Source organism: Gallinula chloropus (genome assembly GCF_964237585.1).
Source record: "Gallinula chloropus genome assembly, chromosome: 7".
Classification (NCBI taxonomy): Eukaryota; Metazoa; Chordata; class Aves; order Gruiformes; family Rallidae; genus Gallinula; species Gallinula chloropus.
Window position 1 is genome coordinate 10864936 of NC_140092.1, and position 576716 is coordinate 11441651.

The 576716-nt window shown below is 35.6% G+C and overlaps 1 protein-coding gene across 3 annotated transcripts; it reads left to right on the plus strand.

Moving 5' to 3' along the window:
* Positions 1 to 91406: 91406 nt before the first annotated feature.
* PCDH7 (protocadherin 7) lies at positions 91407 to 356724 on the plus strand (the record flags this gene model as incomplete). 3 transcript variants are annotated; one of them, XM_084267008.1, is made up of 4 exons in its annotated part: positions 91407 to 94595; positions 145314 to 145373; positions 222733 to 222949; positions 356345 to 356724. In XM_084267008.1, 4 exons carry the CDS (start codon positions 91407 to 91409, stop codon positions 356722 to 356724), a joined length of 3846 nt encoding a protein of 1281 aa, XP_084123134.1. The 3 variants fall into 3 exon arrangements, with proteins under 3 accessions (XP_084123134.1, XP_084123135.1, XP_084123136.1); XM_084267009.1 differs by having other exon boundaries at positions 145314 to 145355; XM_084267010.1 differs by lacking the exon at positions 145314 to 145373.
* Between the last annotated feature and the right edge of the window lie 219992 nt (positions 356725 to 576716).

Here is a 576716-nt window from a genome sequence, read left to right on the forward strand (position 1 = left end):
GATTTTGATTTTGGTATCTACTTAGTTTTTCCTAACATGACTGTTAACATGTTTTTTGGTCGTGTTAGGGAGCAGCAAGAGCGGGGCTGCTCCACAAAGAAGAGCAAGCTGTGAGTCAAAGGTGATGACAGCACAGGTGCTGCTCTCACTAGGAAGGGACATCTCTACAGAGTCTGACTACAGAGCATGGAGTAGGGTGCTGATAACATCTTCTGTCACCAGACCCAGTTTATCTGAGCCCTTGTTTAGTTTTTAGTAAATAGAAAATTGTTCACATGCTAGTAGTACTCTATTAAGAAATCCTTTATTACATGGTTCATCATTAAGTGTTAACTGACCCTTCTGCAGTTCATATGTATGACTAGAAACATAATAGTACATTTCAGCACCAAGAAACTCATCACCCGATACTCACAAACAAGTACAAATATGTTAGGGTAAGGCTTTTTTCCAGGATCCTTTGCACCTGGATTAGGCTGTAGTGCTCAGACTCTAAGTGCCACTTTATTCAATATATATTGAAATTACAATAGAGCATTGGACTGACCTGTTTCTACCCACAATACACACTTATTTATTTGTATATATGCTTCTCTGGTGCACTTGAGAAATATAGTTCCTACCAGTTGTCATGGTTGCTGCCTGCAATCTTAATAAACTTCTTAAAGTGTTTTGAAGAGTGCACAGAAATACCATCCTAGGCAGGCTGCCAGCTGGAAGGATATTATAAAATACTGCACTCGCTCACCAGGGGTTTCCCACAATATCCCTCCAGCTGGCAGCCTGCCCTGCTAGACAGGAGCCTCTAGGAGGGCAACACTGTACCTGTTGCTGGCAAATTTGATCTCACAGGAGGGGTGAGAGTCTCCCAGGAAGAGCTTTTAACAATTTCTTCAAGCCTAGACATTTATGTGGTTTTAATTCCCCTACAACATCCTTGTGCTTGATAGAAAACTGCCTGGTTTAAAAATAACAGTAACGTATCAACTGGAATTTTTCTCCATTTATAGAAGTCTTCACAGAATATTAAATATTCAAAAGATCATCACAGTAGATTTGGGACCTCTAAACCTTGTATTTTTAGCAATGTAACAGGGTAATATTGTGCCTTTGCACTGATCAGTAATGCAGATGTCAGTTACCTCAGATTTCATTGGTTGACTAAATTAATACTGCTTGCACTGTATTATAGCATAAGCAAGAATTTAAGCAAGAATTGAAGGATTCTAAGTTGTTTAGAACCATAACTTTGATAGGAAAAAAAAAAAGATTTGTGTTTCACCACTCACCCAAACCCATTTTCAAGATCTCACTGAAGATTCTGAAAACTTTTTTTTGGTCTCCTTTTTAAAATAGTCTGACTGCCTTTAGGAGGACAGAGGTTTCTTGTGATAGGTTTTCATGAAAGTAGATCCCTCCCTCTGAAGTTTAAGACATTTATTGAATAAAGATTCAGCAATAAAAAAATTACAAAGGAATAGTTGACCTGAGAAATAATATTTTACATATATTTTTATATATATTTTAAAATATGAATCAAAACTGATAGCTGTAGTTCAGACCATTTCAAATCTTTCCATGTCTCCTGGCAGAGCACGAATCTTGAAAGAGGTTAAACAGAAGAAGCACAAAGCATATCTTCCAAACTATGCATTTTAAAGCATAATAATATTTAGTCATTGAAGACTGGGACCACTTTTTAATTCTGCAGGATGCTGTTGAGAAAACAAGTTGAAGTTCATAAAATCACAGAATCATAGAATCATAGAGTCTTAGAATGGTCTGGGTTGGAAAGGACCTTATAGATACATAGTTTCAACACCCCTGCAATGGGCAAAGACACCCTCCACTAGAACAGAAAATAAAATTTCATGATGATAATAATAATAATAATAATTGTAACAACAACAACAATAACCCAAAATAATCCATAGTACTTTCTTATAAAATGCCATTATTTTGGTGTTTGAATTGGCAGTTGCAAAAGTCCTCAATCTTAGCAATAATGGTCTTTACTAGAGTTTCACTATCTGACTTCCACTATTTATCATGCTGTAAGCAGAAGTCAGACATATGTATCTCGGTGAAAGGGCTCTCATTTATTTCCAAAACAACTGTGTTGATAAAAACTTTATACCAAATGCTGTATTCACAAAGAAAAATATCCCATTAATGTTCATACACTGAAGAAAAAAATAAAGTGGGCTGACAGAATATTGGGGAAAGTTCCAGCCTTTCACTTCTTAGTGTGTAGGGTCTTTCCAAAAGGTCTATCTAACCAGATAAAAAAAAAAAAATCTACCAGCTCTTGGTATTAGACAGTTACAAGATTTTCACTTTAACATGAAGTCTGTCTCTTCAGTATTTTCTTCTGGAAAATATCCAGGAATAGCCTTCCACCTGACGTGAAAAGATCCATACTACCCAAATTTTGTAAATTTATGATGTGATTCAAATAACTAGAAATAAAGTATTAGATAAATGTGAGGAAGTCTGAAAACACACACACATATATACGAAGCTTTCCTTTGGGATAGTGGACAAGCCCTTTGCAATGCCAAATTGAAAAAAACCCTATTAATAATTATTACACTTAAGCAGTTACCTTGATCACATCCACCAAAAAAGAAAAGATAAAACACCCATACAGCCATTTTCTGGCATTAAACTGAGCTGCTTCAATTTGGAATTTTTCAACATCATTTAACTGCATAAATGTATTATATTAAAGGACGATTGATTAAATATAACTGAGTTTAAGTTTAATAAACTATTAATGATAATGCACTCCTTCAGTACCTCTGTACCACCAATTCTATCTATACAAGTACTGAAATGATGCACTTAATTTACTTTAGCCTACTTACTTATTAATTTATATGTTCTCACACTTTTTTTCATTAATATAAACTCTATTTTATTCATGCTAGAAGAATTTTCTGAGTTCAGACACTTTCAGAAGCTTGATAACTTCTCTAGAATAAAACCACTGGTGATATAAAGCTAAATAATTAAAACTTTCCTATAAGCAAACACAAGATCATTGAAAAGTGGCTTTAATACAATTTCCTTTTCTTCTTTGCTACAAGTTTCTGAGAAAGAGGAATTTGAATGTAACATTATCAAGTTTAAATTCAATCCTACAAAATTTTAGAAAATCCAAAATCATGGTCCCCTTCTACACTTGCTCCAGGAAGTCCATGTCCTTCTTATGTTGGGGCCCCAGAGCTGGACACAATGATCCAGGCGGGGTCTCACCAGAGCAGAGTAGAGGGACAGAATTATGCTTCTTTTGATTCTACCTGGGATATAATCGGCATTTTGGGCTGCAAACACACATTGCTGGCTCATGTTGAGCTTCTCGTTCATCAACACCCTCAAGTCCTTCTCCTCAGGGTTGTTCTCAATCCATTATCCACTCAACCTGTATTGATCCTTGGCATTCCCCTAACCCAGCTGCAGGACCTTACACGTAGTCTTTTTGAACTTTAAGTGTTTCACACAGGCCCGTCTGTCAAGCTTGCCAAGGTCTCTCTGGATGCCATCTCTTCCCTCCAGCATGTGACACCACATAGCCTGGTGGCGTTTGCAAACTTGCTGAGGGTACACTTGATCCCACTGTACATGTTGCTGACAAAGATATTAAACAAAGCCAGCCACAATACCAGCCCCTGAAGATCACCACTTGTCACTGATCTCCACTTTAACATTGAGCCATTGACCACAACTCTTTGAATGTGACCGTGCAGTCTATTCCTTATCTACCACATGGTCCATCTGTCACATCATGTCTCTCCAAGTTAGAGAGAAGGATGTCGTGCAGTATCAAGTATTTTGCACTTTATTGGTCAAGACTTTGAAAACACTACACACTAAATAAGTTACAGACTTACCAGAAAAAAACCCTAGGAAATTATATGTGATTATGTAACTGAAAACTATAGTTTAATGCTTACGCACAGGAGGATCACATTAAGGCTCCAGAGCCATTAGGCTTGTCCTTTCCAAGTACTAAGTAAAGCTTCCTAGCTGAACTATATTGCTTAGGTAGTCTCAAAATCAGCATTATCTTTCCTTTAATATCATAGCACTCAGAAATTGATTGGCTGTTCTGTGGCTGTTTTTTTTTTTTTGTTTGTTTTCTGCAAAAATGACACAATCATTAAAGGGATAGTAAAATGTGTGACTATTATTTCCTAGTGACCCCAGAATTTGGTGGGGACAATGCTGTTTATAAATAAATAATGATATATAACAAAAAACCCTTTGAAATATAGTCATAAATACTTTAATACAATAATCTTGTGATATGTAAAGTTTCACATAGGTGTTAGAGAACAATGTATACCTTTCAAGTGTTAAAATAAGCTTATAAAAACTCCATACAAATGGAGCAAAGTCCATTTCAGAGCATCATACCCATTCAGATGTGGTTGAGAGTCTATGGTAAAATATGGTTTGTTTGTCAGGCAAGTAAATCATAAACAGATGTATGAAATGAACACATACGATGCATTTCAAAAACGTACAGTCTGTTCAATTTAAACAGTTGCAGAGTGTTGAGAGAATATCATTATATTGACAAAATATCTATTAGTGGTTTATCAATAGCAAGCATTTACAGCAGCCCTACAAATGTTGCACAGAAAAATTATATTTTATTGTTTATATTCCTTTTTTTGAAATGCAGGGTTTGTTTTGTTTTGGGGTTTTTTGGGGGAGAGAGGTGTACTGTTAGTATTGCACTTCCTTCCTGTGTAAAATTACTACATCATATCAGTATAGGAGAGCACAGACAACACTGCCACTCCACAAGAAGAGCAACCAAGGCTGACCACAGTACAAGCACAGCAGTACTTGCAAGCTGGAGTGGACTGGTCAGTGTGCTGATAATGGAGTCCAGCAACAGACCCAAACAAGGCAAGGAGGTGAACCAGGCACCTGGTGTAGATTCAACGTACATCCATGAGATAATACCAAATTCAGGACAGGTACACTAAGCCACAGCTCAGACAAGAAGGCTGGGTGATCAGGCCTCAGCTTAGTTGAGATTCCTGGGACCCAGGGCAGATAGTGTGGGTGCCCAAGGTGAGGCTGATCAGGGTCATTATGACCTATTGGGTGTCTTAAATGCTCTGATAATCATAACCTTTAAGCTTCTTCATGCAACCACAACTTAGGAATTCAGCCAAACAGGATTTTAGTCAAGCTGGACTCAGAAACCAAATTACCCTTACTGTGGTATGAGGTTTCTTAGCTCAGGCATCAACATAGCATTGTATAGCTACAAATATGACTTTTATCAGAGCAGCTGTTAAGCTCCAAATGCATAGTTTGTTTTCTAGCCAAATTTCTGGTTTTGATAATACTGAGAACTCTTCAAGGAATGCTAAACAACAAGGGACTGAGCTTAGGCACAAGGTTTGTCAGCATCCACAAGACAGTCTATGTCCCACTTCTGCTAGAATTCTCATGGGTAAAATTATCAGATTGGCTTGCATTCAAAGTATAGCAAAATAACTGGGAGAGGAATTAGAAGTAATATATACATCTAGAGCTTTTAAAAAATGTTGCAGCTGTCTACTTGGACAGTAGACAAAAATAAATGCTATGGGGTAAATAGTAAAATCATTCTCCGTCTTTTCTTGAACTGCAAACTGTTAGGTGGCTATAGAGCTCACCTCTTAAGAGAGATGTGCAGAATGCAATGCAGTGCTACTTAGAAATATAAAGCAAATGCTCTTTTAAAAAGAGGTTACTTCTTTTCATGCCCAGCTGACTGACAGGTCTTTCTTTATACAAAAGGTGAAGGGTTCTTTCCCTTCTGAATTGTCGGTTTTAACCCATCATGAGACAGAGAAAGTCATAACAAAAAAACTTTGTATGCTGAAAAGAATGCAGAAAAAAAAGAATAAAAATCTGCCCTCAGTTTTCCAACATAGGGCCTGTCCATTTCTTTATCCCGTATTTCCAAGCCTAACAGTAACTTATACCACTCAATATTTAAGACACTGAACTAAATACTGGTTTCAGAAATACATCAGATGCCACCAGAGCTAAAAGCTTTATACCAAGTCAGGGAGATTTTATACACAGAAAAGACCAAGAGGGGTCATTTTTCTTTTTGTAAAATAGACCACACTCTCTTGTCATACAGACATAAATGTTATGTAACAGACATTGACTTGACTGTAAAGGGAAAGTATTAGAATCATTTGTTATGAAAAAAAACTTTAAAAAAGCAATATTTTCCTATCAAGTTTTTACTTCTTTTATACTAGAAAATGTAACATTCTTTTCTGAGAAAACAAAACAACTGTCAGATAAAATGCATTGTTCCAAATTATATGGAATTATGCATATTTTCTCTATATATTTCAAGAATTCCATTATATTAGCTAAACATCAGTTTATTTACATTTACAGTTCCAAAACTATAAGATTATGACACAAGTAACCTTATAAATATTTTCTCAAATCCTTAGTCTTACAGTAACTTCACTAATAATTTGTAAAAATGGATAAATCTCATAAATTATTTCCCAAAATATGACAAAATTAACAAATTACAAATCTTCAGTGGTTTATATTTTATTACTAAAAATGAACACTCTAAATTTCATCTTATTAATAAAACTAATGATTTCTTCATGCTAAAGGCAACTTATTTTCTATCATATCTATACACAGTATTTTTCAACAAGACAATTTTCTTATAAACCTGCCTCTCTTTAATCACAACGATTACCTAAAAATGTTACATGGTCAGAAATTTTCCCTTATGCTTCATAAACCACAAGCTGAAAATAATTTAAAATATATACTTAATTATGTCTGCATCCTAGCCTTCACAGAAAGATCTCAGTGATGTCATTTTCAGCAAGACCATAGATCAATCAGTTCAGCATTAGGCACTAGTGAGGTGAACAAGCATCTAAAGTGAGACCAAGGATTTCTAATTGTAGATCTTTCACTAAAGTCGTAAGTTTCAATGCCATTAGAAACAGAAACACTTTAAGAGTCTCTATAGTTTAGCTGTTGTCACTGATTCATCCATACCCCTACAAGTTGGGCTAAAGTATATCTCAACTGTGTATGAGACCATGCACTGCAAGGATAAGAGTTTCTCCCTTCACCTATCAAAAGAAATGTAAAGGAATAAAATGTAGAACAGGTTAAAACAATTACAAAAGGAAAACTTGAGATAGCTTTCCTACTGGAAAGGTGATTATTACTTAAAAGGCCAAGCTTTGTCTTTTTTTGTGAAAACCAGAAAAGGTAATTCCAGAAGACCAATGTGGTGTGCATCAAAAGGGTAAATTCCTCCATGAGTAACTCAAAAGCAGCAGTGTCCTTTTCAAAATAGAGGTAAGGAGAAGAGATTAATTTAGCAATGTATTTAGAAGATCAAAGGTCTCATTTCTATTCAGTTTGATTTTTATTTGTCTTGAATTATATACATCAAAAGTACATACCTTAGGCTTAAGACAAAAAGAGAATAAGAAAGCTGAAGCACTAAAATTAACATCAGGGGAACAGAACAGGAAACAACTTCAAGACCAATAAGTAGCTATGACTTTTTCTGTTATAAAGATAAACATTTTGACCTTTTTAAAATATGACTTCTGGAATTGCAAGGGCAAAATAATCAGGGCACTTTCAAAGGACACTGATTCAATGCAATAAATTGAAGAGTTCTCAAAGAGCTGGAAAAAAGTGGAACTAATAAAATGTTAAACTGCAATTTACTTGTTTTTAATAATCTTGGCCATTTTAAATTCAAGCATTAGAATACCGACAGGTTTCTGTATATTTGATACCAAGTTTCAAAACTTATTTGAATCATCACTGCAATGTAAACTTTTTCATGGGCTGTCTGTACAATGACAATACAACTGTAAATGTAATCCTGACGTGATCTTATTGCTAAGAATATATACATCTTATTGCTGTGTTCATATATCTTATGTATATGAATGAAACATCATTATTTTTAGCAAAGCAAAGTCCTTACAGGATTACAGAAAACATGCTAAGAGAAAATATCATGCTGCTCTGAAAAAAAGCAGAGAAAACTTTAGCTTGTGTGAGGAAAATAGCATGCAATGTGTCACCTATCTAAAAAAAACCCAGAAAGCTGTCTGTGGGGCTGAATAACAGCTGAGAGTATTTTCCTTTTCCCTGAGGCAAATGACTGATGATTTAGAAGAATCCTTTCTCACCCACTTATAGGTTGTTCTCCACATATACTCTTTATTATGGAGAAGTGTGAGCCAGCAACTCCCTGGGGACTGGGAACCAGGAGCCACAGGAATCCTCAGAGTGGGCAGGCAGTGCCTGGCAGCCAGGGCCTGTGCCACTGTCCCAGCTGAGAAGTAGGGCAGCTGGGGGCAGCCCCATCATTGGGCTCCTTCCTCCCTGTGGATGGAGATGGACTGAGGCTGGTCAAGGACCTGGGCCCACAGGTGGCCTGGCTCAACAGGGCCCATGACTGGGGAGGGTTGCCAGAAGCTGGAGACCAGGATTGCTCTGGCATCACTGGGTCAGGGACTGATGTCCTCAGGGGTCTGAAAGGGGGTCCTGGTACCTGGGCAGGAGTGCAAAGAGGCCCCAAGTAAGGTCAGGCAAGGTCAGTGTCCTCAAGGTCCTTACACAACCTGTACTTTTACATCCAAATAATCTTTTCACCTAGATTCTACTCTTTCTCTTGATCTTTTAAATCTTTTCTTGTTACCCTTCATGATTGTCTTCTGCATCTTCCCACATGACACCTCAGATCACACGGTTCCATTGTGGCCATTGCATAGTAAAATCAGGCATAAAAGTAGTTCTTGATTTTGCAGGTGGAACCAGCTGCTATTTGATGTTAGAACAAGTCCACACTTCTTATTCTGCAGTAGGAATGCTGAAGTTCCTCATTTACCTAGGAGTTCTAGCAGTTCAGTTTTCACCCCTGCTTGGTAATATCAGTGACAACTCCAAGAAAGGCATGGAAACTACAAAGCTAAAAAAAATCAGCAGAAGAATTTGGAGTCCCACCAGGAAAGAAAAAGTTCAAATTCATCTATTTTCACAGTTTCGTGGTAAAAGTATAGATTTCTAGGTATAGAAAAGAAAACGATGCAAGTATATTGTTCAGAATAGCTATTGCAGTCCTCACTGAAGCAAGAAAAACTGGTTCTAATTCATGCTCCAGTTATTTTAATGGGTTAAAAAAGAAGCTTTCACTTGCAAACATGCTAATCCTAAAGTTTATTTTCTCTTGTGGAACAGCTTTATTCATCCCTTGCTTTTTCTCTAGCCTTGAAAAACATTAATGAGAACACCTTAGATCCTCATCAACCTATCCAATCCAGAACAAACTGGCAATTTGAATACTCCTCTGAGAGGTCCTTATCTCAGACAGAAATACAATCAGTGCCAAGTCTTCACATTATTGATAATGCTGTAACTACTGCAGAAAAGAACTGTCCATTCTTTTGACTCTTTCTGGTGCAAAAATGTTAACACAATCATATTGAGTTTGTCTGGGGTAAAGTTAATTCTCTTCATAGTAGCTTTTATGGTGTCATTTTGGAAGTGTGACAAAGACAGTATTGATAACAGAATGGTGTTTTAGCGGTTGCTGAACAGTGCTTACATACCATTTAGAACTTTTCTGTGTCTCATATTGCTCTGCCAGTGAGTTGTCTGTGCGATCACAAGAAGTTGAGAGGGGACACAGCCAGGACAACTGACTAGAAGTGACCAAAGGGATATTCCATATGCTGTCACACTCAGCAATTAAAGCTGGTAAAAGGACATTCAAAGTTACAGTGTTTATCTTCCCAAGTAACTGCTACGCATGATGGAGCCCTGCTTTCCTGGAGAGGTCTGAATCACTTGTTTTGGTTTGCTTGCATGTACAGCTTTTGTTTTACTTATTAAACTGTCTTTATCTCAAGCCACAAGGTTTCTTACTTTTACCTTTCTGATTCCCCCACCGTACTGTGGGGGAGTGAGTGAGCAGGTAGCTGTGTGGGGCTGAGCTGCCTACATACAACCTAAGTTATTTGAGTAATTTCACTTGTGTAATACCATAAACAATTGTGTAAATTTGATGTAACTGAAAATAACTTCACTATATAGTAGATATTCTGACTAATTAATCAATAAAAATTAGGAAGCACTTTGGAAATTTATAGAAATTAATATTTAATGTTGACACATTAAATAATTTAATAGGTAAATCATTATGCAGAGGTTTACTTTTCTCCTAAGGATAATGAAGTAACTGATGAAAAAAGCATAGATGAGAAGGATTACTTCCCTCAACCTGCTGACAATACCACCAGCACAGCCCAAGACAATTTATTGGCTTATAAAGTGTAAGAACATTAGTTTCTGACTCAGTGTCATCCTGTAACTCTATGATAGTTTTAGTATGACTGCTCAAAGATCAACCTAATAGGTGTCACAACTGTTATTGCTTTGCAATTCCAATCCAATCAGAAGGTCAGCACATCTATTCTGCAGTGGTTGCTTTAGCATTCAGTTTACAGTTTCTTTTCCTTAATTTTATGCCAATATGCTAGCTGCATCATCTTGTTCCACACTAAATTATTTCTCTCTGACTTAATATTTAAATCCATTGGCTATTTGTAGCCTGTTAATTCTCCCTGCCCTTTATCATTGCTGAGTCAAACTATACATGCCTTCTTTTTATCTTTCCTCAGAAATCAATCCTTCCATCTCCATAATTTTTTTTTTTGCTGTCCTCTGAACTTGATTCAGTTTGTCGATACCTTTTTTGGAATGTAGTGTATAATATGAAATGCAATATTCAAAATATATTCACTCCAGAACACCACAGAGTTTTTCTCTTGGTGGATAAAAATGCACCAAACTCTTTGCTATCTCCTAACCATTTTGTGCTCCTTATGCCAGGTGATAAACCATGATACACCACCAAGGTCCTTCTTAACAGATATATTATCTCCAGCTATTGTCTATCCCCATTTGACCAGGCTCATACAATGATAAGATTTATTTGGAATGGCAATGAAGAAATCGCTCAGAACTGAACACCACCAGTAATCAAGGCAGAATGCAAAAGAAATAGCTTTCATAGTCATATTGCCTCTCTTAAGCTATCTTTACATTCAGTGTTTATATCAGACCCTTTAATTTTTGTAATTTTCTTCAAAAGTACACAGGTTATTTGAAGTTGTTTAGTAATGTAAGACCACTAAGAACCCAATAAGTTATCAGGTTGATTTCCCCAGCTATCATAAAGTGCACTGTATAGTAAAACATGAACTTATGAACTTACCAGGCTCCATCTTTGTAGTGGTTTAACGGTGGCTGGAGGCCAGATGCCCATCAAAGTCTCTTATCCTTTTCAGCTGGACACGGGAAAAATATATATTGAGAGTCGAAACAGACTCAACACAGAATTAAAAAAAAAATTTAAAAAAATTTATTACAATACACACACACACAATGAAACCAGAGTAGGATAATAAGACTTCCACCCACCCCTCCCTTCTTTGCAGACTCAACTTTATTCATTATTTCTCTCCCTTCCTTTCCCTCTCAGGTGGCACATGGGGAGATGAGGAATGGGGGTTTCAGTAAGTTCCACATGAGTTGTTTTCCTTCTGTGTGTGTGTGTATGTGTGTGTGTAAATTTCTCACACCCTTCGCCTGCTCCACAGTGGGGTCCCACCCATGGGAGACAGTCCTCCACGAACTTCTCCAATGTGAGTCCTTTGCTACAGGCCTTCGGTTCTTCACCAGCAGTGTGGGTCCCTTAGAGTGCAGACCTTCAGGACAGGACTGCTACAGCCTGCTGTGGAGTCACAATTCACCCCAGCAAGTCTGCTCCAATGCAGGCCTCTCTCTCCATGGGCTGCAGGTTTTGCTTCTAGGAGCTTGTTCCAATAAGGACTTCCCATGGGGGTCACAGTGTCCTTCAGGTATCAACATCCACTCCAGCTTGGTGTCTCTCCACGGGCTGCAGATGGGGTCTCTGCTCCCCATCATCATCCATGGACTGCAGGTGGATAACCTGCTTCACCATGGTCTTTTCTATAGGCTGCAGGGGAACCTCTCTGTCCTGCACCTGCAGCACCTCCTTCCCCTGCTTCTTCACTGACCTTGGTGTCTGCACAGTTTCTTACATCTTCTCACTCCCTTCTCTGGTGGCAAAAAGTAGATGATTGCTTTTTTTTTTTTTTTTTTTTTTTGCACTTTTTTTTTCTCTTAAGCATGATTCACAGAGGTGCTGACCATCACTGATGGGCTCAGCCTTGGTCAGCAATGGGTCTAATGTTGAGCCCAGCTGGTATTTACTCAGGCCTAGGGAAAGTTTGTAGCTGCTTCTTGCAGAAGCCACCCCTGCAGCACCACTCCTCACTGCTCACCCCCACCAGAAACTTACCATGCAAAACCACAACAATCTTAAAAGTGTGCAGTTCTCCTGTCCTATGTTGCAAATTACTCATAATCATAAAAAAAATAGACAAAACCTGCTACTGTTTTGAGAACACAGACATTAAATTTCCAGAGTCTCAGATTTTTTTATGTTCTCAAAGGTCTTTTTAAATGTAAATGATTTTATGATTCTATAATATTTTGCTGGACACAAACAAGAGAATAGAGGTTGACATCTCTGAGGTATTACCTGTGTTGTCTGTGCTATATTTGCTATGCAAAAATAAATTAATTAAAAGTATCAAAATAGTTAACGATGTTGCAGAATGACAGTGAGAATTATCCTTTCAGCTGTCTATTAACTCATATTAGAAGATTCTGTATACCTGTGCAGTCAGAATATATAATGTGAAGTGGCTACCTTAACCTCAATATCTTCTGTGTCTTGGAAATTAATGCAAAGAAGAAGACGGTCTACAGAGTGATTATAATTAAACTGTGTATCTGACAGTACCACATCCTTGCTGGTAGGACAAAGAATTTAAGGTTATGTCATATTTAATACATTTCCTGTACACTTGTACTTACATGTACACACACACATACACATACACAAAAGGCATATTTTTCCCAAACTCTGAACCCCTAAAAATATTTTTTCTGTTTTCTATCTGAATAGAAACTTCAAAATATAAACTTTTTTTTCTTTTTGAAAAGGTCTTTGATCTTTTTTCCATGTTTTTCTGTCAGCTAGCTGTAGCCCATCAAACAGCTAAGTTTTATTATGTCAAAAGTGAATTTGCCATTTCTTTCTCTTCAGAAGCTTCTGTTTTCTTCATATATTAGTTGTTATGATAATATCATAATCCCTGTTTTACCTCTAGAGTTGGGATTGCCATCTGTTTGCTTTCCTTTATTTGTCCTGCATGTGTAGGTTATTTTAAACTCTTGCACAGACTGTGACATGCTAAGCAAATTCTCGTTCACACAATCACTAAGAACATTTTGTTTATCATTTTGATATCACTTCCTCATCTTTTCTCTGCATTTTCCCAAACACACACAACTGCATCAAGCTGGGTTTCTTAGGATATACCTTTCTTTTCTCACACAGTTCTGTTTCTTCTAACTGCTGCTTTCTATATGGCATCTGTAGGAGAAGGAAGACTCGGACACCATGTAGTTCGTCAGACCGTCTCAAACTTTATTCACACAAGCATGGCTTAAGTATGCTAGTTAATTAGCTCATTGCATATTGCAAAGCCGAGCTCATCATTGGTCCAGCTGATAAGTTGCAGTCCTGCCTTTGCTTACATTCTGTTGCATATTAGCTTACGTTCTGTTGCACATTGTTATGGTAAACACATCTTTCTAAGACAACAGTAACTGCCTTCAGCTGGCCCCAAGGGCACACTGACTTTGAACCAACCTTTACCCTACTTATGCCATCTCGAGCAGGTCTGTGCAGCTGTGTCCCTTCTCTAATAACCAGCTCTGCACACCAGATCCACCACAGGCATCTTTCTCATCTACTAAGATTTTGGTTCTTTTAGTTGCTGTTCATTTCTGAAAAACTTGATTTCTGAGCTGGTCTGCAAAGATATTCTAAGAAAGAAGATTCAACAGGCTTTTTTTTTGGTTACCAGCTCTGGTGACATACTATCTTCTTAGCAAAAATATTTTTTCTGATATCCAGTCTGAATTCCAAGCAACCATTTAAAGTCATTGCCTTTTGTTATACCATCTTCCACTTTGCTTCCATCATATCTTTACCTCTGTCAAGAAGTTGCAGACTGCCATTCAGATTGTATCTCAGTCTTCCCTTCAATGCACTAAACAAGCTTGGTTTTCAGTCTGTCCCAGCAGCTTTCTTTAGCTCTGTCTTCAAGTTTGTCGAGATCTTTTCAGATTGAAGCATCAGAGTTTGGTGTGTTGGCTGTTCCCATTTTAAAATCATTCACAATTTTGCTGAAGATGTACTTTGCCCTGTCATCAGGGTTGTTGGTGAAGATTTAGAATGATATTAACACAGTATCAAACAGAGAGGTACTCTAGTTGTTACCAGCCTCAAATGGATATCAAGGCATTGATTAGTATTTTTCAACCCTTGTGGTCCACCCAAATCTCTACCCAACCAGTTCTTCCTCTATTTTCAAATTAGCATGCTGCAAGAGAAAATATCAAAAATCTTTACTGCAGTCAATGTGTATTTCATTCATTGTTCTGCCTTTCTACCCTTTGTCATTCAATGCACTGTTGAAAGCAATCCGGTTAGTTACCATGTTTTGCCTTGTTAAAACCATGTCACCTGTTCCTTGTTACTTTCTTTTATTATACATATTCTATAGTGGTTTTCAAGAGGAAATTCTCCATGATCTTTCAGGAACTGAGGTTAAACAAACCTGTTTACAGTTTCTAGGTTTTTGTTGTTGTATTAAAGACATTCATAAAACTTCTTCCAATTGCTAGGAACCCTCTCTTCCCCTATCACCATGATTTTTAATATATAGACAGCAGTCTCATGGTAACATCAGCCAACTTTTTTCACTGAGTCTTTAATGCATTTTGTCCCTATTGTTAATAGTACTTTTCCTGATATTTATATTATGATCATTAATCTAAAATCAGTAGCATGACAGTAATACAAAAGAAAAGAAGACCAGAAGATATTTTTTCCTGTATTTTATGATATATTTTATTTAAGATCTCTGTAACACTGTTTAATGTGAAGATTTGACTTATGTGACAGAAACTTAATTTACCAGATATTTTCTGGAAAATTGAATTCCAGTGCACACATGGTGGTCAGACTTCCTCAGGAGAGAGTTCTAGGGCTTATCCCAGAATTATGCATTCTTTTGGGTTTAAAGAGAACTTCATAGTTTTAGATTTCAGAATTCTAGACATCACAAGTTTCACAGCAGTTCATCTTTCACAAGATTGGAGCTATACAAAAATGAATTCCTGAAGCACTGAGTCCAAGTCATCACAAATTACTAACCATAACTGATTATAACCAAAAGAAACAGTGAAAAGGCAGAAAGGAATAAATACATTATATATGCTTCTTTTGGTGAGTTCAGTCCCCTGAAAAATTAGTTATTAATGAAAGCCATTTACTTTCCACAGTTCAATTTAACAGCTCTAAACAAAGAGCTAGACAAGCTTGTGAAGAACTTCTCAATACATGATTTCCTAACTTTCCCTTAAAAAATTTTTGACATTTCTAAGGGGAATGGAAAAAGAAAGTGGGATAAACTGTGATGAAATACAAAATGGTCTGTTGGTAGCATCAGTTCTGTTGCAGCCTTTCAGTGTTAAATTTATTCCATTAGTTGCTAAGTAACTAACCTTTTAGGACCATAGAACTTAATTGCTAAACAAAACCAAGTAAAATACGAAGGGAAATTTTCAAGAGAAGGAAAACAATGATGTTTTTCCTGCAAAGCTTTTACTTTATACTTCTCCTCAATTAATACTTATTTTTAAAATATTGTTAATAAAATTCACAGCTGATATGTTTGGACATGTAGAATTTTCACACTTATAAGAGCAGATATCTAAAGATAAAACTTCCCAATCTTAATTTTTCTGAAAAGGAGTTATTTTTCACCGTGACAGAAGGCTATCAACTTCCTTGATTTAAAGAATTTGGAAGCTGAATCTACTAACAAGCAAAACCACTACAGTCCAATAATTCTGCCTCATTGGAAAACATAAAAAAGACAAGCTGCACAAATCATTCTCTACGAGGGTTTTAAATGATAAAGAATTATTGGTAGCACTGCTGTGGCCAAACCCCTTCCAGATGTTTATCACAGTATGAAAAAGATAAGGATTTTCTTTATAGGGTGAGTAGGAGCTGTACTTTCTGTAATTAAGGATTTGTTGATAATATTAATGAAACTTGGAATTTCAGCTTGCAAATAGTTTGAATTGATTAATGAACACTGTATAAACAAATGTACAATTGGGTAGAGCAGGAGAGGGGTTCAGGAGGAAGTATTTTTAATAAGTGTGAGTAGTGTCTACTTGGCTTGTTTATAACACAGTTTTTGAATGAAAAAACCATGCTAGCTAGATGACATCATGCCAATGGGGTTGTCCAGTGATTTGACATCAGAGGATTCAAGTTTTGTGTCTAAAGAAAGAGATTAATTTCATTCTTTCCAGTAGGCAAGTGGTTGTAAATGCCACAGGTAGATTCACTACATCTGCTTTCCTCTGGTGTGCTACAGGATATCAATCCTGTAGTGCTTATGAGATTTGACAGCATCAGTACATTGTTATCTGCTACAAGCAGATGGTCTTCAGATGTGACTTCCCACATTGTGGAATTAAAGCCATACAAACAAAAAATTCCTGAAAATATCTTCGTAAATATTTAGCTGGCCAGAATTTCAGCCATCTACTATAGTTTAGTGGGGCATAAAGGAAAAAGTCTTTCCACAACAGGTTTCCAGAATTCATACTTAGTGCTCAATCAACTCTGGCTAAGCCTACAGAACCAATGCTTCAGTCCTATATAGTAAACAAAATAAGTTATTTCATAATATAGGAAGATCAAATATATAATATATGTGTTAAGTTTCTGAGCATCCTCTCTGAAATAAGAAGTCTCAAACAGTTCAAATCAGAGTATTTATGTAAAGAACTCTTTTTTGCTCCTAGTAAACCTAACTTCCACCTGTTTATTAAGAATTAAAAATCTATATCCTCTTTGCTTTTTAATGGAGTTCAAACTGATAACTTGGACAAATGAAATTCTCTGCAGTTTTTTTTAAGCTGTTGCTTAAAGGTCCTAGGTATCCTATGCTGCAAGAATTCAAGCAGTTTCTTGACATAAGTATGGATATTATGGTGAAAAGTATGAAGACAGTTTACAGAGATTAAGAGCATAGGAGAAATTAGGCTAGTGGCTATATATATGTGTGTATATATGTATATATAATCCTGATTCTCATTTACTGCACTGGAACTACATCCAGGGGATGTACATGTGAGAAAAATTTAAATTTCTTCATCATGTGGGTTAAAAATGGAACCACTTTTGGTCTAATCTATAAAAAATCCTAATCAGGTGGCCTGACAGAGCAGTTCCTGACAAGGCATACTGACAGATATAATGAGAGCAACTTTAAATTTAAGCATGCTGAGGTAAGGACCATAGGTTGGGGAAATAATAATGTAGAGAGAATGATAATCACCTGAAGATAAAGTTACTTTAATGGACTTTAAGACTCCTGAAAGTGTGCAATGAGACGGGGTCAGAATATATTGTTATTTGTTATCAACTGAGGAAAAAACCCTGCAATTTTACATCAGTCTAAGGTCACTAAGTAAAATGAGAGGTAAATATTGAAAATGGGGGGGGGGGAAGAAAAAGAATTCTGACCTCTCCTTTTTCTTTTCCCCCTTTCCCTTCCTTATGCAAATTTTCTCATTAAACTGAAAGCACTTCAGAGTAGCAACTGACTTTCTTGTATAACTGTAAAGCATCTAACACATTTTTGTGGACCCTGAACAATTCCCTACAAAATGGCTTTAGTGATGTTATTTAGACTGAATAAGGCAGCAATATATAAATGATGAAAATTAAGTCCTAGCACCTTTGAAGATAGCAGAATTTTGACCTCATTTGAGATAAACTTTCAGTCCAAATATGAAAATATATTTAAATCTAGGTATATATGCCCTATAATATGCATGTCACTACATATTTTAAGTTTTTTTCTGAATATAAATTTTTAAAGAAAAATAGGGTTTTTTCTTTTCCTGAAGAGTTATGCAGTCTTTGAAGAAGAAATTGAAATGGTAGGACTTAAGTCCTTAAGGCTCAAATTCCAAAGAATTCACCTTTAGGGAAAGACACTATGCTGTCAACCTAAAATAGTATCTCTGAGCAGCCCTAGTAAAGCTACTGAGACACTACAAGAAATGAAAATCAAGAAAGTCCTTGTTTTTAATATTGTTTGTATGGAATGTAACTCTAGGCAGCTTTTTTTTTTTTCTTTTTTCCTTGAGAGTGGGCTTTTTGGTTTCTGCAGAATCCACTGTGAAGTGTTTGTTTTTCCCTTTCAGTGTACATGGAGCCTAGGTGCTTGACCCAACGTTCAGAAATGGTCAGTCCCTTTTTGGATTCAATCTTGAGAACCTACTGATACATCAATCATGAAAACAAACAGACCTTTTCAGATACATGTCTAAGCTTTCCATTAATTGAACTAGAGAAAGTCAGTAAACATTTTTACCTCAGCATCTTCATCTTTAAAAGGCATTGATAATATTCACTTCATACAGAGAAATATTGTGAAAATTAGTGTTTGCCCTGCATTTTGAACACATCAAAGGTTATAAAATGCTATTACTATTTTCTGTTCCTGCTGCTTAAGAACCATTACTGCTCATTCTGTACTTGATGGCTATTGAAAATAATTGATCCCTTCACCTTTGTTATGTCCCTTTACATTTACGTGGATAGTTATTACATCTCTCTTTAACGTTGTTTTCTTCAGGCCAAACAAAACCAGCTCTGTTTTAACCATTCTTTCCAGGGTCACTTATCCAAACCTTTCATCATGCTTGTTTCTCTTCTCTGAACTATATTCAGTTTCTACTGTTAATTTTGAATGGCTGCATTCCTTGCTGATTGAAGGGCTGCAACTGAAGTCTACCCATTGCTGAACAGAAACATTTTTTTTAAAATGCACTTTATTAGATTTCCATGAGCTAGTGTTTACATTTTGATTGTTACACCAACGCAATGACAAAACATTATTTTTTAGCTATATAATTTCACTTATCCATCTTACTACAAAGCCACAAGAACATTAGTCATGACAGAAGAGAATAACAGGCAAAACATGGGGACTGGGGAAGGCATAACAGCTCTTTTCATAAGTACTGTTCCCTTGTGACAAGTTAAAATGACCAGCTTTATCCTAATGCCACTTTCTCCTGTCTTTCCAATCCTAAATCATTTACAATTCTATTTCATTGTCACCTTATTTTTAATAGCTAAAGCTTTTCATAATTCATTTGTCTTTGAGATTTCCATGTCTAATTTTTTTTCACAAATTCTTCCTAGGATTTTCTGCAATCATTGTGGTAATAGCTCAGAAATCCTAAAAAGGCTGTTCTATATGTGGAATGAAAGTATTATTAAATGAGGACAAAAAGAGAGGTAAATATGAAAGAAACCACAGCTCCCAGCTCTGTGTTCCTGCTGGGTTTGAAAGTCAGTGGAATGTGGGAGTCCTTCCTCTTCTCAGAGGCAAGATATTTGTAATCACCACTATCATGCTCTAAGGCAATAGCTTACAACACCTATTAGTTGCAACCTCAGCAGGAACTGCAACCCCCTACCTCTCAAAGAAACAATATTTTTCCTCTGTGTGATGCAGATTATCCAGAAAAAAGGGAGAGCAAGAGATACAAATTATATGTGAAAATGTTCCTAGGTCCCATTCAAGCTGCTGTTGACAATGTATTATACAAAAGTCATGATCCCACAAGCTATTGAGTACTTTTCACTTAAATGAATTTTGGTTAGGAACAGGATTTGCAGATTATTCCTCCTGTGTGCCATGAGCTCCAGGGATCAGGAAAGGATTGCCGACTGAATTTTCTACACTCCACTGGCTGTAGAAGAGAACATCCTATCCTACAAACAAACAAAGCAGTATTGAAAGGGGATAGGCACACAAAAATATTATAGTAAAATGATCACTTTTTTATGTCTCAGAGCCCAAATTATGTAAATATATTTCTGATCTCCTCAGTAGTCTTTGTTGGAGGCATAGAACGTAAGGGCTGGCAGAAGTTTGAAACTGTTCATTTAGACAGACTTGGAATAAGAGGAGGCTTTGTTCCCCAACCTATCTTCTTGCAATTAATTGTCTTCTTGATACAAGTATTATAACAAAATTATTACAGTTCTTGTATTTCACTCCCTACATAATTCTTACCGTTTATTATTTTTATCATTATTTTCCAAAGACATAGACAAACAATAGACATGTAACAGGCCAATTTCCTTTAATAAGATCAGAGCTTGTCAGGCAACAATATAGACAAGAAATGAGTTAGAGAAGCCTTTTCTATAAAAGAAAATAGTTTTCAATGAAGCCATTACAGGAACTTCAATATTTAGAAAAGAACCACCACTCTCACAAAATGCTCCACAAAAATAAAAGACTGAGGAAATTGAACATTTTTTTTCTACTTAGGCTTGAGATAACCCTCTTCGCCATTTGCCTGAAGAAACACTTATTTGATGGCACATCATTGCCTTCTGCTGAGACATCTTAGAAAATTTCAAAACCTCATATTTTACTCCCCATCTCTTCTCATCCAAATACACCCTTTTCCAGCTTCAGCACATCAAACTCACAGGGTTCATTAAGCTATAACAATCTTTATACAAAATTTTTCCTTCTCACAGCCCTCTGTCAATTATGTTGTAAGAAAGGAAGAGAGTCGACAGAATTAAACTGCATATATGCTCAGTATTCAAATATTTTCTCCCAGCTACGTGAGAATTAGTGAAAACATTTAGATCTTTGCCAAGCTAGATAAGATTTGTGGAATTGTGATAGCTTCATTTCTAGCTGGAAATTAAATTGATTACATAAGTTCTTGGTAATTCCTAATGCAATTTATTTTATAGGAAACATACTCCAACCTTATTTGGGCACTGGTGCCCAAACTACAAAGAGACAATCCTGCTAGATAGTACATATAAATGCCACACAGCCAAGCTCAGTTACTAATATATAAAATAATAGGAACAAACTATGTAGAGAGAGAGTGCAACACCACTGTTATCCTCCCTTTCTTTTAAGGAACACCTATGTTTTAAATGTTGGAATATCTCCATAATCAGTTTATTAAAATTGGACTGTTACTGAATGATACTTTTCTATGGCCGAGATAGCAAGAGACAAAACTGATCTAAACTGGGTGCTTAACTCAGGTGTAAAAGTTGCTTAATTCTTTCTGCTGATGTAAATTTGTGTAACTACCAGAGCTGCAAAGGAGCTATTTCCAGTAGAACCATCCAAAATGCACACATATTTAAATAGGGATGTGAATAAAGTCTGTGGTGGAATTTCCAACCAGAATCTGTTTATTGTGGGGCTGAATGATGGCAATACCTTGCAGGAGGTGCATGAAGCTTTCAGGCACGGAGAGATCTCATTGGGAGCAGGGGTGGAGTAACTAATCCTTCTGCCCCGTCTTAGATGCTGACTGTAGTTTCTTCTCATTACATACTGCAGTGATGCTGTTGCATAAGAATGGTTTGTCCTGTTCACTGAAAGCAGTTCAGCTATAAAAGATTGTCATAGGATTCCTACTATGCTGTCACAATCCACAACCTAGAGAAGACTTAATTTGGCAGAGGTGAAACCCCCTTGGGTTTCAACCAAACCTCAGATCGCTCTGGCTGGCTGGGGGCGACTGGGCTTAACCCCTGAGTACAATTGTTAGGTGTTTTATTGTGATCAGTTCTACGCAATTCTTGTAGAACAGAACTAAGACTCAAAACGGCGTCAAGGTTCAAGTTACTTTATTTGGCCCACAATAAACGTGCAGAGGAAGGGAGGAAGAAAGAGAAAAGAGTGGAAAGAGAGAGATAGAGAGAGGGAGTGGAAAAAATGGGGAGAGAGGGATATATCTACCACCACAGAGCTATGGCATCCCATCAGTCTGATGACCTCAGGTCAGATGGCAGAGAATTCTTTGGGTCCAGTGGGGCAGGGGGGGAATGTTCCTCAATGTCTCCATGTCTTCTTGGTTCCTTATTCCTCAATTGGTTGGTTCTCCATTGCTTGGTTCCCCAGTTGCGTGGTTCCTGTTGCTTTATTCCTCTTTCCATGGTGAAATGCTCCCCTTTTGCAGTCATCCTTGGCATAGCCACACCTTCCACCTGGCTGTGGGAATGCTTCAGGGTGGATGGTGGAAGGCCCAATGTGTGAATGGGTCCTTATATGTGAATGGCAACCTTGGGTCCATCTTTTGGGTGGGATGTGAAAGGAATGCTCTCCTGGTGTTAGCTCCTTGCATAATCATTAGGTCCTTGGCACAAGCCACTTTAAGCCTGAAGGATGGTGGTGAGGTGGTGTGGTAGGAATGAGGTTTGGTAGGTGAGAAGAAAAAGGTTTGGTAGGCTTCTGTTGGCGATTGTTCAGGCACACTTACAGTACATTACATATGCAGAGCAATTTTTTTTTTCTATATTAAGTACCTTTGTATGCAGTCTAACTAGGGAGTGTATTATATTGCTATGCCTCCCATTTAGAACATTTTCCTTCCTGATACTTAGTTTAAAATTTTATTACTTCTAATTCAAATTATGACCCCTTTAATTAGACTATGCAGATCTTTGCATGCCTCTTTTTATGGTAATATAAGTATTAATAATGGTAATGTAACAAGAATTCACCTCTAATTAGACCTTAGGCAACACCTCCTTCCCTTTTATAGACAAGAGCATTCATGTTGTGTCTCCTTTAAGAATCCTTACTAAGATTAATAAAAGGTAGTTGTGTCCTGAATCTTGTCATTGTATGTATTAGCTAAGAAAAGGCAAGGGTCACAGATACTTGTCCTTCACCTTGTTCCATTTTAAAGTATGTTAAATTACTTACTACCTTCAGTGCTTCAGCAATCATCATTCTGTATAAATATTTTCTCAAGTGCAGTAGTGTTTCTTAATGTTTCAATAATTTTAAAGGATTTTAGGAACATTACACAATTGTTACATGCAATACATCCTTACAATGAAAATGTTAGTGTGGAAAAATTAGTATGTGGATTTTATTTTTTTTTCATTTGAAATGTAAAGCTTCTAAGAAAAAAAATGGAGGACACATTAAAATGGCAAAGGGTGCCCAGCACAGCATGCAGCATGTTGAACAGAGGCAGCCAGACTTCATCATTACTTTCCTGTTCTGCATGATGCTCCTTTTGCCACTGCTCTCATTGAAAGGCAGAGCACAACTAATAGCCTTCAAGGTAGCAGAGGAAGAAAATTCAGGGTTTTATTTAGGTTTCTGCTGTTGACCATAAAGTTCTGGAAAACCCTTATAACACAATATCTTTGGAAAAAAATGTTTAAAATGAAAGTTTACAAGAAAGAGATGATGTGAAGGGCAATGAGGGGAAAAGTCATTCTTCAGTTCATATTTTCTCTTTTCTCCACTTGTGGCAGAGGGTACAGGATCAAAGGCTCTTTCCTTGTTGTTTCTTCATGTGACTAACCTTCCTTCTGTCCTCTGTATTCTTTTTAAGTAGCAAAATGCTACTTTGTGTTAAATTCCACTTAGCCTCTTTGTCCACACAAAACTCAAGTTTGAATTAAATGTTTCCCCTCAGCAGCTTGTAAGTGGTATCCTCAGCAATGTGTAAAAAGAGATATAAATGAACAAATACAATAAGCTGCATAAAAAGCTGAAGTGTTATTTGGAAAAAGTTCAAGATTTTAATGTTGTGGTGACTATTTTATAACTGGAAATATTATACAACCTATCTCAAAGTGTAAATTATTCTACAAGTACAGTATGTCTGTACTCATTTGAGCAACTAAAAAAAAGACTTGTTTAAATAGATTTATTGATTTTTTTGATCAGGAATATTCTGATCAACAACATTCCAACTTTCTTATTTTAGATAAACTTAACTTATGCTATTCCTGGTGGTTTGCATGCTCTCCTCCTCATTGTGGACATATTTGTTTTTCCTGTCTTTAGGATTTCAGTTTTCTATAATGCTTTCCATAGGCTAATTCAAACTCTGTTCATCTTATTATTGAGGATTAATTAACACATCATTCATAAAGTTCTCCACCGCTAGTTACCTTCACATGTCAGTGAGCTGCTAAGCTTCTTCCTCATTCTTTCCTGTCACCTTAGGGCATCTCAGTAAACTGTGATTTTATAGTCATAGTAGATACTCCAAAGCTGAATCACAATTTAGGCCTTGTGCTTCACTTAACCAAAAGTATACCCCTAAGCAAATATATGCAAATTTTAATGAGAAAAAAAGAAGGGGGAGGAGGGGAAGAAGTAGGCATATATAGTTCTATTTCACTCAAAGGTCACAGATATCTTCCAACTGCAGACATTTTATTGTAATAGACTGCATGCCCTGCTATCCCAAAAGACTTGATGAAATAATCCCATAGATGGTATTTTCAGTATTCATTTCTCTCATGCTTGGAAACATTCCTGTAGCTGATAACCTAAATTTAGTCACAGAGCATTTATACCTGTTTATTCTTGTGAAAACATTGTCTTTTAGCTTACGTCATCCTTTTCTCTGGAATTTATTTCTAGAAAGCAAACATATCCTTTTCTCAGGCGTCACTTTAACAGACAGACTATACTCTTTGAGTTTCCTTCAATAGTTTACAATATTGACAATTTATGTAATATTATCTCTTATTTTATGTATTATTTCTATCCACTGTCTCAAGAATTTAATTAAATGACGTCTGTTTATTTTAGGATCACACAAGGTAGTCCAGACTAATTTTCACTTTACTAGAACCTCTCTCTGCAATCACTTCATGTTGAGTAAGGGCCAGTTCAGTAAAAGAATTTGGCTATTAATAAAGACTCATTCTTCTAATGAAGAATTTTTTTCTACACATAGTATCTCAGTAATTGCTCTCCAGAAAGGGGACATTCTGCAGATTTTGCCAGGGGCCTAAGTTAACCACTTCATCCCAAGCTCAAAATGCAGGACTATCAATCACCTGGAATATTAGATACAGTTCAAATCATGAATCCAGTCCATAGAAACTCAGACACTACAATCAGTGATCTTCTTCAATCTGTCTTTTTAGAGGTAGGAACCTACTTCTGTATGGCATTCAAATTTTTCAGTCTCATCCCTGGACAAAGTGATAAAAAGCTGGTGACCTATAGAACCACTTCAAACAAGCAAATAACATTCAGGAAAACATGTTGATTCAAAACATGTTTATTTAGAAACAAGTATCCTAATTGCTCACAGGGAGAGGTATCTTGAATTAATATGAAATCAGCATGTGAAGCCACCCCTGTTATGTAGAAAAAAATAAACAGAACTCTAGTCAATTCCAAAATATAGGCATCTGACTCAGAATTTAGTGATTTTTTTTCTTTTTTAATAGAAGTCATAAAAAAAATTCAGAAAGAATCCTAGCAACAAAGAGAACAACCCAGGTCTCCATCTTAGCAAGAAGCTATAGCCGCTAGTTTACAGAAATCCTTAAGTCTATTTTCTCTTTTTCTTACTTTATGCCTCTCTCATTCTTTCCTGGGAATCTTATATTCTTAATATAATGATATATTAAACTGAAGGGATGAAAACTACCCTCCTTTTCATATTTCTCACTCTTATTTCTGTTACAGAATTGTCCCAGACTACAGGCTGTTGATTAAAGCATTAAGTTGGGGATGAAAGCGAGTCTGGATGTCTGAATTTCTTCACTGTGAAAAGGTCAGTGGTCTGGTACTAGTACATTCTAAGACAGTTTTCTATCCATCTGGCTACTATGTAATAAAGCAGTCTCAGCGAACTACGTTATAAAATAATCACATTAAATTAATATATATTTTTAAGAAAATAGTCAGAAGTATATCTTTCAAGTTAATTCCTTCTGCTATCAGACATATATGAGTACCTCCTGCACTGATCCACTCAGAGGATGTAAACAAAGGAATAGATGAATCATGGATTACCTTAATATGTATGCATGCATTCAGCTGGCAGAGGACATTCTAGTAATGTCCCAAAGTAGATGAATGGGTAAAGGAACTAAACATTGCAATATTCAACTCCTTTATGTACCACTGCTGGGTAAAATTCTTTGCTCTGAATTAGTTAACCCCAGATGGTAACTGAGCACTGCACAGCTGCTTACTCACATCTCCCCAGGAGGGAATGGGGAGAACAGGAAAAAAACCCTTGTGGGTTGAGAGAAAGACACTTTAATATGGTAACAAGGTGATGATGATAATAGTGATGCATAAATGCAATTACTCACCACCCATGGAAAAAAAAAAAAACAATGCCCAGTCTGTTTCTAGCAGCAATCCCTCCTCCCAGCTCACTTCTCCAGTTAAATCTGGAGCATGACATTCTGTGACCGTGAACATCCCTTTGGCCAGCCTGGGCCAGCTGTCCTGGCTGTGCTCTCCCAACTTCTTGTGCACCCGGCAGAGCGTGGGCAGCTGAAAAGTCAACTTAGTGTAACCACCACAACTACCTAGCAACAACTGAAAACATCAGTGCATTCTCATACTAAATCCAAACTACAGCACTATCCAAGCTACTTTCAAATAGAAAATTAACTTTATCTCAGCTGAAACCAGGACAGTTAGGCAGTCAGTTTTGCTGTACAGTTTATATGGAGAGCAGCATTCATAAATACTGTTTAGAAAACTGCCTAATTTATTACATACAAAACAAGAGAAAGTAAAAAAAAAATCCTTCTCCAAGGAGTAGGGTGGCACATTTTTCAATTCACTGGTCAAAGTAAAAAAAATATTTTTGAGATAAGACAGCCAAATCAGGCTCCTCATATTGTGTATCCTAAGAGTCATCTAAGATGGGAAAGACTTGGATTCAAATCATGTTTTGCTTGACCTAGACCTAATTGAACTCCTAGAAATATACTGAAATGTAAGGTATTCTAAAACAAATTCAACAGATTCTCTTTCAAAATTAACTCAGTATAAATATTTAACTATAAATATGTCTAAAATCACTGTACCACTGAACAGGGCATTCACTTCAGAAACAATATACAAAGGTTTATAGTTTTCCAAAAGCATACAGAGAAAGAATGGTATAAATATTGTTTTCTACTTGAAAAATTAAAATGCGCACAAGTACCCAAGCATATAATGTATATCTTCACTAGTCTGAAAAACCTCTGTCATCAGATCTCTTCTTCCCCATAGATTCTCCCAGACTCTATGTACAGTCTGACACCAATTTTTGTTAGTTTTGTGGTTTTCTTATCAGAGAGAGGAAGAAGTCTTTATCCAGGCTCTATTCATATTCTAGGTACCACATATTTACAAGAATAATTCAACTTTGTGATGTAACAGAGAATTACTATAGGATGAATGTTCAATGTATCTGTCATTACAGGTAGAGAATTTTGACAGTAAATTCAAATATCAGAAAATCTCTTATATATAACAATGTCATCAAACTGCTGAAAGAATTCTGAGTGAGAAAAAACCAGAAGTTATTTGAAACTCTTTGTGGATTTTATTTTATTTAACTACTGATGCAAGTATGAAATACCGATAATATTCTGCTTTTTGAATTCCTGTGTAATTAATGAACAGTAAAGATAACTCTTAATTTACAATCACTCATACGAAATGCCATGAAGTATTTAAATGACAGTACTTTGTATAGTTAAATCTTTGTATTTGTAGGTGAATATATAAGCCATCAATTTTTGATATTTTAAACTATCATAAAATACTAATTTTCTGTCAGTCATGTTTCCACAGGAAAGTATCTTACTTTAAAATAGCCAATTTAAAAAATATCTGTTAGGTGATGAAATCAAGTCCAAAACTAGTCTTCGTCTTCTAAAGGCAGACAGCAGTACCTGGTGACAGCTCAGGTTTAGAATCATTCCTCCATTAAAATTCCATTTAGCAGTTACTTAACTTCTGTAGATGACATCCCCTGGCAGAATTTGTCTGGCTGACCACAGCTGTGGTCACATTTTTAAAATAATAAAAAAAAAAAAAAAAAAAAAAAAGAAAAAAAAATAAAAGGAAAAAAATCTAGATTAAATGAATAAGGGCATTTGCCTAGACACCTGAGTTTGATGCTTACATTCTGGCAAAAGACCACATTTCAAAACCTATGATAAGAATTTGCCAAGAGCTAACCCTTCACAACTCACTGTTCAACAGAATGATTAGATTGGCTAATGCCAATAAGTATTATGTACTTAACCCTCTCCATACAGACTTCCTAGAGAGGTAGTAGTTTTAGCTACCAGGTTTTGCTGCACTTCTTTATTGGTGTGGTGGGTTAGCTGTAGCTAACAGTCAAATTCCCACCCAGCTGCTTACTTATTTTCACCCGTCAGTGGAATGAGAGGAAACAAATGAAAAGAACAGAATTGAATAAGCTCATTGATCAAGATAAAGACAAAGAGATTGTTTGCCAGTTAATGTCACTAGCAAAAAAGACACAACCTATGAAAACTAACTTACTATCATCAGGAAAAAAAAGTATTTTGGTAAAAAAACAAACATTAAAATACATAGGAAAACCACATTTCTTTCTCCCTTCTCCAGGCTCAACCTCACTCCTTCAATCCAGGCACCTTTCTCCCCTCTCCTTATTGCCAGAGGTTGCCTCAGCCACCCCAATCTGTAAACAGTACAAAAGCAGAGGGAAGGCTTATAGCCTCTAACTCTGGCTAGAGGCTCCATGGGCTGCAGGGTATGTACAGAGTACCAATGCTTGGAGCACTTCATCCTCTTGGTGTTGGGGAAGGTCCCAAGGAGGAGCTTGGATGCCATTTGTCATTAGTCATTGCAAAAATGGTGTTTGCAGGAGAGATGCTACTTTGGTTACCTTGGGAGCTCTATGAAGGTGAGCAGCTATTTCACAACATGGCATCCACCTGACTAAGCACCGAAAAATTTGCCAATGGGCTATCTGAGCTGGTAAGGAGATCTTTCAGCTGTGAGTGATGAGGGAGGGATTGATTTATCAACAAACAGGTAAGGAAGTTGTGAATGAGGTAGACAAGCCCAGTGACTGAGTCAGGTAAGTCTAGCTTTGATCTACAAATTCATTCAGAACAAACAGATCAACTATTGGCATTACTCACTGCTCAAGCAAAACATCTTCTTGATCAATGTAGAATGGTTAGATAACTAGATATCTTTCTAGCACTAATATTAAATCTGAAGTTTACTACATCTGCAATTTAGACGGACACATTACAAGAGTAACTCATTCTATTTCAGTTCTAGGTCAACCTTTTATATAATAAACTATCTTTATTAGGCAGTTTAGGATTTAAGCTGAAGTTAAAGACTGTACACGGGTTTGGTTCTTTTTTTTGTCATGTTCATGAAATGATACCTTGTATACTTTGTAGTCCTTTAGAACGACTAGTGAAACATTTTGCTCCCATTACCCCCTAAACTGAGCAGTAAAAAAGTTTAAACTGCTACAGATTGGTAGAATATTTTTAATCCTTTCCAAGGCACACCACAAGATATAATTAGTCTTTTAGTATTACAAGTGTCTGATTGCTAGCAGTCTCACATTTCTAGATGCCTGTAATTATCTATAGTAATTTGTAGGCTCATTTGATTAATTCAGAGGCTGTTTCTTCTCATACAGAAATATCTAATGATATGGACCCCTTACCTCACACAGTGTCCTAATTGCTAAATTTTATTTTGTAGAACAGTATAACAACATTTGAAGGTTCAGTGAAGAGATTAACTCTCCCACTCCGAAGACAGAATAATTAGTCTTACAAATTAACTAGAAATCTCTTTCTCATGAGTGAACAGTCTGTGTAATTGATGGTCAGTTCGTATAAAAAAAATTAGTATGGGATGTTCAACCATCATTTGAAGAAGTCTACATTAGCTGATACAATTAATCTGAATTTTAAACACAAAACAATGCCAGTGAGACTGTGACATGTATTGAGCACATATATATTAATATATATATTAATATATATATTAATTATATTAATATAATTTATGAAAAGTCCTGTCAAGAGTATAATACATTGTAAGGAATAGAAGCATACAATATATTGCACACTAAAATCATATGTATTGCATAATTGCATATTTACTGATATATTGGGGTTAAAATTTATAAAATATATAAATTAGATAATTTATGAATGTGTGTACCAAAATTTAGCAAAGACTTGCAGGGTATGTATGCTGTAATCAGTATTGCATTTTTTTAAAGATTTGGACCTAGACACGTGAAAGAAATTAGGGATTTGGTTTACACAGAGTGTTATTCAGGCAGAATTGAAATATCAAACTTCAGTTTGTGTTTTTCAAAGTATACATACTTACATATTCATCTGTTGAGTAAAGTTAGCTTCCTCGTACTTGAGGAACCCAGCCAGTGTTTTGGTGATGATATTGTCCCTACTTACTTGATAATCTAATTATTAGAAAGCTGCACAAAGAGGACTTCAGGTTTTCCTTGAATAAATTCAAACTCATATATGTCTCACCAGTACTCCATCTACTACTGTACTTGTGGTAAGAAACAGCATCATCAATTTCACAAACCTGTGTCAGGAATAAAGATCTATAGACAGATAGATGAGCAGCAATTAATATTTTCAAATCAAAAGGTGGACAACTGTGGCTTGTTGGAAATACAACCAAACAGCTACTTACTTGGGTCAAAGAATAGCAAAGAAGAAAGTAAGAGAAAAGTATTATTAACCCAAGTAACTTCCAGAATGAGAAATTAATTACAAAGACATCCAGATCTGAAAACTTTTACAAAGATTGAAAGACTGTGTGGCTGATTTCTCTAAGTTCAGTTAGTCACAGCAACCTTGAAGAGAAACAAATACTTTGCACTCATATTAATCCAGCTGTCTTACATGGTTAAATTTTAATTGGCTAAATCTTTAGCATTCTTCTCCTTTACCTTTACGAAACATTTTTGACAGGCGGAAGCATAGGGTGTGTTCTGGTATTTAAAAGACACAGAGTTGATACTTGTGCTAGCAAGGTAAACATGTCTGGGACCACTTTCTGACACTGAAGCCAGCCAGGGAAACAGCTCACATTGATATTTTCAAATTTGTTACTCTCCAAAACAGATGATTTTTCTTTGATCTACATTAATTCAGAACAGTGACCCAGAACTGTTTGGGAAAGTGTTACATGTCACAGAGCAAAAGGATTTCAGGGATCATTCCAACAATTATAAAGTAAGAATAGCAGTCCTAGACCCTGGAAATATCCCTTGCATCTGCCTAGTTTACTTGAATTTCTTTGAGTGACCTCACTTCATTAGCCATAAAAATCCTATGACATGCATCAGTCATGGAAAGATAGACTGCATCCTGACAGTGCTGAGAGATACACAAAATTCTTTCATTCTGCTTAATTTAAGAGAGCCTTGTTTCACTGGAAGCTGAATACCAAGCAAGTTTTGAGATGCTTCACTAGCTACTAGATTTCAAGGTGCAAACATAAGCCCTTTCTCAATGTAGATAAACCCTGAGAAAACTTTAAAATCATCCTTAATGAAGAAAAATTAATATTGTTGAATATCATTGGAGAAACTACATAAATGTCAGGACAAAATTAGAAATGGTCCATTAGCTTAAGATTGCTTTGAATCCCCGGTGCTTTTTCTTTCCTTGGAATTCCATCACAAGCAAACAAAAAGAGTAAAATATGATGTGCTATCATCAAAGAAGAGAAACTCCTAAGGAAAAAGAATAATATAGGAACAGCTAGGCTGTATCATCCTGGAAGCTTGTAAAGGCTATTTTTTCTGGCAGTGGCTAATATTGTAAAGTGAATCTCCAATAAAAAGAGAGATGGAGAAATATATTCCAAAATTTGTAAGTCATCCTAAATTCTACCTATAAAAATTGTCTTGTGATACAGATTTAGCATTCATTCAAATTTTGTGGGATTTATTCACAAGCGCAACTGAATATTTTATAACCATGATATGGCTCAGCTTGACTTTTTTTTCCCCATTGCAAGGGGGGAGAAAAAAACCTAACATCTGCAGGAAAAGTGCTTCCAGATCTAAGCATTCATTGCCTTCAGAACTGACCCCTAATAACGTCAGTCATCACTCGTGTTCTTTAAATGCAAGATTTTCCCAGAGCTCCAATTTTGCAGGAGTTCTGTGTGTGTGTGTGTGTGTGTGTGTGTGTGTGTGTGTGTGTTCTCGTGTTTAGGGGGCTTTTTACAGTTCTTTCTTTCAGAGGTACATACTATGAGACAGAGACAGATACACAAACTTTACCGAGATATTGCATGGCTAAAACAACAAATGTAGTTCTACAAAGAGAAAAAGATGGGTTTTTTTCCTCCTTCCCCAGAAGCTTTCTTGAACTCAGGACTGTCTTTCAGAGAATGCATCATTCACTACTTCCTCTTTTCATCTTAACCATAGAATCTTTGTGCCACCACCCTTACACAAAGTGATCATCCACTGTTAGGTAACACCCAGTCAACCTTTCCAGATAATTATATGCAAATGAATCAGTTTCCAGGGAGGTCTTTAAACAGAAATTACAAGTTATCTTCAAGGGTACTTCCCTATCAATGCAGAATAATAAAATCCATTTTTAGCTCTGTTAGCATTTGCTAACCTGCAAATGTGGGACAGAGATGGAGATGAAAGATTGCAAGGAATTAAAAAGGAATTTAAAGATATCAGTGGTTCTGCCACATATGCTATCAAACAAAATTTCTAGATTTTACACAAATGCATTCCTCAAACCATTTTTGCTTCCTTTTAAACTGAGTTAAAGTACTTCCCATAGACTAAGGAATCCTCTTACTTTTCTCCTTAAGAGCAAGCCTTTACGCTTTCTTTAGTCTTTTTTTCTTTTTTGTTAAATATATACGAGCATTTCAATAGAATAATCAAAGTTACTACTGATACATAGTTTAATTAAAATTGGGTTGCAATGACATAGGGTAGTAAGCCTTACTTTATTTCTATTTCAGAGTCTTTAGCTTACTCATACACTTTTAGGAGTTTTGCTGGCTGTGCTCATGATTAGCTGATAAGAACTGTTCTGAATCTCCAGTGAGGTGCCTTAGTAGCTGCTTTTGAACTGAGGCCCTTTCCCACCTTAAATGTTTTTCATCTGCATTGCAGCCATGCCTATGTGCCTGTCCACATCAGACCCTGTCCCTGACCCATGGACTCACTTCCTGGCTTCACCTCAGATCTGTCATCAACATAAATATTTTCGATGACCCAGTCTCTGAGCTGCCTTCAGATACCTCCCCCCTTAGCCTGCCTTGCTCCCTTTGCTGGGAATGGTAGGATGAGTGAGCCCTTGCTGGTGAGACCCCTGCCTTGCCATCCCCCATGGGTATTGCCTGCAGTTCCTGGCCAGAAGGGAGCTCCCAGCCCACACTGCACCTTGACATTCCACATAAATGGGTGGAAACTAAAGACTGAACTACAAAACACCTCAATAAACTCATTATGAGCAGAATAAATCAGTACGGCTTCTGCAAAGGTAATTCAAGCCCACCTCACTTACTAAACTAGTGGATAAAAGATAAGAGGTTCATATAATTTATTTTGTCCTTTAAGAAGTCTTTAACAAAGTTCTTCGCTAAAGCTTTTACTAAAACTTCTTAGTCACTTCACGAAATGTGAAATACAGTGATGCATTATTAACAGAATTAGGTGTAGAAAATAAAGTGTAAAAATAAATTATCTATTTTAAGCATGACAATAAAGTTAATAACTGAATTCCCAAAAGGTTTCTGTGAGGAATGTGGTTGTTAGATATACTCAGTACTGATAATGGAAAAGAAGATGAAGAGGAAGGTGGTGATATTTACTAGGAGCACATTATTCAGATTAGTCAAGATTGTAGAAATTGCATAAGATTTCCAGAGAAACTGAAATTTAATTCCAAAATGACAACTTAAATTTAATTCTGATAAATAGAAGTTACACAACACAGGAAGAAACAATTTTACATACACAAATAATTTGCAGTCTTGCATTAATTATACCTTACTACAGAGTTATGTTACTGTATCAATAATAAATTATAAACTATTAAATGGAAACTCCTGCTTAAAGATAACAAAATACAGAAATTTTTAATGAGCTAATTAAAAAATTTAATTTAAAATATTGTGACCAATAAATACTATTTTCTTACATAAAATATAAATTTTAATTTCCTAACAAGTATGCATATCAGAAAAAGAGCAAATAATTTTTAGTAAGGCTAAAGTCTTTGTGTCTTTTGAGATCAAGACAGAATCAGAAAATAAAGATAAATCTATTCACATTGATAAATTAATGTGGTTTTCATATTGTATAGCATAATATATATATAAATTTATATATAAGTGTGTACATTTATTTATTAAAGCCTGCATTGCTGAATTTGTGTGAGGACCATAGTTGAACTTTCAAGTTCTAGTGTTTCTGTGAGCTTCATATTTACTGTTTTAAACTCAGGAGGCAAAAAAAACAAAAATGAGACTTGCTGACCAAATTTAGTAAGTTATTCCTTTTACTTTTTTTTTTTTTTTTTAATTTCATCTTTCTCAAACCCACAAAAAATATTTTGGCAAGGAAAAAATATCATAGAGAAATCCCATCTTGATCCCATCAGTGATGATAAGAAGTTTATGAACCAAATTTACTAAGGGAACAGTGAAATGGAAGTTCTTAAACTTATTGAAAGAAAAAGATGGTCTTTGTATTATCCACTGACACCCCCTTCAAACATGGTGTATAAGTGTACAGTAAATACTACATGTGAAGTAACTTAAATGAAGAAACCTACATACACTTATGCTATAGGCATAAATGTGAGATCTATCTTTCCACTTAATGCAACTGAATGAAACGAACTGTTAGTTGTAGAATTATTTGATCTTACTGGGTTTTGTGGCAGAAACGAAAATGTGATTTAACTTTACATTGCACATTCTGTTACAGCTAGCCAATATTACAGTCTATTAGCCTAATTCATCCACTTAGACATCCATATTGGTACCTGAAAGATCATGCAAAATCTTATCTAAAAAAATACCATTAGTGATAAATGTAGCCAGATAATAGAAATTATCGCTAATGACTCCAGATAGACAACACCGCAATATTTCTCTGATGTGTAAAACCAATCTGCATGTGCTATGCCTGGAGCAACAGTTTGAAAAGTCAAAACATATTTTTCATATGAAAAAGGATTATGTATTTGAGGAGTTTTAGTTTTTATTTATCAAGGACAACAGCCCTAGAATTCTTGTAGAACTTTCTTTCTTGTAGAATGTTAATGACTCTCAATCCCATCCCATTCATATAACATGAAATATCCTCAGCTGATTTATTTTTATCTCTACCTTTGACTACTACTGCTATGAGAATTAACAATTTTTATTTCCAAGATCTGTAATGGTATGGAAAAATAAACTCTTTCATTCCTGTCATACACCACAAATGAATATAAGATAAAACTCAGTTTTATCTGAGTTTTGTGGTGGAGGAGACAATAGAACAGAATTTTTTTCAAGGACTGCACAAGGCTGTGGAAATGTGTCTTCACTAGTGCTTTGTTATTGTGTGTTCTAAATGCAACAAGCATTGCTTTGTTAGCAGCAAGACAAACAAACATCTAATCACTACTTTATTTCAGGGTCAAAAATTGTAGAGAAATCACCAGCAAGAATTCAATTCAGATGCTAATTCAGCATCAGTCCAAGCAGGCTCTGGGGTAAGCATCTATAGTACAATTTTTCATTAGAACAGCAACACATTTTCTTTTCTGTTCCTTTTTTAGTGTTAGAAGTATGATGTGGATGAAGACCTGTCAGCAAAAGTATTATGAAAAGAAGGTTACGTTGTTTGAAAAATAGCAATTCAGACATCTACTAAATATTTTTTTACAGCTGGGCCATATCTACATTTATGTGCAAATGCACATTTATGTATGTACATTTACGCATAAACTTCTATTTATTGTTATACACCACCAGCAGTATCAATATCACTTTTGCTTTTCAAATGAACTAATTTTTTCCCTAAAGAAGTATAAATAACCAATATGTGAGAACACCTGGCTTAAAGATGCACTCTTGATGATTTCCCTAGAGGCAATATTATCTGGTCAAAAAGGGATAAAACAAACTACCTATCAGATTCTAATGGACAGAGGTCAGTGTAACATTTGCCCTGTCTATTTTCTACTTCTTTCTGAATTCATGCACAGTATTCCTCTGTTGCAAAAGTTGTTCAAGCATATAACTGCAGTACCAATGAATTGAATCTTCTTTTTTTCTTTTTTTTTTTTTGTTTTCAGCTGATATTGTGGCAAATTGGTTTTCAGCTGCAAGAGCAGCTTATTTATGTTTTTTTTCTAGCTTTGTTAAGAGTAAATAAAGTGGCCAGAGACTGTGTACATTATAGACTCTCCTTGCTACAAGAAGTTGGTGATAATGAGCAATTTTTGAAGTGCAATACCTATGATCTGGTATGAAAAGTAATATTATCCAATGGAGTTTTCAATTTGTACAGCAACTTCTTTGCTCCTTTTTCAGTTTTACTTTGCTGGTGGCATTAGCTTTTGAAGCCACTCTCATTTTTAATCCTCTTTTTTAAAAGGAATCAACCAGCACTCAGCCTGCATGTCTACTGAAATCCATTCCTGTAAGAGAACCTTTGAGAGACATAAAGAACTCCAGACTCAGTGCAAGTTCCTGTCTGCAGACTTGCAGCCTGCAGCAAACCAAGTGCCTATCTTAGTTTCATTTTTTCAGACACTGGAAGAAATCTTGAGTAACTACAACCAGAACTGAGGCTTGTTACTAAAATGAATTTTATCTGATCACTTGTTACACTCATAGAGTCTTACTCAGTGTGCCTGGTTTTTATTTTCTATGTGTTTTACTAACCTCCAAACAAGGGAAGATAAATATAAGCAAAATAGTAAATCTGTTTAGAAAGAAAATGTAAAACCTGCTATTTAATGGACTTTTTTTTCTTTTTATTCAAACAAGACCTTGGATCACAAGGAAAATATAAAAAAGTGAAGTGAAATGGCAGTGAGTTAGCAGAGGACTCCACAGTTTTATGACCTTTTAGTTCATGATCAAAGCCAGTATAGTTCAATGATTTCTGTGAAAGCCCTGGGTTGCTCTGGTCTTAACATACACAGTTACCATACTGCAAGGATGGCACTGCAGTTGACATAAATGGATTTTGCTGTTGCATCTTGAACAAAGATTCCAAGGGCTCAGTGAGCCTGGAGACTCAACCAGCTGTGAATCACCCCATATCAGAGCTTGTAATTATGTATGGAGAAGGCAAAATGAAAAAAAAAACAAAGCAAAACAACTCTATAACCACTGGGCTGTGTGAGTTACAGTTGTGTATAAAAACTAACAATACTGTGCTGCTTTGTAAGGCACAATTCCTCTGCATGCAGCATTCACCTTCTGCCGTACACAGGTTATTTTGGGAAAGGCAGGAATGTACACAGGAGATCCACACTATTGCATTTTGTAAAACGTTGTTCCCATATTAGTCCTGTGTGAGTCCTGTGGTATGCCTAAAAAGGTTAACTGATGCTATCTTGTTCTGTGGCATCAGTACAAGGGTGAAAGGGACAAGAAGAAAGGATTAGGGGTTAAGAAAGAATTATTTTTGAGCTCCTTAACTCCTGTTGAGTTCAGATAATTGTTCTTTTCCTAAGGGATCTTTCATACGGTACTCTCCTTGCTCTTCTGTTTGCAGTTACTTTATACAGAATGACTTCTCTCATACCTCCTTCTTGCTTCTTGAGAATGGTGAGAGTTATTTCCACAAAGACTGAAGACAGTGATAACTATGATCAGAAGTTTGCTCGCTCACTGCCCTTCTACCATAACACTGATTTCTGAACATATGCATAATTCTGACTCTGTTTCTTCAAAACTTCTATATTTATTTAATGTCTCTATCCTTATGTCTACTCCTTGAGTTTCTGCATTTGTTTACTCACACACCTCACCATGCATAATCATTTGTATGCAGAACTGAGAGCAACTGATGTGTCAGTGAAGGTGCAGCATATGCACAATGGATAGGTTAGGGCATTTAGAAGAGACAAGCAGTCAAAGATCTAAGAGCAAACCCTAATTCATAAAAAGCAAATTATTTTGATCTTATAATATTTTGATCTTATAATATATGATACATATATCATATTTGACTATATTTGATTTTGTTATTCATTTTTGATACTGTGACTGAGCATTGACACAGGTTGCCCAAGGAGGTTGTGGAGTCTCCTTCCTTGGAGATATCCAAAAGCCTTCTGGACATGGTCCTGGGCAACCAGCTCTTGGTGACCCGGCTTGAGCAGGGGACGGGGAGCAGATGGCCTTCAGAGATCCCTTCCAACCTCAACCATTCTGTGATTTTATGGTGGGATTGTAAACTTTGAGAAGCATACTGCATACCTGCAGGAAATACTTTCTCCCTCTCACATCGTTTTGTTCTTGCCCAGCCTATGAGGTCTCAACCTTAGCAGGTTCTTTTTGTGTCTTCCAGATACTTATGTAGTGAAAATATCAGCTAAGGCGGACTATTATTTGACTAAGCTGTTGTGGGTTAACCCCAGGTGGCAGCTCAGCCCACATAGTTGTTCACTCACTCCCCCCACCAGTGGAATAGGGGACAGCATAGGAAGGGTAAAAGTGAGAAAACTCATGGGTTGAGAAAAGGCAGATTGTTAACTAATATTAAACAAAACATACCAAAAATGAAACACAAAACCTGAAAAAAACAAGTGTAAAAAAACCATTGTTCACCACCACCACCAAATCAATTCCCATCCAGTGCCCAAGGAACAGTAGCCCTGGCAAATTTGTTCCCTGGTTTTAATTTCTGAGCATGACAATATATGGTACGGAATATCCCTTTGGTCAGTTAGATCAGCTGTCCTTGCTGTCTTCCCTCCCAGATTATTTCCCAGACACAGCCTACTCACTGTCAGTACAGCCATTTTAGACACCCTTGACAAGTACCCTTGATAACTCTAAGACATTTGGGATTTAACTGTATGGACCTTTGAAGAAGTCCTTTATGACATCTTTACAACAGTCAGCTTTGAGTGTAGATTGGGGTTCTAAGGAGCTTCAAGATTTTTTAGAGAGGTTCAAACAGTCATCAAATCAGTGACTACATTCCAGTAAATAGGTAAACTGATCTTGTCTTTCTGTAAAAATAGTATGGAAATATCCACAAGTACTACAGACAGAAGTTCCTCTTCCATGCATTAGATTTTTTTTTTAATTAATCTTATTAAAGATAGAATGCTATGAAATCTAGTGGATATTCTAGTGGTCTGGAATAAGCTCTTAGCAGCTTGACAAAGAAAAGTGAACAAGCGTTCAGAAAACACTTCTTGAAGGTACTTCAATTTTCAATTAGAAAGTTTAAAATCTATAGCATTAAGTTTTGCTATAGAAAGACCAAGACACGTCTCATAGCCAGAGTAACTCTCAGTAATAGTAATTTAAATACCAGCAAATTAGGAGCAGACATTTAAAAAAGGCATCACTGAACATATGATGAGGGAGGGCTTTTTTTTTTCCTTTTTTTCTTCTGACAGAGGAGTAATACTAAAAGTTGCAACAAGTACCTTATGTGAAAACAAATCTGCTCTAACAATGTGTACCACTTCTGGAAACCAAATGAAAACTTTTGGAGCCAAGGGATTCAATGTGTATTGGTTTTATTAGTTTTATTTCTCCTTTGCTGGCAAGTAAAGTTAAATTCTACTGTCAGCAGCATGGTGTAAGGAATGTTAAATATTAGGGCTGAAAAGAAAACTGAATTGAATCAGTGCTGTATTCACTGTTTTTACAATTGCGTACAGTTATATGATAATGAATTTATATTTTAAAGGAGGTGGTTTTATAAATCAAACAAATTGCTGGGGTTTTTTTAAGCAATAATAATGAAATAGAAATCTTTAGTATTATTCTAGTTAGACAGTTTCACTTACCTTTTCCAAGTTTTTCTGTATTCTTTATTTACCTATCAGGCAAACTTTCCCTTCTTTCCCACAGTTCTAGTGCAATGACGATTTGGAGGAGTGTCAGGAATACCTAAGTCCTCAAAGGCAAACAGATGGCTTTTTCCTAAGTGCCAGAAGACACAATGTGTCTTTGCACAGATACACGAGTAAGGAAAATAAACTGATTGAGGACTGCACCAGTCCTTCTACAAAAACCAATGCTAATCAATATACTTAACCAGAAAAGTAGTGTATGATTAAATGGAATTATACTGGTAAAATTGTGTTTCACCTTAATTTTGTAAAACAACACTGTATTACCAAAATGTAACGTATGTATATGTATGTACTGCAGATTTCACAGTCACCCTATGTCGAGATTTCACAACTTCTCTGTACTTCACATCTTACTTCATAGCATGTCTTTCTCAAGAATGTACTTCCAGTTATAATATTTTACACTGGTAATGTGAGAATTAAAGCACTGGTGTTCTCACTCTGAGAAACTGAGTCATACACAAGTACATTTAAATGCAGTATATTATTCTTATTATCAAAGAATGAAGTCTTAGGGGAATTTGTGTTGGAACAGTTGCTTCCATGACAACAAGAACATCATAAAGATTTTAAGCAGTCTGTTGGCACCACCTATTATTAAGGTTGGCCAGTGGTTTGTATTTTCAGTTGATTATAACTCTGCTTAGGTTCAACAGTCTGAACTCAAATTTTCCATGCTGAGTGAACAACTCAGAATGGATTTATTTGCATTTTTTTTCCACCATAACTGTTCAATCAAACAGATCTGCTATTCCTAAGAAAGTGTCTAAAGATCACAAAGCAAAATAAAATACGTTTTCCTCATATCAAAAAATCTCCAATGCCACATATTTTGGAAAAGAGACTTTTGCAAAGTCTGTCAAGAATGTGTCTGTGGTTATCCCATTAAAATCTCCAAATTTGCTCAGGGTATAAGCCTCTGAAAAGCTTTCACATGCTCATCATTACAGAACTGCTAACAATGAAAGCTATGTGGAATTGACTGAATCTTTCCTCAGATAACTGCTATCGCCTGGAACTCCTGACAGCCATACTCTCACTAAATTCAGGAAGTTCACTTTCTTAAGCTGATCTAATAGAAAAGTAGCTTTTTTTTTTTTTTTTTTGAATGTAGGGACAGAAATAGACTTCCAATAAGTTAGAAAGAAGGACGTGGGAACTGGAGCTAGGAACATGATTAGGAACATGATGGATAAGGAACTTTGGCGCTCAGAGCTCACTTTTTCATGAGAAGGAGCATGGGACTACAAGACTGAAAGAGAAGAGGTCAGTGGATGGACAGACACATTGAATTTGTGATGGCAAATAGAAATTACAAGGAAAGATCTGAGAATAAGCAGTACAAAAGAAATGGAGATGACTGGTAAGGAGCCAATGTATTTGAGTGAAGTGTGATGGCACAGAAAGCCTAGATGAAAGAACAAAGGGGATAAGTGAAATAAGTTGAGCTAGAGGAGAGAACTGGGAGCAGACAGAAAGGCACTTTGGTTAATGACCAAATTCTAATGAGACAAACCAGGACTCTCTACTCTTCAAACTATCAGTGCGAGTCAAAGAGATTTTTGTTCACATTGTGTTGATGAAACATTCATTCTAAGACTACGAAAACTGTGATTTCTATTGTTGTATGGTGAACTGAACCACACACACCATCATTGCACATGTACCCCATTGCATGTTCTGTTTATAGGGAATGGTTGAACAACAGCAAAAAAAGCAACTTGTCCAGGCTACTGCCTTTCTGGTTAAAAGGAATGCTTATGGGGAAGGGAAGACTGCTCAAAGGGTAAGAATCTGGTCAGCTTGAAAAATATTGGGTGAGTCAGGCAGGCGCTGAGGGGAAGCGTACAAGTTGAGGGAGACTGAGACCTTGTGAGAAGCAAAGGTATGGTTAGATAGAAAAAAAAGTCAAGCCTGAGAGGGAAAAGATTTCTTAAAAGTCTGGAGGGAGCCCATGGAGCTTGTTCACCCAGAACATGAGGAGTTACTTGATTAAAAGGTAATCATGGGGGGGGAATAGGGGGGGATAGGGAAGAATAGTAGGAGTAAGGGAGAGTTGTTTCAAAACCTTTTAGGTAATTCTGATTTGTGAATTAGACTACGTCTGTGATTTATTGGGGAGGTTTCTTCATTTTTTTTATAAAAAGGATTATCTTGTTTCAGTTTATGTATTTTTATATTCTAAATTATCCATCTTTAAAGACTGAGGGCCTTTGATGTTTTTTGGCACGCTCATTTTATAGAAAAGAACACGGAGAGTTACTCCCCTCAAGGTTCTTCTTCAAAGGGGGTTGTCACTGTCCAGCCATGCAAAAGCTTTGCAATACAAGGTAGAACAGTTAAATCATACTATTTAAAACAAACTTTTCATGCAGCACGTTGTGAGTTCCTCCTTTTCTGGATGTACATTTAATATCATGAATAACTAAACTGCTGAACTGCAGGATGCCTGCAGCTGCAATTGAAGATGCTGGGAACAGTACTCCAAACTGAAGGGCTAACTAGTCTAAAAATAAATTTCTAGGCACTTAAACCAGTCTTCAATTTATCAGACAATGCACCTCAGTTTCCTAGCCATAAAACGAGGATAGCTTTATCTCTTCACCTCTTCAATCTATTTTGAAATTGAATTCAATAATATGTCACGAGACAGTGAAATGCCATAAAGTTATGGCTGCTGTAAAAGATGATGTTAAAATTAACAAGCTTGTTAGCAAACCATTCGGAGCAGGTTTTTACTAGTGTGAATTTAATAAAACATGGGTCATATATTGAAGAATGGTCTGCAATGAGCAAGACCAGGAGTCCTTTGGAAAATATAGCCTGTATTCATGTTGTTGAAAATAATATCTGGAGAGTGGATCTTAATAAGGGTGCAGTCAGGTAAAACAAACAAACAAATAAAATGACAACTTGCTTACAACTGAACTCTAGTAAAAAGTAGAATACATTTAGATTTAGAAATTTTGTAAAGAAGCTTTTTGTACTATGCATTTCAATATTTTCTTTTTTAAAAGATTGTCCTTCCAGGAAAAAAACATACCAGCATCAAAGCTATTAATGCAATTAGCACTCAGCTATTAAAGGTATGTTCAAGATATTCACAAATGTCAGGAACAATATCTCGTATAATATCTCACATTTAATCACATTTTTGAAGTATCACCTTTCTTTGATACTTTTAATTCCAGATCTGTTTTCCAGACATTGCTACAGTCATTTTTTCTGCAGTTAAAGCCAGTTTCTCAATAATATTGCCTTCCACTGAAATCTAGTCCTAAACAGCTATTTCTGAACACTTAGGCCTCAGTGTCCTAGAATTAAATAATTTCCTTAAGAAATTTAATGTAAATTGCAAAGTTTATTCACTTTATGGACTTAGGCCCTACCTTAAGGGCTGATTTGCTAGATCCAAGTAACCATTACACATGATGGACCCCTGAGATGGCTGGACACCTGCCTGTCAATGGGAGGTGGTGAATTAATTCCTTGCTTTGCTTTCCTTGCATGTGCAGGTTTTGCTTTATTATATAACTGTCTTAACCTCAACCCACAAATTTTCTCACTTTTACTCTTCTGGTTCGCTCTTACATTCCACCATGGGGATAATGAGCAAGCAGTTGTGTGGTGCTTAGTTGCCAGATGGGGTTAAACCACAACACCAAGAAAAACAGGTTTTCGAGTCTTAAATTTTTATTCTGAAAAAAATCTTTAAAACCTTTTTAGGTTATTTTCATGTTTTACAGTATGTGACAGTGTATAATGGTAACAGAATGAATATTCTAAATCCCTTGTCATTTAACAGAGTTGCATCCTCTCACCTCCTGTTATAGAGGACAGAACTGAAGGACTCAGAATATACCAGGTGAAAAAACAAAAATCCACATTTTTTTCCTTTAGCTTTGTCATTTTTATTTGATATATGCAGGTGTAAGGTAGTAGTCAACTGCACTTTAGGTGTTTAAAAATCAAGAAAACCTTTACTGACTTCACTTAGCTGAAAAAAAAATATTATTCTGAGGGGATAAATACTGAAGAACTTGTCTTCATTTAGCCTTGATAAATTAATGGTCCCCTTCAGTCTAAGGAAGGTAAAATTTTCCCAAATGCTAGTACTTTCTGTTTATGAAGGGGTAGATATTTTTAAATAAACAGAATTTAAATTTATTATTTTCATTTAAATTTATTGTTTTCACAACATTTACATTAAAAATATTTTGAAACAAACATCAAAAAGACAGACATTAAAACACCATCTTTCCTCACCCATCTTCCAAGCTCAACTTCTCTTCTTCACTCCCAGCTCTTGTCTCCACCCTGGGTGGCACAAAGCAATGGGAGGAGGTTATGGTCAACATCTGTGCCTGCTGCTCCTTCCTCATCATGCTACTTCTCTGTCCCCGTGTGGGTCCACCATGGGCTGCAGTCTTTTGGGAATACCCATCTCTGCCAATGCTGATCTTCCACAGGCTGCATGATAACATCAGATCCACCATGGAGATCAACCTTCTCTACTTTGTCTGACCTCAGTGTCTGCACATCTGTTTCTCACTATTTTTCTTCCCTTCTGTTCCTCCTGTTCAGTATTTTCTGTCTGTTCTTTACCATCAGAGGCACCACCAGACTCACTGAGGGGCTCAAGTGTGTCCTGTGGTGGGTCCTTGGAGCCAACTGGAACCATGTGGAACTGGCTGTGTCTTCACAAAAGCCACTCCTGCAGCCCCTCCCTGCTGCCAACATTTCACCAGTAATCCCAGTGGGCCCAGAGGAAGCTTAGCACAGAACATTGTATATGAACTGTTCAACGACAAAGGCAGAAACACAGCAGAGAACAAAGACTAGAACCCAGGTTCCTTTCTTTCTAATTGAAGATTTTCATTGCAATATGGCAAACACACACTCTTTTCCCATGCAAAATGTAGAGTTAGCATCAAGTTCCAGCTATCTAAAATTTACATCCATCAATGAGACAGCCTGCTTCCATTTTAGATCTACCCTCGGCATGCTTTTAGAAATGTATCTTCAGATTTTAATCAGTGTGCAAAATCACAGTCATAAGTTTCCACTGCTGTATTTTTCTCTTAGAAATTAAGCACAGTTGTGGACCATCCTGTCTTTCATTGAGGAGATATTACCTTCAATTATGTGAAGTCTAGGACATAATTCAGTTCGCAAGCCTATGCCTAAGAAGTAGATATGTACAAGCATTCCAAATTTCTAAAAGCTTAAGAGAATTTCCTTCTGTTTTCAAAACAGCCAAAATGAGCATTGCAGTATTTCTGTCATGCAGGGCACTGCTAATAATCTAAACTCCATGGTTACCAGAATTTGCTTTAGAGTTGCAGCTCTGATGTTATTTTGCTCAGTATTATTTTCATTACAAGTATATTATTACATTAATATATTCCAGAATTCTAATGAAAACAAAAATGTGAATTTTTTACTGCTCAGTTGACATTATATATACCTACTTGGTCAAACAGAGAAGCTTTCCAGAATAGATCCAAATAAGACTTAAATGTCACTGTTGAATGGGAAAGAAAGAGTGGAACAATGTTAGCAACAGCTATTCATTTCTACATATAGTAGACTGTGACAGCTAGCATATTTTGTGTCAAAGTGACACCCAAAAAAATATAATGACCATTATCATTTCCTTTCCTATCAACTTCTTCTAGCAGTGTAAGTTACAAAATCTTTCTAAATTTGTTAAAAAAGAAGGTTGCAGGTGATATTTGTACGTTGATTTCATATTTGCTTTCTATTTTCAAGGGAGCTTCAGAGGGTTTATTTATGGCATTATATAATTTTGATGAATGATATTCTTTTTGCAGTGGTCCCTTACTTTAATTTTTGTTTGAATTCCCCTAGGCAGATCTTTGTTTGTAAATATTTATCTGAACGTTAAGCAATATTCTAATACAGCTTTAAAAAAGTTCTTTGTCGCTCTTTTCATACTTTGCTCATAGTTATAATATTCTTTCTCAAACAGTTGTGGTGTATGTAATCCTGAAAGCTGCTTTGATCCCTGAAAGAAGCTTGTTGGAGCTTATCAGTGTGGATTTGGAAGATATGTATAACCAACTCTACACATGATTAGAATCTGGATCTGTATACTTACTAAACCACCTGACTCCCCTGTCCTCAGAAAAAGGTATAATTTTTAGCACTGTGGCAAAGCATGCAGCATTAGGGCTTTCCTTAGAAAAACTTTGCTTTAAAACTTTAAAAAAACTTGCTTTAAAATGCAAGTGTAGGCAATACTATTACATTAGAGCTAACTTTGCAGGCAAAGTAAAAAACATTACAGACACGTCTTGGTAACTAGTTTTAGCTACTTCATATCAGAAAGACTTTCTGCACAAAGAATATGTACATACAAATTATGAATAATTATTGTGTAGTAGGTACACTATGTCTATATGAAGTCCAGGTTCAGTTTAGAAATTCCTGGATGTACAGAAAATATTTTTAATGAACTCTTTGCAATCCCTAGTAATGCAATTAACTAATTACTGGGAGCAATTACTTAGAGATGTAAATATGTACTACTTTGTGAGTTTATAACTTTGCCCTTATAAATATTAAATCACATAAACAAATTTCTATCTTCAGGCTAATTTAAATATATTAAAAGAAAATTCTGAACCAATCTGGAGACTACTTGTGCTGTTTTATTACTTTTAGAGATTTTAGAATTTAGTATAAATATTATTTATTTTATTTTATTTTATTTTTTCCACAGAGCAAGCAGAAGAAGAGCTAAGGATAATATTCATGGCTTATACAATGTACCTTGTCATTTTCTTTCAATATTTTGCTCCAATAACCTCCACTGAAACATTTTGGGCAACAACTACAACTGACTTTAAAACCACAATGTATTCAACAAAACCACTAAAAGCCAAGGATTTTCTTTTTACATATTTTCACAGTGTGGTTTTACTATTAGAGTGAGTTGAATAGATTAGAATAGATAATGGAATAATATAAATTCTTGGGATTAAAACTATGGAACAGAAAAAGGATTGATTGACAACTTAAAGAGTTGGATAGCAAATGACTTCTGCTTTGCAAGACTAGCATGGAGACACAGATGGAGAAATTTCAGAGGAGGAGGAAGCGTGTCTCCTGACAAAGACAAAACAAACAAAAAGAATAAATTATTCAAAAATGAAATAGCAATTTCTTAAAGTAAATAAGGAATTAATAAATGGATAAGGACATTCTAATGCTTGTGCTCAACATTTCACTGAGAAACAGCTCAATTCTTTTCTTTAATATGGAGTCAGACACTTCTGGAGGGCATGGTTAAATGTTGTGAGAATCTGGAACAAAAAATGTGCATGTGATCATCTTTGACTATTTACTGTAACACATGAATTCAGCTGGTAAAATACAACAGTAATAACTGACAAATGCAATAAAGTGTACATGCCATTCAAACACATATTAATAACATGATGATTTACCAAAGTATGTTTGGAACAGTCTGTTCCTTGGCCTGTCAGGATTTTGCCTGTGATCCTGTCCAAGACATCTAGTTTCTTTAAATCTCCACTTTACAGATCTAAAACATCAAGTCAAAATATATCTATGCATTTAATAATTCATATATTCATCAGTACATAAGAGACACATAGACGCAAAGCTGACAGGAAGAGTTTATTTGAGTAATATGGATAAAATGTATATTTTTAAAAAATTTTTATTAGAAAATTTTAGAACTATATAAACAAATATTTTTAGTAGTGAGGTTATACTTGGCAATGACTTTAATAATTACAATAATTATAACATTATTTTGTAATGGTAGTTACCATATAGGGAAGAAAAAAATATCACCAAAACCCAACCAAACAAACCATTAAAACTCTCTCTGTATTTTTTTTGAGGAGCTGGTAGCCACCATAGCATAGTAAAAACAAATATTAAAACAGGTATTTATATGCATTCTAACTTTAATATAATGTCTAATAAACTGATGAATTTTACCTTTTTACTTCTTTCTTTTTTCTGAAGTTCATGCATTCGAATCTTCTGCCGAAATCTAATAAAAACACAAGTTTGCAGTTCCCTGAGTCTCTGAAAGAAGGACTTGTACAGCTACAAAGACGATATTTGCAAGCTCCACTGTCAAGTAGTAACTATTTTTATTTATACCTCATTCACTGTTTATTTAAATATATATATATGAAGCTCCACTTTTGAAGACCCTGCTGTTTGCAGCTGGTGTTGGTTTGTCATTTGTATTGTCAAATTCACATGTTATATGTACTGCAAACAAAAACCTGCTGCCAAGTCTAAGTAACCACATTCCACAAAATACCACTTAACTATAGTTCCAAGCAAAAAGATACTGTAAGGCAGAATTTGAGAAGTTTGCTTCTTACTGAGTAATAAGATGTACTAACAGACCAGAGGGTTTCCAGGATTCTAAATTAGCTGTTCCCTTCAGTTCCTTGAAACTGGATTGGCAGAGGCTGGAAGTTTCTTGGTTTATGACATAAGATCTAGGCATTAAGATTGCATGTCCCTTGAAAGTGATGTTCTGAACTTAGATTTTTCTCTTTTTTTTTTAGAGATTCAAGGAATAGCTGAGTTCACACAGCTTTATTATGGACAATCTGTTCTACATTGCTTTAAGGGACTGAGGAAATGAATGAACAGAATGAAAATAGGAACATTCTTAAGGCATAGCAAAGACTTCCCAGGAAATGGAAATATCAGTATACTGATTTATTAGCTTGATTCAAATTTTGAAATATTATAGTAACTGAAGAAGTTTCACCCATGTGAAATTCACTTCACTCCTGCAGTGATAATTAGTGATGTGTGTCTTAGCATTTTAGGTATATACCAACTTCACATAGGAACAAATGTGTTATGAAATTAACCCCTGGGAAGATACAATAAGTTACAAAGTATCACCACAATACACTCACCAGTGATTGTTTCACCTTCTATGCCTTTTCTAGCAAGTGGCTGGGTTTACCAAGAAGCAAAATCTTAGAAAAAGAGACCATATGACACATATGTACTAGTCCAGACATGGATATTCAGCCTCGTCTCTGCATTGCAATATGTCTGTACTTACTTTCCAATACTGCTTCCCTCTGTACATATTCTATTTGGATAATTACACCATGCATATATTTTTCATTATTACTACTGCTATCATTAGGGTTTTCTACATCTAACATATATCATTTTACTTACAAAGGGAGTTGAAAAAAAATTAAGCATCTCTTCCTCTGAATCTGATTCAAATAATTCATTTGATTCTGTATGAATTTATTTTACACTTTATTAATATGTATTGGTTTACTCTTCATTTGAAATTTATACCCTACTTTCTGTTATCATATTCCTTTGGGAGGTTGTTGTTTTTCTTCTCCCACCATTTATTTTACACATTCTCTAGGTCTAAGTTTTACTTGCTTTTTTAGGGGGAGGGTTATATGTTGCATCACTGCCACTCACTGTGAAAATTCGTTTTCTGCTTTATTGGACACTCAATTTCTCAAAAAGGACATAGGACATGGAAAAGTTGAAAGCTTTACTACGCCTTGCATACCACTTTGTGACCTCTTTCTCTACCTTTCGTCATGATCACCTAAATAAATACTTAGGAGCACTCTCAAATCAAGGGATCTCAAAAAGAGTCCCCATCTATATATTCTCTATAAGGCATGAACTTCATTTTTCCTGCTGAAACAGTCATAATAAACCATTGTCTTCCCTAGAAGGACAAAAACAGTTAAAAAAGACATGCTATCGAATCACAATTACCTGCACTGAAAAATCTGATTGTGAAAATCAGTGTTCTTACTTCCTTTTAGGTTTGTATTCAGTGGAAACATGACATCTGAAAGTGCATGTTTTATTTTTAAAATCTGTTATTCTTAACAAAGAAATGATAGTTAAAACATTGAGGACAGAACAGAAGCTGAAGTATGTTCATAAGAGGAAATAAACATGCATTTATTTGTAATGGGAAGAAATTAGGTCTTCTAGTGCTAAAATTGTAAGTAATTATATAAGACTAAACTACAAAACAAAAAGAAAAGAATACCCAGTCAAAATACAGGATCCATGGATCTCATCATGGTGGTAAAAATCATGAGAATTCTTGCAGCTCAAAACTATATTGACCTGAATTTATCTGCTGACATAATTTATTCTTTATTTATTTTTTTTTCCTGCTAGAGCCAAATGCTTGTCATGTGTAGACCTAGAGCAAAAAAGAATGCACAGCTCGTGTGATACAGTAAGTGCTATCTCCAGTCAGGAAGTCCCTCCTGTGATATTTAAGTGCCAAAAAAAGACGATCTGCAAAGTGAAGACAAGTACATAGAATTCCTGAGTATCTGAAACTGCCAACAAGACAAATTGTTTTTATAGTAAGTGCCTAAGAAACCCATTAGTACCACTTCCACTTGGAAGCCAGAATGAATGCAACATAAGAGCATAGTCTGTTTGCAAAGCAAGACTATGTCAGACAATGACATTGTTGGCACCTGCAGCATAAAGGAGGAAATTGAGAAAAGTTGTCCTGAGTGTGGAGATAAGTAATTCAGTACCATTAAAATGAGCTGCATCTGTGGCTGGATTGAGTCTTACAAATACACACAGAGAGAGGCACCAAACCCTGCAAGCTGCACAGCAGGAGCCCAGTACTCAAAACTGTATATGCTGAGCTTCTACCTTTTTCCTTATGCAACATATTTTCAAAGGAATGAATGTCAGGATGCAACAAATACATTCAGCTTCACTGGGTAAATACCTTTGTCTGATTGATGTCTCTGGTAATGAGGTCAGTCCAGAAATGGATAACACTAAACAATGAGAAAAACTCCTGTTCCTCTTTGGTTTATGCTTCACCTACCCTTCACAGTGATTTTATCTGTAGACTGCCATTCAAAATAGTCCTGATATTTAGCAGTTACTTAGAAGTGAAAATTGAAGACATTGTTCTTTAGATAACTTCCAACTGTCTTTGGTTTTAACTGCCTGGAATAAAACCCCACACACTCAAATTGTACTCTATCTCTTTATGTATCTCTTTGCAAAGGTCCTAGATCACTTGGATAGATAACTTTTATATAAATTCAATTATCATTGCTGCTGTTTCAGCTGGTTTTGCTGACAGCTACGAAGGATGTGATATTGTGTGTATTTACGTTGAAAAGTTATTTTCACAGCTAAGAGGGTATGAAAACTCAAGTTTCACCCTACAGGTTTTTTCTCTTAAAAAAAAATAAATCTGTTGTAGGATCAGGCCTTTCAGAGAGTTTAATTTGTTTGTTTGTTTTCTCATTACAAGTTTATCACCCAACAGATTTTCTGAAAAACTGGAGATCTCATTGTAGACTTAATCCTCTAAATCTGTGACTACCAAGTTTTTATTCCCAGTCTGAAAAAAATCCAAAATTATCAGCAAGGATCAAGTCAATGGCTATTCTATATTTTTCTTTTATAAATTGATAAATATTGAAAATATGCCATCTAAAATAATATCTGTGCTAGATTTTTACTCATATTATGAAAATTTTGCTTATAGCAAAGTTCTTGTTCAGTTCAGTAGGACCCAATTGCATCGTTTCTGTATATTCTAATGGAATAACATCTTTCGCAATGTTCAACAAATGATTCAGAATTTGACACAGAATAAAAATTGGATCACTAGGCAGACATTTTCTCTGCCATAGGCAAAAAATGTTACATACTCATTCAATAAAAACACAGGATAAAGCCCAGTTAAAACTTCTTGATATATAGATAGATATGGGGGGTGTGTGTGTATATATATATATATATATTTATATATCCGTTTTTGAGCATAAAGATTTCCTAAGTTTCAATGAGTTTACCTGTCTACAGATCTGGAAGACAGGAAGAAAGTAATCTTCTATTTCAGAGATTGTTAGGCTGAAGCAGACAACATTACTGATCTTTTACAAGTCAAAGAGCAAATCTGCACTAAACCCAGGAATAAAATTTACTTCTTGACTTAAATATATCTTGACTTATAAGATATATAATGGTATATAGATATCTATCTATGTAGAGATATGCTACATGTATCTAGATATATTTAAATATCAAGTTATTTTAGATGGGCTTTTTTTCTCATATATTATGAGTTATATATATTTTTACACCTATAGAAATATATATTAAGAATCACACTGCTAAAATAATACCATTTTTAGTCAATGTATATTTTTTTCATGGCTTTACAGACAACACCTTCTCAAAGTGTTATGCATTCTACAAAAAACACTCCTGAACACTGAAAGATATAGCCAGTCAGTAGCGTGTGGAGGAAGCTTGCAATGGAGTAGCATATTTGCAGTACTAACTCCTTGATTTTGTCACCTGTCAAGGGATATTAGACTAGAAGGATCCACACAACCACACCAGAATACACAGGTTGGTATACTTCGCTACAAAGATCTTCCTGGTTGCCTTGTCTGCCACCTAGTGTCAAGCAAGCTGATCATTCTGAGACCGCAGGGTTGTTTTGGTTTTTTTTTTCAATATTTATTTGCTAGCTATGCATCAGTTGGAGGCTGATACTGAAGGAAACTTCTCATATTGAAGATAACATTGAATACAAAACAAAAAATACATCGGGATTTGATCCAACATCTTCTGAAGCTCATATTTAATACTGCAAAGGTAAATTTTGAAAGGAAAAAAAAAGGTTAAAAAATATAAGTAAACATGATATTAGGCCGATTCTGAAATATACAGGTGAATAGAAAGGGGTTTATAGGCATACTAAAATCTAACTAGCCTAATTTTAAGGTTGTAGAATACTCATAAATCTCATTGGCTTCACAGGATTTATGGAGACCATGTCTCCTTCAAAATAGGAGAAAATATCTGTGAGGAAGATCTACAGTGGGAGTTCTTAGTAACTTATTAACATATTTCAAAATTACTCAGATTAGATTACTTTTAAGATGCATTTTCAGTATTTCACAATGATTAAAGTATCTATTCTGTGGCTGCCTGCACAAGCGGTAAAGTGGCCTGATGACTCTGGTCCCTATTCCTGTAACAAAACATACAGTATGTTTTATACATATGATCTGGTCTCACTTGCTGACTAGTGATGAACAGTTTTAGACACTGATGAGCACTGAGCTCTGCGATGTCTAAACCGCTCCCAAGTTTAAAGGATCTTTGTCCCTTTTCTCTTAAAAGTTGTGTTTTCTGCCTTTCTTTTGTCCCACTCCAGTCTAGAGAAAACTTTTGTAAAAACTGAAAAGTTGAGGTAAACAGCAGCATCTTTAGTCAGAAAATAGCTCAAGTGTTCAGCTGCAACGTCTGAAGAGCTTTCTCTTATTCTGCAGCAGGCAGCTGCAGAAATTTATCTCGATATGATAGAAGCTGCCCAGTACAGAAAGCTAGATATGTCTTCTTTGACCAAAGAAGGATGTGGTTTGGTTTGTACATGACAAAATAGCAACCATCTTCTGTTTTTCATCACGTCATTCTAATAAGTTCATGAAGAGATAAATTTAATCTTTTGTCATGATCTGTGTCTAAGCTATCTGAAACATTTAATTCAGATTTTTGTAAAAGCATCCTTTACAAAGGACTGGACTTCTCATTATTTTTGGGTCAGAAGTCCATAGTGCACTTCCAACTTCAATTGGTATCCAAACACAGAATCAACCAGGCACCAGACATGCACCTGTAAAAATTTCACCTCAAAGATTAGAACGCATCTTTCTGAAAACAAAATGCAATTTATTTGCACACAGAAAGGGTATTCACTGATGAAAGAAATGCATATGAATACTGCATATGGCATTTCCCTCACTCTAAATGAAGACATGATTAGCCCTGTCTCCATTTTTGCAAACTCACAACAGTCTGCTATTAAACCCTTTTTCTTGCTATGTTTCTCAGATGTCCCATCCTACCAGATAGATCTGTTATATGAGTGAGCCTTTTGTTTTGGGCTGTATTTTTAACTGCTCTCAATCGGTAAAGTCATAGAGTCAGTGTTCCACAGCTATCATAGTGGCTTTTGTGTTCAGACGATTGCTGATCTTCTCCTCAGTCGATCCTTGTAATGCTTTATATGTTCCCAGATTTTCTACATTATGTGTGAAATGCCATAGGACAAGCAAGTGATGGTATATAAAATGTTATTTAACATCAACAAGTGGTTGCTAATTGCTGCTACAATTAACAACTGATAGTAACCTTCCTCAGCTAAAATATTACAGAATTTATTCTATTTTGTTTAAAAGGTTTTCTCAAGAAAGAGTAATATAACATTAATTATAATAATTAATTCATCTCAACTTTAAATAAACAGTGATAATTAAATATAACCAGAAGATGATTACATATATATAAAAAAATATAATACAGTTAAAATAGTTAAACAGGTATGGTGGGAATAAATGCTACTTAGATGGTTTTTAAGCATGGAACATTGACTTGCCAACAGATAACATACAGATCTAAACAATGTGTAGTCCTCTCAAAGGAAAGTACTCTTTTAGGAGATCTTATTGCTATCTGACTTGAAAGATGAATTTCAAATATTCAGTCATCAACAGAAGATGCCTATATTTCATGTTTAAAAGTAAACTAACCATAATATTGAAGTAATTCAAACCAATCCTATTTTACCACAGCCTTAGCTTTTTCTCTTAGCTGACAATAATTGCTATTGCACTTGACCAGTAATGATTGGCACCCACAGCAAAGTCAAAAACAAGGGTGAGATAAAGACTGTAACTATTTCTGTTGAGTTCAAATGTAGGCAAAAGAATTGTCTGTGTACTGTTAAAATCAATGTGACTAATTCCCAGACTGAATCATGCAATCTTCATAGAAAATTATGTTTGCAAGTATTACTTCAATGATCTCTGTCTGGCTACACAGCATTGTGCTAGTTCACATAGGTAAGAGTAGCTAAGAACACCTGTAAAGACTCACTCACAATATATCTTCATTAGACCAGTAAGACCACAGCCATGACTCTGCAGCTTTTAATTTAGATTTAGTTTGCATCCAAACAAATTTAAAATATGTGCGTGGAGACATTTGAAAACTTCTGCAAAAGGTTTCACAGACATACCTCGAGAGTGCTCTTATTTACCTGTGCAATGAGTGTCTTTTCCTATCCAAATTCCATTAGCACTGTATTTTTGCAAATTCTAAAATAAAATTCTTCTGAATGAAAACATAAGGATATGCCCCCAATGAAGACACATAGGATACATTTCTTTAAAATTCCCACTGAGTTTTTTTCCTTATATTTTCTTTTCCATTTTAACAACCATTAATAAAGTGAAATTAGTACAGGAAATGAAAATGCATTACTGTTATTTTAATAATTTGCCTTTAACCCTGAAAAGTAAGAAAATTCAAAGATAGCTTTCAATTAATCTTTAACTTGTGACATAAAAGCACTAATTTCACGTCTTAACAATGCTGCAATTATGAAGGTCCAGGGGAAATATACTATGGACAAAGTCAAAGTTTTATTCCTAAATATGCCTGGTTCTTGTGAATTTATTAGAGCTTTAAAATTTAACATCATTTCTGCATGTGATATAAACATATGTGTTCTTGACCCACTTCAACAAGACAACCACAAGTGAAATACCATTTGCATTAATAATTCAAGAGCTTGCAAAAAGATTACATCTCAAGAGATGTATTTTCCACTGAAGTTTACACTATTCGGCTTGGTTTCATTACTTTTTACAAATACTGTATTGCAGCTGCCTGTTGTTGAGAGCATTGGTTTTAGAACTTATTCGCATTGTTACATTCCAAAGGTATACATTGTCACTTTATGTCCTGAAAGGAAAAAATAATTTCTGTGTAATTATAGTTTTACCATGACAACTACAAAAATTTTATTGTAAACTAATACCTTGCAAATTAAATTCTATTTTCCCCCTTTAATCACTATGTAATAAGTCTATGACGGAGACTCTTGTACTGCTTTGAAATAATAAACAGATGGAGCAACAATTTTTCATGCTCTTCACTAGATATTTATTGATTGTTTTATGGAAATAGGGATCCACACTAGGGGCTCTCCTTGCAAGACTAAAACCTAAGATTATTATGTATTTGTAGAAATTACTTTTTCCATCCATTATATAATGTTACATTATATTAGAAATACTCTGTGACTGGTTTTGGCACTAATAAGGCAGTAGCATTTAAGCAAAGACAGTAAATGAATCCTTGAAGCCATTTATCTGGATATTAGACTTAGCAAAATTTAGTATTGCTACTCCACAGTTTCTTCATGGATCTAGCTCTGAAACCCATTACTCATGAGGAGCAGATGTAAATCAATGATGTTTTACATTTTAAAATCCATATTTTATATTTACCTTTCTGTGCAATAAAAAGTATGAGGAGACTGAAAACTATTTGTAGTTAGTTGGTTATGCTCAACCTTAGGAAGATACCCCAACAAGTATGTCAGATAAGGAAGATATCCTTGACTCTTGAACTCAATACGAATTTGGGGGGTTTTACTTAATAGAAAATTAGATACAAATATAAGCTTGTAAGAGCAGGTGATGCAGAAAAAAATAAATTAAATATGAAAGATTCAGATTGTCAGGCATAAGTCTTCAGTATTATGCTTGAATTAGTGAAGTTCAGTGCCATCAGAAGGGTCTCTGGGATGCTAGTTATTGCAGTATTACTTGACTATGTTTCATATAAGTCCTTTTTCAAAATTGACAGGATTGATAACATCATCTAGCATGAATTTTCTTGGATACTTTCTGGTTTAAGATATTTTCTACTGACACCTATTAACTGGATAAATGATGACATTTTGACCTACAAATTTGTTTGGAAATAAAGTGGGACAAGTCCTTTTTTTTTCTTGTGGAAAACAGTAACTACATATATTGTTTTGTTAGGATTAAAATACTCTTGACACCTTTTCCTTGAAATGTGCTAGCACCTGCCTATTTTGAAACGGGGTCTTGGCAGGAGAAATGGAGCTCTGTGGCAAAGATACAGATCTGAAAAATAATTCTGCCATTCTGCCAACTCCAGAAAAGTCATAAGAGTGCAAGAATCACTGTTCATACTGCTGAGTACTTGATAATGTTTACCTAATAAGTTTCTGATTTTTTTCCCTCAATAAATACACTCTTCTCAGAGCTCCAAATGTGCTCAGACAAAATATGCAGGAAATGAACATCCAACAGAGACATAGAAGACAGCAGGGGAAATATTTTCAACTCCTAGCTACTCTGGATTAAGCCCCAGTGCTTGAATTAAAAGATGAGAATCTACTTCTCCTGTACCTGCATTACCATCTACATCACTGATAAAAAGAAATTATGAAAGATTAACCCCTTTGATTTAAATGTGTAGGGGATTTGACCTGGAGCAGACATTGGACTCTTACAGTCTTCCAGGATTCTTAGTAGAAGTGGAGACAGGAACAACTGAGAATTTGTGGTAGGTTGTCCATGACCAACAGTAAAGGTCCATCCAGTTGTCCGGTCACTCTACTATCCTAGGAGAGTGGGGGAGAGAATCAGAAGAAGAAAACAATGACTAAAAGACCTCATGAGTCACCATAAAGAGAATTTAATACATGAAGAAAAGAAAGAAAAAGAAAAACAAACAGATAGTGCAAAGGCAATCACCACCTCCCATCCACAGACCAATGCCCAGCCAGTCCCCTGTCCACTAGCTTTATTGTTGAGCAAGATGTCATATGCCATGGAGAATTCCTTTGGTCAGTTGAGGTCAGTTGCCTCAGTTTGGACCTTTTTCAGCCTCTTGTCTACCTCCAGACAGCTCCCTGGGGGAGCCAAGTGAGAAACAGAGAAGCCCTTCAGATTGTGTAAGCACTGCTTAGCAACTGCGAAAACACTGGTGTATTATCAGCACAGTTTTGGTCACAAATCTAACACACAGCACCGTATGAGACGATATGCAGAAAATTGACTTAATCCCCACCAGTTTGACAGGAAACCGCAGCAAAGGAAAACCAGAAACAGCAGGGAACAGAGACTGGAACAGGTTGAACAAGGAGGCTTTTCAATATACAAAATTAATAGAGCTTACTTCTGTATCTCAATTGAATGACCTAAAGATTTATTTACTGCAGACCAATCATTTTTTCTTATATATATTTTTTTTTTCCTGAAGGAAAAATTATTCACTTAGACATTGGCTTTTCTGAATTAATGGACTATTTCAAAAATATATTTTACTATAATTTTACAACACTTTTGAGAGGCAATGGAAAGTCAGGGACAGTTGTCAAGTAGGGAACACAAAATTTTAAAAGCATCTATAAATTTAGGGTGATGAAATCTGATGTTCATTACATTAATTTCAGAGTACTTTGTATTATCTGAAACTTTATATGTTCAAAACTGATCTCATTTCAGTTGCAAGTGAGAGTGCTCAGCAGCTCAGATTTCAAGATCTTTAGATATGCTGTTACTAAAAAATGTAGTTTAAATTATTTTCCTAGAGAAACAACAACAAAAAGTCACAGAGGAAAAAGGTATCCAGTAATCTAAGGAAACATCTGGGGTTTTCCTTCATTTTTTGTATGTTCAATTTTAAATGAAATCATGCATCTTTATTTTAATATATGAAGCATGAGACATCCAAAGGTAAACACTTATGAACTAAAATAATCTATATTTCTTTAGTGGAGAATAAATGGACTGGTGTCTGACATCTCCTGTTTAAATGAAATTGTGGAAGTCACTAAAAGCCCCACAGATGATCACTCAACATGCAGGATACTGCAATAGCTTATCTTTTCTAAGTAGAAAGACTCAAGAGAGTACCACATGGTACAAGATCTTTTGGAGCTGAAAAGATGAAAGCTGTTCTCCTGAATGGTGGTAGCATGAATATAGGACAGTCAACCTGGTCAAGACATTCCCATGAAGGCTATGAAGTGCTGCCAAACATACTAGCCACACATAGAGCTGCTTTGTAGTGAAGTCACAAAAGTGCTTTTTATTTTTCCTTTCCCCACATTCAAAGAAAACATGGGTCCCTGAATTAACATCTTTTCTCTTCTCTACATAGCATACATACATCTTTTTGTATATTACTAATGATACCATCAATGAAACCGTGCAATAGCATTAACAAAAAAACAACAGTTTTATCCTAGATTTACATTACTATTAAACCAAGAGGTTGTTACATTTCAAGCTCTCATTTTGATTTGCATCTCTTAAAAAATGGTTGTTAGAATAACAAGAATCAGTTGTACTAAACTCCAAATTCACTTTACCTGATACTATCAGCTAAGCCTGTGAAAGAACATTAGAAGCACCTGTATTTTAAATTGCAGCTGATAAAACAGCAAAGCTCTTGCTGAAGATAATGACCTAAAAAGGGATAACATCACAGTAGAATCAGACAGTGCCTTTCAATTGTCTGTTCTGCCATTTGTAAAGAAATGTGCTATTATTTCTTGATTTAAGATTATGAAGAATGCTGCTCACTTCTTTTTGAAAGCTTTTCATGCACAGAATCAGATAAACAAGATGCTATCTTCTGAGACTGCTGAAAACCTACTGAAAGCAACAAATTCCTTTTGTCTTTTTAAAAAGTCAAACAGTAAGCTTTCTCACACCATAAGCATGTTAGCATGTGATTCAAGATCCAAAACTCAAGCCATAAATACAGGTCTCATTGAGGTTTAAGGTGACTTAAAGAAGAAAGAAACTGCCTGGGGTTGTTAATGCTGAAACAGCAGAAAATAGGACACATGTACAATTTATTGAAAGGAATTTGCTCATAACAAAGAAAAAAGGTAGCCAGCTACTTTGAAGAAAACAGCCGTCTATAACTGGTTCAAGGGACGTACTGATTTTGAAAGTCTATACCTTTAGACAGTAAATGTAATCCTTTTCAATACTTACACAGCAGTTACATTATCTATAAAAGATGAAGTTATTAATATTTAAGGAAGAAAAACAAAGGAAAAAAACTAAAGCAAATTCCCTATGAAATTGTTCAGTGTGTGTATATTATCCATGTAGGTGGGTGTACCTGAATATAAGATGTTTCTTTACACTTATACATGAAGTATAATAGCAAAAAGTCACTAGAGAATATAAAACAGAGAAAGAAAGCCCAGACTTCAGCTTTAACTAAGACCATGATTTTTTCTCATGTTAAGAAGAAAATAGTGGCAAAAATTACATCCTTTTTCTTTCCTGTTCTTCAGAGAACTGATAATCAGAAATGTTGGAGCAATTTTCTTTTGCACACTACAGATTAATGCTGAGTGAAATACTCACTGCCGAGGAGAAAATGATTCAAATTTCATGGAGCTTTTACCAACATTTGACCTAGTCAATGGTACTTTTGTCTATTAAAATGCACTTAAATAGCACGTGTTATTTCTTCTAAAAGCTAAGTGTTGTCTTCTAATCTTTGAGGTATTTTAAGCATGGATACAGATAAGTCTTAGAAAATTTTACTTTTTCCTTCTCCTAGATAAAAACTGGTTTTGATTTTCAAAAGAAAGACAGATAGCTGCATCTACTACTCTTTGTTTTAAGAAAAATGGAGGTGTCATATTAACATCAGAAAACATCTGGTATAACCCTGTTGAATACTAAAATATTTCCTCTCTTTTTAAAGAAAATTAAGAAAATAACTGTTATGCTATCATTAAAGGTTCTTTGCTATGGCTGTGAATGTTGAAAGAATCATTGTTCTCAAAGCTCAAGCTGAAATTACTTTCAAAAGGATATAACAAGAGGGTGAAGGTGGTGAGGCACTGGCACAGGCTTCCCAGACAAGCTGTGGTGGCCCCCTCCCTAGCAGTGTTCAAGGCCAGGTTGCATGGGGCTTTGAGCAATCTGGGCCAGTGGAGGGTGGCTCCACCCAAGGCAGGTGTGATGGGACTAGATGATCTTTAAGGTCTCTTCCAGCCCAAACTGTTCTACGATTCTGTGATTCTATGAACAAAGGAAATATAAAAAGAGGCTGGAGGCCAGGAAGACTGCTTCAGGCTGATAGATCTAAATTCTTGTTGGCCACCTCTGTTGGAAAGATGAGGAAAAATCCAGTTCTCGGAAAAAACACAAGGCTCAAATTTGTTACTTTATCAGTGAAGAAGGGATAGTGTTTCTGAAAATACCCATCATACCTATATTAAGTTTTAAAAAATCCCAATGGTGTGTCCGAATTTAGGTCACTACCTTTTTCCAGTTGGGAATTTTTTTCTGCTCAGTCTGTCTCAGCTTCTTCTGAGATGGATACCAAAGGGTGGTCCTTTTAAAGGATACAGAACAGTGGGTTTTACCTTTTGCTTAATGCCTAATATTAAAGCACTTACTAGGAATTTGGAGAGGTGGATTATGGGACTCCTTCAGTTGCAAGGGAATTAAACTTATATTTTAAGAAAATATTGAAAGGGCCGAAAAGGAAAGAAACCTGCCACTTAAAGCTATCTCTTTTTTTCTTTCATTTCCTATGTTTTTAGTGGAGTTTTTTTTTTTTTTGGGGGGGGGGGATTGGAGGGTCTTTTGTTTGTTTGTTGGTTTGTTTTGTGTTGGGGTTTTTTAGGGGGTGGGGGGTGTGAATATCCAGATATGCAAAATCTGTCAGAAAAGAGTAGAATACAAGGGAGCTAGACTCTTGTCTGGGAGGAATTACTAAAAAGATTAAGCCTGTTTACTATTCATTGTAACAGATATTTGTCTTGAATTAGGACACCACTGAAAAAAAAAAAAAGTAATGGGACTATTTGCTGAGAGTGGACCCTCCTATATGAGAGTATTTAACCATTTGGAGTCAAATAGTCTCTGCTGCTTTCAGTAACAGTATCTTTACAGTTCAGTAGAAATACAAAGGTGGCTTTCTAGAAGTTAGAGGACAATATTTTTTTCTGTCTCAAGATGATTAAAAACTTAAAAAGAAGCTTTCAGCTACAAGCGACAAGTGATTGTGAATCAGCTGAAAAGCATTAAAACCAAACGATCACAATTATGGCTGTTTTTTTCAGAATCCACTTGTAGATCTCAGCACCCATTTAGCTATGCTTTACTCAAGTAGACACATGAGTATGAAATAGATAATTATGTCCCCAAAATAAATGCCTCTAAAAACATGTGAAAGCATTCAAGATGTCAGCTGATCCTTTAGATGCCTATAAGCTTAGGCAGTGCTGTAACTGTACACATGCATATGGAACAGCTGTTCAGGTATTAGGCTGGACTTCAGGTGCCCTTGATAAAGTTTCAGTCGGGCCACCACCATTCAGAAACCCACTAATTTGTTTCAAAGGTATTTTTAGAATCAAGCCAGTAACTGGAGATGAGGTTATCTTTCAGATCAAGTATATCTAAGTCATAGAATGTAGTGAAAAGGTAGGCACACAAGGAAAGAAGGAATAATGTAGCCCTAGGAAAAAGGAGAATGATTTTATGCATATTTTAATGGATTTTGGATAGCTAGTTTTTCATCAGCCTTTGACTCTACTATGGCTGAATTTTTATAGTTCTTTCATTAGCACTAATACATAAGACAAGAGAAAATGGGACAAAGTCTTCAATCTCGTATTTCACTGAGTTAGCTAACAGAGTGAATGACAAAAATGTAAAGGTATAAAACATACATCATTAAATCTACCGAATCACAGTCTTATTCAATATTTACCTTTCTAATATTTTTTTTTAATTAGTGCAATTTTACACCATTTCTGAGTGAGTCTTGGAGGTGACTGCACTAATAAATAGACACATTCTCCAAAGTCACCAAGCAGACGCATATCCTAATATTCCTTAAGCATAAACTTTCTTATAATCAATACAGGGTTGAAAATGTGATTTGATGGACCTCATCCGACTCTGATTATCAACAGTATTCTCTGTTTGCAAAATTTACTCACCTATTTAAAAAATCCCAAATGCTAGAATGTCAGAAGAAAAAAAAAAAAGAAAGAATCTGGCCCATTCCCAGCTAAGGAATATATCTTCATTAGTTGTTAGCACATACCTGACATCGTCCCCCACTCCTCCTATGAAAAGATGTCCAAAAGTCAATCTAACAGCTTTTTAGGAGATTGTTTTGGATGGACTTTATAAGAATTTGTAATAAAACTGGGATTAAAGAACAAGTTTAAAATCCAACCTCTGTTTACACAGCACCATTCCAAAGGAAAAATGGGATCAGGCTGACTCCATCATAATCAGCTGCTTCCCCACTTCTGCTTTACAGTAAGTTTTGCTTTGTGCTAATAAGGATATCTTTCTGTGTCTGCCTGCACCTAGGCAAGTGAGCAAGATAAGCGGTCTGCTCAGAGGAAAATAGTTTAATGTGTCCCCTTGTTTCCTGCATTGGCACACAATGAGGTGGACTGGTATTAATTTAAAGGTTTAACTTTTCTTTGAGCAGTGGGTAACATTATATGTCTTCATTAACATCTGTTAGCATGAAAGGGTATGTCTTTCGTACTTCAGAAAAAGGATTTATGGAAATAGCAGAGAAAACTTGTAATAAACTGATGTTATATGCTGATTACCTGTATGAATAAGGAAAAGAAAGTAAGGAGATAACCTTTGTCCCCTGTCTTTCTCTGGTTTCTGTGGTATCTGGAAGTAGAGGAACGAGAGGGCAAAAGTTATGGAGAAAAGTAATTTTGTTTATTAGACTAACTGATAAAGTTAGCAAAGAATTTTTTTTTTTTTTTTTTTTTTTGTGCAAAAGCCTTTCTTCAGAGATAAATAAGCACCAAAGCACCTTTCCTTGAATTGCCACTTAGGGCATAAAAGATAGGAAGGGTTTCTTCTTTGCACCCTGTTTCTGCTGCTGCAGCACTCAACACTGCAATGTGTGAAAGTTTCAAAGTCACTTATCCCCATTAAAGCTATACTGTGGTGTTGCAAATATTAATTGCTACATGGTGCCTTACAGGTAGAATTGTCCTTTCTCCTGTGAATCCACTAAACATTACAATGACTCCTCTTGAGAACGGTGACAAAAGAACAGTCAGTCACAGCTCATGTCCTTCTTTTCTCTGTTGTCTGCTTGCCCCAGTGGCTGAACGTCTTGTCAAATTTAATCCAAGTCAAACAAAACAGAAACAGGGTTTACAGACATGTTTCCTTACCCAGCATGTTTACTTCAATAATCAAAGATCACAAGCTTGTTTTAGAAATGTTTTATACCTAAATTCAGGGATATGTTGGTTCTGTACAATAAAGAGAAATAGGAAAAAAAAAAGTGAGATAATAATCAGATGAGTTTCCTTTAGAGCTGAGAACCAGCAAAACACATAGGATAAAATGACATTGCTTTAACACTCTTAAAGGCCCTAAGTCATTTGGACACTGTAATTACTACCAGAGTTCGGAGAAAGACACATGATGTCTTACAGCTTATAGAAGATATCTTCAGCTTTTATCCTCTGATGTAAAAGCAGGAAAGTTCAAACAGGTCCAAATTTCTATAAATAAACATTACTGTATTACAGTGTTCTGTGAATGTGTCAAGTCTTGAAAAGCCAGATTGTGATCCTGGCTTTGTGCCCACACCAGGAATTACAAGGCTGTTCAGCATTCATGCTGCCTACATTTGCTGCCTATACAACTGCTATCAAGATTAGAAGCAAGGAGCTTCTATAGGACCATTGATTCACCCTCTTTTCAGGTTGATGAAGAACAGTCAACTAGAAAGTTGACCATAAATGGCATGGAGGTTTCCAGTACATGGGCTGAGTAGTCAAATAAAGTTACCTGCTCTAAATAAAAGACTGATACATACTGGCATACTCCACTACCTGAAAAAGAGAGCGAGAAAGAGACGTGAGAACACAGAGCTCTTTGTGGCTTTGAGTCATGATGTGACTTTTTTTTAGGCTTCCACATTACCGTTGTTGTTACCCTACAAGCTAATCCTAATTTAAACTTTCAAGGATGCGGAAAGAACCCCTTCCTGAGTTCTGGTATCTGCAGTTCCACCTGTCCTAATAAATAAAAGAAGGAGGTTGCTCAAGCACCAGACCCCTGTTCATCTACACCTTCTAAATTGGTAATTCTTTCCCTAGTTATGCTTCAGGCTGCTCCAAATATCTCTCTTCAAGACACAGCCTGAGCAGGCTTTTGGAGACAGTTTCCTTCATTAAGTGGTCCCAGAAGTATACACAGATGAAACTGTCGGTTTTCTGCCAGTTTTTCCTCCACAGATTCTGCACAGTCCTCCAATACCATCCTCACAGACTAACCACCCAGTCTCACATCACAGATCCTCATGTCACACCTCAAAACTTCCAATTCATGATTCTCTGACTTTCCTAATATAAAATGTTATTTTGGGAAGCCACAACACAGTTTTCACATTAGTTCAGGCACTTTAATCCTAATGGGGTGGGGGATGTGTGGAAACCACCTGCCCCAAATCCCCAGACATGTGAAGTAGGGGTGATCTCCCAGGTTCTTATGCATTTAGCTGAAACACAAAAAACAAGTACTATGCAGTGTGGATCCAATAAACCTATACAAGACTGGCTATCTCTAACGACTGTGGAAATCAGCTAGTCCTTTCCACTTGATCTCAGAAATTGAGATTCTCATTTCACAGAAACTCTCACTCCTTGACTATTTTTTACTTAGTAATGTGAGCATAGCCTCAGATTGCTGTCCATTCACTGTCCATTGCTATCTACCTTTCCCCAGATTTCTGTCTATTCATCTCTTATGAAAAAAATCAATAGTACAGCACTGCCCTAAAAAGGAAAAAAACCCACATATATGTGAATGCAGGGATCCATAAATACAAATCATAATTTAAAAAAAAAGACATTTACATCATGCAGGGGTCTTTTACACAGACACTCTTTATCATATTCTTCAAATCCACTAACAGATGACTGTAACAACTTCTAGTGCTATTGTGAAGGCAGACCTCTCTTTTATAAGCTGAACACTCCAGTCGTCTTCCCACTCATTACATCCTACATGTTGTCAATCTTAGTTTCAAAAACTGTCAATCAGAAATGCAGTGGGTGATATGTGTAGCATTTTTTTTAACCACACTAAGGTGGGCATTTCTTTGATTTTCCTTTATTCTCTTGATTGCAAAGTACAGTATGTGTCTTACATGCATACAAGCAAATCTAAAAGTACATGAAAAACAGTATTTTGAAAACCGAAAACAGAACTTTGGTACAGTAACCCTTACAGCTAATCAAAGTCTTATTGTTAGTCAGACATCATCCTGATTATTTAATATAGTGGTTCCAGATATTATAATTTCCTCTCTAGACTTAAGGTTATTGATTTAGTAGGAGCAATTATGAAATACTAACAAAAGAGAGAAAATAAAAGTCACAACAATTTGCTGAAGTGCATTGTGACTTCTACAGTTATATCAGTATCTGTGATCAAGCTGACAGGAGAAAAAGAAGGAAAAAGAAGGAAAGGGTGGCACATGAGTGGAAATAAATACTATATTAGATGTGTGATTAATGTGACTCAGTATGGAAGTTTTTATGTTTTAACACTAATGCAGTAATTTCTACCATTGTTGTAGACATACAGATTTCTTGTGTAACACTGGAAATTACAAGAAAAATGCTGATGTTATTTAATTCACAGGTGGAATTTCTGGAAAAGGTTTTCTTTGTGGTTTGTTTTTTGAGTTTTTTTACTCTTTGGGGAACCAAATTGTTGACAAATCTTTCAAACAATCTCAAGAAGCTTACTTGCTGCCACAGGTATCAGAAAATGGCAGTTTCTCTTTTCCTTATAAAGCCTCTGATGACATGCAATTTAAATAACTTGCCAGACTTGCTGAGCCGGTATGCCTCAAAGGCATTAAAGCTGATGAGTTGGTGATCTACTATGGTGTTATAGAGCTGGTACTGAAATCACTTTAGCAGTAGGTATATACAGAATAAAAAAAATCTTCAACAGAGAAGAGAATAAATGAAAACAAAACTGCACTTTCTATTCTGGCGCTAAAAAGTATTTCCTTTCTGTCTCTAATAGCTGAACTTTTTTTCAGTGATGATTCATAGAACTGCTTGCTGAGGTACTTCAGCAACAGGGTACATTTCCAGTTCAGACCTGAATGACTTTACAGATTTTGTGGGATGATCAAGAACTTAAGCATTAATGGCAGTTATTACATCCTTTAAAAATATTCTACTTGCACAGTTTGAAATAGCAGAAGCCTTCATGTCTGACAAATGTTGCTTGTAATGAAAATATTTCCATATAGTTAAATACAGAGACTGTCAGATATTGTTAAAATTAAGTGTGGCATAATACTGAAGGCAACATGAGTGATTATCAGCCACTAAAAGAAACAAGTTCTGTGTTCCAAAAGGCCTTATCAACTCTAGCTTCTCATCTTCACAAAACTTCTTTTCGTGACTCAAAAAAGCACTGACTTTCTTCAGTGGGGCAAAGTTACCACTATCTGTTCTCTGTCTAGGGAATGGTAGACACAAAAATCTTATGATTACAGCTCTGTGTGACCATTCTCTGCATGTCACTTGCAGAAATGAGGGTCATTTCTAACAAGGATGTTTCAGAATAGAAGTAAACTATTTGCTGATGTGACCAGAGTCACAAAGTAGGAAGTACTTTAAATATAATAACAACTGTGGAGAAGATGAACTAGAGCTAATTTCTGAGCAATAGGTCAGAAGTTCATACTTTTTTCCTACATGTTCTGAAGCATATCTCACCTCAACTTGCCTTGCTTTTTCTTACTTGCACAAAGCCCTTACAGGTTTTTGGAAAAGACACTATATAATGACTAGACTTTTTGTTCAGTGAGATTCCTATGCTTTGGAGTAAGGGAGATTTAAGAAAAAGGAATATAAGAATATGCAAAATTTAGTCGATATTGTATATTCTCTAACTTCCTTCCCTTTCCAGAAAAAAAAAAAGCAACAAGATTGATAAGATCATCTTCATCTTCTTAGAGTTGGTGAACCAAACTAAGAGTGGGAAATGTCTTTGATTTGTTGTTAGTACTTGCCAGTAGCAATCATCACAATTTTATTGCCAACGTGGCACAGAGACGGTTAACACTTCATAGAACCACACATCTCCCCTTGGGATGCTCAAATAGGAATAATTTCCACTTAGTGAGTTGTGTCCTGAAGATAAACCTAGTCCCAAATTAACAGTTTAAAATGGCAATTTCTCTATTAAATGTTTGCAAAATTGTCAGAAATATTTGCAAGTACTACAGAGTGTTGCTGATCCACAGAAGTGAATCTTAAACTGCATGTCAATTTTTCACTCCATAAAAAAAAAGTGGAACAAGAAAACATAGGTAGTAGCACTCTCAGAGAAGAAGAAAGGATAGCTCTTGACTGTCTGTCCACATGCAGTTTCTGCACAGTATGATTCTTTGTAGCTCAACTGAATTGCTTCCTGTTTGTGTTTCCTTTAAAACCCTCCTTTTCAAAAGACATTAAGTAAATGAACTGGGAGACAGCAAGAAGATTTTTGCATTGCAGAAATCCACTGAAAAAAATGTACTGGGAAATTTATTAAATCATGCAGGTGACAAGAGGAATTCTTTAAAATTTTGTATTTATAGAATAATCCGTGAGTATAAGCAATTTCAGATCCTTACCAAATCATTCAGCAGGAAGTAGATTGTGAAAAGGAAATCTCATTAATACAGCCTGTATGCTTTTCAGCATTAATTTTTCGTTCTGACAGAAGTACCAAGTAAAGAAGGTTCTCCCAAGCACAAAAATAGGCTGTGGCAAAGAAATCGGCAAAATGATGAGACACATACATGCCAGATGGCTGTGTTTTCACGTTCCAATCAAAGAGTGCTGTAATTCCATTCTTGACTGCAGTTCTTTACATAAAAGACACAAAAAATAGAATGTATCAGAAAACCATCTTCTACAATTTTAGGAGTCCCAGTGCATAAAAGGAAATGATGGGCTACATCGCAATTATTTTAAATGTTTAACATCTCTGTACAATAAAAAATAAAACACAGGCTGCAGAAAAAGCTAAAACTGTCTACCAAGGAAACAATTTTACATTTGAGCTCCTATTACTTTTTCTAGAAGTTAGGTGTCTGGTTCAGTCAGAGCAGACTTATCTTTTGAGACTATCTAGAGAACTGAACAAAATTTGCCTTTTTCAAACAGTGGTTAATTGTCCAGTTTTGCACAGCAATTTACAAACAATTCACAAAAGGGATCAACTCAGAGAGATTCAAACGTACCTCTATCCTTCCTGTTGAACATGTGTTACAATTCAGGCATTCACGGAGGAGTTCCTTGGCCTGCAAAAGACCATTCCGTTTCTGTAGCATAGTACACAAAGCACTTTGAGCATGGTCTGAATTTGTTCATTTCATACCAGAGATACACTCAACTCAAATCCAAATACGAAGAGAGGCCAGTTTGAAAATTTAGGGATTGTGTTCTTTCCTGGCTGTTGTTCTTGCCAAAATCCTCCCTCTCCCTCCTAGGCAGTGAAATAGAGATTGAAGATCACCTAAATTTAGTAGTTTCTCCATTATGAACTAAGGCTAGTAAAGCCATTTTGCAGAGATGCAATGAAAATTGAAAAGTCAACTATTTTGAACACAAAATTTGAGTGAACATATGCGAAGTCAAAGATATTGACAGAAAAACTTCTTCAAAAATTAAGATAGAAAGAACTAGTTATGGTGTGCATGTCTTTGCAGGAATCTTTGCAGAGCTAACTCAACATATGAGAATGGTTTTCAGGATATGTCTCCTCAGGACCTCGGTACCATACAGAACTAGTTGACAAGATATACATGAGCTAAGCCACCTATGCATGCTGTCAAATGACTTAACACTCCATTCTGCAGTTCACTGATTGTTCACACTGCTTGTATGTCAGTTTGCTCCTGGGCTCCCTTTCAAACTGTCACAGCTAGTTTTCTATCAGGGAAACTTCAGGTGGGGATAATTTACTCCAGAGTAAACCTATAGGTAGTACTCATCTGCACCACCACAGTCAAACACAGACCGAAACATGGATGTACACAATGAGTCTTCCACAGCACAGCCAGACCTTGACTGCCCACAGTTTCTCATGTCATACTTCCAGCCACGCAGCACACACCTTTGGTATAATTTTATAAAAGCACTACTTGCAGGCTACACAGGACTTTAGCCTTCACCAGGTAAGCCTTTTGTGGATGAATGACCACATCAATGTAGGTCACCTGCAATGCCAGAGACAGTACGACTGAATTAGTAACCCTCTTTGTAGGTGTACTGTTCCACTGAATAGATAAATGTTTTGAATAATCTCTTCTATGCCTGAATTTATACAGCGAGGTTTATATAAGAAGACAGAGCTTGCTGGGTTCTGCCCTGCTGTATGCTGTGTACACACACTGGTAGTTTCTCAAAACAAATAAGTAAAATAAAAGGTGTAGGAGTCTAATATTCAACAAGAACATTCTCCCAGGGTTGCAGATGCACTTGTTGGTGGATTGCTGAAAAATGATTCAGTTCAGATCACAAAAGTTTCACACTGTCAGTGTCATACATTTAATATTGCATAACACTTTACTAAAACTATCTCAAAGTTATTTACAAAGAAAGCTACTATCTTCCAAATACTAACACTGCCATGAGAAAACCCCAATGAATGCATGATGAGTTTTTCATTCTTTAATTTCTTTTCCTATTCACAGCATAAGAAGCCAGAGGACACAGGCTGAACAGTTTGGACACACAGTTCATTCACAGAATACATTTCTTAAAAAATTCAGGGAGTATGTTAAATAACCTGGGTCCTTTGGAAATAAATGTATGTGATAACATATTAAAGGCAGCATGATTGAGCTAAATGACAATTCTGCAACCATTTCTATGTATATGAGCACTTATCTTTTGAATTACGTGTTTTATTACTGGCTTATATTTGCACTTAGCTAACACACAGCAATCTTGTCATCAATCTTCTCAATCAAGCAGATATACCTGAACTAAAACCTCATTTTTCTAGTTGCATTTTTTATAAGAATAATATAGTTTCAGGGGCAGCATCACTATTTATGCCTATAGTTAAATCATTATTTTAATTTTTTTCCAAAATTGTTTATATTAAAATGACACAACTTGAAACTAGAGAACTGAAAAGTTGTCAAAATTTATCTGAAAGTATTTGAGTATTTACTACATTAATTTGGTTATGTCTTTTCACAAGGTTATAGGGAAAGTTCTCAATACTTAGCAAAACCAGAACAGAAAAGTACTAATCAAGATGTATTCTAGTACGGTAGGTTTGTCTGTTTCCTTAGAGAGGGTACAAAACCCAACAAACCCAAAACAGAAATAAGGGTGAGAAAGCAGAAACTCTTAAAAAATGAGGCTTCAGTCTTTATGGCTTTGACACTATTCTGGCTTTCCCCCAGGATTTTTGTAGAACAGTGTGTGGAGGCAAAATGTTCTGCTCTGCTTCTAGGACATACACTTTCCTTTGCCAAGTACGCCAGGGCTCAGTAACATACTCACACAGCCAACACATCGTCGGTGCTTAAAGTCTATATCTAAAAAAATCCACACACCAAACTGAAGGGAAATCAGTGTTCACATCTTGCAGAAGATTTCAGTCAAACCTACCTCAATTCAAATCATTGGCTCAGAGAATTAAAACATTTCCATTATGTTTAGAACAGCAAGCCACTCCCTCCAGCACTGCCTGAAAGAGCCGTTTCTTCTCCAGTTCTTCCTTTCCTTTGAAATTACTTTCTTTCACCATAGGAAACATGCCAGCATATTGTGAAGTGCAAAGAATTATTAAGATAAGTTAGTGAAAGATGTGGGAATAGAAATCAGGAACTCCAGGCCTAATTCACGTGCCTTGAGGCTAAAACAGAATTATATAATACAAGGCTTCCTATATCAGACACCCACTATTATAAATTACACAATAAAAGGCCTCTGAGAAATTTTTATGGTAATGCTTTTTCCTTGGTTGGCAATGCCAAGATATCAACATCTTTTAAAAAATGGAATAAGGAACTACTGCATATTCCATGCATCTTAATGTTTCAATCTATATAAAGAATTCACAAAGTTTATTATACCATTTACTTGATTTTAAAGGGGAGGAATTAATGAAACACAAAAATTTAGTGAAGCACATCTCAAAAACCCGCTTACTAAATTGCTTGTTCTGTCACTGCAATGATGACATCTGAAAAAGTCTTTACCAAGATCAGAGAAGTGACTCTTCATCACAGTAATCTATCTGTGGAAAAAGCAAATGATTTGTTATAATCTATATTCAATATACTCTTTCACAGCCAGAAAAATAAAGCACATCAATAAAGGAATCATTTAAAAACAGAAGAAGGTGACAGAAAAAAGTCAGTCTAAAAGCGGCAGCTGCTTCACTCATTCAGACTCAGCATAAAATTAATCTTTAGGAGAATTTTGCACCACACAGAAAAGTTTAAAGCACATTATATATAGAAGACTTATGCAGCAATGGCTTGGATATTTTTTTTCCTTCCTTTGTTATTACTAGGGTCATTTGTAAGGCCTTGATCTGAAGATAGGTAGGGGGTTTTCTACTGCCATCTGTTGATGAATAAGGAATAGAATTGAAGTTCACAGGAGGAAACAGTTTTCTCCCACCATCCTTCATTGATCAAAAGGGAACTGACGCTTGGAAAAACATCAGTCTGCATCAACTTTCCCCAGGAAGCTCCTTGGGACTCATCACAAATGCCTAAAAACTCCCAACAGCATGGAAAGAAAGAAAAGGTTCAGTTATGTGTTTAGGGCTCTGCTCCAAGGTCATGCAATTGACCCCATCCTGCCACCAAAGTTTTTGCAAGGTGATGTGACTGCAACAAGGCATCTCTGCAGCTAAAGAGCACTTTGCTGCACTGGCAGAGGGCAGCAGCTGAAAACCTAATCCTGGTTGTTAACTTCTGCTCTGACAAGTCCTGAAGACTTCAAAAGCTAACCCAAAAAGTACAACCTATCAAAACACAGTTTTAAATATGCAGTGTCTCACAGTTGCTGTATTGGAAAAAGGCAAAGAGAAAGGTATATGCTCAGACTCAATACCTGAAGGACCATGATTCTAGTTGAATAAGAGCCCTGTTGTTTGGTTCATAGTTTTTGCAAACTCATAGACTGAATATGCTTAAATCTGTATTCATTACCAATTTTGAACAGAAATGTAGTAAGATTAGTACAGCAATTACTTTTTTTTATTTTATTTTTATAGACATACATTCTTAATGCATTATCTTTGCAGAGAATTACAAAAAAAACACTTTCTGTATTAAAATCTGATTTATAAGAAAGCACAATTTCGAGAAGAAGCCTAATAGATCTACTTTTTATGCTTGCTTTTAGCAGCAAATCAGCTTCTACAGCACTCTTCTGTATTCACTGCAACTTGACATATTCATCAGTACTTCTACATTGCTGGGAAGAATGTAGTTAATTGTCCATTTCTTTATCTTTTCTAGAAAAAAAAAAGTGAAAGTTTAACACAGAACTTTTTTAACTGCTAAAATTAACACAGACTAGTAGAAATTTGTCCGAAGTACCAGTTTATTAGCTACAGGGTAGTAAAAGTTTGCTATCTAACTTCCACTGCTTATGAATAGAATGAAGTGCATGGAATTATCCTTGAGGGAAGTTTTATTAGAGTCTGTTCTGTGCTCTGCTTCACTACTGATGTGATGCATATCTCCAGCCTTACTAGCTGGGAAAAGGGTGGTTTTCAAAACTCATGGAGTGGTATGTGTTCTTATAAACAACTTCTTAATTTCTTTCTGGGACACTTTTTTGTCCCCAGCTGTCAAAGCTTGGGAGGTTTATGGAAAACAAGTTTCACTCTGCGAAAAAAAAAAAAAAGAAATAATCTCAAATTTAAATACAAGTTTTCCTGGTGAAACCCAAATACTTCACATCAAACACAAAGGAATGGCAAGCTTGAATCTGAATGACCACTCGTTCCCTACTGCAAACAGAAAACTGATCCTGCTGTAAACCGCTTATATCATGTGAAGACTTAAATTGATAAGGCAGCATGGAGAGACCTAGTCATCTGAGAGTATCTCAGACGTCCAGTATAACACAACACATTGACACCAAACTACAAATAGCACCAGGCAACTAAAAAACCAATATGGCAAAGGGATATTTGCTTATTAAATATTTTCTTATGATCAGAGAGACAAAACATTAGTACTGAGCTTTCCCGGGTTACCATATTGTCCTTTTCCCACCCATTACATTTTTTTCCATGCTGCTGTACCTGACCATCTCTTTTCCTTCAGTTTGCTGCTGCTGGCAGCACCAATCTGGGCACAGAGCCTAAATTAATACATTCATTGGATTATACTCTGTTCTGTGCTTCACCTTTAATGCTGGCAGATTTCTCTAGTTAGAGCAACCTCACTCATTGGGAAACACTGAACTAAAGTGCAATTGGTCTTTTACTAATTGTTCATATAAACCAGTGGCTGCTATATTCTTCTGGAGCTTTCCCCATATAGATTATTGGCTTCTTTTATGCAACATTGGAATATTTTTCTTTGCTTTACTTCTCAGTTCAGTGCTTGCATTTGAGTGAATATTGCATATTAAGAGACCCAGAAAAGCATTTTGTTTTTCTAGGCCTTTTAAATGGAAGTAGAGCTCCAAGAAATTTGCTTCAAATAACTTGACAGGAAGATTACAAGTAAAAGCTTTTGATTTTGAAATTCAAATACAAAATTCTATAGTAAAATGTGATTATTCAACTTCCTTCAGCCTTTTTCTCTGTTAAAGTGTTTTCTTTCCAAGATTGGCTCATGTTGGGTCTTTCTAAAATAGGAGCTGAATTTTCCCAGAATGCCTAATTCTTTATGTGTCTAAGAACTACAGCAGTGAACAGCCCAAATTTGGTCACATATTCAACACTTCCCTTTATTGTATGTGAGAGGCAGAGTCTTGTAACATTTTCCTTATTTCCTCTCCCACTACCTCCACAACACAGTAACCTTCACACTGAATGAGAATAGCTGGATACAGCTTCCTGCATGGCTTCTCAATTGCTGGCAATTTAGTTGGCCAGATGGGGTTTCTGTGGAGAAATGTGAAGGCTAAGTGTGCCCCTGCAGAGCTCTTGGCTCCTGCTGACTCAGCAAGTGAAGGACAATCAAATCCTATAGCTTCCACCTCTTTTCTCACCTTTTTTATATCCCTTTCTATTTCCTTCCTTCCACTCATGCAGGACTGTGTCTGTACTACTATTTCTGGTGAGGGTTTTTTCTCCTTTCCAATTAGGATCTGTAGTAGCTTGAAATTAAGGGAATCTTTACCAGTCTTACTCTAAGTTCCTACAGGGAAAATGTGAAGTCACAGAGACTGAAGTGAGGCATGAAGCTTTAGCAGACGCACAAAGCAGAAACAGTGTGTGTAGATAATATGAAATGGTGGCACAAAGTTCTTCAGGCAGGAATGGAGGACAGTGCAGTGTCTGCATATTGTCTCTGTATGAGTAACAGAGTGAAGCATCAGTTGGTTTCTGCTCTTACTGATACTAGGAAAGCATTAAGAGCAGAAGCAGCAGCGGAGACATAATTTTTTCCGGAGAAGCCTTAAAAAAGACTAAGTGAGGGCAGATATTGAGGGAAATGAGATTTAAGCCCCATTATAAATGGAAATGTCTTCAAATAGAGTAATTTTGAAAATGTGCTGAGGCACCGGTCCATTTAAAAGTCATGGGAACATATTAATTAACCACATTAAAGTGAAGGAAAGTCCCATAATACATGCTTACATTTACAACTGATTGACTTCAGAATACCTTAAATTGGCACGTAGATATTTTTATAAAGAATAGGCATCACTGGGAAACAAACACTGAAGAAAGCCAGCCAGTCAAACAAAACACATTATCAAAAGCAGGCTACAAGCAAGTGGGATTCTGGCCACAATGTACTTGTACATTAAATATGAGTGCTTGGCTCTCTGATACCCTTTAAAATGGAAATGTGTCCTTTTTTAAAAAAAGGTATTTTTTTCTTATAAATATTTCATAAGTCCCATAAAAAAGAAGTCACCAAAAACACAAGATAGGAATATTTTTGTCTCTCTCCAGTTTGCACTCATGTTTAATGAAGAATCACTAACAGAAAACTTACTGTTGTAAAGATAAGGCAAGAACTAAATATTTAAAAGCTTTCTTTTCTCTTTATAGAGAACAAAATATTATTTTTAAAGTAGTGTTTCATGACTGATTAGTCCTCAGTCTGGCCCAGAGGTCAGCTTTTTTGAACCAGCAAGTCAGATGTGACAGCAGTCTCGAATGGTGGTTTTGACGAAAGTGCTTGTGTTGTGAGAAAGCACTATTACATGGGCTGTTCTCCGTCTCAGACCTTAAATTTCCAGCATGACTGGGGATCACTAATGATGTTTTCATTCTTCTACAGGCAGTTAGTTATGTCTAATCCTTCTTGCTAGTTAAAAACAAAAACGTTTTCTAAAAAGCTACTATTACTGCTTTTAAAGTACATGTAACCGAAACAAAAGCAGACTCAATTATTAGTTCAAAGTCTTCCTACCATTTAATTTAACCTGAGAAAACCACCCACATTCTATGCATTGCTGATATATAATTCTGGTATCTTACTGAAAACTCTAGCAGTTTATACAATTTTATGTCAGCAGCTGCTCACAATTTTTTTTTTTTATCAAGTGACCAAATATACATATATTTAGAAATGTATACATAGAAATACATATATACAGATTGGTTAGGATTCTCTGAAATTGTGCCTACATAAATCAGTTTATCTGGTGTGACTTTCTTCCATTTCCTCCAACAGGAAAATATTCTCAGGTTTACTGGCCTATGTGCTTAAGGTGTTTTCTTAAGTGGACGTGAGGCTTGTCGTCAGTTGGAGGGAGGGTGGAACTGCTTACGTGTTTTATGTTATGTATTACTTTGAGATGAACAGAGATATCTTTGGATTAAGGGACTGACTCAGGTCTTCTCCTTCACGGATAGATATTCCAACCTAATCTAACCCCACTAAAGTTACTGAAAGCAAATTAACTGCTCAACCACAATTTTGTTTATAAAACAATATTTAGTTGTCATTACATTGTCTGGACATGACCCTTTCTAATTCCTTTCATGGAATCCATTTCACGTCTGACTCTCCTCTTCCAAATCTTTCCACTAAATTACATTCCATCTGTAAGGCCTACAAAGCCTTAATCATACCTTCTAACAAATGTTATCACACTTACATAGCAAAAGATGCCCAGAGAGAAGACTAGAACATTTGGGAACTTCTACCATCTGTGCATCTCCCACTTATGCTTATTCAAGACTTCTTCCCCCCACCCCAGTTTCTTCTTCTCTGAAGTGTTGTATACTTAAAAATGTTTCTTTTTGTGGAGACAGGGATCTTTGCTGTCCTCTTGTCTGCAATAGAAATTACAATTTGTCATACAATAATATTAAAAGGGACATTAATAAATTAAAAAGTGAACTGCTCATTTCACAGTTAGAAAATTATTGAAAAAAAAAAGTTATAGGTGGAATGATAGCTCCACTGTCTTGTACAGTCTGACATAGCCTTTCTTTAGAATCATATTTTTTTATCTCAAGGTCCTTACTTTCTTCATTGTACAGAACTGACCCTCTCTGAAGTGAAATCAAGGAGGAAAAACAGTGTTTCACAATGTTAAAACTGTGTACCTTGAAGCTGGAGACCGACCCTCCTAGAATTCCCTTGTCATAAGTTACAAACCAAAACCTTTTGATTGTGATTTCATGTATTTATGAGTTCTTACCTGAAACCCGGGGACTGATTTTCAGCACAGTGAGCATGCCCAGACATACCTTGTGTCAGTGAAAGTTTTGGGTTGCATATGTAAAAACTATTTCATTCTAAGCCCTCCAAAAAATATGGACCTACAAGATTCGAAGTTGATAACCTAACTCTGTGGATACTTTTGACCCACCTCTCCATATTACCTTCCCTTTGGTAATACATGATTCATAATAACCCCCAGTATAATACAGTTCTTTGTAAATTAAAAAAATAAATACATTTAAACAATATAGTGATGTATTTAATAAAAAATTCCTTTTAATAATTCTGTGATGTTATTTGAACAATGTGGAGTAAATAAAGCCAAAACAAACACTGAATATGGAAAAAAAAAGTTAAATAGTTTCTTATGAAGTCAAACAATACACATTTGTTCTGTGTAATTACATAAAAATAGGTTTTATTTCATCAAATTGTGCATGCATGTGTTTGTTTACTTAATTAATTCCAAATTGAAATGCAGGGGAGAAAGAGTATGTGAACATATAGTAAGATTGCAGTCTTGCAATGGATGGTGCAGCGGTGCAGTGGCATCTGATTTAAGGGATATTTTCTAACTTCTGTGAGTTTGGCCTGGGAATATGAATAAAGTTCTTGACAATGGTATTAGGGAGTTGTCTTCTCTTTTTTTTTTTTTTTTTTTTTTTTTTTGGCTATGCAAGTTCCCAGACAAAATCCAACTAAACAAATTGAAAATCAAACAAAAGTTTAATCCTATGCTATATTAGTGATTCTTACATGGTTGCTCATCAGGATGGTATCATTTTTATCTGCTGAATTAGCTATCTGAACAACAACTAAACATATACAGTATTACCACTTTTACAGAGAACATGAATGGGATAATCTTACAGTAGATTTCGGTTATATTTTGATGTTATTGGCACTTAGGACAGTCAATAACCTTTCTTTTTTTTCTCTCTATTCAGATCTAATTTTCATCCCTCTGAGTTCAAACATGGCAGCTTCCTGCTCAGTATGCAAAAAAAAAAAGTCACATAATACTGGAGGAAAACACTTTCTGAGCAAATAGCTGAAATTCTCAATGAAGTATTAGTCAACACAGGTTGGGCTTACACCCAGTGTGAAGGAAATGTAAAGTCCTTTGCAATCCTATGTAAAATTCATTTTTTTAGTAGATTGCAACATGAAAAAGCTTGGGTGGATAGATTTTAATATTCAGACAAAACAGAAAAGCTATCCTTCTGAAAGCTCAAGTTCATAGTGATAGATATGAAAGTGTTGAAATTATTTCAATAAGATTGTCTATAAATTTCATAATGGCTAAAATAATCTAGCATTGCTATCAGATATCATTGAATCAGTCTGACTTTTTCCAAAAATTTAACTCTAACTTCAGACCTGGAAATAAGTGATGTGCTCAGTAATGTAAGAAGAGGGGGAAAAAAAAAAAAAAAAAAAAGGATATATTATTTGGAGTGTCATGAAGTCATAATAGCTGATGTTATCATTCTTACTTATAACTTTCAGAGTAGTAATAATACCAAGTTAAGTCAATAACTTCTTCCAAGAATGACACATTAGATGAAAACTAGAAAACTTTTCTTCTCATTACTTGGCATTCATAAACTTTTTGGAAGAGTAGTAAATTACATATATCCTCTTTAAATTACATTACAAGTCATCTAGGATCCCTTGAGAAAAAAGAAAATAGAAGTTTAGAACAAAAATGCCAAAACCTTTTTTAAAGAAAAAAAATAGTAACAGATAAAGTTCTTCATTAAAAAGTAGATTAACCCAGCTGTGTTGATGCATAGTTTTAAAATTAATATTGGAAAGCTTTCTGAAATCTGGTTGTTTTTTCTCATTTCTCTCTTATAAAATTGTAAATTTATTTATTCATAAAATAAATAAAAAGCTGCACTTCCTTATTTTCACACCCTCCATTATTCTATTTTTAATCTTTTCTTTCCAATCCATCTCTCTAAACTTTTCTTAGGTACTTCATAGAAGGATCTGCATGGAATTATTTGGTATATAGATTTTGCATGTTCATCAAGGACTTTATATGTTGGGTATTTTAAATTTTTTTTTTCCTTTTTTCTTTGTATACTCAGCCTGGTAACATCTGGTAACTGGTAGTACCTCTCCACATTTGGATTGACCTTTGACATTCTGGACAGGTCTGTTCCTATAAAATGCCAAACCCACATATATTTTCAGTTTCTTTTCACCTGGTTTTCCATCTACCTATGCACTATTCAACTCTTTGAAAGTGCTTAGCTCCTTTTGGTCAGATATAACCTCTTTTGTCCAAGAATGATCTGGCTACCCTTTTACTCTCATTCTCATTCTGCTTCTTTTAATACGAAGCATTTGGACATGAAAAATAATGAACCTGCAAAGGAATAATGTAGATAATATGTAGGGAATACATAGACAAGACAGACACACAGACATGCAGTGACAAGATAGCAGAATGTGTAAATGGTGTATCATCTTATAGACCTGAATGAAGTGTCATATATAAACCATCAGATCTCATTCAGAAAATGGCTATGAAAGAAATAGTTCCACTTTTGCAGGACATGCTATGAATAAAAAAATAAAAAGTAAATATGTGGAAGAAGAATTATCACATCTGAAATTAAATTAATTCAAAGACAACAAAGTACTCAAAGCAAAGAGTCTTAATAACATTCACTGTGGAATTATGAAAGAATTAGTACATACATCTGAACTGTATAGAACAAGAATTTTTTGCTAGTATAACAGGATAAGCATTTATGGAAAATAGCAAATGACCTGCCTGCATTTGAGAAGGGAAGCGGAAGGGTGGAAATAAATAGATATCTCTGTGATTTTTACATGTTTTTAGAATGCAAAACTTCAGGGTAAATTTTTAAGCAAAGAATGAGTAATGGCACAGAAGTATGAAGCAAACTTAATAAAATCTATCTAAAGGTTTCAAAAAGTAGATGATACCATTTACCTGATATCTTTCTTTAATAATTTGTCCTCTAAGCAAGACAAGTGGAAAAGATCTCATCTGGATTTCAAAACAATTTTTGACACTGTCTGACAAGAAAAGTATTAGTTAAGATTGAGAAGAATTGACTAATCAGGAGAGGTCAACAGATTGTTTTAGGTGTTTACATTGTTACATGGAAGCAGTTAAGGGGTTCTTCAAGGGCTTTCTTGCAATACACTTAATGCCATTTAAATTAAAAACTACATCACAAGAACTTGGAGCATGCTGCTGAAATTTACTGGCAAAACAAGTCTGGGAAGCATTAAAATTATAAAAACATACATGACAAATCAGATGACCTTGATGACTTTTGTAACAGAACTTGGATTAAACTTCATAGTACAAAGAGTAACAGAAGAAGGTTTTCAGCTGTGACTTCATCAGCTTGAAATGGAAGAGATAAAGAAAGTTCCAGCCAATCTTCTAGAGAAGAACTATCAGGCACCAAAACGTGATGCAGTTATGAAAAATGCTAATATGGAGTATTAGACGAGGTATTTCTAGGAAGAAAAGAGATGTTTAATGCTATTACATCAAGTAGAATACATCTTCATGATGGAAATCATAACCAATTCCTATTCTCCATATTAAATAAAAATTCACTGGAAGACTCACTGAAAATGGACTGAAGGCAAAAGGGGATGTCTGTCAGCATGATGTCAGAAATGTAGAGCTTAATTCATGTACGGAAATTGAAAAATCTTATATTTTGCAAACAAAACTAAAATGAGAGACATACTGTAAACATGTGAATGGGTAAAAAAAAGAAGAGCATGCAGATGTTTATAGTTATGTATTAAAATTTTGATCAACATGAGAATTATATATATATCTCATATATATATTTATAAAACCATGTTTTTAAAATATGGGGTTTATACAACTTGGGTGCTTGCGCTAGAGGAGAATAGGACTCAGCAAAGAAGGACCCACTGCCAGTTTATTCTGAATCAAAAACATGATTTCTATGATCAAGCAAAATAACATTTACACCATCAGGTGGTTTAATGACATTTATTTTTAATATAATGCACATAATTTTCTTCTTCACTCATCTGTTTAAGATCTATATGAGTGCTTTAAACACCATTCACTCACTAGGTGCCTAATGCAAAGCTTATTTAGTTGAAGTACTTCCATTGACTTCTGTATGCTTTGGATTAGGTTCTATATCCTTACCCATCAACCAGCTGCTGCAGGCTTCCAGTTTTATCACAATATTAGACTGCTTTTCTCTTTTTCCCATGATCTTAAAAGCCAAAGAAAGAGGTATACTTTGGTTTGCCCTGCCTGTTCTTTAATGTGCTTAGATTGCAGTTATTTCCTGCTGAGCCCTGGATGAGGTTTAGTTTGTTGAAGAGCAACTTTTTAATCATCTCACAGAATGAATGAACTGGAAGATATGTCAGGCTTCTATCAGAAGATGAAAAATGTGAAAACTTATCAGTACCTCTCTTCCTCTAGATATATTGTAGGTCATAAAAACCTACTCTGTACAGTACTTATTACTCTTACAAAGGAAGCTAAAAATGTAATTATGCGAAGGATGATCACCAAGAAACTTTGCAAAACAGTTAAAGCAGGCACAAAATTATGGCTGCTTGTGCACGGCAAATAGTACAAGAGGCAGCAGGAGAACAAATTATTTCAAAGACAGGCTATGTAATTTTCTCCATAGAAGGGGTGACTACAACCCCTTCACTCTTATTTTGGAGAATTAAGGTAGCAGTGCAAAACATTTCAGAAGCAAAGCTGACCAGGGTTGCAACAGCATGTCCATCAGTATTTAACAGCCTAAAATATATTTTGCTACTGGATAGATGGTGCTTTTTCTTCCTTCCTATTGATGCTTACAGGTTCCTGTTTTATGATGATATAAGCAGGGCCTTCTCCAGCCTCTAATTCTCATTTTGGCTAAATGCCAAAGGTCTTCACTAGGCTTGCACAGTACAGCCATGGAGATACAGATATTATCTAGTTCAAGGAAAAGAGCAAGAGACCTCACCTCTTCACACTTGCTTTCTCTTGCCTACCATTAACAGGAGATGGTAGCAGGTGAATAATCCTTACTTTTTTTTTTTTTTTAATTAACTGTCATGCCCCTGTTACAGCCAAACAAAGGATTAAGGGAAAAACAGTATGCTTCCACACAGTACAGCCAAATAATGGTTACAATAATATGACCTCTAAGGGTTCTAATGTTGCACTTTTCATATGAAAAGAAATGTCAAGTCTAACATTATAAAATACCCAGTAAAGCATTTTTAATCATTGCAGAACAAGGCCAAATAGAGTGTCCAATCATCAGCTTGGTCCTATTCTAATTACTTTCCTTGACACCATATTTATTTCCCTAATTTATAACAACTGTGTATTTAAATGCCCCTTATTTCAGCTGGAGAGCAATGATTATTTTTGATGAAGCAGACAGAAACATTAAAGTTCCTGAGTGAGTATATATATAGACTTAAAAATTACATTTTAGGTATAGCCAGTAACATATATTGCCATTAATTTATAGAAGGGAATATGGTGCCACAGAATTCATTTATACATAACATCATTTAAATTTTATTATCAAAGGTTCTTCCTCAGAACTTTGCAGAATTGCCATCTTGCTTGGCTATTTTCTCTTCTGCTCAACAGGGAGCTGACACAGAAGATTCATGAAGACATGCCAGATCTTTTATGCTATCTTGAATTAGATTAATAATAAATTGAAGTTGCACAGGATGAACTAAGAATATCAGAGAAAAGAATTTATAATCTGGTGATTCTTATTTAAAAATAAAAGAAAATTAACTCACATCAAAGATATTTGCAGCATCCTAAAAAAATCCAAAACCAAAGCAAAACAAAAAACCAGAAACCAAAACGAATCTGAAATGTAGAGCATAGAACTGAAAAATAATATTGAGGTGCCTTGAAGTATGTGTAGAGACAGAATGGTTTTACAAAATCTGTGTACTCAGTTTTGTATATAAGCTGATAGAAGTAAGAGGGAGCAGGAGCTCAGAAAAACTATATTTTAATATATTTATAACAGTTTAGTATATTTTACTGGCATATGTCAATGTCATAATACAAGACTTTCCTTTGTATTTGTAGTTCCCTGGAACACAAACTTGTTTTAAACTCTCTTCAGAATGAGTTTCTTTGACTTTCCAGCTGTCCATCAAATAAAGCAGAAATCATTGCCATATATTCAAAGACAGGTATTGAGGTGTGTTCAGAATACATTAAAAAAAAACCCAACAAAACACAAAACCAAAAAAACCCAAACAAAAAGTGTGAAATTGTGGTCTGATGAGCTTATTCTGGGAAGACCCATATGTTAATGGTTTGATGGGAGACTGAGCAGGTCACTGCACTTCCTTTTCTCATAAGGATAATTTACAAAGTTTGAGACCTTCAGTGGACTCAATATCAACTCTGGAAATATTATACCAAAAATCCTACAGTAATTCTGGTGTTCTCTGCTAATGAATCCATACGCGTATCAACTGTACCCATTTAATATTTTCAGTGACAATGAACACACTTTTCTTTTTCAGTGCTACCTGGTTCTCATATGTTTCATTTAAGTTAAATCCAGGTTTAATTATCTCCTCTGAATGTCGCATTGTATCTCTTTATGTAGAATAATCATAGTAAATGTAGAATAAATCATAATTTCCCTCTATTTTTGATAGGAATTCATCCAAGCCCACTTTATTTTTTTGTATAGCTTACTTTGCATTTAGAGAAATTGAACAATAGTTTAATTAAAAAATAAATCTATAAAATAATGTGGCTGGGTGCAGCACTCATTTATATCCCTGCAAATCCAGGAAAGCCAGTAGTTGCATATGAAGCATAAATCTAACCAAAATATGCCTTCCCTCATGAAAATTCATATGCTTTTTAAAGACCTTTCATTAATTTTTCCTTCTGATTTTAAGCATAGTCTGTCATTTCTGCATGATTTTGAATGCTTATTTTTTTGTCAACATATGGAAAAAACCCACTTGTTCTGTAAAAAAACCTTTCATAGCAGATTCTATAGAATAATGTTGTTTAAAGAAAAAGAAAAAAGATAAAACCTCAAACTTAGAAATTGTGATTTGTAAGGAATGTATATACACTGCAAAAATCCTAGCAAAGAGAATCATAATCACATTGCTAAATGTTACTTTTCATCATTCTTTATAAATGTGAGAATTCATAAATGCAGATGGAATCATGCCTATGCAAGAACCTTTTATTTTGAACAGACCTCAAATATTACTTTAAGAATGAGCAATTAACATCATGTGAGATTTAACCACTGTTATCCAACACAGATTAATTTTGCTCAGTCAGTAACTTCCATGGTGTATTATCTAGTTCAAAATTCTCAGAGTAAAAGAAAGAGGATTTAAACAAAGTAACTGGTTCCATGCTTAGCTAGCATTCGGCTAAATAAGCACAGATGCAGTTGTTATCTGCTTAAAAGTACATCTGTGGTTTCCTTATTTAAACTCTTAAGTTTTAACGTCCATCAGAAAGGCTGTTGCTGCAATGAATAATTTAATCACTTCTGCCTATTACATGCTATACTACACAGCAAGCATATTTGTGAAGCTGTGAAAGACACCGGGCAAGTGTCAGCACACCCTATAATTCATCCGACCTCCCAGTATCTTCGCTGCAAGGGACTAAGGGAGCTCTGAAGCGGCCAGGGGCAGGTTGTGGTAGGGAAGGGAGGTGAAGAGATCACAACAGAATTGCACCAGATCAGCAAGACACTTTAGAAAGATGAAAGGTCAACGCGGGCTTAACACTGTTGTGGTGTCATTTCATCTGTTTGTCCCTTGGTGGAGTTCTTGAGTTAGTTTCTCCCTTCAGCCGAATGGCTTTAACTGCTTTATGTGGGGTTTTTGTCCTTCTTTTTCCCGTGCTTTCGAATTTGCTGTCATGTTTATTGCATTTAACCGTTTCCTTGCATGATTATAAATATGTTACGTTCAAGCACACCTGATTTCTTTTTTTCTTTTTCCTTTCGGGAGTTTATTCATTTCGGTGGGCGCGTGGGTAATACGCAAGTAGTAATACGTGTTTGTTAATGTATAGAGCCGTATAGACAAGTAAACAATCTGCCTCTCTTTAACCCGAGATGGATTCCCACTGCAGATCCCAGAAGTCATTTTCCAGCAAGAGCCACCGACATTCCTAAACTGCACAAAACAAATTGTCGCGGGCTGAAACCACCAACAGCGGACGCGAGTTCGGACGCCGGCGGCTGAAACCGGGCTCCGCCAAGAAATGCAGATAAACTAACCATTAATTGCATCTGCATATTTTAGCCATGACCTCTGTCTTTCCAATCAGCAACTACAACAATGACAACAAAGCCCCGCTGCAGAGCATAGGAAAGGGAGCCGGGGGGGGGGGGGGGGGGTAGCGGAGGGGGGGATGGTGCGTGTGCATGCAGAGAAGCTGGGGAAGCTCCCAGGCTGCTTTAGGATTTCCCCACGTACAGCAGGCTGCGAATGTCAGCAAGACGGATTCCTTCCCACACGCAAGATGCCACCTCGGTGGCCTTATCAGATGTTCCCTTTAAGGACACAAGCTCCTATTTCCCCTCTGTGTATCTCCAACATCTCGGGCTATTTTATTTATTACAGCCGATTACATTTGTGATCCCGCTTCCCACTTGATCTCACCAGATCAGGAGGACAAATGCCGTGTCGTGTCTGAGCGCGTGTGGGCGTCTGTGTGCATCTGGGAGAGGGGGGAACCGGGGGATGGGGGGGGGGGGGGAGAGGGAAGGAGGAGGGGGGAGAGTTACACTGCGCAACAGATTTGACCGAGAGGGCCAAACCTCCCCCGCCTGAAACAGCTGGGCTTGCTCCTGCCGCCACCCGAACAGCTGTGCGCGCACTGGCCGCGGGACCGGGACCGTGGTGGCGGCGAGAGCGGGTGGGGGTGATGCCCCTCTCCCCCCGCACGAACGAGCAGGATGCGGGCAGAGAGAAGGAGGGGACACACGACGGAGAGGAACGGGACACACCACACGGCCAGCACAGCCCCGTCCTCCTCCCAGCAGCCAGGGCACGTGGACCAGGAGCAGCGCTGCCATCCACCATGCAGCGCACGTCGGGCCCATTTCCCACGCCGGCCGCCTGCCCTGGGGGAGGAAAGGAGGAGGAGGGGGAGGAAGGGGGAATGATAGGAAAGGGGAGGGGACGGGGGGGCCGTTACCTCTGCTCCGAAAGAGGAACCAATCCACTGTGAAGGACACAGCACTGCCGAGCAGGAAAGACATTGCACATTCAGAGAGAGATTGCATGTGAAGACACTGCAAAAAAAGAAAGAAAAGGAGGGGGGCCGGGGGGGGGGGGGGGGGGTGCGCAGCCTGCATGTGAAAGGCATAGTGTGTGTAAGAGAGGCCAGGGAGGGTAGGAAGGGAAGGGGGGAGCGATTGCACATGACAAGAGAAAGAAATCACTCATTCGCTTGATAGAGGCTCTCGCAAAACAGACCGTAGTAGAAGTAGACATGGGAGACAACGGGGAAGGAGACGCAGGCGAGAGGCGAGATGTCCATGCCGTGCAACAGCCCAGAATCCGATTAAAGTTTATGGCGGGGAGGTTAAAAGCGCTTTCATCCCGCCCCTCCCCTGGCGAATACATTAAGTTTCCTGGCTGCGTTTAAAAGCACAAAGGGAAGGGAACAGCGGGAGCTTCGGGTTGCAATTGTATTGCTAGTGCAGGGAGCCAGTGTAATGCAGTATGCTGGTATTCCTACGTACTGGTATGTCTGGATCTTACACTGTGGGCAAAATTTCCTCCTCTCGGAGCTCCAGAACAGCGAGGGGGGAATTTTGATAAATTCAAGTTGCTCGGCAAATATAATAGGGATTTGGTATTAATCCTACTTAACCCGCTGCGAAGATGCTGAGCTCCCGAGCCCCCCTCCTCCGTCCGGGACTGCGGCGGTGAACACTGAGCCTGCGCCGAGCCGAGCTTTCTCGCTGATGCTGCAGATATAAAGCCGAGTGTCTCCAGCATCGGCGGGGGAGGGTTTTCGTGTTCTGGGGAGGCAGGGAGAGCGACCGGGGCTAGGGCTAGGGCCAGCGCCAGCGCCAGCGCCAGCGCCGGCCCCGGCGCCGGGGCCGGGGCCGGGGCCGGGGCCGGGGCCGGGGCCAGCGTCAGAGCCGGAGGAGTAGCCGCCCCGCAGCCCTCCGGAGAGAGCAGCAGTCACTCACTCCCCAGCACCGATTCCACGCGGCGTAACTCTGCCCCTCTGTGCCTCTGGAGTCCCCAAGGAAAGAGGTGGCAACCTTCCCTCCCTCCCACATTCACTCACCGCCCCGAATGACAAAGACACGCTGTGACCGCTGCTTTGAACCACCTCAACGTATCCGGCCGCTTTTCGCTCAAATATGTCATCGCGATAAAAGCGAGGCATTTCATTACATTCATCTGCATGCGTCTTTATTCAAAATAGCCATTAAAAACAAGGAATGCACGCAACGCACATACAGAACCGGCAACAACTTGTTTTCCCTCATGTGTTCACAGAGGCAGAGAGAGCAGCTGGATCCCTGCCTCCCCCTCGCTGCGCGCACACACACACACAAGCACACACACACACACACGCCGGTTCTCTTCCCGCTGGATACCCTATCATTCCCCAGGTCCTCCCTCTCCCCCAGAGTCTCTCTCTCTTCCCCCCCGGGATCCGAGGAGAGGTACGGGAGCTAGGCATCACCCGGGGCTCAGGGGCACGCGAACGCCATAGGCGAACAAATGGCACAAAGTCAAAAGGAGAAGCGAACTAGGGACGCTAGAATAAACAAAGTTGAGCGGAGAGCTTTAACGCTAAAGTTTATTTCCCACTTACCCAGGTAGGTGACGCTACATTTTAGCAATCATCGAAGAAGCAAGTCTCTGCTCAGAAATAAATCTTACTTCTTACATGTGTTTATTCTACTAACCCTCTCGCCCCCTTCCTGATCGTCTTCTCAGAGGGATTTTTTTTTTTTTCTCCTAGGAAACCCACAAACACGCTGAAAAGACACATTCAGATCGTGGTAATAGGAAGAACATGAACACAAAGACCAAAAGGCTCAAACAGCACTGGGAAACAGGACGAAAGTCTGAGATCTAAGGCAGCCCCCCTTCCTCCCCGGAGTTTTATGCAGTTGCAGTGACTGCAGCTATTTCACAAAAGCACCCGACACGACAGGGAAAGGTGGGAATCTGTGCGAAACGAGTTTTCTTACCAGCGTGATTCCGCAAAACGCAGAGCCCCGAACGTGCGCCGGCTCTGCCTAACAGAAAGGCGAATAAACATTTGCTTTAAAAATCGTTGCTCGACAGTCTACAGCGGAGGTGGGGAGGGAGAGGATAGGAGAGAATCACTACAGATCACGGGTGTGAGAAGGCAACAGCAGCAACGTTCGGGCGGGCAATGAGGATCGGTTTTGAGGACTGACTGAACTGGTGTTTTGTGATGAGCAGCTATCCCGCTTGCAGCACTAGCAGCAGCAGAGACAGAGGGTAAGGCTGGGCTTTCTGGAGTGCAGCGCTTGACTCGTCCTCTCTCCTCCTCCTCCTCCTCCTCCTCCCTCCCTCTCTCACTCTCGCTCGCTCTCTCTTTGCTCTCCCTCTTTCTCTCTCTCCCTCTCTCTTTCTGTGTGTGTAGCGCAGGCGGCTCTGCTGCTGCAGCGTCAAGGAAGAGCTACCGAGAGAGGCTTCAGCAGCTCCCACCACTTTGGGCAAACTTGCCGGTTTACTGCTTCTTTCTTTTTTTTTTTTTTCTTTTTTTTTTTTCCGAGTGGGAAGCTTCTCAGTTGCCATTCAACATTTTAAAGCACAAGCCGCTCTGCCGTGGAAAGCGCCTGAGCTACACTTCTCTGAAAGGCACAGGAGGGAATACACAATTGCAGATTTCACCCACCGTGGCGGTGCAGATCACAGGAAGCAACTGACTGATAGAATTTTATTTGCAAACAGAACTCCGTTTTGTTTTGTGGTTCTTTTATTCTTTTTTTTTTTTTTTTTAATCGCGTCGCGGATCGTTTCCCCTCCCCTTTGCCATTCCGCTTATATGGATGTAATTCAGAATCTGTGTTAATTCACGTGGGGGATCCAGTTACATCTTGTTCCGCTCCGGGTGTATTTACGAGAGACCAATAATCGCCTTTGGACACATAGTTTTGTTGCTAACCTTTGAACTGAAAGGATCAAGTTCAGATCTGGTTACCTGCATTGGGACGGGAAGGAAGAGGAGAGAGAGAGAGAGAGGGAGAGGGAGACTGCAATCTCATTTGTGAATCGCTCTCAGTGCTGCAGATCGAGATTGCTTTAACACATGCAGTGCAAATGCAGGTAAGGCACACACACAAACTGCGGATGCAAAAACAAACTTGGGACTGTTGTGTGTGTATGTTCTTATCTACAGCCTTGCAAATTCTGGGCAAACGGCTTCTGCAGTTTCTGTATCGTTGCTTTGTGACTAATGACCTTGCGCAGAGTTGTTAAAAAAAAAAAAAAATCCTCTCCGGAGAAAGAGCTGAACATTTTAGGCTGAATCTCTGAAGATGGATTTGGGTGCTTCTCTGCCAACCAAAGGGGATATTCTGTGGACTGTTCTGTAATACATGGGTTTCTTCTCCCATCAGCTGTGCAGCTACCGACATTATTGGGATTTTCTTTTTTTTTTTTTTCTTTACCTTTTTCAATTATTTTTTAAAGAACTGCCCATTGCTAAGAGGATTTAGAGTTTTCCCGGACACAAGCCCTTTGAATAAAGCAAATCACTTTTTTTTTTTTTCTGTGTGTGCAGAGAAGGGGAAGAATAAAGCTAATGCCTTGGTCGTAAACGGCTGAGAGAGAGAGAGAGAGAAAGAAAGGAGAGAGTGTGTGAATTGTAGTTAACTCCAGTGTCGAAGAAGACGACCTGGGGGGGCTTCGAATCGCACAGTACTGCTCCTGCTTTTATTGCAAACCTTGCAAAGTGATTACAGTAAAATCAGAGAGGAGGAGGAGAAGGGGGAGGAGGAGGAAAAACCCATCCTATCTACCGAGATGAATCTTTAAAAAGCAAAATACACTGTCCCGTGAACTGTAAGTATATAGCAACTGGAAGACAGGGAGAGCAGCAGAGGAGCCAGCAGCCGGGTTTTGACCACCAATTGCACCAGCCATGAGGCAATAAGTTTCCAGGGACAGAAGGATTTTATAATTGATCACCCGGACGCTCAGCCGCTCTGTTGGCTTATCAGGGGAGTTTATTGGGGGGCAGGTGGGAGTCAGACGGGGGGGGGCGGGGGGGGGGCTCGGAGCGAGGAAGATGAGAAAGATGCGGACTCTCTTTGGCTTTGTGCACTGCTGCTGCTGCTGCTGCTTCTTGCTTCTCCTGCCTCCGCCACTCTGGGTCAGCCTGGCAGCGGCCAAGCAGCTCCTGAGGTACCGGCTGGCCGAGGAGGGACCCGCCGACATCCGCATCGGCAACGTGGCTTCCGACCTGGGAATCGTGACGGGCTCCGGAGAGGTGACATTCAGCCTGGAATCGGGCTCCGACTATCTCAAGATCGATAATATGACCGGGGAACTGAGCACCACGGAGCGGCGCATCGACCGCGAGAAGCTGCCGCAGTGCCAGATGATCTTCGACGAGAACGAGTGCTTCCTGGACTTCGAGGTGTCTGTCATCGGCCCCTCACAGAGCTGGGTGGACCTCTTCGAGGGCAGGGTCATCATCCTAGACATCAACGACAACACCCCCACCTTTCCGTCCCCTGTCCTCACGCTTACCGTGGAGGAGAACCGGCCCGTGGGGACCCTCTACCTGCTCCCGACCGCGACCGACAGGGACTTCGGCCGCAATGGCATCGAGCGCTACGAACTGCTGCAGGAGCCCGGAGGGGACGGCGGTCGCCGCGGGGGCAGTGGCGGCGGCGGGGGCACTGGTTCGACATCGGCGGCCTCCGAGAGCGCCCTCTACCCCGGCGGCAGCAAGCGGCGGCAGGAGGCGGACGCGGTGGCCCGCAGCAGCGTTTTTGAGCTGCAGGTGGCCGACACCCTCGACGGGGAGAAGCAGCCGCAGCTGATTGTCAAGGGGGCGCTGGATCGTGAGCAGCGGGACTCCTATGAGCTCAGCCTCCGCGTGCGGGATGGCGGCGACCCGGCGCGGTCCTCGCAGGCTATCCTGAGGGTACTGATCACCGACGTGAACGACAACAGCCCCCGCTTCGAGAAGAGCGTCTATGAGGCAGACCTGGCAGAGAACAGCAGCCCCGGAACCCCTATCCTGCAGCTGCGAGCCGCCGACCTGGACGTGGGGGTGAATGGGCAGATCGAGTATGTTTTTGGGGCGGCCACGGAGTCCGTCAGGCGCCTGCTGCGGCTGGATGAGACCTCTGGCTGGCTCAGCGTCTTGCACCGCATTGACCGGGAGGAGGTGAACCAGCTTCGCTTCACTGTCATGGCCCGAGATCGGGGCCAGCCCCCCAAGACAGACAAGGCCACGGTTGTGCTGAATATCCGTGATGAGAATGACAATGTGCCCACCATTGACATCCGGAAAATTGGGCGCATCCCACTGCGGGACGGGGTGGCTAGCGTGGCTGAGGACGTCTTGGTGGACACCCCTATTGCCCTGGTGCAGGTGTCAGACCGGGACCAAGGTGAAAATGGCGTAGTGACCTGCACTGTGGTGGGTGACGTGCCCTTCCAGCTCAAGCCAGCCAATGAAGGAGAAGGGGAGCCGCAGAACAAACGCAAGTATTTCCTCCACACCTCGGCCCCCCTGGACTATGAGGCCGTCCGTGACTACAACGTGGTGATTGTGGCTGTGGACTCAGGCAGCCCAAGCCTGTCCAGCAACAACTCCTTGCTGGTGCGGGTTGGGGACACTAATGACAACCCTCCAGTGTTCAGCCAGGCCGTGCTAGAGGTCTCCTTCCCGGAGAACAACTTGCCGGGTGAGAGGGTGGCCACAGTAGTTGCCACGGACGCTGACAGTGGCAAGAATGCTGAGATCACTTACTCCCTGGAGGCTTCACCCCTCTCCTCTGAGGCAGTGGGTGGCATATTCAGCATTGACCCCGACTCTGGGGATGTGTCAGTGCAGGCGGTGCTGGACCGCGAGCAACGTGACACGTATGAGTTCCAGGTGACGGCCCGGGACAAGGGGGTGCCATCGTTACAGGGCTCCACCACAGTGGTGGTGAGGGTGGCGGATCGCAATGACAATGAGCCACGCTTCATGCAGGATGTATTCACTTTCTATGTGAAGGAAAACCTGCAGCCCAACAGCCCTGTGGGCATGGTGACCGTGATGGACTTTGACAAGGGCCGCAATGCTGAGCTCAGCCTCTCTATCCAGCCTGGTGACCATGACCAGGCATCTGGCATCTTCTCCATTGAGAATGACACCGGAACCATTTTCTCTACCGTCTCATTCGATCGGGAGCAGCAGACCAGCTACACTTTTAAAGTGAAGGCGGTGGACGGAGGTGAGCCACCACGCTCTGCCACTGCCACCGTGTCCCTCTTCGTGATGGATGAGAACGACAACGCACCCACAGTCACCTTCCCCAGCAACAGCTCCTACACCGTGCTGCCACCCTCCAGCAATATGCGCACCGTGGTGGCCACAGTGGTTGCCACTGATGCTGACACAGGTCTTAACGCTGACCTCAACTACAGCATTGTTGGGGGAAACCCCTTCAAACTCTTTGAGATTGACCCGGCCAGCGGCGTGGTGTCACTGGTGGGCAAGCTGGCCCCCAAGCACTATGGCCTCCACCGCCTTGTGGTGCAGGTGAACGACAGTGGCCAGCCACCGCAGTCCACCACAGCCCTGCTCCACGTCTTCGTCAATGAGAGCCTGTCCAACTCCACTGTGGTGGAGAGTCAGGTGGCCCGCAGCCTCCACACACCCCTGGCCCAGGACATCGCTGGTGACCCCAGCTACGAGCTGAGTAAGCAGCGACTTAGCATAGTCATCGGTGTGGTGGCTGGCATCATGACTGTCATCCTCCTCATCCTGGTGGTGGTCATGGCCCGCTACTGCCGCTCCAAGGGCAAACATGGCTATGAGGCCGGCAAGAAGGACCATGAAGATTTCTTCACCCCGCAGCAGCACGACAAGGCCAAGAAGCCCAAGAAGGACAAGAAAGGCAAGAAGGGCAAGCAGCCCCTCTACAGCAGCATCGTCACCGTCGAGGCTTCCAAGCCCAACGGGCAGCGTTATGACAGCGTCAACGAGAAGCTCTCAGACAGCCCCGGTATGGGGCGGTACCGCTCGGTTAACGGCGGCCCCGGCAGCCCCGACCTGGCCAGGCACTACAAGTCGAGCTCACCGCTTCCCACCGTCCAGCTGCACCCGCAGTCCCCCACATCCGGTAAAAAGCACCAGGCCGTGCAGGACCTGCCCCCGGCCAACACATTCGTGGGCGCCGGCGACAACATCTCCATCGGGTCGGACCACTGCTCCGAGTACAGCTGCCAGGCCAGCAGCAAGTACAGCAAGCAGGTAAGAGCGCTACGCCTCCGCGGTCCGCGCACCCCTCCGCGCAGCTCCGGACACTCACACACACTCACACCCTCCATACACCCCCCCCCCCACACCGCCCCGGGTGAGGGAGCGGCGATGCCTGCTCCCCACCACCCCCCCCCCCCGCCTCCCACACTGGCACAGGCAGACACGACCGTCAGGTTCAATGACCCGTTCAGCCTGGTCTCCCCGCCCCCTCCCCCTCCCGCAGGCAGTGGGTGCCCGGACCTACACACAGCACGCAGGAAGGAGAGTCACATATCTTTACTGTTACTATCATGTTTATTATTCCCTCCGATTTTCAGACCCGGCAGCTAACCAGCCCGTCCGTGCAGCAGCACCGACGGGGGCGCCGGCAGGACCGCGCCGCTAAAGCGGCGGGTTCGTCCGCTTCCCCCATCCTCCCCCCGCCCGCCCCCGCCTAGGCAGCCGGCCGCGGGGGGCGGACCGGCGACTCGGACACCGGCTCAGCGAGCTGTAAGACAACCCGAAGTGCCTTTATCAGCCGCCAGCCCCGGCTATTGGGGGGGCGGGGAAAGTAGAAACTGCCACCCGGCGGAGCCGCGGTCCCCCGGCCGCCCCCACGGTCCTGTTGCCCTCTGTTTAGCGCCGATCACGCTTGCAACGGGAGCTTTTCCCGGCGTGACGCTTTCCCGGCCTTAGAGACCATAAGCTGCGGCTAAGGAGGGAAGTTTCGCCTCGGTAGCCAGGTGTTTTGGGGAAAGGGGGTTGCTGCCCGCCTGACGCTTCCCAAGGCTGTGGGTGAGAATGGATTTGCAGCCGCCGTGCGGAAGCGTTAATGGCTGTAATTACCAGATCGTTCATTAGGACCGAAATACTTAAGCCATCTACAAAGCCAATCTGCAGTGTAATTTACATCACAGAGATTGCACTCATTGCAGCAGTTGCTCTGAATATGCACATAAGTGGTAGTGAGTTTAGGATCGCACCGCACTGTGTTTTCATTGCTTTTTTTTTTTTTTTTTTAATTTCCCCCTTACATATCACGTGAAATTGGCTCCTTCAAGCCGAAAGGCCCTAATTTGCCAGCTCAGCTGCTGCATTGCTCTGTCTGTAGGGAGCGTGACTGAGGTGGGCCTTCAGGAGGGCCACGAGTGACCGGCTCTGGTCTCGTCTGTGTTGGTGAGAGAGGGTTCAGTGAAGCTCCAATAGCCTAAAATCGGTGACGGTAGGGACTACTTTATAGTCCTTCAAATAAAGTAGGGATAGCGCAGAGGGGAATCAAGCTCCTAAGTGTAAGTGTCAGTCCTGTGTATTTTATAAGACACATATTTAGCCTGAACAGAGGTCAATTTCCTTGGGGGGTGGAGTGTTTACTTTTTGGGTGATAGTAAAATGAGATAATTTAACTCCTGGTAATTTCAATTAGACCTTTCTCCATGTAAGATAGTATTCTGAATCTTTCCTCAGATACATGCGTGTCACACAAGAATCTTGAGATAAATGAATGCTGATTCATGTAAATACAGAGCTAAGCCTGGAACAGGGAAATTCTGACTAGTTTGACAAATATGCTTTCTTTTCAACTTATTAACATGCAAATATGGTACACTATGACATTTTTTTCACTTTGAAACGTCTGCCAGTCTATTACAATTGAAGTTTTACAATGTGTTGCCAGTATTTGCATTCTGCTCAGAACTATTTAAAATACTTTAAAAGAAAATGAATTGTATAAACCACCTAGTCTTCCACATCAAAAAAAAAAAAAAAAAAGCATGATGGATGTACTATCTGCCAGTATTTTGGTATATGTTGTTTTACAAGTGATACAGATTTATAGAACGTTTGACACAGTAGTTTCTGGGTGATACATTTCATTAACTCTCTCCTGGAGAGTACATTACAATTTCAGTTTGAAAATAGTCTGTATGAAATAACTAAGAAAGTTCCTAAGCTTCCATTTACTAAGGCTTATTAAGCACATAGTAGATTATGCCATTTTGGTGAATACTGGAATAACAAAGTAGCAGTGGAACATATGCTAATCAGATACTACTTTCTTGCTGCTGTAGTTCATCTAAACATATGAATTATAAACTGTCACAGTGTAATTTATTTTCAGTGCAAAAGAATGACTTGCATGCTAAGCGTAGGAATGGTAAAGCATTTCACCATACAAATGACCATTTTGCTTGACTAAAAAAACCTTAAGATTATGGTAGAGAAAGATTTTTGTATTAATTAGCATTTTGAAGGATATATTTTGAAATACAATACATTAGAAGACTTCTTAGTAAAAGAAAATGGCTTTATTACGCTTTTACTTCAACAATCAAATTGAAAATAAGTACACGCAGAATTGCTCCATTATTTACCTAGTTTGTTACAAAACCAATTTATCTGTGTTGATAGTTTCCCTGGGCTAATATTCAGTTTATTGTGAAGGTTAGTTTACCTGAGTAGTTTATTATATTCTAGTGCTTTGCCTTTTTTTTTTCTCTTTCTCTTTTATATATGCATAGAAAGCATTTGCACACTTATAAAACATGCATATAAGTTAAGGAAAACGTCCAAGAAAACAATACAGGTTGCATCGTATTACAGAAAACAATACGGACTTTATAGAAGAGAATATCAGGAACAAAAATTGTTATCTCTTTCCTATGGGTACTTGCCAACTTGTTGCTGAGTGACATTTATATCCTTTATTGATACTTTTGCATAATAGTGGGGACATTAAGATTTATGTGCATAAACAGTATGTTGACTTTTCACAGCCCGGACATTTACAGTGGGGCATTTCTGTTTAAGAGGCAAAACCCATGAGGATTTTTAACACCCAGACCACGTGGAGCTCTTGCTCGAGCATGTTGTTCAGAAAAATGTGACCAGTTGCAGATAAAGGGTTCTGATGTGGTGTGAGATAGTTCAGCTGTAGATGTGAAGTAGAACCAATGTCATGTTGATGCGACTGTGACCAGGAGAAATCTCTAAGGCTGCCTTTACTTACTCATTGGCAGCTTCCTTTGTTCTAAGGAGATATTAGAAGGTGTATAAAGTTTTAGAGCAAATAAGCGGGCACAGCAGGATGTACCTGCTCTGAGTTACTGGAGATGAAAGCAATACTAATTTCCCATTAGTGTAATTAGAATTGGTAATTGATACTCTCGTATATCTACAATAGAACAGTCAGGAAATAAAGTCTCTACTTACGTGACCGACTGGTGTACCCCAGTGAATGCAAGTTGTTTTCAGTCTGATTATTTGATACTTCCTTTTTAAGGTAATGCATTCATTTTCTTATGTGAGTTCTCAAATACATCTTGTTTGATACAGTACTGCATAGGAGAATTTCAGTGGAGAAAATGACAATCTGTAATTCTTCCTTGACAGCAGGTGTTTATATAAAGTTTAAAACTAAACTCTGTATTGAGCTGAGTTCTGATGTTCCACTGTCACTTTATTTAGATCTTCCACCAGTTTGACTCTTATTCTTGTTTTATTTAGTATGGTATTACTCTGAAATATTCCTTTAGCCTCCCATTTATCAATTCTCTCCTATTCAGTAAAGCACTAACAGATCTACTTACTGGCAAACAAATGTTTAAAACACTTAGTATGCCATCAGTCTTAATCACTTGCCTAAAGTTAAAGCTGTACGGAAGCTTTTTGTGGAAAGGGGATGAGTTCAAGAAAGTGTTTTTCTGAATCAAAACTTGATTTAAGACTGGAGCCCTCCAGGTGCTGCGCATTGCCTGTGAGGAGCCTGCATAGTACTAACTTCCAGCAGAGTCAGCCAAAGATAAGAAAAACTCAGAGCTTAAGAGGAATCACTTAGCAGTTTAGTGGTTGCACCCATAATTATAATTCTAATCATAGATTTTAACTGTAATTTTTTTTTTTAATTTTCTCATGTTAGGTACAGATATATCTTTATAATATATACTCTGGTCTTCTACTTTGTTTCACAGTGCAAAATAGTGGCATACAAGCATGTTTCTTTCACGGAAACTTTCATGAGTATGAGGTCAGCGTGTTAACAATCACTCATTGAAGAACAGGCCTCTTAAACCTTGTTTATATATATATTTACAGTTTTTTGCTTTCTTTTGGTTTCTTTTTTACTGTCTGTTAAACAGACAACAGTTATTGACTATCTAAAACACTTCAGTTGTGATGTTGTTGGGATTTTTTTCCTTTGGGTTCTTTTCGTTTGTTTATTTTATTTTGGGTTTTTGTTGTTGTTGTTGTTTTACTTTGTTTTGTTGTTTGTTTTGTTTTGTTTTTTAAGAGAGATTGCTCACCGTTTGTAGAATTAACAGAGCCAGTACAGGAATTTCTGAGCAGCGTTATTTCTTTGGTTGAGGTATTCGTATTGGAAATCTATTGTTTAGTGAAGAAAAATGTTTATCCTACCAGAGTGTGCTGGCATATTAGTCAAAACTGGATGCATTTCTTGTAAAGGCTTCTTTCCATGAAAGTAAAATATGTAGATATAAATTTCAGGAAAACAAATTTCAACATACAATGGCCAGTTATTTTCTGTGACAGCATTTCAAACAATCGGTCTGTTGCAACATAGAGGCATTTTGACCAGTTAGATAGGCATCATGTATGTGAAATTTATCTATAAAGTAATTGGGTCAATTTCCTCATAAATATGCACATAGAACCAGCAGTCTTAATAAGACCCAAAATTCATCCATTAAAGGGTCAATGAGTTTAACCATGAAGGAAAACATAATCTTTTTGCTTCGTTATGTACAGACACACATACATACACACGGAGGCTTATCTGAAAGATTGCTTATTATAATCACAAAGCTTCTCTCAAGAATAAAGTTTTCCACAACTTTCAGCTAAGTAAATATCCTACTGTATAAACACAATTGTAAAAATAGCATTGTTATAATAGCACTAAGTGCCAGGTGGAGGAAAAAAAAGGGAACATTGTCATTAAGTATAAACATATATATTGATAACTTCTTTCATACATTTAACTTTAATACTGCTTGGTGCAAAGTGTACAGAAGTATTTTTCGTGTATTTCAAAATTCTGTTCTCAATTTGTGTTATATCAAATACTTTACAATTAGTTTTTAAAAGTGACCCACATTTGACCTTCAGTGACAAATTATTATGAAAGAAGGGCTAATTAAACATGAAATAGTTGGATTGTTGATGCTTTAATTGTCTTTATTTAACACAAAGTGTTCCACTGATAAGTGCAGCTTTTATTTTTTCCTCTTCAGTAAAATCATCTTGTACTGTGCGCAAATGACTAAGTTACCACTGAATCATTCTGCACTCCCAGGAGATGTACAGAGCCAAGAGGGACAGAAGCTGAGTAAAGGAGGATTCATGTTCTGAATAAGTAAAGAACTGTACTATTATAGGCAAGGGGTAGCAAGAAACATCTTTAAAAGGATAGAATCTGATTTATCAACTCAGACAGCTCTCTGGCATTCTACATACCGATATGAACCTAGGTTATAAACATGGTTAGCAGTTTGACTGTTACTATGTCAGTCTTTGTACCATAGCAGTGTATTATTGAGTGTTTCTTCTTCTTTCTCTTTTGTTTCATTTTGTTTAGACACCTTGTTTTCTAGTATCTGAGATATTTGCTAGTTTGACCAAAAGCAGCATTTCGGAGAAATACCTGTCCCGCAGCTTCAGACACATTTTCTTTTAAGGATTTTCTTGCAAAAGTTTTAAAAGGTTTATGTATTTAGTGATCTGATGGACTGCTTTAAGAAATAAAACTTACCAAATTGGTTTTCCAGTAAAATGTAAATCAAAAGTATCATTGTGCTTATCAGTCAATTAGCTACATCCTTCTCGTGCACTGTGAAATCTTCACACCATTTGCTGAGCATTTTCATATTTTATCACTTAACTGGACATATATTTTTCATTTTCTTTGACTATGTATACAGGAAATATTGATACAGACACGTGAGCAATTCTGAACAGTCTTTAGCAGGTTTCTTTGCTAAGTTTTCTAAGCAAGTCAGTTTCCAACAGATACTCAGAAACTGTTAAAGCTGCAAAACAATTTCCTTTTTTCAGTCTTAGGCTGCATATAATACATTCCATTTAATTTATGTTCTATATTTATCCATTTTCTATTTATTACTTTTTTAAGGTGTTTTTATTTCGCTGTTTCCTCAAGCAATGCTATTTCTGTATTTTGCTTTCCAACAAGTGCAGATTTATTGTCCGTCTGTCATCTGAGCTTGGACTTTGCTAGCATATGCTGCTATGTATTAATAATGAATCAAAACATAAAAATAGACAATAAACCCGAAGTTTTAATTATATTTTATATAAAATTTATAAAAATTTGCATTATTTCAATTTTTGAATTAAGATTGTAAAAGAAAACTCTGACATTCATATGGGTGCATGTCAAGTTCATTGGCTATACAGGTCCATGAAAAGTGATTTTGTAAAGTTGTTCTAATAGTGTATGCTGCATGTCCCAGTAGCAATATAAGAAGAACATTTAAGATAATTTAAAATAGTTTTAATAACAATATTTTATTTCAGTTGATCTCACAATACTTAGTCCTATCAAGCCTTGATGGCCTCCTATCCTCCTATCTTACCTCTGTCCTGTCATGTTTTTTCTTATTTGTACTAAGTTGAACATTTTAAACTTTTTAAACTTTAATTAAAGGCAAGTAAAAATAACTTGTGAATTTAAGGGCTGTTTAAAGCAACAGCCGAGATAAAATTACAGGGTCCTTTTGAGTTTTGACTTTCGTGAAAAATTTGTCTAAGGAGAGGGAAGAGAACTTAACGCACATTGTGAAAAAGCTAGGACTGACCCTCTTCCTTATACTTTAGGCAACAGAGACTTCTCAAGGTCACTTTTATTTTGCTGTTGTGGATGACAAAATATCATATCAACACTGAAGTAACTAAGGTCAGTTGGGGCATCTCAAATGTGACTTGCAACAACAAAAGAGAACAAAGGAGAATTTAATATTTTTTCATTTCTTAGTTTAGTGCAATTTCCTAGATAAATATTTAACTGAGAGTAGGTCACGAAGAGATGTCAAAATCTCAAAATGTGATTATAGTACCAATTAGTCAAGTTCCTGAATGATGTCAGTGACACACGTTGGACTTGTCCAACTGTGTGGAACTGTGCTTAATATGAGTCCTTTGCTCACTCTTATATCCCCATTTTCACTGACAAGCACTGTAAAATTACAATTAAGAGCAAGTTTTGACTATAATAAAATAATAGGGAGTAAGTTTGATGTATAGCATGTATGAGCAGTGTGGAGGAACTGCTTTTTTATGGAAAGACAAAATGGGAAAACTATTGTTTTGGGAAAACTATTGTTTTTTTAAAGTTTGAACAGATAGGATATTCTGTCCACCTTTAAAACTCAAAAGTATGTAAAAGTGATGTGCTTTTTTAAAATTAATATCAATCAGTCCTCATTTAGGTAACACAGTTTTTTTGCAATCATTGCTTGTAAAATGCTGCAGCATAAACCATGAAGTATAGTTTAATTTTACTCAGAGTGGATCACCAACGACACAGTTATTAGAAGCTGAGAAAAGCATTATATTTGTCTTTGAAAACTTAATTTACCTTATTAAGTACTGACAAGAGTAAGTATATTTTTTTAAGGCAAACATTGTTCTGTCACATGAGATTTTGTTACAGATTTTATGTTCTGGATCAAACAACCTAATGGTTGAGTTTTTAATCATGGAGTGAAAGAAGTGTCTTATTGCAAGAAGCATCCTTGGATTATTAGGAAGCAATAAAATTAATATTTATCAAATTACAGATAATGTAATTTTTTAAAGACTAGGTACAGAAGGTAGATACTAGATGATGTGCTGAAAATCACAGCATATGTGGTAGAACTAGAATACAGAAATACTGATTCCAACTGCCAAAATTGCAGAGCAAATTTTATCTTGCAGCCTAGTCTGAACCAGTTCCTTTTTAGTACCACATTATAAGTCACATAATATTTGTCACCTGACAGGATAAAAATTCTTGCATTACATGGTCACATGATGATTACGGAGAATCCTTCATAAACTCTCTGAAAAGTATTTTCCTGAATGGGGCTGTGGCCAGAAAATGTTTGCCTTTTGTGGTATGTGCCAAATGTTTTTTCAGTGGTAGCACTTCTCAAGGAGAAGTGGGAGGGGCTGCCATAATTTATTCTGTCTATCCATGTGTAGATGTCAAGGATTTTTCAGCCCTGGAGCAGTGTAAAATACGAGAAGTAGCCCTGACTTTGAATACTAAATTCACATGAGGCAGAACTGCTTTAGCACATTCTTGGAGACTTATCCTTGGGGAAGATATCCTTTATCATGACAATACTTTTTCAGGGGTATGGCTTAATGTACAGTTGTGTGTTTGAGTTCACTGTTATGCTGAAACAGTAACTAAAGAAAATTATGGAGACTGCCTTGGTGTTCTGGATGTAATTCAGCTTTCTAAACATAAGCATCCTAGTGTCACTTCAGATACCCTAAAGTTTCTGAGATATCAGCACAGACCTGCACAGACCCGGTGTATGATGTAAGACCTGAGTGCCTTCTGGGACACTTTTGTAGCTGCAGCTCAAGGACAAACTGAAAAGTAATCACTAAATCCTTTGGTTTACTTAAAGAAACAGTAATTAAAATAAAATTAAACACCCTAAATGTAGCATATTTTGGCACAAACTTAAGCACAATTTTCAAATGTGTATGCCTGACACATGCCTAATACTAAAACACACATGTGCAGATGTATGTTCACATATATACTGATGTTAGGTTAACAAGCTATATTTTTGGATTGACACAAAATGCTCCTGTTTTCACAGAAACAGTACTGACAGTGGATACCTAGTGACTTTCCTCTTCAGGCCTCTCAGGCTGAGGTATATCTCATTAGGTGAAACTACAGGTGGATCAAATTTAACTATCAGTTGCTGTAAGTTAAATCAGGTGGTATAATTTTCAGAGACTTGTCTTAAAATATAGATATAGAAGACCAGTTTATGAGTTTGACTGTTATGCATTATGTCTCCCAAATTTAACTTATCAGCATGTATATGGGTATAATTTGCAAAAGAACAGAGTAGGTTTTCATCATGTATTACATCCAAATGTAAAATTATCTTTGTAATAGGCTCTGGGAATGATGTGGCTTTAATGACATTTTGACAAGTATCGTTTTAGTATTAAACCCTTTCTTACCCAAACTAATGGCACTGCAAGAGTATTTATATATTGCGATACCTTTCTTCAGTTACCTGACAGGTCATGGTGTTTATTCATGGAGTTGTATGTTACCCCTTGTAGACATGCTTTTAAGAAAGATTTGGACTGAAAATTCCTATCCACTTTATAATGCAGAACTTTGTCTCACAGATGAAATCTGCCCATTTGATTAGTCACATATGTTTAATTTATTGGTGGCTTTATTTGATTGTTTTGCGTTGGGTTCTTTTTTGTTCTTTTTTTGAGGTTTGGTTTGGAGTTTTTTTAACCCTATATTTAACAGCAGAAAATACTTTGGTAGCTTGAAAGGTTTTCTGCAGGTGAAAGACAAGAATGGAAATATAGATAGTAAAGCAACAGCAAACTAAAACTAAACTAAAGTATTAGTTACTTTACCTGTCCTCAGCATTGTCTCAGTGATATCTTAAGTCCCTGTTTCACCACCTTTACTGCTTACAACTTTTATGTCTGCATGTTTCAACACATATTTGGTCTCATTTTCCATCATGTCACTCCTGTTCTAAGTGAAGTTACATTGTCATAAAATTTGAGTAATGAAATGGTGAATCAGTTTCCTTATCTCCATCCATGTGCTCTAAATTGATTATAATGACATAACGCGTGCTTTGTGTGATAGTGAGAGAGGATATCCATCATTCTGTTGAATCAGAAAAATGCTATTTTCAGTGAGCATGTAATTATGTTCCAGTTGAAGCACAAGTTTACAGAAGGACAGTAATTGATTTATTTGAGAGAGAAGTATTTGTTTCATTTTCAGGTAATGTTGTGAGTTCTTTTACAGAAGGGATAATTGCAATGGAAAATAGAAATCTCTATTTAGATCACTACATGCTCAGCCACTGAACCTCAGCCCAGATCTTGGGTATGATCTGTCATGTAGATTTAGAAAATTTACTCAGAAGGCTCCTCTCACTATACACTGATGGTTTTATTCTGCTTCCTGCAACTTAAGGGCCTGAATCTATCACTTTATTTTAATGGATTTTTTTGAATACGAATAAAATTCAGCTATATCTAGAACAGGTGTTAAGTCATACGAGTAAAAGTGACAGCAATGGGTGTGAAACAGAGCAGTACTTGTTTTTGTGGTGGCTTTCAACTATGAGTGTTTTTCCTAGAAATTTCAACATGTAGTCTGGGTCATGTATTTTACCCTATTTATTAACATATAAGATAGAATAACATACCTGAAATATATAACAACGGTGTAGATGGAAGTAATACTTTATAGGAATGACAAAGAACTACTACAGAAATGCAGTAGGTGTTTTACCAGGACGTGGTTCAGACTTGATGCTGGCAGTTCCCTTGAGCAGATACGAAACCAGTGAAAGTTGGTGCAGCTCAGTAACTTAACCTGTTTAAATTCTCCAAGATCGTATGTGGAACTGTATGTTACTGGAATAATTACAGCTTTTGGTATTTTGATGTCCTTTTTAATATGAATTAAAAAAATACATGAGGGATTTATTTTTAAAGTGAAGCAAACTTGTGTGACTGTACACAAAACATCACTGCCTTTGCCGTTCTGCATTTTGCAGAGATCAACGGACACTTATATAATTTGCCCTATATTTTTTGTGCCACAACAGTTCTTTAAATATTTATTTATCAAATGTTGCAAGTATTCTGGATCTTTTTGCTCGTTCCTCAGTGAAGAGGAAGAGATAGGCAATGGTGCGAAATTCCTCCGTGAAGAATAAATTTAGTAAATTTTGTTTTCGTTGTATTGCAAAATATTTTATCACTTCTGTGACATTCAAGGAGACTGGAGGATGTTATATTCAATTGTCCCTTCAGATACTGCTGAATGAATTGAAAATTCATCTTGGACTTTCTAATACCGAATATTAGTGCACATTTCTAGTAACCTTGAATGCTAAATTTATGCAATTTTTTTTTATGAGCTCCTAATTAAATATATAGAGAGACTGAACTATTGAAATTATACAGTAACCCTCCTGGAGAATTAATGTTACAGAAATATGAAAGAACTGGCTAAAATATCACTCTATCAAATGTTTCTGAAAGGCTTTATGTATTTATAAGACTTCATGATCTACTATTGATGCAAATTACTAAGGATAAAAGAAAATCCATCTGTTATCAAAGAAAAAAATAAATGAAATAAGTCCAAGGATTTGAAAGACTTAGCATTAAGGACTAAGAATTCATACTTTGTGATGGGTTTATAGTAATTGACAGTAGAAAAGACTTCTTTTTAGCATTCACAATGCGGGTTGGGTTTTTTTTTAATCGAAAGAAAATGACTTCTATAAAAGCGTCTCATGTAACATATCCCGTTTCATTTCATAATTTCATATTCTTAACTGAAATGTCTCAATTAAAATATGACATACAGCATTTCATGTCGCATTGGGCATTACTAGTTTTGTTATTATTACCTTTACATTTAATCAAATTGTAGCTAAATAAATAGCATTTCATCAAGAGCCGTGGGCTTTCAATCAGCTAGGAAAAAGATTACCGGCATGAGAACAGATCTAAGGCTAGTGTCTCCAATCTGAAACTAATTGTGTGCTGATAATAGGGCTGTCCACAGGCAAATCTTACTCGCTGTCCTGATCTATGATAGATTTTCCTGTACGTTAATATTAAATCAGATGGAGACATTTTGTAATACTATTTTTAACCTTTCCTTTTTAATTTGAAATATATACTGTTTGCAGATACCATCTCTGTGTTTCATTTCTGAAAAGAAATGAAAAATCTCAAGGGAAAACATAATAGCTATACTTTAGCTTCTCTTAAAACGGTTGCTTCTTTAGGAGATGAAGTACTGTTGATACTTAAATAAGTATGTACCTGTAAACCCACATATTTTACTGCTTGGCTCAGAGAGAAGAGGAATGCGTCTAAGAAATTGCAGCAGGAAGCAGTGCTTAACTCTGCCTTGGTGGTGTGGGGGCCTGCTGTTGTGAGTGCGGGTCCCAGGGTACTCTCCGGATCAGTTGCAGACCATGTACTAACCATACACCATATATGCAGATTCCTTCATTAAGATATCATACAGATCCACATGTTCCCAGTGTGAGGATGATGAGGGTGACCACGGGAGCACATAAAGGCCCCCCGTACTGTACCAAGACTCCATCATTTCAGGCTCTTCACAAATGCGGAGCATGCTGTAAGAGCTGCTTTTAAACAAGGGATACACGGAGGGTAGAATAACACCTACTGTAGTCAGCACATTTCAGTGCTCTGAAGGAAAGCTGTTTTCTGGTCTGTGTACATTGTTCTTGTGAAATGATTGCAGCAGTTTGAAATCCGTTTTTTTCACCTTGCTAGTTATGCAAACAGCTCTTCACTTTTTTCACGAAGGCAAGTGGGAATTGTTCACTGTCACAAATAATAAATAACAAGAGTACCCGATCTGCACAGCATGGAAGTGATAAAAACACATGCTTACGAGTGCTTGAGATTTCACAGCTATTAATTTTGAACTTTTTGATTGCAGTTCTGTTTTACAAGAGTGGATGCTGTTAGGGCAGCAGTACACTGTGACAGTGAAAAATTATGACAACATGCATTTATCATTATGAGCTTGATAAATTCAGTGTAAGAAATGATCAGAAAAATGCCCCTAAACCTGAAGTCATGACACGCATCTTGCCTTTACTGAAAATTAAACATTTTTTTAATTACTGCTAATAATATTTAGTACTACTTTAATACTGACATTAATATGTTTGAGAAGGTGTCTTTGTGCATAATGAAATGTTTAGCTGTTATCAATGTTAGTGAATTCCCTCACATGTACATTGAGGGACACTAGGACTGTATGTGCAGAATCCTATTGCATGTAAAACATATTTACATACAGAAAGGTGCTTTACGAAAGGTCACCAAATCCTATAGCATGTTATAGATTAAAAAAAGTCAGAAGGACTCCTCAAGCTTTGTTTTTAACATTTTTAAAGGCACCTTAGCATTTAAAGTCTTAAATACAAGCTTTGCTTAAAAGTATACTCCCCAACTACTTCTATGTAAATCAGAATATGGCAGATCACGTCTTCCATTTTGACAGTGCAGTTTTCCTAGTGTGGTAGGAGTGTTTCAAAGCAGAACATACATTTTTAGTTTATGGGTAGAAACAGGGATTTCAGCAATAATTAGGCATCATTCTGAAGCTGTATGCTCTAAGGCAGTAGAACACCAAGAATCTGAATGCAGAATCTATAATATTTCACATCCATAACAGAGGAAAGAAGCACTATGGTATACAGTAGAAAAAGTCTAGGGTAAGGGGAAACAATTGAATAAGAACATGGTTAGAAATGTTACTACCTCATTTTTTTCATCTTTATTGTTCTAGGGAATTCATCTTCAGCCTTTCTAAAATCCTCACTGAGCTGGTAATTTTTGTTCACATTTCCAGAGTATCATCAAAGCCACAGTAAAGCCAAGAGCATGCCTCAGAGTCCTGGAATCTCTGAAGAAAACATTTTGATGTCTTTCCTGTTTTTGACATAATAGAAATTCGCCACACATAGAAAGGACTGTTTATTTACAAGGCAGGTGTTATAGGTTGTGATCAACAGCTTATAGGGTGCATTGCAAAATTAATAAGAAAGCATTCCACATCCAAGAGGCATATGCTGTCAGTGAATGTCTAGCTCAATAATTAGGCAATCTGACTATTGACTGCAGTAAGTTTCACATAGGTTGTAACGTATATCCCATGTTTGAGGCACTGGAAGCTTGTAATCTGGAGGAGAAAAAGGAACAATCTCAGGAGAAAAGGAAATCTAGCTTGTAGTAAGTACATCTTTCTGCCTACCACTTTTTTTCTGTAGTGGAAAAGTGCAGGTATTTGTTTTATCTCCCAAGGGAAAGGCCTGGCATTTAAGCAGGACTTTTCTCATAGAAAAGAACAGGCTTTTTTCTTTCTTTGTTTCTGTCTGTACCCCCTAGAATTTTCTTTGGAACTCAAAAAGAAAAGCTATATTTAATCGTTCTAGCACTTTAGTTTCTGGCAAAGTCTTTTATTGAATAATTGAAAAAATATTTTGAGATAACTTTGTCAAGTAAAACTGATGCTGTCTACCTTCCTCCTCATCAAAAGAAGTGCATTTTCAAGACACTGGGGCATATAGATAGGAAGTTCGTGTCTTTCTATGCTTTTAGAACTACCTACTTTTTTCTCTGTGTATAAATTTGGAATGATCTTGAAAGCACTCTTACATGAAACATGGTCTAGCTAACTAATACAAAGAAATACAGGAATAAAATAAAGAGATTATGCCACGGAAACACGTTTCCAAAATATTTTCTTCCTGGTTTTTATTTTGTTTAAAGATAAATATTCTGATGAAATACATTAATCTAGTGAACCGTAACACAGTCACTTATATATTGGCTTTATGAAAAGCTGCTTTGAGGGACAAATAAAGTCAACCTGTTAAAATCTTCTTGGTGTTTTTTTTTTGTTGTTGTTGTTTTGGTGTGGGTTTTTTTTATTTGTTTGTTTGGTTGGTTTGGTTTATTTTTTTTGAGGGAGAACATTTCTTGAGGAGGCTATAGAATATACTGCCAAGTATGGGAATTTTACTTACATATAAGGTACCTTGGAGTTTTCTAGTACCTGTATTCTAATCCCAGTTGTTCTGAGTTCTCAGTGTTGCCCAAGGGCAGTGTGAAGGTTCCTAGATTTTCATGTCAATCTCCATTCTTCCCATCAATCCAGTTTTTTTTTCTAATATAGTAGAGGTAGGAGCTGCTGTTCACTAAGGGATCAAATGTTAGGAGAATGCGGAGACTGAAGATTTAGATCTTGTTCTTTCTGCTGAATCACAGAAAGTGTTGGAGATCTACAAGTATGTTACTGTTAGTTTCTTATTAGGCTTTGTATATATGTTTTTTAAACAATAATCATCTGCATTAAAACCTTAAATATTTGGCGGTCTGTGCATATATGGTGAAAGGTAAGACAGTGAAGATAGGAATGATAATTTACAGACTTTCCATAAAATAGCAGTGCATGTCTATATGGCATTTTGTACACTGTTTTCCCCAAGAGGGGTCTTTTCTGTGTTATAATAATGACAGAACCAAGCCAACCAACCAACCAGAAAAAAAGGCTAAACAGTGTTCCTCAATCAGGCTGATTTCTGTTTCCATGAATCTACATCCGAAGGTAATTTTAGCATCAGTTTGACAAACACCTATATCTGACCTATGTTGTAAAGAGTAAACAGAGGATATGTCAGTTTTATGACTAATCCTCTGTTTTTCGGGAAACCTTTTCTTTTCCAAAGAGGTTTAAGTATTTCAAGCGCAAATGAAATAGTGCCCATCTTCTCTACTTTTCCATAATTCAAGAGCTAGGAAGCCTGATTTGTGAGAAGCTTATTCTGTGACTTTGTGTGTAATTGACAGTGAAGGGGGAAAATGAGGCGATGTTACGCCTTTGCTAGCTCTTTTTAAAGGAAGGAATATACTTACTCATTAATGATCCAAGCTATGAATAGATTCATGTTTTATAGCACAGCTCTGGAGGGGGTTAAAAGATAAGAGTTTATCACACAGCCTTAGAGGGGGCTAAGAGAATGTAAAAGAAAGATACTCAGACTGGAAAATTCTAGGTAAACATTTACCTATCTTCTTGTCAGTTCATTATTAAATTATGTGTTGGCATTTTGCAGGCACAGAAAAAAGAAGGTGCAGACAAAGGAATAGAAACATACTGATGACCTATTGTTAGAGTTTAAGCAGAATAAATGATTAGCATCTAAACTATGGAGCAGAGGTAATAAAAGTCATTGCAAACTACCATCCACAGTGCATGGTGTCTAGTAATAGAATTTAGTTCATTACATTACTGTGTGATGTAGTACTGTATGATGCAGTACTATTATACTCTCTCTGTGTCCTGGGCTTAAATTTGTCCAAAGTCTTGGGCTAGTTCTAAACAGTAGATATTTCATGATGATCTACCTGCAAATGAATTAATTGATATAATTATAGAGTAATGAAATCACTTAAAAGTGGGGGTTTTTTTGGACTGGGTTTTTGATGGGGTTGGTTTGTTTGTTTTATTTACTTTTAAAGCAAATATTTTTATTTAAGGGTAGGAGGGAAGAATCCATGTGAGAAATACAGGACCTTGCTAACAGGGTACTCCCTTGAGTGTCCTTATAATACAGGTCCAGATCAGTTGTATTCTAGCTGTGCCCTGAATATTATGCTTTAGGTTTCATGTCCATAAGAAGTGGAAGACAGCATTTTTTTGCTTCATGAGGATATTAAGAATTTGGACAGAGGTCAGTAATGGAACTGGTATTCTGGCTAACTTCAGAATTTTGCCCACAGTCTGGATTGTACACAACAAGTCAGAATCCAAGTGCTGTGAGAGTCACGTTCCCTGATGTGGTGGTGCTGCCACACATCCCAAGGGAAGTGCAAGCAAGCACAAATTGTGAGGTTACTGTATTCAGCTTTTAGGTATGTTAGGGTACTTTTTGTTGGACAGTTTGAAATGACTCTGAGAAGATGATTTATTTTATATATGTTTATAGAGATGCCTTATAATACAATAGTGTATGAAGTGTAATGGATTTCAGCATTTTGTTCTCTTGTGAACATTGTGTCTGTTATTAAATTTCTTCCATGTTTTCCTCCTGCTTACTACATCAGAATTGAATTCCTGTATACAGATTTATGATGATAGTAGGACAATAGATTTCTATATTCCCTACATTCTCAGTCTATACTGCATTATTAAAATATAGTAGATATTTCAGCCTAATATTAGACTGTAGTGGTCTTATTTAGCACAATTAAAATATGCTTAACTTCATACACACTGACTGTACAGGGGATAAGGTTTTCAAAAGTTCCCTGTACTAGTCTAATTCTATTTGCTGCAAAGATTTAATTAACTGGGATAGAATTATGCTTAACTCATTTACATGAATGTATTTTAATCAACTGAACTGTTATTAGATCCCTATATGTACATCAGGTTGAGTTCTCAAGAATGAAGTAGAAGTGCCAATTTTAGCAAAGAATTGTATTTTTTAGGGTTTTTTTTAACTTAAGGTTGTAGTTTGGCCCTTAGGACAGTTCATCTCTCCTCAGCCTGCTTGTCACCTAGCAAAAGTTATTTATTTTGAGCCACCTCAACTGAAGAGGAATAGAAGCCTTCAGAAGTCAAACTATTTAATCTAATTTAGATTAAATTGTCTCCTGAACCTTTCTTTCCATTGATCATAGAACAGCTTAGATGGCTTCGAAGTCACTGAACCAGGATGAGATTCCAATTGTACTGCAATTTTTTCAGTAGCAGGCATCAGCTGTGATTTTACTCACTGTATATTATATTTTATCTGCACAAATGACCATGTAGACCTATAATAAAAAATATTGTAAGGTATCTCTGCATGTTTTGACTTTTGGACCGTGGACAAGTGAACAAGTGTATTTCGTAGTGGCAACAGGTGGTGGGAACACAGGGCCTGAAAAATGCAGATTCTATAGAGATATTCTCTCTAGATACCAGATTATATCATTATATTTAAAAATGGTAATTAAGTCTTTACCACAGTTAAGTAAACAGTGACAATGATGGAAGTGATAGCAGTGACGTGATGTTGTCTTGATATAAGAGGCTGTGAGATCATCATCAAAATTTATGTATGTTCTGCTTTCACCTGAGGTTTGAAGAGAATTCTGAGGCTTTGCTTTGTCCTCTTGCCCTAGGCAATCTTAATAGTAAGTAAGCATCAGAGTTAATTTAAAAAAAAAGACTGTAGTATTTATTACATGTCATAAATAACATTAATGGCTTTCGCTGTTTCTGTATTTGAGCCTAGAAAATGACGAATATGTAAACTGAGATACTAGAAAGTATTTATAGCTTTCCTAATAACTAAGATAGCATGCAGAAGCCAGAACTTCTTAAATCGTTTTATGTTTTGTCCTCTAGCATTTATCTAACAAATATGGCCTGAACTGTTATAGTAAAGTGAAAATACAAAGTAGATTAATTTTATGTCATGATTTACACATAGAAGTTGAATATAAATGTGCCAAAGACCGGAGGTTTTGTTGTGATTGTAGGAACATCTCATTTTAATAATGCAGTGTTTCTTTAATCATAATGTCAGTGCTGAAGATTATGAAAGAGGTTTGGTAAATTTACCTCTAAATTTAACCTCTTCAGGAACAAAGAGGGAAACAAGATTGAGATGGAAATATTGACAATGCTTACACTCAAGAAGTTAATAATAACCAGGGAAAAAAAAAAGAAAAAAGGTGAAATTTAAAAGGTAATTTGAAGAAGTTCAAAGAAATCAAATTCCTCTTTGTAAGATTAACCCTGTTTGTTTGCACAGCAATTTGTGAGAACTGTCTGATAAAAGCCTGCTTTCCTGGCTTTGTGATTACGCAGTATAGCATTTTGTTATAATATCTACATTGTTCCTTTTATTGCGACTTTATAAAAATTGTTTCTGTCATTGAGATTTCTTTACTCTTAAAATACATAAATTATGTGTAGAAATGCGAAAAAAAGTGAAAGCAGGAATACAATTGCTCTAATGCCCAAAGTTTTCAGTTTGAAACCAGAAACACAATAGTCTTCTGACTGTCAGATGAATGTATTTTCAAAATCCATGTCTGTGCATTCAAAGTCATGTTCTGATTCCTCTTTGCTGAGCAACAACTGACAGTTTTGAGGTAGAAAAAATCATGGGGTAGATCAAGGGGATTCAACTGAGAAAATGAGAAAAAGTGCATTTCTCTTTCCCTGGAGAAAAAAAAACAACACCCTAACAAACAAAAACAAAACCCACACCTTGTAAATATTTGCACACGAGAATATAGTGACTGAATAGGGAGATAGAAGTGCATCAGGAATCTTAACAGAAATGGTTCAGAAGGGTCCATCCGACTAACATGGATTCTTGTGTCCTTGATAAATGTCTGCCTAGCTGCAGATGAGAGCTATATGGGATGTCATGAACATGTCTTCATGAAGAGTAAGATGCTGTGACAGAGAGGCTCTTACAGACTCGGAGTGGCTATGATAAGGAGCAGGAACTCAGTACCATGAGTTTTTATGGCAGATTTTGTAACTGTCTTATTTCACACATGAGTTGTGTAGGAGACCAGGATGTGGTTATTATAATACAATTGCTTATACATGAGCTATAGAGTGCAGGTTTACTCTTCATGCCCAAACAACATAATATATAGGTTGCTTGGACTTTGAATGTTCAATTTGAACTTCATTAACCTTTATTCATTCAAATATAGGTGCCTCTAGATATTTCTTACATATAAATCATTATATTACCTAAACAAAACCTCCACTTCCACAAACTTTTTTAAACATAGTCTATGAATTTTTGGGGGTCTATAAATCTCAGACTGATAAAAAGAATTTAATAAACTCTGCAACTAGTTCCTCTGGCTCATTTCTCTAATATTACAGGATGTTAATGTCAATCACTGAAAAACATTTGTAGGGCCACATCTTTGTTCCTATTCTCACGCATTTGTCATCTATAGAACCATAAAACAGGCAAAGAGCCAGACTGAACACATAGTTAGAAATGTCATCATTCTTATGTTATTAGTCCCTGGTTTAGTGGATTTGGAGAAGATATGGAAGATTTAGTTGTGCCTGTCTCCAAGCTATTGCTTTAATGCAGACTTCTGTTCTAGCAAAAGGCCATTTGGGGATCAGTGTGTTGAGAAGTACAACGGTTTCTGTCATTCTGACCGGGACGGGGGGTGGGGGGGTGGTGACCTGGAAAGAGAAGAGGAAGACTGTCAAAATGGTTTAAAAAGAGGTATCTTCTATCCCCTTCTCTGATTTTGAGCTGAGCATATTTTGAACCAACATCCCCCTCCGCCTGCTGGGTATCAGTGGTTTAGTATTTCTATCTCCCATTTTTAAAAACAAAGAAACAGAGTTCACATGTGAAACATATAGAAACAAATAAAAGGCACAGTCCTGCATACTCAGGTGAATGTTGTGCTTACAGGATTTAAGGTTGATAGATGGTTTATCCTCAGACTTACTATTAAATCAATGGTGGTTTTATTTTCAGTACCTGAACCCCCCATTTTTTCAGTAATTAATGTTTTGTCTGATACTAATCAAAAAGTGCTTTTTCTTTGCCACCACAGATATAGTTTGATTAATTTTACATTAGAGAAATAATTATTATTCTGTAACTTTGAATGATAGTAATAATTTTTACTAGAATTGTAAGTATATATACTTATTTAACAATATTAATAATTAATTACTTTAAAGGAAGAGGAATTATATATATATTTAAAATTTACTACTAATTTTTCATTAATATATTGAGGTGCTTTTGAAACTTATCACCTGCACATATATATAAGCTAGTTTGAATTAATTTTATTATTGTAAAATGCATATTATTTATTATAACCTTTCAAATCAAAGAGTAGATAATTTTGTAGGAAAAAATTCATATCCACATACACTAAAAGCATATTATTTTCTCTTCATACAGAGTTAATATATGAAATATACTGGTTTTAGCCTTCAAAACTATTTTTTTAATCAGTGATGGCATTAATGTAAAATCTGTTATTTTAAAGATGAGCACTGAAATAATATGCATGGTTGTGGGTTAAAAAGAGGCATGAGAAATATTTCAGAGCAGAGAAAATGGGAACAGGAAAGGGTTTGTAGTATTTTTTTTACGATTGTAGTTATTGGTATTTTATAGGACTGAATATTGACAGTCATGCCATGAATAGTGTTATCTATTGCATTTCCATTTGATTTTTTAGAGAAGCTTTTAACGATGTGTGTAAAGTTGTGTGGTAAGGCAGACCATGTTCAAAATGAAAGGCTTATTGTTACTTGATCATCAGACATGCTATGTTAATACCACTCCTTGTTTTGATTTATTTTGTGGTTTTTATTTTGTTCTAAGAAGCATAGCCTGTCAGAGCACTGAGCTACAAATTCTGTTGTGAATTTTATGCACTGGTTGATCACTACTATGCTTCATTGTTTGCTGGTGGCACAGTCTCAGTGCAGTGTATTAAAATAATTCATTACATTTCTAGCAGCTAGTGAAAAGCAACATTCTTTGATGTTTCTGTGATGATTTAAAATTTTGGGGCATAAAAATTCTTACTGCTCTATATAAGTAAAGATTCTGGCAAGTCATATAACTGTATTACCATTTCATTTGCCGGCTGTGAAAGTGATCAGGGACTAAGTACCTTATGTAAGTGCCTGTCTGCTGACTTTTGGAAGTGATCGAAATTCACTGTGATATACTTGGGAGTATCCCATTCTTCTCCAGTAATCCCAGCAGGCAAAGTCCAGTAGAAGAGAACAGCTAATACAGTATCTGTGATAAGGAGTTACAAATGTCAGCGTAGACTCCTTGTAAGTTATCACATTCCCAGAGGATGCCAGAGAAGTTAGTATATTACTCATTGCAGTTTCAGCATTTATCCTCTGATGAGACCTACTTGAGGATAATCTACATTATGCGTTCTGTGTCGTATCCTGCAGTGTAATATCAGTGTAGAATTTTGTTTTGATACTATCCTGGTAGAAGAAAATTAGAAGCCTTTGCTTTCCTTTGAAATAGACTCTAAGCTAGTGATATTTGTTTCCATTTCTTTTTAAAAGTTGAACTTGTATTCTGGGGCCGTGACCTTCTCCAATTTATGCATGTGAACTGCAACATTATCATAGTATTTTAAAGAAAAAGACAGGTTACATTTTCACATAAATATGTATGTATGTTTATAAAATACAAACATTTCTCTTTCCTAATCTTATCCCAAGGTACTAAGCAATTACCTTGCCTAATGCAGCTACACCTGCTGCAGAGTTTTGGCAATTGTGTTCCAGAGTGACTTTTTTCATTTTGTGCTTTTTACATTGTAATGCATAATTTTATCTGATTAGCATAATTAATTCATAGAATCAGACCTGTACTTTGTAAAACCAGCTACCATGCTTCTCTTACCCTTCAGAACCGGATAGCTGGGTTCAAACTACATATTGGGTATGGTTCCTGACCTGTGGTGCCTGCTGAACTGTCGTGGCTAAGCCTCCAGGGACCAAGTGGTGTCTGGCATCAACAAAAACCCTGCTGAATGTCAGGCCAATAATTAAGTGCTATGGATATTCATTTGTCAGAAACTGGATGTGTGCCATGACCCTGTATAGTTTGCTACTATAGATAGTGCTTTACTGTCCACTTGGAAAGCCATAAGTATATTCCAGTAATGGAGTATAAAAAAAAAAAAAGAAGAAAAAGAAAGGTTTGGTATTGTTTTGTTTTTGTTTTTGTGTTTTTGGTTTTTTTTTGTGTGTCAAAGCACTTGCCAAGATGTTAATATATGTCCATATTTCTATATGGAAAGTAAATTTTTATGTGATGACTCTCTCTATATACTTAAAAGACCAGGTTGATTTTTGAGTGACTTTTCATTCAAAACTATTTTTTTTTTTTTGCATATACTTAGGAAAAAATACTCATCAACAACAGCCTTATGATTCTGTTTGGACTGTTGCTTGCAGGCTCATTGTTTTTAATTTCAGATCTCATCTTTAATAAAAAAGTGAAAGCAAGAACAAAAAAGAAAAGCAATTGAATGCCCATAATATTATTTGGAATGTATGTGTATTTTTAAGTAGATTTAATATCTCTATTGCTACTCTTACTAGAGTGCTCAACAGAATCAGAAATCTTTTCCTCTTTCCAATAGTTGGCTGTTAAGGAAAATCTTGTTGGAAGAATAATGCCGGCAGGATGTCCCACTAACCACTTGAAACTGCTTTTTGTAGGAATATTGCTAGTGGAACTGTGAACTCAAATTGTCATTTCAGCTTAGGTATAAAAGCACACTAGAAAACATATCCTAAATTTACATTTATATAACTTAAAGTAGAATATATCCCATGATACTTTTACCACATATCCCTGCAAAGGGGCAATTGAAATATTCCCTTACTTAACACTAGAACTGAAATCCCTACTGTTGGGTAGGAACTTAAATTCCTGTTACTGGAAAATATCACAGAATCACAGAATCATAGAACATTAGGAGTTGGAAGGGACCTTGAAAGATCATCTAGTCCAACCCCCTTGCCAGGGTAGGGTCATCACACAGGAACTCATCCAGGCAGGTTTTGAATGTCTCCAGGGAAGGATACTCCACAACCTCTCTGGGCAGTCTGTCCCAGTGCTCTGTCACCCTCACAGTGAATAAGTTTCTTCTTATGTTCACATGGAACTTCCTGTGCTCCAGCTTGCACCCGTTGCCCCTTGTCCTATTGCTGTTACCTCTGTATGGCCATGGGTACCAGAAATTGCCAAGAGCTATCCCTGAATAGACTGTAACTAACTAGTTATTAGCAGGTGTCAGTGGTATCAAGTGAACTTAGGAAATTCTGACAATGTAAAATTTTGACAGGCTCTTGTTCACTTTTTGAGGCAAGATTGGATTTCCCCAATGCAGTAAGCTAATAAAAATGCATTAGGGTTAACAGTAGGAGCTCTGGAAAGGTTTTGTTAACCTCTTCATTCTGGGGATCCTCATTAAAATGTGTTAATGCATATATGAATGCTCTGAAATGGCTAATACCAGTGAAAAATATATAGTACAACTGCTAATATCACAGTTTGATGCATGCTTAAATTGCAAAAGAAAGAAGTACTGAATTGCTTTTTAAGTGCAAAAAATGTATAAAAAAAAGCGCACCAAAATATCATTCTTTCACACTCAGATAATTCCTAGATGGCTGGAGGGATAGTATTCAAATTAGGGGAAAAAAATCCAGCCAAGTATGGGTTTTCAGCACCCAAAATAAATTGGGTATCATATGAGAAATAGCTGCTGAGAATAAAAGTGCTATTTAAAACTCACAAAAGCAGTACACTAAATGTGGATTATTCTTGCTACATAAAGGAGTTCAGTGAGACTACTGTGAGATGCCATTCCAAAGCCCATGTTGCTCAAATTCAAATACTTCTGGTTTCAATCAATCTTTATTTTCCACTTAAGTGCTTGGGATTGATCAAAACAGCTGGCAATGCTTGGAAAAAAAATAAATGTATGAGGTGTGTGTGAGCTACTAGCCCTTAACATGGTTCATTAGAATGTGTCCTGAAATCCCTTTTGCTTCATGCAGGCCAGGCTGTTGTACACTCACAAGTCATCCATCAAATAGCTGGGAAGATGGCTGTCACATGGAAGCTACAGTAGTGATAAAAGCACAAATGTATCACTTCAATAGTTTCTTTTTATAATCTTTTTTATTTTTTGTTTTTATGAGAAAATATATATCAATTTCTTTCAATTTTTTTTTTAATCCTAGAGTTTTTCTATTTGTGAGTGTTATGAGAGAATGCATTAAAACATAAACTTTTTACATAAATCTTGGCAAACTCAGGTTATTTTTTGGCTCTAAAAATGAAGACCACATGGTAATACTGTCCTAGGAATTGTATATGATTTAAAAAGATTGATTGTAGCAAGTGTTACACTCTGGTATCTTTTCAGTAATTCCAGTGTTCTTACGAGGGTTTTAACTTTAATACTACTCTTTTTTAATTATAGTAAATTACTTTGGTCATTGCTGTGGATTGGCCACAACCTAAGCACCCACATAGCTGCTCACTCGCTCTCTTCTCCCATGGGAGGAAGAAAAAATAGAAGGAAGGTGGGAAGAGTTGTAGATAGAGATAAAGACAGTTTTATAGGTGAAGCAAAAATGCACACAAGCAAAATAAAAGAATAAACTAAGTCCTTACTCCCAGTCACAGCAGACGTTTAGCAACTTCCTCAAAAGCAGGGCTTCATCATGTGGAGAGGTTACTTAGGAAGACAAAAGCCATAACCCCAAACATCCATTCTTTTCCTAAACTCTTATTGCTGAGCATGGCATCATGATATGGGATATCTCAATGGTTGGATTGGTCAATTTTCCTGGCTGTGTCTTGTTCACCTCCAAGCTCCTCACTGGTAGAGTGGGGAAAAAGAGAAAGCCTTGATGCTGTTCAAATGCTTCTGAGCCATAGCCAGAACAGGGTTGTGTTATCAGCTTTATTTTAGTCACAAATCTGAAACAGGGTGCCATACAGGTTGCATGAAGAAAATTAACTCCATCCCAGTCAGATGCCATACAGCCATCTAATTATTTAATTACCTCCCATTTGTAAGGCCGTTTCCTATGAGTTAGGTGAGCTACTATTTCCCGTCTTATTTTCCTCAAATTATAGTCTCAATGTTAACTTCAGTATGATGTTAATAAAAGTTCACTGCTTCAAAGCAGTAAAACAAATGGATCAAATTCACTGTTGGGCCTTGTGTCATCAGTAGCCTAGAGCATTAGACTGAAACTGGTGAATCTGTCTCAGAATCTAATGTAGGTTGAATAGCAAAGCCTTTGAAAATCTTAACATTGATCAGATGGATCAGCACCTAGTTAAAAGTTCACATGCACTCGGAAGAAATTGTTCATAGCTGCATATACCTACCTCCATGTAGCAGAAGAGATCTTACTTCTTTTTTTTCCCTTTCTCATTTGGATTAACTCACAATGTATTTTTTTTTCTCACTTATTTGGTGCTAGTAGTTGCTGTGGTATGCTGAATAACATCTGTAAACAGTTATTTTTGAAGTTAAATCAAATGTCAAATTATATCAAACTTTATCATAGAATCTTTTATAACATAGTTCCTGAAGGCTTCCATATAACCTACAGTTGAACAGAGAAGTATGTTATAATCATACAGAATTATGATAAAGAAAAGCTAAAAATGTGGTGTATAGTGTTCTGGATAACACAGCATGATAATATCTTAATATGTCAGGAGGCTGTCTGCAACCTTAGATGAAGCTAACTGTATGAGACAGCATGATATTTTGTAATACATGTGAATATTTGATCTAGTAGTGATGGAACAATTTATTTACCTTCAGATGTTCCTTATTTTAGCCCTTGAACATTAAAGGAGCCTGGGGAACCATTTGGGAAGCGTAAGTTGATTACCATTGTTTGTCATTGTAAACAGAAGCTTCTAATTCTGAACTTTAAAGATAAATTGCATTTAGGACACACTCAGACAAGCAATTCCAGTTTAACTGAAACACTTCTTAAGCATTTTTTTTTTTTAAAGGAAACTATTTTGACAGAGCTGAGTTAAGGAGTAATTGCACAGATGGTTCTTCTGGCAGATGTGAGAGGCTTCTTACCTCCAACAGGAAGGAGAAGCAGCTGGTAAAAACGGGACAATACCTCTTAGCCTAGAACAGCATGCCTAATTGTCATCCTCTGGTAGGCATTTCAAAGTGCATATAAAAGCAGAAAGTGGTCTTCTGAAGAAAAAGGAAAGGAAATAAGGGTCTGGATTTTAACTGGGTACTGTGATGTTCACTTTTTTTTTTCTTTTTTTAATAGTCCTGAGAAATTTAAAAGCATTGAGTTTTGCTTAATGGCTTTGTGTATAGATGACTGCAGTGCCTGCTTTTAGAAGTCAATCTGTATTTCTTTTGAATCATCTAATTGTAAAAGTAATAATCCAGTTATGCTTCTTGGAGGAGAGATGTGAAAAGAACTGCTGTTTTGCATGTTCCTAAATGGCATGCTATGAGCAGCTGATAAATTTGTGGAATGGATTTCCAAACAAAATGCTGGTAGAAGATTGTATGGGTCATCGCAGCAAATCACAGAACTGATAGAGTAAATGGTGATCTATATCAAGATGTTAGTAAAAAAAAATGCATGGCTGGACTGTTTTCCTTCAGGCTATAATTATTACCTATGAGAGGTTTGCCTATTAAACCAGTAACTTAGAGGAAGTCACAAATGAAGAGCTATAAAAATCCATTCTGTTTATGTTGACACTACCTAAAAAGAACAAAGGGAAGAGGCTAATGGAATAGATAATATTAGGCAAATGCTGAATGTTGGATTTTTACATTTGATTTCCCTCATAAATGTCTCCTCTTCATTAAGTGCTTTAGCTCTACTTTTTCATTAATTTAATCTAAGGTAATGAATACTGCTTACAAAACTTTTATTTCATTGCCTTGACCACAGAATTAGAAAACTTAGAGTGAGTCTGACAGGCACAGGAAAGTTTGGTGCTGCTGAGTACATTGTTAGATAATTTTGTCTATAGTTTTGACTAGAAACCTTGTAGGAGGAATAAAAGTGTATTGTTAGAACACATTAGTGTTAGAAGTGTAGTATTTGATATCTAAATTCTTAAAAACCTTCAAAAAGGAAAATCCACTGCCTACCTTGATAGAATGTACTACCATTTTACAACTACTGTGGTGGTGTTTTAGTTGTGGCATGGGGTTTTTTGTGTTTGGTTTTCTTTGTTTTGGGGATTTTGTTTGTTTGTTTTGGGGTTTATTTGGTTTGGGTTTTGATTTGTTTTGTTTTGTTTGTTTGTTTGTTTTCCTGAAAATCTCTGCTGCTGCTGTGATTCTTTGAATCCTTCACGTCTGTCCCTAACTGCTCAGGACATCTCCACATCTGGAGGCCACTTCCACTCATTTTTATATGCTTTAAGTACTTAAAAATTATAATGAAAAAGTTTCATAGAAACATTTGACTAAGAGAAATGAACTAGAAAAACAGCAGACAGGAGACAAAAAGGGAAGTCAATGAGTATGGTTTGAAGAAGGCAATAAATGTGTAAATTGGAATGTTGAAATGGTAATGTGGAAAGAAAGGCTAAGATCATCTTTACCTCTCCATAGTGTACATGGAAAAAAGTCCTTCATTGTCCTTTTATATAATTTTTAGGAACATTATTAGTACTTTGATATTTTTGAATAAGCTAGTGTCAAGAAAGCTGGTTTATGTTTCATGGACTTCTCATTGCTGTTATTCTCTGGATTCTTTCTAATTTACCAGTATACCAGGCACCAGATGCTGATACATGCAGGCAAATTCTGATGCCTGAGTTGTGCTTATTATTACAACTGAATCCTTATCAATTCTGTGTAGAAAACAATTTTTCTCAGTTTCCTATATACTAACATTCCTTTTCCTTCATTCATGGGATTTGACTCTTTACTACACATTTTGGCTCATTTTAAAAGGTCATTCAGCTATTATTTTTTGTTCCATTGTAATGACTCCTGTCTATGAGGCAGTATATAAAGTTAAGTGTTTTGCATTCATGTGCTTGGTTTTATTTTCCTTCTTTTCCCCCACAGTGTGACATTTTGCAGTTTCTACTACTGAGTTTGTTTTGTGGATTTCTCCAGGTCATCTGAATTCAATTTTTTTTTTTTTAGGTGCTCACAGGCTTTCCCTGTTTTTTGCTTATCCACAATTTCCACAGGTGTATTCCATTGTTCTAGACTAATGAAATATTGAGCCAAGCCAAAGAAATATTCCTGTGGCATCTCATTTGCAGTTCCCCTTTTTCCTGCTAGAAAACTCTTGATGGGTACCAATATATTCAGCTAACTGAATATAAGTTGGCCTGGTCTGGGCAAATACACCTCTAGCCTATACCCTTTTTCAGTCACTTAAGATTCTTTCAATTCTTGTTTTAGTTCAGATAGTTTTTGAATGAACAAACCTAGTTAGCAATATTGATTATTAACTAAACCAAATAAACCTAGTGAAACTCCTAGGAAAACAAAACTAAAACACTTCCTAGAAAAAAAAGTTGTGGTTTTGTATTTTCACTTGTAGTGAAGTGAAAATTTGAATATATGTTGAAAAATGCGTGATTCAAAACCACACTAGGCAGAGAGACCATTATTGGATATTGAAGTGATTGACTATATTGGAGCTCTACCCAAAATAGGAATATATCAACATAGCAAGTTGGTTTAGATAGTAGTTGCAGCATGGACTTTGGAATGAACTAAAAGAAACCCAACACAACTCCCCAAAATCTCAAAACCCTTAAAATATTTAACTTCTGTGTTGCTGTTGCACACAACCATCCACTGCTAACCAGTTTGTAAACACGGCAACTAATCTGGTTCCACTCCTTACCTGGTGCAGTCACACCAGGCCCTGCAGCATAAGCCTACCTGTAAATCAAAGAACTTTTGCTCCAGATTTGGCAATCTTAGAGACACTGTTCTGATCCTACAGATCAAAATACTTGGTGCTACTATACAGCCTATTTTTTTCCTCCAGTATTAGTTCAGTCATACCCTTTCCTGCAGATGCAAACTTTTTTTCTTTGGTATGAGTCAATTTGAGTACTCCTGCCTGTTGAAATATTCTGTAGGTGACAGCTTGAGAGCTGATAGTGCATGTTATATTAGCAGTTAATCCAGTTGTCTGGATTTGCTAATTCAACCCATCTGTATTGTTGCTTTTCTTAAAGTTTGGAAAGCAGGAGTGGAGTAAGGCAGATGCAGCAATTTTAGTTTCTTCTTGCCATGGAGGTAAGCACATCATTGCTATTACCACGGTTAATGCAAGGCTTTCCTTTTAGTTTGACATGTTGTAACAGAATAGCTACAAAGAAAGGATTTTTTTTTTTATGGGCTATACCCATGAGCTTTCTCACTCTGTTGTAGTTTCTGGAGGAGAAAGAATATTTTATTTATTATTTTTCCTCTCCTGACCTCCAGAACTTTTTGGTTGGTTTCAGGGAGAGGTCTTAATGAATTTGCAATTTTTAAACTTTTTTTTTACTTATAAAGAAAAGGGGATCAAGAAAGAGTTTTGTTATTTTGTTTCCACAATACTTTTGCTTTGTCATTTATTCCATTGTTGGTCTTTGTTATTCTTTATAACTCCTTTGAGCAAGAAAGGGCAGCAGGAGAAAAATGTGACTGATGGAACTTTTTACATGGAAACAATGGGAAAGGAATATTTGTTTCAAAATACAAAAGAACAATACTGTGCTGAGATCTCAGTCTTATTGGTATTTGCGTGTGAACAGGATCTTAGTGTACAGCTCATATGCTTCAACTGAACCATTTGCAAAAACAAGGTCTTAATTCACATGTGTGTGTTTGAAAAGTAGTTCTCAAAATGAGAAGAAATTTAAAAAACCCCAAACTTCTGTGCAAAAGAACTAGGCTTTCATTTTTAAGTTCAACTGTAGAAAAATTTCTCATTAGAGATACCTGATTTCTAACTTGCATTTATAAAATGTGAAGTGCAAACCAACTTTACGTTGACATACAAACCCAAAAATACCGTATAACCATGTTTCTGTATCTTTTTGTTATGCCTTTGGATAAATGCTTCCACGTTTTATACTTCATTATTTACTGAAGTAGCACATCTAAGATTTGGTCAAAGAAACCTAAAAAATACCCACTTTGTTTCTGAAGGAGAAAATACCCAGAGATACCTGAATACTTTTCATAATTGTGTTTTTTAAAGTTATTTACTTCTTTCACTTTTTTTCTCATGTTTATGACTGTTTATATTGATTACTTTTATTCTTATTCCATTTGATTGCACAACATGTCTACTTTTATTAAAATGTAGCATTAGCAGATAAGTGGGAGTAGTTCAATTAAAATGACCAACAAAACATTCAAAGACCAGAAGAAAAGCTATTTCAAGTAAATAAATAAATAATTAGTTACTTCCCTTAATGGTATCATTTGTTGATTTCTGTTTTTTCATTTCAGCATAAAGTAAAATTCAGAGTAGGAGTCAGATAATTGAGGAAATAGAAACCAAATTAAAATTACAAAATTACCACAAAACTTGGTTTTCAGGAAGATGAATGAAGACAATTCTCACTACAATCAGTGAAGAGCAGTGGGTGATTAGTGCCTCTAAAGATAATTCCTGCAGGCTAGACCAGATCCAAGTTAATTGTTAGGATAGGAGAAATGAAAAGAAAGAATATTCAGAGTTGAAAGAAGAAATACTTACTCTGGAGGGCTGTACCACTCAACCTCTGTGTATCCCATCTAGAGATAATTTTGTTGAAGGAAACATCACAATGGATATTTTCTGTATAGCATACTGTATTTTACAACATTTTTACTTTACTTATTTATTTTGGAACACAGCCTGAAGCAGGTATTAGATTTTAAGGAATTTGCCTTATGGAACTGGGTTTAGTTTAAATTTTCAAGCTGAGGATGTAAAAATTGCTTCTTTTTGTTAGTTGTAGAAGCAGTTCAGTATGCTGGAGCTGTTTCTTTGGGAGGAAAAAGAGGCAAGTGCAGACTCCTGGCCGGAGCCCAGCTGCCTGTTAGAGTTCCAGAGCTTGTCCTGATTCACTCCTATTTGTTCTTCTCTAGCTTGTTCATTCATATCCTTTCCACTGAATCATGAAACAAATAACTGTGAAATCTTTGAATCAGTGGGTTTTGGTATACTTTTGGATCTCTAGGCATTCCGAGATTGAATGTAGTTGACAGTATTTTTAATATTATGTTTACTTAGAGTTTTTTGCTAATGTATGCAGTAGTAGGTGGCAGAGTTTTTGTGTCTTGAAACACTGATTTGAAACACTATCACTGAAATTATCAACAGTTTTTCTAAATGCTATCACTATAAAAGGATGAATAGATAAATATTTCTATATAGATTTCATAAAGTATTTATAAACAAGCTTCACTAAATACTTTAAAATGTATTTCATAAACTAAGCTCTTTTCCATTAATGAATAAACAGAGTAGATCAATTTCTGTGGTGCAGACATACTTGATTCTCATTTCTCCATGTCAGTAGTCCACAGGATTTGTTCTTTTGCTAGTTGTAATTATGGATGTACCTGTGGAGTTTTGGATCTGTCAGAATCTAAAGAGTAATTCCTTGGAATTATGACGAAAACCTTGAATTTTGCATCTGAAACTGAATACATGTTCTTAACAAGGAAGTGTATCAGTGTGATCTCATAAAAAGCAGAAGAAAAAAAGAAGGGATTAATAATTTTTTTTTGTTCCAAATCAAATAAATATACAGATTACTGATTTTGATTGTCCCCTGTTCTTGGCACTTGTGAGGCCACACCTCGAGTTTTGTGTTCAGTTTTGGGCCTCTCACTGTAAGAAAGACATTGAGGTGCTGAAGTGTGTCCAGAGAAGAGCAATGAAGCTGCTGAAAGGTTTAGAGCACAAGTCTAATGAGCAGTGGCTGAGGGAACTGGGGATGCTTAGCCTGGGGAAAAAAGAGTCCAGAGGGAGACCTTATCAGTGTCTACAGCTGCTGGAAAGGAGGTAGTAGCCAGGTGCTGGTTTCCTCTCCCAAGTAACAAGTGATAGCACAAGAGGAAATGGCTTCAAATTGTGCCAGGAGAGGATTAGATCGGATATTAGGAAAAAATATTCACCGAAAGGGTTGTTGAGCACTGGAACAGTCTGCCCAGGGAAGTGGTTGAGTCTCTGTCTCTGGAGGTATGTAAAAGACATATAGATGTGATGCTTAGGGATGTGGTTTAGTGGTGGACTTGGCAGTACTAGGTTAATGATTGGATACAATGATCTTAAAAGTCTTTTCCAACCTAAAAAATTCTGATTCAGTAAATCTATAGAAAAGATTAAAGACATATTACACTGAGAGAGAATGGAAGACAGGTGGAGGAAGTCTGGATGGCTGGTATTTTGGACCCTCTAACAGTATTCCAAAGTCTAGTCATGTTTTCTTCCGTTGTTGTTCTGTTGGAGTGTGTGTCATATTTAGAAATGGCTAAGTACATCAGAGTATAAGGGAGACTAAAATAGTGTAATACTGCTTCTGCTTCCTTCAAACACGATACATATACAATTGTTTATACCCATTCTGCCTTAGAGGTCTGATTCATGGGTGTGAATGTCTAACGTTCTGACTTTTGCTACCTATCTTGATCTACCCCCTTGTCAGTCCTGAGCAGTGTAATTGCTCATGCCATAGTTATTGTATCAGTACAAGTTGAAGCCTAAATTTTAAAGAATCGGTGCTTTTTCCCTTTACTATGCCAGGCTGCAAACAGCAGTTCTTGGCAGCTGCCTCATGCAAGGTCTTGCACTTCCAGGTGTGGGAGTAGATATCTGCGAGAGGGCAGTAAGGTGGACTGCTTAAGCAAAGATCACTGCTAGCTGTTTCCAGGAAAGCTACTCTTTGTCTTGCACCAGAAAACCTCCATTCAAATCAAATCCAGATGGAAACCCTTCATACTTTTTAGGTTCACCAGTTGATATATCACATACACATAGTAAAATGCACACAGAAAATCTGAAAGAAGTTTTCTGCAGCAGAACAAGCCTTTCTCTTTACCTCTCTGCTAGGTACTTGGTGCCCGGTGCTGGGACTCACCTCTCCTCTTCCCCTCTGTAACAGTTTAGCTCCCATGTAATGTCTAATATGTAGCTCACAGTGGCTTGAATATTTTGAACCTGACTGTCAACACTTACTTGACATCAGCTCATCCTGATCTGATAAATTCAAGTTTGAGTTGGAAACAGTTATTAAGGTTTGATTTTAGAAATTCCAAGTGCTCTAGCAAGGCTCTGGAAGTCCTCTGAGGAGTTCAAAGAATCCCTTGGTTGCTGAAAGAAACTATCCCTTTAGAAACTTCAGGATGTTTAATTAGTACTCTTTTCTTTGTTCATGGTTTGCAACAAAGACTCTTTGTCAGCTTAGGGTTAAACCATTAACGAAAAGGGTGTGTTAATTAAACAACTTGCTTATTTCTAATTGGCAAAAGTACCTTCGCTCTCATGAGACTTAGAACGAAGCACAGCAACCTCTGCTAAGAGACACTCGTGAGTTGGCAAGAGACGTCATAGAAATATTAAAGCATCCAGGGGAAGTGGCAATAATGAAAATCTTGTGTGCTGAATGCTTCACAAGAGGCAAAACATTTGGATAATCATATTCTTGGGGGTATTCCTGTTGTTTGGGGTTTTTTTTCCCTTTCCACCTCCTGCCCCCGCCACAGCATAAAATTTGCACAATTGGAGTTACAATTAAAACACATGATTTGGAAGGAAATTGTCAAGAAGGCTTGAAATTTTCAGCTTTTATTGCAGCATGTAGAAACAATATTCTTGACTTGTTCTGGATGTCACTGATTGAGAGAAAAGGAGAACAGCACATGTATGAAAACAACTTCTGAGATCAGAATGCATTGATTTCACCCAGCGAAGTGGCAGCATTGCTTCTTTTGAACCAGTTTTTTTTATTGACATTCGCTAATTTATTAATGGGAAGACCTACTGATAATCCCATCAATTTAAGTTGTATTATGTAGGAGTAAAAGCAGTTGTGTTGACAGACTTCCACAAAATCATTCAATCAGGGTATTTTATATCAGTATTAAGAAAAATATCATGAGATGATATATGTTTGAGTTTGCATTTTTTGAAATAAAATGGTGGAATTAGCTGATGTCTGATAGAAACACCACATATGCTACTACCTTAAAAACATAGTTCATATTAAATATTTTACGTGCAGGGTTTTTTTTTTTTTTTAATCTGAAAGTGCCTATTGCAACTTCAATATTGATAACTTTATTCTCTGATATACATAAATAAGTTGAGTCATATTTATGAAAAGTATTGAAGAATCACATTTCTATAGCAGTAGTGTGCTGAACGCTGAAACATATTGTAGTGAATTAATATAAAACTCGTTAAGGATCCAGTTTGAGTTTTGGCTTATAACTTATTTACAGATGCTAATACATGTTGTCCCTTTGCCGTTTTGCTGAGAGAATAAATAATTTTCATATGGATTTGTAATCATTTAGTTCATGAATTTAAATATTTTGTGTACTTTAGTCTAATAATGTTTTGAATATGGTAAACTGTTGCTTTATTTTTACTGTTAAAAGTATCTGTTTGTTATTGAGAAGAAACTAACCTCTCCTCTGTATAATTTCATATGTGCGTAATCCTGCATGTAGAGAACTCCTTAAGGACACAAAAGCTAAAATAGCAAACTAGACCTATCATTAATATGCTAGGTCATTAATTTTATAACTATGTAGCAACATAGTAATTACAAGCATGTAATTACTTACATGTTTTTCATATGATTTCAGCATATGATGTGTCAATATAATGGATTGATGCCAACCTGTATGTGATCTAGTTAACTATTCCTTTGGGAATGTTTAATGCAGGCTTGCAAAAGACTTTTGGAAGTTGAAGCTGTAAGATGCTAAACCACATTGTGGTTTAGCTTTTGTTAATATGGTAGGAAATACAGCATCAGCACTGCTGTTTAATTCAGTGGGACTATTTGCATGAGCAGAGTGAGAATAACTTAGGGAAAAATACTAATTCTTATGGTGAGACAAAATATGTGCTGTATATTGCTAGAAAGTTGAACTGCAGATGAGCACATACATTGTTTCTTTCTAAGTAATATTGAGCTTTGTGGGGGAGGCATGTAGTGATTCTTTAGAAATGGCAGGTTGTAGAGGATAGTGACTTTAAAAATAGCGTGTTTGGTGTCTCACACAAGAAATGACTGCATCAAATGGTTTAAATAGCACTAAAAAAAATATAAAAGATTCTTTGTCCAGAAGAATTATGTGTGGCTTGCAAATTGAAATCTGAACCTATGTAGAGAAAATAGTAAGGTCAATCTATGAAATTCATATTAACTTTGAGGGTTTTTGAGATTAAAAATACCATGAAGACATTAACAGGGAACTTTTCTATTAGTCTAGAAAGTAACAAAGCTTGTGTAAGTTAAAGAAATTCTACCTCTCTACAGAAATACTTATTTTTGTTCTGCTTCTCCCTGGGCTAGATCTGACAACGTCAGTTCAGTATGTACAGGAATTTTTTTGGACTACTTCTCTTTGAGGCCGCAATTTTGGATAACATCACCTTACTCATTTCTCTAAAAATTGGTAGAGTAGTAAAGCTCAAATGGTAAATTTTATGCATGGGTGTCTGTACTTTTTTAATTAAAAAAAAAATAAAATATTTTAACCAGGTCTTGGACATACCCAGAATTCTGGGAAATAAAGGGGAAAAAAGCCAAATGGACATAGTTTTGAAATCCAGAGATTAAAGAAAGAGAGCATTCTTTATTTTGTCAGCTGCACAACAGCTCAGAGTTCTTCAAAAAATGCTTTTTCTGTTAAACATCCAAGGAATCTCAGATTGGCCAGGATCTGTTGCTTATCCATCTCTACAAGGATGGAAGGCAAGCGATCAATGCTCCTTCTTGTCTTCGATTCTAAAAATGTTTTGAAGAATTAATTATGAAAAAATTACTGATGCTTTTGTCTCATCTGCAGATTCCCACTGTTGTCAGAAAGGTCACTAACTTTCAAGTTTTTTGGTGTGCTACAGAAGCATAAGAAGTTGTCTAGTCTTCTTTTTACTATTCGCAATACTTAAAAGATTTGTGAAAAATGAAGTAACCTTTAGAAGAGGTTTTTGTAATTAGGCTTTGGGACATTGTTGTTTGATTACACTAGAATATTTATATTAGGTTATATGTGTATTTATCTTACCCTTTTCTGAAAGGAGATCTCAGTAAGACTGACTAGGTGGTGATGTGGATAGAAAAAAGCTGTTCAAAAAAGAAGAAAAAAGCTTGAAATTGAGGGGTAGAATTTATAATGGTGTGCACATGCAAGTCTCCCTTGTTCAGAAGGGGATGTCTAAATGACTTTGACCTTCTTTGTTTAGTTCCTATATTTGACTGAGTGAAACTTGAAAAAAATCTTTTATTTACCCAGGCCTATTTCTTTCTTAGTAAGAAACTTGAAATTGATTTTAACTTGACACATTTCTTCTCTGAAGTAATATAAAATCTTTTTCTAATAAATATATACAGAGGCTTTGTAGCCCATCAGGGTACCATGACATTCCAGTGTATTGATTCTGTGGTGTTAAAGGGTGACACATTTGGTGTTAACGGGCCATCAGAGTATTGGGATTTGAATTGTACACAGTAAGAAGCACTGACTTTCCTGTAACATGACAGGGTTTCTAAAGCAGTGGAAGTAACTGTAGTCTTACATAATTCCCGATATGTAAACTTCAAAGGTTAATAAGATTTTTGTATTATCATACAGAAATTAAATTAAAAAAAATAAAAAAAACCCAGAAAAAATTCAGGAAACAAAAGAGAATAGTTATTGACGTGCAACAAGCAAAAGTATTCTGCATTTTTTTCATCTGTAAACATTCTTGACATCCAGAATTTAAAAATCACTCTTGAAAGGAACAGTGTATTTTATACTTTTTTTTTCCACAAAGTGTAATTTGTATCAAAGCTAAATATCTTAAAATTTTGTCAGTGTCTTTTGTTTCAACATACAGGTTTTTCTTTACATTTCATGTAATGCTTCTTCTCTTTGCTTTATATTGTAGGCTAACGCATGTAAGTTAAAAGCTGTATCAATCTTGCAGGGCATCAAATGGTGACCAAAAGAGCATGAGAGGACTAAAGAGGGTTAAAAATGTATCATTTTCTGTTTCACTGTCCTTCAGGTGAAGTGGTCTTTTTAGTTTTAATGTTATGAAGTGATTTCTTTGGAAACAGCATTTTGATTATTGTTTGATTGTATTGTGTTGATTGTAATTGTTGTGCAGAAAAAATCAGCTAAGCTGTGAAAAAAATGAGCTGATTCTAGCCATCTTTGGAAAGTAATCATGGGGCTACCAAATTTATGGATTTAAAAGAGTCTGTAGAACTCAGCTTCCAGATTTTTTGCATGTTCTTGCTGTACTGTGTGCTTGAACACAGTTGTCCTGCAAAGGAGCATAGAAAGCATTTTCTATTATATGTTTTCTCCTTTCTTTCTTTCTTTTTATTTTTTTTTTTTTTCTAACGATGTAAGTATTTTGCTTAAGCAGATTTGCTAGGAAGTGACAGCTCTGAAAAATTGGACACAGTGGCTGCTGGAAGTATTTCAGTTCCAGGCAATCTAAATAGTGGAGAAGGGGGAAAATGAAATATAACCATATTTTTAAGATGACAGTTTTGTCAAAGATTCCTTTTCACTCTTCAACTTAAAACAAATTGAGTAAATCAAGTCTATCTTCAATGTCTGCAGTCATTGAAGACGCACCACCTTTCTAGTTTCGGGTTTTTCTTTTTTTTTCTCCCTTCCTGTCCCCTTAAAAGCATAAGGGAGAACATTGATTTTATAATTGTACAACACACCATGAGGAGCATAGTTCTGGTTTAATTGTTATCTCTAAACGGTTTTTAATCATAACAGGCTTTCATGAAACATAGTTACCAGTTTTTACTTAGGTTCTTGCTATTTAAGATGAGACTGAAATGTATTATATTCTTCAGAATACTGTTGCTCAGCAGTTAGAAGATTTTGCGTTCAAATTAATTTTGGTAATATAAATTATATTTTAGGAACAAAACAATGAGAATATTTTGGTCAGATCAGGTTTTCTAAACATTTCATAATTCTCTGCTTATTTTAAAATAAGTAATGAGACAGCTGTGCCTAATTTTTAACATGATATCCGCCTCTTTAGTAGAGTGGTAATAGCTCCTTGTACTTATTTATATGATTGAAACCCTTTTAATGTAAGCCATAGATTATTATTTAAGAATATATTTTGTGTCCAGGTTCCATTTGTGTTTTCTCCAAGACCTGGCCACCATTACAAAAAATGCTGTTTTCTCCTACCTGGTATCAGCAGACATAAAAAGTAGCATGGAAAATATAAAAAAGCCTTTTATCAGTGACTTTGACTTTATTCGCTCTGTTTCATGGGTTCCTTCTGCAATTCTATGTGCCAGGAATCAGGAGGGTGACGTGGTCTGATTGTTTTGATCTTCTTGAATGTTAACAAGCAACCATGAAGACATGTTTTATAAAGACTGACCTGAAAAGGAGGAAAAGAGGAAGAATATAACATGGCTTTTCCTACTTGAGCAGATATAATTGCTTACAATGAAATTCCTGTTCATCCCAGTAACAGTGCAGTATATGTCCCGTATATACTTCTCTCCTGCTCCAATCTGATGAGGCACCAGACTTGGTGCCAGCATCTGTTCCCTTCACATCTAATGCAAAACAGAAGTAATATGTGAAAAGACTTTACTGGTGTTTATGAAGTTATGTAGAGAGTGGACCCCACTATCCACAAAGTAAAAACTACCTTGGTGTGGTAGTCTGTGCAGATACTGATAGAGACACACCAGGGTTCATCTTGCTGCTGTTTTCCACCCATTCCATGATGAATCAGTGTTATTTGGAAGACTACTCCAAAAAAAGAGCTTAGCTACTATATTATACTAAAACCTGTCATACAGTTCCTGCCTCATACATAGAGAGTGCTTAAATACTCTCCTTCCTGCAAAACAGTTTGGTCTTATAGTTTTCATGGACATAAACCTTGTATTTGTTTATTTTTAGAAAAAACAGAAGTTGGAGTCTAACTACTAATTTACACACACCTCTCCACCCACCCCACCACTCTCCTGCCCCCGATATATATGATATGAAGGTTTTAAGAAAAAGGAGGACTCCAAAGGTCTCTCATTTTCTTGAAGAAACCAAACCATCTCACAGCTTTGAAAATAGTGAAGAAACTAAAAACTGAAAAAAACTTTAAATTGTTAAAGTTGCTTCTTCTAACTCTGCTCAGTAGTTACACAATTTTTCAAATATTTTGTGAACAGGCGGTTTTAAGTCTGGTTCTGCTGCTGTACTTCTAACGGGGAAAGAAGAATAAATTGTTACCTCCTAAGTGGAAATACTGAGAACCCTGGAATAAATGCACAATGACTGAGTGGTTTCTCTGTATTTCTAGCAAGTTTCTCTCTAGTTTACAGAGCTGGTATTTCCATGTCATTTGCAGATAAAAGAATGGGAAAAAATGAGGGCTTTCCCTGTTTTCTTTTAACACATGCTGGCTGTTTTTCAGCATTTCAGTACGCCAGTGTGATAGCTAACTACAGAAAAGTGTCTTTGAAAATAATTTAGAAATCTCTCTGCAAACTTTTCTGTTTGTGGGCATCGTGATTACTAAGGAAGGACTCAAATTAAAAGAAATAATTACCGAAAAGGTATCAGGAAAAAGGTTATGCAAATTTTAAGATTAAATCAGCTCAGCACTCTTCCTAGTTGAACAAAGATAGAGAAGCCTTTCATTTGTAAAATGTTATACTGTGATGCAGAAAACCAATTATAATGTACATGAAGTATGCACCTGTTATTAATTTCTGAGGCATCCTTCAATTTGAAATAAAAACCCTCACAAATAAATATCTAGAACTGTCACCTATAAACCTTGGCTTGTGCACCCTGCTTGCCAGACAGGCCAGTTGTAGTTTCATGGTTGTACATGTGTCTCCAGAAACTTGTTCAGAAAAATATTTTTTCTTGGTTCACGGCCCACTGTCTCCCCCCCAAGACATGGGGTAACAGTTCTAACCTGTCTTACTGCTGAGTATTACAGCTGGTAATATGCTGAGTAGAGGCCGCTGAGTAAAAATAAATGACTATGCTTCTGTAACTTACCTTAATAGAGAAAGTATTTTCACAGCATGCAGACATTGCATATTAGATTAAATTACATATGAAAGTAGTGGAAACACACTTAATACTGATATGATGTCCTAGAATAGGCATTTTGTTATTTCACTGGTAAAAAAAAAAAAAAAATTATGAAAAAGGAGAAAAAGAAACCAACCCCAAACCAAAATAGCTTATAGTGTTAATTCCATGTTCCCATGCACCAATTGTCCACATTAATTAGTGGTGAGGAATTTTTAATCAAAAGGATTAGTGGTCACCTAATAGCTGTAAGCATCTAAAATATGCTATGTCTGGATCACCAGTACAATCTAATGAGGTAATTCAACTGATCTCACAAATATTTGAATACAACTTTGATTGCCTTTTACTGTTCAGCTACTTTTAGATATGTAATGTTAGTATGATTGTCTGATTTGGATACATGACATAATTTCACAAGCGTCCTGTCAAATCTAGCTTAATTTTGGTCATTTTACATGTAATGTGAAAGGTTGGCCAAGAAATTAAAGGTCACTATATTAACTCCTCATTTTTCTTTCTTTTTTCCCCCCTTTATTCTACATCACATATTAAAGATAAAAACAACTTTCTCTGTTTCCATTAACAAAAAGTGAATTGAGAAGAAAAAGCAATTATTTGCAGAATGTAAAATCCTTATGATAATTTGCAGACTTTAATTAAACCAATCTACCACGCTGTGCTCACAAGACAGACTATGAAATAAGCTCTTATTTGTTAGGAAACACCATACTGCTCATTGATAAAGGACTTCAAAAGTTGCAAGTTACTTAGAAGCATGGAATTTATGTTTCCTTTGAAAGGAAAGACTTACGTACAAAACTCCCTCTTGTTTTGAACTTAATTTTTAGAAGTGAATAGTTGACAATTCAAATAGGTTTACACTGTCAGTATGATTTCCATAGTATTTTGCATACAGCATGCTCTCTAAGGATCCCTGTATTCTATATAAATGTAGCTATTCATTATGATGTTTCCCTGAGATAGGTTAAATGAGTATTTAGATGAATGTATGGAATAGCCAAGAATTTACAGATCTTACAAAACTTTTGACTTCAATTTGCAAGTACACTAAAGAGGGATTCAGGAAATGTAATTTCAATTTCTGTCTACTGAATGGCACCCATCTTTAAATAATATGATTTTATGAATCTGTATCTTACATCTATGCTTTTTGTCATCTGTTCAAATAGCAAATTCAACCTATGCCCATCTAAAAAATACAGCCTTCCCTGTGTACATTTCTTTTCCAGTTGGTGATAGACAGGTAGCAGCGCTTACCTTTTTCTGACATTTTCTAGACATCTTGCTGCTTTTTCTTTTTGTTTGTTTTTTTTTTTTTTTTTAAACTACACCATCCCTACAAGGTGGGATGTTGCCATGATCAGGGTTTTCTAGGGTGAGAGTGATACTTAATTTTACTTTGGAATTTAATATGAAGCCTGGCCTGGTAGGTTTGTCTTACCCAGAAGTGTTGGAGAGGGTTCAGACGGGGGCCATGAAGAAGATTAAAGGGCTGGAGCACCTGCCCTACGAAGAGAGGCTGAGGGAGCTGGGCTTGTTCAGCCTGGAGAAGAGAAGGCTGCAGCAGGACCTCATTGCAGCCTTCCAGTACCTGAAGGGAGCATACAAACAGGTGGGGAATTAACTTTTTAAAAGGGCAGATAATGGCAGGACAAGGGGCAATGGACTAAAGCTAAAGGAGGGAAGGTTTAAATTAGATATTAGGGTTAATTTTTTTACAGAGATGAGGGTGCTGGAACAGGCTGTCCAGAGAAGTGGTGGATGTCCTGTCCCTGGAAGTGTTCAAGGCCAGGTTGGATGGGGCCCTGGTCAACCTTGTATAGATCCAGGTCTGGAGGCTTATGGCCCTGCCTGTGGCAGGGGGGTTGGAAGTCTATGATCCTTGGGGTCCCTTCCAACCCAGACCATTCTATGATTTCTGCATATATACACTGTATAAAGCAGTTAAACTCAGCTTCTCCCTGTCCCCACCCACCCCTGTTTTCCTTTTGTTTGCACAACTTCTTTTAGTTGTGGCCACTCTGTGAGACCCTACCTTTAAAGCCTTACTGTGCCTTTGGCATAATCCTCTGCTGCCCGATGCCTGGAATTTTATGCACCTGAGGACGGGTCTCCTGTTGCTCTAACAGAGTCAGTGCTCCACGCAGCATTATTGCATTTATTCTTCTCTCTAGTCAATCTCTTGCTTGCCTCCTTGGAGCAAAGGCAGGTGTGGGGTGGGGAGCAAGAGAAGTCCCTGATGTCTGTCATACACCAGGTGTAGTAGGAGGGTGTGTATTGAACAGGGATTATTCTCCTGGTGTTTCCAAAGGGCTGAGGTGTAAAGCATTGCTGTCAAACCTGCTGTGCCCGTGAGATGAAAGGTAATGCTTCACTTTGCAGAGTAAGCAATAAATGTATCAGCTCGCTCTTTCTGCCACATCATAGCAGTCTGTTTTAAATATGTCTATAAAGCATTTAATTTTGTGAATAATGCTTCTGTCTCTCAAAAACATTTCTCTAGAAGTCCTCTTTGGCCTTATATGTGCAAATGAAGGCCTTAGTAAGCAAAAAATTTAATTGGCACATACCATTCCATGCAGATTATATGCAATGACTTAAAAGGTCCCCTTTAAAATAAAGCACTTTTTAGTGCCTTTAAAAAATGAAATTGCATTTTAAAAATGTCTGTTTGTCATTCACCTCATTTTTTCTATATACTAGACACTGCAGTCCTGCCAATCTTTATTTTCTTTCTGTCTTGGGGAGTACTGTATGATGGCAGGAGAAATTTTGAACAAGTGTAATACTGTGTCTGAAGCGACAGAGGTTCACTAGCAGAGAACACAGACATTTTGCCTTTAGGCAGATTAATTCTGTGACTTGGAAAAGTACATTCCTTGTTCAATCTGTATGGTTTATTCTCTTCAGCATTGGCCTTTGGTGGTAGGAATAGACAATGATTATAGTGTTGCTGACAGGCAGGATGAAGTTGGGAAGGTGGCATGGAAATACTTTCATAGACATGTGTATGAGGTGCAATATCTCAAATACCTCCTCAGAAGCTCAAATGTAGAGCTATGAATTTTGTGTACAGGCATGAGAGGAATTTTGATTTTTAATAAATTACATGATCAGGAAAATTATGAATAATGAGCAAAGGGAGGAGAAGGGATTTCAGGCAATCAAAGAAAGGTACATTATAGGGATACAGTCAGTATATGGTTAAAAGGATGACAAATGTAAACCAAGATTATTAAAGGGATGATTAAAATAAAACTTTATTAAGCTATATTAACAAAGTGAGAGCAAAAGAGAAGCAGGATAATTGTTACATTTAGAGGTGAAAGGTAACATAGATCTGATGCAGAAATGAAATTAAAACTTTGCCTTAGTTTCAAACAAAGGTGATAATGTACATGGGAGGCAACAGCTGGCAGTATCTGAGATAAAAGAAAAACTAGAAGCCTGATGTATCTATGTCAAGGAGGAACAGATAAGTGTCATCACAGAATGCCGACTGATATAGAACAAAGCATCCCAAGTCATCTTGTAAATAAATATTAGGGCAAAAATGGTGGTTTGTTTTTTTTTTTAAGAATAGCAAATACTGTATTTATGTCTAAGTAGTGGTGGGGAAGATGGAAAAGAAGGGATAAAGGTCGAAAAATGTGACCTCATTTCTTTATCAAACAGTAGAGCAGAATTTATATCAAAAAAGCAAGTTGCTGACATAGAGGAAGAAAGGATAAAATAGAAATTGAAAATGGCTTTACTGAAAGGCATTTGTGAAAAACAATCTGATACATTCCTTTGAAAAGATAACCAATTTCCTAGATAAAGAAAATTTAGTAATCTCTCTCTTTGGACTTCAGCAAGTAGTTGATACTGTGCCACCTGGGAAATTGTTTGTACACCTGAGGAAGATGAGTACTACTAAAGGAATTACAAAATATGCAAGAAATTCACTATAATGAGATGAAAATAGGTGTGTTTGCAAAAAAGGCAAAGCATTACTCTCTCAAGTCAAGCATCAGTCTTATTGGTTTTGCTTTATATTTTAACCTTCATATACAGAGTGCAAATACAGTAGTCAAACTTGATTATGAAGCAAATATGATAAACATCATGACTTTGGTTGAGGATTAAACTGCACTAGATGAAGTTTATTCATAAACTGCACTAGATGAAGGAATTAAAAAATGTTTTGGACTATAGTAATGAAAATAAAACTGACCAAGTCAAAATACAATAGCAAGAACAAGACTGTCAGTTCATTTATAAATTCAGATTCAGGAAATCATCAGGTGGAAGCAGTAGGAAAAAAAGAGACGGCAGAGTTGTTATTAGCACCAGTGTGACACAGGCAAATTAATTTCTGCAACATAAGGCTGCATCAAGTTGTGTGCTGCTGTGAGAGTAACAGACATATTCATGTCATTCCAGTAGTCATTCATGAAACTTCATCTGAAAAATCATTGTGTTATTCTGGTCAACAATTTTCAGGAAGAATTAAGCTTACATTTAGAGATTCAGAAATAACTGTTTAATAACCATGGAATATAGAATTAACTGTGCGAGAAGTGACTTAAAGGGCTTTGCTTATTCAGACTTAAGGCTCAGAGAGACGTGCTGTGGCAGGCTGAAATTGGATGGCAGAAGCTGTTAGTATCCTCAAGGCATGAATACTTGAACCTCCTTTGAATTACTTTGTAAACCACTGCCTGGTGTATTAGGGTAAACCAAACCTGGAATTCTTTTACTTTAATACACCCAGCTGAAGACTGCAATAGTACATGAGCTCATTCATAAGCATATCGTATAACCCTGCCCTGAAGGCTTTAATGCCCATCAGAAGGGTGGAGCAGATGTACGAGGGTGGTAACTATTCCTGCCATCTGGTTTTAAGCCACTGCTACGTGTACTCCAGAGCTTTAAGTAAGTAAGTATGTGGTGAGAGGAGATTTGGTTGCTCTTCATAAATATTTGGAATAAATACCAGCGAAAATTAATAAAGAACAATGTTGATATAATAGCAATCAATATACCACTATATGTTTAGTCTGGAAATTGAAGAAAAGATTTCAACCCTCTGGAGATATAAGGTGATATAAAAACAACTTACTAGTTTTGAAATGGAATTTCATCAGTTTAGAAAAGGAATTATCAGATATTTTCCTTCCAGCATGTTCCTGTACAAGTAAGAAAAGGAAAAAAGAAATGCAGCAACAACAGAAAAAACATGTGCCAGGCTTTTCTTGCCTTGTTTTTTTAATGATACATTAAACTATTACTAGCATTATCTACACCAAGATCAAGCTATGTTCTGTAAGCTGTTTAAAGAGCAGCACAAACTGCTCAGTATGAAGTTCATAGTGTCAGAGGCTTTTTTTTTTTTTTTTTTTCCAGGACATGGCAGTATTACTCAATTTTCAAGAAAATCCAGAATGTTACTGGTTTAAGATTATTATAAACCAATAGGTAACATTCTTACACTTACAATATTTCTCACGAGAGTGTGTTGATGCAGTAGTGCAGTAGGACACAGTGACAGAATTTTAATAAATATATGATGGAAGTAATATGCAAGCCATATGGAAGTGTGCATTACTAAGACTTTTTAGGTAGATTAATCCTATGTTATTCCACTCTGCCTTCAAAATCCATTAGCAAATTATATTTCTGAACACTATCTACCTGAAATTAGTTTATTCATAAATATTGAATATAGAACAAAATATAATTAGACTGGATTTTAATGAAGACTCTTCTATGCTTGTAATAAATAGCATTAAATATGCAACTTTTTATTATGTGAGAGTGGACAAGAGAGTTAAACAGGATATTTTATATTTTGGTTTTCATTCCTACCTACTGCTAGTAGAAGGTCTATGGTTCTGTTGAATTTACAGCATTTTTTTTTTTCTAAAGATCTGATCTATGTGTATATGTGGGTTGGTGTTTTTTTATTGGTTGCATTCTAATGTATAAATTCTTTAGTTTATGGGGATGAATGAATTGATTTGCAGGGCAGTGGCATGGACATAGTCTTTCTATCTCTAACCACTGTCTTTGTGAGCCAGTTTTTATGTCCACTTTGTAGCATAATAGTTTATAGTTGGCATTTTGAATAACATGAAGACTAGTCAGTACATCACCATATTACTATGAAATGTGACTATGAACCAAGGAAAATTCTAATACCCAAGTGTAGCAGATGGTGGGGATTTTCCAGATACCTGAATGTTCACAATTCATTCATAGGCATAGTGTGAAGAGGCAATCAATAAATGAGTGATATACCTGCCTTTTATCAATTGTAATAATGGGTTAAAAAATAGAATTTATCTATTTTTCTGTGTTTGGTGTGAAGTAGAAAGCTTAGTTTTGATGGGCTTGGTTTACCTTTCACCTTACATACGGAAGTCAGCAGGAGCCTCAACGAAGCTCCAAAACTAGAGCCAGATGATGTAAAGTAGCAAAGAATATTGAAAAGTGAATTTAAGCAAGTTTAACTGAGAATACAGTCATGTTAAAAACTGTGTACTAAATCCAGGTGTGTTATCCTTTAAAGTTGACTTATTTAAGTTTTTCTTTTAAACTTTTAAACTAGTAAATTAGACTATATCTATTTACAGAAATTCTGTGACTAAAATCTATGTAACACTTTCTGGTTGTATGTAGCAGTTCTCATTCATTTCTTACTCAAACTGTTAAACAGTTTCAATTTGCCTGTGGCTTTTAATGATTTACAAATGTTGTACAAATGATACAACATGAAGATACTGAAGATTTTATTTACTTTTGCTAGTTTAAGAATATCAGAATTAGTATTCCTTATTCAACATATATATTCTGAGGAAATCTATTCAATACACTTCCTGTAGTTTCCCATATTCTCTTTTGATTTCTGTCAAAAACTGAAAATGAAATTATGTGTGTAAAAGAAGTTTAAAAATAGGCTAAAAGCGTCTTGTGAAATGTAACAGGAGATCTATGGAAATATATTTTTATGTGGCATTTGCTGTTGTGGGCAAAAATGAACATGTTGTGCCTTTCAGTTCCATTTAAGACATGTTGAATGGTGCAGAAACTTGTAATGTCTTCAATTTTTAGCAATACTCACACATCAATCAGATCAATATATAATATATACTGCAGTCATAATGTATTTATACACGCAGACGTAGTGCTAAGAATAAAGTGAGATGAGCAGCAGAAAAAAATCAACGATAAAATATGTTTTCAGAAGTTGATTATTCTGCATTTCTAGCAATATGTTGTGGCTGTGATCAACTCCTTTAAAGTGTAACAAAACCAGTTATGTAATAAAAATAATTGCACATAATAGCAATTTTATATCATTAATACAGCAAGTTTAAGTCTCAATGGCAATGAGTACATAAGCTAAGGAAAAAAGAAGAAACAGATATAAATACCCATGAAAGCATTTGGGGTGTTACTACAATAATTTTTATATACTGCAGCAGTGAAATTGTGGGACAGATTTCCTAATGAAATATTCATGCAAGAAAATTTTAACCTATCAAGAAAATATGAGAAGTTATACCTATAATGTGCAGAAACTGGTTCCATCATGTAATCAGAAACTTCAAGGCCTGTATTTCAGTATTATGGTCTGGATTAGCAGAAAACTGCAAGCATCTTTCTCATGAAAACTGAGGTAGTGCCTGGTTTCTTTATTTAACTCCATTGTGAATGTGCATTTCCATGTCAGGAAGTCGGCGGATGAACAAGACAGCACTATCAGTTTCCTGGAAATGAGCAAGATTCTTCAACTGCCATAGAAAAGTGATGAAAACAGCAGCACATTTAAGAAAGGAAAAAAGATAATTTTCTATTTTTTTTCCATCAATCGCTATCTATGGATGCATCTACATTGATGATACAGGAATAGGTTTTCTGGGTGTGAATTTGCCTTCAGTCTATATTTGGAGTCCTGCTGTACATATTTTAGTGCACCACTAATCCTTTTGAGACACTGTATTCCAGCATTGTCTTTAGGGTGTCCCGTGGTGTGTAGCACTTACAGTGCAGGCACAAGGTCCTCTTCCCGTTTGCTCACTGAGCCTGTGTAGTGTATGGCTAAGATTGGCAAGTGGTACAAACCTTGTTGCTTGTTAAGATGTAATGTAGAGAGGCACAACAAATTGCATTGTCATCCTTCCTTTTTCATACTGCATCAGAAGGTAATATAGACACACACTGAGATGGCCGTGATTATTTGAATTTGAGAGGACACAATGTATTGTGGTTTTGATATAGAGATTCAACACTTTGTCTAGTATTAGGTGATTATCTTCTTCCTTGCACTGCTTTTGATTTAATTTGTTCATTGAAAAATACCAAAAGTAGGTGTCATAAGAGATCTCTAATTATATTAAAAATTTGTTAAATTTATTAATCTTTTTGACCTCAGAAATACCTTATGATTGCACATGGTGCTCATGTTTGTATGTATCTTGGAGAAAAATATTTAATATAATGTTAGCTGATCCCTGTGGATTGTATAATGGACAAGTCTGCTATTTCAGTAATGCATTCTCCTTGAAGTTAGCAAAATTTATTTTTTATATAAATAATTATTAAAGCTAGTAACTTTGAGCTACTCAATGTACTTAAATGTTAGGTAGAGAGATTGATTGATCAATTAATTGAGATACATAGATATAGATAGATAGATATTTCTATAGAAGTATATTTCTATAAAACTTTTTGGCCAGTTTAGAATTTTTGCCATTTAGTCAAGGTAAGGTAGGGGAAACTGAACAAAGAGATTTGCATATAATTGGATTGATGATAATGAAGAATTTTTTACTGAGGCATAAATATATTTCTTCCTCGACCAAAGCAGAATGTTTTGCTTGCTTGTCCCAGATGGCTTCCTGTAAGAAGATCATATTTAGATTGAGGAACAGACGTTACTTATTTGAGGACATTTGGGAGTCTTTTATGGATTATGTTCATAGAGCAAAAGCTGCTTTGTAAAGATACGTGACATTGCTATCCTACACTTGTGTAATTTGGTTTTAACTTTGTGTATGTGTGATAGATTAGAAGTGATTCATTAAAATGTTGGAAAATAAGGACTTAGTTGTAAGTGATGTAAAGTAAATATAAATGATTAATAATACAAAAATACTGGGACAGCTGAAAAGACTGACTTTTGAATAACAACCAAGCATGTTATGTAACTAACAGAGAATGGGTTAAAATTTTTTGTGTACATGACGTGTTTCTTAGTGATATTTTAAGAAAGATTTTTGAAGAATATATTGGACAGAAACCTTTTCTGGTTATCAGTGGACACGCATATCTCTCTAGTGTCTCATTTCCTTCACAAATATGTTGATCAAAATGACTTAAAGAAAGGACGTTCTCCTCTATTACTCCATTTTCTTTATGTCCACTTTGTAGCATAATAGTTGATACTTGGCATTTTGAATAAATCTGGTGTTCACAGAATTAGTATTTTATATTGCCCTCCAAAGCTTGCTCACCTCACACATGAACACATTGTTTGTTTATTTATTTGTTTGTTTGTTTGAAGGGTGAGGGAGAAGAGTTTCCTGTTTGATTTTTTATAAAATTCCTGGGTTTTGCTTCTTTCAACTGTCTGATATCATTAGCAACTTTTGGCACAATTTATCACTTATTGGGAAAAAAATATGCTTGTCACTGATAACTGAAACATTTCTATTATTTTTTTTTTTTTACTCTGTTTGCAGTAACTCTAAGTAAGAAAAGGAAGAACATACAAACCACTACAATTTCTCTACCCTGGTCCTGAACATAATGCACTTAATTCCTTCTTTTTCTTAAACAGTATGTAATACTGTTCAAGCTGTTTTCACTGCCAAGTTGTTATTTTATGGAGTATGTTTGGACTTAAGGGAGAGAAGAGGAAATTTTTTTCTCACTTATAAGATCCATGATGCAGGATTAGTTTAGCCAAACCCTACTCACATCCCGGTAAGCAGACGTATATTTTTGTATTTTTTGTAGGTGGATACAGTGCAGACTACGCAGCACCGTGGTCACATTGAGGAATCATGTAAAATGAATGTATGTGCCCGTAAGTGAATTATTTATGAAACGAAATTCCAACTCTAAGGGACGTTGGATCACAAAATACATGAACTCTCTATACTCTCATCTTAAGAAATTGATTCCCAGGGGACAGGGTTACTGCAGAACTAAGTGGACCTTGAAAGGAAAGCTATGTAAAAAAATAAAATAAAAAATAAAAACATGATAAATCATTTTGAAAAGACCACGAAAACAAGAGATTCAGATTACAGTTTGGATGCATTTAGAGATATACTGAATAGAGTCAAGAATACAAACCAGAAAAAGAAATGGCATGTGAGGAAGGTTTGGTAAGCAGAAATGATCATAATTTAGGAATATGAATAGGATGAAAAAACTCACCATTTTCTGCTTTGTTCCATCTTTGAAAGGACAAGAATTTGATTAGATGATTGCTTCAATTAGTAACTGGGAGATGAGTGTGACCAAGATTGACTTATTAGTATTTGAATCAAGGAAGTATTTGTGAAAAAAATTAAAACTCTGCTAGATAAACAAAGAAAACATATTATACCTCAGGACTTAATTTCTGGAAATCCAGATATAGTCTTAGTATTTGATAATCTTTGTACAACCTGGGACATGAGAGAGTGGGAGAGACAAATTAAGGGAAGCAGTCTTGGGTCCTCCAGGTTTTGCTGAAAAAACAGGAAATTGAGGTAGATACAGAGAAGAAACCAAAACACACTAAATGACTCTGCCAGCAAATAGAGAAATCAACAGTCACTTGGCTAGAGCACCCTAGACTAGAATCCTCGTGCCAAGAATTGTACAATTATATCAGAAACACATGTAGGGAAAACCTCTGACTACAGTCACTATTAAGCTGTAAACATCATATAAAGAGAAAGATTGTAGTGCCAAATATGATTTTATATATACACATATAAATTTTATATTTATTTTATATATGTATATTTGGATATTACATTATGTTTGGATATTACATTTTCTATAAGTTTATGATTTAGAGAAAGGGAAGACTGAATATTTTGTCCTAAATTATTTATTCATATTCTTCATTTTCATCATAAGGAGCAATGTAAGATGATATTTTAAGTATTAAAATTTTTTCAGCAAGCTCTTATGAATAAAGTGTAACTTCAGCCCATTCAAGTTTCTGATGTAAAGATGGTATAACTGTGTGAGGAAACTATGTTATATTTGTAACTGAAGTGCTTGTTATCACTTGCCTTCCTTCATAATACGTTTTTTCAACTGTATGAACACCAATGCCGAACACTTTTCTCTCCTGATTGTTATGCATTTTTGTCTGAATTATCTCACCCGTTGTGTTTACTCCTCCAAAACTGGTTGTCTGCCACTTTTTTCCACTTGTGGTAATTAGTTCCAAGTAGAGGAATTTATGATACAGTAGGGGCTTTGACCTCTTTATTGTACTGAGATATATTATCAAACTCGAAAGTCTGTATACTGCCACTACATTGATTTTGTTTTCTGTGAACAAAATCAATGAGCAAAAATTAAAATAAAAAACATCAGTTCTTTCATTTTTAGTTGATTTAGATTTAACCTTGATGGTTGGGCTGGAACTCATCAAAAGGCGAACACATTGAGACCTTTAGTAATTCTGCATAAAAGAAACCTATGGAAATTAATAAAATACAGAGAGAAAGGAAATTGAAGTTAAGATATACAGGAATGAAAAGGAAAAAGATGCAAAAGAGATCAAGAAAAGCACTGTTCTTGGTTGGTGCACGTTGTTTAGGACTGACAAAGGACCTCTAAAAATTAGTACCAGCAGCTCTATTAGAAAAATTGTCATACAGATGGTTTCTTTTGCATTTTCTCACCCTTTCCTTTAATTCTGTAGATGTTAGAAATGGCATATGAAATAACTGCAATCCATTGACGACATTTTATGGGTCCAGAACAGTTGCAAAGCTTTCCTAAAGATGAGGAAAAAAAAAAGACAAAATATTTAACATGTAACATTTTTCAGAAATAGGCGCATTAAGTATGCAAATATATTCGGGAAATTTTCATCCTTTTTCTGAATTTAGACATTATCTTAGTAAGATTAAAAAAAAAAAAAAAAGAAAAAAATAATTTTAACCTGGAAAGTGTAAAGAGAAATGTTAAGCACCTCTGGTCAGATTCTTATCTCAGATACAGCAACTCTGTATTTCAATAAAAGTATTCAGCAACCGGGAATGAAATCAAAATTGTGTCTTCTGTGTTCATTGCAATTTCATTCTTCTATATTTAATTTGCTGGTCAGAAGCAATTACCAAGAGAAGATCCTTGAAAAATATTGTGCAACTACTGTAATTTTCAGATTTTACAGAGTTTAACAGCCAAGTGATTTGTATGGAATAAAAGCACTTTTATATTGCCTCCTGCTACAACACCAGTGGGAAAAGGTCAGCAAAACAGTGGGAGACCAAATGAAGGATTTTTTTCTTGTGTGACATCAACTTGCAAGACACTGGGAGTTTCAAAATTACAAGTGGTGATAAGGCTTTTTTCAACTATTTCTTTCCTTTTTGCCTCCTACGGCTGCTTCATTGTTGGGTGATGTCTTTTTTTCTGTCAGAATGAGGGACTGAAAACCTATTTGTGACAAGTGACGGTCTACTTTCTGTTTGCCATTGTCCCACATGGATGAGAAAAAAAAGTACATCCATATGCCTCTCATTTTCCTGCCTTTTATGAACTTAAGTTAGAGCTTTTAAAGCCAAATCTGACTAGCCTTATTCATATGAACAGGCTTAAAAAACCCAGTGAGACTGCTTGTGTGAGTAAAGACAGCTCTCTTTTAGTATGCCTTTATTTTCAGGTCTGTTTTATTCAAGACCACTAAAGAACAAGATATATCAGTTGTAAATTTTCAGGTCAGTTGTGATACACGTTTAGCTAGTTAAAACACAAGTTAGGTAAATTATTAGTAGGAATAGTATAGAAGAAAGTGGGAACCATTGGGAAATGGAGCTGTGTGGCACAAGATCTCTTTTCTTCGTGGTTGTACTTCTGGGGACTGTGTACTGTCACTTTGTAGAAGCACTCTCGCCAACTGCAAATTTAAACGTAGATGGAGAAGTAGATATGGTCTTCTCAGTAGTGCATAATTTAATTACCTATTTATCAAACCTAAACTAAAGGATTAAATTAAGCAAACGTCCACCACGTAGACTACAATTTAGTCTAAAGATGAACAATATAATTTATTGTATTAAATTATTTTTGCAGAGGTTCATTTAACAGTTTAAAATCTTCGCTTGAGATTTTTCATGCTTACTAGAAACTTCTGTCCCTGTTCTTCCTGCAAGCTTCATTTAGGCCTGTAAGGACAGGATTTACCCACTCACCATTTAAAAAGTCTGGTGTGATAATCCATACTTTAACCCACTATTCATTTTTACTGTTAACAGAGCCCTCAGTAGTCTTTAGCAGTGGAATTAAAGGAAGGCATTTCATGTTTTCAAATCTAGTCTGAAATTATTTTTCTTCCAAATCAGAGTCCTTTTCACAGTTAAAAAGCTTCTAGTTTAGCCCAATTTTGAATAGCAAGTGCCAGTCAAGACATTTAAAAAAATATTTATTATTTATGCATATTAATATTATATTTACATATTGTATTTGAGAAATACAACAAAGAAAAACATTCTGAAAGATTTCAGTAAACCTAATTATAATCTGTATCCTATATTATTAGGCATAATTATCTGTTTATGTTGCAGAGTTCTTAGGAAAATATCAAGACTTTAAATTGGCTTTTGACACAAAAGAACCTTTCTTTAAACTGGGAAACTGTACACAGACAATTGTTGTTTCTGGAAAAAAAGTATCACTTTTTGAATACTGTTCAGGGTAATTTTATTTTGTCAAATGTGAGCAAAAGAGTGGTATATAGACTAAGTAGACTCAGAAGACTGTGTGGGCACAGTTCTACATCATAAATATCCATCTGCTTTTCCTTTTTAGTTCTAGAAGAATGGTGATGAACTTCTGTTATCCACCCCTGTATTTTGAGAGTGGTAGAAGTATATAGGGAATAAAGATAACTCTGTCCTGACTCACCCCAGTCTCAGCTTCCACCTCTAAGAGGGAAGCTGGCATGTAACCAGTTACACATGCATTATTTGAACAGGTGGGTTATGATTATTGTAAAGCTTGGTGCTTTGTCTAAGCTAGCTGTGCAGTTTCACAGTTGAGAGGTGTTATGGTGAAGGGTAATCATCTCTGGATGCTTATTCTTGTCAGACTGAGATGCTTTTCTAATGTTTAGGATTAAACCCTTTTTGGTGTCTCTCTCCCTGAGACTACAGAGACTTTATCTCCGAGGAACTTTAAATGTATTCAAGCTCAAAACATTTCTGCATTTAAGTTCTAGCTAAGACAGAACACTTTTAAGTAGAAATGTCTTGTCTCGCTTGATTTACCTTAGCATACATGTAATGTTAGAAGACAGTTCATGTATTTGACTTTACTAACCTCACAATGCCATTTCTACAGTGGGGCAGAGAGCTAGGCTTGCATTAGCTGTTGCAGAGCTAAAAACCAGGAGGTTGAATCTTCATTCGTAGATCTACCTGCCAAAGAGGTACTCACCTCTTAGGGGTTACACCTGTGAAAACTTGCTCATTGCCTCAATCAGAGAAAATGGTTTGATCATTTTGTTTTGTTACTAAAGTATGGTGATGAAATCCACAGAAATGTCTGTAGAGAGTAGTAGGATATTGTAGAAGTACTTCAATGTCCTCTTTCACTGAAGATGGGACAACTGTTTTTAGGAGTAAGTCCTTTTTTGCTTAACATCTATAAACTGCCTCCTGGCCAAATTGTTTGAAACGGGTGTTCATTTTCATCATTATGTATATGGGACAGTTCTGTACATATATTTCAATGCACTTTAGTCAAAGAATGGTTTAGAATTAACCATGCTGCATTTAATGAAAAAAAATATTTTATTGGTTACATTTTTTCCTAAAATATCATATTAGGGAATTAAATTAAACTTATTATTTTATCACAGTTTCAAATGTAGACAGCATATTTGTTTTTTATTTGAGTATTTAAGGACTGTGAAGTGTGAATGTATTGACATTCTTAATAGGTAGATTTTCAACAAATTGAAAAAAAGAGAGTATGGAAGTAAGTAATTCAATAGTATTGTGGAACCCTTGATTATATACTCAGTGCAGGCATTGACACAGCTATACATAAACTTTGTCCTGAGGAGCCTACAATTAGAAAAAGGAAACTAACAAGCTGTGTGAGACTCTGTTTTTCTTCTTCTCCTTCATCCTGCTTCCATCCCTCATCTTGAAACACTCCCCATGGAGGGCATTAAAAAGTTGTGAATTAAAGCTCCAGGGAGTCTGAAAGAAGCAGCTACAGGCAGCATAGTGGAACAAAAGGGTAGATTTCCTGGTGCAATTAGTCAGGTGCTTCTTATGCATGATGAAGAGTCTGTAGTGTAGAGAGGATAGTGAAAAGAGAATGCAAATAGTACAGTTACATGTGTCTGTAAAATTCATGTCATATTGTGACATCCTGCCTTGTTCAGCTTGTTTTTCAGATGCTTAAAATGGGGGAAGTTGGTCTGAGCAACTTGCAGTGATCAGACATTAATAATTGTTGGTTACCTGCTCAGTTTATCGTCTTTCTGGGATGAATATGACCATAGCTCTTGAGCAAAGCTTGTGCCTGTATTACATACAGACATCAGAGCACTCCCCAAAAACTTGTAAGTGTATGCAGGAAGCTAAACCTAAGAAACTCTTGTGGACCAGTCTCTGGTTTTCCTTTACTTTTCTAACTTTGATGGTGTCAATTCCTGGCATTAATATTGAAATTAAAAAAAAAAAAAAAAAAAGAAAACATAGTTGCAATACTAATGAACTGTATTTTAAATTTTAATCTCCCATTAAGCAATTAATTTATTTCCTAAATCTAGCACTAGATTTTAAATATAACACAATTTAATTTTGTATTTTGGTGTGGAGCACTTCCATGCAGCCTTCTGCAATTTACTTTGGATCGTTCTCACTGAAATTAGAACTGTCAGTAAGTGGCACCAAACGGATTTTGATTTCACTCAAAATATTTCTAGTAGGATGACTTTCCACATATATATACTGGTTTTATACATGTTAGGGTGATTTTTATTTTAATTTATTTGCAGTTCCTTTGGTTAGGTTTGTGGCTTATTGCAATGCATTCCAAGGTAAAAAGAGCTTTCCAAAAATAGGTTTCATAACTATGGGAGGTCAGACAGTAATGTCATAGAATTCATTACTGTAAGTGATGCGAGAAGATGGTACATTACCTAGGATTAAAAGAAGATGGAAGATTTTTGAAATGCCAATTAGTCTATTAACTTTCTGGAATTCCCTTGATATTTTTATTTTAGATTTCTACATATACATAATGCATACATACAATAGGACATGTTTCTGTCCTATTGCCTGTCTCAGTAAAGGTTTCATTTATGGCATAAACTACATTAATTTCAAATTAATAATCTGCAACTGTATGGTTTACTCAATAGAACTGGGAAAAAGGAATAGGGGATCTTGCACTGCATTCCTGCTGATTATGCTGCCCTGCCTTTGGGGGATGAAAGAAGTCACCTTAGTTTCTGTGCCTTAACTGTCAGGTGTATTAAATGGATATAAAACAAGGAGTCACCTTAGCTTTTTGTGCCTTGGCTCTCTAGTATAATAAGTAGATGTAAATCATCTTATGTTACAGGATATGATGACGCTTGCTTAAGTAAATACTATTAATGATTTGTGAGTGTCAGTGGGAATTTGCTCATTGATGCCCCAATATTACAGTCTTGGGAAAGTTCAGTGCTTTTGTATGTCAAAGTTAAAAAAAAAATCAGAATCTTGAGCTCTAGCATAATAGTTTTGCCATTTTCAGAATACTGATTTTTTTCCATTACTATGATTGAAAAAAGAAAGGCAGAAAATTGTCCTTAAGATATAACCATTTTATTTGGCCATTTTATTTTATGGCTGCCTCCTCCCTGGAAGTGTTGAAGGCCAGGTTAAATGGGGATTTGGGCAACCTGGTCTAGTGGAGGGTGTTCCAGCCCATGGCAGGCAAGGTGGAACTAAATGATCTTTAAGGTTGCTTCCAACCCAAACCATTCCATGCTCATATGATTCTATGAAATACAGGAAAAAATGTCTCTTATAACACACTAGATGCTGACTCTGCTGATTCTCTGATAATCCAGCCATTTTGAACTGCACCAAGAGAAATTTATAATAGCTATTATAGTGCATGTAGGAGATGATAGGTTTGACTGTTCAAAAATGCTCACTGTAACTTACTCCAGTGATTAACTCTTTAAAAACTATGACCCTTAAGTGTCAGTACTAGACAGATGTACAGATGGTTATCCACATCTTGCAATACCAGTATGAATTTGCCAAGCAGCAGGTGGGAGGGTTCTGGACATCTGTATCATCTCTCTGTCTTGTGCATCTGTCTCTCAGGGCCTGTGCAGTTGCAGTGGCTGTTTCCCTACATGCCATAACCAGGAAAGAGAATGCAATTGGGATTCTAGTCTCCAAACATAGACATCAATGGCTGGTACCTGATACCAAATTCCTAGCTCACTGTGTATATTTCATGGTTTTTGCACATCAACAGACTTTTTTATGTTGCACATAACTAATACCTCAGGGTACACTTCCAAATTTTCATAGTACTTCTTTATAATACTGCATTTTATTTTAGGACAGAATATAAACATTGCAGGTTTTTTTCCCAACAGGAAAATATAGTGAATAATGATACCTGAAGTATTACTATATTAAAAAAATGAAAGATCAAAATATCACTAGATCTTTTGATACTCAGTTTTAAAATCCATTGAAATTCTGCTGCAGTGATTTGTACTTTGTGTAGCTGGAATGGCTGCCAATCATGCTTCCCTCATCTATTATCTTATTCAAATTAATACTGGTAAGCTTGAAATATCATAAGTAGCTTTAGCCCTTCTGTAATCTACTTTTAATAGGAGGAATGAAATACAGTCCATATGGTAACTTGGATGATCTGTCTTGAATTATTTCTGGGATAAGATCAAATACATACCTGAGTTTTGGTTATATACCCAATCTCGAATAATTTTCATTAAAAATTAAAATCTCCTTTAAAAAGACTTTTTCTGAGGCCATATGTTGATTTCATAAATCCTATAACCTTGGTTCTTGTACTGAATAAACCTCTCCTATGCTAACTTACCATGGAGGTTATAAAATGAGATGTGGCAGTTGTGAGATGGGCTGGGAGTGCTGCATGCTGCAGTGCAAGGGTGAACAGCACTGAACTTTTTAAATGCCTACTTCTGACCCAAGGAAGTAAAAGAAAAAAATGTCTCAGTGGCTTCAGTCAGTTTTGTGTCAGGTCCCATTGTGGTGAACTGGAAAACTGGTGCTAAGTGTGACTAGATGAGGATAAACCGTGCCACCCTTTAATAAAGATTTTCTAGGTAATGGTATCAACCTATAATAGAATAGTAACACATGCTTTGTATTTTTATTAAGTGATGTGATTCTACTAATTGAAAGAATAGGTAATTTCAGAGAGATAGAAAAAAGGGTGATTTTTAAACATAATACTCATTTAAGTCTCTAGGGGTCTCAGAATTGTTTTTGAAACAATAATCCTATGTTCCTGTTTCTGAACAAGTCATTAAGAATACATATTGGAGTAATCATATTTTTGACTCCTCTTTATAAATCCTTATCCATTTCTGCATTACACTGACAAAAGGCTACTGCTTAATAATAAGCCTGGCTTCAGCAATGAAAAGCCAGAACATCATTCATTAAAACTAACTACAAGTGTGCAAATCTTAAAATAATTTATCACCCGGGTGGTGGTGGTGTGTTTCTAAAACAGGGGGTTCCAATCACACTCTGTGCAGTCTGCAGTGATGCAAAGAAGGACTTTTTATGATTGTCAGAATGTGCTGTGTGTTAGTAGCTTGACTGTACTTTCAATTACAGTATGAAGTGTTGTGAAAATACTGTCTATAGACACAGACATATAAAACTTCCTTATATTAATTTTATTCTTTCTAGACTCTAAACAGTTGAACATACAAGGAGGAATTATATTTACTTAAACTGTTTCATTAAAGTTGGTGGATTTCCCAAGAATATCACTACCTGTCACTAATAGCTGTTGATGTGTCTATTTTTTTATTGTGATACAACAATAGCATCACTTTCCTTGGAGTAACGTGTGAGAATTGGATAGCATAATGGACTTCCAGGGCCCTTGAGAAACACTATTCTTTTTTTTGCTGATTTTGTATTAAATAAGTACCAGCCTGTATTTGTGGGTTAATATATGCCTACCATTTGGAATGTACTTAGTGACATTATGTAATTCACAGATGTTTTGTTATTCATAGTACTGTGCATTCATAGCTCTCTGTAGTCACTGTTGTGCAAAAGCTAATGAGGGATTTTCTGTGTGTCTCTTGCTGGCCTTTTAGACTTGTCAAACTCTCATTCAGTCAATTCAAATCCCAAACAGTGGGATGTGGTGCCCTTTTTTTGATTATTTTACTATTTGACTGATGGTGTGGAAAGGGGTAAAAATATTGATTTTTGTAATTTGTGTATGTACATTTCCTGTTGTAAAAATACAGAGGAGGGCATAAGAAAAGTAAAATCCTCTCTCTGTATATGAATTATGCTGCAATTTATCCCTTTGAGAGGGGATAAATTATGGTTAGTTTAAGTATTAGATAAGGATTTTATACACACTTTTCATAAGCATAAATGAAATTACATTGTTATAGATAGAAGCAAGCAAAAACAAAATGAGAAAGCTCCTCTGTTTCTGTTGTTGTTGCTGTTATTTTAAATCATATTAGAAATGCTTTCTCCAGCTGGTTTACCAGTTCACTCTCCTTGATTTCATCATCTGATCAGCACCAGACCACTAGCTGATGAAAGAGAAAGTCGGTATTACTGATTGCAGTGGCATTTATCATGTTCTATTAATATAAAAACCACAGTGTCTATTAATATAAAAAGCACAGTGTCTCAGCGCTGTAGTTCTACTGAGGAAATCATACATCACAGGAATTAAATAATGTCAAAAAATCCTCACTGGAATCAGAATTTTAATTTGGAAATTTGTTACCATTTTTTTCCTGGTTAAAACCTCTGTTCTTTTTTACTTTGTTTCCTATTATTCATCCCTTTTTTCTGTGACTGTTGCATTCTTCATCCCACATTTCTGAACTAGTTTCTTCATCCCTGCTTAGTTGGACTTTTTGGACTGTATAACTATAAACTTTGTAATCTGTTTTTTCTTCTACCACCATATTTATCATTAATGTTATGATTTTCATTATTGCAGAAAAAAAATGTAGTCATTCACTTAGCAAAAAGTTCATTCATATTCAAATAGTCAGTGCTTTAGGTTTAGCTTGTGGGTTTGTTACCTACAATGACAAGTTCCTGGGAAAACAGTTTACTTCTCTGTTTTCCCATTTCTTCATGGGGAAGTGTTCTTGAACGCTCATGGTGAAAATTTAATCTCCCTGTGTTTAAGCTCCCTGTTGTACATTTTTGTACAGGTCTGTCATCTCTGACCACCTGCCTTTGTTGAAAAGGAAGGCATAGCCCTGTGTAGCTTAACCTATCCCTGACTCTAATGTCTTGAAGGCAAAACAAAGCAGTTAGCAATGTTCTACCTTTCTGTGCTGCACTAGTGATGGTCTTGCCTTTGCAGAGTCTGCGATCGGTATTAGGAAAGTAAATGCATCGAATAATGAATTTGACACTTTTGTAAATGCGGCACTTTTCCACTTTAAGTGTTTGTGAAACTGTGCTTTCAATTCACTTAATATTCAGTCATTCAATTTGATGTTCTGTTCATTTATATACTACTTCAGTAAATAAACATGTAAAGCCCTTTAGAGAACTCATAAACCTCAGTCAAAATGCCCATATGAGAGTGATGACAAGCCCAGGGACCACAAAGACTAATGTAAAATCCGAGACATGTATGGAAAGGTTGAGCTTTCTGTCACATTTAAGAGGAGAAGCCAGTAGGAAAGTAATTTTTTTTTTTCTTGCCCCATATGCAGTGAACTTCATTAATGTAAGATATGCTCTTGAAAACATCTTTCCTTCTGTGCTACCATTCTGGCTTCCTGTGACTGTGTCTACAAGCTGTAGCCTTCATACCGGGTATAATATTCCAACTTGCTTTTCAGAGCTGTGCTATCTTTGTAATGTATTGAAATCAAACCCTGATAATGTGCGTGTTGGGTTGCCCAAAACCCACTTTGAAGTCTAGCAGTGCTCCATGCTTAAAATTTCAAGTAAGCTCCTGCTTTCTTGTTGAACAGAAGGGGCAGAAAACACAGCACTCATGGGTTGTTTTGCTTCAACTTGCAAAATGTATGGAAAGGCAAGCCAATGACATTTCAGCAAAATAGCTTGCATAAAATCCCCAAAATGGTAAAAAAGGGCTCTTTCAGAGCCCAAGTGGATATCTGTTAGAGCAGAACTTCTCCTGCAAGCAGGCTGTGCAATTCATTCTAATGATGAGCTCTGCATCCGTTGCTGGTTTACTCTGTGATGAGTAATGGAAAAAGCTTTTTAACACTTTTAAATCTGAATTTGAGGAGTGGCAGAAAATATTTGGCGAACTACTGTTAAAAACCTGAAACTATTTCAAATAATTTGTACTTGCAAACATCTGTTCTTTGAGGGCTGTGGTACTTTCTAGTCTTTTACTTCATTCTCTCTCATGTCCGGGCAGGAAACTGAATGGACATTGCTAATCTCGCTCAGACAGATTGATACCATCTTCACTCTATAAAACGACATCAAGTAAATTTCCAGTCATGGAGATCACATTATTATACACAGGAGCAACACAGGAGTTAGATCCTGTCTCTGGTTCTTTGTCGGCATGATAGCAGTTTCCAGATTTAGGGCTGATGAATATAAATGGACAAGAATATGTATTCTACGCAATGTCTAAAGAAAAATGCCCAAGGCAAACTTAGCTTCCGTTTGGTTTTATGTGAAAGAAAATGTAAAAAGCAGCAGTTAGTTTCTCCCTGTGTTTGTCCCCCTAGAGTTTTTTCTTCATTCACTTAAACTCCCCAGTTTCCCTACTGGAGACAGTTTCAGATTTTTCTGTTTCAGATTTTTGGTTTTGTAGATGTGGAGAACACTCCACTGGAGGAATACAAATAAGATGGATGAGACAGCTGATATTTTGAAAAGGGGCTACTTACTATAGTGCCAAAGGAAGGTAGGTGGAAAAAAATACAAATAATGAACAAAACCCAACACATGGTTCTCTAAAAGGGAACATTTTTGTCTCTGTGTAAATAGGTTCGAATTCTCAAACTTGAATACAGCACGAAAAAATACCTCGTAAGTGGAGGATGGTGAAAGAAACTTAGCTGATTTGAAATAAAAAATGAAATCTTTCACAGAAATATTCCATTTACATCTATGCCTGACAGAATTTGGAAAGACCCTTTCCTCTTGCAAAAAAACCCTGCAAAATGAAGATTTCAAAACTAAGCACAATAGTTGGAGTTTAAAAAATGAGCTTTACATTTCACCCTAGAAAATTGGCACTGTTTCATTTTTATATAGCATCATTTTTAATATGTGTTAAATTAAAAATATGAGATAATAAATGTCCTGAAGTGAGCACAAACCTAAAATTCATTGACTGCTGTTGATTTCTGTAGAGGCTGTATGCTGCAAGAGGGCAGTTTAGTTGTACTCCTAAGGTGCTGTGAAGACGTAGCAATGCTTGAGTAGAATGGTTAGGAGATTATTACATTTTGGTATAATTTATTAATTCTGACATAGAAATAGATGTCTTTAGCAAGTTGTTTGTTTGGAGAGATGCTTGGAGGGAAAAATTATCTGTAGAGTTTTATGACCTGTCTAATCATCTCTTTCCAAGTACTTGGGTTATCCTCATGTGGTTGAGGCTAGAAATACTATTCTCTTAAAATTGGCAAGGAAGGAAATCTATAGTCTGTTCATATTTTTAATCCTAAACTACCCCTGGTCCCTGATCCATATAGGGACTTCATCCTCTAAATATGAGAAGTTTTTCTCTTCTCTGTGGAGTTCCCCTATTTGCAGAACACTTGGGTCTTTTTGTATAAGTGACCTCAGAATCATTGCCTTTTTTTTGTTTCCCCAAAAGAGCTAGCACACTTCTAGGTGTTCAGAGAACTACTATGAATTTTGTATCGTATCCCAAAGTTACCAGGTCAGGGGATTTTTTACTGAAGATTGCCTGTTGAAACTCTTCACAAAAGAACTGCTAATCTTTGCTAAATACTTACATCATTGTGTAATGTATGTTATGGGGTAAGTATTTGGCTATATTGAGACACATGCAGTGATCAATGTATGTGTTTAAAAAATGCTATTATGGTTTCTGTGTTGTCAGTCAAGCAATCACAGTAGCAGAACAGGAGTTGAAGTTCTGTTTAGATCTTACCATCTTTCATGTCTTTTGGGGAATGAATTCCAGCCTGGCAAACCTAAAGAAATTCCTTACACACAATGTGATGTATGAAGCCTAAAGAGATGAAGGCCTTTCAGTATGAACCTAGATATGAGTATAGGAAAACAGGAGAAAGGAGCTAAGGAGGGCTTGGTTTACATAAATTAGGTGTAAGAAAATGAAAGTGATGGATGAAATTCTGCAAATGTTTCGAACTCAATTCTGTAAATGTTTTTTATGTATGTCTGTGATTTCAGTCAACAAGACAGAGACAAAACAGCTGTTCTAATTGTTATGAATAATTTAACTTTTTTGCTTAAAAAATACTGATATTTGTAAAAAAAAATGCTTTAAAAGAAATTGTAAGCAGAATAGTTTCATAGTTCTTACAATGAAACATTCCCCGTTCGTAGCCTATATGACAGCTCTGGCAACATTATAAATCTTTCCAACCTTCTTATTCCAATTTAGCTATCCTTGTGAGGATATATGTTGAGGGCATCTTAAGCATAAAGAAAACAAAGATGCTAAGCTATAAAACAAATATGACAACTAGCATTTTTAACCTGTGTGGATTTGGAAAGGATTTATACTGTATATTGAAGGGTAATTCCTCTGTGCCTCTCTGCTGTTCAAGAAATGCACCTATGATTTTTTTTTTTCCTCTGTTCTATTTATCAACTCATATATTTTAGAAAGTTGCGTGGTTGAATATTTGAATATTTAAGACATCTGGAATATTGTCCATATGGGCATATATGGACTCTCAAAGCATTTGGCAATTAGATTTACATGCTAGTGGAGCGATACAGAAGAATCTGAGTCTCATAATTTTCCTTCTGGAGCAGTAAGGAAATCTATGGAAATAGCCTATAAGCCCATGGCAACCAGGAGTAGGCAGTTCTTCCACCACCTTTGCTTTGCATGTACCTGCAGACATACTGAGCAGCCTGCAAGGATGCCAATGTCATACGGATGCTCACCTTCAATGACTTAATTCTGGAGTTGAAGAAATTAGGAGATTTTTGGGAGGCAGGAGGCCAAGAAGTCTTAAAATAGGTACAACAGGAACAAAGTGTAGCAAAACAGGAAGGGAAAAAATTATCCTCCACTCCCCATCAGAAGATAAAGAAAAAAAATAAATAAGGGTGTATAAAAAAAGCATGTGACAAAGCATGTGACAAAAAATGAGCAGGCATTTTCTAATCTCTTATGTAGTCTTTAAATGACTTTGCAAAATAAAAAAGTCTCATTAACATCTAAATTGGTAATGAAATGGGGCAAGTGCAGTCCTGCTGTCACAGCACAGTGTCTTCCACTCTCAGTTTTTAGTTTATCGCTTGCTATTCAGGATTGTTTACTTTTCATTTTAAAACAAAATTGAAGTGCGAGAGCAAGAAATTAGGTATTCTTTTTGGTCAGGATGACAGAAGTGAAGTTTGAAACATCCCATAGAGTGATACAAGCATAAGCAGAGGGACAGAAAAGTGCTTCAAAGGGTCTGCAACTCATGGAGCAAAGGAAGTAGTGTATTTGTTGATGCTTCTCCTTAGGCCACTGAAACTCTTCTTATACCTCATAATTAGGGCTTCATGTGCCTGTGGGGAGGTACACAGGCAGGGAGCAGCCTTTATGCACAGCGTGCTACTCCAGCAACCTGAGAGAGTTCCAGCAGATATGTGTGTGTGAGTTAATGCTGATCTGTGCAGAGTTAACCCATTTTTGGAGGGGGAAGTATGCACAGATGGGTGAACTAGGAGTATAGTATGGCTTCTGAAATCCATAGGAAAAGAACTTGGGCAGTGTATATTTGGTATATGTACCTGGATTTTTCTTCCCTTGTCCACCACATCCCTGCATGGAGATTAATATGACATCAGCCACAAGACATAATGCTCATTAATTGTACCTTTGACCTGTCCTAGGTTTGCCACTTATTTCTCACCCGAGTATGAAATGAGTTTTGAGTTTGTATTTTTCATGGTTACACCAGATTAGCCTTTTTAAGAGTGAATTTCCTGTTTGTCATTCTAGCATTTCAGAACTCTGAAGATCAGCTTAGAGGATAGTTGGATTTAAAACATCACATTAAAAACTTTGGCTACCCAGGGTCAAATTTACACAGCTGTCCAAGTTGCAGTGGTGGGGTGGCCAGCAGACAGAAAGAGCCATGTGAAACTGAGCTCTACCAGGCCCAGGCAGAGCCCTAGGACTGATTTGAGTATGAGAAAAGGTAAATAATCACAGAAGTGAGAGAGAAAAGGGTGAGAAAAGGAGAGGAAATACTGTATCTGAGAAATGACTACAACAGCAGTAGCTGGTTGGGACCGAAACGTTCATATCTCCTGTCTACACTTTCCTCCAGTCTAGAGCTAGAAAACATCAGTACCACAGAGTGAATAGCATGTATGTGTTAATCTCATTCATTATTATAAAGGCATAGAGTAGAATATCCCTCGTGGGTGTGCAGAGCTTGGGAAATTGTTTAATGGTCAAGTGTGAAGGAGTAGGACTGCAGAGGAGACAGTTTTCTGAATCTCTGACAGGCTGTAGCTTGCATAATTTAATTTTGAACCACCAGAGGAAGAATTTATGTGCACAATTTCTGCTGTTTTCCATCCCCAAAGGAAAGCATTGCTGTTTCACAGCTTGCCCAATCATCTGATATCCTCATTAATCAGCAGAAAAAGGATACGTGTGATAGGAAGCCTATGTTTGCATACAGTCTCAATGACATAAATCTGTACATTTTCTGATTTTAGCTGTCAGTTTTATTGGTAGAGAAATGAAAAGGCTTTCACCAAGATACCTGAGTAGAAAGCTTTGAGGGTCATACAGCAGGGAGTTAAGATTCTAGCTTTACTGAAATTCAGTGGGTTTATCAACAATAAAAGTTGAGCGCCTCTTACTGAAAGTTTCATCTTTCCTTGTATTAGCATCTAAAACCTTACGATTTTTTTAGTGTATTCTAGTTACAACCCCTGAATTCTTGGATTTAATAAACTAAGGGAATATTATTGGTAGAATTAATAAAAAATCCCAACCCTATCAATTGTACTGCATGAGGAGTGTTGGGTTTTCTTAGTGATGGAAAATTATGTAACTATAGTATTAGTTTTTATTTCCCACCTTAAATATTTGAAATTAATATTAAAAGTGACATTTATCTCTTAAAGTTGGAAACTTTCAATAATGCAGTCTAAATGAAATTTCTCCTAGTGAAGAGAGACCTTTCATGTGGTATTCATCAGTTGCTATTCTTGTTCAAAACATCTAACTAATAAGAACATAATCATTGCTATTTAGACTAGTTCTGTCCCCTTGAAAACAACACATTAAAATAAGAAACTATTCATCTCACACCTGGGTAAGTCCATCAAACAATGAAATATGGAAGATACAATCAATCTTTTTCCTCTTCAGCATGCCATATACAACTGTGGAGTTAATTTTCTTGTTTTCAAAATTAAGACACATATCTTAATAACAAAAAGTGTATTCTGTATGTTTCTGGAAACGTGTATATCTATTTGTATTAGGCCTAAAGCCTTCTACTACTGCAGTAATGAGTATATGTCGGGACTTATCCCTCTTTTTATCACTAAGTCTCTCAAAGGTCAATACTTGATGGATTTTAATATCTGCATCCTTTGCTAGTAACATTCTTTAGATTTTTGCATTGTCTTGGTCTCCTTCAAATAAACATAAAAAAGAAAGATTATTTGTTTGGCAAGAAGGTCTAACATTTTAAAATTCAATTTTTGTTCTGATATGATACCAGAATATCAGTGTTCACAGATACTGAACTTAATTATTCTTCATGTATTTCTTCTGTTATTGTAGTCAGGTTTTCACTAGACCTGTGGTTCCTTTTCTCATGTATACCCTTAGGACTGGGAATTCTTTGCTTCTTTCCTGGACTGTACCATCTTAAGAAATTAATTTCTTAGTCCAGCCTTTGTGAAATGTTGCTTCCTGCTTCTCATAAACACCAGTAATTACCACTAAAATTCATTAACTGCCACTATGGCAATGGCAGCCTGATGCTTGTACTTTTCTGCCGACTTCCATTCAAATTCCTAACAGTTTTAAGCCTTTTCAAACATACATCTATCTTAATTTGCTTTGCTTCTCATCCAGTTCCTCTAACACCTGCCCCATCCTTCCTACAGAGTCGTGCCTGCTGGTGTGAAATATGTTCTGCTGCATAGTTCTGTGAAGCAGCCTACTTGCATTTCTCCTTCTGATCAAACCTTAATTGCCTTTCCAAACTTAATTATAAAAAGCTGACTTTTTCTATTTTCTTTTAAAAATATTTCATTGGCTGTTTTTTACACACATTTCCTTTCTGTAATGCTGTTATGCAAGTATGTTTTGTAGTATGTACTTCTCTCTGCTTTGCTATTATAATGTGTAATATTTTTATTGGTGCAGAAAATACATGCGGTAAAGATTGGATTGCCTCGAGTTTGACTCCATCTCTGTATTTGAGGATGGCTGGTGTTATTAAAACATACAGCAAATACAATACTATCTATGGTTCTGGTCTGCATGGATATAGAGGGAGTTTGCATGATACAGCAAGTTTCATCTTTTGGCAGGAGTCTACTGTGGCAGCCCTGCTGCATGCACTTTTACCGCGGTGCATGTCTTTCCAAACTTACCTTTCAGAAGTCAATACTGCAACAGGAGAAGAGATAAAGGCATAGAGCTTGAGAGCACTTTAGGGCACTAAATAAATCACTGAAGCAATTCAGCCAAGGCTGCTGATGCAGCCTAACAAGAATACGGGATTACCAAATTACAGTGTATGCGCTCACAGCACTTTTATGAAAATGAGTCAGTGGGGAAGGGTTTGAGAGGGCTATTTCAAACAGAGTTAGAGTGACTGAGCTGAAACACAAACTGAGTCTGTATCCTCTAGGTATAGGGAAGATCTTCACTTATGTTTGACATTTCTAAAGGGCCAAAAGCAAAAATAAGATATCACACATGGAGTCAGAATAAAGTCATAACTTCACCTACAGCAAGATTGTGTGGCAAGAAGAACAGGAGTAAGAGCATTTAAGATAGATACAAATTGTAATTTCAGTTGTATTCAGCTAGTAGAATTTTAGCCATGCATATATGGCCATTGTGAAAGAATATCAAACACCTTTGGGGGAATTTCTTGGTAGGCATTTGCAGCAAATATCAGGTTCCATGTAGGATCTTCTTTCTGTAAAATTTGTCGAGTGTTGCTTTACTGTACTGCAGACTTTCTCAGAGTGCTAACATCCTTGCCCATACCTACTTCAGTTCAAATGATGTACTACACGTTTCTCATTTTACATAGAACTGAGATCAGGGTATCCCTGTTGTAAGACATTTGAAGTTTTTAATGCAATCTGTGCTGTGAAACAACATATTGTGAACTGCAGAAATCACCCTGTTGTGCATCTTTCAACTGGTGACATTATTCCCTGTTGTTAGGAAGGTTGACAGTTCTTGCCTCAAATCAAGATTTGTTCTGCTGCTGAATAATGACATTATGCAGTACTTTGGATGCGTGTCTCCCTTAGAACCGAGGTAATCCTTTTCATGACAGGTTACGTAAATGCTGTTGGCTTATGCTGCCTTTTCATAAGCTACAGAAACCATACTGTTATTTTGAAAGTTAGAAAACTTTGTAATTAATTCTGACATTCTGAATGTTTTTCCAAATTGCATTCCAAAGTCTGTTTCTGTGTGAGCATTTGTTGAGCATGTAGATCTTATAGTCAGGCATAGTTTGCATCCCTTACACTGTCAATATCAAAGTCATCATTTTTCAGTCTGTTGTGTGAGTTTCAGGATATAAAGAGACTGTGTGAAGTGATATTTGTTTCGTCTGACAAACTACTCTTATGATGCTCTTAATTAATATATAATGTTTTAATATTTAATAATATTTTATTCACTGTTGTTGAATGCAGCATTAATATGCTCTTTAAAATTATGAATCTTTTGTGGTGAAGTTTTATATAACGCTTTAAAGTATTATAAGGCTTTTGTTATATATGTGTTGCAAGGCTTTTATCTATCTTTTAAGTCTTTTAAGTATTATATGGCAGAAGATGCATGTGCATCATCTGATTGCTCATTAATACTGTTTCTGACATCAAGATGAAATGCAGAATCATTTCTTAAGAACCCGTAAAGAGAAAGCATACAGACAGCTGTCTAGATAATGGCATCTTCACTAAATTTAAGCAGCCATTTTGGCCCATATAGAGAGGAACAGGACTGTAAGATGAGTTGTATCCAGGAAAACACAATTGCTTATTTTAAATACTATTTAGTCTAAAAAAACAATTGATTTTCATTTGATCAAATAACAGATTGAGAATCTTGCCATATCCGTCTGAAGTGAAGAATGTAACATGCAGAGTGGCCTGGTACAGTAACTATGTACGTTTCAATACTAGTTTGAGATGTTTAGTCCTACATTAAGAGAAATGCAGATTTCCATAGCCATAAACTATGATGCTTAATGAGGTACCAAGACACATCCTGTTTTCAAGGAAATCATGAGTCATTGAAATGTTGCACAGGATTCAACAAAGATAAAATCAATTCTTTATTTTGCATATACTGAGAACATGCTTTGTTGAGTCTACATTAATCTTTTTGCAGCTTTCCTTTCTATAACCCTAGGAAAAAAAATACTTTTTACTGTACCAGTTCCTGCTTCCTGCCCATTAAATGTCTTTTAATTCATTTTATCCTTCACTGCACTGTTTGTTTGAAATGTAGTTGAAATTTCATCTAGTCTGTCCCTTCTTCTGTGATAATGACACTCCTTTTTTCCTTTTACTCTATCCTCTGCTCATCTAAGATTTTCTCTTTTCTGTTTGAAATCAGGCAGCTTGCATTTGGTTATGTTTATCATACTAGAAATGTATTTTTTTTCACCTGTGAAGTTAATGCATAGGTACTTTCAATTTTTAAAATTCAAGTGCATACTAATAATATAGCATTTTTCCTTATATCTACTGTTTATGAAGATCCTCCCTAAAATATATAATATAAAACCCTCAGTAAACTTATAAAACTTTATAAATTGTGGATTCCTATTTCCTTAGGAATTTTGTTCTTGATTTCTTTCCAAAGATGATTAAAAAATTATGAACAATGGAACTAAAAACTTTCATAAGTCTTGTCCAGGTTTTGGTAGGGATAGGACTAATTTTCTTTATAGCAGCTGATATAGTGCTGTATTTTGGATTTAGGATGAGTATAATATTGATACACACTAATATTTTAATTGTTACAAAGCAGTCAAGGACTTCTCAGCTTCTCATACTGCCCTGTAAAGGAGAACATAGGGAGCACCCAAGAAACTTGGAGGAGGAACAATCAGGACAGCTAACACAATTTGACCAAAGGCATGTTCCATACTGTATGATATCAAAGCATTGGCTTTGGGTAGTGAGAAATTGTGCTGTGTGTTTCTTATTTTATATATTCCTCTGTTGTTAGTAGTAGTATCATTGTTATCATCAACAACTTCATTATTTTATTTTTCTATCCTATTAAGATGTTTTAATCTCAGCCCATGAGGTTTTTTTGTGGGTTGGTTTTTTTGTTTGTTTGCTTGGGTTTGTTTTTGGTTTTTTTTTTTTTACTTTTTCATTCTCCCCCATCCCACAGGGGGGAGAGTGACTGAACAGCTTTGTCGTTGTTCTAGCCACCAGCCAGGTTAAACCATAGCAAGTCTGAAAGCCTGGAAATAATTTCAGATTAAATTTATAGAACTACATATCTATATAATAACCGCAGGTAAGAATTATTAAGAAGTTAAAAAAAAAAAGGCAAACCAGCTTTTTGAAAAAAATTACAGAATCTTTCCCATTATATTTTTATTTGTTTCTCCTTATCTTGTAGTCTACATTTTTTAGTTCTTTGCATGTAGTGATTGTTTGCCATTCAAGGAAAAGTTTCAAAAAGCTCTTTTGACTTTTTTAAATAGAATTTCAGCAAAACTGATTCACATATGAAGATAGAGGGTGTTTTGGGGGTGTGGAAGTGATTTGAACTAAATATCCACATAGGTTTAATTTTTCACCTCCTTAAGTGGGTGAGATGACATTCAGTAGTTAATACGCAGTTTTCTAGCTGACAGGATTCTTCTAAGAAAACAGGCAAGCAAACATGAATTCTGAGTCATGATACACCACTCAATTGTGCAAATAGCATTACAACAGAATTTAATACAAGATGTAAATAATGAAATTCTTAGCTCTTTTCATTGTTAGGAAAACACATTCTTTTTACTACTCTGCCTGTATGATAGCAGACATGGCCAAAAGAGTTGAAACAATAAAGCTCTTTTCTTTACAGCTGAATGGAGAGCACCTGGATGCAGATGGAGAGAGTTTAATAGAAATTACTATTCTAAGAGCACATTATTTTATTTTCTACAGACACATAGTGCACATGAATTATAACAGGAAAATTTGTCAGTTTACATACTCATATATATAGTTAGAACACATTTTAAAGTCCTGTGTTTAAATCCCCTTTACTTCCATATCCAGGTCAATTTTTGTGTTCAGTTTAAAATTCAATGAGCTCACTTGTTTTTCTTGATTCAGAAATATTCAGTCATAGACTATTATTCTAGCCACATTAAAAACAAGTGTCTTGTGGGTAATGAAGCCATATTTTGCTGAGAAATGAGGATCATAAGCTAATGATTTTACTAATAAAGTTGTCATTAAATCTTGACATGGATTAGAAAAGAAAAAGATCCAAAACACTGCAACAGTAAACAAGCATTTCAAGCCAAATTGTGCTAGTTTGCTAACTGTTGTGGGTTGTTTTTTATTTCCCCCCCCGGTCTGTCTTGGGGTAATCTTGTAACAGTCATTCTATATGGTCTATAAACATTTATAAAGCCCGTTCTTGGAGAAGGTATTAAATTAAAACAGATCTTACTATTCTTATGCTATACATGTGACTTCCATTCACTTTAAATAAATCAGATACTTTTGAATGGTTACAAAAAGTTATTAAAGGTTATGTTTTGGTTTACCATATATAAATCAAAGTTGTGTATGAATAAGTATGAGTAAATTCTAACTGCACTGAAAGTCCAGAACTGTATTAAGTTAATTCAAAATCTTAAGAAATCTATTGAAAATTATTCATTCTCTCTCCACACCCTGCCCCACCACAGCAAAGGGATAGCTTCTGGTAGGTTGAATAATGCAGATTTCTCTATTCATGGTAAATATATCAGCCTCTGTTCTAAGATGTGTTCAGCCTGTTTTCTACAATATATTACTAATATATGCTTTAAAAAGCACCATAGAAGTATACATATTTTGAGTGGCTGTTATAAGGAATGTTAGATAAAACAAAACTTCAATATTGATTGAAAATCAGTTTTATTTTGAATGTTAACTTAAGCAGAGTGAATGTGGGTTATTTTATTGGAGGTAGGAAGTCTGACTGAAATATCTTCATGTTAAGATAATCAGGAATGGAAAGAAATAATTAATAGTAGCACTTTCACTCCTTTTTGGTCTTTCTGTATTTATGATATTTTTTTTTTCGTCATACAGATGAATTTTACCATCACAATTCACTTTACTTAAAGAAAAATGTTTAATTTCATGTGTTTTTGGAATGCCAAAGTATTCCACATAAGGAAATCAAGTGTGGGATCAAGGAGTCTTGTATTGTAGAATTAAACATTTTTATAATTGGTGTTCTAAAATGGAATTTGTAAATGTAAACCATACATTGTCTATACACCAATTCATACACCAGTCTACAAACCCCATCTGTTTTTCAATATAAAAAACCCAAACCCATGCATTCAAATTCTGTATAGCCAATTTCTACAACTCAGTTTGGCAGAACAACCTTTGGCCTTAAAAGCTTGTTTGTAAAGAACCCTTCATGGGTAAGTGGCAATGTTTTGTTGGCAACATATACCCATTAGATTAACGTTTTGCTATAATTGTTACTGATTTCCATGGAGTGATACGTTAAACTCATTTGTCAGGATATTGTTTCAGTAATATATATCTGGAATGTCTTGGCCTGGTGATGATGTGGGATGGAGTGTATGAGGAATTAAATGCTTATGTTTGCTGGTTATATGAGAGTTTCACATTGTTAAGATGTAATTTAAATAGACAGAGTAAAAATAGAATTCTAAGCCTTTCTTAACAAGGACAAATTAAATGATTCATCTGCAAATTTCATGTCCCCAAAGTAAGTGAAGGAAGAACTTACGTTCTATGAATAAATAGGTTCAATGTGGGTTACGAAGTCTTTCTTTCTAAAGCAAAGTGTTAGAATTTGAGAAAATTTCTCCTGATCAGTTACATGATGACCAAATTCAGAATTGCAATTTGTGAAATACTTATAGGGGTTTTTTTTGTGAAATACTTTACATGAGCCATGGTAATTTTCATTTCAGCTTCACTCATCACTGTCCTTCAGTACATCAGATAGTTTTCCTGGCTAACTTTGGTCAGTGGATGATTCTTCATGTGCACATTTGCTGTGAGGTACAAGCACCTACAGTGGGTTGTACAGCTAGAAGGCTGCTGGATATACCCTCCTTAGAGCTGTGGAGCAATGTGCAAGAGTTCTCCACAGTGATGTGTTCCACTATCTGGTTTTAAAGATGACATGTTAGTCAGCAGTCCTGTGATATTAGTTACCACCTCCTTCTTGCATCCCATGGTCATTTGGGTGAAAATTGAGTTCTTATTTCTTCTTATGCTTTGAATTTCACATCTTCTTTAGCCTTTATAGATTGCAGATTGACTCTTTCATAACTCAACCCTATCTTTACACAGTCGTTGAGTTATCCATATCATTCCCTCTTTCCCATACCTCCCTACAAAGCAATACAATGACCAGTTTTGCATGAATGCACAGTCATATGATTTTGACTCTAAAGAGTATTATGTCTGTATTAATAAAGGCAATTGGGGGTTGTGAACCTTTTTGAGTAAACTAACTTCAAATGGGCCATCATGAAAACAGTGAAGACAGAACAGCAGGAATATAATAAAAATGTGTTTATTTAAACTACTCGGTATTTCTTCTGCTAGCAATTCCAAGAACTGGAAAGATAAATATTCTGATTAGAGTTCATTGTTATTTTTATTATATAATGAGACAGGGCTGACAACTATTTCCAGCTAATTCAGTTAAGACACATCTACTTTCAAAGCTACTTCATAATTGTTGGAAAGAGTATTTCCCTCATGACACAGGTTCTTGTGGTCCTTGGTCTGAAGTGCTTTTGTTCTTTCATGTGCGTATGGAGGTAAGCAGCTGTTTGCGACTCTTCAGCAACTGTGATTGAAACATTATTTTACAGGAAAGCACGAGAGATTCTCTTCCCATGAAATGAAAAGTGAAGTTTGTACATTTTAACTGTCTAGAGGGACTATTTCCAGTTCCCTCTCATCTGTCTTATTGTAGTAACCATTTAATGTTATAATAACACAACAAAATATGACAACCGTAAAGTCTTAACAACAGGCTTTATTGTGCTCAGCCTTCTCTATGTCTGCAAAGTTGGAAAATGAAGATAAGGCTGTGGAGGTCTTATCCATGCTTAACATTTTCATAGAGGCTGGGTATTGACTGATTTTTTTTGTATAGTTTTTATATCAGTTAAATTATTTCATATAGGAGCATGATATTTTCCCCAGTGGAATGGTATAACATTAATATGCGTGCAGCTCTGTCACCTTGCAATAGCTGAGGTGACTCACAGTGGAAGATACTGCCCCTTTCCTTACAGCTGTATTGTTCTGGTTTCTAATACTGGCATATCTACCTCTACCCTTTAGCTAAGTATGGCTTTAAGTATACAGGTATTATTTAAAGGGATCAAGCTTTGAGTGTAAAATGAAAAAAAAATGGTCTCTTATTTATTTATTTATTTATTAATTTTTTTTATGAAAGAGTATCTTCATCCATAAATGTGTTGCTGCACCACTCTGCCAAAAGAGCTCTCTCCATAAAGGTGCACCTCAGAAACAGCCAAGCAAATACAGCAGCCTCAGAAACAAAGCAGTTCTGCTTCCTTCAGCACACCAGACAGAATTCTGGGTTCTGATATGTTATATAGTTTTTCATTCCCCTCTAGCCAGATTTAAATACTGAACCAAAATAAAGCCCCAAACATAGTTTCCTAGAGACTAGCTTGAAATGATCAATCACTTCACCCCAGTTCAATTCATTCAGAGATGAAGAATATGATAGCTCTTTAATTAAAAGCACTCAATTTTTTTTCTTTCCAAATCTATTAAGAAAACAAGAAGACAGAATTTATGTTTGTAGTTGCATGCATTAATACATTTAATAAAAGCTCTTAATTTTCCTCCTTGCTCCTAAGCAATCTAGATAGCTTTGCAGCCTATTTCCTAAATGATCTTTTGGCCTGGGCTGAAGATCACAAGATCTTTTTACATTTGCCTATCTTTAGATAAAACATATATGTGTACAGCAAATATCATCCTCAAGTGCCAGTTAAATCTCACTGAAGGACTTTGACTTTTTACAGAGTGGTGAAGCTTGTTCCCTGCACACAGCTGCTGGTATTGCAAAAGAGGCAGTAAATTGCCAGAGCCATTTTTATAGTCTGACAATATTTTCCAGAGGAGGGAAGATCTCCATAGTCTTGCTATGTAATCTGCATGCAGAGAAGGACAAAAAGAAGCAGATGGCAACTTCTCCTACTTCCTTTCTGCAGCCACAAGCTGGAGTACCACAGGCATGCTGTCTTAATGCTACACATTTGGCAGATGGCAGCAACAATGTTTAGCCTGCATATATGACAGAGTTATAAGGGAAATATATCCAGTTAGGAGAATATTTGATGTGGTAATGATGGAGAGTGCAGTATCTTTCTAATGCTCTCCAGCAGCTGCATTTTCCCGTTAGCTGACACAGACTAGAAAAAAAAAAACCAAAACCAAAACAAACTATTCAATGCTCCTTCTTTTTCTCTGAGCACTGCTGGGTCAGAACCTCACTCAAAAAAACATAAGAAGATCAGTCCCTGTAGACATGTAAGAATTAATGAAACAACAATATTGATTAGCAAGAGTTTAATAAAGCTTTTTTTTTCAATGAAAAATCTTCAATAAGAGACTTCAAAGGAAGAAGGGATACATTTATAGTGTCTGTTAATTACCATGGTATTACAGTTGTGTCTGGAGTGAAAAGCATCTGCTGTTGTAATATTACTTAACAGATTTAAAGATAAAGAGTGATTGAGAGTATGGCATACCATAGAGGATTTTAATAGAAAATAATGTGAAGTATGGGTGGTATACAGAAATAAGAGCATAATATTCCACATAGTACTCCTCGTGTGCTCTCCCTTGCTTATCCATACAAATGAAAGAACATACAAAAGAGTGCGTTCTCAGCAACAGTGTTTTTTGACATCAGTCTCTGTTCACATGAGTAGCTCCATTGACTTAATGGGTCTATTCATGTCAAAAAAGATTTCTCATGTGATCATGGTTTGCAGGGTTTCTCCCAGGTTCTAAAAGAGACCTTTATAGCACTACAAATCAGTAAGTAAGGGAATAATGTGTTGTTTCTTATTGCACAAGCCTTTGATTTAAAAAATTTGGTAATCTGAGCTAGGTTGAAACTAATTACTTGAGGCTTACTCAGGACAAAAAATGTGTAAGTGGTAAAGAATGCCCATGGACACGAGTGACCGAGCGCTTTGAAAATGTGCTTGCCCTTCTCTTCCTTATAAATGAGATTCAGGTGTAATTATTATTTCCCAATATAATTAATCTTCATGATGAATGACACACATTAATGTACAGAGAATAATTTGTAATTGACTTCTTTCTTGTGGCAGTTCTTTGTTTCTGACAAGTTGAAGAGGGGTAGGAAATGTACAAAGTTACAGTATCCAGGGATAACCCATGGAAATTCTTTCTGAATAGTGTGAAAAGCAATGGAATCACAACATGTGTATTCCAGAGTACTATTTATGAGGTTTCTGAGGTTTCTGAGCTCCCCTCTGATATTCAGCTTGTCTTAAGTAGTAAATTATGAGATCAGTATAATGGCAAATATCACAAAAAAAAATCCTGAAATGTTTTTTCAGCTCATAGTAAAGCTATCAACTTTTAGGTAAGCTTTAAGAATATAAAATATAAAATTTAAAATTCAGAAACAGGCTGTACAACTACATTTCTAAGACTTGGTATTATGGGTCTAACTCATCAAATTAACATTGTTGATCTGAAAGTCAGCATAAATGGAAACCAATAGAAAGACTCCATAGATTTACTAGGCTTTTTGTTAGACGCTTGTTTTACTAACAATCCTGGCTAATTAAACCCTTTGGTAGTAAAACAAAGATCCCATTAGCAGCACTGCAATTTCAAAGAGTGTAAAGTTAGGTATTTACTCTTGTGTCTGGCATTTGTTAGCTTGCTTTTTTCTTGAGTAGTGACTCAATGCAGAGCCTAGCTCATTATATTTAAGAACATAAGTGAGGGAGAGGGACCACAAGCAATAAATACTGTTTTTCCCTTGAAAACAACAAATGTGCAAGTGTAATATTCTCTCTGATGCATTATGAAATCATGTACATTTTTGTGGAAAACTAAGCGTAGCACTTTGCTTTGAAAAACAACATTAAGAAAATTCCTGTTCTATGGAATTTAGTGATAAAATTTTGGTAAGCAGGATTTTAAAATGGAAATGCTGTGTGAGATCGAGACAGATTTTCATCTATGTATAATGTGACCAGCTAGAGTGCTTCTTGCCATAACACAGGAATTCTATGAAGATTTCATAGTCTCAGTGTTTCTGGAGATTTCACAGTTTCTGGACAGACTCCCAGTTTTCGAAGGAGAGAAGCTGACCAACACTTTGCCAGTGGTAACAGAAGCCTTTAATCAGAGTCTGGAAAATTAATTCTCTGTAAAAGCATCTGGATGCTTTTCCTGCCTTGTAGTCATCTTCATTTGCAGAGCTTTATGCTTTACTTGTGGACTCTATCATAAACTGAAGATAAAAAAAGAAAAGCAAAGGAAACCTGCTGCCATCAGCAGAAGACAACAGATGCCTTGGTGGGAAATGAGTTTCAAACTGAAAATTAATACAATGAATGGTAGGGCTACAACATGTAGAATATAGAGTGAATTAAAAAGGGGAAATTGCTCTTTCTCCTGAGCAAGCTTTTTGGCATATTTTTATTCATGCGTTTGATAACACTGTTATCCTAACATTGTTCTGCCTGTAAAGCTTTTCCAACCATAATATACAAGAGCTTTGTTTTTCCCTTCACTGTGATGACTCTGTCCTTTGGAATATTTCATAGCTTGACATGAGGCAGTAATGGTTCTATTAGCTGCACTCTATCTGCTGAGCTTGCTGTTTTCAGGGAGCATGTCATCACCAGTGCCTTTCTGCAGTTTCCTTATTAGCATGTGCCCTTTACTGACTCTGCAGGAGCTATCACCTAGAATTAAATATTTTCTGCTAGACCTGTCCTTACTCTGTGCAAAATGATTAGAATCCATTACGCCACCCTTTTGCTGACAGCCAGATACCACCAAGATTACAATAAAATTGCTCCACATTTAAATACAATACTAGCTTGCTGCACTGAGGATTGATAAAAGAAAACGTTGGAAGGAATCTTTTCAGTTCAGTAACTGGTGAAGAACTTTTGAGAAGAAAAATGTGGATACTTATTAAAATGATCATATCAGCTATGCTGTAGTAGTTGTGATAACCATAATAATGGAAAATGTAAAGCATTCTAATACCTTTTTGCTTCATTAAGATTATTAATAAGGTGTAGAGTAGCATAGACCTTTAGAAGATACAAAAGAGTTGTAATGAAAACCACAAGCTTTCCAATTATTCATATTTAATTTTGCCTTTAACCCAAATGAAGTGTTTTTCAGCATTTCCTAATGCAAGATGTTTACATGTTGTCAAAAACCCTGATGTGCATGGTATTGTTCAGGTTTTCTTTTTCAGTGAGGAAAAGGGAAGCACCATAGTTGTCATTGTTGGTTTGAATGTAAAGGCATTCTTTTTTTTTTTTGGATATATTTGTCTTCCTTTCAAAATGTATTCCAGTAGAACCTCAAAAGTCTCATTGTACAGTTGCCTTTGTTTTTACCAAGATACCATCTCCAGCATTGTAGAGGTTTTTGCTGTGAGCTGCTCCCAGTGGGGGCAACACTCATGCTTGCAGCTGCTTTGGAGCTGGTAGAAATTGTTGTAGGTAAGAGAAGGTGGCTAAGCTTCTCTTCAGTGAGTGCTTTCTGTTTGGGTTTTTTGCTTCTAAACATTTTGTTCCGTGAGTAAAATACTGCTTGTACATAACCACCCCTGCATGACTACCTTGCCTCACAGGCAGGGCTATGCTTACATGGCACAGTAAAGTCATCTTTGTCTGTGAAAGCATAAGGACCCATTTTGTAATTCTGACACTTTTTGCTTTTATGAGCATGTTGCTTTGCTTTATCTCCATCTCACACCAGCCTAAGCCATTGTAGCTGTACTCAGACTCCGTCCTAGTATTTCTGAAGAATGGCATTTTGTAGATATAATAAGAAAAACTCCCTGCCATGAAGAATTTACTGTATAAACATATCAGTGCGTTACTAACCTATATTTTGTAAAGTGTTTTACATTTTTAGCCACGAGGTCTTCCTTCCTTTAGCATCCAGCTGTTATTTTTTTCATGTTTTACACATGAACCTGCATGCATCACAAGGAAAGATAGATCTCTGTCACATTAAAATTTGTGTGCCTGCTTCATAAAAGTCATATGCTTCATTTACATGAGATGATCAGCTACAAAGAAATATATTGTGCAATACATAATTTCAAAATTAATATCCATTTTGGAGAACACCTGTCTTAGTATCACACTACAGTTTATGTATGAAGTGTCTTAAGCAGAGAAGGGGACTGCTTTGAACAGGTCTTCATTCAATATGAAAATGTTTAAAGACGTTTTCACCGCAGCATTTTTATATCTAAAAATAAAAGAAGTGCTATTTCAGACACTTGCTGAATTATGAAAGATAATTAAATTCATGTGTTTTCTGCCAACCCCCTTAGCATATGAAGATCGTCTCATGAATCACTGTACTTTTCTTTAGGCTGTGCTTCTGATTTCAGGGGGTTACCAAGACTTATTTCCCTAATTTTTCCTGTAAGTTAATTTGTTTCTTGTTGAAACCATAGAGCTATTAATCTCTTCATATTACACTTACAATTAAAAAAAAAGAAATTAAAACTTCACATTGTTGTGTCTATTCTTCTGGATGCAGAGTATTTTTCAAAGTCATACCCCACATCCTATATTCACATTTAAATAATTCTGAAATTAGGCTGAAATCAAGTTAGTCATGCCTAACATGACTGGGTTGTGAAATTAAGTTTGACAGCTAGGCTACTTGAACTGCAGCTGTGCCATCTACAGCTTATACTATCTCAAATGTTGCCTCTTCCTCCTAGGACTCATGTCAATGGTAGGAAACTTGTACTGGAGCAAGGCGGTCTGAATCACTCAGAGAAAGCCGATCAGCCACTGCTTGTTAAATCATTATCAACTGCTCTGGGACCACCCGGATGCTCAAAAGCTCTGTTCTGCACAGGATCCTCTGTGAGAAAGCCTCTGAGGAATCGTTGTTAATCTTACCTGTGAAATATATCCGAATCTCCTCCTTGACTGAATACATATGACGTGGCCCTTGCCGATATATTATTGGTACGCAGTCTGTGAGGTCCTGTGCCTACAGCATAGCATTAGAACCAGAATCTATTATTACTGAATTCCATGCAAAAATGCCAGTAAACCTACAGATTGTATATACAAACACTGTGCACAAAATACATAGAAAGCTTCTGTATATGAGCTAGGATTTCATACCCTTTCCACCAAATAACCCAGTAGAACTACAGTCTGTATGAGCCAGTCTCCGATATGTGAATTGATGTGAACATGCACAGCAGTGGAGCTAACTCTGCCTGCAGGCAGGCACCGACAGAAGTTGGGAGCTGCTTTCCCATTATGCTTTCTGGCAGCTACCAACACATGTCTTCCAAATGTGTGGAAATATATGTGTAAGCGTGTATTTATTTATTTATTTTTAGCTGCGCTTGTTTTGTAGCCCATTTGCTGATATCTGAAATACCAGTTGGCAATAGAGCAGAGCCAGGGTAAGAATGCCTTAGCGGAGTCTGATGTAAGTATCAAAAGTGGGCACTTATTATTTATTTTGTCTCAAATTGTTTTGCTGGGTAAAGTGGTGAAATACGTGCATCGTACTGAACCACTCGAGAGAAATACATTATTGAGATATCCATTATTGAGATATCCTGGGAACCTATACTGGTCTTCAGGGCCCGAATGAGTTGAGCTTTAAGTTCCTCCTTCGCTGAAGTGAAAGCAAGGACAAAATCTATACCAGTGAAAAGGGCCAGTGAGGCTGGAACAAGGCATAGTGTTTGTAGCCAACTTACACATAAAGAATATGTAAGCATATGGGTCCAGCACTTTATGGCTCAAACGTAGATGACTATCCAAGTCAGGGAACTCCATCCAACAGAGCTATGTAAGTGCCCTCAGCTGTTTATGTCAAGCTGCCAGAACACGATGTATTGCTTTTTTCCTGTGACAGAGTAGAATCACCTGAATCAGAAGTGGTTGACAAGTCTTGTCTGTAGTAGAAATTAAAATTTTGGCTCCAAGTTTATGTTACCTGTCATAGGTGCATCAGCCTTACATACAGTCTTTTCAGATTCCTAAAACACCAGCTTCCTGGTGAAGGAAGGACACATAGGATGTTCTCAAATGGAATTATTAAGTGACAGTAGCTTTTCTCCTTCATTTTTTTAGCTAGTCTGTCCAATCAGAAAGTTCTGAGAAGATGGGTGGAAGGTTCTGCCTTTTTTGTTTTAAATAGTACATATATACTACATGGAAAAATAAAAAAAAAAGTCCAGCATCAGGAAGGTAGAATTTAGAAATGACAAATTCAGGAAAATTTTAGAGATTTCTTAAAAACAAAAATGTAAAGAAACTGCTGTTCATTTAAATAAGAATTTTATCTCAAGTTGCATATGAATTAAGAATTGTATCAGACTACTCCTACTAAGGAGAAAATATTTTTCTTTCTATGCTACTCAGTTGTTTTGATTGTCTCTATTCAATTACAAAAAATGATAATGTATAAATGCATCCTTAACCAGAGGTGCACACAAAAGCCAGCAGTTGCAGGCAAAATTTTCAGATGACGGGCTTTGCCATGTTTTGGACTAGCAATACTAAGAAACATTTTCAATTTTCCATTTATATTTACCGAGTCCTATTGAATTTCAATTTACCAATCCATCAGTTTCTTTTCATATTTTGCTGTATTGACCATACAGCACATAAAATATACATTTCTGCCTCAGAAATGGAGAGCAAGAATTGTGATTATCGTCATATTTTTAGAAAACTTACAACAATAAGGCCTAATGAGAAGGTACTTCTGTACATTATTGTAAATATCGCATTATTTACATAATAGATGAACAGTGTTTCACACCTAGCATTTCTCTGCATAATTTCCATTTGAAGGTTTAGAATTTTAAGCAGCTCACAATTGCAAATTAGGTATTAATTCAATCTAGATGTGTATACAGTGTATACATTCTATATAGGTTCAAAAGACAAGGCTTGCTTGTGAAAGTGTTTCCTTTAGGCTCCTGTTTTGTGTGTGTGGATAGTTTCTTTCTATTCAGGTTTTCTCACCTTTTACAGGTTCCTTTCTGCTGAGCTATATCTTTCATTGACAGTAAATAGATTGAACTGCACTTAAATAGGAAGAGAAGTGAAGTATGTTCTAATGATTAAATCTAACCCAGAAAATAATGTTTTAGAAAAGAGGTATTGTTTGTAAGTAATTGGAATCCTAAATATTTGGATTGTTAATGCACATAGTGTAAGATCCAAACCTTATAACAAAGCAGATTATTACAATGCTGAAAATATTATTGTTCTGAAACAATGACTATTTCTAGCCCTAAAAGATGGATTTTATCTCTTTAGAGGATGTACTTGTAAAATGAGGGGGAAAAAAAGCAGCAATATGTATGTATGCATAATCTGCATACTTACATGAATTAGAATTTAAAGCATACAATTCGCTCTATGTTATTTAAACAAACAAACAAAAACCTTATGCATTCCCATTTGCAGTTTTAATTAATTTGTAAATTCCAAGGAACAAGCATGGGGTATTTAGAAATCCAGATTTTTTGTAATAATTTTTTTGTATACAAAACACATTCCACATCTTTTAGCACTTTTCAGCATCATGTTTTCTGAAAGAAAATGCAAAGGAAAGGCAGCACTTGTAATGCCGAGTTATTCACAGAGAAGAAAGCAGAGCATAATTAGCTTATATTTTTCAGAGTACTCAGCAACAAGGTAACTGCTTGGTGGCTACCATGTATCTCTGACTGCCAGCACTGGCCCTAGTTCAAAGAGCTCTTAACACTGGAGTAAGCAAGTCAAGACAGACAGTTTATTAATGCTTTTCACTGTGTTTTGAAGTCATTCTTAACATGTAAAGGAGTCCTTTTAATAGCTCTTATTTCCTTTTCTTAAAGCATATCAGGCAAAACATTAAAACCAAGCAATATAAAATACAGACTGTCATGCTAGGGATGATTTGTCATTTCTGCAATCAGCTTTGCATTTTCCATTTCGCTAATATGTCTCCTCAGTAAAACCTGCTTTTTAAATTCTGTTGAATTATAAAATTGACTATTATTTCAGCTATTTGCCTGTACTATTATCCTTGGGTTTGTTTAATTTGCTGTGAGGGATGCGGTTGTTTCAGTACATTTGTATATAGTTGTTCAGCTGATCCATGAGCCAAATGAAAAAAACTATCATTCCAAAAATAGTGATTTAAAAAGATTGACCTTGAGCTCAATGCCAAACAACATTTTTTTTATCTCAGTGTTGCCTCATTTGGAATGTACTATTGTGTGTGTGAAGCTCTTGTGAACGGATAGTGTGAATGATGGGCGTATGGAAATGAACGTACCACAGTGAAAGTGTGGACTTGTAAAGAAGCCTTGCTTAATTCATAGACATCACAGATAGTTGTCTTTCCACTACATGAATTAGAACTCAAGCATAAATTCAGTAGTTACGGTTGGAAAGGTTCAAATTCTCAATGTGCTGTGAAAATTGTACCTTGTTCCTGCAGGTGGCAAGAGTGTGGGGTAAATCGTGTTGTGGCATTCATGTGTTGTCATGGGATTGTATTATCTGTCTACTTACACCACTGGTAGTAATGCCAGCCTGATTAATGCATCCGTTTTTATGGCTCTGTTTTTGAATAAGCTTCAAAAGGTCTCAGTGTTTTACTTCAGTGCTTCTTGGAGCTGATGATATCTGACATACTTCAGGCACACTGGGTTCATCTGCCTCAGCACACTGGAATGTTCTTGGCGACTTGACATAAATGTAAAATCTTTAAGGTGTAGAAACTAGAGTTCAGTGCAATCTATATTGCAGCGACAGGCAATAAGAGAGTAAAGCCTTCTGTTGCTTTTAAATGTTTTGGAAATTTTCAGTGGGTGTCTATAGATTCTTCAAGTCGAATGGTCAATGTTGTGGATAAGCAGAAAAAAGAAGCACAAGACTGAAAGAAAAAAATAATCTCAGAGGAGTCTTTGCATTCGTCTTGATTAGGTGGATTTAGACATAATTGAAGTGCTGTAGGTACTGATGGCTGCCTGCAATGAAAAGTTATGCACTTACAGCTTCCTATAAGGGCATGAGAGTCATTGTGGGGCTGTCTGGTTTGACATTAGACAGTATCAGGAAGAAACAGGCATGTGGAGAAGGGGGGTGTAATTAAAGTGTGCTTGCTCATTACCAAGCAAATTTTTTGAAGACTATTTATAAATGTAACAGGATGAATAACTGAATAATTTTAAAAATCTATGCTACTGTGTTTTTGTTTGTTTCACCTATACATGCTTTGGGGTATTTTAAAGCTTTAAGAGAACACAGATTTAATATTTAAAAAAACAGAATAGTAAAATATTCTGAGAAAAAAACAGAAACAATTATGGATACAGGTGATTTTAAGGGAACTGGAAAAGGTTGGGTTTTTTTTTTTTTTTTGAAACATTTATTTTATTAATAAATCGAATGGTTTCCTTTAAGATAATTTTCAACTTAGAAACCTTTACCTTTTTTATTTTATTTAAAATCTATTTCCAAATATATTTTTGTTTATGTTTGCACGAAGATATTATTATTGTATGAGTATTATATAAAACTGAAAATTGATCTTGCTACTGAATAGCTGAATAAGACAAGTGAAAATAAAAGAGAAATTTAGTATCTATCTAAAAATTACTCTTTGGTTGATCCACCAACTTGGACCATTTTCTACTTATTTTTTCTTTAAACAAAGTTACAATGAATTATACCCAAAATTAGAAGAAATCATGGATATTTAATAGAAGTTAACAAAGTGAATTTTTATTCAATTCCCCATCAAAAAGAAATACAGAACAGAGAAATTAATCAAAAGATGGGAAGTAAAAAACCTCCCATACTTTCATTTCTTGACAACATCATTGGACTTCTGACGGAAAAAAAATATGAAACTTGACCTTGATACCTATACATCTAAGCAGCTTCATTAGCATACATCATCTGACAGTATCAATGTGGAACATTTACATATATTTACAACAAATCAAAGAATTTGTGACAAACAAATCTTTGTGAAATTTGTTTATTGAAACATTGACACAGTCCTTAAAACAGATCTACCATAAGAAGACATGGTTTTGTCTATAGTAAGCTGTTAATCTGATCTTTTCCTGTTCCTCTGAAAAAAAAAAAAACAAACAAACAAACAGGTGTGTGATTAAACTTGGTATTTTATTGTACTGAATTTTAATCAGGAAATATTACACTAATGGAACCGAAGAGGGCCCAGGACATCTAAAAGAATTACTGGAGATGGTCTTTCATGATTAGCTCAGCTGTTGGATTTTTTGGGTGCCTAAGTACGGAGAAAAATTGAAAGGCTTTGGGAATGTCACCTTCTCCAGCATATATTCTCTAGTGCCATCGGTGAAAACAATGCCTAATCATGTATTAAGTGTAGACAAGAGTACATAATCTGTGAGCAATCTTTTATTCCTAGTATGTATCAGGGTACCATGTCAGTTTCAAGAGAATTTTTTTGTGTGGAATCTCTCAAATATGTATGAATAGAGGATTTATTCTTATAAATGCAAGATTCATATGAAGCATAAGTTAGCAAGCAATATTTTTCAAGTCTTGGTTACCTGCAGCTCTTTTTTACTATTTAAACTGTGATGAATTTAGCAGAGCTGTAGGACTTTGGCTACTGTTGTAAACAAATATTAGAATATACATAATTGTGTTAAAATGAGAATCAGTGATTAAAATTAAATGTTCTTACTATTCAATTTAGAAAAATATTATTGAAATTAAAATTAAAAAATAGTCTAATTAATTTTGGTATTTTTATTACCATAGCAGGGATACCTTTATAAAAATGATCTTTAAAATACCATAATTGAATTAATCATCAGTGTTTTGCTTATTTATCTATTTGATTATTTATCCTTTTAACCAGTCATTACTTTTTTTTTTTCTCTGACAACCAACCAATGCTACCACTGTAATACATTTTACTTAACATGGGCGTTTTAACAAAAAAGTTGCTGTAAAACATCATACTCTAGCTGTCAAAATCATTTGGGTTGATTCTTGCATTCTTACTCACTCTGCATAGTATCTTATTCTTTAAAAAGTCATACCCATTTCATCATGGAAGGATTCCGAAAAATAAGTCTGCTGCTCAGATTTTAATTTATGAAAAATCTCTGAGAAATTTGGAAAACAAAATGAATCATTAACACTAGAAATAGAATTACCATTCATTTAGATTTTCATCCAAAATAAGCAGCACTCCAGAGGACACCTAAGACTTTGAGCAACCTTGGCATGTATTTTAAAACATAATGTAGAGACTGCAATAAATAAATCTTCCAAAAAAAGCAGCACTCGTCTGTCCTCCTACTCTCTAACACCCCATTTAATTTCTAGTCATAAGACCCGTGCACCTCCATCACACCTTCCCACGAGATATCCCACCCATTACTGCCTCAGTCAGCTCACACAGATGGACTTTGTAGCATACCCAGAATGTCAACAGTTTATGGCTATTTTAGACCTTGGCAACGAAAAGCATTCCAGAGGAAAAGGCCCTTGCAAAAGAATGCTTTGCCAGCAGCTCTGCTGTCTTTTATAAAGAGGAGAATTGAGTTTGAGGGCATCTGCAGGTGTCAACAAAGGCAATGTAAATTGTACAGACAAGTGCTGACCACAACTCAGATCAGCATTTTTTTTTTTTTTTCAAAAAAATCTGTCTACTATATCATTGACTCAAGACTGTTTTGTTACATATTGAGAAAAATAGTCCCATTTTTTATAATGACCTTCCTGTACCTAAGCTTTGATTACTACCAGCTGCTTTTGATTACATTTAATGGATCATTCAGTTTTGTCTCGTATTAGCTAATGTTATTTCCATGTGTGATAACGTTAAGCACAAATTAATAATTAATTGATTAAAATAATAAACTCTTCTAGTCATTTGCATTTTTCTCTTTAGATTGTAATTGTGTCCATTGATTAGTTTCCTATTGTTTTTCCCTATCATAATACAATTTGTGTGCATCATAAAATTCTCCTAAACCATACTCTGCAATTTAGTAAAATCTATTAATATGTAACTAAATACAAAATTATGTGATAGAATGAAGCTATAATCCTTCACAGATACATGCAAGTTTTGCTAGTAATCCCTTAGAAGTGAACGTACTGCTTAAGTGGGGAAACAGTTTCCAGTTCAAAAGTCTGTGTAGGATTTGATGTTAACCTCGTGCATGTTAAGAGCTATCATTCTGATAGTAAAGCTCTGTGGAAGACATCAAAGATATGTGTATTGTGTAGGTCTGCATGCATTTTATGTCTCATTTTTTACCTCGTCTTCCATAGTCATCAAACCAATTTACAAAACAGTACAGAGTAATAACAATAAAAAATTGAGCTTCATCACAAAAATTTATATCCTTAGTCCATGCATATGAGGCTCAGTTCATTTTTTAATTTTCAAATGTTTGACCAAGTAAAATTGGAGTTTGAAGGGATTAAATTCCATACTGCTGCATTCTTTAAAATGTTGGTTGTTTATAGATCAAAACATCTTTTTTCTGGTTTGCACCAAATAAAATAAAAAATCAATGTATTGCCATAATTGAGAAACAAGAATTACCAATAGTTTCTCATTTAAAGTTAAAATTCAAGTTGTATGTATGTATGTATGTATTGAAGAAAGTTGCAACTGTATTTTGAATCACAGAAATCTTTAAACCTCTGTCTATACCAATATGAATTATTTGAGATTCTATTAGTTGCAGGCAAAATCAAAGTAGCAAGTCCTACTGGTGGCGAAGCAAGTGACCAGCCTATCTGATACCTTGCGTCAAAGTCTGGGCTTTTGTCAGGCATCCTATTTAACATACTGGAGTGAATCTGGAAGAGGGCCACCAAAAGGATTAGAACATATGACACCAAATGAGAGGTTGAAAGAACTGAGTTTTCTGTCTAGATCAGATTCTTGGATGCTGTTTTCTGCTCTATAATGGCTGGTTGAGCTGGGCTTTTCTCCAGGGTAGACAGTAACAAGAAAAGGGACAAGGCTCACAAGCTGCAACAAGAGGAATTCTAACTAGCTATTGGGAAGAAAAATGTCACTGCAGAGGTGGCCAAACAGTACAGCAGCTTTCCCAGAGAGGTTGTAGAACCTTCATTCTTGGAAACTTGAGTGCACAAGGCCTTCTCTGGTTCATCCTCGGCCAGGAGGATGAACCAGGGAACCCTCCTACCTAAGGCATGCTATGATTTACTGTACAATGCATTTCATATTCCACTTGAGGCAGGGATTGGAAGTTAGTGTTCACTGCAACACAGACTCAAGCTTCCTGGAAAGATTAAGTTTAAGATTTTCATCTGATATAAAATGGCATAGCTTATTTGAAGTCATTGAAGCTTAACTAATTAAGTGTAGGTGAGGCTCTGCTCTCATATCCTTTAAAATTTAATTTTTGGGTCATACTTAGTTAGACCTCTCTTTTGCTTCTACGTGTTTCATCTAAGGGCTTTGGAAATACTCTGTTCTCATCATGCTATAATTTTATCATGATGTTCCACATCTACCTTTCAACTATAGAAGGTGGGATTTGCCCATGAACAGGTGTGCTAACTTCTTATACTTTGGTGTCTAAGAAGTTTGGAATTTTAAAAGAATTAGGTACTCAGATCTCATTGTTATTCTACTTTAACATTTCTGGGCCAAATCTGCTCCTGACTTATAACCTATTGATTTAATTGGAAGAGTTGGCACTGAGTTTCACTACATCAGGTAATTAAATTAATTATCCCCTTGCATTCCACTCCCCACACCCACCCTCCCCCTGGTTGCAGTAAAAACTTTATTTCCCTTACTCTAATACCACACTCAGATCAATGGTTAATCACATTTTGACTTTCATGTTGTTTAACAGAGGAATCTTCTGTTCCTCTGTTAGGGGAAATCTGTCAATCTTGGAAACAAGCACTATAAAGGAAAAATGTTTCTGCAATAGGTTTCGGGGGTTTTTTGCAGTTGTTAATAGTGTGTACTGAGATATGTATGCATTCTGTGTTGTCTGAGCAAAGGAATACTTAAACAGTTAAAGTGTTGTTGCTATTCTGTGTTAAAGCTCAGAATTTATCACAAACTGGAAAGAATTTAAGCACTGAAACAATTAACAGTGAATTATTTTAATTCACTCATTCAGGTTTTTAATACATAGTGCCAGAGTTCCATGCACATTTTGGGAGGCTACTTTTGTGCAGACCATTACCACACCGTTATCAGACATTTGTGTACGTCAGTAGATACATTGTACTAATTAGCTCAGACAGTTTTACAAATATATGGCTTGCCACTGAGCATGCAAAAATGCTCATGAAATTCAAGTCTTACAGTATGTAAAGTTGATCATTAAATTGTCAAACATTAGGATTCACCCAACATAAAAGCAGAAGTACATCATTTCTATAGTAATAGTTTCAGTCTGTCTACATAAAAAAGTCATATCATAAGAAATTCAGCATAAGAAATATTTCAGTTCTCAAAACCTAATTAAAAATTAATAACAAACTGTGCAGAAACTGATGATAGCAGAAAAAATGCTGGTACCATTTCACTCCAGTCCCTGATCTGGAATGACAAGAATCTCTGGAGTGATGGTATCTTTTAGCTTCCTTCCTGACACTGAAGAATGTCCTTGAGGATGTCTGTAGAGGGTGCAAAGTATAAAAGGAAACCAGATCTTTCAAACAGAGTTTTTCTGCTTACTTAAGAGTAGGGGGATTTGTTATGACAATTCCTAGTTGTAAAAGGCAATTCAGTTCACATACATAAGAAATGGGACTGGAAAAAATGTATTGTGTCATCAAATCCAGTTCCCTTTTTTGAAGTCCAATATACAATCCTACTTACCAAAGTTATCAGATACCATAGTAGAACTATTGTTTCCCTGATTGTTCTTAGGGGAAATTACTTAATATATTTGAAGATTCGTAAACCTTTCTGATTTTTAAGTTTTCTTCATAGTAAGGTTGCAACCCTTTGGGTCTTTCGGGCAAATAGCTAATTTTTGAAAATCTTTTCTCTTTTCCTATTTTCTCTGATATTCATAGTCAGTAACAGCTTATGTATTATTAGCTTCTATATGAAGCAAGTTTTCTGGATCTGGAGCACACATTTATAATGAAAATATTTTTTTCAATGATTTAGCAGTACTTTTATACATGATTTTAAAATAGTGTGAGTTTTTCTTGCTCTGGAAATGTAACATGATGATATGATTTCATAAAGTTTAAGGAAATGTGACTCAATGAATTCAGATTAATCTAAGTTTTCTGTTTTGCTATACTTGAGTCAAAATTTTATCTTGTTTCTCTTTAAGAAAAATGTCAGTCTGCTCACAGCCTGCAGAAATACTGAAAGAACACCTTTTATTCAATTAACATGAACTAAGAGTATTTCATTCAGACATGCATTTAAGGGAAAACAATAAAAAATCAATATGCCATAGCCTATGAACATTAAAGGTCTGAAGCTACTCTTTGTTGGTTTGCAAGTCATTATCCATTGCAGGGAGAGGTGATTGCAACTTTGCTCTTGTTGTTTATAGCAGAAACACCTGACAATAATTACACCATTGTCAGCCATTGCTCCTGAAATAATTTAGAGTGTAGAAGCTCAGATGAAACATACTTGGATTTGGCACAACTGATTCAACTCTATCTTGAGAATGATGAACTGAATTAAAAATACATTACCAGTTTTTCCATTCTGAGAACTATTTTTTTTTTCACTTCGAGGCTAGAGACAGTTTTGAAGTGGATAAGTAAGATAAAAATTGACTGTTTTACAAAAGTCAGCTCTTTAGAAGTCTTTGTCATTTTTTTTTGCACGTGTGTTAATCACTGTTTATTATGAGACGAGAATGCAATGCATGCTGATGGGAGAAGTCTGTTCAAACACTGTTCTAGAAAGCTTTAAGAGTTACTTGGAAAAGTATTACCATTGAGGTTACAGCTGGCCTTAGGGTTTTTGTATCATATGACTTCTTTTTCACAAATAAGAAGTCTTCTGTTTCCTCATATATAGAATTTCTTCCACTGCTTATTTTTCTCCACGTCTTCTTAGATGCATACCACAGTGAAGTATTCTTGTGTTCAGCTATGTATGTGTAAAAATCCATAAAACATGGTTTCTTGCATTCATGTCTGGTCAAAAATTGGCACCCCACTTATCATTTATCATATTTGACATGTGAGGTTGTTGATAGCTGGCTTCTGTTTCATTTATGAAGCCAAACTGTAGCCTGATTGAGTTGAAAAATACATTCCACGTGCTTCTGAGATTTGTGATCAACAGCCACTATTTACTCAGTGCAGTGTGCCAATGTGATCTTAATGATGAAAGAAAAGTAGTTTTGTTTGAGATAAAGTCCAATTATTGACACCAGCTCTTTCTGTATGCCTTCTCTCTGATTCTTTTGGGGTTCCTGTTACTGTATCTCTGCACTGTAAATGAAATAATAATAATGTTATTAATGTTCAGAGTAGTCTTATTTGTTTTCTTCTTTCCTACTGCTCAGTATTTTACTTCTTTTTCTCTCCTGTAGTTCATCTTTATTTTACTGTTTTGTCAAAACAAGTTGTAAATTGAAATGATAATTTAGAAAGGCTTAAAAAAGTGTACAGAGTATATCTTTTAATCTGAATAACAATTTTGGTCAAAATTTAGGATTATAAGAAAAGGAAAAAAATTGTTGTCCAGGCATTCAACTCGATATAGAATCCACTTCCTTATGTATTTAAAATATAGTGTTTCCAAAGACAGTCAGCTTATGTCAGTTATAGTCAAAGATTACTTAGAGTAATCTCTTCCGATGTGTTAATATATTTCATGACTCTGTGGAGTGGTACTTGCAAGCCACTTGCAAAACAGTGTGTAAATACAAGGAAAAAAGCACTGCTCAAATCAATTACTTTCTGGAAATGCAGATCTTGGAGTACATTATCACCGAAGGCTAAGACTGCACTGCTGCTGACTACCTGTGTCTCTACAGTAATGACAGGACAAAATTGTATTGTATGAGAGTCTCAAGTTCTACAGTAATCTGTTCCAGTTTAGCATTGAGAATAGGAAGTATCCTCACCTTCATAAATCATTATCATCTTTCTGGTTTAAAATCGTTAGATTGTCAAGATTCTTTCAATTAAGAGTGACTTACTGAAGCAGCTGGCTTCTTTGATGCAATTCCAGCTTTTTAGTTTTCAATATATAACCCCTTGAGATATGTGTGGACCTTTAAAAATTGTGAATATTGGGGAAAAAACAAAAATTCCAATATTGTCATGTTTTACAACTAGAAAAACCCAACAAAACCAGTGCTAGTATTTACATTACAATAAGTTAAGTATTTTTCCTTATCCTGCAGACTTTCATAGATTGACAAAACAATAAAATAATCCTTGAATTCCTAAAAGCCTCTATGATTCTCCTTTAGTTTATGAGACTAACCACAGGTATCACTTTAGGGAACACATCCCCTTTGTTTGAAGCAAGTTCTTTCTTCAGTAGTCCTCAGAGACAATACTGGATCTTTCCTACTCAGATACCTCACAGATTTATGAAATGGTTAATGTTGGTTAATAACTGTAGCCGTCAGCAAAACAAAATGTATCTCTGTGACACAAGAAAAAAAAAGCTCACCAAAACTGAAAACTAAGCCAGAATACTACCAAACTATCTGATCTCTTGTTAATACTCTATTTAGGCATTAGCCTGAGGAAATGATTTGCAATCTATGCCAGGCTTATCTTTTTAGTCAGTTATGTCAGTTTCATATGCTGCATCTTCACTGAAAATGAAAACAGTACAATTAGTTGACAAAAGTAATAGAAATAGTTGTGTAAATCTAACAATGAATAGATATGCTAATCAAGAAGTGTTGATAACTTTTACCAACCCATTACTATGTTCACTAATCATTATACCATCCTGAGGAATAATTACATTGTTATCAATAATGTTTATGAATCACTTGAAAAGGGTGGGTAATTTGGCTGTTGGACTTGCATAGTTGTTAGTAAAACTACTAGCATAATTGCTGATATTTATGACAATTGTAATTCAGTTGTGTATTTATGTAGTCCATTTATTCAGAAGCTGTATTTCCAGCTGTTAATTAATATGATCAAGAGTTCACCTAAACCTTGAGAGAAAATTTATTAGGAAAATCAATATTATATTTCCTGTATTCAGTGCAAACACATATTCAATGAGACAAATTTTTAATATTTTTTGCTAGTAGTTCAATTTTCAAATTCTATTATTTATGTATCCTATGACAAGGCTCATTTTGTCAGTATCGTTTATCACTATTATTTATTCATGTTCATAGGCTACCTACTGACATACTAGATTCTGTATCACTGTTTAACCATTTTGTTTAAATTTTGCTATTTAGTTTGTTTCTATGGAAAGTTTCTGAACATCAGAATCGGCATAATTCTTCTCTTAATTCATTTGTATAGGAAAAGATGTATTAAAAATATGCCTCCTAGCAAACTCAGTGGAGATTTTACAGATAATTTTGTAAACACTTTTCCTGTGAAAAATTCAGAAGTGTAGTCTTAAGAAAGTTCTGCCATTGGTTAACCCACCCTTGTTTCATGGTCATGCACACACAGGTTTGTGGGGTTTTTTCTTTGTGTTTTCAAATGAAAAACATACAAAAAATATTAAAAATAAAGAGTAATCTCTTTGAATGCATTGAGAATAAAAAAGGTTCTTTTTTGTTTGTTTGTTTCAGTTCTTCTTGGAAGAGTTGAAATAAGAATTTTAGGGTGTTTTAAGAGCTATGTTAAAACAGGACCAAGAAACATTCAAAACGCGAGATAAGGTCTGTCAACAGTTCCATTTATAACCCACCTCAGTCTCTCCACACTGTTTTAAAAGCTTTTTTGAATTGATTTTCGGATTCTTTGGCAGCAACAAGCTTATCACTGGTTACACACAACATATAAAAATAAAATTAAAACTTAATAAGGTAGGTGATAAGTGAACAAGTTCACTGAGCTTCACAGAACAGTGTTTGTTCTTACGGGGTATTAATAGCAGCTTCTCCTTAAGGAGCTGTACATTAAGAATACACTAAAGCCATCAACAACAAGTTTATCTGAGGTCAGAATAGATTCAGATGTTTTACCTTTTCTTTCAGAGACACATTTATGTGTATATATTTACCATGGATATCTCAGTCCCTCTAGGAGAAATTTTGTATAAGGATCTCTTTGCCCTCAAATAATTCAGGAAGTCCCTGGGAACACAGAGATGTTTATGGCTCGTACCATACTCAGAAGCACAAAAAGTATATCTGTTCTCTCTGCCTTCAGACTCCGGAGTTTGGGATCCGATCACAAAGCATCCAGGGTGGTGCTTCAAATTAAAGCACTCAATGCATTGCATTGACTTTAAGACACTGTCAGAAAGTTGCTAATGCTAGTGAGTAAGCAGACTGGATCAGTCTATGAGATATAGTGATTTGAAGCTTGTCCACAGTTCCAGATTTGCTGCAAAATAGCTACAATGTGACTAGGCTCCTCCTGGCATCCCTATGAAACACAAAGGTAGAATTAATTTGATGTATAAAGCCTGTGTGATGATGTTAGTTGGTTTTTATGTGGGTTGTAAATACACTAGTCATTTATGCTTTATTATAACAGGAGGCAGAGTTGTAGAAATTATAGGTGATGTAAATTACATGGCAAAAAGGATACAAATGAAGTATTTATCGTTGAAAAGTGTGTTGCATCCCTTAGTCAGAATTTTGATTTTAAAGGCACTGTGAATCACTTCATACAAAAGTGCTTTAATGCAGTAAGTCAGGACCAAACACAGTACAGTATATTTCCTGTTTAGAGAACTAATTAGGAAAAAACCCACCCCCAAATCAAGTGTTCATTTAACATTTATCCTGTCTTTATAATTAAAACAGCTTTTTTTTTTTCTTTTTTTGCTACAACAGTGATTAATGTATTGTCTCCACAGAGAATAAGCAGTTTGCCTTTTTACTTTGGCTTTTGTAGAATTTGTGGGGTTTTTTGGATGATGCTGCCAGTAAATCGTACCTTATCCAAAGTATTAGTTCATTGCTTTTTTCAGCAAAGCTACACACAAAGTTTTTCAACAGTGCTTGAGAAGGTAAATGTTTAGATGGAATTAATTTACATAAAACATGTGAGAAAGCAGTTATTCCAGATGTAGGGAGAGATTCCAAAAGATTAGTCAGCCTCAGAACTGTGCTAGAGAAGAATATGTTCTCCAGTGTCACGGTTCTGTCTAATCAGCTCCGATTCTGACACATTTCTGAGTGTACTTGAAATGAAGTAAACTTTCTTTGAGTACCGCAGATGCAGAATGTACGGAAATAGTATCCTACCAGAAGAACAGAAGGTGATCAGCCAGATAAATGCCATTGGATAGAATATAAAAAACTCAAACTAGCAAAGATTTTGCTTGTAGCCAAGAACATTTGGCAAGTTCATTTTAGTTACAGTTCATAAAAAAATCCACCCAAATAACCAAGGCTTGAAAAATACCATTATTAATACTATGACTAGGAGAATTTATAAAGCAGGATATACCACATTTTTGTTAAGCTCATCCTTGCTCCTTATGCTTTCATTATTGTAATTATTATTTAAATTATGATGATGATGTAATTGCTTTCTTAAGCATAAAAGACTCTAGAGATAGGATATTTTTCCAAGTTTAAAAGTTACGTATCTTTTAAATTTATTTGTGGAAAATTTTTTTCTGTCATTTGGAGCTAGGTCTTCTAAAGATGCAAAATACAAATAAGATAGAATGATAAAAAAATGTTATCTTTAGTGTCCTTGAATTCTGTGCGTTATTATTATTTTACAAAGAATCAAATGCTGGTGTGTGATTTTTAGGAAACAAACAGTGACCAGTCCTGGTACCCAGGATCTGATACAGTCACAAAAAATAGAACTACACCTTATATCCAGTAAAGTATCTAAAGATCTTTATAACTTGCAACTCTCAAGATGTTTGAAGATCTATGAGTCTGTGAAAAGACCCAGATATTTCAATATAAAGCATTGAATGCATTGGGATTGCTCTCTATGCTTATGCAGAAGTATTGTAGGATAACATAAGATTTTGACTGAGTCAAGCTATCTTAACATAAATACAAGACAAATCAAAATATATTGTAAGTGATAGTACGTTCTAATGGTATTGAAATGCCTTGGTCTTTTAAATCGATTTGTTTCCCTGTGTAAACCACTCTTTGTACTGATTCCTTTTACAATTTCTCTTATTCCCATTTCTTGTGTGAGTGCAAGGAGGAATTTGAGTAGAATTTCGTCACCAAAACCTGTAGGATGCTTCCAATTTTCACAGCTAGCACTTTCCCTCGGAAGAGGCAATAGCCCTAATTGCATGCAGAATAAACCCTTCCAGGAGACTGCTTCAATTGTGACTTGCGTTTAACATACCTTTATGAAGAAACCAGATGGGACTATAAGTAATACACCTCTAATTGCTTTTAATCCTCAAAAGAAGGTGAAGTTTAGCTTCACAGTATTTGGATAAATTGGTAAAATTTGTTATGTTTCAACGTGAGCTGCAAATAAAGGAAGCCCTGACCCTAATTCTACTCTTCTTCTACTTTACTTAATGGGAAAGTAATTAATTATTTGATCTTAATAGGTTAAAAGCAAGAAATGTCTCAGTCTTTAATTTAAAAGTATGAAGAGATTGTGAGATTAAATCTACTCTGAGTTGTGATCTGTTAGGCAGCCATTATCATCAGTGAAATATGTCAGCATTATTAAATGTTAGAGACATGAATCAGGTAATCAGCATGTGAAAGCAATGGCATGTAATTTCATCTCTGTGTAAACATGAAAATTAATGTGGGTGTTTATGGGTTTTTTTAAAATATATTTATTCTTCTTTAGTCCCTGTTATCCAAAACTGATTCTGTTATTTCTTCATACTATGATTATTAAAAAAAACAAGTAGAATTTTATATTTTTAATGATTATTCCCTATTGTGTCCTTCACATTGATACTACTATAACAGCAGTTACATGCAAACAGATACACTAAATAGTGTATATGTATCACTTGCTGTTGTAATTACTGGTATTTTATGAACCATCGAGGTACAGGTAGATTCCGAAGAGATATAATACTGATGATCTTGAAATCTCAGTAAACTTCCTCATCATAGCTCCTTTTTCATCCTTTTTTCTCATTACCCTTTTGGACTGCTTTTACTGAGTGTTTTATTGGGAGCTATTAGAAGTTAAGGCTGTCTTAAAGTGCAGAGGGACAATATCAAATAGTATGAGATCAGCAATAGCTAACAGTGGAGTGGGAGCAGAAGAGCAAAATGAGAACAATTGAACAACTTGATTTCAGAATGGTTGTCATCAAACATTCATTTTAGTATGAAATACTGCTTGATAAGAAGATTTCTCTTTAAAAGGAGAGTGTTTCTGTAGTTCCAGCAATTATCTACGTCTATAAATCAGACAAATTGTTGACCAGTACACCTGACTGGGCTTTCAGAATTTGTGTTTCTATTAAATTAAGTAGAACAACCATTCTAACTGACTGGGTAAATTTAGCATTGTAACCATAAAGTTAAATTACAAAAAAAAAAAAAAAAAAAAAAAATAGCAAGCCTTTAAAGAAAAGGAAATTTTAATGACTTCTTTTATCAGGGTTTGATCTTGTTTTAAAATTATTTACATTCAACAATTACAGTGGAAAGCGAGTGTATAATTTAGAAATTTATCTAGAATTAATACCTTTTTAAAGCATTAATCTTACCTTTTTTTTTCCTCTGGTATTTAGTGTAATCACAGAGATATTTCTAGAAGAAAATACTCAATTTGCTATTCGAGCTTAAAAATGTGAATACAAACATGCAGGCAACCTTGCCAAAGTACAAATTCTTTCAGACCTGTCCCTGAACACCTAGAACTGCAGGGAAAGGCCATACTGAATGAAGGAGTGAAATAGGCTGGTGCTCAGCTTAATTAAATCTCAGGTGTGTTGGTTAATTCTGACTTGGATGTGAGATACAAAACAAGAAACACTGAACACTAATGGTTCTGTTGCTTCCTTGAAAATGGTAACACGCAGCGGGTGTGATTGTTGATTAATAAACAGGCACCTAAAGTGCATGATGAGTCACAGGGTAAAGCCAAATGTTTTCAGACACCCTGCTAGGCAGCTGCACGTACAGGTGCCAAGATACCGAGGAGACTGTAGCTGAAATTGTTCTCTACGTAGTTAAGAAAAACAAAGCACCCACAAACCTTACTCTCCTTTTAGTATGTCTGTGCAGAACATCATAAGTGAACATTCAGCTCGTGCAATAGACTGGTTTTTGTTTAATAGTGCTGTTTACTGGGGATATACATTATGCTTTCAAGTCTTCAGGCTACTTTATGAGGATACTCATGACATCACCCTTTCTCTGTTAACCCTTGATACTAAAGGCTGTTCAGTCTGCTGCCTTTCATTGGACTTGAAGACAGAAGAAGACCTCTTGTGCTCTGCCTGTGCAGCCATTCTTTTATTGCTGGCCATTTCAGTTGAACTATTGTGGCAGACATAACAGTGGGGGAGTTTTTTCACTGAAAGAATGTGCCTTGTTAATTAAGTTATTTTCTGGGGACATGAAATTCAAAATTTGCACAGGGGATTGGTTTTTTTGCATCAGATCTGTGAAAAAGCAGATTTTATGCAATGAGAGGGGCAAAGTCATCAATGATGCTAAATCCTAGGCACTAGAACAACATGCTTTAATTGATATGAAACAAAACATGGGCCCAGGAGCCTCACTTCAGCTGAGACTTGGCTGTTCCTGAATTGTTGCTTGGATTTCAACAACTTGAACCTGGCTTATTACCTTGCTTTAGCCTGATGGTCACTAGACTGTTAGTGCCATGACTCTGCTCTGCAGTGGGGCTGCTCCCTGTCAGTGCAGTCAGTGCTTGCCCTGTCGTAGCCACCCTAGGTTCTTGGCTCACTTCCCTGTAGGGATCAACCCAGCTCTTGTTCCTTACAAATATTAAGCATCTTTGCTGGCATTGGACTGAGGCTTCCTTTCTAGTTGACCTCAGAGATATTCCAGGGTACCCTCTGGGTAGAGTAGGATAGCACGATGTTATTTAACTTTAATTACTATACATTTCCTAATGGGATTTGGCAAGCACTAGAGGGGTGGGAAGGATTGCAAAATTTCACGCTGAAGCACTGAGTCAGCATAATAATAAATCCCAGTAGCTGACTTGCCAGAATTACAGTGTTACGTGTTCAACATGTCACTTTATCCCTATTGATCTTACAGAGGATACTCATCTCTATTTATCCTCTTTGTATTTTTATTCTCCGTGTTAAGCAAGGGAAGGCCACACTTCCTCATTAGTATTTAGATCATGGGTCCATAATCAATGGTAACAATAGTAATGTCAACCAAAAAAAGATATTTTGTGCTGGTGCAGCACAGTGAAAAATTGTATTCCCTATTGAAATGCAACCTACGGTTTCTAGAATTGGTGTCACTGGAGTACTCTAGAAATTTCTGTAGCAAGCACTGTATCCAATCACAAATGATCATTTCAGTCATGAAAATCAAGGAGCGTGTTTGCTTGCTTTCTTGCTTTTCAGCAGTAATTTTGGATTTATTTATTTTATTCTAAGGTGGCATGAAAACCATCTGGATGTTTTATCCCCATAAAATAAAATCATGTGGTTTTTCTTGTTCTTTCTTCTAGTTTTGATGTAATCATAAAAAACCCAAAACACAAACCCAAACCATAGCATAGTGACCAATGAAATTTTTCCTTGAGACCTACTTCTGACATATGTCCATGAACTGATCCTGCTTGCAGCTACAAGCATATTATAGTATGTGATAGCATGAGTACTGAAACACACTGAACAGAGAATGTAATTCCTTGGATTCTCTTATGAACCAGGAAGAGGTATACCAGAAGAAATTTTTTTTTTCAAGTGGAAGAGGTTGAAATGTAGGCAATCTCCACTGACCTTGATATCTAAATATTTTATTTCATCCAGCATTTCAAATAGTTCAATATCTCATTAGTTCAATTTAAGTTTAACAAAGCGGTTCCAGCTTGTCACCTGCTGGTGCAATTTTATACTGTTTATTCTCATTGTGATGGTATTGATATTTCTTAAATAGCTATTTCAGTTTTACATGCTGGTCAGGCCACCTACTTCTGAGAAACAATTTCCCCAGGACTTATGAAACAATATTTTGATGTCTCTCAAAATATTCCATTCTTGTCCTCATTTTGAAATTGCTTCAATCACAAAAATATAAGGAAGCTCAAGCCATTCAAGAATAGATTTTACTGATATGTTTGGTTTTTTTGTTTTTGTTTTTTTTTTTTTTTCCAGGACAGCACAATGCTGAAACTAGATTTCATCCATAGCATAGTTTTATAATTCCTTTTGAAACAATCAGTTTACCTGTCTCTCTTTTTTTTTTTTACTTTCCTAAACCACAACATGACATCAGAAAAAAAAGAAAATTAATCACAAATATCCAGGTCTGTTCTTTATTTTGTACAGAGGTCTTAGCCATTATGGTTTCACACCATCTTTTTACTTCCTAAAGCTTAATATAAAAAATTTTCTACCTGCTTAATATTAAATTATTACAACATTGATCCTGTAGTGCATGTTTCTGGGTTATCAGCTAGCTGGTCCATGTCTCTTAAATACCTGGCTTGCTTCACCAACGTTCAGATGACCACACTGCCTATGTCAGAAATCTGCCCATCATTAGCTCTTTAACAAACACTGAGGTTTAGACTCAGTTCCTGGGTTTAGTACCATGTAGAGAAAACATATTGGAACTTTGGTTTGACTGAAGAATCCCAAGTTCCTCACCACCATCCGAAATAGGTATGCATTTCTTCTCACCTATAGTGTTCAACTCATACAGATACCATGCCTGACATACACTTAAAATACAGAATAATTAGCATTACAGTTAGAGATTAATTGTTTCTAAAATAGCACATGCTGACAATATGAATTATTAATCTTGTTTTGAATCATTAGCTGCTGGGGTCTTTGGATCACCAGGTAATGGTTGTCTTTAGATAGAGGTGGCCATGGATGGTGTTCTGTTCTCACCTACACACTATTTGTGTTCTGTAAGACTGTGTTGAAGTACAAGGTGTATGAGTGGCTCTAGTGGATTTTTTTTGTATAATAAATCAATAAAAATTGCTTTTAGTGGCCAGGTAGCATACCTATAGAATGAAAAAGAAATTACAAGTGGAATGTTTCCATGTGGAACACTTTCTGTTAGAATATAATTTCTCATGTTTAAGATCATTTTCAGAAGTGTACTAATATTTACATTTTTTCAGGGGAATAAAATATATATTATTATTGCTACTATTGAAGTAGATATTTTCATTTTAATATTATAAATACAATAAGAAGCATCCAAGTCAGTCAATTTATTCAAACAGCATGCTCTAATTGATCTACACCCAAACATGGCAAAGCTTTTCATGGAAAATTTATTCTGAAAGGAAAACATGGTATGCAAATCAATGCAAATATCTGCTATAGTTAGGATTGAGTCAATATACACATTACAGAGATCTTTCATTACTACAGTGAGACTAGAAGCAATGCTTCACAGTGTCAGAAAGTTGTAACAATTGGTAAATATTTATTGTAACTTCTGGATTTGTGATTTGTCCTTTTGATGTTTCTAATGAAGACCATATGAAAATTACTTACTTCCATAATACAGTTTTATAGATTTTCAGGTCTTTTGTATGGACTGGTTTGAGACCAATAGCTCTAAGGATGCCAGGACTGTCTCTTGCTTTTCTTTTTGTATCTTGTATGCAGCCTGGCTTGCTGCTCTTTCATTTTCAGATGTATTTTTGATGCTGCTTTATCCACAACTGTCCTATTGCAGCTCTGGGAAAGAATCTGCATGCTAATTTCTCTACAGAATTGTACAAGAAATCAATGTTACCATAAAATGTGCATGAAGAAGGAATTAGAACCGAGTATGAAATAACCCACAGGAAAAAACCTGTAAAAATTGTAACAGATTGAAACAAATAACTTGGTGTTCTTCCTCTTCTCAAAAACAACATCAGAAAGATAATTTCTGGAGAAACATGATTGACTACTCTTTCCATTAAATATTTTTAAATGCATCTCCTCCAGTACTACTTATCTTTGAAGGTAAAGTAGATTTTCTTAAGGACCAGTACTGAATGCCTCAGTAAATGCATGTATTACTCAGTACTGCTTGTCTTCCCTTCCCCTTGGGAGCCCACTCAGACACCCACCTACATACAGATGTTTTCTGACCTTGTGAATTTTAAAACATGAGTTCTAAATAGCAGAGAGTTGCAGTAGCTGAGGTTAATAATTAACCACGGCCCTAAAACCCCTAGGAGGCACTCACTTGCTCACTTACTGGAGACCCATCATCCCCAGGAGACACCTGTTACTGTGCTTGCTCACTTCAAATTTAAGTGTTCCTATTTCTGTCTCAAATGTTGGAGAATAGGTTTGTGCCGACTCAAGGCATATTGCTGCCAAGGGTTTACTTCCAATTTACAATGGTGTGAAGAGAGAGCAATCTGGAAAGAGCAAGTAATGTACCGGCTTGCTACTTACTGCAAATGTATTTCAGGAATTTAAAATTCATTTGTTCTTTTTGGGTTTTTTCTCCCTTTTAAAACATCATTTGTAGATATATTGAAAAGCAGAACTAATGGCATGTATGTCAAACCTCAGTAAATCCTTTTACTTGAAGAACAGCTAGAGAAGCTTGGACACATGTAGGTTGGCAGACAGAACAGGTTTCTTTTTGATCCTAACCTATTTCTTTATAAACAAGAAGGTAAAGGTTGTATTATTAATTATTAATTATTGTTTTATTTACTTATTATTTGTTATTAAGATGGGTATGACCTGTACATCTCAATTCTAATAGTCCTCTGTGGTTGTTCAAAGACTTTGTAGCTCCCAGAAATATGCTTGTATTTAATCTTGTGAAGTCTAATTCATTATTAGTTAAAATGTGCTTGCCATTTATAGCCTACAGAGGAAACCAGCTGCTTAAAAGTAAAAGAATTCTTGTAACTACCCTTTCAGTTTAGCACTGCAATACTTACATAGAGTAGAACGCTTTAGGAAGACTTTTCTTGATAGATATGGGAAGTCAAATAAAATAGAGATGCTTTGAAATTTAGAAGACTGATTTTGACCTCACTCATGCTCTTGTAACAGCATCATAACTTCTGTGAAGTCACCCTCTGATTTAAGTTACGTTGAGTACCAGAATCCCTTTATAAAGTTGTTTCTGTGTCCCATTTCTGTCAAAGATCTTAATCTAAGGTCACAAAAGGATAATTTTTGTTATTTATCTTAACTAGTGATGACACTAACTGAACTAGGAAAAGAGATCTTATTGACCATCTGTGAAGGACCACAGTCAGCACTAAAAGCTTGACTACTTAGCATGCACTGTGATACCCTTCTTATGCCATATGAAATACAGTGAATTAAAACACCCTCTGCTCTATCAAGACTCATAAGCTTTGTGCTGTTGCTTACTTGATATGGTTACCTACAAATAACAAGCAGCACTTACTACTATTCGTTCCTATTCTGAATTACTTCTAAATTATAATGTCATAGCCTAGTCTAAAATTTTAACTTTTTGCTCAGGAAAGTGATGTATTGACATATATCTTTTGATATCTTTGAAATGTAGGTAATTACTTGCTGCAAAGGAGCTACGTCCAAGTGTTGTCTTAATGCTGAAACACTGGTCAGTAAAGTTGGACATAAACTTTAAAAGGAACCAATCTATGTTTCTGCTATTGATGAGTAAACAGATAAAAACTTCAAACAGTTGACAAAATACCTGGAAATTTACAAATGACTTACGAGTCTATTCCAGGACTATGAAAAACATTAAAATGGTAACGTGTTTTCTGATCTTATTTCCTATACATCGTTGTGCTCTGATTGGATGGCATTGCAGCATTTTTCAGTATATTGACAGCAAGCATGGCCATCTGTGTTGTTAACGTATGTGCTCATAATGCCAATTTTCTGTAAATGCAATACATTCTTACCCTTTTTTCAAGTAATTGAATCTGCTAAATTCTTGTCAAGTGTAGTTCCTTGTAAGTAGAAAGAAGTCTAACATCTGGGTTTTATTGTGAAATACCAGCATCAAAATGTAGATATATATAAACCAATAAAATAGCAATAGAGTTCATCAGTCTTAGTTAACAATTCAAATTTAGATTAATGGTCTGAACTTCATGTTTTACCTGTTCTGATAAGGTAACTTGGAAATATCATGGAATCATAAAATGGTTTGGATTGGAAAGGACCTTACAGCTTATCTGTTTCCAAACCCCCTGCTATGGGCAGGGACACTCTCCACTAGACCAGGTTGTCCAAAGCCCCATCCAACCTGGCTTTGAACACTGCCATGGAGGGGACATCCACAGATTCCCTGAGCAACCTCTTCCAGTGCCTCATCATGATCACAGTAAAGGATTTCTTCTTAATATCTAATCTAAAACTACTCTCCTTCATCTTAAGTCCATTACCCCTCATCCTATCACTACATGGCCTTGTAAACAGTCCCTCTCCAATTTTCTTGTAGAGCCCCTTTAAGTACTGGAAACTGGCACAATTCTCCCTGGAGCCTTTTCTTCTCTAGGCTGAACAACCCCAACTTTCTCAGTCTGGCCTCACAGACTTCTCCTCAGGGCTGCTCTCAATCCATTCTCCTCCCAGGCTGTAGTTGTACTTGGGATTTCCCACTCCTATGTGCAGGACCTTGCACTTTGCCTTATTAAACTTAATGAGCTTTCCACATATATGTGTATACAAAATAAATCATAAGTATTGCAAAATGCATTGCGTAACTGCTGTATGCTGGATCAACTACTTGCTTACTGAAATACCTCCATTTATCATGACATTCACAGTGCTGTTTAAATATCTTGAGTTTGATATATGTGTTAAAGATTCATTAGCAAGCAAAATAACGCAGTAAGTATAAACAAAACCATTAACACATGGGTCTTTGCTTCAGTGATCTGCATGAACATTCGTAGAAGCTTCAGGCAGATTTTTAACTTTACAAGTTACATTCCATCCTAACTATCCCACCAGAGGAATCTTACATCCAGCCAGACTCAGAGAAATTTGTTTAACTAGTTGACTCTCTTAGGAACTCGCTGTATTTCTTTCTGCCTGCAATCCATGGGAAGCAATAGTGGCAGAAAACTCCTTAATTGTCATTAAACTTAATTTTTTTATTACTGCTTCTTCAGATTAGAGCTCTTCAGAGTTTGTTTCCATTTGTTCATGACATCTGATCTGTACTACTAAAATGAATAGAGTTGGGCCAGCCATGAGAGTCCTCCCATGGGCACCAGATGGTATGGAATATCATTTCCTATGTTTAGGTGAAAAATGTGGTTTCATGTTTTTGTACTTGGATTATATATGTTCTCTGTAGTTTGCAGTGGATACAGGTTAATTCTGAGGTTTTTCGTCATGAATTGTGAACCCTAACCATTTTCCTGAAGATTCGTCATAAACTCTGGAATCAGCAATGCCAGTTGAGTTATTATTTCTCAGAGATAAATTAATAGATTCCATGAGAGTCATGTTCTTACAAATCAGCTGGGGTATGTTCTTGACAGTTTGAACTGAACCCGAACTTTTGGTACCCATTTGGTATTGTAATTCTTTTATCAATGGGTGTCATGACTGATTATCCCTCTGAATCTGTTTTTTTAATTTAAATTTGCAGAGTAAAGAAGATAAAGTTGGAAGAATATAATTTTTAAAGTCTCATATAAGTTCCATTATGCAAATTATATGCAGATATGTGACCTTATAAACACTTGTCATAATAACAGTAATCACAGCAAAGACTTTAACATTCCTGAAAGTTCTCTAAACTTTTTATGGCTTCTTGTTTGATGTTAAGTGTGAAATGAGCATGAAAAAAAAGAATGATTTGTCCATTTGATCAGCCTGTCCTTTTCCTTAGTTACGTAGCATCTTAACTTACTCCATAGATTTACATTAAACATTGCATATCACACGTATAGTGAATTGAATATTTCTCTGCTGGTGTGACTTATTAAATGGTATGTCATTCTTCACCCACAGAGAAGTTCCATATTTGCAGTAAATATGAGGCTTGTCATACCTCAATGACCTGTGCACATCACTTGTAGGCAACAGGTCAGATACCCCTATATTTTCTAGAAACAAAAATATAAAATGAGGAAATCACTTCTCTCAGCCTTCATTTATTCTTTGATGAAGCAATCTGTAATAATTTATTTATTAATGTCATATAGTTAAAATTTTTATTCCTGAGGAAATCTGAGCTTCTCAAATAAAATCATACCATATCTGAGCTTGTTCATATTAAGCACTTTTTATGTCAGTATACTTGAGTATTTAATATTGCTTAATATTTTCTGATAAATCTCATTGAGATTTACTTCAGTCCAAAATACACATAGCCCATAAGTTGTTTTATCAACAAAACACTATTTGGCAAGAAACACATGTATACGTAGTCAGACATCTGATTTACTCTTTTCCTGCTGTCCTTTTATTTTTATGTTTTTGTCTTTTATATTACTTGTCCTTGAGACCCCAGAACTGAATGCAGTACTCCAGGTATGTCTTCACCTGTAGAGGTGGAGTAGAGGGGGAGGACCACCTTCCTTCACCTGAGGGCACTGTTCCTCCTATTGCATTCCAGGATAGTAGAATACCTGACAGGACAAGAGACAATGGGAAAACACTGATCCTCAAGGCATTCTCTCTGAACATTGGGACACACTCTTACTGTGAGGGTGATTGAGCACTTCCACAGATTAGCCAGAGAGGCTGTGGAATCTCCATCCTTGGAGGTGTTCAAATGCTGTCTGGACATGGTCCTGGAAAACTGGCTCTAGGTGACCTTGCTTGACCAAGAGGATTGGAAAAAATGACCTCTGTAGGTCCTTTCCAACCTCAACTATTCTCTCATTACTTATAAAAAATACCTGAGGTAACAAAAGCACATAAAAGGTAAAGGAACTCAGACTTTTCATATTTTTGTCCTTTATGTTAAACTACAAAATAATCTTAGATTCGGTCTGACAGATAGAATCATCTGTCCATTGAGAGAGGGGCACCAGCTGGATTGTGGCTTTTGTAACCTCTAGCACTGTCCTATCAGCTGACCCAAAAACCAGCATGTCAGATATACACAGAAGGTTTCATACAAAAGAAGATGGGAAGCACGAGAACCGTGAATGTGAGAAATGGGATTGCACAAATGATTCTTTATGTAAACACACTCATGCCCAGGGGTGTGTGTGCAGATTTATGAAATTTTGTAAAGGCTGTATGTGTATATCTTAAAGTTGTGTGAATGATTGTCTCTTTTGAATTGAGTAGAGAGGGCTTTTCTATCCAGAAAATCTCAATGCATTAGATCTGTTGCATGTGGGTTGTGTGCAGGGATCACTGAAATAGTTCTGATGACTTATAAGACCTATAGGGGTTTTTTACCGCTTATGATGAGGAAGGAGAAAAAAATACAGAAAAAACATTGGATTGATCTGAAAAGATATCTTTTTCTTATCAATATGAAAATTTGTAGGAGGAAAACCAGATATTTTTAATATCTTCACCAGTGACATCATTTAATGCACCCTCAGCAAGTTTGTGGATGACACCAAGCTGAGTGGGTGCAGTTGACATGCCAGGATGGGATGTCATCCTGGACAAGCTGGAAAAGTGGGCCCATGTGAACCTCATGAGGTTCAACAAGGACATGTGCAAGGTCCTGAACCTGGGTCTGGGCAATCCTCATCATCAATCCAAACTGAGAGATGAAGTGATAGAGAACAGCCTTGCAGAGAAGGACTTAGAGGTGATGGTGGATGAGAAGCTCAACATGAGCCAACAATGCATGCTCACAGCCCAGAAGGGTAATCACATCTTGGGCTGCATCAAAAGGAGTGTGGCCAGCAGGTTGAGGGAGGTGATTATGCCCCTCTACTTCATGAGTACCTGGAGTACTTTGTCCAGTTCTGGAGTCCCCAACATAAGAAGGACATGGAACTGCTGGAACGAGTCCACAGGAGGGCTGAAGCACCTCTCCTATGAAGACAGACTGAGAGAGTTGGGACTGTTCAGCCTGGAGAAGAGAAGGCTCAGGGGAGACCTTATAGCAGCCTTCCAGTACCTGAAGAGAGCCTACAAGGAAGCTGAGAAGGGACTTTTTAGAAGGGATGAGCGGGACGAGGAGGAATGTTTTTAAATTGGAAGGGGGTAGATTTAGATTTGGTATTAGGAAGAAATTCTTCACCATGAAGATGGTGAGACACTGGAACAAATTGCCTAGGCAGGTGGTGGCTGCCTCCTCCCTGGAAGTGTTAAAGGCCAGGTTGGATGGGGCCCTGAGCAGCCTGGTCTAGTGAGAGGTGTCCCTGACCACAGCAGGGTATTGGAACTTGAGGAGATTTAAGGTCCCTTCCAATTGTAAACAATCTAAGATTCTATGATTCAAAAATTATATGAATTAACAAAACAATTTTTGGAAGTATTTGTCTTCAAAAACATTTATTGAAAACATACATTACACAATTCAACTTAACATCCAGCTAAATTCTGGGAAAAAAAAACAAACAAGACCCTTTTAAATTAAATGGAATGTTCTAAGTTCTTTCAAAACCCTTTCCTTAGTTTTTTCACAAAAGCCTAAATTAAGCTTGCCCCAAATCTCTTTGCCCTAAAATGACACTTAGTGTCAAACCACTTGCAGAGCAAAACACTTGCAGTTCAGTTTTAATGTATTCAGATGTCTTTCTTATATTACAATGGTAAGTAAACATAAAGAAAATCTCTTACGCAGTTTTCTTGAGCGTTAATTTGTTTTTTTAAAGGATAATCTTTCAACATTTTAGCCTTATGTCCTTCCTCTGTGTCTTACCAGGTATTTTTGTATATATGTCATAAAATGCCTACTTGTGCCATGATATTAGATGCCTACTGGGCCAAATTCAGATGATAAAGTTAGGGACAGCCAAAGAATCTCTATGAACTCAAGCTTGATCTTAAAATTAGAATTTGAAATATTAGCATAACTGTGCAGCTACAGAACCTCTAGTTTTAGCTGTTTTCATAGTTTTGTGATGTTGCGCATTTTGAGAGCAGATATGCCCATTACAAATTCCACTGAGGTAGAGCAGCCTCAGAATATATTCTTGAAGGTAAGATACAGTCAATGTTTGTAATGTCCTAGTGATGTGCCCCTCACTCTCAGTTATTTTTGCCATATTTATTTGCAGATGCTTATACTTTGAAAAGAATGGAAAGATAGTTTACATAATGATATGCAATACTGGAGAGATTATGTCAGTGATATGTTTGCAGCAGTGTTGCTGGCCAGAAATTTACATATGTTTTTGTTCCAGTTTCCAAGAAGATACAAGGTAAATTATAAGTATGGAAATCAGCAGTATCCTCTGTGTTCTAGGTTCTTAGGGTTGTAGCTCTCAACAATAACTTCAGTTATTTGAAATACTATTACACTAGCTTGGGCCTTTTTTTCCTGTCTGTTCTCTCAACAGTTTCTACCATAACCTTACAAAGTTTACTTGCAAGTTCAGGGTAACAATTATAGAAAGGTAAAGGATAATCCTTGTTTTGAATCTGCAGACAAGTGAAAAACATTGCCAAAGCAAAAAACATGACATTTCTGCTGAGCCAGAAATTAACTACAGACTTTCCAACATCATTCTCCTTTCCTTTCAACTTCCTTTATTCTATCTGAAGAGTGCTGTGATAAATGTAATTACATGAACACCACTTAATTATTTTACAATTAGAATATTGTGCATTTTCTGTTACCTTTTACATAATGCTTAAAAGGTACAACTGCATCTTTGAAGGCATGAAATAAGAAAAATAATTACTCAATTGATCTAACCTCTAAAGGGTGTTTCATTAACAGTTGTCAAAAAGAGCTATATTTTGAATTATAGTCAGACTATAGTTTTACATCTATTTTGATCCCATAACCTATAGTCATATGGAAAAATCCAAGAAAGCAAGATAACTGAACATGAAGATATCAGCATATTTATATTTGAATAATATTGATATTCAATATGATTTCTACATTAAATAATTTATTGAAATCTGCCTTAAAGTTGTGTAAGTATTGAATTACTTTTTCACTTTAAAGTTCTTGAAGTATTAATTTTTTTGGAAGCAAGTTCTGCTCAAAGTTTCTGTCCCCTACATGTGCCCACATTTCTTGCTTTGTTTGTCCTGAACTGGAAAGAGAAACATCTTTTATCTACCACTTATCTAGGAGAATTTTTGGACAAACCTCAAATGTAAATATTTGTGCTTTGAAAGTCACAGACATAAAGCTGATAGAGTGCTAAATAATTTTGTTGTCCAGATGGCATAGTGGCAGCAATAAAAGCAGCCAAATGGGAGAGCTACATTCAGTTCTGGACTTTGCAATATGGGTCTGATCTTAGTGAGATACCTTTTTATTTTTAGAGGGCATTGACCAGAAAGCATTCCAGTTAATGCTAGCTGGCTTTATCAAGTGCATGCTGCCTCATCCAATCAAGATCCAAGACTGTCTGCAGCCATGACAATATTATTGCCCATTATGTTGCTTTGTTTGGAAAAAGCAAAACATCTTTGTATAACTAGGGAAGGAACAGATGTCTAAAGTCAGACAACAAAAGTACATTGATTTATATCAGCTGAGGATTTGACCTCTGTAATTTTATTCATTCACATGAAATAAAGGAAGAATAAATAGTGAAATGAATCCTGAAAGTTTCTAAGTTCAAAGTGGCAATTGCACATATTTATCTATATGATGTTGTATGAATATAGATGTAAAGCACTAAAGAAACTCACTAACAGCCTTCCAGTGTCATTAATTTAGAATCACAGAATTATTTAGGTTGGAAAAGATCCTTAAGATTAACAAGTGTAACCATTAACCTGGCACTTCCAAGTCCACCACTAAACCATATCTCGAAGTACAGCATCCACACATCTTTTAAATACATCCAGGGATGGTGATTCAGCCTGTTCCAGAACTTGACAACCCTTTCAGTGAATCTAATCCTCTGCTGGTACAACTTGAGGCCATTTCCCCTTGTCCTATCACTTGTTACTTGGGAGAGGAGAGGAACGCCTACCTGGCTATCACCTCTCTTCAGGCAGCTGTAGATACTGATAAGGACCCCCTTTGGCCTCCTTTTCTTCAGGCTAAGCAACCACAGTTCCCTCAGCCACTGTTCATCAGACTTGTGCTCTAGACTTCTCACCAGCTTCATTGCCCTTCTATGACCACATTCCAGCACCTCAATATCTTTCTTGTAGTGAGGGACCCAAAACTGAACCGAAAACTTGGTGTGAGTCCTCACCAGTGGCACCAGTGTGTACAGGAGCACAATCACCTCCCTAGACCTACGGGCCACACTATTTTTCATACAAGCCAGGATGCTTGTTGGCCTTCTTGGCCACCTGGGCACACTGCCCATGTGTTTTGATTTGGCTTGTGTGACTTCCCATGGCAACAGTTTTTGATGTAGATAGAAATCAAGGTTGGGACTTAAGCCCAGATCCCTGTGCTATAAATACTATTTCTGTTGTATCCAAAGAGGCAATAAAAGAGTTGTGCTTTCCCTGGCAAATCTTAAGAATGACCATCCCCTATGAGAGTCCCAGTACTGGTTAACAGTGCAGTTCTTGAGAACCCACGGGCTAAAGTGACGTTGTGGAAATGGCAATATTGTGGTTCTTTTCCAAATTACACGATATTTTCATTATGTGATCCTACTTTCTTTTTGAATAACAATATTGTAAAAATAGGTTTTAGAATGAAAAATTATGGTTTTTTTATGTTTGTTACGTTTTAACCAAATAGTATCAAGTTGTTCTTTTTCTGTGGCACATGATTATCCTAAAATCTACATTTTATGTTCTGTGTGATCACATGTAATGAAATAATAGACTTACAGTCAGTGTCCAAAGCACACGTTTCTTGTCTATGTGACACCTCTTAGCAGTAGAGCAGATGAAGATTTATTTCTCCTTGGCACACTCTTTTAATAACATCTTAATATTTAAAACTTCTTTGGAACTGATGACAAGCATCAGTGAGTGTCTTGAATTACAGTCACAGCATTTAACACATTCTTAGATGAATATTTGAGAGAGTGCATAATAAGAATGAATTTGGCTGTCTGAAAAGACAATGTGGACTACTTTTAATCATATTTCAATCACAGTATACTTCTGTGGACCTGTGGTTTCCTCCATGAAATTCATCAGGCAATTTTCTCCTCTTGACCTTGAAAACTACCCATCTGGTCTGTAGCTGTGGAATAAAAGAATATGAACTGACATTTTTGAACTCTTCTTAGAACTTTATTGAGTCTCAAACAGTGTATTCATGGACAAAGTTGGTAGTGTTTTTATGATAAAAAAATCTGTAAATATGTGATTGACAGGGATTACTACACAGTGACTACTAAAAATGTAGGGGTTAGTGATGTGTAATTTGAACTTATCCTTCATCAGCCACATAGAAAAATGTATCGGAAATCCTTTGTTGTCTGTTGTATTTATGTGAGACATGCAATCAAAACCAGCCATTTTTGAAACCTAGATTATTTTCTTTCTACTACCTTATTTTCAGAATGCCTTAAAGAGACTAAAGGAACATGAGCTCTATGAAATATATGTTTCTGATAACAAAAATTCATGCATCTTTCTCACAAGAAAAAAACCCAACAAACAATCTGAAGAAAGATTCATGAACATTTGCCACAGCTGAGCTGTGCTGAAAAAATTCACAGATCAGCAGGGTTTGGAAGTGACCTCTGCTAAAACAGGATCACCTAAAGCAGGTTGCATGGGATTGTGTCCAGGCAGGCTTTGAATATGTCCAGGGAAGGAGACTCCACAACCTCTCTGGGCAGCCTGGTGCAGTGCTCTTCCACCCTCACAGTGAAAATTTTTTTTTTCTCATGTTTAGACAGATCTTCCTGAGCTCCAGTTTGAGCCCAGTTCCCCTTGACTAGTCACTAGGCTCAACCAAGAAGAGTCTAGCCCTATGCTCTAGACATCCGCCCTTTAGATGTTTATAAGCATTAATCAGGTCTTGAAAGGGACTGGAACAAATTATCTGAATATTTTAAAAAGGAATCTTTGCACAAATTTGTAGTTCTCATGCATGTTGTATTCATCAACAGAAGAAAGTAATTTTCCTTATTTAACCTATTGTTGGATTGTGATTGTTATTGTACCTAAAGTTTTACACAACTCTTTTAAACTGGTGATGAAATGTAACATGTATAGCCATGTTTTTAGTTGAGGAAGTTTGGGGATGTGTTTTATTTGTGTTTCTTTTTTTTTTTTTTAAATGCTAACCAGTTTCAGGATACTATAACTAGCTTAACTATTAAAACCTACCTGTAGTAAGGTTCTACTTATAAAAATAGACGTATACTGTTCTAACTATAAACACATTAATTGAGTTTGAATACTTCTATTATAAGCCATTGTGGTAAGGAAACTCTCTAATTTATTACACTACATTGCACACCCAGTGAAACCAGAGTCAGATAATGAAAAGTGTGACCAGATCGTAAAGCACCTCCCCCCACCCCTCCCTTCTTAGCAGACTTCACTTTAGTCATGATTTTGTTCCCTTTTTCCCCCTGCACTGTGGCACAGGGAGGGGCAGGGAATGGGGGAATGGTGGTTTTGGTCTGTTCTTCACAATTTGTTTTCCTTATTAGTCAGGGGGGCATTCCTCACACTCTTGCCCTATTGCAGCATGGGGTCCCACCCATGGGGGACAGTCCTTCACAAACGTCTGCAGAGGATCTATGACCTTCGCTGATGGGCTTGGCCTTGGTCAACAACAACTCTGTCCTTGAGGCAGCTGGTGTTTGCTCTGTTGGGCCTGCAGAGAGCTTCTAGCTGACTATTCCAGAAGCAACACTTGCAGCCCTCCTCCTCAACCAGAACCCAACCATGCACAACTACAACAGTCATGCATTTCTGTCTATATTTTAAAGCATTTTTTGTATAATTATTTTATTTTTCTTCAGATACATAACTTCTTTAATTATATTGTTAAGTGTAGTGTATGATGCAAATCTTCTAAGTGATTAACATATGTCTTTAATTTTCGTGTCCAAATCTGAAGTGAAAGATAAAAGTGATTTTTATTTGAAATGCAGAAATTAAAATGAACATTTGGAAATCAAGTCCTAGGATAATATAAATATCCAAGAAGTTAGCAGAGACTTCACTGCTGTTTTCCAGGCAATCATCCCATTGCCTACTTCAAAAGTCATGCTTTTAATATTAACTGTCTGGAGCACATTTCGACAAACACATGCCAGGATTATTTTTATTAGATAGCATAAGTTAAAATTTGCTTTCATAAGATCTCAGCATTAGAGTTTAAAAAAACCCCAACCAAACAAACATGTTTTTCTCTAACATTACACTGTTTTCTCACTCAGTAATAATTGTATAACAAGTTGATGGTTGGAATCAATTCCACAGATAAATATTCCAGTATTTTTATGAGGCCGTAAATTTAAAGTACCTTTACTGTGTTAACTACATTCTGAAATAATTATTGACATTTTGACTCAAGTGTAAAGTAACAGTTTCTCATCTCAACAGCTCTTAAGTTTAGGCATTTTGCTTCAAATTATGTCAGTGACAATTACAAAGTAAATTTTAACTTGAAGGAACAGGCATGGTGTTGCAGAGGGCCATAAAGGAAATATACACTAACATCTATTAATAATTTAAATATTTATCGATCAGGGTTTTTTTCCCTGTTTATGAGTTCTACAGAGAACACTGTGGTCTACTAGCAATATATTCAAAATATTTCATCAAATCTTAGCAGCAGGAGTATTTTTCATTACTTAGAAGAAAGCATTACTACTTCTGCGTCAGTGCTTCGTTAATGCTAAAGCTGGATGTTTTGAAATATTCATATATGCTTTAACTATCTGGATCTGTGATTTCAATGGCATTCTGGCACAGATTTCTTTGCAGGCACAAGCCTCTCTGTGCAGGGAAACAAAGCATGGAGAAAACTTTTTTTATAAATTGCTATGTCTACATTAGCTAATAGAATGGCACAAGATAAATTGATCTGTATGGTGAAACAGTGGGTGCTGGGTTTTTGTACTGCATACATTTTGTGGAGATTTACTGTGGACTAGCTCTAGTCAGACCCTATGAACTGATCTCTTGTTAGTTCAAGCTTGCTAGGCATATCTTTTGGGTCATATCTTTCATTTGAATTGGATCCAAAAAGAGTCCAATATATTTGCTTCAAGGCAGTTCTTCCAAGGATATCAAAGTTCAGGGATTGAGGGTGATAAGGTGATTAAATTCTGTAGTTCATACTTTACAGGAACTAAGATATTAATGTGGATTCACCCAAAATGCTCTTTGTTCGTATATCTATTGTGAACTATTGTGCATTTAATTTTTTCATATATATTAAGACAAAAATATGATTTTTAATGTATACATGCATTGCTATATTCATATAAAATACAGTGCCAGAACCTCAAGTGATATATGTACATACATGAGTATTGCTTAATTGGATTAAGTGTTTCCATCACATCACATTTTAACCTTCTTGAACTACAGACGATTAAAGGATCATCATTCCATAGCCTATGAAAAATACGTCTGGACAGTCTTTCCGGTTTCATTCTTTCTCTGAGGGTAGTTCTGTGTAAATGATTTTGGAAAAAGCTTAGGAATGTATACCTTCCATTTTATGGCTTTTTAGTGCCTCGTAACTGGGATAGAGGACTCTATTCTTTTTCCTTTGGACACATGAAATAATTTTAATAATGTTTGAGGTTCAAGAGAAGCTGCTGAGGATCTAGACCCAAGTATCTGGGTTATTGATGAAACTGAGGGATTTGATTGTTAATTTTCAGAGAATAATATTTCAGCCAATGAGAAACTTTAATGGAACTGTGTAGCAAATAGACCAACATAAAAATTCCTCATACTTATGCTGAAAGGCAAGAGCTAACATACATAACAGCTGTTGTGAATTAATACCCCTGAGCTTGTTTTGGGCAGTAAATTCTTTGATGAAAAACAAACCCCTGCAGGAAAGAAAGACTCTCCAAATATTTCAGGAAAAGTGAAAGATCTGATCACAGAGAATTTTGAAAGTGATGAACATTAGCCATCATGAAGTTATAAGTAATGAACAGTATAAAATACTGGAATGACACTTGCCTAAATGAATACTCTTCCAGTGCCTTAACAATAGATTTTGGTCAAACAAAGAAGCATTTGGAGGATTTTAATGAAAACTATTAGAAAGAGTTGGAGTCGAATACTGGAATCTAATCAGTTAGTTCAGGAAAAAAATACTAGAAGCACTGAAGTTATGTTTAATGTACAAGAAGGATTTAGGGCAAGCTTTTTTATGAAAATAGAAATATGATAAAAATCTTACTTCATGTTATAATTGTTCTCGGGAAGACAAAGTGCTACTTCATCCATTTCTTTCTTGTAGTAGAAAAATAAGAGAGCACTGGAAGGTCATAGAAGCTTGGTTCTTATAATTCTCAAACAAAGGGACACTGAAGTGATAACAAAAGTATTTTTTTATGAGCAGGCAAAAGAGTATAATAGAATTATTTTGACCATCTCTGCTACAGATTGTCTTTTATTCTTGGTTTCTTTATCCTCATCTTTCAATAGCTACCAAGAAGAGCTCTTGTGAAATGCTAAGAATATTGGCTTCATTTAAAAGCCTTGTAGATCTTGTTTAATTTTTCTAAATGAACCTATATGTTATATTTTGATATGAGGATTCTATCACAAAAGAGTATTGTATCTTTGAGAAAGGGATGTTCTTCATATTATTGGTGTCTTCTCTGATGATATTCACAGAAATAATAGGCATTGCCTGTTGTTTGTTTACTTGTAAGAGAGACGAGAGTTGCTAGGGATCTTCTTAATGAACATAGCTAGGTGAATGAAAAGGATTTTGGGCTGCTCAGAAGTCATTGTTGTGATTCAGAAAGGCAAATTTAGATAACAGGCGAGAGAGAATATTTGAGAAAAACATTGAGCTTTAAAGGAAAAGTGTATGTTTGAAAGTTACAGTAAAAATGCCTATAATATAAAATGCATTATGAAACATTATCCCTGAGTATAAAATCTTAACATGTAGCCTTGGGCTTAAACAAATAGATATAAGTAGATTTGTATATCATATTCATCCAGAACTAACAAAATATGCTTCTGGTTTATGACCAGGAGCTCACTACTGCAACTAAAATTAATAAAAATGCTACCAAAATAAGTGGCAATAATGATAGAGAGTCTTTCTCTTTTGTGTAGAATTCTTACCTGATAGCTGAGTGAATCACAGTTCTTTACAGGTGATTCTTGCTACAGAACTGTAGTATGAGAATATTATGCAATTAGTCCAACTTATTTTTAAAACTGCAGTTGTTACTACCATTTGCTAAATTTGAAAGAAACAGTTGATTTTATTTATCAATGTGTTTCTCCTGGTTTCCCATCCTGTTGTAACACTTATCTCAGGTGTTTCAATCCTCTCATTAAAAAATAATGCCTGTTTAATTTAACTTCCTGCCAACTTTTTGTCAACCACAACGATAGAAATTTAGAACAGTAGAAATATGTGATTTGAATGGGGGAATTGTGTGTTGAATGGAAGTTGTGTGGGTTGAAACTATTCATGCAGAATAGCAATTGTTCATTAATATTTTGTTTGTCTTCCAACAAGCTTCCAGCAATTAAGAATGAATAGAAAGAAAAGGATAATAACATGTTTTATCAAAATTTCAGTGCTAAAGAAACACTTTGAATTTATGTGATGAGTTGATGTATCTCTTCTGCCTATTTTTCAGATCTACCCTATACATATCTCAGAGTCACTCTGTTATACTTACAAGCTGCTTGACATTGATTGACTTTCTGCAGCTAAAAAGAATTAGAATAATATTTAGGTTTAACACATCACCAGTGCTTTTTTATGCTTTAGCACTGAGATACAGAAATTCCATTCAAGCAGAAGAAAAACCTTCTTTACTATGAGAGTGGCAGAACAGTGGAACAGGTTACTTAGAGAATCTGTGGAGTCTCCATTCTTGCAGAACCCAGCTGATTACAATCCTGATCAAAAGGCTCTAAGTGAACCTACTTTGAGCAGGAGTGTTGGACTAGATGATCCCTAGAGTTGGCTCTCTGGCCATCTTAAATCCTACTGAACTGCCCAATATACCACATGTTGTTAAAGAGGGAAGTTATCTGATTTGCTACTTAGAGAAAAAGAATAACCTTAGTTCCTGGTCTTCCAGGAGTTTGGGTGATGTCCAAGCTAATGCTGAATGAATTAGTAGAAATATTTAAAACAATATAGCTTGCTTTAGCTTTGTACTCAGTTTGGACTATTTTTAAAATGCTTCTCTATATAGCAAGTTACTTCTTGGATTGCATTTTACAGTTGTTTAAAATGTTTTCAAAATCCTGGTTCTTTTGAGATGTAGGTGTTTTGACAGCTGGAAGGCCCGATAGAATCTTCCTATTTTTATCAAAGTGCTAAGTAATTAAGAGAAAAAATTGCCAACTCTTCCTTGTTACACTTTAGTGTATCTACTTTGTATCCAGTATCAATTCTTAGGTAACTGGCTGAGATGGTGGATGGTTGTAACCCTAGCTCCCAAGTGTAAAAAGGATTCACTCTTCCATCCCATCATTATAGTCCAAATACTCAAGGTTTTGAACGAGCAGCTTTTACAAACTTGACAGCAATTGCTACAAAACCATGAAAGAATATAATCCATAAACAGTGTGAAGTATCAGGAAATACAATGCAAAACTAGAAATTTTAGGAAATGAAGGGAAAACCCCTCTCCTAATGGCAAAAAAATGTCATGATTAAACCTCACGTAGCTATATAGATACATACTTTTTCACCAAGTCTGTCCACAGTCTGTCCCTAATGTCAAAATCTGAAACTAGGGTTCTTTATGAATTGAAAGTATAATATGATTTTACTTTTTACCTTGAATAGAAAGGAGTTAGTTAATACGGGGTAATGCACTGTACCATAGAATAAGTTATTAGAGCTCAATTAGTACAGACTGCAATACATGTATGTCCTTGGCATTGCAGTGATTTTTGTTCTGCTGGTGAGCAGAAAAGAAAATACCTTGATTCTGAAATACAGTTGAAACAAAGAAGAGACAATGATTTACTTTTGGGGTATCATGCAAAGGTGCATCTTTTCCCTGTGATCTGATCATCTCCATGATCAGATCTAATTAGGGATAATTCCATATGCTGTTATCAGAAAATACCAGTTTTCAGAGGGAGAATATTATCAGACCTATTGCATTCTTACTAAATGTAAATCTAGTAAGGACTATTCCTGCCAAGGGACTAGTGAAGGCTTAAGGTTGCTCTTTTGGTGGGAAGGACAAATTGAACAGCTAGTGGGCTTATTTGGGTAAAAGCAGCTCTACCATGTTGATTCACAGTGCTGGCAGATGGAGTTGTATTAATGTTGTGCACTGAAAATCAATAACGCTAAACATAACCCTCTCCTCTCATGGGTATGTGCCTTAATTTGTCAGCACTTGGAAATTTCTCATGTCCATTTTTCTGTGAAATGTTACTGATACAATTTAATCAACGGAAACACAAAATTAAGGATGTAGCCTGTTTCTCCTTGTTAAAGTGTGGTTTATATCCTTATTGTTGGCATTGCAAGAATTGCATGATATAACCAGCATTTTATCAGTAGCATTTTGGAAATATGAATCCTGGTATTCATCCTGCTTTCCTGCTGTTTGTCTTACTAATATATAGTTTTATTTCAAACCTCAAATATTTTACAGATTAGGATCTAAATGAAAATTAGAGTACATAAAGTTCTGTTTATGGAGGGATTTTTTTCATTCATAACAATCAATGCATTTATCATGTATCAACATTCTAGTGCTCGTAACTTTCTTGATAGGGATTAAATCTCATTTATCTTAAATGTTCTTGTTAGTAAGAATTAAAGGACTACTAGGAGTTACATAAACAGTAATATGCATACACATACCCTTTTTTTTTTTCAGAGGCATTGTATATAAATCCCACTCTTTTCATTAATTTTCTCTCTTAAGGTGTGGTAGATTTTTGGGTGTAAAAAATAGGTGCCATAATTAGTCTATCCTCAATTTTCAAAATGTATGAAAAGTCACTATCTTTTACAACAGACAGTTCTGTTATGGCTATTGCTATGTTTATCCAGATTATTCTGTCTAAAGTATATGCTGTTTTATGCATCAAAAAGGATGATGTGTCAGAAAGGAGAGAGTAAACATAGTGTAGATATTCATTTTTTTCTGTTCTTGAAATACATTAAATTAGCTAAATACAGTGTTCGTTAACTACACAAGTAACAAGCATATATTGTGATTGAGCTATATTTCTTCTTATCAGAAAAGCATAGGCCATGTTATTCCACAAGGCAGGACATATTAAAAATTTGCAGTCCATTTCCCTGAGAAGATCTGGTTGTCAGAAGTAATACAATATAGAAGTCAGAATTCTGATGTTTGTGCTGGAAGTAGAAGTGTAATAAATGCTGTAGTATCAGATGCACATCACTTTTTCAGAAAGGATTTTGTCAGCATTATATCATGCTCATTGATATTCTGTGGACTGGGATGAATTTGCTCTACTGAACTGTATACTATGTATTTTAATTTTCTGTCAAATAATTCCAACTCAGTACAACACTTAAGGGAAAAAAAAAACAAACCCACAAACCAAACAAATTGGTTCATATTGGTCTAAAAACCTCATTAACTGAATAAAGGCACATCACATTTCTTTTTATTTAGAGGATAAGTATTATTTTTAGGCATCTTCAGCCTTAGCCATACAACATCCGAACTTTGCATCTGTCACAGGTATTCTCTGTATGTTATATAGGTAAGACATATATTAGAAGAATATATGAAGATGAACAGGACATTCCTAAAAATTTTATAGTTCTTTCCAAAGCTTCTTTTAAATAACTTTGCTACCATTCTGGTGGTAACTGCAGAGATGATAACTAGGTGTTCTATGCTCATACTTGATAATTTCTTTTAATTAATTTTTTAAGTTGCATCATTCTGTTCTTGTAATACCTGTAAATGATAAAAAGTGTTTACAGTGCAGCATGTCTTTGCAACAAGATGACCCCATGGAGGCAATTATTTCTGGAGAAGTAGATGGAATTTATTCATCACAATCATGGAATAAAACCTTAAGAACCTCTAAGCAGAACCCCCAGAGTGGTAATATTTGTCTCTTCAGATTAAGTAATTAATAAGAGTTTCCAAAGAGAGTAACCTGAAGAGGTCTTATAATACTTTGCAAGTAGGACCAACGTGTAGGTATGTGGTAACCAAGAATTATAAGCTTTTATCCCACCCTTGAATTCTGCTTGGTCTCTGGGTGTTTAAGTGTCATACTCTCCAGTTATCCATGGTCAGAACTGCAGGTGTGTTTGTCCAATTAGAAACCTGAATAAAGAATGAGGTCTTCATATTTGAAGGGTAGCTTCCATTGAGCTGAGTTAGAGAGTGTTAGTACTTCACAGGCTATCTGTAGCCAAAGGTCCTCAGCATCTTTTGAAAAGTGTTTTCTTCTTGTGGTTTAACCCCAGGCAGTAACTGAGCACCATGCAGCTGATCAGTCACCCTGCCCCCCTACCAAGGGGATGAGAGGGAGAATGGAAAAAACCCCTTGTGGGTTGAGATTATGACAGTTTAATAAGATAAAAGGGGGTAATAATAATAACAATAATAATGTCATATTAAATAAATAAATAAATATTTATATAAAATGACATACATAAAAAAGTGATGCACAAATGGAGTTTCTCATAACATGTGGAAAACCCCCTAATTCCCAGACTGTTTTCAAGCAGCAATCCCTCCTCCCAGCTCACTTCCCCAGTTAATTCTGGAGCATGATGTTCTGTGTCAGGGAACATCCCTTTGGCCAGCCTGGGCCAGCTCTCCTGGCTGTGCTCTCCCAGTTTCTTGTGCACCTGGCAGAGCGTGGGAAGCTGAGAAGTCCTTGACTTGGTGTAAGCACTACAACTACCTAGCAACAACTGAAAACACCAGTGTGTAACCAACATTATTCTCATACTAAATTTAAAACACAGCACTATACCAGCTGCTAGAAAGAAAATTAACTGTCTCAGCTGAAATCAGGGCATTGCTAAACTGTGGCCTGTGGTTCCTTCAGAGTCTGAGAGTTATCAGGTTATCATATGGCTATCAGGTCGATAGGGCCTTTCAAATATGCATTTTTAATGTTTCCTCTGGGAGGTTTGATAACAGACAAACACAGCAGTCTGTGGCAAATTATGAGAATTGCTTTCTTAATCTGCATGCTTTTTTCAACTTGTCACAGTATCCCTAGCACCTAATTCCTTCCTGGAAAAATACTTTGATATTCAGGAAGAGGCTATGAGACAGGGTCTAAATAATTCAAACTTGTGGGAGAATCACAATGTTTGCATTATCGGTCCAGAATTTAGTAGTAATTGACAGATAGTTAAAGAATACAGTATCTCACTGCATGAAGTTTTGGTCCATCAAACAGCTCACAGTTTAAGTACCTATCTAAACAAATATTTATAAAGTTAGTTTTTGTGAGGTCAATATGATTAGTTATGATGTTGTAACCTTAAATTGTAGTCAAGTTAAATCCTTAAATGAACGTTTAGGAGATGTTTATATATCCATTAGATACTATCAGTATTCAGGAGTAGGCAAGTTCTTAAAATGATACTTCACTAAGCTCCATAGAAATTGATGGTCTTGTACCTATTTATACCATGTAAAACGTGTTCCATTTCTGTTCCTGAAAGGTATATGTTATGCATGTACTTGCTAGTGCTAGTAAGTATGCTTACTGCCATGCTTAAATATTTAGCATGAGCATACACAAATTACTCTTGCTTGTCTGTGTGATTCCACAATATATTTTTCTGAATCTTTTCAAAGATAAACTGTGTGATCTAGACTAGGTCTTACTTTAAAGCAAAATCCAGTTTTCCATTGAGAATTCGTATGTGGATATTCATTACATAACCAGTTATTTTAATTCAAAGCAGATTTCTTATATTCCAAGCCTATGTATTTATTTTCATTAAATACTATGTACCATACTAGTATAGTACATTTACCCATACATTTACCCTACATAAACCCATATTCTGCACATGCAGCACTGCCAAGTCCAACCACTAAACTATGTCCCTAAACACCACATCTAACTGTCTTAAATACCTCCAGGGATGGTGACCCATCCAGTTCCCTGGGCAGCCATTTCTAATGATTGTTAACCGTTTTGGTGAAGAAATGTTTCCTAATATCCAATCTAATTGAAGTACAATATTAGAAGTACAATTTAGATTGTACTAGTAGCTTTGGCATATGTAGTAAATAGCGAGTTCATATTTTCCAAAACCAAAACCACCTAATTTCTAATGTAAGCAGGAATGGCTGGGCACCCAACATGGTAATAATATAAGGAAATAAATATAAATTCAGTGTCAAGGCAGTGGAAAGCTCCTGTGTGTTTGTTTGGTGTAATAACAGACTTTTCTGGACTAGTGAAACCGTAACTTCTACTTGCAACTATGCTTAACTAGTCAGACTATAATCAGATTGGAAAGAAACAAGTGAGCCTGCTTCCAAGTCTTTGTCTTTGTTTGACATATTTTATATACTTAGAAGTCTATCTGTAGAAAGAACATGGACAGAAATCACGACTTCCGTAAATCTAAAAAAGGCAAAAGAAAATTGGTAGCTCACATCTAAAGCCATAGCTTAGGTAAATACACTTTACCTTTCTTTACATTTGTATAATTTCTCTGAGAGAATTAATGTGTGTGTTAATTTAGTAATAACACAATACACAAATTATTATTGAAATAGGAAAATACAATACAAATGACACAGATTACTGCAAAAGGGCTTTATCCTTCTTCCACGATTCAGAACCAGTAGATAGCTTTTAGAATTCTTGTGCAGTTCAACAAAAGGATTTCTTCTGAATATTCCTGGAAGTGATGGATCTTTCTGAGCATCTACAGGGAAGAGATACTCAAATTGTAGATTGTAGATAACCTGTCCTCACATAGCAGTTCTAATCTTCCTATATACTTTCTACTATTTCCACATTAGTGAAGGGTGCACCAACTCTAAAGTATTTTAATATGCTCCTTCAATGTATATTACTTGTGCTCTCCATTCTTTGTTTTGCTCCTCTATTCTTCTTGCATTTGATGTGATATGAAATGCTATATTAAATTGATATAAAAGCTCTTAGCAGCTGAAGAGCGAAGGAAACTTCAAATGGTCAAAAGCTCACCACTAGAATATCACGACTTCTTTTGGAATTTTCTCATATTTCTAACAATGCTCACATTTATAAACTTCTGTTTTACTTGTGCCAGGAAGACTTAGTGTTATATCTGTAGTTCAACTAGTTTATCATCATCAGTGAATATCTTTACATCTTCAAAACTTTGATCCTCCAAAAAAATTGTAAAAAATGTAACTGGAAGTTCACCCACCCCTCTGCTTCTAAACCTAACATGGACTTCTGTTCTTTAGGGCTTGTGTAAATGGTTGTAGTTGCTGTTTCCTCTCTCCAGGCCGGCATACACATTTCTACTCTAGAGTGACCAGAGTTGTATAACTTTGTCTCATTCTAATCTAGGGCTTGAAACACATCTGAATCCAAAGGCGGGCAGCACTCTCACACCTCACATTTAAACATAGGAAAGTCTGCATAGTGTCTTATAAATAGGATCTCTTGGTGTTGTTTTAGATGGTGCTTTCTAGAACATCACATATTTCTCTCTGGTTTTCTAGCCTTGAAAACAGTAAGTTATTTCAAAAGTATTAAATTATTTGAAATGTATTATTACTGCTTGAGTGTATTTCAAATTGTAGGAGAATCTGCTAGCTTCTTACTAAAAACCCCGCTTGTCCTCAGTGTCCTCTGAAATGTGAAAGATAGACTCTCCCACTTCCTGGGATGCTCACTGGTGCCAGGGTTCAGCATGTAGACTTCCAGAGCAACAGTAATATCTGTCATTTTGAATGAATACAAATCTCTAACAATCTATGTTTGTACAGTCCCAGTGGAAACATGTGGTGTCAGCTGTGCTTGCAGTACTTTAAAGTCTTTATTAAGTCAGCTGGCAACACACCCTGTCTCCAGGCACTGAATTTTATGGCAAAGGAGCTAAGAGATTGAACCCTTTTTTTTTCCTTCGCCCCCTTTTTTTCCCCTCCTTTCTTGTGTCAACTAGCTTTCAAAACCATAGGAAGTGATTTTAAAAAAGGCTTAGGGGTGTTCTGCTATGTTGTTAATACCCACAATACAGTTTACAGGTGAGCCTTTATACCCACCCACACAGTCTTACACATACACATGCACACACTGTCAAGAACCTTTATGCAGTCTGATATAAACTCCCTTCAAATTATTGCTATTGAGTAAAAGAGGAACTGTTCAGAATTTATAAATAATCATAAGAAAGTTTTCTTACCCCATGCAGCCATTTGGAAGGAGGTTATGCAAAACTGTGGGAAGATTCTGGACCTTATATCCCCATAAAAATCCACAGGGCCTCTGTCCAGTGGCCTTTTAAGGATTGTACTTGCTGTTTGCTTTAATTTAGACAAAATTGTTTAATTGGTAAATGTTAAAATATTAGTTTGCTTAAGTCATGTTTTGAGAATCAGTTGTTCAAAGACCGAACTTTTCAGTGACATTCAGAATCTTTTCTCTTGCAGCCATTTCGTAGAGTGACGTTTTCTGTTGTGAGTCAGCCTCAGGACCCGCATCAAGGGTCATTGCAGAGTTGCTATGACAGCGGTCTGGAGGAGTCAGAAACACCAAGCAGTAAGAGTTCATCAGGGCCAAGACTGGGTGCCCTTCCACTCCCAGAGGACAACTACGAAAGGACTACGCCGGATGGCAGTGTTGGTGAGGCAGAGCATATGGAAAATGGTAGGGGCAAACACGACATTCACACACATAATCTCACTAGCAAGTGATACTAAGTAGACTTTTGAAAGGTCAGTCCAAAACCATAAATAAATACATTAAATAGCTAAAATTGCAATTATTTTATTTTAAAGTTTGTTAAAATGCAGATACTCAAAATAATGGAACATAACAATATTAATAAACCCAACAGTTTCTTTTCTTTATCTGATGTAAAAGTTATACTGCAGAGCAGTTAAAACTTTGTAAAAAATGCCAGTAGAGGGCTGGGGAGATTGAATTAATTGAATTAAATGCCATACATTTCATTTTAGATAAAAGACCATAAAGGACATGTATTCTTTTATCTTTCTATTTTTGGCTTAACAACTGCTTAGCAGATTTCCCAGAATGTAACATATACATCATCAGGGGGGAAAAACAAATATTTTAAAAAAGGTAGGATTAGAAAATCCCACTCCAGAGAATTCCCTTTTCCCCAAAAAACATTCTGTAGACTGTTTTCAGAATAACACTGAGTGTCAAGTCCATTCGTCATTATTTAGAAAAGAACAACATTGCTTACATTTTCCCCAGACTTTATATTGTACAGTACTTTTAAAACATATCATTTAAAATCAGGTTCTATTTATGTAGAAGTAGAAAATGCTGAATCCTTATTTATTTTATAGTAATTCTCCAGCTATTAAAAAGTAAGGTAATTTAAATCTGAGGTTTTGTTTTCCTTTATATCTAAAACTAGAGTTTTTTTTAAAAAAAAGAATTTGGAATCTATTTCATAAACCCGAATGTTTTAATGTCTTCCATTTATTGGCCTACATCTAAAATTTTATGAAGTCAGTCACTGACTTCATTGCCTTTCCACCTGCCCAAAAAACAGTAAAATAAATTATTGTGTGTCAAAGTGTACAGATTTTTGATAGCCAATGAAATAATGGGTTTGCTAATCCAATTGGAATTGGTGCGTATATGCAATAAGGGGGGGTGTATTTTCTGTTATAGAATGAATGAATTAGTTTGGCTAAGTGCATGTTTTAGTTTTTCAGAGATTACAGCACTGGATAATTTCTGTCTTTTATGAGATAAACATGCCGACCCAATAAAAATATATTATACACTATGGTAAAATATTACCAAATCCAGAATGTCTGAAGAATGGTTACAGCAGTTTACACATGCTTATAATATATATCCCAGCTACATATAATCGACTGACCAAAAAGGAAGATGGTAGTGTCCATCTAAAAAGAAGATATGTTAGGTTATGTATATGTATAAGTGTATGTCTATATATTCTCCTTGGTTGTTTATTTGAATATATCTCTTTACCTTTAATTTTTCTGGCTGTGTGGTATGATAGAAAGTGATACTGATATTACTAGAAAAATGTCAGAAAATACTTTCCAAACTTTGTACCTAAATTGGGATCATTATTTTATTATTTGCTTTGTAGTGAGTTTTTTGCGGTTAATTTAATGAAACTAAACATTTTCTTAATTCCGTATAACATATAGCAGTGTAGATTGGTAGACATTACATTCTGAGTTCGGAAAGTATGCTAACATAGAGTATATCTGAACCATACTGGGAAAACTGTAGAGTCACAATTTAATCTGATTTTTAATATATTCAGTAGCCAGTGAAAATCACCACACTTACTGAAGTGTAATTGAAATTGAAGAGTGCTTGAACAGTGTCAAAATTTAAAGCAGACCAACTTATTTAAGTTTTTGTGTTGATGCGAAAGCTGGCATTGCATTCTAATAATTTAAGTATTTTAGACATTAGTTTGATTTTTGAAAATTGACAATTTATATTTGGAAGGCTGATTTTGTTTGTTTCAGTTTTTTAAATAGTATTGTATAGATAGATGAGATAGAAACATAGAGCTAAACAAATATATTATTCAAAGAATAAGTGAATGACAACAAAATTACCATGAGAAAAAAAATCATGTGGCAGGACTTGCATATAGTAATCAGGAATTCCTTCACCTTTATAAAATCTTGAACTAAGACCTTTGAAAGGTGGGTGACATTGTGATGAAAATTATATTCTACAGACTTTTGGATTTTGCTGTCACATTTAAAAAACAAGATTTCAATGGCGACATGTCATCTGCCTCCAGAAATTTTTGTTAACTTAAATCTATAAGTAATGACAGAACAGGATGGAATGTACTTTTGTTCCTTCATATAAGTAATATCTGACATTTGAATGAGAGTTTTCTGTGATCTGATTCTTAAGTCCACTTGTATTTTAAATATATTAGGCACAACTGTGTTGTTCAAATTCTGATAATGTAATCTTCAGTATTAATGGATCCTTCTGAGAGAAACAGGATTGGAATTGAAATCTGTCAAGTGTTCATTTGTCACATTTAATTGGAATCTAGGTAATCTGCAGTGTTTAGCTTGGTTAAGTTTTAATCAGAATTTAAACTGAGTTTTCATGCAGATTTTCCATGAAAACAGCACTTTGAAAGCTATCTTAGTTATTAATTGTTATTACTTCAAATATTTTCCATTTAATTGCAGTTGATGTGAAACAATGCGGTTATAACTAATTCCTTTGGATTTCCTTTCATTTTAAAATTTGAAATGATAATTTTCATCATAGTATGCTAAACCCTCTGACACATTTGTTACTCCATTTTGCAAGCTATGATGACTAAGGAAAACAAGTAATTCTTATAGTTAAGGCAAATGAAAGAAGGTTGAATTCACAGTCAAAGTAAATAGGAAATTCAGCTTTCTGTTTTCTGGTAGGAGGCATCTTTCTATCTTGTCATGCAAGGACAAAATATTGGAAAGAAAAAAATAGGGTAGGGGGGTTGGCTTTTTGGAATATGCCGTACATTACCTACCAGCCTACATGACTGTCAGATGTAGATTGAAGTTTTGTTCTGATGATTAGCTGTGGTGTCAGATGCAGGAGAATAAAAAAAAGGAGGAAAAAAGAAATGTTAGCAGATTGACTGTGAAAATTCAGTATGCAAAGATCTTGTTAATTAGTAAAATCTGCAGAACCAGAAGTAACTTCTGAGTTAATTTATCCCCTGCCCTTGGAGCTTTCCTTACAAGGAAATTCTGCTCATATGTGCAGCCTCCTCCAATTTGGTTGTTAGAATGGCACAATCTTAACATAAATTGCACAATAATTTTCTCAAGAACATTTTTATTGTATTTATATTTGTATATCAAGGATAAAGACATTACCATATTAAATGAGTTTCTTGGTCTTTTAGTCATAGTCTTCTGATTTTGTCAATGCATAGTACCACATATCTCAGAAGAGAGTAAAAAAACCAAATCTGGTGGCAGATACTTCCAGAATTACCTAACCTCCTTACTCTGACAATTAGTCAGTATGTGCTTTAAATTGTGATTTTCTAGATAGCAATAATAATAGTAATAACAATAATAATAACAACAACAACAACAGCTAAAACAACTAACCTAATTAGTTAGGGATAGCTAGAGATGTAGTCTCACCATTTAAGGAATGGAAAATACAGCCTTTTCATATTAATTTCTATGTTATTAATTACATATACGATCGCTAAGAAAGGCTTACCATTGCTATGTTTCATTTCCACCCAGCTAGTTCTCCCAGGTCTGTCTCATTAAATTATATTCCCTCTTTTTTTCCTATACCACCCCCCTCCCTGCTATCTGTATATTTATAATTACTTTATAGATGTAGTGGGCTAATCAGTGTTGTGTGGGTTTTTTTTAAAATTTAGGTAGATTACCTGTAGTAGTGAAACTGCAGCACTGTATCTTTTGGTTTGCAAGTTCTTCCCTGGAGTTTTGTTTCCATGCAGACATAGGCAGATTGTTTGATACACCCGAGATACCTGTGTTAAAGTTCTTTCAGGTATTTCTACATGAACATATCCTTAGTCTGCAGCACATTCTTTTAATTTAGCACATTTTTCAGTATCAGATATGTAAGACACCGAGAGCAGTCCTTTCTGTGTAAGACAGAAAATAGTTTAAAGCTTCCACTTTTGTGATGTGTATGAAGTCACAGAGGAAGTAAGGGGCAGAGCTCAAAAAGGAGCTTAGAATTTTTGTGATTTAGTTAATTGACTCCTACAAAGAAATCGGTAAATAAATTGCACTCTGACACATGAAGAACTAAAATGCAAGGAAGAGAAATCCATTATTTTGGTTCATATGGACTGATTATATGCTATGTTCTCAATGACTGTTTTTGATTTAGACTGTGTCAAAGTTCCAGTGTCAATATAAAGAAAGAGTTCATGGTATGTGAGATGATGACTTTGAAAATACAAAAGGAATTTTGACAATTAATAAATTAATTAATCTTATCTATAAGAGCATTCTCTCACTTTTACTGGTAATGTAGAATATTGAACTGTTCTCTAGACCAAAGACTTAATAAAAGAAAAAAAAAAGAATCTATTGTTTTCTAGAATCGATGTTTACAGAATACATTTCACTTTAGCTTTTAGCAGTGCAAATAACACAGGTTAATGCTCTTGATGACTTAAATGTCCTTGCTATAAACATTGTAAATCAGACATATATTGACTTATTCCATAGAATGACTGTACTTACAGTTCTCATTATGTTCTGTTCTCTTGAATTCAGGGTCTAAAATTGCATGTGAATATTTTTTTATTAAAACTGTCCTGAATATAATATAAATAGTCCATCTGAGAGGTTGAGTTGGTAATGTTTTTTAATGTAGTGATTGCATGATAACATAGCATGTTCCTTTTTTTGTTTGTTTGTTTCTTCTTTCAGGGCTGCTCATTCACTTTTTCTTAAATGTTACCCTGCATGCATGAACCCAAAATATCAGGAAGTGGTGCACGAGTTATTATATAAGACCTATACATAATATTTCTTATTGTTTCTGATAAATCTTAACATATAACTAGGCACACAATGAACTCTGGAGTCTGTGAACCTAGAACATATATGGGTAATGTTTTAGAAAACATTCATATTCTGTGATGTATTATGTCTTGAACCAGTCTGTTCTGAGAATAGAATATTCTGTTAAGAACTGTAAAAAGACATTTTATAAGAGGGAAAAAAACCCCCAAACCAACCTGGCCCTAAGACAGAAGACACACTGTGCAGAGATCCCTGTTGTACTAATGCAGTCTTATGTAGAGCAATGAACCTGGCTGGGAAGAACATTGGCTGTTTTCCTCATTGTTTTTTTTTTTCCTTTTTAATCTTTTACCATGTTCCTTTAGATGACCTTACACCATATGCCTGGGAGTTTTCTCAGCATAGGAATATGTGGGTTTTTTAAAGTATATGTTCAGTATTTTAAGTTTCAAAACTACATGGTATTTGTGGTTTTAGGGTTATTGCACTTAGAAGTGTTATATGCATACTTACAGTAGAAATGAGAGAAGTATATTTTCATTTTGTTAAAAATTCCTTTATTTGGTTAATATATACTACAGAAGGATAAGCAATTATTTCAGGTTGTGCATTATATGTCATTGCACAAAGGGTTATTGTATCTTATCTACAATTCTAGGTTTACATTGTACTTCAAATGCATAATGCAAAGGACCAAATACAGGCCACTGTGAGCAGAAATAACTCTTGCTGAAGCTGCCAGAATAGTATATTTTTATGTCCTTTCTCCTTACTTTTTTTATTTTCCATGACCATCCAGAGAAATACCAACAACTTCTGTATGGTATTTATTCATGAAGTATACCTGAGCTTCACTGTGAATTGTTTTCAGCTTGATAATGATTTGGCTGCTCAGAGAATGTATGATTTTATCTGCTGGACTCAAAGATGGAATGCATATTTCTGTATTGAAAAAACACCCCTACACATTGATAGCCAAGCTAACAAATTATTCAGCTGATTTTCTGAATAACACTTATTTTCCTTGCTCTTTGCTGCTTTTCCATTGTGTTTGCTATAGTTCCCTTTGTGCTTCATAGTGAGGTACAGCATATGGTTCTCTTCTTTTTTTAAGCTACATTACAATACTTCTACCTCCACTCCTGTTTTCAATATCTTGCTCTTAAAAAGAAAAAAAAATAGATAATAATTGTTCCCCACTCTTAAAGGCAGCATATTGATATCAGACAACTCAAACTACAATTTACTACATCAGGGTTTAATAGGTAAGGTGAAAATGGAGAAAGAGTTTGGATTCCTAAAGAACCATTCCTGTAGTTTTATCTGTTAGGATGGATCAGTGAGGGAAGACTTTATATGTGCATGTGGGTGTGCATGCATGTACACATCTCAGTGAGTCAGTTCTTACTGCAAATACTCATAAGATCTAGACAGTTGCACTTATATAACCTGCCTCATCTATGAATTTCAAATCAGTTCACTGAGGTTGATAAGAGAGAACATACCAAACTGAGAAGTGGAGATCTAAGTCATCAGAAAGTGGAGCGATATGTCCAATGTCATGCTATAAACTGATCATCCATCTGACAACTGATCCAAACAGTACCTACCCCTCAAGAAGTGATAATCTGGACACCAACTTCCGTTTTGCAGTCATGTTGATGAGAGTTTTGCTATTGACTCAGTAGAGTTAGGCTTTTGTCCAACTCCTCTGTGCCAGCTGCTAGCTCAGGCTGCCTCCCACTGATGCAGACTGCAGAACTCCCTTTGATACTGTTGGAGTCCTGAATGTAGACGGAGAACAAAATGCATTCCAAAATTTACAGACTCAAGGAGGAAGAGACATCTGGTTTATGAATGGAATATTTAGCAACCTTTGCATCTACAGCAGTCTCTTTCCTGGAGAAAATCTAATGCAGATAGTCAACAGAAATTTATTTTTCCTCAGTTCAGAAGAGCCCTTTCAGCATGCTGTATTTTCCCAGTTGTCTGTATTTAATGACAATTTCTTCAGTTTCCTGGACCTTTGATCTTTCTGTCCCTTCTAATCTTCACATATAATGAAGATCTATGATAAGCCCTTTATTTCTTCTCCATTTTTTTCTTCACTTCTGGTTCCCAACTACTGTTCTATTTATTTGTCTATTTAATATTCATCGCAGCAAATGTCGACAATTTATTATATACTACCTTCATAAAATACAGTCTTACTGCTTTTGTCTTTCTCACACAAGTTTGATGCTTTGAGTTTGATGTTTTAAAAGCTGGGGTAGTTTTCCCTATATAAAAAAAAATAAGAAAAGGAAAGAAGACAAAAGAAAAGAAAAAAAGAAGACGAAAGAAAAGAAGACAAAAGAAAAGAAGATGAAGAAAAAGAAAAGAAAAGAAAAGAAAAGAAAAGAAAAGAAAAGAAAAGAAAAGAAAAGAAAAGAAAAGAAAAGAAAAGAAAAGAAAAGAAAAGAAAAGAAAAGAAAAGAAAAGAAAAGAAAAGAAAAGAAAAGAAAAGAGAAAAGAAAAGAAAAGAAAAGAAAAGAAAAGAAAAGAAAAGAAAAGAGGAAAGAAAAAAGAAAAAAGAAAAGAAAATGAAAGAAAAGAAAAGAAAAGAAAAGAAAGAAAAGAAAAGAGGAAAGAGAAAAGAGAAAAAAAGAAAAGAGAAACTCAAGGAAAAGAGAAGCTTTATCTTTTCCTTGAGTTTATTTTTAAAACTACAAAGTATGAATTAGTGATTCAGAACAAAAATCTGGCTGCATTTTCAAAATTAGGTACTTGGACTGAAGGGTCAAGAGCATGTCTAATTTGCCACACAGTTGAACCTAAAGGAACAATAACATTCACAGAGTTCTGCTTTTAAAAATCTGCACACTAATCCAAACCTCAAGTGTACTAAATTGACAGGTGCCCATTTATGTAATAAAATAATTAAATGTTTTTGCTACTTTCATTATATTAAGACTTTGTGTAAAAGTATAGTGCAGGTATAGTGAACAGATACATAGGTATTACCCCAAGTTATTGATACATTAGTTATTAAACCAGTTATTGAAACACTGGTTTCATAAGTTGTTGCATTTTCACATACTAGTAAAATCACTTTCACTTACTGTTCTCTTTCATTTCTTTATAAAATAATGCAATTTGTAATAGAGATTTGTAAAATCCAAAGTTCACTGTGACAAAACATAGAACAACAAACTAAAAAGATAAGACTCAATCTTGTATGTCTTTTTACCTAGAAAACTGCAATTTTACATTTTTTCAGTCTGTAGTTTATAAAAAAGTTTTCTGAAGGCATTATGTGTGTGTTTTAATTTGCTGATCTGCCAATGAAGAGTTAGAACAGAAGCCAACCAAAGATCAGCTGGTGGCCAAAACAGAGTGGTCAGGGAAGAATATAGCAGGGCAAATAAATTGTTCTGTCTTTCAATTGTTCTACTATATATCAAGAGTTTGTGACTCAGATTCCCTGGGCTACATACAGTGAAATTCATACCCATAACAGATTTATGTACACAAATTTGTCCAGTTTACACCGGAGTGCATGCAACTATTAATATTTTTTTCCGTAATGAGGGGTTTTTAAGTGATTTGTGTGTCCCATTAGTCTTAGATTGGACAAAGGAAAAAACTTTCTAGCCTGGTAGGGACCAGTAGCTGAGAATTTTCCAATGAGAATGTTTTACTTTGTATCCATAATCTTTGTTGTTGTATCTAGAAGTACCTTTTTCTGTTGTTATTTAATTTCTTGAAGTTGTGTTTTAACCCCAGCCAACAACAAAACATCACACAGCCCCTTGCTCACTCTCCCCCCGTGGTGGGATGTGAGAGAGTATTGGAAAAGTAAAAGTCATGGGTGGCAATAAAAAAGAGTTTAATGGGTAAAACAAAAGCTGCATGCACAAGCAAAGCAAAACCAGGAATTCATTCCCCCTTTCCATAGGCAGACAGGTGTTCATCCATCTCCAGGAAAGCAAGGCTCCATCATGTGTAACAGTTACTTGAGAAGACAAGCACCATAAGTCTGAATGTGTCCTCCACCTTCCTTTTTCAGCTTTATATGCTGAGCATGACATCATATGGTATGGAATATCCCTTTATTCAATTAGGGTCAGCTGTTCTGGCTATGTGCCCTCCCAGCTTCTTGTGCATTCCCAGGCCACTTGCTGGTGGCTTGGGGTGACAAGAAGAAAACACTCTGACTGCTGAGCAGTAACTAAAGCATCCCTGTTTCTTGAAAACAACCTTGTTTTCAGCACAAATCCCAAACATAGCCCCATGCTAGCTACTGTGAATACATTGACTCTATCCGAGCCAGAACCAGCACACCTCAGAACAGCAAGTAATTTATGCAAGAAAAAGGTCTGAAAAACAAAGACTGAAAGAAGTGTGCATTTCTTACGTATTTTAGCAAACATTAATGTCAGGTTAGTATGCCAAAATCTACAGAATGGTATTTAAAGGAATTAGAAGTCCCAGTATACTGTGTGACATCTGGAGTTCTGAAGTTCTATTTTATAGGAGGTAATTACTTTTCAGAGGAAACTAACAGTTTCTTTAACCAGAGGATTTCAAGGCAAGCATAATATAAATTCAGACATTTAAGTATTTCTGAGTATTACTATAGTATCATCCATGTGTACTTTTTTCCTCAGCAGCAATGCAGCAGTAACTGTTAGTATCAAATGGCCTAGTATCTTAAAAAATAGTCATCGAACATGCCGGAACAAGACAAATATTAGGATTGTAAAGAAATTATACCAATTCATTAGTATAGTAGTTTCAATAAAATTACAGAGTTAGATTTCTTTTGAGCAAGAAGCAACAATGACAGCAAAACTCTTACCCACAACAAGAAAGGTATTTTAGGCTCTAATATAACTTTTGCACCCAGATAAAAGCAAAGCAAGGTCAACATTTATTACATGAGAAAATTTATTTTAATCTGCTTTTTATAAGGGTCGTTTTTTTTTCTTTTTTTTTTTTTTAAATAATCCTTCAGACTGCAGTATTAAATTAAAATTTTGTATCACAGTTAACTTGGAACATGCTATTAGAATAAATTTGCATCAGTGATTGATCCAAACATGTTTAAAAGAGCTATCCACCATCATAATGATTTTAAGTATTATGTAAAGGACAAACACATCTCTCAGTAAGCAATAATAAAAAGGTGTATTTTGATACATGATTCCAATCTGAGCTTCTTTCTACACAATAATGGAAATTAAGATATGTCTGTAAATTTCTAATTGGATGATAGAAGAATCAAAATTTAAAGGCAATAAAGGAAGAACAGTATTGATGGAGTTATTTTGTTGGTTGCATGCTCTTTTGCAACCAAACACGTGTCCATACCAGCTTTCCCAACTTGCTTGTCTTAAGCTGGTTTTTTGCTATATCCAAGGAACAAATCAACCCTAAAGATCCCTGCAGGGGCACTTGTTCCTTTACTACGCAATCTGCATTATTTCATCAGCAAGGGAAGTAAAATCAAAGTGTATCAAATCTAAAATTGCATGTAAACAAGCCATAGGACAAGCTGGTACCAAAGTGGATTTTTCCCCTATGGTCTTATGGCAGACTTGTTTTCTTGATCCAAGGATTTTTCTGTCTTTTTCTGAGATTGTAACAGTGCTGTAAAGACCAGCAACACCCATAAAAGAAATCTTGAAAAAAGGCTTTTTAAATTACATCTCAAGAAACCAAAAATGTGTGTTACTTTTGTCCTGCTGTCCTACTATCTTTAAACTGTTTCAGCTGCACTGTAAAATGTTTTCCTATATAGGGTGATTTTGCTCCCAATTAATTCATACTGTCTTTGAAGAGAAGAATTTGTGTCCTTCTTTGGGGCACTGCAATGACTTTTAGATTATCATGAAATGTTAAAGAAACATTCATCACTGGAATTTGACATGGCAAGCTTTTATTACAAATAGAAGGTAAAGAGATTTCATCTGATTTTGCCTTCCACTAGAGTTAACTAATAACAGAAACTTGTATTCTCTCTAGATGTAGAATAGAAACCCTTATGTTTTCCTTAACAGAATATTTGAGAAATAAGCTTAAGTATGTATTACATGTTATTTAATTAGTGCTACTGTGCTGCTGAATTGCTTAACTTGTGCTAGTATTCTTTTAATATTCTGCCATGCATTGCGATAATGGGATTATAGTGATATTCTGGTAGATTTGACAGCTCTGGAATTGTGTTTGTTTCTGCTGTCTCGTACACAGACAGTGCTCAAGTACATGAGAAAGTAAAAAAATAGTTAACTTCAGTTGTTTTCTAGGTTTATAGTGGTTCTGAGGGTAGGATGGTTAAGTGGATTAAAGAGGAGTAACTGTTATTACAAATGTTGATTTTTAAAATGCAAGAAATCTATTTTAATTGTGTTTGAGGACGTCTGATTCAGTGGCCCGCAGAATGATTAAGACACTGGATGTAATGCAGTGTCATTATTCAGTTAGAATGGGTTTTTTTGGGGTAAAATGTGGGCAAAGGTAGTTAAAATTAAATCTGCTTAAAAATAAGTATGAAAATTTCTCATGTTTACTGATGTTTGTAATAGCATGATGATAGAAATTTCATAAAGACATGTAAAGCATGTAAGAAAATATTTAAGCTATCCTGGAACAGTGAAAACATGGTAATTGGTCCACTTGACAATATGCAAGGAACCTGTGCAATATGACTCATGAGTCATATGGACCCTGCATGTAAGACTCACATCCTTCCTGAGATCCTGTTAGCAACATGTTGGTGTACAGAAGTACAATGAGCTGGCAAGGGAAAGAAATAGCATGGGCTTTGATTCTGCTCTAGCATGCTCTGTCCAACATACTCAGATTGTAGCAGTTAGCATAGCCCTCAGAAAACCTGAAAGAAAAAAAAACAGGATTCAATAATTTTGCCACCATATGCTTTTTCTTTTCTTCTTTTTTTTTTTTTTAAGTGTGTGTAAAATTATATATTCTGCTCAGAGTTTTCTAACTGGATGTCACCAAAAGTTGGGGAAAAGGGTGATAGGAAAAAACCCACAAAACTGTATTACAGATTTTATTCTATACCAAAATGTCTTTGTATCTTTTTTGATCCAAGGGACTCAACAACAGTGTGAAAAGGGCGTGGGTAGAATTGATCTTTCCCACCCCTTTTCCTTCCACCTATACTGGAAATGGCCATATCTGCAGAATTAAACTTCGAGAAATAACAATGGCATAAGGGTTGGCTCATGGACAGATCCTGATGAAGCAAAGTAGTCTGAGAGTCAAAGAGGAATACATGTGAGATTTTATAAATGGGAATACAGAGGACAGGCTCCAAGCTGCCACAGTGCATCCTGACAAAGGATGTTCCTTAGAGGCATAGCTCACTTGCCAGGAGCATAGATATGGAAACTTGAGACACAGTCAGATCTAATCTCACAAATAGTAATGGGAGAATACAGAAAAACTCAAGATGCCCCTAAAGGTTCAGATAAGTGAATATTTTTCTCTTGCTTTTCTCTTCAAAAGGAAACAATTGCCTTTAGCTTTTACCAGGTAGAGTCCTGCATGCTAGTGCTCATGATATGAATTTTAAGTGGAAAAACTTTTCCAAAACATGAAGACCTTATCCTGAAGTTTCTTGATAAATGCTGTATTAACTGAGGAACTTAAGGAAGTTATAAAACTAAAATATTTTCTCTGGCTAATACTGCTGTTTTTCCTGCCACATGTAATTGACTTTTAGAAGGTGCTTTTCCAAAAGGGCCTAAGTAAACAAACTGTACTGACAAGACAAATTTGTTTATTACTGTGAAGATAAATAGTAAAAAAATTGAATCAAGTCCAGGTCAGTAGTGATAGAAAGTCATTAGTCTAACATGGCAGTTAAATGGCTTGTATAAAATGAGTTAGCACTTGGAGAATATTACCTACTAGAGAGGTGCTTCTGCCCCCACAAGCATTAACTAGCATCCTGGTTGGGACTGTCAGCTAAGGAAGATAGCTAAGAACAGCTAAGGAAAAAGTATCTGATGGAAAGTCTATTAGTCTTTGAATGGCAGTGGCTGCCAAATGCTACTGTCTTGGCTGGCTTTATATCATCGACAGAGCATTCTGGTCTACTGTCAACCTGGCACTTCTCATCAGCAGTACATTTATGGGGGAATGGAAGAATTGGTCAAGGACTGAACTCCAACGATGGATTAAAATAATTTTACTAAATAGAATAGTTTTGAAGGAGACTAGTCAGGGCATAAGCTTCAAAGCAGAATTGGTTCCTATTTCCTAGCACTTCTATTGAACTAATTTTAAATGTTCTTTAGTGAAGAGACTCAAGTTCAGATTACCCCAATATAAAGAGTTTTTTTAATGCTACTACAATTAAAAAATGTTAACTGTTGTCTCCCGGAAAGTAATGGTAGTTTAGGGTAGTAGAATGCAAGAGTGGTTGCATTTTATTAGCTGAAAATAAATTCAGTTTTCTCTGTCAAGAAAGGATGAATAACAGATTCAAGTAAATATTTTTTGCTACTCCTAGTCTCAATATTTAAATTAAATCTGCTCTCCTGCAGAAAGGACCATTTTTTCCTAAATTTTACTGTATTGAATCACTATTTTCTCTCACAAACATCTCTTGAAACCATCTTGTGCTGTGATTTTCCTCATGCCTTGACTTCCTCTTTAATAAATAATCCCATTTTGTTAAATTATCTAAATGCATATATATTTATGAATATATCTATATAATGTCATTTCCAAATAGAATCAAACATGAAGAAACCCCATTAAAAGTGCCTTTTTAAATGCTTTTGCTGTGTTCACTGACATACCAATGGAAAGCAGTGAATCCTATTTTATGCCTCATACTGTAGTCTGAAAATCTCCAGTGTCTTGAGCACTGGGAAACTTTCTGGGACTTAAAGAATTACAGAATTACAAAATCACAAGGTTGGAAGAGACCTTTGAAGATCACCGAGTCCAACCATTCCCATCCTATGCTAAACCATATTCCTAAGTACCTCATCAACCCTTTGTTTTGACTTGCCTGCATCACCTCTTTCACTACTAATCCCAGAGGCATTATTCGTTTAAAACAATTATACTATAAACTAATTTAGAAAGTCTAAATCTGAGTTATTCTTTTCTTTCCCCATCTCATATGGGACTAAAATTTCCTTAACATAATACTACAGTAGTCACTATTTTTTTTTGCCCCATAGGAGCTATAGTCTGCACAAGGGGTAAAGTTTTAAATGTACAGTATTTCTGAGATTCGTCTACAAGGAGACAGATTAAAACTTCATCCATGCTACTATAGCAACTATGTAAAGAAGAGAATTACAACCATTAGAAAGAATTAAATAGTTCCATCCTTAGAGCCCTGTATTTTGTAGCTGCTCTCACTTAACTATCACTTCATAATGAGAAATATTGAAAATACTGAAAGTAGAATCTATTTGACCAGCCAGGACCTTATTTATGGGTTGCAGATGAAAAGATTGCAACTAATGCTATCAGTAGGGATGTAGAATTGTAGGAAATATGTAAACCTGTTATGCTTACTATCATTAGAGGTGCTATGGACTAAATAATAAATGTATGCTAGAACACCTTGTCTAAATCTTACAAGTCTTGAACGGCTCACATATATAGTAGAATATTAATGTCAGAATTCATGGAAAGCCCCAATAAGAAAAACAACCAGAAAGTACATTGATCTCAAAACAGCATATTATCATATACAAATTTATGATATTTTTTATTTGCCATAATATCTTTTTGGATTTATTTTCCATATCTTTGTGCTTCATTCCTAAAACCCTAAGGCTAAATTTCGTGTGTATGTGTGTGTGTGTGTGAGATAACTCTCAGCGATGTGAAAATAACGATATTCTAGAAGCTGACTCTTCTGTGTGTGCCAGAAGACACTCCTCTGGGAAGTACAGAAGAATCTGCAGTTTGTTGGGATGATTAGTAAAGATAATTATATTTAGACATTTTCTTGCTAAAAATAGTGTCACGTGTCTATTGCAAAAGATTGATTTTTTTTTTTTAATTCCATCAGTCTTAGGTGTGTGTAGAGTCAGTTCTGAAAAGGCCTTTTTCTCTTTTTGCATTGCATAAAATGTAGCTGACCTTAATGAGAGTTGTGCTGCTGTGTGTCATGGAAGATCTGGGAAAATATACAATATCTATGCTTGTCAAGCTGCTGATCATTGGTATACAACCAGGCAAGACTGACAGATACTTAATTTTTTTTTTTTTTTTTTAAGGAAAGCACATAAGAACTATTTACTTTGGTTTTGTTCAGCTTTCTAGCAGGTGAGAGTTTTATAAAAGTTTTAGTGTTTTTTCTGGTCTCCTTGAAATCTTGTCAGTTACTGCTATAGTTATATAGAGAAAACTATTTTTATCACCTTAGCAGAACTGTCTTGCAAAGATCCCTCTTTTGGTGAAACAAATGAAACCGGAAATGCTTATAAGGCTTCTTTTTGAAATAGTGGATTTTTTAAAATTAAAAAAACATATCTAGAAGTAAATAAAATGATGCTTTCATTCAAATGGTAAGCAAACTATTAATCAGGTAGCAAAATACTAATCTTTGCAGGAATGCAGTTGCATCATGCTGCATTAGTGAGAAATAAGCTGTTCCCACCTTTTGAGTCTGATTTAAGAGTTGATTTCACAGCATGATTTGGAATAGATACTGGGAGCTGGAGAGTCTAGGTTCTTTCACCTCTGCAACAGTCAGTGTCAGATAATGAAAAAAAAATGTTGTTATGAAACAGTTGCAAAATCCATTTAATAAAATTAATAGGAAGTTCTTAATAAAGATCAGTGAGCTGCTCAAAGGGAAAGCTGCTGATAATGGCAACTTTCAGGTATACTTCCAAATATTACTTTGATTAAGCTCAGCCTTAATCTTGATTATTCTTATCATCCAAAGAATCTCCATATTCATTGTGTTTTCCAATCACATAATTGTCAACAAAAGAAAAAATTATTAAAGGTGGAGAAAGATATGGCCCAATATGTTCATTTTCCTAAATAAGTATTTTACCTCAGAGACGAAAAAACTATTAAATAATCTAAGGTCTATATGCATGTAAAGTGAACTGGCAATGCTTAATTCAGACAGAGTTGCTCTGACCCTTCCCAAGCCTGGTTGGTGTGTTTGTTTATATTGTCCTAAAAATTATTTACTGTTAACAAGTATATCTAGTATATGAGGCAGGGAGAAGTTTACAAAGCTTCCACTACTCCAGCAGCATTCCTGAAAGACCTTTCCTTTCTTGAGTTTATACACAGAACTTTCATGCAATGGAGTATTTTTCAGAACTGGGAGAAGTGTTTGTATTTTAGCTGCCTAAAAAATAATCTGTTGAAGCATAGCTTAGTTTTAGTTTAATATATAGGAGTACTATTGCTAATACTAAAAGGCAGGTTATTTTACTGACTGTTTTAGTAGGTTTAAGAAATAATTACCCTTTTGTTACACATGAAGAAATAGCTAACTCTGTAATTAAGACAATGTTAAATCTTCCTTGTGGGTGTTTAAAAAATATTTTTCAAGCTTTCTGATAAAAATGTCAGTGTGTTCTCTGATAATGTTCAAAGCAAGAAGCAATGCCATTAGTAAAGATGTGTATTAGTGAAAATGCCTCTTAGTGCTTCAGAAAAACAGTTTTGTTTCAGTTTGGGTTTTTAATAAGTTTTAAATCCTGTGTCTTCTGCATACCTTTCAGAAACATATTAGCCAACATAGCTGTAGCTTTTTAATTTTTATAATTGTCATAAGAAATAAAGAAACTTGCAGCAGATAATTATATGACAACAGTATAACCGCTAATGTGAAAATGACTTCAACAAAAGTAACTTTCCAGCATTAATTATAATAAATGAGATTCTTTAGCTGGAGAGAATGAAAAGGGCATTTTATATTTATACTAGGATTATACTTAACATTTTTTCTACATTTTAAAGTGTCATAAATCTAGCATTTTAAATTATTTATGTTACATTCAATTAAAGGTTAAGTTCAGCTAGCTAAGAAAAAACATAATCTAAAGAAGAAAAAAAAATTGCATTAAATGCTTCATTATGCAGTTTAAAAAAGAAAATGGATTTTAATGATTTCAAGCACCTAGATACTTTGGTGTTCACTGCAGTGTTTTTTCTATTCTGGCTATTCTGTCGAATTAGAATAATCTGTTTTCCAGGAGTAGTAAATTGGGTTCTGATTCCAGAACATACACACTTCCCTTCCTAGTCCATTCTTACCATTATTATAATTATTTAGTTATTTATGGAAGTGTTTATAGGAGCACATCCCCGGTGAAAGAATGAAAATTGTTTTCATGTAGATGAAAGCTTACTTACTCTGCTACATTTTTATTTCTTTAAAATAATGGCTTACAAGGTTTTCCTATGTTCAAGGTGTTGGCTTTTAGTATTTCAGTACGGGTAGTTAAAAATGGCAATAAAATAAATTTTAAAAAGAAAAAAATACTTTCCTTACAAGACACCCCAATTCTTAGGGTATACGAGCATTCTTAAAGTTGGTTTGGGCATTTTTTTTCTTGATTTAAATAATTCCTTTCTCCAGATTTGAATCCTATATATGGTACAGATTCCTCCTTGATATTGTAGGCAATAATGCCTTATGGTGTATTTTTTCATAATCTTAGCATGCTTGAGTATCGATACTGTTGAGGTCTTAAGACTTTCCAGTACTTTCTTTTCTTTCCTGTCTTACATTACTTCACCAATGTGAATTATTTTTTGACAAATGGGAGTTTACTTTCAAGTATTTGTATTATTTTCCTTTAATGTTATGTGAAAAAAAAGTGAAATCCATTTAATTTATGATATATTTTTTTTCAGGTTCATATTAGATGTTAGGAAAAGAGAATCACTGAAAGAGTTGTCAGGATGTGGAACAGGCTGCTTAGGGAGATGGTTGAGTCACCATCCCTGGATGTGTTTAAAGAAAAGGTAAATCATGTACGTAGGGATATGGTTTAGCATAGGACAGGAAGGGTTGGGCTTGATGATATTAAAGGTCTTTTCCAACCTAGTGATTCTGTGATTCGGTGATTTTTTTTTCCTCTTTAAAACAAATGCTGATTTTTAATTTTATTTATTTAGTTATTTATCTTTTAATTTCCAGTTACATGTGTAGCTGTGTAGGTTTGGAAATCTTTTTATCTTTGTTCTATAAAGATTTTGTAGTCAATATTGATTATACTAATGATAAAGGAAATTATTTAACTTCAGGTATAGTAAATGGCAAAATACATATGTCTCTTGTGAGTATTACCATCACCTCGTGTTGATAATATATCATGTAGCTTATTAGCCTTGCAGGGATACTGAAATAAAACAGCAGGACATGCTGCAGGAGAAATATTTATATCACTGCATGGTAATTTTCTGGTTTATAGTAAAATACCATGCAAACTACTAAAATCAAATGGAGACATCTGTAAAACATGATTCCAAAGTTTTGGGGTTTTTTTTCTCCAATTTGTTTAGAGCACTGAAAATGTGTGCTTCATTAACTAACATGGAGATTTTTCTTTTTTTCTCATCAAATTTACTGTGAGAAAGTAGCATTACACATAAGATCTAGTAGATTAGCTGATTCTTTGATGGATCATTCCCTAGTGTCTGTTCTTAAGATAAGAGAGGGATGAGAGGTGACATCATTGCTCTGTACAGCTTCCTGATAGGGGGAAGTGTAGAGTGAGGTGCTGAGCTCTACTACTTGGTATCTAGTGACAGGACATGTGGCAATGGTTCAAAGCTGCACCAGAGCACATTCAGACTGCGTATTAGGAAACATTTATTTACTGAGAGAGTGGTCAAACACTGAGAGGCACTTGATGCTCCAAACTGTCAGTGTTTAAGAGGCATTTGGACATAATATGCTTAAACTTCCAGTTGGACTAGATGATTATTGTAGCTCTGTCCCTTCCTACTTGAACTGTTCTATTGTATCATAATTTCAAAATCCAGTTCTTTTCATGTAGCACAATGGGATGTTGTGTGTAGGGAAAAAGGAGAGGAAAGGAAACCAGATTTACATTCTAAACTATTTTTCTAGGCTTTTTTGTTTTGTTGTTTGGTTTGGTGGTTTGGTTTTGGGTTTTTTTTTTTTGCTTCATGTTATGTTGTCCAGATCTATCTGTTAAAGATATCCAGTTCAGAATATATTTGTAAGGCTAAGATTTTTGTAACTTTCTGTTCAAACAATGAAGCTTACTTTAACATAAGTGGTTTTTATTTTCAATAGAATCTGCAAGTCAAATCATGTTGGAATAAAAGCATTCTTAAAAGATAGAGGTAGCATTTCTTTCATGCTGCATAGCTTTACTGAAGGAGAATACAACAATAAAAAAATACTTTAGAGGTAAATGCCCTTTAAAAAAATAATCTTTGAGATTTTTTTTTCATAAAACAGAGACTCCACAGTTCCACTCTCTTACAAACATCTTTGGTGTATACTTCGTATTACAAATTTCTTGAGCTCCAACTGCAAGCCACTCCCATCAAAAGAAAAACAATTTCTTCTACACATCTGTTGTGAGATAGACAGGAACTATGAGTTTGATAATGAAAAATGGTTGTGCAGCCAGTTTATTCCTTTTTGTTCTTATCTCTTGAGGTTTTTCCATCTCATGGCTATGAGATACTCCAAATATCTAAGTACATAATTTTTGCTGTTCAAGCCTTTGAGCAGTTTGGATCAGCAATCTCCAAGCCAGTGCTCCAGTGCCTTTTTCTCTGTCTGTAAGATGCGAGACCAAGTGGTTTTGGTTTTGGGTTTGGTGGTGTTTTGTTTTTTTTTTTTGTTTTTTTTTTCTGGGGGTTTATTTGTTTGTTTGGTTTTGGTTTTGTTTTTTTAAATAGCTAAAATTAAAATCCAGACTTGGAAAATTGTCCAGAAGGTTGTTGATGAAGACTGGAACATGCATTCTTCTAGCTGAGTTGTTCATAACACAAATGTGTGTGTGTGTATATATATAGATATATATAGGGAGAAAGCATGTACACAGGAGTAAAAAAGTTTATATCAAATAGATTAAAAAAATTAGAAAGCTTCTATCTGGACTGTAAGACAACAGAAATCACCAACTAGTAGCTGAGACTACTATATGCCTAAATAAATGACCCTACTACAAATGATTTAAAGTAAGCTGTAGTGTGCTGGTTGACCATTTTTTAAATTCAAGTGATTTAACAGAGACTATTAGCAGAACTAAGCAGGTTTGTTAACTCAAAAAGCACATGACTTTACTGGAAGATACTAATCACAGCTGGCTTCTTCCAACAAATGAGTTTGAGATGTGTTGCTTTCCAGCCAGAACATTTATGTGACCACAGAACCAGCAGTAACAGGTTGGGCTGAGCCAAAATCTATCCTGTGATAAAGCCAGGTTCAACCATCCAACCTAGGCAGAGCCAGCATTCCTCTCTGTTGTTTGCTTATATTTACATACTTTTACATACTCCTAGCTGTTGCTCAAAGAAATGCATCACTCTTTCTCATCCCTGAATAAAAGCTCTCCTTGTTATCGCTTTTCTTGGCTCTGACAAGAAGCAAAACAAAGTAGAGCCAAATATTGCAAGCCAAGACTTTAACCCAAGTCTTTTCCCTTAGTTTCAGTATTAGCTTGTGCAATTCTTTCCCTCAGTACCTATCCCCAGAACACTGGGGCTTCTAGGAGAATATTATTGCTGCTATTCCTTTATATTCAATGTTGAGTGTAATGAGGCACAGCTGTCCCAGTGAGTCATCAGTAATTAACCTGAAACTCCCTGTAGGGTTCTAGCATCCAATACTAGTATAATAATTTTGTTGGCTTACACCTTTATGTTTCCTCCCTTATTCAAAAATGTGAGAAGCAATAGTGTTATTTTTTATTTCAGTCTAAAGAGTACAAGACTTCTAGAAGTCATGCAAGAAGTCTTTGTATCAAAAGAATGGTCATATTTAAGGCTTTGTTAAGGTATGTAAGGGTATGCAAGTATCAAATGGAACCAGGCTTAATGAATGTGCTATTATTAATAATAAGTTTATGAAAAGTAACATTATGGAGAAGTCTTCTCATTATGGAGAAGTAACGTTATGGAGAAGTCTTCAAATAAAAATACATTAAGATAAGGAGAACAAAGTAGGCCAGTAGCATGGTAAGTAGTAGAAGACTTAAGTATAAAGGAGATACTTGTATACTTTATTTCTCAGGCAACCTTCACAAGTAGAACTTTGTGCTTTGTGAAAGTGGCCCTAAACAAAAAAATTAATTATCTAGGGAAAAAAAAAACCCTAATATGTGCACTAAGTAATCTGTCCAGACATAGTAAGTATAAAACTCTGGAGACACAGTACCTCAATTTTTTAACATTTACAGTGATAAGCTGGAGTGGAGGGAGTTGTTTCTTTTCATGTGAGATAAACAACATGGTTTTATCTTCATTGTAAGTAAATTTTTGGTTGTTTTGTAAGGGATTTTTCTTGTTTCTTTGTTTCTTTTTCCATAAAAAGAAATTATTTGGAAATGATAGGAAGAGAATGGTCACAAAGGCCAAATTTTACATTTTGTATAAATATAATTATAGAATATTCATACTGAATGACTATTATAATATTTACATGGGAAATAGAGAAATTCTATTTGAAGCTTCTTCAAGCTCCTTTTCTTTGATGGGAGGCAGTAGCGTTTGGCGAACCATCTTTCTGTACATGAAGATGTGACATAATGCAGAAAGGAATACAAAATTCATTAACTTGCTAGAAAAAATATACAAAATAAATGTAATTCTTTTAGGTATGATTTTTCTATAGATTGTGTGATTTCTAATTTCTGAACTTTATATTCAAAATGTCATTAATATGCAGGATTTTACAACGATGTTGAAAAGTTTGAAGAATTCCAAGTGAAAATATTATTTTTTGACATTTCCTCAAGTAAGAAGGTTCCAGATCTCAGTATGTTTTGGTTAAAAAAGAAATAAAATGTCAGGATTACTTAGAATGTTTTCTGGTTTAAGAATATACCTGAGATATGCTTCTCAACCCTTAAAAATACATACCAAGACCTACCAAAGACCTGTTTTGGAAGACAAAGACTGACAAAATACGAGTGCTTTCAAGGAAATAGGAATTGCCTTGTAAAATAAACACACCAATTAATTGTGTTAATAATTTAATTCTGTTCTATATAGTAGGACTGCTCATAAAATAATTCCTGAGATTGTGTTCCAATGAAGTAGATACTGAACAGAGATATTTCTAAAGATACTTAATAATCTTTGTTTAAAACTGTCATTCAGTTACATCTGTAATGGAAAGTAATTTCATTTTAACTGCTTCATGAAGCATACAACTGTAAAGCAGAGTACCTCTTCAAAGTTGGAAGTGAAATACAGTTCTATGACATAGTCTACTTTTAATCTCCTTTTTAACTTCATCAGTTTTATCTCATCTTCAATGTGTCTCATGGGGAAGGAGAGCACTATAGGTGTTTTTATATGTTTAAAAGATTAATTTCTTTTTTTCAAACGGCATATTTGAGCATTTTTATTCAGTTATGCTCTTTGAGTTGAAAAAGAAGCTTTTAGACATGAAAATGGCTGCAAAGACTTAATCCACTTAGAGAATGATAGAGGAACTTTCCATTCATTCTTAATGTTTAAAACCTTTGTATTCCTATCAAACAGCAGATATGGTATCCTGCTTTCAGATGACAGCATTTCCCAAAACTCATCTCATTTTGGTATCAAAAGTGGTTTACGGCAATGAATCCTGGTATATACTGACTTTTAAAATTGTACCAAGAGTATATATGTATATATATACACATATGTGAAATAAGTCATGCTCCAAATGTATGCCAGTATGTTATTTAAAATCAGTATTCAACAATCAAAGTTTGAAAAGCAAGAATTTAAATTCATCCTAGTTGAAAAGCCAAATAAAGATGTATAATCTTCCCATGGCAAAAGCTTCATGAAGTAATTTAAAAGATACAAAAAATAATTATTATAAAGTAAAACAAAACATTGATTTGAAACTGCCCAGGAAAGGAAAACTATGCCGATACTTATGTATTTAAAGAACAGAGATATGAACTGGTAGAAGAGATGACAACAAAAGGTACTGTAGGTTCTTTTAGCATCACCCAGTAGTAAGTTATATGACCAGGATGATACACAGAGAGCTTCCAGTCTCTGTGACTGGAAGAGAAGCTGCTCCTCACCTGAGAATAAAAATCAGTTACCTCCATGCAATCTTTGAAGATTTAGCGAATAGTAAACTACATATCCTTTGTAGTCTTTTCCTATCTTCAACTTCACTGACCATAATTTACAAAGAAATAATGGTAACGCAATCAACTATGAATCAGACAGGAAGTTTCAAGATAAATCCATATTATTAGGGGTTTTTTCTTCTACTTATAGAAATTACTCACAAGCATGAGTTTGTCTTTATTGTGCTCTGAGATTGCCCAAATCAATTTAATATGTTATTGTGCAAGTTTCTGTAGTTGCATGCTCACTAGATTTTTGGCTTCTGATGAATTTCTGCTGTCAATGATACATTTAGCACATGCCGTAAGTTTGTTTGGAGACTTAAAACAGCCAGGAGTTCTGAAAATTGCAAAACAACTACTGATGGACTGTAACATAAATGTTGTTTATTCAGGTACAGAGTTCTTGCTTATATTGGAGAGTTGGACTATTTTACTTCTGTTCACCTGTGTATTGAACTGTTCAGGTCTCCTTATAACATAAACAAGGTTCCAATTATGTAATTTACTCATTTACTCTCCAATTCAGTGTGAAAACTTTATGAAAGAGAAATAAAGATTAGGATATGCAATTGCATAAGGATTTATCTTCTGTAATTGCTTTAGTGTTGACTGATAATTGTGTTACAGGAGGAAATAATATGAATTAAGACACAATATGCCCCAAATAAGTTTGAAAAAATTATATTCATACTAGTTATCTGACATCTTTTTCTTTTCCCTCTATTGTTCCACTAGCAATGTTCATCTCTCCTTTAAGGCAGTTGCTGTTTTAATTACATCAAGTAATTGTCCAACCATATGTACTTGTTTTCTCTGAATAACTTAATTTTTGTGAGTATTCACTGTTGATTGATTTATTGAAACTATTTGAGTGCATTCCGCAGCACTCCTGTTAGTGTAGTAGGATTTCCTGGGGAGGGGTGGGGATGGAAGATAAGTATCACAACATTTTCTGTGACTAGAAATTATTTGTTATTTCCAAGCGAGAGACTTCTTAACTGAAATACCATCTCATTTAAGATATACAGTTACATGCAACATCTACAATCATCTATTTAGTATATACAGTTACAGTCAATTAAAGGTTAATCAAGATATGACTGTTCTACAAATGGAGATTTCAATTTAGTTCAGGGTGAAATTGTGCCTTTTAGGTGCCTTAAAACAAGGAACTTCTCTCTTTCCCCAACTTCTGATGTAACAATATCAGATTGATGAGGTGTAAAGCGATTCACCACTACATCTGGCTTCATGCCTAAATCTAGTCAGTCAAGACTAAGACTTCCAAGTGTAGAATATCATGCCAGATGTTGAGTAAGCTTATGTAGTGAGGCTAGAAGTCATTAGAGATTTCGTATCATCAGTTAACATAGCCAAGATCTATTTTCTTTTGATGAGAAGCATGAAGTAAAAAAACTTTTTTTCCCTGTGTTTTTTCTCCATTTACTGAAATGATCTATTTACTGTTGAAAGTATCTATGTTATTAATGTGATTTTTCTGAACTAATAATTCATTAAAAATTAATTGATCATATGGTGTTTATAGTTTGCATACTGCTATTGGCGCACTTTTTCTCATTTTCCTTACAATTTTTGATAGAGCTAGACATTTTTCTTATCATGCAAACATGCTTGTACCAGTGTATCCTTGTTCAAACGACTTGCCAGATATGAAAACAGACATGACAGTGCATTTCCTTTTCGTTTGTTTTTGTTTGTTTGTTTGCTTGTTTGTTTGTGGGGTTTTGGGGGGAAGTGGGGGGCTTGTTGTTTTTTTAATTTTCTGATTTTTAACCTAGAAAAAAATTATGTCAGTTTCACTTCAGCCAGCTCTAACTTATGTGACCTACACTTACTCAGCAGATTAATCAAGGATTCACTGCTCCTAGCATTGACAAAGCAATCACTTTTACATGGATGAACTCTTTTGGGAAACTTATTTAGGACATGAGGTATCTAGCATGTGCTTTTCTTCAGAAAAAGACATACATGTCTTATCTGTGTATCTAATTGTTTCTTCAGCCAATATATTTATTTTGGTTACTGAATAAAACATGAGATTTTTCTCTAAATGCTTGAGCTCGCTTGCATATTAGCACATATCAAGGATTGAGCAGCTGATCATACACTGTGTTTCTCTTGACTTTCTCTCAACTGTTTCTTTTTAAACTTTGCTGTTCAAAATTTTAGAACTGATTGCTGGTGGTCTGTAATATTCCTCCAGTGAGTATATTGGTCTCAGGATCCTGACTTTTACTGTCTGCAACTTTGTAACTGCAGAAACAACTTACAAACAAACAGCATTTTTTGCATAGTTAATTTCAAAAAATGATGTAGATTACCACCACACACCTTCCCGAAAAAAACACAGCTTGCCCATTAACACATCTTTCAGAGCATAAGTGTGTCACCATTAGAAGTATCACTGTAGTAAACTTCTAGACTCTTCTAACAAGTCAGCTTGCTTAAGGAGTCAACAATTTTGATCTCAGAAACTCTAAGGGTGAGGACTGGTCTACATCTAATGTCAGCCTGGTCCAGTACCTTATTCTCTTTGTGAAGGAGGTTTTTCATTTGGAAAATATTTCAGTTTAAACCTGTTTCCTCTCATCATCCCACCAGGCAGCACCATGAAACCTGTCTTGAAAGTTATTCTTATAAAATATCAATTATGACCAACGGCTTTCTAAAAATGGTAATCAAATATGCTCTGAAAGTAATATTGAAATAATTATATTGGGAATAAGAGAAGGTAACAACTTACTCATGAGTTTTCTTACTATAGGGAGCTATCATGCAGCACATGCATGATGGCCATGGGATCAGGCCTAGCCAACATGGGTTTACAAAAGGTAGATCCTGTCAAACTAACCTGATCATCTTCTATGACAAGGTGACCTGCTTAATGGACAAGGGGAAGGCTGTGGATGTGGTCTACTTGCACTTCAGTAAAGCCTTTGACACGGTTTCTCACAGCATTCTGACTGAGAAACTGGCTGCCACTGGCCTTGACAGGTGGACCCTCAGCTGGGTTAAAAACTGGCTGGATGGATGGGCCCAAAGGGTGGTGGTGAATGGAACCAAATCCAGATGGAGGCTGGTCACTAGTGGCGTCCCCCAGGGCTCAGTCCTGGGTCCAGTCTTATTCAACATCGTTATCAATGACCTCGATGAAGGGATTGAATGCTCCCTCAGTAAGTTTGCAGATGACACTAAACTGGGAGGAAGTGTTGATCTGCCTGAGGGTAGGGAGGCTCTTCAGAGGGATCTGAACAGACTGGACAGATGAGCTGTGACCAATGGGATGAAATTTAACAAGACCAAGTGTAGAGTGCTGCACATGGGACATAACAACCCCATGCAGCGCTACAGGCTTGTGGGAGACTGTTTGGAGAGCTGTCAGGAAGAGAAGGACCTGGGGGTGTTGATTGAAAGCAGGCTGAATACGAGCCAGCAGTGTGCCCAGGCAGCCAGGAAGGCCAATCAAAAATACTGTGGCCGGTAGGTCTAGGGAAGTGATTGTGCCCCTGTACTCGGCATTGGTGAGGCCGCGTACTGTGTACACTTCTGGGCTCCCCACCATAAAAAGGACATTGAGGTCCTTGAGCGAGTCCAGAGAAGAGCAACCAGGCTGTTGAAGGGGCTGGAGGGAGCTGGGAGACTTCAGCCTGGAGAAGAGGAGGTTGAGGGGAGACCTTGTCACTGCCTACAACTACCTGACAAGAGGTTGTAGAGAGGTGGGCGATGGTCTCTTCAGCCAAGTGACAGGTGATAGAAAATGGCATGAAGCTGTGCCAGGGCAGGTTTAGATTAGATATTAGAAAAAATCTTTTTACTGAAAGAGTTGTCAGGGCCTGGAACAGGCTTCCCAGGGATGTGGTTGAGTCACCTTCCCTGAATGTGTTTAAAGAAAGTGTAGATCATGTACTTAGGGATATGATTTAGCTTCGGACGGGAATGGTTGGACTTGATGATCTTAAAGGTTTTTTCCAACCTTTTGATTCTGTGATAACTGCAGCAAAAAGAAAAAGAACTTTCTAATTTGAGAGGTGGTGTAATTTTAATGCATTTGTTAATCAAATAAATGAAAGAACTGAAGGTTTTAAAATCGGTGGCAAAAAAGATTGTATATAAAAGGCCATGTTTGCAAGACAACATCTAGAATGTCCATGAAATCCTTTTAACTTTTTGAGGCTATGTGATAAAACTAGATTATTTTAGTGTCTTACAAGTAATTCACATGTGGAAGGATTTTTGTTGTGGGGTTTTTTGTTGATCGTTGTTTGATTTTTTTTTTTCCCTAGAAAGCTGATAAATGTTTTCCATTTTACAGAGTACGTAGTTTCAAATATAACATACTAGTAAGTGATATATAAAAAAGCTTTCAGGGGTGGCAAATGTTTGAGAAAAACATTCCTGTATCCTACAGGAAACTCATAGCAGTTCGAAAGATGATAGTGAGAGTTTGATTTATAATCTTCTTCTTGCATTTAGACATTTTCCTTTAGCTTAGCAATATGTAAGTTTTTATTTATATGTATATATAATGGAATCTTAAATACCTGAGAACTCATGGTTCACTTTAAACTGTACATAACTTTTTTTAAAAATGCTTTTAGAACAACAACAACAAAAATTTTCAGGCAAACATTAACTTGCTGCCCAGCGATAAATACATCTACACTCCTAGAATTTGGGACCAGGACTAGAACAACAGTAAGATATTGAGTGGAAAAGCTTGTTAGGGCTACAAATTCAGTCCACTAAGATTAAAATTATACAGCTTTGTTAGAGTTTTGCTTTTTTTTTATTACAGCATTTCATGTATAAAAGTGGGTGCTTACTTTATTATTGCTCATCAGCAATGTAAAAATCAGTTTGCCCACTTCAGATTTGCTGTTTGTCTTCTGAACATTCTTGGTTTAAAACTGGAGTACAGATAAGTGGTTCTTGATATTGCATAATGTATAAAACTTCTCATTCTCTGAAGGAATCTGATTCTCTCTGTTGGCTATAAAGGACCAAAATGATTTAATTCATTCAGCAGGTGCTAAATAAACCCTACTGAGTTTATTCCTTGTTTCTTTTAAAAATCTAAATTACACATCTCTACATGTAGATTGTACACCTACAGAATGATATTTGAAAATTTCAGAAGTCTTTGGTTGTTCATAAAATCAATTCACGATGGAAGATTTTGTCTAGCTTCATACTGAAAGAAAGATCAACTTCAAATTCAGACTAAGCACTGATCAGGCCTGTGTTTAGCTGCATCTTGAAAATCTCCAAGAACACATTCTAGAACCTCTCTGAGAAGTTTGCTCCATTGTTGTTTTGTTTTGTTTGTGGGGTTGTTTGTTTTTCTTTGGTTAAGGTTTGTATATCTTTAGAGTTACATTCTTTTTTGTTATATCCAGTCAGAACTTCTGTTTCAAAATATAACCAATGCATCTTGGTCCCCCACTGTGCATTTCAGTAAATAGCCTCGCACTTCTCAGTCAGTTTGTCTTAAGGTCTCTTCCAGCAGATTAACTAGTAGAAACACTGTAATTCACTTAGTTTATTATTTGCAAGTAAAGGTTCAGGAGGGGGAAAAAAGAGTTTCATTATGGATTACAGCAGCCTTACTTTCTTCAGTCAAATAACTTGCTGATTTTTCAGTAATGTGGATTGAAGCTCAGATGAGAGGCTTTTCTTTCTTGTCTATTCCTAGCTTCTTGTGAATTGTTAAAGTATCATCTGTAGCATATTAAGCAGCAGGTGGTCAATAGGCTGTGCACTGAAACACGTCATCAGGTTGCTGCAGTGCAGATTAATCTTGGTCATCAGAGAGAACACAGATATCAGAATTGCTTACCAAAAACCCACACACAGTTAATGAACCATGTTTCAATTTTCACAGCCTTCACAGAATTGATACCAACCCATAATGGGTTGCAGAAAATTGCAGTCAGGTTATTTGTTTACTCAGACCTGTTCCTCTTTCCATGTACTTCATCTTGGTTTACCAATAAGGTCATTTGCTGTATCACTGTCTAAAATGTCCTCATTGTATCAGCATCCATTGTGGTGTTTGGTATTGCTTTGGGTTTTTTGGTGGGTTTTTTTCTTCTCTGGTTGGGTTTTTGAAAGTTTTTATTGTTGTTCTTAAATGATAATTATTATTAATAACCCATCATGTTCTCATATTAAGGAAATATATCAGTATGAGTGTAGTAGTGGCCATCTAGTATAACAAACAGTTAGGAAAAATCAGACTCTTAATATTTGTGTGCTATTCTAGTTTTCCTATTGAGGTCATTAAATTTTACTAGTAAATAGTTCTAGAAGAAACATTTTACGATAGTTTCTACAGATTGTTAAGTAGATACCATGAGATAAGTAGCCTTTATTCTAACAATGACTCTTTACAGAAGAAAACTCCAAACAACTTGAAGGCAAATAACTCCTTTTTTAAATTGTAGCACATCCTCTGTTTCCAAACAAAAAAAAATCAGAAATTACTTTGAAATATGTTCTGGATGAACATTGTCAGTTTATGTGTTGACCCAAGCCTGATTCTGTTAGTCACCATGTTTCAGTTTTTGTGTAACATAAATTATTGTGATTATAAAAATTCAGCCACTTCTTGTTTCATCTTTTTGATGAGTTGACAGTTAAGAAGTTTGAAATTAGGAGTGGCAGGTGCAAAATAAGTTCTTATTAAATTTAAAAAGGAAAATGTTTTGTGGTTTTTTTCCCAGATAAAAAGAAGTAGGATATTCTTGTGAAAGAAGAGATAGAGGCCACATATGAAAATTTATAATTATAGAGAAAGGAACATCTTTTGCTTGAAGGCTACTCTGTTACCCCAGTATGCATTTCTAGAATAATTTTATGATAAATAGTTATATCTACCAACTACTGCTAAGATTTTTCAAAGATATGTAGTTGTTTATCGCCTTTCTTTAAGTACTCATCTATCATTTAAGTGTCATTGATAGCCTCAAAACAACTCGTCTGAATCTAATCTTTAGAGCATTTACACTCTTATTGGTGGGTATATAAAAAGGCATTAAGTTGCTGCTACATTCCTACACCCTTAAGCTCCGGTGTTAGACAAAATCCCTAAACTGTGAACAAGGATTCTCAGAATCTGTATTTTCCTTCCTTTCCCCCCTAGATTCCTTTAGCTTGCTCTAAGATTTTCTAAGCCATCTAAGGGTTTCTGTTATGCTGGCATAGATCAGTGACGAAAGACTTCAGCTGTACAGGCAGACTGGGATTCGAGTATTTTTAGTCTTAGCAGAGCCTTGAAATTCATACTCCCACAACCCCCAGGAGTGCCTTAACCACCACGCATTACCCAGCGACTGTCTTGTGTAAAATGAATACCAAACTGCTGGGCTGGGATGCAAGATTCTCTATCTTTGACTGCTGTAATCACAGGTAGGAGTCTTGGATTCTCGTTTCTGTTGCCAGGACTCGATCAGTTACATGTGCTCAATAATGGATAGATGAAGTATACAGAATTTCCAGAGAACAAGGGTTCCGTCCACCCAGCTGAGAGTCTAGCACTAGGACAGATTTCTGCTTTCTCAGACTTGTGTTTTATCTTAACCCCGTGAGTTTGTATTCATACTGCAAAAGAAGTGCAACCTGTGTGTAATCCTTCACAGATTTTTCAGTTTAGTTTGTAAATTCATGGTTAGCACAACCTTCTGTGGATGGGAAGAAACTCTTCATGATGTTACACTTTTCTTGAAGAGGCAAAGTGTTAAATGTTAGTAGATCAGATTTTACTTTTATACAGATGGTCAATGGAAATTTTCCCTTTAATATATTCCTTTCTTCTATTAATATTATCATTCCTGTACATCGAAAAAAACACCTTACTTTATTTACACCACTTGTGAAAAGTTTTCCAGTTATTTTGCATCATAAACAGATGGAAATTCTACCCTATACCACAGTTTGGCTGTGAAATAGATACCTAATTTTCTTATGTGAGCTTCCTACAGTCTGCATAATAAGCCATGTCTGTATTTGCTGATGTTCTTAGGTGCAAAAGAAACATACTATATACAGATTTTTCTTAAAAAAAAAAAAAAAGAAAAAAGGAAAAAGGAAAATGTGTTAATGTCATCTTTGGGATAGGAATGAACAAACAAAAGTTACTCCTGACAAGAGGAAAAAATGGAAGGAATAAGGAAAGCAATCATCTTTGGTTGATGTCATTTCATATGTGGCATAAACTTGAAGCAATCATAATACTTTTTGTGCCATTCTTTAGTTTCTATTTTGTAACTATGCTTTTCATTTTAATTTCCTACGGTAATTTATGTGTTTTATGTAAGAATATATTCTAATGTTGTAAATCATTACTTTTTTCTATCAGTAACACATAAAATGCAATTTCTGAATTAATCATTGGATTTCTTATCTTATGGACATGACAGATGTTCTGCTTCTCATCGGGCTTAGCAATATGACTTTTTCTCAGTTACATGGATCTCTTTAAGATTTTTTTTTTAAACATGTTGTTAATGAAAGCAACAGCGACTTGAGTAAATTTTTGGTAATAGAAGTGTTCCTAATATAAAGAGAACACCGCATTAAATTGAAGGACTGTCTGAAGTTTATAGTTCCGTATTCTTTTCTGAATAAGATCAAATTATGGAATTGGAACTGATCTTAGCCTTTCATGTAGAAGAAATTGGCTAAACAAATAATCAGCATATTCTGTGAAATTAAGTTGAATACACTTTAAAATGAAAAATGGTCTAAAATGTTTAAGTATTAAAAAATGATTAAGTGGTAAAATCTGAAATATAAATTACTGACTTCAAACAAAGCAGTGAATGAGTACCTGGAGAAATATTAGCAGTTTAGAGGGTTTAGCTCTGAGATAGGTGCCTAATTTTGGGGATGCGGAGAGAAGACAGAAATCTGTAATTTTATCTTTCATATTAAAAAAAAAATAAATCTGCCAATCAGAAAGACCAGCATAAAAATAAATAAGTCTCAGGTTAGTATTTACCTGCTAACCTTTGCCATTCTAGCACCCAGAAAAATCTTGGTCCCTATGAGCTTCTCTTTATTAATCGCACTGTATTATCTGGCCATCTGCTGTATCTGCCAGAAGAGCAGCATTCCTTTGGTGGTCATTATTAACAGATTTCATGGTTTGTATTTTACTTGTGCTGCCTGCTGTTGTCTACTAGCCTTTCATCCTCAAAAGAAAAATGGAGGAAAGAAAAATAGCTGGAAATCCCAACAATCAGTTATTGAGGAAGATTAGCCCATATGACTGAAAGATGCTATGTGAATTATGTAAGAGCAGTTTGTTTTGTTGGTTTTGGTTGGGGTTTATTTCCCATGTAGTTTTATGGTAAATGTTTTCAAACTACTTATCTTAGCAGAAAGACTGCCTTCAATTCATGCCCAGTGACAGAAAAAAAGGAAAAATTTAAAGAAAATTATATATCTTGTTTACTCACTATGTATCTGTTACCAACTAATCTATGTAAGTAAATTTGCTAGGTGCCTTGGCATTTCTAGAAAGGCATATTCTACTCACTGCTTCAGGACTTCTGGTTGTTTTCTGGACATAAGTAAAATAGCAAGTGTACATGACTTACAATTTCTCTTTGACAATATTTTCTTTCATAAGGAGCTCAGCACACTGGAATATCAAAGAATGAAACAAGATAAGTAGATAAAAAACAGTCCATCTTAAGTGCAATCTCTTAGACTTCTGTAGGAGTAAAGTGTGAAGGAATTTGGCTTTTTACTTACAGACACTATTAAAAGTTCCTCTAAACCACAGCTAAAGTACAGCCATAACCATCAAAATAGCTTGTTGGCTATTTTATTTGTTGTTTTGTTTCACTGGCATTTTCTTTATTTTGGAAAAATAAATTTATATTAGTAAATGAACATGCATATGTGAAACACTGTTATGTATTTGATTGGTCTAATGCAGCTTCCTTCCTAGGTCAGCATAGGTTAAACAATTGGGGTGTGATATGTGCGGAAAAAGAATCCTTCATGGCATTGATACAGCTGTGCTGTAGTTTCAACAGACAGTAGTTTGTACACGCCAGCTGGATAGCCGGCAGACAGATTTTGGGGGCAGACCACCCAGTGTGGTTAAGTAGATAGAGAAAACAGAGTAATTTACTAATCCTCTTTTGGAATTCAGCTGTTTTGTTCTCATCCTTTGGGGGTGTAAGGTGGATAAAAAAAAAGGATGTTTTACAGTTTAATTATTTTTAAACTGTTTACTTAAGGTTGGATAAACTAGCCAAGATGCCTCAGTACCCCCTAATATCTCAGTACCTCCTATGAGTACCTGCAGCACCTTGAGAGAGACATTCAAAATTTATGCTGTGCATGACAAATACAAATGAAAAATCTGTTCGGTCTTTATCTGAGTTGGTGACATCATTTCTCCTCTGATTCATTAATATATTAAAAGACTCTTTGCAGATAAAAAGCATTGAAAGTGCTAGTCCACAAGATATTACTAGTATAAAGAAAAAAACTAGGTCATTGAATTTGATCTGATTATGTTAGTTATTAATCTTATTTCATTTACTGCCATAAATTGTTTTGGAGATGGGGATGGGCTCGCATTAGCCTTCAGATAAATGACATCCAAATGCAGCTCAATGAGTTTGCCAAGTTCTTTCTTCATGCTAAAGTTATTATGAAACAAATTAATAATATTTATGAACAGCTCTGTACTTGCATGTGGGAGGGGAATATCTCAGATTATGATCCCTGTTCCCATGGCTATTTTTGTTTCTGTGTTGTACAGTCATTGAATAAAATACAAAGATAACATGGAACAAGATCCTTTCACTTCCATTCTTGCCTCTATGGCCAAGGCAGATGTTCTAAACATTTACATGGAACCATGTTTTCTGTGTTTGCTGTTTTTCTTGCCCAAATATGATTGACCTTCTAAAAACAATGTGCAGATTTCAGCAAAAGGCAAAGGTCCTAGATGTAGACTCCACATGGTATTTGTATGTCATCATTAGGGATACAGTATTTAACAACCTCTGACCAAGACTTAAATAATTTTCACTGATATGGGGGTGAATGCTTTGAGAAGACCTCCTTTCTTGTAGGTAGAACAATAACTGATTTCCAGAAGCGATTAGACACAGCTTGACACCTAGCTCATACATGTCTAGCTCTGTCAAAACTAATGTAATTCTGAGCATGCCTGGAGGTGCATCTTAAAACTTTCAGTGTAAAAAGCAAAGTTCCTCAAAAGGCCAAATCAGTTTAGCCTTTTTCTCCCACAATTCTGAACCCTGGGTATATCTATGTAAGAATTTTACATTGTGCTAGAGCATGCCTTTAAATCGCTCACTGAGGTGACTTAAAGAGTTTAGCTTCCTATTGTGGAACAGTGTCACCTTTTGAGAGAAGCTGTGCACATTCCAGGAATAATGTGTCCTAACTACTATTAGTTTTTTAGTTCATAAGACCAGCATGCCTGGAAGTAAAGTACCCCAAATTGTATTGTGTGGAGACCTCACCAGTTATCATTTACTCTTTTACATGATAGCACTTATGAATGTTGCCTACACTTATTTTGATTCTGGTCTGGCCCACAATTTTGATAACTTTTTTTTTTTTTTTTTGATATTTAATCAATAAAAAGTTGCCATGATGCTAGTGTCAGGACTATCAGCCGAGCCTGGTGACCAACCAATTTGCTTACACAAATTCAGGATTTGTAAGCCTATAAAGCATAGAGCAATATATGAAGTGGCATTTTATTGTTCTTGTTCCAGTCATTTTAGAGCACACAAATAAGTGCAGGTTTTGTCCATACTAATTTATCAGTCATGTATAGAATTAAGTGTTCCTCGTTCTTTTATGATGTGATGAATTTATATTTTCAGCTACACATCACACTGGTGGTTTTGTTTGTTTGTTTCATGCATACATTACTGCAAATCTACACCTAATTTACTGTGCACTTCTTACCAAATTTCTTCAAGTATCAAGTATTTTCCAATATTTTTATTCCTATGTAATTTTACTTTCAGAGTTATTTTTCATACTCAATCTTATTTTGACATTTTCTGTCCATGTGACTAATTGCTTCTAAATCCCTATGATTTTTTCTCATGTTTCCCTATAAGGCAGGCAAGGGATTGTTACTATCTAGCTGATTTAAGATAAGCAAATTGATCAAATCCCATCAACTGACATTTCACTTAAAATATTTTAACTAAGAATAATTTGTACAATGAAAAATTATAATAGCTATTTATCTCAGAAAATGGTATATGGGTGGAAAGTCTGGTTTTGAGATTTTTTTTTTCAAATGTTAAGGGAAATAGATCCTTGTGAACATAGATTAGTACATTGAATCAAGAGCATTTTTAATTTGTATTTTGACTGCATCGTCAAATGTACTGTGTGCGTATCTGTCTGCTGTCTATTGATTTTATTTTGACAATAAATATATTCCTTAAAAGTGTAATTAAACTGATAGCAAACTTTTAAAAGAGAACATTTTATGCTACAGTGTTTCTTCCTTATTTAGAACTAACAATTTACTGTAGATTTTGACAATCAGTGGATAACTCTCTAAGACTGTGACAAACAGCAACTACCTGAGAATCAGTAGATTAACCTCATCAACCCATTTCTTGTCCAGTAATGGATTACTTGAGGTGAACACCAGAGGTGTCCCATTTACTTTACTTTCTTAGCTTTCAATACTGCATGTATTTGATGGTAGTTCTAATCACAGTTTAACACAGAGATGTTAAACCAGAGCATACTGAAATTTTAAGAAACACCTCTATGTTGCTTTTGAACAGCACGTGGTAACTCAATCTGTGTAGTCAACTTGAATTAAAAAGTGTCTAGGAGTTTAGTCACTCTTCTTTCTTAAAGGGAAGAGTTAGGCAATAATAGATTATTGCATACTAGCTTGTCATTTAGTCTTCCTTGATTGGTTTTGCTTTTCATTTAGATCAAAATATGTTGCATATTCTGTTATCTGTGATCTGTGGATCTTCATTATGAAAGAGAACAGCTGCCAGTCACATACCAGGCATTGTGACTCTGCATCTGCCCACCCTTCAAGTACACTGTGACAGTGGGTAAAAGTAGTAAAAAATATACTTATGAACAATAAGTGTATTTAAAATCCATCTATGCAACAAATCTCCCTTGGCTGTACAGAGACATGTGAATACGTTGTAAAACGAGCTAGTAACAGATGCTGGCTTAATGAATTATCAGTGGTAATTTAAATGAAAAGGAAAGATGAGGAGACTAAATAAAGGAAGAAAAGATAAACGATGAGATAACTGTTACAAGATTAAAAGAGGAGCATGTCACCATTTTATTTAACTATAGGATATACCTACTTCTGTCCAGTTTATAACAGCAACAAAATCGTAGTGGTGTGAAATTGGCAGGTGATAACCAATATATAGTAAAACAGTGTCCTGGTCTTGAGCTGTATGAAGACAGGCAGTAAATTACTTACAGTACCAGGTCCTTTCCTTTAAATAAAACTACATACACATGAGGATATATTTATTAGCAAGTGTCAATATGTTTGTTTGTAGTACTACAAAAAGCATTAGATTACCCATTTCAGTTTAAGCTCAGCTTCAGTGAGAAAGCCAGTACTGAATGGTGTGTAGCACTGTGCAGCACTGTGAACCAGCAGACTGTGGATATTACCATTCCGTGCATAGTCTGACAAGGCCAGATGGAAACAAAATATTCAACTGGTCGTTTTTAATCTCTGCCACATGAGAAATTAACATGGATGATTGTACTAAACTCAGTAGTGTTACAGGATTTGATGCTGGAAAATGTGGTGGTGAAATTGAAAACTGATTTTGCTGATCTGAATTCAGGCTAAAGATCTGATAGGAGCAGAGGCTCGCCTTCATAAGTCAATCCACAAGTCTTCTGTCACGCTTTGAAGCATTTACACAATTTGCATGTGAAGAGCAGTAAATAAAGATGCAGTATTATAGCAACTGAGTGATCAGACTGCACCATATGCCTTTGCAGTGAAGTCCCTTGATATGAATTACATTATAATATGGCGTATGGTATGTTGTTTCCACCCCATAAGTTTCTCATGAAACTGTCATGAATTCTCATGGAAATTTCACAAGACAAAAATATTTTTCCAGTCAGTGTTATCCAAACAATCTTGTTCCAGTTCATTCTGTTCAGAGATCTAGAGCAGGCACTCTTGGGTTTTTATGATAAGAAGTACTATGCTACACTCCTAAGTTGCTAGTGAATAATATGACAATGAATAAACTACTGTGATTGGAGTATTTGATCCTTTTCTGTACCATGAAATATCCAGGATTTTTAAGTATTTCAGAATGTGCCCAGATACAGGGAAACAAGGAAAACCATCTTTTCTCTGATGGATAAACATGGGTTGTAAAAATAAAATCAGAGACTTATATTGTTCATATAGCTTGGGCTTCAAAAGATTGGTTTGCATTATATAGCATTGTGGTGGGACAAAATAACTGTAATCCTGTAAATGGATTTTTCATAACAGTATGCACTATTTTTCTTCAGCTTCTTGTATACGAATTGTTTAATAGTCTGAATCTTCTGAACTGAAATTGGAGTGATTACCCTTTTATAATAAAAATTTAAGTTGATTCTTTTTCAGTAATGAAACAAAGCATTTTGATTAGCTTTGTTCAGGTACTATTTAAGGAGCACTTTGATCTTGGAGCCCTAAGTTCAAAGAATACATAATTTTTAGATAAATAATAAAAGAATCATAACTTTAGCAACCTTTGCATTTTCAAAATGCTGGACTGATATATTTATGAGCATAAGCTTATGGCATAATCTAATTAGAGAGCCATAGTACTTCTTGAAATAGCTTTGCAGTAGCTGGGAAGAGATGATAAAAGATGAGTAAACATTTGTGTGTGTGAGAACTCAATAGTGTTAACACATTTCAGTATTTTGCAACAGTCTCTCTTGATCAAACCAATGCTCTTCCCTTTTCCCAAGCATTATCAATTACCTTTCACTCCTTACAAATATTTGTGGAAAATGCTAACAATGCATAAAGTAAGAAATGAACCTTAGACCAAAGGTTACACCAGTCAAAGTCCTATTCCAAATACGGCTGGTTGATTCTCCCCACCTCCCCTTATTTTTTTCAGTGAACGTTTCCTTAGAATGGAGATAAAAATCATTAAGTAAAAAACAGAACTATTTGTACATTCTAGGCAGTATAAAATACAAGACGGATTTACTTTTGGAAAAAAATTATAGCAAAGAGACTTTTCTGGGAAGAGCTGTCATTTTTATACACAGTCGTCATATAAAAATTATACTAATTTTTTTTTACCTGTATAGTCCTTTGGTTTCATTTTTTATTTAGATTGCATAATTAGTAGCACTCTTGTCTGTTCTCTAAGACATGCAGCAATGGATACAGTGGAAGGCAGACTGAGATCTCAAATACTGATTTCAGAAAAGCCTACCTCCACAGATATCACTAAAAATATACCTAATTTTATTTCTAGACTTAAGAAAAAACATTTCAATAGGTTGCCCTGCTTATTGCAGGGGGGTTGGACTAGACAATCTTTAAAGATCCATTCCAACCTACCACACTCTATGATATATTCTTCATACAAAAACTAGCAAGGTAGCAATTTTCATGCTATATGTTTATATTTTTATTTATTTATTTTTATCAAATTTAAACAAAATTCACAATCTGTAGTTGTTTTATATGATTCTGTTTTTATCAGGCCACCTACATTTATATAGTAGCTTTAATCAGCATGCATTCCATGCGGAACTGTAGCAAAACTGACATTTTGAAATATGCAGTTTCATATTCAAACATGTTACTGGATATGCTATAACCAGAATAAGATCCTGAAACCAATTACTGTGACTTCATATATCAAACATAGCAGAATTGTTATAAATACTTTTAATAGAGTTAATAGTAGATTTGCATTTGCCTGTAGATATACAGCATTACAGAGTTACGCTATACCACTAATGTAATGAAACTGTTGCTTTTTGTCATGATCTGTACATAATCACAGCTGTTTCCACGTTAAGGAAACTTCTGAGAGCTGTAAGATCATCTGAGTATTGTTAAGACCATGAAAGTCAAGGAAACCTGCATGTAATGTAAATATACACCGTGTTATTTGTAGGTTTTTCTCCCTTAAGAACAAAATTGCATGCTATACAATCGTGTAAGTTTAAGGGGTCATGTGAAAGTTGTAAATATATAAAGATTAATACACTTAATAATAAAGACCATGCATAAACCAGAGAAGGAATAAGAGAGATGCACTAAGTTTTTACTTCCTAGGGAAATAGAACACTTCTTTTTCCTTTTTTTTTTTTTTTTTTTTCCAGATGGCTCTTCTAAGACATTTTTGACTCAAATAAGTGTGCTAAAGAGGTAATAGAATCATAGAATATCTTAAGTTTTAAGGAACTGTTAGGGATAATCAAGACCAACTCCCTGTTCCTCATAGGACTACCTGACACTAAACCATGTGCTCCTTCAACTCTGTCAGGCTTGCTGCTGTTACTACTTCCCTGGGGAGTCTATTCCAGTGACTGAATACCATCCCAGTAAAGAATCTTTTCCCAGTGTCCAATCTGAACTTCCCCTGACACAACTGCAACCTATTTCCTTGTGTTCTGTCCATGGTCACCAATGACAGGAGATCATTACCTCCCCCTCTGCTGTCCCCCCTTAAGGAAGTTTGAATTATAAAATAACAGAATGGTTTGGGTTGGAAAGTACTTTAGAGATCACGTAGTTCCAAACCCCTGCCATGGGCAAGGACACCTTCCACTAGACCAGGCTGCCCAAAGCTCCATCCAACCTGGCCTTGAACACCTCCAGGGAGGTGGCATTAACAGATTCTCTGGGCAACGTGTCTCACTACCATCAGAGTGAAGAATTTCTTCCTAATGTCTTATCTAAAACAACTGTTGTTTAGTTTAAACCCATTACCCTTTGTCCTATGCCCTTGTAAATGATCTATTTCCAGCTTTCCTGTAGGCCCCTTCAGGTACTGGAAGGTATCAGTAAGGTCTCCCTAGAGCCTTCTCTTCTCGAGGCTGAAAAACCTCAGCCTGTCATCATAGAAGAGGTGCCTCAGCCCTCTGAGTATCTTTGTCTCTCCTCCGGACTTGCTCCGACATCTCCGTCTCTGTATTGTACTGGGGACCACAGAGCTGAATGCAGTCCTCCATGTTGTAGACTGCCATGAGGTCACCTCTCAGCCTTCTCTTAGACAAACGAGCAGGAACAGTTTGCCAAACAGTGTTTTCACTGCCTGGAAAGATACTACAGTTTGGCTATTGCTTCTTTGACATACAGATGTTGTCCCCAAATCTAGTTTGTTTTAAAAATTCTGTAAACAGTTTAATGCAGGCTTTCTGTTTTGGTATTCAGAAATCTGAAGGGCAGAGACTTTTGTGTCACCCACAGCCCACATGCCTTCTTATTGAGTGGATTTTTGCACTGAAGACAACTTTTTGATTTCAAAGGAATGTTGTATATTATTCTTCAAAGAACAGGGTAGAATACAGTACATAAATAATTAATTTACCACTTAGCATCTAAAACACAATATATTGCAGCACAGAGATTTAAAAATATCCTCTATTTTTTATTTCTTCAATTACTGATAAGGCTTTGGGGTTTCTTTTTTGGTTTTGTTTTGTGGGATGTTTTCCTTCTAACTAGTTTAAAACTTTATTGGAATGATTTTCAGAAGTCCTAGGCATTCCCAAATACTCACTGAGTCAGTAAGGGTTCTGTGAATTAAGAAAGCATATGAAATCAAGCTGAACTCCAAGTTAGCAAAAATGGGCTGCCCCAAAATTAAAAGCCCTTAAATCAGAAACTCTTTAATAAAATTTCCTTTTGTATGAATAAAACTATAAACTTGCAGTTCCCAAAATGTTTTAAGTAATACCAAATCACTTTAAAGGTGTTAGATATGTTAAAAGAGCTTTCTATAGATGAAATTGAGAATGCTAGTAGAAGCATTTAATTAAAAAATCCCGACATAAATTCTCTGCACACTACTGAACAATTAAAATAAAAGCATTAAAAATCAATTCAATTGTTTGAAGTATTTAACAGATTACTTCTGACACTCAATATATAAAGACCATCACTTTTCTAACTGTTCAGCTCTAACTTTTTAAAACACTCTAGTCAGAATTAAGTTGAAACAAAGTTTTGATAGAAAAGGAAACCTAACATTTTCCATATGCACTGTCATATTCCATCCCTTTTCTAATATTCATATTCCATTAACATTCCGTATTGGATGAATCTAGGCTTAAGGATATTAAAAACAAGATAAAGTATTTCTCATTTGTTTTGATATTTGCTATTTATACAGTATTTTCTCAGCCTAAGCCATTTTGTTTTATTAAAAATTTACAAATTCTGAGGCAAATAATAAAAATATTTATTTATTATCCTAATGGATATAGAACTGCCACAGAAGCATACTACGTTGGCAAGACTGAGATTTGCAACACTAAACACTACTACAGCTTTGATCTTTACAATGCTAGAACTTATATGTTGGAAAGTCCTACCCTGGCGTTGAGAGTTAAAGATATCAAATGAGACTGGGAATGGAAGACCTCAGTTTTCCTGCAGGCTATCTACAGCAATGGTAGTGTTTTTGCATGTTTTTCTGTGCTACCCATAAACTAGCTAAGTCAAATCACTGTTCTTCCCAGAAATAGTTTTGTGGAAAGGTAAATGTATAAGGTGTCTTGAGAAATCAATCATTGCTCTTTATGTGTCTTTGTACATAAAAGGAAGTTATACTAGACCATTGTTACTATTTTTCTATTTTTAACTGAACCTATAATGCTTTGAGACAAGTGATAACTTCATTAATCTGAAAAACATTTTGTAATTTTTGGTAGATGGATTTTTGCAAATGGCTATATGTACATATATGGTTCATAAAATCTTTCATTAATTGTATGAAGATAACTCTAAAGAAAAACAAAACAGAATTAAGAATTTGATACATTAGAAATACTGAGCTATAAATTCATCATAACTTTCAACTGCAGAAAGCCATAGATAATTGGCAAGTATTTAGTAGCTGTCTAATGGGGTAGCTTTTTTTTTTATGGTTAGGAACCTTGGTTTATAAGATTGTTAAAGTAGCAAATATTGTTTACATTATAAGCATTAATCATAGCTGCAATACCTACCACCTGTAGCGTGCCTGCAGCATGCATGTTCTGTCTGTTTTATATGCAAATATTTTATGTATGTAGTGTCTACAACTTTCTGTAATACATCTGTAAGTGTATGTGCTAACTAATCTTTCACAGGTTCCTCTACCAGGCTTACCAACTCTCCAGTTTTTATCATGAATCTCACAATATTTGGGGTGTGTGCGTGTGTTTTGTTTATTTGATTTAAGTTGGCTTTTCAGTCCAGTCTCATGATATTGGTAGAGAACATATATACTTGTTTGAATTCCTTGTGAATATGTCTTCCATTAATTTCATTGGCCTAAAGACATTAAGATAACTGCTGTTTCACTGTGCTTTCTGCTTTGGAAGTGAGGTTGTCCTGACCCAACATGTTTACCAGATTCCATTGTTCTCAGACCCACTTTTACATAGATCATTAAATATTCAGGGAAACAGGGACTGGAAACTGAATCTTCCACAATGAAGGTGAGTTCCCTAGACATTTGAGTCAGAAAGTTAACACCCTTCTCGTCTACAAACCTAGTAAATAGCTTGTTATTATAAAAAATGTAAGGGCAGAGACATTAAAGTAAAGCTCTCTTTCCTGTGACTGCTAGGCTGCTAGGAGAATTTCTCCTTCTCTGGCATTACCTTCAAATAAGGCTTAACTTGCTGAGCACCTAAGGCAGTTGAGCAAGAACAGCTCCAATGAAAGTCTTCATATATGAACACCCCACATACAATTTGAATTTGATGTTCAACCCTGACCTGTCTTCCTTCCTTCTGGCTTGCTTTGACAAGTTCCTTCTCAACTTAGTGTTTATCGTTACCTGACTCTTTACTCACACTTTGCAGGGTAACGTAGTAGTACTCATTAAAGAATCTGATGAAGTTAACTCGTATTTTGCAGGTCTTCAGTGGCCTTTCAAAGGAAGAAAGAGTTTAAGAAAAAAAAATCCTTCTATAACTGATTGAATTTATGATGACTGAAGGTAGATACAGCTTCTTTAGTGTTAAATATAGCTGATTCAGGAAGCAGCCTTGCTAATATGAGAAATCCTTTTGTCTTTTTCCTCCTGTTGGTATGGAAATGGTGGCAACATATAATCTATGAGATAACTGCCGTGATGTCAGATTAGGTGTAGATTGACCCTAGAGTGAGCTCATAAAATCAATCTCTTCAGGAAATATTTCCAATTATTTTGAGAGTAGCACCAACTTTCAGCATATTGTTTAATGATTTTAGTCTTTTGGATTATTTATCCAGGAACAAAAAATCATCAGTAAGTTACACAAAGTAGACCTTATTTAGACATTTAAGTATTTATTTTATTTTATTTTACTGGCAAGTCAAGAGCAATAAAGTATTTTTTTTTTAAATTAGTAATACACTGAAATATAATCTAGAGGTTTTTTTAAAAAAAGCTTGTTAGAAATGGCTTGCAAGTACAGAAACTGGTTTATGTCATGTAGGACATTTATGTGAATCAGTTAAATATGAAAAATATTCGATCCTCTGGGAGGAGAAGGAGGAGCTTCACAGGTGTAGTAATGAGATGTGACAATAGAGGAATTCTTCTGCAGGTGCCTGGGTTTTATTGCTACAGTCATTTGCAGAGATCAAAGAAATGTTTCTAAAATTTATCTGGAAGAAGCTTTTCTCCAGGCAGTAATGTAAGTCTCAGAAACCTCCAATGAGATGAGTATTATAATTCCATGTGTCTCGTGTTATGATCACATGTTCAGTCACAACAGGTGTTTGTAGACATAGCTCTGTTAGTTGTATTAAGAGCAGAGTGTGATATTTGAACAAGGTGGCTGTATTAACAAAGTTTACTTTGTAGAGATTGTGATTTTCATAGTCTGATGCAACAAGGAGTTTTCATGACATAGTATCTTTTCCCTAGGCATGTTTTCTTGGTGTACTGAAATATGAGGTCACTGTGGATACAATGTAAAAAAAAAAAAAACCAACCAACAAAACCAAAATCAAACAAACAGACAAAAACAAATACAATTTGAACAAACAAACAAACAACAAAAGGCCTCCCTATGTACAGGAGAGAACTGAGCTGACGGCTAGCCCTGCATTCCTAGCTCAACTTTTCAAATAAATTGAAAGCTAAATCTTCTTGAAATGTATCAGTTCTTGAGTTGGTCTAAAGGAAGAAAAAAGTTACCTTTTTCTCAAGCTTTTGACAAGTGTAAGAGATCAGTTATGAGCCATTTTCTTTCTTAATTGCCAGTTGTGGAAGTGCATGCATCCACATTTTTTTTTACTGCATTCTCACTGGTAATAAAGTTTGTTCAGAGAGAATGGTCCTTGATGATGATGGTGACGATTAGGGATCATATTCCTATTTATTTTTACAGAAACAGTGTAGTCCTGCTATGTTTGTATGTAGCTGAAAGAAAAACATAAGTAAAAGCATATATAAAAGGATTTGAAAACCAGAATTTGGATTTGGATTCCAAATACTTCATGTATTAAGTAAACCTGATGCTTTGATTTAATATTACCAAAAGGTTGTAGGCCAGCATAATATTTAGGTTTCTATCCAGGACCTACAGATACAATTTTCTTATTAAATTTAAATGATTCAAGGACACAGAAAGATGAGATTTTTGTTCAAAGCCATCTTCAGTTACTTTTATATTCCAGTTCGATATTTTCTTAATGCAAGTATTTATCTTTTAATGGAGAAGGATTTGCTTTTTTGTTTCTCTGAAGTGATTAGCCTTTTTTTTTTTCTGTCTCTCTGTAAGAAACTTCCTATACTATTCAAAAAATTTCAAAATATTTGGAATGTGCTGATTGAGCATTCTTTTTAAACCCAGCTGCTTTAAGATGTTCCAGACTTTGAGGCGTAAAATGTGCAAGAGAGGATTTTTGGAAATGTTGATTCTGTATTGCCAAAGTACATGATAGAGCAGAAAAGAACATTTTTGATAGCTTGAGACCATAAGCAGTGTCGTGTTTAAAAAAGCAACAGGGAAAAGATAATAAAAAATTAAATGAAGGATGTTACGAGTACACTTTCCCTCCTGTTCATAAATTAAAAATGCTAACCTGCAGTTGCCAGATATTACATGTTCCAGTATTGTTAAGGACGTTATTATGTAGATGATAAAGAGTGATGACATGTGCCAAAGTGAAATACAGTATGATTTAAGTCTTTAGGCTCTTGAAAATAGATACTAAATAACTCTATGACTATCCCGAATATGCAGTGATACGTTAGTAAAAAACAAATTACATGCACTTTTTCACATTTGTGCATGTACATCTGTCCTAGAAAAGTTAAATGTGTAGAAGTCAGTCAGGTGTCCATACACATAATGAAAAATCTGCACTATTTATCTTGGAAAGGTTAACATCAGGGTATTTGCAAATACAGACTAAGTTAAAAGATAGAGAAAGAAAGGTGTTAAATGCAAAAGAAAACCCCAAAAATGCAAGGATGCTTTTGCTGTTCAGGACCTGCATAAAATTTCAGACATATAATCAATTAAAGAGAAGTAGATGTCAAGGGGGCATTAAGTAACTGAATTATTTCTTTTATGGATACATTTAAGAGTGATGTCATCTAAGTGTTCTGTACTAATGCAAAGCAAGATACTCCTTCATACAGCGTATAGGAAAGAACCCCGAGTGCTTTCATAGAGGTAAATGCATTATGTGTTCATTAGAACAGCTTCACTTGCTCTGTGAAAGCTGAAACAATTCTAGGACTAAATTCAGGACTTGATGGGCTCTCTTAGTGGATCTAAAACCACTAGTGTTATTCTTGTTCCTTATAACCAGAAAATTAAAATAAAAATGATGTATAGGACTTCTGTTTTCAATCAGATGGTATTTGATTTTAGCAAACTGGATGCCAGGCATTATAAAACTGGATTTATCTCAAGGTCTCAGTTATTTACTAAGATCCTTTCAATTTTCCTCTCAAAAGTAAAGTTAATTTTTTGACTTTTGTTTTTTTTTAGAGGATGATGTGACAATTAATTATAATCTTTAACCTTTCAATTTTTCAGTTAGTGGTGTAATCTACTCTACAATATGAGGCCACAAAATAATTACTTCTTAGTATATGGATGTGTGTAACAGGTTTGCTTCTTTCTGGTTAAGCAAGCAGTTTTAAATTACATTTATATAGTGTTCCATGTGTCGTCCCCACCCTGGTAAGTTAATAAATCTTACTTGAATATTGACTTTTAATGAAACTGGATTCTTTGATCTGTATTTTTCAGATTTCATATTGACTGCCTATGTATGAAAGTGACGCTTTTGTTATCAGGCAAGGCAGATTTTTTTGTGTCTGTAGTTCCTTAGATGTTAAAGGCATGAAGCACATACGGTAATGCTGGTCAGGAAGGATTTCTAAACCATATCTATAACATGGTTTTTCTCTTCTTGGTCTCTTCTCTAGACACTGTCTTTATTATTGCTGTAGGTTACATTGTTCCTAATCTTTTGTAGGACTTATTCATGGTCATAAGGGTGAGGGCCATGGTGAGGGTGCACTTATGTTTGACAACTGTCCCCAAAGATTCCTCTGATTAGTGAAATAATGTAAGGTTTGGGGACTCTTAGTTCTCTACGTGTGGTGTAATTTTAATTTCTACTATTTTTTTTAAGATGACTTTATAATATAAATATTTATCTAAATAAATTGGAGGCATCTTTGCAATGTATTTATGTGCAAGGTTAAGTCAGCATTGGTTGAATTATTGTCTTTCTTCTTGCAATGAAAATGATTTAAACCAGAGCTGGGAAAACAGTCCAATTATTTTGTACTCTGACCATAACTGTCTGAGTTCTTAATTGCCAAAGAGAACTAAAGTAATAAAATTAGTGATCCCTAAATGCACTGCTATAAATACTGGCACAGTATTTATTTGTTTCATCATGAACACTGATTCAATTAAAAGCAGTTTTGTTTTTTTCAAGTCATTCCGTATAATTTTCTTGCTGTTAGCTAATATTTCAAAGGAGTGCTATAGAGTTTAGATTACATTTGCTTAAGTAAAATATATCTGTAAATGTAAGCTTTAGAATAGAATGTATTTTTAGAATGTAACTGAAAGTATCAGCTTTTAGCTAAAATGTTTTTTCTAAACTTTGAAAAATTTCTCTGTTGAAACACTGAGGTTTAGGCCAAGTGGCATGAAGTATTATAATTTAAGATTAGGGAAACATAGCCCAGAAATTCCACTGACGCAGTCTTAATTCAACACTAAGTTTGGGAATGTTTTTTTCTACTGAATCGCAATCAACCACCCAGATTACTGTCACTCTTCAAAGTTTAAGACCATACCAGCTAAACCAAAAGAAATGATACTTTTATTTATTCCACAGTGCAGAAGACGTAAAGAGACATTTCAGTGTTTTCAGAGAAAAATACCTGCAAATGTGGAGATAAGGCTAGTTCCCAGAATTAATACTGCAGGCATCTTTTTGACCTTGTGCATTTAGAGGCAGCAAGGTGTCTTGGGCAGGATTTATCTTTCAAGATAGTCATATGTGGCAAACTGCACTTCCATTGAAGTTTTGAACAAAGGTTTTAGGTAAATGTGCACTGAACACTTTGCTATATGACATGTCCAGCAGAATTAGTAGAAAAACCTGATTTGTGTTTTAACTGGAATGCACTACACCCACAAATAAGTAAAATTACTTCCAACAAGTACTTTCATCACAAACAGAAATAACCTACACGTACAGCCAGCTATCATACCATAGATAGACTGCAGGGTAGAACTTTATCTGTACAAAGGAATATTAAATGATGTGCATCTTGCTGGGGGAAAAAAAAACGTTTCACCAATAGCATGATGCTATGCATGATAGAGTGTTCTGGGATTTTGTGTATTTAGTTTTTTTTAGGAGGATTCTCTTTTTTTTTTCCTTAAACAGTGGTTTCTCTATGGATGCTGCTTTTATGCAAAACACTTAAGGCAGAACCTGAAATGGATTTTACATCCTAATATATAGTAACATACTGAATAAATATTTTACTCCTAATGATGATTAGACAATGGTAATTGAAAGCAAATTTGGGCACTGATTACACTTTCTCAACACTGAAAGAATAGGCTCTTTTAAATATAATATGTTGTCAGGTAAGATGCTAATGATATATTGATGCATTCTGAACCACACAATTTAAATTCTAATTGTAACCACAACTCTCATAATACTGACTGAGATGCAGCAAAAGTTTCTATTGGAAAGGAATCATGAACAGAATGGTAGACAACAACCCTGTACTGTTATTAAAGACATAAATGGTTTAGTAATAACTTTCATGCTTAATGATTTTGCCCAAATTTCTATATGGAATGATCAAAATATAAGTATTAATTTTCATCTATCAGTGATACAGAGATCGACTTGCCAGAGCAGGATCACCTAGAGCAGGTTGCACAGGATTGTGTCCAGGTATGTTTTCAATATCTCCAGAGAAGGAGAATCCTCAAAATCTCTGGGCAGCCTTTTTCAGTGCTCCGTCACCATCAGAGTAAAGAAGTTTTTTCTCATGCTCAGATGGAACCTCCTGTGTTCTAGTTTGTGCCCATTATCCCATGTAATGTCTTTGGGCACCACTGAAGAGTCTGGCCCCATCCTCTTGACATCTACCCTCTAGATATTTAAAGAACTGATCAGATCCTCTCTCAGTCTTCTTCAGGCTAAAAGACTCAGCTGTCAGACTTCCCTCCTACAAAAGATGCTTCAGTCCCGTAGTCATCTTTGTAGAAGTCTATTGGACTCTCTTCAGTAGTTCCTTTTATTTCTTGAACTGGGCAGCCCAAACTAGACATAGTACTCCAGATGTGGCTTCACCAGGGAATAGTAGAGGGGGACGTGAACCTCCCTGGACTTGCTGGCCATTATCTTCTTAATGCACCCCAGGATACCAGGGTACTTTTAAATAACAGTAGCTAAAAGCTACTATTAAAGTGTTGTGGGGTTTTTTTGAGTTTTGGGTTTTTTTCTTATAGTAGCTGGTTAGATGACTGCAAGATCTTATGAGTATCCTCAATTTTTGTGAAAGCTATGAAATTTATTTGAACCTAAATCAAAACTTGCTACTACAGTAGTTTTATATTAAATGTGGAAGTCCAATGAGAAGTTGAAAGGAAGTCAACATGTAGTATGGAGCAAATTCACAAATATCTTTTGTAGTTCACCCTCTGAAATTGTGTCATCTAACCTTTTGTAATATGTCTGCTTTCACTGTGTAATATTCTAACTTAGTTTCTCTGATGCAGGACTTACAACTTCTGCCCAGTCAAAAATGATTGTTACTGGATAGGTATCATAGAAATCGTTATGTTCACTCAGAGTAACTGAGCTGGAATTCTGCAACAGAAATGCCACAGGAAAACTAGACATATAGAGAAAGAGGTCAGCAAATATTTATGAGTGTGTGATTTCTTTTTTTCTGTATGTCTTTTTAACACAATAAAACTACATTGAGATCAAGTGTTAGTACAGGAGAATATATTGTTTAGCTGGAGGAATAATTTTCTTTTGTATATAAGCAGTTCTTGCTTGCTTAACTAAGTTTGCCTAGAATAGGTTTGGGCTTCATTTAACATTTACAATATACCAGGTTTAATAAAGTGGCTACAACTTTATAATTATATTTTTAATAAAAAAATGCATAAACATATGTATATAAACATATACATAAAACTGCTGCCTAGGCTCAGGATTGAATCAGAGAAGAGCAGAGTTTTGGCTGTTTTGGTTTTGTATTTTTCTTTATACAAATAAAGGTACCATTCAGAATAGCAATATGATAATCCCATATACAATTTGCCTTAAAGAAAAAAAAAGTTTCTATTAAAAACAGGTTCAACAAGATGTGCAAAACTACACAGAGAGAGGAAAGGTGGTGTTTCTTTTGGGATACAGTGTGAATCATTCTGACTCACTTTTCAGAAAGCACTACAGGAATGGAGCAATGTACTAGAGGCATCATGTTTTGCTGAGGTGCCTTTTAAGGTATATGAAGTTTCAAGACTGATATATGTTATCTTTAAAGCAGGCAGGTAATTGGGGAGTGATGTAAACAACTACAAAGCTATAACATGCCTGAGCAAAGGCCCATTAACACTGAATGTTGTGGTGTTCCCAGGGTGTAGCAGATAAACTTAAAAGCTTAGCAGTAAAATAATTAAACTGATGGCTAAATACACCAGCTTCAAGGAGCTGAATTATGAAGAGATAGGACTTAATAGTCCTATGAGGAATGTAAGAAAGTTGCTAAATCATCCAAGATATTTGGGCAAGTTGGCAGATGTCTTGCCCAAAGGCAGAGTCCATTGCTGTGTGGTAGGCCTGGTGCAAGATGAAAGAACACAGAAACATGCAATCTGGAGTCAGAGTGAAAAGAAGGAGGTCAGCTGAAAAGTTAAAAGTAGGACTTGGTTCAGCTAGACATTTTATGATTAATATCTCTGTAAGCTTTCCCAGGAACATTTAAAGTATTTTCTGTCCTGAAGTGAGTTGTATAGAAACTTCATACTTTTTAGTGTCTTATGGTTTACCTTTGTTAACATTACATTTTTTCCTATGTTTCTGTTTCAGAGTATTTCTTTCACTTATGTTGTATATATGTTTTTATTTATACATTCCCAGTTTAATATTAGCACAATGCAAGATACCATTGTGTTGTCTCTGGCTTAGTGCTGATAACACTATCCTGGCTCTGCTAACATATTCTGGCCATGACACAGGAGTGTGAAGAGTTGTCCTCTGGTACTACATATTTGTCTGAAAAAAAAAAAAAATTGGGGAAAAAAAAAGACGCAGATAAAATTCAGCAGAATTTATGTGCTTTGACAATGATGTTTCCACACCACGCATAACCACTCTGGGTTATAGCGGTCTGTGAAGATATAGCAGTGAAGTTATAGCAGTCTGTGACTCATTTGGTATCAAGATGTGTCTAAACTTAAAGCACCTAAAAATAAAATTTTAAATTTTAGCAGAGAGGAATCTCCAGTTGGCATAGTTATACACAAAGTGTCTATAGGAAACATATTGTGATGTATATTGCGGAGTATACAAACTCCTAAGGGCGTGATGGTGTCCCTTTGGAATTTACTTTTCTTCTTAAATTAGAAAGACATGAGTACTACTTGATGTTTTTTTCTTAACCCCCTTTTTTCATCATAAAGTATCTGGCATTTATTTAAAATAAAATTTCCCACCATAATAACACTGAAATATATTGTAATAATAGGTCACATTGAAAGAAGCTGTGAATTTCTGTTTCTGAAAGATTATTTTTAGAAATTAATGCTAATTTAACCAGGAATTCTGTACATAAATTATTTCTTAGTTTCCTAGAGGCCTAGACTAATGTTTGTGTGGCAAACTTATCTTGAACATTAATCCAAAAATATTCTTTTATAGTTTTCCCTACTGTTTAAAAGCAGTTTTCTGTTTATAACTCCATTTCCGACAGCAATTATATTTTCTTGCTCTACTTTTTTCCCTATATACTTAAACTCCACATGATCTAAACAGTTCTTGTTGTGCTGATTATCACTTTTAAATCCAAATTTAAATTCCTTATGCTGAAATAATAATTTGACCTTACGTGAAAATGTTCACATTTTCATATTTCTTTCTTGAATCGTAAAATAAATGTAGAGCTATAGCCTGGTCTTTGATTTCACCAACATGCCAACAGTTTCACAACCCACCACAAACAGAACAAAATCTACTGGTGTGAAGTAAAGGTATGTGTGGGGGAAAGTGGTCTTGTTCATGATAATGAGCACCTTGACATTTTCTTTCAGTTCTTATGTACTACCATCTAGAAAATGTAGACTTTTTCTTTTGATGCATTATTCGTTGAACTAACTCTTTGACGGGTTTCTCCAGTAATGGAATTTGGCTGCTAATGCCAGAGTAGGAAATGTTGTGTCTCAACAGCCTAGTACTAACTAGAGTGTTGGTTATTTTTTGTCTTGTTCAGGCAACTGATCAAGTTTTGTGTAAGAGTTTAAGAGAAAAAAAAAAAAAAAGCATAAATTATGTTTAAAAATTAGAAAGTTTAAGCAGTTTCAATTCTGTATGAAAATCAGTCATAAAAATTGTTAGCCTTTTTTTCCCTTATTGTGTATGTCTAAAAAGCTGTTCTCTTAACCTTTCATATGATCTTTTGCCATGTTTTTATTTGTATAAAAAACTTTTCCAGCAACTGAGCCTTGCATGTGATCAGGCTGGGGACAAAGTCTAAACACTAAGTCTTTACAATGACCTTGGTTCATTGCTGTATAATTGATGGAGGTGTTCATAGAGATTCGTAGAACCTTATATTTTAAAAAAATAATGTTGATTTGTTTTGCCTGACTTTCTCCTCCAATTTCTCTTTGCTCTCTGTCATAGTGTGCCACTGCTCCACTATCTTTGACCTTATTCACTTGGGTTTTAAACTGTGCAGTAATTCTCAGTAAATAAACTGGCTTAGTTTTTCTAATCTTGCCTGAACAGTCTGGCAGAGCTTTTGCTTCCTGATCTGTCCAGTTACCTTCTGTTCTGCCTATTTATATATACCAGAAAAAATAATGCATTCATACTTTTAATCCCTGTCTTCTCACAAGTCTTTCGAAGTCTTCCTATCCCCTTACCCGCCCCCCCCACCCCTGCAATTACATGCAGCTATTCTATATCAGTTTTATTCAGTCTTGATTCCCCAGAGTCTTTTGCTGGAATATGTTTCTGACATGCAGATAATAAACTGATCTAATACATAATTCTCCTATCATCAGCAGATGTAATACTTTGACTAGTCCCTGGTATTAATTTAGGAAACTAATAAACTAATGAGGAAAATTAATAATGAAATTAGTAAATACTATTGCCAAAAGGATTTGAATTTCTAGTTTAACTGTTTCTAGTGCTTAAGACAATAAAAAATATTTTGATAGGCCCTTCCCATTTATTCAAGTAGTTCCTAGAAGACCAGCATAATTGCATGATTTTCATGAAGTTGAGGCCCAAGGTCAATCCACCATTTTTATATTAAATACAGTTGCTGCAGTAAGAACATATTAATTGAACAAAATTCCCACTGATAGATACCGAATATAGTTCTGCAGTTTTTGTTAATGATTTGTGCAAATACATGAAGACATTTGGCTGTTACATTGTGAAAATGAATCTCAAAATATCTGAATTGTGATATTAACTGAAAGAGTTTTGTAATCCAAATGACATTCTGTCTGGTCTAGCACAGTTCCTACCCAGTGATGAAACCTGCAGCAATTCAGAAAATAACCTCCTGTCTCATAGCACAGGTAATGCTTCTGCCTCATGTGATACTACCATTTCTCAAAAAAATATCTTCAATCTAGGGATTGAAGCATACAAATGCATATCAGTGTAACACATGGAAGCAGAAAGATGCGATAAATGCATCCACCTGTATTGTAGTCAATAATTCATTTATGATGAGCTTCACTCCAAACTACATCTAATATAGGTCACTTAAAAAAGCCTCTCTTGAGAACTGCTCCTGAATATTTCAGTGATGGTGACTAAGCTCTATTTATGCCAAGGGAGAGTTTAAACCTGAAATTTTAAACAGGTGCATATAGGCTGCATATGCATTTGGGAATTACACATTTGAAAGGTACCCATGAGTTACTGGTAGGTGACATTTCTGTCTTCTCCTCAATACTTTGTGCACTTGTAGAGGTCTGTTTAGGACAATATGTGTGGTTCTACTTTGATGATACACATAAGTGAATTTTTCAGAAATCATTGTGGTCACAGCAATGAGAAAACAATATAGCCATATCTATTTGTATTATACTATATATACGGAAATGTGCAAGTAAAGAAGGGAACCCTTGGGAGTAGAGAGGAAACATCTGAAAAATACTTTGCGGTTCAAGAAAATCTTAAAGTAACTTTTCAGCAATGAAGTAAGTCATGTTAATGGACCAGTAAGTCAAATGAAATGACAGTTTTCCATTATTGAGCTCAATTACTACATTATGTATCAGTGTATGTGTAAAGATACATTGACAAATATTCTGCATGAGAAATTAATCAGCAGTACAGTCGAAGAAATATTTTGTTGAAAAATAGTTTTATTTTAACCTATGATTCAACATGCCATTTAAAACTTCCTCTTGGAATTTGTACCCCCCTCACACACTTTGGAAAGAATTCCAAAGAATTCAATACAGGGCAGAGAGGATACAAAGATAAGAGGTATGTTCTTCCTTGTGTGTTTTAACTGGAGGCAGTCAGGTTTCCTCATCTCTTAATTGAAGTTAGCATGCTAATTAGGAAACACCTGCACTGGAAACAGATAAAAAGAATTAAGAATTTAATGTGGGATTGCATTTCTTCATGGAGTTTATACAGAGCATCGTCTTTAATCCTCTCTCACCATCTTTTGCTAGGTAGACTCTAGCCCTAATTAGGAACTTCTGTATCTATGAGAGGAGTAAAATGAGACAAACAATGAGTCACCTTGTAGAATAAGTCATTCCTAAACCAAAAAGGCTTAGATAAAATTTATGTGCTATGCAGAAGTTACACTTGATACTGTTGGAAGCTTTGTCACAGTGAGTATGTAACACATCATCTGCGATTCATCTATTTATCATTAGATAGATCTGATGGAGCGGAAGTGGCCAGGTGGACTACGATTAACATTTTAGCTTCTTATGGCCAGTTCAGTTTCCTCTGTTTACCAGTGAATACTGGCAGTCCTTCCAAAGACTGAGCAAAGTGGTTTTCTCTCTCTCTCCCCTTTCTTGAGTGAGCTAAGTGTGTGTGTGTGTGGTATTGATGATAGCTACATTAGACTACGGTGCATTTACTTGTACTTCATAACTATGGCCCTGTGGCAGCTGAAGGGAGCTGTCCATCAGATTATATGGAAAGGAGCTGGATATTTTAGGGACTGTCGTAGTATTTATAAACACTGCCCATGTGATTATATTTTTGTATTTTCACTTTGCTGCTTAGAAGGAAACAGCAGTTGCAATAAAAAGAAAAGAGGTTGACAAAACAGATACTGTTAGCAAGGGAAGCTTCAGTATGTGTTCGAGTCACTTTCTTCTGTCACTGCTTTGAAATAAAGAGGGAAATAATTCTTTGAGGATCTTCTGCACCAATATCTACAGTTTTTTACAGCAGCCAAATTACAAACTACAGTTCACCCTGTGAACAGAATAATTTCCATACCCCCATACTTGAACTGGAGATGGAAGGGAAGCTTTCTATTACTTTTTTGTACCTTTGTTTTAGGTTAATTCAATTCATTGTGTAACCTAATTTGCATGAAGAACAGAATTTATCAGTTGCACAGGAAAATACGTATTATTCATATGAGTGGAGTTTAAACCTCCTGAGACTGAAAAATGTTTCTGTGCAACAAATAATAGTTAACATGAGCACTTGAAATCAGTGGGAATTGGGAGTACTGTGCTCCATTTAGAATGGGAACAGTGTTTCACAGGACTAGGACCTCATTCTTTTGTATCCACCATAAGAAAGAGAAATAGTTTGTATATCTTCATTTGTCATAGCCTGACAAAGCTCCATTGAGCTTTTGAAATTTATCACTGTTTCACTATGATAGAGAGTAGAGCTATTAAAAATGGAACTCTTTTCTAATTTAAAAATGTCTTCTCTCCTCTAGATCCATGGTCTGTATTTTACTTATTTGTTTAGAATGGGAAGTGAGATTGGATGCTGAGAAATTATGGTGTTCGGAAGTGTTTCAGATTTGGAAAAATGCTAAGCCATGAATTTTTTTTTTTTCTTCCTTGATTCACTCTCATAAGTAGTGCAATGAAAAAAGATTAAAAAGAAACATTAAAAAAATCTGAGGTTTTTTTGTAGCTTCCCTCTACCTCCTTTAGATTTCTTTAGATAAATAAATAAATTTGTATCAGGCTTTAGAATGTATTCTTTACCAAAGAGAGTACGCTTTGTCTAAAATAAATAATTAAATAAATGAATAAATACATAACTCTCTGTTTAAAAACAGAAATAACTGTTGCTGCTTAGTTAACTGGAGTGAGAAGTTTGACTTTTTACATGTCCTGAAGAATTAAATTTATGAATATTATCAGAAATATTTTTACAATAGAACTTAAAGATGAATTTTGATTAAATCTGTATTTTATTATAGACATCAATGAAAATACTAATCAGCATTATTTCTTGTAACATGACAAGTAGTCCTTGCTCATGATGAATCATTATGTATCTTGGTAGCATATCATTCAGTGAAGCTGTTTGTGGCTTTGAGTATCTGAGTTCAAGTGAAACTGTGGTGAGAGGAGAGGATGTAAGCACCTGAGCTTTAGTCACCTGATGAATTGCACAGTTGGCTGGCTCGTAGGTATTCACTCTGAGTGAGACAGTTCTTAGCTATGAAATGCACTTCATTTTTCTGTTGTCTTTGGAGTATTTAGAGGAAAAAGTCGAAGTACAAAGCAGCAGCTGGAGACATGAATTTTCAGCACTGTTATAAAGGGGAAGAAGAAAGAAAAGTTATAGCCTTCTTTGTCTCTATTCTTGTTCTGTATTGTCCTGTCTGATCCCTTATGTACCCACTAAATCCATCTCATGTAAATTTGACTTGTTATATCTTAATCTGTTTCTTAAATCTGTACAGAAAATTGTAAAACAAGAACATTAATTAGTTATGTACTTGCAGGTATTTCTGTACATTAATGACACTATTTTCTATTAATAATATGGTATTTGAAGTAAGTATGAGAGACTGAACTCTCTTTTTCAAAGGGTGAGCCAAGAATTCTGTGATTGGGTATTTTGTACTCTGTGTGTAGCTGTTGAGGTATGTTTGCGTCAGATTACACCACCTTCACATAAAGAGTAAGAATAGTTTGTATTCACAGGTGTTTGCATACTGGTCAGAGGGGATAATTTTTATGCTGCTTTCTGATTGTGTGTCATGCTTTTAGCAAATTGAAATATAGTATCTCTCCAGAACTAAACATTTTCTTTTTTTTTTTTTTTTAATAAATGAAAACCAATAAAAGCTAGGGTTTTTTCATGTATATGTTATGATGATACAGTTCTAGAAATAACTGTTTTGTTAATATTTCTCAGCCAAAATGGCAAAAAATAGGTCTTAAACCTATTTAGGGAGCTATAATATTTGTATATCATTACAAAAACAAACAAACAAACAAACCCCAAACCAAAAAACTAGCCTCCTTCCCTTTGTAATGTTAAATGTCTGTATGTCTCTTGATCTGAAAGTGATAGTATAATGAACATTTTTATCAGAAAAATACATGGCTATGTAAAGATTGAAGATTTTTCACGGCTGCTAATTTTAAAACTTACTAGAAAACACGTGAAGACCTCTGCTGAGAGTATATTACTCTGCTAGGGCAATTGCTATGACAAAGTGTCCCAGATTACTACTTTTTTTTTTTTTTTTAAGAATTTCATTATATATAGTAGAAGAGACATCTTGATAAAGTCTCTGCAAGAGTAATCCTGAGACAAAGAGGTTAAATCTAATTAAATGAAGTGAGATACTTGCTTGTTTGCAATAATATAAAATTACACCACAGTGCTCACAAAATGTTTTGGTTTCCAAATCTCATCTAGACACTAACAATAAACAAATGCATTTCATGAAGACTTTTACAAGTTTTCCAAATCAAGCTTTGTTTTGAGATTTGGAATGAAAACAAACTGAAAAGCGCTATGAAGGAAAAGAATTACAGGTTTCTTCCATGTATCAAAGCTTTTTGTTTAACTGCTTTCCCCTTTTGTAAAAAGGTAAATTTTGTGATATATGAAAAGGGTTGTAGAGCAATGAAAAGCTTTAATGATAAACATTGAAACAAGAAACAGATGGCTTTGGTCTTTCCCCTCAGAAAGAAATAAAGCATATTCAAAGCTCTGAAATTTCTCTTTTATACTTTTCAATATGAAATCCAAGTGAACTGGCCTAACAATAATAACATATTCTTATAATATCCTCTTATGCAATATTTGCTTAATCATTAACTTCTGTGTCTCATAGTGCAGACGAGGAATGTAACAAACAGTATCATACAGCAATATGATATGCTTTACTTTGCAAAGCATCCCAGAAAGGGACCTGGATTTAGTGAAGGGACCTGGTCTGACCTGCGTGTGAAGCGTGGTGGCAGAGACAAGTTGGAATCAGTTGAGTGATGGTGTGCAGTGTTAAAGGCTGTGGAATATCCAACATGCAACATAGTATTTCAGACATAGTTCAAGTCAGAGTAATCTAAAAATGTACTTGCTTGAAGGTGTTGAATCACTGAGGGAACTAATTATTTAAAAACTTGCTTTATGTTTCTGAAGCTTGCTGAGCTAGGTTCATTGTCATTAGTATTAATAGAATGCATATTGAGACTGTTATTAATGACACTCAGTAGAACAGAATGGAGAGATTTCTGTGAACTTCAGTAGACTTTGAATTGAACACTTTTAGCACCAAATAATTTGTTAAATGAGAATATATATTTCTGTGGATCAGAGTGTGTTGTTATGGTCATTAACAAAGAAAAGATCTGAGGACAGCAACTTGGATGCAATATTTGCTATGGTCAGTACAGAAAACCCCCACAGTTCCTAGTGAAGTCATTAAAGATAATGTCATATAAATTAGGCTAAGGATTTGCAAGTCTTAGTTCACATAGATATAACTGGTGAATTGCTGCCATTTCTGTAAAACAAACAAACAAACAAGCTCAGTTATTAGTGTCACGTAACAAGGATTGCAACTATGCTGCAGCAGTTAAACCATCTTTGAGAAATGGTGTGAAATACTGTTTCTTGAAACTTCTCATACAAATGCATTTATCTGGATTGCCTGGGTGAACTGCGGTTTGCTAGGACTAACACCATCTTCATAGTTAATCTGAGTAGTCTTTATTTCACTGGTTTATTTTTTAACATTATTGTTCCAGAGAGAAAGTTTAGTGTTTTTGCTTAGGAGACCTGGAGCCCAGTCCTTGTTTCAATGAATATTTGATTTAAATTTTATAAAAATACAAGTATATCTTTGATCTTTGTGTTCCCAAGAAAGTATCCAAGTAGGTCTTAAAGCTAGGGCACAGGTTAATTCCTCTGTTTTCCCTAATGATTTTATGATCCCTGGAAAGCAGAGAGGTGTGAACAGAGAGATTATGTCTTAGATTTTGTAATTCAGTGAAAGCACTCCTGAAGTTTAGAAGTGTGCATCTGTGTCTCTTTCAACAGGGAAGGATTGCGATGATCCACAGCCTGAATTCTGTCTAGCAGTTTAACAGAGAGATGAAAAGGACAGTGTTTGTGTGACACTTTATCCTCAATCAGTCTTAAGAAAGAGCGCAGGAAGAGTTTAGGTACTTTTATGCTCTAAATTATCTGTGTTCAGACTGTGATTAGATATAGTAATTGAAGATCCTACAAAACACTAGTAGTAGCGATTTAGGTCAGAAATTAGTCTTAATATCAAATTGTGTGTTTAAACATTGTTTGCTTTACGGGTGATCAGAAAAGCCTACTTAGTCCTTTTATGTCTTTTGGTTTTGCCTTCCCTTGAAAGAGCTTAAATTATCTTAGGTACAAAATATTGAATTATACAAACTAAGTGGACATGAGGTAATGGGAATATTAAGGAATATGACTAAGCATTATGAGAGTAAATAAAGACTGAAAAAAACCTACCTGAGTATATATATGAATGTGTTATTTGTATTTTTAATTTCAGTTGCTTATAACAGTGACAGGCACTCTTTCCATACTTGTTTTAGAAGTTTCTTTTCATGGATCCTCTTGTTGATGAGATTTTTGTTGTTGTTATTGCATATTTCCATTTTGGTTTATGGATTAATAGAAGATAAGCAGAATGTGTATGTGATTACAGAATGGCTTTAATTACTGTCATTAAATAGTGTGAGTAGTGTTTACTAGATTTCTATCCTCAGACATACATCTTACTGAAGCTTTGCTTTTTCCTGTAAGAGTAACGTGTATCCACAAATCTCAGTCAGTGAGCTTTATTTGACTGGTGTTCTGTAATCAGATCTGCACAGCTCGGCTGTATGCTTAACAGTTTGACTTGCATGGATTGCATCAGAAGAGTCTTCTCATAAATTAGCATCTCTACAGATATGTGTAGAATATCTTGACTAACGGAAATCTTGTCTCAAGAGTACAGAGTAGAAATAATCCATGAGCTGCAAAAATAAATTATCTTGTGTTCAGAGAACCTCTGTGTTTTGAATTGCTTTTCAATTGCTCTTTTTGAGGCTTTGATGGAGGAGGAATACTTTATTAATAGCTAAAATTCATATAACGATGCTGAGAGAGAATGATTAAGAAATTTTAAGTCATAACCTTGAATTATTTCTGTAGGTGAAAAATGTACACAACTTTTTAGGTATTCTGTCAGCTAATCTACTTCTAAACTTAAATTTTGTTAAATTATTTAAAGTTTTGACATGCTTTATGTCAATAAATCTTGCTTTATATTGTTAGCAGAGTATGTAGTGGTGTGAAGTATTTTAAGTGACATTTCTATAATCCTTTATGGAATGAGGAAAAACTGTGGAAAGAGGATCATAACATTAGCTTTGACACTTCTTGGTTTTGGACTCACTTTGATAGTGACAAGTTAATGGAGAAACTGGTTTTTGAATTATCTTCTTTTGCGGGGATGGAGGGTGAGCTTTTTCTCATTCTAAAGCAGCAACATCAGATCTTTTTCTTGTCAAGCAGTAGTGCACAACAATTTCTAAACAACATAAAATACAGTCCTATGTGATACATGAAACAAATGAGAGGTGTTGCACAGGAAGTCACCTGTTACTTTTTAAGATAGTGTTCTGATGGAATATCAGATATATTTGAAGTTAGAGACTGCTTCCCAGGAAAACACATGCTTTTTGTACATTCAAGGAATTCTTTTTTACCATGATAACAGCTACTCCTCTGTTTCCATCAAGTTCTACTGAAGGACTAGCTGTAGTCAGCTTGTGATCCACTGGGGCATAAACAATCTTCATAGCAGATTAGCTATTGTAGTTCACTGACCACAACTGTCACCCAGAGGAAATTGTTTAACACAGTGTAAATATTTAGTGTGTTCTCCATATAGCTGAGTGATTATTTCCGTAAATAAGCTTAGTTTGTATGAACAGTAAAGTCCTTCCAAAAAAAAAAAAAAAGAAAAGAAAAGTTCTTACACAGTGGTGATTGTGTTTAATGTCTTCTCAGGCATGTTTGGGACTGTGCTTTGACTGAAAGGGATCTTGGCAATTGTGTATTCTGAGCAACACTGCAGATGCGGTACATGTATGTGTTTGAAGAACTTCAATACTAAGTCCTTGGGGCTTCTTTTAATTCTTTTGCCTGAGATTTAAGAAGTTGTATCCAGATACTGACACTGAATCAGCTACATCTGCTAAGCATATTTAGTTGGTTTTGCCCCCAGTAGACTAAGGAAAACCTCACTGACTTCATTTCATACGTTTATTGTTACTCTAATGCTTCCTGGGTAACCACAGGAATTGAGTAAAGAGAATCAGAAAAACTCAAGAATAGCTGCAGCAATTCTGATCTCATTTTAAAATGATTTTGCAATTACTGTTGGAGAATAAGTCATTCAGCACTATTGGTTTTCTACTGCTGTGAGGCACTCTGATGCTGTTGTTTTGAAGTGAGTTTGGATTGTTCATGCAGTGCTGGAGTGCTCAGAGGAGTGACTGAAGCTGTGATAGGGACAGCCCTGAAGTATTGGCATGGTGAGCATCATAGCACCCTTTCTAGATCATGCTTGTCATGATAATTGCAAACCATAGTAACTTTGGACTTGATAGTGCTAGTTGGAAGCTATTCACCTCTCATTCTTGCTTCTCCGAGGAGAGTTGAGATATGTCACACAGTGGTTCTTTAAAACAGCAGGCTCCAAGTGGGGGTTACAGTCCAAGTGAAAGGTTTGACATGGGCTAGTAGCCTCATGTTCCTCTGCTACCCATGGCAGAGAGAACACTTTGGTTTCTTTTAAAGCAAACAAAGCCCCCAAGCCACTTCTTTAGTGTTTTGATTGTATGCTTGTCTAACTTTAAAAACAACAGCCCTGTGTTCAAATTCTGACCTGAACCTCTTTAGTTTGTAGCCTCCCCACCTCTGCCCATTGTGTTATAACCAGGAAAACGAGGACTCTGATTTCCATTGGTCAGTCATACATAGAGATTTCTATTTTTTCTCTTCCCCCTTTCATTAACAGGTTACAGCTGGAAGAGGACATAAATGAAAATATTTCAAATATGGGCTCTCTGTATCGATGACTCAGTGAGTTAAGCAATGGGCCTTATGAAAGGGTAAAGAATCTATCCCTGACAACTGCATCTCCATATTTTTGTAGAAGCAAACTATTAAGTTGCTTCTAACCACAATGTGTGATACTGTTTCCAGCACATCTCACTTTGTCAAGTGTTTCATTACAAGTATGTGAATGTAGGCACTAAAAGAAATTAGTTTTGCCACTAATTTAGTTGTTACTTAAAAATAGAAGTGAAAATTATGGTAAATTCCTAGTGCTATCTCCTTTTTCATGAACTCCTGAGTTTATAAATGTCTTTTTTATTAAAAAATAAATGAATAAAATAGCAGTAACAATAACTATTGACATGTACTTTAAAAGTTACAGTTTTCCTGATCCTTGGACCACAGCAGTAATGTAGTCCTGCCAATATATAACATCTACTCTTTTCTAGAGTATATAATAGACTGATTAGTAAGAGTATATGAATGTATATAAAGTATTTATTTTTAAAAGTTTTAATAAAAATAGGAAATACTAACATTATGGTATATTTTGACATATTTACACACATAAAGATGGCTTAGAAATTAGTACACAGGAAAACATAAGGCCTGAAATGATTAAACAGTAGGAGAGCAGGGAAGAAGTTAAATTTTTAGTTTTTCAAAGCTGTTAAAAATCATGCTTATTTAGCACAGAGTATATGACTAATTTGTGCATCTAGTAACTTTAAGGGGTTTTTTTTGGGGTGGGGTTGGTTAGTTGGTTTGTTTTGTTTTTAAATCTTTTCCTGATTATCTTTTAAATTACAGGTAGAGGTCAAATGACCTAATTTCACATATGTTGCATTACTGTTATGTTGCTTTTCAGAGTTCAGGGAATTAAATTCCACCTGGAGGTAAACAATGCCAGTGGCAGACATTGTGGACCACATTCATCCTGTATGTTATGCTTTTGAAGTGTATGAATTATACCACAAGGAACTCAATGCCTTGAAGCTATTTCTTAGTAAAATATATTGTAAGACCAGCTTTGCTGGCATAACAAAACCACTATAAAGTAGAGCATGTTATGCTTACACATATTAATCCTTATGGAGATATTATAGGAATATTCTGTTTTCTTTGAAAAGAAAGTACTACAGTCCCGCTCCCTTCCCCTTTCCCCCCTCCCCCCAGAATGTAGCTCTTATCATTTTAAGTCATTCCTGACCTACTAAAAAGATAACATTCAAACCTTAGAAAGTGAAACCGAAGTAATTTTTATGTAGAAAATCTTATAACAGCATTGATGACTGAAATAGGGTGCATGTACTCATGGTTTTGCCAGCTGCTCTAAGAACAGCAGTTTACCTAGACATTTTGCCCATGAGAGTCTTCATTTGGGTGCCCTTGTATGTATAAACAGGTATGTATAAAAAACTTTTTATTGCACATAATCATTTGGGCTATCAGGATCACTTGATATATACCTATCATGCAGTATAGACTGTGCCTGCTTAGTGGTTAGTTAAGGCTACAGCAGGTACTGACTTTAAAAGTGTAAACTATTTTCTCATTCCATTTTTGTGGAATGTGAATGTGATACCAGACTTTAATATCTTTGTAGATAGACAAGTGTAATGTGTCAGTTTCAAACATCTTGGAAAAACAGAAGCTAGCCTAACCTTCAATATGCCTCAAGCATGCAATCCTCCAGTCTGGTTAGGAAAAGTTTGATGGAAGACACTGTTTATGTTGTTGCGAAGGGATGGTGTTAAAAATACTGAGTTTTCCTTAAGGATGATATTGCATGTGCTTTTATATAAAGATCTTGTTTACTGCTAGAGGAAACCATTTTCTTTCAGAAACCAAAGTTGATCAATAAAGATGGATTAGCATGATTGAAAATCCCATTCTGAGTTAATAGGAGTGCAGCTGCGTTATAACACTTCATAAATCAATGTTAAAATTGACCAGAGCCACCAGTCATGTCAGGCTACAGTGTGAGTGTTCAAACACATGGCTGCAGAGATTGAGTCTGCCTTTAAGCTCCTTGTGAAACCAAAGCCTATCAAACTTTCACATTCTAAACTTAATAGCTTGTTTAACTAGTTGTAAGTGCAAATGTCATGGGTAGATTACCTTGCCTAAAACATGTTTTTGCTGTCTGGAAAGGAACTTGGAAGCCAAAACTTGTTGAGCTTACCATCCTAACCAGCTTGTTCCCCTTGAAAAATTACATTGGAAGAAAATGAGCAGCAATTAATGCAAAGAAAGTAATTACCTGGTTAGGAAAAAGTATTGACACTAGCAGATGGTTTTGTTTACAGCTTTTCACTGATCAGTTACTAGAGAAGTAGACACCCTTAACAGACACTGTGAATACAATCTGCTTCTGTAAAGATAGGCTTGCCCATTAGTGATGCCTGGCTATGAGACTTAAAAACTACTATTCTGACTCATCTAGCTCAATGTGGCAGGTGCACAACTGTGTGAATGTTGAGGATGTCATTCAGATACTCGCTGGTACAATAATTTTCTTTGTCTGTTTGTATTTTTTTCTAATTCTATTTGCTTTTTAGCTACTAGTAAGCAATGAGGTAGTTTAGTCAAAAACAGACAAGACACATGGTGACTTCAACATCTCATTCCTGAATGCTCAGTTTAAAGCCCTAACCATCACTTTCATATAGAACTTAATATTATTTTAGTCTGTGCTTTTCATTCCATCTCACTTGGTTTTCCCAGGAATCTGCTGGAGGGAAAGGGTAAAGGAAATGTGTCTGCCTGCTCATCTTTTACATGCAGCCACCTGTATCCATAATAATTACTTCTAATATGTGTGTGTATGTATTTATGTGTATGCATATGAGAACATGGATTATATAAATATTTATGTGTTTAGTGAAGAATTTTGAAGTAATTCCAAAGCACAGGAAAACCATGGCAAGATACTCATCTTCAGAGAATTAATTTTGAATGAACATATGAATAGATTTGGTGTTAGGATAGCCTAATGTGACTCTTTACTGTAAAATTCTGCTAATCATTGTTTTAAAAAAAGAAAAAAAATCATGAAAAGAGTGTAAGAACATAACTATACTATTTTTGTCTTCATGAATATGGGAGCCTTGGAAACTAATTTATCCTTTTGTATTTGTCTGCTCCCTAGAGAATGCTTTTTTCCATCACCAAATAAAACAAATACTACTAAGAGTTTTATAGTGTAGTTCACAGAATCACAGAATCACATGTTTGGAAAAGACCTGTGAGATCATCAAGTCCAACCATTCCTGTCCTAAGTTAAACCATATCCCTAAGGACCTCATCTACCCTTTTTTAAACCAGGGAAGGTGACTCAATCACCTCCCTGGGAAGCCTCTTCCAGGCCCTGACAACTCTTTCAGTAAAAGATTTTTTCTAATATCTAATCTAATATCTAATCTAAACCTGCCCTGGCACAGCTTCTTGCCATTTCCCCTTGTTCTATCACCTGTCACCTGGTTGAAGAGACCCATGTCTCTGCAACCTCCCTTCAGGTAGTTGTAAGGAGTGATAAGGTCTCCCCTCAGCCTCCTCTTCTCCAGACTAAACATCCCCAGCTCCCTCAACCACTCCTCTTATGATTTGCCTCCAGCCCCTTCACCAGCCTGGTTGCCCTTCTCTGGACGCTCTAGAGGACCTCAATGTCCTTCTTATGGTGAAGAGCCCAGAACTGCACACAGTAGTCAAGGTGCAGCCTCAACAATGTAAAGTACAGGGGCACAATCACTTCCCTAGACCTACTGGCCACACTGTTTTTGATACAAGCCAGGATGCCATTGGCCTTCCTGGCTGCCTGGGCACACTGCTGGCTCATATGCAGTCTGCAGTCAGCTAACATCCCCAGGTCCTTCTCTGCCTGACAGCTCTCCAGACAGTCTCCCACAAGCCTGTAGCGCTGCATGGGGTTGTTATGTCCTATGTGCAGCACTCTACACTTGGCCTCGTTAAATTTCATCCCATTAGTCACAGCTCATCTGTCCAGTCTGTTCAGATCCCTCTGAAGAGCCTCCCTACCCTCAGGCAGATCGACACTTCCTCCCAGTTTAGTGTCATCTGCAAACTTACTGAGTGAGTATTCAATCTTTTCATCGAGGTCACTGATAAAGACGTTGAACAAAACTGGCCCCAGGACTGAGCCCTGAGGGATGCCACTCTTGACCTGTCTCCAGCTGGATTTGGTTCCATTCACCACCACCCTTTTGGTCTGGCCATCCAGCCAGTTTTTAACCCAGCTGAGGGTCCACCTGTCTAGGCCAGTGGCAGCCAGTTTCTCAATCAGAATGCTGTGAGAAACTGTGTCAAAGGCTTTACTGAAGTCCAGGTAGACCACATCCACAGCCTTCCCCTTGTCCGTTAAGCAGGTCACCTTGTCATAGAAGGTGATCAGGTTAGTTTGACAGGATCTACCTTTTGTAAACCCATGTTGGCTAGGCCTGATCCCCTGGCCATCACACATGTGCTGCATGATAGCTCCCAAGATGACCCTCTCCATGATCTTCCCTGGGACTGAGGTCAGACTGACAGGCCTGTAGTTCCCCAGATCGTCCTTCTGGACGTTCTTATATATGGAGGTAACATCTGCCAGCCTCCAGTTGAGTGGAACATCTCCAGTCTGCCAGGACTTAATGTTTCTTAATGTTTCTTAATGTAGCAGGTGGTGTTGTTTGAAACAGGTTTGGGAAAAAAACCTCAAAATACTTTAGAAGAAAAGAGGCATTTTATTTTATTTTTAAAGTTTTTTTTTCCAAGTGCTTGGCATCTTTTCAGAAAATAATCCTGTTTTTCATTGTTTCTTGGTTGTCAGAAACTTTCAAAATGGCCCAAGTCAATAAACTTCCATGTATTACATTCTGAAAGGAAATAGAAGAATTCAAAAGAATTTGATCACTGTAGTGGAAACATCATCTTCTTTTCTTTGATTTTTCTACTTGCAAAATATGCAACAGATGGCAGAATTTGACAAATAAAACTATGATGTATATGTTGCCTGTTTATGAATTAATTATGCCCTGTTATTGCTCGATTTCCATGTAATTGTGCCGTAGTTAAGGTCCTTCTAATGTCTACACAAGCATAATTTATCAACAGAGGTGGCTTAATGTGGACAGGACACTTACCTAGTGTGCATTTCCTGGACTGTTCTGGATGGAGCAATGATACTTGCACTACAGGCAACTTATGCTTTCACTGACCTTGGCAGTATTGCAGGAATAATTCTGCTTCCACAAGAGTGAAGTTGGTATTAAAGAATGTCTTGAATTTATTAGGAATGAGTGTGCTGGCCTTAGCCATCTGGAATGTGTGTTTGTTTGTACATATTTTACTGCCCTATTGCAAGAAAACAAAAAATTAAAGCACAACCCACTTCATTGTAGGCTACTTTTTGTGTCTTCCCACATGCACTATTTTCATACAATAATGAGTCATATTATTTGTCTGTGATATTTGTTCTAAAATTCCAGTTCTGCTTTGATTTTTTTGTTTGTTTGTTTTTTCAGTGGGTTTTGAATTCTTCAGCCAGCTTAGTTTAAGATCATCTCTTGAAATGCCTTCTATTTCTTGGCCTCCATCTGTGCAAATCACCTCTAAACCTCTGGTTCAGGAAGACAATTTAAAAAATCTAGATGTAGTCTGGAGTAACATTTTGTTAGTAGGATATCTGTACATGCTATGAAGGGTGGCATTTGCTCTGTCAGTATGATTCACATCTGCCTGCATCTTACCTGGGGAATGCAGAAGCCTCCTTCTCTAAAAATGACTTGACCACGGGTTATCAACTCTGGGGAATAAAGGGAATCCTTATTTCTTCATAATGGCTACTTTGAAATGATGAAATTTGAAATTCCTTAAAGTAAGAATCATGCATGCATTTTAATTTGGGAAGTAGTCTTTTGTTTTAATCTGTCATTCTGTTATTTTGGTTTTGTATGGGAATTTTCTGTGTGTGTTTGGAAGTCCCTCAAAACCTAATTATATGAAAGTAGCATTTCTGCATCAGCTTGTCTGATATGAGTATAATTTTCTATATGATGGGGGAAACGCAAACCTTTGCCACTACTTTTGAGCAGCATGATGTAAGAGAGTGGCAGTTAGGAAGGAAAACTTTAAGGTGTTCATTAAAATGTTGAATTTTCAGAAGTGTAAGGTAAATATTTAATGCCAATGGAGCTGCAAACCATACTGAATATACTCAAGTAGCTACTAAGTTTGATATCCTAAGAAAAATACTCAGTACACAGCACCTTCAGTAAATTTCAGTATAAGAATAAACATAGAGGTCTATCTTGAGAGTTATATATGCTAATACTCTTAATGCAAAGGAAGGGTTCATGTCTTACTGCCTAAGTGGCTTGATCCAAATTTGAAGAGCTCCTTGTGGATTGAATGTGTTTTGGGTCACATTTAACAGAACAAAGAATGGAAGGAATCTTCATTTTCACCTGAATTCTACAACATAGTTATAGCCCATTTGAGTATCTTTCTTCATTACTGCTGTGACTGAAGTGAGGTATAACAATTCTAGAGCATATGGTATTTCAAACTTAACTAGAAGATATTAGCAAGCATTTGTAATGAAATAATTCTTTCTCAGGAATGAGAACATATTTTGCATTTTCCACAAATTGATTTCCACTCGTGGATAGTCTCCCATATTCCTTGCATTCCTGCACTTTATAGGCAGAATGAGGTGAGATATGTAACCTGTATGGTACATAAAATCTGTATTCTGTTTCTAGAATGGAGAGAGAATTGTATGACTGAACATGTTCAGAAAAGATGTGTACGCAGCAAGAGAAATACTAGCCTTTACTGCTTCCTTTCAACCTCATGCACAGTTCAAAACAGTGGGAGGTTCTGAAAAATAGCATTCATTGCAGTGCAAAATTCCAGAAGCAGATGGTAAATATTTAATAGTGATGCAGTAAGAAAAGTAGGATCAATGCCTTCACATAGTTACTAAGTTTTAATTTAGTTCATTGTGAAAATTCAATTTCTTAGCTATTTTGCAATGAAAGTATAATAGAGGTTAAAAAGTGTTTAGTAGACAGTAAGAAGTTATGAAAAAAGTAGAAATGGCTCAGAATGGTTCAGTTTTAGCAGCTTTCATAGGTTTTATCATGAATGTATTTGATTATGACAATGGAGATAGTCACACAAGTTTTTCTACTTACAGTGATTTATAAAAAAGAAAGTTGAAATTTTTCCTTCTTGCCTGCCAAGCTTATTCTACCCACCATGGCTTATTGGCTCCATTCCTACATCTTCACTCTAACTCCAGCTAAACTGAGAGATGTGGGAGCAGCAGCTCCACTGGGGTATAACAGCATTCGTTATCTGGGGCATCATTCCAGATGAATTTGCATTGACCTTGTATATAAAGCTTCTGGATCTGCAGAGAATCTATGAATTTATGAGGAGACAGGAGTTCTTAGTCAAAAGAAACATAGCAGTTGCCCCAGTGTAGAACTGTTTTACACAGTTGTAAGAGGAGGTAAGGTCACCTATAAAGGCAAGATATTATTCCTGTGTTTATGGTTCTAGACAAGGTTCAACATTCTGGACAAGTTGTTTGCTTAAGGCTGTTTTTTTACTGAAGGAAAACTCCCACCTTATTCTGGTGTGTTACCATTTCTAATTTAACTGCCTGATAACATACTGCAGCATGTACTGAACCTGCCTACAGCAGCTTTATGCTGTTCATTCAAAGTAGGGGTGTTTGCAGAACTACCAGCTTCACAAAACATGAGTTGCCATTAGAAATTTTTGAAATGCTAAGAAAAATTATGTCTCCGTCAGTTTCATTTATAAGATCAACCTGATATTATATAGCTTGCAGTAAATGCAATAGAAACACATATATATGGAGGAAAAATGGTTTGTGAAGTATGTAATTTTTACCTATTCCAAGCAGTTACCTATGTAAAAGCACAGCAGAAAAATGCATGGGAACAGTTTTGCTGATTCCAATTATTTATGGCTCGGCATCACTAACTTAGAAACTAATTTGTTCAATAATGAACTCTCTCTGTTGCCGAGATAGATAATAAATGGTATTATAATATTCAACAGCAGCTCCTTGTTTCAGTGTTTGAGGAAGTTGCTCTGAATAGTGTTTGTCTCTGACATTATTTAAACTGATGAATATTACATATGGCTTGATCTTGGAGCAGTGGAACACAAGATCTGACAGGTTAAAATGCATTCCATACAGCTGAAGACTAATAGAGGTTAAGGGGGTTTGTGTGTTGCAATTTTCTTCACACAAATGTAATGTGGTAGTCAAGTTACAAATAGTATGTCTCTTAGAACAAATTGCTTGTGTGAATAGTATTAGAATAGCACACAAATAAGAAGCCTAGGAAACACCCTTTTTTTCTTTCCTCCCTGTAACAATGCAGAAGCACAAAAGATTGCAAACAGACCCATTCAGGTTCTTAATGAAATATTGTCTAAAAAGATAAAATCTCTTTTTTTTATTGTTAAATAGTTTGGGTTTTTTTTTCCCTCAGAGAAGAAACTCGGCAGTGCTCTTGTCTTTGTGAAGATCTCTGCACTAAACTTAGAGCTGCAGTAATTTCACACTTACTTTCTACTGTATATGTTTCAATAAATATTACTGATGTGTGTATGTAGTTTACAAAAAGAATCTTAACATTTCAGTTCCAGTTACAAAGAGTCAACCTACAGCTTATTTCTCTATACCTTATACAGTTAATACTTTGCTATTTGTTGGTGAATTAACTGGTTTATAGAGCAACCATGCTGCAGATACAGAGCTGGGATGTTCTTGACAGGCTGATTAAGTCAGATCAAGCATTCTGCAAATGCTGCCATGATGCTTCCATGATCAGATTGAGTCTAGAATAGCCTCACTACTTTAGCATAGCATGAGAGCTGATCTAATTAAACCTGCAAACCTACACATTTTCTTGGATACACCTAGTCATTTCTATTGAGTAGCATATTTAGATCTATTTTGATGGAGTATGCAGACACTTGAACACTTCTGATAGTGTCTAAGCAGTTTTAACTGCTTTAAATCTCTGGTTTTGAGCTGAAATCACTGAAGGCAAGAGGGACTCACACAAAATCTTTTGGTTTTCTTTCTTTTTTACTAACCTTTCCCTACTGTTAAGGGTTTTCCAGTTAGTACTCAAATAACGGGATACTGATTTGACAGGTGGTTTTAAATTTCTTTTGGTTTTGTTGTTGTGTTATTTTAATGTTCTTTCATATGTCAAATTTAAAAAGTCACTGTATAACCATGTAAATTGATTTTATAATTCAATGCCAATGCTTCCATACTAGAGTATTGACAATATTGGAACTGCAATAGTTTGACTTTTGTTTTTTATGTGAGGCTTATAATTTTTGTTTAGCAAAAAAATATATATGCAAAATCATGTTTTGCATATATTTAAGTATCCTTTGTAGCTACCACTCTTGGGATCACCATGTGGCTTAAACTCATCTATATTTATGTTTGTAAAAGTGCAGTTAACAGAAAGAAGCACAATGTAGATTTAAATTAGCACAACTTCACTCTGTCCTGACAGCAAACATTATCATTTAAGAATAAAGTCAAAGACGAAAGAGGAGGTATTATTAGTTAGGAAGATTTTGAGTAACTTGGGCTGGATCTAGAAAACAATCGTGATATGTGAACTTCAGAGAGCTTGTCACAGAATTCACAGTCCTGTATTAAGTATCTCAGCCCCCTGTGCAATGCATAACACAGGTGAATAAGAACGGGTTCTGCAACAATCAGCATGCAACAACAGTCAGCTATTGAATTAGCAGATAAGAAATTCAAAGGATATTACTGAGACTTTAATCTGACTTCTTTAGGAGCCTGAATACCTGAGCTACAAGAAGAAAACACTTCTGTTTAGAGCTGCAGGTTTGGAACCTTTTCAAAGTTAGGCTCTAAGTACTAGAGTTCCCTGCCACCATAGCTGAAAATATATATTTTCAGTAGGAAATAGGAAAATGGTGGGCATGGAAATACCAAGGGCTATCTGTTTCTCTTCCTCCTCTCATATTCCCTTTAAATTAGAATCCTATGCTTATAAAAATCAGGAAATCTTCAATGCTTGATACCTTAGAGCCTAAACAAATGTTGGGTACTTGCTGTGTAAAAAAAAAAATCTAAAAAATCAGTTAACTCTTTCTGAATGCTTTCTGCTTTACTTCTCAACTAGATAGTACCTTGTTTTATCGTGCTAACTTTTTGGGTGTGCCACAAAGTGTGATTTGAATTTATACTTTTACCATATATGATATAAGTGAAGGGAGTGACAATCCTGTGCAACCTGCTCTAGGTGATCCTGCTTTAGCAAGGGTGGTGACTAGATGATCTCCAGAGGCTCCTCCCAATCCCTACTCTTCTGTGATTCTGTGTAATGTTTTGCATGAAGAAATTGTATTTGCATTCCCCTTTCCATATTTTTTTTAGAATGGAACTTAAATGCTAACTAACAATATGTAGTGCTGAGCAAGCACCATTTTTTTCCAGAAGTTGCTCTGTTCCAGAGAAAAATTCACGGAAATAGAGTTTTCAATTCAAAACTACACATAGTCACAGAAAATCTTCAGGCAGAAGCAGATTTAGATCTTTGTTGAACTGTTTCTAGAAATGCAACCTGTTTTGTCAAAATTTAACTTCAAGGTCTTTGTCTACCAACCAAAGGTCACTGACAATTTTTTTAGGAGTGGCAAATGTTTTGAAAGGTTCTGCTTTTGTGATACCCAATTTGCGAGATTGTCAGTAAACCTTATTTCTTTAGAGAGCACTAAATATTTGCTCTCTGAATATTGCTGTCCCATGTGCAAGGTAATAAAGATATCTTTTTTGGATAAATCTTTGAGACTGCTTTGTTCTGTGTAGTTAATGGTGCAAGGGTAACATTCCCTCCTATACAGCAAAAAGAACAAAAGCAAAAAAAACACCCTCTGAAAACTCTCACTGAGTTTAACATTTCCTTCCAGAGAGCTCTTATATATTGCTGCTGTATTTAGAATATATTCTGGGGTACCTGTAGGCCAATGTGTTCAAAGATAGTGAAACAAATGTATTAGGAAGGAAAGAAGGATCACAAAAAAACATTGAACAACAGTGCCTCTAAGAGGATTCATATGCAATAGATTTTCCCAAAATATATAGGCTCTGTGAGCAAATGCCCTATTTCTTCTTGTGCAGGGCTCCTTTGTCCTACTCCATCATGATAAAAATGAATGAAAATTTTTGACTAATGAATCTGCCAAGTCATCTCCTTGAGGAGTGGTCATAGTACGTGCTATACACAAAACTGTGTTTCTGTTTTATTTGCTTGGGGGGTGTTCTTTGAGAATGATCATCATGGCTATCACAAAGTAGACCTTTCAATCCTGGTAGAAATTGTAGCGACCAGGTTACAGTACTGTGAATAACTTTTTCACAGGATAGGCAAATGATACCTGGATACTTCTAAAAATTTCTTCCCCTCCCATCAGGTTTCTATTTCAGCAATTTTAAGGAGCACGATCATGCTTAGCATGTCAAAATCCAGTTACTACTAATTACTGTGGTTGCAATTTCTAGTTTGTTAGGTGGATATCAAACCACATTCTTCTGTGTACTGTGGTGCAGTTTCTAGTTTGTTAGGTGGATATCAAACCACATTCTTCTGTGTGCTGTAGGCTGCCCAACAATTCCTTCTTGTAGAGAATCCATCAGATGATAATGAGAGAATTGTGCTGACTAAAGCCACTATTAACCTGGAACCAACTGTGTTTTATAATGCAAGTAACAGCCTGAAAGCATAATTTAGGGTGTGCTAATGTACTAGTTTGCTTATGTATGTAAGTGTTGCAAATGAAAACCAGAAAGCCTACTGAAAGAATTTTTTTTTGCATGCTGCATGGTCCACAAGCTTATGTACCAAGAGTTGTATAATTTTAGACTTAATAACTTTAAAGTATGTGCAATTTCAACTTACACATAGTTTTCCAAAACAGTAACTGTACAAAGCTGCAACATTAAAGAACGTGCTTTATACTCAAAGCCACCAAGAAAATACTTTTGCAAATTTACATCTCCCTACTAAATTAATGTTTAGCTAGCATTTAATATGCAGAGTAACTGCACTGTTGTTTGTGGAACAAGGTTTGGTTATCTGTGGTAGTGTGTGTGTCTCATCAGGATAAAAAAAGTAAGAAGAGGAATGAGAAAGCTAATTTAAAATTAGATCATGTGTTACCTTTGCAGAGCCACTCGTTTTTCTGCTTATCAGAAAATCTTCCACTTTGGGTAATGATGGGCCTGTCAGCTTTATAAATATCAATACTTTGAGTTACTGGGCTAAATTTTCACACCTCAGTTTGTAGAGGTGTTCTATTAACATAGTTCTACGGTATGGTTTCCACCTAGTTTATGAAATGCAAGGCTAGAAAGCTTGATAAATACAATGGCATGTCTCCTTAATTGCAACATGATTGATTATTTGTCTGCTTTTGGCATGACAAATAAGGATTGTACCTCTTCCATTCTGCTGTAAACATGAGAACACCATTGTAGTTCCAGCACTTAAAAGTGTCTGGCAAAAAAAAAAGTCCTTCTTTAGCAAAGAATGTTTGGTAAATAAATAGTAAGAGCAATTTTTGTGTTGTGAGTTTTGTAAGACAGATGGTTTTTTTCTCATCTCCTTTGAAAGTAGAAGTTATGAAAAACATGAGGTTTGGTGTTGCCTCCCCTCTCCCAGTGGTTGTGACAAGGGATAATTGATGTGGTACAAGTATAACTGTACAGCTTTTAGAAGACAGATTTTCATTTCAAGTATGTGCTACTTATATATCTTGAGGGTCTGTGTGTTGACTGCAGTTGTGTTGGAATGGGATAATGAAATGGGGCTATTTTGTTTGTATTTTCATGAATTACCTCCAGATGCAGAGTACTAGTTACTAACCTTGATATTAAAGTCCTTCTTTAAAGCATAAGAATTTTGTCATCTCATGCACAATAGTAACATGAATCAAAAAATCCCGGTAAAGCTAATTCCCACTATGCTTTATGGAACGTAATTACTGGGTAGGAGATGCATTACGGATGGGGTATAAATATACTAATACCTGTAATAATGCAGTTTGCTGTTCTACAGACTACATTAGATGTTCTCATTCTCCAAAGAATGGCAATCCTCACCTCTTAATTCTAAAACTGTCCACATTAACTATCTTTTCTGCACACTCTCCTCTGTCTTGTTCTTATGTCCTTAATGAAGCAAAAATCCATCTATGTTTTACCTTTTCCCTCCAATTTAACTGCTGTATTTCATGCATGTCCTTACACTGTTGATGAAACTTTTCTTGCTACTTTCACCACTGTTATAAATCTCTGAACTGGGGCTTGCATGCTAAGGTTTTGTTAGTGGGAGACCTACAGGGACTACTTCTGTGAGAAGCTGCCAGAAGCTTCCTTTGTTTCTGCTAGAGTCAGTGCTAACCAGCTCCAAGATGGACCCACAGCTGGCTGAGGCTGAGCCCATCAGTGACAGTGGTAATCCCTCTGGAATAATTTAGTTAAGAAAGGGAAAAAATAGCCTGCTGCACAGCAGCAGCAACCAGAGACAGGAGTGAGAATATGAGAGAGGAATAGCCCTGAAGACACCCAAGTCAGTGAAGAAGGAGGGGGAGGAGGTTATCCAGGTGCCAGAGGAAAGGTTTCTCTGCAGCCTGTGGAGAAGACCATGGTGATGCAGGCTGTCCCCCTGCAGCCTATGCAGGTGAAGCAGGTGTCTCCACCTGCAGAGGACCTCAGTTGGGACAAGTGGATGCACCTGAAGGAGGCTATGATCCCATCGGAAGCCCATGCTAGAGCAGGCTCCTGGCAGGACCTGTATCCCATGGAAAGGACCTATGCTAGAGGAGTTTGTGAAGTACTGCAGCTTGTGGGAAGAACTCATGATGGAGAAGTTTGTGGAGGACTGTCTCCTGTGAGAGGGATCCCAGGCTGAAGCACGGGAAGGTTGTGAGGAGTTCTCACTCTGGAGGAAGGAGTGAGTGGCAGAGACATGATGAACTGAGCATGACCCCCATCCTCCATCTTCCTATACCACCTGGGGGAGTAGGTAGAGAAAATTGGGAGTAAAGTCAATCTGTGGAGGAAAGTAGGGGTAGGTATTTTAAAATTTAGGTTTTATTTCTCATCATCCTATTCTGATTTTATTGGTAATAATTAAAATAGTTTTCCCCAAGTCAAATTATGGCAGTGTTTTGTGAGTGGTTTCCCTGTCCTTATCTTGACCCATGAGTGTTTTGTTATATTTTCTCTCTCCTGTCCAGCTGAAGAGGGAAATGATAGAGCAGCTTTGCTGGGTACCAGGAATCCTGACATGGTTAACACACTACTATCTTATATTTCTGCAAGTAGTCTTTTGACACTCTATTGACATGCTGGTCTCTAATCTTCAGTCAAAATAGTTTCAGTGGTGAAATCCAGCTGATGAAAAATTCTAAGTGTTCAGTGCTTTTATCATCTGCTCTTATCAGTTTAGCTCTGAAGACACCTTACCAATGACCCTGTCTTGGTCTGGCTGCCTTGAGCTTAAATTTTCAGAGATATTTGGTGTCAATATAAGTGGGCATCTGGGAATACATCTACAAAAGTGTATCCTACAACCCAAAAGCTGGTTTGAAAGCCTGATATGTGTGCAGCTTACCTTTGATTATGTGCCTGAGCTCTTCATGCCTGTTTCCATGCAGTTACCTGCTGAAGAGAGAGACTTCCAGAAGGCAGCATTCGGAGTGAAATGGCCCTGAGTTAATTAGTAGGAAATAACTAAGGTGGCAGGGAAATTTCCATCTACTAGAGGACTCAGCATGATGAGTTAAGAACCTTAGCCCCATCTTTCAGTACGTGAATAGAGAAGATTTATTTATATATTTATTTATTTTTCCCCAGTAGTCAAATTGTTAAGAGCATATAAATTTCCTTTTGGGAAGCTCCAAGTTCCCCTCTTTGTCAAGCTCTGTTGTCCGTATGGTAGGTTGGTGATTGAAGTACTTATTTGGAGAAGAAAGGTCAAGATTTGAGAGTCTCCTTTAAATCACAAAACTGTAGATTAAGTAAATTGAACTAGGTCTTGGGCAATTGCAAAAACTATGCTGAGTATATGACTAGATAGCTAAGTGATTATTTTTCAGAGCTTGGAGCTGCATGATAAGGCGTGTCAGGATATCTTATCTGGTTGTCTTTTGAAGTTCCTGATTTTCTACATTTTTATGATGATGATATATGAAAATTGTTTTGGAAGTTTGTAGTTCAGCAAGTTGTTTGGTTTTTACTTCAGAATATGTGTTGGTCATGGAGATGCGAATTTCTTCTACAAATGCATTGCTATTTTTCTAGAAATTAGAGTAGCTATAGACAGGAAACCTTTCATTCTGCACTAGATGACCTACAGATGTGTCTACCTACTTCAGAAATTCTGTGATTCTGTGAAAATGTGTTCTGTAATTGCTGCCTGGACTAAGACTTTTCTTTAAACTTTGCATATTTAAAAATTTGCATATTGACTGAGAGACATCTTCACTGACAATGGTATGAATGGAGCTCAAGACAGTTTTACATGTCCCTCTGACTCAGTTATCAACTGAGAGCTAAAGAGTAAGCAGTTAACTTAGTATCATGAGCACATTAAGGTATAACCTGTATGGGTGTGGGTATTTTTATGGTGTCTAAACTGACATACAAGTATGAAACACAAGTGCATACCTTGACCACTGTCTGGATGGCATTCACATCCACTCTGTGTTTGTCCACTTTTTGTTGTCTGTTCTATCTTAACAGTAAGTTTTGTAGGGCACAAAATGTTTTGTTTGTATGATGCCTCCTATTTTAGACCTCAGTCTTTTGGTCCTGTCTATGTTCCCTTAATGCAGATGACTATCAATATGTTAAGACTTCTTCTACTTTTATATATAGTTATGAGACCACTTATGTAGAAGATATGTCAACTTTTATACATATGTATATACTTCACTTTGGATGTGCTTTGGGTCTTATCCCCAAGAGATTCTGTGCTTCTGTGTTAATCCACACTGATGCTATAGATTTTGGTGACTAGAAGGTTTTCTTTTTTTATGAGATCAAGTACCCTGTTGCTACAAGACAGACGTAGTGTTTCTTAGTATATAGACCTTAATCCATACAATTTTGAGAGGAAAAAAAGAAATATCTACGATGGTTAGGAAACTTCTGAGGTTGTGAGCAGTTTGTTTACCATATTTGTACAAGAGCTTAAACTACTAGCTTTGCTTTACAAATAACTCCTGCCAATGTGGTAGTTAAGAGGTAGCTGTAAGGATATCGCTAGCAATATTTTTCTTTGAATAATAAAAAACCCACTAAACCCCCCCAACCAAACAAAAACCTTCCATCATCCCAAGCCAAAACAGCCAATAGAACAACAACAAAAAAACCCCCACCCAAAAACCAAGGCCCAATGAAGTTTGTTTCATTACAGCTAATGGTTCCAATATTGAGTTCTCAAAATCCTGCATTTGCAGAATGTAGAAAAGAATGTCATACTTCTATAATACAACACATTGTTTTTAATATATAATGTGTAACTCAGTGATTTTTTTCATTGCTCTGCTATGTCTAAGATCTCCCACATTCACAGAGAAATATACAGAGACTCAAGCCAGGCATACTAGCACAATTACAAAACATTATGGAACACGTACAATATTACAAGACTAACTTGGCGTGCCATTCTCATAATTATCTGATTGTTGCTTCTTCAGCTTTTAAGTCAATTCATCAGCATCACTCCCTGGTGTGAGATTGACAGCTTCAAAACCCATGTGTAAAACTCTGAAATATTTGCTTCTGCTAATAGGGACTGGTGGTTTTGGCTTCTTTTCCCCACATCAGTCCTTTAGACTCCTCTCAGAGGAAGTTACCATATTTAGAGAACAAAATTTTGAGTTGCATGTAATTGTGAGAAGATGTATCTTTGAAAAGAAAATATTTCCAAATTATTTTTGTTATTGTGTGAATTTATTTTTTTCCACACACAGCTCCAAAGCAAGATGTGGGTGGAGTTTCCAGTGGTGCATATGTATTCAATATTCGGCTAGTGTGCATATATGCTGTTTACATATATACATATTTTTTGGCAAACTGTGTTTCTAAATCAGAAAAAAAACAGAAAGAAAAAAAAAAAGTGATCTCCTTATTTAAGATTTCCTAATTCAATATTGCTATTTTACAATACGGGATTTATGACTACTCCTCAGACTTTATGCCAGTAAGGATCTTTCCGTGTCAGTGGATTTCAAGACTAATTTGCTGTGATTATCAGGGAATTACTTTGTCAGACTTCCTGTTCACTTTTACAAGGACAGACCTGTTAATTCCAACTCATTTACTTTATGTGGAATGAAAGGTAAATTCAACAAAAGTGGTCATAAGCCTCAAGCTTTTACTAGTAACAGTTGATGTTGGTTCTACATACTGTACTCATAGGATAAAACATCACAACTGTGCTTTAAAAATGTCAGAATGCTTAATTCATCAAACAAGGGCATCATTGCACTGCACCAAAGGAAATGCTTATAGCCAAGTGCACACTGAGTTTTTCAGCCAAGAGATGCAGCAGAAACATTAAATCAGAAGGTTGTCTTAACAAAGCATCTTCTACAGACATCAACACAAAAGGACAGAGTGCTCCCTTAGAATTGGTACACAGGAAGGACGACCAAGTACATGATGTACATTTTAGATTAAAATCAGAGCTTATGAAACAAACATTTAAGAGTACAGATTTAAGTTCCTGCCGTGTTTAGAACTGCACAACAGAAGAGAAATTCAAGTTGAAATGGAGATGAATTATTATTTAAGTACAGTCAGCCCTTTTAAAGTGAAGTATTGATCTATGTAGCCCTTTAAAATGATGATACTGTGGAATCAGTACCATCTGATTTGCGCTTTCCAATATTTTATAATTAATCTTAAAATAAAAGTACCAAATGTTTTAAAACCTGCATTTTATGTGTTATAATATTATGCAGATTTTGATGAAAGGTATTTTATATAGAATCACAGAATTATTGGTGCGATCTGGAATATTTATTTTGAGCTTAGATCTTCAGTGCTAAATTGCTTGCTTCAAATACTGAGATGGAGAGTTGGAGAAACGTAAGTATTCAGTTTAGTACTTAGCTTTTGAAAGTGTTTACTCTCAATGGTATATTTACCCCATGCTAAAATGGATAAAGAGAGGTCCATGTTTTGTAATTTCAGTAGCAATTGCTTGAGTTGACAATTACAGTATTTGAGCTTTAACACTTAAATCAAGGAAGGTTTTAATGTGAAGCTGTAACTTTAATACAGATTAATAACTGCAAATAAAAATTGGCATTTAAAATGAAACTAAAACATTATGTGCCATATTTTAATTTATTGCAGTTTTCAAAAATGTGTGTACAATCATGAAAACAATATTTTTTTTTATTGAAATCTAATATGCAGCAGAATTAATTCAACTGTGTTCTGTTTAGCTGAGGTTAAATGCATCTGCAGTTTGTGTTTTCAAGGAATACATGTTTCAGTAAACAAATTGTTTTATCCTTCTGTATGATTTTAGGATTTTGTTGTTTCCTTGTTTAGGCAAAACAAAAATTGCTCTATTGCTGCAGAGATTTTTATTTTTTTTTTCTTGTAAGTTGTCATCATATGAAGTGCTGCACATGGGTGAAAAATAAGCAAATAGGAATCTTCATTCTGAAGCAAATGTTGCTGAGTGATAGAGGCAGAAAATCTGGGTGAAGATTTTGTGTATATTTCCATTGTAATGTCAGGGTTAAGTTGAGGGGACGTAGGGAGAAATTCAGAGAGGTGATAATGTAGAATCCTTGATGGATTGTTTAAAACAGCAAATTAAAGTGGCAAAGAACACAATCAATGTTGTAAGAAAAAGCCCTCCTGAACAGCATTTGGTTCATGGTGTTGTCATGCATATTCAACGACTGATATTTCACAACTGTAACATCTTCTAATATTTGGCCACCCTCATTCACGTGTTTTTTCCAACATCCACTTGACATTTCCCTTGTTCCAACTGGTGTCCTTTCCTTGCCTCTTTTCTGTACATCTTCAAGAGGAGTCCATATCATCCTGCTGGGTAGTTGGAGGTTGCAATAAGATCTGCCCTTGATCTCTTTTTTTAAAGTTAGACAAAGCAAAGCCTTCCCCTTATATGTAATATGGAGGTTTGTTTACTCATCCAATATCGGGAAAAATAAGTAGTAAAAAGTGTGGGAAAAGATACAAGTATAAACAAGGTTTCCAAAGCATGTCCTACAGCAGGAGAAGGAAGAGACCTGGAAAAGACAGAGAAAAGGATGTTGCTGTCTTTGAATTCAGGGATTGTCAGGCATTTTATGTTGCTGTGTGCTATATTAATTATCTTTTACCATTAGGTGGTAGTATAATAACAGATATACTGAAAATTAATTAAAATAAATACATTTACTTTATAAATATAAGTGATATAAAATAGACAGCATTTTTCCTTTCAGTTGTTGATATTTAACCTATAATGCTATTAGTAATACCACCTATGTCAGTGTTTCACTATATTTTAAAAATCCTTTATAATAGAAGAATATTTTAGCAATTGATAGACTACAGAGAAGGTTACAGAGTTTTAATAATTCCAAAGTGGAACAGGTATCTTCTAATACCATGGGCATAAGCATGTGTATACTGGCTGTACTGTGAGCAGTGTTAGCATATGCAAATCATGAAGAAGTTCTTGAGTGAAAAACCTCCACAGAAGGTGGATGAGTAAACTTCCAATAAATGATTCTCTGTACCATAGAAAAGTCTCTAGAAAAGTAGTTATAAAACACTAGTTTACATCTTACCCTCACTACCTGTTTATATCAGTCTTGTGGAAGACATAGCCTACTAATGTTCTCTTTATAGTGTGATTTAAATCTTGCCTGATTTTATGAATCAGAATACACTATCTTATTTGGTTTGCTCTGAATTTCTACTTCCCTCCCCTTCCTCCCCCCTTAAGTAGTTTATGCTTTTTGCTCATTTGTTTGTTTTACCAATTCAATTGCTTGTGAAGTGCAGGAGCGTATGTTATACATGTTCTCATTCTTGTGAAGGTTTTGGGAGTCCTAACTTAACTCAGAAAACTGCTTTCTGATCTACAGTTTGAATCCGAGATGTGAAGATGAAATGTTTATTTCTATGCTGTAACAAAGACAAATCAATGTCTTAAGATGTTTCTATCACAGGAAACTCAGCTGCATCATGTTCACTGTGTATCTTGAAACACATTGAAAAGAGCAAAGCAGGCTTTCTACCTCTGTAAGAGAAGATATGGGAAACAGCATGCTTCTTGGGCTATATACCAGCTTTTTCTATTACATGTGTAATGTCCAGCTCCAAAGAAAATGTTCAATAAAAGTAGAACCACCAGACTGGGTTCAAAACTAGCTGAAAATTATGACCTTTGTCATGCTGCCTGTTTGAAAAAAAGAAACAAAGCAAGAAAAAACACACTGGTTGTGTACTACTAAATATGTGTCTCACGGAATGGGTAGTCTGGAAAAGAAATGGTCAAATAATTTGTTTAAAACTATTAAAAATATAGTTCTTGTTGAACAGACAGAGAACTTTTGCTGAATGGCATAAAGCAATAGTCTGTCAAAGATGAGAATACGTGAAAAATAATGGCACTGTCAACAGAGCAAGACCATGTTATGTAGCATCTTTTTTATACATGAGTTTACATAAACATAATTTTTACAACTACCCATGCTAATATTATTAGTTATTTAAATTCCCTGATTTTTCCCCTTCTTCTAATAGATTTGTCCATTATTGATTTTTACTGCTGATTTTTACCTTAAGTTTTAAACTGGAATGAGGTAGTTGTTGTTACACCAGCTGGTTCTGAAATTAAGGAGTTTTGTTCTCCCAGAATATATGCACACACTTTCTGTTCTATATGAACTGCTTTATTTCCAGAATGTGACATGGTTGATCTAGTATTTCTTCTCAGCTTCAGTCTTGCCTTATCTACTCTGTTTCTTGCTTTGAGTGTCTTCAGTATTTGATCTGCCCCACATAATAAAGTTAAGTTGTGTTCATGCAACAATAATAGACTTATAAACTGCATTTTCTCCCACAAATTCTAGTGTAAACTATGTCCTTTGAGAGATGGTTATGGTTATATGATTTGGAAATTAGTATCTAGCTTGCTTCAGGCTGATTTTATGTTTAGCATTGTTTTGGTAGAATGTGTGCAACGAACTTTTTACTCTCCGTTTTCTTCCTGTTTTGTTGCTCTTCAGTTTGTCTTTTCTTTAAGGGTAAAGCAATCACAATTTACAAATCATGGGCTTTTTTTCTCTATTAGCATATTTAAACTAGTCAAAATTTGGGTTTTTTTTTCCCCTCTTCAAATGAAAATGAGCTTTTTGTAAAAGCAGAATCATAGGAATGATAAACTATGCAGGGAAAATTGAGTTAAAGTTGTCAAAATGCTTTCGGAGTGAAACAAATGAGGCATTTTTCTCAGAGAAGTTGTGGTGTATCCCTCCTTGGAGATACTAAATAGCCATCTGGACATGTTCCTGGGCAACCAGCTCTAGATGGCCTTGCTTGAACAGAGGGAGAGGGCAAGGTGATCTCTAGAGGTCCCTGCCAACCTCAGCCATCCTCTGTTTCTGTGATTTTTGCTTGCAGTTCTTTGATCACTAGTAAATGGTAGAATATCAGAATATTTCTTCATACCACCCATGTGTCTTACTGAGCGGTGAAAGTATCTGGTTTATATATGTGTGTTGTGATACTTTGTATAATTTCATTTAAAGACTTCATATGAGAAGAGGAGGAAAACAGATGCTAAAAATCTAGATATGTTAAAAGCAGCTAGTCAGTTTTTGGCAACACTCTCAGTAAAAGTTTTGGTTGTGACCTGATGATATCTTTGGAAACAATCACACTTGCAGTATAACACAGCACATTGTCAACCTGGCTGTAACAGCTAGATCAGTCCCCAGCAGTAGTCTCTTTTGCTTTAAACTATGTCACTGTGAAAGCAAAGGGATCACTCCCATAGAGGAATGGACTTTCAAACTTCTTTTCATTGTTTTACATATATGAATTTGGTTTGCTAGTGGTCTTGAATTTCACGTCCAGGCACCTATTCCTTTAAATCTTTCAGTCATTTTGGGTGCTGTGAGGGTTTTGTTTGTTCTTTTTTGTTCTTTTTCCCAAGCACTGTGTGTGGGAGTGCAGTATGTCATCTCTTCCTTTTGGGAAGTAGACCACTAATAGTTGGATGATCTGATGCTGGGCATTATTGAAAGCAAATGGTATTTGTGGATATGATTGGCAAAGGGAATCTCATCTCCTTGGAGGGCAGAAGCATGTTCTAACAATCCATTCCTTTTCTATTTTTTTTTTTTTTTTGGTGTCCCTGCCTTTGTCCTAGATGAGATAAATGTTTAACACACCATGTAATCTAGAAATATTTTCAGACTTTTTAATCCCTACTTATAAGGCACAGATTGCAATACTTGACTTCATTCACTCTTGTTTCACCATGGTGGTTGCTGATGTTCAAGGGATATCCATCAAAGAACTAGGAGACAACATAGCTTTTGTGTGGCAACTAAGAATATTCACTTCTGACAATGTTGACTTAGTATTAGGGAAAACTGTGTTAAAACTAAAATTGCTTTGGTTTCAGGTAAAACTTTACCTGAAGTCATCTTTTATTCCATTTGCTTAAGATTAGGAACTGTTATAGATAATATACTGGGGGTTTGTATGGCACTTGTGGGTTGGGGTTTTTTTTTTGTTTTGTTTATTTCCCCTGTCCACTCCCCAATCCTACAGATTTGTATCCTGTTATTAGGGAAAAGAGTAAAACTACAACCGTTCAATAATAAAGTAGAAGCAGAATAGAAATAAAGAAAGTAATGGAGTCAGAAGACAAGGAACAGCCCTGAAAAAAGCACTGCTTTATAACAAAATGAATTATACATAGTGCATTATTATTATGCATTATGAATTGTTCCAATTCCACACACTTTCTTTTGGGTGAGGCAATTCATTACACAAAACCCATGAATTCATGTCTCACTTCACAAGCCACTTCACACCAATTTTACCTCAGCAGGTTTCCACTGGCCTTTGTGGAATTATTCTCAATGTACATAAATGTAAATGAGGATACAATCAGGCCTTGTGACTGAGTCTTGGTCTTGCAGACTGAAGCTATCTGCAAACTCAAGAACACAGGGAGAATAATAATTATCTATTATGGCTGCATTTTTGTAATGTCTCAGGTTTAAATAGGAAAGGATCAAATAGTCATTGCACTATACTCTGATAAACCTGAAGGCACAGCAGTTACTGCAATCTATCAGCATGATCCCAGCTCAAACTGTTCTAGCAAGCTAGAGAATAAAATTGTTACATAAAATAAACAATGAAAGATTTTGCTGGCCTGTCCTGTGAAGACTTTTATTTAAAAAAGCAATGGTTATAAGAATAACTATTACATAGTTTACTTGCTGAAAAAGACTGCACATGAAGGCTTTTTACTGTATGCTTTGTGTAACACTTAACACAGTGGGATTCTAATTCTACCTGAAAGCACAATAATACACTAGTCTTAGCCCTGTATATTACGTAGGGATAGCACTGGTTCTGTATACTATTAACACTATATGCAAGTTTATATCCCTAGTCTTAAGAGTTTTCCTCTCATTTCCTTTAATGTGCATGTTTGATGTGATTTTTATTTATTTTTTTAAAATTTCTTCTCCATTTTCTTTTGCTGTAAGGTTAGACACCATGAAAATGCTAGTAATTAAAAGATGAGAAACAAACTTTGTCTAGGTTGTGTGTCGAGCTTCTTGATGAATCAAAGTCTGCTTCTTATAAATGTAATCAATGTGTTATGAGCTCCACTGCTAGTGAAAATCAATAGAGAGAATTTCCATCTCCATTCATGACTCCTTCTTCACTGGTTTTTCCTTCTTATTTTCTGGATCTACTTTATAAAAATGCCACAGGCCCCAGACAAAGTGAAACTTTATTCATTTTTCCCCTCTGGCAGAATTCATGGCACCCAATTTCTGTCTTTAATTTTAAATGTCTTTGTGTCACTTTGAGCATGCAATATAAAGAAAAAAATGTATATAATCCTTCATGGGCTAAGAGACTCAGAATGGCAACAGCTGGTGCTCATCTTTTTTGGTATAGATTTCAAGCTTTTGAGCTCTGGGTCATAGGAGTCAACAAAATGAGGTTAAGTCAGGGCCTGCATACTTATGAGGTTTAGAGAGTACATTTGTGTGACTCTGAAGAGAGATAAATGTGCTATTATGGCAAATAGATGCAAGAATCTGCATTAGCTGCAGATGTTTATGAGCTAACAGAACAGAAAAAGCTCAAAAATACATTGACAAGACCTGGTTGCAGGAAAATTCCTAAAATCCTATTAAGTACTTTGCATGGTTTAAAATCTTTCTGCATTTATTATTTATTATAAACTTTTGGAAGCCTGATCTAAAAAAAAATTTTTTTCCTGACTTTTTTATCTTTGCATCAATTGCCAGTCGGTGATTGTATATATACTTTTCCTTGGAGGTTCTAGACTTTTTGAAATCAACATATTTAATTAAAAAAAAAAAGCAAACCCAGCAAAAATGTCTTGAAGGAACATGATGTGTTGTATCTATGTTTATATATAGTTATAAATTGTATATATACGTAGGTATCTGGCAGTAGAAAAAGACTGCTCACATGCTGAATCAACTGTAGCTTTCTACCAAGCAATCAGGATGTGAGGAGGGCTAGAAATGTATTATTGGTTTACTATTTTCAGTTGTCTTGTGTTTAAACACTAAAATCATTGTTTTCACCTCATTGACACTTTTTTTTTTTAATTTGTTTATACAACTTTCAGCTCACTTTTTTTTGGTCAGTCATCATGCTATCCAGCAAATATATGGTTTGGAGAAGAATTAAGCTTAGTAATATGACTATCGTGAAAATCTGGAAGAATACAGTCTTTTACTCTAATGGGAAAGAACCTACCCTGTGTCCAGGTAGGTTCTTTCCTGATGTCCATTGGAGGAGGTGTGTTTTCTGTAACATGGGATTGATAAATAGGGAAGAAGAATTCAAAATAACTAACTGGTATTAAAGGTTGAAGTTACAGAGCACGTACTTGGGGGAGTAAACTCAGGTGGTACTATTTGCTATAAACTTAAATGATAGTAAGACGCCTAAATTTGGGTAAAGAAAACATGTTTTGTTAGGAGATTTTCTGCCCATTATAAAATTATACTGATGTGGTGAAAATTGTATTATCAAAAACCCTAAAATAACATTTAAAAATTATTCTAATATAAAAAAAACAGCAGTTGAAACTGGTTTCAACAAGCAAAAAGCTTGTGAACACCAAGAAGAAATGACTTTATAGTTCATGCTTCTGCTTTGGGTGTATTTTCTGTGCTTATTTCAGCATCTTTCAAAATGGAAAGTTCTCTCTGTAATCAATCAGGTAAATATACAGAGAAAATAATTGCCTCAGATTACGAGCACCACAGTTTCTAGCTATAGAAAGAGCGCTAAATAACAGAGTTCACATCCTCTGGCAGTGTACTGTGGGGACACTAAGTCACAAGCAGATTTTGTTGACACCTCAGTGAGAAACATAGCACAGAGTATGAAGTTTCCCAGATTTCTGTGGGGATTCTTTACAGTAAGTGTCAACTTTTTATTGACACTCACGTCAAGTGTATAATAGAAGTGTAAACCTACAGAGGAAAAAATAAGACTATTCTTGAAACTGTGTTACCTAGTCTGGATAAGAAATGAGTATTGGAATTCAGCTTGAAGAGAGGGAAGAATATTTTCTTCCCTTATGTGGTCCTTTTGCATATTTACCACAGACAAATGTCTGTCTGCAGCTGCCCATTACAATAAGGTGGGGTTTCTACCCGTCCCTTTTTCTGACAATTTACCTTTGTATTTTTTTCTTGGTCACATTTGAAAAAAACCCCAAACAAACCACAACAAAAAAAGAAAGACGTCTCATAAGTTCACATGCTTACAATTTGGGAATAGTGGTGTGTGAGTTTGGCATACAAAGGTCTGCCTCTCAGATGGAAGGGTTCTGTTGTGCAGGAAAGGTAACATCTGTTACCAAGTGGAGGTAACACTGTCTGCTACGTCATGATATGTTAGATGAAAAAACTTCCTATTTCTTTTGCCTCCTTCCTTCGCTGCCCCCTATCTCTCTGGAGACCCTGGGTGAACAAACATGGCACAACATGCTGCTGTTCCTGCGGTGTACATGGCTCACCTCCTGCCCTAGAGTCTATTAACACCTGATAATGACAAGCACAAGTGGAAACTGGTGACTGACGATACTCAGCACCTGCCCCATCTGCTAGGCAGATGGTTGCACATATGAATTTATTACTGTATTGATAAAGGACTTGCTCTGTAGGCAGGAAGATACAGATGACAAGGTGGGGAAAAGATGAAGGGACAACATCTGGACCAAGACAGACCACTGTGTGCTTTCTCCTTTTTTTCCTGCCTTCCATAATCCCGCAGGTGTTCCATTTTTGTTGTATACTGCTGGGGTTTTTTTCTCTCTCTCCCACCCCCCACGCGCTATAATGTACTTCATCTCCTTTACAGGATGTTTAAAGCAGAAAAAGCTTTATATCCTGCCTTTGCATTTGAGGAGAGAAGTCTGAATGCTGGAAGTTGCTGGCACCTTTTTGCATTTTGTGTTACTTTTGAGATATGCAGATACTGTTTATGGAGAAAGGAAGGAAGAAGACTTGGCAGAGGGATTCGGGTCATGCCATAGGGAGTTAATGAAACATTGTTTTTACTCCATGGGACAATCCTTGAGCTGCTGGATCTGCATCTTAGTGGAACATTGCAAAACAGACACAGTAGGGGGTAAGAAACTAAGCTTTATGCAATTCTAAATGATTTAAAGACATGCAAAGCTGTAGATGCTATGCTCATTAATGAGATGTTTGCTATTTAAAATTCCTTCCTTTCATGAAGTTACGCCTTTGTGCACAGACATCCATGTTTTGTTCTCTTATTTATAATTTGTCTGCTGAAATAAATCAAGAAACACAGATTTATAGTTCCCATGACGATTCTGAAGCATAATTACTCTATTACAAACAATTAGATTCTTTGGTGGGAGTGGCAAAACATTAAAGATGCAGTTTTCACATAGGTTGGTTTTATGGTTTAGAATTTCCATAGAATTTACTCTACCGCTTACTCATTTCTAAAGGTGCCTAAACACTGGGGTTTATGTTTTATTTTTGTGCTGCCTGATGGAAAGAGTTTTGGCTTTTCTGATAACAAAATGTTGTCATAATACAAAAATCAGATAATAAGAGAAAAAACTCTCTAAACAGATAGTGGTAGTGATGCTTATTCAGGTAACTGCTTCCCTTTGCCTGTGACATGCTATCCAATGGCAACATAGCAGTATTTTGGTTTTCTCCTGCCATATCAATGTTGGCTACTGGACAGAATAAAAAGCAAAAATTATGAAAAAAGGAGTTAGATGTGTCAAAAAAAAATAACATTTCATGTCTGAAGAATGGAGGGCTGTAAATAGTGTACAGTGTTGTACATTCCTTTAAAAGGGAAAATTCTCCTTCCTGCTACTGATGCTGTTAATACATGCTGCTGATGGCAGCATTCAAATTTGCTATATTGTGGGTCAACTGTAACATGCCTCCAAGTAACCATAACTCAAGCAACTTCTGTGCAGGTCAGATTGCATAAGGCAGAAGTAGCCTCCAGCTCAAGGCTCAAGTTCTGCTTCTCACTTAGTTTATGAGCAATATTGTTGTTCATTTTCCAGCTCTATACTCTGCAAACCCACCACCAGCCTGGCATTTCTGTCTTTAAAAAAAAATAAATTAGGAATGGGTTTAAAAATGATAAATTATTGTTAAAATTTATATTTTATAAATCAAAATATAAATTTAATATAAATATAAAGTACTACTGGAAAAGTACAGAATTTGGTGTCATGCTTAATGACTTATTTTTAAAATCTGAAATAATCTAGGGGTTCAGTATGGTTTATGAAGGTAACAAAGACACTATGGCCTATGAAGGACAAAGGCTGATTTATTTACATGTGTTTTGCAGTTTCCTGGTAAATTAACCAAGACACAGTTGAAAGCTTTTCTTTTAAGTACTGAACAAATTAACTACAGCTCTAAGGTCCACTATGCTTTTCTAGTTCCAGATATGCTTCAGCATGTATTTGTTTGGCAGGGTCAGTTATTGATCTATCATGCTAACAAAATCCATCAGCAACAAAATATTTGACCTTTTTCATCAAAGTGAAATAACATTAAGTATATAGACACACATTTGATGATTAAAGTTTTTCAAAAAAATGGGGAATATTCATTATGTTTATAGATATTATACGATGCAATGCACAGAGTGGCTTCCTATTTAAATTAAGAGTCACTGCAGAATTTGCCACTCCATTAATGGAAGGGGATTTTAGCAGTTTAGACTGATGCTTTAAAGAACATTGTGAACCTAGAAATACTTACAGAAATGCACATAATGCAACTGTGATAGCTATTACATAGATAGTTTCTGCAATAAACTAAGATATAAATGGTTGTATTAGATACAGATGCTACTATAGAAACTATTTGTTGTTTGTTCTTAGCCACAACAATATTAACATTTTAATACAGTTTAAGGAATGAAAATTACGGAAAAAATATGCAAATACATTTCATGTCTGTATGTGTTGAAATTGGAATTGCTCTAGGTGTTAGTCAGTAGACACCCCCTCCGCCCCCAAGTCAGTGATCCCAAACTGAGATCCTATTATTGCAGGTTCAAAATGAAAGAAAAAAGAAGCTTGAACAAAGCGAATTATGCAGTGTTTAGCTGAGCTTGTATTAAGTGCTATAGATGTGTTCAATCTCACCTTTTGTCTCAGAGCAAAACCTAGTTCTATTGAAGTGAGTTCAGAAGGCTTTCTTCTCTGTATTTGCTTTTAGAGACTTGTTCTGTTGGGATGGTAAATGGATTTGACAGAAGAAAAGTAATTCAAAGCCCTTTCACAGGTAGTGTTGTTTTAGATTCTTACAGGGAGAAAACATCCCTCCATTTTCTTTATAGAAAAGCATTAAGAAAGGTTAGCATTAATCTACTTGGAGCAAGTTATCCATCCAGCTTTAAGAGGACTGTCAGTTCTCACTGAAAATATGTTTAGTGGCATTAAGTATGTGGTAGTGGGTTTTGTTTCTTTACAAGCAGGATGACATATTGATTATCTGAAGCAAAATTTGCATAGAGGTGAAGGAAAATCATTATTATTTGGTGTGGTAAGGGACAGGCTTTATGGAAAAAGCTATTGCACAGTATATGCTGGCAATCATTGATTAGTTATGAAACTGGTCACATCCACATTCATGTCAATATCACTCTAAAATTACTTTTGCAGACATGGAAAATAGCCCAGACATTCCAGGAATCTGCAGGTAAATCTTAGTTCTTCATACTTTGCAGTGTAAGCTCACAAATAGTCTGTAACCATAGCTCCAGAGCCCTTATTGGTAAATGAGAAAGAATGGTGCAGAGTTGAAAGTACAACTCTTTAACAGTAAAGTCTTAATGGAAAAATACAGTTGTTTTAGGATGAGCATATCAGGTTTTAACATTATGTTGAATAAGGTAATGCTAATACATAATAATTAATAGATATAGTTATGAATAGTATATCATCATGACTTGAAAATAGTTTGAAAATACTCAGTTATGGAAAGATAGCTGAATGAAGGCAACTATTTAATCTGGTAGAAAGAAAATGTATTCACGGAATCACAGAATTACAAGGTTAGAAAAGACCTTTAAGATCATCAAGTCCAACCATTCCTGTCCTATGCTAAACCATATCCCTAAGTACATGATCTACCTTTTTTTAAACACATCCAGGGAAGGTGACTCAACCAGATTTCTGGGCTGCCTGTTCCAGACCCTGACAACTCTTTCAGTAATTTATTTTTCCAATATCTAATCTAAAACTGCCCTGGCACAGCTTTTTGCCATTTCCCCTTGTCCTATCACCTGTCATCGGGCTGAAGAGACCATCGCTCACCTCTCTACAACCTACTTTCAGGTAGTTGTAGGCAGTGATAAGATTTCCCCTCAGCCTCCTCTTCTTCAGCTGAACACTCCCAGCTCCATCAGACACTCCTCATGATTTTCCCTCCAGCCCCTTCACCAGCTTGGTTGCCCTTCTCTGGACTTGCTCAAGGACCTCAATGTCCTCCTTAGGGTGGTGAACCTAGAACTGGACACACTACTCAAGCTGTGGCCTCACCAATGCTGAGTACAGGGGCACAATAACCTCTCTAGTCCTACAGGCTACACTATTTTTGATACAAGCCAGGATGCCATTGGCCTTCCTGGCTACCTGGGCACACTGCTGGCTCGTATTCAGCACTGTATTGGTATACAGTGATTGGAAACTTAAGGCAAATATAGTCAAACAAGAAATAAAATGCTTTTCTCATCCAGAATTACTTTACAAAAGTAGAAATGCTTTCTTCAGCATTGTTTCTCAAATGAAAAATCTTTAAGGATCTGAATTACAAATTTTGGTGGGTTGTGGTGTGGGTGTTTTTGTGGGTTTTTTTGGTGGGTTTTTTTGGTGTGGGTTTTTTGTTGTTGTTGTTGTTGGTTTATTTTATTTTTTTTTATTTTCAAACCCAACTGAAGTAATTACTTGCAAGAAAACACCCCAACACTAGGGTTTTTTGGGATAAAAGAATTAAGGAAGATTTAAAAGCCCATTCTTCTTTATTTTCTAGAACTAAGAACATTGGATAACAGCTTTTTGTCCTCCTCTTTCTAATTCCATCTCCTATAACTCTATTCCAATATGTATATTTTTTGATGTGTCTTACATAATTTTATCCCTCCTTTTAACTCATGCTTTCCTATTTTTCTTCTTGATGCTTTCCTGTTTGAAATAATTCCTAGTAGGGTGAAGAAGATGACAGTATGTAAGCAATAAAAACAAGCAGAAATTGTTTGCATGTATGGGATCAGAACAAGCACCATTTCAGTCCCCAATGAAAGGCTGAGTATAAAACACCTGCCGAGAATAAGTGTCATTCTTTGCTGGTTTTATTTTACTAAAGAAATGCCATACTGAGTTCATTCTCCGTTTGATTGTCATGGTCTCTGAGATAGAGGCTTTGACACTGGCCTTTCTTTGATCACAGGTGTCTGAAGAAGGTATTTCAGACACAAAGATCTCTTTAAAATTCCTAACTTAGAATACTAGACCCTCATATGTACAATATCAAACATGATGAGAGATGCAGATAAGAATAATGGAGTCTCAACTATATTCCATAGTCTGCAAACCTGCTCCTGGGGAAAAAGCAAAACAGCATCTGTCTTCTAAATTAGTAAGCGACATGCAAGCTTTTTGTTTGAATTTAAATCTGTGCCTCAAATACTGAGAGAAGTAAACCTTTGTTATTAAAGAGATTACAAACTTGCTGGTACTTAGAAATATTTCTATAGTCTCTCTTTCATGAGAATATACCAGTTTAGATACAGTAAATGGGGTGGAAAAATTATTTTGGGGAACATAATAATGAACAACTTGTCACTGAGGAAAAGCACACATTTTTTTGGTGAGTTTTAATTAAAAACTTCAGTACAATTTATTTTATATTCTTTTGTAAAAGAATAATTTGTACTATTGTTTTTGTTGCTGATCATGCAACCTGCAGTTTCTTCTTCTGTCTTTCAGTTAAAAATGTTTCTGAGTGGTGAAACAATTCTTTTTTGACTATTTTTAAAAATAGATATAAACTTCAATAATTTATATAAACTTTAATTTGTGTAGAGTTTAAATATTTTTACATTTTCAATATGTAAGATGATGCATAATAGTTAATCATGATAAATTTAATCATTAATACTTATTCTGAAATCAGGCTGTTCATGGATGTGATAAAAATAGAAACAATTTTCTTAAATAACTTCATAAACACCTGCTTTTTATGTTTTTTTTTAAATCTAAAAATTCAGTCTGCCACTGAAAACTTTAATCAGAGACTAAAATATCACTGAAATCTACTAAGATGATTCTGTGCATTTTAGCTAATTTTACTTAGTATATACTGTTTTCTTACTTTAACAAAGCAGCTATAAACAAAACGAACAATTGTATCCAGTAAATGAACAACTGTCTAGATACTGTAGAAAAGGACCTCTATTTCATGATGGATTGTAATGCAGAATCTTTGAAGGTGCCAAAATGTTCACCAGATGACCCTCCCAAACAATTGAGCAGCATGCAAGTTAAATCAGTCAAACAATTTCCTCGAAGGTCTTATTATAAATAGTGAACCCATATTGATTGAGTGTAATTTGTTTGTGTAACATAAAATTGTAGAAAGTCTTTTGGCAAAGCATAGATACATCAAACTTTGGTCCAGAATGCACAAATATCACTTTAAATGATTAAATGTACAGCCATAAACTGCATTTATTAGAAGGATTTGGCAACTTAAGTTGCACGATTTAAACAAGTTGCATTCAAGTTATTTTGATAGCAGTATCTGACAAAACTGACCCTGTCAAGGAAGCTTGTGGCTAAACCTAATGCCTTAGGCATGTGTAGCTGTACTGCAGAAAAATATGTATTGTTACACTGGCATGCTAAATGATAAGATCTGCGAAATATGTCTCCAGACTGTGTGACCACAAACTCAAGTCATTTTGTCTTACACTTTTCTATAAAGAACTGAGGGGGGGGGGGGGGGGGGGGGGGGGAAGTGAGCCCATTTGATGGAAAACCATGTCTTTCAATTCATAACACTAGTATAATTTTTTTAGAAATACAATAATTTGCCAAGTGAGATGCCCATCATGAGTGTTACTGTAACTGTCTGCCACATTCAATGAGGATGAAAGATGCCTGTGAAAACTTTTGGCTCACATACTGCTAGGATACAAATTCAGTGACATTCTGATATTTAGACAATGTTTCTGTGCCCATGCTTTTGGTTGTATTTTAGGATTTTTTTACTGATGTCTTTTATTAAAGTTATCTGTACCTCCAATGAAGTGGAAAGAGAAGCATTATTATGTAGTAGTATTGTGCACAAATGAGCTATAGAGTCTCACTTTATTTTGCCCTCCATCTTAAACTTTTTGCAGAATTAATATAATTTATTTTATATGGGGTGTTAGTTACAGTATTTATGTCAATAAAAAAATTCTTATACCTGTAACATAATGTAACCAACCACTTTAGGGCCAGTTCTCTTTAATGTTTTCATAAATGGCCTGGACACAGAACAGGAGGTTTCTTAAGTACGCTTGCAGATGACACCAAATTGGGAGGAGCTGTTGACTCTGTTGAGGGTGGAGAAGCCTTGTAGAGGGACCTGGACAGATTAGAGAACTGGACAATCACTAAAAGCATGAAGTTTAACAAGGGCAAGTGCCATATTGTGCACCTGGGAAGGGGCAACCCTGGCTACACATACAGACTGGGGGATTGTATGCTGGAGGCTAGCCATTCTGAGAGAAATTTGGGAGTCATAGTCAATAGTGAGTTAAACATGAGCCAACAGTGTGCCCAGGCAGCCAGGAGGGCCAGCTGTATCCTCGGGTGCATCAAGTACAGCATCTCCAGCCAGTCCAGGAAGTTGATTGTTCCACTCTGCACTGCACTGGTGCGGCCTCACCTTGAGTACTGTGTGCAGTTTTGGGTGTCACGGTACAAGAGGGACATAAAAATATTGGAGAGTGTCTAGATGAGGGCAATGAGGATGATGAATGGTCTGGGATGGAAGACTTATGGGGAGATGCTGAAGTCCCTTGATTTGTACAGCCTGGAGAAGAGGAGGCTGAGGGGAGACCTCATGGTGGTCTATAGCTTCTTGATGAGACCAGAGTGAAGAGGCCAATCTCTTCTCTTTGGTGACCAGTGATAGAACCTGAGGAAATGGTATGAAGCTGTGACAGGGGAGGTTTATGTTGGATATTAGGAAGAGGTCCTTACTGAGAGGGTGGTTGGGTACTGGAACAGGCTCTCCAGGGAAGTGGTCTCAGCAGCAACCTGGACAGAGTTCAAGAAGCATCTGGACAATGCGCTCATTCTCTGACTTGGCTGGTCCTATGCACAGCCAGGAGTTAGACTTGATGATCTTTATGGGCCCCTTCCAACTCAGTATATTCTGTGATTCTATGATTTACTTCTCTTCCTGACTTGGATTGCAACAAGAAATTGAAAGAGGTAGCATATAAAAAACTATGCTAATGTTTTACCAACAAAACCTTTTCAGACTGAAAATCAATGTCATAGAAGGGTTCTAATGCAGATGAAATTGAGGGGAGGATTATTCCAGCTTCTCAACTGTTTTTTTGAAGACACTTGATCTTGTGGCCAGGTCACGGGAAAAATTCCTCATTCAAATTGCTTCAAATCGTTCAAATAATTGTCATACATTTAATTGGGAATGACTTTGCCCTACTCCAGCTCCTCAGTTAGTAGAAGGGTGTAAAAGAACTCTCTGTTCCAGTTACTGAACTCACTATTCATTATGACTCCCAAATTATTAATGATTTATTGTCAGTCTTAGTAGTCTGTTTTTAATTTCATTCTTATTTTCTAGCTAGTACAAGTCGTATGAACTTAGCTGTTTTATGTATCTATTGATGTTGAATTTTCTTATTTTCTGCAATCCCAAAAGAACAGAAAGAATACTCTTCAGATCTGTGTGCACTAACTATATAAGGTCTTACCTTTGCATGAAATGTTCCAGTGTCCCATTAAATTTATAGGAATACACAAATTGAAATTTAGGCAATAGTATAGTTCTTTAGCTTTTATGTAGTTTGTTGCAGAGGAAGCTCACTGTACATTAAGTAAGGACCATGAAGTTTCCTAAAAGGGGGTCACTATAATCCAACACTCTACTTGAATTACTAAGGGAGACATGGGACTGAGATGCATTCCACCAGTAAGTGTTCACAGGCTTGAGTGCCTTCTTTAAGTTCATTTTTCATGAAGCAACTTCCATGTGCATTTTTTGTTATTTTTAAAATATAGTCAAAAGAAGCAGCAGCTTCTATCTCCTATTATCACATCCGGAATATTGATGATGTAAGGTTTTCGTTTTTTCTGTCTTTGTAACTTTTAAATAGTTCTTCATCCTTGGGGGCATCACTAGCAGGCTGCTTACAGAGTAAACTTATATGGAATAGTTTCCTTTCTTCTGCTGCAACTTTTCTGTATGGCTGAGAATAATTCATGTAGTTGAGAACTAAAGCTGTATCACGTGTTGCTGTAGAGCTATATCACTCTAGCCCAGGATGCTTGCTGTGAGGGAGAAAAAAAGGCTTGGGCTTCAAACCCAGTTTCAATATATACTTCATTATTTTTCATAAGGCTAAGAATGTCTTCGCTAGTAAGCTATATAAGACATACATTCCTTCTTACAAGAGCCAGGGAGAAGAAAACAGTGTGTTATTTTATGTAATAGAGAATGCTTATCAGATAGGAACACAAGTATGTATACATACACTAGGTTCAGAACAGCTGAAGGCTGAAAAGTAGAGTTTTGTTTGGAGCAGAGGATGTAACAGAGTGTAGTTTTCTCATGTTATTAATAAGCATTAAAAAGAATGAACTGTGAAGTGAAATGTGCATGGCTCCATCTTTAGCTGCAGATGTGCACTGAAAACATGTCAATTATGTATTGTCATTGCTATAGGTAAGAGATGAAATGTATGGATGAATACTCAGCTAGACTTCAGCCATTTATCCAGAGGCCTGTGTATTTATGAACAGAAGAAGATCATAAGACAATTATGGAAATTATATTCTTAACTAGAGTACTTACTGACTTCTTAGGCCAAGGAAGAGGTTTTTTAGAGTTTTTGTGTTAAAGCTGAGTTTTTAAAAATGTGGGTGTGTATATACAACAACCAGAGGGGGTTTTTTGTATGCTTTATTTACTTCAGTAGTCTTATATTGTGAAACTTGTCCTGTCCCCTGTATTTATTACCCTGCTTTTCTCTCCAGAATGTGCATTTATTTGTATGAGTTACCTTTCTAGAAAGCTCTCAGATGGTTCATTAAAACCTTTAAAGAAGAAAGGATGTAAAAGGCCCCAGTAGTGATGTGATTATTTCACGTATGTGTGTGTGTACAAATGCTACTACAGCAGATGGGAGAATTTAAAGTGAAAACCTAAATTTTCAGCACAGATACATAAGAAGTTGTTGAGTACCAATTTCAACTTTGAGCCAGTATTTTAAACCTTGTGATACTTATTTGATGAACCCAACTTGTCGAACAATTCAGTCAAAGAACCAAAGTGAACAGAGATTAACACGTTTACTTGCTTTTAATAATACCTAGCTGGAAAATATTCATGAAACATACTAGTTTTCTGACAACCTAAGAGGTCTTTTAAATATCTCTCTATTGTAAGTTCTTTCAATGTGTTAAATTACAATAATTAACCTTGTGTCCAGAATACTGGATATTAACCTCTTGTGGAAAAATTATTCCCCTAGAGGGTTTATTTTAATACTCATTTTAGCAAGCTTTTTTTACTTGTCAGTGTAAGGAAAGGAAACAGGTGAATGGAGAATATGTTGTGCGTTGAAAATAGGAAAATTTCTTTTGTGACAATAAAAAAAAAAGAGAAAGAAAAGATAAATCTGTAAACACCGATAATATACTTGTTCTTCATGGTGAAATCATTATCTAATATTCTGTATTCCAAGTCTTTATGATAGTGATAGATCAATCTTAGTTTTGTTAGAATGGAATAGAATTTTAAAAATTATTCTTAGAATAATAACTACTTCCTACTACAATAGCTGTTCTACATGATGAATTAAAAAAATTGTTTCATAGATTAAAGAATCCAGTTACTGGGCTGTAAAGGCATGCCAAATCAAAGCTTATTCCATAGGAGAACCAAAACCCAATTTGTGATCTCTGGAGTTAACGTTTGCTGCCATAACAAAAAGGGGAAATGAATATTTTAAATTTTTTTTAATATGTTTAACATAAATTAGATCTATGGTTTCTGCTCTTATTCACTGTGCCCTGAGTCCTAATACTGCAGAATGTCGTAGTACAACTAATCATTTTGGTTAATATTTTCTAGGAAACCAAATACAATGAATCAGTGCATTATCTCAGAAAGTTTCATTGACACTTGTTTCTAGAATGAGTCTAATCTTCCCTTTGTTAAAGCAACCCAAATTACCTCAGTAATTCTAAGGATAGAGAGAAATGAGCAAAAAGTAATGGAAAGGGAAATTAGCTTCTTCATTGTACAGGGGCTTTATATATACACTAATGAGATTATTTTTTTTTGTATACACATTAATATTCTCAAATGCAATGATACTGCAAACCACCTAATAAAAAGATACAAAAGATCTCTATTCAGTCAATTATTTCTGTCTCCTTGATCAAGTGAGATGGTTGTTAAGCAGCTGAAGGTCATGTGTTCTTCATCCTTTATCATAAGATCATACAATAATTCAGATTGTAAGGAACCTCAGGAGGTGTGAAGTCCAACCTCCTGCTCAGAGTCAGCTATGAGGTCAGATCATGTAACTTAGAGCTCTATGCAGTCTGATCTTGAAAATTCACAGGGATGGAGGCAGGACAACCTCTCTGTACAGTCTGCCCAACTGCTTGACTCTCTTTGGGTGAAAAAAGTTTCTGCTCACATCCAGGTGGATTCTGTCTTGTTTTAAATTCTGGCCATTATCTCATCCTCATTCCATGCCTCTGAGCAGCCTGACTTTGCTGTTTTCAGGACCTTCTCATATGTACATGTGGGGTGCTGTTAGGCCTCCCTGAAGATGTTTCTTGTGTCTCATTTGGATTCTTTCAGCCTCTTCTCACAGGGAATGTGCCCTGAGCTTCAACAAAGTCCAGGTTGTCAGTGTCTCTTGCATTGAGCAGGAGGTCCAAAACTAGATGCTTAACTCCAATGTCAAAAGTGTTGGGAGGTTGTAATCACTCCTGTGGACCTCTAAGCTGTGCTTCTGCTAGTACAGCCCAGGATGCTCTTGCCCTTCTTTGCTGTCAGGTTACACTGCTGGTCAGTGCCTAGCTTACCATCTATGAGCACCTGCAGGACCATATTAGCAAACCTGCTCTAAAGCAGGTCAGGTCCCAGCCTGTATCCCCTCAGGAATTCTTCCTTCCCAGCTGTAGTAATTAGCATTTGCTTGTCTTGAATTTTGTAAGTTTTCTGTTGGCCAGTTCTGCCAGCCTGTCTGGATCCCTCTGAATGGTCATGCTGCCGTAGGCCTATGAATTGGTCCCCAGTTTGATTTTATCTTCAAACTTTGTTAGAGTGCATTCCATTCACCTCCTCCAGGTTACTGATAAAAGTGCTAAACAGGGCAGGTCTCAGGAGAGACAATTGTGATACTCCACTCATTGTTGGAGTGCAGATTGAGTACAACTTACTAACCACTACGCTCTTTGCACAGTCCTCCAAACAGTTTTTTTACCAATCTGGCTGATAATGCTTCATATTTCATATTAGAGTCTGTAGTACTTACTGATACAGCCTATCAAAATATCACTAGCTTCAAAAACTCTAAATTTGCCCTGTTTAGATCTTTAAACAGATTGTATAAACCATTTGGAGCAGACTTATTTAGCACAGTTCTCAGAATGCAAATTCATTGCTAGGATTAGATGAGGATGGTGAGGAATTGCAACAGGTTGCCTAGAGAGGTGGTAAATGCCCCATACCTGGAAACTTTAAAGGTCAGGTGGTCCTGGGCTTTAAGCAACCTGATCTAGTTGAATATGTCCCTGCTGAATGCAGGGGAGTTGGACTAGAAGAACTTAAATGTCCCTTCCAACTTAAACTGTTCTATGAATCTGTGATTTCATGAAGCTATAAAAATTGGTTATGATGGCAGGAAGCCATGCCTTGAATAAGTGTCTTCTCAAATTGTATGTCTTGTGTATACATATATTAGGACAATTCAGAAACCATTTCTTCAAGTGAACAAGTTTCCTTGTGGGTATTTTGGGGTGCCCTTGCCTTACCAGAAAACTAAAAATTGTGCATGCGTTGCCATTACTTATAAATACGGAAATGTTAACTGAACAACTTTGTTTCTAGCGTATCGTTTAGACATAGGGTTTATTTTAGCTATCTTCAGCTTTCTAGATTGATTCTAGTTCTTGCATGAATTTAAAGAAACCCGAACAACTACAAACAAAAACTCAGAAACGAGAAAGCAACTCACAAAATAACAAAACCAAGAAAAAACCCAGAGCAAGAAAAAGAAAAGCCATCTTGATGTCATCATCAACATGAGCAGATAATGCTTTGCCTCACTACTTCCAGTAAACATATAAAAAGAAGGGAACTGTGACTGTTGGTGTCATTCCCACTTTATTTAAAAATGACTTCGCTCGAGGATCTAAAAGAAAAAGGAAGCCATCAAAACAAACAGTAAATGACAAACTTTGTCACATAGAAATGCATCTTGCATTTTCAGAAATTTCTGGATAATCCAGATCACTACTGTGTGTGCAGGGGGGAAAGAAAAAAAAACAGAAAAAAACCCCAACACAAACCCCCACAAAAAAAACCCCTATAAGCATTATGTCTTTTCTTTCTCCATCCATGTAGAAGTCTTGAATGAGAAGTGAAAAACTTAAAAAAATAATATTGTAAATACTGTACAGGAAGCCCAAAGCTTCTTTCCTCTGTGCTCCTCAGGTTTGGAAAATGAAGGAAAAAACATCACCTGTACAGATATTATTTGGTCTTTAGGTTTAAAATGTCAGCTGGTTGAAGGGTCAGCTTTTGATCCTATAGAAGTACAGGTATGTTGAACATTTTCTGATGAGGAAATAAATATTAATTCTGTAGAAACATAGACCTCTATTCTTCCCTACCCATATGTCGGATTAAAGAACAGAGTTACAGACTTCCTCCTTCACCTGGCAGATCAAAAGTAATGTCTCAGAGTAATGTCTGAAGGTGTCAGTATTCACTAAAGGTGAGAATGCAAAGGAGAGTACATGTCTGATCAGGATTCGTTTGCAAGTAGGAAGTGATTGGCAGAGAAAGAGGTATTAAGCACTCAGGCTCAGAGAAACCAGAATGAATGTACAGCCAAGATTACCATCTGTTGAATATGAAATGCTTGGAACGAGACATTATAGATACATTTCCCCAAACAGCAGGGATAGCAGTCTTTTTTGGAAACTGTATCACAACAGAGTAGGGAAGCATTAAGATAGAAGCAAAAAGCTGTTCACTGAATTTTAGAGAGCAAATTACTTTATTGGTGCAATTGAACTGTATTTAAATTGTGTTGGATCTCTGAAGGACTTTACAACCAATCTCCAAATTAACATGTTGGATTTTTGACAGTTATTATACAAGCATATTATTAATATTGCTAGGTTTTGGGGGATCCAATCCCGAGTTGCCTCTGAGCTGTGGTACGTGACCTTTCAGCCTGAATAAAACCAGAGATTTTTATCACTCTCAAACCTCCATTTCCTGAACTAGCTGACCTTTGACAAACAGTAAAGCTGTGAAAATGATTCTGCTTCCATATTCAAGGAATTATTGCAGAAGGCAGACAGTAGCTCTAACTCATGAGGGTAAAAGAGATGTTTGTCTACACAATTGCTCTTTTCTACCTTCTTTCTTTATTTGAAAACTGGAATGTGGAAACTAACTCTTTATCAATGAAGATTAATCACATCTGTGCAATCAGTAGCTCAGCTGGTATCAGGACTGTATAGACCTCCAGAAGCATTAAAGGATCTATTTTGTCCCTTTCAGTTCTTCCTGACTTCCAGTTTGATTTTTAGTTAGATAACTAAATTATTCAGAGTTCCACTACCTTTAGCATTGCTTGAAGATCCACCAAGTGACTTGAGAAATGTAAAAGTCTGTTGATGAGCATGTTAGATTTTTCTTTCTTGAAGGCTTTTGACTGTTCTGTGATACTCTCCTAAGAAAGCTAGGGAATTATGAACGATGAAGCTGGTATGAATCAGATTATAGCTGGTTGGAAAACTATTTTCTGAACAGTTGATGAAGTTTTAGTGTTATATTCTAGAGAGATTTGTCTCAAGTCTGGACTTGCTAAGCATTTTCATCAAAAAGTACAATGACAGAAGTGTGTACTTTTGTTAAATGTTAGATGACTTAGGAAAGTCAAGTAAGGTTCACATTGAAGGTTCTAGACATTAAAACTGATAATTTCTGATAAATGTCCAGATCATTTCTCTCTTAGGGCAAGAAGAACAACAGATGTTTTTTTTCACAATTTCAAGGTTACAGAATATGTATTGATTGATTAAAGAATTCATTTCTTCAAAATCCAAGATAAAAGAAGGTTTTCTTTGTATAAAAAGTGTAAAACTGTCCAGGGACAAAGTGAAAATGACTGTGTTGGGGAGGAAGGATAAAACCTTTCTGGCTAGTTTCAGGAATATTAATAATCCAGGACACTAAGCTCAACTCTTCCTTCTTTCTTACTTTTCTGTGTACTCTTCCTCCCCCCCGCACCCACCACCTCTCCATTTTATACTTTTTAATACCTTTTATACTTGGGGAAAAAAAAAGAAAACCCTGTAAAAAATACCTTAGTGATCCTATATGACTTCTTTTTACTGGAATCTATCCATGTTTTGCCAAATCATTCTGCTTTATATCAGTTCATTGGATGCTTCCAATGGTGAAAATTTTGCCAAGCAGCACAATAATGAAGAGCATCAGAGCATGAACTGTAGAGGAGAAAATTTTTTAGGCAAAATCGCTACAGCAAAGAACTCAAGGAAAAGATATTTATCTTTATGTCTCTATGGTTAAAGTTAGTTGGGGAAATGTTCTTCATTATACAAAGATCTGTTGCTTGATACTGCAGTTAAACAGGACTGAAATGATGGCCAAACAGCAATGTGTTTCATGTGTTGGAACTCAAGTTCTGCAAAAGAAAGTTTTTTTTATGTTGCTTTCTCCAAAGCTCAGAATCACATTGTCACTACAAGGCTATTTCTTTTCTTTTAAAATACTGAAATGTTTGAGACTGATATTAGTTGTAATTCCTTCTTTTTGTAGGATAGATGTCAAATGCATATAGACAGGATATTTCAAGGGTTGGTGGTGAGAAAGTCTTTTAATTTGGGTTCTATAGGAATTCTTCTACCTGGTGAAACAAAGAAGTCAATAAATGTCAATTTAAGATGATACTTAAAGTAGTTGGCAGAGGTTTGGCTGAGTGGCAGGCAGTGGGAAAGCTTGAGTTTGTTCAGTGTGCAGGGTGGGGTTCTGCAGTCTCTCAGGATCTGCATCAGTGTGGAGCAAAGTCCAAGTTTACGTACTTCGCTCCTAAGAATGGCTTCTTAGGTCAAGCACAAGGTGATATTAGTACTGCTGTTCAGCTTCCCGTGAAGTCAGAAGTGTTGACAGAGAAAGGCCAACTTTTCCTGTAACACAGAATGTAGACACATTTGAAGACAGAAGGTTTGTTTCACTTAGATCATCAAATTGCCATGAAATTCTTCAGATTTTCAAAAAGCAAAATTTTGCTGCCATAATTACTAGCAAATCCACCACTTAGTTGATAATGTTGTGAAATATGTCATGACTTATGTCTATGTGTACATAAGCTATAATGTTATGAAAGCAACATTTTGGTTTTAGATTGTTGACATAATTATCCCTATTCAGTTTATATACTATTTTGTATTATGAGTTTGTAGTATAATTTCAGCCCTGTATTGTATGAACTCAGAAACATCCATAAGAATCTTTTTTTCTGCCTTTAACAAAATTTTTATTATCTATTACCCTTTATTGTTTCAAATTGTTTCAATTTACAATCAAAAGAGCAGACAGTTGACTGGACAGAATATTGTCTTTAGCCAAAAGAGATGTGTGTTTACTTGGTAGCTTTCCATATGATGAAGATCTACTGTTCCCATTACTCTTTACCCCTAAACTCGCATTGTTAAAGAACATGAAGAATGAAGTTAAAAGGCTGGAGCAAAAACTAAGTGCTGGCATTTTTAAACAGTAGCATTACAACCTAGCAAGTCATGGTGAAGAACAGTTAGAGTCACCAGCTTTACAACACTAAACATTTTGCTTGCTACTGGTATAGCCTGTGAGCATTACAGTTGGGATTTCTGTTTACAGTTTGCTCTTGATCCAGATTTTTATCTGGTATGAAATAAAAAAATGCCAGTTAAGCAAATATGTCTTCACTGGAAATACATCAGTTTGCACTAATGGAACAGAAGCCTCATTATGCCAGAAATGGTTCATGATAACTCTTTGTTGCATCTATACTTAAGTGTATCCCAATTTTATTTCTGTCTGTGCAAAGTTAGAAATAAGTCGTTTAAATCAATAGAGTTGGAATTCATTCCAATAGAAATGGAAGGGAATGATACCATGAATGCCAACCCTCCAACAGCAAATTATTTCTTAGAGTTTTTTTCTAAATATTTTTGTTAACCATATAAACTACATTTCACATTTCACATTATAGTTTGGTCAGCTTCTGCATGCAATGTTGGACAAATTGAACACATATTTTCTAAGCAAGAAAGAGATTACACTCTTGAGAGAAGCTTATCAAATATGATTTGATCTACTGGTTATCACAGAGATCCTGTGAGTGTCAAAAAAAAAAAAGCTTACTCATTTATTTTATTTGTTTTACACACAGTAGTCATACAGCTTCCCATGCTTTCTTCCCCTTATTAAAATCAATAGGAAGAAATAAAACCCTTTACATGGCATATGCATATCTATCTATTATTCATCTCAGAGTTTAACACATCTCCAGTTCTCAAGTCTGTGGCAGTTTGGTACTGTCAAAGTCATATACATGAAATATACAGCTGTTGAACTTGCATACAGTAAATACTTCAGGTGAAATCCCAGAAGAAAATAAATAATGCTGTTTATTAGATGCAATATGTTGTATGGGTGTATTGTACAGTAACGGTGTATTTCATTAACCTGGTTTGGAAGTAGTATAACCTGATTTTTGTTTCTCTTTTTTATTTCAATATGCCATGCTCAATTACAGAAAAACAACAGTAATTGCGACACTTAAAGTGAATGGGCCAAAGTTAACCATCTGTGAATATCTGGAGTAGGATGAAAGGCGTCCTCCAGAAAGAGTTTAATATGAGTCATTCCAGCCCTGTCTTGTGCTAGAAAGGAGGTAGAAATACCTAAGTTATGTAATAAGGTGTTATATGATCTTTTCTACAATGTTTCTTTTTGGTTCTATTTACAGACCCAGGATAGTGGAGGATTAGAATAATGAAATATTAAAGATGCATGATGGTAGTCTGTGGGCTGCTCTCCCACTTCTAACAAGGGTCTGTCTTTGAAATCAGAATCTGCTTTGGCAGGGGGATTGGATCTGATGATCTCTTGAGCTCCCTTCCAAATTCTGTGATTCTGTGATCACAAGACCTGGGCAGAGCCTACAAACTTGAGCTGAAAATAAGACAGATACAATAAAGGACTGGGAATCCTTTCTGAGCCAGAAAGGTGAAAAAGTAACCATTTTGCAGATCTTCAACATTTATTGGAGATGCGTGGTCAATTCAGAAATTGGAAACAAAGAACAGAGGAATTGTATTTCATGCAGGATTTTACTTACCCTTTTTGCTCTGCTTTTAACAATACAGCAGTATCACTGACTTCAGGAGTCAACTGTGTGCTGGCAAGAGTCAGTTCAATCAGGCACTTTTGGGTCACAAACACTGGAAATCAAAAAGCTTCATTGGTTTTAAAAAATACAAAAGCAGATGCAGATCTGAAAACATTAAACATATTTAGGTAGCCAGTGAGTCAAGGGTGTGGCTTGGGCAGTGTTACATTACTTATTTGTCTATACATTCATTCAAAGTCCTCTTCATTATTTCAGGGTGCTTTTCTCCCTAGAAGTTGTCTGTGTATGTCCTCATTACATCACACTGCTGAGGTCTGCAGGCATTCCTCCAGCCTGCAGATGGGTTATGATCCACTATCTGCTGGCACTGTGGATGATTGTATATCTGGTACATGTATAAAAAAAATCAGTTAAGGATGTATAATGTTAGTATATTATATATATAAAAGTATAAAATATTTTCTTTATTAAGATTTCAAATAGATTAAGATATCCCCTCAAATATATATTTTAAAAGATGATGAAATAATGTATTCCAAATTTTTTTACAAATGTTGGCTCAGAGCCCTGATATTACTAACAGATGTTACTTCACTATTAGCTAGGAAGACTAGAAAAAGGAGACTAAAAGTCATGTGAATAAAAGCTAAAATAGGATTTAAAATAAGAGTGTGATGGAAGAATAATCTGGTATTTAGTCTTATGATGAACACAGACAGCATTTTTTTTAAAGGACAGAAAAAAATATATTTAAACTGTGATGCATTTATAGCGTGTGAATATTTGTTCAACCTGATATTTTTCCATTATGCACATTTTTATTTTGGGTTCTCCGTCCTGCTCCACTTTACTGAAATCTTATTGTCGTGTTATGCTTGAGCATTTCCAAATGCTCTACTTTGGAAGACACAATAAGAATACATTTTAAAATGCTATACATTACAGATTCTAATTCATCAGTTTGTTTTAAAGAAGGCATAATACATAACATCCTATCACATAGACTGCCAAGTCTTTGCAGAAAACTGCAGTTGATAACGTTCAGTGCATATTCTCAAGACTTGTCGACTTAAGGTAGAGATATCAAATTCACAGTAAAGCTTTTGCAAATACATATTACAAAGTGATTTTCAGTGTAAGGGGGGGAATGAAGAATTCGTGGGATTCTCCACAGTTATAAAAATTTAGAAGAATATCTTTCGCTTGTGTGTGATGGTGATCTTTCCATTTTAACAGTTTTCTGGCAATTGAGTATTCTCTTATTATGTTCACCTTTGATCACTTCACCACTTTTTACCTTTGGTTCTTTCTATTGCTATTATTAGTAATAATAATAATAATAATAAAGCTTGATTAGTAAGGTAGCATACAGAGCTCTGGCACAGAGTGTAAGTGAACTCAATCTATTTTTATGATAATTGTAATGTTTAGAGGATTAGGGCCCTAATTTTCTCTGAACTCTACATACTCCCATCATCTGTTTAAAGTACTTGGGAATTTGGGGCTTCACTTTTAGTTTGCCTATTGTTTCAGGTGATAGTTTTCAAAATAGCTCATTCCTCCAAAGATAAAGCAAAAATAACCAAGTACCAGGACAACAGAACTATAGATAGTGTGATCTGAAATGGACTTTTGGCCTCCTGCTCGTTGATAACTAACATGATACAAAAGTAACATACAATGGGGCACTGGAGTTGATTTTCCAAGGTAAATCTAAAACTCATTTGAATTCATGTCTTAATTCTTTTCTAGATTTAAGGAAGAAGTAAAAACTAAGTCTGATCTGTCCAAATAGCACAGTGTCATGATGGTATCTCCACTACAGCCTCATTGCCAATTCCTTAAAAAGGAAAAGTGTGTACACTCTTATTTGAACTCTGGACATACAACTGTGCATTACATTTCAGTTTAGAGATGCACCATTTAAGTCTCACAACTACTTGATCATATCTATTCCTTTTCTTTGAATATATTTGAATTTCTATTGCCTTACTGGTGATAGCATTTTAAAGATAGGAAATTAAATTCTTCTTCTGCATGATGTTTCTTCACTCCCTGGTTCGGTGTTTTGTTTTTTGTGGGTTGTTTGTTTGTTTGTTTCCTGGCTATTCCAGACTGCTATGCCATAAAAATCAAAGAAAATCAGAGAGACTTCAGGAATAAGGATGGCATGAGATGCTGATGATGTATGCATCTTTCCCTCTTCCTTTGTTTAACCAGTAGATATTGATATCCAGAAAAGTTCCACATTCGGTGGGTTGGACTCGATGATCTCTTGAGTTCCCTTCCAACCCATACAATTCTGTGATCCTGTGATTTGCATAGGACAGTTAGATTGGGAATGAGTCATGAAGAGATCTTTTTAATGAAGCACACAGAGTGGCATACACATTTTCTTTGTGATATAACAATATTCACAGTATTGCTCAAGCCTGACATGTTTTTATGCACACTTCCTATCCACTTCAGAGTGTAGAGCACAATGCTTGCTTCCTTGTGTTGTCATCTAAGGTTTTGAAAGTACAGGTATGAGACATAGTTATCCCTGGGCTTGTTTTTTGTGTTCTGTTTTGGTTTTGCTTGTTTTTCCCCAGCTCATACTTTCCACTACCAGAGAAAAAGCTCTTCCATGAGACATGTCTAGAGTTCACATGCTTGTTTTCCCCCTCTGCCTCCTAAGTATGAAGTTTTTGTTTTGTTTTGGTTTGGTTTTTTTTAAGCTTTTATAGTGCTTAAAGATACTACTGAAACACAGGAAGGCAAATCGGCTTTCTCATGTAACAAAACCATGTTACAGGAGTTAAACACAAGCAAAACAAAACAAATTGACAAAAAATAAACCTACTTCCCTATTTCTTGTTTAAAGAGATATTTAAAAAATATTTTTAAAAAACCAAACAACAAATATTCAAGAAACCAAAGTTAAACAGGGTCAGCTACAGAAGAAAGGCAAAAATTCTGAGTTCTGGTAGTTCTTGGTTTCTAGAAAAAAAAGAGTTTAATTTGCTCAATTAGTATCTATTTAGTATGGGCATCCTGCATCTCTTCAAAATTTCCAGTTCAGAGAATATTCTCTGAAATTTCCTCTTCATTTCATCTTCTTTCTGTTTTATTTTATATTTTATTTTACTTTCTAGATAGGAAGGAATGCAAAAAAGAAATGTAAACTTTAGGACGGTTTTGTTCTTACTAACCTAGCCTTTGCCAGCGAGAAACAAGATGTTACCAGCACAGAATTGGCAACTGCCTGAGACACTGGGGCTTATGATTACCTGATTTAATACAAAATCATGGAGTAGTTTGAGTTGGAAGGAACATTCAAAGGTCATCTAGTCCAACCCTTCCCCTGCAATGAGCAGGGATGTATTCAACTAGATCAGAGCCCCATCCAACCTGGCTTTGAATGTTTCCAGGGATGTGGAACCTACTACCTCTCTGGAGAACCTGTTTCAGTCTTTTAGTCTTCTATTACAGTATGAAAAACACACACTCTGCAAAAATAGTTTTATTTTTGTGTTTCTAAGCACAGTAAAGTGAAGGATCAGACTGATGCCGGTTCAAGATAGACTTTATTTACATAAGCTATTTATAAGATGGAAAATGGATTTGTAATATCATTAATTCAACATTAAAAAAGACTTCAAAAGTCTCAGAGAAAGGTGAGTTTATCCAATTGAAAACAACAGCAGAGCACGCAAATGATTAATGGCAAAGTAGGTTTGTAGCTAGTGAGTGAAATGTTGAGTGTTCCTCCAGTTGTATCCCGTTGTACAGTGTAGCAGGAGGCAGTGATGGTGAGACAGGGTGATACAAGTTCTGCCTGATCAGCTAAATTTTCTATCATTAGAATGAAAAAGGAACTTCAGTCTTCAGAAGGGGGTGATTGAAAGCTAAAAGTTTTATTATCAAAGGAGAAAAGTAAAACAAGATAAAATTACCTGTAAATAATTTAGGAGACAATTTAAATTAAAAATCATCAGGTCTTAAAAGCATGCATGTCCAGCTGATAATACAGGAAAGACTGACTTTGTTCTAACAAGATTTTGGGAATAATTCCATTCATTTTAGAGTGTAAACATAATGTAAAATGAACTTGAGGAAAATAATTTGGAGCAGGGAGATTCTTTAATTTTAGAAAATAGAAGATAACACCTTGAAAGCAATCAAATATAAAGTTTAGGAAGGAATTATGTCTGTATCTATGATAATCCTATCATTCTGTGGGAAAAATATTTTGGGGGTTTTTGTTGTTTTTTTGGGGAGGGCTTGTCATTGTTGGATTTGTTGTTAAATAGTTATAGTTTTTGATAAACAGGAGGACAATTAATTAATATTATTTCTTCTGAGATTTCCCATTAAGTTCAACATGAAGAGAGTGGTTTTCAGTTTTATTTAGATGTATGATTCAGAACAGTATAGATGTGGTGTTAAAGGCATAAAGGAACTGGAGAACAGTTCTTGCATATTCCCACAGGGTACGCATGCACCGATCAATTGAGAGGGAATGATGTTCTCTCTAAAAAACTTGTAAAATGATCAGTCACCTGTATTTTTATGTTTCCTAGCCCTGTTGCTGTTTGTTTTGGGGGCACTCAGCAGCACTTCCCTGAGAAGGACTAGGTTTGGTTTTATACTTATAGAGAGGAATCTGATCAACAACTCCACTGTAGGTGGTGCAGTCAGTATGCTGACCTCAAATATTTTTCCCTCTTTAAAAAGGGGGCAAAACCCCCTCAAACAAATAAAACCAACCAACCAAAACCAAAACACAACAAAAAAATCAAAACCAGTTCCATAGAAGTTTATTCAAAGGCTGCCAAAAAATGCTTTCCTATTCTAACTAAAACACTGAAAGCCAAAAAGAAGCGACTGCATAGAAAGACGAAATGTTGAAGATACCTAGGGAAAAAAAGACAAAAGCAAGACATTTCAGAGTTGTGTATGTGACTTTTATTTTCAGGATCTGGACATAAAATTTGTCCTTTCTCTGTTTTCTATGGATTCCACTGAAAATTTTTGGTGTTTGGGCCTTTATGTTGTTGTTTATGAGTGTGGTTTTATAACTTTATAAAAGAAGTGCCTGGTAGTTATTTTTTTTTGCCCCTCATATTTACATAGCTTTATGTACTGTAACACCAGTCATTTGAATATGCACAAATATGGAGTAATTAAATCATAGGCAGTTAAAGTGCTAGAAAACTTCTCAAATTAAAAAAATAAATCAATTTTGAAATATTTTGAATAGAGGACTGTATTTGAAGTTGATATGAGCAGCCTAAGGAGGTATGAAAATCTGGAGTCATTCAATTTCAATGGAACTAGCTGTGGATTCAAGTTGGCAAAATAGAGAATGTGGTTGTATTTGGAGGCGATGATTTTCTTCTTCCTTGTTTGTTCAACTATCAGTAGAATGCATTTTTCTATTAATTACATGACATGTAGAAAATTAATGTAAACAGACCTAAAAAAAGAGTTCATAACACAGTATTTTATTTGCATATGATCCTAGTAGTATAGTGTCAGAATTGATCAGATTAATTTTACTAGCAATTATTGTCCTAGCATTACCAGACAATTATTTCAGGTCATCTATTGCTTATGCATACAACTACAGCTGAAAGAATAAAAAAAAATCCCACAAACCAAAGAACAAAAGCCCAGTCTTCCTCAGATGCTTCAATGTTGGCTATCAGGTATCACTAATTCCTTTCGGCAGGCCTAACTAATTTGTATGAAAATCCAGATAGAAATGAAAGTAATGTATTAGCTGTAGTGGAGAAAACGTTAAGTCAATTATACTCCTGCAAGATTTATAAGAACTAAAGTGAGTTTGAATTTGAATTGTCAAAGGAAATTTTACATGCATTAACGACTTGGTAACATCCATCCCATGTATTTAATTATGTACTGGGTTTTGAACCACCATCTCCAGAGCAGCATAAAAATGTTTTCCTAAACTACTGTTCATAGACATTGGTGTGAATCGTGCATGTAAAAACCTTGGAGGTTTGAAGCTGAAGTCTCACAAAAAAAAAGAACCTAATGTTGATATATTTTTATGCCTTTCCTGGTGATGTGTATTACAGTAAGACAGAGTTCACCGCATTCCCTTGAATGTCCAACTAGTCAAGTGCTTCAAGTTTCCATATGGACGTCCCAGCATATTTGATAGGATTTAATTTACTTGGTTAAGCAGAAAAACATAATTTGATAAAAATTTAGGAAACCTGTGTCTGGCATGATGAAACTTACTTTAATGTGTAATTAATAACTCAAGTATTAGGGCAATATTTTTGCAACATAAGTCTTATCTGCTATGAATCATTAATGTTACAAAAATATTCATTACTACTGCAAACAGCTTAAATCAAAGTTGAACTAAAATTATAAATGGAGAAATATTTCAGAAATGTTAAACCTTGCTGCCTTTACCTTTATGGATCAAACTTTTAGCTTCTTTACTCAAGTCTTTCATATGCCATTTTTGGGATATATGTTCCAAGACCATTTAAATTCTCAGTGAATTAATTTGCAGCGTAAGCCAAATTTCTCAAACTCAACCTGTAAGATCTTCTTTTTTGCTTGCCTGTGTGAACTGTATGCACTCAAATCACAGTGAAATGGTAACTCTGTAGCATTCTGTTCTGAATAAAATTGCATTAATACAAAAGTTTTAGTGGACTCAGGGAGTTGTTGCAAGGTCACAGATTTGCACGATGCGTATTTATGTTTATTTTAAATGAATATTCTCTGCAATACTGGATCAGAAAGGCAGCATAGAGAGACAGCGGCAATGTAAATATAAAATGAAGTGTTTATGTTTCCCAAGAGCTTACAGTATTGGTAAGAAACTTGAAGATGAGTAGACTGAAGAGAAAATAGAAAAAATGTTAAAATATTAGTTCAGCACACTCAAACTGTGAGTAAGCACAGTGCAAATTCAATTCACCTTAATCAGAACATGTCATAGGAACATACAAGGTTTGATGGAAATATTATTGATAGGCTTTATAGCTTAATTCCCAGACAGAATTCCAGGTTATTGTAAGAGGAAGTCACCCAACCTAGAATAATTCCCATGACAGATGGGAAAAGTGCAGATTTGAAATTTTACATTCCTACATCCTATATTAAAAAGAAAAAAAAAAACCAACCAACCAACCAACCAACCAAAAAAACCCAAACAAAAACAAAGAAAAAAACCAGAGCGGAACAGAAATAAAATTACCTGACTTTTAGGACAGTCTAAGTTGGTTTGTTTGGAATACTTGAGACAGAAATAAAAAATTAACAGTAGAAATATATATTTTACTCTTTCTATATATGTTTCTTGGTGATTTAGCTAAGGAAATTATATTAATGTTTTTATTTCCTATGTGTGCTCATGATTTTCAATACACAATGAAATTAGGACAAGAGGCTTATTTTTCCTACTGCAGGCAAATGGTGTAGCAGTAAAACTCCTGTGTCCGGTACCTCTCACTGATTGCATTTGTTATTCCATTTTTCTCTTTTTCTTTAGACAAACACTATCTGTGTATAAAATATATAGTACTGTGTATTCTGTCTTCCAAAGCATTTTAACTAGCTACTTATTATGATTTAATTTGAGAGACTCCTGTGCCTAATAAGCTTTCCATTTAAAATCCAAGCTCTGTGCTTTATAAAAGCTACGTGGTCTACATGTAAACACTGTGTAAATAGCATCTGAATAAAAGGCAGGGACACACATTAGGAGCTGCCAGAACTGTGTTTGTTGTGGCTGCCCTGCTAGCTGCCGCTTGAACAGCTGAAGTAGAAATGTACTGATAGACTAGTGCCAGCCCAAGCGAAAAATATGCCAGTGTGCAGAAAAGTTAGAAACAAACACAGAAATGGGTTCTAGGAAGTGTGTCTGCCTGGTGGTAGAGGAGCAAGGCAGAGCCATTTAATATGTGGTTGTGTAACAAATGTTTCCTTGTGGTTTAATTTAGTAGAGAAATAGAGAATCGGGTTCTTAACTTTAGGATCTGTGAGATGATACTGCTCCGCATGGTTTTACAGAATCTGATACACCATTTGACTACAATACTGTTTGAAAGGTTGGGTTTTTTTAATGTTTATACAATCTAATATGTCACTAAAACTTTATGACTGAAATGCAGATGGTTTCATATGTTATAATACAGCATGACTGTGTGTGGCAGACGGGCTGTTTTGTCTAAAAGCTATCCATGATAAAGATGAATGTGGGACTAAAATGTCTAGCATACTATCTGGAGGACATCTATTTAAATGAGAAAAAGTGTTCTTAATTGCTAGTTATGGATTGAAAGCTTCTAATGGCTTTTGCCTCACTGTCCAGTTTTGTTATTTGTTGGGAAACTGCATGTTTGTATTTATCTGATCTAAGCAGCAGATTATGTATTACTCAGAGAAATTGAAAGTAATCAAACATATGCTAATATCCACTGGCAAAGATTAGTGTGCTATTTAAAACAGAAAATTTTTAAATTAGAAAGAATGAATGTTAGATTATTGTTTTTTAATGAAGTAGCTGTGAATTGATTTGTAGGTATACTAAAGTGTTCAGATATCTTACCTTTCATAAATCAATATCTATAGTATGTCCACTATAGTACAAGAATAGCAGAAGTGCAATCAGGCTTTCAGGCAAATCAGTGATCAAGCTACCTTTACTTTTTCCTTTCCATTTTTTTTTTTCTAAACTCAGTAGTAGAGAGTAATGTACAATTAAATTCTATTGTCTTTCACATAAACTGTTGTGGTAGCAAGGTTAAGCTCAGAGACAACAAAGGTGTAAGAAAAATAGGAAGAACAATTTTTGCAATTAAAATTTGGAAAAAAAAAAGTCGTTACCTTTGTATATAATAAAATGGATTGCAGATATGCTTATTTTTTCTTAAATAGAAAGAAATCATTGATTTCAATGAAAAAATATGTACTAAAGATCTTGAGTTCTTTTGGAAACACCACTGCATATAGAAATTTAATCTTTGTCTGCTTACAAATAGATTTTAAACCCTGGGGAAATGCCCCAGGTTCCAAAAAGGATTTATCAGGTTAGATTTTTCTGTTAATCTAGGGGACTGGTTACAGTTGATCCTTTTTGAGCTATGTTTTCTTTAGAAGACAGAAACTTCTCCAGTATGAGAGAAAGAAATCATATAGAAAAGGAGAATAGTGAAATATTCATACTTATATGGTAAAATAGATTATTCACTTTTGTAAGTCTGTGGTACACACAGACAAGATGAAACAAAGTCCTCCAAAGAAGCAGAGCAAAGCTAATTAAAATAGCAGTTTACTAAGGGGGATACAATAAACTCAACATTTCTTGGAGTCTAAAACGTACTATTTTATATAAACACAGTAATATCTTGCTTCTAGAAGGGAAAAAATCTTCAGCTTATGCACTCAAGGAACTGTCTGAAAGATCCCAATGGTATCTTCTGGCCAGAGAAGTTAAGAGTCTGAGAATTTTTGCTGAACTTGTTTCCATTTATCGTGGTCAATCATGCTAGTTAGCGAGACTGATTAATGTTGGGAGACTAGTAATCTGCCAAAGGCGTGTTACTGGAACAGAGGTACAACTGTTTTTCATGATACAGATCCCTTAGAGGCCTGCCAAACATCTAGCAAGTAGCATGGTATTGGTTCCCGAAAGAAAAAGTTGACCAATCAAATAGCTTACATTCACTGTGTTACTTTTAGATCATGTTAATAAAGTGAATGACAGCCCTTATTTGCTCATAGCAATCACATCTTAGAAAAATATGCAAGGGTTTCATTTGTGCAATTACAGAAACTAATGGACTTGAAATTCAGCTAGAAATAAAGTGTCAAGTCTTCCCGCTCAAGCTGACAGATCTCTAATCAGTTGTCATCTTATATTTACTTTAAAAGACTTTATTGCAGAATACTGAATATTTTGCAAGAAGAGCTGATAGCTATGGATTTCATGCCATTAATTTGTTGACAACAAGGTGGTAATAAGCTAAGTTCTAGTCTTTTGAGGGGCAAAGACTTTATTAATAAACTCAGTTGAATTTTAGCCATTTCATTTTTTTTTAATGTTATTGAAAGTGTCATGCCAGTTAATTAATTGAAATAAATACTTGATATCGAGCCCTAGAGAAAAATTTGGTAATTATTGCAGCTTAAAATTTAGTATTTGCTTTGGAGTTTAATTAACAGCATTATGATTTGCGTCACAGAGCATCTCTAGACCTTGCCATTTTTAAACTAAAAACCTTAGCACGGCTTTGACAGTTTTGATTGCAGACAAAGCTTTTATGACTGGTTTGTTCAGGGAACTAAGAGATGAAGAACACCTATTTTTGACTCTGGAGGTGCGGTTTAGGCATGTGTGCTATGAAACAGGTTCAGAAAGCTGATATTCTAGTAGCTACCTTGTTCTAACTGACTGTTTTTAATCACAGTTACCTATCAGTTAAGATTCACAGTTACAAAACCAATTCATCTGGAAATCCATGCTCTGGTGACATCCAGAAATAAGACAAAAAAGTCCAGTTAAGTTCTGGACACATTAATTCAGCACATAGCTTAAAATTAGAGTAGAAACCATGGACATTTGCATTTAAGTATGGCTATCATAAGTTGTAGGTACTATATTTAGCTTAAGGGAATTCAAGCCTAGAGCTTCCAACTTTTTCTGGTGAGAGCTCTGCATCCACTATCAGGAGTTACTGAAAAAGAGAGAAACAGAGTGACCTTGACTCTGTAGACTGCTATGCATTCAACTAGGGACAGAAGTCTGCTTTCTAAAATCTGACAACTGCCCTCCTCCCCTTCTAGCTGAATGATAAGCATTCAGCTATAGAGTTAGATCATGTTCCTGATCTTTCCTGTAATCAGTAGGAAAAGCTAACACTTGCATGACATTACTTGTGTGTTTGTATTTGAAACACTCAAGTTTGAACACAGATATGATGACCTGAGCTATCAGTTGTATTAAATAAAAAATAAAGTAAAAAATTGCTATTAAATTCTCTATTCTGGGAAACAAATTCTGTACCTAGATTAAGCTAAATTGCCACATTTTGTCTATGCACCTTTCCTCTTAGTAATTCTTACTGACTGCTTCAAAGCCAGAATATTTTCATGACACCATTTCAATTTGTTTTGAATCTGGAATGATAAAATCAAAGTTTTGCAGAGTATCAGCACTGAAGGTCATGGCAGACAGTATAATAAAGAAATGCAGTAATGTGAACTGTCATAAACTTTCGTGTTCCCTGAAATGTGCTGAAACAGCTTTATGGAAATAAAAGGTTCTTTTTAAAATTGGTGTGCATAGCAGAGCTCAGAAGACATGTACTTTCAGAACAAGTTAAATATTTCTAATAGTGAGTCACTGTGATTTTTCACAGAGAAACAAGCAAGTCTGAAAATGTTTGCTTTTGTTTGAAATGCTTTCTTCTGTATCTTAACATTTCCACACAAATTCTTTTCTGGATATGGCAAAAAATTGCATAGTTCTTTTTACTTCTACTTGCAACCTTATTTATTTCTTGGTATGGGAAATTCAAAATATATCTTTTATTTATGCATTAAAAAGTATACCTTTTCACAATCAAATTGCATTTGGTCGGTTTCCTTTTGAATTTAAGATTGTGCAGTTACTAATAGTGAGCAATTCTTTTGGGAAGTTGTTGCGAAAGGCCATGTCTTTACCTAGAAAACAGTTGTGTATGTGTCTGTTACAAACTGTGAAGTGTTAAGATATTCTGCATTTTAGAATGTATGAGGCAGAATACTTCTGATGTTTATTACCTTTAAAATAAATTGTTTCATTTCTCTTAGAATTGCTTCCTGCAGAGAAAAGCCTCATAATTAAAAACAGAGAGTAGGATAAAACTGCAGTGCAAGTGCTTTGATGTGTTGGATACCTGATAGATTTTCTTGAGATAAGATGACCTATAGTTATTGATAATACTTTTCTTTCCAAGCCACATTTGCAGAACTACCTGGAGTTAGTTTAGTTTGCATTTCATTTGATGAAGAACAGAATATTAAGCATGAAGGAGGTAATTATACTATTTGGAGTAAGTCAGGTTTACTGTCTGGGATGGATGTTCAAAACACTGCATAAATTTCATTATAATTGCTTATCTCCTGTTGGGTAAAAGTTGATTTGCTTTAAACTTTAATGACTTTTTTTTTAATAGGTATACAAACTTTGTAATAATGAATGCCTCTTTTATGTTTTTTTTAACCTTCGTTTGCTATCCTTTAAAAAATCCCTACCACTAAATAAAATCTCCCAAACTAAAAAGCTCCTGACAGTAGCATAGTAACACAGAAGAAAGTTCACAACAGAACAGATTGTGTAGTCCACAGCTGTAAATGTTGTTTGTATTTCAGTTTTATAGCAGACAGAGGAAATTTTTGAAAACTAGTCTTAATTGCTTAAGTTTTCCCATCCTGTAAACTTTAGTTTTATTCTTTTTCTCTCTGAATTCTCATACGTTACAATATCATTCTGCATTCTGACAGTTGTGTTCCCCAGGAAGTAGGCATATTTAACTTACAATTTGTATGTTTAATAGGGGAAAACATATTGGTAAATGAGGGATATTTTACATATAGTTTTACTCCCTGATAAAGGGTTAGGACAAATTTCTACCACAGTCATTCTTATGAACCTTGTATTAACATTAACAAATGAAAGACTGCAATTTCAAAGCAAAGGTTTTGTGAATAAGGCCAGAATTAATTTTAGTTGATTAAACTAAGTTTCTGGGTTAATGAAGTTTTAGGGGTGTAACCCCTAGGTAAAGTAAAGCTGATATGGCTCCATAGGGAACTTCACCTCAATTTTTTATGCTGTCACTTTATAAATGACTACTTGTTGGTTTCCTTATTCCTCTGCTTATATTTTTATTTGATGGACTGCTCAATTCAGTCTTACACTGTAATACACCAAGAGACGCCAAAAGGACCCTATTCTCCAAAGCCTTATTTTATTAGACTAAGTATCAAGATGAAGCGTTTTTTTTTTTTTTTTTTAAATAATGAAAACAAAGAACTTCTGAGTGAGAAAGAATTTAAAGGTCTGGGAATGCATCTTAGTACTCCTCTTTAACGTGCTTTTCTTCCAGACTATTCATTCAAGCAACCTTCAGGGGCTTGAATGAATAAATCTGTTTCCATCAGCTATAAAAATAGAGTTTTGGAGCAGGGACACAGGTATCCCTCTGAACTACAGAAACTTCTCTCAGCTAAGCTAGTTTAGTTAGTGTTAAAAAGGAGCAATCTTCCTTTTCCTCTAAAGAGTTCCACTTGACCTAAAGCTCATCAGAAAAACAGACACTGCTGCTGAGCAGCTTTGCTGAGCAGCTTTACACTTTTGAGCAGAAAAATATATTATATAGTATTTATATTGCAATCTAAAAACAAAGAGATCTTTAGACTGTACTTTGTCATTTCTTTTTTATCACCTCCATCCTTGTAACATTAAGAGTAGACATACAAATATAGTAAAAGTATTTGGTACTGTCTTTAATGTATCTGTTTGGGGAAGATGTGTTATCTTTTTGAACACAGAAATCTTTAACATGTAAAACACTCAGGACCTCATCTTTCCTTTTTGTTCAACTGAAATTGTCAGCTTCTATCATTGGAACAGTTCTGGATCACACTTTTGTTGATTACTTTGAATTTGCCCTTCCCATTTATGAGAGAAACATCAGAGTCAAAGTATGTCAAACCAGTAGGAGGTCAGTGTCAGAATATACACAATATTTGTGCTTTTTAGAAATTTAAATGAAGTTGGATTGACTGGAATTCTAAATGCTGTATGTTAACGATGTAGTTAATTTGTAAAAGGTATGCTGTAGGTGTATATTACATTTCCCTGAAAGACAGGTAAAATTGAACCAGTGAGAAATTCTCCCAGAAATATAATAATTACAGCCATTGCTCACTCCTCTGGCTGTTTGTGTAGCTGTGGTCTTAAAAATAATTTTACAGTTCTTCAGGGAGTTTTCAAAATACAGATTATTGTAGAAAATTGTATAAGCTTTATTTTGTAGCATAAGAGATGCCTGCAGCCAGACAAATTTTCATAGACTGAAATATAATAAATGAGAGAATACAAGAAGAGAGAAGTTAAACAGTACTTGCGTTTTGTGACATTAGCAGAGGAATTTTATTCCTGATCTGCTCTTTCTTCCTTTCCCCTCAGTTCTACCACTTGAAATTTGAAATGTAAGATTTTGTTTTTTCTGTAAATCTTAAATCAGATTAAAACCTCCCTACAAATAAAAATGCTATAAGTTAACAAGAAGAATTGTTCTCTTATAGCATGAAGAGGTTTCTAAGTATTGTAACAGATTGCTATTTTGTTATTCCAGCAGAAGATATAATTATTTTCAAATAGTTTCAACTAGAGGCAAGATATTTCTCTACTGAGTTTTGAACAGATGGTGGTGTAAAATACATTAAGTCTATAGAATCACTTAGTGACAGACAAAAATCTTATAATCTCTGGGAATTTAATTGATATGGCATCTCTCCAATGACTTTTAAACTTGTGGGTTTAGTACATGCTATCAGCCATAAAAGCAAAGAAACTTGCTGTTTTAATCTTTCTTAGGATGCACTGTCCAGCATTTTATGCATTTTATACAGAAAAAAATCAGACACACACAGCTAATATAGTAAATGACTTTGATGCAGAGTTATGCATTTACTTCTGGATTTAGTTTTGAAACATAAAGAAGAGTTGGGCAAATAACTATTAACCTTTGACAATTATTTGGGCAGTACTTGCACCCTGCTAATGTTATCTGTACAGAAATAGGGAGATGGGTATTAGAGACAATATATCCGAGGGGGAGAAAAGCATTCATATTAAGTATTGAACTATGTCAAAGATGAGATAACAGATTTTATCTGGGAATGATTGACATGAGAAATAAAGGTGTAGAAAATACAAGTAAAATTCAACCTATTAAGTCTGAGCCCTTAAAGGAAAATAAGGGAGACCTGTCTCTCACAGACATTTCTTGAAGCATGAAAATTGTTTAAAGGGCATCCTAATTTATCCAGTTCACAAAGCTATCTGTGATGGCAGGAAAAGATTTTTTCTTGAAATGGATGCCTTATTCTCTTCCTCCCAGTAGCTGTTCAGAGCCTTTTGTCTATTTATATTCATTATTGTTGCTGTAAGAACAGTGCTGTTTTTCATTATTTCATTGGCATGAGAAGCCCTGATTCAGTTTTGCTGTCAATTTTGACCTCTTTCTGTACCTCCTCTACTTTCAGTGTCTAAAAGCAACAATAAATAGAAACAGAAAAAAACCCCATAAAATCTTTCTGCAGCAGCACAGAGTAAGTTTAACAACACTTAAGACATGCAATTGCTGTCCATGTCTACAGCAGGGTAAAGCATGAACAGAGATTTTGTTTAGCTCTTTGTTACACTACCACATGTTTAGTGAGTTTTCACGTACCTGGTGGGAAAGATTTGAGACTATACATTAATATTCCAATAAAAGGTAAGACTCTCAAAACAAATACACACAAAGAGCAGGATAAAATAAATGTTAATTTAAATGCTGAATGTCACAATATTTTTTAGAACACATTAATACTTCCATTTAGTTTCTATATCACTCAAAACTAAGAGGTAATTTTCAATGTTGTCTACCCAGCCACTCATCTCTGATTTAAAATAAAATATATTTGTATATGGCCATGCTTTACCAGTCAAATTAATTAACTTGAAGCATAAATTTAATAAACTAATCACAGGTATCCACCACTGTGGACTGTGAGTTTATCTGCTAAATTTAATCTAGGCCTAAATTAATGGATCACTATACATCAGAGGTGCTTTGTTTACAAAGTGGCATGAAACATGCTCATCAGCTCTCTCTGCTGCTCACACCTGTAAAAGGACCATAAAACAAATGTGATGCCCAGTTTCTGGTAGAACTACATTCAGTTCTGGTAGGAGCGTGCCAATCTCTTTGAATAATTCCCCTGGAATAATTTCACCCTCTGACAGTTATGGTGGCTCAGATGATTGATACTTGGGCACACACTTTTTTGCCTCAAGTTGCAGCTTCAAAGCTGACTCAAGTAGGAACCAGTTGTACCAGCCAGTAATGAATCTATTATATGAATAAGTTAGTTATACTCCAGTGCACAATGCTTTACATTCACAGGAACCACAATCCCAACTGGCATCTCTATTATGATTCAGAAAGGAGCCAGGGAATAAAACTGTACAGAGAACAATTTTCTACTGAATATTTTTCATTCAAAAAACATATTCTGAGTGGCCTGGAAGCAAATTGCCTACACAAAGGATGATGATCTTGCCATGATACACTGTTGAGGCAATAGTAGGTGATGAAAATTTACCAAAAGGAAATTAACAGTTTATTAAAAACTTGTCTAAAATAATATCTGTATTTTCTTCAGTATATGTTCTAAAATTAAAAAAAAAATAAAGAGAGAGAGAGGTGTTTAACCTCCCTGCTTGACTGGGTTTCATGCTATCCTAGCATATGTAATTAGAGCTTTTTCCTGACTATTGTCAAGAATTTAGTCATGCATTACAAGTAGAGCAAGCTTAACACTTTCCAGTTTCAAATCTTTAGTCAATTTTACTGGAATCTGATTCGTTTTTGAAAAAGTATATTTTGGCTATGAAACAGTAGGCCAATGTGAATATATTGCACTTAAGAAATCTGGAAGTGTCACAAGCTGGGGAATAATGGAATATTTTCTCAGCTATAATATTTTATGGGTATGAGTGTACAGTTTGGCAACCGAGCATGCTGACTAATTTTAATATTTTATTGCAAAACACAAGAGCAGGGAAATTGCCATATTAAACATTCTTAAACCAAGGCAATGGCTACATTAAAAAAGTATTTCCACTGGAGTCACTTCTGACAAACAAATGATTCCATTTTTACTTCGGGGTTAGGAAATAATTCACATATTTTTGAGCAATATCTCAATAAATCTGTAGAGGGATATGTTCAACTGTCCACTCAAGTAAGTAGTTTAGGAAATCTGAAAAAAATAATGTTGCCTAGTGGCTAGTGAAGCAACCAAAGACCAAATATCTTCATCTCAGGGATTAGAGTTCCTGACTTACATGTTTGTTGCCCCTGTTCAAGTCCAATCTTGCCTTTAACTTTCATGGAGACAGAATTCTATTTGGAAGGTAAGAATTCTACTTCTTTACCTCCTGCAGTTGTTGAGCAAATGAAACACTGTGGGATATTTAGGGTGAAGGGCAGGGGTCAAAAAACTGTGATACACACTACAGGCTCCATTAGATTCCCACTCCCCCAAGGACTGAGACTGTTGTTTCTGACAGGTTCAGACTTTTCAAGTAAAACAACTTTATTTTTACTTCCCTATTTTGTTTCATTCAAACTTTTTGTATACTTTCCATTACTATAAAAAATTATCATTACAATTTTCTATTTTATAGTGGAATAAACAACGATGATCCAAAACTAATCACTTTTAGTATAACATCTCTATGATTCATGTGTATCATCACTGTATCTACTGTACATGCACAAGTGGAATTAGTGCTGTGCTTAATACTTAATTACTAATGGACTGCAACCCAGATGAATCTGCCATAAGTATGTAACCATTCTGAGCTGATGTTTGTAATTAATTCACTAGCAGTAATCTGCACACACAGCTGAAAAATCAATAAAAAATTAATGAAAAAAATCCCTTTGAGCAGGACATAAATCACACTGAGAGATTAATTTTCTTTCTGTATTTGTCTCTTCATTTTTTGAGATGTGAAGGCTTCCGCACATATTAACTATAAAAATAACAATAACCAAACTCCATCCCCCCTAAACAACTAGTACTCACGCACCTCCCCACCCCCATATCATCTCAGTGAGAAAGCATCAGTACATATAATGAAACTTCAAATTTAGGAGGATTAATTCCAGAGGAGATTTTACTTCTTTGCAGGAAACGTTGAAGACTCCAAAATAATTGATCTAAAAACCAGACTAAGACGATGTCTTATGATACTGAAATGGAATAAAAAGCAACAGTCTGTAATAAGTTAATCAAGAAATAATTTCCGTTCCCTGTAACAGGTGGAAGCAGTACCCAAGTTCTGATTTTATATTTCTGCTATGCTTCATAATTAATGAAGATGAGCACTATATTTTGTAAAATTTAACACATTTCTTTTAAAGCATACTTTTATAAACAGGAAAAATGTCAATTAATGAAATATTTTAAAATTATTATTTCTTTTTTAACATGCATTATATAGATCTTGTGCTAATAGAATGAAAATGCATTTTTTGTACTTTTTCGATTCACTGAAGTAAAATTGATATCCTTGATCTATCTCGTACAATTAAGTAAAATTACCAATTTATAGGTGTATTTGTGAGTGAAATGTATCAGATAAACAGATAAGAGAGTATTTTTTTTCCATTTTGTGGGATAAGGTTTCCTTAATGTGACATAAAAGGTTAAATGGATCCTTCACACAACAGCTATTTTTATTCTGACAACAAAACTTCTTGACAGCTACTAAAAAGACAAGTAGTCACAAGTTATTTATTTCTGCTTCATGCTGAGCTCTACATTATTTAGATGATCATTTGCATGCAAAGCATGAAGAAATTTCTTCTTCTCCCTTATGAAACTAACATAATATAAATTAATAGAGTTTCAGCACATTTTACAGTTAAGGTTCAAGTTTAACTTTGAAGGTCTACGACTTGTAACAAAATACACATTTCACAGGTCACACAGAAAATCTCTTGGGAACATGATTAATTCTTTTTTTATGAAAGCATTACTATTACTTAGTATATGTTATAAAGTATTTTATTCTGTATATACAGGAATGAAATAAGAAGCAGAAACCAGCAATGCATTGCTGCACAAAGTAGAACTGTATGAAGCATTTAATTTTCAGGGATGCGGTGCTTCTTTCAAGATAATCAATTCAAGTTAGTATCTCATGAGACAGAAGAATTCTGTAAGAAAAGAGTAACTCACTGAAAGATATGAGAAAAAGAAATCAGTATTCTTCCCTTAAAGCAAATTCTTAAACACAGAGGCATTCAACCAAACTTTATTTTAGTTTAAGCTCTTGTGCTTAGTCAGAAGTTGTTGCATTTTCCTGTTTGTTTATTGTTTTTTTCCCCTTATTATTTATGTTAAACAATTAAGCAGCCGTGTGTAGGGCAGGTTGTGTCTTTTTAACCAGTCATCCTTTGAACCTAAACATTAGACATACCTACTGCATTTATATATCACTTCAACAAATATCAAGCTTACAAAATAGCTTGTAACTCGGTCAAGTTGCTGATTTTTTTTTTTTTTTTTATATATATGTTCACCTTTTGTTATAGATTCTGGATATGCTCTGAGATACTTGTGAGATATCCATCAGACCTAATGACACTGAACATCTTTTGGGTTTGTGCTTTTATTTTCTAAATGGAAGCAATGCATTCATTAATACTCCCTAGAAAATATTACTTGGAGTATATCCAAAAAGAAGTTGCCTTTTGAATGAGATAGGCATAAATTGGAGGGGGTGTGGGGGACATTGTGTAACCTTGTTTTTCTCTTTTGTGGCTAGAGTTTCCCACTTGGTGTCTGTTCCTGATGAAGAAAACACATTATTAAACCCTTATCACTGAGAAATAAAATAAAAGGGAGGCACAGTATACATCTGAGATGTGCTAATAATGGCTGCTAGTTACTCTGTTCCCTTAGAGCTCCCGCAGTCCCATCAATTTGGCATGAGTACCAAGGAAATTATGTTGACTTTTGAGCCCTGATTCAGACTCTTCTTAAGTAATCTTTAGGAGAGCTGACATTGTAATTGCTCCATGAATTGTTTCAGCTCAGAGTTTGTTAAGCACTGACACATTTTACTGAAAAAAAATAAAGGTATGTAATTTGAGACAGTGACAGATTAATACTTTAGGATCAGATTGGCAGAACAATTAGACAGCTTAAATGTTTTCTACACCTTAATGTCTATGCTACTTCAGGAAGCCATAGTTAAGTCCTACTTTTCAGAAGGATATGTTGCCATTTCAATGATAGAAGTAAATCATGCTATCAAAGGATTTAACAGGATTACAAGGAGTCTGGTAGCAATTACATTTAAATCTAGAAAATTAAAATCTAGGGAATTTAAGTTCAGCATGGTGTATTTAGTACAGTAGTCTCCACTGGTATCACATAAGCTGATACTTCTTAGTCCTCATTGTATACGTGAAATTGGTCTTGTGAACAAAAGTGAAATAATAAGTTCTGAACTACAAGATAAGTAAAACTTAAAGAAGAGAAACTATTCATTTCTAATGTGCTTCCTTTGATATTATAATGTAATCAGGATACATTAGTATTCAACTAGAATTAAATCTATAGAATATTGTATGGAAACTATATTATGGCTCTCTACTGACAACTATAGACTATATAGCACGTCATGTTTGCTTTCAAAATTCCATTCTGGTCTCTTGTGAAACAAGCTAAATACTTGGACTTTTGTCATGTGCCAGCAGTGAGTTGTGCTGTTTTTAGAAATTATTTAAAGGATATTTTTTTTTTATAATTTTTCAAGTAAAGTATTGAAAATACTTTCATTCTATGTTTCTTTTTCCTTGCATAACAAAATAATAGAAAGGTTTAGAATTCATTATTTTATATCCTTTTTTCATACCTTCTTTCACAGTATTAATCATTCAATCAATGTACATGTAATCCTTTCTGTATTCTGAAGTATTTTCTTAAGCACTGAAAAGAATGTCAGAATTGGGCTTGATATGTATGAAATTATTCTAGTCCAAATGCAATTAATATATTCATTACTTCAGTGCAGTTGGCATGTCTCAAACAGTGGATTTTTGTTTGACATTATTCAGTAAGACTGTTTTAGAGATGGCATGCACTATCTCTGCAGTACTCGATAATGCCACATTCAGAATGACAGCAGTCCAAGCCTTAGGGCACTAAATGCTTCTTGAGATATGTTCAATTGCTGTTTAAATGTCTTTAGCCTAAGGTGTAGAGAAAGAAGTTGCTGATGCCTTCAAACATGTTTAAGTATTTTAATAGTGTCTTGGCATGTCAGAATATGCCGCAGCACTAACGGGTGCAGTTCCTGAGCTACCACAATTAGGAGACAGGAATTTCAAATATTGTGTAGCTTTGTATCACTACAGCTTAGCCCTTTTTTCCCCCTTAAAAAGTGATTTTCTACAATACGAATGCACTCTGCTGTTTTCTGCATTATTGTTCTCTGATCATGTAGTCAATACTTGTTATGGTTTAAGAACTCTGCTGTGTCTCTAATCACACAGCTCATAAAACACACAACCATTTAATATAAAAACTATGTAGATGGACTCTAGATTAACTACATACTCTTACTGTTGTTTCACTTGAATTTTGGATGGTTCTCTGAATGTAATATATAACATCACTCCTGTAGAGTGCAGTGATCCTGCCTCCTAGCCAGCTTCCCCAGTTATATCCAGAACATGACATTCTGTGGGAGGGAACATCCCTTTGGCCAGTCTGGGCCAGCTGTCCTGGGTGTGCTTTCCCAGGTTGTTGTGCATCTGACAGGGTATGGGAAGCTGAAAAGTCCTTGAATTAAAGCACTACATCTACTTAGTAACTACTAAAAATATCATTAAGAGTTGATAACACTTTACGTTCAAAACACAGTACTATACCAGCTATCAGAAAAAAAATGTATTCTATCTCAACCAAAACCAAGACAATGGGAAACAAACAAGACCACTGTCTCAGAAATTAGCAATAAGTGTTTAAAGATCTGTTGGATTAATGATCACTATAATTTAAAAATTAATAAATTGTATTAGCTAATTCTGGAAATTGGTGGTGGAAATTTATACTAGATGCATTAAAAAAATACATTGTGATAGATCCTGCATTCTACAACTTTATTAAGCTGAAGTCTGAGCAGTAGCAAGTGAAATCTGCTTTATACTCACCTTTGAAGTCGCTATTTACATGTATATCTGAAAACTTGTCTATATAACTGTATTTTAGGAACTGGGTTTACAATGACCTTGTAAATAAGGAAACTTATGTAGAAACATCTTAAGAGGATATGTTTGAAAATACCTTAGATTTCATCTTCCATTGTAACTCTAAAAATAGTTTTATACAAATAAATGCTTAAATTTGAGTAGTCTATATATAAACAGTTAAAACCTAAACCCAAATCTTCAAATTTCTGTATGACAAGAAATATTATCTCTTCAGGTCTACTTTCTCACTAATTAGGGTTGTGATAAAATTTATTTGTTGATAAATGACATTTTAACAAGTTGAGTCAGTTTCCAGATATGTAGCTGCGGTAGAAATCTGTTGTACTCTTCCTTGGTGATTTGTCAGCTCTGCCAACAAATTCTTTGCTGTGTCATATTCCATTAGGCTTGCCAGCTAGCAGTGTGGTCACTACTAAAGTGTTTATCTTTTAAACTGAGGAGTACTTAAAAAGTAAGCCACTTAGAGATAGATGTGTTTGAATGTAAATTGTGCTAGAGGACAACTTCCCCCCCACCCCCCACCCCTTTCCCCAAATTCAGAGGTTGTTCACAACTCCATGGGCTAGATAATGTAAAAAGAGGAGCATAAATTCACTACTCTGCAAAAGAAGGTCACTGTTCAGAGAATAAGCAAAAATACATTTAATTACTTTATAGCTAAAGTGGTGTGGCAGTTTATTTGAAATGAAGGTTAAATCTGTTATTTACTGCAGTGTAAGTTAAGTTGTCCTTAACTGTCTAGTTTAGATACTGGTAATAATTTAGTCCTGAAAGCTCTGTGCATTTTATCCATCTTACAATATAACACACAGACACAAAACATTCCCTCCTTCCCTGCATCACCTCTTACCTGCTCCATGCCATCCACTCCCCAACCTGCCACATGTTGAAGTTATGTCCATCTTCTAAATGGAAGTTAAATACAACAGATTTCAAAACATGTTAGATTAAATGTGTGCTTAAATGCTGTCCTGAAGCTCTTAGAGCAGATGCAAGAAAGCAATGGAGTATAAGGCTACATTAACTGTACATGCCAAATACTAATTGAAGAGTGTTTTAGAGGAAAATATATCACACCGCAACTGACAGCCTGAGGGAAGCAAGACTGCTGCTGCTGTTCCATATCCCTGGGTCCAACCAGTAGCAAAGATGAAGATGTATTCCCAGGAGACACACACACATGTATACCAAATATATACACTATTGGCCACTGAGATCACAGACACTCAGATCAAATGTAGACAGCACCAGTGGCCTCATTTTGCTCCAGTCCATTAGTGACACTGGACATGCACACACATACATTGCATAAGCACATACAGAGGGGCCATACCTAGGAAACAGTTAGAAAGGAATTTAGTAAAATAAGACAGCGCGGATCAGGTATAGCTTACTAGCCAGCAAATGATTTACATGTGAGTGACCCTTTTATCCACTTATCTCTCTATTTTTCCACTCTTGCTCCTTAAATCATCTAAACTACTTCCCTGTCTTCCCTTTGTTTCCTCTCTTAAACATTGCATAAGTCCTGTGCTGTCCCAAACAGCTTTGTCCTACATACCTAGGCAGTTTATTGAGATTAAGATGGGAAGGGGATTTACCCTGTTGTAAAAATACGGAGTTTTCTGTTTAAAAATCAAAGCATATCATGTGCAGCTCAGCAGTTATTTATGCTTCTTATCTTTAAGGAGTGCCAGAATAATGTGAGATTTAGCTGACAAATAGAGAGTTTTCCTGTTACAGTCCCTGTATTCTGTCTACATCTCCAGAATACTGTCATCCGAAAATTTATAGCCTGACAACTGTCCATAATCTTTGCATTCTTCATTGAAAAAATATGGGAATAGTGACTGAATCTGAGCAAAAGCCTTAAAAAGTACAACTGGGAAAAAATCCCACAACCCACCGCGAACAAAATTTCCCTCCTCTCAGCCTTATACATGTCAACTAGAGTTACTCAGTTATCTGAACATCAGTGCTGTTTTCCTTATTAAAATCACTGACATACTGAACTGTGAAATATTATACAGTATTCAGAATACATGCAGTAGATACTGTAAAGTTTTTGACAACTGTTAATAATAAATAATATGTATATTCTTTAAAATACGGCAACAAATTACTTATTAAATGAATGTCTAAATGCATTAAAAAATCAGGACAAGATGAACGTAAATCTGACTTTCAAGAGCTTTTGCAACTCCATCAGGATTAAATTTGTAGATGCTGAAGTGAAATATTCTTGTTCTGCAAGCACCTGTTGAAATGTTTTAAATTAAAATGGTTTATTCTGGAAGAGGCAAAGGATTTTTGGTTGCTTTTATTCTTTTAAACCTCAGAAGTTCTCTTTTTTATAAATTTATAATATTTTCACAATTGGAACTGTTACTGTTTGAGAAGGTAATCTGACATCCAAAATCAAAGAAGAAGAAATAGGAAAAATGGAAGCAACAGAATGAAGGCTGAATAAACCTTTGAAAGATGTTTTAAAAGGCATAGGTTATTACTGGTAATATTATTGTGTCCATGAATTTTGGAAGGTAGAAATTTACCACGCTCCAGAAAAAGTATCTGACTGTTTCCAAATTGAAGCTCCTTACTCTTTCTTTTTCATTTTTTAAAAAACAAACAAAAAAAATCAGTTATATCATATGAAAGTCATAGAAAAAAAATTACTTTCTGATTATTCTCTTTGACAACATTATTTGAATGTCCTGGTGTTATTTTGTAGGCAGCCCCAGTTATTTCTTGTAGACCTTAAAGTATAGTATATGAATATGATAAGCTTTCAGAATCCTACCCAATGCTTAAAACAGCTGAGGTAGCTTTTTAATTTAATTGTAATGCAAGTATCAAAATATGAATACTAAAAAACTGGAGTCAGTCCTGCAGTTCCATGAACTTTACTAGTACTCTTTGCTGGTACTCTTACAGTAGCTAGAAAGCTTAGACTTAGTTATCTGGAACAGGACACCTTTTAACACAAGTCATGTATAAAATGTTAGTGCATCTCTTCCAGCAGCACTCAAATTCTCCCTGTCCCTTCACACACACAACAGCTTTATTCATACATGTTAGATTATGTTTATAACCAAAGGCAGGTTGTTTTTGTATGCTTCTACTAATCATTGATTTAACATATTATGTACTACCAATGAATGCCCAATCCTGAGAAATACAGAGGTTTATGTTATGTCCAAACTGAGTCTCATTACCAGTAACAGAGCTGCGCACTTGCACAGTAGTAAGGATGTTTATAAGTAGTTGCAGAGTTCAGGGCCTCAAGTTCCTTTCACATAAATTCAAAGCATTCTTTTAAAAAATTCAAAGAAAGGTATTTTTAATACTTTCAAGAAAATTTGCAGTATGGAATTAAGGGCTTGGTTGACTCTTTTGACATCAAAATTAATTCAATACTTAATGCCAAATGCCTCTGAGATTGATTTACAAGCACAAGAAGTGGCTTTATTATTATTATTATTATTATTATTATTATTATTATTATTATTATTATTCAATTCTTGAAGTTGAAGATGACTATACAGATATGCTTGTTGCCTTTGGGCATGTGCAATGTAAAAAAAAAACCCAAAACTATTATTGAGGAACATAGAGGAACTTTATTGCCAAGACCTTTAAAAATACCTTTTGTGAATTTGAAGATTTTCAGTTTCACTTGAAGTCATCGCAATATTTTTCACTTGTAAAGACAACTCTATTTTGCTTTCAGATTCAAGGCCTCTACCAGATGTAGCCCTGACAGGGAAGTGTACCCGAGAGTGTGATGAATATGGCCACTCGGACTCCTGCTGGATGCCCGTTCGCACTTCTCCTGAAAGAAAGCAGAAGAGCCAGCCAAAACTCTCCACTTTCATGCCTGTCGATGAACGGGGCAGTCAGGAAAAGCTGGCCAATGGAGAAGCCTCCCTCATGGGTGATCGCAACAGAAACCTCCTTAACAAAAAGTTGACCTCATCCTATGAGACCTTCAGCACGGCTAGTTTCAGCAAAAATGAAGAAGGCAATCCAGAGGATATCCCCCTTACACAGACAGGGGAATACAAGCCATCTCCTGTCAATACTTTAACTAGAAGAGAAGTTTACCTGTAGGCTAAAAGAGCAGCAACAAAGTTCTTTCATATTATAAGAAGGAAAAGGGGCAAAAGTCTTAAAATCAAAACAATTTTAACTAAAAAACAAACAACAAAATAGAGGGGGCCACCAAAGAGACAAAAGATCTGCCTGCCACTTCTGCCTCCATAACAGGCATCTAATTATACTGTCTGCCTGACTATACTGTACAATGTAGAAAACGTTGTTACTTGCATGTCTAATTCCCCCTCACTGATTTTTATTTTCCTAAGTCTATGGTTGCAAATTCCTCCCATAGTAACAAGCTTGATTAAAAAGAACACAACACACTGTTGTTTCCCCTCTGCAGAAGCATGAGTTAAGCCACTCATTTTGTTTGATTGTCATCTGGCTTGTTGAGGATAACAAGTCAGGGAAAATGTATTCAAAACATATCATCTGAATATTGCTGATCCCCACCAGGGACAATCCTTCAGAAACCATACAGATATAGTGATAAATATAAAGGAATAATCATTGATAGGCACTTTGTGAAGACCACAGCTTTAATATTCTCACCTCTCATCTGAGGCTGGAAGCAGCAGAAATACGTTCAGCCTGAGACTGAAGTCAAAAACATGACATGTTTCCTATGATTCATGAACTCTGGTTCTGTTTTATCCATAGAACAAATGTGTTCTTGCTGTGTCTCTTTCTCTCCTTCTCTCTCATTCTCTGTAACAATTACTTCAACGTAAACACAATTAGTAACACATATATCGTAGGGTAGTAATGATAAACTGTTCAAATCATTATTATGGGCGACTAACATATAGCTGGGAAGATGGTAGTAACAAAAAGGCCAAAGATCACACAATGGATCAGGGGAACTGCTAAGTATTGGGGCTTGGCTTAGAAAACTAGTATATTTACAAATACACACATAATACACTTTCAGTTACATTTTGCACAGCAGCACAGTTCACAAGTCCAGATGACACAATATTATTTTTTTTTTTTCAAGTGTGGTTCAGTTGAATACCCAAAGGAACTGATGTGGGTGTTTTTGTAATGACATAATATGTTGCGGCAGATGCTGCATATCAGATACTGCATATGCCAGTTCCAGGGAATTTTTAAGATCAAAATTAGAAACTAGTAGTAGTAATAGAAGGCTGTGTTAATGAGAATGCTTGGTGGGATGGAAAGGGTGGAAAATGGGATGATGCAGTTACAAGAAAATATCATATAAAACCTTCTGTTCAGAGTAGAAGGAATGCTTGTTAAATCTTTTGTCATCAGTGTTGTAGAGTACCAATTGCTTCAATTATGTCAAAGGTATAATGCAGGTTTTCTTGAAACACAAGTGCATTAAAATCAAGAGAAGTGCAATACTAAACGATGTCAAGACTCAATATTTAGGCTAGGTAGAATGTGGTCTGATAAACAGTGGAGTGATACCTAGCAGATCAAGATGAGTTGAAAGGAGTCCAAGCTACCAGGACATGAAAGAGCTCTGGGCTGTAACGATTCTCACGGTGAGCGCTTCTTGAAGAGGAAATGAAACAGATTTTTGTGCAATAAAAGCAACAAAACGCGCAGAACTTCAACCAGTTGCTTTGTAGCTGATGCTGTAGTAATAATGACAGACTGAGCTCAGACATTCAGATGAAAGCGACAATCGAACAACACAGCAAGGACAGCTCAAGGAAGGGGAAAGCACTCAAATTCCTGGCTGTTTAACCTGGCATTAAGGCATGACTAGACGGCTCTAGTAGACTGTAGTCACAATGTAGCTTTGGGTAGATTTTTGCTTTGAAGAATTGCATAGAAATAACCTTAAACAGCCTAAAGTAGAGGTTGGTAAATCAATAAAACTCATCAAATTTATGGTTTTGAGTCCATTCCTCGATATAGTGGGATGCGCCATTATTGGCCATTTTGTTTTCCTCTCTCGGGTTTACTTTCTTGAAGTAACATTAGTTTGTGTACGGCAGTTATGATGAATGGGCACATTTTAGAAAGAAAATAATAAAATCAAAGATTAATAATGATTGAACATTTTTATGTTTAATTAAGTAATGTGGAGAGATGCAAACTACGGCTTTGTATAATCTGTAAGTACCTGTTTAAAAATGCTTCTAAAAATGCTTATGTAATGTATACACATTTTTCTTGCACGTTTCAACAGAATACACAATTGCATAACACAAATGTTCAATACAATTTTTTAAATAAGATTTTATTTAATATTACACACACACACACGCACGCACAAACCAACTTAGGTAGTTTGGTTCCATGTATTCTTAGACCCTTTTTCTACAAGGCTAATAGTACAGGTCATGGAAGACCTCCATATTAAATGGATCAGCAGTCACTCACCAATTTTTGCACCACATAAGACAGTCATTGAATACTTTACTTGTGTGCATCTCTTTAGATCTAAAATGGGTGTGAAAGAATTTTTTAAAATTCTATCTACTGTAAGTATTCACAGTAATTCTAGTGGAACTAGCCACTATTAATATGCTGATTACTCTTCTGACCTGGCATGACACATGAATATATTTTGTGTTTGTATTTTTCCTCTTTATTTGAAATAGGTTAAATCTGGTGCCACTCCATAAATAGAGTGCTTTTGTATAAAAAAAAACAAATAAAACTATAAAAAATAATTAGGGTGAATGCGAAATATGCAACTGTGCCTTTTATACCTATTATTATGGTAAAGTGGTAGTTGGGTTTGGACACTGAGGGATAAGGGGCTATTCCCAACTTTTTTGAACCTGTATATTTACCTGTGTTTATTTTCTGAAATATTATAAATAATATATTTAAAAACAAGCCTTTTGCCAAACTCAGTTAATGGACCAGTCTTAAGCATTATTAACATAAGGCTGTGGTTGAAGTAGGTCTTAGGGATTTTGTGGGGGTTTTTTTACTATTTGTGTGGGGTTTGGCGTTGGTTTTTGTTTTGGGTTTTTGGGGTTTTTTTGTTTGGGTTTTTTTTTGTTGTTTGGTTTGTGGGTTTTTAGTTTTTTGGGTTTTTTTTTGTTTTGAATTCTGCTGCCTGGAAAACTCCAGTCAGTATATATAACAGTTATTTAGCAAGGTGTCACCAGTTCATGTTGCCAGGAAAATTGACAATGTTTATTTTTTATTAATTGCTTTTAGCCATCATCACCTTTCAGTTGTACAGTATAGAAATCATCCTTTTATTTCCTTCCATGGGAAATTCAAATGAGCTTTGCATGTATTTTACATTAGGGCACCTTTATAGATTGATGCATTAATATATAACTTTATATGTATTAGAAAATTCAATAGCTTTGGTCTAAAATCTAATGCTCATTCTGGATCTTAGATCCACTATGTTTATTCAATATGGTTTCTGACTGGCCTGCTGCCTGAGTTTCAGGAAAAAAAGTTAAACATTATTTTTATGTGGGGGAAGAAATTAAATGGGATTGAAAATATTGGCTGAAAGGCTACCCTAGGAAGTTGTCAAGCAGGAAAACAAAGAACATGGATAAAGACCTTGCCATAAATCCAGCCGTCCCCAAGCATTTGTAAGGAATGTGAACAACTAAGTATCTTTCCTTCTGTTTCATTGCTGATAAATATATAGTGTTTCCTGAAGGGATGAAGCAGATGAAATAGCAATAGAAATGAAAGTCCATCAGTTAAGTTGTGTTACTGACTGAAGAACATAAACACATGGAAGAAGACAACATTCACCAGCTACCTGGGGTATGCTTTCAGACAACTTTTTCCTAAATTTTAAAGCACTTGCATTCAGTGTGGTACGATCTGTTTGTAATATTAATCATTGACTATTGTTCTGCAACTTGGATGTTGATAGTGAAGCAGAGAACAATTTATCATTGTTTATTATGAGTCACTATGCACGCAACTATGCTAAACATGGCAAAATGTATTAAACGCTATTCCACCTCTATTTATGAAATATTTACATAATTTAATTTGCTTTTGTACAGTTTTATGTAAATAAATTGCTTGTCATTTTTGTCTCTGCAAATTAAAATATAACATGTTCAACTGGTTGCTCATTTGCCAGTGTACTTTCTCTGACAGACTATTCTGCCTTTACTGGATAAAAATCACACAGTAATTTGTACATTTAACCTATAGTTTGCATGACAGAGATGAAACTGCCTTTGCAGCTGTCCACATCTTCAACTGCTGATGTAGCTGTAGTTTTACCTGTCTGCAGAGTGAAATTCTGTAGAGGTTACTGTCACTCAGGACAGCATACAGCTATTTTTGTGTTAGAAATAAAGTGCTTGTAATGGTAGCAGTTGTTTCCAACTAGTGTTCAAAAGGACTTTTTAAGGTGGATTTAAAACCTTCATATTAAGGAGAATAACAAATCTTAAGTAAAAGCTCAGGTATGTCCACTGTGGAATGGCAATTTCCTAGTTAGCAACAAGACTATTTTTTCCAAGGATAGAAATATGAACAGATCCTACAATCTCAGTGAAGCATGTACTGTGATAAGAACACCACAATGAATGCAGCATTTCAGAGCAAAACGTGAAATAAAAACCTCCATCTTTCTAGCTGTGAATCAAATTATCCATCTCAGCATAACTACAGACTGAGAACATACCCACCTTGAGAAGGAATATCCTAGAAATCAAAAGAGTTTATTCATTAACTGTCTGAATCACATACTGCTTTTTTTTGTTTGTTTTAAAAAAGCAGGTTCCAAAATACCTACTAAGTTGGGATTTACATCAGTTGCAATATGTAAAAAATATTTTTGTGCGGAAAGGGATCAAAGGTTAAAAATCTCCCTCCTCTCTATTGTTTTCTACAACTACAGAATTGCTACAGAGACCCTGCAAATCATCATGTACAATTTCCCACTGAACACCACAGAAAGTGCTGTTTCTGTCTTTTTACCTTAGTTACAGATTAGGCTTTGATTTTTGTGAATACAGGCTGGCCGGAATATTATTTTATTTTTAAATAAACTTTACATTGCAAATTTCTTTCTCTGATTGTGCTTTCAGTTAACATTGCCTGGTCTTCTCTAATGAACATGTCAAGGAAGATTGTTCCTTCCATAAGTAGAGGTCTGAATCTGCATGTCTATGGAGAGAATTCAATCCACCAACTGACCCCAGATCTCCCACATCACACTTGAACGAGCTACCCCTCAACCTCTTTCAGCAGGAGCAGTATTTTAATGAGTAACTTCAATCAAGCTTTCATGTTTATTTTATACTAGATGTAGTATGCAAAGCATGACCTTATGTTTGTTTATCTTGTCTTTTATCTGCATTCTTCTTGTTTACCAACTGCATCCAGGAGGTGATTACAGGAAGATAAAATAAATTTCCTGAACCACAGAGAGTGGTAAGAGAGGATAATATAAACTGGTGAAAGCTAACAATTTATGCTCCCCTTTAACCCTGGCTTCATTTCTCCCTCCTGCACTGCAGTAAAATGTAAATCTTATGCAGAGACTGAAATTAATAAATGTGACCTAGGCAGAAATAATTTCATGTCTTTATTGAGCCTCCTGAGGGGAGTGTATAGAAGATGCTTAATAGTTCATAAATGTGCAAATCATCTAGCCTAGGCAAAAGAAGAAAGCAACACCAGAATTATAGAAGAATATTTAGTATATTGCTTAGTAAAATGATAGGATTCCAGTCAGTTCATACAGCTATTTCTTCTAAAGCAAGCACGTCTGGTTTAAAGACTTTGATATCTTACCAAGAAACCAGGAAAAAAATGCAAAATACCTATTCTGTAGTGGCATGAAACAGCCTCTGGGAGAAGAGGAAACAAAGAATAGCAAATAAGTATAATGCAATTGGCACAGAAAAGTTAGAAATAAATTCCTTCAGGACTTTCAAACTGATTTAAGAATACTAAAATAGGGAGATATTAATGAATAATTGTTAGCTATCTATAGTATGGTGCTATAATTTCTAAGAAAGTGTTCTTGTTTAATTATAAAGCATGTGATTCTACTTAAGGTGGTGCTTTTAAACATTTAATTAATTGTAGATTTAATTAATGTTTTAAAACAGTTAATTTTAGTATTCCTCATTTGTAAGCTTTCTAAAGCAAAATTCAGCAAGCTTCTGCAGCATTCTCGGTAGGAGAAAGGGAGGTTTGAAAAAGCCAAGAAAACCAAAATATAGTTTTCGTATTTCTGTTCTAGTTCCTTCAGTGCAACCAACCACACTATAATAACAAATTTTACAAAACCAATAATAAAATCTAAACCTTTCACTGATTTACAGAGGCTGTAAAGCATCACTAAGTTTCTCCTAATTTTGTGGGAAATCAGAGAAAGAGGGAAAGACCAGAGTGTTTTTATTACCTCCCTCCTATGGTTTTCCAGCACCTACAGAAAATCCTATGAATTGAATCTCTAACTCTGTGTCTATCTTCTCCCCACACAAGTGTACACCTCCACTTCTTCCAAAAGAACTTGCAGGTTTTATAACATGCACTAAGTCTACTTGAGGTAAACCATCTTCTTGATACTTTTTCTTCTTACACAGTGACTGCGTTACATAATTCCAGAAAACAAAGCTGATTCTGAGACAAGATGTTAGCAGTAGTCTGTTCTAAGTGTTCGATAAGACGAAAGTGAGAAAATCAGAATAAGATGAAAGCAATCCTATTGGTCTGAGAAGATCCACAAACTGCTGCATATGCTATAATGATTTATTATTTAGGTCTGAAAGAGTCTGAAAATTTCATCAGGAAAACAAAAAGAAGACTGAAAAAATACTGATGGAAACTTCCGGCTTTTGAAGTGGATTTTAAGATACTCTTCAAGATTTCATGAAATTGTCTACTTCTATCATCAGTCAGTGTCAGAAAGACAGAATACTGAATGAGGACCTTCATCATGTGCTCCTATATCAATGCTAATATTTAGTAAGACAGAAAAAAATACATAAATTTGTTGTTATCATGTAACGTCACATGATATGGTTGATCACAGTGTTAGAAATTAGGGTAACTACTAAACTTGCTGAAGTGTCTGTCTTACATCCTGTTTCAAATAAGTTTCTAGACCAAAAGTCAAAGCATTTTTTTAATGTTAGTTTCCTTTTGCTGACAGTTCCTGGAATCGGCTTGGCACCTACTTAGCTTTTGCCCACCCTGGAACAATAGGTGACTTCACATTCTTTTTCAATCTGACCTCGGAGCATCTGGCAGGCATCATATTGCCACCCTTATCTTTAGGAGCATGAAATGACTGACTCACACACAACTCTAAATATGAGTTTGAATATTAAAAGAGTTCTTATAGGTGGTAGAATAAGAATTATGCCTTAAATTTAGAATAATCTGGTGTGATGCTGATTAAAAAAAAAAAAGTATTCTGAACTCCAAAGAGGACTGAAAAGCTGCTGTCTGTGATAAAGAACAAACCACATGCTGCGTAAAACCCTACAATAACAAACGGTGCATTTCTTCCTGCTCTAATATGTGCCTTATGTAGACATGAAAGGATAATGTACAAATGCCCTAGGTCCCTCTGAAGTACAGTTAACAGTGTTTCATATCTACAAGAAAGAAGAAATCATCTCTTGCGGAGTTGCACAGCCCTGGTAAGTTAAGCTTGTTTCCAATCAGTTTGGATGCCTCTGTTGAATATTATGAGTGTGTTTATGTATCAACAGTACAATGATAACAGCAAATTAATGATCCATCTAGTGTGATGTACTCATTTAGCAGGGCATAGAGTTGATCGAGAGAAATGATATAAAAGTGCCGAGGCCTTCAAACTATAACTCCCATGAGGTGCTGTAATGTATCAGCAAGTTACATTATTATGCATCAATATAAAAGTTAAATACCACTCTTCAGTTCCAAAGAAAAGTCAGCTAGTCAGAATAAGCGTATTTTTTCTGTACTGAGTGATTGCAGATTAAATAAATTTAGCAACATTCAGAAATAATACATCTTGTATTTTCTTACACAGTGATTGGATCTGAAGCTTCCAGAAATTTAGTATTTAGCGTCATTCAGTAAATATCAAAATTAAATGAAGGCTTGTAATTAAGGAAGGCCTTTCAAAAAGATTGTGCAAGTGTATTGTTAATATTTCCCATCCCTCTATATTAAAAAATATATAAATACTAGAAGAGATGTAGAGCAGGGTGATCAAAGTTACAGAATCAATAAAATGGGACTGTTCATACTAGTTTTGACACTATTTCATATAAAGTCATGAATGGCATGAAGAAATGTGGGGCAAACTATCAGTTTCACTTAATAAACAGGCTACAAGCATCATGTGAAATTATCGAGCAATAGCTTCAAGATATATGGAAGATGGTTTGTTTTCTTCCAGGGCATCAAACTTACTGTCAGAGGAAGTAAATTTTTGGGGTGCACCCAATGAATCTAGCTCATATAATGACTAAAATAAAATAAGAAAAGATTTCTAGATTGATAGTTGTTATGAACGATGTAAGTTAAGAACAGAAGTAAAACACGTATCTCTGTTTCTCCAGCTCTTACTTAGCAGACATGCTAACAACAACTGGAAGCAGAATACTGAGTTGAAAGTCTCTCTCTCCCTCTCTCTCTAAAATCCCCCAAACCAAGCTAAACATGCACACACAAGCAAACAGAAACCCCCACAAAAAAGCCAACCCTCAACACCACTATTTTCTTTACAATGTGTAATTCCTCCTTGGAAATCTTCAGTTGCAAGTCTTCTGCTGAGAGAACTTCTGAGAAGGTGGTGGTGGGGGGTGGGAATCAGAATTTATTTTCTCCAGATTGCAATAAATTTACTACTTTCACACTTTGTGCCTTGGGAAACATATAACTGGGCTCACAGAATTATGTAAGTTATAAGCACTAGAAGAAACTGTTACTGGGTTTATTTGGACACTTCAACAGTCCATTATATTTTTTTTAAGGTTAAATACTCATGTATTTAACTCCTGCTGAAAACAGTGACAGTCATTTATCTTGCTGTGCACTGCCAATTGTGGAGATTAATATAGACAAAACTGTGTGTTTAAACAAACCAAAAGCATCTGCAAATAATTTTCAAAGGGTTTATGTTGTTTCAAACTTTACACGTGTGGAATATGCATTCAAAACAAAAAATAGTGGAAAACACTTGAAGAATACTGTAATATGTGACTTCTCATCAGGTTTGTGATCTTTTGAGTACCTGGAAGCCTCTACCTTTCCTAATCTTCTAGCTAAAACTTGTAGAATCAGTGAAATAGTTAGAACTTCTGCTATGTACTCTCATAATAATTTAAATATTCTTTTTTTCCAAACAAATTTTTAAAAAGTTGTTTCTTCACCCTCACATTCCATTGACCAAAGCAATTGTCTATTGATAGGACTTCATTTTGGAGTCATTAGGATTATTGCAGGTTAATATGAAATATATTAATAATTTTGCTTCATACAATTTATCTTTAAAATTAAATAAAAATAAATTTATACTTATAAATCTAATGTGTACAACAAATACTTCACTGATTACAAGTTAGTATTATTTTAGTTTAAAGAACTTAGCAGTTTCTAAAAATTATGCTGTAACGTGACAGGAAAACACAAGATTAAAATGTGAAGATACATTAGCGTCCTAGAATACTGGAAGATTTCCTGATCTATGCAAAAATCATCCCTTGGCATCAGTGGTACTGCAACCTCTCCAAACTCGAGAAAAAAGTCACCTTGCAAGCTTACCAAAAAACCTGTTCCCTACATCCCATGCAGAAATATAAGTTAAAGATCTGGGAAGTGCATACTTGAATAAATAAAAAACACTTAGACAAACTCACATAAGCCTTAAGCAAAATGTCTTCTGGTCAAAGTTGAGAAACTGGACAATTTGATTAGGCTTAAACGACTATATAGCTAGAAGGGTGTAATGAAAGAAATGTGGTTATCTACGTGACCAAAGTGAATTAGTATTTAACTCTCGAAAGGAGAGAAATATGACCTTATTCCTGTTCCTTACTGTTTTTCCAAAACATGTGCTACCGTGTTACACAAAAACTACAACTGAAATTTTTCTTAGGGATTAAATGAAAAAAGCTTTTTTTTTTCCTGCAACTAGGTCCCCTAACTCTGTATTTGAAGTTTCTTGTACTATCATCAGAAATGTCATTTAGTGCATGGAAATGAGCAGAACCCCTTCTCCCTCAGTGGATATTGCTACCGTCCAATAAAGCAACATTGCACAGAGGTGTGAACCAAGTTATCTAATACATGATTGTTACTTTAAATAATTTAGAATTAGTTCTTGTGTCTTCATACAGCTTGTTATAAGGCACATTTGGAATGCATGGCACAGGACTCTGGCCTGTGGTACACTCTGCAGAAGATTAGACAGAGGAATCTTCTTTAACTCTTAAAACCTGAGAAACCTAAAGTGTATGGTATGACATGGAAGAGACACACTCCAATTCAAAAGATGTATTACCACTTTTGTGAGAGTACCAATTTACTGTGGAAAAAGCTAGGAATAGATATCATGCCTCAGCAGACCTCTCTGCCTTAGCAACAGAAACACTGCAGTCTTTGCAGACTCTTACAGCATCTATCCTTTGCTTTCACACAAGTTTGGAAAGGAGAAGGAATCAGGTACGCCTAAAAACCTTCATTTCTATTCCGCAAATCTACCTGCTACTCATTTGCGAACAGATCAATTTCTTACAGTAATCTTTTAGAAGGAAAAGGCTGTTAATATAAGAAGTGAGAAGTTAGGAGTTTTCATGCCCTGCTCCAGAGGAAGCTGCATCATCTTGCCTTTGGACCACTACAGCAGAATACACACACTGAAGAACAGCTACTCAAAATCCACTTCAAGTTTATGTATGTAACCAGAACTAATCAACAAAGGGAGAAATCTGAACAAAGTTTGTCCCAGTATACTTGAATTACAAGGAAGGGAGGAAAACCAGACTGTCTTCTTTGTATTTTTAATTTTTTTCTAATAAATTCTCTTACTTGCCAGACATACTAGATTCTAGTACACACTAATATAGTCTTGGTTGGAATACTAATCATGTAAAGTGTCTGAAATATTTCTTCTTGAAACAGAAGTCTCTTGAAACTACATTGTGATGATTTCAGAGCCTCAAAGTATCTGCTTGAACACATTCTTTTACTGCAATCATAAACTATATTTTGTTGTTTATTGATACATACAATTGGTACCCCATTCCATTGGTAACATATGCCTTTGTCCAGCAGGCAACAGAAAATGATCTTGCTTTGACAGATTTCTGGTTTTTTTCCCCTCAAACTTTTCCAGAAACTTCTGCTTTGCTTGCTGACCTTAAAGTCATTACAGAACATTTACCCTCTTGCTCTCAATAGCACTTAAAGACTCTAAAAAGTGCTTCCTGGGGAGAAAAAGCAGCAGTCAGTGTTGGATTAACACAGCAAGGGTTGGATATACATGACAGCAGTATCTTAAGGCTCCCCTTGCACAGCCTCCCCAAACCACAAAAAAGAAATCTGGTGATCCAACTGCAGGTCACAATTTAGTTGAAAGAGCAGTGAGATTTAAAACCTGTCCTGAGAAATTATAATAGCTTCCAATAACTATTGCATCTAAAAATGAATATAAGCATGCTATTTGAAGATTTTTAAAGCATATATATTTTTATCTAAAAGAATTATCATGGAGATTTGTTGGCCAAATCTTCAGCTGCAATAAATCAGTACATAACCTATTGAGATAGATGAGAAATTCATTATTTCTAGTGTTCTTTCTGGTCTGGAAGGTGATATTACCAGAGCTTTTATTCAGTAGCTGGTTCATCAGAAAAATTTGCACATGGTCCCAGTTATTTTAGGAAATTGATTAAGGGCTTATGTATCTGATATCTTCAATGGTGATTTTGCTTTTGGACCACAGGGCCCTCTTCTTGATAGCTGAAGACAAAGCTGGCAAGATCAGCTTTGCCAGCACGCTGGCCTAAGAATGGCTGTGCAGGGAAATTACAACCCACAGTCAAGTAAGGAAGAGTTGGGCAGCGTTGGGCAGTAAAGGGAGCCTTTTAGGGAACACAAGTCAAAGAAGAGGACAGTAGGGAGACACAATGGTGGGAGTTTGTTACAATTCACCTGATCAGGGAGAAGGAGTGGATGAAACAGTTGAAATATGTAACTCTGGATTACAGACCCCAATTCTCATGGGCAAATTCTTTGGCATCTTCAGAAAGGGCACCATGGAAGGAAAGATTTCTGGAGGGTTTCAGGGATAACTTCTTGATACAGGTATTGGTACCAACAAGTGGTAATGTGGAGCTGGATGAGCTCTTCAAAAAAAAGAGAGAATTGGTTAGTCATGGTAGATTTGTCTTGAGTGACCATGAACTAATGGAGTTCAAGATCCTGAGGAGAATGAGGGAGATAAAGAAATACAAGTCTATATCCTGTATTGTATGGGAGCAGCTTTTATCTTATTCGTGGAAATAGTAGGTAGGATCACATGGGAGGAAGCAGCTCTGAGAAGTTCAAGAAGGCTGGGATAGACATCATTGGGGAGTCATCTCCTCACCATGTGCCTCAGCGCAGCTCCCTTCCATGGGATGCTGACCTTTGGGCCCTGACTGCTCCAGCCTGGTCCCCCACAGAGTCACAAACCTTTTGCGGCATGGGTCAATTTCTACACAGGCTGTACATGGTACCTCTGCTCCCTGTCCTTATCCATGGGCTGCAGGGTCACAGCCTGCTTCACCATGGTCTTCTCCATGGGCTGCAGGGGAATATCTCTCTCTGGCACCTGGAGCACCTCATTCTTCCCCCCCCTCCCCTTCTTCCCTGGCCTTGGTGTCTGCACGGTTCTTATATCTTCACACTCCCTTCTCTGGTGGCAAAATGCACCTGCTTCTTGCAGAAGCCATCTCTGCAGCCCCCCCCTTCTCTACCAGCATATTGCTACACAAAATTGCGACAAACTCCAATGGGGAAAGAGAGCAGTATACAAGAAGTTGAAGCAGATAGAGGCTACTAAGGAGAAGTTTAGAAGCATTGCTCAGACATGCAGAGATGGTGTTAGGAAAGCTGAAGCTCAGTGGAAGTTGAAAACTGTTAAAATGTCAAGGGAAACAAGAGCTTCTAGCACTGCAATAGTAGTGAAAGGCTGATAAGAGACAATGTACATACAGTAGTGAAAGAGATCAGTGATTAACAGCACCAGATGTGTAAGGATGAGGTGCTCAATTCCACCTTTGCCTCAATGTTCACTGAGAATTTCTCCCTGGCAATTGTTCTCAGTAAAAGGATTCAGAGAGAAGAACAGACAGCATTGGATGAGGGTAAAGTCAGGGTTTACTTCAGACAACATGCAAATCCATGTGATCAGTCAAGTTGCATCCAAGGGTGCTGAAGGAGATGGTTGATGTCCTTGAAAGGCTGTTGTCTGTCATCTTTGACAGGTCATAGAAACCTGAGAACTGGACAAAGGCAAATACTGCAGTCATCACTAGATTTGTGGCTACCTAGTCTTGGAAATCCTACTGTTCTAAGACATATAAATTAGATTAAAATGTTTAATGATGTCATACTGTTCTGGGCATGATCTATTGCTACACCAGATACCTTGTAAATAGAAGAATCATATAGGATATATTAAAGCAAATGCATCAGCCTGAAAGTCTATGCAGACACTGACTGCATTGCATTCATAAATAACTTGGTACCTATCGAACCTGTAGGTAACACAGTACTGGAGTGTACTACTCCTTAAGCTTCCCAGTCAGGTTGGGCTGGACTTGCTGAATACATATAAATCAGATATGAAGCACATTTTCAGGTCTGATGTGTTCCCAGCTGAATGTATGTATGATATTGATATTCTATACTTTGTATGAAAGCAATTCTAGGATTTCAAGAAAGTCTCCAAATTACAGTCATTTTCTGTTTTCCAGCCACTATAATACCTTAGTCAACATTTTGTCTTTTGCATCAAACCAGCTTTCTGCCTCCCTCCTTTCTGCTTTGTTTCTTGCAAACTTGAAAGCAGGTCATATTATTTGGTCTTAAGATCTCCTTAGCTGAACTGAAGAGGAATCATTTGCATCCAAAGTGCACAAGCTGTTCTGAACTGAGATACAAACAAGCAACGTAGTGCTGCTGTGCAGACAGGACTAAAGGCGATGCTATGACTGATGAAAGAGCTACAGTGCTGTCAAGACTCTCACTAGCACCTCTGCACATCACCACACTGCTTCATGTAAGCAATCCAACTTGCTCAGGGCCAGCTCTCGGGTGTCTGTATTGTTTGAGATAAAAACACTGCTTTTCCATCAAATGTTGTGCCAGGGAGTTGGAAAGCATAGCAAAACCAAGCTTAAACTAAAGGGAGAATCAAGTGCTTAAGGGCAAGCTTAACTTTAGCTGGAATAAGCTATACCAAACAGCACAGTATAGCTGCAGCATAGTATAACTGCTGTCTATCTGATTGACCAGCATCCTCTAACATCAAACACTGAAATCCATGCTACATACACGCTTACCATTAGTCTGGCGTCCATGGATGCTGTGTCACCATGGGTTGATAGCTTTAAAAAAAGCTGACTCTACGTCCACTAACCAATACTATGACAGGAGATTTACATACATGCAGACACAGACTGCATATGTAATTGCCTCTATTCAGCATTAAGATGTGCAGCAAGCAGGTATACATAAAAATGCGCAGCCAAGGAATGATAGATCAAAATCAGGTTCCTAACAACTATAATGGTGAGCTACTCTAGGAACGTCGACTTTCAGTACCAATTATGTTGCACAGCCCTTGAAGTGTTGGAAAGTGGCAGCCACACACCCTTAATCATATTCTTTGCTTACACTCTGTATTTGAGCCTTCAAATCTTGTGCCAGAACTGCGTTTCAAGGAGTCTTACTGTTTGTTTGGTGAGGTTTTGTTTGTCATCATTATTGATGTTTTTTTGCTTGTTATCAGCATATTATGCAGTATATTCTGTATTCTGCAGTAGTGCATATTGTAGAATCTTTGTCCCTCAGACAAAGTGGTGCATTTACAGACAATTCAGCTCATCCATACCACAAATGTAACATCAAATTAATCAGTACACTAATTTAAAATTGCATTCAGATAATTTTTTTATTTATATTTCAAAGTCAAGTTTACATTTCTCAAGAATTAACAGTGTTTTATACACCCTTTCCCTATTATTTTTCTAGCCAACCATTTTAAGTTTACAAAATTCAAACCAAGTGAGGCTGTCTTACACTATGACATATCAAAATATAATTATATATTCTGGTAGTCAGCTGAACTCTGTCCCTAATTTGCATCTTATCTTGAACAATTTATTTTCCTACTTGTCATGAAACCTACGACTGGAGTTGATCTTTTATAGACCATTTGGCAAGAGTGAATAATTAGAAACACAGTTCAATCTGCATTAGAATAGTTTTGTCCAAATTTTGGATGCAGGCCCTGCTGTATGCCTCCCTAAAACTCCCTAAAAGGAGTGCAAGTGAGAAAGCATCAACATGAATACAGTGAACTATCATCTTGGAAATTAGTAAGCCTTATCCTTTGCAGTGCATGTTATAACTATTATCATTTAAGACCAATTTTAACTAAATAAGTGCCACTGATCTATTTATGATCTTTTTCTAGTTCTAAGGAGAAAAAAAACCCCACATTTATTCCCATCATGATACATAAAATATTATATTCTTTGAGAAGAGTGTCTAGGATTTTGGTTATATGCTGCTTCAGTTTAAACTGTGTTTAATAAAATATGTTTCAGTAAATAAATCACATACTTGTCAAACATAGAAAAACTGCTGTTTTGAAGTAGCACTACCAAGCCACTTATTGTATTCAGTAAAGCAGATATTAGAATTTTATATGCATAGGTACACTCGCCCTAAATTCAGGCAGCACAAAAGTGTTCAGGATATTCCAAGAGTTGCAGAAATGTGACCAATTACATAACAAGATATGCCGAAGGACTTCATAATTAAAAATTGGGGCATATGAGATATAATTAAAATGCAGATCTTCAACAACATTTTTTTTTTAAATCTCAGTAAACTAACAAAAATGAAATATGAAAGACTGCAGAAATGCTAGAGAGTTATGTAATATAATTAGAGGGGAATATACTTTTGCTCAGATCAGTGTATGAAAAAAGCTACCAGACGTGGACATTCCTAGTATTTCTCCAGGTCAGAATAGGGCATGATCAACACTGCAGGGTATACAGGGAAAGACTGCAAAATGAGAAATTCCCTAATATATAAAGGCAGCCTAAGAATATTCAGAGCCACTCACTTTGCATCAATTGAGCTTGTTATGGAGCTATTCTAACACAGAAGATCCTTTGAGATGCAGACAGAGGAGATAATTTCCCCGCTCATAAAAGATTACAAAGGTGATGTTCACTGCCCCAATGCAGTTCTGTCAGTTTCCACAAGGACTAGGAATAGCATATCTCTGTGGTGTACCCACCAATGTTGCTTCAGTATGCCTCAAACCTATTCTATCACACAGCTTTATTTTTTGAGGTTCTTATCAGATTGCAGGATCTTGCTAATTTCAAAAGCCAAGAATGGAGTACCCTAAAACTGAATTTTCTTAAAGATTAATAAATCCAGAACAGACCAGGTTCTGCATTATTTTCCTTTTCATAAAGTTTTACCACCCCCATAAACCCTATATCTTTATGTTTACAGTTCTTTTATGAGAATGGGATGATGCAGTCACAATGTACCTCAAGAATCAAGAAGAGAAATGGGCTTTGTATTAATTATGTCATAATAGAAACAGTAGTACCAAGTGGGTGAGGACATAAGACTTGAACAGACACGAGATGGGGCCACTATGGGTGTTTGAGCTCCATGGGACCTTGTTGACAGATGGTTTATAGCAGCACCTTCTAATGCCTAAGTTATGGAACATACTCCTAAAGAGATTTAAAAGTGCTATGCAAAAGAGGATGAGAGCTAGAATAGTATTGTTGCATTGAATTTTTGTGTGAGGGGATTATAAACCATGAAGTTCACTTAAAAGGGGCACAAATTAAAACAAGACATTTCCAAAGCTTGATGGGATTTTGAGAACTTAAACTTGTCTTAAGTATTTTTTATAAAAAATATTTATTATAAAAAATTTTTATAAAAAAAATTTTACTGAAAGAGTTGTCAGGGCCTGGAACAGGCTGCCCAGGGAGGTGGTTGAGTCACCTTCCCTGGATATGTTCAGAAAAAGGGTAGATGAGGTACTTAAGGGCATGGTTTAGCTTAGGATGGGAATGGTTGGGCTTGATGATCTTCAAAATTCTTTTCCAACCTTGTGATTCTGTGTGTGTGTGTGTGTCTGCGATATATCAAGTGGACAATGCCGTCTTCAAAAATACATTTAGAACAGAATCATAAAACAGACTTAGCTCAAGTGAGGGCAAATTAGTAAATACAAGATGTATGGACATATGTGCAAACCCAGTTGAGTACATTGGTTACCAACATGATATATGGGACACAGCTGCTGAAGATGTGACCAAAGTGTTTTCTCAACATTATTCCAAATGGAGATTCAAAGATGCCTCTTACAGAACTACGATTCTATGTAGTTCAGGTTGGACTTCTGGAGCTCATCTGGTCTACCTTTGTCCTTCTTAATGTATAACAAAGAAAATTGCTTCACAATTTCTACAGTAAAAAAACCCCAAAAAGAAACCTAAAAAGCAGAGAAAACTGCTGGTGCTTGGTGGTATAGAATGTTAATTGCTCAGACATTCTTGCACCACAGTGGATGGGGTCCTCAGTTCAGGATCAAGACTAATTTCTGGAGTTCTGTACGGACATACAAATCTGGATTTTTTTTTTTTCTCAGAACAAAAAGTAAAGCTGATGCATCTTATGGCTTTAAACCTATTTGCCAGAAGAGAAGCCCCATGCTCCCTACTACCCTTTGCATTGGCATTCATTTGATTCTTTCAAACACCACTGCCCCCCCCCAAACAGCCCACCCAAACCAAACCCCAAACAAAGAAACAAACCTGCAAGAAAAATGCATATCACACAGAAAAAACATAACCACACTTACAAAAAAAAACCCCAAAACAAACACGCAAACAAAACCCCATAAACAATAACAAAACAAAGCAAAATCCCCAAACAATACAAACAACCAAAACACGCACAATGAGTTCTTAAACAGATTGGCAAAACCGAGTTGACTTAACTGCAGAGGAGGACAGAAGTGGGTGAAAAAGAAGGAATAAAGAAATTCTAATTTCAGTTTATTTGGGGTGTGACTTCAGCCCAAGATGCATCATATAATTTCACTCTTTGGCTAGATTTTAGGAAGAATTTAGGCAGCTGAAATAAGAGATACCTATGCAAATCCTTAGGCTTGTGTTGGAGGTTAAGGTGCATGACAGTGTCTGTTCTGCTAGCCAGATAAATTAGAACTCAAAGTTACAGTAGTATACTCCAATCACACATGCACATACATTTACATTAAGCAGTGACTATAGTGCAGAAGATTATATTGGGTGGGGGACTCGATGATCACTTAAGGTCCCTTCCAACCCCTACAGTTCTGTGATATTGTCTTAAGACTGTAAAGATTCCATGAGGTGTACCACAGGTTTGCTTTTTAGACACTATCTGTCCAGAAGTTGTATAAACAGGGAAGAGATATGCTACCATCATGTATTTTCCACAGAACACTCTTTAAGAATAAACCTTTTCATTATGTTTACTTCACATTACTTTGGTAAAATGAATTCAGGCATCTTGAATAAAAGTAAAACAGAGCTGAAATTGAGGCTACATAGGCTCATAATCATAGTAATCATAAAGCACATAGAAGAAATAGAATGTGAGTACTACTGGTACTGAAGAAGAAATTAAAAAAAACAAAAAAGAAAAAATCACTTATGCATGAAGGTAACTGTAGAAAGCAAATCCCCAAGCATCTATCCTTTCAACAGCTAGAGACGTAGCTGTTTCTAAGTGTTATTTTCCCTGCTTCTAACACATCTGGAAGATGACCTTAAAAAATAGTAGTGCAATTTTTTATATCAACCTGTGGAAAAAACGTATGCACTAAACCTCATCTCATACTGTGTTGATGCAAGCCACAAGCAAACGTTATGTGCCCTGAAGAAGAGAATTTGAAGAACCCATGCATACACGTACAGCTTGAATACAGGATATACGGTATAATTCTGTCATTTAGGCTGTCTGCAGATATTTTGAGTGTCCTTTGGCATCAAACCTCAGTATTGCACTAAACCATATGGGATCAGTATGTGACAACCTGTGCTCAGACTGTTCTTGTAGTAGTGTTGCATTGGCATATGAACTAGAAGCACCACACCTTTGTGGAACAACACTAATGGTTTTCTCTTGGTTAAACAGCCTAGGTAACAGTATCTGAGAACGTTGGAATCACGGAATGGTTTGAGTTGGAAGACACCTTTAAAGACTATATAGTTCACCCCCATCCCCCCCTCCCGCAATGGGCAGAGACACCCTCCACTAGTCCAGGTTGCCCAAAGGTCCATCCAACCTGGTCTCAAGAACCTCTAGGGAGGAGCATCTACAACCTGTCCAGTGCCTCACCACGGTCACAGTAAAGAATTTCTTCCTTAAAGCTATGCAAATCCACCCTCTTCCAGTTTAAAGCCATTAGCACTTCTCTTATCACTACTACTTATCTTGCCTTTGAAAACAGTCCCTCTCAGGATCTCTTGTAGCACTCCTTCAGGTACTAGAAGGCTGCCAGAGCCTTCTCCCCAGAAAATTCTCAATACTTAAAGCTGTTTGAGAGGATACTTACAAAAAAAACAAACAAACAAGCAAACAAACAAAACAACCCAAAACCAAAAACAACAAAAAAAAAATCCAACCAATGCAACAATCAAAAATACTCACAGATACCACAAAAATGATGAACATCTGTTGGATTAAACAATAATCAGGGAATGACCATGAAAATTTTGTGTAAGAAAAGCAATCAACCAAGATTAGTCATCTTGAAAAGAGGTAAGGGGGGGGGGGGGGGGAAGAAAAAAAAAAAAAAATTTGTGTGAGAAGAGAGAAATGCACTTGAAAAGGTTTGGTACTGCCAGAAGTCTCCCAGTGCATGATGGCCTTTCACCCAGCTGGACAGAGCAGCCTCCTCATTGGAGACCTTCAGGAATCTGAACCAGCTGCTATTTGAACAGTATGGGCACAGTACATCAGCACCCACACTTCTGGGGGGCTGGCATGGCATTTGGCCTCCTAGAAGGCTTCATCACCTGTGTGTGCACTAGCAAGTTGTAGGGAGTGGGCTGCATGGATACACATAAAGCTAGAACACACACGTATCCAGCACAGGTGTGTGTGCAAGTAGGGTACCCCACAGTGCCATGAAATGAGATCTAGCTGAAATCCACATGTCCTGTGAGTCACGGGTGGAGTGCATGTGACTGTGTGAATGTGGCCATGTCATTAAGACCTTGGGGGATCTATTAAGGAAGTGTTCAAAAATTTGTGGTCATTTATTAACATTTTGTAAGTTTCTAGCCACTGGCATGTCTGTTATATTGCTGAAATTGATCCTTACAGTTTCCTGATTGCTCGTTAATCATGTATTGTTAAAAAACAAGACAAAACCAACAAACTGCCCTTATCCTTGATGGTCCCATGTGTTATTATTTCTTAGAGTGAACTATTTTGTCTGAATAAACTGGCTTTGAAGAAGCAGTGCAAATGACACATATATATTTCATTGTAGGGGTTTTTTTATGGGGTTTGTTGGGTTGTTTTTTTAAAGTTTTCTAAAGATAACTAGGGATGAGACCTTGCCATTAATTTAAGACATTGACAAATGAGTGTTACACCTGCATGCATCTTTCCATTTGGACTAACGTCAGTAAGGTTATGTCAGCGAGCACAGAAAAACACACACAACTGACCCTTTTATTTATACTACAGCTTTAACATTATTTGCCTGGATAAGAAACAAAAGCTATCTAAAGTCAGAAGCTGAGAGCATACTTGCTACTAGCAAGCTAGCTGCAATTTCTGCAGCATTCTCAAAGATAATACATCTTAAGTATTAATTACTAAGAATAAGAAGCAATTGGCTAATCTAGACTCCAGTGAGTTGAGACATTTGTAGAAAGCTATAAGACACCATTGCTAAGTCATCCCTAGAGGTACCTAACTGCCTACACTTGACGGCAGCATCCTAGGTTATGAAGAGAGGTGATTATCTTTCAGGAGATTAATCTCCATTTTTTAGCTGATTAATTCTCAGTTACATTCTCTTCTCATATATGCACTGTTGCAAAACAGTCATGTTCTTGCTGCTGTCACTCACACATTTAGCCACTCCATTTTGCAAATCCACCCCAATTCAAACTTAGATATTTTTCTAACAACATAAGTGACTAACTTGATAATGTAATTTTGGTCTTCTGGATTCACTAAATTAAAACATTTCCTACTCAAGTAAAGGTCACATGCCAGATACCTTTAGAGAACTTATATATACTTACATACATACATAGGTTCAACAAGGCTGAGTGGCAGGTCCTGCACTTGGGTCACAACAATCACAGGCAATGCTAAAGATTTGTGGAAGAGTGGCTGGAAAGCTGCCCTGTGGAAAAGAACTTGAGGGGCTTTTTTGATACATGGCTGAACATAAGCCAGTAGTATGCCCAGGTGACCAAGAAGGTCAACAAGCATCCTGGCTTGTATCAGAAATAGTATTGCCAGCAGGACTAGGGAAGCAATTGTAACCCTCTACTTGACACTGGTGAGGCTGTACCTCAAGTACTGTGTTCAGTTTTGAGCTACAATACATAATGGAGGTGCTGGAGCATGTCCAATGAAGGGCAATAAAGATGGCAAAAGGTCTAGAGCACAAGTCTGACAAGGAGCAACTGAGGAAACTAGGATTGTTTAGCCTGGAGAAAATGAGTCTGAAGGGAGACCTTGCTCTCTAAAACTCCCTGAAAAGAGGTTGTAAACAGATGGCTGTTGGCCCCTTTTACCAAGTAACAAGTGATAGAATAAGAGGAAAAAGCCTCAAGTTGCACTAGGGGAGTTTTAGATTGGATATTACAAAAATTTTCTTCACTGAAAGAGTTTTGTTTTTTTAACTGCCACTTAATATACAAACTCATCCTCAAGCAGAGGCAACATATGACTAAACCTGCTCTGGAAGGCAGGACTTTCACATATGTCATTCTAAAGGGTTTCCATACTTAAGTCTAAAAATTACATCAACTCCTAGACACTTATTACCTGTCAAGTATTTAGCAAGCATGTGTTTCTATATGATGTTACTTCAGTAAGAGAGGTAGAAGAGTGTACATTTTTAGATTATGAGCACAACATAAATGTGCTTCAACCTTAGCAACTCAAGCACATAACAACATTAAATTGCACTATTAATTAAATTGACTTTTTGGAATTCAACTTTAAATACTTGTACCTGCATCTTACCAGTATTCCTGAATTCAAGTCCAAATCTGTTATTTTTGTTTAATTCTCTGCTTTGTTCACTGAAACACCCTTATTCTGACTCACCATGGCTTAACTTTATTGATAGAATGAAAGTTAGATTTGTCTTTGCTGCTCATTTGTTCAATGTAAGAGCTCCCCTCTTCTCCTTAGATTTTCTAGTATACCCATAAGCCACCGGTAACAGTCATTACACATAGTAATTTAATGATCACTATGTTTTTATAGTATTAAGGGATCCAGAGGCCTTACCTGTATATGACACAAGGAACAGGAAGAATTTGCTGCTCCTGTCCTTTGCTCAGTAATTAGTCATAAAAGACAAGCAGGAAGAGGTCAGTCAAACAAGTGCTGTGAAACAAATCTACAGTCACATATAAAAAAGATGCTGCATTTCTATTTAGAGATCATTTATCATATGAATAAGCTGCCTTCAGAAGCTTAAAAAACGTCTGAATAAAAAAGATACACATTTAGTAACAGTACATTTACTAATAGTAAATGTAATGAAATTTAAGAAATTTATTCTTAGTCATATTTTAAATGTTTAAGTATCTCGGTTAATTTGAGAAACTATTCTGATTAGAGGTGGTGTTTCTATACTGAAACAAGCATTAGCAGCATTTAAAAAAAAATCAAATTGAAAGAAATATCTGTAACAAACCTGGAACCTGGGAGGCTTTGTTTCCCAACTTTAAGCCTTTAACAAACTGTTAGGAACATGGTCCCAACAAACACATGTCAAATGTTTAAGGAGAATGCTGACATAGCTGAAAAACTCATAATAGTAAAAATCAATTTTCATTTATGCCGTTTAAATATGACGGACTGAGTCAATAGAAGCACTTAGCCCACCAGACACAATAAGTTGGATTTTAATAGGGAAATAGAAATTCTTTGGAACAGACTTTCCATATATCAAATAGAATCATTACAGTACCTTTCATTTCCTTCAAGGCAAGCACTAAGGCGCGCACCCATCTATTAGAGCAGACATCCAATAAGCAGCACCTGTCCTGCATCTTAAACACCATTTTTCTCCACACATACTTTGTCACAAAACAGTTCTGCAGTAAGGTACTCTTACTTCATTAAAAATTGCAGAATTGAATATTAATCAGGAGAGATAACCGTCATCCTTTCTTTTATAGAAAGGATGTTATAGATACTAAAGTATTATTAACCTCCTGTCTCTTTTTACATAAAGGAAAGGAGAAAAAATGGATTTCCTGGAGGGGGTGGGGCGGAAATCCTTCCTGGGTTCTCTTACGGCTTGGTCAGCATACTCTTTTACAAACTAATAAATACCTACTAAAACAGCATTGGTAAGGATCAAATAGCATTAGTTCCTAGTTCCTGTGGAAATGTTCAGATCAGTCATTCCTTGAATACGTCCCACTGATTTTGTGATACAGAGCAGCTGTCAGTACCAACTTGTTCAGGTGACAATTTGCAGTCAGAAGAAAAACCCTTTCCTGCAGCCTACTTCCTATTTCAAACATCTATGTCTCTCCATATTTTGTACTGGGACTTAACATAGGCAGTTACAACATAAACACAGTTTGATTCAGTTTGTTATACAAATAAATAAGTAAATAAAACAAGAAAGTGATTCAAATAAGGCCATTGTCTCTGGAGTTACTGAATGTGGTGCTTTCATGCACATCAACACCAGCACTAGTTAAACAGTTTTTTAGTTTGTGTGTGGCTATACTTGTGGGATTTAACCACTGCACTACAGAATTCCAACTGAGCATCACAGCCCTAGCAGTTTTATATTTCTTTTGACAAAGAAGCACCTCAGAAGACGGCAAGAAAATCCCATTATTTGCTATGCATCCTAAGCAAGATGAGAAATGGAGTATTACCCCTTTTTTCTGATAGCAAAAAACTGATTTGTTTCCTCAAGACATAGGAAAGTTAGACTGCCACTTCAAAAAACAGAAGCCACACATGATAAATTAAAATAATTCATTACTAGACATAATTTTTGCTGAAGCCCTCCCAAAATCCTGAAATTTTGTGGAACAGAACCAATCTATACTAATTAGAGCACACAGGAGAAAAAAAATCCAGAAAGCTACTTAAGAGCTTTCATGTTAACACAGAAAATTGGATAATTTGGAGGGGGGGGTGGGGGAGTAATTTTTGAGTGCTTAGATGCCAGCTTTCTCCTTGCTTTAGTAAAAAGTATGCAATAGTGAAAGCAAAGTTAACATACTCTCAAAACCATGTAATTACCTTTTGAGTTGTTAAGCCAATACAGTAAGCATAATAATACAATAGAAGTCCTCTGTAGATACATAACAACAGTAAAATTCAGTTTCATTACCAGACTTACTTTGCTCCATATGCAATCCATCCCTCACCTTTGCCTCCTTCCTTTAGGCTAGCTAAACCTACTGCCACATAGCCCAGCTGCTTTAGCACCGAATACTTTAAGATCTGACTTTCAGATAAAGAACAAAACACGCTAGTAAACTAATTTTTCTGTCTCCAAAAATAAACTAGTCTTCAACTTACAGAACACCTAATGTTTTAGGAAAGAATTTATTTAGAAATAATCATCTTTACTTAAAGGAAAATACCTTTTGCACTCTATTGAAGCCTACCAGATGGTAGAAGCCACATAACTGAGTCCTCCTATTTTTTTTCTCTCAAAATGGAATCAGTTGATTATCTGAGAGTTGAAAGAGTATCTATACCCCAGTACACTTCTGCATCTAAGTTTTAAAGTAAATCTTGATTTAACAGGCATTTAAGGAATTGATTAAAAAAAACAAACCAACCAACCAAAAAAAAAAACCCAACCCAACCAAAAGACAGCCCAAACAAACATAAAGAAAACAGCAAAAAAACCCCACCCAAAATAGATAAATAGATATGTGTCTGAAATTATGTTACTATGTGAAAATATATTTTACCAACTCAGGTATGGATCCCGTAGGATCAGGATTTTACATTTTTGTCATTTAGCTCCACTACTAAAATGTACATTGATGTGTAACTACTGGAATATCCTTAAAAGAAATAACAGGGAAGAATTTCCTGATTTAATATGATATACAGCATAGAGGAAAAATTAAAATTAAGAAGTGATTTAATCATACAGACCTCTCAGACTGAAATAAATGTTCTTTTCTAACAGTGAAAGAAAAGTAAAAACAAACCACAGATAATTATTGAGATTTAAAAAAAACTTCAACAAAACAACACCTTTAATTAACTAAAATTGTTGAAGATTTACATTTTGGTTTTGCAATTATCTTCAAATTTTAATTGGATTTAATAGAACATTTGAAAAGAAAAATGAAACATTTCCTGAGGGATTTTTTTAGCTCTGTAATAGCAAAGCAAAAGGGTAGTTTACAAGAAACAGAACAAACAAGAAGAAAGTGACATGCAGTTTTTGATGGCATGAGACATACTATATTTGAAGATACTCATTGCACAACGAAAAGTTTTAACATCACTATCAATGATAGGAAAGAATATAAATTATTTGGCTCATGGCACAACAATGAAAAGAGACACTATAGCACTTAGATGAACATCATGCTTGTGATGGCCTTAGCATGAAAAGCAAAAGATTCTGCTTCTTTAACATGATAAAATAAATCTGTTATTATTGTTTCTTTTCCCTTTTCATTGGTAAAATCTTAATTGCTAAATTCAGGATGACAAGGAAGCAATTTGTTTCAGTGTTGAAAGAAGAATTTCCATGCATTCTTTTTAATTACATAGCAGTCATTACTATTTTGCTTAAAAGCTTTCATGACTGAGATTATTGTGGTGAAAAAGAATGTTATTACTAAGACTTCTTAGTGACTAAAGAGGCCTTATGTAACATCAGGGGATATCTTCAATGCTATTTTGTACAGTTCATGTCTATGTATTTGCTTCCTTTTCAAATGAAATTATTTCTTTATTTAAAAATTATTTATTTCTCGATATATGGCAAAGAAGACGTTGAATTTTTTATTGGGTTGTTTAGAGTGGTTTTATTATTTTTTTAAGTTTTCTTGAAAGCTGGAAACTTTACATAAAAATATATAAAATCCTTTGAAGCCAAGTCTGCAGCTGCTATAGATTTGTGGATATTTCTCATCTATATAATTAAAGCAAGGGCAAGACATTTTTTCTCTTAGATAGGATCTGAATAAGCTTTAATTCGATAAAGCCATTACTACCTTTGCTGTTGTTATACAAGAGAACCCTTAAGTCTGTAGCAGTGAGAAGACTAAATTACAAGGACAAGAAGGACTAAACTAGAAATTTCTAGGAGCTGCCAATTAATTTTCCCTATCTAAATGTGTATCACAAGAGTATCCATGGCTTTGTATATGAGCTAAGATAATTCTAATTATTTCAGAATGTGGAAAACTTCCACCTGAGAAATGAATTTTACCTATGTTTTCTTCACATGGGTTAAGGACTTGATACCTAAACATGTGAATCTCCTGTTCCACAAAGTTCACAACTGAATGAAGGCATTGCAATTATAATATCAGGTGGAGCTTAAAGAAGCATCTGTGCTTGCTGAAGGAGGAGGGCAGGAAACAAACTTAGAAAGACTGTAAATGACAAATGATTCCCTGTGGAAAGATTGTAAGTACACAGATTGATGCCAGAATCACTGTGTAGGCATTAATAATTTCTGTAAGAATACCTTTCTGTTTAGTTATACTGGGAATGGCGGAGCCAAAACACTAACATCTCATCTTCTAGATCTTAAACCAGTTCAAGAAGTAGTGATCCATTCTGTTCAAACATGTTCCTAGCTGTGCAAAGTTTGGAATTACCAGTATAGCTTGTTTCTGTCATTTACAAATGAAGAGCCTTTTCAAACCTTCCTCGATGCTGTCATGCTGAATAGTCTGGCTGTCACTCTTGGCCTGGATTACATTGTTGAAAGCAAATCTGTGTCACTGACCTTACCAGTAAGGTTGAGTATGCCACAGAATGTCATCCCAGGGGACATCATTTAGAAGTTCTCTGTGAGACTTGTTGTCACCGACACACTAACTATGAGATAGTGATGGTAAATTGTCAGAATTAATGAATGTTGAAATATGTTCCAAGAGACATTTTGTACTGAGGGCTGCAAAGAGGGTTAACGGGTAAGCAAGCCAATTAATGCCACTGCATGTATGTAATACACAAAAAAATATTTTCAGAAAAGAGATGTAATGCTTTTGGTTTTCCATTTGGAAAACTCATAGCCAGCATCTAGCAACTCCAGCGAAAGATAGTAAAAGCAGACTATGAGTGTACCCAGCTAAATAGGTTTTAGGAAATAACACAAAGTGTCTATTTTGAGTTTATAAATTTCTCTTTCATATTAAATCAGAAAAGTGTTTTGGTAAATAAAAGTTTCTTGAGGGTATTCCTTGAGCAAGTTGATTGGGGTAGGTACAGTATTATCAATTATTAATAATTATCAATATTGATTAATACTTATCAGTGAATGTTTCTACTATACAAAAGGTGGCAATGCTATATTCTCAGGACTGGAATAAACTTAAGAAATAGCAATTTCAACCTTACCACACTGATTTTTATAATCCCCAATTCTATTATTGTTATCATTATTAATAACTTCAGAGAATAATGGGGGTTTTTATAAGATTTGAATAAGAAAACAGAAAGTATACTGCATTTAAATGCATCAGCATTAAAATCTGAAGTAGAATTTGGAAAGAAAACAGAACATTAAAACCTTTATCTATGGCAATGCAAAGACATTAAGAGGTATAAAACAAAATTAGGTCTAAATTGTATAAAGTATCGAAGAAGATGAAGATTTTATATTTAAGGCATTGTGGAAGAGGGTATCAGCACCTGGACTCTACATTGACATGTAAAAGAAGAAATGAGAGATAAGGATGATAATTATAGCAGCCATGATTTGAGCAGATTAAAGAGCTAAGATTAGCATCAGAGAGACTAAAGGATAAGTTTCTGTAATCAATGTAACTCATGTACCTAGTAATGGTATATAGAACTAAATATGTCAGTACATTTTTCAGTATTTAAGATTGAAACTTTTACTGTAGCTTATCTTTATAGACATTTATACACTATCACTATTTCACTTATGATTCTTAGAGCTATTGCAGAAGGGCATTAATGCTTATCAACATATAACAGGCTTACTTTATGTTTAAAGGAAACATGAGCATGAGTAAAAGTAAAATTTGCCAGAGCTAATTCCACTGCAGAGCAACCTTAAAAAAAATTGGAGTATTTCAGTATGACAAAATGGCTGTGTGATTGGGTGCATGTTAATCTACAAATACCAGTTTGCTTTCACTCCTGTAAGTATTGTAACTATCAATGAAGATTCAGCTTGAGTTTCTGCCAACAGCTCTAGCACAAAGTTGCTTGACCATTATAAAGACATCCCTAATATATTCATGTTCCTCTTTATTAACTCAATTAAGCTTACGAAACTTTGTTACAGTTTTTAAGAATCATGCTGAAAAAGGGCTCAGAACATTTTATTGAATGATGTTCAGTTCAGTCAAAGAATCCTTGATTGGAGTCACAGCCTCTTTTTCTCACTGACACATGCAGAAAGTACACTCAGATAACATGTTGACCTACAGTGCCTGAAAGACACTGGCAAAAGGGACTGTTTTTCTTGTACATGTGCACTGCAGCTGAGCTCTGTGCCTCTGTTCATCCCCTCCTTACTGGATGGTTGGAAAAGGCCTGAGTAAAAAAGTCCGTTTTCCTAAATCTGTCCAGACCACTGCTGCTACAAAATGAATGCAGTATGCACAGGTAACATATTTATAATACATTCTGTTCTAACAAAGTATTTCTGTGATCAATGTGCCAAAAACAATAAAATACAGTTGTAATATGTTTTCTTGTAATTAATAGCAGTTAGATTTATCCATAAAATCATTTCCCACTGTTTAAAAGCGCAAGCTGATGTTTTGTTTCTTACATTCTGATAAGCCTGGATTTTAAAAGGAGGGAGGATTTGTGTTTTAGCAATACTTGCAGTTTGACTCCTACCATCTTCACATTTAATTGTACTAAATTAGGCTCACATTTGATACTAGCTGATAAAATGTAAAGAAAAGTGCCACCTTATATATTTACTGCTGTTTTCTTCTAGTGTGGGCTTCTGTTTAGGTAGTACATTTGGAACTCAAGATCAGATGCAACATCACATACTTTACTGGCACCATGATACTAAGGTAGATGAAAAAGCACACTTGGGCAAGTATAGAAAGTCCAACATGTGGCTCAAACAGAACTAATGCAGTTTTATAATAGTGTCTGTAAAGCCTCTTCACTTGTAAACAAAACTATGTCAATCAGAGATTACATCTCTTACCCCTCTTAACGGCCTAAAGCTATAAACTGACACCTCTGCAGGTGCTGATATAGCAGTAGCAGTTATCTGTCCTCTTTTCCACCAGCTGGAGCTCCACAGCTCAGCTGGTAAAGTGTTTCTGGCAAATTCTGTCTAATCCACAGAGGAAAGCCGGTCAAGTTTCCAAACAACACAGCAACACACGCCAGGCTCCTTAGAACAGAGACAACCACAGAATCTGTTACCATCAGGTTAACAATTGAGCTTAAACAGTGTGTACATAGGTCTCAGCTGGCTTGTCTCAGAAGTAGTCCTGAGACACCCACAACTTAGTTGGATGTTCTGAGTGGCATAGATTCCAGCATAGTGAGGACTATGAAAAAAACACCATCAGCACAGCCAGATCTGAAAGAGGATATCTGTCCTTAGCCTGCAGCCAGCTATTTAAATTGCTTGTGCTTACCTGGGTGATTTTGCCTGAAGAGGATGAGGGATCAATCACAGGAACCACTCTGCTGGAGGTTACTGCCCTCTCGGTTCTGCTGGCAAAAGGATAATAATGAGCAGCTGGAGGGCATAACTGTAACAGGGGTCTTTCACCTGCATGCCAGTTGTACCATGATGTCTGCCTACAGTCTGACTGACATAACGATGCTAGATCTAGCTTGTAATATAGACCTGGGTTAATTAGGTTAGAGCTTTCTGTGTTGCTCTGTATATGAATCCTTAAATTTCTGTGACTGAATATGTATTTTTGTTTCCCTGTATTTCCTTTATATAAGATTATTAATACATAATATAGTATGATTTCTCTTACTGCAACATGAAATGTTTAGATATTCTGACTTTTCTAAGTGTGATACCATCACAGTATTATCATAAGGAAGAGACAAAAAGGGTGAAGAGGACCATCATTGCAAGATCCATGCAGCTTTAGTCAAAAAAAGCATTTAAAATACCAGTTATTATATAAACTATCTGAAAACTGGACTCAGTAGGAAGAACATAGCTAATGATCAGCTTTCAGCACAGTGACCAGTTGCTTCTTTAAATACCTTCGGTAAGATTCTGAGACAAATAGTTGGGATTCAGTATTAATTTTCATTTGGTGATGGGTAGCCACAGCCAAGCATTTTTAAAAATTTCATATGTTTATCATTTGGCATTGTAGCTGAGTGATCTGTGTCCAGTTATGTGATAAAAAGTTCATCTGAACACACATAGGAGCAACAGCATGTGTCAAAATGCAAATAATATCCTTATGTAGCTATTTCCAGGCTCTCTCATAGCTGGAGAGTGAGCAACTCATAAAATTTATATCTTTAAAAGTGCAGAAGAGCAATTATCACCCTATGCTTGCCTTTCCTGAGCCATCTCAGGGAAGCCTAGCCTGAATGACCATCTGTGGTCCTCATCAGATAAGTTGAGGGGAACAGCTCTCTTGTTCACCTTTTGGACTGAGAGGGCTTACTGCCTACGGGGGTTTGAGACTTGTGATCATATGCAAGAGAAGCACTTTTGCGGATTGTACAAGTCAACAGGATGTTTGGGGTAGGACCAAAAGAGATTAAAATGTCTTTGAGGAGTTTTGGGGAGTAGCAATCATGGAAAAATAGAATCATAAAATCATTTAAGTTGGAAAAGATCCTAAGATTGAGTCCAACGATTAACCTGATATTGACAATCCAACCACTAAACCATGGGTGGCTATTTATACAAGTGAATATGCATTGTATACAAGTGTTTATGTTCATGTCTACTGGGAATATGTGCTACTGGATGGATCCTGGGGTATGAAGCTGTGTCAGGCTTCCTCAGTGTCTTATTTGGCAACTCCCTAACAGCAGTCATAGAAAATGGAATACAAAGTCTTTGAGATTTACATTTGTTAAAAGTGACTTATCTAAACAAGTTGCAAGCATGCTATTTTGAATGTATGTATTAAGTTTTTTGGAGGATATGTATTTTCTTTTTTTGCATAAAATTATTTTATTACATATTTTTTATAAAACTTTTATTGCAGAGTGTTCATAAACACATGGTTAAGCTATGTAAGCTGTTAGAGCATTATGTGATACTTTTCTGAATAAGCAGACCTAGACATGAGAGATTTTAGTGGCAGTAATAAGATGCTTCAGACAAATGTCACAAGGGTTGATAGTGGAGAAAGGACTGACAGACAAGGGATGATATCACCTGAAGTACTAACAGCCTTACTACCACTTGAAGACCCTCCAGATATGAAGTAGCAAGAGACTTACTGCCACTGGAAGAACCCTTGTTTTCAGAAGTATCATCACCACAAGTGACAATGCTACAGGAAACTTCAGGAAATACAGTTGAAATCATGCAAGAAATTTAAATAATTTTCCTGTATTCTGAATCCAAGTACACTTGGCCTGTAACCAAACAAGATGAAATATAATTATGCATTGCGCATATGTGTCTCAGAGACAATAGTAGTATCTCTATTAAGATTAAATATTAAATTATAAATATAAAATTATTAAAGACTGTAATTTCCCCTTGAATGAGGGGGAAAATATGTATTTGCTTCAATTAGCATTACAATTCTTCTATCACTCAAAATAATAAAACAGTTGGCTGCAACTTAATTGTAGATAAGAATTGCATTATTTTAAGGTCAATGATAATGTTAAAACATTTTAACCTTATTGGAGATAGGTATATAACTATGACTTCGAAACAGTCATTTAGTTTTCCTGTTTAACAGTAAGCTTTGTACTGAAAACCAAAATCTGAGGTATTTAAATGTAATAAAACTGATTTAATATATGATAGTCCCATCTGTATGTCGTTTCTAATGTACTTCTGCCACACACAAAATTTAAAGTAACATGATTACAATCAGATTAGTGTGTCTATGCAAGTAAATGAGATATTGCAGATCTATGCGAGTGAAAACTGCACTTCCTAGTGAGACCACTTTGCATCACATTAACTTAAAATGAATTTAGAATATTCATATAAGATACTGCCTGGAAAATCCAGCCTTTGTAGCAATACTGTACAAGTCCAGAAATCCTTCCCTCTGTTGGGGCACAGAAACTGTTTCCTGTTAGAAGTTTTCTTCTGGTATTTAGTTAAAATCTGACTCAATCAGATAAATTGATCCTTGATCAAGTTGGAAGAATTAGGCTATTAGGGGACAGAGAATTTTTTATTTCCACCAGGAATAAATAGAAGGATCAATACTTTACTGAAGACATACCATATACATGTCTGTGTGTGTAAATATATATACACTCAAAAAAATTATCTATGCTCAAAAAAAGTGTGCAGCTGTATGGAAGGGAGTAAAATAAGAGATATATATTAAAAACGAAGCTTTCCCATGAAAAAACTCCATTAGCCAAAGGAGTAAGTTTTCAGTCCTGGGGAAGAGATTGCTTTGAACCTCAGAGAACTTGCCTTTCAAGTATGGACTTCTGATTGGTTTCAGTTTTAACTCCAAAACTTTCATGCGCCTGTACATGTAACAGTTTTAGACATCACAGTTCAGTTCAGCTTAAATGCTGTGCAAAATGAATGTATGGAATTGTGCTCCAATGTCACAGTATGTTGACACTAGCAATAAAAAAAGCGTAGCTGGAAAAAGCCAGAAGTTCTGACAAAGAAATTCCTGGGGATTTGAAACTAAAGTTCCGCTGGATTGAATTCTAAATTCTGTTAAGGAGCAGTAAAAAACGAATCATATTTAAGTTCAGTATTTATCATCTACTGCTTTGATCTCAGTGAAATCCCCTGAAATCAACTCGATAAAGCTTATTCCAGAATAAATTGTTTTCAATAAGTTTTATTATTATTGTAATGAAAAAGCTTTAAAATTATGCCATTTAAAAAATAGATTCTTCATCACTCCAAATCTTTGTATCAATATTTACTTCTTTTGGAAGATATCCTCTGTCTCATCTAATATTTCAGGTTTGACAGAGAGAGAAATTATTATGGAAGGCATTTTTCCTGAGCATCTTTGAGAAACCATCGCACTTTAAGTTGTAAATTTTAGAAAACACACTCAATTTCCTTAGAGAGATCAAATAATCAAATCTATAGAATATTTTGGTCTACTTAAAATATATGTAAGTGCTTCTCTGCTGAGGAAAATGACATTCACTAAATTTCATAATGGTTTTACCAATTCCACATGGAGTGAGCATTTTAAAACCATTAAACCCATAAGAGGACTAGAAGTGACCACCATTATAGGCTTAAATGGCTTTATTTATTATGCTTTTTTCATTAATTTTAGATATGAATGAGTGTCAATGTGTACTGTCACTTTATAATCAGGCCTTTTATTATTGCTTTCACATTATATTATTATTTCCTCCCAAAGCATTCATATTTACTGAAAATCAAGGACAAGCAGTATCCTAAAGCTGTTTCAAAAGCAAATTGTTTTACACAAGAGACATTTTTTAGTTCATTAATATGTACAGAACATATAGAGAGTAGTTTTGCCTTTTGCATAATCACATACAACTACAGAAACAAGACAAATGCATCACAAGATGTTCTGTTACTTTTAGAAATGCCATTGTAAGGATATCTGTGTCATTAAGGTTACTGATCAGAACAGAGTTTGAAAGTTTTATGAGAAACATTATTTTTATGAAAGTGACATAAAAAGAGAAGGCCTACAAAGAGCATAGTTCCTGCAATCATCAAGAATGACTGAATGGAAAATCTCATAGCTGTTAAACTTAAAGGTATGCTCTATATCTTCAAAAATTATTCTTACTGTAGACGTTTTAAAGCTAGAAAAGCTGAATGATCATACACCTTTATTTATGTAGTTTCTTATAAGTAAATTCTGTTGCTATTCAAGTATTACATTAAGTTTTTGGCAGACAACACATAGAACCACATCAGTGTCTCTAAAATCAATATTATCCCAAAATAACTTCAGATAGGCTTAGAGATATGGCTTTCTAAAGGGTTCCACTAATGAAAAAAAAAATATCATCTCTGGTTTAACAACAGTGTCTCTCAAGTGCTTTACCAACAGGTTTACAAACTTGGAAACATACACCAGGACGCTCAGAGTATTTCATTTTACTGTGTTCAAAGGTCAGAATCCTTAGACCACTTTATTTCCCTTAATGGTAAGAGAAAAACAGCTTGAATAAATAAATGAAATAACATGAAAAAATATCCATCAGCTATATCATCTGAAAGTTCAAGACAGTAGTGTCACTTCAGGGTCATATAGGCATGAGTTAGTTGCAGCAAACATTTTATATTTAAGGATCATAATTAAAAAGGTCACAAAAAGCAAGTCAGGCTAGTTTAAGAATCACTGTTTGCTTTCAATGTATAAAGATGACAAGATTCTTCTTGTCATCCACAGTGGAGTATAATGCGAGGAATCTTTTTGTTAATTAATGACAGTTTTTAATAAGAGATCAGGAATATTTTATAATAGATCCAAAAAAATGGGCTAATGTTCTGAAGCAACTTTTTAAGTGGAAGATCTTAATTTTCTGATGTGGGCATTGTGAACAATTTCTTAGAAGTATTGCAAGTTTGGCTGATAAATGAAATCGAAAAGGAGGAAGGAGATGTATGCTGGAAAAAAGTTATTACTATTTCAAAAACTTGAGGATATTATTTCTGTTTAAGTTAAAGGAGATTGCTACACTTGTCCTGCATTAGGTATGTCAATGACAAACTCCTGTGTTTTCAGTCTCATAGCATTTTATTCGGAATTCCTTAGACATTAGAGCATAGGAATTCAGGGAATTATAGATATCCTGGCACAGCTAGTAATTCTGCATCATAGATTACAGAGTTTAAGGATTTATAAACAATTCCGGACTGCATTACTAGAAAATTAATATTGATATTATAAGAACCACTCACTTAAATTATATGCAATAATATATGGGTCAAGGTTAAATGAGAAAATGTCTCTTGTACAGGTGTGAAAACAGGGCCGTTCCAATAGGGAAACCCTTAGGCAAGAGGAATTTAAATTGGAAACAGACACCCACCTGAAAAAGATATTGAAGGTACTGGGTTGCAACATGATGTACAAGTACTGGAATATAGGCTGTCAAGAGGAGTTCAGTGTGTGATGACGAATTGCCTAGAGCCTCTCAGAAAGTAAGTAAAGGAAGCTAATCTTAAAGGAAGTTTTTTAGAATTTCTAGGAAAGAGTAGAATACTATAAACTGTTAAGTCTTGGGGGGCATTAAAGGAAAGCAAATAAAGCACTAACAGAGTATCACTTTCAGAAATCACAGAAAAATTTGGAAGAGAATAATGCTAGGGTAACTGAAGCAAGAAAGCATAGCTTCAAAGACTTGATGAAGTTCTTTGTTTGAGCAGTGAATACCTTATTTCATTTCCCTAACATGTTGTATCATTTATTCAGTCAATTTGAGTTTCAAGTGGCAGCTATCCCTCATTTTTTTGCATTATTTTATTGCATATTATACATGAAATAAATTCCTCAAAATATTGTTGTGTTTTGAGGAATTTATTCTAAACAGTTTCCTTTTAAGCTTGCATAGAATCATAGAATCACAGGGGTTGGAAAGGACCTCGAGAGATCATCGGGTCCAACCCCCTTGCCAGAGCAGCTCCCTAGCTCATATTGCACAGATAGGCGTCCAGACAGGTCTTGAATGTCTCCAGACATGAAGACTCCACCACCTCCCTGGGCAGCCTATTCCAGTGCTCTGTCACCCTCACTGGTCCACATGTTGGTGCGGAACTTCCTGTGCTCCAACTTGCAGCCATTGCCCCTTGTCCTGTCTCCACAGACCACTGAAAAGGGGCTGGCTATTTCCCCCTGCATCCATCCCATACTTAAGATATTTATAAACATTAATAAGATCCCTCCTTAGTCTTCTTTTCTCTAGACTGAACAGTCCCAGCTCACTCAACCTTTCCTCATAGGGGAGATGCTCCAGACCCTTAATCATCTTTGTATCCCTCCTCTGGACTCTCTCCAGGGAGCCCAAAACTGGACACAATACTCCAGGTGGGGCCTGACCAGGGCAGAGTAGAGGGGGAGGATCACCTCCTTAGACCGGCTGGCCACACTCCTTTTGATGCATCCCAGGATCCCTTTGGCACCCTTAGCCACCAGGGCACACTGCTGGCTCATGGCCAACCTGTCATCAACCAGGACTCCCAGGTCCTTCTCTGCAGAGCTCCTCTCCAGCAGGTCATCCCCCAGCCTGTAGTGATTCAAGTGGTTATTCCTTCCCAGGTGCAAGACTCTACACTTGCTTTTGTTGAACTTCATCTGGTTTCTAACTGCCCAGCTCTCCAGCATGTCCAGGTCTCGCTGAATGGCAGTGCAGTGTTCCTGCCTGTCAGGCACTCTTCCCAGCTTTGTATCATCAGTGTGGATGCTATTCCCTCATCAAGGTTGTCAACAAAGATATTAAACAGGGGTGGACCCAACACCAAGCCCTGGGGAACACCACTAGTCACAGGTCTCCAGTCAGACTCCGCTCCACTGATCACCACCCTCTGAGCTTGGTCCGACAGTCAGTTCTCAGCCCACCTCACTGTCCACTTGTCTATCCCATACTCTCTCAACTTTGCTATCAGGATGCCATGGGAGACAGTATCGAAAGCCTTGCTGAAGTCAAGGTGGATGACATCCACCCTGCATTTACCCAGTCAGTGATGACATCATCGAAGGCTATGAGATTGGTTGAGCACGATCTCCCCTTGGTGAATCCATGCTGACTCCTCCTCATGACCTTCATTTCTTCCAATTGCTTGGAGATGGCATCCAGAACAAGCTGTTCCATCATCTTTCCAGGGACAGAAGTGAGGCTGACTGGCTTATAGTTGCTTGCATCCTCCTTCTTGCCCTTTTTAAAGACCAGAGTGACATTGGCTAACCTCCAGTCTTCAGGCACCTCTCCTGTTTGCCAAGACCTGTGGAAGATGATAGAGAGCAGCTCAGCAATCACTTCCGCCAGCTCCCTCAGGACACGTGGATGAAACCCATCAGGGCCCATGGATTTATGTGCATTAGTCCTGGACCATCCCCAACTCAACCAGAGGGAAGCTCTTAATTTCCCAAACTGTCTTACTTTCTTCCAGGGTCAAGGGGTCCCAAGGGGTCTTTAAAGTGAAGACTGAAACAAAGAAGTCATTCAGTATCTCCACCTTCTCAGCATCCTCCGTCACCAGGACACCCGCCTCTTTCAGCAGGGGACCTACATTATCCCTGATCATCCTCTTACTATTCACATATCTAAAAAAACCCTTTTTGTTATCCTTTATGTCCCTCGTCAGCTTCACTTCCAAGTGGGCTTTAGCCTTCCTAGTTGCATCCCTACAGGCCCTGACAACCTTCCTATATTCTTCCCAGGTGCTCATACCCTTTTTCCACAGTTCATAGACCTTCTGCTTCCCTTTGAGTTTACACATGAGCTCCCTGCTCATCCACACAGGTCTTCTGCCTCTCTTTCCTGATTTCTTGCTCAAAGGGATGCTCTGATCCTGGACTTGGAAGAAGCACTGTTTAAATGCTACCCAGCTCTCACAGACTCCCTTACCTTCTAACAGTGTAGCCACGAGAGAGCTTCCATTAAGTCACAGAAGAGATCAAGGTTTGATCTTCTAAAGTTCAAGGTAGCTATCCTACTTTTTGGCTTGCTACTTCCACTCAGGATCTTGAACTCTATGATTTCATGGTCACTTTTTCTCAAGCTTCCCTAATGAGCCCAACCTTGTTGGTTAAAACAAGGTCCAGTACCCACCCTCCCCTTGTAGGTTCCTGCACCATCTGCAGTAGGATATTGTCTTCTACACACTGCAGAAATTGTCAGGACTGCATATGACTGGCCCTGATGCTTGACCAAGCATGAGCTTGTCCCTATACAAACCCAGGACTAGAATCAAAAGATGTCTATACCTTTTCTGAGACTCACTGCGTAGTCTAAAGTGCAGTATGATGGATGAGAGAAGCATCTGGAGTAAGATCCATTAGAAAAAAAAATTAAAAAAATAGCAAATAAACTTCTCATGAACAGAATACCTGACCAGTTTGTACATAGGTCACTGAAGTAATTCCTAACTTCACTTTTATTTAGTCCTGCAATCTTTTAATCCTTGAACTACTGTTCTTTCTCTCAACAGTCTCATATTTTATGTTCTTAAATAGTTATACTGAACTGCAGAAGTTATATTCCTGTTTCTAAGGAAAAAAATACTGTATTTATTGTTAATCAAACTATTCAGTTCAATTAATGGAGTTGATTTGACAATTAAGATACTGAATTCTATTATTCAGGTAACAGTTAAAATCAGTCACTTTTAAACTCCACTTTGGATTACAGTTCAGTGAACCCCTACACATCTGCACAACTGGCAATAACAAAGTTCTTAAATCCAGTCATAACCCAGACTTTCCTCATTGTGGCTTCTTTCTGAGTCTCAATCTCTAGCTTGTACATTTTTTCACAACATGCTTAGCATGAAGCTCCTGAGAACTGCAGGTATAGCTATTGCTTTCTAATCTGTAAAGCATTTATAACACAGTCATTATTTCTACTTTTACCTTTACAGCATTTTTCTCACCAAAGAAAACACAGGTCCAGAATCAATTTCTTTCCATTCACACCAATAATGTTAAAATGTGTTATTCTGCAAAAAAATAAAAAACCCCTTTATGTTAGAGAAGGAACCAGTGGTCCAGAAGCAGGTAAAAATGAACAAATTCAAATTTTTGCTTTAATGTAAGTAGTACATGAATTCTATATTGCCCAAATAAGAACATTATCTCCATTTACTAAGCAGTGAACTACAATGCCAAAGTACAAAAACACATCTAACCATGTAGCCTGACTCTCATAGTAGACTGGAATCTGCTAGTTGATACCTAAGGAAGTGTAAAAAAAAAAAAAAAAAAAAAGGCAAGTAAGTAGTTTGCATAAGCCTTTATAGCTCTTGTACTCTGAGAATTCTGCTACAGTCACCACGGAAAGGATAACGTGTAATGTGATTCATTTTGAGACCAACCTTAAACTTTCCAAAAATTTGCATGAAACAGCCATTGCATAAATTATGGAACAGTTAATAGAACAGGGAGAAGAATGAAGAACTTTATTATTCTTGATGAGTGTGCTAATAACATGGAAATAATTGTTCCCTCTACGTTTTATTTCAGGCACAAATAAACTTAATTGGTTCATGTTTCATAGCAGAATCCAAAAGCAACACAGCTTTAACAGGTAGGTTGAAGAATGTTTCTCTATCGTCAGAGAATTCTATATCAAGGAAGACAGAATCGGGCAAGACACTGACCTGAATGCCACCAGGCTGAATCTTTGGGTGCGAGGGGTTCAACTGTAAGTGTAATTAAATGCATGAAGTAGTTTGCAAAAAACCCTGGTTCTTTTCCTTTCAGAAAAATGTCACTGTCATAGTTAAAGAGCAGGCTAAATTGTACACTCAGGCAAAATGACTATGTGGTGAGAATCAAAACTTGTCTCTCTTTAGTTGTTTCATAGCAGTTCTGTACAGCCATGACTGAGATCTCTCAGATTCACCTTATCCTTCACTGAGAATTAGTGAAGAATGACTTCACTAAAATCAGCTCATCAGTCAGCAGAGAAAGAGTGTGACATCCAGAAGGTTCACCCTTTTCTAAGATAGATCTCTAAACCATGTGGAATAAAAGCTTTTCCTGGTGGTGTTTATTTCTCTGCTATGCCTCTTGGAACAGACTTTCTTTTTGCTAAACCATCTGAAGTTAGATGAAATTAATCTGCCTTGGGAGTGCAACATCTAAGTGTCTTCTCACTTAGTGAGATAATTATTTTGGATTCAATTCTAAACCTCTTAACAGTTTCTCTGAAATATTTAAACCTAAATATTTGTCATAGAATATTCACTTAATTTCTGTGGAACAAACCTCTATGACATCAGCAAAAAACATTTAACCTAATTGCTTATGGTTTTTAATCATATCTTGTGGTTCAAATGAAACCCATTTGCATTTTTGTTCCAAGGATTTGTTTAAAATTCCTCAGATAATAGAAACTGATGGCTTGGCAAGAATATTAACTTCTGATTACTGTCCTTCAGTTCTATTATACGAAGTTCTTTTCAATATCTCCAAGGAAATGTATCTGACATTTCAAAAATTTAGGAATTCAGGGTATATTCCCCACTTGCAATAATTCTGATTTCAGATATTTAAAGTTTTAAAAAGGATGCTTTCTACTTGTACTCCCAGATATATACTCTGGCCTTCCACAGGCTTCATTGTAAAATTTAAAATAGTACATGGATTAATCTTGGTGCATTCTTACATAAAAAAGAATTGTAGAGGTGGATGTTCTATTCCTTAGATAATCAACATAGTATTTTCTTAATTTTGGATTAATTTGAATATCCTTGCTTGTAAAGCAATATTAATTGTACATATGTTACCTCTGAATCTGTCCTCTGAAACCAGGGATTAGTCATTGGGCTATTCTACATCTAAAATCTGCATGCAGATTACAAATTATGAGATTAGATTTACTAAAAAAGTTATTTTTATTAAAATTCAGCATTTAAAATACACCAAAGAGCATTGGACAGAACATTACTTTCTGAGACTAGACTGTCTTTTTTTAACTTAGCTGTTACATAGAAGAAGATATAAACCTAACCAAGTCTGCATTATATGCACAATTTTCTTCCTGACTGTCGGTAAAATGATAGCATTAAGGACACTATATAACTCTTCAACCAGAATTATAAGTTAATAATCCTGTTTCGAGTGTAATGAGCTAAAAGGATATTATGAATTCCTGAATTCATACTTGATTTGGTTTTCTTTATGTTCATGAAGTTAGGAAATTAATAAAATCCAGTAAAGTGGTAGACATGAGCAAAACAGCTTAAAAAGTCCTGTTTCTACTACATCTAGCAAGAAAAAGAACAGCTGAGATCTGCCATATAGCAGAGATTATATGATTGCCACAAACCCTCAGACCACAACTTTTCTCTGTTTCCCTATGCATCCTCATGTCAACAAGCTGAATTTTCCTTAATTCTCAACTACCACAGCCCAAATAATTTCAGGGAAGGCTGTGTATGTGCAAATGTGAATAAAACTTGTGTTTTAGTGCTTCATCTGCCAAGAAAGTGTCTTCATACATATTTTTATTTTATATTTAGTCAAGTGCACATTTACAAAGAAGGACAGAATCTCTTTGTGTATGTGCGATTTATATATAGCTTTGTTCTTTCAGCTAGGCTGGTCAAAACTAGTCAGTGAACATTCAAAGGAAGCCTTGTAATATATAAAATATCCCTAGAGGGAGGGAATAAATGCTGTTTAAGATATTGAATTGTTGGAACAGAGCCAGTAATGCAATTCTTGTTCAGTTACATTTTTAGATGACTCATCAGATCTTCTGCTAATCTCCTCTTCGAGCCTCAGGGAGAATGGTCTTCAAAATCGCCTGAACAAGAGAAAAAAATCAAAACCTGAAGAATCCTTTACACAACTTAATAATAATAATGAATCCACCATTTGGATCTCTTTCCAAATGTGATCCTGTGTCATTAACCAATGATAAATCTGAAAAGATGAGTAAACACTGTAATCTTTTTTCCTGTTTTACCATGAAAAATTAAAAGAAAAGTCAACAATGTGGTTAGATGTAACAGTGATAGAGAAACCGGCTCCTGGAACTAATTTAAAGCAGGTAGTTTTGGGAAAAGAAATCATAGATATAAAATGAATTTATTAAAAAGAAAACAAAAGAGGGAACCAAAAAAGAACACATACCTTTTGTGCTTTTGTGCTTTTGTGCCTTTTCCATTCCTTCCAAACACTGGGCCATGGTAATGATTTCTCTTTTTCTGTGTGCTCATCTATTATGCTTTAACTCATAGCTTTAAATCAAATAGCATCTCCTCAATGTTTGTCACTTTCCTTCTCAAACACTAAAGAAATCTGCCTGTGCCAAAGTCTTTGTCAGCAACATTGTCACATCTGTGCCAGTGAATTTACCCATTAATGATATAAGCGATAAAGTGGGTCTTTTCTTACTCTTTTCTTTTTCTTTATTTTTCTTTCTTTTTTTTAAGGCAACCAACTGTATTAACTATTACCTAGCATTAGACTTGACAAGGGAAGAAGTCAGTCTAATCCATTAGTGTTATATATTTTACAATGAAATGAAAAAGATAGGAAATTGGTTTCATTAGTATAAAAGGGAAAAAAAAAACCACAAACCAGATACTGAGGAACACTAATGGCCTCCAAAGAAATGGTGTGGATATTATTTTTTAAATTACCTATGTTTCCACCTTAACAACAACAATCTTCTATGTGAAAAAAATGTGAGCCTTAGAATGCATGATGGCAAAGGCCAAGATGGAAAATATCCCTAGGGAACGTTTCCATTATTTTTGACATATTAAATGCTTTCTGCTTTTATTCATAAGTAGTGGAGAGACAGGAAAGCTTTGCCTGCTGAATTTAAGCACTGGTTCTTTGTAAAATTAACATTTTTAGTTCATTCTATATTAAGCTGCTGGCAGGGGGATGCTGGGAGAAAACACTAGTTAAAAAAAAAATGTAGTAGCAAACTTCCTTTTAGTATTATACAGATGCTTGTGGATAAACTGAGCTTTAATTCACCTGTCCAGACTGACAGGGAAGAGGTTAAGACATTGGATTTTCTATTATTAACACACACCTCCACTGACTTCCAACACAAATACAGAATTTCAACTGCAATACTGATGAATTCATAAAAATCATAGAATCATCACAGAATTATTTGTGTTGGAAGAAACCTTAAAGACCATCTAGTTCCAACCCCTACCATGGGCAGGGACATCCTCCACTAGGTCAGGTTGCACAAAGCCCCATCCAACCTGGACTTTAACACTTCCAGGGAAGGGACATCCACAGCTTCTCTGGGCAACCCGTTCCACTGTCTCACCACCCACATAACTAAAAATTTCTTACTTGCATTTAAATCTACCATCCTTTAGATTAACCCCTTGTCCTGTCACCACAGGCATTGGAAAAAAGTCTTCCTATATCTTTCTTTCAAACTCCGTTTAAATATTGGAAGACTACTATAAACATCTCTCCTTGGAGTTGTCTCTTCTCCAGGCTAAACCACTGCAACTCTCTCAGCCTTCCTTCACAGTAGAGGTGTTTCAGCCCTGTAATTGTTTCTGTAGCCTTCATTGAGACTTGCTCCAACAGTTCCATTTCTTTCTTATGCTGGGGGGGATGGATGCAGTACTCCAGGTACAATCACACAAAAACAGAGTAGACCAAGAGAATCACCTTCCTCAACCTACTGACATACTTCTTTGGATGCAGCCCAGGACACAGTTGGTTTTCTGGGCTGCAAGTGCACATTTCTGGCTCAGATGCAATTTTTCATCTGTTAATATCCCCAGAACATTCTCCAAAGGGCTGATCTCAGTCCTTTCATCCCCAGTCTGATACTGGTGGTTTCCCTGACCCAAGTACAGGATCTTTCACTTGACGTTGTTTTACTTCATGAGGTTCATAGGGCCCTACTTCTCCAGCCTGTCAAGGTCCCTCTGCATGACACCCCTTCCCTCTACCATATCAAATGCACTACTCAGACTGGTGTCACCTGCAAACTTGCTGAGGGTGCAGTTAATCTCTCTCATTAATAATAATTTAACAGCACCAGGCTCAATTCAGACCCTAGAAGGACACCATTTATTACTGATCTCCATTTGGACTTTGAGACATTAAATGCAAATCTTTGGATGCAGCTATCTAGCCAATTGCTTACCCATCAGAAAGTCCATCCATCAAACCCATATCTCTCCACTTTAATGATAAAGATGTTGTGGGGGACCGTGCAAAAGTCCTTACAAAAGTTAAGGTAGAGGATATCAGTTGCTCTTCCCTTATTCATCAATGCAATCACTCCATGGTAGAAGGCCACTAGGTTAGCTAGCTGTGATTTATCCTTTTTGAAGCCATGTTAGTTGTCTGTGATCACCTCCTTGTCATCCATATGCCTTAATGAAGCCTTCAGTGCTAATTCAAACCAATTGTTCTTTTTCTATAGCTTGCCATCATTCATAGCCAAAGTGTCTTGCAACAAAATAAAAATGCTACATTATCAATTAAAAGTATCTTTACATTAGCATTCTTCATCCATAGTTGAAAATAAGTAGGGATCTCCTGTTATTCCAGTTTTTCAGTTGAGAAGTGGAGACAAAGAATAACTGAATTGCATACATTAAGCATGATCAAAACAATGCCATAGAGCAGCAGGAATGGGGCTGTTCAAAACAAGTGCTAGTAAACCAGGAGCCATAAGTGACCACAGTACAAGCAGTGCCCTCACAGACAGGGCACAGTCCCAGAGGGTCTAAGCAGAGTGAGCACAGCTGTGTGCTGAAAGCAGGGTCTGTCGACTGACCCTGGTGAGGCAAGCAACAAAACAGGCTCAGGGTCTATCAGAGAGTCCAGCCAGGAGCAGAAGGAGATTGAATCAGAGACAGGAATAAAGACAAGGCTATAATGTGAGTGCAAAGTTTACAAGGAGACAAGGCTAGAGACAGGACTATAGCACAGGAGAGAGATTCATCTGGGAGACAGTAGCAGAGAGAGAGAATGGGAGACAAGCCACTCATCATGTGTTCCAGACACAGTCTACATACCCAGGTTAGTTTGACAGGATCTACCTTTTGTAAACCCATGTTGACTAGGCCTGATCCCCTGGCCATCACACATGTGCTGCATGATAGCTCCCAAGATGACCCTCTCCATGACCTTCCACAATGTGAAAGACTGCTGTCAGTCAGTCTTCCAGCCTGGGTGGAAAAGACGCAGCCTCTTTATTAATCGTAAGAAGTGCCAGTGTACATGAAATAGTTAGGGATTAATAGAGGAAAATAGGATCATAAATACTATTTTACAATTTAATGGTTAGGATCCTCTTGGGAATTGCAATTGTTCCTTTGGGTGTCCTAGTCTTATGACTGTCTTTTTATTTTATCTAATAACCTTGCTTATGTTGTTGAAAACACAACTAAGAGTGTGTTAGACCACTGGCTAACATGTTTTTTTTCTTATGATTTTTCTTTGATATTAAAATATATATTCTTTCCTGTAAGTTCACATCTTCAGTAGGATGCATAAAGATCATCCTTAACATGTTAAGTTGTTCTCCTAAAAATTAAGGAATGAAGCTTTGAACTTTAAGGCATTTACTAAAGTGTCTTGCTCTCTGAGTCAATAGTTTAACCACAAAGTTGTTAGAAAGAGAATGAGTATCACCACATTATCAGTGTGTATGTATATATATATGTATATATATATGTCATTTATAACAGTTTTAAAACAAGCTGGTCAGTGCTGCATTTTTAATCAGTTCTTTTGGTATGTATTAGATATATTTCTTACTTCTAGTCAGGTCACTTTTTTCAATCTCTGCTTATTAAGTCATAATAATTATTGTATATTCTATCAAAGATAAGAACTAAGAGATAATTTCATCTTTCTTTTACTGTCATTAGTTTTTTATACTGATCTTCTCTGTCAGCACATAAAAAATAACAAAAAATAATTCCACTGGATTGAGAACATAAAATTTATTAATCTGCTCCTAGTTTCATTCATTAATAATATGTACTAGTTTATAACTGACAGTAACAAATGCCATTTAAGTTATAAACACATACACCCAGCCCCCCCAATTATATAGACCATGTTAAAAGCTTTATTGCTTGTATTCTCTATTTCCTCCATTTTCCACTTCAAAATTAATGTGCAAAACCACTTTTATTCATGTAAAGCCTGCACGCTCCGTGTATGTGCATATATAGAAATTTTCACAAGAATACTCCTTAAAATATAAGGCAAGCTGTAATTCTTTAAGAAATTCTTTTAGTTCCCATTTCAGGAGTTTAATTGACACTGTGGGCAGCTTTTGTTTACAATATAGCCTGTAGAGCAGTAAGCACTAGTGGCCTTAGTCCCTGATGAGAAATTTTTAAAATATATTAAAAAAATTATAAACAAGCAATGAACACCTGCTGAAGTTATTATTGTTTGGATTACATAGATAATTTTATATAAGGCTAGAAATAATAGACAATAATGAAAATACTTTTGCTCCTTTTAGAACAGGGCTGTGGTAGAAATGGTATCATTAAGTCTGTAAGTAGAGCAGAAAAGGACAGAACTTCTGCTACCCATAATGACCTTCTTTCATTTAAAACAAAACAAAACAAAACAAAACAAAACAAAACAAAACAAAGAGTCATGGTTCCCTGTGTGGCATGTTTCCTAAAAAGAATTTCTTACAATCAAAAACATGCTCAGTGCTATCAGTGCTGTCATCTACCAGCTTTGAGTTGCAACAAAATCTGATTTTTCAAATGAATGAAATGAGAAAACAAACATGCACACACAGATTTTCAAGTTGTTTTAAATGATTTTGAGTTTGATCTAGCTCAGTAAATATGTCTTTCTGAGTTAATGGGATGGAATTTAGTTTGTTATATCACAGTCCACATTTCAAAGGTTTTATTATACCCTTCAGTAAGAATGATTCTCTATCTTTCTTTTGTTTTGAATCCTACTGGGAGGATAAAGCTTTGTTTCCCTATTTTTTGTGACAGTATTACTTTTTCCTCTGGTATATTTTCACTGAAGTGGTAGCCCTGGAATATAACATCAGTAACTTCCCTCGTCTTCACACACTGAGCTCAGATCTAACTAGAGTAATAGTTTGCTATTGGTGGAAGTAAAAAAAAAAGCCGTAGTGGAGTTAGTCTTGCCTAGCAGCTAGATGTCCATCCAGCAACTCACTCACATTCCACACCAGGATGAGAAAGCTCAAGGGTTAAGATAAAGAAAGTGAGATCACTTACCAGTTACTGTCGCAAGCAAAACAGATGTGATGAGGGGAAAAAATGTTGCATTTATTGCCAAAAGAGATTCATGTACCAAGAAACAGACAAAAAAAAGTAGGAAAAAACTTCACCCTGTCAACACATACTCCTTTTTCCGGGCTCAGCAGGCTTCCTCCTGAACAGCATACTCCTGACTCCTCTCCCTGCCTTGAGCAACACAGAAAGAAGGAGAACAGAATTCTGTGGTCAGTATGTGACAGTTCTTCTCTACCACTCCTTCCTTCTCAAACTATTCCCTTGCTCCAGCATGGGATCCCTCCCATGGCACAATGCTTTAGGATAAGTCTGATTCTGCATACACTTTCCGCAGGCTGCAGATCCTTCAGGAAATGTCCACCTTCTCTGGCATGGGGTCCTCTATAAGTTGCAGTGTGTATGTCTGCTCCACTCTGGTCCTCTTCATGGGTTGCAAGGAAGCAGCACCTCTTTTCCCTTCTCCGATCTGTGTGTCCACATCTCTACCACCATCTTCTCATTCTTCCTCTGCCTGGGTTTTAGGTTTTGCCCTTTCTCAAACACACTCTTAGAGATGCCACCAGCTTGGCTGACAAGCGTGTCTCTGTGCTGTGACCAGGTCTGTTGCAGATCCAGGTGGAACCAGATGGACCCAGCTGTGTCTGGCACAGGGGACACTCTGGCCTCTTCTCTCAAGGGCCACCCCTGAAGTCCCTGCTACCTGCACCTTTCCATGGACACCAAATAAAATTTCCTCTTTCAGTTTGTTTTGCTTCATGCTTCATTTTCTCTTGACCAAAAGACAAAATATAGGTAATGTTTTCATTCAAGTACCAAACCCCTTTGGTTTTGACACTTGAGTTTCATTATTTCAGTGCTGAGGGACTCCCACCATGACATTGCATCACTCTGCCACATGCCTAGAACAGAATATTTCTCCCACACATCTCTAAGAAACAGTCATATTGGATTATTATTTGTTTTATTTTTGCAGCACAAAAATTTGTCATGAGATGTCAGTGCATACCAGGCTCTCATGAATATTTTACATTTAAAAAGATGCTTAAATTTGAACGTCAATTTAACTGTTCAGTGGAAATATAGGTTGGGATGGGATATAAGCTTTTTCACTACTGTATGCAGAAATTAATTTAAAACAGAGTAATCTTATTGAGTAAAATGATCTTTCATCAAGGACAACTTTGCCGTTGAATTTCTTTATGTTTAAATTTAGAATGGAAAAAAGACATGTTCTTCACCCCCACTGGTAAAATTCCTCAATATAAAATATTATCTACTCATACAGGGTCCGATGTTCCTATAGCCTGCAGTTTAGAGCACTTGGGTGGGAGACACAAGTCCTAAATTCTCACACTAGAAATTATAAAGTGTCTCAGAGCAAACATACAGGCTGAAAAGCTATACATTAGTTAGGAAAAACAGTTCTGTGTATGAATAGTGCTGGTATGTAGGCTTCAAAATGGCATTGAGCTGCTTGGTACTTTTGAGAAATTCTGTATGTTCCCAGTGGCTGTAAAATCAGTATTCATGGTCATATTTTGAGATTCCTTGGGAATTTGGAATTCACCATGGATGTTTGTTTGTTTGTGGGTCTAACTTTGAACTCACATGCTGAATGCAGCAGTTAGGTGTCTTATTTCTCAATTCAGTACTTAGGGGATTTTTTTCCATGCCAATAACCTTCTCACATCGTCATTCAAAATAAGACTAAAGATTTCATAGTAGTTGTTGTATAATATGGAATAGCCAGACTGTATAACAATATTGTTAGATGCTCCATCATCTTAATATTTCATCTCATTTCATATTCATATAAATATAAGTGCTATTCATTAATGCAGAACTAATTTTTAATTGGGAAGTCAGTACCATGAAAATATATCCTCCTATTGGTATTTAGTGCTTTTCCTGCAGACTAACCAGGACCTGACAAAGTTGGGTGGATATATTCACTACCTCTGAGTAACATTACTGAGATGAGTAAGAACTCTGAGAAAAAAAGGAAATAAAATAAAGTATTTTTTGAATATTCAGGTTGTTTTTTTGAAAACCATTCAAAAGGCTTTTCAGATACTGATGCTTATGGAAAACAAGGCTGTATCTTCACAAGAAATTTGCTCTACTGATGTAGATTTTGGCTGTATAACTAAACCTTGAACAGAACTAGAAAAAATATGTAGCTATTAGAAAATGTCTGCCAGTTAAATGGTTCTTCATTTTCTCTTTTTGTTAGAATAGCCAAACATTTCCTAAAACTCTATCCATTACCTTAAATTTAATAATCTATTTAATTATTTACACATTTTCAGATTAGATCAAATAATTTCTGGTTGTAGAATGAAACACGTAAAGACATTCTTGAATGCCGTGCATAGGTTCCAGCAGAGATACTTCCAGAAATGGTGCTTAGAAAAGATACAATTGAAGTTTAACTCAAAATGACATTTCACTTCTTCTGGCTTGTTAAAAACATATCATTTTACTCTTGGTAAAATTAGTCTAAGACTTCAATTACTTCAACCAAATTATTAGAAAAAAAAAGTTACTAAGTACAGTAAAAGGTGAGAGGATGAAGACAACCTTCATCTTTCCTCTTAGATAGGAACATAAATTAAATCACTATATACCCATGGTGATCTCTGCTTCATGCTGACTGCTAGTTCTCTTATGTGGATTAAGATATGGTCTGTATCTGCAAATACTTAACTGGAAGTACTTTATGTTCTATATTATGAAAAATACAAAGAAATATCTTCATTTTCTGCTGCATGAAGCATTTGCTGCTTTAATGATCTGCAGCTGGATTTCCATCCTTGTCCAGATCTCAACCTTGACTCTAAACAGGCTTGAGAATCAGAAAGTATTAATAAAGTGTTTGGTAAAAAGTATCTGTTTGTTGTCATCTTTCCCACAATAACATATACATTGACTAATCAAAAAGATGTTACACAATATCAGAAGAAAATTACATCCCTTTGTGAAGGGAAGATGAAAAGCATAAACCAGTTAAGATGACTATTTATAACAATTATTTATCCATGATGTTCTTAAATATCTGAGGACATTTCTGCCTGGCCATATGTATATGTGATAAGCTCACTTTGCTTTCTGTAGAACTCGGAAGAGAGAAAATTAGGTAAGATAATTTAGTGTTACTCAGGTGAAATAATTCAGGTAAGATAATTCAGTTAGTTATTCCAGATTACAAATATCACAGAACATAGACAAGAGCTTCTGAAGTTCTAAATGCAGTGATTTCATTCAGAGGCCTTTTGAATTATCTCTAGGTTCTTGGCCAGATTCTAAATATTTTTCTTATGTCAACTTACTTGTGATTAAGTGAAGAAGGAAGCTATGAATGAAGATGGAATCTCTGTGAATGGGCCAACCTGATACATAGTGTTGCAGAGAACTGTTAAGCAGCTGCTATGTTGCCTTAGGAAATTAATTTACTTAATGCAGTAAAAGTTGACTCATCAAAATATTCTAATAAAATTCAATAACCTTAGTACTTAGGAAGTTGATTTGTCACAATGTAGATGCACCACCATGAAGAGAGAATCATGCCACACTTCTTGTTAATGTATCACCTATGTTAAAGTACTACTGAAAATAAAAAAAAATATTGATACAGTTTTTGTATCCATATTCTTTATTCATTTATATTATAACTTGGTCATTTGAAATATTTTCTTTGCAGCAAAAGTTGAATACGAATATTATGAAAAAGCTTGCCCTGGCTTGTTATCTCTGTTGGCATCTGAGCCATGTTATCCATTGTAGGCTAAAAACAGATCCTTCAGTCAAGCATGAACACACAAAGACACATGGAAGCTTATGCTTGATAAGGGTACATTGATAAGATCATTTGAAAAAACTCCTCAGACCCTGTAACTAGACTGTTAAAACTAGTAAAATATAATAGGGGAATAGCTGGTGAAGAGAACAAAAGTGTTCTGGATTTTAAAATTAATTTCCTGAAATATCATTGCCTATGATAAAAACATCTTTATTTTTAAGTGGCATTTTCTTTGCAGCCAGATGTGTGTACACATGCTTGTATTGGTTTTTGGCATTCAACAAAAATGACCTTTAATGTACAGCTCTGGTTACTGAAAACTCTAAATCCAGAGAGGAACAAGTGCAGAAAGAATATCTCAGTAGGAGACTATTGTATAACTTCAGCCTAAAAAAATTTAGTGACAGTAAATTTTATAAAAGACCTATGAAAACAGTAGCTCAGTGACAGTTCTCAAGGAAAGGTGCTACAGTAATTTTTTTACCTCAACTACACATAAATTAAAAAAAAAATACTGAATTACAATAAATAAAACACAAAGTTGTCCATACAATACAATGAAGTTTAAGAGTGATTGTAAAATTTAAGGAATTACCAATAAATGAAAAAAACAACAAACCAATACAACTAACAAGAAGTAACTTGACTAACAAGTAACTAGGAGTAGTTCCAGACATAATATAAAATGTAAATACTTCCAGAGTGCTAAAATGTGGGTTTTTTTAATTGCTACGATTGCTTCATGTTTCAGGGAACAAGTAGTTTGAGAGAAATTATCTGCCTCATCAGTTTCCCCAGCAGAGCACTCCATTGACTCAGATCAGTGGACAGAATTACAGTATCTGTGTTTTCCCAAGAAGCTAGAAAGCATTGTTTCCTAATAGATACAGTAACTTTGACATTCTGGCTACACATTGCTATTTTGTTAGTGGAAGAAGTTGCTAATTAATCTACACAAACAAACCAAATTATTGAATTAAATCCATTATTTGTGTTGATTTGAAACCTAAATTTGAAAGTATGTAATTACAGAAGTTTCTCTAAAGCTCTTACTTTACTGTAATGTTTTGCCTAGAGGTAAGGAATATGGTAGACTATTTCCAAAGGCAAATATTAAAGTTGATGTGAGTTTCTGAGTTATGCCAAGATTACAGGCCAAAGTTATCTTCAGAATTTTAAAAGCCACATGTTCATCAAGAACAAATAAACCTCCCCTTGGGCTGATCTTCCAAACTCATTGAGGCTCTGGTGTTAGAACACAAGTATCTAAATAGGACTGCAATGAACAATATAGTAATGCATCTTGATTCAGTGACTATGATCTAATATAAAATGGTTATCCAGTTTTGTGGGTAAGCATTTTATTACTCCCCAAATCTAGGAAATATCCATCATCATTGTTTCTGTTCATTAAAATAGCTACATTTCTATCACTCAAAAAAAAGGTCACAAAGAAAGCAAAAACTAGCAAGAAACACTGAACCACTCTCCATAGTACTCAATGGATTGTACTTACCTTCATTGTAGTTCTATAAACAACTGTAGAAAACTTAGTGGGAAGACAAAAGCAAAAAAAACCCAAAAGCAGTACAAAACCCCAAAATCTTTCAAAATTGTTAGGACAATAAGAAAGATTGGAGAAAGACCCTGGCCAAAAAAAAAAAATAAATTGCTAATGACCTGAAAGGAATAGAACAAGCCTTTATGCTACAGAATAAGAAAAAACCCAGTCACCTATGATGCTGCTTTTACAAAGTTATATTGTACGTCTTTATGTTTTTCACAGTAGTCACAAATTTGAGAGATTCAAAAAAAATACAGGCTGTGAGTTTATCCTGGACCCACTGTGATTCTCAGTAATATTATTAGAAATCCCTCGAAATAGACATGAGCAAAATGAAGACATAAGTTAATAGTAAATAGTTACCAAATCCACCTGGAAGTAAAGAAGTAAAATATGTTTATATCATAAGAAGTTTCCTTTGCAACTTCAATGCTATCCTTATATCCATTGTATCCAAATCCCAGGAACAGGACAGGATATGCATAGATAGGTCACTGGCTTTCACAAAGTTTTAATAATTGCAGTAATCATGGCAGGGTATTTGCCCCTTGTCCTACCTCTCACCTTTATTTTATTATTTATTGATTTTTTACCAAGAACTTAAGCTTAAGCTGTTGTTTAGATTTTCAAACAAAATATACACAAAACAAAAACATTCTTTCCAAATGTTAAATGATATTATATGTTTCTTTTTGACAACTGTACAAATCTGACGAAAATTTACTGAAATCAATAGCATTGAATTACTATGGAGATCAGAATCACTTCCACAGTTTGAGGCTTGACACTACACAATCATTTAAATTTGCAATGTACGCTAAACAGTCTTACTTCTGGGTTTCATGTAATATATCCTTTCTGTTTCACTGTTGGATTCATAGATTTTGGATTTGCATTGGTCTAATTGTAATTTCATTGTTTTTCATTCCAGTATATGTAAATCTTCATATGCATTATTATATAATTCAACTTGTGCACCTAATAAACAATTTTAATATATTCGAAGTAATAGCTCCTTAATTATTAGGAGTCCTTCCTCTAAAACCAGATGTGATATTTTCCAAACTAATCAACAGTGTCACATTCCTTACTTTCTCCCAACACACTTTTTGGCTCAACTGTTTATTTTTTTTGTATTCCCTATAAAAGTATTTCAAGGACAACTTCAGAAAGCAGTAAACCAAACTGAGTAATAATTTCTTTTTCTTTTAGTCTTAACATTTACATCTTCTTTTGAGTTTTTTCTGTGACTCCAAATGGTGACATGATTAGGGTTTGAGAAACCAAGCCATAGAAACATGGGAGACATGCAGGTGTGATGATAAGTGCATAAGAAATGTCTTTTAATTTTGTTATTTTTGAAATTATTTTTATCATATCTTAAAAATACATCTGGGAGGCTGGACATAGAGAGTTGAACTATCCATGCAAGTACCTGTGCGGTACTTCTAATAGAATTCTAGTAATTCTATAATGTAAAGGTAAGGAGAAGAAGAGCCTGTAAATCTTTCCCATCCCACCCCAATGCAGTTGCTTCAGAAGTAAGTATAACCAGTTTTTCAAAAAGGGGAGTTTCTCTATTCATAAAGCTCCCTGAAAATCTCATGGGAAGTAGAGTAAGTGCCTTTAGAAAAAACTAACTTTGGCTCACCTCCACAGCTATATTCTATACAAACTCACCAAAAGCCACAGCTGACAAGAGGATGTGGATGGTAATTAAAACAGTGTAAGAGCTACCAGCAAAATAATATTTGGCATCAAAACGAGCATTTAAAAAAAAAAATCTGCCATTGCACTGATTCAACATTAATATTACCAGAAGTAGGTTTCCAAGGATTTAAAACTTTCATTTGACTTTCATTTTTGGTTTTTTTGAAATATGGACTTATTTTCTTTTAAGTTAACAATAAAAAGTAACAACATACCTGAAGTGACTGATCTTGCAAACCTTTGTTGCCTTAATCATCCCCATCATGTCCACAGCTTAGGTGGTTTCTATGGGACTAATTACATGAATGACGTTTACAGGATCTATTCCCCTATGACTGGTCTCATATTATTTCCTGTTGGGGAATAAATGGCCTTGTCATGAGATGGTTTGATTTCATGAATTTTTTTGAACATAAGAAAATAGTGTAAACTCGGATTATTTTCTAATTTATCTAGTAGTAATAGTTGACGTGAAGCCATAGAATAGAACATCCTGTGTTTCTACCATTCTGTAGGGAATGATGTGTCACCATTTCTGTTATGCAGAATTTTATGTAGCTTGATGTTAGTATTGATAGCTGGTGGGAAAAATTACCTAAAAACCATTCCAAATCAAAGAAAATGGTTTCTGTGGAAAAGCTTTGCCTACTGAGGTATTTAAACTCACCAGATAATGCCTTAAGAGGTGAGAACTACCATGGCAGTAAGAATGGAAACTGTTACTTCACTTGATTAAGAATGGTATTGGTGTTGACACTTCACCACATGCTCAGTTGTACTGTGATTAATTTCTTTGTGCCACTGGGGAACACTTTCAGTACAGCCGAAGCAAAAGTAACTTTGAATGATAAAACACAGATTAATAGACACTTTTTTTCCTTGAATCTCTTCACTCTTTCTTCCCTCTTCAATGTAAGTAGAATCAAGCAAAAAGATTACATTCGTTTGCAAAACAATACCAAACTGTTCTGTCTTTCCTAAAATGATGCTAAATATGACATTTCAGGTCAATTTCAATTGAAGCTTTGGGGAAATTCAAAAAGCCACTCTTGCTCAAAATGTCAAGCTGTGAAAAGCCATCTGCTGCTGAACTTCTGAGTTGTGGAGAGACTCCTGTCTCTTGTTACAAATTTCTGTATTTGACATGGACACTGTGTGGATTTCCACCCTTGTTTTGCACCTACAGTGACTTTGGAGTAAAATAGAATAGAATAGAATAGAATAGAATAGAATAGAATAGAATAGAATAGAATAGAATAGAATAGAATAGAATAGAATAGAATAGAATAGAATAGAATAGAATAGAAAGAATAATATTTCAGTTGTAAGTGACCTACAATGATCATTAGGCCAACTGCCCAACTACTTAGTATTACCATCCTCCAATCCAGTGCTGTAGTCAGCTCTAATTGAGATACACACACTAAACTGTTCTCCTGTACTCACTTGCAATTTTGCTTTTCTGTTCTTGTGTAGAAGGTATGTCATTAAACTACCAAAGAACTCTAGACGAACCTGGATGTAAGGTCAAATATGTAAAAAAACCCTCTGTAGTGCTGCATAACAAAAGAATTCCCTTTTGTCAAGGAACTGCCACCTCTCTATACAAAAGAGTCTTGGTAAGTTATTATAGAAGAGACTTAGTCTGAATCTCTATAATTGCAAATACATCCTTGACTGTGCAACTGATAAGAATAAATAGGGCAAATGGCATAGAATATACTTCAATGAGTAAGTGGACACATAAAATACTACTGCATAAAAAAATACGTTATACAGTATAAAGTACTTGAGTTGCTGTGCAGCCAAAATAGACTCTAACACCACAATTAAGGTGGGGGGCTTTTGTTTTGTTTTTTTTTTTTTGGGGGGGGGGGGGGCTGGGTTTAGTTTGGGGCTTGACTTTTTTTTGAAAGACAGTTGACAGCCTACTTTCTAGTATGTTACTTTGTGTTGACATCAGTCTTGTTAGTTTGAATGAAAACCTAAATCTGAGTTGACAAGAATATAGATTATAGAATTAATAAACATCTTCCAGAAAAAAGAGTGTAAGACTGGTTTGCATTCATATTTCTAGCTCATTTTCATTTTCTTTGTATTTCTTACCTCCTCCCTAGTCACATTAAAATATTAATATTAAAAGAGGCATTAAAGCATTTAGTCACAGTCCTCACTTCTTCAGACAACTGGCATGAGTCATTCACATAACTTCTCTCATACAGAGTCGGTATGTCTGCTGCTGCTGAGCAATCAGGTTGTTCTCTCTGATCCATTCTCACTCACAACAAAGGAATCCCACTAGAATTCAGTGAACATGCCCATTAAGCACAGGGCCTCCGGTGTCAGCTGCTGAGTTGTTATCACATTAATGAGTTAAAACTCAGCTACATTCTCAGTAATGGCCAAAGGGCATACAGTGCCAGCTGAAAGGTGGAGAAGTAAGTGATTGCACACAAGAGACATAAAGCTCAACTTTGTCATTGCCTAATTCTAGGACACTGGGATGTCTTCCAAGGGCTAAAATGGCTTTTTGAATTAATCCACATAATGGCCTCTCAGTTGTCTTTGCCTCTCCTTTGGCTCTGCCTACTAAGCTGTCCATTTCATGAAAACGTCTGAGGATCCTTTAACCTGTTCTTCTGCCCTAGGAAAACTTCCATATACTAGGACAACTACAGTGAAAACAGATACATTGGCTGCATTACTCTGTAAAGTGTAGGAGTTTTCTGTATGTCTTTTTTTAAGTAATATGTGCATTTGAATAAACTACATGACTTTGAAAGCATTACTAGTTTAGAATTTTGACCACTGTTGCTATTCTTTTTCTTAAACTAGAAGCTTACTCAGAACTACTAAGGGATAGATGGCTTAAATTTAACTTACAGAATTATGTGCAATCCCATTGTATATAAATTTTATTTTTCTTTCAACTAACATAATGATTATTTTTTTCTCTGAGAAAATGATTCAGAATGGCTTCTTTTAAAAACATGAGTTAAAATCAAAAAAGAAATAGAATGAAGATCAGACATCCTCATATGCATGAAATTCAACATACTTTAATATTACACAAATATATTTTTAAATAATATGTTCATTATAGACTTAAAATACTGATATTTTAAGTAAAGTTAAAAACTGCACAGACTTCTGGAATTCATTCATTTTTACAAATATTTAATAAGTGAAAACATTACTTTCTTCAGGAGTTATGATGTGTAAATGGAACATGGTGTTACATAAAGAAGACATAAAATATAAAAGAAAATACACACAAAAATACCTCTACATTTAGTCACTGGTTATGAGAAAACCTAGTGCATATCAAAATAAGATCCTTTAAATATAGGCAGCTTTCCATATGAATAAGCATACATAGTATTTATATGGTATAATATCACATATCTATATTTCCAGCTATTGTATATTACATATACAGAAACATACTGAAAGTTATTGAATTCTGCCTGTATTGAAGGGATATTAAAAGAGAACAAGAGCTAAACGAGCTAAATGAGTGTATTTCCAGAAGGTATATTTGCTGATTACAATAATTCTGGAAAGAAATAGGTATTTGTGTTTTGTGTACTAGAGAGTCTGGAATTATTCACCTATGTAGCATGTAACTGTTGAAACAGTGCCACATTTTATTAGAGACATGATGACTAAATGGGTACTCTAGCTACATACACTGTTCATCTGAACAGTAAACAATTTTGTGGGTCTTTTAGCAAATTGATATGTATGAAAACTTATTTCTCCTTTGCTCCTCCAAATGCTTTTGGGATCAGTGCAATTTTTTGAAGTTTCTGATGAGGGTCCACAGTCAAACAAGAAACTGGATGTCAGAGTATGCCAGAACAGTACAGTATAAAAACATTTATTATATTTAAGTCCAATACTAAAAACTGAAGGGAAGTACCTTTCATGGTTTAATATATAACAGTTGTATATTGATAGCTGTATTAATTGTTGCAATTTTTCTGCCTACCATTATGATCATAATGGTCCTTTTTGGCTTCGAGAATTTGATAACTGGCAGGGGGGGAAGTGTTTACAAACACTTCCAGTATGAACTTGAAATGGAATGTTTTACAGGTATGGAATTCGAAACTTGCAAAACCTTTGAAAATCCCTAGCCACATGCTGAGCATAAAAGACTTCTTGAATAATACTTACTCATGCAAGTAGAAGGACTAGGAGTTTGCAGCATCTGAACAAGTAATGGTATTCTGTCAGTTGTTAATGACAACAGAAACTAATTGCTCCATGCGGTTTCATACTTACAGACTTCATCATATGAACTATACTCACAAAAGTAGGATACTGTTTAACATAACTTACCCACAAAGTGTGTACAACAAGTGATACTTATCAACTGGAAACTAATAAATAGCTCCAGTCAAATGCACTATTCATGTAATAGCAATTAAGATCACCATAGGAAAAATAACCAAGTAGAAAAACAAGCAGAATTTTTAATGAAGTCTTTGAATAATGCTTAGCCTAAAGGTGGAGTTCTCAAAACAGTGGCCAAATTCTCTTCCTGTTACATGCACTGAAAATTTATCACTGTTTTTAGTGAAAGTAGAATTAGGTCATTATTACTTTTGATAGATTCACCTCTAAGTGATTACTAATACGTCTTTTAAGAATTATCACTAATAAGATAGATATTGTTGCACTTCAGAGAGGAAAAATATTTGCTACATGATATTAGTTCTATTTACATCAAACTGTATCATCTGCATCACTCACAATATAGATCGTCTTTTAATGTTAACTGTTCAGTATTTACAGCATGTGAATTTGTAACTGAAGAATCCAAATACCAAGATATCTGAAAGATAAAACTGTCCAGATGACAGAGGTGTTAAATATAGAGCTATTAAATAAGTGATACTTAACACAGGATGTACTGCCAGAATTTCTGTTTTATAATCAATCTGAACAGTGAGGTCTGTCTTACCATTGAGGTGATTTGTTGCTGTTTCCTGTTGCTGTCATTCTCATCTCAGGAACAGCTTATTTATCATATGTTTTGTAATTACCAGGTCATGCAAACACACAAGATTACTTGGGGAAGACTGGTACATCTGTGCAACTGTAATAATTATGAAAATATTCCCTTTGCTCCATACAATAAATATTATTCACCAGCATAAGGAAGATGTATTAATTATTTATTTAATAATAATCACTAATAATATTTTATGTAAAAGCATCACCAATAGAAAAGGACAAAACACTTCTCAAAGAGCAGTTTGTGGGTTTGCTATTAGTATATACTTAGACCAGTTCCTGCCACACACTGCCACTCTGACATGTCAAAAGCAACCAGAATTTTCTATAAATGATTCAGTTAATCCCAGCTCTCCACTGAAATTTGTTACAAAAGGTCTTCTTCATAGGGATTGTTGGTATCTTTTTTTAATACAGGGAGAGATGCTCAACTACTCACCTACTTTCACAACAAAACTGCAATTAGCACTTTGAGGAGGTACATCAGGGATGGGTTATGTTTGAAGTAGCAAAAAATAAAGCATTATTCAGATACTGGATATTCAGTCAAGATGACAGATATTATATAAATGTAAGATATTTATTATCATCATTTATTTGAATAATTTTGTCAAATGATTTATGTATCCTAATCCTCTAATAGAAAAAAATTATCTAAAAAATTACAAGCTACAATCTGAAAATGTATCTTCAAGAAATTCAGAGACTAAAACCTGACATGCACTAAAACATAGAGGTTTACATAGCTCTAGTATAAATTAATTGATTTGTAATTTATAAACTGCATCCTACTCATGGTTATTTTCCAAAACCTAGGTAATACAACACGTTCAGTTTTAGACATATAACCATGATTAAACTCCTTTAATAACTCCAGTAAGAAGTTTGTATTGTCCAACTCACTGCCATTAGTAATAATTCCCTTCATTGTACTAAACTGAAGAAATTTCAATCCCTGAACCTGAGCAGGACACACTGGAGGAAAAAACCAAAAAAATCCATCTACAAATAAGTTTAAAGAAACTGCTAGTGCATTTTTGTGGTGTGCCAAGCATGGGATTATTAAAGTAAGGTGTGCATGAGGAAACCCAAAAGCACTTGATGGTCCATGTCATTGTCTTTATCATGCTTTTATGCCCTTCCCTTCTGTGCTCCTTTTCTCCTCTATGCAGCTGGACCAAGAGTGAATATCTATCCTGTTCACAAGATTATGCCTTGTAAACATCCCATCAGCAGGCCAGTTTATAAAAATCTATTTGGGATTTTCTATTTGTCTGGCTTTAACTGCGCTCTCCTACGTCAAAGGGTGGATTTTAGTTTGTATATAGTCACAGGCAGGGCCTTTTTTCAGCTAAATCTCTGGAAGACAAAGTGATTGAAGATTATACATACAATTCCTTCCTGAAGACACCAGTATACCATATTCAAAGTCTGAACGTACTGAAGTAATTGTACTGGTTTTGACTGGAATGGAATTAAATTAATTCATAGCAACTTGTATATGTTTTGGATCTGTGATGAAAACAGTGTTGAAAACCCAGGGATGTTTTAGCTATTGCTGAACAGTCCTTACACAACATCACAGCCTTTTCTGCTTCTCACACTGTCCTGAAAATGAATGGGCTGTGGGTACACAAAAAGTTGAGAGAGGAGACAGTTGGGATAGCTGATTTCAGCTGACCAGAGTCATATCCCATACCATATAACATTGTGAAGTGGTTGGCCAAGGCTGCTGCTGTTCTGGGACTGGTTGGGCATGGGTTGGTTGGTGGTGAGCAACTGAGGTTTATTTTGCATTACTTGTTTTTCTTGGGGTTTTTGTTTTGGGGTTTCTTTGGTGGTGTTTTTCTTTTTTCTTTTCTGCTGTTTTCTTCAGTTTCATTTAAAATAAATACATTGAATTTTCTTTATCTTTATTTTATTTAGTGTGATAGGGCCCTTGCTGGTGAGGGTCCTTTCCCATTGGCCTTGCTACCATGCTCAGTTCCCGATCTGCTCCCCACCACATGAGCATAGCCACTAGGTAGGGAGAAGTGATTATTCCCTCCAATGCAGAACACCACATATACAAGACTACCAAAGGAACAGCAACAAAAGATTGAGCAGATGAAGAAATTTCTGTGTGTCCTCATCCTTTAATTATTATTCTGTACTCTGATGCATTTTAGCTCTTTCTGCTTGTAACAAAAAAACCCTACGAATACAAGCTTGGCAAATGATGAGACCGCTATCTTGTTTTTGATAATGACACAGTGTGGGATGCATGTATTTCAATCATTGCTTGTGGATACGATATGGTGATACATGCTAGAATAATGCTGAAGGTTTGTCCTGAGCAACAAGAATGAAATCTAATCCTTCCCTAAGATGTGGCAAATTTAGAAGGAGGAGATTCTGAAGCCAAAGTATGCTTTGAGTTCATTTCTTTGGAAGAAGTCACTTTGCTTCAGGTGCAACCCCAAGCAGAGTATAAACCATGTGGATAGATGTGGAGGGAAATATGGAATGAGACAAACTGTTAGTGTATAAAAAATGCTGAAACATTGTTGAAAACTTTAATGTTAGTCTAGAACCAAAGGAACTTATAAAATGGAAAGATAAAGGGCAAAATACCAATAGGCTTATTAATTTTGTTAATCCAAGAGACAGATGTAGAAGAGCCAGGTCAACTACTCCTTCATGTAGTGTGATGACTCAAGGGAATAAATGATAATGATACATGATAGCATTTTGCTTTTAAGATAGTGGGTTTTTATGTACTCAGAATAAATAAACAAATAGATAGTTTACTGCCCTGAGTTTCTGTGTTTTGGTTTCTTATCTTCTGTATTAACTACAAGAGTAACAATTTTTTTTCTTCATTTTGTTTAGATGTGTTTCCCACTTCTTATCTTCACACTACATGTCTAAGTCACTTCAAATTTAAGAGGCAATATACCAATATTTCTTACAGAATCATGCCTGTGAATTTTAACAGGGGCAGTATTTTGCTTTATACACAGCTAAGAGAAAAACTTCAAGAGCTGACATATGACAAGGTTTGTTGCAAGCATTAAGCAGTATCTTGACAATAACTATAATTAAAGTTGCCACAGCTTTGACCTGATTAAACACTGAACAATACAACTGCCACTCTTTGACTACCTTAGGCCGGTGAGCATCTGATGATATATAATATCTTTTGGCAGCCAAGTTAATTATAACATAGTTGAATGCATTTATTTAGAGGGGAAATATTTAAAGAAATTAATGGAAGAGGGACTGTAATGAAAGCTGTCAGAGTAATTCTAAATACTGTTAGCCAGGATACCAAATATCTCTGAAGTATGGTTACATTTTTGCATATTATTATGTATTTTTAGCAGTTTTTTTCCCAAATTATATAAGAATTTTACACCCCATGTTCAAAAAGTTAAACATACTGAACTTTGCAGTGTCAAAGCTCATACTATGTCCCAAAAGATTCACAGGAGCTGAAAGCTGAGATAGACACTCGAGGGACTTGAATGTTAATTAATGGAAACTGAACATTCAAATCTCTCAGGTAGCACTGATAATCATAACCAATGTGTTTGTTTCAGCCCTCTGTATCAAGATGCTGACATTGGTGTTCCAAACCTATTTCTAATGCTGATACATTAACAGCTGGATGGATGAGGTATGTACAAAGCAATTATATACAAGAAGTGCTAATGAATATCGTTGTAATGTGGGATTTTTCACCATGCAGTGTGACACTTTTGCTGAATCGATGAAAACTTAGGAAACATACATCATACCTAAGTATGGCCAGCAAAGATTTTTAATAAATGCTGATGAGCATCAGATTAAGAAGAATCTCCTCCTTGTTTCTGAATCTATCACAGATAAATAGATGAAGTACGTTATAAAATATAAAATAACCCACACACTTTCATAAACAAGCATGCTAAGTGGAAAGTCCTCTGTGGAATATTGACAATCACTGTGTCTGTCGAAGTATTATTACAAGGAACTTCAGTGAGGAATATATAATTTTTATTAATGTACTTTAATTTGTATTTCTGTGCCCAATTAAATATTTAGTTTTTGTCTCAGTCTGGTAATTAAAAACATTATACAAAGTATATCTACCATCTTTCTTGAAAATCAAGAAAAGATTTTAGAAGTGATTTGTAACTTCTTCCAAAGTTCTGACCTAATTCACTAATTGCAGTAACTGGCAGTACTAGTAAAACACACTTACTTCAGGTATCTCATGTTTACAGTGGAAGCCACCACAATGGCAGAATAATTAGTAATCTAAATTTAATGTGTAGGGTCTGCCACTTTGGAGTTAAAGGCAAACTTCATCAATCCCAAACTTGTTACTGACATTTCTGGGGAATCCGCTGGCAAGAGGGAGGTGTCTGTTAATGTGATGTAGAAGAAAATAGGGAACCATATAATAGAATTTTGAAATGTTTACTTTCAAATACATTGTTCATGTATTTTTCATGCAATGTTTTCAGAGTGTGTTTCTTCAATATCTGAATCAAGTTAATTTCACATTCAAACTGTTAAATAAGTTTCTGGAAATTGAAATATTTTGCTATAATAAATAAATTATTTATACAGCTTTTAAAATTTCATTTAAAATGTAAAGGAACATTATATTAAAAATTATTTATTCACTTGCCTGTCATTATCAGAAATTATTTGCTTTTCTTTTGAACAGGAAAACTGTTAAGTTCCTCCAAAAAATATCTGTATGTACTGAGTTTCCAAACCCAGTTCCTCAGGCAGTGAACAAAGTTTGTGTGTTACGCTGAAGTCTGCAACAAGACTCAGTTTTTAATGTTTGTTTTCACAGAGAAAATGGATATTGAAAGAAAGCCAGGTTCTGTCTCATGAATTTACACTGGTTTATCTTCTAAAATTATTTTTTTTATATTTGCTGTTGCTAGTGTTTCATGATGTGATTTTGCACCCACATTTTGATTATTATACTGCAAAGCATGACATTGAAAAAAGGACTAATCATAAAGATAATCCACAGATAGAAAGTGAGAGGGATTTTGTCTTTGACAGGTGCAGAAAGAGGATCAAAATTGCTGGCTGTGTACAGCACTTTTCTAAATTAAATTTTTGTCTGTACTAGCTTTTGGAGCATCTAATACTGACTGCTACAGTCACTTATGCTACTATTTCATTCATTTGTACTCTAATGGCTCTGCTATCAAGATTTGTTTGGGTTTTTTTAAAATATGATGGAAATTAAAACGAATAACTCAAATGTAGTTAATAAAATATTTGGGTTTATTTTCTATAGAAACACTAGGAACTTTGGACCTGGAACTTTATTTGCTGCTGGAGATCTATGGGTCATAGTTTTAGAGAGATCTATACCTAACAATTAAATATCTGTTTGGGGGCAAAACTTCCAGGTCCATTAAAGCTGTATCCGAAAAAACTGGGGAAAGCATCGCCCTTTATGCGTCATTGGAATATATCTCTAGAAAGAAATTATTTTTGAATAAGTTTTTTTTTCTAAAGGTTTCTGTTAAATTTTCAGAAAATAAATAACTCTAGAAGACAGTTTATTTTAATAAGCATAATCAGTTGAACATTACATAATAGATTTCCATACTTGTTGAGAAAGGGAACATTAGTTAATAAGAAAGCTGCATAAATGGAACAAGTCCAGAATTCCATCTGCAGATATAGAAAAAAAACAACAAAAAAATCAAAACTATGCAGAATTTGCCTTTTGGGGCAAGTAAGGTGTCCCTCCCTGCCTGTAAGTGTATATGTATATATATTTAGATAGGCTTTTGTCAAACTGATTCTGAAATTTATTTCCACTACTCACCTTATCAGAATATTAAGATTCCTGAAGTTTGGTAGAAACTCATAATTTCATACAAATCATTGCTTCACAGAGGAAAGATATACAATACAGTAAAAGATTGCATCTCTAAATGCATTCTCACTTTTCTTTTGTAGCATTCAATACCTGGAAGAATGAAATGACAGATAACTAAATTACTCTCATGAACAATCTTGGGATGAGGGCCATCTATGATAATATTTAAATGTTCAACAAAGAAAAATTAGTAAGGAATGAATTTACACCTGTAAAAAGTAAAATAATGGCAGCCCTACTTCATTTCATAAACTATGAAATTCCATCTCATGCCCCTCTCCCCCAGTCATATGAGCTGGTACTTCATCAAAATAGTTATGGGATAAATAAGAGTGGAAGAGACCAGTGTAATGTATGTGGGAGTAACCCATCACTTTGACATATCATAGCAATTTTGCAGGATTTGTCTTTACTCCTTGATACTGCATTTGATACAGTATTATACGTTACTTCTTGGGGTTTTTGTCTCTCTTTGTTTTGGTTTGGTTGGTTTTTGTAGTTGCTCTGTTTCGATGTAGATGAAGCCTTGAGTGATATAAGGATATTTTAATTTCTCTACTGCCCTGGCTAGTAATACCACCAGAAGAGGTCAACTTCATTAGGAAGAGAATAATTCAGTTTATCATGACATTAATGCATTCAACAAAACATTGCTCCTGTGCAGCCATATTGCCATGGGCTCTGATTGTCAAGTCCTATAAACTAAGAAAGATTAGATTGCCAGCAGCTGGATTCAAGAATTCATAGAAAATAAAATGCAAAAAAGGAAGTGACAGAACATGAATATATTTTTATGGCTTGGACCTCATTCAAAATATATTTCTAAAGTTTTGGTTTCAACTCTTCTTTAATCTTTATTTCATTCTACTGTCTTTCTAATAACCCCCCCAAACCTATATTTATTATGATGATTTAATAAAAATAATGAAAAATGGTATTTGTACTTAATGTAATTCTTCCATTTTCTGGAAGAAAAAAAATGGAAAATAATGTTTTAATGATTAAGATCTTCTTGTAGTTTAGAAGAGCTGTCAGTCTAGAAGAATTTTTAATGTTCTTGAAGTAAAATGACTAAAACACAAATCTAAGAGAACAGCTAAATTCAGCATCCTTGGAAAGTGTTAAACTTGATTCTCTCTGGATCAATTTTTTGTCAACAGTTGATATTTAACACCTTTTCAAACAATAAAACTAGATAAAAGTAATGAAAAATGCTGACTATAATAGAAAGGATCTGGCACCTGTTAAAGTCCATTTCCTTAATTTTGAATAAAACTGCTTCAAGGCAACAGCTGAAAAGTACATATCTTCTATTGGTGAAATAGACAGGTGGCCACAATGTGCTAGCTGAAGTGAAGCAGCTGAAGAAATTTGTTCATAAACTTTTCATGCCTTTTACAATTCTATCTGGGAATGTTAACTCTTATTTTGAGAAACTTCATCAAACATATAAAATTAACACAGGACATGGAAGCATAAAGTATTGGATAGTGCTCCTGCATTATGGGAGCTTTTCTTGATAATTGGAATAGTGGTAGGTAGAATTCCAAATGCAGCTTCAAGTTAGTAGAAGTATATTTGCAGCATTTGACCTTTTGTTTTCTTCATATAACAAATACTTCCAGCATGGTGCATATATAACAGTAATCTTCCAAAACTTTAAAATATTTTTTCAGGTAATTACAAGGTTATTTATTTATTTTTTAAAAGTAACTTAACATGAGGTACTTGGGCTAGGTTCTTCTTATATTATGGGACTGTTTGGCTCATAAAATGTCATTTGTTGCATATGATTTGCATGGAGAAAATACTTTTTTAAAAAATAAATTTTCATTGTGTATTTGTTAATCCATTTCAAAAAGTATTATGCTAATTATAACAGTGTGCTTTGCATTTAGCATCTGAATTGCTCATTTTCAAGGGTTGTTTTTTTTTAAATTGTAATCTGTTAATTAGTTGTTTAATGGAGTGTGTAATTACCTACTTTAAGTTAGAAAACTGTTTCCATTTCAAAGGAAGAAGCCCGTTCTAGAATTGAAAGTATGTAAATGCATTCCTTCCAGATACAGTATATAACTCTTTTGCTTCACTAATTGTTTCATTTGTGTCTGAAAATAAATTGTTGCCTACCCTCTGTCTGTAGTTATCATTGACACTGTGTTCTAGGAGAATGAGTCCTTACATAAGAAAGAAGTATTTCTTCGGCAAATATGTAGAAAAGGATTAACATTGAAGAATACATATTTTAACTAGAAATGAGCAATAAATGATCTTCTAATCCAAAGATATTTCTTTGGTGACAGGAGGTAAAAGAAGAAAAGGTCAATTGCTCATTTTGGGGGCATTAAAATGTTTTGGAAAAATGAATCTGAGTCTGAAAATTAATTTCTAAACTAATATTTAATTAAATATTTGAAGTCAAATGTAGTTTTGAAATAAAAATTAGAAAGGTAATGTAACCAATTGGCTATATTTGAGCCTTGATTAAGTGTCAATAGCTTTGGATAAACCAGTCGTACAAAATTCATATCTAATGTTTCTTTAACATTTTTTTCTTTATTATTATTATTAAAACAACTTAAAAGTTAAAGGGTTTGTTTTTCAGTGTTGAGCAGGAAGTTGCCACATGGAAGTGTTAAAATTTGTGACTCCTGTCAATCTCATTTGCAGGCTTGCATCCTTACTGTTCATCTCAGAATATCTGCAGTTGCTGATGGAAAACAAAAAAAAGTGAATTATGGCTAATAATAATTCACCATCTCAGTGTTCACTAGTTTGGTAACTTGAAACACTCCTCTAAGAATGGACAGATTCAGTGTGATAAGTTTAAATTTACCTTTTCCTGTAGGTTACTAAAATAACTTCCAGTATATAGGATTATCTGTGGTAATTCTTTATCAATCTTTCCCAGTTAAATGATTTTTTTCTGTTCCATAGTAAAGGATTATTTGAGGTAAACTAAAACAGGTAACTTACAGTCACTAGATAAAATTCAGAACATTAAGGATTAAATTTCTTCTCACATAACTGCATCTAATATAAAACTTAATTTATTACTGGAGAATGACTTGGAGTCTGTGTCTCCCTTCTTTGAGAAACAATAAAATGACTATGTAATGGAAGTTTCTCTCCAACTTATTGGACGTTCTATTCAGAATGCAAGTGTCCAGTGCAATAGAGCAATTATGCTGTTACTGACTGGAGGTCTTTGGGAGTTAGGAGATGTTCAGACACTGTGTCTCAGAATGTCTTAATTTTTTTTAAATAGGTGTTAACACTGTGAGTAGTGAATCACTTAATAACTTCCTTTGTAACTGCAACATATGAATAAAGTACAAACTACAGACTTGAAGTTTGAATAGAAAGTTCAGTCTTATGAACCTTTACTGCTGGTGGAAGAAAAATTCTGCAGTGGAAAATGATGTAGGAGACATTCCTTTTTGATCTGTACTCACTAATTTATGTAATTTCTTGCTGAGGTTTTCTTTTTTTTTTTTTTTTAAAATCTCATTTATATGTGATTTACTTTCCACATATATGGAGACAATTTGAACCCAAGCCTCTAAGGAACAGCTAGATTTTCCTTAAAAGGCAAATGCACTCAAGCCTCAAATGAAGTTTGCAAACAGGTTAATTGTTGGGAATGAAAGAGCAAAAAAGTATTCCTGGAAGATAAAATCATCCCTGGATGATTTAGTCCAGCTTCAATATTATATTTAAAATTATCTGAAAACTGGATATTGTTCACCATTGCTGGATTTAAGTTCTCTGAGTTTTGCCTTAGCTTTGTCTCAGTAAATGAAACAGGTAATTAACTTGCTCTGCAAAATATCAAGCAAAAAGTTGATTAAAATTAGTATGTGAAAATCTGAACTTTTTTTTTCCAAAAGAATGTGATACAGACAGTTTCAGAAAAGTCCAAAACTTTCAGTAAGGATGGTTGTGTAAACTTTGGAGGGAAAAACAATTTATTTCAGAAAATCATCTCCAACTAATAATGCTTATAACCAAAGAAAATTCATTATTACATGAAACAGAATGAGGCTTCAATAAAAGTAAGTTTTAAAAGTACTGTGATTTTATATTTAGCTACGTTTTGTTCCATTTTGTGTCTATGGCCTTACTATAGACACAGATAAAATGTTTTAAATGCTTTTTTGTCTTATTGTAGTTACCAGGAACCTTGCTGGTTTCTTCTTTGAGCCCTATGTAAGTATTTATCACCTGAATACCTTTCATCTTTTTTTTTTTTTTTTTTTTTTTAAGACTGTTCAGTTCTTACATTCATGTATTTCAGGTTTTGCATTAAGGTTTCCTGATTTTTCTCTTCTTGTTAAAACTATTACATTTAAAACAGTGTCAAGTTTCTCTCTCACTGAAAGTTGCAGAATTTGAAAGCAGATTAATGAACTAGATTTTCACACTGGAGGCCTCTGTTAAAATCCTGTTAAATTCCCAAATGAGTGAGCTTGGTGGTCTCTGCCTCATTCTCTGTGAACATCTGTCTGTGTCACAAAGCCCTTCACATGGTTTAGCATGATTGGCAGCTCTGTCCAAAAAGGACAGAGAGTATGACAGTTTGAGCAATGCAGATCAGACTGAAGGTGCATTGAAGGTGTATGGAACTTTGTAGAGGCTTTATTATTACTTTGTTGTGCTGCATTAAATCAAAAACAAGGAAATATCCAAGAAGATACATTTGCTATAGGTGACCATACACATTTTTTTTCAAGGACAAACTCTGGTAACTAGAGTGAAAATTAATGCCAAAAAGATTCACCAATCCCCCATTCAATTTCAGCATATTTTATAAGGTCCTAAATCTCTTCAAAGGAATTTTAGTATGTGGATATTTTGGTGCTCTTTCCAATCACAAAACTCGGTCTCCTGTTGTAACTTCTCTGTTGCAGCAGCAATCATTCCACATTAATTCTAAAAAATTCTAACATTAGAAGTGCAAAGGAGGAAAAAGGCAAGAAAATCTCATTTTAAATGTTATCAAGATATTTAACATCTGTCAAACATAAATAAATGAACAGAATTGTCAAAATAAGAACTTATATTTTCTTTTCTTCATTCTCTTTTCTAAAGAAAGGAAGCAAAGGGGTCTTTGGGGATTCCACTCTTTTTTTGCCCTTCACAGAGATGGATGTTACACTGTATAATAAGGCAAGAACCCTGGCAAAAGCTGTATAACAATAAAGCTATATTTAAACAATTCTAGTTTCAGGTACAGATACCATAACCTCTTTTCCTCACATACTTCAGCATCCTTGCAAAAGACAACTTTCTGACCTAAATGATACATTCTGAAATAGCTTTTACTTCATAACAAGAGAATTCTGCTGATTGTTTGTACTCTGCCAAACTTACAAGAACTTTTTCCCTGGTGCTGATAAAAGGTAGAGCGCTCTGTATTAGAGGCCTATTGGTAAATGTGCCTCTTTGTTGTGCAAGCAAACTAATTTTCTTGGTTTAAATAATATTTTTGATCCATTTTTGTGCCAACTAAATAGCAGGATATAAAAGATTTTTTTTCTTCTAACATCCTTATAGACTTAGGCATGCATAGAGGTACTGGTTTTACAAAAACACTTAACTGAATTAAGAGCTTAACTCCTGCTGACTTTCAGAACACCACACATATTTATGATGCATTAGATCCTAATCTGGTGCAGCATGTAGATCTCACATGTTCATTTATAAGCAAGGAAATTATTGCAAAGTGCTTTTCTGAACTGGTATTATACTTTCATTTGTTCCTGCAGCCACTTGTGGACAGAGAGAACAATGAATGTTGAAATGATTTAAATATTCTTTTTTTCTGGAAAACTTTAAAACCCACATAAACCAAGAATACTTCGAAATAAAAAAAAAAAAATATTTAAGTAGAAGTGTTTCCACTTCATCCACTTTCCTAAAGCTATTTTGTCATTAAAGGGAATGTTGTCCTTTTCACTTACATTTATTCAAACAAATTTCTAGATTTTAAAATAAATTAGTGAACAGAAAATCAGAAGTTTTTTTCCCTTATTCAAAATTCAAAATAATTTTATGCTTGTAAATAAAAGATATTTTCATACTACCTCTCATGATGTTCTTTTAAGGATTCCCAGAGGAAATTTCACTAATTTAAAAATTAGTTTTAACAACTATTTGAAATACATTCCTAAGTGAAATTAGTTGCCACACTGAGATTTAGAAAGACTAGGACCCTTGGCATTTTGTATGTGTTGATAAACTTATGAGTTTTCTGTGTCCTGACATAAAATCTAAGAAATTTCACATTATTTTTCTATGCTGATATATCATTTTATGAAGAATTCTTACTACAACATTTCTTGAAATTCTATAAAATGTATCTACTGACATTTTCTATGAAATATTACGCCATCTCCGGTCTCATACATTCTCTGATTTTGAACTGAAATACTGAATAGAACAATAGCAGTGTTAAAGTATAATAGAGTGTTCTTTGCCTATTTGTTCACTGTCTTTTCACTGTTTGCTTCTTGAAAGAAGATTAAAACAAAATATCATATTTTCTGATATCCCTTTATGGTAGAAGAACTAAGCATAACTTGTGGAAAGTTTCAGACCATCATTATGTAAGTATAAAGGAAACACTTTTTTCTCTATGGTATTTTCACAAGCCTTCCGGAAGCATAGCTATTGCAAGGACAAAGATTAGAGCTTGTAGAGAAAACTGCCACAACCTGAGGAACTATTTCTTACACTTGGTTACAAAATTAAATTCTTGTCTATCTGTTATTAATGAGTTTTGGTTGTGGTTTTATTTTTTTTTCCTTTCTCTTTGAAAGCTGTCCTGTGGAAAAGAACATGAGGGTACTGGCCGATAAATGGCTGAATATGAGCCATCAGTGTGCCCTGGTGGCCAAGAAGGCTTGTATCAGAAATAGTGTGGCCAGCAGGACCAGGGAAATACTTGTCCTCCTGCAATTGGCACCGGTGAGGCTGCACTTTCAGTGCTGTGTTCAGTTGTGGGCCACTCAGTATAAGAAAGACATTGATGTCCTGGAGCATGTCCAAAGAAGGGCAACAAAGTTGGTGAAAAACTTCTTCAATGAAAGGACTCTTAAGCATTGGAAGAGGCTTCCCAGGGAAGTAGTTAACTTACCATCCCCAGGAGTATTTAGAATATGTGTAGATGTGGTACTTAGGGACGTGATTTAGTGGTGGACTTGGTAGTGGTAGATTAAGAGTTGGCCTTTATGATTTTAAAAGTATTTTCCAACCTAAACAACTCTATCATTCTAAGATTCTATTAAAAAAAAATCTTTGGCCAATGACTATCCAAAGCTATAGGACTGTTTTGGACTATTGAAGATTGTGCTCAATAATGGGTTTGTTTTCTTTAAAAGTTTTTTACACCTCTATGTCTTGACTTCTTTATGATTCATAAATGAAATAGTGTGACAGAGCTCACAAGATACAGGCCTATAGAAGAAAAGTGTTTAAAGAACTATGTGAAACTGAAATCAACATCTCACTAGGCAAATGTGAGATTTGGTACTGACAAAAAAAATGTACATGGAGCACTACGTTTTTCAGAGTTGCACAAGGAAATTAAATACAAATTATTTTTTTAAATAATTGCTGAGTTTGAATAGAACAGTATAAAATCAATCTCTCAGTAACTAGATTATCTCTTGCCTTTTATTCAGTAACTAATTTTTAATGAATTCATTACTATAGCTTTTGAATTTCCCTTTGTGTTTTAAACAAATTTTGCTTGCATATTTTTCTACAAATGGATGCATTTCATTGTGCAATTTTTTAAAATTAATTTTGTATTGCACCAGGTATTTACTTTTCTTCTTATCATCCGTGTAATTATTAATGCTTTTCTCATTATATTACTGCATCATGCTTTTGTAATGTAAATAAACCCAAACATATAATTGAGATTTAGTGAGGAAGAATGCAAAATGAGTTATTTATGAACTAACCTGCCCTTCATTACACATTTGAAAGAATTTATCCAGTTTATTCAATCTCAAAACTGCAGTGCAGAGATGGAGAAGTAACAGATAAGGTTTTCCAAAACAATTTGGGATTCAGCTTCCTTCTATTCCATCCACTTAAAAGACATTTATGGTTTGAATAATTTCAAGGTACTTTTCAATATTCTATTATGGGGTTAATATGAATGTCATTACAGTTCTTCAAAAACCCTACCCTACACCGTTTTCTGAAGAAGAAAATCCTTACGAAACTCTGAGGATCATACTTACCTTTTTTTTGCCTAAATAGGAAATGGATGCCATATAGCAGAACATTTTCATACAGACTATATGGCTACTGTCCTCTCATGAAAAAAATACAATAGAAATGCATATTCAACAAGGGATCATTTTTAAGATAAGGGTTTTTTTAAAAATGTCTTTGAAAGTACATCCTGAAAATAAAAATATTTTTCAGTAGGGATTTGTGTTGGTTTTGTGTTGGATTTGTGTTGGCTTGCTTTGCTTGCGTATACAGCTTTTGCTTTACCTTTTAAACTGTCTTTATCTCAACCCATGAGTTTTCTCACTTTTACTCTTCCATTTCATTGCTCAACCCCCACTCAGACTGCAACAGATTTGAGATTCCTACCGCACCTTCCTGTTGTTATTATAGTGCATCTAGGCAAATTAACCAAAAGCAAATTAATTAAATGCCCCCTGATCATCATCATCATGGCCTTCCTCTGGACTTGATTCAACAGGTCCCAGTCTTTGCTATACTGGGACCCCACAGCTGGATGTAGTACTTCAGGCTGGGGAGATCTCACAAGAGCAGAGTAGAGGAACAGAATCATCTCCCTTGACTTGCTGGCCATGCAACCCAGGACACGGTTTGCCTTCTGAGCTGTTAGCACACACTGCCAGCTCATGTTGAGCTTGTCATCTGTCAGCAACCCTTTGAACTTTCCAGGGCATTGGAATTACACTGAAAAATTTACCTATTTATAATAGGTAAATTTTCTAATTTTACTTTGTGATTTCATACAGATGAGATCAGTATCCTTCAGAACAATATTTATGACAGGCCTCATGAACTTTACATTGTACCATCCTGTTCCTATAGACAATATAACATGAGGTTATCACCCCACCAATGTTGTAGTCAGTGGCTGAAGATATTTATTAAAAGTTCTAAGATTTCCATAAAGCCTGACATTTTTATGTACCTGAAATACTTTCTATCCATTTTTTTTGGTAGCTACATAAACCACCTGTAGTAAAAATGTTAGATTATGGGCATAGAGTAACCATAGGGTTTTTGGAAAGGATGTTAATATGTTTAATTTTGAAGAGTCTTTTAAAAACTCAGTCTCAATTATGCAACATGATCATTTTACATGATTCCAAAAAGCATATTGGGTTCTAAGCTACTTCTAATTTATATTACTGGTGCACAGAATTGGTACATGGGTTTTGTCTACATCCCTAGCACACTTAAACCCTACCCCCGCCCCCTGTTCAATAATGTTTCTTATCTGTGATTTTTCTTACTTTTCACCCATGTTACACAATCGTTTGCACAGCTCACAGAAGATGTACAGAAATTTGATTTCTAAAAAAAAAGAACTGAAAGAAACATTAAAGAAAATCACTGTAATTATGGTTTATTACTACTATTTTTTTCATTATACATTTGCCCATACCTCACTATGTAAAGAGACACCAAAATCAATATAACTTAGATTATAAATACACAGGCAGTTGTTTAAAAACTTTAAGTAAGTCCTGGGGGGGAGGAGGGGGGCTGTGTGTTAGTTTCTCAATAATCTGTTGAAATCTTTTGTTTCTTTTTAGGGCTATCAGGCATTTGTGGTTGTTGTTTTTAACATTCCTCTGTAATGAGACTATATTGCTGCAAAATATTTGAAAAATTTTGTCTCACCAAAAGTAGTTATCAGGCTTAAAGGATAAGAAAGTTTGTGGAATTTTTGTCTTTTATTCTGTTACATTTCATTTATTTACTTACATTTGAGGATATGCATTCATAGTGACAACTGGAAAATAAGTGATAGCTCAGTATCTGATAGGAAACCCTCATAACAAAGTAGTTGAAAAATTTTCGTTGGATTAATTTTTTATCTGACTTACTTCATCATGAAAGAGAAAATCTTCCTAACATCATATCAAAAACTTCTACTTGAAAAAAAAATGTTTTCACACAGTGAGATAAATGATCTCAAGTAACAATATTCTTAAACAAGACATTACTTAAATCTAAAATAACTTTTCCTGTGCTTCATTCTTTATCATCCCATGCCCATACACCTCTATGCCACAGCCTTTGTCTCCACTTTTCAAGGTGCCTGCCACTGTAACAGATCTGCATTTCTCTGCCTCATTGTGTTAGTGTTGTAAATATCTCATTCTATACAGAATAACAGCTTGTTGCTCTCTACAAAACTGCTCTTGTAGTTTTGTAGAGAGCAACAAGTAAAATAAATTAACCATAAATACCTGGTCAAATAGAGAAATTACTGTCACAGTGAAACAAAGTGAAAAAAGTCTGTAAGGCAGTTCAAGTAAAGTTCAGATAGATAAAGTCTGGCAAGCCTTAGTCCTGATGCCTTTCAAATTCAATACAATATTTATGGACTGTTAATAGCCCTGGCCCTACTTATTATCAGGGTATGTGGTCACAGCTTGTTGTTCTTGCAAACAGCTATCCATAGTCTGCATATCCTCATGATTATTCAAGTATTTATGATTATTGGAAGTTCCATAAAGTATTACTCTTTTCACAAATGGCTGGATAAACCAAATTTTCTTAATCTGTAAGTGTGCACTATATATATAAATACATGGATTTCTGTATTCTTATTATCATTGTAATACATATATAGCTTATGCCAAGTATTCTAACTGGGAGAGATCTAAGAAATTTAAGCAATGACAGAAAAATCTTTATAATAAGGCATATTTCTTACATCACGGAAAACTGGATATAAGGTATTAAACTTTACCTTATGCACAACAAAAAAAAAAATATTTCAGGGCAAAATCACACCTTCACTAAACTTTTAAAGTAGAAAAAGCCAATAGAAATGCAATGCTTCAAAAGAATCTCACCAAGCTCTGCAGCAGAGCAATGCTGCAGGAGAGGTTTGTTTGCTGAGTATCTGGTGATCAGAGGTAAAAGCCTGAACTTTTTTTAGTCAGCGTAAAAGGATTTGTTCATGAGAATTCCTATCTCTGGAGAACAGCTCAAAGCCGCTCAATATTCTTTGGCAGCCAGTTGTTGCTGATGGCCATTTTCTCTGTCAGCATCACTGTCAGAAGGTGCCTTTAAGTAAGATTTATATAGCAAAGTTGGCAGGGTACTGTTTTGGGGATTTAGGGTTGGGTTTTTTTTTGGTGTTTTGTTTGTTTGGGTTTTTTTAATACACAGAGAAGTGGGAACTATTTTCTATTTCTTTGTCTCTTAGCTAAGCCTTTTGAACCCCTGAACATATTTTGGACTAATATAGCTGATGGATACTTCATATCAAACTCTTATAGCACGAATTTAATGTAATGAAACTAAGGAATGCATGTTGTACGTTGTACACCAGAGTTTATACTTTCTTTGTTTTCTGTTTTAATACCTTCCAAATATGCAAGTCTTCTCTTTTTTTATTCAAATGTAATTTTTAGTAGCTATGCTCTTGCAAGTCTCACTGTCAAAATGTGTCCTTTATGCCATGGACTGGGAGAACATTTTTTCATCTTAGTGATAAGTGAAAAATTAATTAATGTGTGATTTCAAGCAACAAACGGGGCCAGAATAACCACAAGTATAGAACCCATCCAGCCCTCAAGCTTTAGCTTTCTCTATTATCATGCTTAGGTTAATGTGTCTTTTCCTTATTTCACGTTATCTGGAAGTCTCATTGGAGCATTTCTTCACTTTGACAAGTGAAGGGCAATCCACTTAATCTAGTCTAATTCTTTCCCATCTGCAAATGTGATTATTCTAATATGAAAGAGAAGTAAGTAATCGGGAACTGCTGCATTTGACAAAACCAAAGAATTATAGTGACTGTTAGATAAAAAAGGAAAGATAGGTAATCATTATCTTCATCTTGGGGAAGGTGGGGGGAAACAAGGAAATAATTTTATTTTTCCTAAAAGACAATGAGTTCAGCTATTTTTTTGCAGATCAGCTTTTGGAAGCACATTGTGCTGATGGGGAAGCAGGTGTTATGGAAATAGAAAATATTTTCTTGTTACTATTATATTTCTCTAACATAAATTAGACTTTGAAGTTTATATTACACCATTTTAATATATAATCAACATTAATATTTGAGTTAATAACTAAACATTTGGCTCTTACACATTATTAGAAATTAACAAAATATAAAGTAATTACCTTTTTAACAAAGTCTTTCTTTTATTCTTTAAACTTTCTAGGTAACTGGACTGCACATGACAGATAATAGTGTTTTAATAACCAGAAAATAAAACTTCTAAAAAGGGTAACCTAAGCATAAGACAAAATGTAAGGGAGAGAACTGTTTTTTAATGAGAAATGGTAAACATTCAGAAAGTAGACAAAATTACCATCACTGGAAATGAAGTAAACAAACCTCCCTGGTAATTTTTTTTTTTAATTTAATATTCAGTTTCACCCATATAAAATGTTTAATGTATCATTTACCCATTCTTCAGTGAATCATTATGTTCTCTGTTTACAGCTTCTTCTGGATTGTATTATTCCATATTATATAGCAGTTCCAAGACTGTCTTTTGTAGAAGACAGCATACAAAAGCAAATGACTTTTTATTTGTAGAGTACTAAGAAGCCTCTTATTACTAGGGGTTAATACAAGATTAAACAATCCGTTTTAGTTATTCATTATCTTGGAATTAGATCCATGTACATTTTTAGTGCCCTAAATCTATCTGTCAGAACATACACAAGAACAGAAAATTAAGTTTACGATGTAATTCTTAAAATGTAACCCTCTCAAGAGGAAAGTGTAAGTGAACACTGTTTCATTTAATTACATTGGAGAAGACAAGTTGAACAAACTTAAGCACTATAACTCAGATGCCAAACTGAACAACTGTTTAGACTATTTTTTTTAATTAGACCTTTAAACTACAACAATAATATTTGTACATATTTATATATTCATATATTAACTGTTCATTGAGTAGGTATGTAAAAATGAATTCATTAAAAAAGTATAAATAACCCTTGAAAGCACCCATAGACAGCACTGGGATTTTTTATTCAAAGAAGGTTATAGTTTGAAACTGGAGTGTTAAAGATCTTTTCACTTAAGTAACATTAAAATAAAACTATGTGGTATTACTTGGGTGCTACAAATTTTTGAAGTAATTAAGGTCAATTTGGAGGTAACTGAAGGATGGGAATGGATTTAAGATATCTAAAGATCTTTTGCATCAATTGAAAACTGTTTGAAATGTCCTTAGAAGTATGTATCTTTATATATGACTTTTAAATATCGCTCTGCTTTGCAGTATATCATAGTTGCATAAATTCAGCGCCTCACTTGAAGAAAACAGTTGAATTTAGACACCTACTATTGGATGCTTATTCTCATTTCCATAAAATGTCTCATTTCAGACACCTACGAGACTGGACAGTGAAACTGGCTTCTTGGGAAGGTTGATGTTTCTTAAGAAAACATGACATGTGAGAAAAGTCAATAACAAAGTATCACTTGTTTGGGTCATTCAAGTCTTCAGATCACTACTTACCTTTGAAGAAAAGCCACTTATAAAGGCCCATCAATTTGTGCAAAGGTGTACTAGCTATCAGGCTCCTAAATAATGTCAGCAGCCTCCCTCTTGGTGAATCTTCACAAGTTATTTAAGGACTAACTATACAGAAAACCAGATAATGACAGTGTCATTAGACGTTTGGAAGTTTGAATCTCAAGTCACTGTTTCAAGAATGCTTATTTATTGTAAATAAATGTATAGTAATAAAACCTTTGAGTATTCTCCAACTGCGAAGACAGGAGATATCCATCCTCAAATAATGTTATGGAAGCCTGTGAAACAGTGCCATGGAAGCCAGTACTTCCAAGACAGGCAGCCTGCCACCTTCCTGTACTGCAGACAGTTCTCTTGGATACCACAGCAGCAAAATAGCAAGGATGTTGCCCCTACTTATCCCCTCCGGAGTGCACTGATGCTTGTTCTTTAGACTTTATCTTGCCATTTGCTTGGAATTTGGAGCACACCTACAAGACTAAGTAAAATAAAGGAACAACTAATCTCATGGGCTAGGTAAGAAGGTTAAATATACAGGAAACCTTCAATATCCCTGTATTGGAAAGTTATAAGTATATATTTGAATATCTTAGTGTTTGATTGTTTGATGCAGAAACCCAAAGTGGTACTTCAACACTTCATTTTATTTGCTAAACCAAAAAAAAAAATCATGCTTTCAGAACTTGAATTTCTGTTTATGTGAATGACTGGCACTGAAAATGTTCAGCAACATCACTAGCTGCTTGTTTTGCACTAAATTTAACAGAGAAAAAAAAAAAAAACCCAAAGCAAATAAGAATAATTTTAAAACCCCCAAACCCTAATGAAAGACCTAAACAAAAATAAACAACAGAAAACATAGCTGCTTGGAATCAGGAGCTAGAGTTTCTCACATCAGTATTTTTCAGAAATTCCTTATTCTATGTAAATTAGCTGCCAGAATCTTGAAAATTATTTCTACGGATGTAGAAAAAGCTACTTAGCAGAGTACATATAAACAGCTTTGCTTTTGCAAAATCGTATGTGAGAACTTATTTTTCGACCTTTCAGATATAATGGGCATTTTATTGGTTCTACTTGTGACATAGTTAGTTCATGTAATTTTTCTTTCTTCCGCTTATTTTTAACAACTTTTGTATTAAACCTCCATTTCTACAGGATTTTAAATCTTTAAATCCATATCCAGATAGCAAGCAGAGTATTATTAAAAAATTGTACAAAAAAATGAAATGACATCCTTTATCTGGAAAAATTTCTTAACTGAAAAGATTGTCAATCAATGACACAGGCTGCCCAGGGAAATGGTTGAGTCACCATCCCTGGAGTTATTTAAAAGATGTGGTGCTTAGGGATATGGCTTAGTGGTAGATTTGGCAATGCTTGATTAACCGTTGGACTTGATCATCTTGAAGGCCCTTTGCAACATAAAAGATTCTATAGTTCTTTCAGGAATTCAGTGTTCTATTACTTTTAGCAGACTTTTCCTTAATTTTGGGTTTTTTTTTTAAATTTATTTTGAAACCTCAGTTTGACTTTATCCTGTATATCAATGTCGAAGTGCAAGAACTGCCTAATTAATTTTAATTACTGAATCTGATATGTAAAACGAGCAAGATATGAATGAAAGATGATAGGGGAAACACATATAAGACTGGTAAGGGAAACAGGACTCACAGACCTTTTCAGTTTGATTCTGTGCTTCTACAGAACAAGAACATGGTCAAAAAAAAGACGGATAGCTGTGTACTGCTTCAGAATCTTCATGTTTGTGAGAGAGAGTCATGATCTTGCTCCAGAAGTTTCTTCTTGTGTCTGCTTTCACTTTAAAAAAATAAAAAACAAAATGCTGTCATTCCTTTACCAGTGTAGAAGAGGAAAAATATTAGGAGTTTATTTAAACCACAGAAAATATGGAGGTGATAGCAAAATAACAAAGAATTGGGAAAATCAGCAGGTAAGACATGAAAATATCACCCTTTTTTTTTCATCATTATCAATTTAGAATGCAAATATTAATGAAAGATGCCTTTATGGGAATGCTTTTGCCATCCTTTAACTGAAGAGCTTGAACTAGATAATAAACATCTTAGAATCCCACAAAATATAGCTGACCCTTTAATGACAGTCTAGTCTATAAAGAACTTTTTCCTGAATTTTGTGTCCATACTGTGATAAAATGTAACAAATTGATTGGCTGTTAGAACACTGGGTTATATTACGTCATTGTAAATGTTAAATTAAATAATAAGAATTCTCAAGATTATCCCTTACTGCAATAGGTTGTGCCTTTAGACCTAGCTATCAAGCCACTCCTTCTTATAAAGTGTCATCAAAGGAAAACTTAGCATGTACTTTTATTCATTTTATGAAGTAACAGGATGACTAGGCAATCAAAACATTTAACAGGATCAAAAACATTCACTTACTTCCACAAAAGAATGTCTCCTTCATCACTACAGCTACATTTTTATGCTGCTCAAGTGCATCACAATTTTTTTTCTTCTGTTTCTGACCCAATATGGACAATTTAACAAGTCGAGGGTTTCACCTATAAAACACTATGTCTTTTAATTGACTAATGAATGTTAGTGGAGCCAAATAATTTTCCAATGGCATGTGAAACATCAGAGTTTGTTTAGAGCATGTACATCCCCACAATGTCTAGCAGTTTAGATGATAAAGGACGAAAAAATTAAATGGAAACTAGTCAATTTAGTCATCGTTATCTTCTTCATGGATTGTGAATGTATTATATAAAACCACAGAAATACAACTAGCAAAACCTCAACATTTTGCAGGAATGAGATTAATACCTCTCACATTCACTGCTTTTGTTTTCAGTTGCGTTCTTTTTCCTAATTGATATTCAAAATCAAGTTTTCAACTATTATGATGCGTTAGAGCACTCAGATAATTAACTGTAATCCTAAAAGCAAAGAGAAAATTAAAACCAACAGTATTTTGCAAGTTTATTTATCTTGCTCTATTATGTATTTATATTAAGAATTACGGTGTTCGTCTTCATCATCCTATTTTACACCTTCTTGGAAGAACTGATATAGAAGCTAAAGATGGTCAATATATTTCCTTTCAAATATTAATTAAGATGACCAAAATACAAGAATGTTTTACAACTCACTGAGATAGAGATAAAAAAGGCAGGTATGTGGCAAGTATAAAGATACTTTGAGATGCAGACTCTTTATTGTTGTTGTTTGTTTTCTTCCACCATTCCTGCCCCCACTGCCACACACACACACACCTTTTTAAAACTATTTAGAAATGTTTGTTCTTGCTCAGACAGTCTTATCTAAATTAGAAATCCAATTTCCGATTTCAGTACCATACCCAGATATTATTTCTTACCATAATCATAGAGGTCTTGTAGTATCTTCTCTCCTTCCATATGAGATGACTAGTTCAGTGTCGCTAGTAGACCTAACAAAAGTAATTTTCATGCTGGGGGGTAGGGGATGTCATAATTTTATTTGTTTATAAAGCTGCAGTTAAGAATAGCACCACAGAAGACAATGTAAAGGTGTCAGAAAGACCTTTTAAAATGTTTCAAATCATACAGAGCTGTTATTTCAAAACCCGTATTGGGCTATATCTCCTTCCAGAAAGAGACTGCCGAGTTATTCCCAGAGCTCATAGACTCTTTCATTTCCACTTACTCCTTAGCTGTCTAGTTATACTCCTAGCCTTGGCTTAACTAGCACAACACAAAATAGAAAACAAACTAATTTACAGTTCTGACAAAAGCGATTTCAAGGCCAGGTTGTTGTATTTTAATTCATCATTGTTCAAAGAGGTAGGAATTAATTTTAGTATAACAATTCTTTCTTTTAAAAAAATAGTAAGAATCTTTAATGATTTTGTTTAATAGAGACCTAAAATACTTGTTCACACATAAATCCTTAACTACTTGTAAGGCATTTTCAGTGGTGGATGGCAGCCAGAAGGAAAAAGATTTCCTCTTCTTTGCTCTGTTGCACTCTGCCAGTTCTATTTCCATCTGTGTCATGCTCTTTAATAAGCATAGTTCAGCTCAGCCATAACACCTTCTTGACATGTGTTCCAATGAGGAAACCAACAACAAAAACCAGATCACAAAGAGGAACCCTCAACAGAAGCCCTGTATATCTTTCTTCTATGTATCTCTTGACTGCATTATACCATTCACATTACCAGGTTCCACTCTTTTAAGAGCATTTCTTAATTTGTTTATCTTACTCATATTTGCAAAACAATGAGCTTTCTTATATCATCTATGCAGTATTTGTAATGTGTCACAAGTTTCAGAAAACAAAAGACTACAATCTGCAGTGATATCACATAAAAAAATGCAATAAAGTAATTAGCCTAGGAGCTTTTTCCTGCAAGGTCTTTAAGTTGAGTGCATACAGGCATATAAACATTACATTCTTTTTAGTCATTCATATTTATATACACACACAAATCTGTCTGCCATAAGTTTCAGATCATGCAAGTCCAGTGCCTGAAAAACCTGGAGACCAAAGAAACTTGTAACCTTGGCAACCTTGGCAGGTACCTTGTAAACAGCAGTTTCTGGTAAATGTTGGTTTTATAAAGTACTAACTTTAATTTATGCAAGACAAGTGTTTAATCTATACAAAACAAGCATTTTAAAAAAATCAAGTATTTCTTAATGGCTCTGTCATATACATCAGCTTGCCATAAAATTTGCTGTTATACAAACAGACATATATATGTGTTTTTCAGACACATTCTTACACAGAATTTTACCTTTGGAAACTAATAAAATGGCATAAGCAGGCAGAGCTCCACTAAAGAAAAAGGTATATGTGGACCATCCATAAGGGCATAAACAATCATTAAGGAATTATTCCTTGAAAAGATGGTGTACAGGGCTCATGAACTGAACACAGCATGAATTCGCTTCTGTTCTACAAAATAGATTGCCAAGAAGTTTGACACTCATAAAAAAGGGATGCATTAGTATTGAAGTCATCCATAAACACCATAATGGCTCTTTCTCAGAGCTAAAAGAGTCTGCAGACCTTCCAGCTGAATGTAATGACGAGCCCATTGACAACATGACATTCATTTGAGCAGCAGGCAGCAATAGATGGATAGATAAGTCAGACAGATTCCTTCAGCTGACACAGGCTAAATATGCAGTCGTAATCAGTATTTCAGAACAGTATCTCTAATTTGACACCAATGCAGAGAGGTTTCTATGCAGCTTTCTAAAAATGGACTTTGTTGTCACATTGCTGTGTGTAAAACATGCTGTCACTCTCACAACCTCTAGTCCTGACTGTTGATGGAGCTCCACTTATTTTCAAGGCGTTTGTGAATAGAGGAGAGAACACAAAAAACACACTTGCAGATTTGTTCTGAAGCAAAGTGTCAAACTAAAATGTGTGCTGAACTGTCTTTTTCAGGAACATGAACAAGACAAAGCAATCAGAAGAAGAAACTAGCCTTTCTGATGCTGGTTATGAAAAAGCAGACAATTTTTTGGCTTTTTGCTACCTTGTTCACACTGAAGTTCAGAGAAGGGTTTTTTAGGTAAGAAGAGAAGGAAGTTTTAGTTGTGACAGATTAAAGAGCCTATGAGCATTTGTAATGGTGATATATTAAATGTTTTTCTTTATGGAAAAAACAGCTATATCAGTAAAATGGTTTTGCTTCAGTAGCTAACATTTTGATAAGTTCCAGTAACAGATAACTGGATGGAGAGAAATTGCTAATTATGAAGTATAAATATTTCTTAAAAACAAAAAGGAATAGTAAAATTAGAAATTACTATCTTAGAAATTAAAATCAGCAGCTATGGTAAAATTTAAAAATTTATTTCGATAGTATTTTCAATAATTTATTGTTCCTACTTTCCTACTGGAGTACTAACAAGAGATTTAAAATTCCAGCATTCAGTTTAATAAAGAATTGGTTGGAAACATTGCTAGGCAGTCATAGAAAATTTGTCGAATCTGTGACCTGAGAAGAATCAAAAACTGATTCTACTAGTGAAACCTAATAGAAATGTGCTCTATTATTCATAGGTTCAATTAAAGAATGTGAAATTAGAATATGAAATTCTTAGAACTGTTATCAGATAATCTTGGGTATAGATATACCACATGCTGAATTTTATATTAGAAACAGAGTTTTATATACAGGAGTGCCTCAACTCCAACATATCCGAAAGTTTTGAGACTGAGAATGAATAAAAGCTAAATGGGAGACCATTTAAGAATTCCAGCTACTGCAGTAGTTTGCCTATGAAATTCAGTGGCAAATTAAGACATCACAAGAAAAACCTGTCAGAAAACAGAAAAATTTCTGGAAAGAGAAATATAGTGAAACTGAGTAAGGAAATTCTGTTTGCAAATGTGTTAGATTTAATGACAGCATTTCGATATTCAAAATAAAAATAAAGAAATAAATAAGTATGTGAAACAATTTTTATTTCTTAAATTGTGACAAGCACAAATGCATCAAGTTGTCATTTGTGACTATACGTTTTCAGCAAATGTGAAAGCATCATTTATGGAAGGTGGGGTCTCACAAAAGCAGAGTAGACAGGGAGAATCACCTTTCTTGACCTGCTGGTCACACTCCTTTTGATGGTGCTCAGGATACAGCTCGCTTTCTGGGCTTCAAGCACACCTTGCCAGCTTACGCTTCAACCCAATTCCAGAGCCTGAATTCAATATAACTTGTGTTCTGAAGGCAGAAACAATAGAATCCTCCTTCATCCACCCCCACAATGGTTCAGACTAGCATGCGAGACTCTGAAGCTGCAGTTGAAAGAGATGAGCATTTATAAAAGTAGTTTCAGTGTTAACAGTGATAAATTGCGGCAACAATTACAGCATGCTTGCCAATAACAATGCAGTTGTTCTAGCACTTTTAAACTTACCACAAACTTTATCTACTCCATATGTTTTTTTTCTTAATAAGATTTTTTTTTAAGTTTAAAAGAAAAAGAAGTGGTGACCCTTTTTATGCATTTAGTAATCCAAATGTGCCTTTGGTGTTTGTGTGACGATTTCAGCGCTGAAAAGAACAAATGAATGTTATGCAACAATATGGGTTTGCAATGAAAGGAGAACACTAGAAGGAACTTTTATTTTGAGAATATCTTAGCTGAAGAAAGGCTTATTCTTTTAACATGGAATGATAGATACTTGAAACAGAAATTTGAAGACTAATATTCTTAAAGTGGGGTGGAATTCCCATTGCCTGAGTGAACTCTGTATCTTCTCCTGTAACTAGGGGTAGTTAAATAGACTGAGAAGAATAGAATAGAATTGGTCAGATAATAAGTTCCTGCGTGCTACTGATTGGTACCAATGTAATTTGTACTTCTGAATAGCTCCCTTAGAGATTTAAAAACCAGTAAAAATGAAGAGGAAATTAACTTAGGTAGTTTTCTTGAATCTTAGGTACCATTGTGGGTCTGATCTGCTAGAAGCAATCTGATTCTCTCTGGAACAAAAAAGTGGCAAATATATGAGCACTACCTATCAATATCCCATATGGACAATGATGAAAAGCTTACAGATAGGGTATGGGTATGATGTGTTTGGGATTTTATAGTGGGTTTTTTTTTTTGTCATGCTTTTGTCTTAAACAAAAGGTAGTATTAGTTCTGAAAGCTGTTTGGCCACTGCTTAAATTCTCTCAGTTTTCCTGAGATAAAATGGAAGTCTAGGTGTTAAACTGATTTCACTCTTTCTGTGTGAATCACAGTAAATTATGAGAAGATTATACCTCTAAAATGCTGCTCAGAAGAGCAACTCTCAAGTTATTGCCCTAAGAAAAATGAAGGCTGAGGCTTAAGACCTAAGGGCATTCTCCAGAGAAGGTCACAGTCTGTCAGTGCACTTAACCCTGTTCAGCTAACAGGTAGGAAAATAAATCCTTACTTCTATTGCTTCTGAAGATAACAATTTTATATCATGTGCAGTACCTCCTTTAAAACCAAATTGATTGACATTAATGATATTTTTAGTATCTAATTCTTTATTAATGAACTCCTGAATTTAGACTGAATTATTTTTGTCAAGAATTAATATATAATTTAATCTGTCATTTCTTGTTCACTCCTCTAAAGTGCCAGAAATTAGCAAATGTTATGCGGTATTCTGAATTTCCCCCCAAATATATATAAAATTAGCTTCTCAGCTGTTCCTTTACTATACTCAGTGTATCCGAATATCTATATCTTGTAACCTGAAAAAAATAATTTAAAGAGTTTGTTTTACAACTATTTATAGATGGCATAGGCAGCATTCTCAGTTCTAGATGCATCCTCTTCTGTTAGACAAGTTTTAGCCTACACAGTAAAATCGCTTCTTTGTGTCATGAATCTAAAGAGAAAACTGTACTACTGTTGAAAACTTTAAAAGTATTTTTTCTTCATCATTTGCATGGAAAATGTGTACAAGGATTTCAAAATTTCTCTCTTCATGTGAGAGAACAATTGGAATGTATTGAGCGTAGGGGTGGATGAAGAATGAGTTGAGAGTTTATGGGTAAGGATTAAAGGCAGGATAATATGGGTAAGGACAATCCAGGAAACCACAGGCTAGTCAGCCTCACCTCCATCCTTGGAAAGGCAGCGAAACCGCTCATTCTGGGGTTCATTTCCAAGCATGTGGAGTAAAAGAACATTATCAGGCATGGTCAACTTGGATTCACCAGGGGAAATCATGCTTACCAATCTGATAGAATTCTATGAGGGCATGACTGGCTGGGTGGGTGAGAGCAGTGAATGCTGTCTACTTCAACAAGGCTTTTTAAATTGTCTCCCACAACATCCTCATAGGCAAGCTTAGGAAGCGTGATTTAGATGAGTGAACAGTAAGGTGGATTCAGAACTGATTGAATGGCAAAGCTTAGAGTTTGTGGAAAAGACCACCCAGAGAGGTTATGGACTCTCCTCTGGAGACATTCAAAACCTGCCTGGACATGTTCCTGTGTAACCTAATATAGATGATTCTGTTCTGGTGGGAGGGTTGGACTAGAGGTCTTTTCCAAACCCTAACATTCTGTTATTCTGTGATAAATGGTGGAAAGTCTAGTTGGAGGCTGGTGGCTAGCAGTGTGCCCCAGGGAGCAGTATTGGATCTAGTCTTACGCAACATATACATCACTGACCTGGATGAGGAGAAAGAGTGTGTTCTCAGCAAGTTTGTTACAAAACCATAATCACTGCCATCCAGCAAGACCTGGATAGGGTAGAGAGTTGGGTGGAGAAGAACCTTGTGAAATTCAAAAAAGGTAAGTGTAGGGTCATGAACCGGGGAAGAACAAACCCCTAGCAATACTACAGGTTAAATGTTGACCTGCTGTGAAGCAGCTCTGCACAGAAGGTCCTGGCAGTCCTCTTAGACAAGTAGTTGTCCATGAGCCAGCATGGACATGGCTCATGGCCAAGAAGGCGAACGGTATCCCAGGGCCCATTAAGAGCCTGGCCAGCAGGTTGTTGGAGGTTATGCTCTGCCCTGGTGAGGCCACGTCTGAAGTACTGTATCTATTTCTGATCACCCCAATTCGAGAAAGACAAGGAACTACTGGAGAGAATTCAATCAAGTGCTGTAAAAATTACTACGGGACTGAAGCATCTCTTGTATAAGGAAAGGCTGAGAGAGCTGGGTCTGTTTAGGCTGGAGAAAAGAAGACTGAGAGGGGTTCTCATCAATACTTATAAATATTGAAAGAGCAGATGACAAGAGGATGGGGACAGAATTTTTTCAGTGGTGCCAAATAACAGGACAATGGGCAATGGGCACAAATTAGAATACTGGAAGTTCCATCTCAGTGTGAGGGTGAGAGAGCACTGGAACAGGTTTCCCAGAGAGGCTGTGGAGTCTCCTTCTCTGGAAATATTCAAAAACCCTCCCAAATGCAAGCCTGTGCAACCTGCTTTGGCAGGGGAGTTAGACTTCCAACCCTTACCATCCTGTGAATCTGTGATTCTGTCATTCAGAGTCATGTATTACAGAGGCAGTACTAGAAATATTAAACAAAACAATTTTTTAACCATTATATCAAATAAAATACCAAAATATAGGATTATTTAAAATCTAATAAACTTTGGTGGGATTTTTATTAACAAGGACAGGTTCCTGCTATAGATGAATAGCTACTGACTGCTAAGTTGCTGACAATCCAGTAAAATACACCACTGCCACAATAAAACAAAATCACAGATTATGTCTGCATTTGACAGACCTATGTCTTGAAAAAGAATGATACAGATAAGGATTTAGGAATAAAAAAAAAAAGTCTTTAATGTGTGTTGTCAGTATAAAAAACAAGAGAAAGGATTGATGAAGATGCCGAGGAGGGAGAGAAAAAGATGCACTGATCATCAGATATATGTTTCTATATATGTAACAGTTTCAGGAGATCAAAGTCATCCAACTACTTCTGGTGTTCACATTTGGAAGATGTGGAAAACCAGCTAAAAGCACTTCAGCCGCTCTAAACATTTTACCGTTATCTGAGGCTTGAGGACATCAAATAAATCATCCTACTGAAGAGAAAGTTGAGAAATGGTTTGGGTCTCTGCGTATAGGTACAAACACAGAAAATGAGAATGGGAGACTTTTCAGGCTTTTTGACTAAGGTATGAAAGGATGCAAGGATCGAAAATCTGTTTCTCAGTGTTGAGGGTAATGCACCTGTGCAATAATATGGCAGGTGATTCAACTACCAGTGTTCAAAGTCTTTTAAAAATTACTGACTAAAGTTGTTCTGTAATAAAGTTTTGTGAAAAGTTCAGCAGCATTTTTGCAAGATGTTAATTTCAGGCATTAGAATTTGTGAGTTTTGGAATCAGCATCTTCATTCCCTTTTTGCATGCCTCAATGAACAGAATCGACTATGTGTGCTACATGCTTATAACGGTTGCAGCTTTTAGTTAAAACAAAAATTCGTACTTCAGCAGATCAGCTACTAGCCTCTGGGTTATACATCTTTTGTGTGCATGATGAACAATCAGCTTGTTGTCATCTATTCTACTCCTGTCAGATACTGGCCATGATAAAGTCAAGAAAAGACAGATCAGTAATCACGGACTGTTCAAAGAATGCTTTTCAAGTTGATGACTAGCTGGTGTTTCTTGCTCACCCCCTTAGGGACATACTGACAGCTAAATTTCTATCTGAGCAGTCTCTTTCCACCACTCCTGAGAAATTTTGAATAATTTCTCTTCTGAACTTGGTCTCTCTCTATTCTCTACTGCCTTTGTCCTCTCCACAGTGTGGACATGATTCAGCTCCTAGGAGTGTTCCACCCAACAGATTTCCTGGTATTCCAAAGACTTAAGGCATTTCAGCCTTACCTACTCCTGGACTGCTGCATATGGATGTTTTCTAAGAATGGATATACTTTGTTTTTCAGAATTTATATTGTGTAGGAAATAATTTATTTTCAAAAGGAAGACAGTTGTTTTGATTATGTCATCTATATGGTCAGCAATAACATATTTCCAATAACATATTCTTATTTGGAGATAAAAGAAAAAGAAAAAACCTAGGATGACACACAAAAGCATTGAAAATTTTAGATAGGAAATATAATAAATTTCCAGTCTATTGGCATGTTTTGTACACATGTTTTTGTTTTGCCCCATTGATTTAATTCTTACATAGCAAAATGATAGCCAGAAGAACTTTCTGGACTTCCCAGGCAAAGCAGAACTCTTATTGTTAAGGGAGAAATTTTCTTTATATCAGTTTTGAGCCTTCAGGAAAAAGACATTGTGCAGAGCCTTAAAATAAAGACAGCAAACCAAACCAATGAAAATAAATAAGAACATATATACAACAAAAAATATCCTATATAATAATATTAAACTGTCAGCTTTGTGTATCTCTAACTCTGTAGAACTACCCAATTATATTTGCAGTGTAATGCTCTTCTACAGTGTTGCCATGATTCAGGTTAAGAAAAGTGCTTTTTAAATTCCCTTTTCCTATGTGTATGTAGGATATTAGAAGAAACTGAATGAAAGCTTTGGTATTAAAGGTATTTAAATCACTTTACAGATACAGTAAAAGAATAGCAAGGGATGGGGATTAATATATTTACCAGAAGAAGAATAATGATTTTTTATGATTTCTAAGGACAGAGTTTTTTTATTAAAGTTTGGTTCATTTAATTGGAAATCTCATTGCTGAATTGAAGATGAGAGCTAGCTGATAGAATCAGATCAAAGGAGTCCTTCAGAGGAAATAAGTTGTATGGTATGCTAGAAGTGGAGCTGTTCCATGTAGCATTGCAAATCCGGAAGGTCAGAAAAGAAGCTTGATGTATCAGATATAATGGAGCACAACACTGACTGTTGGAAAGTTGGTAATATTCTCTGACTGACACATAAGAGGTTTATTTTTTTAGTATGCTGACTGCAAGCTACAGTTAGGCTAAAGAAACAAAAGTGATTAAGCAAAAACAGTGGGATGATGAAGCTGCAGTAACCATTGAGATGAAGAGATATGTGGTGCATCCTAGAAAAGAAAGTCATTCATAGTGTACGTGAAGAAAATAATGACTCAGAAATGTTTAGGATACAAGGAGAAAATACTGCAAAACTCATTGATTGTGCCACATTGTCTGGTGTTCTTTTTCCTCTGTGATGCTTTTGTGTCAGGTAGTTAAAATCTGATGTTTACAGCTATGAATATCTTTGGATACTTAAATCTTTTTGAGTGTCAATTCTATTGTATATCACTATGGATATGAGAACTGTGTTTCTCATATTGATTTTATTGGTCTTACTTGGAACTGTTTCCTAGATTTGTTTCCCATAAATACCCTCATATTTGGGTCTGAGTGGAAGTCAGATGATCAGTAGAACTGATGTTTCAAATGTTTTAAAATCTAATATCTTATTTTGAGTTTTATTGTTTCTTTGCCCAATCTATTCACACCTTCCAGAAAATCCTTTTCATCTATGCTATAAAGTATTACCTCAAATGAACAAACTCAGGGTGTACATAATATTTGTTAATATGAATAACCATAATGCAAGTCTCTAACAAAAACTTGCTAATTTCACTGAAAGTGGAAAAAGACCTGTAGTATCTCACATAATGTGAAATCAATGAAAAATATTAATAGACAAAACATTGATGTATATTATTCAATGAAATATCAGGCTACAATTGTTCCTTATTGCAATTTGAATCTAACAACACCAAAAAAAAAAAAAACCAACAGTGAAGAAAAAGCATCATAAGCACTGTACATAACTAACTCTTCAACTAATTTAAGTCTTTATTATTCCATTATTTTTTCACTTTGACCAAATGTTATAAAAGTGTTTGATTTTGCTGAACATAATGAGAATACCGTAAAAAAACCCAGATATAATGTGTTCTACTCTATACTAAATCAAAAGGTCAAACGGGTTTTTCCTTACTAAACAAACCCATCAGTGTAGTTTATTAATACAATTAGATGAAGTACATTCTCCAATTTCAGATATCAATTTACTCTTCGGCACTTTCTGCTTTACTTAATCAAATTGGGAAAATTTTCCCAGCTATATAATCAACATGTAAATTAAATTGTTAAGAATCTTAAAAAAAAGAAATTCAATTATTTTATCAGTTAATTTTTCCATATGATCTAGCTACAACAATCTTTATTCAAAAATGGGGGAGGGAAACCCCACCCTGCTTAATATATTTTTTCATTGTATTTTTCCTTTCCAGGGTATTGATATCATTAACATTATAATGGCAAGTCAGTAAATTGCTATTTTCATTTTGAGGCAAGGGGTTCCATTTATTATGGGATGCCAGCATTTTAATGGGAAAAGATGATTTGATGTAAATGATAAACAGATCATTTAGTACTGCTAATGCTTTGTATTATGTGCTTCATTAATGGCATGTCCTATGTAGCTTACATCTAAGTATATACAGTTATATCAAGCTCATTTTTTTAGCTATATGTACTGGCACACGATGGAACTGCTTTTTGTCTAATCTAAAATCTGAAGACCATTTACCATATTCTTCAGCTTTCAATTTATATGCAATTAGAATAGCTACTCTATATGAGACTAATGCAGAAAAACAAAAAAAAGAGCACTTGTATGTTATTTTATCAAGGAAGTTCAAGAACAGTTCGCTTCAGAGTTTATTTCAATAACTGTTGAAGGTTAGTGATGAACAAAATATATGAACTATTGATCTAACACCCACACAGTCTCCACTGGATAATTATGGGCAAATACATTTACTAGCATAAGACACTAGTTTGCAGTCCTTTGGCTATGCAGCATATTTTCCTGAATACAAATATTCTTTTAAAGAAATTTGCTGAAGCTTTGCTTTAAAGTAGTAGTTATTTAAAGTAGTATTACTCAATTAACTTAGAATTTAAGTGGTGGACCTTGAAAATTCGTTTAGCTTTTTGTTTACATTTTAAATCTCTGATATTGGAAATCTTACTTCTCTCACAGCTATGCAACTCAGTATCTGAGACAATGAATCAGATGTTTTTAAGAAACCTGCAGCTAACACTTAATGCTGTACTTGGGAGTAGTGAGCACTGCAAATACTATAACTTTGTGCCTATAACCCTATCTTGGAAATTCTCCATAATTTTGACATACTGGTTCTTAAAAGTAAGTACTCTAAACAATGTTAGTGATTCTGTCTCATGTAGGTCATTACAATGGAAAAGTAGAAAGGCTTCAGCTCTTTACATTTTTAGGGAAGGGTTCTGAGTATAATCTCTGTAGTATCTTTTGGACTCCCAGTGACATCAGACAGAGATATCAGCATGATAATGCTGATAGAAATCAGAAAATAATTTTAAAGACTGACACAGATCTGGTGAACTATGAAGGTTCTTTATTATCAGTTAAGAAGAATGAATACAATTAGCTAATGATCTTTCTTTTACTTCTTTAAAATATTAAAATAGGAATTATGTGGTTGTCAAAAATCAGATAATAAATGAATGTGAGGAACAGATGAATGTAAAAAAAATATTATCACATTTCTTTCCCTGTATTTGTGGATATGAAGAAGAAAGTGAGTAAGGTATCAAACATTTCTGTTTTGAACATAATGTTTTGAAAGCAGTCACAGATGGCTTGCCCAAAGAACACAAGCTTGTATAGCAAACTCAGGAACAAGACCACAGCTTGTCTGACAGTCCATGTCTTAGTGAGAAGATTTCTCCTTTTCCCAGGATATGATTGTTAGAATTATTGGAATTCTTAGAGATTATTTTTCCCCTTATATGTCTCTGCACAATTTCTATATAATTCCTGCTTCACTGAGTTTTCACAGATGAAAGAAAACGTTGATCTCAAAACATTTTTTTTTAATACCTAGATACCTTCAGCTAACCTACAGAATTTTTCTGAGAAGATACTGAAGTGTCTGAAGCGGCATCACCTTATTTCTCAAGCATCTATTATCAGAATCTAAAAGGATTTTTTCTCTATGATCATCTGAAATACACCATATAGTGCATCTTCTCATTGAGTCACAGACACCCCGTATTTACTCATGCAATAGCTGTATTTTTACTTCTGATACTGCTTAGTTGATATTTCTTGTTCCCTACTATCTTGTCATTGTTTGCTCTCCCCTTCCTTTTTTTTTTTAACATCATTTTTGTAAACAAACTTGGCTCATTACATTCAGACAAGTTTGAAATTAAGCCAGAGAAGCTTACTCATCCAAATGAAGATACTTGTGTGTTAAATTTCTATGGATTCATATTGTAGTTAATTAACTGAAACAGATATCAAAGCAGAAATACTACAGGTAATTATTCATTAACCATGTCAGAGAAGGAGTAAGGCATTTCTGTGATTGAAAATGGAAATTCTTGCTCCATTTTTGATATTCACATTTGCTGTGCCATGAGTGGTTTTCTCCCAGAAATATTGTAACTTTTTACATCCTTAGTCTGCTTTTGCTCCATAGTGTTGAAGGCTGTACCAATACTACATAAATTTAAATGAATTCTAATATTTCATATAGGATTATCCCTTTCTTCTAAAGATTTGATTCAACATTTGAAGTATTTGGTATTTAATTTTGAGCTAAACAACTTCCTGAGTATGAAGAAATAGGCAATATTATCTGAAAGAAAACTGTATGCTTGTGTAATAATCCAACAGTTTATTGATTTCTTGATCTTTAGTCTATTGATCTTAAGCAATACATCACACAGTTATTTAAAAGTAAGTGTTGTAAAAATAACATCTTTCTAGTGTTCTTTAAAAAGTCCTCAAAATAAATGAATGTTAAGCCCATAATATAATATTCCAGAAAATAACATTTTGACATTTCATATCATCATTAAGAGTGACAAACTCCTTTCAACTTGTTAATAATTTGCTTTTATTAATATTAATTGCTTTCAAAATGCCTGGAAAACTCTGGAAAACAGGTCTTTATTCAAAATGATTTTTCATTGAGTAAATCTGAGTGCTTTGGTAGATGAAGGGAACATGTATTAATGAGGCATAGTCCTATGGTTATCTTGAAGTTTTACAAGGACCTGAATTACTCTATCAATAGAAGTAATTTCATTTGCAAGGAAGAATATTGCTACATTGTAATTCAAAGGGTTAAGTAAGTTGAAAGATTTAGTATAACCAGTAAATATTTCTCTATTATTTAAGCAAAACCAGACAGGCTACTTATTGAAATGCACCATTTTGAAAATGAATGAAAACAGCAAATTCAATCAGCCTGAGTTAATCTATTTTTCACCATTACTTGCAAAATTTGACTGTTTTTGAAAACATTATCACCACAGAGATGAGATTCTGAATGCCAAATTTCTCTTTTAAAATTCAAAGTGCAGGTAAGTGAATAAAGACTATACTTTCCTACTTGTCTGCGTCTGTATTTGCATCTTGGCTTAATTGAAATATTTGTTACAGCTGACATATCTTACCTTTCTCTCCTCTTTTCCTCAGTCTTTCTCACCTGTTTGGCTGGGGTAGAGTTTCTTTCCATTATGCTCTAAGAGTGGGTAACATAATTGTTTTCTTATTTCTTTCTTTTTTTTTTCTTTTAAAAACATCTGTCTTGGTGGCTTGCAAGACTATGATAGGACTGTAAATTCATCAACATATTTTAAGCCTTGTGTCAGTTTTAAGCTGTTTCAATTTTGGATAGAAATTACTTCTGCTTTTCTTCCCAGAAGAATATACCTCACAAACATGTCTCTGTGAAAATTTCAGAATCAAAGCTGAAAAAGGAACAGACAGTGACTCCTTCCAGAATACCTTTTTTGCAGTCCCGTGCATATGCAGTGCCTCCTACAGCTAGTTCTGCCCTGCCTGCCCCCCATCCTTTTATAACATCAGTAATACCCTAAAATCAATAAAACCCAACATTCCTAACACCAAGATAAGTTTTTTCCTCATCAGAGCATGAAGTTATTTAGGTTCAGAGCACCCTTCTATTGAAGAGTCAATACATGTCAATAGCAGATTAACCACAAAGAGAGAAAGGAAGTAAGAGTGAAATGCTACTTGCCTAAGAATAGAGGTGCTACGAAGGTGAAGACTAAAACCTAAATTCCAATTATGGAATCTGTTCAGAATCAATTATTCAAATTACTCTCATTAAGGTGATATGCCATTTTGTGTTAAGGGAAGGAATATTACCACCACAGTTAGCCATCCCTCTATTTTAAATGCAATTCAAGGACTAGTTTTGCAGTTAACAGCTCAAACCTCTGAAATGGTATAGCTGGTAGAACACCCGTTTTCTGTCCCAAGAGCATTTACTTGGTTAAATACTGATCTCTTCAAATTGAAGCAGGAATTTAGAAAATGTAGGTGAAACTTAGTGACCTCTGGTGTTTAGTGTTACCTGAATAGAAGTTTTAAAGCCTTAGTTTTTTATTATTTTGCTTAAATGTCTTCCTAAACATCTCTTTGTCTACAGCTCCATTGCATTATGAAAATGAATGCAGTTCTCAGAGATGGAGTAAATATATTGGCGATTATTAGACTCTCATGTATAACAGAAATGCATCCTAAAATAGACAAATTACAGTTAATGTGAGGATTGTGCCATTGATCAGTCCTTGTCCCTTTTTCCTCTTCCATTGACAAAGCATTTTCTGTCTACAGAAAAATAAAACCAGAGTTTATTGCTTTTAGTCAATACTAATGACAGCTTTTGGTTTTTGTTGTGCTGGGGTTGTTTTTTCTGTTGTTATTTTTGTTGGGTTTTTGCCCTTTTTTAATTTTAATGTGCCTAGTAATAATTTTAACTTTTTCAAATTTCTCGGTCCCCAAAGGTACCATATATTTTGACTCTCTAGAATGCCTACTCCTTTTCTTCCCAGAAATTTTGTTCAAACATATATTGAACTCTTTCTATAAATACATCCAGGTTACCTGGTTTAAGGACAGCTTGTTTGGAGCTACCAACCTGTTGTAAGTCTGAAGATTCCAGGAGCACCTTCACAATGCAGTTCTGTAGGTCACAAAATCTGTTCTACAGGTCAAAGCACTGGATACACACGCTACATGTACAAATGCTCTAAGTAGGAAGAGTGTATCTAACCCTTACTGGAAGTATTGTGGAGAAATTACACACTGATACACACAAAAAAAGGACCCTGAAAATGTGCAGAGATATTAGCTATTAGTGAAATTGTTTTCCCCAGAAAGTGTTATAAAAATATAGAAAAATGTGCACATAAAGATGAACACATTTAGTTTTCTTATCAGAGATAACAAAAATAATATTCTCACAGTTTTTATAGGTGATTTTCTTATTGTTGTTAATATGAAATAAATCCTTGTATAAAATTGTTGCAAATATTTTTCTTTCAAAATATCACTACTGTATCATTATATCACACGTATTCAAAAAATGGGCATTTCATTTCAACTATTTTCAATAGACTAATGACTAAACTTTGTGGCTGGCATCTGTCATATATATGTATATATATATTACACACTGCACATTATATATTTTTTAGATATCATAGATTATGCACTATATGCTATATGTTATTATATATTACATATCAAAAGGCTGCAATGAAGTCTTCAGGAGCCTTCTCTTCTTCATTGAACAAACCTAATTCTCAGCCTGTCTTCATGTGAGAGGTGCTCCATCCCACCTGCGGACTGTCTCCAACAGGTCCATGTACTCATGGCCCCAGAGCTGAATGGAGACTCCAGATGGTGTCTCACTAAAGCAGAGTAGAGGGTGAGAATCACTTCCCTTGACTGCTGGCGAAGTTTCTTTTGATGCAGCCCAGGGTAAGACTGGATTTCTGAGATGCAAGTGCATAATACCGGCTTGTATCTAATTTCTAATTTATTTACATTATCAGGTCCTTCTCTGCAGGGTTTCTCTCAGACCATCTATCCCCCAGTACGTACTGATACTGGGGATTGCTCCAACCCAGGTGCAGGACCTTGCACTTGCTCTTGTTGAACTGCACGTTATTAACAGTGGCTCATGCTTCAAGTTTGTCAAGGTGACATCCCTTCCCTCTAACACATCAACTGCGTCACTCGGCTTGGTGTCAACCACAAACTTGCTAAGGGTGCACTCAATCCTGCTATGTAATTTATTTATGTATTGACCAACAGTAGTCCTGATACAGGCCCTGTGGAGACAGTCCTTGTTACTGGTCTCCATTCGGATATAGAACCAAGGACTGCAATTCTTTGGACAAATTTATCCATTCATTTCCTTCTCTGCTGAAAAGCATATCTATCAAACCCACATCTCACCAATTTAGACAAGTATTTTTTATGTACAACTATGTAAGAACCCCTGCAGAATTCAAGATAGGTCATATCAGTTGCTCTTCCCTTAACCACCAATGCAGTCACTCCATGGGCAGCCACTAGATTAATCAGGCAAAATTTGTCCTTTTCAAAGCCATGCTGTCTGTCTGTAGTCATCTCCCTGTTGTCCATATGCCTTAACATAGCTTCCAGGAGGATCTGTCTATGATGTTGCCAGGCATAGAGGTAAGGCTGACTAGTCAACCTTTAAACTTCACTGAAAGTGACACAAATCTAGAGTTGCTCTTTATTTAGCTATTTCTCCTTGACTTCTATTTATGTGTATTTTAACTACATGTCATTTTGTATTTCACTATAGGTTTTTTATATAACTTGCACTAACCTTCTGCAGTTTGCTTTTCAGTTTTATCTAAACTTTTCAAAATAAGTTAGTGAATATATTTTTTCCCCTCAGTCAATGTGTATTAGTTTTGGATTGTGATTTAGTTTCAACATTCTTTGCAAGTTCTAGAAATGGGAATGTGTCTACCAAGAGTTTTATGGAAATTGGTTTTAGTAGTCTGAAATGATGAGATTTTATTCAAGACACACAATTTCTTCTATGAAAGCACAAGAAGAGTGATCTAAATAAAGATTCTCTGTCTCTGCGTAACAAAAATTTACGACATTACACAAATATTTCAAAGATGAAAATCTATTTCAAAAGTAAAAGAATAGTTTAATATAATAAAATTATTATCTAGGTATTTTAAAGAGATTTCTGTTAAGCATGTGACATAACAGGTAAAAAAAATTAATCAAAGGTTTGGATTTTAACTTTATAATGTTACATGGAAAATCCAGTCCAGGAAAAAATAATGTTTTCTAAACTGGAGAAAATGAAACAATCAAACAATAAACCCCTAAACCACTCCAAAACACTGTATCCATTTATACACTGCTTGACTGAGTGCAAATCAATAGAAATCAAAACAGCACAGAATATAAATAGCTTTTCCAATTTCTTTTTCTTTTTTCCTTCTGTAGACATTTTTCAACATACACAATAATACAATCTGTAAAGATGATGTTAAATGTGTGGTAAATTATTTCTAGTTAAGGTATATAATTTGTGCAAGTAAATGAGTAGTAACAGTTCCATTTATTTTTATAGTCTTTGTTTTGCGAATTTTGAAAATTATAATACTTACATTAACTTTAGTCATGAGACAAAAAAGGGTTCTAGAAATGCCCTTCATAAAATTTAAGAACAAACAGTCTTCAGAGGAAAGAAACTAAACAAATTGTTTAAAGTTTAAGGTCAGAATTTCATACAGATTCAACATGGCCACTGCAGGTGAAAAGATATGTTTACATTCATATATAAATATCATATACATGCATCTGTGTACAATATGGATGCACACCCACATGACCATGTCTATCTGCAGCAGCTTAAAAAAGTGTTCACTTTTTTGTTTTAATGTATTTCATTAATAACACAATTGAAGCAGAAATAGTCCACTTATTATTTGTTCCTCAAATCTTCCATTTTATTCTTCAATATTGCAGTAAAATTGGGTAGGTTTTCTCAGCAGTCTTTTTAAAAAAAAAATCATATTATATAGTCAAAATAAGTTTTCAATAGTTTGCTGTCCTGAATTTTCCAGCTGTCATCTTCAGTCAAGTATGTGGATTTGATCACCTCTTATTTTTTTTTATTTGCGGGGTCTTTTTTATTTGGTTGGTTTGGTTTGTTTTTTGCAGGGGTTTTTTTGTTCTTTTATTTTGTTTTTGTTACCTTATAACATAGGTGATACAGTGGTCATTTATCTAAATAGACATTTCAGGAATTTATTTAAATATAAAGGTTTTTACATTCTTACCTTTATGCATAAGAGGAAATTAATCATCGTTTAATAAAATACTTAGGTCTTTGTTCATCTCACCCAGTTTAGTGAAGTGACTCATTTAGGGACAAAGTTAGATTAGTCTCCAGTCAGGAAAATCATGTCTCACGTGATTCAACACACCAAGACTGGAATCATACTCTGATAGCCTTTCTTTCCTTGTACAAATAATATTCCCTGTCCCTTCCAGAGAAAGGCTGTAGTGACTGTGTTCTACATACAGATACGGGTATGCTTTCATTTACCACCCTTGAAGTCTTTGGCTCATCTCCACAGCCTCAGGTTTTATGACCTATCATATTGACTGCTTGCAGTCTCTGTCAAGGGATGCTGGAATAAATCCCAGTATACATGCTGTTGTCTCCTGACATGAAGTATGAGTATCACTGGTGTTCTTCCTAGCAGCCAGAGCTCTCTGTACTGTAGGTAAGTCTGGAAAGCGTCATCAGGCCTGATAACAGCACTTGTGTGCTATTTATGTCCTGGTTTCAGCTAGGATAATTTTCTTTCTGGCAGCCGGTGTAGTGCCATGTTTTGGAGTTTGGATGACAACAGTGCTGAAAACACTGATGTTTTTAGTTGTTGCCAAGCAGCCAAGGACTTTTCAGTTGTTTATACTGGCCTACTAACGAGAAGGTGGGGGGCACCCAGGAAGATGGACACAGCCAGGACAGGTAACCCAAACTGGCCAAAGGGGGCATTCCATACCAATTATGTCATACTCAGCATAAAAGAGGGTCTGGTGTGGAGAGGGGCACATGGCTCCAGGACGTGCAGATTTTGAGGACAGTCCAGTTTTGCAATGGCTCTGAGCTACACAGCCTGAGCTGTGCAATTCAGTGAGAAACTGCATTGTGTATCCCCGGTTCTGTATATTTTGCTATAAAACCTACTATTGTTATCTCTCTCACTCTCTCTGCTGTTTTAGTAAACTAGCCTTGTCCCAAGCCACAAGGTTTGGGAGTTTTTCTGGTTTTCTTTTGCCTCTCTTCACTGTTCCCCCCACCCCGCCCTGCCCCAATTCCTCCCGATACCCTCTTGGACAGAGCAGCTGGGTGGCGCTTGGTTCTCAGCTGGGGTGAAACCATGGCAATTTGCAGATAGAAAGATAAATTCTTAAGAAAAAATGTCAGAGATTCCTCAGCTTAATGTGCTTCTGTGTAAGATGTGCCTGGTAAAAGTTAGATTGGTCTGCTGATGCTCTAAGCAGAAAGGACACAAATCACCTCCTAGTAAAATGTAGTATTGTAATAGTAGTAGTATGCCAAACAGTGGGGAAATGATTCAGGTTTGCATCAGACTAATATGTCCTAACAGCTTTGGCTGGCTCAGAGCACAGGCTGAGTAAGTCTGTGTCTGATAGCAGTGTACCATGACAGCTAAAAATAGTTACATACTGAAATGCTTTGATAGTGAGACCTTAGTGCCTGCTAAATGGTATGAGATTATGAGGTTCTTCATCAAAGGTCACTGTGGAAATATGAAGTAGAATTTCTTTTTTGGTACTTTGTGGTAATATTAAAACAAAGCATGGATGTGTTGGGGTAATACCCTACTGTTCTTTTGCTACTGATGGGGTTTTGTCTCAGTGTACTAAGTGCCAACTAATCATTGATTATTTTATTTTATATACATATTTCTAACTAGTAAGGCTATAGTCAGGATTAGTAGAATTTTCTTCTTGAAGTTCAGAGCTTAACACACACACATTAGGGTGCCTAGGCTTTTACAGAATGGCAAGCACATTCCACAAGTAATGAGAACACCTCTTAATTCAGTTGAAGCCAAAGCCACAAGTGAGTTATAAATGTATTTGTTCCTCAGTTAAATCGATTCCATGCAGTGCTGCAAGTGCTTATTATGTATTCTGTTTATTCCACAAGGAGGAAAATAATAGTTCTCTTCCTATTCTGCTAAAATTCCACAGTACAAGCCAGCTTATTTGGTTTCCTTTTAACTACACCAATTTCACTTCTAATCAGGTTCTGTATGATGCTTACACTGATCTCTAACCTGCTGCTGGATTATTGATTTATATTAAGAAATAAAAAAGAAGCATCAGTTCGCCTGTAATGAACACCATTTTACTGTATAGACAGCTGTTGGTTTGTTGTTTTTTTCCAAAAGAGATCCTAATATGCACATTCTTACAAGCATGCATATTAGTTAGTGATGTGTATCACTGAGACAAGATTCAGGATCTTACATAAAATTACTTTTTTTGTCAGTGCATCTCTCAGTTGATAATGTCCAAAGATAGCATATGCTTCTACCAAAAAGGATATTAATAGACTTTCAGATTGCTTAGGGAGTATATTGCAGTTCCCTTAGACACTAGAATAACTTGACTTATCAAAGAAAAAACACATTTGGATGCTGTTTCTTCAGACGCCAATGGAGTTCTTTCCTTCTTTCCTTCATATTATACATATCCTTATCAACTAATTAATGACTTTAAAAAATGCTGTTACAAAGAGAAAACAAAGAAATAAATAAAGAAGAAACTATACATTTTACCTCAAAAAGAAAGAACCTCAAGTTGATCAGAATAGGCTTAGGCCTATTAATAGGCTTTCACAGAAATGCAGTACAATATTGGAACACAAAATAGAGAATCAGATTATAGATACTAAAAATCTACTTTGAAAAGCTAGTGAGGACTACTCTAATTAGACACCCTTCTTATTTTCTACTTTGAAAAATTATGAACAAGTTTCCAAAGTTGCAAAAAACTTTTGAAATTCAAGTAATCAATCAGTTTCAATATTTCTCAGCCCACTTTCTGCCAAAAGACTCTTCATCATCTATCATGTCTGTCATACCAAATGCTTGGTTGGAGCACTCAGTGTATTTGACCACCAATAAAAAATGATAGCACTGGGCAAACCTGTCAAGCTTATCAGCAAGGTTGAATTCCCCTCATAACAATGCTCCTCCTGACACATTTAGATTTTCTTTTTCAGAATTTTATTTTTATTCAGTTGCTGAGTAGGGAGAAATATTTAATAACATGCTGCTATTAGTTACTTCAGAAAATGTACATGCCATTTTACACGGCACAATTAAATGACCATGTTCTCATATAAAGTAAGGCAAAAGGAATCTCAGTATTTTTAGTGACAGAAAAATAAAATAACCTGGTATGGTCAGGCAGAGTACTTTTGAGAGGATAAATATGCCATCTATTTTAAAGATGAATAGTTGAAGTAGGGGTCACATGTTTTCTGAAAGAAAGGTCTAGAATTTACAGTTATGTTTTCCTATGAATACAGAAGACTGCAGTCCTGAGAAGAAAAATAAATAATTAATTATTCTTCCTCATTTCAGAAAATGCATCTGTGTTTATGAGGATGTGACTGTAGACCCCACTGAATTAATTACATCAACATAGTTATGTTAACATGGAGCCTGTTACATTATTTTTTTCAGGAATATTCAATATTCAGCAATATTATTAATATAGTTATACTTTGCTATTTGTCACCCTATATGAACTTCAAATCATTATTTGGCAATTCCTCATCTGCTAAACATGCTTTTCATTGAAATCTTGTAGATAAATATTAGTTAAATTCAAGAACCCATGGAAAGAACAATAGAAATAACTGAAAAAGATCAAACCTTGTGTTAAAAGTGGAATTTGCACAATATTTTATTGAATATTGTCTTGTGGCTGTATTGAATATTGTATTTGCCCCACAGAACCCCAATTTGTGCTGTGATGTGTATTGGTAGGTAGAGAGGTGGATAACATTCTAGCATTTTGGCTGCTGCTGAGCACAGCACCAAGCCTGTCTCTCCAACATCTCACTTGGGCTGGGCAAAATCTGGGGAGGGAACACAGGTAGGAAAGCTGACCCCAACTGACCAAAGGAATATTCCATATCATATGATGTCTGCTCAGTAATAAAAGCTAAGAAAAAGGAAGAAGAGAAGGGGAATTTGTTATTTACAACGCTTATCTTCTGGATCAACTGCCATGCATACTGAAGCCCTGCTTCCTTGGAAATGGCTGGACATCATGTGTTGATGGGAAGCATAGAAAAAATCTATTCTTTTCAGGTTTTTTGTTTAATTTTTTGTTGGTTGGTTGGTTTGGTTGTTGGGTTTTTTTATTATTAAACTGCCTTTATTTTATCCAGAAGTTTTTTTCCATCTTATTTTTTCCCCTCCTGATTCTGCTAAGGAAGGGAGTGGCAGAGCAACTTGATGGACACCTAGGATCCAGCCAGGGTCAGCTCACCACAAATGTGATGTCAGAAAAAAAATCAGTAATATTAATTAGAAACCTAGGGCAGACTCAAAACATGCAATGTTCTTTTGTAAATGTTGGTTGGACATTTAGTAAGGTATGATCAGATATCACTAGATAGCAGCACTAAGTGTTTGCAGGTTCCATATAAAAATCTATGGATATAAATGTTTCTGATTATCATGTATATCTGATGTCTGATAATTCCTTTTTGAGAAAAATAATTCACTGGGGTGTTGAAACAGCAATATGCCCATGAATATCACTACCCATGTGACTAAAGTAAAGCAGCAGCTTAATTAACTTCAAAGTCCACAAATTTTTGAGGAATTTTCATGGAATTACCATATACAAATCCTTTCCTGTGTAGCCAGTGGCTGATTTACTGGCACCTAAATATCAGTCTAGTTCTCAGATGAAATAAAGGAGACATCTACCTTTATATGTCACGGAGTTTAATATACTGTATAGAAATGTATATCAGGGAGTGAAAAGGTGAATTTCCTGTTTAAGAAACATCTGGAAAATTCTAGTTTCTTATAGTCAGCAAGATCAAAAGAAACTACAACTCATTCTTGAAAAGGTGAAGTCTAACTAGAGAGAGGCACTGGTAATTTTAAGAGCTTCTCCTTCATCCCCAAACTGAAAGATAACAGATAGGCATGAAGAGGGACTTATTAGCAGCTTTGAAGGTGCTGGAGAGTATGTGAGACCTGCTTCATTAGTTAAGAATTACATGACCACTTTTACTAGCCCACGACAATTTTGCTAGTAAAAAGAATATAGATGTAATCTTTTCTGACAAAAGTATTGAAAGGGAAATTTCTAGCCAGATTATTCCTTTCTGGGATTTTCTGCTTGGTTAGGGATGGGGTTTTGGGGGTTTTTTGTTAGCATAAATTAAATATTAATTAAACATTTAATTAATTCATTAAATAATAATTAATTAGAACAGTAACTATATTTCCCTGCTATAAGATCTCTTGCCATAGTTGCCTTTCCTCATTCAGATGGGGGCATAATTAAGGGGAAAAAAAACCCCAGTACTTCACCATTATCACTACTGTGCCTTGTACCCAATGAATTCTCTAATTGTGTTCAGCATCCATACCACTTCATAGGTATGTGTGGAGTACTTGCTCTGCTCTTTCTTCCTACTGGGTAAAGCTTAATTTCACTTTCCTATTGGTTAAACCCAACAAACTAAACAGTATGGAGTGTATGATAAGAAAAATTCATCCTCAGCTGTTGTGCCTAATATCTTCATAAATCTTCTCTCCTGGTTTAGCTCTCGTTACTGAGTAAAAGAGATAGCAATATATCGCTTTGGGAGGTTTTAAGAACATTTCTCTACTAGTCCATCTAATTTAAAGTGACTTTACGCTAGGAGCAATGTGTAAGCAAATCCCTTCTGTTACACTAAGCACTGTAAAGTGTGGTACATGAAAAAAATGGTAAAATAATCAGGTCACCATTTAAAGAGTCAACAGTCACTGCAATGTCTCTGAAATTCTTCTGTTTCATTTTAAGTAAGAAGTAATGGTGCCAGCTATGTGGCAGCTGAGGATATTTTAATGATGACCACTACAATCTGAAAAATAGTAAAAAAAAAATCTTCAGAAAAGACTACTGATAAGCAAATGTGGTTTATAATGCCATATTAATATAAAAGAAATACTGAATTTTATCTTACTGGAGAAGTCCGCATTCATTAAACGGTTGTGTTACATGAGACAATTGATATAATTTACTAGGAGAAAAGATACTTCCAAGTTAGAGTCAGAGGCTATGTGTGCATTAGCAAATAGTGCACATAAATGGGCCTAAAGATTAAAACAGTTGGGGCTGAAGACCTGAAATCCGCACTGTACATATTGAAGACACTTTGGATTATCTCTTGTAGAGTCCCATAGGTGTGATGCATGATGATACCTGGAATGCATAGATTCTGCTCCTAGAAACAAATCTTGTAGTTTACCTTCACCTGAAAGGGATGCAGTTCATGCACACTGAAACTGCTCCACAGTGCAAAGTTATGTACAGTATATAGGGGTACTAGGAGATGCAATTTAAAAGTGTACTGCTGGCCTTCATTCAATTATCTCTGTAGAAGTGTCCATGAAGACAACTTCTATATTTCTACTCTTTATATACTTTTAACTTTTATTGTATGTTAAGATCTCTCTGCATATCTCGACCTTTTGGCCATTGTAACAATTATTCTTTTGCTGATTAGTATGTCACGATATTATTTACATCTAAGCAGACTGAGTGTACACGGAATGCAAAATGCTGAAATACTGCCCAGTCAGAATGAAAATAATGATTTTTTTTTTTTTAATTTCTTTGCTTTAGTTCTGTAACTGCTAGAAACATTGGTAGTGGAAACTCCAACCATTGCCTGTAAGTACAGACTTAGTTTCCTCCATAACTCAAACCATTAACAGGGCAACTTTTAAAAACAAATCAAAGAATATGTCAAAGTTACAAGACTGGATTTTCATCCTAGGTTCACATCAGTTTTGTTCACTGTTCAAAGTACTTTTCATTCACCAGATCTTCAAAAGTCTATTTTGATGCATTTAACACTCTACAAGCACAAGGTGACTCATACATTGCAGCAACTGTTTTATAATAACTTCTTTTCTTCTTCTTAAGCAGATGTGAAGATACTACACATGGGTGACAAGTTCATTTGATCCCATAAGAGTGTAAAAAATTTTCAAGCTCCAAAACCCAATTGTCTTGAAGTATTTAACTTCTTCTGCTTCTCAGAATCTGAGTTACATTTCAAGTTTCTGTTTTCCTAATTTTTTTTCAATCACCTTACATATTGTCCACACATTTATGTGTTACTGAGAATCTGATTTAATCCTTATAATTTATGGGAAAGACACCAACAGACAACCTTGCAGTTGTGTGCTACAATCATAGCATTATATAACACAGATTTTGCTAACGGCCTGTCATAAAGAACAGTTAAAAATATAGTGCATAATGTCTTACTATTTTAACTATTACATGACCTTTTTTATTAATGACCTCATATAAAAGTTAAAGAACAGCTAAAAATGTAATGCACAAGGTCTTATTGTACAATTGCATACTGAAAGATGACTTTTACCTTTAAATACAGATAATAATTAAAAATAGGACAGCTTGATATACTGTACAGCGTACTTCTAACAACAACAGTGCCCAAGCTTTATAATAGTGTAAGGAGATAACTATTCAGAATGAGATAGAGTAAGGATTTTGGGAATGCCTGGAATTTGAAAAAAAGGAAAAAAAAAGGAAAAAATGAAAAAAAAGAAGGGAAAAAAAGAGAAAAAAATGTATTACAGATTTGGTAGGTCATAGCTTAAAATAATAATCTCTTTTTGTGGTTTTAGCATCCAATACCATGCTTAAAGAAGAAATGCATAACAAAAATAGACTTTATTTATACTGCACATGGAGGAAATACAGACTCAATGTGAAATTATCTTACACTTCTTATGTTGCTTGAAAGAATTTGCAGGGATTACAGTTACTATGATGAAGGCAATTAATCTGTTTTACCACACTGATTCAGTTAATTTGAGAGGAAGACAGTGTATGAGAAATGCAGTAGTGAGAGATACACTTGTACAGGAATATTTTCAAAGCAGAACCATATTTTACAAACAGCAGATGACGTTACTGTGCATTTCTAGTTAATTTACATGGTATAGTCAAATTTTATATGGAAAAAATATAAATACACCTGGAAGATTATGGATATGGATATATTTGCCCCATACCAAAATTATTCTTGATTAAAAACAATAACAACAAAATTCAAAGTTATTTCTATATAGTTGTATATATAGGTCTTTGAGCAATAGAGAGAGGCAGACAGAGATGTATTTAGTTGCATGTAGGAAGCACATGAGCAAAAAAAGTTTCAAGAATACATACATACACATGTACTTATATATACAAGTACATATATATACATGTGTGTGCATGTCACACATACATGCTCAGTTGCAATGTATATTAACCACAACAATACATACGACTGATACTTAATGTCAGCAACCTCTGCCATTGTTTTGGAATCCTGAGCAGTTAGTATGCCAGAGAAAGACTGCAGTGTTTCAGTGTCTGAAGTCTCGCTTATCTTACTACCTCCTTGTGTCTGGCACATTCATTCCTTCTTGTCCATGCTAGAGATATAAGGCATCTGAATCTAAAATCCATCTGTGAGACAGAAGGATGTTATGTCATTGACAGGAGAAGTCTCTTCTGCTCACATACCTTAGGATTATGGTCCTCTTTCCCCACATGATACATTAAGTAGGATCATATAGCTTGGTAGTCTGGCTATATATTGCCAGATGATGGGAGTAGAAGTTGCAAATTTAAAATATATCTAATATTATGTCATCATTTAGCTTCCACTTAATTTATCTATTTTCTCCTAAACCAAACACCTTTAGTGAATAGTGGTAAATACATAACTGCTGCAGGAGAGGCAATAAATATACAAAACAAAGTATAGCAGTCCCTCTAATTCAACATTTCAGAAAACTTAAAAAAACTAGGTCGCAAAGTTAGAAGATGTGGAAATGAAATTCAAATCTGATGCAGCAGATTTTTGTTGTTTTTAAGATATATTCAGTGAGGTTTTAATTTATTATTTGTATTACAGCAGTGTCTTTTAGCCAAAACTGAATCAGGGCCTTGCTTTTCAGGCAACATACATAATAATAAGCAACCTTTGTATTGAAGATCTGATAATCTAAAGAGACAGGCTAGTAGGAGGCATAAAATTACTCCCATTTTTCTGATGAGGACTTTGGGCACTGAAACATCAAGCAGCTCGGTCAGAATCACATTTAGAAGTTGGAAAAAGTGTCAGGATCTGAAGTCTCCCCTTTCTGACTCACACTTTTGTCCATAACAGAACACTATTTTTCTCAAATTATCTATGACTTAATACTTTGTATTATGCATTAAATGCTTCAGTTTCAGCTTCAGATATTAGTCAGGCTCTTTGATGTTACTGTCACAAATCATCTGTTTATGGGGTATTATTGCTATGAAAGTCTTTCATATGTACTTAATGTATAAACTTCAAACATAAAGAATGTAAAGATGTGAAGAGAAAAGAAAGAAAACCATTGAATAATTTTTCTGTAACTTCTGAGCAACTATGGTATAAATTGTAGTAGAAACGATTACTGGTGAAAAAGATTTTAGTACAGACAAACACAAAATTTATTACTCTCTATAAACATGGATAAATTGCTCACACACACACACACACCCGCCCCCCAGCATTTAATAAAAACAGAGCCAAAGAGAATTTATCTCTGCACATGGAGGATGGAACTTTTCAGGATAAACTCTGCAAATTAAGATTGAGAGCACTTAATATTTCTTACCTCATTATAATGTATAATATATTCACACATTTATGATGTGAAAAAAGGATATGTATTTTATATTAGGCATTCTCATAGTTAAATCACCATCATTTTGAGGTTTGTATGCAACTATGAATATGTTTTAGAAGAGTCTTAATGTAAAACCCACATGATCCTAAACTAATGTTCTGATTTTCCAGAAAACCTAAACTAAAAGAAACTCCTGATTTTGGATTTCTTGAAAAGATACTAATGTGAATAGGTTCAGAATAATGTGTTTTTCGGAAGTACGGCATCTTATTGAAGCCACACTCTATTACTGTACAACAGCAGTTTGGTATGATTCTTTTCCAAGAAAATGCTCTAAGCAGAGTTAAAAAATTTGAAAGTTCAACCTCTGTTGCAAAACAGAAATGTTATCTGCCAATCAGCTGTGTTATTAACAAATATCTAAGAGATGAAAGTTATCTACTTCCTTGAAAAAAAGTGGAAAAGAAGCAGGAAGAATTGAAAGAAACCACATAGCCTTCATGGCTGCCATTTGAGAAAGCAACTGAGCTTGTGTATGCCTATTCTGACTGCATTCTAGTGTGACCTTAATATTAAGCTCCAATTTAATTCCCACTGACTTCATTGTAAAATGGTGGGTTTCTGCCATGAGACCCAAGTGCACAGAAGAGAATCTTAACAAGCAGTGAAATGAAGGTAGAAAGCAAAATCGCATACTTGGAATCTAAGTGCTGTAAGGGCAGAGGCAAAAATAATGAGATGAATCTATGGTATGAAGAAGAATGTGCACTGAAAGTGGAAGGTCAATGTTATTAAATACAGCATAATTTCTTGCATCTGATGATTATTATATTATGTGATTCTCACGTGCAAAACTTGTTTAAATTTTGTTACTGTCAAACATACTGTAAGCAAAAGTTTAAATATATAGGGTCTAAAGAACAGTGTAACTGATCTCGGTCTGCATGTTTCAGAAGTCACCAACCACAAGGCACAGCAATTAGGCCAAATAAGCATTTGTATTGCCATCCCTATCTCATCCCCAGCCCCTCCCCCCAGCCACCACCCCACCAGTAATTTAGGTAACATCCTTCTTCAGGAATGACTTCGATCTTTTGTTCAAAAGTCTTGTCTGCAATTCTCGCCTAAAGGATATATGTGCAACCAAGTTTCACGTAGCATACCTAGATAGTAGACATCGTCTTTTGTATCATATGATTCCTTCAGAATGCTTTGGTTGTTCTGAAAAATTACATGCTTCTTCATGTATATTTATTCTATTTTCTCAAGTGAGGGACAATTAAAAATACAGTTACCCTTTGCATGGACAGCAGTTCACTTAAATTTGTATTCTGAGAGCTATTTATACAGGTTAACATATAATTGTTAACATCTATTGCTCATTGATGGAGTCTATTTGAAATAGAATAATTTAATGTCATGCATTTGCACGTCACTCAATTATAAATGCATTAAAGTTCACATTGCATATACTTATTAAAGTGAAAACATTATCCTTTAATTCTCCTATAATGTATTAAAATATTTAAGAGAGCAAAATTTATAAATTTAAATTTTTATGTGCATATATGTGTACATGTGTAAATCTGACCATATAAAGAATATGCTATAAAATTTTCTAAATTGCAGGGAAATTTTAAGTTTCTTGAGTGGGCAACAGGATTTTTTTAATAACTTTTTTAATTGCTAAGATTTATGGATATTATGTCCTCTGTCTCAAAGAGAAGAGAACAAAATTCTTTTAAGGCTTAATTTCCACTTTTTCCTTTCACCCCCTACCCCCCCAAAAAAAATCCCAACCCAAACCAAAAACCAAACCAAAACACACTCATAGAAAAAAACTTCAGGATCAAGTTAATGCCATTCAGCTCATCAAGGACAGCTTCTTTCCTTAGTACTCTAGTCCCTCTGGGTGCCATCTGTTTTATGAAAAGTTCTGGTGTTTTGGTTCTTCAGCCTTGGATAGTATGCCATAAAATTATAATTTAACTAAGACAGGATATATCTTCTTGCATGTCTTTAAACGTATATTATGACTCTTCCCCTTTTTACTTAATCATGGTAAACTAAATAGTTACTTAGTATACCAAAAAGAAGCATTTCTTGCCTTTTACATAGCAATAGGTCCCAAAGCTAAGCATATTTTAAAACAGATTAATTACCATTATGATCTAAAAAGTAAGTCATTCCAAAATGTCACATGTACTTTCTTTTTTACCTTTGCTTGTCTTTTTTTCTGTGTGTAAGATTCCACTCAACAAATCTGTACATCTCAGAAATACCCATCTTCTGCTTTGTGACTTTGAAACATTACATCTGTTTAAAGTATATGTAATGAAATGATAATACAGAAATAATCATTGGAAATCACAAAGCGTTCAAGTTCCACAGCTGATCTCTTTTTCCAGAAGAATATAACCACAGCTATATCATGCAATTTTAATTTACTTCTCTGTTTTAAATACCAGCAAAAGATCCATCATAACCCCTCATTCCTGTAATGTACTCGTTCCTTAAAAAAAAAAAAGGTGTTTAATTCTTATTTTGATCACTGAAGCTAATGTATGCATAAGCTCACAAGCTGGGAGGCTTAGAGGGACTGAGCTTTTTGTCCTCAATACAGGCAAAAAGCCATGTCTGGGCAGCCTCATTTACATTAATTATAATGCTGCTTCCCCATAGTTCGAATTACTGGTTTGTTATTGCTTCAGCTGGTGTTTAGTGGATTGTTTATGCCCTTGCTAGGTTTGTTATTGATCAAGGACATATGGGGTAGAAATTCTATGTGAACAGTGATTGACACTCTTTACCTAGCTAAGAAAGTCATCAGCTCCCTATCACTCACAAAACAGAGCAGCTCTGCCACTACCAGCAAATCCCATTTACCACATAACTGTCTTCCCAATACTCTTGTGTAGACTCCAATAACCCAGCATCAGGTATAGTTCTCTGCACCAAGGGAAATTATTCCTACACTCACAGACACACTCTTTTGCACACTTTGTATGATTAATTCCTTTTCAAGTTGGCACCTAACTGGGGTACTTCTAACCAAAATACTGCCGAGTCTGATCAATTTTTTTTAAACCAGAGAGACATTTTCTGTTTCAAATTCTGGCTTAATAATTTTTGCCATATATATTAAATCACCATGTAGCTTTGTTTTCCTCTCTAAATGCATGAAAAACAACTAAAAACTGTCAAGGTCTCAGGTTTAAGACATACAATGAACTTGGTTTCTCAGAAATGTTTAGTATAAGCCTATGTGTTACGAAGACTTTTATTCAAGCATTTAGGAATTCCATCCATTTCATCTATTCTAACTTCTGTGAGAGGATATTTGGAAATCAATTGTACCAAATGAATTGAATTAGTCACAATAGTATTATAGAGAAACCTGTCAGGTTTCACAGAAGGTCCTCCTTAAAGCACTAGTAATCAGCAGAGACAATGTAAAGCTGATATCCCAAACTGTGACAAGCAGAGAGAAAAAAGGTTTCTGTCATTTTCAAAAGGCAATGACAATGTGAAACTCATTTCTGAGTAAGAAGAAATAGAACTAGGAGTAGCAGTAATGATGCCATAGAATGGGATAGGATACTTATGCTTCAGAACAAGACTGCAAATCTCACCAATGTGCAAAATTTTACTTAAGTGGGTGTTTCTGTCCAAGTATGCTTCACCCCACAGGGTAAATGCCTAATAACCCACTGTTCAGTTGGTTATATTCCTAATGTGGACTTCATGGATTTTATTTGTTCAACTAAAAGTGAATATCATAATACTGTCCTTTTTGGGTTTTTTGTGGGGATTTTTCCTCACAGAGAAGTTATATGTGGGTTCACATTTCTATCAGCACTGTAAGTTTTAAATTTTTGTCCATGGGAAAACTATTTCTAAAATAGAACAAGATTTTGTTTCTGCACCTCAAAACATGGCAGCACAGCACTCTGTCATGACTGGTGATCTTCAGGACCATTCCAACCTAAATGATTCTGTGATTCTGTGGTTATAGCACCTAAAATTTATAGGCCAATCACAGATCTGAAGTACCTTAGGGAGACCTGCTTTCACATATAGCCATATTTTCACATTTTTGCTGTTATAGTAAAACCTGGTTAATGTAAACCAGAAATTTTGATTGTAATTTTGAATCAAAAATCAATAAATGTCAATAATAATTTTTAAAATAATAACATGAATTTTAAAAATTTGTCCTGACCACCTTCATTCCAACACTTCTAATAAACAGTAAACAGCATTCTTGCATACAAGAGAATTGCAAAGGTAAGATTGTTCAAGAATCAGAGTTTTGGCAAGATGATGTTCTGGCATATCAGAATTCCAGAAGAATGCAGAAGACCAGATGGCTCTTCTGTTTAGGGAAAGCAAGTGCACAGGCTGGCAGTCAGTTCAGGGATCTGATTCCTCACTGGCATAACTAAAAGAGCTTCAAGACATGAAAGGAGGAGAAAAGACAGTGCTATTGAGGGCAGTGCTTCAAATGAAATAGGCAGCCTTTTACCCTAAGACAGACAGAAGGACATATATGAAAGAGAACAAAGGGCATTTTTGTTCTAATGGTTTGGGGTTTTTTGCCATTACATGGAAAGGATGTTGGATTGCAAGTAGAATATTCCTTTAGAAATTTATATGAGGGTGTTTGATACATTTGCTAAATATGGTGGTGTCAGACACAGAAACCTGCAAACAGGTATTGAAGGAGGAAGACAACGGAGACTCAGCTAAACAGCTAGATTTCTAGGCCGTGCATTTGTCACTGTTCAGTACTTTGCTGGCATTTAGAAATTATTTTTTTTTCACACTTAGAAGAACCTGATTCTTAAAAGTGGAAAATGGGTGATGGTCTGTGCAGGCACTTTTGGAAAATCACATTATTTGCGTTATTGTCATCTTTTAGAATTGCATTTGTAAATGTGGTCTGTGTGATTTATTTCTGCAAGATTTGGATTTAAGACAAATAAAATATTTAAAGGGCGGTAAAACTGGAGGCAAATCATCACAAAATTTTATTCACAAAGGCATGTGGAATGGCTCTTAAACTACTCTGGGCACACTCTTGACCCAAGGCAAACACTTCAAAAGTTGTGTACTTAGTGTCAGATATGCTAAATTATGCAGGATTAAGCATTTTATTTGATGAATAGGAAGGAAATTAAATACAAGTTAAAGTTATTTTCTTATTCAAGTGCTAACAGAACAGGCATTCTTGTCTGTCTGTATTGATCTGGACTTCATACAGTTCACTTTGCAATGACTGTTGGTTTTGTCATAGTTATTTTACTACATCTTTCACAGTTTCTGCATAGTGATCATAGCTTTATTTATTCCTTGGACAAGCGTGTAGAATAACACATTTCTATATTTTATTACTAACATTCACACTTATCCTCAAATAGACAGATAAAATCATATTTGTCATTTCAGTTTCCACACTACTTACAAGGCAAAAGTTATTTAATAGATTTTGTGAAGCCAGAGAATAGCACAACAATGATTTAGTTTGATTCTAACCAAAAAAGACCACAGGATTTAGTGAAGTTACACATTACGATCAGTAACCCTGAGCTACTACATGTATTTTCACAAGACATTCAGACTTTGAAGGGATAAAAAAATCAGAATGGTTTTGGATGCAGTTCCAATGACTTATACTCTAATAACAAAACCAGCAAAAAGCATTTGAATTCTAAAAGGCACAGCATCTAGTCTGAAATTCTACAGATTTAGTTGACAAATTTAGTAAGAAGAGAAATGTCTCTCCATTCAGATACCAGTTTCTCCTAGTTTGATAAATAACTTTCTCTGCTTCAAATAATACAGCAGTCACTGTCAGGAAGCAGCAACAGCAGGCAGGGCTGGTGCTGAGAGGAGTGCACGGGTGGGAAGGTGGCCAAGGGAGGGCAGGGTGGTCCTTGCAGCAGCACACCCCACCAGCAGCACAGCCATCACCCTGCAAATGGAAGGTGATGAGTGAGGTCAAAGATCCGTCTGGGGACCCCAATCAGCAAGTCTGCATGGGCAGGAGCAGGGCTGAGCTCAGGGGCGCATACAGCAGGGCTCAGGCAGGGACTTTGTACTCAAACCTGAGCTAAACTGGAGCCCCTCGACACCTGGGCAGGGGGGTGTGTGTGTGTGGATGTCTATGTGTACATGATTAGGGGAGTGTTCAGAGGAAGCAAGATGAGACTATTAAGGCCCGTCTGTGCACTCCAGCTTCCAACTTTCAACTTCTCATATTATTTTTGCCTCTCTTCTGAACAGACTTTCAGAAGCTATTGTAGAAGTGTGGACATTAGAAATGGATGCTGCACTCCTGTGTGATCCCATTAATCCCATATTAAATTTCTTCTTGCTAAGTACCCCTCTGCCAATATAGAAACAATAAATATTCATCCTCAGAGATATTGTGCAAGGCGTTACATGATGTTCACGTGAACAGGAATTTTTCTGATGCACTGATTTTAAAGTTATGGGATTCACCCTGCAGGTGTGAAATTTGTGTTCCTAGTTGTATCATCATGTAATAATTTTACTAAAATAAATGTGTGACCTTATTATTTAAAACCCCTTCAACAAATATCGTGTTTATTTACAAACACAATATATGGTCTGTGGTTTATTTATTATAGAATCCAAACATGCCTGCTGAGGTTTTTAGGGATTCACAGTTAGCATAGAATTTATTTGGTACAAGAAATAAGACAAATTATGCTAGGTTTATGACTTTCTGGTAACCTAAGATAAGAGGTTTTAGTACTTATCTGATCTACAAACAGCTCTTTTTCCACTGGCAAGGGCAGTCCACCTGCTGGAAGATAAAGCTGATTGAGTTTGTGTCCTCAATTCAGCTTTAAGACTTAAAATCAATTCAGTTAGGGAGGAGTGATAAAATCACTCTAGTAAAGGTAAGATACCATGGATTTCCACGTACACCTGGTCAAGGCCCCGGCTGCTACTGTTTCACAGGGACCTACAGCATGCATGTCTTCCATAATTTCTCACAAATATTGTTGACTGTTAGTTACCTCTACTGTAAGAAAAACATGCTTATAACTTGCAGATTTCTGGATTTATTTAAGTCTGTTTTGCTTTCCTTAAATGCTACTATGAATGAATACACACCATTGAACATATAGTTACTATCATGATCTTACAAATAAAACATGAATCTGGAAGACACATGGGTTATCTGAAACCACATAAAGCTGTAGGAAGATATACACAATATACATTATATATTATGTATTAAATACTTAGAATCAGTTGCTAGTTATTTTGGGAACTGTGATTATTTATTTTTACAAAATTTACTCATAGAATGATTTGCATTTGGAAGGGTCCTAAATAGGGAATCTAGTCCAACATTCCCTGCAATAAGCTTGGAGATATTCAACTAGATCAGGTTGCTTAAAGCTCCATTCAGCCTGATCTTGAATGTTTCCATGGATGGGGCATGTACAGCTTCTCTGGGAAACTTGTTCAAGTGCCTTAACATCTTAATTATAAAAAATGTCTTCTTTATATCTAGTCTGAATCTACCCTCTTTTAGGTTAAAAAACAAAGAAACTAAACTATTACCCCAGTCCCAAACTACAGGCCCTACTAAAAAGTCTGTCTCCATCTTTCTTATAAGATGCCTTTAAACATTGTAAAGCTGAAATAACGTCTCCCCAGAGTATCCCAAAAATAAAAGTAATAAAATATAACTAAGATTACTCACAAAATAATTATTGTAGTCCTGGAAACAACTTGAAAATTTTAAATCAACACATTAATAGAAGAAAAATGTATTTGTCATGGTTTAGCTCTGGCCAATAACTAAGCACCACACAACTTCTCACTCACTCTCCCCCAGTGGGATAGGGGAGAGAATCAGAAGAGATAAAAGCAGTTTAATAGAACATACACAGAAAAGGAAAATAATAATAATAATAATAAATAATAGTGATACATAATAATAATCAGTGACTCCATTTCAGTAAAAGTCATGCTTATCATAAATGTATGTCTGAACAGAGAGAATAAGGGGAAAGAAGAATGGGATGAGCTAAATTAAAATGGAAAGGAAAAGCGGTACAAGCAATAACAGAAGAGAGAACATGTGGGAAGGAGAGGGAAATCTAGAAATGATCAGTACAAAAAGGAATGCCTCTATTTATTTGATGCTTGATAACTTTCTCTTTGCAGTATTAACCAAGGAGCATATGGAGGAGTAATTGGAGGTAAGAGACAGAGACATCTGCATGAGACACAAAGACAATCTATTGCCTGATCTTAGTATAGACAGAGTTAGGGAGCCTTTCATCAACTGTTCCGGCTTCTGTTTAGAGCCGGTTTTTCCCTCACCCTTGCTCTGTGTAAAAGTACTTAGTTTTGCCAGCTTCTGCCAGAACTCCTTTTCAGTTAAAGTCTAATTGGAATCAACTTACCAAAAAATCAGGTGTATTTAGACTTAGTACCTCCAACACTTTCAGAATAATAAATAATTATATGTTTCCAAACCAATTATTCTAAGTGAGAACAATATTACCTAATTATCAGACATCAAACATATATGCTTGATTTTCTCAAGAGCACTCAAGCATGACAACAGCAACACACATAGACAAGTTCAGTGGACTAATTAGCAATTGGTAATGAAAAGAAAATATTGTCAAGGACTCTCTTGTATACAAGCTCATATGTTGGTAGGTGAAAAGACACTGTTTTTTCTCTTAGAATGTTTGTTTCTCTCCAAGAAAGCTTAATAGTGTAATAGAACATAATTGAGTAAGCAGTTTAGAATTTCAGCAAATCTCTTGCCAGATTTCTTAATGCAATAAATATCTAATGCTTTTGAATTTTCCAGATGTAAAAAAATGATATGATAGTGAAATATGTAAACAATGCTATGTTTAAGGGAAAATGTTGGGAGTTTCACAACTTCTTGAAACAGAACATTAAGAAGCAATTTCATACTTACTTTCTAGACTAATGGGAAGCCTAGGACACAACAGGAAATGAAGTCTGAGATGTTTTCTTTTTATAAAAAATTATTTGTTGCTATTATTTCATTACTATATAATTTCTCAGGTAATAGCCAATTCCCTGACAGATCTAAACCTAAAAAATATTTAGTAAGGTCTTGTGTGGTTGACACTAGCTTTGCAAAACTCAAGAATTATACACTTTCCTAGAATTTACCTATTAAGATACCTTCTGTCAAGCAGCTGTAATACTGAAATATTCCCACTGGTAAATTATGAAGTTTATCAGGCTCAGAATGAACTAGACTACAAATTATGCCAAGCTAGAAGAGGCCCAGAGAAGCAACAAGACACATTCAGCAACCACATATTGACATCTCTGCTAGAAAAATCTTCCTTCCATTTCTTTTCTCCCACACTGCTGATGTGTTAGAGAACAGCGTTCATAAATCAGTAGTCCAAATTTTTACTTACAACAAAGTAAATTCAATTTGAAAATATTATCTCATAATCTCAACACTGTACGTCTGCAAACTCATATGTAATCAAGTTGCACTAAATAAATTATATAACTTGGTTCTGCTTCATAATAATTTTCAGAGCAAACTGAAATTCTAATCTAAAAAATCCCTAAACAATAGAAAAAAACTTTTCCAGTTTTATGTGATTATGTCCTTTATCTACATGTAAATCTTAGAGATTTCTTAGATTTCTTTGTAAATTTGACCCTTACTGAACAAAATACAATAAAAAAGTGCTGCTGAAGGCCACACAGAAATGTAAAAGGAAGGTAAGGTCCATTCTACCTTTCTAACAAAACGAATTGTAGTTAATGTTAGTGAAGAAGAAGCTTGTGACAGACAATAGTTTGTGTGTCAAACTATATGTATGAGGAATGTATAGCCACAGGCAAGCCAGTGTCAGCAATGGCACCTGGGGACAACAATGAATCACAGAGAAAGGAATCTGAAAGAGAGAAGGCCCAAATTGTGTACTTGTGGCTTAGAGACAGCAGTCAGCCAGCAGCAGTGTTTAATTCCTTTTCACATGGGGCAGAAGAAAATGAAAGATTCTGCAACCACTTTCTCCTCCTGGAAGAAGCCCTGATAACAAAGAAGACAAGAAGAAAGAAAACAGATATCTTTCTATGATATTCAATGAATTTGTGTTATGTTAATACACAAGCACCTGGCTCTCTGTACTCCAGTTTATAAAATGTGTGTATTCTACAAATAAAATAAAATGTAAGAAAATGGTCTCCCTTAAAATCAAAAACCAAACAAAGCACAACAGAGGAGATCTAAATTCCACAGGTTGCCAGTATGTTGCCAGTTAATTTTCAATACCTCTCTCTTAGTGGGCTTCATTGCTCTTTTTGAAAAGAATATGTTAAAATCAGAAAGCTATCTGGGGCCGTTTTTCATATGCTGATATAGGGGACACTGGAATTTTTGTTCTTGAAATAGTCAAAGAGCTTTTGAGAAACCCCAGGCCAACATACCCTGAACGAACGGTAAGGTATTTATTCAATTCTTATTTTAGTTGGTTTGGCTCATTGTTGATGTGAGCAGCCAGAATGATGTCCTGGTTATAAGGGGAGAAGTAGTAAGGAAAGGAAAGTGTCTGTTGAAAAGTACTGATAGACAAGTACCGCTAACACGGAACTGCCAGACAGGGAACTGGGTCTGGGAACCAGAAACATCTGAAAAGGAGGAAGAGAGGCTCGGAAAGCACAGAAAATAGCTTCATCTGTTTGCTATTATAGGTGAAAAATTCAAATTAACAGCATCTCTGGGGTGCTCAGAGTAGTATATCCTATGTTTTCTTATATCTCTATATTATAAAAAGGACTTAATTCAAAATTCTTACTGACAATTCCCCATGCTACTCAAATTTTTCCTTTCCTAAATGGGTGAATTGAATGAACTTTCTATCAGATCTTGGACTCCCCCTGGGGACTCCTGTCTGACTCCAGACTCTGACACACGGATCATCTTTGAAGTGAGACTCCATCTCTTATCTTATTGGACCTCACTTCTGGGATCAGTTCAGATTTTCCTCCTACATCTGGAAGGCTTGGGTCTCCCTCTGGGATCAGTTTATCCTTCCCTTTGGGATGATTTGTCCTTTTCTGAAATCTCTTTAATTCACTTGATAGTGATGAGAGATATATATCCATATAAGTCATCTCTGTCTGCTGTTATATTGTTGATAAGTTGCTTCACTAATGCAGAGTTTATGTAATGGTAAATGTCTACTTGTCTGCTGATGATATTGATTGTTGCCATACAATTGATTATTGTTATTATTGATTCCATTTTGTTAACTCTTACTTTATCATTGATTGCTAATAATAATTTGCAACAGCTCAAGATATTTATATGTATATTTACCTTATTAATCATAGGTATACTTATTTTTGTGATAGCACAGGTACTAGTCTTGATTCATTTATTTTGGTAATCCGTAATGAAGTAGAGAAATTTAGAGGGTAATTCTCTGTGTCCTATGAACCCATGGTCTCTATCTTTATACATTTACAGACTAGGTAAGCATTTAGGCTGTGGCAATCATCAAACTAAATGGATATTAAATGGATCCAAGCTTCTTTGTCACAGACTAAAGTAAAAGGAGTAATTGCCTAAACATCACTCTGAGTATTCACAACAACTAAACCAAAGATGTGCTATCTCTTTCTTTGAGTTGTCAGAAGTTTGAGGGTGTATCATTTTTACATTAACTGCTTCGCAAGAATAAGCAATAAACATAAGTGATTTGAATACATTGTATTTAAAAGCAGGAAGAGGAATGGGACAGTTAATAGGTTAAGTACTAGAAAAGATTAACTATAGCTAGAAAGGAGAGAAGATTAGCTATTATCCTATCTATACAGACACTTACATTTAACAGTGAAAAAAGGAAGGTTTTCCTCATATTGTTTTTTTTTCTTATACTGAAACTTAAGTCAGATTTATAAAACCTGTAGCTATGTCAATCGCATGCTACATAAGGTCTCAAATAAGCAGCCTAAATCTGTTCCTAAGCTATAAGATTTCAGAAAATAAGTGAATAGTATTTTTAAAAGACATCTGACACATGCTACTGAGGTCAATGTTTATGGGTACTCTAGGCTGAGACATCTGTATAATGCAGGTTTCATTTAAAACTGAAAACATCTTGAAAAAGTAAAACTCACAGAACTGTATCATTGTATAGCAAAGAAGACTGTAGCCTACTGCCTGCTCAAATTTCCAAACTGTTAATATGTGACCAAAAATTACCTACATCATGGCTTCAGAGGTATGACAAAAAATCCCAACAGATATTTAGAACAAACTGAGATATCTATATCTATATCTATATATATATATAGATATAGATATATATATGCTTCTAAAGAAGCTGAATTCTGGGTTTATAACACAATATAGGGGTTTGTTTAGCTCATTTCAGCATAGGTAGTGGCTTAATGTCAAAGACAATGGTGATGGACCAATCTGCTGGATTGTCCATGCTGAACACTGTAAATGTTCTGTCCCACTTTCCAAAGGGGTTTAAGCCCTTCTCCCAAGTCACAGAAGTTTTCTTACTGGTGTCAGCAGTTGAATTGTGTGTGCCCTAAAGTGGATTCTAGTTTGAAGTGCTCAATTCTTTTAATGCATTAGTGAGGAACCCTAAAGATTTGAGTTAATACAAGTCTCAAAAGATGGGGAGTGATCAGAGGAAAGAAAGAAGCTGGCAAATCACTATATCAAAAAGTTTAGTCATACTCGGGAAGCTTGTATTAGAACAGACATCTGAATTCTCAGCTAGAACCCTTTAATCTAGGGTCAACTAGATTATAGTGGATTTGGTTTAGTACTTTAAATATATTAATAAAGGACAAATAGCTAAGTTTGTTATCCTAATGCCACTTTCTCTGGGGAAGTTTTAATGACTCTAGTCTGAGGGGTGGGGAGTATATGGAGTTCCAATGTTACTGATTTAACAACTACATGATTCATTACAAGATATTTCAGGCAACCACTTCTTCAATATATTTGTATTTTATTAATATATTTACATGTATTTCAAAACAAAGAAAAATGGTTATCTATATGTAAAAAAAAATATTCTGAACTCATATAGTTGTAAATTATTCCAGGGCATGTGATTATAGAAAGAAAGATAGTTATAAAAGTTTAGGGAAACTATGTCCATCAAGTGGCAAAAAAGTGACTGAATAAACATTAAAAACACCTTTTTGTTGTTGTTGTTAGCATTACACTGTACTCAAACTGAACTGTATACCAGAGTGTTTGAGCTGCAACTTTCAGTATTAGGACACAATCATACAGAATATAGCAGGATAGAAAATACTCCGTTCTTTCTACATCAGCTCTGTTTTAATCCTATCAGAAAGTCAGATTAGAACCATTATTCAATAATTTGAAATCCATATAGCATAAAATAAAAATAAAAGTTTTCCTTTAGTGACCTAGAATTCATGTTGTTGAAGAGCAACTTCATGACAGTGAAAAGATGCCTTTGACTTCAAAGGCACAAGAGCAGTAACACTACAATTTCAGTTCTGGTATTTTAAAGAACATAGTTCATACTAGCTTGCACAATGATATTCACTGATAAAAAAGGGCTTTTTAAAAACTATTGTGGGATCAATTTTTTGTGCCTTATGAGAGATTAATACAGCAGTTGTCATAGGTAAATAAAAAATGGGTTTTTTAACTGTTTTTCCACTTTTATTTTAAGAGCCCCACAAAACTCACCCCTCTTATAAAGATTATTACCCAATTATTCCCAGATACTGAGGAAACCAGGTCTTTGGCCAGATACTATTAGAGTAGATATTATTTAAATACAATTAAAAAAAAATAGTCACTTCCTCCTTGTTCAAAATTCTTAACGCAGGAAGGAGGGTGCACAGGAAGCCCACTACTTGGGACTTCAGGATAATAGACTTTGGTCTCTTCATGGACCTTCTTGGCAGAGTGGCATGGGAAAAAACTCTGGAAGGAAATGGGGCCCAAAAAAGCTGGTCAATATTAAAGGATCACCTCCTCCAAGCTCAGGAGCAATACATCCCAACAAAGAGAAAGTCATGCAAAAACACCTGGAGGCCTCCATGGATGAACAAGGAGCTCCTGGGCTAACTTAATTGCAAAAAGGAAGCCTCAGGGGTCAGCACTGGGACTGGCACTATTTAACATCTCTTTGTTGGAGATATGGACAGTGTGATCAAGCTCACCCTCAGCAAGATTGCCAATGATGCTAAGCTGGGTGCTGTGTTCAACATGCAGGCGGGAAGCTATGTCATCCATGGGGACCTCAACAGGCTTGAGAAATAAGCATGTGAGAACAAGTTCAACTAGGCCAACTGCAAGGTTCTGTACTTGGGTTGGCACAATCCCATGCACAACTACAGGCTGGGCAGAAAATGAATTGAAAGCAGCCTTGAGGAGAAGGATTTCGGTGTGTTGATGTATGACAAATTCAACATGAGCAGACAATGTACAAGTGTAGTCCAGGAAACCAACAGTATTCTGGGCTGCATTAAAGAAAAAAGGGAGGTGACTCTGCCTCCCTACTCTGCTCTGGTGAGTCCCCACCTGGAGTGGTGCATCCAGTTCCGGGGTCTCCACTAGAAGAAAGATATTAAGCTTTTGGAGTGAATCTAGAGGACTATGAAGATTCTCAGAGGGCTAGAGCACCTCTCCTGTGAAGACAGGCTATGGACAGTTGGGTTTCTTTAGCCTGAAGAAGAGCAGACTTTGGGGAGACCTTAGAGGAGCCTTCCAATATCTAAAGGGGGACTGAAGGAAAACTGAAAATGGGATTCTCGGTCATTTTCCTTTATGAGCTGTTTTCCTTTTCTATATGAGCCAGCAGTGTGCCTCGGTGGCTAAGAGAGCCAATGGGATCCTGGGGTGCATCAGGAGGAGTGTGGCCAGCAGGTCGAAGGAGGGGATCCTCCCCCTCTACTCTGCCCTGGTCAGGCCCCACCTGGAGTATTGTGTCCAGTTCTGGGCTCCCTGGTATAAAAAAAGACAGAATCTCTCTCCAGCACCTGGGGTTCCTCCCCTTCCCCCACCCCCCGCCACTAACCTTGGTAAGCTTGTTGTCCACATTGTTTCTTACATCTCTCTCTGTTCTTTGGTGTCAAAAAGCGGCTACTTGATGCTGATTGGCTCAGCCTTGGTCAACAATGAGTCTGGCCTAGAGTCAGCTGTTGTTTACTCTGTGCCTGCAGAGAGCTTCTAGATGCTTCTTCCAGAAGCCACCCCTGCACCACCCCCCACAACTGGCCACACACACCCGCAACACACATGTATGCCTTTGGAAAGATGATCTGATCAAAGGGACTTTCATTTTGACAATGGTGGTTTTCAAGAAGATAAATTTAATAGGTTCAGGAAACAATTTTAGAGGGTAATTTTAGAGGATTTTAAAATTGTTGTTTGCTTGTTCTTTCTAAAGTAAATTGTGGTGAAAGTGTGGAAATCTTCTAGAGGAGGTGTTTGTTTAAATAGGGTTAAACAGGGAATAAGATGTTCTGGATTGAAACTTTACGAAATACCACCAGGGGTTCAATAAGACATGCTCCTATTAAAAAAAAAAAAAATTAGGTACCGTGTATTTGCTTGCATTTTTTTAATCCTTTTCAATGAGTGCAGTAAATTTGTAAATTTTTATTTCTACAATGATACAATGTTGCAATTTCAATATTTGCAGTTAGTTTTCCAAACTCTCCTTAAATTATATCTAATCTAGTGATGCGATGTTTTCAATCTACAATGCAGCTTTACTGATTCTAGTTTTACTATTTCAGTTCTGTCTTTGTCTTCATTGGAACATAAATCTAAACTAAGAGATCAGTTTTCATTTACTTTATATTTATTAGCTATCACAGAAATGAAACTAATGTTATGTAGGCTACATATGCTGTGGTTAACTTCAAAGCAGCCTGGGATGTTTGGGAGAGCTTCCTGTGATTAAAGCAAAAGTTTAAAATCTATTTCTTCAATTTCTACAGGTTTTATAACCACTTCAACAATATACATATGACATTGGCAACCAACTAATAAAAAAATGTCTTTTGATAATTTAATAAAAAGATAAGGGGTATGTTTGTATAACACCTGAGGTTCCATAGTCTCAACAATACTGAGGGCTTGCTATTTACAGCTTTGTAACTTTTCACCTAAGCTGTTGTTGCAGTGTTTTTCCAGGCCCTGTGTGTCATAATCCCATGTGTTCTCATACTGCTATTTTGGTGCTGTTGGTCTCAGGGGCTTTCACCTGAAAAACCTTAATAATATTGCCATGGTGGGTTCTCATGGGAAGCAAATACCACTGACATGAGAATCGCCCCTTTTCATTCCCCTTCATTTTTTGTGCTGTAGATTTTACTTCATACTCTGGAAAGCCAAGCACAGCGCACAACAAAGTAGATAGTAGTCACTGAAATTCTTTATAAATAATACCCAATTACATATTTGAAAAGGGACTTAATAGCTAATAAATACACAACACTCATGTTGCAAACAGTTCTAATGGCATCAGAAACAGAAAATCAATTGGAGGTTTGAGCAGGTCCCAATGAAAATAGAATAATACTAACAAAAATCATCTTCATCACTGGTACCTCCTGTACTTGGAGAAAGTCCCCAGAGAAGGATGCTCATTTATGTTCCCTCACTCCCATCATTGTTCTTGCCTTTTCCCATGGGCACTTTAACCCCTTCCTTTCTTTCTCTCTATTTCTTCCAAGGTAACCTTCACTGTTATATTTGATGTATGCCATCAGCTACACATTTTGCTAATAAATGTTCATATATATGAACTTGTCATAAGATTCTTTCTGCAACAAGAATATGTTTCATTAGAAAGTTAGAAGTTAGAATATGTTTCATTAGAGAGAGAAGACTAAAAGTTGCAGTATATATCGTTAAATGTATTTTTGATCAGCCCCTTAATACAGTTCAAAATGGCAAGTCTTGACCATAATTCTATCTGCCTCCAATAACTAGATATTTTTGTTCAGTTTCATGGTTTTTATTTTGTTTGAACGGTTTTGTCTATTATACCCCTGAAGCAATAAATCATCCAACTTCCCTAATTGCCCTTCTTGTCACTTGAGAATTTGAACAGAAATATTAGAAACACCCACCTCTTTTGATCAGATCAAAGAATCCTTTAAAAGCTTGTATACTGATTTATCACCAGAAAAAGACATGTTTTCCTTCTGTATTTTATAAATTATTTGTTTCTTCAACTTTCTGCATTTTTCAGACGGCTTTTTCCTTCTTTCAATATCTAATGAGATCATACTTTTTTAATATGGGGAAAAAAGTCAGTCTTACATAGCTTATCAATTGACTTGAAAGTCCTTTTTACTGTGATTGATTCAGGTATACTTATTAGCTTAAAAATATAATTCTGTGTTTGATTTACACAATGAAAAGGTTGGTTAAGGAGATAAATTAGCTACTAATTTTGTTAGGGAATGATTCAATTGCCTCATTATCATGTATTAATTTTCACAGGGCATATACTATACTTTCACTTCAGAACATGTGCTGTTTTTCAATTAGCTTGTAATTGTTTTAAATATTTGTCGGATGTTCATTCTCTACCTCTCTCCCCGCCCCCCATCCTCCCCTGCCCTTGGCTAGACTGACATGATTATCTTGCTTCTTGTTCAGTGCTAAATAACTTTGCAATTGTTTCTTTAACTTTCTGATTTTTCAGAAAAGTCTTTCCATACTCTTAGTTACAGGGTGAAAAATTGCATTAATGTTTTCAAAGTGGAGTTCTCACTCTAACATACCAGTAGATTAGATGATGGCTAAAATGCCCATTATGCATTCTTTTTTTGTCTTCAGAGAATGTTAAAAGAACAGTACGGTTTCTTTTTAGAGGGCATAATTAAAACAAGGTACCACTACCAAAAAATAAAAATGTGACAACAGGAAGAAATGAACTTGCATAATCAGAGAGAACTGCAGCTTGGTTGAATGTAAGCACAGAAGCCTAGGGAATATTTATGGAGCTACTTTGTTATGAACAGATATAAAAATATTCCAAAGCAGACAACGAAGCTTTCTTATATGACCCTTAAGAAAGACAAGGGATATCATTTTGGTTGGCATGCTAGATAGGAAAACAACTCTAATGAAAATACACTTTAAGGCACCAAGTAAGATAACCTGTCTCTTCTTATGTGATTCTTCATGTTCTTTATAATTAAACATTAATGAGATATTTAATCAGTTATCTTTCTGTTAAAAACAACTACAAAATTCCAAATACTTATTGATTCTTAGGTGAAAGTATGGCAACTTCTTTCACTTTCTAAAAGGAATGTCTCTAAAACAGTAAAGAAGAATCCTATTTTTCAATAACAATCTAATTCAATACTAATTCTGAGGGGAAAAAATTCCTCCTTCCACAGTAAAAACAGAAGTACTGACGGATATTTAAACGGACTGAATTCTAACGTTCTTTAGATGGTGGTCTGTATAGCTTCCTTGACAAGGCAAGAACCTGGGGCTTGATACCTTTGGTTATGAAGAGTTTTCCTTACATTTCAGTAATATATTTGGAAAACATTGCATTTCATCCACTTATTTGCAGCCAATAAATCTTGAAAAAATGTTACCCAATAAGCTGTAAAGAGATCTTCTTTTCAAAAGTGGTTCTATGAACCTGTTCATCACCTGTTTTGAGTGAAAAGTGTCGCTGTATAGTTCAGTTGGTGCTAGGATCAAAATAGTTTAGCCTAAGGGACTTATTTTTTCTCACTTTTTGTTGTTGTTTATCACTATGATATTTGATAGTAGAAAGGTGTTAAAACATACCACACAGGGAATGAAAATGATTCACCAGGTAAAGAAACACACAGACACTCTTATGATGCACTATTAAATTGAAGTATATAGTTTCCTTCACTGACACACAGAGATATACTACATATAAAGATTCAATCTTTTCTTCAGTTAGTAAAGAAAAACCTTGCCTTGAACTCTTTTTAAATTTTGACAAGAGCTTCCTTCATCTTTTTTTTTTTAAGTCTACGAAGTTATTGGTTAGATGAACAAGTATAAATAAGCTAAGATTTTTACTTTTATTTTTGTACAAAGGACATAAATTAACAGTGTTCTAATCTCAAGCTGAAGAAGTAAAATATAGAATTGTTTCTAACTACCATACAGAAATATATAAAAGGAGTTACTTTTTAGTATATTTCATAGTACTTTAACATATGTGTGCTAAGAAAATTTAGCTAAGCAAGTCAAAATATATTGTGTAAGGTTACCTGGACTCCTTTGGAAGCAAGGTACTGTATACAGTGTATATTGCAATATATATATATTTATTAAACATCACAATGGTTGAAAATTACTAAGGCATATTTTTTCCTTTTCTACTAGAAAGATGTAAGGACATGATGTATTCCTTTAATCCAAAATCTGTCAAGATAAGGGGAATTTAACATACTGCATTATTTCTTTTGCACAATTGAAATCCATACATTTGGAGTCTTAAAGTGGTTAATAACTGGAAAAACAGGAAGAATTCCTTTCCTCTACAACTCCCTGAAGCAGCTGGAACACATAATGAGCAGAATAAATTAATTTCTAAGTGCAACTTAGAACTGGTGAAAAACTCAAAAGTTGGGTCAAAAATGTCTGTTGAGAAGAGATTAAAAATGCAATGGGGAATGACACACCAAGAGAAATGATGCTCAGGCTTTCTCCAGTTCTCTTCTTCGATGGTCTTCAGACTTGAAGAGCCATGATTTGCTTGTTTTCAAGGCAAGTGGACCAGGCTTCCCACACAGCTGATGTAGTGCAATTTAGCAACAGAATTGATAAAATTTTCAGATAAAATCTAAGCCTTTTTTAAGGCTGACTTTTTTTCTTTCCTTTCTTCCCCCCCCCGCCCCATTTTGCCGTTTTGCTTATTTTATGGTGCTTTTGTTTCCCGACATTCAATGTTAGACAAAATAGAAAGACAAAATATAAACCACAAGCCCATTGCCATTTTTTTTCTTCACATGAATCATTGCTATTTACAACCCAAGCAATTACTCACAATGGCACTGAATCGTCAATAATCATTCATTCCTTCGCTCACACTTAAGAGAGATCAAACTCCCATTGATGTTAATGACTAAACTGCAAATGTTTTCAATGAAAATAAAATCAGGTATCTTTAACATCTGGGGGGTCATCCATCTATTGAAAATACCAAAGACATAAAAAAAAATTAATCAGGGAAAAAAAATCTACTGATAAAAAAATTATCCAAAAAAACTACTGTTCATGTATTATTCCAAATAAATCCTTTTATGATCATCTTTGTCCTGTCTTGTGCTGATATGGCTTTCACATTTCTTTTTATATGTTTCTGTTGATTAAATAAACTAGTTGGAATTAAATGATCACTATTCTTTCTAAAAGTAATCCTTTGAAAAATGTTTTTTTAAAGCCCCTTAGTATTATGAATTTTGTGATGTGAAATCTTGTTCAGAAAGAAGTAAACTTCTGCATTAAAGCACTTTAGAAATAGAGTTCTGTTTCCATGGACTTTTAATAAAATACTTCAAGGACTTGGAGGAAGTAAGAGACTTATAAAAGACACACAGACATAGTGTTTTCTTTCCTCAGAGTTAAGCTATCTCCATTTTACAAAAGTAGCATCATAGTTATTGATAGTTCAAATTAAGCAATAATGAAACTTGACAGAAATATAAATATAGCAAATATTTTGTTTTCTCCCTGTCATTCGTTTGAATGAATGTTCAGTATAACTTTCACTGCACAGTTTCAGTATGCTTACTAAATAAATTACTACAGAAGACAAATAATACAAAAATGCAACAAATTTCTTCTTTATCTCAGAAATATTAAAATAGTTCTTCTTATGTTGCCTATTTTTTATATTTCTGAATAACTTAGTTTTATATTTAGCCAGAAAACTAGTGCTGTCAATATGTACATATGTACTCCAAAGAAGTAACGGAAATGTGTTTCTTTTTTTCAAATCATTACAAAATACTTATTTTTCCACATACGCATCTTCTCTCCAAACATTGTTATATTGACTTAAAAAAAAAAAAAAAGCTGAATGCTTTCATTTATGCAAACAGTGCACATCTAGAATATATAGCTGAAACAAAAAAAATACAATGTTGTTAAGGGGAATAAAAACAGAAGATGTATCTGAGAAATGAAAGATACAGATGAGTTCTGGTAACACTATCCTAGTTGAATGTAATGGTGGTCATTTCCTCCACAGCATTTTAATCATGTACTGTTATTTATGAACAACTATAGCAATAGTGTTCTGTCAGGCAGTTTCATTTTCCATTACTGCAGTCTTTCCTGGACATTTTATGATCATCTGTGAAATCAGCTGTGTCTGAAAGAAAGCTGTCTGCTGTAAATTTATTTATTGAAAAGTGGTGGCAAGACTTTCTGTAAGAAAAGAAGGATGAGAACATAAAAGGGATCAATTCAGCGAAAAAAACCTCACCAGCCAGTGCCAGCCTTGTTGCCATTTCTAAATGTAAAAATCAAATCCTTTTTCAACAAAGAGGCTAAAAAAATAAAGCTTACAGGTCTTCAAGATATTGCCACTGGCTTGATGGACTTGTTCTCATGCAATGGAAAATAACCTGCAGTTGCCTGTGGTTACACAGACCAAAGAATACATTGTATGTTTACTCTCAGTTTAGGAGACCTGAAGTCTTTCAGGACTATGTATAGAGAAGACAACACCCTTCACTTCCTACCTCAGCCAATTCCTATGAACAAAATAAGTTACAAGATGACATTTCTAAACACTTTGAAATACTGATTTGTTATTTTCCTCTACATGTTATCAGTTTTCTAATTCAGTTCCGAATTTTTCCAGTTTCATTATAATAAAGTTACACAGTTTTATGTAATGTTATGCAAGTACTTAAAATGTATTTTTATTTGACCTATTTTTTTCCTTGTGTTTGTAATTTCATAGAAAATCCAAGTGACTTCAGTAGACAATGTCCTGGTTCTGGCCAGGCCAGAGTCAACCTCCCTGAGCAGCCAGCACAGGTGAGCTAAGTTAGCACCACGCAAAATTGTGACAAGTGTTCAAAAGATCACCAGCCTTTCAGGAATAATTTGACCAGTACTTCTAACAGCCTGTAGACTTAGACCTAAAGTTCTGTGGAGTATCACCAAGACTGCTCTTAATTCTAGAACTAGAACATGTCTACAATGGAATATACAGGATTATAGAATCAAATATCCAAATTTATTAACTAAGTATATGTATTAAGGTGAACCATCTTGTATGTGGACACATTAATTCAAATCTGAATTTCCAAATTTAAAATTTATCCTGGAAGGGTATGTCCACATAGATGCCTGAATGCAGGTTTATATAATTTCTTCTATAATATAATTGAGATTTTACTGGATCAGACTTGAAGTCTACAGAGGGGCATATATAAATATAGGTTTCTGTATATAAACATATGAATATATACATATTCATATATATGTATATAACTATATGCATATATATATTTATACATATTTATAAGAAAACCAAGCCATCATATCAACCAACTTTTTTATATAACTCCAAAACGTTAAGTTCTTTCAGTACTGTTAATTAGAGCTAATTAAATAGCCTTTAGAACATCTTGAAGTCTTACCTTGAGAAAGAACTAAAATACATATATATAGTAGAGAGAAATATAAGAAGAATGAATATCAAAATGAGATGTTTGTGTTAGGATTTACTGATTTAACAGTAAACAATTTAGTTCTGGACAACAAAAAATCCAGAAAAGAATGGGTAAAACTGAACTATTTTGTCTCATGTGTCACTTCAGTGCCTGAAACTGGAAGCAAACATTATTCGTCTAATTCTCTTTTGGAAGCTTTTTATTTATATATTTTCTTATCTTGTTTTATGTTTTTTAGCCATTTAAAAAGTATTTTTAAATGTGATTTGACTTTTTATTTCATTTTTTCTTCTGCTTTTCATAGATATTTCATTCTGTTATCAAGTTATAACTTGACTCTCACCAAGCACATCCTGCCTTTAGTGTATCATTGCCCTCTATTTGTTTTTAAAATGTGTCTTACTAAATATTTCCATAGGACTGAGGACTGTGAACTACCATACAAAGTGGCTCAAAGAATTACATATGAAAGTGCGACCAGTCTTGATGTGACAAGGTGGGAGAGAGATGCTCTTCATTTAGAGATAGATTGTAACAGAGATATTGAAATACACGTGACAAATCATATATACAGAGAAAGGTCCCTCACTGTCCTCCTTACACGTAACCAAAATTTCTTAACATTTTTTGACTGGGTCAGTACTCTGCCAGTGTCCTGAGAAATCAATTTGACAAGGTAGCTGAGTTTTCAGATGGCAGATGCTGTTAAGTGGGTGACACGTGTTTTTCTGTTTCTGAGGGGTTTTTTTCTATTCTTTATTAACCATTTCTAACTTTACAATGGAAAATACATAATTTATACTCTTCCTCAACAAATAAGAAATATTCACTCTGCAATACAAAATTACACTTCTCCATGGAGGGCTCTTTCACTGCAGGTGCATATCATGTGGCTTTCAGGACCAATGCTTGGGAGGGTATACAGCAACCCTGCTTGGGAGGGAGAGAATATTAATGTTACTATTTTCTGTACTGATCCTGATCAGGCACCTATTGACAGCTGCAGGCAGCAACTTGCTCCAGGGATGTACTACCCTGCAGATGCCCCCACCTGGAACTCTCCTGACTTATCTAACAGATTTCATCTTCAAAATTTATCATTATCTTAATGTTTCAACAGTCTAATACTCCACATTAAATCATTATTTAGAAAAGCCTTTTTAAAATATTTTTCTTTATAATTCTATACTAAAGAACTCTTGAAGGATAGAAATAATTTGGAGACAATCTCAGAGGTTCTCACCAAAAGGATGAGTGGCAAAAATCACAGCTGAAACAGATTCTAATTTGACGTTAGGGAAAAAGAAAAAAACACAAACCAAAGCCAAACAAAACCCCACAATGAGAATGGTCAAACACAGGCTGCCCAGCAAGACTGTGGAATCCATTGTATTGGGGTTATTCAGCGCTTTATTCTTCAAGGTTCTGACTTACCTGATTCATGTTATTCCTGCTTATAGAATTGGATTGAAGAAGATGACTTTTAGTGGTATTTTATAACAGAGACTATTCTCTGAATCTGTATATACAGTGGCCACAGCATCTAATTCCCCCCAAAATATGCATTTCAGTGGTAAAATGTAGATTTCATACATCAATACTTGTATTTTAAAACATCACATTGTCTGGGGAAATCATAAGATACAAGGCATTTTATACTCCAAGACATCTTTATGACAAAACAATTTATTTCAATCAATAGAATCATAGAATGCATCAGGTTGGCTGGGACCTTTAAAGGACATGTAGTCCGATCAGCCTGCAAGGACACCTTTAACTAGATCAGGTTGCTCAGAGCATCATCAAGCCTGACTTTGAACTTCAGTCCTTACGTCATAGACCTACCTATTTCTCCTAAGTGCAAGTTCTCAAAAATAATGCTAAGAAAGTCTTGGTTTCTACTTAAATGATTATACATTTTATCCCAATAGTGGAAACTCTCTGGCACAATAAATACATTGTGGAACATTAGCAAGTCTGGATTTCTTTAGATCCAAGGTTGTATTTAATCAAGTTTTTGTTGGGGTCACTCATACAGAAAATAGGCTGCTGAGTCCTGGTAACTTGGTAAATCCTTAGAAGATAGGGAACAGGAACTACTTCTGAGATCTCATAGTGCCTATACTGACAAATATTTGAGGGTCATAAAAGGGAAAGAAAGGTGTCGTTGAATTCAGAGTCAGGTATAATTTCTTTAGAGAATTATTCTGTGTGCCTTTGTAGGCCCAACAGAGAGATAATGACATTACAAGAGGAACAAAGAAAGGTAATTTATTAAAATTCAGGGATTTAAAATTTTATTCACAAAGGCACTATAAAAATCACTGCATTTAACTTTTAGACAATGCTTTCTAGGGGACTGAATTTTCTAGTTGTTTAAATAACATCTAACATAGCATTAACTGTCTTAGTACATCAAGAAATTAAAATAAAGTAAGTGGGAGAATACCCTAAGGAAAAGTTAATAAATTTCTTCAGCTTTGTCAGTGAAAATTCTTGTTGTAGAAGAAATAGAGCAACAGATATTGTAGCTCCCATGAATTTCATGTACACCTCCACAACATAAGATAGTGGTATCATATAGATAAAGTCCTGCTAAACAGATGTGAAAATTCCATTATGTCCTTAAAAGGGGCTATTGCATTTAATTCTCCACTTTGTTATGATTTTTTTAATCTTATTCTCCAGAATATTTCACTTGCAAGTGATAATTTTTTTCTGTTTGGTTTTATAAGATCACAGATTGACTTGTATGACAATACTGTCATAGTAAACCAAACAAATCCTGTTATCTGCTTTCCATTTATCTTCTCATCAATCAGCAATTTCAAAGAATTGTAATACATCAGAGTAATGTGATTTTCTATAGTTACATGTCACATTTGTGATAGGAGCCTAAATGCTATAAACCAAGGAATTTAGATACTGTTACAGCATGTATAACTGGAATTAAATTAAATGAGACTCAAACGAAAAATTATGGTTCTTTCTCTTTAATTGGACAAAATTTAATTTCACAGGAATCTAACAAAGTTTTGACCTCACAATATTTTTGGGGTTTTGTGTACATTGAGTTACTTTCTCCCTCCCTCCCCCCACCTCCATTTTATTAAATCTGAATTAAGTTATTTAACTCAAACTCATATAGGGAAGTGTAAGGTTTCCAAGTCGGCTAATATTTACGAGAATAAATTTGGAACTTACTCCAACATAAGTCCTTGGAACTGTTATGTTTGACATATCTGCCAGGATTTTATACTAGAACTGTATTACATAGATAGGAAGCAAACAAAAGTAGTTTAAAAAGTAGTTAAAGGAGTTAAAATAATACACTGAGTAAAACAGGCAGTTTGTGTTTTTAACCTTATGAGGGTTTTTCATGCAATTTCCATTTGTTAATGGATTTGTTTGAGAAATATCTCTTTTTTTCTTATACAGTTTTTCCAAATCTTAGACAACCAAACTGGAATTAGAGATAAAGAATCAAAATAATGTAAAAATTACTCTGAATTCCAAATGCCCCATGGCAGTCATGGCAACCTCTTCCAAGTTGTTCTCTGTGGCTGTAGCCACTATCAGGGCACAGGTAATAACACTGGTACCGTATTATTATTTCTTGATGAATATTAAATAAAAAGATTTTGCAGGAGTGTAGCCTGCTTTGCTCTGCCTCATTTCTATAGGACCTAGAAATAGGACTTCAGAAGACATCTTGATGTCCAATTGTAGAAATTTTGGAAACTGTCAGTGTTTTGTATGCATCTAAAATTGAACCTTTTTCTTCTTTTAACAGAAATTAAAGAGTACCATAGGATTACTTTGTGTATGTTCAAGAGTGCTGTTGCTACCTTATACTTCACAATGTCATAGGTCACACAGACTCCGACCAGCTGTGATGCACAAAAAGTTGACTGGTAAGCACAATTATTTCTATATATCCTGTACTTTAATTGTATTGTCCACATGATTTCCCTCAACAGTATAGGCACAGAATAGGTACTGTACCTCAGATAGAAAATTACATCATTAATGTGACAGAAAGATACTCAACTGTAGAGTTTTAAAACAGTGAATAATAGTTTATTTAAAACCCACATGCAGATTCAAAACAGCACTCTTGCAGGTTCTATGGATGCAATGGAGAAATGCACTACTGCAGTTTAGAAGTACAACTGCACTTACCACAGCCACAAGAGAGTCACAAAATGCGCTACTGCCAACACAGCAGAACCAGGCAGTGCAGTGTTAGGGCCCGCAGGAGTCACTGTACTCACTGTTACTGCCTACGGGCAGCTGACAAGATCCAGTATTACAACCACAGCAGGTCATGGAACACACTGTCACAGCTCAGGGGCACAATAAATAGAGTCATGCAAGGCTACAAACTTAACGCATACCAAATACTCACCCCTCTCCAGGTAAGGGTTCTTGATACCTTACCTTAGACAGTATCCTGGCCAAGAGGGAAGGGTCTCCTCACAGATTTGGAGAAGCGGGTCCCCCCCCTCTGAGACCAAATCTAAGGGGTTTTATTTGTTTTTATGTCTTTGATCTGTGTGACAGTGGGCAGGACTGTGCTGGAGTGGACAATACCACCTCCAAGTTTGCCATTAGCAGTGTTCCCCCTTATCTTACGCCCTATCTGTTGCATATCTTTGCATTGTCTGGGCCCACTGAAACCAAATTGGGACCCTCTGTCTTCTCTTTATTTTACTTTCAGGCAGCTGAGTAGTGGTTTGACTGGGACTCGGGGCATATTGTTTGTTGAAGGAATTCAAGGCTCAACCCAGGTTTCGGTTCATTGAATTATGCAGCACTGTCCTGCTTAGAGGACAACTCAAGTTTGAGCTTTATGGGTAGGGTCTATTGACTTTTTTATGAGAAGGACATTTCCTTATGCAGGTGGAGTAGGACTAATGTCTCCAACATTCTGGGTGTCTTGAGCATCTTTTGATTAGTAAAAGCAATATCATACAACAGAGTATTATTCTTTGCAATGCTTGTTATAATCATACTCTGGTATTTGCTTGAGCAATACAAGTAACGCATACCACACAACGTTAATAATATCAAATTAATCTATAATAATTTAATAGGTGCCAAAAAATAGCCTGAAAATATGTTATAGTTCATGTGGATATCAGTATCCACGATAGGAAATTAACCAATTTTCCAATTTCTACTGTTTTTTGCAGTAACTCTATTTTGCTCTCATAGACAAAGGCTAATTCTTTCTGCTTTTATCTTGCAAAGCACTGTTGATGTGTCCAAATATTTCCCAAACAAAAGAGAGCTTTGTGAAGAGAGGAAGACCAAAAATAAATAATGTCATTGTTCTTGATAGTTAAATAAGAGTTTCTGCAATCTACATTCTATGATTCATACATTTTTATGTAGATTCTTAAAAAGTTGTTGTGAGATGGAACATGCGTATTTGGTATGTGTTGCTGTAAGTTGCAAATATGCTATATTGTGCAAGATCCGTGTTCAGTATGATTTTCTCTTTGAGACTAGGAAGCAGCTAACATTAGATATAATCAAATGAACTTTAAAGAACATAAACAAAAATAGGCGGTTACTGGTTTTAAAAATCAATTTTGAAATATCTATACTTCATCCGTTAAACCTATCTGTTGTGTTAAGAAAAATCTATGTAACTCTTGCTGCTGCAACACTGGAAATCTTTTTTTTTTTCTCCACATTTCAACTTGCTTTGTTAATTCTTTATAGCTAATTTGTGTAAATTTTAATCAGTCAATCAAGCTTCTCCATTGAACTCATAGAACTGAAAGTGGATTACAGGAAAAATGAAATAAACACAAATTAATCAATCAGCACAGATCTCCCATTATTTTCACATTCTTTCCTTTGAACTTCACTATAAAGTTTCTTTGGATGAATAACCATATATAAAATTTGTCCAAAGCCCACTGGAGAAGAGACTTTTCTCTGGACTGATTGGGCAATTCATCAATCCCACTCTCATCTTTAAAGCTATTCACATCATATTTAGTCATCTAAAAGCTGAGTGTCATGGCACTCTATATGCTGTTGCAAAATAAGTATAATATTTTAAAGATATCAGGTCAGCTATTGCAATCTTTCAATGATGACAAAAGTTTAAATGAAAGTACCTGAAAAGAAAATCACTAGTTATACTCTGCTGTGAGAGCAATAGTGATAAATGAAATAAGATCTGACAGTTTAAATTTAATCAGCATGTCACTGTTTTGTCTTAATAGAGGAAAATCATTCTATGTTGAGTATTTAATTTACTATCAGCAGTAACAGAGGGATAATGAAAGTAGAATTCCATCACTAGTTTTGTGCAGAGGGTTTGGCAATTAGGCCTGCAAATAACAATTCAAATTAGATTTGAGTGGTGGTAAGCCTTGCTAATTTAGATGAGTACAAGCTTAGAAAACACCATGTCCTCACTACTTCAGGTTCAGTACTGAATATATTGAATATTATGGCTTTTTTATTACTGTGCATTTTTCTAGTATCTGTGACTGTGCTTTTTCATGTATTTAATATGTAAAGTAGAATATATTCTATGTTTTTCAGGGAAGAAATGTGCTGTTAAGAATATCCAGTCTTTTTCCCCCCCTTTTTTCTTTGCGAAATTTGCTGTTTCATAGATATGATTACTGCTCTCATGATTTACCTTAATGTTTCCTTCTTAAAAACTCATTCACATCTCAACCTTGTGTTTTAATTTTCATGTAAATTTGTTCTAGTAAAATATCTAATCGGTCAACAAGTAATTAGGAAGCAATAAGTATATTTCTTGTTGAACTGGTTATCTGTGTTTTGCTTTTTTTAAAGTAAAAAATTTTACATTATTTGAGGTACTCAATAGGAGTAAAATTTATTCTGTAAATATTGAGCATCCTATTTTATCTGACTGTTAAGGCAGAATGGTGTAAACTTTGGGAGAAAAGTAGTAAATAGTCACATACACAATAAAATAGTTCCAGCAGTATATTTTATCATCATTAAAGCCACTGAAGTCAAAGGGGTTTTTCCCTTACAGTGAATGATGAGTTGGGACCTGCTGATAATGAAACTGTGAGGCTCAAGAAAAAGACAAAGAAAGCTTCCAATGTATTCCTTTCTGAAAGAAAACAATGATGCAATAATTCAGAAAAAAATGGGTTTGATGGTGTCAGGCTACTCATAATCCATCACTGAAATGAGTTTTTTTCAAATATATTTTTTCATTATATTTTTTTAACTATTTCGATGTCCACCAGGGCCCCCAGGTCCCTTTTCCTATGCTACTCTCAGGTCCATCCCCAACTTTCACAGGTATCTGGGGTTGTACTTCCCCAGGCTTAAAGACTCTACACCTGCCCTTGTTGTATTTCATTACATTTGCCCCCACCCAACTCTCCAGCCTGTCCAGATCTCACTAAATGGCAGCACAGCCATCTGGTGTGTCAGTTGGGGTCAGCTGTCCCTCTGTATTTCTTCATAATTCCTCATGCACCCCCAGCCCACTCACTGGTGGAGTGGTGTGAGAAACAGAAAAGGCCTTGGCTCTGTGTAAGAACTGCTCACCAGTAACAAAAACAACCCTGCATTATCAACACTGTTTTCAACACAAATACAAAACATAGCCCAATGCTAGCAGAAAATTAACTCTGTAGCAGTCAAAACCAGTAAACTAACAGTTTTGTGTAGTATTGCCTGGACTCTTAATTAACTTTGCATCTGGTAATTTCACTTCCTATTATAAAGTTAGTTACTTAGAAGCATCTGAGTTTTATATTATTGTGTAGGAAGTACTTTTGACATCTAAGTAAATATTATGCAGCAGATAATTAAGAAGTCTTAAGATTCAAAATGGATATTTTGCTGTTATCAAACTCATACCTTCAAAGTATTTATGATCCTTAAATAATGTAGCTGAAAGTCTGTTGGTTAAGAAAGGACTTTTCAAAGAGCACTCAATCGAAAGTAAATACAGTAATATATTGGAAAATGTTGGAATATAAATATTTCTCAGGGATGTAGCCAGAATGAAGTTCATATTTATCAAAAGTCTATGTCAGACTGGCACCTGTGAGAGAATCTGTCTCCAGTAAACATCTCTCAGAACTTAATCCACTACTCCATTCTCCTTGATCAACTAAATTCTGATACAAGTGTCTTCATCTCATATGGTGGAGAGCTCCCTATTAGACAGAGAGCTCATTTGGGGCCAGATACAAAAAGAGTCTGAATCTACAGTCTAATGGTTTGTGTGTTCATTGGAGATGCGGAAGACTGAGGTCTATGTCTTTCTGCCAAAAAATGTTTACTTAAACAAGACTGATAAGCTTCAGAGTATTTGTTTAAACATTACAGAATTCAGCCTCTCAGCTGTGCTTTCAATAATGCCACATGGGCCTGACATAGCAAGGAGGACTTACAGTGAGGCAATTTCCCTCCTTTCCCTGTGACATCCTGTGGCCTTGTGCCTGTGTTTTAATTATTATTTATTTGTTTATTTTAAGTAAGTTTCTACCTTCATAATCTAAAGCAGGTATAAATGCAGAATTACATTTTACTTTACTTCTTAAGCTGCAGAGATTTGGCCTCTATTTCATTTTGTTTGAAACCGAGTTTTGTAGTGAAATATTCATCATGCAGGATATTTTGTGAGTTTAGCTTGATTCAGAACGAGTTTCTGTCAACTTTCCCATAGAATGCAGTTACTTGTTGAATCAAAGTGAAGGAAATGATCTTGAAGATCTTAGAGGTATTAGATGGAAGATTTGGAACTAGATGATCCTTGTGGTCACATCTGTGATTCTATTTTGTTACTTAAACATTGTTTTGGGACAGTAATAAGTAAATGACTAAATATATGACAGGTTTTCAGTGGCTTGTGTTTTCAAGGTAATATTTTATACAACCTGGGATTTTCATGGAATTTTCTTATTCAACATTGTGAGGAGCAAGCTATAGTAGTTTAATATATATACACACATAGCATAAATTAGTACTTATTTTAAAGGAAAGACAGAATTTTGGAGGAATAAGTACCAACAAACTTTATACTTGGCAATGATGATGGTGGTGCCTCTGATAAAGAGTAAATATTACTACTAGTCCCCTGCAGATTTTTCCTTTTCAGCTGGGTTAGGTGCAAGCCAGCATCATTTCTTTCATGTTTCTCTTAAGATAGTTTGACATTAATATGCGGATAGTAATGTTTCACTGAGCTACAGTCTGGTATATTGATGGAAGAAACTATTTGGAAGCTCAGAAGCTCTTTGTTACCCCTATAAAGTGTTCCAAAAACTGGTGTTTCGGAATTATATGTGTGAGGGATCTGAGGAAAAATTATATGCTGTTGCTCATCACATACTGTCGAAGGAGAAAGAACATGTAAAATACTTGTTTTTCCTGGCATAGGTGTAGACATTGTGTCTTCAGACACTTAAATTTCTTGAAGTTGAATCATCTTTCACTTGCAGATTTAAAGAAACCAAATCTGAATACACAACAGATTAAAGTCATGTCACAGAATCACAGAATCACAGGGTTGGAAAAGATCTTTAAGATCATCAAGTCCAACTGTACCCATCCTAGCTAAACCATGTCCCTAAGTACCTCATCTACCCTTTTTTTAAACATATCCAGGGTTGGTGATTCAACCACCTCCCTGAGCAGCCTGTTCCACGTCCTGATAACTCTTTCAGTAAAAATTTTATTCCTAACATCTAATTAATAGAAATCTAATTTCCTAATATCCTATTAATAAGGGAAAAAAAGTTTAAAAAAGAGCTTAATCCTGACTTTTGACCTTACTCAGACACACAGACATTCTATTTAAATGTGTCAGCCCATTCCGACTGAGTGGGTATAAAATGTTATCTACTAAGCTGGTATTTTCACTGTTGGGGACCAGAGACTGCAGAGAACAATATTGATTCTGATACACTAGGAGCATCACTTTAAAACAAAAAAGAAAAAAGAAAAAAGGAAAAAAAAGACTTGTAACTTTTGCTTACACAGTCTTTTCTGCCTTTTCTGGATGTTTCCTGTAGTCCTACCTCATATATCCTTCAAGCCAGATAGGAGAACTGGATTAAAGATTTTTCATTTGGAAAAGCAATTTTAGATTATGCTGAATTCCTTCTGGCAACAAGCTTAAAAGCTTTTTAAATTGCATTTTGATAATATGACAATGCCATTGAATAGGACTTAAAATCAACTGTGAGATAATTACCAAAATGCAATATATTCATTCTACTAATTCAAATGGGTGAAATATATTCTGCTCTTTTATACTAAGAATTTGTTGGCTAGAGGAAACTGTTATGCATTGGCAGCATTATCATGGTAAGAGCTATTTAAAGTTGTGAAGGAAGACATACTGAATGAACCCACTTTCTGTTAGGAAGTCAACATTCCACAATAAAGTAGCATGTCCCCTAAAACCAAATAAAGATGTTTGAAACATTTCTTTAAGGCCATGTAATTCATACTTCCTTATTTTAACAGTCCTTCTGTTAAAACACCAGGACTTGATTAAACTTTAATGTTTTATTTTAAAGTGAAGGAACTATTCATTTTTCCATATCAGGTGCAATTCCATTTGTATGTATTTGCCATCTTAGTACTCTTCATTGTAAAATACAGTGCATCTGGACTTGTAAAATTAATTTTGCAATGTTAAACTCGAGTGGAAGTGTATTTTGTTCAATTATTTTGTGAATCAAAATCAGATTTATTTAGGACTAACAAATTAATGAAAATGTTTTGGGCATACAGGTTGAATAAATTCACATGTAGCAAACATGTCAGATCTGGTTTTCCATATAAAAAAAATGGTGGGCAAAGGAATATTCATATTTGTTGCTAGAACTTAGGATTTGAAAATGTATCAGTATATTTTAAGGGTACTTTCTTAAACTTAATAATAAACTTAATAATATAAATTGGATAAATAATATTATCCAGTTTTATTCACATGCATCTTAGATCAGGAATTCCTACATTTCGTTACACATACTCTTGATAGCATGCAAGCTATGGTATCATACTTTCAGTAAACAATATAATTTTGTGATATCTTGATTCTTGTATACTGGGAACTTGTGAAAAATACTGTACTACCTCCAAAAAACTGCTCAGTTTCCAGATATGAATATGAATCTGTCTGCATTTTGACTCAAACGGGTGCAATAAAGAGCAATATAAGCATATTGGCTGCTGCTTGGTGAACTGCTAAAGTGCTGTAGCACAAGCTTTCCATCTAAGCTTTTGGATTAGTTTAGTGTCTTCATTCTATCACTGATCAGTCTACAGAAATTGCATAGTCATTTGAGAACAAAGGTAATAAACACCACACATTTACATCTTCATGCATTGTAGATTGGAGAAGATTTTGCTTGCTATTAATTTTTATTAGTGCATTATAGACACATTGTTTCATTCACTTTTACTACATATGGAAAATACTAAAAGGGTGACAAAATCTTATCAACAATATATGCATGAGATCTTTCATTAAATGGTGTGGCATAAAAAGGTATGGATTAGTTGTTACATACAAAAAGCCAGATTTAACTCAGCATAAGTATTTGCTTCGCCTGCTAAGAAAGCTGAGTATGTTTAAGATAAATAACATATGATGTTGAATAAGTTATAACCCATATTTATTGTATGTAACATTTTTCATTTAGAAAAAGGATTTCAAAGACCTACACAACGATGTGCAGTAAATGTAGAAATGCAGTCATCTCAGTTATCCTGTGAATCAAACCCAAGAGTCAGTGGGGATACACCATGCCTCACTGATAAAACCATGATACAGTTTTAGATACATAATTATTTGCATGCTATTTCTCATTCTGTAAAGTGAGTCTTCTACTGAATAAAACATACTGAGTGTAAAATATTTTTCAGAAGACAAGAAATTGTAAAGTTTCTGGACTACATATGAAGGAAGCCACTCTGCTTTCAGAGAGAGAAACTACTGAAAATATATCCTTGTACAACAGAAAATGCTTGGCACTGTAAATAAAAGGGAAATACTTTCTCAATACAGCACATAATAGTTTGGCATTATGTTCTAGTATTTAGTACATAATCACTAAATTCTACAATTTTATTTAGGCCATAGTACAAGGGTTGCAATACAGAATATAGCTTTAATGTAATTTTTTTTTCCCTGTGTCTACTTATTGTAGTCTTACACATATTCCTCTGCAAAACAAACATAGATAAAATAGTGCTTTCTCCCTCAGAAAATCTGCTCTTTGATGGATCATATTTGGAGTGTGGACAGAAAATAGTTCCTAGGGAGAAGTGTCTCTGGATAGTCCTGGTGTTACTTTTGATATCCCTCCTTCAGGGTGATGTCCTTTCAGAGGACATTGTTATGAAAGGATACTGCTAGTAAAGACACACCTTTCAGCCACATGGAGGTGAAGATTGTCTATCCAATATACTGCTGGACACTACCAATTTCCAAATTGTATTATTGCCTGTCTTATAACAAGTAATTGCTGTAAACTGGAGAAACGCTAATTTCTTGTTCAAAAATAAGGCCTTCAATCAGTGTGTTCAGTCACATCAGGATATAGTTGTGAATCAGTCTTCCTGTATTCAGAATCAATGTTACATTTCTGTCACTTAAATAAGAAATTAAAATATTTTCATGGCTGGCATATCATGCCACCAAGTAGAAATAAGGTACTCAATTCTATTAATACATAATCAAAAACTTTGGCAGAAAACAAGTTGTAAGAGCATATTGAGGGTAGACAACTGAAAGCCTCTACTGACTTTCATAGTTGGATAGTGAAAACAGAAGACAAAAAAGGAACAATACATTTTCATTGTCTGATATCAGGCTGAGTTTGCAAAATGGCAAGTGAAGGCACCTTCATCTTTGTGTTTATAACATGCATATTTGATTTGTAAATAATTCTGTATTAATAAATATGGCCACATATTTATTTGCTATGTTTCAGTATCATTTTTAGAAGTGAAGCTATTCTTGAAAGTGTCTCTCTGGCAAAAAAACCCCAATGTTTGTATAAATAGAATATTCAGTTTATTTATCTATGCGCTTAAGCATTTATTTACATTTCATCACTACTTGCAGACTGCAGATAAAAGCTATGTAAACACAGGACAAAAATATATTATCCAAAAAGGTGCTCAAGACAGTGTTTTATTTAATTTTAAATATTTAATGTGATTACAGATGCAACTACTTCCCAGTCATTGCCTTTTATTTTTCACAAAACTGTTTGAAGTACATATCAATATGGGTCCTCTGAGATATTAAAGAGGAACTAATTCAGTCTCATCCAGAATGTTTAAAGTCAGTGAGAGTTCCTTAACATCAAGTTCATAAATCAGGAATTGATCCAGCAGTTTTATGGCATTATGTTGGCCAGGAGCCAACGTAATATAAATGGGCTAAGTGTGGTGAGCGAGCGTGAATTGGACAATGCAAAGAAGAGTAGAGAGTAAGGACCCTCTGTGTAGATCACAGGTCAACAACTTACCGAAGAGTTATAACCGAGACAGATGGAAAGGTAGATCACAGAATCATTGTGGACTCACCTGTCTGGTGGTTTGTGCTGACACCTGGTTTGAAAGACCCTCAGAGACAAAGATTGGACAAACATGGTTACACGTCTATGAGGCATGGCATGAGCTGGGTGCTCAAGATGGAGCCGTTGGGTGTGAGAGCCAAGCAGCTGCCAGAGCCAGACATGGAGACTGGTAAGAGCTTCCTATGAGGTCACTGTAGTCACTGCAGAGGTAGCAGCAGATGGTGCATGTTGGGAGGGGCAAGAGTGGGAGGAGAAACTTTTTTCTGAAACAGTACCCATTTCTTGCTTGGTCTGCTCGTAATAGTCACATTGATGTTTACTTTCCTCTATGAAAAGAACTCAAGTCTTCAGGTCTATCTCAAACCAAATTCACTCTAATTCATGTAAGTGCTTCAAATAAATTTGGCTAATTTTTTCCATGGTATTTGGTTTGTTTGGCAAGGTGGGATTTTTTGGGTGTCAGACTACAGGGTTGGCTTCTGTAAGAAGCTGCCAGAAACTTCATGTCCAAAAATGCCAAGGCCAGCTAGTTACAAGATGGACCCACCACTTGCCAAGGCTGAGTGCTGGTGGCCCACCCGGGACAGAGGTAGTGTCTCTGTGATTTCATAGTTAATAAGGGGGAAAAACCTGCAAAACGACAGTGCGAGAAGAGAGGAGTGAAAATATGTGAGAGAAACATCCATCCAGACACCAAAGTCAGTGAAGGAGAAGGGGGAGTGCTCCAGGTGACAGAACAGCCTGTGAAGACTATGGTGAGGCAAGATATTCCCCTGCAGCTCATGGAAGGTAATGGTGGAGCAGATCTCTACTTGAAGCCCATGAATCAACCCGCTGGGACAGTTGGAAACATCTGAAGGAGACTGTGATGCTGTGGTAAGTCCGTACTGGATCAGGCTCCTTGGCAGGACCCATGGACTCACGGGGGACCCAGGCTGGAGCAGGTTTGCTGGAAGGACTTGTGACCTCATGTGTCAGACAACTAATTCTTTGTTCATGTCAACTCTCTTTTGCCCTTGACAATAAATAGTGAATGATCTCTCCCTGTCCTTATCTCCACCCACAAACCTTTTGTTATATATATTTGAGGAGAGGATAGATAGAATGGCTTCGATGGCCAGTCAGACTCGACCTACCACTTCCATACTTTGAGGGTTTTGGATTCCTGTTAAACAATAAGAAAAAAAATATTAAATTATTCATCATGTGGTATTTTTATGTTGCTGATATGAAAACCAGAATCCAAATATTACTTCCTGATTAAAAATATAATATTCAATAATTCTCCAATTTCTCTTTTACAAAAGGAGTGGAAATTTTGTTGAAGGTTTTAGAGGACTTTACCTTGTATCAGTGAAGTCAAACAAAATTTTATTATGAACATTGCAAGGAACAGACTGAACTTTTCTATCCTCAAAGTAGCTTCTTTTAAACTTGCACTTGAACACAGGGATAAGTGTGAACATCCTGGTCACAGCATTAGGGAATTTGGAGCATGATACAGTTCAATTTTCCTTGATTCTGAAAAGAAAATTACATCCTCTATTTCCTCGTTAGTGTATGTTGGGAATTGTCAAGTTAGTTTAAAGCATTTTGTTTTCAATTAATTCATATTTTCTAGTTTAAAACAACAACAAATCTCTTGACTAGCTCACATAATTTAATGCTGTATAACTACAGCAAGTATCAACTATGTACTTGTGTAAGTGCTTCTTGAAAAAAAAAAACATGCTAGAAAATACAAGCAGTCTTCTAGAAGAGATTGTTCTTACAGCACTAAAACTTAACAATGACTTCAGAACAAAATGTTCAGATATTTTCACAGCTGCCATTATGGCAGCTGCTGCTTTTTGGATTTCTTTTAGGTGTCCACGAGCCTGTTTCTAATAGTGGCAGAAAGAAATTGTTTTGGAAAAGACATGATCCTTGAATCTTAGATGAGATCTGTAGACCTTGCACCTGTCTGGCATTTGCAAGAGTTGAATTAGAATACTGCAGAGTGAATTTTGCCAATTAATTAACTTTGAATATGTAGAATTTTCAGTTCTGAGATGTACTTCTTGCTAAAACATCTATTAAAAAGTTTCATTAATTTATTTTGTGTATATACATAAATATTTTTTCTGTAGTAATATTTTACATATCTTCTCCAGTGAGAAGAACTTGCACAATTCTGGATTGCCTTTAGCTGTCAGTACATCTCCCATTACAATACATAAAACACAAACAATATGAAGATTGTAGGGGGGTGAAAAGTCTGGCCCATGAAAATAGTTGGCTCTTGTCAAGTGTTAATAAAGTAGGGAATTACTGTTTACATTTTAATCTGGATAGCATTATGCAGAAGTATGCGTTCATAATCTTGGTTTATCTACAGTCTTTGCTTTATCTTAAAAAATCATATTTTGTATGTGATTAGAACTACCATTGCCTGCAGAGGATTTCTGTCTGTTCTTGCTTGCGTGGCCACAATCCATCTGACACGTTTATGCCTTTTGCATAAGGCTGTTGCTGTTCTCTGATGATGGAGAGGTCTGAAATCTTTCTTCATATGCTGGAGTCAGTACAAGAACAAACTACCTGTGCTCCTGATCCTCGCACCATATATCCCAGGGCCCTTAAATCCTTTTTAATGGCCCTCAGTTTTCTTTTAGGCATTTCATTACTACCTATTTGGAAAATTAAAAGTGGATAATAATCAATCAGAAATATGGTTATACACCATTACTTTTGAAAAGAAAACTAAATCATATTCCAGTTGAAATTGTTCATTTGGCGATTTTTTTTCATTTTCTTTCTACAGTTTGCAATAAAAAAAAACATTTACATAAACACAAAATCATTGTTCTTGGATGCCTTTGCTCGACTCTGGAAGACAACTCTGTAAACCATGTGTATAACTGGTGACCTTATACAGGTCAAACTATAGCACAATGATATCCTGGTCTATGGTAGGAACTTCCTCAAAACAATTGGGTAATTAAAAGCTGTAATAAAAATCTTAAGCCAACCTAAACTCTTTTTTTTTTCTGAAGTTGCAGTAATTAAGAGTAGAACACACAGTGTCACGCACAGTTCTACAGTTGTTTTTTTCAAATTGGTGTGATTACACTACTCCTCTGCAAAATCTACCAGCTTTATAGAAATCTTCTTGGTTAATGTAATAAATAGATGAAATATAATATAGAATCTTGTGATGTGTAAGGTATATACGTATTTAAATTGGACAGAATATAATACATATTTTATGCACTTTTTATAATATGTAAAATACAATTTTAAATCAATGAAAAATCTTTACAATGGACAAAAATGCAGGGCTGGATTTAAGCCAAAATGCTGAACTTAAACTTTCAAAGTGATGTGTATATGCATGAGAGAGATTTGACCCCTTATAAAAAAAAAAATGCCTTTTGAACATAGAATCATAGCCTAGTTTGGGTTGGAAGGGACTTTAAAGATCACCTAATTCCCACCCCCCTGTCATGGGGCAGGCACACGTTTGACCAGACTAGGCCACCCAAAGCTTATCCAACCTGGCCTTGAACACTTCCAGGGAGGGGGGCAGCCACAGCTTCTCTGGGAGACCTGTTCCAGTGTCTCACCACCACAGAGAAGAACTTCATCCTAATGGCTAATCTAAATATACCCTTTTATACCTAAAATCTATTACCCTGTTTCTCTGTCACTAACGTAAAGCAGTAAGCTAGTCCTAGATATATTTATTGTTGGACTCAATGATCCTGAAGGTCTTTTACAACTGAAACCATTCTATTATTCTATGATACTGCAGTGAAAATGATTGAAACATGACCTTCAAATTTCACTGTCTGGATGTAAACAGTACTGAAACTGAAGACTTTATCTAACTTAGAACTGAAAATCACTGTTTCATTAGATTTATTGTGAATTATCTTCCATTCCAAATGTATATGGAATTATCTTCTATTTCATATTTATATGCAATTTTTACTATACATGCAAAATACAGGAATGCAATGGTAATTCCTTAAGTCTCTGAGCCTCTGGAATATTTGTATATTTATTTGATTTTTTTTTTTTTTATCACTTTTAAGTAAAACCAATCTTGGATTTTAGATGCAGACCTCAAAAAACTTTTTGTTTTCCAGAAATTGCAGGAGGAATTATGAATGATTGCGAAGCTGGACAAATCTTGGTATACTATATAGTCTATAACAGGTATATTTTGTATGAAGCTATGAGTATATGCATATATCTATATAGATTGCAATAAAGTGGGGTTTGGTTTGTTTAGGTTTTTTTTTTAATTTGTGGTATTCTGCGGCTTTTTTTGTTTATATACATAAATATTTACACATAAGAAAAATTGTAACTTTCCTACAAACTATTACATATCTTACTTGCAGAACATAAAGCATGCTCTTAGAACTGCAGATTTTTAATATAGACAATATATAATAGCATAAAATATTTGGAATATTTTTATGCTAGAATTAGTGACTTCAAAGGTTACTTAAAGGAACATGATGCTCCCTTGGTGGTCTAGAAATAGCTTCTTCCACTTTTTTGTGCTACTAGGTAGAGAATAGAATCACTGAATAATTGAAAGCCAATCAAAAGAAAGTACACTTACTAAGAAAATGCATGAAAATGAATTTGAGTAAATCTCAAGACTGAAAAAGAAAACACCTACATCTTGCACCTTGCTGTCAAGTGAAGGAAGGAATCCTTTCCAGTGATGTTGCAGTTCTCCTAAGAAGTCTTCTCTCTCACCCCTGCCCGGCGGACACAAGCAGCTTCAGGAGCTGATGAGTTTGGGCAGCATTTGCATCACACAACCAGGCAATGTAGCAGATACTGGGTAAGCTTCTGTGCAGTATTTTTAACTGTTTTATCGAGGGTTGTCAGTGTTGATTAGGACTGTGAATATATATTTCTGGTAACTAGACTAATGATTCAAACTGTAAGACTGTTGAAACGTTAATTGGGCTAACAATAAATGTCTGGCTTCGTGTATGAAGTATTTCCTCTGTTCCTCTGTAGCAAGATTTTTAGTTTAACATTTTACATAAAGAGAAGGACAATGCAATTATTATCTTGAGATTGCACAGTATATAGGTCCAACTGAGGTGCATCATAATATAAAAAATATTTACCTCTTCCTCTGTTGTATTCCAAAGATTAGTATTGAATCTTAGCTACTTTCTGACATTTGTAAATATTGTTTCATAAAAGTTAACAACTCTGACTGGATTGGACATTGGACAGTTCTTCCAATGTTGTTTGAACACCTCATGGAAATGGACATTCAGGAAATGGACAAGCATATGAAAATACAGAAGGCAAAAAAAGGTCATTTTATAAAGTTTTGGACAGATTAAAAGTTAAGAGTTTATATTAAGCAGAAGGTGTTTCCCAGAGTGATAAAAAAACATATTTTTTTTTAAACAAAACTAGAAGATGGGCTGCCAGATTTGCCAGCTGAGTATTTGCACCTGGCTGACAATATGTTGATGCAGATGGCAGTTAATGCAGCATTTGGCCATGTTACACATTGGCTGTAATAAAATATTTGGGACATCAAGTTAATATTCAGCTCCATTGCATTTAGGATAAAGTCCATAATGCTAAAGAAATTAATTGACAGAAAAAATCCATCTCTGCACATCTTTCCTTTACTTGGGATCACAGATAATCCATTAGACACAAGAATCCAGATATTTTACTTTAGGCTAATAAGGATGATGACTTCACATGTAAATAAAGCTTTAATAATTTATTAATTATAAATGAGACAGAAAAAGAGCAGAACTGAAGGTTTTGGTTCTACACTCTTTTTAAAAAAATTGTTCTAGGTATGGCTGTGTTAGACAATATAAAATCACTTATGTTGACTAAAAATCGATCTACTTTTTTCTCATGGAGTGTGGAAATCCTGCCTTGATTTCTATGAACTAAGATTTTAACTTACTAACCTAACATTTTTCAATAGAATCATAAAATCATCCAATCATAGAATGGTCTGGGTTGGAAGGGTCCCCAAGGATCATAGAGTTCCAACCCCTTGCCACAGGCAGGGCCACCAACCTCCAGGCATGATCTAGACAAGGTTGCCCAGGGCCTGTCGTGGTTTAGCCCTGGCTGGAGGACAGATGCCCACTAAAGTCAATCTATTACTCCGCTTTGTAGTTGGACAGGGAAGAAAAAATATATTGAGAGGCTTAGGGTTCAAGATAAGGACAGGGAGAGATCATCCTGTCATCAACAACATGGACAAAAGAGACTCAACACAGAGTGAAGGACAGAAAACTATCTAATTTATTACACTACACTACAAAAATAGTGAGTCAGGAGCGCCACCAGATCTTAAAACACTTTCCTCCCACCACTCGCTTCTTAGCAGACTTCAGTCAGAATTTTGATTCCTTCTTCCCTCCTGTTGTGGCACAGGGGGGCAGGGACTGGGAAAATGGGGTTCTTGGTCACTTCTTCATGAGCTGTTTTCCTTTTCCAGACCTTAAAACACCTCTACCTCCCCCCCCTCCCTTCTTAGCAGACTCCACTCTAGTCATGATTTCACTCCGTTCTTCCGCCCCCCATTGTGGCACGGGGTGGGGCAAGGACTGGGAAAAAAATGGGGGCTTCGGTCAGTCCCTTGCAAGTTGGTTTCCTTCTCAGCCAGGGGCAGGGGAGCATTCATTCCACACCGTCCCCCTGCTCCACCGCGGGGTCCCACCCACGGGAGACAGTCCCAATGTGAGTCTTTTTCGCACAGGGCTTTTTCTCTTTCATCAGCTGCACCGCTGTGGATCACTGCTATGGCAGGCAGCAATAAATCACAATGTCTCTCCAGTCCTTCACGGGGTCACCAGCCTCCCCCCAGCAAACCTGTTCCAACGCAAATATCTCTCTCGCTTATCTCTGCGTCTCTGATTCTCTTTTATGGGCTGCAAGTGCTGGCAGTGGCTTGTTCCAACATAGGGTCACAGTATCTTCTCTATATCTCCACCTTCCCCATCCAGCGTGGAGCCCCTCCACAGGCTACAGGTGGGGTCTCGGCCTTTTCCATGGACTGCAGGGGGTGGAAACACCCACTCTACCATGGGTTTCTCCACAGTCTACAGGGATATTTTTCTCTCCGGCACTTGGGGCCCCTCCTCTCCTCCCTCCCCAGCCTTGGTCTCTGCAGAGCTCGTTACATCTCTTCACTCCCTTCTCCAGTGGCAAAATGCATCTGCCAGCAGGATTTTTTCTCCTATATGTGATTCACAGAGGCTCTGACTGGTCAGAAGCAACTTTGGCCTTGAGTTGGCCATTGTTTACAGTTTTGAAGCCAGCAGAAAACTGTAACTGCTTCTTAAAAAATCGTCTCAGCAGCAAAGCTACACAAAAATGCAACCTGGCCTTGAACACCTCCAGGGATTGAACATCCACCACCTCTCTCGGTAGCCCACTCCAGCATCTTACCACTCTCTTTGTAAAGAACATTCCCCTAATATCTAACAAAACCTTCCTTCCTTTAGCTTCAATCCATTTCCCCTTGTCCTATCATTGTCTACCCTTTTAAAAAGTTGATTCCCCTCCTGTTTGCATGCTCACTTAAGGTATTGGAAAGCTGCAATGAAGTGTCCACCCCCCCGGCAGCCTTATCTTCTCTAGGTCAAACAAGCCCAGCTTCTTCAGCCTCTCTTAGTAGGGGAGGTGGTCCAGCCCTCTAATCATCTTTGTGGTCCTCCTCTGAACCCTCTCCAATAGTTTCACATCTTTCTTGTACTGGGGGCCCCAGATCAGGACACAGTACTCCAGATGGGGCTTCATGAGGGCAGAGTAGCAAGGGAGAGAGTAAAGAGCGTCCACTCTTTTATTTTTTTTTCCACTTCCTGTCATATTATCCATTGACTGTACCTATTCTGGGCCACTGAGATAATTTATTTCACTTATGCATGAAGCTTCCCAGGTCATACTGCATTTTAAGTATTATTAAAGAGGTTCTTTAGTTATTGTAGGAATGAGATCATCATTGAAATCAATGACTAGGTTAGTCTCACAATGAAATATGTTTTAAATCATCTTGAAAAATATAAGAAGATATTTATGGAAGCTTTTTTTGTCACTTTAGCATTGTTTGTTGCTTTTTTTTTAATGTTTAGAAGAGAGGTCAGATATATGCCAAAAATTAAGCAGGCAGAAGGTTTCTAGATTGTGTTTCAATTGTAAAAACAGTGCTGTATCCCTCTAGTACTTGAAGATGGTAAACATATAAAGTTTTTTATACTTTACATTAAATTCAGTTGCAAACTCCTAATCTTTAATCAACGAAGGCTGACTATTTAGATTAAAAAAGCCACCTTATACATATTTCATGCATTTCTATTTCCTTTTAGGTAACAATTGCTTATTTGTAAGAGAAAATAGTCTCTAAGAGATACAATCAAGTGGGGTTTTATTTGTTTGCATTTTGGTTTTTTTAAAGTATTAAGTCTGCAAGAAAAGCTTATTCTACATATAAACATTTTGTATAGGACACGTGATGGTTGAAATAAGTACTTTTTCTTAAAAGAAGTTATGCATGTTTAATTCTCCTCATACAGAAAAAAATAAGGGATTGGCAACAGGTCAAGTGACTAAATACAATGACTCTATCCACTACTGTTTCTCTGGATGGATGTCTTCCAACCATTCACTATGTGTAGAAAAGGGATCCAACATTCTGCTTAGTGCATTCCTTTGTAAATAAAAACTTTGTCATAACTGGTCTAAGATTGAAAAGCTAATCTTGTTTTCTACTGCATATCTTACAGAGCCTAACAGAAAATATTCCTTCCTAATATCTTAATGTAAATAAACTACAGTAAAATCAATGCAATTACTACAAGTCAGCAAAAATTAGAACAGATTATACTTCAGAAATGTTTGTAATTTTTGTTTGGCAAAAGCTTGAACTTCATTCTATTGATTATAAGCCAATAAGTTATTGTTATAAGCATAAGTAGATTCAATTCTTTTCCTGATGTCTCATTTCTTATGACATCAAGCAAAATGGTTTTGAAGTGTCAGCCACTGAAGAAATAAATTATAACAAAACTGAATTGTATAAAACAGTACTCAAACACTGAAAACCATTAAAAATGTTAATCTGGAAATGTACACTTCAGGCTGTACAGACAAAAAGAACTGAAAACACATGAACAGTGAAAGATTTCACTGAAAAAAAATACATGTAGAGAAAAGAAATAGTTGCATTACGTAAATACATACAAATGTTTTATGCATATAAATATATACAAATGTGTATATATTAACATATATATAAGCTTAAAAAACACCTTTTTGATTCAACTGGTTTTCCAAGGTTTCAGATCTCATAGACTTTTCCTTTCAAGAAGTAGTGACTGATTTGAGCATCTTTGATACTTCTGTTTATTTTCAAAAATACATAGATGCACGTATGTGTGAGTTAAGCATAGACATGGTCAAATAACAACTGATTTAGTTCCTGAGTTAATTGATAAGATCACATCCTAGGCTTTATTCCATGCTGTCCATTCTTTTTTTTTTTGTTCCTGATCTTAAATCTACTCAAATATCTGTATCTATCTCTGATGTAAAACTAGTGAATCACTTCATTTTATGTAAATAAAGGCCTGGTGAATATAGTTTTACAGGATATTCGCTTCTTCTTATATTTAGCTATGCATACACATTGTGTATTTCAATATGGCTTAGACAATTTTTGAGTGAAACAACTGCTGTACTTTCAGGGACTGCAGTGTCCTATAAATTCAGAACTTCATGGATAGGAGGGATTAGGGGTGCTAGATAGCATGAATTTATCAACTTTTTAAACACTTTCTTAGAACTTCAGCACAAACAAAATACGCAAGGGGAATTTTTCAGTACTGGGTATTCTTAGCATTTTTCCTACATTATTCCAGACTGTTTATAAATTATTTCTAAATATGAGACTGGTGAAACTATTTTTTTTGGGTCACCATCTTTTGAGTATGTCAATTAGTATCTACAACATTGTGAAAGATACTTGAATGTTGACTTCATGTCAAATATGTTTTGTCACTCTGAAAACTGAAAAAATATTTCAATGCTTTTGAAAGATCTTGAAAGTGACTTCCTTTTATGCTTTGCTGGCACTCAAAAGCTAGGGAGAAGAAAGCTTTCAAATTGAAATCTACTGGAAGCAAAAAGACTATGAGGCATTGAAACATAAAAGGTGCTTGTGTATACAGAAAGGTATTGGGTAAAGTTAAAATTTTTCTTAAAAACATCAGAAACTCAACATAATTTTTTCAAGAGAATGGTATTGGGTGTTCAGACTAGAAGGGGAGAGCACAGAAAACATGAGTGAGTGGGAGCTAGATGGATTCTTAGAAGGGTTAGACATGCTAACAATTTGTCAAAATACCCTTCTCATATGACCAGGCTGAAAATACTGACTGGAGAAACCATAAGACTCATGCAAGGTTGAGTACAATTAATGGAGTAAAAACTAAGATTTGTTTATATTTTTAAAAAAATCTGGTTTATTGCTATAATGAATTTTTGTATGGAACCTTTTTTTTTTTTTTTCTTTTTTCTAGTAATTAGATCTGAACTAATAATGACTATTGGATTAGACTGTTAAGATTTGTCATGGTTCTAGTCAGGCCAAAGTTAACCTCCCCAAGCAACCAGCACAGGTGAGCTGAGTTTGCCCAGGCTGTTTTTCATACCACCTTACATCACTCCCTCATAAAAGGCACTAGTTGGGTCAGTATGTATGTGGTGCTCAGCCACTGTTTGGGATTGGACTACTGCAATATTCAGTTATATTAACAATAAATTCTTGACTTGATATATCAGGTTTGTTTTCCCTTATCAGTTAAGAAGATCTTGAATAAATCAAACCAGCTAAATTGATTTACATCAGTTGGTGTGCTTGTGTGTGAGGAATATAAGAAAAATGGGTTAAAAATTTATTGTTCATTGCTTCTTTTCTGTTTTATTTGTTCTTAATTGATATTTGCTCTGATTTTCATTGAAAAGGATAGTTCAGATTTAGTCAGTGAGACAAAGAGGCCTTTGGAGATTTTGGGAGCTAAAAAGCTTCCCCTCCCCCCCAGGTTGAAAATGCTGGTTAGGTCTTTATACAGAGGTTTTGCATGTATATCTCCATGTAAATCTTTTCTCATATCATCAAAATCAATCTAGATACTTCCCTGGATCATTCTAAAAACTGGGTAAGGAGTAAGAAGAGACATGAACTACTCCTCTTAGATGTAGCAAGGGCTACCACTGTGGACCTAATGATCGAGCTAAATGCATTAGTAATTATGAATCTGAAGAAAAACCTTGAAGGCATATTCAGTATTTGTGTTTATTTCAGGATGTATAAGGAGCTTGCAGTCGTGTTGTAATTGGAAATAAATTTGGTGGAAAGCTGGGAGGATTTCAAAGAAGTTGTGCACTCCAAGGTGCTATAGCAGGAAGAATTAAAGTTTTGTTTTCCATTTCTTTACATAATACATTGACAGTAAAAGAATCAACTAGGTAACAGAAGTATGACAGAGCACAACTGATACAGTAATCAGATATCACTTTCAGTGCATGCAATTTAAAACTTTTTAGGTCAGATAATACATTTGAAATAGGCTAAATATAATTTCTAACTAACTTTGGAGGAATTTTTTTTAACTTCTACTTTTTTTTAAATGACAAAAATGGACATGACCAGACTGAAGAGAAACTGATCTTTACTCACCCCTCCTCTCATCAGGTGACAGTAGAAAACCATTTTTCTTGTGTTTATAAGCATCTTCATATTCTGGTCTTCATACATGAACCATAACTTCTCATGCTGTCAGGAGTAAAACACTACATTTATTTGGAAAAGCAAACTTCAGAGTCTGCTATGTTGGGTATATGATGTAAAGCAGTGTTGATTTTCAATGACCCTTGTAAGGTTTCCAAGAGACCTTACAAAAAGAGAGCAAGACAAGGTTAATTGCAAAGGAAAAATTTCTGTGTTAATATAAATTTCAGAGACTGCAAGGATTTCAATGGAGTTGAATTCTCCACTGAAATCCTACCCACACATGGTAAGTTCCCACAGAAGGGAAGAGAAATTGATGTCTAACCTAAAATCTGCACACAAGAGAATTTAAATAGCTCAGCAAAAGAAAACCATTTAGTAACATTTAATTCCCAACACAGTTCAGGTCAGAGACTATTCCCAAGGTAGATCCATTGAGATAATCCTGTTCTAAAGGGTAACAGAATTTAGTACTATGGATAAGGTCTATTCTGTGTTCATTTTTGCTCGACAGATATTCTGTAATTAGTGGCTAGACAGCCGCTTTGATCTATTTACATATGTGTCCTATAGGTTATTCTCTAACCTCATCATCTCCACTTTCCTTGTAAAAAAATCTACACAATCAACCCCCAGTTTTATTTTAATTTGGATGAAGAAAAGGAGTTTTTTATGATGTATTAATTAAAGATATGTGCAAGCGTACAAACACGTATTTTTAAAATATTTTAGAGAATTGGCTTGCAATGGATCAAATTAATGTAGGGTGCAGGTACATGATAAATTTACTAATTAGCCCACTCAGATGTTGTGACAGAAAGACACTTGAATGCAGGGGTTTAAAAATAAAAATAAGGATAATTTATTTTTGAACCACGTGCATTCAATATGTCTCTACTGCAGGTTTCATGGGTACAATGGAGAAATACAGTATTGCTGTTTTAGAAGTATGACTACACTTATCACAACTACAAGAGATTCACAAAATACACTACTGCCAACACAAGTCACGGAATTCAATATTACTGCCCACAACTGAGTCACATCACTCACTGTTACCACCTGCAGGCAATTCACAAGGTTCAATATTACAACCACAGCAGGTTCACAGAACACACCATCACAAGTGCACTAAATACTACACGTGTGTTAGTTAATTACCTGAGACTACAAACTTAAAGCACAGCAAATATTCACTGGTAAAGGGTTCTCACTACGTTACCTTATCCAGCATCCTGGCCAAGGGGAAAGAGTCTCGTCACAGAGGTGGAAAAGCAGTTCCCCCATGTCAGATCCAAGGGGGTTTTATTTAAATTTTTGTCTGATGTATGTGACAGTGGGCAGGACTGTGTCCTCGTGGACAATGCCACCCTCCATGTTTGTCATTAGCAGTGATGCCCCTTATCTTATTCTGTATCTGTTACATATCTTCGCATTGTCTGGGCCCATTAAGGCCAAATGAAGACCCTCTGGCTCGCCTTATCTTACTGCTAGACAGCTGAATAGTGGCTTGATTGGGACCCAGGGCATATTGTTTGTTGAAGGAATTCCAAGGCTCAAACCCAGGTTTCAGTTCCTTGAATTATGCAGCACTGCCCATTTAGTCTCATTTTGCAGGACAACTCAAGACTGAGCTGTCTATGCAGCTCCCCATGGGCTGTCTCTGCTGAGACGGGGCCTCAGGGCAATCCAAGGCTTAGTCACTTTACATTCCCCCATGTGTCTGTGCCTGATGGCCTAGTCATTTGTTGCCTGATGGGCTAGACATTGCTGAAACCTGTTTGTGGACCTCTGAGCCAGATGATCCTTACAGATGTGTTATGATTTATTTGTCTTAGGAGAGGCCACACAGTTACTCAGTTCATAGGAGTGCAACTTGAGATACCTTAACATATTTAAGGCATACATGTGGGAGTGGCTCATCTGACACAAAATCCATAGGACATAATTGCCCTGTTGGACCACCAGGTAGTTCCAGGGTATTGCACATTTTAGAAGTGTTTGTATTTTAGGGATTGCTCTGTGCCTTTTGATAATACAATCTCTAGAATGTGATTCAGTTCATCAAATATTAGTGTCTACTTAGTGAAATAACTCCTTGGAATCCATTAATTGTGTTAATTGTGATAGGAGTTTGGATACCACGCATAAACACCTAATCTGGAGCCATATAACTGGTATAAGATGAACTGCTTTTCTTGTTCCTGTTATTAACTCACGGTGAATAGAAGATAATATAATTTAAGGCAAGATACAGTTAAAAAGTTAAAAGTCATGTCACCTTACATTTTCTCTCAATTAAGAGCACGTACATGAGACTCAGCTTCGGGTTTTGAAGCTATAACAATTTAAATGTTAGTCAGTGCCATATATCTTCTCAAAATGACATGTAAGTAGTACTTCAGTGGTTTTATATTGGCCTTCTGTACAAAGAAAAAAAACACCCAGAAAGTAGAAATATTTCTCACTTTCATAGAAAAGCAGTTTGTGCAAGAATCTTAGAACAGTTGCAAATGCCAATTAATTAATCAGCCAGTTCTTGCACACTTTTTATCTAACCACTAGTCAAAACTGTATCCTAGATCACGTAATTTGGAGATTTTTGTAAAATCCTTTCAATTCCCCATAACACAATTCTGATGGCAATTACTTAGATATAATTTGAAAGAAATTCCATTGACAATTACATGATTATTTCTTTTAATGGCTCATCTGTGTGCTGTTGACTTCTACGCTGAGCAATGAGATACTGAAAAGACAGAGTCACAGTGTGGCATTCCATGTTATGCAGCTGCACTACATAAAAAGCTAAGTTACTAATGTTAATTATCTTTATGAACAAAGAAGCTTCTCCTCAGACAGTTACATTACTATGTAGCTTAGACATATACACAGGCAATGGAGAAACTGAAAGAATACAAAATATTTTCCTGAGCCAAAACTGAACACAGTCACTGAATGAACATTATCTTCCCCTTTAAAAAATTGCTTTTATAAGGATTTTAAAAAGGTACAGAAATGGGTCACTTGCATTTTATTGTATTTTCATGACATTTGAAAACAGGTTTTGAGACTCGGTCATTTTTTCAAAACATTGGTAGAAGTGAGTTTGCATTCACATATGCAATCAAAATAACCGTCCGTAAGATACACCAGAAAAGACTTGAAAGTAGGTTCATAAGCTTTTATTGTTTTCATTCCTCAATAAAGTCACTCTATTTAAATGAATTTTGCCCTAAGCAGTTAATAGGAAAGAAAAATAATCATTTAATAAGAGTAGGGCACTATAGATTAATTTAGAGGTCCCAGATCTTAAAAATAGAGATTAACATAAAGACTTGGTCCCAGAAGGTAATCTCATGGAAATGCAACATTGTATTGAATGTTTTGGGTTTTGATCATTTTCATAAAACACACCTTACACATATAAAATGTTGCTCTAATTAGAGTCTTAACAGCACAATCAAAATATAACAAGCAGTTATTATTACTCCAATTGAAATAATACTAGAACTCATAGTCTGAATTTTCTAATAAACACATAAAAAGTCTCAATAATATTCTAGCTAAAGTTGCTATATTAAAGCTTCCTTTAATATAACCAGTGGCTCCAGCCTTCCTCCAGCAGAGAGAAGCATGAGATTCAGAGCCAGATTTCTTCAATAGAAGAAAATGTCTGTGGGGATCTTCACTTCTTGGATTTTAATCCACTTAAAATAGTCAGCTGACTAGTTCCCAGCTAAATTTTAAATATCTTGACCTAGACATCATTTACACAATGGTGTCTCCTAGTAATGGTGCATATCTATGTACCTCTGTAACTACATAGGTTTGTTGTAGCTTTATTACATTCAGTGTTCTGAGGCATAAATTAAGGAATAAATAAAAAAGGCCATAATCATCTGCCAGACAAAAGCTGAAACTAGCTAGAAACACTTCAGTCTAAGACAAGACCAGACAAGTCCTACTATAAAAAACCCACAAAAAATCTTGTAACTCCAGCAAATATCATATTGTGGGTTATAGTAGTCTATACTTAGGCTTCCCATGGAATCAGTGGAAAAAATTTGGTGGTTTAGAGGATAATTCAGAGCAAATAAAGAAAATTGGGTATATTTGAAAGGGGATCCACAAAAATCTATGCACTGAGGTGTCACGTCTGCTGAGTGAGCTGTCAGAGGTGATTGCTGAGCCCCTCTCTATCATCTTCCACATGTCTTAGCTAACAGGAGAGGCACCTGAAGACTGGAGGATAGCCAATGTCACTCCTTGTCTTCAGAAAGGGCAAGAAGGAAGATCCAAGTAACTACAGGCCAGTCAGTCTCACCTCTGTCCCTGGAAAGGCGATGGAACAGCTTGTTCTGGATGCCATCTCCAGGCAATTGGAAGAGAAGTTTATAAGGAGTAGTCAGCATGGATTCACCAAAGGGAGAGTTCTATGATGTCATCAGTGGCTGGGTAGATGGAGGGAGAGCAGTGGATGTTATCTACCTTGACTTCAGCAACACTTCTGGTACCATCTCCCATGACATCCTGATAGAAAAGCTGAGAAAGTATGGGATAGGTGAGAGTACACTGAGGTGAAATGAGAACTGGCTGTCGGACTGAGCTCAGAGGGTCGTGATCAGTGGAGCAGAGTTTGACTGGAGACCTGTAACTAGCGGTGTTCCCCAGGGCTTGGTGTTGGGTCCGCTCTTGTTTAACATCTTCATTGATGACCTTGATGAGGGAAGTGTCCACCCTCAGCATGTACACTGATGATGCAAAGCTGGAAGGAGTGGCTGACACGCAGGAATGCTGTGCTGCCATTCAGAAAGACCTGGAAAGGCTGCAGAGCTGGGCAGTAAGAAACAAAACGAGGTTTAATAAAAGCAAGTGTAGTTCTTGCACCTGGGAAGGAAAAAATGCATGTATCAATATAGGCTGGGGGATGACCTGTTTGAGAGGAGTTCTGCGGAGAAGGACCTGGGGGGTCCTGGTGGATGACAGGTTGGCCATGAGCCAGCAGTGTGCCCAGGTGGCTAAGAGAGCCAATGGGATCCTGAGGTGCATCAAAAGGAGTGTGGCCAGCATGTCAAAGGAGGTGATCTTCCCCCTCTACTCTGCCCTGATCAGGCTCCATCTGGAATATTGTGTCCAGTTCTGGGCTTCCTGGTGTAAAAAAGACAGGGATGTCCTGGAGACCGTCCAACAGAGGGCTACAAAGAGGATTAACGGCCTGGAACATCTCCCTTATGAGGAAAGCCTGAAAGAACTGGGGCTGTTCAGCCTAGAGAAAAGAAGGCTAAGAGGGGATCTTATTAATGTTTATAAATATCTCAAGTATGGGACACAGAGGCCAGCCTCTTTTCAATGGTCTGTGGAGACAGGACAAGGGGCAATGGCTGAAAGTTGGAGCATAGTAAGGTCTTTATCAATATGCAGAAGAACTTTTTTACAGTAAGGGTGACAGAGCACTGGAATAGGCTGCCCAGGGAGGTGGTGGAGTCTCCTTCTCTGGAGATATTCAAGACCCATCTGAACGCCTATCTGTGCAATATGTCCTAGGAAACCTACTTTTGCAGGGGAGTTGGACCCGATGATCTCTTGAGGTCCCTTCCAACCCCTACAATTCTGTGATTCTGTGAAATGTGTTCTCCCAATCAATTAAAACTGCGATCTTAAGGTTATAACTTTTGACATAAATTAATGTAAGCTATATGAATCAATATACATTCTTAATGAAGCATCTTTATATATGCTGTTTCTGTAAAGAGTACATTTATTCTGTTCTTCTGTTTGTAGGCTCAAAATTTCTCCCAACTTTAAGTGTCTTAGGTCCTTAACCTTCAACAGCCCCAAGAAAAATTACAGATATTTCCTTTTGTTATAAACATCCTATCATGTTTGTCAGAGTTAGTAAGGTTGTAGTCTAATAAACGAGTATTCAGTGTGGTAAACTACCTGTCATATATCTTTAAACTTCTAAGAAACTGAAGATCTCGCAGAAATTCTTGCACAAAGAAGCTTGTGAAGTGAGACTGTGTGCTGATTGCTATCTTGCAATCTAAAACAGGATCTGTATGTTACAACTTTGACCCAGCACTCATACACAGTAACGTTTCAGAGGGGGTCTGGCTAAGCAGTCTTTTATCCGTATTTTTTTGTGCCTTTATAAAAGACAGTATTCCCAGGTCAAGGTGTAAATTCCCTTTATGTAGTTAGGACTAAGAGGGAGAGCCTTCTTCCTGTTCCTGAACTCGGTTCTTATGAACCCGTTGTCCATAAAAGAAACTATGCATCCTTTCTTTTTCTACAGTGTTATTTTCTTCTTGGTACAGAATATTGAAGTTAAAACATTATTCATGAGGCACCAATAACCATCACACTGTTTTCAAACCATCTTCATAATCGATCACAGAAATTAATTTTTCCGCCTAATAAAATAGAATAATTTTAGATGTGTTACTTGGACTGGATACTGGATACCTTGCTTCAATACCAGATAAAACTTCAAACCCAAGTACTCTCAGGCACACATGTATAAGCAATTGAGCAGCTGTCCCTGCAGCATGGAAAAAGGGAAAAAGATCATGATTACCCTTCACCTTATTTTGTTATGATGACACATATTACTAGATCAATGGTTGATATTGGCAGCATTCTGCATTAGAGAACTTCGTAATAGAACCAGGGGGTTTGAATGATCTGACTAATTATTTCAGCTGAATGACGGATGAACTGGTTTTAAATAAGCTGAGGAAAGAAAAAGATTTTTACTTAAAAATTAGAAGAAGTGTACAGAGGAATGAACTGCATAAATGTGGGGACCGAATTGGGTGAAAAGTCTGTGAAATAAACCGCAAGAAAAAAATGTTATGAATTAAAACAGACAATGTCAATAGAGAAATAAATGAGAAATTAAGAAACGTAAAGACCTGAAAATAGGAATGATAAGACTATAAGGTGAAGCACCTGTTAGACATGAATCACAGAATAAGTTGTAATAGTTTGGGTCTTATTCAACATTTGATCAGAGTATTCAGAACTCTACTGTATAAGTCCCTGAATGACCTGACCTAACTGGACCAGCTCAGCGTGAGGGCTTGTTTTAATGTTCCCTTGGGGTATGTCCCAGTCTTCATGATTCTGTGATCTAATGTAAACATGATCTTCCTGTAATTATTTTGTTAATGACATGTTAAAGCCATCTTGCTGGTTTGTTTCTCTTATGACAAGATTAATATTTAAAATCTGTTTCCTAAAAAAATTGGCCAATCCAGCTATTTGCCCCTTCCTCTGTGAGTTTTCATCTCTTCAGGTGTTAATTAAAGGTTAGGTATTTCTATGTGCTAAACCTGCTTTTTCTTCCTGACCTATGACAATTACTTACTGGTCCCTAATAACATTCAATTCAGTATTTCTGACTACTGACTTTCTGAAAAAAAAGAATTGGTATTTAGTTTTGTTAAATTCTCCCCCAGATATGAAACAATAGATAAGAACCAGCCTTGAGTGAACACTGGCACATTGTAGAATGTGAGCTAATAATCACAGACCTTTAAAATATTACTTTTCCTATCAAGTATGCTTCATGTATATCATGCCTTTCATATATTTTATTTTTAGATATTATTTTGTAATAGATACACATATTTTAATTTTGTCTTTTCCCTCTGATCTCCAAGAAACTAAATAAATTAAGAGAATAAGCTATATCAACTCTGCAGAGACTTTCAATCTTTAGTTTTATGGATCTGTAATTCTTTCTTACAAAGATGAACAAAGTAGAACTCATCCAGACCGCTTACATGAGAATGTGTCACAGGGAATAGTTTTGGTTTGAAATTTTTTTCCCATATTTTTTTGAGTGTTAAGTAAACAAGACTTGACAAGAAACCTACAAACTGATCATAGCATTGAACACAGCTTAGTTAGCTGGTCAAGGAAAGTGATTGTCCCACGCTACACTGCACTGTGCTGCCCCATCTCAAGTACTGCGTGCAGTTTTGGGCAATTCAGTTTAAGAAGCATGTTAGACTATTACAGTGTTTTCAGGGGAGGGAGAGCAAGGTGGTGAAAGATTTTGAGGCCAGGAGTTGTGAGGAGAAGCTGACGTCAATTGGATTGTTCAGCTTGGAGAAGAAAAGGCTGAGGAGTGACCTCATGTCTACACTTTCCTTAAGGATAGCAGAGGGGCAACTGCTGACCTTCCTCTCTCTGGTGACCAACAACAGCATGTGAAGTATTGGATTGCAGCTCTGTCAAGGGAAATTCGGATTGGACATTGGGGAAAAGGTTATTTCTGCACTGAGAGGGTGGAACAGGCTCCTTGGGGAAATGGTCACAGCACCAAGCCTGACAGAGTTAAAGCAGCGTCTGGACAATGCTTTTAATCATATGGTTTAGTGTTAGGTTGTCCTATGAGGAGTAGGGAGTTGGACTCAACAATCTATAATGGTCCCTTCTAACATGAGATATTCTATGTTTCTGAGTGAAAGAAAGCTTCCTTTTATGCCCCATGAGATGCTAGTCAAACTGCAATTTTTGCGTTTCATATGGTAACAGAGTCACTCACTCTGGACAGTATTTGTGCACCACAAACATTTGACCTGTCCTCTGTTTTAAGCTACCATATCCTTAACCATATGTTAATTGTTCTATAAGATATGTATGAATGCCTCAATAATCATCTGAGATATCAAAAAAAAAACTACTCAAGATAATATCAGGGTAGTGGTCCAAAAGCAGTGGCAATAGGCTTATTGTTAAAACAATAAAAATAAATAGATTAAAGCATTTTTTTCTTAAAAAGTTTACATACATACACTTTTTTAAAAAATAAACTCTATACAGCTCTGTAACAATATAGCTCTTGCAACAGAAACATAAAAATTTATGTGTACAAATACTTTATTTCCACACTTAATTCCATTAGGACTTAAAAATTTATAATTGCATAGAGTTTTTCTGTATCCACATGTAATATGATATTGATACTAAAAAAGTCTTTCTTGTAAAATAATTTATTAGTAAAAAAAAAAAGAGCTTGATTATAGGACACTGCTCCTTCATACATTTGCTAAATCTATTTGAAGTATACTAGAAGTACACTACTTTCACATAAGTGTATTCAGGCATGAAATAGAATCATAAATTTTTAAGTAAATTGCTTTCTAACAAATTCATTTCAGAATATGCACATAATTAGAGTCACAGCTCTGCATAGTAGTCAATCAGTATTATATCATTATTTGCCAACCAGCACTTTGTAAACAAGATGTGCCATCTCAGACTATGCATTCCATTTAAAAATTTTACTTGTGCTCACTCAAAGAGAAGAGATATTTAAAAGTGGGATGTTTTATTGACTAACATGACATCAAACTTTGATCAAGGAATCATGTTGACAGTAGAATTTTTTTTCCTCTTGATTAAAAGAATAGAATTTTAGAAACAATTGGAATTGTGTCATTGCATATCAGAGAAGATGCTGCATTTGTCTTGTTCTGGTGATGTGAACTTATCAAGACTTCAGTGTATTTTTTTTTCCTGAAGCTCTGTTACACAGCAGATGGGATGTCTAACATCCTTTTCTATTTAAAACATGCAAGTCCTAATCAACAAGAGGGTTTAGAATGTTAAACCAGCCAGCCATAAGAAATGTGTCACACAGTTTGCTGTCATCCTAATTAATTAGATAGCATTATTTGTTGTCCCCAATGAACTCAGATGAGCTCAATGACTGATAATAGCTTCATTCTTTTCAGGGATCTTCTTTTAATTTTACTCACTTTGATTTAAGAGACAATGTTTAAAGAGGGAAAAACAACCTACCACTATGAAGGGTTATTCAGAAATACATACTTGTGACTTAATAATACGAACGAACATTTGGCCTGCTACTAAGGTCATTTTAATTTTAAATCTTCCAGGGTAATGTTTCTTGAATAATTACTATTTCAGTAATTATCTTGCACTTTTATAACACATTTCTAGACATGTTTTGTAATAGAGTTCTTGCCCTTCAGACTGTAGAAAGGCTCAATAAAATTGCATGAACATCATTTATGATACAGGATAAATAGAATCTAAGGGTTAACGTAACACAGAGGTCTTCAAATCAGTGTTAAATAGAAAAGTTAATGGGCTGTTCTCAGTCAGGAAAACATAATTAATTGCTTTATGTAACTTTAATGTTAAGATTTACTCCAGAAAAAATAGGTTTGATGAATACAGAATTGAATAACACAATATTGACATAATATAGAGAACTAATCTTACAATATTTGTCTTCCTTTTGATGACTGAAGAAAATTAAAAGTTGGTCAATGAAAAAAATCTATGGATAATGAAGGCAATAATATGACTTTAATAAAGCAAATGACCGTTTTGTTACTGGTCATGATTATGTTCTCTTTCTTTCTGGTAAAAGTGTTGCACTTAAATAAGGTCTTAAATTCCACAGTGGAAGAAGGAACAGAGAATTAAACCAGCTGTTGCTGGAAAAGTACATGTCCACAAATGAGGACATTTTTTTTTCAAAATGTGCTACTTCTGTATTTCTGGGCATATAGACTTTGTTATTTAGCCTATTTTTGTCGGTATAGATATCATAACACCATTTTTATCTGTTTTGCATTTATGGAATAATTTCTTATTAAAAAATGTTGCAGGTAATTATTTTATTTTATTTTTTTAATTCCAATGGCTTTTAACTAACTAATGTGCATTCTGGTGCACTTCTGAATGTTGAAATGTAAACAGTCTTCCATAAACCAACAAAATATGAAAGGCTTAAAGTAATTGATATCATCTTTGATAATAGTTTCTACATCTATAGCAGTAAATGTGAGGAAAGAGATTGGAAGAGCAAATACCTTTCTGAAGGAGGCTGCACTGTAACAGTCACTATTCATACTGTTCAGTAAATCATTCCTCTATAAAGAGTTCAATCTTACACATCATGCCATAGCAGCATATTATATAAAGCATCCATGAAGAAATGTTTATATATAACATGCTTGATAGTTTCATTGGTTCTTGCCAACATCTACAGGTTTCATTTTTTTCTTTTTCAGACTGAAGAATCACAGAAGTCATTTTGTCTGCTATCCTACAGGAGGTATTCAATTCTTCAGACTCACGGTTATCCTTCTATGTACACTTATTCATCTGTGTGTGGGTTTGGGATCATATAGCAAAAACATTATACAAGATTCAATCTGAAGGTATATGTGACTAACAGATTTCCTAGCTCAAGAGCTGTCAGGCCTCATTGACAGGTCTTTAAACTAGGTAGGAAGTGGGAAGGGGATATAATAAGGCTTGATAGAGTAGAGCAAGTAACCTCTAGCTTTATACTAGATTCGAAGGGGGAAGAGGGTGAAATTCAATGAGATAGAGAAGGGCTTGGAGATGCTGAAATTCTACAAGATTGTAGGGAAAAATACCTCTAAAGTGTCCCATAGGAACTTCTGAGGACTTCTCAGAGGAGGTAGTATTGCTGACTTCAGATTGGAAAACTTCAGATTCCTCCCAGAGGTTTGAGGGAGAGCTCCTCAAAAAAGGTGGTGAGTCAGAAAGCCCAAATGAAGTGTCTTTACACCAAGGTGCACAGCATGGGTAATAAGCAGAAGGAGTTGGAAACCGTGATGTCACTGGTAAATTATGATCTAGTTGCAATCACAGAAACATGGTGGGATGATTCCCACAACTGGAATACCCCTGTAGAAGGTTATCACCTTTTTAGAAGGGATAGGCTAGGTAGGAATGGTGGGGGAGTTTCCCTCTATGTTAAAAAGTGGATAGACATCCTTATCTCTAAATTAGAGATTTGATGAGTGGACCATCCAGTGGATAAGAAACTGGTAGACAAAGGGTTGTGGTCAATGGGTCTATGTCCAATGGCCAGTGACAAGCGGGGTCCCCCAGGGGTCTGTCTTGGAACCGGTACAATTAACATCTTTATCAATGACATTGATGATGGAATTGAGTGCACCCTCAGCAAGTTTGAGGATGACACCAAGCTGAGTGGTGTGGTTTACACAATAGAAGGAAAGGAAGCCATCCAAAGGGATCTTGACATGCTGGAAAGGTGGGGCTGGGTGAACCTAATGAGGTTCAACACTGCCAAGTGTAAGGTGTTGCACTTGGGCTGGAAGAATCCCAGACGTAGATACAGACTGGGAGAATTGCTTCTTGAGAGCAGCCCTGCTGAGAAGGACCTGGGTGTCATGGTGGATGAGAAGCTTGACATGAGCCAGCAGTGTGCTCTTGCAGCTTGCAAGGCCAATGATATCCTGGGCTCCGTCAGAAGAGAAGTGGCCAGTAGGGACAGGGAGGTGATTGTCCCTCTACTCTGCCCTTGTGAGGCCCCATCTGGAATACTGTGTCCAGATTTGGGGCCCCCAGTACGAGAAAGATGTGGAACTGTTAGAGAGTGTTCAGAGGAAGCCACAAAAATGATTAGAGGGCTGGAGTACCTCCCCTACGAAGAGAAGCTGAGAGAACTGGGCTTGTTCAGCCTAGAGAAGAGAAGGCTGTGGGGGCACCTCACTGCAACCTGAAGGGAACATACATACAGGAGGGGAATCAGCTATCTGTTTTCTGAAGAGTGATTTAACCCTTACATTATTCTTTTATTCTGTGTACTTATGCTTTCCCTGATTTTACTCACTACTTGGAGGTCTGTCACCACAGTCAGTAATAGTATATTTCCAATAGCATATGCTTTCCATCAGATTTTAGATAAAAAACTGTAAAGATTCTACAATACAAATAATGCAATTCAGTTCTTGATTCCGTGCATTTATTAACCTATACCACAATTCGTCCATTACCTCAATAAAATCTAAATAACATTTCAGTGGTAATTTCTATGCTTTTATTCTAACTTGTTCCGTGACCTTTATTAGTAAGTAAAATCCATGAATTTTACTAGGTTTCTGCCTGAAAGATATATATAATCCTAAATGGTGTATGTCTCTCCACCTTCTCTCTTTGCCATTGTTACAAAAGCAGATAAAGCTAAAAGGGATATCTTCAATGAACTCAGTGATTATTTTAGGAGAATCTAACACCTCACACACTTGCTGTAGCAAATAAAGGACTGAAATTAGAAGCAGGTATGAATGACCTAATCAGAGCAAATAGGTAAATTTGGAACCTATAATTCACCGCATCCAGAGGTCATTCATCACAATGCTTAAGACGTACCCACAGATTTTCTAGTCAAGGTGGTAGAATTATGACAAGAACCATGGCAAAGGATTGGTGTATTCTCAATTTAACTCTATATAGATCTAAAGGGCTCTTAGAGATTCTTGGAACTGTCAGTCTTAAAGTCTATTAATATGGCCAAATTTGTCATAGAGCAAAATCACTGATGACACAAATAAACACTGTCTTTGTGAAAGTGTCAGCATGTCTTCTTTAAAGAAAAATCCTGTCTAAATATCCTGTTGAAGGCTGTATTATGGTCGATAGGCATGTTTATGAAGGGAATCCTTTGGACCTAATATATTTTCAAAACTCCTTCAAGTTCCACATGAAAGTCTACTGAGGGAACTAAATTGCCACATGATTGGACAAATGTTCTTTTATGGACTAAAAAGCATTTAAAAAGTAGAAAGCAGATGCTCAGCCTTAATCATCTGTCTTCAGAGAGAAGTGACTAAGATGTGCCTGTCAGTGCCAGGAATGCCTTCTTACATTCATAATACAAGAATTCTCAATACTGATAAAAGTACACTGCAGATGGCCAAAATTATATGTTTCCTAAAGAACATTACCTTTGCTATGCTTGAGGGCAGAAGACTGGTTAAGATGAACCCTTGGTTAGAAACTATAGGGTATTTCTACAATCAGAAATCTGACTGGGTTCAGAGGAAAAATGTTTTTTTATAGTTAAACTTTGGTTCTGAAAGTGGAAAAAATGTAATGCAGTTATTTCATTCAGTAATACATACACTTTTAGAATAGATCATATAGTAAATAGGTAAATGAAAAAAGTTTTACTGACAAATACTAAATATAAACACACTTACCATAATATACAAGGATTTATTTTTTTCTTAAGTTTTGCTTTTCTGCTCTATTAACTTAATGATAATACTTAATAGGGTATTTTCATTATTATTTTTTAAACTTTATTTAAACATTGCTGAAATTTAAGCACCCTTTTGCTATAAGTTAGATGCAGAAAGATGTCCCAGGTTTTCTTTCCAAATGAAATGATGTTTACCTAGTCTCCTGTAGTCTACTTTGGAATTCTCTAGTGAGTCCTCCATTGAGTATTTTTGGATTGTTGCCTGGAATTTTGGATAAAGGAATGCAGCTATTTATACAGTTTCTTTACATTGTTAATTTGTCCAAATTTTAAGTGTGGAGGTCTACTGAGACACTATCCAGACACTAGGTAGTGGGATAAAACAGAAACACATAATAGAGAAAGGAGAAACATTTGAAATTATTTTTCCTATTTTTGACTACTGTCTGTAACCTAGATGAAGAGTTATGTTTGGTGTAGTCAGATCTCTCTGACAGCATATCATATCTCTCAGTGCCAATTCTTTCTTCTCTAGGGAAAAATAATAACAAAAAGAAAAAAAAGTGTTTAATGTAACTAACTGAAAATACACCTTTGTTTCTGTAGCAATTTTATGAAGGTAAATTAAAGATGGCTTTTTCGGGGCATAATTACCCTAGCCTGCTACAAAATCAGATTTTAAGAAAAGTGTAATAATTATTTAAATCAGTTTTAATGGCTGGTTTAGGGTGGGATTCCATGCATGAATATAAGTGAGGTTTTTTGGGGCAGGGGAGGAGCGGGGTCATGTTCTTTAAGTGAAATAGGCTTATAGAATGTACATCAGCATGCAGAATGATGTGTTTAAAAATATGATAGCATTGGATTTCTATTCATTGCAGATGAATTTTATGATCTGGAAGATAAAAGAGATTCTCTAATCAGGATATGGATATCATGACTGTAGTTGTAAAAAAAGATGCAGAGATATCCTCTTCATTCTACTGGACTAAAATTTTGTTCTTCTGTACTGTGTAGCCCCTCACTGCAAGAAAGACATTGAGGTGCTGGAGCATGTCCAGTCTGACAAGGAGCTGAGGGAACTGGAGTTTCTTAGCCTGGACAAAAGGAGGCTGAGAGGCAGCCTTGCTATCTACAACTGCCTGAATAAAATTGTAGCCATGTGGGCTTCAGTCTCTTTTCCTAAATAAAATAGACTGAAGTAACACCAGTAACAACAGGAAAAAATTCCTCACTGAAAAGCGTTCTCAAGCACTGGAACAGGCTGCCCAGGGAAGTGGTTGAGTGACCATCCTTGGAGGCATTTAAAAAATATGTAGATGTGCTGCTCAAGGACATACTTTAGTGGTAGACTTGTCAGTGTTAGGTTAAGGGTTGGGGTCAATGATCTTAAAGGTCTCTTCCAATCTAAGTGATTTTATGATTCTGTAACCTTGAACTCTTGGAACAAATTCAGTATGAATATGGCTTTCCAGTTTTTCCTAGCCAATTGGCAGTAGCGAGGATGTTTTTGAAGCCCACAGATTTTGAGGAAACCGGAGCTCACTTCCTCAGTAGATGTTCTGTAAGAGACAGGAAAAGTGAGCCCTTGATGTTTCTCATAGATTATTTTCAAATGGCACTGACTGCTGTGTTTCAGGATGAGCTCAATAGTTTGTGTTTCTAGGCAGGCTTTATATATACTGGTGAGAGGCATCAAACCAGAGGAAGAGGACATCTAGTTTGTGAATTTCAAATGACTTCTGAGATAAATGGTGAACCTGCGTACTAAAATTTCTGGGAATTAATAGGTGCTGGATCTGATGTCCAGGATTAAATCAGTTTAGAGTCAAATGACAAGCCTGAAAGTGATCTACACACAAGGTTCTAGAAAACACTGTCCTAGTCTGCAGTTCCTTATTTATCAAAGCATGGAAACTTGCTGTGTTCATAATTGCCATGATAATTCTTGAATAGGGCATATCTCAGCACATCTGAAGTGTTCAGATGACATATAAACTATTATTAATATGTGTCATATTCTGAAAATTGAGTCACCTTGTAAAAGCACATAGACTTTCTGCCAGAGGGAGATACAGTTTCATCACATGCCTCGTATTTACTAAAATAAGCTAATTAAAACTGTTTGAAGCTAATGCTTTAATGTTATCATTCTTAGGTGATGTTAAGGTTAATAGTGCCTTCAGCAAACTGCATATATTCTGGTATAGAGATTTTTACATTGAAAAGTTTTATAGTAACATGATTCCTAAAAAAAACCCCACAAACAAACAACAAACACAACCTGAATCCTGCTTTCTCTTGATTTAATTTTAATACTTATGGTTGCAGGAGAATTTTTTTTTTTTTAATGAATCCAGATAATTTTCTCTCAGTCTGTTATTAGTCATACTTATATATATACCAAAAGTCCATGTTTATTATCTAGATCACTATATAAATGTTATCTTGTAATCAGAACCACAAAAATATTAGCTCTGATTTTTTCTTTACTTCTTCCTTTTACTTTATAACATACCTGTTTTTTCTAAAAAAATACATCCATATCTAGTACATTCATTATATGAAATGTTTAAGGTGTACTCCAGGAGTTTGGAATGTTTATTTTAGACATTGTGGCAACATTTGAAATGCTTTACCACTGGCTTTATTATTTTATCTTGTAAACCCTAAAGCACCCTGCTAAAGCTCTTTCTAAACCTGGGAGGACAAAAAAGAAAATATTTTTTTCAGCTGTCATTGAGAATTCAGGTCAAAGCTTCCTGACACATAGATTTTCTTGAAGGACATACAGTTAAGATCAATACAGTGCCATTAAAAAATACTTTTCTGCTGAGTCATCTGAAGGGAGCTTGGAGTCTTTGTTTTTAGCAAACACACTTAATTACAGAATCTGGATATACTCAGTGATCTGTGAAGGTTAGTATTTGTCCATAAATGTGATGCACTGAGTTTCTTTTGTCTAGTCACCTAAATATTACCAGGAATTTTTCAAACATAACTGAACTGTCCACCTTGTTACAAAAGTAATACTCACTATGAACTTTTACCTGTGGGTGATGGTTGAGTACTTAATGATTTTAGAACCTACATCCATTTTCTTGTCATGTCTTTATGACACAAATCTTCACACTTGAAATCTTTCATAGACAGATTTTCGGAGAAAGTTTTTTTTTGGAAGCTGTGCCAGCCTTTTCGCAAATGGCTACCTACTAGCTGCTGTTTAATCAAGACTGATAAATGTCATATATCTACACACATGTATGTATTTATATATTGCATAAATATATTTTTTATATATGTTTATAACCTTAAGTTGAGCAATAGCATCTGTGCATGTACTTTTTTCCCATTATTAAGTCCTCTCCTGATTTGTCCACTCCTGTCTGTAGGACCCAGAAACAAAACCCAGGAAAAAAAACAAACCAACCAACACTAACTCACCATGCTCCCTGCCCCCCTCAAAGAAAACAAACAACTCAAAACCCAAACCAACCAACAAAGACCCAGACTCTTCTCAAAAATAATATACACTGCAGAAACCAATCATCATGATTTTATATATCTTAAAAAAATACGGAACAAAAAACTTCTTAGTCAACTGATGTTTTTTCCACCCTCATCCCTAAGAGAGTGTATTATAAGAAAAACATGTTTTTAATAGTCTGAAACTCTTCTTCACAGAATTCGGTTGAGGTTGAAAAGTGTCAACATGTACAGACTTCTTACAGTAAAACTGCTCTTACTATTAAAAAATGTATAGTTTAGAATGTGGGCTGTATGAAACAACATTTTTTTCCTGGGGATTTACTCACTATCTGTCAATTCATTTAGTAGACCCCTAGCACTTGAGTGATTATAAAGAAGAATCTAATCTCTGCTGTTGATTTTAAAATGATTACTCATTAATGGTAACAAGATACAGATTTGAGATACCATACTGCTATGAAAAAATGATCTAATCTTTCTTTACCTCTAACTGAATGACACTGTAATTTATAGAAACATGAAAAAGAACATGAAGGAAGGTCTATACAGAATACCACTAACCTAATTGTTAGGAAAATTAAGTGCAAATAAAAGAAGCATAAATATTGAAACTGTTTAGATTGCATTAAAATTCATTATGAGATAAGCCCCTCTTTCTGATGATGAGAATAACAGATAAATTCAAGTTTTATTTAAAAACTTAATAATTAATAATTAACAGTTAACTTATGTATCTGATACATTGGCAACATAATATCACTTTTACACTACTAATTGATGAGGGGAACCCTAAGGTTCAGCTGTGTAATTGCAATCATACTGCTATGCATGCATAAAGAAGGATCACTGATTACTAGCTAATTTAACAGAACAATTCAGTGGAATTTGTTACAATCAAAATAGCAACTTAAAGACTCCAGAATAGCCAGGGTCACCTGAAAATTAGCACAGGGTAAGCAACTGTTGGCTGACTAAATCTTTTCCAATAGTCCTGTCCGAGCTACCTGCAAATGTGCGGTCTTTTCTAGCCAAACATTTTCTAAGTCACAAGTTTCTTCGAAACAGCCTTCCTATTGACTTAAATGTGTCTGATTTTAATTATTATTATTTTAAAAGAAACTCTCAAATGGTCATGAAAATAAATTATTTTTTTAAAAAACTGTAAAATGGTGAATTAGTTTTCAAGATGAGGTTCTTATTTTTGACACTGATTGTATTTACTTTACAAACAGCTGAAGCCATTGAGTGAACTGATAATGAATAAATATTTACTTATTTCAAACATTGGATAAAGATTCAGGCTATGTTTTTATTTGCAGCATACATCCCATCCTTTCTCTGTTAGATCCTCAGATCTGTAGCCCAAAGAATGGATCAAGTGAGAATTATGTTAGCAAGAAAAATTAAAATCCCCAGTGCTGCCTTTTGATTACAAATATACTAATATGGGCAAAAAGAAACTGCTATAAAAGTGAGGAAAAAGAATACAAAAACCCTCAAACCAACAAAAAACAACTGTGTTTGTACCCAACAGACCATAACTTTCATATATATTTTAAGAGTACTCAAACAGTTCCCCCTCTTTTCTATGAGACTGTGAGAAATAATTGAAAAAAAAAAGCTGTGGAAAATATAACAAAAATGGCCATGTATAAAATAGCATATAATATATAAATATTAGCGTATTACAGTCTTTCATACTTATAACAGTGTATATTGGTGATTTTTCTGTTACTGATTTGAGTCAATTTGTTCTCTCAATATTTGAGCCCAGAGTTTTGTCTTTCCAATTCTACAGTATATATAATTAATCCAGGTTTTTAAAAAAGTTTTTCATTATAATTATTACCCCTAATATTATTGTAAACATTTAATATATTGTAAATATCTAATCATGTTGTGCCCTAAGAAGCAGGCAGTAGTAATGATTGTCTTCTAAAAATTTCAAGGGTGCCAAGAAACAGTATCACATTAGACACAGAATCTCTTGGAAATCACAGCAGGATTTTAGGTATTCCCCCTTGCCATCCCTGTCTTTTCCAAAAATTTGATTTTAACTGTAGCTGTGATACAAATGAGTTTGAAAAAGGCATTTTCAAAACTTGGGTCAGTTAATTCAAATCTATTTATTAAAATACTCATCTAAATTTACATTTGAAACTTTACATTGAACACTATAATATTCAGAATATAAAGCTGAGAAAGTCACATTATTTGAAAATAACCTAAATTCTTAAATAGAATACATATTCACTACCAAATATACTGTAGGCTTTGGAGAATTTTGCAGAAAGACACCAGAACAACTAATCTATGCAGCCTGTATCAAGGAGGAAATAACAAAATTAAATAAAAGAAGTACAACTCATTCTGCAAATAATTTATTAATAAATGTAGCTGCCACTAGGGATATCAAAGCTAACGAAAACATTAGTATTATCATAGACACAAAATGCATTCCTTGGAAAAAATTGAAAAGTGCTGTTAGAAAAACACTTCTTCAAGCTACATGAAGTAATAGTGGCTCTTCATGGGAATGAAAAAAAGAAATAAACCAAATACATGTGATAAACTTTGGAAAAAGTAAAAAGATTCAAAGATACTTGATATATGAGTCAAACTTGTAAGGAAACAAGAAGGAAAGCAGTCTGAAGAGGTGTACTACTATGTTAAATTGTATTATATTTTATATATTTTTCAAGAATTAAGTATTTTGCATATTTTGAGTATAATTTAACAAACTTAGCTTTGATATCCTACCACCTGTAGGACCATCATCATTGATTAAAAGAAAATAAAATTTATTCCTGTCATTAAATAAATGTAATGTAAATAAGAAAGCTTAGAAGTCATCATCTTATTTTCTTTAGCCTGTAGATTGCATGCCATTTCCAAAATGACATAATTTATTTGATTTGCGTTCCAATACCCTTTATCTACTGAGTAGAAACAATCATCAGTTATGAGTCGGTTTGGGATAATTGGGTGAGAACATATTGGATAAGACAAGAAAGACTCATCCCAGTGTTACAGAATTTTTATTTTTTTTTTTTGGTAGGAGGACCTGTCTACCATTCCAACATTCAGGAAAGCTGATTTCTGATTTCTCTGAATGCATGATTTAATACAGTGAATAAGAAGAAACAATCACTTAGGCTAAATGGAAGGTGAAGTCTTGGTCATTTTTGAACCAAAGAGACTTTTGCCACTGAGTTTAGAAGTGCAATAATTTTCAAATCTGGAGGAAAGGTACAATAGTCAGATTTAGTAGTATGAAATTAAGAGAAAAAACATTTAGGTTCTACATGAAATCTAATACAAACTCCAAGGCAAATCCAAACTGAAGAACAGTCTCTTATTAGATAGTGAAATATTCATAGCCAGGGTCTTTAAAATCTAGGCTTAATCAGTTATATCTACAGTACGGAATAGCTGCTCACATTGACAAGGAGAAGGACAGATGACTTGAATAGACTCTTTTCAGCTCTAATATCTATTAGAACATGGATGTATTCCAGAATTGAGATGAGTAGGTTCAGGAGAGTTCAACAGCTCCCAACATGGAAGCACCTGCCTGCCTTGTTACCTCAGGGATGTGCAGTTCAAACTAATTTGCAAATCTGTTCTTCACAAAGCTACTGATTAAATGAGCTAAGTCATTCATATCAATGTTGTTTGTGGTTTGGTTTGTTTTGTTTTTTTTTTTTTTTTTCTGAAAGAGGAAGCCTGACAAAAACAATGTAAAAAAAAAAAAAATAGACAGATGCACACAATGAAATTACAGTATTAGGTGTACTGCAGTGCTATCATGTTTTCCGCCTGCTCCTCTTGTGCATGTGCAGCTTTTTGCCAATGCACTCATCAGAAAGGAGACTTTGCACATTAAAATAGAATCTTGTTTTTCCAAACAAACTGTTACTGAAATTTTCACCCAGGTTTTCTTAAGGGTTGTATACTTTCATGATTTGTTAAAAGGAGCTTTAGAACATGTATGATAAGAGTGTTAGTAGGTATTTCTTTCCATTATTTAGTATAATGGGCCAGGGTAAAATGAATGAATAAGGCTCAGTGACTGCTCTAGAGAGCTTTTACCTTTAAAAGGTTAAATATGCAGGCAGATCAGATAAGTAAAATCTAAGTGAGGTTACCTTGTGTCATCTGATATATAGAGTCATTCATTTTTTTTGTTATATATTTGTGTTAGAGGAAAAAGTTATTCTAGGAGGGTGTAAATGAAAAGAGTGCAGAAACAAATCCTGGAACTGTTTTATCTTCCAAAAGAAATTAAATAGAAGACAATTACTATGATATTCCAAGTTTATTGGGAAAAAAGTCCTTGCACAACATTCCAAAGCTTCAACTTTTTCTTTTTTTAAAGACCTGCCTTTCCACTTTGCTTTTTAATATTGGGATCTTCTTCAAACAGAGTGGTAGATATTGGAAAAAAAGACTTGAACAAGAAAACCAAGATATTCTTTGGTTCAAAAGATGTAAAAAAATCTTTGGTCTTGCATGGTGACTGAAACACAAAAACCTGATGCTTCATTTAATAAATATACTCTCTCTAACTTAAGTGTTCCTTATTAAAATATATGAAATGTACTAATGATACAAAGTGCTGCAAATTATAGGATAATACTACAATGAACATCACAGTGACTGCCAAATTTTAAAAGGTGATCAGCTGCATGCATAGTTAAATCACAAACTGCTAAGAGGAAAGGTCACACCATTTGACAAGACAGCATAGAATAACACAGAAAATGGAAAATACCCATGTTATATAATAATTATAAGTGATTGCCACATTTTTATATGATAACCACTTGCATACATAATTAAATCAGATACTGTTGAGGAAACAAGTCAAACCATCTAAAAATACTGTCCAGAGCACTCTATAAATGAGAACAGAATTTTGGAGATAGTTTTGAATCTCTCAGCCACCATTCTACACTAAAATAAAATCTAGAGTGTACACCCTAATATGTCAATAAAATTCCTTTTGGTTAATTGCTGCGGGGTCTATTTTATGTCTTGCTCCAGAGATTCCACACAATCTTCTCACCCATTTTTGAGCAATTACTGTATCTAACAATCCCTATATGCCATATATGTATATATAGATACTATTGCATGATGATGATTAATCATTGTATCTAATTGATGTAATTTTTTACCCTGGTTCAGCAAGTGGCAGTTGTACTGCTGGCCTGAGTGAGGCCAAATTATTTAATGATACAGTCAAAAATAGTTTGCTTTTAACAAGCTGCCAGACCAGGCCAGAGGAGAGCAATGTTAAGTGATTACAGTTGTGCTGACTGCTCTATTTTACTGTACAACAGGTGTGCTTAATGACTTTCACATACAGCTAAGGAAGATCACTTCCTACTTTTCAGCAAAAGAAGGGTGTTTTTAACAGTCTTTTGATCATACTGCAAGTGATATGGGAAAGAATAGACAACCTGTTCTAGGATGACTAGAGAAAAGAAAAAAGGTCTCATTTCTAACAAAAATAATTTTACAGTGACAGTCAAGTATTGACCTGACAGTCAAATAGAAATGAAAGAATATTTTAGATCTTTATGATTAGAGTGCTTCCAGAAGTGGGGAATCTGGGTCTTCTGAAACTGCTAGTAGGTTTATACTTGCCTGCATGTTATCAGCATTGTATTGAGGTAATGCTCCTTGAAGAGCTAAGAGAAAAGGTAGCTTTGACTCTCTCCATCCTGAAAAGTTCAGCACTGAGGATAAGCACATCAGAGGGCCAGCCAAAAAGCCTGGTCTGGAACAATAAGGAAGCGGGGATCAGACAGCAAGTCAGACATTGCTCCATGATTTTGCTTTGCTTTGAGTTTTACTGCAATACTTACCAGCTTTTGGTGTTACCGTCTGCTGTGAGTTACCTTGCTGATTCCTGTAGCACAGAGAAGCAATTTTAAGGGTTGGGGTTTTTTTTTAATAAGTTGAAATTAAAAAAATAGTTGTGATCTCCTCCCAGAGTTAGCCTAGAGGTCGTTAACTGACAGGTTTTGGAATCTCATTCTAGGTTTTTCTGTTGATGGAAACAGTGAAATTAGCAGCAGATTTTGTGAAGGAGATATTTAAGGGCTGTGCTGCTTTCAGCTGGGTTAATTTTCTTCACAGTAGCCAGGATAGGGCTATGTTTTGGATTTGTGCTGAAAAGAGTGTTGATAAAACAAAGATAATGCATTCATGAGCTGCGCTTACCAGAGCTAAGGTATTTTCTATTTCTCATACCACTCCACCAGTGAGTAGGCTGGGGATGCACAAGGAGTTAGGAGGGGACACAGCTGGGACAGCTGACCACAGGGATATTACATGCCATACAATATCATTCTGAGCATATAAAGCTGGGGCAAAAAGAGAAAGTTGTGGAAGAGGGGGCTCATTCAGGCTGCTGACTTTTGTCTTCCCAGGTAATCATTACACATGATGGAACCTTGCTCTCCTGGAGATGGCTGAACACCTGCCTGCCCATGGGAAGTGGTGAATGAATTCCTGGTTTTGCTTGTGCGCATGGTTTTTGTTTTCTCTATTAAACTACCTACCTCAATCCAGAAGTTTCCTCACTTTTACTCTTCCAATTCTCTCCACCGTCCTCTTGGGGGAGCGAGTGAGTGGCTGTGTGGTGTTTAGCTGCCAGCTGGGATTAAACCATGACAAGGACATGAGGTAAACGCAACCAGAAGTGGGCAGAAACCAATTTCAGGTGTTCTTACAATTTCATGGATCAGTAATACCTCTGCTGTGATCAATTCCAAATATGAAAATCAAATTAGGAATGAAAATATTAGTTTTGCCATTACATAAATATAAACCTGTGCTTTAAAGTAAAAGTTGCAGACCACAATCAATATCAAGGACATACTTGATAGCAGTACAGAGTAAAGAAAATAATAATAAAATCAAGAACATAGCAGAAATAATTAAAAATACTTCACACAATGATTATCAGACACAGACAGCCTTAGTGTACTTCTGGTTACTGGAGCTGAATTCATTATATAGTTTTTTTCATGGTCATATTACAAAAGTTCTGCTTCGAACAGACTTTCTTGGCTGCACTTTTCACCTCTAGATAACTTCTCCAGCCCCCTGCTTTAACAGTGTCTGTCTTCAAACACTCCGCACACTGCTTATGCCACTCTCAGAATTTTAATGTGAATTTCTCAGAATATGGAGTGTTATAAAGCATTAACACTTAAACCCACTGCTAATCCCCACGTGGCTTGCTTTATTCTTTTATATCTGTATATTGTATGAGCTACAGAGAACAATAAAACTCAGCAAATACCTTGGAGAGAGAGCAGAGCATGTGTGCAAAACATGCTAAGTTATTATAGTGGATCTATTTGAAGGACTATAACCAAGGCTATTTTAGCTATAGAGCACTTTCAATCAGATGATTAGTAGTAGTTAAAGTGCAATTTACTGTTAAAGTTTGCCTTGAGGGTTTTGTTACCCAAGGGTTAATTCTGATACGATGTGAATATCAAGTCTTCTTCAACAGGCAAAAACATGAGGGTTTTCAATACATTCAGATGCCATTTTGAATTAATAACACAGAAAGAAGAGATTTAGAGCAAGTCCTGTTTCCCCATTCCTGTAATTCCAAACTAGCCTCATGTTTACTGCATATAGTAGAAAAACAAATTTGAAAGCTTTTCATTTGTAATACACACTGGAATTTAGTATTGCTTTTTTAATGGAAAATATGTATTTTAATATTTCAAATCTAAAATGGGAAATAAAAATACAGACTACTGGGTATACGCACACAGAAATGGCATAGATCTCTCTTCTTGCTTTTCTCTTCCTGTTCTGACATGCGCATCTTCAGATTTTGTGAAACAACTAGAAAACTGCATAGCAGATTTTTCATATTCCTTTTTTCTTTCAGTCACCATTCTTTTATGTTCCTGACTAGAGATCATATCACTAAGCAGAAATAAATAGGTACATATATTAAAAAATGCATTAGGAGGAAAACAACACAGAGTTGTTCTCACATTATCGTCCCATCCAGAGTTTACATTATAATTCACATAAACTCAAATCCAGTGCTACAAGCACAGCTGAAATGCTTTAGAAGAAATTGTGAAAAATGTCAATTTACATAACTTATGTTACCAATGTGTAAATTGTCACGTTGGGCATATAAATTTACACTCCTGACATGTATTTCATAATGCATTATAAAGCTATTCAAGTCTGTTTAATGGTGGGGCACTTTAGCTTCCTCAAATGAAAAAGCTAAGTGACTTTGATTTTCTGTAAAACATACATGCCTAAATAGAAAAGAAATATAAATCTATGCAAACAAATAAGCATTATGCCCAATAAACAATGTACATTGACTGTAGACATCTGTCTTGTGTTCTTAGTTTTACATTGACCTTGAAAAAGACAGAAGTAACATACATAAGACTTTAAACTGGGGAACTCCTTCTTCCAGTAGTCTAATGATGGTAAGCAGAGTTTAAAAACAAAATAAAATAAAACAACCACCATACCCCAAATCACCAAAACCTCCATCAAATCCTCAAAAGAATTAAGTCAGTGAAATGAAAGGAAAAAATTTAGAATTATAGAGAAGGAGTGCTTTTGATGATTCAAATGAAACTTAAAAGAAACCATGTAACACAGGAAAGCAGAGTTTATTGCAGCTTATTAGCTTTTTTTCCTTCTACATTTCTTAGTGCTTGAGAAGTAGCAACCAACTCAGACTAGGTCTAATCAAAAAGGTTGTGTTATAGTGAAAAGCAAATAGTTTTAAATATGTACATGAACACTTCTGAACAGACGCACAAGGACAAACTTAAACTCCAAAAAGCCTCCTAACAATACAGATCTCAAAAAAATAATGCAGAGAACAGATGAGATTGAGAAAACTAAATGAATGTTCCTAGGAGTTCTTTATAGATCAGTACTCAGTACACAGGCTCACATTAAGCTCTCTCAGTTGAGTACAAAATGTTACAGATAAATTAAGAAAAGAGCTCTAAGCAAATTATATGTGAATAATTTACATGAGCTGTTTAACTGAGCTTCTAACAAGAAATAACAACAAAGGAGAATAAACTAAAGTTAACTTACAGTAAGGTCAGGTCATGGACTCTTGGAACAGAAGTTAGATAACATGAAATATTCCCCTGACACCAATCAAAGATAACTTATGCTCTTTTAAAGGATGTCAAAGTCAATGCATAAAAGGTTAGTTAAGTTAAAGTTGAAGCCAGAATTTAACACAAAGTGATATTTGAAAAGAATTCAAAATATGCATAACTTAATAACTTACAGTTAAGGATTTGTCTACTGTTTTTCTTATATAAGGAATATTTTTAGCTAATATTTCCAGGCGAAAAAATACTCTTGCAGACTACAGGAAAATAAATCCAAATATTCAATCTGAAAAAAAAAAAAGAGGCTGTTCAAAAAATGGAAATACTGAAGGAATAATTGAAGAAAAAATTGAAATGCTGGGAAAATATCCAACCTGTATTTGAGTTTAAAAAAAAAGTGCAAAGCTTCTATCAGTTTTATGCTAGGTTATTTCATGCTGTATGTTTTTTAAAAGCTATTTTTAACTTGATTTTATAGACAATTACAGACACTGTTGAAATCTTTCAGAAATCTAGATACATTGGCATTTTCCACAGATATCTTACTTGGGCTTATAAATAGCAAGTCAAAATTTTGTTACAGTTTCTTTGTTTTTACAAGCCACTACAAACATGCTTTTCCAAGGGAAAACAGGCTTCCCTATCTCCCTGTAATGCTTTTTATTTACCAGGCTGACATTTGATACAGGTCAATTGTCTACAGTCTATGTTCATTTGAATAACATCCATTCTATAAGACTAGATTTTGCATATCCATAAAAAGACAAAAATAAATATGCTTTCATGGAAATACTATTGCAATAAGTCATATTAGGGGAGCATGTAAACAAATGGTTATTTTTTTTTCTTCTACAGAATTTCCTTCTTTGCTATTGCAAGTACTAACAATTGCTCAAACATCATAATTCAAGCTTCCCTTTTGTAAGTAGACTTCCTAATGTGCAGTTAAATAATTAGAAATGTTATAACCAAAGTTACCTAGCTGTTCTTTCCAACTTCATATACTTGCCTGGTTTTCCTCATCCTTGTGCTCAGCAGGTACCTTTCAACCTCCAACATCACCAGATGCATTTCTCAGCTTACTTAACCACTAGTTTACATTCAGGAAATGTGAGAGCTGCTCCTGAGTGCTCACCTGGGTGTCCCCAGCAGATGAAACCATCACTAGAGTTGTCCTGGCTGGTATTTGAGTTTCTCCAGTTAGAGCTCTTTAACTTTGTGTTTAAAACAGCACTATTCATTGCAGTGTAGTCTAAGTGGTTCAGAGTAGAATATTTGGTTTCAAACTTCTGTGCCTCTATGATACACTAGCCTCTTCCTGCAGACTGGCATTTTCTACCAATTTACAGTCATTAACACCTCTGATTGCACCTCAGATCTTTAATTTGGCTATTGAAGTGCAGGCAGCTCAAGCCCCAAGTGACTGTTTCTATATTTTTGGCATCTGTTGTAAAGCTATCTGGCTGCGTAAAATAGGAATTTTAAAGGACACTCTGTCAGGATATATGTATAGTTCATCTACTCAGTCACAGTTATCTCAGCTTTTATAACTATAATTACTTTTGATCATTAAATGATTATACAACAATTAGCTGTAAAATTTTGAGCTTGAAATGTGGTCCAAGTTGTGAAACAGAATTTGAGTTTCCATTCTCAATTCAAAGTCATTAAATATACAGCAGAGAGTGATGCAATATGGAAACAGAAAAAGCCTCTGAAGAGTTTTTCTGCTTCCTCCTTTCCAGAAAGATAAGGATTGTTAAATACCTACTTGTGAAGGATGACTTCCTTGATATTTCTGATAGTTAATAGCTCTTGCTTTCCAGATAACTATAACCTTCCAAGTAGAGGTGAATTTCTATAGAATAGACAATAAATTAATCAACGATACTGTTTCTGAAGTTATTAAATGCTTTGGTAGATCAGGATCTGAATTGTTTTTCTTGACTGAAGACAGCTTATTCTAACTGATTCTGATGTACCTCTTAAAATTGGAACGTCCTTGTATTTTACTCTCATGTTGATCCAGAGGTAATGTCAGAAAACAATGGCAGAAAGAAAAAAAGGAAAAAAAAAAGGCATATCTCTATATTTTTTGTTATAGGTGTTTTCTGGAAAATATGTTCTGAATATTATGCTGTATCAGTCAAGAAAACTCCTACTTATTCTTAAATCCATTCCAAAGAAAGAGTGAAACACTGATTGTCTCCCAATATAAAATATCAAACGTGAAATATCAAAGTTGTTTTCTTCCAGTTAGCAATGGTCTGTCTAAACTATCAAGTGATTACCTTTAAGTTTTCTCCCTGATAGTATCTTAAGAGCTTAGATGACATTACTTGACAACCTCTTAAATTGCTATTTATGAGTCTTCCTGACCATCTGCCACATCCTGAATACTTCACAACATGCTTAGTTTATTGTCCTCAAAGATCCCAGTAATGAAGCAATTTCCTGGTTGCTCTTGCTTACCCTAAACAACAAGGTGTCTAATTCCCAAACTGCACAGGTGTATAAAAGAAAGGATGAGTAATTCTTAAACCACTTGATTTAATGCTTAGAGAAACTGTCACATCACAGAATGAAGCCACAGCTGTGGAAGGTAAGACCAACACTGAGATTTTAAACAGAAAAAGGAAAGAAGTAAAAGTATTACAACGGGCAGTAGAAGGTTTGTGTCTGTTCTCTAATTGCATTTAACAATGCACATATAGTTTGATGAGTAAAGATTTCCAGTTCTCAGATGTGCACATGAGTTATTATGTTGTAGTTTCATATGCTTCCCATCTGCCTTTCTGGCAAAATGGAGAAAAGTTCTCTTTCAGCTCATGTGAAAGCACTGAAAGAACCTCCACTACATGTAACTACTGCCTTGGTGCTCAGGACATGTTCATGAAAGGTGAGTGAATGCAATGTAAACAGTAAGCTAACCTCAGTAAGTGCTGTAGATTTCTGAGACAACACATGGACTTGTTTCCTTTTGACCCTAATTACCAGTATTGTATCTTTAGCAAAACTCAGATCCATATGCCTGACTTTTTAATGCAAATCTTCATCATTTTGTATGTTTTATAGATCAGTTTTCTAAGATGCACTGTGTGCTGATCCTGAAATGTAGATACCTGTCTGACATTTTTGGAACTCTACTGGTAACAAGGAACTAGGGATTTAGATAGGTGTTGCACTAACGTGTAGCTGCCTATATGTTAAATTAGACTTGGCTTTTAATTATTTTTTTTCTTTTTCACCAATTAGTTCACTTCTAATTTATAATTCTTGTACTTTAATTTTTGCCTTGGTGGGTCCCCAAGGCAACCCAGGGCTTAATAAAATTATTTGTTGCTATAGGCAACAGAAATATTTTTCGACACATTGTCAGACTGATGGTATCTTTTGAATTTTGATGGTTTGCTGCAATACTATCTTTATGACTGTTGTCATGGAGGCAGATAAAAATATTTTGATTGGTTGGCACATTGTAGGTGTGAGCTAGTACTCTTTCCTGTACTGCATATTTCACTGACTTAAGTACTAAGAATACAGGGTAAAATTCCTAGTACAATTTACTGAATTTTCTAGGCTCAGAAACTTGAAGTTCTGATAAACACCATTTCCTAATAACATAATTTTCAATAATAATTCCTAGATATTTTTTTGTTGATTCCCCTAATGTTTGCAGAATAACTGAAGTTATCCTGAAGTAGATTCATCTGCTGATTAAAGTCAAACTTCTATAAATAATCTTGAGTTGCATTATATATCTGATTTCAACCTTTTTCACAGTGTTTGCAAACAAAATAATCTCAATTTTAGAATCCACAGGATATGTCTGGAATTGAATCTATAGGTTCCTCAAGCATGGCAAACTTAAACTATTGTGATAATTACAGGGTTTTGTGCAGTTTGCAGTTTACAATTTATATGAACTTTGTATAGCTCTGAGTCAGAATGTAAAGTGCAGTCCCAGTTTTAGCTGGGCTTTGCCTTACTTTCGTCTTAATTTAAAATTAACCACTAAACACTAATTGCAAAAAACCTTTTTGTCTTTTACTTTTTCTGAACAGAAAATCCTTCATTTCCCAGGCAAAATTTTGCAGAATAAAAGAACATCCCCAAGAAACCATGACTTTGAGAGTTGACAAAGGAACCTCTCCTTTTCAAAGAGGTGTGTCACAAAGTCACCCGACTGTTCAGGAAGCAGAAAGAGGCACAATTCAGGTTTCTGTTCTTGGATCATTTTCGGCAGTTCAGAATGCAAGAAGCCAATGATGCATTGACACATCTTGTTTACAATCAGTAGGTCACTGAGGACTGCCTTATGATGTAAAAATTCTATTATTTTTTCTAAAAACAATGGCCTGTTTGGAAAATCTCAATGTAGAGTGTGTTCCAGCAAGTTTATTGTTTGCCTACAATTAAATTTCTAAGAGTCCTGAAACAACTCTCATCCACCGCACATGTATTTGATATGTTAGATAAGTTATTCAAATGTGCCTACAGACACCAAAATTGAATCTAATGATCTTCAGAAGCCAAATGAATCTAATGAGCCTTCAGAAGCCAAAAATGTCATCTCAGTCAGGAGTTTGGTCATCAGCTAACAGGAATTTGTTAATCATAGGTCATTTTTTCATTTTTAAAACCAAAACACTTTCTGCCTTTCTGGTATGTTATACCAAAACATGCAAACAGGTAGTACATAAAGCTCAGTTTGCTAATAACATCCATTTAAGACAGAGTGACAAGATCGCTTGATTTAACTCTCAGTTTAAAGCTATTTAGTGTCTTAATTGGTAAATGCAAAAAGATTTGCTGGCTATGGTGAAACTGGGCCACCAGAAGCCTGAAGAAATCAAAGCCTTCATTAAAAAATAAAACAGGCTAAAAAAAAGTTATAGCTCTTTTTTCCTTGCAGATATAAATAAAAAAAATGCTCATTAAAGGAAGCCTGCAAATGATAAATCAATCAACCAAAACTGAACAAAACATTCATTTTGTAAATTAAGTGACATTAAAACGGAAAAAGAAAAAAGAAGGTCCAAACAACTACAACATTATTTTCAAATGTTCTTTTCTTTAGTTTGAGAAACAGAGGAGCAAATTAGCAAGTTAGGAATTTCACAGTGGGTTGTGAAGCAGATGTTACAATGGAGGAATGGAAAGGCTAAAATAGAAGCTGCCAGTGTAGTCTCTTAAGATCCAAGATGTTAATCCAGGATCTCCACTTGGAAATACTAGGTTTGCAATGAGTTTTTCTATAGATTATTCCGTATATCAGACAGAAATTATCATTACACAGTATTTCTTAACTGTAGGATAAGACACCTCCAGTTTCTAATGAAATTTGCCAAAACCAGCCTTTTTCCCTGAACTATCTACATGTGCCATATTATTTAAAAAGCCCAAAGAAATTGAAAAGCAAAATGCATCAGTAATTCGAAGCTGAAAATTAATATCTATGTGTATATATATAGGGTTTTGGGGTTTTTTGAGAGCAAATGTTTACAGCAATTATGCAACTGACTAAAGAAAAGAAAGGAAATAATATTTGACATCAAAAAACTTGTTATCTAACATAACAGGGTTGCCACATTGAGCACTTACATCCAAAACCAAAGGTATTTATGTATAGGTAACTTGCTAGTTGTTTGGAACAATAAGACATACAACCCATAGGTTCAAAATGGGATTCAGTGCTTTTATTCTTAAAAATTCTACATCACTCACAGATCCCAAATAAAATTTTAAAAGAAATTTCAATATTGACTAAAAAGGCATGGTGAGAATAAATCTGATAGTAAAAGTGTGAAAAAAAAATCAATGCCAAGAATTCATAGAAGATAAAGATGGACTTCTGTGGCAATGAATTATGATTTCTACAATCATTTATAGAGAGATCAGACACATTTCTCAGACCTTATCTTTTCAGAGCTTTTGACTTTTGTCCTTGAAACTTCTTTCTCTTTTTATGTTTTCTTCAAGTGTACCTGTGGCATTAGATGTTCCTGGTATATTATCCACTATTGATCTGCAATCAAATCAGAGGAAATTAGAGTAGCAATTCCCACGAAATTTTCTAGAATAATTTTGAACTTTGAGGACTCCAATATGCCAGATGATTATAAACCACTCTGCAGAATAAACTTTGCCTTTATATGTTACCAGAATAACAAAGTAATGGAACTATCTTTTCTTCACTTCTTTATATCGTCCGTGGAAAGCTACCAAGAATAGATGATGCTTGATGGCAAGAATAGTAATTGTGTTTATTCACAACATAAGAGGCACAGTCTCTATGTATTCTCCTCATGCATCTGTTACAGGAAGGCCACAAGCAAGTCCTCCATTAATCACTGAATGTCATGTGCAATAAATCTACCTAAACTCAGCGTGATATAGTTTTTCCAAATACTCAGTTCATTTGTAAATGTTATGGGTATGTCAGTTTAACTTGGGTTAGTTCTTTCCTTCATCATTCTGCTACACTATTTATTCAGCTCTGCCAGAGTGCCTGAATGCTACTAAACATTGTTAGCAGTCTAATTAGTAGTGGCTGTGCTATGTCTACATACCAGTAATTGTTACATAGACATACCCTATATTACATTTCAAATTAGTTGTCTACAAAGTGGCATGTCTAAGAAAAGAATGTGGTTTGAGTCCTTCCTTCCTTACTTCCCACTCCCCCCCCCCCACCCCGATACAATTGGTAACAATGCCTTGTATTGTGAGCAGAAAAACTGCGGAAAGAGCATGTACTCCAGAATGGTAGGCATAAACAGATGAAGAACTGAAATGAGGAAGATAACATAAGAACTACAAGAACTGCCCTTTCCTCCCTGCTTTTCATTTTTATTGTGTTGAACTCTGAATAATTAGAAAGTGTTGAACTTTATGGTACCAAACCACAACAAAAGGTAATTGCTAAAGGAATCTGGGAGTTACAATACATTTTAAATGACACAACTTCAATTACAGACTTTTTCGAATTCTAAATGTAGGTCTTTCTTATCCAGGTCACAGCACAGATAGAAAATAATCTATTCAAGGTATAGAGAATCATAGCTATCACACAATATTCAAACATAGGAAACAGTTTTGATAAGTAGAATTAACACCTTATTCTTCTCCCCATTTAAAGAAGGAGGAAGTAGTCTTGTACTGCTAAATCCCGAAGAGTCATAAATTTGAACGTGATGTTTATCTGATCATAAGCACAGGAAGTAGGGATCTTCAGAGGGCATCTTTTGTTTTTGGAAAATCTGTATTGTAATATAGTTGAGTCTGGGAAGTTACCTCTAATTGTTGTAGGTTACATAATTAACTAGTTTTAGAAAGTTCATGATAAAGAGAAAATGAGTAATTGTGAAGTGAATTGGTCTCTTTACGATGCAAATTTATTTTTCAGATTTTAAAATATTATAAAGATTACAAAGGATTTTTTTGGAATTCTATTAGTTTTCTCTGACTTGTATAATTGTGGAAATAAATGAAGTACTGAATACTCACCATAGAGAAAATAATAGAACTGTGATTGATTGTTCCTGGTTTTACATGGTTCCCTATAATTATAGACTGAGAAGTGCACTGGGAAATAGTAATAATTTCAATGGTTTCTTAGGTTTTAGGGGAGCAGATAATCATCATAATCTGGGTGGCAGGAGTGTAGTTTGGTAAGGACCTCCATCCCTTCTCTTAGCAAGTCCAAACATTCAAAATCTGAAGTAATTTTGGTAGTCATTCATATTCTATTCGCAGTGCAAGCAGCTGGGCAGAAATCTGGGGGAAAAAAAAGCATAAAAAACCTGTAAGAAAAAGTTCTAGTAGTTTGGCACGCAAGTGTATGGAATCAGCATACATTTATCAAAAAGATGCTGAATTATATTGGTTTACATTCCAACGTTTCCATCATATAATGGGTGTTGGCTGAAAACTTTGTGGCAATAAATTCTAACGTGTGCTAACTTCTCACAGTATAGAACTTAGATCCATCTGATACAATGCTGTTTATTTTGCATATGTCTTAAACTAATCCCTAAGTAAATAAATGTAAAGAAGCTTAAGATTTTCAGAGCAGCTTAACAGTTTAATTGTATATTGAATTATTGGTGTAAAATTCAAGATCATATGTTAGCTCAACATAGATACTTAAGGTCTTCTGTCTGTATATTATTTGAAACTTAAAACCATATTCTAGACTTGCTGTTATAATGAAAAAAAAAAGTCAAAATACAATTACAAAAATGGAGTAATGAAAGGGACAAAATAAAATAAAATTAAAAAATCATTATAAAATCTTGAATTACTACAATTCTTTAGTAACATGATATTCCAGCACTATGTCTACATTTTATTTAGAAAAGCTGGGAGTGACTGGGAAAATGTAATGATAAAATGGGTTTGTATTTGCTTTTTGCATTAAATTAAATAATTCCTTATTGATATAAAAGGTCATTTATATGATTTGTAATTAACAAGCTCTTAGAGAGTTAGGTGGGTTTTCTATGATAAAGCATGACAGAATTTATTGAAATAAGTAATTAACTTATGTATTTTCATATTTGAAAACACTGTGGTTGGTGTTTCAGGTTGCAAAACATTTCGTACAACCTTCCCGCTTCCAGAAATGTAGATACACACCTCTTACTCATATTATCAGTACATTGAGATTGTTATTGATATTTCAGAAAATATAGCTTCTCCACATATTAATATGTCTTTAATTAACAATAAGGTAGGTTTTTTTGATATTTTTCAAATAAAATATCAAGAAGGTGTATGACTGGAGAAGTCATACACCTTCTTGATATTTGGCTTCACTATAACATAACGAAGAATTGCTGAAATTATTGTAAAAGTATATATTTTTTAATTAACTAATGGACCAAAAACATTTAGTAAGTAATGATTTTAATCCGTTTCAACTTCTCTTGTGGTTGAAGAAATCAAAAGAGACTGGAATGCCAGACCTCAAGTGTATGAGTCATGGATGTTAAATAATAATTACTGAAAGTTGTTCTAAGGGCTTTTATTTATTTATTTATTTATTTATTCTGGAAAATCAGATATTTAAGGATTATATTTGACAGAGAGAAAATGATAGCATAAGAAGGATACATTCAAATTCAATGTAAATGACAAAATAGGATATTTCTTATCACTAGAATCATACACCACTGCTCATACAAATCTTCTGCTACTTTTACAAATTTCCCTTCCAAAATTGCAAGTTGGGGTTTTTTTGAGGGAGAATCTCAGGAGTGGATTCTCTTCTTCTATGTCAGTTAAATCTATGAACTGAAAAAGCATGAACATGACATCTCAGTTCTGGCTGATATGACCTCACTAAAACTTATGCCCTCCAAAAGACAGACAAAACATTTCAGCAACATGAGCTGGAAATTTCTCTAGACTGAAGATTATTAAGAAGATCCTGGCCAGTGCCAGAGTGCTTCTCAGCAGATGTAGTTAGCATGGACTCCAAAAGCACACTAGCTGCTGCCATACAGAGCTATGCAGGTTAATTACCTTTTGGAGAAGTCAGTTTAAGCAACATATAGGATGCAGTGCACTGCTACTTCTATGCTGTATGCTGTACCTAAAAAACCTGTGTGAACTAGCCCCAGGTTTGCTATATTAATGTGATTGTAACTGCAGTCATGCTTCTGCTGTATTTCCTATTCCACATGTGGGAAAGAAATACTTTGAATATGCCTCAGAAACATCACCCAGTGTGCACCTGAGATTCAGAGTATATTAGAGGAAAACTTTCATGGAACAGTGAAGATAACAGCATACAGGAAAATGAAGTTTTGGAAGTTTGCATCCTTCTCAAATACAGTGATGGTAAGGCAAGATTAGATAATTTTTTCCTTTCACCTTTAGAAAGTATTCCCAAGACCCCTGAACTATAGCCCATATTTTGCAGATGCTATTTAATGCCAACCTGGTGGCTTTTTTCTCAAGGCAAGGGATAGTCTGAACATATGTGAAGGTGAATGTCTGTTTATCTGTTTTCATGGTTTGGAAACTATTCCCAGGCACACTTTTTCTTGTCTTCTTGACAAAAAATCCTTCTCATGCCAACAAGTGACTTCAGATTCTCCTGCTTCAGAAAATCCTAATATCCTGACTCAAATTCACATGTTTTTGTTGCAAATTATTAAGCACACATTAATTAGGATAGCTGTTATCCATGTTCAAAATTATTAATTCCTTAGAGACATTAAAAACCCCCAGGAATCAGAAAACACTTTTCAGTCTTTTCATTCACATTTTGGTTTTAAAACGATGAGGTGATGCAGTCGTTAAAATGTAAGGTATCTCTTCCTGATATTTTCTAAATATAAAGTTTACATTTTGTACAAGGTTTATCTACATAGTACTGCAGTCCTAAGATGTCTACAACATTCTATACAATATATTATTTGTTTGATTTATTGCTTGATAGAAGTTTAAAAATTTGAAAAATTTTTATGCATAAATGTGAACCAAGATATCTGGTACCAAATACATCCTTATTGGTGAAAGTGTGATAGTGGTTGCTACTAGTACCTTATGTTTTCATGGAATCACATTGCCATTGTCATTTAGGTCAAAATTTACAATACACCTTATACAGCTTGTACAAATAACCTTAATAAAATTATTTAATAGGATGCATTTTACCAGATTCAATTACTATCAACTTATAGGAGTTTATATTTATATATATATATATATATATATATATATATAATTAGCTCTGGGCAATTACATAGAAAGCAAAAGCTGATAAATACCACTAAGAAAATCTTCTGTTAGAACCACGCAATTTTATTTTCCATTGCTTGTTATTTCCATAATTATCTTTACTCTTTAAACTTTAAACTCTATGTAAAAATAATGCCACACAACATGCAATAAAATTTCTCTTTTCATTATTAAATGATTCAGGATTTTTCTTTACTGTAAAATTTATAGATTAACCCAAAATGTTTTTGAATATTTACTAGAGGTTAAACATTAATAATAAAAAAGTATTTTCACCTTTTTTCTGTATGTTCTATCAGCATAATGTGGATTGCAGGAATTAATTTTAGTGCAAACATGAATATTTCTTTGATTTAATTTTCACTTCATTTTGATAGAGTGAAAATGCAGTTACAAACGGCACTGTTAAAAGAACATTGACCTCAAATACTACATAAAAAAGTATATAATGGGTGACATCTTTCAGCACTGAAATTGCAGATCAAGACATTATCTTCAAAATGCTTCCTGTCTCTCCATTTAATTTAAACTTGAACCTTATTATCTCCTGCACAATATAATAATGTTCCTTCAGGCAATAGCCACAGGAAATCAGAACTGCATTTTCAGTACAAGCATAACAAAGGTATTGTAAAAAAGTTTTTTAAAAATATCTACATTTGTTTTTAAACATGAATGGTTGTCTGTAGAATAAATTGTGTAATGTGAAATATTCCTTACACTCCAGAGGAAATGTTCCTATATTCCCCAGATAGTCCAAATCCTGATTTTGTGGTGTAAACATATGTATGAAATAACTTTAAAAAAATTATGACAGGAAGGAGAGAATAGGTTAAAGCACATCACTGATCCAGACAGATCTGTATATGAAATATTTAAGAAGAAAATGTAGATGCTTAACAGGGGATGTAATAGTAAAGTTTAAGAATACTGTCTCTCAAATTCAAATTATCCAAAATCAACAAATTAACTAAGGAGGTTGAGATTTAAAAAAAAAAATGTTTAATGAAAATCACAGAATTGCCTTTTTTAGAGTTTTTTTGTTGTTTTTTATTTCATCTGCTGTGAAAAGATTCTGAGCAGTAACTTTTCCAAACTCCAGTTTGAGAATAAACATCCACTGCTCATACATGTCAGGGCATTCCCGAGTTTGGATGTCCCTGCCTAGCCTCTCCAAGGCTCCCCCAACCCTGCCCATGGCCCAGGATCCCATTTCAGCCCAACCCAAGGCCATCAGTTCCTGCTACAGTAATGCTATAAAAGTGCTCAACCCCATCCCTGTTACTGAACTGTTGTTGGCATTTCCTGACTGGACCACAAGCCTGACTTGTTACCTTACTTTTACCTGATGATGTCTGGACTCTTGGCAGGAGCTCTTTCTCAGCTCACCAGCTCTGCGCTGTCCTGGTTTATGAACCCCCTCTCCTCTCAGCTCCCCTGCGGAGCAGCCCAGCCCACACTGCTTTCTGACACTGTGTGTGTAAACACAGGTTTGCCAGCAAATTTGATGTACATTCCTACTCCTCCCCTTCTGCCAGCTCTCCTTTAGATTTGGGCTTGCTTTCCGTTAGTCAGTTCCCTGAAGCAGTGCACTGGAGGTCAGGTTAAAGCATGACTGACAGGGAGCAGGAAGAGCATCCTTTGGATATCTGAGGAAGAAACAGAACACTCCTGGTGGCAGCTAACTATTGATGTAGTATCTTACCCCTAGGCCTGGTTTATGAAGATTTCATTCACATTCTTGATTTCTTGCTCAGAAAATTAGGGATAATGACCTGTTCAGTGATCACTATGACTGGTAGCTTTGTATGCATCTTAAAAACAAACTACTAAAACCAAAATAAACCAAATCAAACCCCAACTCTATTGCCTCAAACTGGAACACTGAATATATCATTAATAGCAGATGGCTTGTTTTTCCGTCCACATAAACCACAGTGTATCTTAACTAACTCCATGAGAAAGAATGCAGTTCTAAGAATTTGGGTATACCACAGATTACACTTTAAATGATACATAAATCTCATACCTGCCTTAAGAATATACATAGTTTGGCAATATGGGTAAATACACTTCATTCTCTACTATGTCCTCGTTCATAGCTATTTTTAAGGGATAAGACACCATGGAACACCTGCTGAAGGCTGCAGAGCACAAGTGACCTGCTTAGAATATATAACAATAACTGCTGCCTTCTCTTCATAGTTCACCCTCTACTCTTGACCATAAGATGTTTAGTTATTGTAGTTCCAGGTCCACTTCAATTCTTCTGTACTGTTTGTGTATGGGTTTGGGGTTTTTTTGGGGTGGTTGGTTTGGTTTTTTGTTTGTTTTGGAGGAAGTGTTAATGCCAGATGCTGTAGAAACATACAAACATCTTACAGAGGAATGCTGCAGAGCTCCCATGCTTAAAAAAAGAAAAGTAGATGAGCATCATGGCAATTCTTGATTACTTTAACATGACTTGTAAATTGTTGTCAGATATGTGGAAAAATACTAAACACTTCCTTTTTTGGGTGGGGGCCTTTTTTTGAACTTTTTTAATCTTGTGGTTCATTGGGAGGAATAAAAAAAAGTGCCATAACCAGATATTGCCAAGGATTTTTTTTCTGCTTGTATTCATATTTCCTCAGATGAGCGTGACTGCTGCAAAATGACAAGGTGCACTGAAAAGTTGACAAACAGAAGAAAGATAAACAAGACACGCAGAAGAGGCATGGGAATTGGCTAAGATACTGCTCACTGTTAGGGCTTAACATTACATTTTCCTCCACTTCCCTCTGCTCTAAACTACAATGCTCAGCTGAAACATTTTTTGGCACCAAGGAAGTCTTTTTTTGTTCATTGTTTGCATGATGCCTAGCACAGTGGGGTGCTGGTTTGTGGCACTGGCTCTTAGGCAGTGCATGACATCATATAAACGATAACACTGTGTAGACAGAAATTGAATGTTCTTTGGGTTCAGTTATGAATGTTAGGAGGCAACAATCTTGGCTTCTTTAATATAAAATCTCTTGTGATCAACATTTTTAGTATAAGACCCTGAGAAAGAACTCAAATTTTAAGGACAAACAAGAACTGTCAGATCCTGCTCCCCCTCCCCTCCTTCTCTATGGTTGTGCAGGGATGCCAGAGTGAAAGTAATCTCCAGTTTCTTTCAAGATCTGTGGTTTTAACACAAGCAGAACAGAACAACAGCACAGCTTCCTCTGCCACTGGTCACCAGTTCAAATAACTAAGATGTAACCAGTGGGAATTTTAGGATGCTCCAACTCGGAGAAGATAGTTGGTAGTTCCTTCCTACATGCAAGGAAGAAGCTAGCAGCATCCTCTGTCTAGACAGACAGACTGTATTTTCTTCTTGGGAGTACAGCAGTTTTTCAGTGTTCTTGTAGACAAGCCTTTGTGCCACAAATATGCGGAGTTATATATTAGCTCTGTACTATGTCTAATAGCACACAATTTTGTAATGACAAGGCTTTTGAATAGCCACGTAGGATGGTGATGCAGACAGCAGAAGTACATCACCTAATAAGAGCTCCAGCAAACAATTCTAATCATCCCTAATGCCTCAGGTCTGCTGTGGGGGTTGTACGCTGTAATTAGTTGCAAGGCACTTTACTGTAGAGACATAGTGCAGGAGCCAAGGATTAACATCACTACAGAGGTATTTGGCTCCATTTTTCTATTGACTGTGTGGAAGTATTACTTCCAACAACTAGTTCATCAGAGGGAAAAGCTTTTCTGATTAAGCAATTGCAGCACTGGATTTAAACAGTTTTCAGAGCTAATGTATTTTCATCTCACAGAAAGAAAACCACAAAGGGTCAAATTAACCTGCACTCTCACGCTCTCCTTCACCTCTTAAATGTGCAATGGCAGAGGTTGTAGATCAGAATTTGCCCTTAACAAAATGCAAAGTGTGCCATGAGGATGAAGGTAAGTGTCTCTGCAAAATCATCTTTTGACCTCACTGTTGCAGGTAGCATTTATTTATATCTTCTGCTCTGCCTGTAATTTCAGTATCACAGTAATGTCCACAGTGTTCTACAAACACTTCCCAATCTGATGAATTACTTTTAGCTTCACATTCATATTGCCTTGTCCAATACAAATTTTTTTCTATCACTCAGTCCTTTGACCTAGCATAAGCTACTTCATGACCTTGGGTCATTTATCTTTTCTACTCCCCTTCTCAGTTCACTTTTTCCCCTTTTTGCTAGAATGGCACACAATCTAAAGTTCTGTAAATGATATATTAATATCATCAACATTCTACTGTGTCTGGACTTACTAATGTGTGGGAGGCTATATACTAAGGACCCATCCCTTTTATTTAAGTGAGGTTTTTGTAATACGTATTTCTACACATGATCTGAGAGTCCTTGGGTGTGGGGTGAGGGAAGCAGAAATAAAAAGCCTCGCTATTCACAGTCCCTCTGCAATAGGCTTTTGACACCTTCTTAAAGACATAAGGTCAGAACCTAATGGTGTGGAGTGCTCCTTAAATGTTCCTCTTATAATTTAACAGGGTATTTCAATTCTTTAGTATCTTTCAGAAGGCGGTGATAGTTTTCAATATTGGTTTCAAAAATGTACTTGTTTTATACTGAAATAGTCTATCCCCAAATTTTAGCTCTTTAAAATTATTCTTCATGGTCCAAAACAGTAATTTTTTACTTTTGTATGACTTACACAAATGCAAGGTATTCCTTCAGTATGACTATATTTCTAAGAAAGGAGATCCTATATATTTTAAGCTACTAAACACTACACAACCAATGGAATGAAAATTTCTATTCCTTCCCCTGTGTCTTTACGAACTTCCAGTAAAATGAGATGAGGAATAGCTCCAAATGAAACTAGCAAAGGTGGAAAAAAGTTATTTCTAATCAATTTCCTATTCTGATAAAACAGAATGTGGAGGGTATGATGGAGTACAGGGAGTAGAGAACTGCATCTCTCAGAGGCAGCACTGGCTTAAAGTGCTTGTGGAGCAATGAATTCTGTTTGAAAGTTCAGTTTGGAGAGTGAGCTAGACAGAAAAGTTAGCAAAAAGAGTTTTACCCTACCATGAACTTCTGGTATGTAACAGAACTGGTTTTCCTTATGTATTTATCTCTAACATCTAAGACTGTACTTTAAATTTTAAGGTATATTAACATATTAGTTATTCTTAATAGAAAACTGTGTGTGTGAACATTGTATATACCTCAGCAAATAAATAAAAATGGTTTATAACTGCATGCATAAAACTAGGCAAGTCTCTGCAATTATGTCATTCATTTGCTAAAATCTGCTGTGATTTGAATATAGAAATATTTTGGAAACTCTCCCAAGTGAGCAAATTAATACACAGAACTATCCTTTTGCAAATATTATACAGAAACACTTAGATATGGAAAGGCCATTTCAGTTTTCTCAAGACATTTAAAAATCATACCCTTAGGAAACATATTCTAGTTTCATCCCACAGTATTAAAAATTACATAGAGCACAGACTTCATAGTAAAATTGGGTGAAGGAAAGAGTTTGATGAAGTATCATGTCATGTGCTACTGAGAAAATACATACTGAGAAACAGAATTAGTACTATGATATAAGGAATAGTGACTAGTTGACATCTAGCAGTGTTGTTGGTTATATGAAATGTTACCGAAACTGTTCCCTGGATAAAGCCATTTACTTTAAGTACACCTGGAATATTACTTACATTGAAATATACGCTTTCTGATCTGATATAATTTAGAAAAATGTCAAAACTCATCACAGCATTCTACAGCATTTTATCTATTCTGCTGTAACTTTGATGTATATCAGGCTAGCTATTTTTCTTAGGTGTGTGGTTGGTTTTCCTTCTAATGAGTGATTCTTCTTTTCATTTCTTTACTTTTTCTACATAAAAGCTGTGGAGGTCCATAAAGAGGAAACCTAGATGGCCTTAGCTGTGACTCCAGGTCAAATCCAGGGATCTCTTACACCAAAACATCAAGAGGTCTTTTATTTTACAGTGGTTTAGGACTGTGGATCACAGTACTGAAGCTATTGTAAAGAAAAGGAAACCACCTGTCATCATTGTACTACTAGAGATCCAGACTTCCATTGTATTACTTGTGTAGAAAAATCCTCTTGCACTGGGTCCATTGTTTCCTTTTCTCATTTGTGTGATGATCAGTAGGCCATTTATAGGTTCATTTTATGTGAATAAATAAACCATCATTTATCTCATCTTGTGCAAGACTTTTGTGTCCTGTGACAATTTTCACTTAAATGCTTATTTTTCACTTCTTTTTGACATCCCATTCTTTGAAATCCAGTCTACTGATGGAATTTTGCACTTATGCCATACTTTTCCTTTTTGTAGAGATTCCATTCCTCTGCATGGCTGAGTTTATCCTGGTTATATAAAAGTTATACTGGCAACTTAACTCTTTGCGGACTTACATCTGTAGATACCCAAAGCCTGCAAGCTTTTGCTTCCTATTCATTGCCAAAGATTTTATTGAGTATGTGAAAAGGACAATATTGGAATTTTTATTCTGGACAGGTACAGCTCACAGTCACAGAACATTAAAATGGGTGACCCTCCTTGTCAGTTTTGGAAACTGAATGACTATTTATTTGACAGTGGCTTTTCTTTTGAGATTCAGTACTAACTCTTTTACACTTGTGCTGTGCATCTAAATTATTAAGCTGCATACAGCATTTACAGCTCTTGTTTCTATATGCAGCTAAACAATAACATAATTAAAGCATACACCTCTGAAATAAGAGACCTCATATAAAATTCACTGGTTTAAGACTTAGGTTTTGTGGTGGTTGACTTTTGTTGGGGTTTTTTTCCATTCTTGGATTAGTTTTTCTTCTGTAACCTGAGATAAATTTGTTTTTTTCCAGACTAGCAAAAACCACAGCATGCCTTTCCTTTCTCAGTGAATTAACTTGATGTTATGCCAACAGCACTTTCAAAATGCTCCTGATATTATTATTTTTCCTCATGTGAATTTTTCCATGGTGATGGGTGGTCAGAACAGGCTTTCCAGAAAGTTTGGACCATTCATTTGACTATTCATTACTGTAAAGTAAATTGTGAGCAGGTTGGAAAAGAGAGGAAAGTGATTCAACTTTGGCTTTGTAAGAAGGCTGGATAAAACTATGAAGTGGTGCTACAGATGTATGATAGCATGGGATGGGCTTCGCTCCATGTTTTCCTCTCTTGCTGTTGTACAAAATTAATCTTTCCTTACCTGCACAATAACACATTACTTGAATTTCTTTATAAGTAGCTCTAATGTCTCATAGTAATCAAACCTTGTGTTTTCCCTACTTAATCTAAGCTTTTTATTCTCTCTTAGCAGTCACATTGGTTTTTTTTACTTGTCCCTTTGCTGAGGATACTGATTGCTAGGTGTCAGGGGAGGATCAGGACCTAAATCTTCCCTTTGTTTTACTATATTTCCTTGTCTATTTCTGGGATGAGATAAAGCATGAAGAACTTTACTGAAAAAATCTGTTACTCTCCTTGAGCACTCATATTCCATTCTCTACTCCTCTCATCTGGCACATGAATTTCTTAGCTGTTGCACATTTAGCACTTCTAAATCTGTTCCCAGATGTCCAGATGTTATTAATTAGATCTGGAAAATATGATGCAAAACCCACTCTGAATATTAGCTGGAATTTAAATATGAATGAAGATCCCTACTTGACCTTGCTGAGGCAAAGAGTGTCAGGAATTCTGCAGGGCCATCTTATAACTGTATGTAAAGTTCCCTCTGATAACTAAGTTTGTGCTACTTTTTTCAATAACAGCTTTTTAATGGCATACAAAATTTTTAGAAGACAAAAAAAAATCTCTTCACTGAAGAATTAAGGTGTCAAAAAATTTTTAGTTGACAAAGACAGGTGTGAATTTGGGAAAGCTACCACAAAGCTTTATAGAATAGCCTAATTATTACAAATATATTTTTAAATATAAAGCCTGAGAAAAAGAATGTAACTTTAACGTTTGGGGTTTCTTTTTGACAAGTCAGGGGAAATATTTTCTATTAAATTGGATTAAAATTTTCCATCAATTTTACATTGGGCACATATTGTAATTTCAGTGCTAGATAGGGAATTAATTCACAAAGACTGGAAGCTAGAATGTGCAAGGAAGCACATGATGAAGCAAGAATATTTCATGAAAGTCTCTGATCTAAAGGGTTAACTCTCTTTGATCTGCCCCTATTCTTCACAGTCAGTTTTTACTCCACCCAAAACCCCTGTGATATGTTTGCTGCCTACTGAACTAGACAACAAGTAAATAGAAAAGTTCCTAAAGGAACTTTGCCTTGAAAGTTCTGCAGCTGGAAGAAGTAAAAATGTTTAATTCCTTGTTTAATCTGAAGTGCTCTCTAGTAGGTTTCATATATTTTTGACAGGAGGAAACACTTTTATTCTATTGAAAATAGACACAAAGCTATAAACTGGGTTTGGAAAGATAATTATTTTCAAGACTTTGGGGTCACTCATATCATATACGCAGGGTACTGATCACCTTATTTATGACAAGAAACAGTTTTCTCTTTCAGCACTGCTGTCAAGACTATTAGTCTTTGTTTTCTCTCCTTCCAAGGACAATCTACTAGGAATAATCTGTTACAGATTGAAGTGTGCAAGAGTATAAACTGCACTGCCTGCAGATGAGTATTTTCACAGGGGGAGAGGGGGTAGTGTTGAAAAGTGTGGAATAATTCCATTTGGGTTCCTTTTCATGATGCATAAGGTTTTGCTAATAAAATTTCAGTATAATATGCAGAAGCCATTTTAATACAAAATCCAATACATGTATACAAAATGAAAAATATGATATGTACATTAATGTATGTATCTATATACTGTTATTTCATGGTTTATTGTTTTATTATTTTAAGGTTATTTCATATGATATGTACACTAATGTACATATCTACTGAGTCATTGAGAGAAAACTTGTTACTTCTTAATGTAGGCTAGGTGTGGAAACTAATTTGGTGAATCACATCTCCCAGGTGTATAAAGCATGAAGTGGGCATTCTCTGACCTTGTTTAAAAATGCAAAAGCCATTAGCTGCCAAAAAAATCTGCAGTTTAGTTTCTAGCATAACAGCTTAGGTATGATTTTGCAAACCTTATCTGATATGCCAGATATGTGTGCATTTGAGCTCTACTTTTTTTTTTCTATTTTCCCTCCCTCAGAACAGTTCAGCAACAGATTCATCATGTTACCTATTATTATCTTCATTTTCTGTGAATTCTGTGAGTACCCAGATGCTCACATTTAACAAAAACATAAAACTGTCATTAATAGTTCTGTTATTTAGTACCAGGACACATTTCTTAGACACATTTCACATTACTACTGGGACACCTTCTAGGTGTCACTTCTGATATTTCAGGCAGTGATGCTAAAGCAAGCAACTTTGCTAGCATGTAATTATTTTCAGAGTTTTCACGATCTAAGCTAATATATTAGCAATGCAATGCAAGCACTGTTTGTTAGGAGAATCTGATTCATGTGATTAATGTGAAAATATTTTTTGGGCTCAGAAATATGTTAATCTAGCCAGTGATCAAGAGAAATTCCCTTAAAACATAGAGAAAAAAATGAAAATGGTATTTTTCTCATTCCATTCCATGATACATTATAATTTTAAGCTTGTTACAAGTTGGTTCAATTCTTCATCATAATGTCGGTCTGCTGGTTAACAGCTCTTGTTATCTCTCTTTCAAGACTGCACATTTTTAATATCCTTTTTGCTCTATCAATGTTAATATCTTGCCCTGCTCTTTTATTAATATTCTTCAATTGTCCTTTTTGCCTGTTATATGCATTAAGTCTTAATCACATAGTGTTGAAGATTGTTGTGGCTATATTTAGACTTTCATGCTTTCATTATCAATAATGGACAAGTGTGTAAACGAGGATTGTAACTTCTCTGTGTTGTATGTATGTGAAATAAGTCAAATACATATAGTTGTACATATACACATGGTTTATGCTGAAAGATTCTTTCCTCTTTTGTCAGGTTCACAAGTCATAACACATACCTTTAGCATTTCAACTACATTATGGCTGTCACTTCAGATATGGCATTGACCAAGATTTCTTAAGGGTAAATAGTAAATGTATTGTGTCTTTCTACATTAGCATTTTACTTCTTCTGTCTTTGGATCAGATTGTCACTTTTTCCACATAGTCAGATTAGAATTATCAGACATAGAATCGTATAGCTACTATTTAAGTTGGGACCTATGAAAGTTTTCTAAACCAGCTCAGTGCTCAGAGAATCTTTTATTAGGTTGGTTGCTCAGAGATTTGTCCAAAGATGTTTTTTTTAGATTGTATCTTTGAGTATTTAACCACTCTTCTGATTAAACAAACAAAAATAAATAAACAAACCCCAAACAACCTTACTATCTAATCAGAATTTTCCAGGAATGGACTGTCCTAAGAAAAGAAGACTGTGAACCTTTGAGATGAGTACCATCTTCTCTCTATTTTCTGATCAGGTAGCTGCAGGTAGGTAGAAAGGTCTTCCATCCATAGTTAAAAACTGCCAGCATATATTAGCTAAAAGTTGCTGTAAATTTGACATTTCATCCTGTCCAGATTTCACCTAGGATAGAACTGATTTTCCCAAGGAGCCAGCACAGGCTAGCCCAGCTGGCCATGGTTGATAAAATGGGGCTGGGATGGTGCGAGTGTTGGGTTGGCAAGTGCTTTATGTTACCGCTGTTTGTGTATATTCTGTCATAAGCCCTGTTGGTGTTTCCGTCTCCTCATGTTGTCCCAGCAAGTTGCCCTTACCCCCCTCCCCCGACTCCTCGGTTTGCCTTTGTCTGCCCACTCCCCTCCTCGTCTGAGAGCGCAGTGCATGGGGCTCAGCTGCGGCTGAACCGCGACGCGTCCTTTTGTTTGAACGGAAATATGTTTAAAAGTTCAGATTTTGTTCAAGTGAGAAAATAGTTTTAGATTGCTCACTTGCAGCCTTGGCTGTTTTACCTTCGTGAATTGGTCCTACCTCAAGCAGTCTCTCACATCCAAAGCCTGTAACTTTAATTCATTATTTGATCGGTTATATCAAGTAAACTAAATTAAAATGGTGAAGCGTTTGGAATTTGGGTGGGTGGTGGCTGTTTTGTTGTTGTTTCAAATATTAAACCCAAACTATTCTCTCCCCTTTGTCTCTCAGAGGCATGAGGCACTAATGGGCCTTAATGACTCTAATCAGCCTTAACCTGCTCTACACCCCCAGCCTTTGTGCTCAGGAGTTTGTTAGCTTGACCCCTCAGCGAAGCTCAGTCCTTTTTTCCTCAAAGATGCCTTCCGCAAAGATTTGTTATAGCTCATTTCCTCTCCCGGTTTTGGACCTGTCTGTTGTTGCTCCTGGCTGGATTGGCCTTCAGATCTGTTTTTTCAGTATCCCTTGTCTGGAAATATTGATGGACCCAGATACCAGCAGCCGGCTCTGTCCAATCTAGTCAGAACCTGTGGGGCACAGCCTGTGTGGGGGTCACATTGCCCATAGCTAACCTTCCCTGGAGGAGCAGCTTCACTTCTTTGGTCTCTGACATCAGAAGTTTAAAAGTCTATACCGAATTCATCCTGAACAGATGTTCTCATCATATTTTTAGCCAGTTTTTAAAACTAATTGGTCTTCTGCATTTTCATTCTCCAAATATCTTTCCAGTTAACATAATTGATATTACTCCTTTCACCGTAGAAGCTCACTGTCTGATCAAAAGTGGAACACTTCACTAGCAGTACAACATAACATAATGAAGCTGATTTCTCTGAAGAAACCTGTCTCGGTATGTAGAGTCTATTTTCCAATGACTAGCACTTAAAGACAGCAAAAATGAAAATATGTGTTCGTTAAAAACACCCAAAACCCTCTTCTTTCACCTGGACCACATAGAAGAAAATAAGGCTCCTTATTGTTATGCGATGTGCTAGATAAGAATGAGTGCAGAGTAGGTGTAAAATGCCGTGTCTGATTCAGTTGCAGTTTGCATTCACTTTACATATATTTTGCACTAGTAAAGAAAGACGTATAAACTAAAAGCCAAGACTGAATAAGCAAGTGTATCTAAACAAATTTAGTTGAAGCTTAGAGAAAACTTCATCTATGATTCTTAGAAGTCTTTTAAAAAAGTTTAAATCCCTGTTCTCTGATCTTTTATGCACTCCACTTGAAAGACAGATTGATTTGCATTATGAAGACTGTATGAAAGCAATATTGAAGTTTCTCCTCTTATCTGAAAGAAGAGAATTCTTAGTCTCTTTTCCTATGTGCATTATAAAGAACACAGCCCAACAAGAAATGAATCCATTCCCCCATCTTACAGAATCTCTTACTATTTCACTCTGCACAGAGTTCGGCAAGAGTCAGGGAACAGACCTATTTTTGACAAGTAAACACTAACTAGGTCAATGGGAAAGAGTGACTTTGTCCTCTGAAGCAGCTCCTTCCCCCCGCCCCCAGATTTACCTTGTGTTAATCTCAAAGGACTCGTTATCTTCTCACAGACAACCAGACAGCAACAGTGGAATTTACAAGGAGTGTTTAAAATCCATTCCATTACAAATATTTGCTGCTCTTTCTAGATACTGCTTTATGAAGTGTTTTAGCAGTATTTATTGGAACTGTCTTATTTATAAATATTTGTAATTATATATTAAATCTGTTAAGTGGGTTTTTTTATCATTTTTACGTTTTTTAGTAACTGGCCACAAGGGCTAGGAAGTACTATGGACTTTCTCTAAGACTTCTTAGCTGTCCTTGCTATGTCAAAAGTTGCATTCCCTGATAGCTATTTTAATGGCTGTCATCTTGTTACCTACTACAGCTGTTCTATTATATATTCGAGGGGCATTTAAGATTTGCATTACTTTAAAGCTAACTAATGTAAAGCATCGAAATACAAATATCCTGAAAAGTCATAAGAAACATTGAAGAAATCAATAGAAATACAAGCAGGGTCTTTTTTGGTCTTGTTTCTTTCTTTTTTTTTTTTTTTTTTTTTTTTTTTAATGAATGATCAGAACTGCTTTATTTTTATGACATTTTTTTTTTCCCAAGATATTCTCAATGTGATTACAGTGATCATTTCAAAACATCTCTCTTCTTTCCAGAGGTTAGGCTATGACAGAGGAGATGTGGTTATGACTTCACTCTACTAATCAAAGTTACTCAGATATTTTGTTTTGCCAAATACATTTTGGAATGAGGCAGAATGAAGATAAGAGGCATTTAATAGAAAGATGGGATGAAGCTTTTTATATATAATGAGACTTTCTTCCCACAACTGAGTGCAAAGTCTGTTAATTTTGTTGTGCTCCACCACCACTGTGGTGGTTAGAAGTCCTGAAGTGTCATTTGAAAGCAGGAAAAATGCCATGGTTAATCCCAAGGCACAAGGCAGAAAAAAATTTGAGATCACTGTCACTGTAGTTTTTCTTGTACTCAGGCAAACTATGGAAATTTTGTGACACCTGGATTGTGTTTCCAGTTACAAAAGGGTATTATAAAATTTAACATGTTGCATTATTGTTAGATACTATGTATTTGCTTTTAAAAAATAACATATCTTTTTATCCTTACTATAAAAAATTGCCTGTCATTCCATGTAGGGTGTTACTTTGTGAATAACAATCAGGATCTGGCTACAGATCAGAACTGATTGTCAGTTCCCCTCCTAAATCTGAGATGACATTCATTAAAAAACAACCTAAAACCCCCCGATCTTCCAAAATCCACAGTGCTTTTGTGACAAATGAGTACCACTGATTCCTGAAAAGTAGGTTGTCCTCTCACCATGCTATTCCTAGCCTGTTGTGACTATATTTGCTTGTTGTGCTCCTGTGTAATGCTCACAAAACCTGAGTCCAGGAATGTGACACCTGACACTGGCAGCAACACAAAGGTGTAGTTCAGTTGCTTTTCTGCAAGCAGACTAAGCTTTTATGCATATACTATGTGTAGTAAATGCCTGTTATTCAAAAGAAAAAGCAAATAATGCAACTGCGTTTTATTTCCTGACTTAAGCTTTCACCCTGTTTTATCTATCCCAACTCAGTGTGCCTTGCCATCTAAAGTTTTCAGACTCTTAACTTTTACAAGTCTAACACAGACATCCTTTCTACTCTACTCTGCAGCCCTGTCAGCCCAGGTCTTCCAGACTTTATATCCTAGCTTTTCAAGCTGTGACAGTCTGAGCTCTTTAGCCCTTTTTTATTGTAGATGTACAGGCCTTGGCAGCTAAATCTCCCACACATTTTGAGATCACAGGCACAGAAATAAGCTTCAACTCTCACAGTATGCAAACAAAGAATGAAAAGACTTCTTGAAAGTGATTTACAGAGGGAGAAAAAAGAAACCAAACCACCAGGAGAAGGAGACCATAGTAGTTGGCAGAAATGCTATGCTATGCTGGATTAGGTCCCAACAGAAGTCAATAAACTATTTCTCTATCTTCCTGTGTGTAGTCCTCCCTGTGTAGCCGAGAGGAGGAGGGCTGGAAGGCCCATTTCCCAGATCTCACACAGAAATATTAAGTAGGAAACTGCTAGTGTGGAGTAGCCAAAGAAGTAATTGAAGGGGACCAGTCCTGAATCTGGCATCTCAGTTCAGGAAGTCCCAGGTGGAGGGCAGCAATTCTTAACTGACTTTCCAGAAGGCAAGGAGTGTGTGAGTTGCAGCAGAATTGAGTGATGATGCTAGGAACTGTACAAGTCAGCAGAAGTGAAGAGCTGTGCTGGAGATGTATCTGACTTCTCCCAAACACCTGCACCCCAGGTGAGACAGACAAAAACAGGAGTAAACTGGTTTAGTCCCTGAGTGAATCCTAATAACTTAAAGTGTGCACCAAGAGAGAACATTTGAGTAGAGACTATTTAGTGCATTGTAAGCGTACATATATATCAAATAATTCCCTTGTAGAAAAAATGTTGTGCATATTGTTTTTAAATGCAGTTATTTACATGTCTGTTTTAGAAAGTTATGAATGTTTAATATATATTAACCTGTGTACCAACAGTGAGCAAGGATCCATGAGTTGGGCTGAGCAGGAATGTTCCCATGGACTTAGAAAGAGAGGTCATGTCTTCAGGTGTTTTTCCTCCAAAGTGATATTTTCATTCCATTTCTAATTAATGCTAGGTAAAAGAAAGATCCAACTGCAGTACAGCATCCACTTACTAAAGCACATCAGCCCTGTTATGACACTTAGCAATCTATTTCTTAATGCTGTTTCACCAGTTGATTTTGATCACTCTGCTGAAAATTCAGGTGACATTACAAATGAAAGAGGTATTGTGGAATTATAAAAGCTCAGCACTTTTGGTATCATTTGTATCAACATAGTTTATATAGTTTTCTTCCATGGGATCAATTGATTGTGAATCTATTAAAACCTTTGTGAACTGTTGTTAGTTTTAGAAGAGTTTAGCTAAAAGGGGCAGTCAACATATGGGCTGATTCAAGGCACACATTTTTCTGGAATATTTTCATAGAACTAACATAGCAATTTGTAACAGTTGTTATGGTACTGAAAAACTAATTAGATTATTGAAGTATTTATGGCTTTTCTTAATTTTATGCAATTTAGAATATACTTACAAATGTATGGGCACCATTTAAAACCAACCTAAATAACAGAATAGTTGAATGTGTTAATGATATAAGCTCTTAAATGAGTAGAAACTATTTGCAAACTACATCCATTGTTAATGACATAATGATGAATATATCCAAGCTGTAATAACAACTAAATTGCTGTATCTTTTTCTTTTCTCATGAAGTTTGTTCTAACATCAAAGGAGCAAAATTTATCCCAAGATGTCTGCACCTCTAAGTTAAGACAGTTAATCAAAACCCCATGCAGACCAGAAAACACAGATGTTTTCACAAAACCTAACATTTATTTATAAACAAAATGACGTAGCTCAGAATACTACTGGCCCAGTTATTTTATCTATATTAGTTTGACCATTTTTCTTGTATTTGTTAGGGATGCTATATGAAAACACAGAATGATTCTATAGCATGAAACAAAACCATTTTTTTTGTGTGTGTGTGGGAAGTGGTTGGTAAGCCCTCCAGGCCAACGATTAATCAATCTTATATTTTAGATTTCATATTTCTTTGTTTAGTAGCGACTTTGATGGATACCATATATTTTTACAATCCTCTCCACAGAATGAGCGATTGTTCATCAGGACACATTTTAGAAAATTCTAAAGCAGTCATCCAAAAATCTCAAATGAGAACATGTATGATTTGACTATCAAAAGTAAAATAGTAAAGTAAATCATTTGATTGAAGGAAAAAATTCTACATCTGTAAGGTACACCTGGAATGTAAAAGTGGTTTTATTTACTTCATAGCCTAGTAGATGTTTATTGATTTGTGTGTACTCTGGGTTATTTTTAATTATAATATGCTTATACACAAAAGTGGTTATTACCCTCTTTTTATTTTGAATGATAGAAACCTGTTATGGAAATGAGCCCAGTAGAAAAATATTTATTTTAAAAGCATAAATCAATTTTCTTGCAGATACCTAATAATTTTTTTTTTGAAAGAAGGGGTTGTTTTTAGCCAGTGACTGTCTTGTATTTTTTTTTCCTTTAACAAAAAGCCATTTAACAATCTGAAATAAATTTCCTTACTTCAAAACTAGGGTCTTAAATTTAGTACTTAACTGCCTAAAGCAGAGTTATGTTGAGATCTTAAAACAGAAAACCAAAAGCTTTACCTTACAGCTATCATTTAGCCTTGGAACATACAGGCTACCTAGATAATGCCCAGCTTCAGTTTTAAGTTCTCTATTCTTGTGCCTGCGCATATTTCCAGACTTCCAGAGTCTAGTTTAGTTTGGAGCTGATTCAGACATAGAATTCCTCTGGGTACAGAAACCTCAGCATTCCTTCATCAAAATTTCTTGAAAGAGTAGAGCTTGGAGAAAACTGTTGCTGAGCACATAGCTAGTGGTCCTTATGTATAAACTCTTAAGTCAACGGTAAGAGTCCGTGAGCAATGATCTAGCTGTCAGTATTTTATGTTAACATCTTCACAGCGAGCTCATTTCATTAAATTTTAGTACCTACACAGGAAATAATGCACAATAATGAGAGTATGAAGACTATGTTCTCAAAATTTCAGTGAAATACTCCAGCTTTACAAGGGGGAACAATTTTTGCATCCTGCCTAGTTTTCAATGCTTTTCTACTATGTAACTTTTCAGCAGGAAAGCTTCCTGAGTCTCATCGTGACATAATGTGCTGATTGCATTTGTGTTCTTGGTAGCCTGGTGCAGGTTCTTGATATCATTTTAAGAATTGAAGAATATAAAACCTTCTGGTATCAGTTACCCATTTGTTGTTTTCTTTATACTGAATATTCAGATATGTGGAATATTAAGTATGATATGGTTACAGACTGGTGGTGAAGCAATTTTTAATATGGAGCTTTATAAAAAATAGGGATTTATTAGAATTCCCCTTAATGAACAGCTATAGTTTCCTTCTATTTAGAGAAATACTTTTTAAAGCATTTTCTTGTAAGATCTTAAAGGCACATCTTTTGTGGAAATGTTCTAAATAAAATCTGAAAGAAGCAAGATCTTAAACTTACCAAATGCCTTAAATTAAAAACAAACACACTGAACTGTATTTAGTTTAGAAAGAGATAATAAAAATTCTACTGCTGATAAAAGCAGTGAAAATGCAAATAATTTTTATTGGTGATTTTTTTTGGTCCTAAACTTAATAGAAGCAACACTGTTATTTTCATAAATTCAACAGAAATGAAGCCTCTAGCATTTGGTTTTGAAAAATAAAGTTCAATTGGCCTAAAATAAATCTGAATTCATTTGAAGAACATTTTGCTGATCATGATTAAGAAGTCTAAAGACAACTATTAAGAAACATTAGGTAGGGAATTTAAATGGTATATAACCTCACTGATCACAGTGCTCTGCTTGGGTTTCTTTCCATCACTAAATATCATTGTTTTCCTTATAGAACTTTTTGACATATGAAAGTTTTTCCCCAGAGTTAAATTGGTAAATAAACATACACCCATATAAACAGTTGTATGAAATTCCCTTGTCTGATGGATCATGTTGAAGGGTAAAACTGTAAGTTGGAAGGGACCCATAAGGATCATCAAGTCCAACTCCTGGCTCCACACAGGGCCAGCCGAGTCAGAGCATGAGACTGAGTGCATTGTCCAGATGCTTCTTGAACTCAGTCAAGCTTAGTGCTGTGACTGCTTCCCTGAGGAGTCTGTTCTAGTGTTTGATGACCCACTCAGTAAAGAACCTCTTCCTAACATCCGCCCTTAAACCTTCCCTGTTGCAGCTTCCTACCATTGCCTTGAGTTCTATCACTGGTTACCAAAGAGAAGAGACTGGTGCCTATTCCTTTGCTCCCCCTTTTAAGGAAGCCATAGACAGTTAAAAAGGAAAAACTTTTTTCTCTCAGATTTGTAACTGTACCTTAAATGAACCATTGCATCACTTTTTTTTTTCCATGAGGAAGCCCAGACACACACATGTTAGTTCTTTGTTCATGTGTCCAAACAAAGCCAAGTTTTGAGCTTACACAGCTCTTTTAAAGGACTTTTTCCAGATTCAAGTACAAGATGTTAGAGCTTATAAAGCTCTGATCAATATCTTGTTCTACTCTCTTGGGGTCCTTAATTTTTCTTCCTTTACTGCAACAAGAATGATAAATGTCAGTAGTGGATGACACTGAAACTGCAGCACTCTACTTGATCCATCTTCCCACTCACTGATATTCAAGCTTCAGAGGTTTCAAAGTTGTGTTCTTCAACAGGTTCTGTCTTGGTTTTTTTATAAACAACTTTTTCCACTTTAATTATTCAGAGAAAAGATGTTAAAGTACTGATAGTGGTGTTTATTTGGGGCATAAGAATATGGCAGAATATGCAATATTCTCAATTTTAATTAAAATGTAGAGTAATGTTAGATTAAAAGCTAAAATATCTTAAAAATTGCTTTAAAGAAAGAATTACTTATAGTACTCATTCAATTTAGTCCCACACGAGAATAGGTTTCCAAGACAAATATATTTTCCGATAAGATGTGGAGCAAAATCTGTAAATGTTCCAGTTCTCTCATCACCAATTGGTTTGTGTAAAATTAAATTGCAATAATTTTTATTTCTAAGTGTCTTTACATTGTAGTTTTATTGACCTTTATTTCTGTTTTCACAAGAAAACAGGTAGCTTTTTTATACATAAACTTTCAAGCTCCAGATCGCATATATGCGGAGGCATCTTTAGAGATGTGACCAAAAAAGACCCCAAACCAAGTAGTATTGATTTGCAGTGTGTGTACAGTTGATCAATTCTAGAGATTTCAACTGAGATGTTTGTTGTAGGAACAGGCCTATTTGTATTGAAGAACATTCCTTTTAATTGTGAGTGTAATATATTGCAAGTGTGGCATAGTAGTAATAAAATTGGTCTATAATGCATTACTTTTAAAACAGTAGAAGAAAGTAACTATTATTGAACTGTTCCATAATGCATGCTCAGTGAAAAATCCATGCGAAAATCAAGTCTATGGTGTCATTATTTTTAACTCTGAGAAGAGATTTGGAAGTCTAGTCACATGCAACTGCAGTTTTCATCCCTTGTAGTGTTCTTGTATATTCTAATGCAACTAATAGAAGCTCAAGAAATCAAGGCTGACAAGAAATTAGCTGCAGTTTTCTTGGTATGCCTTGGTTATGGTTTATATATACTGTTAAGCTATATGATTTTTAGTAGGTGATTAAAGACACAGTTATGTAATTTTGTGTATAAGAACGTTATGAAATAGCACTAATGTAAATACCTGAATGTAACAGTAGTTGTTTTTGCTGCTTTTGGCTGCTGTTGTTTTTTTCTTTTTCTTTCTTTATTTCCATTCAAGAAATGTGTAGTGGTTTCACTGTTAGTTTTCTTAGATATTGTGGAGCTTCAGGAAAGAAAACCTGTGACTGTTTGTTTAATGGAGAGAAAGAATGGGAGAGAGAAAGAAACAGAAATAGAGAGATTCTGAAAGTCTTAGTACAAATTACTGTGACAGAAGTATCTTGTTTCTCATCCTGAGAATGTAATCACAAGATCTTGAGGAAAATCAATGAACAAAATGATGGAAGAAATTGTCAGTAGAGAGAGTTCTTGTGCGTACGCAACAAAACAGAAAAAGTTGGCTGAAAGTGACTGCCTGAGCAGGTGGAAGAAACATCAATACTCCCTGTTTCTTCCCAGAACAGAGAAAGGTTCTACATTACCACCAAGCCAACCTGAATTCTGCATGAGCAACTTTTGTTTGAACTATTTTTTCAGCTTTTTTTTCCTTGCTTGCCTGCCTTAATTTCTACCTAAAACAATTCAATCTCTCCCTCTTTTAAACTATCAAAAGTAAGGTTTAAATCTTCCCTTTTCATGCTGAGTCTAGCAGGCAAATGGCAGTCAGCATGCAACTTACTCTGAAAGAAATGGTGAAGTGATTTAACTTTAGCTTTGCTCCCCAATACATTGTTTATATTGGTCTAGTTTTTATGTGAGGCATGGTAATTTTGTTTGTCTGATAAAAGGCTTGAGTTATTGAGTATAATTAGGAGAATATAAAACTGCTAACCAGAATAAAGATTCTGTATTAGCCAGTGCTTTGACCAGTTTTACATAAAGCAGTCTGAATTAATACATTGGGCATGTACAGTAGTGAGATGCTAAATTTATTACAGGTGTAGATGTAATTTATTACCCCTTATGTCTATGATCAAGAAAATTATTTACTGTAATTGCAAAAAAAGAAAAATCTGATTTTTAAAACAGCATTATTTATGATGGTTTAACCATGGGTGAATGCAGGTGCCGACAGAAGCCACTATCACTCCTCTCCTCAGCTGGACAGGGGAGAGAAGACATAACGAAAGTCTCATGGATTGCAATAAGGACAAGTAGGGATCCTTTGACCAACTATCATCATGGGCAAAGCAGATTCAATTTAGAAGAAAAAAAAAAATTTATTAGCAAAAAAGATCAGAGAAGGGTAATGAGAAATAAAACCAAATGTTAAAACACCTTCCTTCTGCCTCCTTTCATCCTGGGTTTAACTTCACTCATATTCTCTACCTCCTCCCTCTGAGTGGTACAGGGGGACTAGGAATGGGTGTTGTGGTCAGTTCAGGGAGGACTCCTTACCCTCTTTCCTTGATCCAGTGTAGAGTTCCCCACATGGGACACAGTCCTCTGAAGTTCTCCAGAGTAAGTCCTTCCCATCGGTTACACTTCATTATGCACCACTGCAGCATTGGGGCCCAGAGCCGGTAAAGCTACTCACTCTTTTACCTTTTATTTTTATGTTTAGGAACAGCATTTCTTTTCCCATGGAGTAAAACTGTGATGAGTGAGTGTCACAATGACACTTCAAATCTGTATCTGTGAAATATGCAAACAAATAGACATTTGTCCACATCTTTGTGAACCACCACAGTAATGTTCTACTTATTATAGCGAAATAACAAGCTAGTTATTCGTCATCAGCATGGAAACTTCACTTATTTTCACTAAGAATGCTCTATAATTTGATTAGGACCCTTTTTTATCACTTAAGACATATCTCAAGGTATATTTGTCTCAAGTCAGCTGTCTCTTATAAGTCACACATTATTGTGATCATTGGGGTAGCAGAAAGTGGAATCATCGGGAGTGAGGACACAGTAAAAACAGTCTGGTAAATCTATCTGATATGTTTAGCTTAACTTCAGCTTGGATAACATAAACCTGTGAAATAGGAATGAGAAATGAATAGCAACAAAATTGTTTTCAATTCCTGAAACCTGTTAGCAGGATGCAAGCTAAGAATTAGGAAAGAAAACGTTTTCATTCTAAAATGGTTAGCTATATCCAGTGTGCTCTTGCAGTCTCTACATATATATAAAATAATTTTGAACTTGCCTGAACTTTTTCATATATCATTATTTTATGCTATATTTTGAAAAAGTGAATAAACAGTGGCTACTATGATTCATTATTTATGTACATATTCCTTTAGTGTTATGGTACACATACACTCAGTGCAGTATGTTGTAAATTCAAAAACAGTAACAGAGTAATAATCAATAATTTTACAAAAAAGCAAAACACATCTTGTAAAAACACTAGTTGATTTTAATATGACCTAACTGCTGGAAGGATGATGTTGTGGAAACCTTTTATATTTATAAGATATTTATGTTACAGAACAGTCCTGACTTGATATGGAAATAAGAGGCTCTGTTCGTGTTACTGCGAACAGGAGCCTACAAAAGAGATTGTCAGAAATCATAAAGCAGAGCTCTCAAAGCAGATTTCTTTCTTCAGAAATCACATACTTCAAATTAGTAAAAAACAAAAAAACACCTGATGAAATTGACTTATGTTACTTGTATCAGAACTTCAAGGCCTTCACCTATTAAGTGAAAGATTAACAACTAGAAAATACTTTCTAGAAAACACTGGTTATTTCAGCATGACTCAGGTTTCTTTCTTAATTTCTTAAGTCATTGACATGAGTGGAAATAGTCTAATGAAAAAAAGTTTCAGTGCAAAGAGCTATCTCTGAGCCCCAAATATTCCATTCAAAATATCTTAACTGTCATTTTCAGAGTGGAAGGCAGAATTCATGTAACAATTTTTTTTCTTTCAAATAAGCTAGTCACAGAAGTAAGTATGCTGGTTGTCCTGATAGGCTGGTTTGGGAACAATGAGAATGAAGAAGGGTATTCCGGGCAGAGAACACTAAGAATAACCCTAATTACCCACTTTGAGACTTGTGAGGCTTGGAAATTCACACTAATACTTCATCCCCAAAGCTTGAACAGATTCCGGAGAAACTCAAGGAGTTGGGTTCTGCTCAGTGTAAGATTTTATTACAGCAGGTTATTAATATATGAGCCCAACTATTATTCAATACTACCACTAATAAATTGAGTAATACAACTTAAAGACACTTTTAAAGAATAAATCCATTTTAAAAGTATACTTTGCAAACTTTGACATTTTTCTTAGAGTACTAAAGTCCAGGCTACTTTAAAATTCCACTTCAATAAAAGTGGAATTTTTCTTTAAAAGTCAGTAAAAGAAAGAATTCACACTTACAAATACTTAGAGAACTTTTGGCCACAAAGACAAAACCAGTATATCTGTGAAGTTCAGAACAACACAATGTTACATGTATCTGCTGTTCACGAGCTGAAACTGTTAACAACCTCATGATGATACTTAACTAGTGAGAACAGCAGCACGTTTAAAATCTAGGCAAGTCCTCAATAAAAGCTTCCAATGAAGTTGGGATAGAGGGTGATAACTTTCTGACATGTAGATGAAACTTTGCTGTCAACCTCCTAACACTCCTCTGCTGTTCAGTTTTGCTCCGCTTGCATCTCTAGTGGTCTGTTTCACCCAACTTTGCCAAGGCTGTATGGACAGTGAGTAGCTACCTTAAGCACTTCTGTTAGAGCTGTGGCTCCTGTGTCTCTGCCCGAGTCTGACCTTCAGCTCCTTCCTCTGGCTGTTGAGCTTGGACTCACTATTCCTCCATGCAGAGCTGGCTACTCCCCATCTGTCAATACTACATGGACTGCATTAACTTTTATAAGCTTATGAAAGTACCAGTCATGCAATTAACTGTTGTATTTG